The sequence below is a fragment of the Gambusia affinis genome, linkage group LG24 (genome assembly GCF_019740435.1).
Source record: "Gambusia affinis linkage group LG24, SWU_Gaff_1.0, whole genome shotgun sequence".
NCBI classification, from domain to species: Eukaryota; Metazoa; Chordata; class Actinopteri; order Cyprinodontiformes; family Poeciliidae; genus Gambusia; species Gambusia affinis.
The window spans coordinates 11,673,317-12,134,438 of NC_057891.1; the positions used below are offsets into that span (position 1 = coordinate 11,673,317).

Genomic DNA, 461,122 nt, shown 5'->3' on the forward strand with positions numbered 1-461,122 from the left:
TAAATTTGGAAACAGTTATTGTCAAGTTTCCAGGTTATTTTTTTTATACTCTGAAGGTAAAAGAACTGAATTATTAAATCTGAATAATTCAGTGTTTCTATTTTTTTAAGTCATGCTTTAAATTTAGTCAAAATATGAACAAATCTAAAAGCCACAAAGTGGAATGAATCAGGAATGAATTTTCCCAGTATATCAGGATTGCACATTTCAGCATCCTCTTGTTCTAAAGCGTATAACTGTTCAGTACATTCTATAAAATATTGTTGCTTCAGGCAGATTTATGAGTTGTGGCATCATTTTAAAAGTAAAACTCATGGTCAAAATAATAAAATAAAAATGTTTAGAAGCCAATAAATTTGAGACCTTTACGGTCTTATCATCTCAAGGGGAAAAACCGTCAGAAAAAGGCAACAACCTTTGGTTGCCTTTTTAGTGTCTATTTTTTTTATTTAGAGCCTCTCCTTTAAATAAAATATTTTACCAACAGATGTGAGAAATTAGTTGTACCTTGGATTGAATGAAATTAAATGCAAAGTAGGATTATAAGTTGTATTTGTCTGAAGTACATTGAATAGCATTTTTTGTTTGTCTCTATATTAGTGAAAAGCATCTCCTGTAAAACCCTGTTATTTGCAGGTAAAACCCCAAATTAAGCTGATAAATTAGAAGCATTTGGTGTTTTTCAGATGATTTTTTTTCTCTATCGTTTTTTACAGATTAAAACCCTCTGGCTCAGCCTCGCCAAGTAGACATTTTATTTTTGCATATTTCAGCTTTGACCGAGTTCTACCTGTGCAGCAGCTGGAGTCGGAGCTGAACTTTTCCGCCCTACATCAAGGCCTGTATCCAAAACAAGATGATTGACCTTTGCCACTGGCCCCCGCTGTTGTTTTTAATGGCGATGCATGGATTTTCTTTAACGTGCTGCCAAGCGGCTCGCATTAGCATGCCATTTAGGAACCCGTGATCTTGCCTGAAATAACACTCATTGCATAATATCCCCGACGAACAAGCTCCGGTAATACGCCACAATTAAGCCAGAAAGCGTTTTGCATCTGCCAAGCCTTCCACTAGCTGCCATTATTTGGCAGTAGGTACACAAAGGGGTTATGGGCAGCCGTTTGATGGACACACAGGGCTTTTGATTTTTAATTGTAATTGTAATCCTCTCCACTTGAGGACTTGGAAATCGTTTGAACCCCCCACCGCCGCCTCCTCCACCTCCTCCCTGCTCTTCTGGTGGGGATGGAGAGTGTTCACCGGCTGCCCACTTCTCCACTGCATGTTGCTTTTAAAGGTGTAATCCCAATGAAATGTAAATCACAGTTCTTGAAAACAAATTACGCACAAAGATAACAGGGCCAGCGCTCCATCAATAAAGCATCAGAAATAGCCAGAGAAGGTTTTTCTTTTTAATATATATTTTCTTTCAGGGGCCAAATTGCAGCAGACCTGTCATCAGGGGGTAATGGTGAGCTGTCAGGCAAGCCAGGTTGATTACAAGGTGATATAGTAAACAATCCTGTCTAGCTGTGGTTGGCACACATCACATTCATCAAGCAGATTTAAAGGAACCCCGGGTTCAACCGTTCACCCATCAATGGCTGATAATTGCCTCTATTTCTGCTGCTGCTCCTCTGCAAACCCTCTGTTTGCTAGCAAGCAGGACCATCAAGAAAAGCCTTCATCTGAACAAGCAAGAAGGTTACTGCACAGGTATCGGTGGACTCAGACTTCTGGTCCTAGTTAACGCCAAAGTTTGTTGATTAAAGAGCTGGCCGAACACATTTGCTACAAATGGAGTTGCTGATGTGTTAGGAAGCTGGGGAGGAGGTGATGATGGGGGGGGAGGTCCGCCCTGATAGAAAGGACACACAAGCAGCCGGGGCAAGAGGCCCGGTTCTCCTGGGCCCTGTCCATTAGACGGGCGGTTGGAACAATCGGCTCCGTTGTTCAGGCCGGGGAAAGTGATGAGGCTGCAAATGGATTCCTGCGCAGGGAAACAAAAGATGAGGAGATCGTTTAGTGCAACCGGACTCTCCGGTAGGTGCCCCTCTTGGACACGTTAATTGATCTCATTTGTTACCTATACCTGCCCGATCAAGCTGCTATCATTGGCGGGGTGCGGGGGGAACCGGGGGCAACGGAGTGTCAGCGTCCTGCGAAACAGAGAGAAACCGTAAGAATAAAACACTGAAGCAGGAGAAACAGAAGCAAAGAGGAATGAAGACCAGACGTTAAGTCCTTGCTGCTCTAGTCTTACAGGCTTCATTTCATCGCTGCTCAGATGGGCCCGAAACTAAACACTCGCAAATATCCCAATTACACCTGCACTTCTTGTCCTTTTGTAACAGGAATTCCTGCTTCTTTCCTCTCCGCTCCCTGAATCTCTGCAAACACAAAGCCAACGATTGTCCAACGGCAGGGCTGCAGCGACCTCGCTCAAACATCCGTGTCTGTTTTTACTCCAGGCGCTCGGATCGGATGTACCTTTAATGGGCCTAATTGCATGCTGTAATTGTCTGGCATTCTGAAAAATGGGTTCTTTTCAGCTGTAGTTTGGTTTGGTGAAATTTCTACACCTTCGGTGAGATTCCAAAGAGAGACAATGTGTTTTCAGTTGGCACTATGTGAATAAACTGGATTGAATGGATGGGAGGCTGTATGGATCAATGACTAGATTGGCCAATGGATGGAAAATGTCTGGACCCTCAAACATTTTGGACCGTATCAAGTACTAGAAACTACTTGTACCCTTCTCCAGACTTTGGCGGACCCTTGAGCGGTGAACCTTGGGCTCTGATAAACCAAAAATCAGCTGCGTGTTGTTTTCCCCTCCCACTGCTAACTGCTGATGTTTCCTATGAAGCTGACGCAGAGACATGCTTTCCTCTGGTCAAGACAACGCTGTGCTCGTCTTGCCCTCGGCGGCACAAAGTGCAACTTTGTCAGTTCAAGGTCCCTGGAAAGTGAGCGGTCGGTCTCTAGTTGTGCTCTTTTGTCTCAGCGTGTCTTTCGCAACTTTTGCCCCCCTCCTGCCGGCATGTCTTCTGATTCTGGCATGGCAGGGTGAGAGCTCTCCAAGCTGCCCGCAGCTTCTCATGCATCCTGCTTGGCTGTCACAAGACGACATGGGCGCCATTCAACCCAATTAGTGAGATCCACTCTGATGCTGGGAAGGGAGAAAAAAAAAAGAGGAAGAAATCACGTTTTTATTTTGCCCCTGTCTGTCATCTGCCAATTTCAGTGGAAGTAAGAGAGTGGCATCAATTAATGGCGGTGGGCCGGAGGCGGCGGTAGCCCTGGCCCAGGCGCAGGGTGGCATCATGTGAGTCCTGTGTCTTTGCCGAAGCTAAAGCAAATGAGATGAGACTAATAGGGAGCTGGTTTTCAGCCACTGATTAGAGGCTGAGAGACCCGAGGCATCGCCCAGGTCCAGGTCCCGGCCTGGTGTCACGTCTTTTTGGACGTCCTAACGTCTGTCTCCCTCAGGTCATCTTTCTTCAGACTCTCTCTCTCCATTTTGCTTGTTCTGCAGCAAAGCTGGGTTAGAAAACCTACGTTCTCCTTTGGGGGTGTTAATTAAGGGAAGCATCCGAAATTAATCAACAAATTCACTAGGGCGAAGGACGATGTGTCTGAAGGCCTGGAAGTGGAGTCTGTGGAGTGCCTGCGGAGAAAGAGGCCCTCGGCTACGGCCGGCCCGATAAACAGGCGCACAGACGGTAATCTGACACAAAAATTCATGTAAGTATAAAATTTTACACTCATTTTCCCTGTCAGCTTGTCACAATGAATTATAAAGGTTGAATCGATGTTGTGGCTAAGGGAGATCATCCACTCCGGTCGTCTGAACACCGTCATATGGTCAACGTCTGGTGGTGGAGACGTTGCGGTATGACCACAGTGCCGCTGTGCATCAGCAGGAAAACAGTAGGCCGCTGACCACCTAGCTTCCACTGCTGCCTAGCGAAGAGACAACCTGTTCAGGAAACTTGGACAACTATACTCCAAGCAACTCGCTTTCCACTGACTGGTTCCTTTCTCCTTTCATTCACCTCGGCTCCACCTTCATTAGGCTTGTGCTCTTAGATAACTCTCCAGTTTTGTCTTTCAATTTATCTTTGGAGTTTTTTTTTTACCACATTCTCTAATTAGCACAGTGCCTGCAGGCTATTTGTGACCTTTCCATATGTAAATAGACGGATGCTTCCCTCCCCTCTCCCTTCTTCCTCCTCTGTCTCTGGGTGGCTTGCAGTGACAGGACGAGCGCTCACGCGCTCCGCGCCGAGCCGAGCCGGATGGATGACACCACTCAAGGCGTGTTTTGGCGGGGGCCCCGGCGATATCAGGGAAGCGAGGTGTTTTCTTCTTTTCCTGCGTGGTGAGTGACAGCTGCCAGGTGTGACACCACCAGCTTGCCGCAGTGTGCAGCAACTGTCTGCTGTCACTTCCCCTCTCCTCATGGCCAGGCGCTGTGTCACTCATGCCGTCCTTTAAGTCCTCTCGCCTGTGGTGCTTCAGCAGCTGGAGAGCTCTAACTGCAGAGTGCACTTCGGAGGGTCTCGCTGCTCCACCGCTACGCTGACAGAGCTTGCTTTTATTCTGGAATCCAAACTAACTTTCATCTCTAATAGTTAATAATTAAACCAATTAAATTATATGGGAATGTCGCTGATTGTATCCAAACCATTAACTTAAAACTGTCCAGAGTAGAACCGATTCTCTTTGGATGACACACTACCACCACTGAGTCTCAGCTGGTCCAGTTCGATTGGTTGAATGGGACTGAATACACCCGAATAAACTACAAACACACAACATACAGCAGCAGTACTTTGCTTGGCCAATGGTTCATCTTCCAATGCAGCGCATCAGTAAAATATTTTTTTTAAGTTAAAGTCCCTAAAATTATACATCTTTATCTTAAACTGATCAGACTTTGGCTTGCTCTTTTAGGATAACACAAAAAAAGGAACTTTATCTTTCTGTAATCTGACAAACTTCCTGTTCACTTCAACTGGAAAACAAGAAAACCTGTTAGGAGAAACTGTAAAAAAATAATAAAGTTCAGCTCTCTTGACATTCACTGATTTCAAACCTAGAAGCCCCCAAAACCAGCTCTTTGTTTAGCTGATGAAAATAGCTAATGTTCCAGTCGTTTGTTGTTTCAACATCCTTAATATGTTGAGGCTGAGATATGATTCTTTTTCTATGGTTGATTTGTGGTGAGTCATAAAACAATGTCCACAATTTAAGTTAAACTTCTACAGCAGTAACTCGATCTCATACTGAAAAATTAAAACCATAAAGTGTATCATACTTACCTTATGATACACGGTAAGTAAGTTAGCTTAGTGATAACTGTTTAGTGTAATATCACCAGGCAGGAATCACTTTAAAAGAGAAGCAGGCCCACGTCATCACAGATCCTCCACTGTACCTGAAGTGTGCTTGAATAACCATTTAGAAAGTTTTAGTCCTTGGTGAACAATTTCAGCTTAGCGACGTGTTTCGAGTCATTAACCTGGAAAATGTCTGGATGGCTGTTTTTAGTGGCAGATGGGCTCAAGTTTTTATGGAAAGCGTTCAAGAACTGGGCCTGTCAGAATGAAGAACATTAAATATTCTCCATTCTGACCAGAGGGGTGGTCCTCCAGAAAAAAACTCATATTTGATCCATTCAAAGGTTACAATTCCTGTAGCTGACATTGATAATAGGACCAAGCTTTGTGAGGGGAAGCTTCCCTAACAACCTGTTGGCATGGATACACCTGCCCGATGGCAGCATCTTGTGGTGTCTTTTTTTATTTTGAAGAGTAGCTATGAGAACAAGCTTCTGTTTTGTGTTGAACCTAAATCAAAATAAAGTTCACACTTTTCATGAAGGAATAAAAGCTCCTAAACAAATGTAAATATGACGATAGAACACGGCATCATATTTAATCAGAAAGCATGAACAGAAAGTCCAAACTGTTTGATTCTGCTAAAGCTTCTTATCAAAACTTCACAAAGTTCAGAGAATTGCTCAGCTTACTTTATAAATGAAAATGTCAAGAAGTGCCAAAACTATTTGAGTGACTTCCAGCAGCCTCCTGGATAGTGAGCTGTTAGCATGTCATGTCATACAGCAACAGTCTTCAGTCAGAGATATGAGTAATTAGACATTTTTTTTGCACATCTTTTTTTCAAAATTCAGAGTTTTATCTTTAAACACACATTAACATGAGTCCAACATGTAACAAATTGATCAAATGAGACATTAAATAATATGTTTTAGACATAAATGAATGATTTCAGAAAATCTGTTTTTTTTTGCGCGCTAAAAGTTCTCCCTTTTATGCTAAGTAATGATTAGTTCACAGCACAACACTGCCACCACCGTGTTTCCCAGCAGGGATGGTGAATCCAGCATTTTCACAGCCGGTGGGCTGAACTGAAAGTTTTCTGGGTTTCAAATGAGGACGAGGCCGCCGGCTTCCTGCTCCTCTGAGACGATCTGCAGTGTTTCAACTTGCATTAGCATACATTAGAGGATCGCCAAGCCGTGGCGCTTTAAAACACAAAACGCACACAGAGCATCTGAAAGTGAACCCTGTGATTATGGCATGTTAATTGATGGTAATGTTGCGTGCCAGCTCACCACTTAGAACTGGGTAGAGTGCGACCTGCGCTAATTATAACTACAGGAACAGATAAACATGAATGGCCCACACACATATTTACTGCTAATAACTTTGAAGAGTTGTCAATGTCTCTACTCACCAAAATAAAGCTGAAATATTGGTGACATAACGCGGCGAGGACGCTGTCGGAGGGAGGAGTATTTACTGAGGCCGGGGTCCCTGGAGGCCCCCGTCGTCTCCGCTCAGCATTATTTAATATCGTTAAAGTGCATAATTGCTGATCAGAGAGTCTCTGTTTGGTGTGTAAAGGACTTCTTTGAACGTGGGGAGGAGAAGCAACGCTACACCTTTGGTATCATGTGCTGTGTTTGTTCACGGCGAGGCCAGGCGGGGCCAGGCCAAGCAGCATAGGAGCAGCAGGCTCAGTGGCCGCCTGGTGTCCCTTTACCGCCAGTAGAGCAGCTCCAGTTGACCACAGAGAGCCACTTAATAAGTAAAGGCCCCCAGTGATTCTGATCTGGCACTGTGACCTCCAGAAAGCCCCCCTCATCCCCCGGCTGCATCAGCACCTGCTCAACCCGCCCCCTCAAACCCCCCCCAGCCCTGAGTGGTGTCCCCGACCGGGCCGCGCCGCATTCCAGCCGAACACTGATGCGAGGTGACCGAAGCGGCCGGTTCACACGGCCCCTGCAGTGGCGCTGGGGCCGCAGCCAGGCCGTGATGCAGACAGCTGGGGGCCACAGCGCAGGAGGAGGAGGAGGATGAAGGAGGGCACCAGCAGCCACCAGAGGGAACAAGTGGAGCTAAAGTTGACGGGTTCAGCAGAGCAGCTGAATGTCAGCAACCGCAGCCAAGCCACCGCTCAACAAACAGACAAAACTGATTAAAAGGGCTCCTCCTTGATGCCTGCTCACTGTTTATCAGCACAAAATATGACTTTCAAGTTGGTGTGGTTCAGATGAAGCTGTTTCTAATATGGCTTATGAATTTCTGCACCTGTTAAACCCAGCTTCTTTCCCCTGACATTTGTAAAGTTGCTTTTACAAAGTAGCTAAAAAGTCAGTGTCATCATTTTTTTTTTTTTTGCAAAAAATCAATCATGATGTAAATAAACGGTATCTTCCAAGTACAGACCAGACTGCTGCTACGTCAGAAGGGAAGCTAATGCTAGCTACATATTGTAGAGGAAAAACCTAAAACAATCTTTTCCTTTTTTTTTAAGCTCAAATCCACAATTTATTTTTACTTGTATATTAATCTTTAAACGAATTCCTGGAAAATTATGGACAGTTAGCATGTGAGACAGCAAGACCGTTAGCCTAGTGCTTTTGAGGAAAAAATTGATAAACTAGCTTATTTTATATTTGCGTTGAGAGAAACCACTTCCAAAGGATTCATATCTTGCCTTTGGAAGTGGTTCCTAGGGTTTTTTGTTAAACCCCTAAGAGAAATTTCAAAAAGTTGTATTGTGAATATAACCCAGTCGGTTTAAAAATTAGTTTACAAGAAAACGCAAATGTGGTAATTTGCTTCAAACATTGACAAAACTGTCAAACAATAGAAAATAAATGAGAAATTATCAACTGCACATGTCCTGTGACCTATATAAACAATTTATACCAAAGAAGCTATTAAATTACTCAAAACCCAGTTTACTTTTGTTTGTTATTGCAGTCACTGTCAGTTTTTCTCTAAAAAAACTAAAAAAACAACAACAACAAAGAAACAAACGAACCATTAAGGAAGCTGCAGCTTTATTTCCACACCAACAACAAAAGGAGCAATTTACTGTAGTTTTTGCTAACTAAACTAATGAATAATAAAGCAGATATAACAGAAATCCAGAGCTGTGTCTTAATTAAATATATCTGCTTGAAGGCAAATTTTGTCGAGCCGACAAACATTTCGCTCCTCGCTGAATGCAGAGATCAGTCGCGTCGGGAAAGTGTTAATTAACGAGAGACGAACCTTCCCGTCTTTTGTGCCGTGCGCAGGCATAACTCCGGCCGCAGCCGCTCACACACCCACACACCGAGCCCCATTAGCCGCCGCCCTTATGTGGGGATCACTGTTTGTTGGTGAGCCGCTGCACCACTCCTGTTTTTTTTTTTTTTTTTGTTGAAGTAGAAATAGAATGAAAAGACGAGGGGGCACGAAACAATTTGTTTCATTTGGAGCAGCTCCAACTCAGCAGGTGAGATGGAAGCAGGGGGAGGAATTGTCTTTTCTGTTTTCATGTTCGCCTCGTTGTGTGTTTGAACAGCAGGTCGGGATCTTAATTCACTTGCCTCAGCTGCCTCCATTTGTTGGTTTGGGTTAGGAAGACATGAGGAAATCTGCCCTCCAACCTGCCCACCCCCTTCCTTTCCACCAGGACCCCGCCACCACAAACCAGCTCCTAATTATCTCTGAATAGCAATTTTATTGAAGCCTAATTTGTGGTAATGAACTGTGATAGGTGGCAAGGCAGAGTAAAGAAAAGGGAAAACTTGAATACGGTCTCACACTCGTGGTGATAATCACCGTTATTGTTCACGCTTGACCCTGGCTGACCAGATAAGACGTTCACGTGACATTCAGCTGGGGTTCGCTTACATAAGAACAAAAGGAAGTGGAGGCATCGGCTGTAGGACCCACAAACAGGAAAATGACATTTCCCCCCCCAACAGTAAACAATATGCCTTGTATCATTTTTGATATATTTGGGGGTATTTCAAAAACATCAGATACCTGTATCCAGTGGCAACAAATGTTTTACATATTCACTGTAAAACCAAACATAAAAAAAATACTAGGCTTTTTCATTATGCACATTTTGAATGATTGCATTAAAAAGGTTGATGGAAACGGTGACATTCTAAAAAATGACTTTCTCAATTTTGCCAAAAAGCTTTTGGCTTTTCTGAAAAATGGAGTTAATGCGCTAAAGTAGAGATGGAAACACTTTAGTAAAATAGGTTCTGATTTAGTGAATACTCCCATCCACTGGTGGATCTGCACCTTACCAGATCATCAAACTCTGGAAAATGTCCAAGTCTAAACCTCCAGCTCGAGAGGGAGGACAGTCTCCATTTTTCTGCGCTAGTTAGCAACATCTACTTCCTGCTTTCTACAGCCATACGTAGCATCCATATCTTATGAAATTACATACTGATTAGCCTGGTTGATTCACTCCAAACCAGTAGATAGAAACAAATAATTCCCTTTTTTGTTTTTGGTGACATTTTAAAAGTTCACTTAAAAGTCGCATGACGGTTGGAAAGAAACATAATTACTTCTTGGGCCATGCAATAGCTGGTACATAGCAACCACCGACCTTAATGATACAGTCTAAAGTTTGTCTAATTTCTAATAAAATAAATACATAAAGCTGAAGTTCACGTTGAGATGCTATGTTTTACACTCACCAGGTCACAGATTTCCAACACAAAGTTGATACTGTGTCTAAATGTCTCTCTTGGGAAGTCGCCATTAATTCTTAACTCCATGGCATTTTTATAGCGTTTTATTGAGTTGGACAATCGTTTCTGTTACACGGGTTCAGAAATAGAGATCGTTGACATTTTTTTAACCCAAAGATTTCAGCGCCACTTGGAAAAAGATTCTTAGCAACTTCTTTATCCTCATGAATAAAGCGGGAACTGTGTCTCTGGACTATTGATAAAAAAAAATTGCATCTCCCTCAGATATAATCAAGAGGTTATGATTATCTTAACTCAACCAAACAACAACTGAAAGCCATATTTACTAGCAATTGAACACAAAGCGTGTCTAAAATAGAATATCTAAGTGTGAAAAGCATGGAAAAAAAGAATTTGAAAATGATTTTCTTGGAATCAACTCAAAATATTTTGGGATCTTAAGGTGTGTAAAGAGAGAGGTGACTATATGTTGACTGAAATGACGGGGGAACCTTAACTTTGAAATTGGGAAAAGCGATTGCTCAAAGTGAACATTGAAATCAAAAGTTCACTTCATTTCAGCGAACTTGAAACAAGCTTGAAATGAAATGTAGGGGAAATATCCATCATCAAATCCGGAGTAGGACTTTTTATTCACGCTAAATCTGATCAAAATGTTCAGGTGGAAGTTGATCAAGAGTACATAATTCAGTAAAGTACATAAAACCAAGTAAAGTGGTGGATCCAACAGAATCCCTATCGACAAAATTTTTAAGCGAGAGAAGGTAACAGAAGTGCAGAAAGTACCGACTCCAACAGAAAAATACTTGATGCCCAGGAATAAAGTGGGATCACTTACCTGAAAAGTTTACATTGATGATTATTGGCACTAAATCTGAATCTGAATGCAGCTTTATAAACTAAGAACTGCTGAAAGTTCTGAATCGAATGGAAAAACACTTAAAATATTTATCTTAAATCATTTATCTTAAAAAGTGAGGAATTAATGCTGAATTAAATTAAATTATTGAAGTTTCTAAATGTATGTACAAGTCTCAACCAAATAAATTATTTCTAGAACTTTAAAATATTCAAAAAAACAATCAATATTTACTTCAAAGCCGTTCAATTTCGGTTTATAAACGTGCCTAGAAGAGAGCAAAATGCTAAATCCAACAGTTCTTTTATTGGACTTCACTCATTTATCTTAACGCTCGCAAAGATTTTTAGCAGGCCTACATTTTTCAGAAACCTTGAAAAACACGAGAATTGGCATTATGAATAAATCGTATTAGTTTAGTAAAGATTTTAAAATGACTCAGCAAAACTCTGGGGTATTTTCAGATGATTCATATGGCCCTGAATCAGATTTTGAGCAGGAATATAAATCAGGAGTTTGACTGCGGTCAGTTACATATGTCTAAAAAAAAAAAAAAACCTTGACCTTTTAACTGGCTCTTGATGGTAAGATCATAGCAAAAAAACAAAACAAAAGAGATATGTAACCAATCTCAAAGGACGTCGTCTTGGCTATGATTTCTGAAAGCAGAGCAGAACCTGAAATGCAATCGTGGCTTAACGAATGACGTATAAACGGTAAAAATAATTTCAAGTCCAGCTTTGTTTTCATTTTCCAGCCACTCAGAGTGGACAAAGCCCCACGCAGCTGAATGATTGGAAAGGATCTGCAGCCTATATGTGGTCCTACTGGCACTGTTTGCTCTGGGCTTCCTGTCTGTGGGCTTACATTACAATGTGTAGATTTAGAGATTGGGGAACTAAAGTCGCCAGGCTTTCAGCTGGATAAGGTTTTCCTCCCCTCCCTCCCTCTTCCTCCGGCTTCTCTGTCTGTCACACTGTCGTCCAATACCAGATGGTAGGCGTTCAACACGGAGACCTAAGCTAAAATACCTGATTACAATTCACCAATACAATTCAAATATCATGGGCAGGCTTAAGGGTAATTCCTCTGTAACAATATCATTTATTTCCCCCCCCTGTTTCCTTTATCCTTGTTTTACCAGGAGAGGAGGCAGCAAAGCCCTTCCTCAAACAGATAAAAGAAAGGATAACCTATTTTCTTCTGGACTCTTCCTCTGATCCTGGAAGTTAAAAAAAGCAACAAAAAAAAAACACCAAGAAAATTCTATAGCGCTCCTCTCTTCAACTCGATTTTAAAGTAATGAAAAGAATTAAGACGGAAAATATTTATAGGATGCAACCCTCGCCCTCGCTGACATTTTGGAGCCACGACAATAATGAATGAAAATTTTATTCCGACTTCATCTTTATGCGGTTTATTAATATTCGACGAATATATTCAACTCCAGAGGAGTCATACATATACATTGTATTCTTGTAAATTCATGAAGTACCATAATAATTAAGCCTCACATTAGTCATGACACACTGAAGGAAACCCCTGGGCATTTTGCCTTTTATTGAGATAATACATTTTATTATCATGTAATAATGTTATTGAATATTCTGATAAACCCCAAGATCAACACGCCAACTAGAGGAACATTTACATTTTAAGGATGTTTTATTCAATAGTAAAAGGTTTTGTTTGTCAGGCTAAAGATCACAAAATAAGTTGTCTTGAATATTTAAAAAATTAAGATTATATTTTTGTTTATGTGTTTTAATTGATGGGCTACTACATTATTCAAAATCAAGCACATTAGGATGTTTTTCTTCTTCTTACTTTACAGCTTTACAGACCCAAAATTCATTGCAATTGCTACGTTACCTTAGGAAAGAAGTGGGAAATTTGAAATGTATACAATTTCTGGATTTTTGTTTTGGTTTTGCAACTTATTTAAAACGAGTGTATCCTTGAATTTATTTTAGCCACAACATTATTTGTTGCATCTTCAGCAAGTACGAAACAACATTTTGTTTCTTCTTATTCGATAACAAGATGCAAAATGTATCTACTAGTTTTGAATATTTGAATTTAATACAAGCGCAATAAAGATGGATGTTACACAAACTACATCAAAGTTTAATGTAAATATTTAAATATGTTTTTTTTTATACCAGTTTTAAAATTAATTATGTTCTAATAATAATAAAAATAAAGAACTGTCACGTTTTACCAGTACGCTTTTTGTAAAACATAATGTAAATAAAACATTATTGTTTTAGTGTCTTCAGTGCTAAAACTCTGTCCGACAGTCAGAGCGTCGCTGTTTTCACTTCCCCTGACCCCAAAGTGACTGTTTTCAAGTTTGTTTTAAAAAACAAAAAAAATTTCCAGCTGGTTTTTGAAAAATGTTTTAAGGCTCGCAGAACTCTCCCAGAGGAACGTAAACGCCTTCAACCAAACACGAAGCCCGCCCCTCCGAAACGTGGAGCTTCGCTCTCTCTTTTCCCTCCACCGTGCGCTCCGGCTGTTTTCAGGCGAGTGTTATTCTTTCATGGCCAGAGTGTGTGTGTGTGTGTGTGTGTTTTATTATTATTTTTTTCTCTCTGAGTGTGATCTCTGGTGTGGGCAGAGGTGCGTCTTAGCCGCCCACACCGTTGGCACTCCTGCCCAAGTAGCACCCATAACACCGAACCATTAGTGGCGTGGCAGTCTACCCACATCTCAGCCACCTTCATTAGTCATTCAGCTCCTTATTTTTGTTTGGTTTCCCCTCTGGCTCCTAATTAATGCTTAATCGAAACTGCTGAACTGAGCTGGTAGAAAATTCATGAATATTAAAATCGACCCTGACGTTTTTTCTCACTTTCCTCGTTTATTTATTTTTTTTTCCTTTTTTTTTTTTCTTCTCCCTCTTTTCGTCTTTGGGTTGTCAACGTTGGTAGCCAGGCACCATTATTTTTCTGTTGCTGTCAGAGTTAAAGCATCACACTTATCACCACTGTAACAATGATGAAGGATATGAGGCGGCGCAGTTGTTTGGCTAATTTAGCACGAATGGAGTTTTTATTGTTTTGATTTATTTATTTATTTTTTCTCATTTGATTTTTCAGACCACTTGAGTCAGGTGAGGAGAAAAATCCAGGAAGTTCAATTCCTTAATGTAGTTTTGGATACATTTTAAGGCAATAGAAGATACTCATTAATATCCCCGGAAAAATCAATTCTTATTGATCCGCGCCAGTCGAAAGCAAACCCCAGATATGTTTTTCTATGTTTGGAAGTGCCGGCTCAGCTTTCTCTCCAATCCCATCAAATATTGTTTTCTGAACTGATCAAGTTTCAAAAAATTCTCCAAGGCCATTTTTGCCAGAAGATTAAACAATTTCTAAGAAGCAGATAAGTGATGCTATAATGGTGGAAAACAAGATGGGATTTTTTTATTGTTGTAGGTTTATATATATATATATATATATATATATATATACAAAAGTTGCAGTAGAGACATTGTTCTTTGGTAGCTTGAATGTCAAAAGTAGAGATTGGATTTTTCTTCAAAAACTTTAAGTCCAACATACAAATTAAAAACATATTTTTAAGCAATTCATGCGTCTTCTCTGAGATCACTTCTAAACGAGTTATCTCTTCACTCCTAATGGGATGTGATTATTAATATTTCCTCAGAGGATTCTCCGTCAACTCTCTTCAAAGTTTGTGCAGGAAACCGATTAAAAATATTCGCCAACCTCGCCTTCTTACCATATTTTAGTTACAAAATCTGCATCTGGAATTAATTTTTCTGACTTTTCTATGTTGTTGTTATTGTTTCCTTTCAAGACCTAGCACAAGCTGTACTTATAAAATAATGTGATTGTGGAGAAGGCTTCCCGCAACAGCACAATCATGTCGCTCTTTGTAAAGAAATAAACAGATGTCCGTGTTTATTCTGACTAAATTGATGGTGGCATCGCAGGCACACCAAATTGAAATCTTCGTGACAATTTCTCTGAAGTTGCTCAAATACAATTTGACTTCTGACAAGGGGGAATGCAATTTCTAAAAACAAGAACATGCCATCAGTGGAGGCCAGCATTTGCATAATGAGGATACTTCCATTTCTGCCGGCGACGTTTTTGACAGCCTCTAACCAAAAAAAACGTTGTTGGAGAGGAGTGAGAAACGTCGATACGAATAATCCAGAAGAGGCGGAAAGAGCGGGAGATCGGGGCGGCGGCCGGATCCATCAAACGAAACAAATGCAGTTTGGCAAATTTAAAGCAAAAACAAGTGATGCTAGGTGACCCTGGCAGGAGAGCAACTGAAGGGGGCTTGTGCCCTGAGCTACGGCCGTGACTTTGACTGCGCCGCGGTGTAGTTAGACCGCAGGAAAAACTCCGGCGCTTCTTCTGATTGGTTGACAAATATGACTGAGCTGACACTAATTCCATGTAGCTCTTTTGCTCTAATTGTTGATTCAATTTGCTAATGACTAATTTGATTTAAGTGGCAGGCACATCTCCATGTAAGCAGGACATGGAGAGAAGGAACAGAAAAAACGGACTGGAGGTGGCATGATGGCTTGTCACGGAAAGGCTGCTCGCCAATGAATATTCCATGAGAGTTCACACTTAATTGTTTCTGATTTGTTTATTTTTAAAAAAAATCTTTTTTTCAATACAGTGCTTTAGCGCGCACTCCATCAGTCCTGGTGTTGACACCCCGTGTATCACCCCACCCTTTCCCCCTCTGCACCATCCCCCCACGCTTTCACAAGTGGTGCTCAGATGTCCATCAAACGCAGCAATGAAGGATCACTATAAGTTGTTTGAGCCTGTCAACAAAAGCACTCCAACACTTTGGTTCCCCTTCATGTTTTCCCTTGTTGAGCCCGCTGGAGATCTCTGATGTGAAGGACTGGATGAATTTCTAAACAGACATCCGGGGGGCCCCCGTCGAGAGCCGCTACCTGTTGCCAATGCAAATCTGCTCCTAAGATCCCGAGGAAGCGCATTGTTCCGCCGCCGAGCGGTGGAGTCCACTTGCAAGTTGTTTGCCTGTGGGAGAGGACGTGTTTCTCGAGAAACAAACGAAAAAAAAAAAGCCAGAGCGTGACCTCTCAGTTGAGTTTGAGGGGCCGACCACGGCGGTTCAAAGTCGCTCCGGTTTTCCGACGCCGCAGAAGGAAATTAGAGAAAAAACAGTTCAAGCTGATCTAAATGTGCGGCAGTGGAGATTTCACCATGAGTAGAGCATGAAGGGTACTCACCCACATGAAAGCCACCAGAGACAACCTCAAACCGAGCTCTTGCTTACTGGAAGCATTTCGGCGTCCATCCGTTTGTCTTTTGTAGCGGCTTCAAGCCTGTCGAGAGTATGTTTCCTTTTTCTCTTAGCCCACTTTGCCTCTCCTGTTGTGTAGGGGAACATTTTGTTTTACCCTTGTACTGGACAGACTTGTAAAGACGCAAATCTCAATCCTTTTATGCCTTTTATCCTCTCCCTTGACGAGTCTTTCTCACTGCATGACTTGCAAATCATGCTGTGATACTGAATGGGATTGACATTCTCAGATGTAAATACATAGAATACTTCCCATTTTGTAATGGGCGATGGAAAGGAAGTCTAATTGTTGTATAATGATATTTTTCCCCCCCCTCTCATGACTGGGCCAAAAATGAGTTGCATTGGAAATTACGCATAAATACAACCATGTATTTATGTATTAATTCAACTGTGTGGATACTTGTTTAGCATTACTATGTAGACTAATTTATTCATTTATACATTTGGGTCATTGGGTCAGAGTGATATGGGGAGCTCAACCCAAATTTTGAACAGAAAAAAAAGGCAATTATTTTAGTTTGAACACCTAATGAAAATGTGTTGATTTATTTATAAAAACAGTCATTTTAGTGCGTTGAGCGACAGTTTTTAGTACCAATACATAAACATGAGTCCCGCATTTCCACTAATGTTGGTGGAAACAAGTCATAACCACATTTGAATTTTCTTCTTGCTTCTAATTCTACTTTTAGATTAGATTAAAACCAAAGCAGACTGCCAGTTTTAGATAATTTCCCTGGTTTTACAGGATAAACATGATTACCTCGTCTCTGCTTTTTCGGCAATGCTGCAGAAAACTGGTCAAAAGCGACTAATCAGTTTCAGGAAACACTTAAATTTGGTGAGTTTCTGTTTCCTACTGTAGCGTGAGAGAATCTCTAGTAAATGGGCATTTTTAATAGTTTAATATTTGTGCTGTACATTAAAATATTACACACGGACGTGCCGTGGTGGCGTTGGGGACGGTGCGACCCACGTTTGGAGGCCTTGAGTCCTCGACACGGCTATCGCAGGTTCGACTCCCGGACCCAGCGATATTTGCCGCATGTCTTTCCCCCTCTTTTTCCCCCTTTCTTGTCAGCCTACTCTCATATAAGGGACACTAGAGCCCACAAAAAGACCCCCTGCAGGGGTAAAATATATATATATATATATATTACACACACTTTTCTTGGAGTTTCCACAAACTGAGAAAAAACAACCAGTCAGTTTCCAGAAGCCGTCATGTCAACTTTGCGTATTGGTATTTGGTTAATCAATCAATTCCTAGAAACACAAATACAAACTTGAATTTGAGTGATTATTGTTCCTCCTTTATGTTGCTTTTATTTGTTTTGAGAGTAAACCCAAGGAGTGTTGGGAGTTAGGAAGGTCGTTGGAAGTCGTTGAGGTTTTCGTGGCCCACGCTGGCGTAGACTTTGTCGTTCAGGCTGTAACGTCACGCCTCTCATCTGAAAAGATTATCCAGTTTTTGGGGGTTAGACATTGTCTGTGGGGGAAATAATGCCTATCAATAAATTCCAAGTGGATCAATGCACACTTACTTTAGCTCATCCGATTTTACCTTATGCAGTGCCACTCGTACTGATTTTTACAAGAGCAGAAAACTGGCAAATAATGTCCAGAAGCACCTCTTTAAACTTTGAACAACTTCTAGTTTGTCTTGTTTTGTCTTTTAAGTAGAATGGATGAGAGTCCATTTTACTTCTGGATGAACCAATCACGGAAAAGGGACATTTCGCCCCCCCCCCCCGTCTGGATCGAAAGACACGACAAAAAGAGGTGACTAATTTTAACACAAAGACTCAAACATTTATTTTTAAGTTTCTTTTCCTGTTCTCTTTCTTTAAACTTTTAATATAGCATGGCTAAAGTTAAAGTCAACTTTATGTGTTGTTCATTAGGAACTAAGCAAAGTTTTATTTCTTCTTTTTATTACAAGTGTTATAAGTAACTTCAGGGAAAGAACATATGTGCCATTGGAAACCTCAACTTGCCTCAGCTTATTTAGTCTTTTTTTTTCCTTTTGCATCAAAATAACCAAAGAAAAGTGGTTGTTTTGAGGAGTTAACATTTCTACTGTAAGTCATGAGCTCATATCAGTTTTTAGTAGAGTCACAACAGACTGGACCAAAGCAGCCTTCCAGTTCAATAGTTTCCGTTTTGTTTTTGGATCAGAGTGAAACCAAATAGATTTTCCTGTTTGGCGCATTATGAGCTTCACAGCTGGCAGCAGGTGAATTCTTTTGGATTAGCATAAACCTAAAGCAGAGAGACAAGTAATCACTTTTCAAAGATCCAAAAACATTCCTGTTTTTACTCCTACTCATCTTTTTCCATCGAGTTAACAGGAAATGGTGTAACAGTTTATTTCGTAATAAAGTAGAAACATTAACAGCTCATCTCTACTTTTTAGGAGTTACTGGAAACTGCTTCCAGACATTTACTTCATTTGTGTCAGTTGTTGTTTTTTTACTTTTGCGAATGTGGATTTTTCAGTGTTTTTTTTTTTAAAGAAGTTTATACTGCTTGTATTTCTGCAGTTTCAAGGAGAAAGCTAACTTCTGCATCTTTCCATACGTTTTTCCTCTTTTCTCTTATTTTACTTGTAGCTTGGGCTAAAGCCAACACTGACGGTTTCAGGGATTATTTTCACCATCCAAGAAGACTGCGTGGTCACCAGAGCTTTGTCAAAAATGTCAAACTTTAACAAAAACATTGAAGGAAACGTACTGTTTTGTTTCCTTAACTGTTTTTACTAAGTTTGTGACTTTTTTCCTAACTTTTGGATGAGATTAAGTCAGAAGAGAAGCGACCAGATGTGGAAGTTTACTGGAGTTGCTGGAAACTGGGTAGAAAAAACAAAAGAACTTACTGAAGGAAACTTAACTTCAGCATAATCTGTGTAATTTTTTTTCTCCATCTTTTTAACTTCAGGAACTCCCAGAAGAGTGACGTTTTTTTTTTTTTTTTTTTTTGTGCCTGTTTTTATATTAGTATTGATAAATAAACATTATTTAAAACATCTGTCAGGCCTGGTTAAATATCTTCGGCGTGGTTCAGTGGCTTCACCGACCCACGGCATCGAATATTTAATTATCACACTAACTGCATAATGAAAAAGTCAATTTCCACACCGGCGCCCCCTGTGCGCAGAAGACAATTGCAATTCTAATATCTGCATCTGAAATCTTCCTGGTGCCCCCCCCCCCCCTCCCCTCCAGTCCCCCCTCCCCCCCTGCGTCCCGTCTCGATGCCTCGCAGGGCTGCGAAGTCTCCCGCATTACCATAGCCCTCTTCCTGACTTAAGTCTGCGGCTCGTACTTGCTTGTCGTGGCTAATTACGTGTTTAACCCTGTGCTGGGGAGCTTGTTTTACATTCAAATTTATGGGGACCTCGCTGATCTGTAGAATGAGCCGGGAACATGACGGCGTCGTCTTCTGGTAATTGATTATCCTCTTAGAAAAAAGCCGCGGCTACCAGAGGAGCGCCGTATTGAAGTTATTGACCTTTGATCTGTGGCGTGTTGAAATATTAATTCTTTTGGGGGCGGGGGGTCACAGGTGGATGGCGGCTCACCCTTTTAAAACAATATCAGATTACAGTATTGAGTTCTTCTTGTTGTTTTTATTTGTATCGTGTCCACAGCATTAGTGTTATTAGTTGTTTATTCTCCAAGTTATTTGCATTTTTATTACGGGAAAATGGAAGTTTTTTGTTGTTGTTTTTTTTCCTCCGCCCGTAACGTCCTGATGCCGCAGCAATAATTTCCCGATCTGGTTGCTTGTGCGGAATAAATAATTGCGCATATGTTGTCAATATTTACATTTCCACTGTTTAATTTAATTCTAATGGAAGTCCCTGGGCGATAGCAGCAGCAGCTAATAGAAGAGGAATGATTAAAGCCTTCTCAGTAATAAACCAACTTGCTCCACTGTAATCTAATGTAGCATATCAGTGTTTACAGACTACAGTGACTTTGATCGCTTTCATTGTCAAATTAATTTCTTAATGCACTTTTTCTGCTGCAGTTTTTGAAATGAAAGCGGAGTGTGTGTGCGTACGTGTGTGTGTGTGTGTTTTGTTCCACAGCCCTGTAGTCGCCATCACGCCCTCCTCGTAGGCACAGTGGCTCATTGTTGCTGTAAGCGGCGTGTGTTTGTGTGTGTTTGGCACGCAGTACCAGGCCGGGTCAAAGCAGCTTAGTTCCGATCTGCTGGGTGACCTGCCGCGCCACGCCGGCCCCACTGACCCGCATGATTTCATTAGAGCGAGGTGAGATGTCGGGTCTCTGTCACACACACAACGCAAGCAAGCAAGCGCTCTTCTACCTTTTAAGACAGAAACACACAAAAAAACTGTTCCTGTCCAAAGACGAGAATTAAATGTCATAATCTGACCGGGTTCCTTAGACTGGACACGTCTGGAGAGCAAAGGAAAGAAATGGAAAAACTATTGGACTTTTCCAAACTTTTTTCCCCTTCTTCTCTTCTACTAAAAGCAAATGCTTATTAACGCTTAACCCATATATTGATTTCTATTAATTGTACATGCTTTGTTTTGATTTACAAGGTCTTACAGTAATTTTAACATTTTCTCCAGCTGCGTTTTACTTTGTCACTTACAGCCTCAATTTTAGTCCATTTGTGATCTATAATCAACTTACAAATGTCAGACAAGAAATTTAACTCATGTTTTTACCCAACAATGCATTAAAATGGCCACTTTTAATAACTTACAAACAAAATCAAAGCTAAATATGCTTTAAAAATCCGCATACGAGTCCATTCCTTTATTGAATTTTAAAAATTAGCTGGTCTAAATTTCTTGCGAAGCTACAAAAGCAGCAACAGGCTGTATATGTAGTTATTTGTGGATACTTAAATTTACACACTGCTGTTGTTTTTTTTGTTTTTTTTTTATTGCAAAAGAAGAAATAGTAAGGAACTTCATTAGATTTAATCCTATGTGGGAAAACAAATATTTTCATTTAAAATGTAATTTGCCAACAAAGTTAAAAGAAAACCCTCAGAAAACAAAATTATTCATGTTGGAATTATTTTAATCTTAACGTGTTGGAATGAACTTCATGTTCATTCAAGTTTTAAATGGATAAGCTGGAAAAAAAATAATAAAATGTTGGTTGCATCTATGAAACACATGCAGTATTTCTGACCGCGGCTCCTCAAACATAAAAAAAAAAGCAGTCGAATGCAATCTGCTTAAAGATAAAACATAAAAAAAAAAAAAAATCATAATGATTTGATTCTCATTTAACAGAAGCAATGACAACATATTGATCCCAACAGCAAGTTAGCTCCTCATTACCATGCCGGAGCAGAAGCAGATTTCTTCTGCTGTGCTGAACGTGGGTGAGCGGCCCGCATGTGGAGGAATCTGTACGAAGAGCGACCACTAGATGGCGATCTAGGTTAAAGCAGAGGAAGTCTGCTGCTGGATGCCCAGGCTGCCTCCTCACTGCTGTCCGACCGCCGACAACACGGAAAGATGCACAACGTGAAGAGCTCCTTATTACGTCTGAGAGCTTCTTTAATGTATCACCACGAGAGAGGCCAAACCGCTGGGAATGGCTCGTTTTCTAATGTTAGCTTTTACGTCTGACATTCTCCGTACTTGTGAAATGTTTGGTTTTGATTCATATGAAAAGCTGCGCAGAATAAACCCAAACTACATGAAGGTTCATTATCAGAAATTATCTGGTGAATAGAGTTGTATGGTTTTGGTGTAGAGTATATTGAGGCTGGATACAGCTAAAACAATTCAAAATATCAAGTTAAAAAAAAAAAAGCAATGAAGGTTTTTAAAAGTTCTATTTTGAAAAATCGCTACGATTTTGTCAAGTTATAGCTTTAAAATCTTTTTAATGAGTCACCTAGTGGAACCTCTACCCAACCTTTTGCTGAGCACTGCTGGTCATCTGGCTGAACGGAGGCTGCTGCTCTCACAAGAGAAATTTGGTGATTTCTGGCCACAGAAATCACAATTATTGTTACAAAATGTTACATTAATAAATGAGATATTAAAAAGTTATGTGCTGATTAAAATGTATAAATAAATTTGTAGTTTAAAAAGGTGAAGTAACTTGAAGAATTAAGTAGTAAGTCTTAAATAAACTAATTTGGATTATAAAATCAAACCAGTGACGTGCGGTCAGGGGAGGCAGGTGAGGCAGTGCCTCACCAGCCATCATGGAAAGAAAGAAAATATATAATCATAAAGTAATTTAAATTGTTATATTCATCCGGTGGTTTGTACTAAAAAATATTTATTTTTCATGTAGCTTCACCAATTTCGATTTTTATTTGTTCAAAATCGCTGAATTTTCTTATTTTCCCATTCAAATGCTTGGAAGCGATGCCGGTGAGGCAGCAGCGAGCTCTGCCTCACCTTGGATTGCGCAACCCCTGGCTCTGCGCTGGCTGCTAAGCGGAGAGAGCATGTTGCTGCTGGCGGCGTCAATAAAATGGTTTAAACACATTTAATATGTGAACTTATTTCCAATAATTTAGCTTATCTATATAATGTACAGTGCTTTTGTCACCAACTGTGTTTGTGTAACGTGTTTCGTGTAATGAGCGATTATAAACGGCAGAGAACAGGTTCGAGGTGAGGCAGGCAGTTCTCTTGCCTCATGGCAGGGGGCGCTCAAGATCCCAGACGTTCGTCTTGTTCACTCCTCAACTGCCGAGTAAGTGACAGCGAGCTAGGCTAAACGATTCGGGAAGCAAGTCAAGTGCAGCGATAGATTATAATAGAGATAGTGATTTTTTCCTCTCGCTTATCCGATTTCGACATGGATGACTACATTACAACTGTTGTAATGTAGTCATCCATGTCGAAATGTGTGTTTTGTGAGCTACAGTTTGTATGTGTAAGGATGCAGAAGTGAAACATAACCTGTAAACTGCTGTCAATCTATGCATCTATTTGCAAATCTGATTCTGATGACGTCAGTGCCTCACCAGCTATGAACCTCACCGCACGTCACTGAATCAAACGTACGTGCTCAAAATTAAAAACATAAAAACAGACATTCACTTTTATAGCAGGATCATTTCTCTCCAACTTGTAAATATCACGTGTTTTGTCAGATTTTATTATATTTTTCATTCATTATTTCTGAACAAAAGCATTGAAATCGGACACCAGATACTAAATGTACTAAACCAAATCCGTGTCACCGCTTTATTAATCTTACATAAGAACCAAGAATGGATATTTCTATCATTTAGCACAGCTACTATTTTCCATTTTCCTTAAAGTTGCCTCATATAAGTAAAAATTCACAAAACTACTTTGGATGAATAAGTTGGACAAGTGGAAAACGTCAAAAGGAACGCCACAGCTGTTATGCTGCCACTGAAGAAGAATAGCTTATTTGGCCAAAGGAGAGATTTTCTTCTTTTGACATAGATTTTGTTGAGTGGCATCTGAGTGAAGATTTCTAGAACACACAGCAAGAAGATCTACAGCAGATAATCTGCTGAAGATACTCAATGTTCTAGTCTAGGTCCAGTTCTCAGTTTCTGTGAAAACTCTTGTCCTTACTGTTGATTTGATTGTTATGTTGTAATAGTGGGCTTTATGTTAATATGTCGACATTATCCCACTTGTTGACCAGTGGTTCCTGTTGTTTATCGCCTCTTGTGTTTCAGAGGTTTTAAAAACATTCCTGCTTTTTCTAGGGTTGAAAGTTTTGTAATAAGCAGAAAAAAAAATAATAATAATTTTTTTTTAAGTTAAGATTTTTAGCATTTGAACACAGGAGAATCTAAATGAAGAAGCATCCCCAGATTCAGAGCAAATATAAAGCATGCATGGTGACCTTAAAACAAATCTAATGGTTTGAAACACTTTAAAAAACACATTTTAAAGTGTTTTTTTTTTTTTGTTTTTTTTCCCCCTAGTCATGTAATGTAATTTGGCTTAAACCAAGCAGTTAATAAAGTGTCGTTGCAGAGTTTGGAATTGGTTCTTGCTCTAACGTTGTCCTGGTGAGATTCCAGAGCAAACGGGCTGAATCAGAGGCGAAAGGAAAATAATAGGAGGAAGACTATGTTTAAGGTCGCCCATCAAAGCGCTTTCATTTGCATAAACCTGCATGCAAGCTTCATTACAGTCCACACATGCATACATCCTGCCACCGGTGCCGCTCATCACTTTTGCCTCCGCCTCTTTCCAATCTCCCTCGCCTTCTTTACATCAAGTTTTTTTTCTTCTTCATCCTTTTTCTTGTATTTCGTCCTGCTCTCTGCCTATGCAAGTTGTCATTCTCTCACCATAATAGCGCTCGCGTGCCTTCATGTTGCCGGTTGTTTGCTTGAAACGTAATCTGCAGATGTAACAGAGGACGAAATTGAGTCTAACAAATGGCTTGAAAGGCTCACGCGGCATATCGAGCTCAGGCCCAACAAAGGCAGAACAAAACGCCCGTCTTTGCTTCCTCCCCTCTGCTTCTGAAGTTGATATTTTCAACAGAATGGCTCCGAGGCTGACGCTCTCCGAATAAAGGAGTCGTTGTGTTGTGGGCTGTCATTTTGACTTGAATGGAGGAAAGTTGAGGCCCGTTTGTTTGCCTTAGCTGCTGAGGAGAAATTGGTTTGTTTGATTAACATTTAGCTTCTGAATGTCAGCTGCAAGATGAAAAGTATCTATCTATCTCCCTATCTCTCTCTTCCTCTCTCTATCTATCTATATCTCAATCTTTCAATGTCAAATCAAGCCAAGTTTGTTCAGTCTTTGTCTAATTATGCCGTCACAGACTTGAACTTGTGACCCAACCAAGTTCCCCTGTTTTCCAATTTTCTGCTCCTTTACTGGACTGGTTCTGGTTCAACCTAGAGAACAGTGACTTCTTAGAGAGATGTCACATGTGGGGTACCCCAAGGTTCCATCCTGGGAACTCTGATGTTTAATCGACATACTCTCTAGCTCAGGTTCCAACAAGAGATAAGATTAGCTACCATATCTACGCAGATGATACACAGCTCTACGTTACAATCGCTATGTTGAGTGAACTTTTAAAACGTCCGGAAAAAGAAAATGTGAATTAGGAATGTTCCCATCTACTGTTTTGAAGTGAATTAACCAGACTGTGCAAAGCGTACTTTCATCAAACGTTGTCGCGCACAGCTGTAATTAACGGGATCACAGATCTAAAAAAAAAAAAAACGGAAAGAGGTTTTTGGGACCATTGTTATTGTTCTGTCATATCAACTATATATGCGATGTTGCATGCTATCCAGAGATGTAGAGAAAGAAACGCAATTCTAACAGCATAAACAGATGATCGCTTGTGATGATCTGTTATGTTGGAACCTGTTCAGCAAATTTTTTCCATCTGCCCTTTAGTGCATTAACTCTTAATCAGAAAAGCCAAAAACCACCTCAAGCGAACGTAAAATATTTCTCGAAACTTTATTTAATGAAATACTTCAAAATGTGCAAACAAAATGTCACTAAACAGTTATTTTCAACTGATAAATGTGTGGATGTGCCAAAGCTTTTTCTAATTTAACAGAAACAAAACGGAAGTATTTATCTTTGGACTCAAAGAGGAACAATCTAGAATCAGCACACCACTTCAGTTATTACAGCTGGAAACTAGAGCTCTGGCAGGAATCTGGGAGTAGAGATGGACTCTAACCTGAACCCTCAGAGTCACATAAAGACCGTTACAAAGTCAGGCTTCTATCACCTGAAGAACATTTCCAGGATTAGAGGACGAATGTCTCAGCAAGATCTAGAGAAACTCATCCATGTGTTTACCTTTAGTCGCATTGATTATTGCAACAGCATCTTCACAGGTGATGTAGTATTAAACCCCCAGGCCTCTGTGGTCTTCTGGTTCTGCTCTGCATCCAGAACCAGAACCAGACATGGACAAGCAGCATTCAGCTTCTATGCACCACAAATCTGGAACAAACATCCAGAAAACTGCAAAACATCCGAAATACTGAGTTCCTCACCTTTTACGTCATTAACCTTTGATTAATAACCGGAACATCACAACAGTGACATAAACTGTTGTCTGTTTTCTAACCTGTCATTGTTTCCTCTTATTTCGTCACTGTAATGTTTTGTCTTTTTGTTTTTTTTGCTGAAAATGTGTAATTCTAATAAAATCACGTTTCCAATGATGAGGTCCAAATTGCTGACAACGGCCAAGCAGCCTTCCTGAACTAATGAGCACAAAAGTTGCAGAAACGATCTAAAGTCATTGCTGATGTCTTCTTGTTTTTGGGATCATGCTGCAAAGCAGGAAATTGCCAGACGTCTATATAATGATAATTAATCGGTGTATTTGACCAGCAATTGGCTGCTGATTCTTATTAAATTGAGGCAGCATACTAGTTTTTTTTTTTTTTTTTCCACATCGGCTTTGTTTTGGTGCATATAATATTGACAGACCTCAGTATGTTGTTTGTTTGCTTAGGGAACAGTTCAAATAATGTTTGAGTCTAGTGAAAAAAGGAAATTGGTTACACTGTGATTTTTAAAAGCCTGGAGTTGAGAGAGGGTTCACTTTCTTTCTACAATGACTGAATGTGTCTGATGTGTCTGAAAGAAGCGCTGTGATTATAGTTAATAATCCATGACCCACACATTACTAGACAATGGCTGTGTGTGTGTGTGTCAGTGTTGGAGGAAGCAGCCCACCTATAGGCTCTGCTGCAGCAGGTGTGGCCTCTAATCTGCACTGGTATAATGTTGTGTTTGAAACCTCCAAATTGGCTCCCAGTTCACCAAAAATGCCATTACGTCTGCTTTAGAGAGGAGCCCCAGCAGGGCAGCAGCTAGCTTCAATCAGCTGGATGAAAAATCAATCACCTATAGACTGAAACAGATACATTTTTTCATCTATGATCTCATGAAAGTTTGACATTACATACATTTTCTGGGGTTTTGCCATCAGTATGGCTAACTATTGCAGAAACAATGAAAAAAATCATTTGAACAAAACCTACGAGGTGGAAGGAAAACAAAATGTGTTAGTATAATAACGTATTATACTAAAATAATACTTTAGTGTAGTATTAAATTCAGTGTCAGGAAAAGGACCGTATGAAATCAAGTTTTTTTTTTTTTAAATTTAATTTTTTATTTTTTATTTTTTTACCATCCCGGCTGTCGACACCAAACTGTAAATGTCAACCCAGGAGATACTCAGCAAGTCAATGTGGTAGAAACTCTCCCAAGCTGGAATAAAAAGCGGAGATAAAAATTATACTCTGTTATTGTGACACATTGATTACACTTTACAGCCCGTTGAATTTACAACAAAGAAACTTTGCGGGTAAAAAAAGCAAAAGCAAAATGCACACCTGATGTATAGTGCAGACAAATCCAGTCACATATTTCACTGACATGTAATCTGCTTTGATCCTATTTACAATACAATGCTAAGTGGTAAAATGTTTTCTAAGTCAGGAAATGCAGCTGATTGTATTGCATCAGTCCCTTTTGAGTTAGCATGTAGCACAGTATTGTTAACTATTTAACTGATAATGTAAATATAAATATTTTTCCTCCTTACTAAATATTTAATTAGCAAGCTAAATATTTTTGATAGATATTTAATAAGCAAGCCAAGTACCTAGCTGCAATTTAGCTCTAAGCTAGCTATGTTTTTACCTAGCCCAGAACTAAATATTAGCTAAATCTGAAAATTTACTTACCCATAAGTGGAAGTGAACTATCAAAATTAAAGCCGGATTTTCAGCTGGGAAGAGCGAATCCTTCAGTGCTTATGCATCAGTGATGGTGTAGATTAATTGGTGAACATCTGGATTACCTTTAAAACAGCTCATCCTTTGTTTTAAGATGAAATATTTATAAATGACAAGGACAAAAGTAATGTAATGTTGACATGAAGGCGGGAGAATATAAAAAGGATCCATTTCGATCATTAAGACCATCTCAAAGTCTCCCAAAAGCAAAAAAAGATTTTGTAGTGACAAATCTACAAACCTGAAATCATGTCTGGATTTGATTCCAATGTAGTGTGACCCCATTAATTTCACTAGGTCTAGGGGGCAATGACTTTACCTCAGGGTGGTGTTGATAGCCACCTTAATACAGAGAGTCATCATTTGAAAGCTGCTTTTTGTATTTATTCTACACAAAGCATTTAAAGCAACAACTTGATGGGTTTTCACTGGATATTTCAGCAGGCAATTGATCCAAAAATGATGTCACATTAATAACTGGTCCACCAAACACAAAACCAGTCTAAACCCAGTAGAAGGATGGTGCAGGATGGGGATATAGGAAAGATGGCATGCTATGGATAATCTAAGCAGACTGAATGGTTGATGATCCCATTCCAAGGTTGTGGGATGTGAAAGGTGGATAGAAAGCTTTGTTCGCCCTTCACAGTATAAGCAAAGCAAACATTGATGTGGATTATTTAGTATCTATTCCTTTGTGTGGACATGTTTCCCCATGGCGTAGAATAAAGTGTCCTTCTCTCCAGTAGAGAGGCATGTGTACAGCGGCCATGAAATGACTCTCCGTTGCCCCAAAGACCCGCTGACCGCCGCCTCTGCTTGTGCCACAGCTCTGTGGGGATCAGCGGCAGGCCTCCTCTACTCATTAACCCCGTCTAATTAGATGGCAGGGAAGTCCATTGTTTGGCCTAATGAAGCCTCAATGGAAAGACAGGGCCTCTGCTGGATCTTCTGACACCGCTGTGAAATTACAACCCCCTCTACCAACCCCCGCCCTGCCTGTCGGTCTCATCTTTCTGGGTTTGGGTTTCCTGGTGTCTGTCAGGAACGTGGCTAGATTGAGCGAGGCAGATAATCCGTGTGATAGCTTTACACATTCCCATACTGCTAATTTAGCTCCAGCAGCAGAGCCAAGGGTAGCATTAGCTCTGCTTAGCGCCCCCAGTATGGATCCCATCCACTAATTACTTGAGCTGCCGTGGTTCACTGAGATTTAAGTACCACCTCAATCCCATTATCTGCCGTCCCTCCAGCTAGGCCTGTCGCCGGGCCCTTTGTAGTGGAGGAGTGGAGGCTGCGGGGTTATTGATACAGGACTCCCTCACTAGATACTATCTGGGCTGGCTTGATAAAGGATAGCAGGGGAGGCGAAGGAGAACAGAGGAGGCAGAAGCATAGGTGGGAAACAGAGCACCAAGGTGGTGATTGGGGTTAAAATTGGATTGGAAATATTACTTGCCCTCCAGTGTTTCTTTTCCTCTTTTTTTTGGGGCAGGGGGGCTGTTGGAGAGAGGTTAAGTTGAAAATGCGGGTCTCTCTCTTTGCTCGCCCCCAGAGCGACTAATTACAATTCACATGTCACACTCTCCACACACAATAAGAGTTCGGAAACAGAATTAAAATATTCCAAGGGCCTGCAGGGGGTGTCATCTCGGGAGAACCAGGGGAAAGTGTGTCTCTTTCCTGTGCAGGGTGAGGAGGGGAGAGAACAGTGTGATGTGTTTATGTGCCAGTGCATGTGGCGTGGTGTTTGGAGGGAGAGGTGGGTGGCTCAGGGGCAGGCGGCGGAGGGAGTGCGAAAAATCGGCAGCAAACCCATGCTGTGCCTTCCTACCCTCCCTCCCTCTCTTCACACATCGGGTGTCGCCTGCTTGGCACGCCGACATGGCTGCCTGTTAGGGTGGCGGCGGGTAGGGGTGGCAGAGTTTTTAGGGGGAGGTGGAGGGCATTTGAGTGACATCTGCTCTGCTGAGACGAGGGGCAGGCGGGCTATTGGCACAGGCGGCCGCAGCGTCGAAAGCATTGGCACCAGGCTGGCGCCGGCAGCAGGAGGCGGATGGCCTTAACGGAGAACCGTTTGCTCAAGCAGCATGACATCTCCTGGAATGAAAGCCCCCACCCTCCAATCACACACACACTCCTGGCACTCGGCTTTCCCTCCACGCGCGCAGAACTGGCGCTGCGTCCCCCTCCTCGTGCTCTGTCACTTTCCTCCACTTGACAGTTTCTCACCTCGCACTTCAGGTTTTCCACAACTAACCCGTCCAACGTCCAAGAACAGACTTGCTGCTGATGGACGGTTTCTGCAAAATGGACACCAGGGTTCACTGGCATCGGCACTAGTGTTCCCCATCTCCCTTTCTTTCATTCGCTTTCTCAAACTCTGCTAATGAACCATGAAGCTAACCTCTCCAAAAAACAAGAACCACCTCGTCACCTGCCAGTTGGCACAGAGAAAAGGTTGCTACACAACTTCTACATAAAAACTACCAACTTTTAGTTTTTCATTTGTAAAAAAATCTGTTTCCTGAAGTATAATTAAAGAATATATATATTATAAGTCAATAGTGATTTTTTTTTTCTCTCACTGTGGTCAGGTTTCAGATGTGGAAAAAATAAATTAGTGAAAAACTAACAATGGATGGATGGGTGGATAGTTGTATAACAAGTAGATAAAAAAAAATTATAATGGATAGACAGTGTAGATGTATAAAGTTTGATAATGGGCAAATTAATTTTTAAAAAGCTCTTATTTTGACAATTTGTTGAATCTTAAATTACAAGTTTTAGTGATGAACAAAACAACATTTCCTAATACATCAAACAGAACAAAAGAAAAGTATAAAAAACAAGATGTCTGCTAAATTGACTGATAATGGTCGACTTGAAGCTGAACTGTTTTACTTATTTTGTAAAATAAGTATTAGCAACATTTAAGTAAAATGGACAAAACTAGAAGGAAAACTTTCAATAAATCTGAGGCTTGGTTATAAACAATGCTGACTCTGTCTGTGGTCGGTGGTGGACTTAAAGCCAAATTGAGTTTTACCCTTTTTCTTAAATTGTCTGTAAATGGGAATTTCCAATAGAAAACAAATAAATGGAGGCATAGAAAACATGTTAAAGCTTAGCTGTTTTATACAGTGATTTCCTTTACAGAATAAACATGTAGAGACAGAGAGAAGGTTTTAGTGAATGACATGAAAAACTTTGTAAATCTGAGGTTTAGAAATCAGGAATGCTAACCGTGGCAAACCGGACTTTAAACGCAGCCGTTTTGCACATTTTTAGTGATTTTATTTTTGAAGTACTGTAAATGAACATAGGTATTGAAAACATTGTAAGAAATTACACAACAGTATAGGAAACTTTAAATATGAGATTTAGAATTAAACAAAGCTAACTGTGGCTAAAGCTTTTCTTTTTTTTTGAATTATCAGTGAAAAGTAATTTCCTTTTGGAACAAAATCATTTTAGTGAATTAGACAACAAACATGGAAAACTGTAAATCAGCAATGCTAACAACAGCTAACGTGGCAAACGATGGACTTAAACCTTGGCTGTTTTACTTTTTCTCTCACCTTATCAGTGATTAGTGAGTTCATGTTGAGAACAAAACAATAAAGGCACAGAAAGCTTAAATAAATTTAAAAGATAAACAATGCTTTGATAATAACACTAACGGTGGACATAGAACTTAGCTAGTTTCACAGAATTTGTTGCATTTTCCTTTTTCCATAAACAGTAATTTTCGGTAGAGGACAGAAGAACGGAGGCAACCTTTGGGTGAAAAAAATAAGATGAGTGACGTTTATTAGATTCTATCTAAACGAATCTACCACTGTCCTCTGTCTTCCTCTCAGAACTTGTTTCCCTCCTCTTTCATATCGCCGCTGTTGTCGAGGCACTGTGACGCTGACGCGGTGTAAATTGATTTCCCCGCTAGATGCGATGGATGAATAGAGAATGAACATCTTCATCGCTGACCCTGGCGCCGATTGCTTCAGCCTCCCTCACCCTCGCCGCCTCCCCACCGCCCGCTCCGGTGATTGACAACGCTGCTAACGAGTGCCGTCGCCGGTCGTGTTATAATTTCGCTGTGCTGAAAAGCAGCCGAGGCTTCAGTCCCGGAGTAATGAGCTCCTGGAAGAGAGGGAGGAGGAAGACAGAGGGGAAGAGGGGTGGCACCCCCCCCCCGAAGGAGAGGTGAAATAAAAGAGCGAGAGTAAATAACAAAAAAAAAAAAAGGAGACAAAGCACATGAAAGTAGATTAGAAAGAAGTTGAGGTTATCATCCACTTGAGAGGCGCCGATTCATTGTTTATCTGCCGCCTTGATGGATGTCTTTCAAGCTGGGGGTTTCTTATATTTATTTCTTAGTCACTTAAAGCAAAGGCATTTCAAAAGACGCCTTAAAACGCTGCATTAGCATGAAAAGATTGCACATCTGCGCGTGCACACGTATGCGTGGGCATCCATGTTGGCAAATTGCAAATCCCCGACGTGGCGTGTGCGCACGTGTAATTTATTCCTCCACGTGGGGGCTGAGGGCAGGTCTCCCTCTCTGTTTATTTGGATGATTAGGAGGTGACAATATGTTGCTGATGATCAGGTTTATAATCAGCTAGCATTGCAGATTATTCTAACCTTGATTAAAGACCTGCGGTCTCCCTATCATCTCTCAGCTCAGCCTAACAAGATAGGACGAGGCGCTGATTAACGCCAGAGAGCAACTAGTCATGACACAAAGGACAGGCCTGCATCACCGCAGGAGGACTGGCATGCATCAGACTTTGTTGTCTCTTTGATTCGTCTCCTTGATGCAGGACCTTTGTCTTAATTATTTTTCCTTCACAAATGAATCCGTGTGAGACTGATTCAGTTTCATTACTGCAATAACAAGGCCGATGTTGTTGACGTCTGCCATGATTAGATGTTGGGAAGAGACGATGTGCTTCTGCGTTGCCGCTGTGCAGCCGCTGTTGCGAAGTTGCCGGCAGACCTTCTATTGTCTTGCTGACGGTGGCAGCGCGTGGGCTCGCGCTCGAGGCGCCGCCGAGGTTTGGAAGTGTAGGAGCGTTGCCGGGCGAAGTGAGTCGTTCTCACCGCTCGTCAGAGGATGACGGCTCAGGTCCAGCGCTGCCTGGTGGCGAGTCAGGCCGCTGATTGGGAGAGATGTGCCGCAGTTCGGTCCGGCGTTGGATCACTGCACCGTTCTGGCAAAAACAAGGCAGGCCGCCGTGTCATCACCTATCCACCAAAGCTCAGCAACAAACGCTGAAAACAGGAGGACCCAACAATTAAAGGAGCGTTATATAACTTTTCTAAATGTTTTTACATATTTGTTAAAACTGTCACCATGTTGACGATTTGAGACTAATAATCTGTGAAAAGATCCATCTTCTCCACCTTCTCCCTAGGGCGCTATTGGTGTCTGAAGAAATGCAGCCTGACCAAAAACGACCAGTCAGAGCCAGTGGGAGGGTCTTACTGATGTCAATCAATTTCATGTACTCGCTGCTAAATGTGCTAATGGCGGAGAAACAATTTGCCATTTCAGGAAAGCCAGGATGGAGGTTGAGGGAGAATGGATGTGCGATGCTACACAAGTTTATGACTTGACAGCCATAAGACCCGCCTCCTGGCTCTGATTGGTTGTTTCTAGTTACCACTAGAATGTAGAGAAACGTTTTGTTTTTTTTAAAGAGATTTTCTGTATCATACCATGCTGACATGACGGTGACAGTTTCTACAAATATGTAGAAAAAATATTACAAAAGTTACATATTGTAACAGTTATTGTAAAAATAATTGCAGTGATTTTCTGACTATTTTTTCCAGCTAAGAATTTCTCCAGTTGAACTACATGATGGATGTTTGGATGATGGTTGGGTTTGTAGTAGAACGCAAGTTCACACGGTCAAAGAAGATCACAGATATAATAAATATCTGCTTTATTTTTAATAATAAAACAGATCCATATTTCAAATTGAGAGCTTGTTTCTGTTCTGTGTTTGGATCAGATAATGACTTATTTATTGTATTGCTGGTGTGTGAAGCTGGTCTGTTGGGGAAACCTGCCATCCCAGCCTCCAACATGTTTATTTACAATCGGAGTCAATTTGTCCTGGTGTCCAGGTGTGCGGTGGCATCCTGCTGAGCGGGGGGACAGCCTAAATGGACGTCACATTGTCCTGTTCCTCTCTGGCAGGAAGGCATTCTAGTGAGAGTAATGTGTGTTTAGTGGCCTGCTGCGGTGAGCGCCGACCTGTTTGACCAGCCGAGCTGACCTAATTCCTGTGAATGCGCTGCGGCGTTTCTGTAGCGACTAGCCGGGCGCTCACCGCCTGCGTGTGTTTGAGGGCCACTGCCCACCTGACCTCTTCTGCAGCGTCTCCGCCGCCGCTCAGTGGGCAGGAACTCATGCGAAACCTTGCTAATCAGCTGGAGCGCCCCCCTATCCTCTGTCTCCATGGTGATGGGACGTCCCATCGCAGGGAGCACCTGGCAGGCGATTTCACCATGGCTGACTAAAACTTTGCATCTATCCGTTTTAGGCAATACTTTGCTGAAGTCTCACAATCCTTTATGGTAGTGGCACTGTCATTATGTGGAACTCATATATTCATGTTCTAGTCAAAGTCCACACCTAACTACATCTAAAATGACTGAGTTTAAGCCCATTTGCAGAGAGGGATGGGAGAATACTTAATTGCTGACAGACTCCAGAAGATTTGCAGCTGTAACTGTACTGTATGTAACAAACATCTGTACTTTCACTTTTTCTCTGCTCAGATATCACAGCCTCTGTGATTCCCCAGGCCCCAGAGTGCTATGAAATGGTGCATAATGCAATTACCTTCGTTAGGACATTTTAATAGTGTTGCCACAACAACGTGCCAGCCAGCCAATGACATTAAATCAATAATCAGCCTTTCAAGGCTGCCTGTTATTTCAACACTTTGAGTTTTATTACCAAGCATGCTAAGATCGATTACTGTGTAGCTGGGGATTTGAAGAGGGTCAGGAATTCTTAATAACTGTAGAAAGGAATAAAGCTTTATTTGCATGGCCCTTACTTAACACATTCTTAACTGAATATTTGTGCTGTTTGTTTCAAAGATTAGACACAAATTGAGTGAAAAATATATTCAGGCTGTTTTCTTCCTGATATTTCGGTAGACTGTTCTATTGGAACCAAAACTGTAAGATTTGTTCCTTTTCCAGCTGCTGTGGTTCTTCCTCACTGCAGTCAAACCAACCAAACCCTTTGAACAACCTGTTCCTCTCCTTGTTTGTGGGAGCGCTGCACCAAAAACCACTGAAGAAAATACGAAAATCTCTGAAGAAGACCACTGAGGGCGCCTTCCTGCCTCACCATATTGAAATAAAAATGGAGGAGTGTCAGATTTTAGTGGTTGGAGGATTTCTCTTTTGTCTTAGGCAAAAGACCACGAGCCATTTCTCCCACTACCGCAAGGCTAGTTTGGTTGTATTTACCCAAAATGCTGTGTGCTGTTGTCCACTTCCTGCTTTTGGAGTGGTCTCCAGTCTTCTTGGCATTCGCATGTGCATTCAAACCCAGGAGCTCATTTCAACCGAAGCCAGATTGAGGTTTGTAGGAGGACTCTAGTTTGATTGTGCAAATACCTTTGGATGCAACTTTTACTTTTCATTTGAGACAACAACTCTTTGATCACAAAATAAAGTTAGAAACAAATACCAATGGAAGACATCTGTATTTTTAAAGGCGAAGATTAAAATGTGTTAGATGCCCCCGGATGCTGAGACCACAAGCATTGTTCACTGGTCTGTAAAAGTTGGAGGAAAGACGAGTTTGACTTTTAACGTGCCAACAGCGAGGCCCTCAAAAATTTGGAGCAGTTTTTCTAACTTTGTGTAACATTTAGCTGGTGGTGAATAATGTGCTTCTTGTGAACATTTTAATTAAAACGAACATCGTAGTACGGTGATTCAAAGAAATATGGTTGGCGTTGTCTCATCCTCCCTGCCTTCCCCTGAAGCCGAGTAATTCCCCTGCAATGCCACACCGCCGCCGTTCCCTTCAAGGAGATCACTGAGAGCCGTATTAATCATTGTCTGCTGCCGTCCCACCCTTTCCCGGGATGTTTTGCATCCTGCGACATCACTTTCAAAGGCTACCTCCGAACTGGGGAGGGTGACAAAGTGGTTCTAAAAGACGAGTGGCGCCGAGCATATGGCGAGGTGGGGATGATGACAGGGCGGTGGAGGAGCGGTGGCGGGGGGTGCAGACACACCATCCTGGAGGGTAGATGAAGAGAAAGAGGACGAAAAGGATGCAGATTTCTCCTCAACAACTCTTCACTAACTTGTCTGACTTGGTGTATCCTTCATCTTAAAGCTGGCTCCGGCGAAGGAAACCAAAACAAACACCTGCTGAAGCTCTATTCACAGCGTTTCATGTGACGGGACATAATGCAGCTGACCCCCCGCACACAGTTTCCATGTAAAACAACTTCCCAGAGTTCCTTACGTTCAGCTTAAAACAAAACAAAGTTCATTGTGATTTCATGGCACGTGTGTGTACGTTGGGAAAGTTTTAAATGTGGGAACTTGGGAAAACAAAGGATAGACACAGAGAGAAAGAATTAAAGATACGAGGAAGAAAGGAAGGAAAAATAATGGACTGAAAATAAGGACCCAAGGATTGGAGAGGGAGCTGGTATGCAATGAGGGAAAGAAAGGAGGAAGTAAGGAATGAGACAAAGCAAAACCAACCAGGAAGAAAAGATGAAAGGAAGGATACAAGGTTACAAGAGAGACTCAAAGAACAAGAAAAGGGATGTAGAAGGGGACACGAGAGAGGGAGAGAGACACAAGGAATGAATGAAATGGACGAAATACATGGACAACAGAAGGTAGGGATGAAGAAAGGAAAGGCACAGGGAAGAAAAGAAACTAGGGAAGAAGGAACAACTCAAGGACAGGAATCACAGAAGGAGCAACAGGGCAATCAGAAGCAACCAAAGAAAAAAAGGTTTAACAGTCAGCAGGATGTGGACTAAAACCTGGAAAATGAAACAATGTTCCCGTCTTTTGTTTCCCTTTTTCATCCTTATCAAGACCTGGAAAGTCCTGAAGCCAGGTTCCTCCACAGCCTGCACAGGAACCCTGTAGACATTAATAAATGCAACACAGACGCCGTGATCGGAGTCCTCCGAGTCTTCGCCAAGCAAACAAGCGAACGGCTTGGCGTGCCGCTGCTCCTCCGCTGCCTCTGATTGGTTCTGACAGATATTCAGGGTTCTGGTGAGGTAATTAAAGAGCCTGGAGGTGTGGAGAGGCCTTCAGCGCTGGGGGGAACATCACAGCCTCGCCTCTCTCCCTCTCAGGTAATTGCTAGCAGCTGCATGGATTCCCCCTTCGCCCACCGCCTCAGATCCTGCAGGCCGCTCTGATGTAGCTGACGCTCCAACAAGCCAGAGCCACTGCTGGGGAGCACCCAGGTGGATGCAGCCAAGTAAACATCACAAATTGTGTTTGCTTACAGTGTCCTGAAGGGGGAAGGAGCTGCAGAGCAAAGCGGAAGGAATAAACAGGTTGATGTTGTTAAGGAAAGAGCCTCTCTGGAGGCGTTTAGACAGCATGTCCAGCCAAGTGCTCAGCACCCGCTGCAGGACCACTCAGCTTTTTCTGGACCCCCAGGCCAACCCTCATACCTTCCTCTGCATTCACCTCAGCGCACACACTCCACCTCACCTTACCAGCAGTGGACAGGCAAGCAGAGTAGCTGGAGTTTAAAAAAAAAAAAAAAAGTCAAAAGTAAAGTTTCAACTTGAAGTTGCTTTGGAAAGCTAGGCTGAATATTGAAAAGGAGCTGAAGCTTTCTTCATAGCTCGGAGTTCGCCCAAGGTTGGTGCATCAGTTGAAACAACCACCCTCTCCACCTTCACAGCCACGTCCATCCATTTGTTTCCTCCGATCTTCATTCCTTCCTGGTGGGTGTGCAACTGGTGAGTCACCTCAGATCAGCTCCGGAGTCCCTCGTGAACGCTTTGAATATGCAGATTTCAAAGTTGAGGCTTGGCATGGAGCTGAGAAACGGAGGGTTTATTTCTGTGGTGAAAACTAACGTAGTAATTAGAAAAACAGAAATATGAACTGTGATGCTCAGAATCCGGTTTTCAGTGATTACTGTCAACTTAGAAGTTGATGTCACTGTCAGTCATTTGATTGATGCCGTTTGAGCCTCACATTTGTTTCTGTCGTTTTAGTTTAGCTGTGAGATGAAATCTGGGTGAATGACTTGGAGGAAAATGCTTTTCTACATTAACATTATGAATAACTAAGATTCCACTGAAGATTTCTCCGTATAACTGACAGTAAAGGTGAAAATCTTCAGGCACTTCTGACTTGAACTCGCTGCTCATTTTCCTTGGTGCAGTTTGGCTGAACCACCAAGAGTGGAAATAAAAAAGATAGTACATGTTGAATTCTGCAATAGTGCTGAGACAGTATCCACTGTGTATATTAATGCATATTAAGATATATTTGGTGTTTGAACAATTAAGATAGGCAGTTCTAAGTGTTTTAAGAGGGATAGCCTCAAGTATTTATGGATTTTTTTCTATTTGCATATCCTCACAATTTCCAAGAAAACAAAAAGGCTGCCATCAAGGGTGGAGCTACCAGTTGTAGATTTAGAAGGCAATTAGTTTTTAATCATTGGCACTGTAAAATTGATTTTCTTATTCCATGAAAAAAATCTAAATACATAGAGATATGCAAGCAGAAGATGGTCTGAACTTTAAATATGCTGTTACAACCTTATTGGAGCAATTTTCGGTGTATGCAGCTAATTTGCATACACCGTTCACCCCAGCAGGAGAAATCAAGAACAGAAGGGAAAAAAAAGAAAAATGTATGCATTTGGAAACCTTTCCAAGCAATCGGCAAAAAAACGCATAACATTTAAGTTCTCGTAGAATCTACTAACATTTATAGGCTATTTGGCATCTCTAGAAGAGTAGCATGCCATTCTGATGAAATATATTACTCTGTTCTCGCTTTCATTCATCCTGACTGTGACAACGAGATGGAAAATGACAGACAACATGCCCGACATGAGCCGGCGTTGTTTACATTTGCTTATATTATTTACATACCTGGTGACAGAGCACATCAAACGGGAGTTTTCTTTCTGGTGACGTTGAAGAAAATAATCCCTAAGGGCCTTTAAAAAAAAAAAAAGTCTCGTCATATCTGTGAAGCAACGAAGACAAAAGCTGAAAGTTGAACATCAGAGACTTTAATGACAAGGAAACCTAAAGCGCTGTGATATACAGTAAAAATAACAAAACGTTTCAGTGATAAGGAAATAAACAGAACATTTCAGCTGCTGTAAAACCGAGAAATAATTGTTGCTATTTAAGAAAGAAGTATTTAAGGTAACTTATAAAACATACTGTCAGCATTGATTATTAGAGTTCATTCCTGAAGCAAAAAAGAGACTGTTTTGGAACTATTTTAGCTAGTGTTTGTGCCTATATGTACATATACAAACACATACACGTCATTTTATCCTTTCCTTAGGGATGACATCCTGGTTTCCCTTAATTAAAACGTACAAGATGAACATTTTCTAAACCCTGTACATCCATAAATGATTTATGTTACAGCAATGTCTTTTCTGTTTCAGGTTTAGTATAAGCGAGTCAAAAAGAAAAACATTTAATTTGTAATATTTTGGGTAACATTCATGAACAAATTATAATTGTATTCACTTTAGCCAGGTAGGGTGCGGCGACGAAGGAATCGTTGTCGTACTTGACTCGAAAGAACAACATGGCTAACGGAGCTACGCAGTAGTTTTACTGTTACTGTGTGAAGAAAGTTGTCACACATGTAAAACAGGCTCCATGTGGGTCATTGTAACGAAGAGATTTAATGGAGAACAAAGAGACGATGAACTAGGCATTAGCCTCTACGCTCCTCTTTGCATGTTCTTTTGTAAACAAAAATATGTTTTATGTACGAAGGCTCAGTGGAAGCCACAATTTTGTCTTTGCTTCTTTTGTAACTAAATGTGGAGGAATGTTGAAGTTTTTTTCCGTTTACAGTAACGTCTACGGCTTTCTTCCTGTAAATCAGTGCGGTCGTCAGTCGTAAACTCTTCCTCTGTAGAGAAATCATCTGGTTGTGCCGCAGAGCAGCCGATTCTATTCTGAGAACAAGTTTCTCTCTTTATCACAGATTTCTTGACAGACGGACGGTTTGATTGGCAGACAAAGAGGCAGGTTGGTAAACTATAAACTCCTCATTGCAACTTTCTTTATGTGTTTGAGTTGCTTATGCTGTCTGTAAATTGTTCCGGATGAATCCGTTGCTATTTTGGATAGGATATAGAGCCAAGAGGGACTTTATGCTAAATTTGAAAGCAGGTCTGATAAACGGAACAGGAATTTGAGACACCAACACCATGCCAGAACGTTTTTCATCGTTCTCCATTAATACTCAAACGAATTTGAGGACATGCTGTAATCACATTGTTCATTTTAACAACGTTTGTTGCTACCTATTGTTCATTGTGAAAAATCTATCTGAATTTAAGGCTTTTTAAAGATTAAACTTTATTAGATTAAATATCGCACAAAAGGCACCTCTTAAAAATCCCCTTAAATCAATCACATCCTATATCATACTAATTATTATTTGTCTACTTGCTAGTTAGTTTTCCATTGTTAGCTGCAATGAGCAAGTTAATAAACAAGAGAAATTTTGGGTTCTTGTTGAGTTCTTTATGAAGCGCCGAAAACGTCGTGGTCTTATTCCCTTTCACCTAGAATAGATGTTAATTATTTTCGAGTTTATTTGAGCATATTCCTCGTTGCGTGGGTGGACGATGAATCCAATCTTACCCGTGTCTTCCACATTAGGCAGGCGGAACGGACCACGAGGTCAACAGACAGACAGCCTTCTGTCTCTGTTTGCCCTGCTAAAGCAACGAGACAATTGCGAGGTCAGAGGTCAAACAGCTGTCTGGGGTCAGGCCCTGCGCCATTAATTTTAACACCAGGCGGTGGCTTAAGACCCGCTTAGGGGGAAAGTGATATCTGCCGAGCACGTTAAAGTGCCCCTGGGGCCTGGACGTTGAAGTGACAGGCAATTATTTTGAAGTAAACAGAAAATCTGTAGATGAATGGCTGGCTGTTGCTATTAACACATATTTAAAGAGCTTTGTAACACAATAAAGCACGTCTGGGAGGCTCTTCTGTCTGATATATACATGCTAATTAGCAGCAGGACCTTGTAAAACAGAATCCAAGAATTATATGTCCATTTCCCAACAATAGCCAAATGATTGCTACACATTTCTGACCAACCCTCATCTTCCAAAAACAAACCATGATGGTGTAAATAATCACTTCTTACAATCATGATTCTTTGCAGTAAAATGGCTCCTTTTAGGTGAAAATATTGGCTTTGATTAGCATCTAAATGGTGTGAACACTGATTTCTTCGAGCCAAGCAATCCTCCCATCAATCATTTGATTTTCAAGGTGTGTTTTTTTTTTCTTCTTCTTCTCTAGATTTTGCGTTAACAGCTTCAACACGTTTCAAAAGGTTCTTCCATCTAAAAATGGTGGTCAACAATGAGTGTACAGGCAGAGACCAGTTCTGATCGCAATCAAGAGGTCTTCTACCTCTCAGGTAAAGTCCATATTTATGAATAACGGAGAGAGTTCCCAGCTGTCATGGAAACCAGAGAGATCAGCGCTGTAGGAGGACTGTGGCAGCTCGATGGTTCAGATGAAGACAGCTGTGTGTCGACACAACGTTACCAGACAGACAACTATTACAACCCGTAAATCTGGGAAGGGCCAGTCCTCATTCATTGTACAGAGAGGAAGATTCTGTTTGGATAAATGCTGATGGAAAAAAAATTGGAGAAATCTGTCGGTGCTTTTCGTAAGCCGTAGAAGTTTTGGTCTGACAATCCGATTTGTTTAAACGGCTCTTCACCCCGAACGAGAGCCATTTGTTGTTTTGTTTCTTTTTATGCACGGTGGCGGCGGGATGATGATTTGGGACAGTTTTTCAGCGACATTGCTTGTTGAGAGTGAAGGCACAGAGTGCTCAGGTTTTTATGTAATTACTGATAAGTTAATTATCATATCTAAATAAGAAAGTCGGACATTAGGAGAGCTAATATGGACAAACAGCTGAAATATCTCCATGTTCCTGTTTTAAAGGCCTGTAAAGCCCAAGTATTTGCTTCTCAGGAAAGAAGCCAGTTGTGTGTGTGTGTGTGTGTGCTGGAAGGGAGCCAGTTCATGTTTTCTGTGTCCTCCCTGCAGCTCAGCATGACTGGAAAACACACTCCCTGTGACCCAGAATAAGCCTCGCTGACGTTATTTGCTCGCGCTCCTGATTCCCGCTGAACGTGGCGGCGGCAGTGCAAACAGCTCCGCTTGTTATCCAATTGTGCCTGTGCCAGGTATGGCAGGCGGAGCAGTGTTTGTGGAGTTGACTTGAAGTCCTGAAAGCTCTCTCTCTCTTCCTCTCTCTGTCGTTCTATTGGTGACAGCCTGTCAGTCATTACCTACATGGCGCCTCGCCTGGTGCAACTGTCTTGCGCAGTCTGCCAACAGCCGAACTGTTTTGTCCTTGCGGAGACGTCTGTCATTCTGCTTCCAGCCGGCTTTTATTTTCAGCTCGTCCTTCTGCTTTTTAAAGCCCCCGTTGTGCTGTAAATCTCTCTCTGGCTCTTCCCACCAGCGGCCGGCCGCTCCTATCAATTACTATCGATCTTTGTGGCTGTGACACCATTAAAGCTTCAAACCGGGATGAGAGAGGACGGGATGGAAATGGGGCTCTAATTAGTGGTCCTAACTGGGAGCAGGAACAGGGGGCCACATGGCTGGGGCATCTGTGGCCGCCCACCCACCTCCTCCCCCTCCTGGCATCTGGGGGGTCCGGCCGTGTCAGCCCCGCTCTGGGCCACCGGCCAGCGCCTCTGTCCCTGTCAATGTGGACCCGGTTAATGAGGAAGTCGCATATGGAGCGGGGATCCTTGTTAGAGGGAAACACACACACATGCACACACCCGCATAAACAGGTGCAGGTGAGGGCGGATTGATGGACACGAAGAAACGGCAGCAAGCTGGGGGCAGAGAGAGAACATCCTGTCAGGGACGACAGACGGGACACACACACACACACACACACACACACACACACACTGCACGGCTGCCTGTTGTTAATGAACTGAAGCAACTACTGTACTTCAGGGAGGTCAACGAGCCGAGGCTCCTCGTTCAAACAAGTTCACATTCATCTACTTTATTCATCTGGTTCTGCACTGTTCTGTGAAGTCCTACTAGAGAGCCCTTTTATCCATAATTCACTATTTATTTCAGAATTTCACTGTTTACATATCCACATAAATTAACCACATCTCTGGACGAACCAAATAAGAGCGTAAAGCTCATATCAGACACAAAACCATCAAACTTGTGCCGTCTTAACAAGTGAAAAGAAATGTTTGTGTGACCTCACTGGGTTTTTTTTCCCCAATTACTTTTTTATTATTGGTAACTATTTTCAGTAAAAAGGTATCCCAATGTGAATTTTACATCATGTCCCAAATAGAATATCTGACAGCTGCTGCAGATTTTGCGTTGCTTCATGAACACAATCATTCATCCACTGATAAACCTGATGGTCCAATCAGGGCGGTGGGGGCTGCTGCCTATATCCAATGAATGAATTTCATGTAGATCGCATGTCAAACTCAAGGCCGAGGGGCCAAATCTAGCCCTCCGCAGCTGTTGATGTGGACCCTCTAGATTCCAAATTACATCAATAAGTCTCTTTGGTTTTTCACAAATCTGCAAAATTCACACAAAATCACCAGATCCCGACTTTTGTTTTGAGATTTCTACTGCGAATTTTTCTCAAAATTGAACATAAATGTTTGGCTTCAAGTGACTGCTGCCTCACTTGATGTCAAGTTATATAGTCCATGATTGCTACCAAAATTAATAAAGAATTACATATTTCTAAATTAGCACCACAAAGTCTTTGATTGCAACAGAACCACAAAAAAGATCACAAAATCCTGGCTGGACTGATCAGACTGAAAAGATGTTAAGTATTATTTAATTTTATGAAAGACTTATTGAATGTTGAAACAAGCAGCCATTTATTGATATTTTAACAGTTTAATGGGTTTATCAATAAATTCTGGCAAAACCATCTCTTTAAGAACGTTCAGATTTTTGGCCCACAATGAAACCACAAAGATACTTCGGAGCTTACGACAATATGATTCTGCCTTATCCTGAACAGAATCTAATTTTTTCTGAACAGAATATTGCATTGTCTTCTATGTAAAATTTCCCACTTCCTGCCCACTCTGGAGAATTTTGCGCTGTGTACTAAAGAGATTCTTCGACTTATTTTGAATTACTTTCCGAAAATCTTGTGAGAATCTTGGCTAAAAAGTGAGTTTGTAACGGAAAACCAAGCAGTCTCATCAAGTGTTTTAGGATTGATCAACTGACCTTCGTAACTTCTTTCTCTTGGAAAACAGAAAGTGTGCAGCGTTAGCATTTACATTGCCTCAGGTAAGGAAATTTTGTTGTAAAATGTAAAATCACAAACACCTTTTACTGTGAGTTTGAGTTTCCTCTGCATCATTTTGCAGAGGAAAAGTTTTCCAAAAACCTGCAGACTTCTCTTAGAAGGATTTGTTTTTTCAAAAGTTCTGTCAGGCTGGTTGGAGAGTCTTAATATCTTTTAAAGACTGATTCTCTGCTGGACTTTGACTTGTCCATTCTAATGGCTGGATTTCAGGGCAAGCTTCTAAATTTGTTAGACGATTTTCAAAACGTGGGAAATGTTGCAAAACCTCTCAAGACCAAACATGAGTTCAGAGGAAACAAATATGGCCGACTGGGAAGAGGCAGTGGTTATAGTTTGAGGACTATATTTAACACCAGACGTTCTGATGCTCTATGGCCGTTGTTTTATCTTCTCCGTGTTTCCGTCATCTCGCTTTCTGATTCGACAAGCGTCATTCTGCTTTGGTCTTTGGGGAACGCCCCACATGCTGCCATCCATCATGTTTGGATATCCTGATTTTAGATGAATGCGGTCCCAGCGTCCCTCCCAGCACACTAGATCACTCAGAATTTAGGGCAGGAATACCGCTTCAGATTACGGTTGAAAATCTTCCTGACCATCAGGGTGTCTTTAAGACTGTCGGAAGGGGAAATTGGGACATAACTCGGCATAAAGATCTTGCCTTGTGAACCAGGTGTAACACACAAACATGCTCTGTCCTCTGGTCAGTATTTTAAAACTTTGAAACTGTTTTTTTTTTTCCCCCGGTGAACCATTGTCCGTAGCAAGCTACGAAAGAGCGACCATGTCTTGGTTGGAACTCAAAGCCTATTTGGACCAGCCGTCTCCTCCTGTCCAGGTGGAGAGCAGCGGTGCTTCAGGGCTAGCTCCAGCCCAAATCACCTCTCCTGCCCCAGCCATGTGCGCCGGTGCTACAGGGAGGGGTGACGGCGGCGCGGCGGGGGCAGCACTCTTTCACACGGGCCTCTCACCAGCTGTCAGCCCCAGCACACCGCTGAATGGAGCCTGTCACTGGGCCGGCCCGTCGGGATTTAAGCGCTCGGCCCAGAGAGCGGGTAGAGGAGGACGGAGGTAGCGGAGGAGAGAAAGGAGAAAGGAGGACGGAGGGTGGGGAGAGGAGAGGAGAGCAGCAGGGGAAAAATGAAATACAAAAGCAGCTCAGAAAAAGCTGAGAGTGGGGATTAGGACGCACATGTGTAGAAGACACTAATGCATCTTACACTAAGTTCAGCCTCAGCCCTTCCCCCACTCAAAGCTCAGGATTAGAGATGGAGAAACGTATAGGCCTGGTCTGCACATCTGCTCCGTTATTACCCATCAAACCCACTTTGACTTATTACACTCCTGATTCTGCTACTCAGGATCCTCTGTGTCGTTTCTCTATTGCTTTTAGAAAACATTCTGTAGGTTCAGGTCGCCACACCCAGGGAGACCTGAACCTCCACCCCCACCCGACACCCCCAACCCTCCATCTACCTCCCACCTGGCTGCGTCGTTTCTGTCCTGGACGGTAGAATCAGAGCGGCAGGTTTTGGGTATGAAGACCTGAAGGAGGAGGGCTGGTGATGCTGCTGCTATCACACTCCTCCCCCTCCTACACTCTCACATTAAAATTCACTTTCTTGGCATAAGTAAGCTGAATATTGCGAAGAGAAGGGAATTCAAGGGTTGTGAAGCAGCTTTAAACAAACTGAAATGGATATAATGAAGAATAACAAAGAATTCTTTGTCAACAAAAATCTTAAAGGATTTATTTCAGTGGATTCAGATTCAGGCACAATAATTCCAGAAAAAGATCAAATGAAATTACAAATATATATATACATACATATATAAAAAATCTGGTTTTTATTTGATTTTAAAAAATCAAATAAGAGACTTATGTAAAACATGCACATGTTTCTCCTACCAAATCGTCTCTGCTTCGAATCGTTTGGGTTTTGATTGGAGTGCTGCGTTCAGCTTTTAAAAACCAAAAAACATGAAGGCTTTCGTAGGGATCTAGTTCATGTTTCTCCGTTTTTTTAAAATCGTGTCGTTACTTAAGTGTGTTCTGTGTCGCCTCTAGTGATTGAGCTCTATCATAAGTTGGACTGGCGTTTGTGTAAAATAAATTTGAGGGTCAAAAAGTCTGTTTCACCCTTGGTTAACGTTGAAAGTCGCATGAGATTAGATAAAGTGGATATTTTACAAGACTTTTAAATAATAAAATATTTATTTTTTTTGCTGCTGTGACATATAAACTTACCTGATGTCCATTTACTGGACGAAACATTTTAAAGATTTTATTTACTTCAATGAACCAGTGTTCGTCTGTTTACGTTGTACCAGATGTATCTGAGTAAATTCGGGTTTTTATGAAATAAGAAAATCCATTTATTCTGTCTGTCAGGAACTGTACTAGTTCTCTTATACTTCACTCAGCCGTTTTAGGAATACGTGGCGTGTTTGAGGGAACATTGACGACCTTCTGATCACCGGTTCAATCTTCCTACTAAAGAAAAGCTGAAACAAAAGATCCTGAAGATCAGATTTATACAAGGAAGTGTTCAGATTATTGTGTGAATTGGTGAAAAGGAAGTCGAGTTGTAGCTCAGCCAGGAGTTTTTATCTCAGTCGGAAATCGGTAAATCTATTCTAAATTATTTGTGGATTCAAAAGCATAATTTAGTTTTTTTAAAATCCTATGAAGGTAGCGTGTTTTAAAGGATGTACCAGAGTTTTATTTATGAGATAATTAAATTTGTAGTCCACTCCTGGGCGGTTACACGACTGACTTTCTGGATAATTAGCGACATTTTAAAATCGTCTTGCTGCAACATTGTCAGGATTTTTGTCATTGTTTGTTCATGTTTGTATTTGGAAAAAGTTAGATGCTCGTTGGATCAGAGGGAAAACTGTTTGCGTGGCATTTCCTGGTTTCATTTGAAGACTTGAATGCTAAACTTTCACATTTGTTTTGAGGTCTGCTTCGATTCATACAGATAATTAGAAGTTGAATTCTGAGACGGGATTACTGATGGTTCTTTTTTCAGTATGATTCAGTTGTAAACTTTTCTAATTAGAATTGAGTTGAATGTTCAATGATTTGGTCTGGAAACTGTTCAACAGGGTAAAAAGTAATTTAAACTCCATAAAAGTTACCAGATGTTTGTAGTTCTCAGACTCTTGCAATCCAACTGAGAAAACAAAAAGAAAACGGAGATGTAACGTATTCCTAAAGTTTTACATACGATATTGTAATATGATTTCTTTTTTCGTGTGTGTGTGTGTGTGTGTGCGTGTGTGTGTGTGTGTTGTTTTTACAAATAGCTTCTGAATCCAGCTGGAAAACCGACTGGATTTGGCTTGAATGCAGCAGTTCTGAATTATGAATCGCAGATTGTAGAAAGTTTACATTTTGATGAAACTTTGAGATTTTTTTTTTGGGTTTCCACTTAGTGCAGACGTAAACAGTGAACAGTTGAATTGTGTATCAGTACAATACACAGTATTTAGTATCAGTCTGACTCTGGCTTAATGGTTCCAACAGTGAATCTTTTGCTACAGATAAAATCTTCTAATAAATATTGGTGTATTTTTTAAAATTATTATTACTATTGGATTTTACTTGAGGGGAAACTTGGTAAAACCAGAAGGTTGAGTCTTTTCTGAATGAGATTTACAATATATATGCATGTGCTTCTCCAGTCTTATTTTGTTTTTTTTTTTTGCTTTTTTGTTTTTTTCTGGGTTTTGGATAAAATTCAGCCATGCTCATCATGAATAGCCAAAAATCACAGCCTCTTGCCCATAGGGGTCAGTAGCACTTCACTAAATGATGGAGGATTTGCAATGGAAACGAGCTGCTGCTGGGGGATCGTCAGAGCCGAGCTTCAGCCTCTCTCTCTCACACACACACACACACACACACCCAGCGTACCTCCCCATATGCTGAACTCTGAGCACTCAGCAGCTCTCACCCTTACATGCATGCAGCATTTTCCCAGCATGCCTCCCTAGCATGCCATTATCGGTATTTCTTCACATGGCGCGGCCGGGAAGCGAGGCCTCGGCTAGCTGGCCGCAGCCGAAGCCAACCCTGATTAGCAGGGGCTGCGTGGATGTGACACGTCCTCCCTGCCAGCTTTACCCACACACCCACACCAATCTACTGCCTGGAAGAGTAGACAGGCCTGGAGCAAAATCCACACACACACACCAACTGATGCAAATGAGCTTTCTGGTCAGCCATGCTGAAAAGGCAGGAGAAGGCAGGAGCGTATGGCCAAACAGCGGGGCTACCACCCAAACCCTCCTCCTCCTCCTCCTCCTCCTCTTCCTCTCCATCACTCACCCCCGCCGTCTCCCCACTCACTCTCTCGGCCAGAAACGCACACTTCTCCTCCGTGCAGCCTCACACTTGCATATTTATCAGGCGTGTTGTTGCACTCTTCCAGGATCAAAATGCTCCTCAGCAGGACGGAGGCAGAGCGGCTCGGCTTCGCGCTCACCGCTGCAGAGAAACTGGGGAAGCGGCGGATTATCGGTGGCACTGAGATCATTTAGAACGTTACGTTTTACACTTTGGACCAGTAATAATTTGGGGAAACAGAAAGGGAGGTTATAACTAAAGTAGCTTTTGAAGTTTTGCCATTTATTTCCCCTAATGATCAAGAGAGATTGCATCTAAAGTCTTTTGTTAAAATAAATGTTAGATAATAAATAGAAAATGCCACTATACTTGTGTTATAAACCTTTCTGTGATCATATAGAAATACCTTTTTTGCTAAATTTAAATTTCAATTATCACTGGACATATTTTAAGGCCAGGAAGTTTTCTGATTGACCAAATATTAATTGAAACTTAAACATTTTAATGTATTTGTTTCAGTCCTTTTGTTTTATTACTGCATTGTGCCTTATTACAGTGTGTACAAATATTTGCCTGACAAAGTAAAAAAAAAGTATTTAGAAATAGTTTTTCTTTAGGGTATTGTAAGAAAATTTAGTTGGGGAAAAAACTGGATTTCTGTCAAATGTTTGAAAAATAGTTTTATTTTCCCCTCATGGTTCATGTGTGAAATAAACGCTTGTGTTTTATTTTCTAGGATAAATTAATTGAACCCTCCATCTTATAATAGCGATTAACCATCCAAATAAAACGTCTGTCACACAAGTTTATCTACAGTTTGTTCCTTTAAAACCCGACACAGAGGTCAGCATCGCTCGGCAACCAGGTTGTCATGGACTCCAAACCTCAACGTTTAATGCTTAGCCGGATCATTTCAGTCTTTGTGCCAGAATGAAAGTTGCAGTTTCCTCAGTTTCCTCCTGTATTTATGAATCCAAAGCTCAGCAGTTCCCGAGCTGTAAACTCCAGACTCTGTGGTCAGAACGGCCGTGGCAGAATGCTGGACTCATTCAAGTCCAATCTAGACATGAAAACCGAATAAATCTGCATTCCGAACATTCCCATGATCCTTTTCTCCTCCCGAATTTTGATCTGTAGAGTTGCGTCGTGTTTTACAGTTGCAGTAACGTGGCGATGTTTGTTGGGTTCAGCACAGAACCCAACAAACACACAAAACAAAGAAATAAATATTAAGGCGACAAGATTTTAGACAATGTAGTAAAAGTAAACACAAAATGTTCTAAAACTTAAAAAAAAAAAATACAAATTTAGGAAAATAACCTATTTGTTTATTATTTGGTCTGAATAGTTCTTTAGTGGAATTTTATTTTCGGTGGACTATGAAGCAATTGTCAACATAACCCTAGTTTTATTATTGCTGCTTGTGCTTTTAATCCAGTTTAAGCCACTTTCTGATTGCTGTTATGTTTTATAATCTTTTCGTAGAAGATGATTTTGTGTGGAATAAATTTTTGTAATAAAAACTTATTTTTATTACAAAAGATACATTTTTTTGTAATAAAAAATTACAAAATTTTCTTGTTGCTGCTGGTTAGTTAGTTAGTTGGTTAGTTAGTTAGTTAGTGGAGGTAAAGTCCTGATAAAATTGATCTCTGGAAGCAGAGATCAATTGATCCAGAGAAAAAAGCAAAACTTTAAAAAGTTTTGCTTTTTAAAGTTTTTTTGTTTTGTTTTTTTAAATTGGATCATTATGAAATTACAATAAATAAATATGTGTATATATTTCTACTAAAAGTGATTTTATTACATTTTAGTTATATGGATACATTTGATTCGCAACAAAAATCTCATCTTTTTTGTGATTGTTAGTTTAATCGTGAAAAAGCAACTTCAAAACTTAAGTTATTAGTTTGACTAAAAAAAAGGTACGACTCGGTTTTGACCCGAAACCCTGTGAGCAAAACGTAGGTTTTGTAAAACGAGGTGAAAGCGGAGAGCAGCAGATGACGGCAAACACCTACTGCACCTGCAGCTCACTTCTAGAACCAGAACTGGAAGTCGTGTTCGCCGCTGAGGCTCATCACCACCACAAGGAAAAAAAACAAACAAAAAAAAACAGCATAATTCCAGTCAGGTCGAGGTCAGCCATCCACATCTGAGTGAGGGTGTGAACGTGACCCCGGAGCGCTGACCCCCCGCGTCTCTGAGAAATACCTGGGAAGGTTGCTACGGCGATCAGCGGACTCTGCTGCGGTCCTGCTGGGCTGCCAGGTCTGACAGTGATAAAAACGTTACAGCAACATCAGGGCCTGTCAGGGGCGAGACGGGAGGGGGCCTGGGGGTCGCAAAGAGGCCGGGTAGAGCGGAGGGGGCGTTCATTCACTACAAGGAAAGAAAAGGGGCAAGTCGGGGTTGGGGGGGGGGGGTTAGTGGGCGAAGAAAATCACAATAACCGATGAAAAGATGAGATGTGAGGAGGGAAAAATGCGACTTCTGGAGGCATTTTTCTCCAACCAGTGAGAACACAGCTTTTCACCTTTGTGGTGCAAAGGTCAGGTTTCGCCGCAGGGCAAGTCAGTCCAGACGGAGAGAAGCAACTTTCCCTTTTTTCCCTCCTCTACACAGGGATTAAAGTAACTGTGTGTGTGTGTGTGTGTGTGTGTGTGTGCGCGCAGATGTGAGTATAAACGTCCAAACTTGGTGTTGGAAAGTGAACTATGTGTTTTATCAGGCTGCTAATGACGTCCAGCTCTTTGTGTGAAGGCTTTCATTTACTTTCTGCTTCCAGAGATCAGTTTAATCAGGATTTTACCTCCACTAACTAACTAAACAACTAACTAACTAACTAACTAACCAACCAGCAGCAACAAGAAAATTATCCGTAAAAAGAGTGCTAGTTAGCAGGAACAGCAATGATTGCAGCTGTTTTAAAAATGTATGAGTTGTAATTATTGAAAATTTGGCATACTACTAGGATTATATAAAATATCATAAAATTATATTTTTTAAAGAATGTTTAGGGTTTCTTTTTATTTTTCTTAATTCCCCAATTATTTCTGAAATATACCAAATCATTTTTTTTCAATGTTTTCTATTTTTAGCAGAAAAAAAACAACAGACTTTTTAGTGAGAAAGTCAAAAACTTTTTTCTAAAATATTAACTAGATATACTGATGTTTCATGTATTAGTTTTGTTCCGTCCCGCAGCAGCAAATGATCTGAAGAAGCTAGAAGCTAGAAGCTAACGCACTCCACACCAAAGCAATGCGATGGTTGTCTGTGTTTATGGCAGCAGCTAAGAGCATGTGGACGGACATACGGCAAGGCAAATGATCATAATGTTTTATGGAAGCTTCGCTACGTCTGGTGACTTCCACTAAATATTGTAGAATATGTCGTTTACTGAGCGCCATCTGGTGTTCGCCAGTGTCACACCAGGGAAGTGTTCACGTCGTCCGTTGTGTTGGTTTCATCAGAAGGTATTCTGCTCCAAATTCTATTTGACGTCATTTTGTATATTTTTATAAGAAAACGTTTTGAATTTGAGAAGTTTATTAAGTAGAGAAAATATACGAATTTAGAGCTTCCTTCACTAACATAGTGAGGGAGGGGGTGTTTTTACAACTCAGACTTTATAAAGACTAGCTTAAACATTCATAGTTAGCATTCAGTCTTTGTTGTCTAATTTTGTTTGACCAATTTTGCGACTATATATATATATATATATATGTATATTTTTTGTCATTTTTAAGTAACTTAGCTCCAGTTAATCATTTTGAGTTTGTTTTGTGTAAAAACCTCCATCAGCAGGTGAAAAACAAAAACAAGTGAGCTTCCAAATATATTAGCCGCAGAGACCGAATAAATGTAAGAACATTTTAAAAAAACACACATACAATGTCTAGTCAGGTGACAAACTTCTAAACCTTCCTATCATAACATTACTAATTTTTCTAATATTAACCTTATTAGCTCTTAAAGCACTTTAGTCATATTCTCACTGCTAAAAGCTATGTGTTAAGTACAACTTTAATTATTAGCTTGGGGTGTAACGTTGAAGAAAAATAAGTTTGTCGCAGAATTGGTCAAACAAAAATTAGACAACAAAGACTGAATGCTAACTTAGGCTGTTTCTTTATAAAGTCTTTTTTTTTTTTTTTTAAACCAACCAAACAATTTGTGTGGTTGCAAGCAAGGCAAACAAAAATCCAATGTTGTAAAACCCACTGAAGGTGTGTTTTTATGGATGTACGTGAATATAAGTCAGAATATTATGGTTCTGAATATTCTTGGTCGGTTTAACGGTGCGCTAGCAAAACATGGGAGTGTATAAACACCCGTGTGCATAAAGAGGAGCGAGCCGAGGGGAACGCTGGGCAGGACTGATGAATAGACGGAGTGAAAGGGGAGGAAGAAAGCGAGGGAAGTCTGATTAATAATTGCGAGGCTTCTAGGTGCCGATCTGCTGGCTTCTCACTTCAGTGGGCCGGTGCGGGATCTCGCCCTCGGCCGAGTCGGTGGGGCTCATTAGGGAACCTCTGGGGACCTGACAGAAATTGTTAGCAGGACGTGATGGCCGAATCAGACCAGGCCCCTTCCTTCCCCCCCTCATTTCCAGCCAACAAGCACCCTCAACCCCAAAAGGAGAGGAAAGCAGGGCACCTCCAGTCCTCTCCGTAACAAGGTGCTACACCTGTAATCAAACCGCTCCCCCAAAAAGAAGCAGGACCGGCTGCGGGCGCACTCTGATTGGAGCCGGCCGAGGCGCAGGGATCCATAATTGATGTGTGAGCACAATTACAGGCCTCCAGACATCAGCAAAGTGTTGCACAAGACCCCGCCTCAAGGATGGCTGAATTTTGAGCAGGGGTTGCATAAAAATCAAGGCTCTGGTCTCACTACGTCTCACTACGTCCTGCATGCTGATCCCGGCCAGTGCTCATGTGTCTTAAATGTGCCAAGTTAGTAAAACGGATGAGTGGACGCAGACTCACTTCACCGCTTTTTATTCCTCCGTCTGCTTCACACTCTCCCTTTCCCCCCCCCCCCTTTCTTTAGCTTGCGTTAAATTTGCTCTTTTATAAATGTTTGCTAAGGAATAGCTCAGTCAGAAATGTTGAAGTCTATGTGTCCAGATTAATCTTCCAGTTCACATTTGAGTGTGCAGTGATATGTGTCACTTTCCGTTATCCAAATAACTGAAAGTGACGTCAGCGGGCTTCTGTTTTTACTAGGATCTCGATGCAAATGTTAATCATGTTTCATTAATCTGGAAAACGGAGAGATGAAGTCTTGGAGTAGGCGGGAATCACAATATGTGTCAAGAAAAGTAGAAAAAAATGTGAACAACAAAACGAAAACAAAGAAAATAAGAGTTAACTGTGAATTCATACCAGATGTTTTAAGTTTAACTTACATCGTTAAACTGAATCTAGCCAAATATTAGGCTAAGTCAAGGCCTAAAGTTCAGAAAATTACAAGAGTTGAGAAAAATACTCCCAAAAGTGGTTTTGATCTTAGATTTTATGATATGAGAGTTTTACAAGACATATGACTCCCCATATGACACAGGACATAACCCTTAGTTTCAGACTGACATTAAGTCAGATTGTTCCTGTTTTTGGTTGGTTAGGATTATCAAAAAACACCAGAAAAATGAGTGAAAAATCATTTGTTCTTATTTTTTTATCTTTCAAATCCAGCAAATATTATCAGCATGTAATCCAGCCACTGCAATGGAGAAAACGGAGGGAGCTGGCAAGTCTGCCGAGCCTGTCGGAGCTGGGAAGCACAGGGGTGGCAGCATCATGCTATGGGGTTATGTGCTTCAGTTAATAAAATGAGGAGAAAAACATTTAGGAATGAAGCAAATTTGACATCTAAGCACAAATATGTCGTCTTGATGTCAGTCAGAGCTGAAATGGTTCGTGTGAGAAAGCTGGCCTGCAAACTTGGCCCAGGTCCACCGGGCCAGAACTCCAACAAACCACTGTGAGGAGGTTGAGGAAGGAAACCAAAAACGCTCGACTCAAAGCCAATGTCACAACATTCTCTGTTGATGTCATTTCTAACAAGAAATGATAAGATTGTCGACCCTAAAAGGACTAAACCTGCTAAAACACCAAAATGATGCTTCCTGTTCAGGACGAATCATCAGTTTGATATTTTATTAATGTGAGCAGTACTGCCCCCTACTGGCCCTGCACCGGTCCAATCATTTCTTTTCTTTATCACCTTGCTGAATCTGACCTTTTTTAAAAAGAAATAAATAAATAAAAATATTTTTTACTTTATGATTTATAGAGTCAACTTGAACAGTTTTTAAAAGTTGCTTTCTCATTTGTTTGTATTTAATAGCTTCATTTTGGGCTGAATTAGCATACTTGTTGTGAACTTCTCACCAGAAGACTGAACTCTCATTGACTGACAGCCTAAGATCTGGATGTTCAAAGTTCTTAATGAGGAAAACTGCAGGAACTCGGGGAATCAGCGATCAGTTGATGATCTCAGGAGATTCAGACCCTCGCTGAGTGCATCTCTGTGCCGGAACGTGCTTCTGTGTGGGAGGACTGCGGGATAAAACCATCCAGCGGTCCAAACGCTCACACACTCGCATCCGTCTGACCCAGCTGGCCCCCGTGTTCAGGTGGAAAAGAGGATCCATTTTGCGTCGGGATAGACCAAATAGGTTTAGATGTAGGCAGCGTGGAAACAAAACAAATCAGACCCAGTCTTTGAGATCAGTGTGGTGAACTGAATGGGGAAGGATGCGCAGATGAAGAGGAGGATGCGTTGCCTGGCAGCTTGCACGGTCTTCACCCTTGAGTGTCAACAGGTGAAAGTGGGCGATAACGCTGTTTGATGTTGCCAGACTGAATTTCTACCACCCAACTTCACTCCTTCTTCTTCTTCTTCTTCTTCTTCTTCTGCTAGACCTCTCAGCAGACTTCAAAGCCCCCCCCCAATCCTCCCTCGTCTACCTCTCTCTCTTCTCACTTTAATCCACTGCAGCAGAGCCCTCTAGTTCAAAGCGTTCGCAAAAAAACCTCTCCACACTACAAGAAGGAGAGAGAAAAAAATCTGCAATCCAAACTTTTTCCTCACTCTCATTGCCACTATCATCCTTTGCTTCTCTGCTGAGTAGCAATTACGCCGCTGACCAGCTCCTGCTATTAATTAATCCCACAAAGAGCGTTCATTTCCTGGCCTTCTCAGATTGACAAGAGATGAAGGGGAGAGAGGGTTGTGAGAGACGAGGGGAGGCAGAGGATGCCTGTTTCAAAGGCAATTCAGTCTGACCAAGCCAAAGGAAGGGAGTAAAAAAGGAAGACGAGAAGAAAGAGCTATGCTCCTAAAGTAGGTGGAGGTGGAAGGTGCATTTGATACAGGGTGCCTCTTGAATGTGATTGAATGCTTTGTTGCCAAGGGCCCTTTGCTAATCTGTACCTGCACAAATCCACAGCGTTAGCGAGAGACCAGTGAAGGGCTTGAGTTGAGAGGCTGTGGCCTGGGTGGGCGAGACGCTTGGGAAGAGGTTTCAGGCCTCGTTTGTGAGCTCTGGCTTCCTTCAGCCTGCAGTCGCCCTGATGAACAGGAACTGCGCCTTGTCGGTTTGTTTGGTGGCTGGATGGGAGCCCTTCAAGTGAGAATGGAGAGTCCAAGAAGAGAGAATGAAATGACGCCAAAGGGATTCAGATGTCTCATTCATGTCCTTTATGCTGCTGGACTGTTAATGAATGGAGTGAAGAGAGGTACAGGTGGTGTTGAAACCATTACCTCACCTGGATGAGCAAATACATGCCACAACCTCCCAGCTTTCCATGAAGCTGATTTATACCTGAAGCTTTGACAGTGAGAGAGAAAAACATCTATTGCTGGGGATTGTTTCACCCACATGGGAAAGAAATGTAGCCAAGCACAAAAGGTAAAATGCCTTTTGTAGCTTTTGTAGCTGACCTTTTTTTTAAAAATAAAAAATTAAAAAATTTTACTTTATGATTTATAGAGTCAACTCGAACAGTTTTTAAAAGTTGCTTTCTGATGGATTTCACAGTGATGTCTTTGAAGGCTGATTGAGGGGAATCAGCCGATGCATTTTCAAATATTCACCTCAGATTGTTTTTGTTTCCGTAGCGGCTGGATATGAAGCAGCTGTTTGTGTTGCCAGAACATCGTGCTTACAGATTCGCTCGGGTTTTTTTCACGTGTGACCCAGAGCGCTGCTGGCTTTGAGGCCGGCTCGACGAGCAAAGCATGCTAGCGGCGGATCATGTTTCCTCCACCCCGGCAGGTGTGAGGGGAGCAGAAATCTTCCAGGGAGGAAGTGAGGAATCAAAATATTCAACCAGAGCGCAGAAACGAGAGGTTAAAGGTTATTTCCAGCGACCCCGAGTGTCTGCAGGTCCAGGACTCGCCGCCTCTTCAGGCTACTCCAGATGTTCTCACGCTTTTGCCTCCATCGAGCTACAGCAAGCCGGGAAGGTTGAGAAAAACTGTGAGCTGCTTGTTTTCGCATCATTCATCACCCTGATGTCAGAAGTCATTCTGTCCGCTGGTTTCCACGAATGAGTGGCAGCCAGCGCCGGGGAAACGGCGACCACCACTGATTGGTTGTGATGCCGGGTTTCCTGCCGAATGTGTGGCCAGGCCCCGGAGTTTGTTTTCCTTTTATTAGGGATTAAAACGTTTTCTAATGAAGCTCCCAGAATTGGATCTGGGAGTCGGTTGGAGGATTTTTCACACGCGGCAGAGCTGTCAGTTCGCCAGCAGCCCGCCGCAACGTAAGACGTTGTTGCCCCTCGCTCAAACCCTCGCTGGCACTCTGCAAACAGAGAGCTACCTCCAGGATAATTTGCTCCTCAGGGACGGACTTACGAGCTATTAACAAACTCCCCTCTGCTGTTCCGTCGGGCCATGATTGGAAGAAAAACTAACACTTTAAAAACTTAATTTTCCCTCCTTGTTTGGTCGACCTGATTAGCAGGCTGCTAATTCTCCTCCCTGGTGCAATTAATCACGTTGACACCTGTACTCCAGGCTTCTTCGTTCTCACTCTTTGCCAAGCAGCTTGCAACTGGTGTGCTGTCGGCGCATCTCAATGTGTTGTTTTTGTCATCTCTTTGCAACGGTTGTGAAAATAAAGTCTAATGTAAATCAATGTGACAGCGACTTGCTAAACGCATTTAATTCTGCTGCAACCAAACGACAGATTTTCAGGACAAAAGAACCTGAAATAAGTAATTTATTTCCACATTTTGAAGAATTTCTGGAGCTGCTCCAGTCCAGTTAATGACAGATTATTGTGTATTTCAGCCTTGATACTCGATGAGCATCTTTTATTTAGATAGCACAACTGAAAAAAGTTCATTTCAGCAGAAAATATGATGAACACATTCATACATCGTTAGATAAAATCCTCAACTATGGTAATAAATAGTATTTATTAGCTAAACTATGCAGAAGAGACTGCTAGTATTAGCTTAAACATACTCTTTAAACTGTGTTATTAGCCTATTTAAGCTGCACAAATTTATTTAGATGGAATTTATACTTAAGCTCTGTATTAATAAACACCAACTACCACAAACTATCCCCACTTTTATGTACAAGGCAGCCATTTTCAATTTGGGATTAATAAGATGGTAGTGACTTTAAAATCTGAAAATTCAAGTTGAGTTTTTACAGCTTGAACCACAGAAAATCAGACTGAGTTGAGATTTACAGCATCAGAAAGCTTTACCACTGACATTTTTGTATAGTTGATCTTTCAATGGAGGAAATGAATACTACTTAAAAAAAGAAAAATGATAAATGCTAAATTTATCAACATTGAGAATCATGTTTAATAAATCATTTCTACTGTATTTGGTTCTAGTTTGGCATTTGCTAAACAAATTATTCCCACAGTTGGACCTTCTCTACTTGGAAATTTTCTAGAAACCAAAATCCTATTTAGTTAAGACGCTATCCTGCTGACTAAATAATTAGCTTACTAGCTAAATATTAAGTTCGAAAGCTAAATATTTATGTCCAAGCTAAATATAAATATTAAAAATAAATATTTTCTTTGGAACTAAATATTTAATCTTTAAGCTCAATATTTAGCTAACCTGCTATCTAAATATTGCTAGCATGCTTTTCTTGACAGCTCAATATTTCATTAGCAAGCTAAATATTTTGGTCCAAGCTAAATGTAAATATAAGAAATATTTATTTTGGAACTAAATAACTAGTTTTTATACTAAATATTTAGTTTCTGGTGAAAATATGACATTGAAACCCTCCCAGGTTTTTCTCTTATGGAAAATGGCTAAATTAACCAAAATATCTTTTGCCCGTAATTTTACAAACAGCTTCACCAACGTCAAATCAGAATATAATTTGCTAATCAAAAAAAAAAAATCTGAATTGACTGTTTTTCATTTTGAAACTCTTCAGAGGAGGAAACAAATAATAATTTCAGATTTTGTCTGGCTTATTTATTTCCTGACACAAAATCTCAGTAAAGAGCAGATCTATCAAGGATTTATTTTTTTTATTAATTATCTATATATTAGCTTATTTGTAGGACCAGCAAAAGCAAAAACAGAGTTTTTGAGCTTAGTGACAAGAATCTGTCATCGAAGTTTGCTGTGAACTGGAGAAAGAACATTAATGATTCAGAAAGTTTTCCTGTTACAAATGTCGCCTCTCCCATTCATGCCTTCACTCTTCCTGCTAGCAGCCATGCTAATCTAGTCACTGTGGGAACAGCTAGTTCAGACAGCAGAGTTGTTGATTTCTACAGAACCCCAGAAGTTGTTAAAGGAATATCTGGTCTTTCTCTGGTCCTGTCAGAGAGGTCAGAGGTCACCAGAACATCCCCAGACACCCGACGTGACGCTGCACCTGTCCCGACCTCGCCCAGCATCAAAAGAGCTCGTCCTGCACTGTCTCTCTCGTAGCAACAGCCAGGACATCTGTGGCGTGCTGGCAGTGCCCTGCGTGTCCATGCAGTGTGTGTGGGGGTGTTGGGGTGTGTGTGCATGTGTGTTGAGATGCAGCGTACCAGCCAGCAGCGACTCCTATTTGGCTGCGTTTGGCCGGAGAACCGCTGGGAGTGGCGCCACCGCTAGCAGCGGCGTTGTTTGCAGGGGTCCGCTGCTAGCTAGTTTTTGTTTTTTCTCCATCCGTGTCACGCCGAGCGAGGCACACACACACGCGCCCGCCCGCACACGTAAATGCTTAACACACAAGCACCCTGTGCTGCATGAATATTCATCTGCAACTGTGCTGAGCTGTGACTGTGCTTCCTGGCAGGGCCGCCGCCACATGGCCGGGGTGTTGGAGGAAGAGAGGCCGTGTCGGAGCGCGTTACCCTGGGCCGGATCATTTCTCAATCTCTGATGGATTCCAGATTTTCTGCTCCGAGCGGCTCCTCCTCTTCCTCCCCTCTTTGGTCCACCGGGTGGAGGGCAGGCGTCGGGGGCTGGGGGAGCTGGGCGTCCACATGTTGAGCAGAGGAGAGCAGAGACCAAAGCTGCACCTTGCTCTGCATCTCTTTAGCAAGGCGCGGGGAGCTGGCACGGCCACTGATGCAGGAACAATGCAGCCTCTCCATGGCGCCCATTGTGCTGGGATTGTTGCATTGTTTCCCCCCCCCTCCCCTCCGCTGCCTTCACACCCGGCCAGCTGGCACAGAGATGGCAGAGCGTTGACGAGGATCACAATGCCCCCTCCAGTTGACGGCACAATGGAGGGACATGGACACAGACCCCTCTGTGGCCCTGGAGGGGCCGCAGGCCCCTCAGGCTGCTGGCGCTGCCAACCTGCTGCTTGCTGCTAGCTGCTAGCGCTGAGTCGGAGCTGGCATAGAGCTGCCTCCCTTTAAACCCACATTGTTAGAAAAGCAGCTCCCTCTGCCTCGGCTTAGCGACTCGTGTCGAGGCTTATCACCAGCCAGAAGAGGCCAACAGCAGGAAGAGAGCGTCACTCTGCTGGGGAGGTTCCAGTCTGACTGACAGCATGGGCTCCTCCAGTCGTCACACACTGGCAGGTCTGGAGGTGAAGAGTGTGAGACGGCGTCATTCTGAACCAGAAAGGTCGCGTTTACAGCTGTTCCTTTAAAGGGGCAGTATTGTGTTCTCCTGGCATGTAGTGCCATTTTATAGCACAATCCAGGAAATTCAGTTATTATCAAAGTACTCTAAATATCAAATATGACTGAACTCATTTGACTTCATAATTTAACACCTTGAAATTGGGCCTCTGTCTCTTTAAAAACTCCTGCTCTTTCTGAAACTCTCCCTGAAGGAAGTCATCAGAACATGGCTCCTGTACTGATTTTCTTACCTCCATTGTTCTGAGAATTACCTCCTATAATGAGCTCAGTAGATGCTCCAGATGTTTGCTAATTTCTGATGACTAGTCTGAAGGGAGCAGGGGGAGATCTGCTCTGTGAGGACAAAGCTTGGAAGCTGCAGCTCTGAGGAGGAGCTGCACCTCGAAGGCGGGGCTAGGTCCATCCAGGCGTTTTGTTTAATCGCTAGAATCTGCTGATATACGAGACCTCCTTTTAAAAACACTTCTAACTGCCCATTTTAACAGTTAAAGCAACAAATATACCTCAGTATGCATTGATGCGTAGTGGAAACCATCGTAGTGCTGCAGTTAAAGCTAACAGATACAGGAAATGAATGGGGCGCCTGGACTAGCTGCTTTGCTAATGGTTGTAATGCTGCCACCACCGTGTTTCCCTGTAGGTTTGCTATTTCGATGATGCACAGTGCAGATCATTCAGGAAACTTCAAGGAAACAGAAAATGATAAAGAACAGAAAATGTTTAGAATATCTTCAATGAAATGTCGATTAAGACAGAACCAGTTCTGTGACACAGACGTCATTTTTTTTTCCTACGTAGTTGCAAGATGTAGCAGCGTCTGAAGCATAAAGCACAGTGCTAACATCATCATAACATCTGCCCTGAGCGGACGCCCCACGTCCAGTGACTATAGCTGACCTGGGTTCGACTCCTCACCCTTCCTTCTCGTGTCTCTGCTCATTTCCTGTCTGAATTCTGTCAATATGGTGCAACAATTATATTAGATCCCAGAGAATCCTCCTGTTGTGTCCAGATTTTACCTGGAACTACAAAATAGTAGTAGTGGTAGTAATAATAATAATAATAATAATAATAATAATAATACTGTGTTCAGCAGGAGAGAATGAGACAAAGCCGGCACAAAGATGAATTTTTAGCATCTCTACATGTGGTTGCTGATGTTCTCCAGCCCTCAGTCCGTCCTCTGAGTTTCTGTTTCAGCCGTTGGCAAACATCCTTCCGTGCCTCGCGGACGGCGAGAAAAACAGCTGTTTGATTGGTTGTTTTCTGTAGTTTCTTCTAACGGCACGCCGCAATTTAGGACCTTTTCACCCGTGAACAGCCCAATGTCAAATGTTAATGCCTGTGCTTGCATAAATTGGGAGGATTTCTGCTGTCAGGCGACGGCTGGGTGTGAATTTCATTACTGTCAGGGAGGGAAGCAGCAGGCGGCTCCAAGATGGCTGTCCTGGATGGGGAGGAAGAGGGAAAACTGTAAAACTCACTGCGGACTGCCATCCTGGGGTCACCAAGTCTCCGTGACAACCACTGGCCTTTTCTGCCCCACCATCACAAAGGTAAACCTGTGAAGTTTTTTTGGGGTTTCTAACTTAAACCATTTTGATTAGCATCAGGATCAATATATTATGTCAAATATATTGGAACAATGTGTTACAAGGACTGAAAGATGGTTCATTGTCACTTTAAACATCAGTTCATTATATTCTGATTTGTTTTGGTTTGGTGTTAGCTCCTGCTAATGGCAGTTAGCCAACTCCCCAACCTCTACATGGGAAAATATTTTCAAGTAATTATGAGTTTTTATGCATCACAAATGACTTTTAGTTTACTCTGAAGTGTACAACATACTTAGGCAAACGCGTTTAGCTAGCTGTGGATTCATTTAAAGCCGAAACCTGCAGTAAAGCCCAGAAAGATTTGTGTTTCTAGCAGCAAAGGCATGCCTAGCTTTAGTCATGTGTGAAACCCGAGCTAAACCAAGATGCTGACGATGTTCAATGAAATTTTGCTGCATCAATTTTAAGAAATCAGAACATTTAAGCTAAATAGAGGGCAAAGGGGTGGATGATTGAGTCCAAACAATACCAAACAAGAGCGGCTGCTTCACTTTCAGCTTCCAGCTCAAGATGAATTTATCATCCAATCAGTCCATCCCTGCAGACCTCCGCTTCTCTCCCCGTTCCCTCCCCCCAGCCTCCTCCAAGGATCTCCCCCTTTCTGCTGTCAGCTCAGCAGTTTTTGAGGGAGTTGGTTGCTCTTTGAAATGCATATTCTGGGATGCCCGACACCGACGTGTGTACACTGCGCAGTAATTGTGGAGGCCAAATGTTTAATTACACATGGCAGGCCGAGCAGCAGGAAGCCGCAACATGCAGAAACAAGCCACTAGCTTCTCTTCTTTTGGTCAGATGCGCCAACGACAACCAGTTCACCCCCCCCCCACACCAGCCCTCATCTTCATACTGGGAGTACAGACGGTAGGACGGAGGGAGGTGAAGGCAGGGAAGCTTGACTTGTTTGTGTATAAAAAGCAGATCAGACAACTGAAATCAAGCAAGTAATTGAATCTTTAGAGCAGTTTGAGTTGAGTTGGCCCCATGGTGGTCGTCAGGCTCCCTAGCAGTCCTGGGGTTTGTCCGGGTTCTGCTAATGGGTCCAGAATGGTCCCGGGGAGCCGACTGGAGGAGAACTGGCAGGATGGAGGTTCAGGGTCTGTGACCTGCGTGTTTGTCTGAAGGAAGCGGAGACCAGCAGGGGAAGTGGGAGCACCTGTGCCAGTTGGCAGCAACCCGTCAAGCCCAACTAATTTTGAAATTGACCTCCGACCTCTGTTCCCACGGAGCGGCGAGGCGCGCAAGCTGAGAAAGGTCTGATCCCTGCTCAGACTCCTGCTTCTAATTACCAACTAAAACAAAGTTGTTATCAGATTAGGGCTCCTTATAAAACCATATCATTGATTGTATCCTTTGCTCAGTGTCGCTACAAATTAGGCCATTAGCACACAACAGGGCTGTGCTGAGTCGTTTAATAAAATGAAGCTAAAGCCGATAATGGCTGCCGTTTCTGAGTGGTTAACCCACTGTGAAGAATTAACCCTTTACACGTCGGCCAGAGACACAGCAAGGCAGAATGTCCTGCCAGCTTTGCAATAAACACAGTCATTGGAAGTAAGTACTAATTTTATCATTATAATGTTTGTAAAGTTTTGCATAGTCCAAAAATAACATTGGTTGTTAGGTAATTAGAGCTATGTAGCCTGTTGGAGAAAGAAATGGGGGATTATTGTCCAAAGTCCTATTTTCACTGTTTGTTGTTCATTTAATGCTGGAACCTATTTAGATCTAACCTAAATATTTAGCTTAGGGCTAAATGTTTAGCTAATATGCAAATTCACTTGCCGATAGCAGAAAATGGACTATCAAAGTAAAAGCTCGGTCTTAGAACCTCTACATAAACTCCTGCTGATGAGCTGATGCATCACCGTTGCTGTAGATTCATTGGTAAATGTTTGTACTGCCATTAAAAGAGCTCATCCTACATTTTAGGCTAAAATGTTGAAGAAAGGTGGGAAACAAATCATGACAAAGAGGAACTGTGAGCAACAATTGAAGTGAATCGAATCAGCAGGAGATTTTATAGACGTGTGTTCATCAGCAACTGTGGTTAATGTTATTTGTGTTATAATTTAACCAGTCAATTTTTTCCATGTGAAACTAAATCACTTTTTTCATAATGTTCCCCAATATGGAGTGAGATATTTACCTGGTTTTCTATTATACTAATTTTGAAACAAATAAAAGGAGAATAATCTGGTGGGTTATGGACTTCTGGTGTGGTCCTTCTGGGTGTGTGTGTGAGAGAGAGTGTGTGTGTCTCGTTACAAGCTGTAACATGTTCAAACAATCACATAACCATTAAACTGCTGTGGCCCCTAATTTTCAGCCTCGCTCTGTTACGGGTAGAGGCGTCTGCCAAAGCAACGCTGCCAGATGTCTGGAAGCTACGCTCTGTGGATTGGACAGTGAGACAGTTATGTATGAGGACATAATAAGATGGCCGAGGTAGAGACATCAGCGACAATTGTTGAGAGGCAGTTTTTGTTTCCAGTCTGACTGGAAAGGGCAAGGCAATCGTTGTACACTGACGAAGAATACGTAAAAGTGGACAAAGTTAAAAACGATGGCCAATCATCTCTGGAAATTCACAACAATGCCTATGGTTCCAACTCAGACTCTACTGGCCTCTGTTAGTGTTGAAAGAGAGTCTCTACTCTCAGGTTAGGTCAGAATGACTGAAATGATAAAGTTGCATCTGAATGAACACAGAGACTTCCTTTGTGTTTGGTTATATAAATGCAGCACCTTGTACCAACTGTCATTCAGGGTGGTGGAAGTGTATCGTTGGAGACTACAGCAGAACCTGCAGACACACAGAAAAAGAGGTGAGCAACTCAGAGCGTTAAACGATGGAGCTTCCAGAGGAAGCCTGTTTTGGCTGTTTGGATCCAGAATCTTGTTTTTTCAGCCATGATACATTTCTCATGGTCACAAGTGAAAGATTAGATGTGTCAGTGTCTTTGCCTTGTCTACCAAGGACAGCACTCTGTGTCAACTCTAATCCTTAGAGGGAATGTGTTTCACTTAGAGTCTTCAGGATAGGCAAGTTAAGCGACATGATGACCTCTGGCCCCAAAACGTTGTAATAAAGCACACTAGAAATGTGACAAAAACAGACTTTCACGTCTACCTCATGTTTCCCACTGTTGGATCCCTTCCCTCTCCATCTTTGTTCTGCTGCTGCTCGTCATTACCATCATAAAGCCAGAGAGGATGTGCATGGTTTCATTCACAAAATCATCTCTCAGTGTAAAAGGCGATGAAATCTTTGGAGGAGCGAGTAGGAGGGGGGGGGGCTGGAAGGAGAAAACCTGCCCCCAGGAGCAACAACTAAATGAAAACAGCAGTCTCAATCCAAAGCGTGTTCAGTCAAGCAGCAGTGCCCAGAACAAAGGCGCTGTTGTGTGTTTTCAACAACCTCTGTGTTGTACGGGGGTCCTGACCTTAGTCAGGGTTGACCCCAACCTGTAAGAGAAGAGGCTGTTTGTTGGGAAATGACACATTACACCTCACGTGTTGGACCACAAAGCTGCTGTCAGTCTGGAAACCGACAATCCAAGACGAGATCGATTTTCCTTCGCCCAGAAACAGAAATCTTCTCTTTGTCAGACCGTTCCTGCGGTGGGTTCCGTCTGTAGACTGAGCAGAAGCTGAAAAGCCTTAGTTTTGATGTGATCTATAAATAATCAAATCAAACTCCTCAAGTTCTATAAATAGGATATGTCTGTATAATTTTATTCATTTATTGTGGACTCTTATACAATACAGATGTATTCTGGGGCGGTACTTTGGGAATATGGGGTTCAGACTTTATAGAAGGAAACCCTGAAAGGGGAACAGGAAAAAAAAAGAAACTTTGTTTGTTTTTGTAATACTTTTTTCCACCCCTTACATTCCATAATTATTTAATTTTTTGTTGTTGTTCAGCCTTGAAAAGCAAGAGAAAATTTTTTCTTGGTTGTCTTATTCTTCTGTTTGTTGTTGAAATACCACTTCTAGCCACCCAGTGTGGAGTTCTAGGTTTTATTGTTGTGAACGCAAATAGATAATGGGTAAAGGAAAAGGGCTCATTTTAATGAATTCACTGCATATGTGAAGTTTTAAAATGTCCACTACTTGTTTGTTGCATCAAAAGGATGCATTATGGGCCTCACCCGCTAGTGGCCAGAAGTGGTGCTGCAAAAATAGAAGCTCTGCTACTCCCAATCTATAAAGTTATTAATTCATCACAAGTATCTTAGGATAATACATATAATTAGTCAAAAGCTTGATATTTAGAAGTCTATTTTCACACATAACTCTCCAGACGATAGGTATGGAGTCAATCAGTCCAGATAACCTGATGACGGACAGTAACGTCTGGGTCCAGTCTGCTGTACAGCGCTGAGTTAAGCCCCCCCACTGTCCTGATCCAGTCAACATGAGGCACCACTCAGTGCACGCTGGGTCGTCGGGTCTGCCGGGAGCCGTGGTCTTCCTCAAGCTGCCTGAGGAGGCCAGCATGAGGAAGGTTCCATGCGACCTCCTCACCTTACAGGGGATTAAACGCTGCGGCAGGCGAGACAATAAAAACCTGCTGTTGAGGAAAATACACGAGACTATCTGGTTCAGGGTGAACTTGGACTGGAATTCACCTTTGTTTTTATGTTCTCTACCAACGTTTATGTGAAAACCTGAATTCTTTAAGGTCTGGGTTTTGACTAGGACCAAAATTTTTCATCTCTTGGAGGATCTCCTGGGATGTTTGGGTCATTGTGGCATTGCAGGATCCAGTTCTGCTTTAACTTTATTACAGATGGGCTCACATTACCCTCAAGTTCCTTCTGATAGTTAGTTTACTATGAGGTGGTCAAAAGCCCATGTGAGTTCGATGGCATGCTAAAATCACAGTGCCATCTGGTGATCTGTCATGATAATTACAGCTGACAAATGGTAACTTGGTGGCGCCGTCTAAACCTGGAACTTTTCCCCAATCAACATTTATAAATACCAGCAGTTTTTAGGCAGCGGTTTCGTGTAAACGTAGCTTTTGTGACTCAAACCTGGACATGTTAAGTCAGTCTCATAATTTGCGGAAATCTTGTTTCTGCAGACCACAGTTGGTTATTTTAAGCACACCAATTGATTACTTGTAATTGTGCAATTTTAGTCATTTTTGATTGGGAAGAAATTTGATAGTGTCCCAATTCAGTACTTATCAGAAACTATATTTATTTTATTACAAAACATTTTTTTTCTTTTTTAGTTTATTTCAGTAGACCTCTGGTGTTAGAGGACTGCACCCTAAACATCCTCTCCCTTTAGAGCCATCAATCTCCACCTCAATTTATCTGATGAATGTGGATGTTGGACACAATTCGGTGTCCCAACAGGACAATGAACCCAACTTACGAAGAAATGGACTTGAAACGGACGAAGGATCTTCTGAGAGTTGTTCCTCTTGAAGTACTCAGTCCAGTTTCTAGTCTTCAACTATTCTCTGAAACCTCAATAAAATATTCCCAGCAGAGTGAGATCTTTCATAATGTTTTCTGAACCTTTCTGTGCCTGATGGCAGACACCACTCTGTATTAAACCCTGTTGTCATATAACACTTCCCCCACCTCCTTACAGAGCATTAGTTGCCAGAGCGCCGATCCACTCAGGCTAAGGAGGTTCCTGGCAGCGCGGCCGTGTGTCTGATGACATCATTGACACCAGAGCTACATATCGGGTCGCGGGCCTCTGGCAGTCGCTCAGGGCGGACTCCGGCCCGGTTCTGGTTGGCAACCTGCTGGCTGCTCGGCTTGTCTCTGCTTCCCGTTTCCCTGGCGCTGATCCAGAGCGCCGCGCCCGGACCTCATCTGCATGGCTTTGTGATCGGTTCTGAGGGACAGGAAGGGCGCCATCTGGGCTCTGCTTCTCCGCAAATTAAAACCCAACCTGTACGCCAATGATGATGAAGATGAGGAGGAGAAGGGGGAGGGAGTAAAATAGTCAAAAGGCAACAATACTTCTAATCTCTTTCTCCCTGTGCGCGTCTTCAAACAGAGGAGAGAAGAAGAAAGCGGCTGTAATAATTAGAGGGACAGAGCGCTGCAGCGGATGAAACAATGTCCCGTCCTCTCTGTGTCTCTCTGTCTCTGCTATCGCCTGTAATGAGTGGCACTGATGAAGAGCATCTCTTTGAGGATGACATTCAATGCTGACATTTGAATTCTGTCTGTTTATCAGAGGCAGAGCGGCCCGCCTGCCTTTTGTTGTGCCTCCTTCCAGCGGCCGCAGGTACTCAAGCTGCCGGCTCGTTTTAATCACACGCCACGCGTAATGGCTCCCAGCCGGCCTGGAGGGCCATTTCACATGCAAAAGTACACTAAAAACTTTAATGGCTTTTATTCCAGCATTTCCAGCAGAAGAGCCATTAAACTGTAAACATAAAATCACTCATCGTCACTAATCCCAGCCGGTTCATCTGCATGGCCTCTCTGGATCTTCTCTGTTTCAGGGCTGAAAACTGAACTCCATCACGATCCGTGTTCACCTTCAGGAAGCAGCGCTTCCCATCTGCATGGGGAGATTTATCATCTACTGTTAAACGGTGCTGCAATGCAAAACAGAAAGGTGGCGTATCCGCCTGTCGGAGGCACCGTCGGAGGAGTCTGGTCGATCCATCACGATGGCACCTGGAGAAAACATGGAGGCACTCGTGAATCCTTGGGATGGTAACTTAGAAAAGTCAGAGGACAAACTGGAACCGCTAACGATGGATCTGCTCTGAGAGTTCATTGTGATTGGGACAGAGGAAATGTTTCAGTATCCTTCTGGAAGACCCAGTAATCATTTTCAGTTTGCTAATAGAGCACATGAAGGAGGAAATGGCCCACACCATCATAGAGTCTCCTCTGTACTTACCAGTAAGCAATCACCAAGCCCTCACTTGTGTGTCTCACTGGTCTTAGTCCATAAATGATCAAACTGCAACAACTTTCTGGAAAAGCAACTTCATAAAGGTGTTTCTGCAGGTAAGGAGGCAGAACCAACATGGCTGATCTCCTGATGGAAAGTAACAAGTGGAAGAGATGAACACAGAGAGGAGGAGTCAGCATGTTGTGTAAAGCGTTGCTTCATTAAGCTAGTTCTGTCCCATGTTCTCGTCTTTGCTTGAAGCTTCCCTCCATCCTCTGGCTGGGCCCTTAAGATCAGAGTCTGGAGCTTCCAGGGGCCAACTCTTTAAAGTCTTTAGGGATAACGCCAAGTCTCCCCAAAGGGCCATTGATCCCAAGGGTCCCCAGAGCGAGCCGCCGTCAGCCAGACTGACAGATACTAATGGCGCGAACGCCTCTCATCCCGCAGAGATGGGTTATTAGGATGGAGAGCCGAGGGGAGAGCAGGACACTAGCCAACCAGCGGCTTACTTATTAGCGAGATTGGCTTGTTCGTACACTGCTGAGGGGGGGCTTTGCTGATATGCAAATGTCACACTGTTCTTGTCTTCATTGCTTCCTCCCAGAGCTCTTCTTCTGCTCCTAAACTCCCTCTCTCCCTAATGATCGGCTCTCCATCCTAGAAAGATGAGAGGACGGAGATTATACATGGAAGAGGGGAGGAGACCAGGAAAGATGGATGGTCAGTCTTCAAGTCTCTGCTGATATGCTATATTATGTAAACACAGAGGGGGAAAAAAGGTATTTTATGAAACATCTGAGGTCATCTTCATCTCCGTGGATGAATCAGACTCTATGACAACACCAGCAGTCATTTTGAACAGTGAGGCGGTAATAATTCGAAAAGGACAGTGGTCAAGAAGAAATGAAAGACACAGAGGATGTCCCTGAATGGCTCTGGCTCCTGGCCCTTGTAGAGCCCAGTGAGGTGATAAGCGCCACCATTATCTAGACAATCGATGAGCGAAGGGGGTAACGGGGGGGAGAGGGCCGTGATTAATGTCACCCATGCTGGCATATCTTAGAGTTCAGCCACAGGGACGCTGCCGTCCGCCTCGGACACGGTTCAGACCGGAGCACTGATCCGTCCTGATGGACACCAACTTACCCCTCTGCGAGTCGTATCAGTTACAGCAGTCTTTCTACATGAATTAATATTAAAAAAATGCTGCTCTGTAAATCAGTTCATTATTAACTACAACAATCAAACACCAGGTTTACTAAATACAATGATGTAGAGCAGTTAAAACAGTCAGGCGTCTTGCATTTTGAACAGAACTTTTCTTGATAGCATTTCTGTACGATTAAAACATTTACTGTAGAGTCTGTAATTAATTAATCACATTTTAAAACTATATATTGACTAAATAAGCAACATTTTCTATTCCAAAATTGTTTTTGCTGATAGGCTAACTCCTTTTAGCACAACAATAGTGTTTTCCAGCGTCCAATCAGATCGGTTTAGAGCCAGAAATTAACTACCCGTGGGCCGAGAGAAGCAGCTTCATCATCCGTCGCTGCTGTAAAATAGCTGTGTCAGATTTAGAGTTGTACCAGAAACATGCAAAGGCAAAGGTTCTGGCTCGGGACTTTCTGTTGAGAAAAATAAAAAGCAATTTAATGCATTAAAATCTATGTAATTGATACGTTTGGAAAGAATTTTTTTTATCAACTTTTCTGTCCTATTAAAAGAATTTGGAACATTAAACATGTTTATCTGTCCGTCCATCTATCCATCCTCTCTCTCCTCCAGCCAGTCATTTACCGGATCAGAGGGGTCGGTGGAGACCTTAGTGGGGATGCTCCTTCACTGAGAGTGGTGGGGAAAAAAGAAGCAAATTACCAGCTAATGGACCACCGAGCACTAATATCTAAATCCCCAATCTGTCTGTAATTGCTGCAAAATGCTCCAGCTTGTGCTTTATGGGAGACTTCTAAGCGACTGCAGTTTTCTCCCTGTCTCTCTCATTTCTTTCCTGGCTTTATTAAAGCAACAAGGAGTGGAGAGGAGAAGAAGAAAAAAATGATTCCCTTTGAGTTCCTGTATTTTCCCGCTGGAATCCCCCAGACATCATTAAGGTCTGTCCTCCCTCTCATTCCTCCAGAGTGACCGTCCCTCTGCCGTCCCCGTCCCGCCGTCCCCCTTCCTCCCCGTCGGGGAAGGAATGATTAATTTCCTTGCGTGGAGAGACGCGGGGAGGGAGAGGCAGCGCTGTATTTGAAAGGTGCTTTATTTGCATTAGCATTCATAATTACTTAATGACGAATCAGATATGGTTCATTGCGGCTAAGTGCAGAAACAAGCTGTCGGAATCGTGTATTTCAATTAGAATACCACTAAAACACGGTCCTCCATGACCGTCCAATATGCAGAGGACTTTATTTAGCTGGGGAGTTATTACTGTGGGCTGGTTCCTCAGTTCAGATGACTCTGGAAGACAACGGTCCAATTAAAGGATGTCTGTGAAGCTCTGAAGGCCCATTAGGAAGGTTGGGATAATTAAAGATGAAGGAAGAGAGGGTTCTCTAGAAACTAATATGGAGTATTCTCACTGCAGCGGTTTAGCTTCATTTACTCAAAAGCTTTAACATCTTATATTAATACACTACAACAGAAAGAAAACAGTTTAATTATGAGCATGGGATCAGTTTGGTGCTTTGAAAAACGTGGTGGGTAAGAGTTACCCCTAAAATCAACAGTTGATGGCTCAAACCAAGACAGACAAAGGTGGACACCAGCACTAAGTCAGCAGAACGAGGCAGAATCTTTGTTGATGTCTCCATCCAGGAAAGTTGACCTGCTATGCACAGAGCCAGGTGTACCTTCTACTGAAAGGAGGAACAACGAGAGGATTTAAAGTTTACTCCATCGATTTCCTGCATAAATGGAGAATATTAAGAGAAAACAGCAGCGACCGTGGTCAGCTTGTCCTCCAGCTGCATAGCTAGCTGGAGTACAGCTGCAGCTAGCTATGCTGGTAAGGTAAGCTACACCACCAACTGCTAGCTTAAAATCTAAAGCAGCTTGAAGTAACAAACGCTTGAATTTATTTTAAGGTAACTTACTGTTTTTTACAAAAACACAAAGAATAATTTTTGTTTTAGTTATTTATTTGGAAAAACTAAAATGAACTATACAAATAATGCAATACTACAGTTAGCTTTCAAGGATAATCTGCACAAATTGTTGAAAACGCAAAAAAGATAGCCTTCTTTGCGTTTTCTTAATGAGAAAACGCAAAGAAGTTTGTCCAACTATCTACGCATGAATATTGACGTCTTTTTATCACCAGTAATTCAAAATGCAGTTTTCCTCAGATTTTAGTGCAAAATCAATTTCACACAGCATAAACTGCACTTCAGTATCTGTCGTAAGACAAAATGGAGGCTTTTGCATTTATCATACCAGGTGATACTCAATGTAACGTAAGTTCTAGAAAAGCTGAACCATGTTATGAGTCGGTTCAAATGGCAGCCCAAACCGGCTAGCATTAGCTGAAAAACTAGCATGCTAAAACAAACATTTTATTTTATTCACAACTCACCAATTCCACAGTTAAGAGCATAACAATGTTAGATGGGCTTACTCATGTTAGATGACTCGGAGTTAGCTGTCTTTCTAATTGCGTCTTAGGCAGAACCTGAGTGTGCAAAACTTCCAAAAGAACAATATAAAAGCTCTAACTGCTGCCGTGTGTAAAAAGTGCCTCCTTTGCAACATCTCTCCTTTAATCAAGCCAAGCCACAACAGAAGACAGCAGGAAGCGAGTGTAAATAATGCATTAATAACCAGCCCATCCTCACTCCCCGCGGCAGCGCCGGCACACGGGGAGTTTAAATATCTCTGAGGGATACCTTCATCTGAAAATGCTCCGCTCGCTGCTCTCAGCCTCAGCTGGAGACAAGAGGAGAAATATTCAAACTTAGTGAGGAGAGTTCAGTTCCAGTTCAACGTGGAGAGCTCTTCCCCAGGGCTCGTCGTCAACGCCGGCCTCCCTGACAGCTGCTGACGAAGATGATGAAGAGGAGCAGTTGAATGTGTTCTTTCTTGCTGCTGTTCCCACTGCGCATGCGACTTTATTAATCAACTAAATTTAAGTTTAATCTAAGATCAAACTACAAAAGCAATAAAATATTAGCTGTAGTTGATATAAGATCAGCTTCATAAAAAAAATTGTGAAGTAAAAATGAAAAACAGGAGGATTTGTATTCTGTTTATTTAACATTTTTAGATTTTCTGTAAAATATGGAATTCTGAAGGGACAACAAGAAAGTGGCTACAGAGAACTCAAACTTGCTAAAAGGAAATTTAGTTCAAAAGGCAAATGAAACACAGCGAATCTACACCCCAACATACCATGCTAATGTTCACATTAACAGAGAAATAAAATATAAAAGACTCAACAGAATGTCCATAGAACAGTAACAAAAGCTGTGTGTTGTCTGTTATGTCTTATGATGATCGTTACTGATCATACTGTGAATGGAAGAACTAGAGGGCCTGAAACTGAGTCTGGTGGAACTCCATCTATAGATTCTGAGGCCCCTCCCATTTTGAGGTGAAGTCAGGCGTATCTGCAAAGTGTTTTCTCGTATGGGCTGCCTCCATATGGACAAGGAATGGTCGTTTTGAAACCAGTTTCACGTGTCCGTGATCATGAAATCCTACTTAATCATTGAAAATAACTCATCATGTTGGTCTCCATCGTGATGGGGCCCCGAGTTTCCCAAGTTGAAGATGAGCATTCTCTCAGTTATGATTAAAACCCTTCAGAAGAACTCTGAACTAGACCATCGGTATGACTCGGCTGAACCAAGCTCGGGCCCCTGTACCTTTAAAGTGTGTGTCAGGTCCTGGCTTATTTACACCTTTAAAAGCAAGAACCATCAGGATTCCTGGGGTCAAGCTGGATTATTGATGGCGTTTGGTTTTAAACATGAATGCCCTCCGTCTCGGCCGTGCTCGTTAATATTCCAGCGTGTTTTGCGGTTAGTGGGAGCGTCTCAGAGCCGGCCTTGGTCTGGACTCCTCAAGCCTTGATGAAAACTCCAATCAATGAGTTGAAACTTCAGCAAGGGCTCTCTGCTGTTGATGCGTGCTGCAGTCGATAGCCTGTAGCCTTGGTCACTGTCATGGTGCAGAAAGCTCAGGCTGTTCTCACCTCACGCTTCCAGAAATGGTTCAGGTTTCTGAGAGGCGTTCAAAGCCAGTTGGAGAGCTCGGCATCTCACGTGCTGAAAGGTTGACGTGTTGGAAGGTGTGCAGCCTGGTGACATGATGGGGAGTGACTGGTTTCCTCCTGATGGCCAGTTTCCCCAGTAATGAGTGGCCGGACACCCAGTCCAAACTCCAGGGTCATGCCTTGTAGGAAGGACGAGATAAAGGAGAGATTGTTGGTGTTTGCTCAACCCAACATGTATTGTGTTCCCCCCAGGCCTCTTGCCGATGCTTTTAATCTGGAGCCTTTTATCTCTTCTGCTCTTGTTTCTGGAAATAGAAAATGCCGGTTAGCAGAATCCGGAGAGCCGGAGACAACGTTCAGGTCGGCAAAGCCACAGGTTCGGAACACGAAACTGAGAATTCCCAGTCTGTGGTTCCGGCTAGGTGTGAGGAGATGTATCAATCAATGAACAATTACCCCCACTGCTAATCAGCACTCCCCGGCCTGCGCTGCCTGGCCCTGTCTGATCCCATTGGCTACATCAATTAAATTCTTAAGGTTAGTCTATTGAATTTTCCAGATAGGGTAAAGTCAGGGGTAGAGAGGGTGTTTAAGTGGAAGGACACAAAACATACAGGAACATCTATGGAGTCACAATATCAGTGAAAAGTTAATTAATTAAAGTTAGTTAATTTAAATAAAAAAATAGAACTTGTATAGATTCATTACAGAATGCATAATACCCCAAGTTAGTCTGAAATATCCAGATGTGTCACTGGTTCATGAACCTTTATTTAACCAGGATACAAAACTCCTTGAGATTAAAAATATTTTTTGCAAGAGTGTACTGTAAAATTGAGTGGAAGGGAAAAGTGTGGTTCAAATAATTTGGTACATCCTGTAGTTAGTTTTCTACCTGATGTTTAGATGGTTTTCTGAATAAGAAGGCTTTATCCTCTGACTCCATGAGAGCAAGCCACTTGGACCTCGCAGTTAACCACTAGCTTCTCTTAGCTCTGCTAATGGATGTCTTCATTCACAGACATCCAGTTTTTACGATCTGTCCTGCTGTAGGGGAATTGGACCTTAAATATTTCTGTTCCTTTTTATACAGAAGTCAAATTGTTTAAATGGTTTTTTTTTGTGTCTTTTTTGCCAACTACTCTAGAAGTTGGCAAATGAGACAATCAAGATTTTCTGTAACAAACACTAGGAGTCATTTAATTTGAGCCCATTTATTTCCGCTATAAATAAATGGGCTCAAATTAACGTGGACCTCTATAAAAAAAAAAAAAATGAGAAAAGAAATATGTTCTAAAATTTACCAGGGGTGCCAATAATTGTGAATGGTGGGTGCATTTGAGTCAGTGTGGGTAAATGGAGCTAACTCTGACCTCTTCCGCAATAAACAAAGCACGAATATGTGGGAAAGTACATTAGCGGCTACAGTAAGGTACAGTTGAGCTTCATTGATGCTGTGTTTGGTGTTTTGGTTGCTAGTATGAAAGACAGAAGCAAACCAACCAACCACTGGCCCTTCAACAAATCAACTAACTACCAAACCAACCGAGGAAACCAATTCACCTGTATACTAACAAACAAACCAACTAAGCAACCCATGAAACAAATCAGCCAACAAACCAGCAAAATAACCAATGAAACAAGCTAACTAAACTTACTAAGCAATATATCAACACAACAAAATCAAGCAATTCAGTACTTTCTCACCGTATAATAAAATAAATCAAAGCTTTGGCTGCCAGCATGAAAGACAGAAGCAAACAAAGCCGGGGCTACCCAGTCCTCTGCCACTCAGCCTCCATTAGTGCGTCCGACTGCACTGCAGAGCGTGAATGGGCAGATTTTCCGGTAGTGCAGGCCTGAGATGCGGTGCTGCATCTCGGTGAGCTCGTTTGGTCGGGCCTCCTGTGGAGCAGGCGTGCCTCGGCAGCCCCAGGACACAGTCACCGGGGGGGGGGGACAGAGGGGAAACACGGGGAGGAGAGATGGATGAAAAGATGCGCAGAGGGGAGATAATAAGAGGTGGAGAAGATGAAGGGGCAGACGAGAGGTAAACAGAAAGCAGGGAGAAGTCGGGTAGGGGGCTGGGGGGGAGCATTGGGATAAGGGGGGTCTGGAGATGAGAATGATTGCTCGCGGCTCATTTCTCCACACATGAGCCCATCTGCACGGCGCCCAGGGTGGGACTGCACCGCTGCTCTGTCTGAAATGACTGAGCGAGCCAAAGACACCCTGGCACCGCAGGAATCCAAATGCAATCCTGTGAATCCAGAGCTCGCCTATTATGCTGCAAGAAGTGCCATTTTTTCCCCTGATTTACTTTTTTTTGACCTAACTTGATCCTAATGTGGCTGAAAGAGGCTTACAGTTGAATTTCATGTCTGCTTAGGCCTCTTCAGTCTGTATAGATGCTGTATGTTTGTGTGGATGCAGCACCACAGGGGAAGAAAAAGAAGAAATTGACTGGCAGAGAGCAAGAAATGGTGTTTGCAGTGAGCATCTTGTGGTATTGTAATATTTACTGTTAGCACCTCAGGCAACATGACACGCTCCACTGTCACCATCAAACAAGCAGCTTCTCTGAAGGAGGGAGCACATCTGTTGTCACCCCTTCCCCATCTCTGGAGCAGAAACTCAAAAGAAGCAAAAAGAAGAGTGAACCCTGGGGTTGGAAATACTCAACTTTATCCTTGCTCATGAACAAACACTCTGGACCTCAGTTCAGGATGCAGCCGCTTCCAATTGATCATCGCTCTGACCAATAATTCATTGTGATGGATCAGACGTGGTGTGTGCATGGTGAGTGCCGGCTGAGCAGTGGCACCTGCATACTAAACAGCGGCACCAACCAATCGTGTGGCGGCGATCTCAGTCAGGTGACCCTCTGTTTATCCTCTGATAAATGGCAGGTCAAGCCCGGTGGCGCTCACCGGCGCATCCCTCAGCGCCATGTCAGCCATACTCCCGGGCCGTCTCGTCAACTCTCCACGCTTCCTTTCTTCCTCAGAGCCCCCCTTTGTGCAATCACGATCCCCACCCCGGCATGCATCCATTATTCTCTGCGCTCGCTGCACCGTCAGCACAGCCATGATTGCTGACTTCTCCTTCCCGCCGCCTGCCTCCACTTTGAACACAATTAACTTAGTAATTGCATTTGTTTTAGGAGCATGGGAGTGATTATCAAAGCCACCTATGATCCTCCAAGCATGCAGGCTCTTGCCAGCTCGCCTGTCTGTTGGTGATGGCGGCTGAGCAGGCGAGACCACCGGGGGGTCCTCAGATAGGACTGGGAGCACTTCAAAGAGAGTCTCACTTCTTTGCTCAACCTTATTAGAATCCCCTGATTGGCAAAACCCCAGTGTTGCTTTTGTTTATCTGGGTGTTTTTTGGCCCTCGATTTTTCGGTACGTCTTAGTGTTTGGTGGGAGGGATTGCGTTACTCTCTGGTCGTAATCAAAGGACTGTGTTGCTGTAGATGTGAAGTAAGTGTATTTCTTGGGGTATTGATTTCGTTCAAGAGAAAAGAATTCTCTTCTCCATTGTCAAGTCTCCCACCGGCAGGTTAATGACTGGTTTGGTTCTAGCCAGGCTGTGAACGTCTCCATTGGCCATGAGAGAGCAGGAGCTGTGGTCATACTTTGATTACATGTACCCTTGTTTTTTTCAAAATCTCTTGGGATATTTGTTCTTGGCAAGTTTCCCCATCCAGTTGATGGTGGATGCAATTGCGCCCGTCCACCACAATTGATGAAAAGGTTTTGATTTGTATTTTGCCATCTGATTTGTATTAAACCACTCCCATGGAGGAGAGGTCTAACAGATTAACATGGATATTTTAAACAATCACAAAAGTAAAACTCACCAAATTAATATTTTTCAACTGCTTTAAAGAGTATGTTTCTCAATGACTGAACCATGACTTCAATCCAACCAACCAAAGAAACAAGCTAACAAAACTGACCATATCAAAAACAATGAAATTATTTATTTTCTCATCAAACAATAAAATAACTAAAAAATTACCCAAAGGAAAATGTGCCCACACTTGAACTGACCTCCCAGCTCTATAAATTACAGAAAGATTTATGATAAAATGTTTGTAGCATGTATAAAACTCAAGTGACTACATTAGATGTGCTGACCAGGCAAAGCAGTGAACTCTATAGTATTTGTCCCTGGGAGTAAGAACTGAATGGATTCTCCAGGAATCCCTGACTGTAGACTGAATGTTGGAATCACGGTCGCTGTGAGTCCTGGCAACAGCTTGTGGGATGTTCCTGCATTATTACGCTGATGCTCAAAAGCGCTCTCCTCTGGCTTCACTTTGTGGATCCCTCTCTCAACAATGACTTTGAATAAAGGACTAGGACCGCAGCCCTTTTTTAATTGAAATGCAAACTACATCAACGGCTGGGCCGCGGAATTGGCAATACTCTCCTGGCGGCATGATAAAGGCTTTTTTCTGCTGTTTCTGTGGCTATCGACTTGGTCATGTGTGTAATTGCCTAAAGCGTTCCTGAAGCCTCCGATGCACCAATGTAAATATTAAAAGAGAGTGCGAGGCTTAATAAAATGCTGTTCAAACAATATGTGGGGCCCTAGTTATCTCCTGTTTTGCTTTTCATGCCCGGTCCGCAGTAGTCGGAGGGATTCGGCTCGGCAGCGGAGGAGGACGGGTCAGTATCAAGATGAGGACCGCTCCGTCTTAAGTGACAGAAGGGAAACGAAAGGAAACGAGGCGACAGATGATTAAATGAATCCTCTGAAAAGCAAATAGGGGTGAGTAGAAGGGAAGTAGAGAGAGAGGGAGGCTGGAGGAGGAGGAAGCAGCAGGAGGGATGATGGATCAGACAGATTCTCTAATGGTATCGATCCGCTCCAAGGCCATGTTGGAGATGAAGGCCTCCCCGTGCACGCAGACACCTCACTGTCACCTTGACCTTGGGCCAATCCCTGACCTCTGATCCTTCGATCTGCTCCTGCTCCTCTGACCTACCCCCTTCCCACCTCCCCACCCCACATCTGCTGCGTCACCTCCCCAGAAACGAGCATTGACTTTCCTGCTCCGTGCAGGGTGGAAATGCAGGTTAAAGTGTGTCAATAATGTTTCAGAGGAACAATTTCTCTCGGCGCTCTGGAACATTTTGACATTTGCAAGTTGTGCCGGTACCGTAGCGCGTCCTGCGAGGCGAGCTGAAGTGAGTTGCAAGGCCGCTAACTGCCTTTGGCTATTGATCCGACTGTTAAATTGCATGTGCAGAGTTTGGGAGGGGGGAGGATGCACTCGGCTAACGATAGGCACCTTCTAATGGTAATTGCTTTCGATCTCCTCCCCACAGACGTGCGATTTAGACCGTCTCTCCTCCTGAAAGGTGATGCCAAATATCAGGATTGGAAAAGTTTGGAATAGCAAGGAATTTATTTCAGTATCATTCATCATCTATTTTTAGGATTCCAGATTTCAAAACCTAAACCAAAGTGAAGTTTTTTTGTAATTTAGAACTCAGACTTTGGAAAATTATGGAATGTATACATAGAAGAGAGAAAATTCTCGTGGAAACCTTTGAATACTTTGTTGAGATATTCCAGCTTGATGAGAGCAGACAGTAGAAAGTTAAGTGACATCTGAAGGAACAATGGTTGTGAAAACATGCTGATCCCTGAACGAGGCACTACTCCCTCCACACCCTGCTCTTCATCACCGTGTCGCCACTGAATGGCGTTTAGGGAGAGAAAAGCAGCAGCCTCTCCAGGTGATTACCCTGAATGGATTACAGCAGCAAACGGCTGTCCCTCTTTCAAACTGCCAGGTGGCGTTCATTTTTCTCCCAGCCTCATTGTTCGTCTCTGTGTACGGGACAGATTTAGTCTGCCCAATAAAAGCCTGTCTTTAATGTGGACAGCTTGATGCAGCACCCTCTGATCTTGATGGGGATACAGTGGATGGACTGCTGCTCCGTAAACCTAAGACAAAGCACAAAAAGGAGTGGTGCGCTACAGTCATGCACGCTGGAAATCCTCCATAAGCCATTAAAAACTGACCCGCTGGACTTCTTCCAGACTAATCAATCTCCTGCCCATTCAGTCGTCCCAGTGTTCATCTCCTTCCCTCGGTCCAAACAGCAGTCGAGTTCATTAGCCGCTATTTGCATCCTACTGTTCCCACCGGATGCTTTTGCTCCTGGCGTGATACCTGCCAATGCTAATCCTGTTTACAGTTGCACTAAAACCAAAACTAGCGGGCCATCTATCCTCAAACATTCCCCTCCACTTGTCAGTAGGCACCACACATCTTCCAAATGTATGTAAAAGTTGTTGCACGGGCTTATGGAAGCTGTTTGCCCCACTTATTTTATCCTTCATTGGTTCTTAGCACAGAGCTAATGCTAATGTGCTAATTAGCTTTAGGCTTTGGATGTCCAACAGATTACAGTAGAGACTTGACAGACTTGTGGAATTTTTTTACCCATCAACAAGATGATTAAGAGGAGCTTGTTATTCACAATCTTTTTCATTGTTGTGTGAGAATCCTGAATGTTTCCAGTTGTTGATTTGAGCAAAAGTGATCTTTGAACAGTTTATTTCTAGGAGAGCTTTGTTCTGGTTTTTGTGTGCGGTGGATTGTTTTGTCTCACAGCAGGACCACTGGGTTTGATCTTCTCATACTGTCTCTGTCATTTGATAAAAGCAACAATTTAAACCTCTAAACTTCTGGCAGTTGTGGTATTTTCCTCTCCAGTTGTATTTGCTTTGTTCCTCCACAGAAATATAGATACAAATAACAATAATTAATCATAAATAATGCTGAATTTAATATTAAGCAGGATAGGTTTGACTTATTCAAGTGGAAAGATTTCAAAGTGTTTCAGCATGTATGTAATTATTTGTTAAATAAAATTTGTACCAAATATTACCAAGGGGATCGAAGGGGGGTTTGGCACCACGGCCACCCATTGATAGCTAAAATTCATAAATACTTGAGATCTTATCTAGAAACACTCGTAACTGCTGAGTTTAATAGTTCAAACATCAAATATACCGAAGTATGCATTAATGCAAAAAGTAGAAACTAGTATTTTCTGTTTAGTTTGTCCAAACTGCCTGAATGTACACAGAGGTATTCTCTCTTTTTTCTGAAGTAACTAATGTCTTGAATGCAACTCTTAAGCTGCTAGCTGACCAAAATTCGTCTGAAAAAACACATAACAGTTTGAATCTATATATTCTTTGTCTGTTTCAAAATAAAATGGCCAAAAAAAAAAAGTTAGTATTTCTGTGGGGGTTTGTTTTACAACTAAACTAAAAATGCTTTAGATAAGATAAGCTTTAGATTTTGTTAGATCTCCATTTGGAAGCAAAAATCTGATGATTTTAACATGAACAAAGACTCCATTATTTCTGGTAATGGCACATACTAACAACCATGTCATTTCGGACGTACCTACTGAAGCGAAAATCAAACTGCATTTTTATTTAGTTTGATTTTACAGATTTTTTTAAATGTCATTTAGGTTACAAAAATTGGAAAAAACACAACACGGTTATTTTATTTTTCCGATTTTGTTTTGAAACAGAAAACCCAAATAATGAACCATGGAAATAAACTTTATTTGATTTTTCAGTTTAAAAGAAAACAAAGAATTTAAAAATTTGTTTGTTTTTTTATGTATTTTTTTGCTCCAAATAAATAAATGAACTGCCCAACGTGTTTTTGAAAATGTACGCATAATTTGCAGATGGCAAATTTACTAATCACAATATGCAGCGGAACAGGCTTAAAACAGCCTTCAACTTGCTCTTTGTTTCCTTCAGTACCTTAAAGACAAGTCGATGCAACCAGACCTGTTGCAGTCGCATTAAAAATGAAAGAGGGGATTTTTGTTGTCCATCATCGACAAAAGATCTCAAAATCGCCTCGGTAAATTGAGTTTGTTGTGCATCTAAATACCTGCCAGATTTAATATTGAATGGAAGGTCCAAAATGGATTTTTGATCCTTGGAAAATGAGAGGAGATGCCTGTAACAACAAAAACTGAGCGGTTGTAAAAGAAAAAAAAAAGGATAATAATAGTAAAAAAGAAATCTATACTCCTCTCAAAATCCTGCTTCTGGGTGCTGAATACATTATTGTCTCCCCTCGTCTGTCTCTTTGGCTTTTACGAGTTGTTTTCATGTAAAGAAAAACCTATAGGCTTGACCTCCACCGTCAGTTTGCCTTTGGCGATCCACAGATTGCAGGTTTTCGATGCTCAGTCCTCAGGGAGGGATCCAAGTCAAAATCCTATAAATATTTCAAGACTGTTTCTTGCTTGGTAAACCTCTTAGTAACACAGTTGCTTCTGTTGGCAAGCAGCTCTTGCCTCTTTACACTCGCCACCAAGTTGTCATCAGCTTAAATTCAGTGGCCTAATGAGGGAAGCAGGAATTGCATGTTTGAACTGTTTTGCCAACAAGCACAGCCCTGCGCTCAGCAAATAATATTTCCTCTCAGCCGAAGGAGGAAAATAGACATTAGATGGAGCTTAAGAGAGGATTTTATAAAACAGTTGAGTGTTGGGAGTCTTTACAGATACGTCTCGACATCTGGTCGCCATCTGAGAGAAGCTGGAGCGAGGCCAGAAATACTCTGAAAAATTGAAAAAAGCTTCATTAGGAGGAGATTCTCACTGCTGAGAAGTGAACTGGTGTCGCAACTGGAGACGCTACCAAACTAAGATAAGAGAAAAATATAGCTGAACTGCTCAGAGTCCTGGTTTAACAATAACGTCTTCTTTAATACTGATGAAAAACATTTTTAGAGTCATGCAAAGTTCTTTGAAATTTGCTTTTCTCAAGGAAACTTTGTCTATATTTATTCGAATAGCATATGTTTGTTGGCAAAAAAGTATTTGTGGGTGTTTTTAAATCTACAGATTGTAATAGTCTGTTCTTTTAATTCTGTGTTTCTTTTTCTGCATTAACAGGAGAGATTTGTTTAGTAGAATCCGTTAGCCTAAAAGTGCTTTTGTTGGAAAATCTGATGCAGTGAAGTCTTCGGATCAGGTCTTCCTTTGCATTTAAACTAAATGAAGAAGTTGGATTTGCTGACCTTCAGAATATAACAGTTTTATGAATATCCCTGTTAGTTTTTATCATCTAGTTATTCAAAGTGGGGATCGGAATCTTTTATTTGACCAAATAATAAACACACATTTGATAAAACATGTTGATTTAAAGTAATACAAAATGGTGTAGTTTCCTTTCTAGCTTTGTTTATTTGCTTTATTAATAATGTGTAAAGGAGCTGCGGCAGTGATAGCTGAGATTTCTGATCTCTAGCTGGGTACTTTAATGGTCAGAAGATGAAATGATGCTAAATTCCGTCTTTCTGCTTCTAACATTTAAATTGAAATTTTGCTGGTTTTGAGGCCTGAACACAAAAGTAATTAGAGGGAGAAATCACTAAGGCGAGGCCAGACATAATCGATAGGCCATCAGACAGACGGGTCACAGGCCAGATGTCAGGTGTCAAGGTTCAGCTTCTCCAGTGCGTGTATTGTTGGTCCTTTGGTCCTCTGGAGAGGCAGTATGCTGCTTTTCATCCAGCGAGAGGTCCAGCCACAGTCTGCTCTCCTCCAGGCCACAACTATCGATCCGGATGGCTGGAGCCCCAAGGAGAGGCAACCCAAACAGCTGGGACAACACTCCAGGTCCCTCTGCAACACACCTGGGGAGTGATACATGGAAAAAGGGGTTTTATCCAGCATGGGGAAATGGGCCGCTTTAATGGCTGCTCATCTTCTATCCTCCTCTGGCAAAGAAAAAGCAAGTCAGGGAAATTTTGAAATGGGCCAATTACTGACTTCAATTTTATTTTAAAATGATCAAATCGGCTTGTTTATTTCAGGTGTCGCATTAATGGATCATAAAGAAACGTGTAATTTTCAATACATTAGAGCAGGTTTTGGAGTGGTTCTGGTAATTTTAAGCTTTAGTTCTAGATTTCCATGAGCTGTGACCATTAATACCTGATTTCCAATTCTGATATTCCTTCATTCAAATGGCCATATCCTGGGTCTGTGACACCATTATCCTAATTGATGTTTCTGAGCAATCAGCTGCCCACCTGTGCGTATTTTCGCTGGTGCCTGAAGCGTGAACCTGGCATTGGCAGAAACTTTACTCTTCACTCTGGGTTTTCGCAAAAATCACTGGAAGAAATAGTATTCAGGTTTATATGTTTTACTTTCTAGTAAAGACCAGTTTATCTGTAGCACAGCATGGTAATTAGACAAATGTTTAGAACTTTATAGTGGAAGGGTCTAACAATGGGTACTAAAGCTTTAAAGTGCTCCAAATCATTTGTTGTGAAATGAGACATTTGAAGTCCACTTCTGTAGGCCTCAGATACATTTGTTTTATACTAGAAAAGCCATTCTAAAGACAAAGGAGTCAGTGCTGCATAAATATCTTCATATTCTGTTTGGTTTATATTTTTCAATCAGTTCATTTTTGTGCATATGAATGTTCTTAGCGCTAGCTCGCTAACTTCATTGAGTCTGTGTACAAAGATGTATTTATTCATGTTGCAGTATTTTCTGGCTCCAGCATGTTTAACTGGATCGGCAGGTTCTGAGTTGTTGACATTTTTTAAAATCAGATTGTGAATTAAAAGTCTCTGCGCCGCTAGATGATATCTGCTATACAAAAATGGCTTAACGGTGGATGCAACACTCTGTGACCTCATTTGAATTTAAAGAGACACCATCATAATCTAGTTGCTGTTCATTATTCAGACTAGGGCATGGCAGTTCACCTTTCTTTAGCACACATCTGAATGATTTAAATGTGAAAAGGAAGAATTTAAAAGCCTGTGTCCACTATTAAGCTAGTACTGACATCTTTAGGCTAAGTACAAGTGATGTGGACAAAATGTGTGTGCATTAAAGAAACAAACTGGATGTAAAAATTTCACAACTACAACACTCTGAAATGCTGGTTCATAAGATACTGGACCATGATCTGGGCAGACTTTTTGAAAGCACAAGAACATCTTTCCATGATAATACGTAGTAGTAGTAGTAAAAGTAGTTGTTTGACTCTAAATTGTAAAGTTTTCTTGGTTGTTGGTGGGGTGAGTCCACACAACAGGAACTAAACCTACAACTGTATGTTGTGAAGATGTACTCCATTGTTTTCAAGTTGTTTTAAACTGAGAAAGTTGTTGAAAATTAGCTTCCAGCTATACTTAGCATTTTCAGCTACCTCAGTGTGACGTGGCCTCCTCCTCTAATCAGAGGTGATGCTGTATGAAGACTTGGGGGAGGAGGGAGGGTCTACAGCCGGTCTTATCTGGGGTCACGTGAACCCCACATAGGTTTCCAACTTCGGCCCAATCAACCAGGCATTTGAAGGCAACCTGAAGCTACAGCAGCCTGTGGCTCAACTAAATCATTCAGAAAGCTTCTGTAGTAAAGTGGACTGCCTGCAATGCCTCAAAGGAAGAGAGGTACAGTCCATCATCAGCCCCCCCCTGAGCCGGACCAACCCCCAACTCTTACTCCTGCCTCCACCATCGTCCTCTTTCTGTGTCCATGAAATATGTGCAACTTTCCGCTGAAATTAGAGGGCCCTGAACCATGAAAGGCACCACAGGTATTGGGGTACAGGCAAGCGGCGGCAGTGGCAGGGGCTCCCCTACACACCTGGCCTCTGTGTTGCGACGCTCCGACTGCGGAATAACACACGGGCGCTCATCTGTAACATATTAAAACCTGGGGAAATAAATTACCTCACTGCTCTGAATTATGAGTTGTGTCTCAGGAGTTCAAAACATTTTAAAACTTGGAAATCTTCTTTGGAATATGGTGAACACCGTCACGTTGTTGTTGTTTTCCTCCTCTGGACTCTTCTTTCACATTATTAATTACCAGCCCTCTGTAAATTAGAGTGGGGCAATTATTTTCCCCAAAGGGCCACGAAAACAACTGGACTGTTTCCAACGGCCGGGCCATTAGTTGAACTCAATTTCTCCAAGAATACAGTTACTAAGCAGCTGTAAATATCTGTTTTATCTGCTAGTAGACATTGCAACTGAATATTAAAATGTCATCGCCTCTAAATCCTGGAACCAAAAACTACCAGAATTACCAAACCCAATCTGTGGTTTCTTAGAGAAAGGAAACATTTGTATCAACATATATTTTTTCTGATTTTTGTTTGTTAAAAAGCTGAAAAAATATATGAAAAAATCATCATCAATCTCAACAGTACTAAGAATTATTAACTTTTCATTCCTAAAATTCCCGGATATCCAAACAATTCCATATTTTTTGTCTACATTAAACCAGCTGGAACTACTGAAGAAGACCTGATTTGTTGATAATTAGTAGCCATGTTGATTCTGACTTGTTTATACTAGTCTTAAAAAGTAAAAATTCAACTGCAGGCCTTGAGGGCCGGTCTCCTGGAACTTTTAGATGTATCTCTACTTCAATACACCTGAGTCATATAATGAGGTCATTAGCAGGACTCTTCAGAACTTGACTGAACTTAGGAGGTGATTCAGCTGTTGGATTCAAGTGTGTTGGATTACAGAGACATTGAAGAGTTGCAGGACACCGGCCCTCTAGGTCTGGGAGTGCACGCCCCTGCTCTAGACTGTAATTTCTAAATGCTGCTTGAATGTTTCAGTGCAAACAGTCTGATTTCACATCTGAAATGTGACTCTGGCACTTTTATTTATGTAAATCGGATTTTTATTGACATTTTTGTGGGTAATTTGCTTGTAAAGTGCAAACATCTCTGGGCAGTAGCTTAGTCACACGTCTGTGTTTACATATGAGCATCCGCTCTTTATTTTCCTGCTCGTGAATCAATACATCTTGGGTTCCTTCCACAATATCTCTGTGTGACTTCCGCATCATTAAAAGGTCTTCCTTTGGTGTTGGGTTGCTTCTGGAAATAATTGTTAACAATGCAAAGCAGCCTTGTGAATAACTCACAGCAGTAAACGTGGAGGAGGAGGAAATCCATAAGAGAGTAATGAGTTTAGGCCACCGGCAGCAAAGTAAATATTTGCAGAGTTAATAAAGCCAATCCATTGTCCGATTCAATTAAGCAGGAGCTTTATTGCAATTCTATCCTGCACCTTGTTCATCGGCTGTTTATTGACCCAAAGAGCGCTGCGGCGGCTTGTAGCCGGACACCTTGAAACCGGGCAAAAAAAGAAAAAAAAAGAAAAAAGAAACTCCGACAACCGTCCAGCCTTCTGCGACAATTAATCTCCTTGACTGGTCGCCGCATCCATCTCCACAACATAACTTTATCTCCCCCACCTTAAGGTGCAATCTCATAAGAAGCGATGGCATCTGATGGTCGCATGAGTGATGGTCCGCTCGGAGGGAGAAAGTGCTGCTTGATGAGATATTAATCAGGCGACGTCGGCAGGAGGGTTGGATGCTGATGGAGATGTTGCAGATCTGAAGCGTCTCCTGCGAGGCGGAGCTTGTTGGAGGGAAGGGGATAATGAATGTCCCCCATTAGCATATTGTCACTGGTTGTCTTGTTTACTCCGAGGTGTTTGCCAAGCAGCTCTCTCCAAGGAGAGGACAGCCGCTTTGCCGCAACTTCTGGGGCAAACACTGATATGCTAATGCGCATGCAGACAAACACGCATTCAGTGGATGCTTGCGCACCAAACTTTGCTGTTTGAACAACCTACGATGACGGAGTTGATGCGTCCCAGAAGCAGGGCAGGGCTCAGTATAGCAAACCCTAAGTACACCCAAGATTTCAAATCAAGCATTGACAGAAGCGTCCCAGTGACCTGCGGTTCAGGACGGGTTTAGTCAGTCCTTCCTCCACTCAAAACTCACTGCTAGTCTGCTTTAGCAGCCACAATTACTTTACTGTAATCAAAGAACCGACAAAAGACCTCTTTCATTCCGCCGCCTGCGTCTGTGTACAGTATAATAAGCTTCCATCGTGCTCCCACGTGGAGGAGTGGATGACTGGCGCAGTAATTTAGCATTGAATGAGATGCAGGTGATCAAAGTCCATGTAGTCTTTTTGATTCTCCAGAATGGCCAACCACCCCACACCCCTCTGCTATGCCTTTTGAACATCTTAAGATTCCTCCAGGAAAAAAAAAATTGTTATTCCTGCGTTCTTCTTGTAGATATTCCCCACCTGGTTGGGAAGCTGGCTCCCTCACACTTTTACAGAGGAGATTTCATGGAAAGGAAAAGATGAGCACCTTTTGCTGAAACGCAGAATAGATTCAATGTTGTTCAACATCTTAGAAAAATCTTATCTGTTGTCAAATTATATCCAGATTCCCTTGGATTTTAAACGTAAAAGGTCCAAAACCTACAAATTCGCATCAGCATATACATCACAGTTTCACGTGTTCAGAATTTTCTGTGGGAGTCCAGATAATTTTTTCATAGATCATATAAAAAATATTCCAAAGAAATTGCTGTTTGCAGAACAGCCAATCCAGGAGCTCCATTTGTTTCCATTGGTGCTGAATCTCTAATAGCAGGTGGATGTTAGCTTATACGGCTTCTGGCATTACTGATACTGTTTTATAGCAATGTTAGGATCAAACTCCAACGCAGTTTTGCTTATTGATCTGCAGTATCTGTTGCATAGCGGACGTCATTCGTTGGGAAAACCTCCACTTCCAGTTCCCACATCTAATTAGAGGAATTCTAGGGATGAAATCTGGCAGTAGGGGGAAGAAATCCCAGGGATTCCTGCCGTCCTCGTCTCCTCCTGTCCCCTCAACTCATCTGGGGCTCCGAATCCATTTTTCTCCCCTTTTTTGGGGGAATTACGTTGAGCAGTTCAATAATTCAGATTAGAGCTCATGTTTATTAATGCCCTACATCTGTGCAAACAACGTGTCAAGCCGAGAGTTTATTGTAATTGCTTGAGCAAACAAAACCTGAAAGAAGCAATTTCCAGTTACAATGTGCAGAGACAAGTAATGAGGCCATTGGCATTCCGCTCCCATCGCCTTTTCATCGGCCCGGATTGGTGTGTGATGGATATTTTTATAAGGAATGAAGGTGGTGGGATAATGCAGCAGCGCCACTTGAGGCAGGTTAGTGATTAAAGATAATCATCATTTTGCCAACCTTCCTGCAGGATCTTATTAGGTTTTCCTTTAGCATTACTTACTCTGACTTCCAGGTGGGACTGAACGGCGACTCGGCCGTCCCCTCCGCTACTGATTCACATCCACTGATGGAGGAAAAAAATAATATTATTTCTTCACACAAAACAAATTCTGACTCGCTGTGTTTTCAAAATGGCCTTTAGGGACCAGAGGTGTTCCTTTATAGCCTGGAAAAGTCAGTAAAAGTTTGGAATTGAATGAATTTTCCAGGTTTGCATAAGAAAAGAAGATAATTTGTAATCCCAGAGATCCTTTCTAGTCTAGCTGAGACTGTTACGGTTTCATCCATCCTTCCAGTTTATTAAACTCGGCCATATTTGTAGATCCACATCGTGTCTCTGGCATTCACAGTGTTTGTTTCCAGATGGTTGACAGCAACCAGGGGCTTGTTCTGCAGCAGGCAGCCACTAACGCTGCAGCTCCACGAGGACTGAGGACAACCGCTGATGTCTTCACTTAGCGACGCTCAGACTCAGAAATATGTTCTGGTGGATTAATACAGTTTAACAAGCCCAAACAGTCAGCTGGGAATAACAGTGTTGTTTCAGTTTTTGTCTATTTGAAGCAGAATTGGTTTAATGTGACAAACCTAATTAAGGTCTTTATTACCTCATTTTGCTTATATAAGTCAAAGACAGAATTACTATAATCAAAAGTTACTTAAAATGACTTCAAAGCAGATTCTCACTAAAAAGCTACTTTAATAAGTTCTAATGGCTCTTGCTCTGCTTTTCCCACATTTATTACTTAATTTGCTATAATAGCTTCCAAAGTTAATGTCTGTTTTCGCAGTGGTTTTTTGACATTGGTGGGCAGTGATAGTTCAAAAGCGTGCTAACATTACTTCCACCACTAACGCTAAAGTGCTTCACCAACCTGATAGTTTGGATTATCATGTTAGAAGCTAATTTCAAACATGTTGATACTCAGCATATGTCAGGTGTTTCATACCTGTCAAGTCTCCCGTTTTGGCCGGTAAACTACAATTTCTAAACCCCATCCACCGGTTTCCCATTAGCTTTACCCTCGCTCTTACATTAGCTTTAATAGCTAAAGCTAATGTAAGAGCTTCAGCTGTTTAAGCTCTTACACACGGACGGTGACATTTCCCTTATTCTCAAATCCAAGACTTGACAGCTATGCTCAACAAGGCCAAATTATTCATTACACACTTTTCTGTATAGTGTGTTATTCAGAATGTGATTCTTTGGATCAGATTTTTCTCTCATTCAGTTTTATAGTGAAGTTTTGCTAACCTTGATTATTTAGCTAAATTAACCAAGGTAGCGCTTTGGTCAGATGACACGTAGGACATCTCAACTCAACTCAACTGAAATCTGGAGCTGCCAACAAGACAGACCAAATCTCTTCTGGCGAAAAGTTTTATATTGTGAGGTTATGTTGAGCAAGAGGGTCATTTGGAGGAGTCAAAATCAGACTAGGCCGACTGAATCAAGTATAAAGCATGGTGGTGGCAGCATTTCTTTAAAGGTCGTGATAGATGAGGAAATGATTCACCAGATATCATCCGGTTATTTTTAATGCTCCGCTGTTTTCCAGTTTGTGATGTCCAGATGAAGTAAAGGGCATAATCAGCAAAGCGAAGCATGCCGGTCCGACCGTAACTGAAAGTGCTGCGTTAACTGTACGTTAACTACGCATGTTTTGTTTACAGCAAAGTGTTTCGGCTTCGCCTCTGCCTGACGGCTCGCGCTCACCAAATCCCTCCCATGATTGATAGATTTATTTGTCACTGCTGTCTGGAGAGCGAGCGGCCCGCGGCCTGCCTGAAGCTGGGGACCATTAATCAGTGTAAATACCGCTCGTCTTACACACATCAGGAAGTCCCTACATGGGGACGTTTGACACCAGGGAACGGCGGCTAAGCATATTCGCAGGAAAATCGGTGCTGGACTGCGTGATCAGGGAAGCGGTGGCGAGCGTTGCTGCTGACGCAAACTGGGAGGAAATTGGTAATTTTTGCAGCTTGGCTCAGGTTGTGGAAGTTGAGACAGTAGAGTGTGTTTTGATTAATGACTCCTTCAGATGTCTTCACGTTGACTATTGATACATCTGATATCCGCAGCTGCTATTTACTCCGACACAATCCTCTGTCTGCATTTATTAGAGCCTGTTCCGATAATTAAATTCATTTAGGGTAAACACATATGATGATTATCACACGTAGTTAATGCGGAGCATAACAATGGTCAAACATATTCATTTCACTGTTGTCCAGAAATGATCCGATTGGGCGACTTCTCAGGGGTTTCCATTATCTGTGCATAAATGCGCACCTTGTCATTACTTATTGCTTAATTAGCACACTGCCTAATTAAATCGGCATTAATCAAGGAGACAGAGGTGGCGCTTGGGGAGCGCTTTATACATGTTGGTGATACTGTATTTTATTATCCAAGGAAGCATAAATCAAACACCCCCTCCTCTGTGGAATCCTCTGATAACACTTTGTGGAAATAATGGAAACGCTGCCCGGTGCTTCAGGTGCCTGGGTGTCTGCAGGGAAGCAGAGGTTCAAACGCCGCCGCAGGAGGGGGAAACAGGAGACCCGAGGAAAAATATACACCCCTGAGAAGGTTGTGTGATCTTTATTTACAGTGACGTAATCTAAAACAGAAGATTTGTAGAAAATCCCAAGCTTAAGTTTAAAATAAATATTTTTATTTGCAAGCTAAATATTTACGTATTAAGCTAAATGTGTAATTTATAAAGTAAATATTCAGATGCAAACAAATTATTAGCAAGCTAAGTGTTCAGTTTAGTTTGAAACTAAATATGTAGTTAATACGTTCAATATTTAATTAGCAAGCTAAATACTTAGCTGCCTGGACGAAGCGTGTGTTTGAAGCGAAATATTTACCTTTAAACTTTTAGTTAGTAGTTAGCAAGCTAAATATTTAGCTGGAAGCTTTAGTGTGTATCTAGCAAGAGTTTGCTTGAAGCTCAATGTAGTTTATACAGTAAATATTTAGGTCCAAGCTAAATAGTGAACAAACAAAATGTTTAACTTTAGTTTAAAGCTGAATATTGATCTGTGTAAACTAAACATTTGCTTTAAGCTGGTTGTTTAGCTTTAACAAAATATTTAGTTAGCAAGCTAAATGTGTGGTTAATAATGTAAATATTTACTTCTAAACTAAATAGTTTTCAAGTTAAATGTTTAGCTAACTAAATATTTAGCAAACTTTCTAGCTAAATATTGAGCTTGCCAACTAAATATTTACTTAGCAAGCTAAATGTGTAGTTTATAAAGTAAATATTTAAATTCAAACAAAATAGTTGGCAAGGTAAAAGTTTAGCTTAAGTTTAAAGCTAAGAATTTTCCTAGGATGCTAAATATTTAGGTGTCAAGCTAGTTATTTATTTAAACATCTTGCTAGCTAAATATCCAACTTATTATCTAAATATTGAACTTGCTAACTAAACATTTACTTTGAAGCTAAATATTTAGCTAGCAAGTTAAATATGTAGTTTTACATTTAGCTTGAAATTAAATATTTAGCAAACAAAAATCTTTAGCTTTACTTTACATCTAAATATTTAGCAAGCAAGCTGCATTGTAGCTAACTATTAAGCTTGCTAACTGAACATTTGTTGTAAGCGAGCTCCAAACTAATATATTTAAAGTATTTGTGGCATTTATAAATTAATAACATGGTGAAAATATATCTGCAATATTAACCTGGTTTTTTTCTCTTATAACAAGACAAATAGCCCAAATTATTGTTACATTTTGACTGTAGAACTTTACAAACAGCAGCCAATAGTCTTGTACCATGCTGTGTGAATAATGTGTTTTTTTTACTTCCATTCTCCTGACTTATACCTTTGCTTAAAGAGACATGGTTTCGATTAAAATATGCAAATAGCTGAACTATAACAGAAATTGTACTATAACCACAGAACATTCATCAAGGTTTTTCAGAGTCACTATGATGGATGTCAGGTGTGTGGACCCCAGCAGAGTAAATGTACCAAGAGTACTGAGGGTTCATGTGGTCCAGAGCGGACTGAGGACAGATGTAGTCAAGGGGACAAATGTGGATGGACTGATGCTGAACCACACAGTGGCTGAAAATGGTAGCGTGAGCTGGAACTGGAAGGGGGGCGGGGCCAATCATCTCTTGGTAATTATAGCTGTTTTAATCGTGAGGGTGTTAGGTGGTGGAAGGGAGGTCAGCCCCCCCATCCCATGAGGAATGGTGGGCGCGCTCAGGTCTTCCAGCCTAAGAGGATTTCAGCCTCGGTCCTCCTGGGGAAGGGTGCTGCGGTTAAACCCCCCACCCATCAGCACGGTGCACTGGAAAACCCCGATTAACTCCCCCCACCCCATCATGCAAATGAAGAAGCACTGTGCTTTCATAGTGTGGTGGGGTAGGCGGTCGAGGGGGGGCTTGTCAGTCAGGCTTGGCCGTCTCTTGATGTGCTCCATTGTAATTCTAGGTGTGCCGTTTAGATAGGAGCACAAGGTTGATTCATCCCCACAGGACTCTAAAGGTGGAGCCGCCAAGTTTTCAAAGTGACTCAAATCGAGGAGAGGGGGTGAGGGAGGGGTCTGCCTCTTGTCAGCTCTGTCTCAACCCATCACACACATTGGTTTTGAACATGCTGCTGCCTGACTTGGTGATAGTACATAATGGGGATTCTGACAGTTTAGGTGTTCCCTAAAGACAGCAGGACTCGTTCACATACACTTACAGGTATGGTCTGTGTCGTTCACACACACTGAAGTTTTCCACTCTAGTGTAGAGTTTCTTCTTCTGTTTCCAGACTAACTCTTCAGAGGTCATTTCATACCACGCTCCTCTCACTTTTAAGTTCAATCATAATAAAATTTATGGAGGTTTTAATAAACAGGCTCATGTAAGAGTTGCCAAAGGCGCCTTTAATCCACCATATGTTACTTATTTTCACAATGTTCTCTGATTTCCGTGCATTTATTAAGAGTTCATCTTAACCCTTAATGTGGCCTGAAAATCCAAACTGGATAAATTAGGACCTGGAGGCATGCTGCCGTTCTCCAGAACCTCCACAGCTTCTCCTCCTTGTCACTGACTGCTCCAAACGACCCGATTCAGAACCCTCAGTGACCCGGTTTTCCTCTTCAACTTTGACCATCCTCACCATCATTAGCGGGAATCCCAGAGCCAAACTCGTCTCCAACTGTAACGACTTCCTGACTTCAGGAAAAGCGTCTGCCAGAAGGAAAGTTGTTGATTTTATCTGAACTGGTTGGGGTTTGTTTTGTTTTTTTTTTAGCTTTTTTTCTGATTTAAATAATAGTTTTGGCGCATCAATTAATTGCTGTAATTGTAGAATGTTAGTGATGGTCTGTTGGTTATTCCAGAAGGTTTAGGATAATTTTCCTGCTGCTTCCATCATCAGTTCATCTTGAGGTGAAACACCTCAGCATGATACTGTCACTTGAGAATATTCAATTCAGTTATTGATTAGGCTCATCAGATTAAAAGCATCTTTTGGAAAAAAACAACAACTTTTAAGCAGGTTTTAAACATTAAGGCCACATTTCTGTATTCAAATTCTAGTCTTAAATCTCACATTGTCATTCACTGTAAGCAGATAGTCATCTTGATTAACAGTAAGTTAAATATGTAGTTTATAAAGTAAATATTTAGCACCAGACTAAATATTTAGCAAGCAAAATATTTAGTTTTAGTCTACATCTAAATATTTAGCTAGCAAACTGTTTTCTAGCTGGGTCCTGAGGCGGCTAAGAGACAAACCAAACCAATCTGGAACATCAAATAGAAAAATGAGTTTAGCACCAAAATTTAATTGAATGAATTTGATTGAATTGAAGCATTAATAAACTGAAATGTTTTGACTTTATATTTTAAGATTTGAAGGAACTGCTAAGTTGACTTAAAACCAACATACGAAGAATAATCTTCACTGTTTGATGGTCATGTGTTACCATAGTTACAATCTGAAGCTAGGAGATCAATCCTCTCTTTGCGTTTAAGTTTGGTTTGTTCACAAATAAATCTTAGTAAATAACAGCCAGGAGTTTAAACGGCGTATATCTGAGACAGTTGTTATGTTTCTGGTATTTAATGAGGTAAAGGGTTTCTCCTTCAGCGTTTAGTCCAGGATAGTTCAGAGGAACGTCCTGCCTCTTAACGCCTTGACCTCGTAATCAGACCGCCGGCGCAACAAGGCAGCAAACAACTGATGTCATGTTATCAATTTATCCGACATGACACAGTAATAACTGCAATAAATGAACATGTACTTGGGGAAACGGCGGCGTTGCAAATTGGAAAGCGGGGAGTGTGAGACGTGCGTCTCGCCGAAGGAAGGGAGCGATGAAGATGATGGAAAATCTAATATGAAGGAAGACAAGTGTTTACATTGCAGCGCTGTGCGTTTTCCATCCTAAGTGCTCTCTGTGTGGAAGTGAGCCTCGCGGGGCTTCTTGCTGCTCCAGACTGGAGCTGGTAAATAAAACCTTGGTGTCTGATCTGATGAAACACATTCAGAGCTTTATTCTCATTATTTTTGGCTGGATTTGTTCAGGGAGCGTCTGCAGGTGCTTTCGCCTCTCTCTCGGGTCACTTTCCACTTGGTTCCACTTTCAGAGTCCAGATCAATCCATCAATCACAGAGAAAAGCATTTCAAAGACATTTTGACTCAATCTTACATCACGATACATATTTTATCCACCTGGCCAAGCTCTCCAGTCACTCTGACATCAGCTCTGGGCGCCCGAAGGCCTTGGGCGACCGCCGGCTCCAGCTCTCTTTAGTCTCAAAGCCCCGGGCGCTTCGCACTTCAGCAGCTCTGCACACCAGACACATCAGCTCTAACAAACACACACTGATGATAAAACACAGCACTGCAGTCTGCCGCACCGCGCCAGAGAGCATCGGACCCACAGCATGGCAGAATCGCCTGGACGGACCAAAGCAGACCTTGTTGTTGTTGGTTTTTCTCTCTTCTCAGTTTAGCGGTTTGTGTTCAGTTCACCTCGTCTCTGTTTCTCTAACACTTTTGGTCTCCATTGTTCATCACTGGTTCTTGCTGTTGCTCTGTCTGAGCTCCATGTCTTGTTCTCCTTGTGGGGTTTTCTGTTTCTGATATTAACCCCTCGCCCCTGGTTCCTGTCCGCAGAATCCTCATCCGACCAAACTGACTGGCTTAGTTTTAAAACCAGATGCAGGATGAGCCAGACTTTTCCAGATGTTCCACTTTTTTCTCATCAGTCAGATTTTGGGGAGTCCTTAAACTTTGTTCGTTTTTTTTGCCGGAAATGGTCAGCAGTGATTTTACCATCATGGACATCACTGTTTCCCAGAATCTTGTTGTAGTTGTTGAATCGTTGACATTGACTCTAACTGAGGCCTTCAGATGATGTTGTTACTTCTGGACATCGAGGATGTCCAGAAGAGTGAGTCGTTGATTCACTCTTGGAGTAATTTTGGTCAGTTGGCCTCATCTCAGAAGGTATTCCACTCATCCACGGTTTCTGTGTTTGTGAACAGTGACTCTCCCTACTTTTCACTGGAAACAGCTTTGGAACCCTCTCTACAGACTGATAGATCCTACTTCATGTTGTTAGACAGGTTCTGTTAGATACTTTTGTAGCTCTACACACAGTAATTAGGCATCAGTGTGAAACCTAAAAAATAGGCTCATTCCAATTAATTAACTACTCAAAGTCAGATAGCTATATTTTCATAAATAATGTCCATCCTTTAATAGAAGAAATTAACACTTTAAAACTGCCAGTATAGTTTTGTTGATTGTCTAAATGTCATAACCTATAGATGGTGGAACTTTTGTTTGTTTTGATCATTTCTTTACTGTTCTTGTCCTTACTTCTGGGCGTCGTACTTCTCCCTTGTGTCAGTCCAGTTGGCCTTGTTGTTTCATAACAGCTTTATAACAGGGCTCATCCAGAGGTTTGCCTCCACCTGGGTCCCACTTTAACAAATATGAGCTTAAAGCTTTGGAATGTGAACAAAAAGCAAAAAGAGTTCCATAAAATGCTGTGACATCTCAGATGAAGCCCCCACTAAGCATGCTGTGGATTGTCATGGCCGGTCATGAAGGTTGATTCTTCCTCTACCCGAGTTTCAGGTAATGCTCATCTTGGACTTACAGCAAATCATTTATATGGTGAATATTTGGACAGGGTTGCCCTAGTCATTCATAGATCTTCATGGTTCTGTACCAATGATGACTTAATTTTCATGACTAGTCCCTTTTTACCTGTGTCCCTCATTTTGTGTCTGTATTACTTGGAATCTAGAGTGGCTTAGCTCCTGTAGGAACCAGGCTGTATGAACCAGCCTTGTTCATAGGAACCTACTAGGCTGGTTGCTACCAGCCTGACACTAGACTGCCGTGTAATATCTGTGGCAGTCTTCAGGGCCGTGGTGAGGGTAATGTTGGATTTTCTTGGGGAATGGCAGCTTGGAGAAGGAAGCAGAAGCCCTGTTGGAGCTAGCGGTGTTGTTCCGCTGATGTTCGGCACCAACAGCTGCCCCTGACATTAACACAATGGGAGAGAGAACGAGCACGCTCCTTGTTAGGGATCATTTATTAACTGAGATCATCTTTTCGTTAGCCTTGGGGTAATGACTAATGTCAATGGCAAATTTCACAGTTGTCTAGAGAAATGAATTAGATTTGCAGTAAAAGCCCCCTTGGCTTGTTGTACATGCTCATTTGCTGGAATTGGTGAACTTGGAGGAGTGTAAAGAAGCAGAGGATCCTCCCCCTCACCAGACTCTGACCTTTTTCTCTCATTATGAGAGAAAAAGACCAGAGAGGATCTATAAAAAGAAGCCTTACAGTATGCGCCACAGCCATACAGTCAGCCATGCAAATGAGACCTATAGACTATGGATGCCGATGTGAACGTTTAGCGGCGCACACTGGCACCCCAGCAGAGCCAGGTTGGCTGTTTGTGCGTCTGTGTCTGCTCAGTTCAAAGATTACGACTCTGCCGGTTTTTTCCTTAATCCACCCATTGAGCAGAAGCGGAGAGAGGAGACAGAAAAGAGTTGGGACAACGACCCCCCGCCGCTGGCGACTCATGCCATCCCAACGCTCACCTCCGCCTCCCATCTTCTCTCTCCTCCGACCCAAACCCGGATGCGTACAAAGGAACCTGTCAGGATGAACAGAGACAGAAACAACCCTCCACCTCGCCCTGAGGGGCTGCCAGCCATGACTATTGGTCTCCCTGAAAACAGCACTCTCCTTTCTCCCCGTTCCTTTATGTCCAGGACAGACGGCACAAAGCGCCGATTCACCCGGCCCAGCGCTCTCAGCCTGCAGGCGGCCACTATTGGCCCATGTGCTGTTGGCTCACAGCGAGGGGTTAATTACACACAAGGTTAACAAAATAGGAGACAAAAATCAGCTTGAGGAGAGGCCTGGGACCCGGGAGGGTGCAGTGGGATGAATTGGCTCCTGAAGCACATTGTGCTAACGGGTGTTGGTGGCCATAGACCTGGAGACCAGGACACCAAGAGACCTGGAGACTTAGTGATCAGAAGAAGACTGTACTATTGTATATATTGGCCCCTTGTCGTCCTTCATGTTTCACACAGTTTGAAGAAACAGAAGGGTTTCTCTACGGTTCTGGGGTAAAACCAGAGGTTAACTAGATTTAGGTCTATGTAGGGAGCAAGAGTTATCCTCGGAAATTTCCGTTTTCAAGTCAGACAAATCTTTATTAAAAAAGTGTCTCTAAGAGATAATAATATTTACTATACTGATGCACCCAGGGCTTCTGGAAGAGAAACAAGCCCTCAGCATCACTGGTCCTCTACCGTACTTCACACCAGGTGCTTTTCCAGATATCCATTTAGCCGTCAGCATTTATCAAGCTTCAGGTCCACATTTGAAATGGTAAGTGATTTAGGATGTAGCTAGTGTCTGCTGGTTGTCATGGTGACGCCCACTGTCAAGACTTTTCCCCTCCCTTACCATGATACTTACTCTGTGTTTATTAATTGCTCTCATTCTAAATGTGGCTGAGTCTACGGAGGTATTTCTGTTCCATTTCTTGAGAAGCATACTTTTTTCATCCTGAATGGCGTCTTGTGGAGTCTTTCTTGATAGATTACATCGGCCCGTACCACAATACCGCCGCGGCTCCGGCAGCAGTCAGCCTCTTACTGTACAGCTTCACTTTTCCCAAACTGGATGTAACATTTAGCCGTTAATACCAGCTGCCGGAGAGTTCGTCTTCAGATGATTTAATTGCCCAGCAATTTTCTCCTGTCAAAAAAGCAATGTGCACCTCGGATGAAAATGAGCCAGCCCAAGTGGGAGAGTTAATTAGCGACCTCGTTAGGGACCTGGAAGTGTCTGCTGGGGCCTCTCTCTCTATCTGTGTGTGTGTATGTGTGTGTGTGTGTGTGCCAGTTTCAATCTGGATGGATGCGTGTGTGTGTGTGTGTCTTCTTTGTCCCTTTGCCTATGCGTGTGTGTGTGTGTGAGGAAATCTAAGGCGGCTTGTAGTAACGACCTGATATCTCATTGAACAGCTCAACCCGCCGACTGCAGAATGTTCCCACTGTGAGCCAAGCAGTCGATGCGTCGTAGAGGAGGCTGTTCTGATACTCAGATTGGAAATCTCAATCTGATATGAAGAAAATGTACGCTTCATCTGTTTTTAATATGTTGACAGAAGTGCTCCCCCTAGGGGTGAGCCCTGAACTGTGTTTCTGAAACAGAAAGACATTTTACTCCCTTTGAAAACAACAGGAACATGTGTTCTCTGTCCCATTTGTGCCCAGAGTTTGTAAAGTCGGGCATGTTGCAGCGGTTCCACTCTCTGTATGGGAGTCCTGTAGCGCCCAAATAAATGTCAAAATGTAAAACAAAGAATTCCTGAAACGGAATACAACAAAATGCAAAATGCAGGATATGTTACAGTAAACTAATTATGGATCTCGTGTCGCTTCTACTGGTTTTCATTAATATTACAGAACTACTTCAGAGCAAAAATCAGTGATAAAATTCTACTTTATTAAATTTTAGAGTCACGTAAAGACTAAAGTTAAACATTTCAATCACAAATGAGTGCTCCTGGTTCCCTTGTATTTGTTTTCAGTAACTCTACGGAAACCAAATGCAAAGCAGATATTAATCCTGCATAGTAACCAAAATCATAACCAAAATCTAAATGGCAAAAGTGTAATATCTCAATGCAGGTCATATTACAAAGCATTTCCATTGATTTTTGTTTTAGCATACAGAGGTTCTATTGTGCAAAAAAAGAAATAAAAAAATTTGTCACATAATGTATGTTTATCATGCATAAAAAAATTCAAACCAAAAGCACATATTTCAACCTGGGAAGCCAGATTACACATTGAACAAATCAGCATTAATGGCTCTCTTTAGCTAAATTCAATTCATTCTCATCCCAGAAATCAATGGGGTTCTGTGCAAAATATCCACATTAAACAGACCGTGTAGAGATTCTAGCTGAGGGTGGTAAGAGATTGAGTCTAGTCCTGTCGCTCAGTGAGGAAGAAGCCATCACTCCACAGACAACAAAAATGAGATTTTCTCCTGTGATCTGATGAAACTTCAACTTTTAGGCTTTCACACCCAGGAACATCATCCCAGTTGTAAAGTATGATAGTGGCAGCATCATGCTGTCAGGATATTTTGCAACCATTCCTGAAATGGTTGTCAGCATGAGGGAAGAACCCTGATTGGGACACATCTAGTAAATCTGGTTGTGAACTAAGCATGGCCGCCTTTCATTCATTACTGCTGATCTGCACAGGGATGCGTTGAGGGTTTTGGGTGTTGGTTTGGAAAGGAGACCAGAGCAGTCATTTGTTAAGCTGCGTCCTGTGAATTATTGAAAGTATATGAGTGTAAGTAATCCTGTGATCAGCAGCAGCAGGACGGGCCATCCATCAGCCCTCGCCACGTGTTTCTGTTCACGGCACGGAGGGCTGGGGTGGGGCAGCAGGCGGTGGAAGGTTAATGCTGGGGGGGTTTGGGAGGTGTGTGTCCCTTTGCTTTGCTTTTAGAATCATTTTCTGCACCAGCGTACCTTAATTACTCCGAGCCGACAGCGGCAGCAGCAGAGGAAGGTCCCGCGTTCTCTGGGAGCGACCGGCGTGCTCCATCATAACTGCAGCAGATTCTCCTAACCTTGCTCTGCAGGAGACGGAGGAAAAAACCCGAAGGAACAGGGGGGAGGGGGGGAGAGCATGCAAATGCAGAGCGGAGACTGATGTCCAACCTTGTGTTTAGTCTGGAGCTAAGGTCGTCCTTCCTCGCATCTATCACTGCTCTAATCAGCTGCACACAGCCGCCACGCGGGGCCGATAACGCACGGAGGCTGATAAAAGATTCAACAGGTAAACATTCAGAAACAACTGCAGCAATATCCTCAGACTGGGAGTAATTAACTGGGAACGAGCGGCACAAACTGGTGAAATGGAAGTACAGTAAATGAAAATATGTGGTGGAGATTTCTGAGAACGTCCTGCAGCATCATGCTGTGGGGACTCTGGTCAGCCTGGCTTATTTGTGATAACAAAACTGACCAAAAAATATAGATATTATTGACCTTCACAGACAATGATGCTCCTGTTTCACCATGGGAAGGCTTTTCGGGATAAAGTTTCTGCCAACACCATGTCTTCTTCTCCCATCATTCCATCTTCACATTAATCGATACCCAAACTGCAGCCCCCGCCCCCGCCAGGCGATCCGGAGATGGTCAGATTTAGTTTGCCGCCCGCTGCAATTAAAATCGTATTATTGCTGGAGTGTGACCCGGCCTGATTTAATTGGTGCTGAAAATGGAAGTTTTTTTAAACCAGAGATGATGGAGCTCAGATCAGTTCAGTGAGTTGGTCCTCATTCTGCTCGACGCATTGATAAACGTAACAATCTGTTTCTCATGTTTGGCCACGTGGACGTTCATTACCGTATCACCTTGGTAAAGCTGCAGTATTTTACAAAACATGCTTCTTTTTTTTTTAGATGCTTTTACGTATTTGTTAAAACTGTCACATTTTAAGTTTTGGATCTCCGCTGATGAAAATGCAGAAAATGTACTTTTAATTCAGTGTAGATTTTTTTTTTACAAGACACGTATTAATTATACATTTTAACTCGTTCCATTTTTTTTTTATCGCATTTTCAATGTTTTTACATACAAAAATCCCAAGCTGGAACCTTTGTATTTGCATGTATCTGGTAGGCCTGCGAATCTGACGCACAGTGCCATCCGCTAGCAGCAGCGATGGACAATGAAGCTGCTTTAGCACACTAAGGGTTAATTTCTGCTTCTGAAGCGATCTGATTGGATGCTGGGAAAAGCCCATTGTCGTGTTCAAGCTGTGATAAAACGAGTTGGCCTATCAGTGAAGCTATGCTAAGCTAATATAGCTTCTCGATGCTAAACATCAGTATGTGGCATGGCTCATTGTTCAGGTTTTATTTGGGGGGGGGAGTGAAAACCTCCAGTTGAAAGCAACCCCACAAGCATGACACTGCCACCGCCATGATTTATGATGGCGATACAATATTTTCCTTCCACTCTACTTTCCTTTCCCAGAGGTGGATGTGCAGCTGGAAGTGAGGACACAGCATGCTTTAAACTTCCTGGAGCGTTCAGGTTCGGGGGATTCCTATCAGTCAGAGTGTGAGCAGAGTGTGTGTTGGGGGGCCATGGTAAGGGGTGTGTGAGCAGGATAAAGGAGGGGGGGTTCATGAGTGGGTGTGTGGGGGGGTTAATCCATCCATTGTGTTGAACTTCTTCATCTGTATCAATTCATTGAAAACACAGCGGCCCTGTGGAGTGAAACTGAGCCGGCTCGCTCCCTTTCTAGATAGGGTGGTGGTGGGGGTGTAGTGGACCATGGGAAAAACACAATCCCTACACCCCCATAACCCCCCTTCTGCTTGTTCCCCTCCCTCCCCAGCCCTGTGCCACTCGTCCCTGACCTGCAGGCCGAGGCTCTTTCTCTGCAGATGTGAGTCCGCTCCATTCAGGGCACCCTGCCATCCGCATAACACCGCCCCCCCATAGCCCTTCTCTACCCCCACCCCGTCACGGGGCACAGACTGCCTCCCCCCCTCCCCCCACATCCACCCCTGACTCAGCCCAGACTAAAACAAAGAATAACACCCAGGACCCCCGTCTTTGAGGTCGTGGGGGGTTGAGGTTACCGTACTGAGTGTAGGTCTGATCCGGTCTGGATGGGATGGTGGGAGAAGTGTTACCGTGGCGACACCCGGTGCAAAACTGGTGTGAGGAAGTGAACGTCCACTAAAACTCTTCTGGAATAAATAGTCTCCATGCTCCATTAGCCTTCATCTTTCCCAGTAACTGAGTTAGTCAGCAGGATCCTGTCGTCACGGTGACGAGGGCCGATCTGATCATCCCCGACAAATCCTCCCATCCAACCACCCTGTCAATCAGAGGTGATGAACCCGAGTGAGGCGATCATTACAGGACCGTGGTGTTTATCAATATGTGAGATTAATCCCTAACATGTTTCAGCCGGAGGGGGGTGAGAGGGGTCTGCGTCCTCTAAAGTCATGACACAGCACTCAGCAACATGCTAATGTGCATTAACAGGAGGCACTAAGACAGAGGGGGCGGTGGAGGGAGAGAGAGGGAGAGACCGCCAGCAGGGGGAGGTAGGATAACAGGAAACAAAGAGCAAGAGAGAGAGTTGGGACTCCCATCAGCCCTGGCGGTTGTCCTCTCAGGGGGTTGGAGGGTGTGTGTGCGTGTGTAGGTGTGCGTGCGTGTGCGTGTGTGTGTGTGTGTGTGTGTGGAGGGCAGCTGGACCATGTCCCTAAGCATGTCCAGCTGTCTTCGCTGCAGGGTGTGTCCTCAGAACTGGACAGGGAGTTTATCTCACTGACCTGTTCAGAGGACAAGCAGGGTTACAGTGACAGTGCATTGCCATGGAAACCATGTCCATGAAGCTGTCCCTGTCCTCAATTCACAGTGCATCTCCATGGAAACTCGGGGATTCCATGGAGGAGACATTATTTTGGCTATGTGATTTATCTGGTTTTCTAAACATTTTGCAAATAAACCAGTTCTGAATAGAGAAGCATGGTGGTGGCAGCATCATGCTGTTTGGAGGCTTCTGATTTATGCTTTCTTTAAACAGTTTATCAAATCGCAAAATTGAAATGTGTGGCATGCGTCAGGCATTTTATGAAACATCCTTTCCTCTTTTCCAAACTCAGCCAGGCGGCACAGAGATTTAGGTTTGAACTTTGACCTTCACCCCCAGTCTTTTGGAGTCTTCTACAATTTGAGCTCTATTCATTTCATCATCAACTCCAATAAACATCACCTCAGAATAATGCTACCACCACCAAGTTTCCCACAAAGTTGGGCTGGACTGTTTCTGTGTCTGCCAATCACCTGCTGCTTTAACAAACTGCTGTCACTTCCTGCTCCTCGACTCAGACAGGCTTGCATCTGATGGGTCGGCTGGCCTCGTTTCCATAGTTATGGCTGAGGCTGCTCATGTTTGAGGAGGACTGGGAGGTCTGTCGCCGCCGAGGGTCGTCCAGGTTCATCTGCGTCGGTCTTGGTCCCGGGGGGGGGTTAGGGGGGGTGCTTTGGCCCACACACACAAAGCCCTGAAAGGCACTCTTATCAGTGTCTCTTACCTGCTGGGCCGATTCATTCCTTCTGCTGGGCCAGGAAAGCAGACACCACGGATGGGCCGCCAGATACAGCCCAGTCCCGACTCAACGGGGAGATGGAGAGGGAGTGGTGGGGTGAGAGGTGGGATGGAGTGGGGGGGTCTGCTTTCAGCCGCCACTCTTAAAACCAGACAGAAACCCCTTTCATTTCCTCTGGACCGGCCCACTGTGGAAACACCACGACTTTCTCCAAGTTTTCCTGAACAAGCACTTCCTGGCTAAGCAGAGCAGGCGTTTCCATGGTTATCAGTTAGCCAATGGCGGCTTCTTGGGAATGGGGGGGCCCAAAGGGGTCTCTGGGGCAGGCTGTCTTTTTAAACAAGGCCAGACACTTCACAGACAGGGAGAGGGCCAATTAATTCTGCCGGGGGCAGCGCTCCCAGGTTAGCATTTGCTTATAGTGATAAATTGGTGCTTTGTACCCATGGTAAACTACCTGTGCCCCCTCCTCCCCTGTTTGGGCTGCTTGGCAGGTCCTGGAGTGATGTCATGGGGCTCAGACTGATTAGTCGGGTGTGCTTCGTCCTCTTTAACAGGGTCACAGCTCCACTGTCTGTGGAAAATTAATTAAAAGCTGACTGGGTTGGTGTCGGTCCGCACTAGTTCCAGATAGCCGCTAACATCTGCCGAGGAACTACACGGACTAATCCTGACCTTAGACTAGCTATGTGGTTAAAACCGACAAGAAAAAGGTCGGGATTTAACAGGAAGTGACAATTTATTTTTATTTATTTATTTTTTTTTATCTGAAGGGGTTTAGTGGTTTGGTTCCCAGGTTCATCACAACCCTAGAAATAAAATGAGGAGACGCATTTTATTTACTGCTACTCGTTTAATAACTGCTGAGTTAAAATTTTATGAACTTTTTTCATCAGTAGCTAATTTAATCTCTTTCCTGATTATATAAACAAAATAATTTTTCTGAGCTATTAAAATTAAAGGCATTTGTTTAAAATTCCAAGTGCATTTAAACGCTAGGTGGTCTTACTTGTGTTTGTGCAAACGCATCAATTGATGCATTTGCACAAACACAAGTAAGACATTAGCATTTTTGAGCTGAAAATGTTCAATGAATCTGCTTTTGCTTCTGCAGATATAACGTTAGCTGACAGACTTATGAAAACAGGAAGTTGATTTCTTTACTTACTACAGGTACTTGACTAAAATGCATTTTATTAATTAATATATTTCAAATGACAACATGCCTCTTGGTCAAAGACAATAGGTGATATTGGCAAGAGAAGAATCGACCATCAGGTGAATAATCTCCTTTCTCCGTTTCAATTGTGAGATTCATTCACAGGAAATGCACCGTTAAATCAACCCATTGCTTAACTGTCAGTTTTTGTGTCTGTCAGTCACAGACAAAGATCTGTGGAATCAATCAAAAAGTTCTTGAAAACAGTTTTCTTCTTGTTAGTGGACAGTCCTGAGCTGCAGCAGCCAAACTGTTAAGAACTAAAGAAAACGTTTCAGTTTCTCAATGAGTGTTCAGAGTAAATATGTCTGAATGGAGTCCATCTTCATCCCTGGGTTCTCTGCGTTACATAAAGCTGCCGTGACTAGAAATAGCCTGCAGTGGCTGCGTTTGCTGGAGCATGTGGTCTGAATTTAGCCGGTGCTTTATCTGCGTCTCCCATCCGGTTTCCTCTCCGTTCTCTGCGTTTGCTAAGTGGTTGCATACATTCATGTGTCTTCGGAGTCCGACAGGCATCAAAGCAGCCAAGCTGCGCGGCTCAGGGAGGGAAACGCAGAGTGCAGCTCGGATATTTTATTTACTCATCGTTTAAGTACTTCTTCCCGTTGCCTCATTATTTCTGCCGCATGTCAAACATCCTGCCGGCGTCACCGTGAGAACCTTCCCCAAGGTGAGGAAAGGTGGACCGGTTCTGTTTTATGTGAGTGGCGAGAATGAAAGTCACGGCCAATTTCCCTTTCAACATGGACACGGGGGAGGAAGAGAGAGACAACAAGGAGAGCAACAAAACAGCCTTGAGTTGGCAGAGCGAGATCTTTGATTTGGTATATCAAAGGGTAGCGATCTCCGGGTTCAGAGGCTCCCAAGGTCGGAACATGGAGACCTACTTTGTTTCAGTCTGGCTGAAAAAAAGACTCCTAGAAACTATAGAGTTATTACAAGAACATAGAATTAAAAGTGGCTCAAGTCCACAAGACTAGGAGTGGCTGAAACTATGAATTCCTCATCATTGGTCCTATCTGGAACAGGAACCATCTTGTTCTAAACAGCCGATCATCCAGCAGCCTCAGAAAGTTGATTTGACTCCCTCGGGAAATGAGGAGAGTCCACAATGTTTCAGAGCTCCAGAGAATGTCACTCACACTGGAAACGTCTACTGGTGTCATGTTCAGCTGCATTATCTTGAAATGTCACTGAGAGAGAAATGAAAAAGCACATTTTATCGAGGAGGGATTATTCCCGGTTGGGTTTATTGACGCATGTTCACTGAGATCAGAGCTTTTAACTCTGCATTTGAAAATTTCACCTAAAGATATGCATATAGCCTTAAAATACACTGGTTGTCCCCTTAGTCCCACATCAAGAAGGAACTTTAAGAATTCCTAATTATTGACAATCTGGCAGAGAAGTAAGTGGTGCTGGTTCTGTAGTGGTCTGAAGACTGGATGAGTTGCAGGTACCATTGTCATCCTCGTACATCAAACTTGATGGATCATGTTCTTTGAACAACTGGCTTAACCTTTACAAGATACAATCAGGCCTGAGAGAATTGACTGAATCAGGGTTTTCTTTTTCAATGACCTTTGACAGGAAATGGTTTCTGTTGGTTATTGGAGGAAACTAATTTAGGGTTTTGTCTGTCGCCGGCTTGTCACAAATCTGGTCAGTTGGGGTCATTGTCTCCCCCAGCATTGTTACCCTGAGTCAACAATAATTGTAATCTAAAGAAGTAGGTAATAAAAGGGTTCACTTCAATTTTGTATCTAAATTATTACATATTGCAATAATCTTATGTGTGATGGTCTGCAACCTGTCCAGGGTGTGTCCAGTAGAGATGGACACCAGCCCCCACTCCTCCACAGCCCTGCATAGGATACCTGGATGGACCTGCAGCAATCCTGGGCACAGAATAGCAACATGGTAGTACAAGAGAGAAATGAGTGAGAGTCCAGTTTATGGTCTACAGTAGGAGCGTTTTGTACAGTCAAAGGCTCCCTCCACCACCGTTTGGGTGGTTCATTATAGCTGCAGCCTTATAAAAAGTGACACTGAAAAGAGGGAGGCGGAAAACTTTTTTGCCTGAGCCGTGAGTTCAGTCGGAACAGTTGGATATGACAGATCTCTCCACAAAGGCTACAAACACCTGGTGGTTATGGGCTTAGACAGCGGAGATGTCATTCTGACGGCTCCCCCCTCCACCTCACTCCCCCGTCACCCCTCCAGCTCCGGCTTCTGTGGACTTTTTTTTCTTTTACACTCTGAAATTGTCAATCGAGTCAGTGGCCTGGACAAGCTCTTTCTTTTTTCTTTTTTCCTTTTTTTTTTTAAACAGCAGGGCTTTAAAACGGTGCCAACCGAGCAGCATGGACGAAGGGTTTGAAAAAGGCACAATGAACTGGAAAAAAAAAAAAAAACTCTCTACCTGGGAAACAAAAACCAGAGGCAGCCGAGAAAATGTGTCAGAAAGGAGGGGAGACAGAGTGACCCTCCTTCCTTTCTGTCCCGAGTGAGCGGCAGGTTTTCTGGTCCTGAGAGAAATGACAAAAAAAAGAGACAGAAAAGAAAGTGAGAGCCCCTTGGAAATGGAGAGAAGAGTGGCAAGGGGGAGGGCTGGAGGGAGAACAACTTGAATCGTTGTCATCAGCTCCGTCACGTTGAATAGGCCTAATGAATGCAAGTGAGTGTTGAGGAGTCACGACCAGCTCTATCAAGGCAGGTAATACCGCCCAGATTTAATTGGGAGCAGGTATTGGAAGGGCTGTATTACTTTAATTGGGTAGGGGTTCTCTAAATGGAAAAGACAAAGTATAATGGCCAAATTGTGGCGCACAATAGCACTTAGCCCAGGATTGTATGCATTCGCTAATCTGCCCTGGAATGAGGCAATTCTGAACAATTTTCTCAGTGAAACCAGCTGCAGAAAGCTAGTTCTCCCCCACCCCCTTTTTTTTTTTTTTTTTTTCTGTTCACCCTTGGGAAAATGTAAGATTGAAACAGAAAATACCTTCACCAGGGCAATCATTTGCCACGTGTGGAAAACGGATACAGCACTGAGTGGTGGAGTAGGTTGGGGAACGGGGGGGGGGGGGGATCTTTGTAAACGGGAAGAATGGACGGCAAAGGAGATAAAGTGGGGCTCAAAGTGGGGCCTGTCACAGTGGCCAACCAGAGAATAAAGTGATGACATTTACAGTGACAGATGAGACTGCGAGGAAGAACTGCCCACTATTTAGAGGAAGGAATCTGATATTTAACAGACATGGCCTCTGGTAATTAACAGTGGAGATGTATTTAGCAGTGAGCTGTGTCATTATTAATGACAAGCTGAGATGCTGATACCCTCCTGATTATAATAAACTCCAGCTATCTACGTTTTCCAGGATTCTGGGATGCTTCCTTTGAAACCTATCTTCCATTATCATTCCTTCCTTCTTTTACGTGTTGCTTCCAGGGAGCTCAACCTACTTGCAACCTTCAGAAAGCATTTCATTCAAAGATTTTCTTTGGACTCTGGATGCTTTTTTGCTGGCTTTCAGAACAATAGAGCATTCAGAGGAACTTCACTCTGACCTACATATCGAGAAGAAGATAGGTGTAGTAGATCTTTGGGTGCTATGTTATCAGTCGTCTGAAAATACACAACCTTTTTACCTACTTTTAGTTAAATCTACAACAAAAATCAAAGATAAACCATATTGACTTACAGAAAACAGTATTTTAATTCAAAGTGGTTCCATAACATAAAATGCATCATCTACCCACAGTGGGCAGTTTTAGCAAGTTTTGGAAGCAGGACTTTATTGTTTTTATTCGTGCCTAACTGTTAAACTAGCCTCCGGTCACTAGGTGGCAGCAGTGTTCAAACTAATCAACAGGCTGCCTGTTTAAGCCAGTAGATGAAGCCATGGCCTACATGGCACTGTTGTGAACGGTGCTTAAGATTCAAGCGCAGATATTTTGAAATATATCTACCGCCTTAGACTAGAGACGGAGAAGTTTGACAATGTAAAGAAAAACGGTTAATAAAGCAAGTGTGGCGGAGTTTTATGACCTGGCTAAGAGTTTTTTTGTTTCAAATACAAGAATAAAGTCACATTACGAGAACCAAGTCATATTAGTAGAATAGTTAGCAGAAAAACGACGCAATATTGCTGGAAGAAAGTTGTTATGAGTAAAAAGCTATTTTTATATAAATAAAAAAGCTTCGATGGAGAGGGATCTGTGACGTGACCAGCTCAACAAGTCTGGTTATTTCTTTGAAGTAAAATTAGCTTCAGCAGGAACAATGAGATTTTGCTTCAGCTCTTCTATTTTTTTTTTTTCTATAGCATTGCTACAGCTAAGAAAGTTAGAAAACAGCTAACATGTCAACACTACAACACATTTGAAGTGATTGCTTGTGGCAGTTTTAAGCTGCCTTTTTTCTGTTTTTCTGCAGCATTGCTAATGCTAATTAACCACAAACCGAGATTGACTTTCAGCATTTTTATTAATTATTCTGACGACAGTCTGGCAACTTTTTAATCCTAAACTTTTTCAGTCCTAAACTGCTATTTCCCTAACTTCTTGTAGCAACTACCTTTGCAGCAGTGCTTCTACATAAATATATTAACTTTATGTTATACTGTATTCACTTGCTTAGCCATGAAGTCATAGGCAATAAAAATATCCATAGCAGGTTCAACAGAAGTGCGTAGTTCACAGAGGCCAACAACTATCTGCAGAATCAATAGCCACAGATCACCAAACTTTGAGTGGCCTTCAGATGTGCTGAAGAACAGGACATAGAGGGCTTCATGGAATGGGCTTCCATTGCCAAGCACATTTCACAGATCTACAGCAGTAAGATGGGTGCAGGTCTTCTTTTCCAAACTACACAACCTCTAGATTATTGAGCAGTGGAGATGTTCTTAAGAGTGATAAGTTTTGCTGTTTCTGTCTGTGGATGACATTGGGCTTGGCTGTTTAGAGCTTAGGCTATGCGAGCCAGGTATTCTTTTCCAAAAGCAGAGGCTGACCACACATCTGTCTCTGGATGAGCGGTCAAGGATTCCCATAAATACACTTCTAAACATTGTGCTACGAATTCTCAGAAGAGATGAAGCTGTTATGTGGGCAAAGGTTGAGCTAGCATTAAATATAACCCCTACAGTCTACGAATGGGAAGACAAAGATAAGAATACGTAGATAGCATTGGGATTCTGTTTCTGGTTGGTGTATGCTGAGACTCAACATTCTGTCCACCATTTCCCTGAAAATGTTGTGTGTCATATTGATGGTTTTCTAATTTGATGATTGTGAGGTCAAAAGTGACCAAGCTTCACCAAAATCGAGTAATGTAAATATTTAATAAAATGCACTCAGAAATCCTAGAGAAGCTAGCATAGAGAGCTTTTTCTTGGAGGCAAGAAAGTCTTGGGTTAAAACTTTTGGCACTGCACCAGGAACAACAGCCTCCACTGTTGGGAAACTCTGCCAATCGTTGGCGCTTGCTGTGGACAGGAAGTGGTTTAGCAGCATGCTGCCACATCATCCCAGTGTGTTTCCACTCTTACTCTAGTGTGTCTTATCATCTGGAGGAAATGGAGGGAAGAAGACGCCATTGTCGCTATTAACAAAAAGAGTCAACTTTCTTCTCAGAGTACCTGGTGGAGCTCAGGGGAGGCGTCTTGTATGGTAATTGTCCCGGTGAGGTGGGGATGATTGCTTTTTATTGTCGGATGGCAGGTAATGTGCATCTGGGAAGCTTGCAGTGCTTCCGCTTGAATCCAGGTGTTTTCATCCTTAAATGTGTCCAAGATTAGGGAAATCTGCTGGACGTTGCGCTGACTTAAAGGAAACCACGAGCTGTCCATGCCTTTTAGAAATTCAAAGTATCCAGGGCTTGACGACTTTCCTTCCCTCCCTCTCTTTTCATTTTGCCGTCATCAAGCCGAAAGCGTAATGACTGCGTCCCGCATTCACTCCCAACAACACAACAGCCGTTTTGTCCTAAGAAGCCCAACCTTGGCATATTGTTTGAAGGCTAAATTGCTCCCTGCAAAATGCACCCTCCGCTTTATTGCCGGCATCTTTCCCATTAAATGTGCGGCTATTGTGTATGGATTACAATAGCTAAGAGGAACCCAGGGACAGCTTTAACCGTTAAGTGAGGAGTCTATAAAAAGCAGCAGTGAGGGTTTGTTTTTTTTTTGCCGGGAGACGCCTGCCTGGTCTCCCACCTGGTGGGGAGAGGAGAGGGAACAACTGACTGTCATGAATATTACATGCAGAGGAGAGCAGAGCAGTGGGAAGTAGCCAACTCCAGAACAGAACATTCCGGTATATTAGATTACAGCGTGATGATTCCTTAGTGGAAAACTCTTGATTAACTCATACTGAGGGTGTCTAGCAATTAGTTACACTCTACAGCGGCTAATCCATTGTTATCAGTATGACTCAGTAATGATATGTAATTAAAAGATGAATGAACGTGTTACTCACGTGTAATACAAATTGGATCAGGAGTCCACTTTGAAAATGCACCAGACTCAGATGTATTATTAAAATGTATTACATTAATGCCATAATCATTTTTGTCCTGTTAACCTGCAATGCCTTTTGTTGAGCAACTTTAAAGGGCTTTCCTGCCTGTTTTTTTTTTTTTTTTAGTAGTCTGCTGCCTTCAGGAAGATTTCAAGAGACATTAGAGCAAGTTTTCTTTGAGGGGAAAACTTTGAATTTGTTTTAAATCCAACTAGGGTCAAATTTCTACAAATAGACATCTTTCTAAATCCTGTAACACACTGCTGCTAGCAAATGTTTTGGCTCCTTTCCAGATTTCTTTTGTTTTCCCTTTTACTTTAAATCACACCTGAATATTTCAGACACACAACTATTCCGATTCTTAAAAGAACTTCAATAGTTTGACTTTTGTTGCTCACCACATCGCTCACAGACGATAACTTGAACACAAGTTAGGCTGAAGCAGCATTAGTACAAGTAAGAAATACTGCCACATGCTGGTGGGAGTTGGCATCACTTATTAAACTCAGTGTTTAGCCAGCATATTAACAACTTAATCCTCTTTATAATCCGTCATTAGGATTATAAATCATCATCAATCTGATATGTCCAAGTCTTCTCACTTGGACATATCAGGATGCAGAATAGTGAGATTTGTTGAGCATCAGTGACGTTAGGTCACATTTGAATCAAATACATACCTGTGTTGTTCAGAGTGTCATGAAAAGATCGGACACGGTTCGCATTACGTCAAAGAAATCAGAATCGGGTCTCTTCAGGCTGCAATGTGAACGCAGCCAAAGAGTCACCACGCATGGTGGTGAGAGTGTCATGCTATGGGGATGTTTTGCTGCTGGAAATGTGTGGCTTCTGCATTTTTTTCCTTCTCCAGATATTCCTAGCTCTCAAAATAAATAATTTGACACTAAAATCTTGTTTTAGTCGTCTTTTAATCAGATAAACTCAAAACGTTCAGAGGAAATCCTGATTTTTAAATACAAGCGCCTTGGCAAGACTTCAAAATAAAAGCTCTATTGCTTGCGTATCGCCGTGAACGTACAGATGTGGGGCAGAAACTGTGATTTCCTTCCTCTCGCTTCACTTCTTCGCTTACCAAACAAAGCTTTTGCATTTTTCACAAGTCTCTGTCTCGCCATCCCCATCCCACATGTCTTCCCAACACATGTTGCTCCCGTTGCCTTTAAAATCAGGTATTTGTCACTTTTAATGACTGTTACTTCGCACTTGGCACGAGGACAGTCTGCCGTGCAGATGTGCCTTGTTTCACCGTAGCAGCAGCAGCAGCAGCAGCTTCTGTTTGGACCAAATATTCCCAAAAAGGTGTTATTTTGTTCTTGGAGATGTATTTTTAACACCATCAAAAAGCCACACATGTAAAGAGGACTGAATGGAGGAAAACAGCTAGTGGGTGGAAATGTAATTAACTGCAAATGAACCAGTGTGGGATACTTCAAACTGCAACCAAAGGAGCACTTTGAAATTCAATCTGTTTATGATCTCTCTCTTTTTTTTTTTTTAAATAAATAGCATCCTTTTTTGTTGATTGTCCTTTTAAAACACTATTTATTCAATTCATCTTTAAAAAGACAAATCATTTGCCTTTCAATAAACATATTTTTAACAGATGAAAACGACGTATTGAAGCAGCAGAAAAACATGTCAACAACAATAAGGAGTGAAGCTGTCCTACTTTAGAGATGATAAAACTGGTTTTATATGAATTCTGGACGCGCCTCACACCCAAACATTTTAATTTAGCTGAGTTCAGTTAGCAACATTTCAGCAAGAGGAGGTTTGGCCTTTGTCTGGACCATAGCAAGAGTCTGATTCATTTATTTTTATTAATGTTTTTGGTCAAACCGCCAATTTTACTCTCCGGACTGTGGGTCGTGGATTCGTCAGGGTCAACATCTCTATACCAGAGGTTTCAATTTCTGCTATATCACTAGCTGTAAAAACCAAATGGATTGACTGTGTCTTGGTAAAATCAGTTCAGACCAGTAGAGCCAGCCAGGCACCGGTTTGGTAGAAAACCCCTAAGTTAAACAGCTGGTCTGAGCTGTTGAGTTTTCTTCAAACATTTGTACTTTCCAAAAGACATTGTTCAAGAACATCTCTGAATCGGGGTGAAACTTCGCAAACCTAAACAGAAGTTGTGCCAGGATCTTATGCTAACCGAGGCCGGCTACATGAGAACGGTCTTTCTTCTGTCTCATCAACACTTGCTCAAACGAGCAGCTCTGTGGATTCAAAGCGTTCTCTGTCTGTAGAGTTTTCTTTTCTCTGAACGCCCGCCGAGGCCATCCATCTATCGACCTAAAGCCGACGACTCGCTCTGATTCTCTGAAACGTCTCAGGCTGTAGGTGCCGGTCAGAGTCGAGGTGTCGATGATATGATAAAGCACGGGGCTCACAGGTGGAAATAAACACCACTGGGCGTGTAATCGGGCCCTGGCTTCCTCTGCAGAAGAGGCCGCGGTGTGGTTGGCCGTGGGGGGGTTCAGGAAGGGGTAGGTGGCGGTCCTGGCAGTGTAATTTGTTCTGTCTGCCGGATGCATGTTGTGTTGATGAGGACCTCTGTACACTTTCTCCCAGAACGGCCCCAGCCCCCATGAGGATGTAACGTACCCTCATCCCCTGCACCATGTGGGGGTCTGCAGCGGCAGTCCAGAGTGTCAGATGCATAGATAAGACACGCATAAACGTCTTGCATCAATGTTTCCTTCACTCCCACTTAAACATCTCTCCTGACACGACTGAAAGAGTTGGGTTTTTTTTATTTCCCAATCCCTGCTGCCTGGATTTTCTTCCTGGAGCGGCCTTGGTGCAGTGGGCCTGAGCAGCCAGGCGGTGTCAGTTATCTGCTGGTGACAGGCAGAGTTAGGCCGACACGCGTAGGAGCCCCCCTCTGCCTCCGTTAGACGGCCTGCCAGCGGTGCAGCTGATGAGAACAGACAGACAGGTAGATCCGCGGCCGTGATAAAAGTCTGCCGAGGATTTCTAGGCTCCATGACGGGGTTTCATCAGGAGGCGATTTCTGGGTCCCTCAAAGTGTTACATCACCCGACTGCAGCGCTACACACACTTACACATTGTGTCTGAAGGTATGGGCTTCAACATTTAAGCACCAACACTTGGATGCCAAAGTGAAGGTTAAGCTTTTCTAGCGTTAAGCTGTTATTGCATTTTCATAGCTCAAGTCATAAAACAAATACATTTATCCTGGTTTGTGTAGATTTTCCTTCTGAGATAGGATTGTGTTGAAATCTTGAAAGTAGTCGATCAATATAGATTTTTCAGAAGTTCTTTTAAACTTTGTCTCTTGACTTTTGCCTTTTTCCCTTCAAATCCCACCAGAGCACCTGATTGAACATTTGCCACCTTGTGCAGAGGATGAACACTGTATGAAAGTCATGTCTTAAGCAAACTAGAAAGAAAACCAGCAAGGCCAGTTTATCGTGAAAGCAGACTGCAAGAGCCTAGAAGAAGTTTCTGAATCATCATCACAGCACCTGCAGATGTTAGAAGTTTTTCCAACAGGAATATTGATAATATTTCAATGACTGGAGCAAAAAGGGTGACACCCAGAATGAGCGTTGGAGTCAATGTCCTCACATTAATGCTCGCGGTGAACGTTGTGGATGTAGATACATCCAATAGGATCACAAGAGCCGAGGGGAAAACACGGAGCTGGCCTTCACTTCCTGTTTCCGCCTGCTTCCTACCCACTGGAGAATGAAATCACTCAGTCCACAGAGAATAATCAAAGCCATGTTTGTATACGTCCCGCATGGCGTGTCGGGCCGAGCGCGTTTCATAGCTGGTTGGTTTTCTTTCCTCGTGTTATGAGTCAGGAACCGAAGTATGTGGCGCTCTCTGGAACCGTGGGGGGCGGGGGGGGTTTCAACACTGAAACACAGACCTGATCCACATTGACAGGTCATAAGCAGATTTTCAGTTGAAATTAATGCAAACCTCTCTGAAAGTTTCTGCTGTTGTCCATAAATTCAAACCTTAAAATGTATTCAAAGATGAATTTATAGACGTAGACCTCAGATTGTCTAAACCTGAACTATTTTGTTGCTTTTCATGTTTTGCATGTTGATTGCTTCATGAAATATGCTGTAACGTAACCTGTTGAGAATAACGGCTGCAGATCCTCGTTGTGTCCTTGGCCTTTGTGTGTCATGTTTAGACGATGCTTTTAAGATGATTTGTGTCCTTTTATTATGGATGTTCTTCTTAAGGAGATCAATCTTCCCACAAAAGACCATTATTATTAACCGTTCACTCACATTATATAAAAGGCAGCAATTAAAATAAGAGCCTCCTAGATGCCATCGCGGCATTAAAACAGAATATTTATTGGCTTTGCTCGAGCAAAATAGAGCTTTTTGCTGAAGATGAAGTTGATCTTTCATTGCCACAACTGGCACCAACAGCCCAGCAAACGGCTAAAAGTTTGTGAATTATGATTGTGTTTGTTCTATCAATCAAAAACCAGACAGCAGCTGAATTGATGGCCAATGACGAAGCCATTGATTGGACGAAGCATTCATTTTCAAGGAGGAACGTTAAACTTTTTGGGCATATTTTACAGAGCTTTTATGGGATTATTATTTCATTTATTTTTTTGCATACTTGGGTCAAAATTGCAAAGGATTCCCTGTTTTCTGAAAAATGTTGAAGGGAATTGCTTCAGTTCAAACTAAACATTTCCCCTTTGGGTTAAATGTTCAGGTTGTAAGATAGGAACTGGATTGAGGCTCCAGTCTCTTCGGGGGGCGTGGGTTCGAATCCCACCGCTGCCACCATTTGTAAGATAGTGTGGTCAAGGGTCCTCAAAGTGAGCGAAACAAACCACATAAATCACCAGGTCCAGCGTTTTCTGAGGAATTTTATTTAATTTTTAATCTCTGACATCCATCTGCCCTCCCTTGAGCTTCCACAAACACTGTTTTTTAAAGCCACTTGGCAACACAGCTGCACGTAAGTGGACCAAGCAACAATTAAACAGGTAAAAATTAAACAAAGACAAAGTCTAAACAGAAACAAGAATAATATTATTAATCTAATTTACAAACTCAACATAATGAAATGGTGTACAAAATAAACCCTGTAAAACAAGGTAATTCAAAAGTTACTTTAAAGAAAAACAAACAAAGCAATACTACTAGAAAACCCTCTAATTGGTAGATCCCAGCAAGGTAATCAGTGACATCATTCAGCCATTTAAGCAGGAAACACTGGGCCGGCCGCTCCCATACTCCTGACCTGCTGCAAATCTACAAGGGAGAATGGTAAGTAAAAAGAAACACAGATACCAAGAATATACTTTGAAACAAAATGAAAAAGTTCAACCAATAATCCAGAAGTGGTAGCTTTAAACTAAACATATAAATAGATGGAAACTGCAACACAATGCCAACACAAACAAACCCGGGATAGTAAATGAAGCAAGGTTGCAAACTAATGTTTAAATTTAAGCACTATAACCCATTACCAAAAAATAAATGTATCAAAAATAATAATAAGGGACAAGTGGTGAACATACACTGAACCACTTTGTCACACAGGTACTCGGTGTAGACACCATCATTTTAACATTCTGGTTTTGATCCGAAAACTTTGGCCTGCACTGTAAGAACATCCTTCAAAGGTTTGCTGTAAAAATTTAGACAAGTATTAGCAACTAGTGATAATGTAAGCCTAACGCCTTAGGTGGACCTTCATCTTAGGTCCACCAGACCTAAGATGGAGGGGATCTGATGGGACAGAAAGGCGAACATGACATTTATTCCCAGCTTTACTTGTTTTCTCCTAATCCAGGTGCTACAGTATCTTGTTAAGACGTTGCAGAGGCTACAGCTGCTTCAGTCTACAGCTTGTTTTTTTTTAATTATTTTGATTTTTATGAGGTCTGCCACACTTGGATGTTCCTCTCCTGCAGGCCGGACTTGACTTGCATTTGCTGTTCGTCTCCAGCTGAAAGGTAAAATGGCCTGTTGGACATGAATTAGATGCTTTAACAAGCAGAATTTGTCTGAATCTCATTTACAGAGATTATCAACAAACCTTTGCCTCATTCATTATGATTGATTATTACTACAATTAAAATTCCCAGCTGAGATGGTTTTGATTAATACTCTTTTTTTTCTTTCTCTCTTTTTTGCCTTTGGAGGTTCCAAACCACCGGTGATGTCATGAAAATTAATAGGCGCGTATGAAATTCTTGCGGAGACAAACAACATCTAGGCAGGCTCTTTGGTTGGAGAGAAGAAGGGGTGCTGGGTAGAAAGGGGGGGGCAGCATTTCCCATATTTCTGCTGCTGATTGACAAGGCTGACATATGGAATAGTTCACCTATTCCCCAGTGACAGGAAGATGGGGGAGAGCGCGGAAGAGGCGGGTAAACTTGCCTGTGAGGCTGAGTGCCGTTTTCTTTTTCCCTAAGATTTAGTGCTTCTGATCAAAAGGACTCGTATCTCTCTTACTAAATTTAGCACCAGTGGCAATTAGTGGCAGAGTCACACAGCCACTCCAGGAGCAGCTGACAAATAGTACCTTAACAAGTCTGAGATGTATGTCACAGCTTGATGGAGTTGTGTGTGCACAGCTTAGGGGAACTGTGTTTTCCCGTCTCTGTGGCTGGTGTGTGTGATTGTTGGCTGGCCGTTCTGGTTCTCCTCAGTTTGAGTTGCTTGACGGACGTCGGCGTTTTGATCCAGCTCGGATCAAAACGTCCTAATGATTTTCTATCAAACAGCCCACACCGGCTGCGTCCGGTCACCGGCCCAAGCACCGCTGCGCTGCGTCCATCCGTCCCTTTCGGACCATAAAACCATCTGCCAAACGCATCCAAGGCTGCAGTCCATGTCTCCACTCACTTTAGCGCCATGTGATGTGTCAAAAAGTACCAGTTGTCACTCAGTTGAGGAGACGCACAGTGGCAGCAATAAGACAGGGCGAAAGAATTCCTTAAAAAGCAACAAGCAGTTTTACATTTTTTTCTAGTTGTTTAATTTTTGTGTTGAAGGACCAACTCAAAACTAGAAATCACTCCTCAAGTGTTTTTTGTAGGATTGAGATCTGAAGTTTGGTTAGGTCAACTTACTGCTTCGCCTTCATTTTAGACCCATCCAGGACTCATTCGCAGTGGTAATAGAAGGTTCCTGTCCAAGATTTGATGGTACTTGACCCCAATCATCTTTATCTGCCCTTTGTTAACTTGATCTTGTTTTCATACTCCAGTCTCATGATCATAGCCTTTTCACTCAAACCATCTCTGAATCATTTGGCTGTTCTCTACCAAACCGATGCACCATCTAACTGCTATCAGTGGTCTTCCTAAATTCCTTCAAAACCCCAAGACGTTGTTCCACCGTGGTTATGAACTGAATCTTCACCTTTCTCATAATCATTTGATGAGGATCTTTCAACGAGTTTCAGTGAGCTCATTTTTATTTGAGCTCACTGAGCTTCTTGCTGATGATATCGCTGAACATTCCAGTCTTCTCTAGATTTATTACCTGCTCTTGAGGTCCCTTTATAGCTCTTTGGTCTTGCCCATGGTGGTAAAGAGTTTAAAGAAAAGTGATAGACTTGTTGATTTAGAAAACAGCTTAGAAATATAAGCTGTTTTCTCACCTGATAGTCTGGCAGACTCTGTTGGATTGGGGTCCAAAACAGCAACATTTATTCCATTTCCAGCTGCTGTGGTTCTCATTCTCACTGCCAACCAAACCCTTTGAGTAACTCATTCCCCTCCTGGCCTGTACCAAGAATAAATGAAGGAAATCTCCTTCAGAGATTGTCTTTTAGCGGTTGGAGGATTTCTCTTTTGTTTTTAGCTAAAGACCAGGGGTCATTTCTCCCACTAGCACTAGGCTAACACATTTTGGCTGTATTTATCCAGTATGCCCTGTGCCATAGTTCTCTTCCTGCTTTTGGAGCGGTCTCCACTCAGGTTTGCATTCACATATGCATTCGAACCGCACCAGAGTTCACCTCAACCCAACAAAGACTGAGGTTTGTAGACAGACCAGAGTTTATATTTTTTGTCCCCATCAGAGTTGGGTTATGCATTCACACCTCTCCAAATGAACCATACTATATAGGCAGACGAGTAGGATTGAAGTGGACTGAACAAGGGTGGTGTGAATGATGTACCTTTACAGATTGACCTGGTTAACTTTTAAGAAAATTTACCTGATGAGTAGTTGCTGGAGTTCTGTCTTGGTGATGGGGGTATGACACACATTTTAGTCTGATTCAATTTGTTCTTTCCGGTCTGGTGTATCTCTTTACAGTGGAAATGAAAATGAATCTATTTTTCTTTGAATCTTAAGTCTTTTATCCTCTTTATTAATTTGCGTTGTGACCCTCAAGCAAGGTTTCCACCAGAAAACTTGCAAAGCCCGGTGGTTGGAGCGCCCTGCGGTCATTCATCCAGCGGCCTGCCGTGTTTTTGAGTTAAAAAATGTTTAAAGATGACAGGAAATCTTAAAATATCACTTGTTAATTATGTGTTATTGGAAGATTAATATCTGAACAAAGCTAAGCCTGGTGGGGGCACAAACAAAGCCTGGTGGCCTGCCAGGCTTATGACACACTGGGAGAAACCCTTCTGAAGAATACATATAGCTGTGTATTTTCCGAGTGGTTTACTTTTGACCTCCTCTTTCCAGAGGCAGTTCTTCTAAACGCTTCTGAGATGAGAGATGGGAAAGTATCTGCCGACAGCCCATTTGAGTTCAAGGCTCTTTGTTTAGCCATTAATAATTGAGCGGATATGAAGACTCTACGAGGGAAAGTTGGTGAGGCCGAGGCCTGGTGGTTAGGAAGAGAAAAGTCCCAGAGAGTAGAGAATATTCATGCCAGGTTTTATGGTTTTGGCTCAAGTGTCGGTTCGCATTTTACTGCTGCTTGTTTAACACCAGGCCAAGGTAAATACACTGAAACATCCAACCTGGTATTACTACAATCTTTATAGAAATCCTTTACTTCCAAAATAAAAACTAGAGCAACAAACCGCTCTTTTTGTCATCTTGAACAAACCAATTAAAGTAGAGTAAATAGAAAATAAAGTAGTAGTCATACAAGAGAAGTGTCTTACACTGGACTCTGGGAAGAAAGGAGAGTTACCTGTTCAGGATGATCTGATTTCCTGTTGGGGGTGTCAGGTGGGTCAGTAGGATCTGGTAGCGAAGCTTCAAAAAGACAGAAACTTGTTCTTTTGAAACCCAGTTTCTCTAACCCACAGGAGCCTTTCACGTTTTTTTTACAAAATAAATTTGAGTTCTTGTGCAGCTGATTAGCAGCTGAAACCAGATTATAAGGTGGAAAATCTGATGTCGGAAACGCCGCGTGCTGCCATGAACGTGACTAAAAGCATGCAAGGCTGTAATAATAATTGCATTCTGGAATATACCCGAGCATTTGTTTCAGTCTGTCCTGCACGCCCGAGTTTATTAAAATGTGTTTATTTGTCGTTTGGTCAAGCTTTTGCTTTATTTATTCGGCTTGTTTGTCTTCCTCTGTGTTTCCGCCATCCAATTCCCTCTTTATCTCTCTTCCACTCCGGCAGCTCCTCTCTGCGTCCGTCACTCGTACGTCTTCAGGAGTCCACCCTCCCGCTCACCCATCAACATGCAAACAGACAGCCGCACAATCTGTGGATGCCTCTTCCTTTGATATGGTAAAGCAATATTCCACTTCATCTCTCTTTTCATTTGTCCATTTGCAGAGGAGATGCCATTAGCGGTGCATTATGCTCCTCTGGCGAGGAAGAAGTATCTCCAAAAGGAAAAGTCGGCGGCTTGCCGGCGTCCTGCAACGCCTCATTAGTGCACTGCCTTCCAACAAACGTATCAACAATGTTCTGAGCTAATAAGCTTTTATATTCCCTGGCTATGTGATGTAGAAAAAGGCAGAGCTGAAGGTCACGAGTGCATTTGAACGCAGCAAGTGGCTCAGAGAGGAAATGATTTATCTGGAGTTATTTCTGTGCTTTGCTCCAGAGGGCCGGCACATTGATGTGTGCGGTTCAAATGGCTTCTTTAAAAGCTCCAGTGGTGACACGCATATGTGAACTCTCATCAGCCTGATCGAGGCTCTTCACTTCACTCTGTCTCATGCGCATATGCAGGAAAGTGCCCCCTAACCAAGGCGTCCTGCTTGGTGATTTGCCCACCATAAAGCCTGAGCACTGCCTTGGTCCTCAGCCAAGAACGTTTCAGCCACGCTAAGTATTATGGACTCCTTGGGCGAGATGCTGAACCTTCAAATTTAACCCTCTAAGGTCAGCAGTGAGTTATTTTAGAGAAACGTACGTCTGAAAACTCATGTCAGCAGATTATGTGCTGGCAGTTTGTTCCCTGCCGAAGATTTCTGTTATTTTGGGGGGGGTTTCTTCGCTGTCCTACTGAAGTAATTTAAAAAGCAGCAGCTCTTCCACCAAAATGATTCCTAGAAATCCTACAAGTTTTAGAAAGAATTAAAATGGCATTATCTCCGGCATATTGAGACACTTCTTGGTGAAAACGGTCTTTTCAATATTTCTGCAATATATACTAGCTCCTACTTGGTGGAAAATGTGAAAAAAACTCCACAGATTAAAAACATACTAATTTTCAGTGCTCTCAAATAAACGAGACGAGTCAAGATTTTAACGTTTTGCAATTTTTATCAATATCTTTTTGCAGATTATATTCTTATGATGGGACCATCCAGGTTTTATTTCAGGAGGAAGATTCTCATCTCATCTGGTGACGGTATAAAGGTAAATAACAGGGATTCAACGTAAATTTCTAAAACTGATTACAATCAGTTGAAACAAATTAAGCTTTTACCTTCTAAATATGTTTTTGTTTTTTGTTTTTATTTCTAGATTGTAATCATGTAACTCAGCTTTGACTTACCTCAGAACGGTGGCAAATAGGACACTGATCCACGTGGTCTTTATTCCATAAATAATATTATGCTTTGTTTATGTTTTCACAAATGGAACAAAGTTTGACATTTTAATGTGCAAATTTGATCAGTTGAAGTATTTTAGATTTCAAACCAGGAATATAATTATAAGAAATGCCCAAAGAGATGCGACTCCAGGGTCATATATGCTTTATGGATTTGCAGCATTTTGGCAGGAAGTTAACTCACTTCATCCAACTTCACATACTCTGCAATGTTTGTAGCAAATAGAATCGTAAAATGACGACTATAATTCATCGGAATTAGCATTGATTATTAAGTTTGTGTACCCACAAGTTAGCTGGCTGCTGATGCACTTTTCACATGACTCTTGTGAACAAAAGGTTGTGTGTTTAGTTTTGTGAAGATTGACAAAGTTCTTGTCGTGTTAGCGAGAGCAAGTATTGTGGTTAAATTTGACAATCGAGAGATTTGACTTTTCAGCATCACAGTGAGTCCAAATACGGACAAATCAACACAGGGATGGTTTTAACAGAGAGTCCATAGTGTTGAACATTATACAGTGCAGTGTGAACAGCTGGGATGCTGATAGGCTGAACCAGAAGAGGGCGTGTCCAGGTACTCGTCATATTTTCCCCTTTAACAGACATGAGTTTGTTTCTTTTGAGATATTATTCAACTTGGAAAAGCATTTGGAAATTATTTTAAGCTGACACTGCAGAGAGAAATCTAACAAACGGATGAATCATGTTAATTTTTTTTTTTTTTTGCATTATGTTCTCACAAGCCCTAGAATAGGTTCTCCTAATGCTCAGAGTGCAAGATTTTGTGAATACAAGTGTGAGCCGATTACCTGAAATGTGAACGTCTGAACGAAACGGGTCCGGGGAGCGACGGCGTCTCGCTCCTCCCCTCTGGATCATTAGAATCCACATTAAAATGCAATAACTGCTGAGGTAACAAAGTAATTATCTCAATTAGCTTCCTGCTCATGCCAGCCTGCTCAGATGTATGTGTTCCCTCTTGGGATTGAAGCGAACGCCCCACATGCAGTCATGACCACTTTCTTGCAGAAGCATCTGGTCAGGCAGGATGACGGGACCAAGGCAGCTCTTCCTGCTGATTTTTTTTCTTTTTTCTTTTTGTTTCTTGATGCTGTGCCGGTTTTCAGGTATTCCTCCTCCTCCTTTCCCATTCTCATCCCCCCCTCCCACCCCACCTCTCTGTTAGTTTACTCGAGTGTTTGAACATCCAGTCCTGGTGGGGATTGTGGGAGTCGGAGTACTGTCAGGTCTAATTGCCACGGTGGAGTTTGGTGCGGAGACGGGGCCTGATTAGGGAGGAGGTGAGGGAAAACATCATGTCCCCGCTCTCTTCTCTGCCTGTCTCACCTGTTTTCTGTCTCTCTATGTGAGAGTTTTTCATCCTTCCTCTTTGACTCTCTACATGACTACACAGAATGATGGCAGCCTTGCACAGCTCATTAACCGAGAGAGAGAGAGAGGCGGAGAGAGAGACGGACACTGAGGGGTAGGTGGAGAGAGAAAGAGGGCAGCAAATACTTTTCTCACCTGATGCCTTGTTGACTAGATCAAAACGTTTGGATTCTAGCAGAGGGCCTCTGGTAGTTCTTTAACAATGAGTTTTATTGTTAAAGAACTACCATGAATACCCAATTTTAATACTTTTAACAAAACTGTTTGTCTCTTCTGCTATATTTTCCCACCACCGTTCACCGTTTGCCTTTAAATGCCTTCAAAAACCGTTCAAATTCACTGTCGGCCATTTATATGCTTTCTGATATTTTGACGTCTTCAGAGATGAGAAATTCTCCTCAATCCTTTTAAAGCGCCTTTGGCATTTTTTATTTTTTTTATCTGGAAAATCTTAATGAGTTTCCATCTACTTTGAACCATCCCGTGTCAAAGGAAGAGTTAAAAACTGAAAGCTGTCTTCTTGTTGAAATGAAACAAAATGTACAAAACGAATAAACCGAATAACTTTGCCCAAAGAGAAAATGTGAAACAGTTAGATGAAGAAGGTTGCTTGTGTGACACTCTTTGACAGCTAGGGGGCAGTTTTTAGGTCTCTGATGGTGATAATGTGAAGTATTCAATTGCAGTCCCCCCCATCCTTGCATTGCTTTGGTGTGGATATATTTAGATAGTAGCTTAATTCACAGATTTCATATTCTTTCCAATATGGCAGATCACTGTAAAAAATAAAAAATAAAAACGTAAAATCTGTCATAACTGAATAAACTTTAGTTTTGTCCAATTAAAGTAACTCTAGGTCAAATATTCTGGAGCTTTGACATGAAAAGCTGTCCGTCAGTTTGTGGTGCTGTGGATGCTGGGAGCTCTTCAGGCTGATTCTGGTTGTTATTCGGCTCGAGTTTTGGGTGAAAACACTTGAAACCCTATTAGTCCTGTAGTGGGTCCGGTGTGTGTGTGTGTGGGTGTGTGTGTGTGCGTGTGTGTGTGTGTGTGTGTGTGAGGCAGTTTGTGAGTCTCCTCTTGTCAATACAACTGTGGGATGAACATAAGTGCGTCTAAAGGCAGAGAGGGGAATGCGCTGCAAGAAATACCAGCCAGAACATCTCGGTTTTTACAGCACTTTGCTTTTTAAGAGTTCTTTTTTATATATATATATCTAACTTAGTTGTGTGCAAAGGTTTCAAACCATCCTGAAACCAATGAAGACGTTCGAAAGTCTCTAACCGTTGATCAAGACCTTCTGATAAGACAAATATAAAGATTAGTTTGGGCTTTTTCAAAGTGCTGAATGAAGCATCATTCCCGTGTCGGATCTCTTGTCTGGACGGCTACTTTCTTGCAGTGGTGTTGCTAAGAGAAGAGATTGCCTGTCAGGGCGCTGATTTCTCTCCGTTCTCAACTGATGACGATAATAATAACCATTTGCAGGAGTGGTGGCAAACTGGGGGGGGAGAATTAGGAGGGTGAGGTGGAGGGGAGGTCTAGAATGACGACTCCTTTAAAGAGCGGCAAGCGCGCAGTCAGTTCCGCAATCAAAACACAGATTTCTGGAAACGCACAAAGTGCAGATTGCGGCGCACACATCCTGTTGTTTGCCGTCGACAGAGGATATCAGGCCGGTATTTGTGTTCAGTAATCAGCAGGTCCTTCATCGGCGAGCTTCTAGAGAGACATCTGAGGGGAGATTGTCTGCTAATCAGGCTATGTGGTTTAAGGAGGAGGGGGGTTATGAGCGGGCGGGAGGGTATCTTATATCGCTGATTGTTGCTGTAATGGTTCTGTGGGGGTTAAGTGTTCTTTATACGAAAATGAGCAAAACATGTGTAACAGGATTTCAAAAATATTTTTTGTGTCCAATTCTTTAGGTATTAAAACGAAAATTTTCACAATGACAGGTTGCGATGGACCGTTGACCTGTCCCAGGGCGTACCCCACCAGTCCAGTGGTCAACTGCACCATTGGCAAGCACCCCTCATGACCTTATAGATCAATGGTCCCCAACCTTTTTAGTGCTGCGGACCGGTCAACCCTTCGCAAATTTCCTGCGGACAGGGGGGGTGCGCGCGTTATAAGGATCGGGACCAACGCCGTTGCTTCTTATGATGGGGGGGGCGATGCCTCTTTAGAAGGAGGATGCTGTTGTGTCTTGCTGCATGTTGGCGCGCAAGACGTAACTGAGAGCATCCAGTTTAGGATTTTCAAAATAAAAGTTCCACCAGACTCAATACATAGAATGGACATATTTAATTATTCTTGCGCGGCCCGGTACCAATTGGACCACGGACCCTAGAGATGGTTGTGCGTGAAAATCCCAGTAGATCAGGAGTTTCTGAAATACTCAGACCAGCCCATCTGGCACCAACAACCATGCCACGTTCAAAGTCACTTAAATCTCCTTTCTTCCTCCTTCTACACGTCTACATTCCTAAATGCATCGATTTGGTTCCATGCGATTTCCTGATGAGACATTTGTGTAAATGAGCAGTTGGACGGGCGTACCTAATAAAGTGGCCGGTGAGTGTATAACTGCATTCAGTTCCCCGTTCCATACTTCCAACAGGCAGGAGAAGATCCATCTCCGCAGACTCTCGGCCCATATGTCGCCAATCACGGTTGCGTCTGCCGATGGAAATAACATCCTATAATTACCCGTCAAGCAGGAAAGTGTTGGTTTATGTGCTCTGCTATGTATTTTCCCATCCAGCATCTTTACATCTGTACTCTACAAGCCACATTTCCCAGAGATCCCTCTCCTTCCTCTAGTCCTCTCTTGATCCCCCCCCCCTTCCTTCTACCATCCTGTCATATGCGTGATCACTCCCTCCTCCTCACTTTGCATCCCTCTCCTCCCACTATTCCCCCTCCATGCTTTTAATCTGGGGTTGATGATACTTGGTGGAAGCACTTAAGTTTCTGAGCCAGGTGTCTCCCCTCCCCCCCCCTCTGCACCCCCCATGCTTAACATCACAGGCTTAGCGCCTCATTCTGCAGCTCCTTGCCTCAGAGCATGAGCATGCATGCAAAGCTCTACAATCTAGTACTTATTGTGGACATTTGCATACTATGAGACAAAAACTATATGCTTTTTCCTTTTTCTTTAAAATGTATAAATGCTACTGCAAAGATAACACAGGTTATACTTTTTAATCCAAATAATGCTAAATATGTCAGAGGAATTGAGCATTGGAGTCTAAAAATGCATTTTCTTTGTCTTTCTGTTGAGAGAATGCTGCAGGTCAACGAGTTTCCTTAGAAACTTTTGAAAGCAATTTCAATAATAATCAATCAGTGTGTATTGCAACTGGGATCAATTAGAATGTATATGTGTTGAATTGAGATGACTTTCTGCACTTTGTTGGTGAATTGTTGCTGTAGAAATAAACCGGATTGGATTGAATTCCTGGCATTCCACTGTACAAACGGGAAATGGAAATTGGTGCAGTTTATTGATTGTTATCAAAAAGTGACAGATTGATCTGAAAATATTATTCCACATGATAACATGTGGTTTGGGCTTAAACTACATTTACATAACCACTTCAGTTTAAAGGATCAAATATGCTGTCTTAATTAACGATTTCTTGCCAAGGTTGACTTGAATAATTAATAGAGTATAAGAAGGTGTCTGAGTTGATTCCCATGTTTCTTGTTGAGTCATACATCTTGTTTGGCATTGAGTGTATAAGGTGTTGTTTACAGATTACATTATTAGTGGGATTTAGGCGATGTGTGACCAGTTAGAGCTCCGTTTGCTCCGTGTTGCTTCGCTCAGAAAGCTCAGGAGACGGGATGAAACCGAGACATAGCAAAGGCTGAAAAAGGAAAAACAGCAAGAGAGATAGAGAGAGACGGTTGTCGTGTTTGTTTGTCGTCCTTCCTTCGCTGCCTCCGTTCTGTCTCGGGAGTCTTCTGCTTCAGGAACCATCAGGACCTTTGGGTTTGTCCATCATGTGTCAGGAAGGTGAGTTCAGATACAGCTTCAGGGAGAACGATAGCGGCTAAATGCTAACCACTCTGTCCACTCTGCGGGTCGCTTCCTCCAGGCTGATTCCAGATCTTCTTGTTTCCTCGACCTTACAGCCAGGCTCACCGTGAGCCTCCTCAGAGCTGCCGTGTTTTTTTCCGTCCCTTTCCCCTCGCCTTGCCTCCCCGTCCTTGAGACATCTCGGTCTCCACGCTCGGCGGCGGCGCCCCTCGGCCTCCTGGTCGGGACAGAATGCTGGTGTCAGCACTCCACCTCTCCCTTCCCCGCCCTCCGCCACCTTTGCCTTTATCTGTCGCTTCTTCCAAAGATGCTCTTTCCGTCTCCTGTACCCCAGGGGTCAGGCTGGTGGAGGGGGAGGAGAGCGAGCGAGCAGGTACCTGACTCGGAGGCAGAAAGATAATTTCGGCCAGGCGGCTCTGTTTAAGGTTAAAGCCTTATTTGCATTTCAAAAGCGGCGGCCGGCCGTGTTGCCACCTCAGGGACGCCATCGACCAACCGGCGTGTCATTTAATGTCAGCAGACACCGGGGCCTTGATGAAATTAATAGAGCAGCCTATGATTGATAACTGCAGTGCTTGTCAGTGCCGCGTCTCTCCCTCCAGACCAGACGTCCACACAGTCTCAAGTTGAAGTCCCTCCACTCAAACGCCGACCTGCTCTCAGGATCCCTGCTGCTTGGAGTAAAGATTTTAGAAATAATCCAGGTGATTTTCAGCAGCTGCGGTTGATTAATCTCCGGGGATGAAGCATTAAGATGATAAACAACCTTTAATGTTCTTGTTTTGAGTGGAAAATATCACCACAGAAGAGTGTGGAAAAGTTACACCTCCACCTTAAACCACATCGGCAATGTAATTCATTACAGGTAAACAATAAAATCAGATGACATGGGTAGAAGGATGACATCCTTCTACCCATAACTGGAAGTAGAAATACATTTTTATTTAAGTTCCAGATTTGGGGATCCAAGGGTCTGTGCAGTTAAACTTTATGCAGACCATAAAAGAATGATCTACAAGTGAAAAAGAAGGATTTAAAAGCATTAAATCCTTCTTTTAATTTAGACAATTTCCAGCATTTTCATTGGTTGGGGTTCAGCAGAAATTTCAGAAAACTCATGAATATATTATTTCTTTTAAAATTAAGGCTCAAATACTCATGGTTGTGAAATGCCCATAGTATATTTTGACTAACATTTTCGACTGTAACTCATTTTAACCAGTTGGGAAAACAGACCAGAAATTTAACATTTTTAGCAGAAAACCAAATTTCCTCAGAGCTCTGTGACATTGTTGATATCTAGTAGTTTACAGTGGTGGACATGTAGGTGCTGTTTGTCCAGAATTGTTAAAGTTTGTTTGTCTGGCTGTCATTTCGCCGGGCCGTTAACACAATCAGACGTACTGGACAGAATCATGACAGGAAGGCCAGGAAAACAAAAGAGGACCTAATAGAGATCTTTGTGGAACACCAGTCGTATTCTTGGCATAACCAGCTGGTACGTCTTCTTTTATACACATTGCAGTCAATATCTGCACTTATAAGTAAGCCAAATAAAGAAAAAAACGCGCATTGCTGTGATTGTGGATGAAACAAGGATACCTTTAGATGCGGGAAAACCCACCAAAACCCTGAAGTTCAGGAGGAAAGCAGATTCCCCAGTGGGAGGTCTCAGTGCTGGGGAGGGATGAAGCCGTTAGCTCTGCTAATGGATGTCCCGCTCCTGCAGGTCGGTGGTCAGCGAGGTCAGCCTCTGCACACATCCAGCTTCAGGACAAGCCTCCAAGGCCTCTTTGAAGACAGACAAATCAAGAGGAGAACGGTGGGGGGGGGATCGGGGTTGGGGGGAAGGCTGTGGGAAGAGATGAGAGTGAGAGATGGGGCAATCCTGCAACGACTTGATGTGTTCTTGTCAGTCTTAATCTCTGGGTGCCGCGGAGAAGGGAGGGGATGAGGCGCGCCGTAATCTTCCCGAGCAGCGGACTCTTTCCCAGCCGGCATTCAATTCCAATCCACTTCATAGCAGCCCCGCTGCTTTGCACACATCTCGCCTTTAAATCAGCAGCGCAGAAAGACAAAACAAGAGGTGTAGACGGAAAGGTGATTCACATCCTCCTTCCTCCAGCTCGCTCATTTACATCTGCTATTATCTGCGTATATTGAAAGCTGGGAGATAAAAAGAAAAGGAGGAGAGAAAAAACAAGTGGCAGGCGGAAAAAAAAAAGAACAATAAGAGGAGGCAGAGGAGGCGCAGCCCTGTTTGAATCAATTACATCCTAAAGAATCTTCCATTTGCATCCGTATCTGTTCGGAACCTGAACAAATGCCAGATGCCTTTGTGCGTCCGGTTATTTATAGTGGGAGGCTTTCTTTTTCTTTTTTTCCCTTCCTTTTCGTAATTGTGCAGGAAATATCAAATTTGCATAGAGTGATTATTGTTGATTGTTTATCTAGCCGTCAGAACGTCTCAATATCTGAAGTCTGACAGGTTGTCAAGTACTTAAAACTCATTTATTTGGGGTGAAATTTGCATGTAATTTGGCGGTAATGAGGAGGATGGAGGTGGTCATGGATTAGATGCTGTGGGGGGGAAAACTGAGACAAAACAACTGGGAATGAACCTCAGCTTTATCTTTTGCTAATGCTACCTGCTGCTTCACGCTCAAAACAACAATGTCTGGACCGGACCTGGAAGACGTTCCAGAACCTCCAGATTCATAATGCCAGTTAGCTTTCACTAACTTTATGATCCAAAATGGCAAATTAGATGTCGCACATGTGGAATATTAACTGTTATGTCAATAGGATAGTTAATTTGTAAAATACAATCAATTTTTTATTTTTTTTTACCAATTGTTTCTCCAGATACAGATATCTGAAAGTTAAACAAATACTACATTTAATGTAATTCAATAAGTTGCATCCAAAACATATTAAATTGTGGAAGAAACACAATTTTAGGATTATAACATGAATTTTAAAGAAAGTTTTCAAAAATGTAACATTTAGAAAAAATTTTTATCCTTAAACAAAAAGAATGCTTTTTATATTCAACTCCAAGTATGAAACTAATCTTTATATTTTTGAGAGTTATTATTCCATCCATCCATCCATTTTCTTTACTCCCTCCTTCCCTAAATGGGGTCGGGAGGGTTGCTGGTGTCTATCTCCAGCTGCGTCCCGGGCGAGAGGCGGGGTACACCCTGGACAGGTCGCCAGTCTGTCGCAGAGAGTTATTATTATTATTATTATTATTATTATTATTATTATTATTATTATTATTATTATTATTATTATTATTATTATTATTATTATGTTCATGTTAGAGATCTTCAGATTCAGATTACTTTGGCTCCACTGTTTACAAAAATACTTTCACTTGGGAAGCCTAAAAACCTGTGTTTACTCCGCCAGACCTGTAGGGGGCACTGACCACTGACCATTGGTCAGGCCTACATTAAGCCTCCTCATGAGGTTAGTGGTAAGAAACAGCAAGAGCACACAAATGTTGACCAGCAGTTGACCTGCTGGCAAAAGCTGAGGAGGATCTGCCCTGGTGGTTTAACTGGTTCACCAGACCAGTCGGACCGTACATCGTTCTTTGTTGCACACTGCGTTGCCACCGGCGCAGAGCTTGCTCGGCTCTAGCAGGAGGTGGATTTGAGCTCATCTTGGGCATCATGAAACCTTCTGTACTGCAACTGGACCGCCTTGTGCTTGTTGATGGTCAGGATGGCCATCAACCATGGCTGAATATTCTCAGCCATGGATCCCATTCTGATGCAAAGCAAGATGGCCGAATGGTACTTAACTAAAGCAGTCATTCTCTGCTGCTTTCTTTTTTTTCCCTTTATCTACCACTAAATTCTCCACTTGGAGTGCAGTTTGGTGTCTCTGTCAGTCTAGACGGAGACACCAAACCACCAAGCTCCATTCGTCCATCTTATTAATGGCGTTTTTAATACCAATCAGAGAGACTCCGCCCATCGTCAGGACTGGGTGAGCGCTCCCAGCGGGGTTCGGCGCTGAGCCGTCCTGTCTTACATTATCGGTCCTCGGCTTCATCCTTCATCCTGGATGTAGCCAGCTAATGAGTAAACATGCTGGTGGCGGGTGAGTTGGGGTGGGCGGAGTATCAGGGGACATACACAAACAAACAAACAAACAAACAAACGAGCCGCTTGTTTGTTGCTCTTTGCGTGAACAAAGGATTTCAGCTGTTGTGGGTAAGTTTGGACCTGAGGAGAGCCGGGTCCAGTGCATGACGCGCCGCATGCTTCAGGGCATGAAACGTTTGAGCACCTGTTAAAACATCCAGCGCGTTTCACCTTGAGAGCAAGGTCATCTCCAAACAGACGAGCCCGCAAAGCAGAGCCTTGGTTCTCGGGCCCCAGCCTGACCGACAGCAGCCAGGAAGCGACGGAGCGCGCTCAGTGCAAGCGGCGCCTCGATGTCACCTCAGCCATGGGGTTAAACGCCGCTCCACTGCTTTCATAGCGGGGTCCGGGCGTCCGAGCCTGAACCGCTGTGAAAATGAGCCACTCGGCGAATGAAGCTACTATCCGTGTTTCTGCGCCACTCTCATCCCCTGAGAGCGTTTCTGACTCTTTCCACCAGGGTGAGTGTGGATAATCAGCCAGAGCACAGCAGACTAAAAGGGCGGGTCAGAGTTTTAAAAGAGATGCGATGCATTTCCCGACCCTGCATAACGACCATGAAGTGGCCCTCGTGGCTCAACCTGAGAGCATGAAAAAGGCCTCAGAGGGGACCAGCCATTGCCGGCCTCTCTTCATTGTCCCAACGGCTGCCTGCACTATGACAGAGTGAGGAGTGGAGAGCTGAAGAGCTCTCAGCCTTACCTACCCAGCTGCTGCTCTCCACCATGAAAGCCCAGGTAATGCCCCCTGATCAGCATGATAGCACGCTACCAACGCTCTACATTTATTAACCTTCATTTACCATCTAGTTGGTACCAGAAAGTCAATCTACCTCTCAGTAATAACATTTCCCTCACGGACAACGGGGATCTTGAAACTGGAATCTGAGTTCCTCCAACTGTAATGCAGCTGAACTTCGTATTGGTGTGTGGGTTTCTCACATTAGAGGAACAAACCTTTTAGTGAGGTATCCTCAAAACAAAAAAAACCCAAAAATACAGCCGTCTGGGCAAGTAAGCTCCGGTTAGAACGAGAAATGCTGATGTTCTTAGTAAAAGAACGACTCTACTCTTAAGAAAATGACTCAACTGTGAGGCTAATGAATCTTCTTGCAGTGGTATTATTTATTTAATCAAAATTTTATAACGTCTACTCAATGCAGTCATTTCAGAACTCACCTAAACTTAGCTTAGTTATCTTATGGTAGCTTAGCTAAGATTAGCATAGCTAATTTCAGAATGCCTTAAATAATTGAAGCTAAGTTTATCTTATCTTTGCTTGTTAACAAAGATTAACAAGCTACGTCACTAAGCCTACATTACATTACATTAACCTAGCTAGCCTTAGCTTAGCCAACCTTCAAGTACCACAGAGCTGTGTTTAATCCTGTTATTTTACACCTGCTACACAAACATCAGTTCATCAGCTAGCACAAACAGCACAGATTTTGTTGTTTGCCTGATTCAAACAACAAAAACTTTTTCAAAGCAAGACAAAAGAATCTCTCCTCAACCCCCCCAGCATACTGTCACCTTCAATGAGAGACGACATTTTTTATTTTACTCACATTATCTTTATCTGATGTTATCATTTGCTTGATATCAAACATTTTAACGCGTCAACAAAGCAAAAACAGAAGACATATGCAAAGGGGTTCCTCACTGAATATCCAGGTTGCTAGTTTTAAGCTACTTTTTGTCGTTTGGACCTGCACCTGTCATGCAGACGATGACAACATCGGCTAGGTGTAGGGACGCCTGATTGCTTAGCAACATCCATCAGTTCCTGCGTGTCGTCCCGGAAACCCGGCTCCCATCCTGCAGATCCCAGCCTGCAGACAGCACCTCCAGAGGAGGCTAACATCAGAGCCCGGCACGCTGCGACACCAACACTCAGCGCGCCGTCTATCAGAAGGAAAAGCTGCTAATGATGATGTTTTTCTTCAAATGCACAAACATCAGGTCCAGAGAGATTTACGAGCTTGACAGAAACGTCTTCTCGCATTACGCCAGAGCAGCGGCGAGATGTAATAATTTCCCTTGAAAAGTGGGGCTAGACGCCCGCTTCCTAATGATGGGATCTTTTGATGTTTAAATTAGGATATCACACGCGAGGAGCCGTCCTTCGAGGCTGCACCTTCTTATGACAAGATTAGCAGCAAAGCAGAGCCATTACTGAGGTTTATTTCACCCAGACAACTTCCCAACTCGGAGACAGGGACACGGAGACGAGAGGAGGAGGGGACAGGTCCCATTCAGCCTCTTATTGACAGATCAGTTCTGATGCCCAGATCCGTGTCAACTTTTCCATGTCCAGCTGTCTGCGCTGTCGCTGCGCCGCTCAGCCATAAAAATCAATAAAGCTGTTAATAATCCTGACAGGCTCTAAGACGGACTGGAGGCAACATTTACTGACTGTCCCGCTTGGACAGTGGAGACACTGGGGACATCCGGCGTCACCTAAAGATTCATCCGCTTTACACGAGCAGTGAAGATGTTTCAGACTCCGGGTTGTTACTGAAATTCTCAGAACCGTGCAAAAGTTTTAGGCATTCAGAATATCTGACCATTTTCTACCCAGCTGTTATATTTGGTCTAATAATTGTTTGTCTAACCAATCAGACTGTGCAACAGACAAAAACAAAAACCGGAGGGGACAAAAAGGTAAACTCAGAGAACACAGATGGATGAACGGTCCTGGTTCACTTCTGTTTCTTTCCATCTTCTCAAACCTCCAGTCAGTCATCGTAGGTTTGAGTTCTGCTGGAGATTTTCCTCTTTATTGTCGCCCCCTGCTGGTCAGGAGGAGTGAATTCCTCAAGTCAACGACTCCTGCTGGGCTTCCATAGAGAGAAAACTTTTAAACTAACTGGAATAATTAACTGAACTTGATTGATTGATAACCGCGATCGATTGGATGATTAAAATTCCGTTTTGTGTTGAATTACCTCCAGACGATGTGTAGAATTGGCACTATAGGAAGATCAGATCAGAAGATCAGTCCTGGGAAACGACCTTTGATCCCAGGATCCTCCAACACTCTGAGGTTTCCGCTGGGAACCCATCTGGAGTCTTGTCCACGCAAGACTCCAGATAGGAGATCAGAAATCGGCTGCTAATTCGAGACGTTCCAGGAGGAACCCCGGCGCTCCGAATCAACGTGTGAAGTTGGTTAATGGGCTCTTGGAGTGTTTGGCTCCTGTAATTCAAGTGCTCACTGGGGACATGTGATCTGCTGCTTCACAGCCTCAGATTATTAGCTCCACTGATGATGGATTTAAGAGCAAATCAAGAAATGGCGTGTTCCATGAGAGAGAAGACCAAAGAGGTGTTTGCTCTCTGTGTCTCCTTTTCAACTCCCCCCCAACCCCACCTCCCGTCTTTGTCTCCCTCCACGCCGAGGCGGAGAGGCTCCCTCTCTTCAGGAACGGTTCCAGGGAGCCGCCGGATGATTTATTCATTGTCGTGTTTTTCTCCTCTCCTTGAACGTACCGAGGACAGAAGAGGACGGGAAACTTTCAAGCAGAGTACAAAGCAATGTATATTTGGGTCGCACTTCTTCTGTAAAGGTGTGTGTTTGTGAGCGTGTGCAGTTCCTCCTCCTCCTCCTCCTCTTCTGGTGGCTGAGGTCGGCTCCTCTCTTTGCCGCCACGTTCGTCCTTGAAGCGGGAGCCAGCGGGGCGCCCCAGCCATCTGAGAGGGGGAGGCCGGGCGCAGAGGTTGGGAGCTAAATAATGGATGATTTCTTATTGGAATGAAAGAAGGAAGCGTGTCATTACCTGGAGCAGAATGCTTAATCCTGAACTCAGCGGGAGCAGAACGGCGACGTCAGCTTCATCACCTCTGAATCTTCTCAGTCATGCAGAATTCGTCTGGGATGCTTCTCTGTTCCTGGGCCATCAGCATACGGTGATCTACACCTAAAAGGTGCAAAATATTCTACTTTTATCCTTCAAAGATAAAAAAAAAACATCAAGATGGTAAAAAGCAACCAAAGAATACCTAAGAGGGCTAGAAATGTCTAACAGCGCTTCTTTCAAGGGTCTTCCAGGTACAGCAACTTAATTTAGTCATTTAACGATTTAGTCATGGAAAACTACCTATTGATGGATTTTTCTCCCTACTCAATGCTAGTTGACACACAATTGGCTGTAGTTTCCAAAGCATCCAATCCAGGACCTCCATTTAGTTCCTATGGCACTAATTGGCCGTACCCTGAAGAGTGGAGATAATGAACCAACAAAACACTAAATGATCCAACTGAAATAAGCTGAACACTTCGTCGAAAACCAAAGCAGAAAGGTCGCGAGGTCATGAAAGATGCAGTGTCCCCTTCTCTGAAGAATATTAATGACTTAGCAAGTTTGACTCTAAAAGTGGATGAGATTCAGCTTTAGTTCACACTGAATGACTAATCAGTCATTAGTTTCCCAGTTTGGTCGCCTCCTTTCAAACTGGTGAAGGATGAGCATGCAGCGACACACTTTCTCCCTACTTAACAAACTTTGAGAAATAGTAATAATAATAATAAAACATCAACATTTTCACACCTGAGGAGCTCATCTCTGCCGCGAGAGATGAGAGAACGAGATAGTTAGCTCTAAATTGGGACACAGTTGAGGAATCTGTGACTCCCCCCACATTCCGAGTCGTGGCTAAATAACAGAGCGGATCGTCACAAAAACCAAATCAGGCTAATGATGTTTGCTGTAATTACAGTAGGGAAAGTTTGCCTCAGTGTCGGGCTGCATTAGCCAGGCATATGGCTGTGATAATTAATCCCAGGACCAAACAAACAGGAGGGACCGGAGCAGCGCTGCGGGCTCGGATACGATTCTTATCACCGTCGCCTCAGAAAACACACACGGAAAAAAAAAAACAACCTCAAATGCAAATGACCAGAAGAAGTCTGCACAGAGAGGAAACTTTTGTTCTCTGCAGAGACGCCGCTCTACCGAGTCCCAAACGTCGAGCGCTCAGCGCTGACGTCTTTATCCCGGTTTTGTTTCCCACAATGCAACAAAAGAGCCTCATCTTCTTACAGGCCCTAAAATAAACAGCCGGCCGTCGGAAACAGGCTTAGAGGCGGCTGCGGATGATTCACAGAAAAGACTCTTCCACCGTGTATCATCATAGCGAGGGTGCACTGGATAATAACCCTCCTCCCCTCCGCCTGCTCCCCTATGGGACGGGGGGGTTGCTGGGAAAGCCCTCCCTCTTGCTGCTGGATCCTCCATGTTGTCTTTGGAAAACCAACAAAGGGAACATGCCAGGAGAGATTTGTGGAAAGCTTCCCAGTGCTGCTCTGGGCCAAGAGGACATTTTCTTTCTGCTCAGCCTCAAACTTCAATCTGCTTTACTGGAACGAAGAGAACTGGAGACGGCGTCCCAACTATCAAACACAGCTACCAGGTCTACAAGGAAAATCTACTCGGAGGTGTTAGAGCACGTTTTGATCCACCATCAAACCACGGACCGAAGCTCTTTTGGCTCTCGTCTGAAAACTGGAGGCAGTTTTTAATTGTTTTACTGCGACTGGTTGTCCAGTCCACTGTTGGTTCAATACGACCCAGTGAGGCTAAACTTTGCGATTTTTATTCTTACAAAGAGTCGGACAGTGGCAGAACAAAATTTCAAGACGTTTTGAGGATTCTGCTCCTCTGAAAACTGTTTGAAATGTTCCTCTCTGTTCCTCTCATCTAACGCCTCAAGTTGCACAAGGCAAAGTTTTGTTTGTGAAGCAGAAAGAACAGTTTGTTTTTCCTATGTAGAATTGACTCCTTTATGTAGAATTCAGCTAGAAATACGATTGGAGATGGACCTGAAAAACTGAGAAATGTGGACTCGTTTCAGCTTTATGCCAATAAAATGCCTCTAACAAGTCGCTTCATGGCGTTTCCTGGATGTGAATTTCAGGTGCCATATTCAACACCTGCTTTGTCACATTTACTGTTACCGGAGAAAAGCTGCAGTCAGTGTTAGGCTACAGAATCATTTCGTAGCAACATGATGTCAGAAGACCAAAGTATAATCATTCAAAGGAATAAATAGCCTCTTTGGGTTATTGTCCACGACTCTTAATCGGCTGATGAACTTTCTGTCGGATTCTGTCAGAGTCCAGAATAGTTAACGTGGATCTATGCTTAGTTTTTTGACGACGGAGACGAATAAAATCTCATCATCTTCATATCCATCTTGTTCAGTTTATTTACCAGTGAAGCTAAAGCAATCCCGCAGCATGATGCAGCCTGTCCAACTGCAGAGCACAGCCTACGTTTCCCAGAAATCCCGTCAGCTTCCTCATCTTGCAAAGTTTACGTCTCACAGTGACACATTATTGTTTACTGGAGTGAATGATTAAAGACTTATTCACATTTGAACATTTTTTTTTAATAACCAAATATTAAAAAATATTTGGTTATTAATACTTAATATTAACCAAGTAGTTGAGTTCTTCTAGTAGCAACTAGAAGAACTCAAGCATAACCTTTGACCTCCAGTTCATGCGGGTCACCAGCTTGGTCACACGTTCCAATCTTCGTCCAGGATCTGTCTTGAACCAGTCACTGTCGTTGAGTTAGTTGCACTGGGATGAGCAGAACAGCCAAACTGGTTCCACAAGTGTTTAATGGGACTGATTGAGTAAATTCTGTCATGTTTTTTAAAAATTCATATATTCATTCAATTCATATAGTTTCAGCTGGTTTGAACTTGGTTCTTTGCTAAGTTAGCAGCCTAGTGTAATATACTGTAAACCAGCTGCATTATTTCTGCCCTGTTGAATTATATATGACGACTGACAGGAAGTCATGTGACCTCACTTCCTCTGTCAGACTGAGAGAGATGTTTGAGAAGTTTTCTTTCTCCAGCTAATCTTCTTTTTGCTGCCAGTTGTGACGCTAAACCTGTTAGCTTAGCACTACCAACTACAACAGATGGCCATTATGAAACAAGCTTTGGACGCGTTTACATTCTGAAAACAAAGGTAGAGGCAGTTTTATGATTTTGTGTTTAAGATGGAAGATGTTGTGGGATTTCCTTTGAAGATATTGAAGCTTTAGCATTTGATTTGGAAATTTGAATTTTGAAACCTTGAACAACCAAATATATCCTTAATGTTGTGTTTGAGCTCTTTATGGATCAGATATCTTTTGATTTCATGTCTCTGTGAAATCTCTGATGAAGCGCTACCTTTGACCCTAGAAGCTTTCGTTGAAGAATTACCCAGGCAGTACCTGTAGACTCTGAACTATTATGGACTTTAACTGCTGAACTGTAACAGAAAGGCCTGATCACTAAAGCTGTTTGGTTAAAACGTCTGGCTGGTTTCTAGGAAGTGATCAAGATGTTTGAATCCATTCTGAATTAGGAACTGGTTAGTGGGGAATCACAGATCCAGAAGTGCAGCAGTTCAGCAGCAGCTCCAGGTGACCCCGTTAAACCAGCTTTAACCCCTAACTGTTGTTAACCAGCAGTAGCTATTCACACTGCTGCTCCTGCTAACCAGCTGGTAATGAACGCTCGGGGCCCGTGAGGTCAAGCCTGGCCGTCTGGGGAGCCATTAGCGCAGCCAGCTAGCGAAGGTCCAGCACCAGAGGCTCTGCCTGGGGACCCCACCTCACTGAACTGTCGTTTGTCTGGGCCGTCCTGGCAGCGCTTCTGGCTGTGCTGAGCCTTCATCTACAAGGAAGGCTGGGGCAGCTTCATGCAGCATCTGTTAGCAGGAAGCGTTTCATTAGCCGGAGCTGGATGGGAGATGTAACTCCGATAAGACTGTAAGGTTAGGATCCCCTACAGATTCTTTCTCCCTGTGTTTTATTGTTGTCACAAATGTTACATATCGTCAAACTAGCGTTAACAAGTAGCGGGACTAATTTCTGTCTAGAAAATAAGCAACAATTTCAATTCAAAAACCCTTTTTACTGCAAAATCATTGACTGAATATACATCTGATGTCAGCAACAAATATATTTATATTCTTTAATCCGTTCTTCAACAATCAGATTGGAGCAAAGTGTTTCAGGACGTCCTGATCATTCATGTGGGCCGTGGACATGAGCGTCAGCTGCTACATGTTTAGATTTGAGATGGTCTTTTAGGCCAGAAAAGCCTTGCTGTTGTGCTAACTCTTTTTTTTAGCACAACTTGAACACAACAATAGTGTTTTCCAGCATCCAATCAAACCGGTTAGAAGCAGAAATGAAACCCCATTGGGCCGAGAGAAGTGGCTCTGCGATTACAAAAGCACGCGAATATAAAGGTTCCACCCTGCAACTTTTGTTTGGTTAAAAAAAAAACAGCTAGTATATTTTAAATGTATGTAGCCAATTGAAATGATGCGTTTAAGTCCTGGCCCAAGTTTAAATTTCAGAGCTGATTTGACTAGACTTTCTTGGTAGACAGCAGAACTTCTGATCCTGTAGATTACTTTTCTAGGGACTTTTCTTCATGATGAATATTTCTAAATGTGTCCAGAAGAAAATCGGCCTCCTCTCATCTCTGGGTTGGTCTGGCCGTCCTGCAGTAGAACCTGATCACCTCGTCCTCTGACTTTCCCACCAGTTTCTGCTTCCTGTTTCTTCTCCCCTTGGCGGCATGCAGCTCTCTTCCTGTACAGCGTCCCCTGAGCCCGGCCAATCACAGGCCTCGACCGGAGCTGTCCAGCTCAATTCCTCCTTCTTCTGGGTGTTGAAAGCTGCCGTGGACGAGAGTGGAGGAATAAATACCGAGTTCAAAGGGAGCAGGGATCGCTGCAGACAGATCGCTCTGCAGGAAGAGGATAAAGCCACATTAAGGCGAGAGGCCAGATCTGGGTTAGCATGGCTTTCTACTCAGTGGATTAGTGTTGTGGTAACATAACAACTGGCCAGACTTAAATACAGAACGTCATAAATGATTATGTTTGCTTTAAGCTCATCGGCTTAGACTGGACGAGAAGGAGCAATTACATAGCTAACCAGGCCCAGAGTTAGCGGTTAGCAGGTCGGAGGTGGACATCTTCCCGTCTCTCTTTCTCTGCTGCGGCACTCCCATGAATCACTGCCTCTTATTCATGTTCTTGGTGCGTGGGGTGGTGATGGGGGGGAAATCACATTAAGTGGAGCGGCGTGTTTGGCTCGCTCCAGCCTCGTCTTAATAGCTGTAATTTGGAGAGGAGAGAAAGGAACGGGGGAGAATGGAGAAGAAAAGCTTGCTCACAAACGCTAATTCCAGTCAACAAAAACACCCTCCGCGATCCCACCACAGTCATTTGCATTCAAATATCCATCAGCTAAATATGTAAAGACAAAATAGCGCCGTAGCGTTTTCTAAGCGGAGGTGTGTGCTGCCGTGTGGCGGGTTCAGAGGAGGCGCCGTTCTCCAGACGAGTCACAGCGGCTATTAGCTTGAGTAACTTGTGACTACGCTGTACTTTTTGCTCTTTTTAAAATTTATGTTATTATGAAGTATCTGGGTTTTCTACTCATTGAATGATTATTTTACCCAAAACATCACCAGACAGAGACACGCCTGCAGTCCTTGTTTTTTTTTTTTGAAAGAAACTGATTTGGAAAAAAACATATTTTTTGCCTGATTTCAATATTTTTCTGTTGCTCATATGAATTATTGTCATTTTGCTCTTTAAGTTACAACAAAATTCCTCTAAACTTTATATTTTGGTCCATCTGATGATGTAAATTTTGAATATTAAATGATTGATAATTTGATCAGTTACTCAGTACTTGAGTAGACTTTTTACCAAATTCATTTTTACTCTGGTGGTTTCTTAGACCTTTCACTTGAGTAAAAATATGCTAAAGCAGTGCTACTCTTACTATTTGGCTTCTCTACTGGTACATAGGGTCTCTGGAGGAGCTGGAGATGGGAGCAGCTCAGGTGGAAGAACTAGTTGAGATTCCTTGAAGAGGAAGAAGAAAATGAGCAGTTTGGTTGCGAGTTCAGCTTTTTGACACCGAGTCAGACGTTTCGAATCGTTGCTCAGTTCCTCTTGTACGTCTCCCGTCTCCACTGGGTTCAGTTTTAAAACAGGAGGAGTGAAGAGTGTGGCGCCTGCGGTTAAACGGGGATCACTCTGTAAATCAGGTGTTTAGTGTTTCCGAGCTTCGTTGGCTGGCTGCGTAAAGCTTTTATTTTATTTATTTTTTTCCATCCTGCTTTGTTAAACACCTGTTTACTGCCGTGACTTGTAATTCAAAGATTTGCCGTCGACTTTAATGCCTCGCGCCTTTCTATCTGGATCTCATCTGTTTGGGGCGTAATGCTCTGATTTAATGGTGATTCTCTGCTGCTGGATACGTCGAATTATCCGTGCTAATGCTTCTCTTCTTCTGATGCTACCGTCATCCTGATAATAGCATTATCTAATCCGGCCGGTGAGCGTTTTCTAGCTGGTGCTGCCATGATTCGCATAATTCCACTAACTAATGCACCAGTCGGTCCTGGATCGTTCCCCAACTGTTCCCACTGACGAGCGCCTCTCCTGACCCGGAGAGACAGAATCGACGTTCCAAACCCGGGACCGTTCCGGACCCACTGAAAATAGGCCTGTCGCAATAAGCAGTAAATCAGTTGATCGCATGATTACTTTAAACCCCCTCAATAATTTCCATTTGTACTATTTATCTTGTTTTTTCTCTTTTTCTTTGCTCTCTTTTCACCAAAAACCAAATGACAGTAATCTTTGAACGACAGTTTTGTTTCTAGAGACTTTATTATTCATTTTATGTGTTGTTTCTGTTTTGTTTTTTTCGTTTATACTTATTTATTTTGGATATGTGAAAGATCTTCCAGTTCCAGTCTTAAATGTTCATGAGGATTTAAAGTTTATTGCTCATTTGAGAATGCGTTCTTGCATTGTTATCAACGGACTCAAACAGCGATATTATTGTTTATCGCGATAACTTCCGTGGACAATTTATCGTTCGGCAACATTTCTGGAAAGAACATAAAATGGACTTTTACCTTTAAACCCAGGGGTTCAATTCTGTAGAGTTTATAATTGCAGCCATGTTAAAGAAGTAGAACCCCGCCTTAATGAGGTTCATGAAGAATTATTCACATAATATCCACCGCTTCGTTGGAGTGATGTTCTTACATGTCAGTAGTGAAAATCTGAAGTGTCTAAGTGATTTGTATTTGTAATCCTGTTCTTGGTGGATTCAGTGGGAGGTGAAAAGGTGTCTGGACGCAGACGGACAGTTTTGTCTGGACGCAGACGGACAGTTTTGTCTGGACGCAGGCGGACAGTTTTGCCTGTTCAGGTGAGCCTCCGCTCCCACAGCGACAGCCGTGTTTTTAGTGTTGTCGGGAGTTTGGCGTTGCACCTCCCAGCATCTGCAGAGCCTGGTTTCTTCACGCTCCGTGGCCCCTGAGGAACCCAGAAGTCTCAGGTTTCCGTATTAATGAAACACGTTTTTTTTTTAAATGATTTCCAGCGCTATGTTTGGAGCAGAGCTCCGATTTTATGATTTTTTTTTTTCCTACAATGCAAGTGTAACACCTGCTGGGAGACATTTGCATTTTACAGGTTTTTTGTGTGTTTTTTTTTTTTTTTTTTTTTACACATGACATAAATTGCAAGGATGGCAATTTAGCAAATTTTTTTTTTTGTGAAAAGCACAATTTAATTTGTTTGCTTCTGAAACTTCAGCTGTATTTTTACCATCAAGTTCCGGGTTCTGTTCTGTTTTTGCTGAAAAAAAAAAATAATAATTCAAAATGATAAATTACTTTATTGTTTAATGAAATGTCAAAGCGCCCAACTTTTGAACAACTAAACACCAAATCATAAGCAGACAGTTTATTGGACTGCTTCTCCAACCTTAGCCACATTATCCTCCTTCTACTTGAGAAACTTCACTCATTTAGTCCTAGTCCAATCACAGTCAGAGAAACAGAAAAGGTTTCATTTGATAAAAAGCTTTTTTTATGCATACATTACTCATCAAACATCCAGTAAAACTGCAAAGCTGCAACAAATTGAGCAACTAATTGCCACTTCGTTGGCAGTAACTCCCCCAACATCCCTCATTGGTCCTACACAGGAAGTCCTTGTGGCCTAGTCCAACCTCGTCCCGATCCAGTGTGGATCAAACCCTTACTGGTCTCATGCACACATGCTGGGACCAGCCAGGGTGGATTTCAGGTCTCAGAAGTTCAGGAAATAAGCTGAAAACGACCTAGAGGGGATTTTCCACGTGTCATATAATAACTAACCAGCATCATGTGTTTGTCATATTTCTATATTTTTTGTCTCAGACCTGTGAGATAAAAGCTTCTTCCACCCTCAGAGGAAGGTCCAGTTCCAACCAGTGCTTCAACTGGTTGGACTGGCTGTAAATAAATGGGCGCTCAGTCGACACACATCCTTCCCGTAGACAACTGATGATGAGAGCGTAGCGGTAAAGAAATGATCCTACTGCTCCTGGTTGCTGCTCAGTCCATTTTGGGAGACAATCTTTTCATACAAAGGGACTTCTTCATAGCCGTGCACACGGAGAAGCCGTTTCCCTGCCAACCCTGGACTCGTAGCGAGACGTTTCCTGTTGCGGCAGCCGCTGTTTGATTTGGCCCGCTCCCTTCCCAGCACAGGGGGACAGTTGTCTCCCCGAGCTTCTCCTCGGCTCTGTCAGGGGGAGCGGAGGCGGCCTGGTCGGAGTTGGTGGGACGAGGCTGATCAAACTGCTTCCATCCAAACACAGGCTGCTGCCTGATGCCTCCACACAATGATTCCTCAGGTGGAGACACTCTGAGGGAGATAGCGGAGGAGGAAGAGGGTCTGTTTTCAGGCTGGGTGACAGGGTAGAAACCTGTTTTTAGCTCCCACATCTGAAATGTTCCCTCTGCGAGGACACGGCTCACCGATGGAGGGATGTGGCTCAGTTCCCTGCTGATGCGTCAAAAGCTGGAGGCTGGGTTCTTCTACGGTGGCCTGGAGGTCAGGCCTCACCAGAGTCTCGGTCCTGTGCTGCTCTCGCTCCTTTAAGCTTCTGCTTCAACTTCGACTTTAAAGAGGAACATTCAGCCAAAACAATTTAAAATGCACGCCATTTCAGATGGGATGCCTCAGGAACCATTAGAATCACCCTGAGGGTTTTACTGTAGAGAGGAAACCTGATCCTGGATCAGATCAGAGGGTCTCATGATGTAAATGTCCTGGATGGAGACACAAAGGTACATTTTTTTACTGCTGTCCCTGTCAAATCCATGAAAGTCTCCTATACTACAGGTGACCAAAACCAGCTGCAGCCCCAGAAGGTTTGCTGAGAGTTGGACGGAGCCTTAAAGGGAACCAAAGCCAATGTGGAGGACAGAATCAGTGGCATCATCAGTCATTAGATTGGAAATTTGAGTCTGTAATCACAATAAAGGGCACAAAATCTGAAGTCCAAATGACATATTCCCATTTTATTGCAGGTTCTGGTTTGCCAGTGGAAAAGCTCCAGTAAGTGATAAAGTATAAAGTAACATTTGAGGCAGAATCTGAGTATTTCTCTTTTGCTTCAATCGCTAGTCCTTTTTTCCAACAAATCTCCTCTTTCCCTAAGCAGCAGTGGATGGCGTAGCGTCGTCTTTACAACCTCTCCTCACCCTCATCCAGCTTACCCCCCTCCACCTCCCACCTCCCACCCATCACCCCCTCCAGGCTTTGTGAGGATGGGAGAGGTGAGGGGGATATGTGTCTTTAACTGAGCCGGCGCTCTGCTGCAGCTTACCGCTCGCTGTTCAGACAGGATATGTGCTCTGCTTTGTTCAAGCTAACCTGCTTGTTTGGAGTTGGATCTGTCTGTTTGCACGCGTGTGTCGGTCGGCGTGTGTGTGTGTGTGTGTGTATGTACGTGAGCGGAGGCAAAGGCAACTGAGAAAAATCCCATTACGGAGCCAAGTTGCCGCCACGCTCCCCCCTTCCCCGTACACACTGAGACCCGCTGTAATCCACTCACCCCCCCAACCCTCCACTCCCTTCGCGGTGCGCGCCCAGTGTACCCTCTAGACTCGCTGGTGAGCTGTTTATACCCGTGCACTGTTGTGTTACCCACCGTGAAACATGACAGCTAATGATATCGAAGGCTTTTTTTTTTTTTAAAGGTGTTTTGTCTGCAAGTGCGAGAGAAATGGAGAGCTGCTGGATTTCTTCCAGACATCGATTAGCAGGCAGAAAGGAAAAAAAAAAGAAAACAACCCTCCAACTTGAAAGCCCTGCTCTCGCCTCGTCCGTTCATTTCCTTCTATATGCTGTTTAATCTATACATGTGTTTACATTTCAAACCCTCAGACCACAGCTTTTTATTCTAAGGTTGATTAGCTGCTAGCATAGTAGAATATTGATATGCTGTTCCCTCTCCTCAGTCTAATCTAGAAATCTGCAGCTTCCTCAGGGAGTCAACCCCACAGCATGACGGCACCACTGTCATGCTCAACTTTACACTTGTGCTAAACCAATCACACTTAGATACGTTGAATCCAAGTGTTAATTTTGACGGGAAACAGGCCCACAGCCTCATGGATGCTCCACTATTCTTCACACTGGGTCAGAGGTGGTTTTCCTCTTGGTTTCAGACTCTCAGCGTTGTTCGAGTGTTGAAAGGGAAGATCAACTCTGAGGGTTCGGTTCTGTTCAGACCAAAACAAAGCAGCAAGTTGACGACGCTTGAATTCTCTTAAAGTGGCGAAACTGTAGAGGAAATGAACGACGTTTTGGAAACGGGGTTGGTTGACTTTAAGCTCGCTTTTTTTTTTCTTTTTTTTTGTTCTCCCTCCCCATGTTTGTGGATTTTTAACATAAATGCAACAAATCTGGGATTTGAGGAGCAGGATGTCTGGATGGCAGGTGCAAACGTTTTGAAAAATGTTTGTTTTGTAAAAAGAAACTGAAAGTAACAAATGGAACTTGATTATGATCGGGAGCCAGAAGGTGTTGAGGAAAAACGACTTGAACCTCCACCAGCTGTTTCCAGGTAGCAGTAGCATAGTTAGTATCCTGTAGGAGGTGCAGCTACTTCCACCAGGCTGAGTGTAGGGGGCGCTGCAGCCAGTATGGTGACTTCCTATTTTCACCAGTCTGTCTCTCTCTCTCTCTCTCTCTCTGTTGCCATTGAGCGCTCCATCCTGGTGTATGTTTGTGTGTTTGACAGGAGAATCTCTCTCTCTCACACACACACACATTTTTCCCATCCCCTCAACACCGTCCAGCTCCCCTGACCCCAGCGCCATCTTCTCTGTCTCATCCTTTATGCATCCTGACAGCGAGCCGCTCCGTTTATGGCCCTGCATAACGTTGCCTCATTACCGGCCGGACTCAGGAACCCAAACGCAGCGTCAGAGCAGGAGGAAGGTGTGGGTGTGTGTGTGTGCGTGTGTGTGTGTGTGTGTGTGTGTGTTAGGAGGAGTGATGCAGGCAGGATGAAGACAAAGTACAGATGATGACGTTGGTTTTGGCTAATATTAATCTGATTGCCAGAAAGCAGCACACGCTGTGAAACGGGTCAGTCACCAACCGAAGCGTCTTCACGACGACCGCACCGCCGCCGCAGAGCGCGCACAGGCTGGCAGCGGACGTGTTGGCTGCAAGCGGCAGCGCACGCGGGGGGAGCGGCGTGGACGGCTAAGCCAATCAACCCCTCCATCTCCTGTCCCTGCCCTTCCATTGATCCCCATTAAAATGCTTAGCAGATGCTTGGCTCCAGGAACGCCAGCGCCTCTCCTCCGCCGCTGCTATTTTCATTTGCATTCTCCTTGCCCGCGTTTTGCCAACTGGGATGCCGGCCCACTCCTCGGCTGTACAGTAGCATCTTTCGGCGGGCTAAAGCGCCGAGGAGTCCGTGTCGGCCAATCTGCCGGAAATCCCCGCGAGTTTGGTTGCCAGGAGGGCCATTTTTTACCATCTGTAGTCGTGGCAATAAATGCACACCTGTGTTGTTGTTGCTTTCTTAATTTTTTATTTTTTTTGTCTGTAGGAGATTTGAAATGTTCTTCTTTGATTATGATTGGGAGCCAGAATTCAAATTCAACAAAAAAGTGAATTGAGCAGTGATGCGGGAAACAGTGCCACAATGTTTTGTTTTCAAACAAGACATGAAATACCGAAATCTGACCGCTCTGATAGCAAATTAATCATCATCATAAGCTAGTGCTGCCTCTCCATTTCTTTGTTTGGCTTTGTTTCCACTTTAAAGTATGCAGCTTTGCATTGAAGGAAGACTGTTCTATCCGATCTTATCATTGGGAGTTATGTTGATGACATTTATTTCTGAATATGGGGAAATCATTTTGTCTTCTTGTCAGATAAAAACTTGACCCTGATTTCTTTTTACATCGTTGTGTACGTGAACACCTGCAGTCAGACTTGCAGGCTTACAGTTCCACAGGCTAGAGGCGCTAGCATCCTGCCGTACAGTAACTAATAATTCTTGGGCTTGAGACATTTGGGCCATTCGGTCACTCTGGAGAGTAAACATCTCCTTTGTGACATAATCCTTAAAGCAACGCGTGTCTGGAGCATGAGGGGCAAAGTTCACCAGCATCAGGAGCGGTTTGTGGTGTTTTGCCAGCCAGTCAAAGAAAGAAGCTATTGTATGTGTGTGTGTGTGTGTGCATTCGTGCATCTGTGTGTGTGTTCATTTTGTGTGTATGAACCCAAACTATCTACATGTACTGTTCGGTGTGTGTTGTGCATACGGGTGTTTGTGTAGGACGTTTTCATGCTGACATGCATGCGCCACATCTTTGTTTCTTCTCGTTTTGCTGGTCGGTAACCGAAGCCGCCGTCGTCCTGCTACTGTGTCTGTGTGTGGCGCTTGTCCTGGAGTACAGGAGGCATACACTAGCGGGCTTTGTTTGTCCAGGCGACTGACGTACGTCTGTGGAAGAAGGCCGTCCACTGCGGGTCGCAGCCATGAAAGAGCAGCTTTGTTCCTCCCGGTCTCCCCTCGTCTTGCTGGAGGGAAGGAGAAGATGTCCGGGGCTTCAGCTTCTTCAAGCATGAAGAAATGCAGATAGGCCTTTTCCTCTTCTGTCCTGGCCCGTCTTGTTGGATGTCAAGACACTGAGAGCGAAGGTGGAGAAACCTGACAAGTATTAACAGTGCAGGAAACGATGTGGTCGGAAATAATTTGTTTATAGAGTCAATTTGGTCTAAATTGGGTGCAAGTGTCCAAAAAGGTAAATAAAGCCTTAATATTAACCTTAACGAGTTTCTATTTAGGCACAAAAGTTTTGTTTTTCTTAAATATTTTATTACATTTTCAAACAAAGCTCAAAGCATAAACCACAATACATTTTAACCTTTCTATTTTGGAGTCACCCAACCCTAATCATGCACAAAGTAAAAGAAGCACATGATTATGATTGTGATGCTAGCTATTAACACTGAATGAAACTCCAACCCATACTACTTCCGGGGTAATGAAAACAAAACTCTTTCTTGCTAAAAATTGTACAAATGTGGTATTTCAGTTATTATCTCAATGCCAGTGAGGTTAAGTTTAACTGGAACTAAGCTGACATAAAGCTCTAAACGAGCTAAGTGTCTAAATCCATCGTTCAGTGGCAATGCTCTTATCTAGCTAAAGCTAGCTCAAAGTTAGCTAGCTTTATTTAGCTATTTGCCATTCTAAGCTACTGTTATTGTCCTGTAGTAATTCTGACTACATTTTAAAACCTTCTGTTCTCTTAAGTAAAATGTAAACTCTTACTGTCAACTTTAAGATAACACTGGAAGATTTATCAACTACTGTTGTTTAATGAGTACAAACATTGCTAATTAGCCGGATATTATAAACTTTAAACTCGAGATGCTGTTTATCCCTGTTTGTTGCTAAGCTGCTGCTTAAGTTTAGCTAAGTTAAGCTTAACTTAATAGTCGTCTGATATATCAATGCTACTAGAAAGACACGAAGTTAGAATAAAAACAAATCTTTGCTAAAAGACTCATAACAAGCTAAAACTACTGCTAGCCAGATCTAAGCTAGCAGTGCTTTTACTACTAAGAGAAGGCTAAAGAACTGGTTTTGTATTTTTGCTGTGGAGTTTAACTGCTTTCTGCCTTGTGATATCAGTGACAAGTTACTGTGTTGTGTAGAAATATTTCAAAATTAAGTTCAACACATTTAGTTTTCTCTGGTTGTTGTGTGAAATTGTTTGGAAGACACTTATTTAGACATAAAGCAAGCACCCTTTTCAAATGGCGAAATATTATATTTCAGTTACTTCTGACTAAATCTAAATGTGTGGATTTACACTTTTTTATCCAAAATTTTGCTTTGTTCCATGCTGTATTATACATAATTTTGTGCAACACCTCTCTCATATGGTTGCGTGTTATCCTTTTCTTGCTTTCCGTTTAATAAAAATGGATACGTTTTCAATTTTCAAAGTAAAAAAAACAATTTTCATAGTTTGCTTTTACTGCTTTTTATCCATGCTGCGACTGAGGCGGCGTGTCGAGATTCAAAGCCAAGTGTTATAGATGACATGCACACACTGTACAGTGTGTATCCAGAAGTAAAACTCCCACACAAATGCAAAACATTGAGGCTCTCCTCCTCTCCCAGCCGTCACAGCGGAGGGACACCCTGACAGCGATCCGTTTAGTCGACAGGAAAACTCTGACAACAGCTTGAAGAGCGCGCCGGGAGCTGCAGTGATGCACAGGAGATATGGAGTGAGGAATGCTTGAAGTGAGGAAGGGAGGTGTGAACAAGAGGGGGAATTTGCGATGTCATGCGGCCGATTAGGCAGCTAGTCTATCTCACCGACGTCTTGCAGAGGGATTGTAGGGGGGGTGGGGGGGGCTTTAACAGCAGCTTCCCTGTCCCACCAACACATCTTATCCATCACCCTCTCTTTTTGCACACACACACACACACACACACACACATGCAGTCACACTCTGTTTGCGTCTGGAAGCATCATCCTCTCCTAAGTCACCTGCTCGGACCGGGAGCATGAAAAATGGCTGTCAGCTGAAAATGATTGCTGGAAACGAGCAAGAGGAGGGAGAATAAAACGGGGAGAGGAGGAGGCAGGGAAGGTGAAATTGGAGGAAACTCTCGGCAGATTAGGTGCGGGTTAAGAGAATATTGATCTGTGTGCCGAGGACTGTTGATCTCTCTTAGCAGCACAAGACAAATGGCAGCAAACAGAAAATCGAGCGCTGGCCTTTTCCCCCGAGGATGGGATCAGCCTCTCTCTGCCTTTCCTTCACTTCTCCAGATTTTCCACCTCTCTTTGCATCAACATATACTTCCTGTAACGTAACAGAAAATGCTTCAACTGGAATCACCTTTCAGAGTCCTTCATCTATAAGAACAACACTGCTGGTGCTTATTTATTTCATGGTTATTGGGTTTTACTGCCTTCGTCCGTCACCAGCCCGCATTAATACTAATGGGAGTGAGTTTGTGAGTGTTAAGAGCTGCTGAGTGATTCCGAAGGTTTCCCAGATAATTAGTCTTTTTCTCCCATTTCGAGTGTACGCAGGGTCCGCAGAGGCCCCCTGTTTGATTAGGGCCACAGCCTTGGCCTGGCACCCAGCCGGGGTGTTTGATGATGAGGAGCGAACTCTGGGCGGGGGCTGAGGTTCATCCGCGCCGGCTCAACATCAAACAGCCTGGAGCAAAGGACCAGAGCCCCGGGGGGACCCCTCCAGCAGAACTGCCTGGATAGGTAGATGCATTCCCAGTCGGAGGAGTTGGGGTGGGGGGAGAGAGACAGACTGGAAAGTAAAGAGAAACTCCAAATGAGAACGCCTTAGAGGAAGCAGTATCGCTCAGGTAACCTCTACAAAGTTTGGCCTGACAGAAACAAAATATATTTTTAATTTTCTTGGTTTCTGTTGATGTAGACTAGTCTTTGACTCCGTTAGTGAATTATTGACTGAACATTCAGTTCTGGTTATGGTCTTTTGGTTTGCATGAATCATACCATACCACTCATACCATCCTGGGAATAGGCTTTTGGTCTTGGGGCACTGTGCTCTTCCTTCACAACATCTATAGTTTATGACTTGGAGGAAACTAGCCCTTTCTATCTGCACTCAGCACATAGAAAGACTCCAAAGGCGTTAGAAGATCTTCAACATATGAGGAGCAGCTTACCAGAACTTGACTCTACAGCAAGTGATCCAGATCCAGTAACTTTCTGGTGATTGGTTAGTTGTCTATTTAATCAGCAATTAGTGACCTTCAACAGTTTTAACAAGACACGACTATAACTCAACAGTTGTCCATGCAATTGTTAATAGTCTGTCTTATTTTGTTTTGGCATTTGAAGAAAGTAAGACAAACTTGTCATGTTCATCAGAGATCAGATCCTCAGGAAGATCCAACTGCTTATTTTACAAGCATTTCTAAAATTGTAAAAAATCAAGTATGTGTGAGAGCTCTACATAAGAATCAGAGATTACAAACTTCAGGACGATCACAGATGTTCGGTGGAATTCTGGCTACTGGCTTGGCATTGATTTTTATGACATTTGTGATTAAAGAACTGGTGGAAGAAATGTGAGTTCAAGGAATACATCAAGTAAAGTTTCCAATATTCCAATACTTTTCTCAAGAAATCCTTGAAATGATTAGCAGAAACATTACTTGGCAGCTACTTGGCAGTCATTGGGAACTCTAAGGTCTGGAGACAGTCTATGTAACATGACTCCACTGAGGTAAACCTTTACCTTAGCAAACCTGTCTCTCTTAAAGTACTGCTTCTAGAACTTGGTAAAGCATCATTAAGTAATCTGTTGGTTGCAATACCTACATAAAGCTATCCAGCTCTTAAGAACTAGCTAGTTCCTGGTGAAGGGATGGAACATGGGTGAGAATTGACCAATTATCAAGAATCTGCAAGATACTAACTCAAGAATCACTTATGTTGAGGGCAAGATTACTAACATTTGTTTCTGTCTTGTTAATATCTTAGTTGCTTTGTATTCTCCTCTCATATGAAGTCAAATTCCTTCTCATCGTCGAATCTCTGGACCTTCTGCCTTCCTCCATCCACCTCCCTTCAGGGTAGACTTTCCCTCCAGGATACAGTTACGGGTTTCCTTCATGTGTCTTTTTAGGTTTATCCACCATGAATTTTCTTGAGTCAACACCCTGAACAGAAAGCAGTTTCCTTCCAATCTCCAGGCTATCTGACTTGTCTCTGTCTCTCCTCTCTTTTATCTCCCTCTCTCTCCCAGGAGGAGTGGGGAGGCTTGATCTTGCACCTTCGCCTCGCTATTCACCCTTCAACAGTCATGTCTCATTACGGAGCGTCAGTCTGCCTGTCTGTCTGCCTGTGCAGCCCTGAGTGGCCATGTTTCACAAGGTTAACATGGACAGGGCCCATCAGGAAGGGTTAAACTCTGGATCCGTCTGAATAGTTTAGTGAGAAGGTTCATGTAAATCTAGGATGCGCGGCGTGTTTATTGTGCATACAGATGCACCTGTCTGCTTTTAATGTGTAAAAGTCCACGTTTGAAGCTACACCAGCGTCTAAGGACAGTGGAAGGTACAACGAGAACATCTACAGGGTTCCTTCATCTCAGAAGTCTTGGTATATGTTGGAAAAAGTTATATTTCTACACCTAATACCCTAATATCTAAATGTGATCCATCAATGCATTCTCCTGTTCGTTTGGGGAAACCTTTACTTTTATCCATGGATGCTGTTGCTGAGTAACGCTTCGTTACAAACCTACCAGGTTCCTGCTGTTTGTAGAGTCCAAATTAAAAGGATCCTACACTGAACTCACAAATGTTCATAACTTGAACTGCCTTGTATTATAATTCCATTACTGGAGATCTGAGCGTAGCACACTTCTCAACAACAAAAAAAGAAAGAGCAAATAAGAAAATCAATGCTGGCAGGGAAGCATTGCTGCTAATGCCCACGTAATAAGATGCGCCGGGCCGAATGCTCCTCAATTAGAGGAGCAAAACTCCAGAGAATATTTACAGTAATCAATGTACAATTCTCAAGTCAACAATTTTTTTTTTTTAATTAATTCTCTGCACCAATTAGCTCCTGAGTGGGGGCGGGGGGAACACCCACAAAATAGCCTCTGTTTGTGGCAGGAAACTTCTTGGTGAAGCGGACCGTCTCATTACTCGTCTTGGCTGGAACAAGAGTCTCTGGGTGGATATCTGAGATAAAATGGGTCAAGTTGGCTTTTTGTCTGAACTGCAGGGACTGGAAGCCTACTTTCCTCCCACCATCCATATGTGTTTGTGCATATTGATGTTCTCTGGACAGGTATGCCAAAAAATTTCAGAGTTTTTTCAAAACGGAGAGTAGGGGGGTGGGGGGGGAGGGTTGCTGTTTTTTTTCCATTTCTGCCGAGGACAGCCTATGTTTCAAGGCAGCGTGGACGGAGCAGGACGCACACGGCGCCTTGCCGACAGCCCCGACAAATGGAATAGTTCATATCTGTCGGAGGAAAACAATAATCCAGGGCTAGATTCGTCGTCGTCCATAAATGATCGTGGCAATTACGGCGGCGTTGCAAGGCAAGCAAACAGAATTACAGTGAGATTTTGCCGGTGATTGGGGTGTCACAGCCCCATTACCGCTGTGAGTCCTGATTGATCCTCTCTCTCTCCTCTCCGCTCCCTTTCAGCACCTGTCTTGTTTCATCTTCTCCATTGTCTCGTCTTGCTTTTCCCCTGGACTTGTTCTCCAGGCTAATGAATCTAAAGCTGATGGGAACAGCCTGGCCCAGTGAGACCTGCAGCCTGTTCTGGGGCTCTTATTTTCTACCCTGCAGTGTCTTCACAGCCAGGCCCAGCCAAGTCGGGGGAATTTATCTGTCCATCACTCTTATCCTGGTTCCCTGCTAAGACTTTTACAACCTTTAAATTAGCCGCCGTCACCACAAACCAGGCCTTGTGTTCGCGCATCTCCAGATGTTCCGGGCTGCTTTTTTTCCACCACCGCTGCTGTAAATCTTTGCTTTCTGGAGTGGGAAGGGGCGAGAATAGCCTGGAGGGCCACCACAACTCACCTCCTTCCATCTGTTGTCTCAGGCGGTGTTTGCAGGAAGCCTAATTCTTTCTACGGTGTGTTGATGCAGCTCAAGAGATACACAAGGCAGTAGTTGGGTTGGTGGGGTGGGGGAGCTATGAAAACAAGGCTTTTGTTCATGGAAAATTAAGCAGTGTACCCCCAGCCAAAAAAAACCAAAACAACAACAACAAAGAAAAGATTTTATATTTTCTACAAAATGCATTTTATTGGGAGGTCATGACAAGGATCGTCATAAAGTAGAGCATGATTGTGGGACGCAAAGTAAAGGATGCATGGTTTTTCATTTTTCAGTCAGTAAAAATCGGAAAAGTGTGGGATTCATTTGTGTTCTGCTCTATTTACCTTGATACCCTTAAATAAAATCAGTACAATAAGTTGCATTCAGAAGACACCCTGTTATATACAGTTCAACTGATTGGTGATTTTGTATTTTGTGTCTTCAGAAACTGCGTAACTTGTTGTACCCTGTGGGTAGTATCAGCAGAGCATGCTGTTCTCTCTGTCTGCTCATTGTCTGCTGGTCAGTGTGTTTTACTTGTCAATGTAATGACTAGTGTCATGACTTCTCACACTGAGTTAAACCACCCTGGTTCCACAATTTAGGAACCACACTAGTTCCTTCCAGGGGACGTTTGGACTGCCCTTTATTATTATTGTTATTAAAGCGTTTAAGAATCTTCTTTTTTTGGTCATATTTAGTTTTATGTCTTTTAGGAAGTCAAGTTTGGAAGTTGTTTCTCTCAGCGTTTGTTTGGTAATTCAGCGCTTCAACCTGAACTTCCACCTACTTGTTTTCTTAGTTTGAGGCCAGTTCAGAGGTTAGCAAACGCCTCGACGCTTTATTAGCAGTTTTTGGCAGCGTTAACTCGCTATTCCTCAAGTGTCGGGTTCAAAGTGGTACTTTAGAAAAAGATAAATATTAGATTGCCCACTTATTGCAAAATGACCATAAAATTTGGTCAGTTAGAGTTGAACCCATGCACCAAATGAAAATTTTTTTTGTTTGTTTGTTTTTTCCGTTTCTGACATTAAATGTCAAATATATGCAAATGTATTCCTGATTAGGTCAGCTAGGGCTACCAAATATGTTTCTAATAGCTAAATATCAGAAAAATGAGGAATGTAGTGGTCTGGAGAAGTATAATGTTACTTCTACAATATTGTTAATATTCAAATAATAAATCTTATTTGAAGCTTTATTTGCTGTTTTGAGGTAACACTTTATTTGAAAGGGTGTGCATTAGACTGACATAACAGCTGTCATGAACACGAAGGAGTCTTTATGAATGCAAATATGCCTTAAAACTTACACTAAATGTACCAACTTAGCATTATTTGGCCAATAATGACATTTTTATGCAAAGTTGCATTAAAACCTACATTAAAAGTCAATTAAAAGAGTCAACTTTGCATTAAAAGTGACATTATTTACCGAATGACACTTTATGACAAAGTCGTAAACATTCACGAAGACTCCTTAATGTTTATGACAGGTGTTATGTCAGTCTAATACACACCCTTTCAAATAAAGTGTTACTGAATTTGGGAATGGTCAGATAACAAAATAATAAAAGTCGATGTGCGGTCACACAACCACATTGCAATTCTCCATGCATGAGTTTGTAGGTATTTAACAGCTTTATGTAGTGAAGAATCGTACAATCGTACATAGTTACTGTGTTGGATAAACGCTCCTCAAAATGTTGCCTGCTGATATAAATGGAAGTGGACTTGTTGAAGCAAAATATCATTCTTTCCTCTCCGAGCGCATTTTGACCAACAACCTTCTGTTTGGTCATTCTACCAAACAGGAAACAATTCAGTCGCTGGAACTTGTACCAAGTGACGAGTACTGGTCCTAACACTAGACCCTGTGGATCTCCGTCTCTAATCTGCCAGGTCATTTAGAGTAGCTCTGTGCTGTTTTCATCCTGACTAGACTCTGTTGTTAGAACAGTCACCAAGCTGCCGACCCTGGAAGATGGAAGGCTTTGACTGGAAAATGTCTTCCATCTACTGAAGGAAACATTCAAACCTCAAATGTCTGTTGTAATGGCCTAGAAGAGGATTTAAATATCCTCAAGAGACAAATACATTGAGTCTTCTTGCCCCCTAAAAATCCTTTCTTCCTCCATCGATTCATCCAATTAACAATGCTCTTCAGTTGTGTTTAATCTGGAACAGAACCCAGCGCTTGTGGATGCCATTAAGGCCGATATCAATCAATCTGGGGCCAGTAAGGAGCCGTCCCTCACGCCCCATCTCCAGCCTCATATCCACAACCAGGGGCTTCTCTCTGCGTCACTCAGCCTCTCGAATAATAAAATAAATCAAAACATAAGAGTTTTGTCCATTTTGCAATTTCCTCTCAGGTCCTTGGAATATGAAACCAGATGTTTCCAACATCCTGAAGATGCTTTTCATCTGCTCCTCTTTCCTCCTCTTTTCTCCTTCTCTGCACCCCTCGGCCCCCCTTCCTCTCCTCTGCTTTTAAAATTAATGTAAGCCCTGCAAAAAAAAAAAAGAAAGAAAGAAAGAAATGAGGCTTATAAAAAGTGAAATGTCCTCTTTGCCTCAGGAAGTAGTCTGTTTTGCATTGATAGAGAGGCACAGGCCGCCTCTGGCCATCTACGGCTGAGCCTGTTTTTCCTCCGCCATATCCTGCCACCACATCTCTGCCTCTTGAGTGCGCCTCCAACTACAGCGGGCGGGTCAAAGCAATACCGCCCGACCCCTTCCTACACCCGCCCCCCCCTCAACTGCCCAACCTACCCCCATCCTTCCTCTTTTTTTCTCCAGTCCTCTAATTGGAGGTGCTCAGGTTAGAGAATGTCCCGGTTATCGCAAAGCCAGCAGAGAAACACCATTCAGCTCCGTAATTCCACTGATGAGTGACTTGCATTTTCAAATATTTAGCGTGGCTGTTTACACAAGCTGTGCGTCATTATCTCATTCATGCACATTCAAACGCCGACACGAGTTTATACAGGATAATTAATTCCAAGTCAGCCCCCCGAATGGGATTTTTAATAGATTCTGGGTATATGTATGGGAATTCATATCTGGCTCTAAAGCGCAGACATTGATACTGTGTTTGTGTAATTCTCTCGGCGCAGTAAGTGTGGTCCCAGTCGTCTCGGCGCATATGAAGAGCTTGTCTGTTTTATGCTTCATTTTGACAAACCGTGTGCGCTGCGTGCCAGTCACTTCCAGGCAGCCGCAGCTACAATAAACACCAGCCTTTTTTTTTTTTTTTTTTCTTTTCCCTTCATATTTTTTTCCTTCTCCCCGTTTTCTTTTCAAATCAAGGCCCCGGTTTGATCCCGAGCAGAAAGCCAGGGCCAGCTCACTTCCTTCTGAGCCGGGGCCCGAGCCCAAACAAACAAACAGGATCTCCGGCACATTGCGACGGCAACTCCCCGTGAGCCGCGCACCTGCATAGTGTTACGGCAGATTTAGCGGCTGTGTGGTAGAGCCACCAGGGCTTTATGTGTTTGTAAGGCTGAAATTTGCAAACAAGCAGCAAAAGCTCCACAAAATGACTTGCAGACCAGAAGTGCATTGGAACAATAAAGTCTAGTTTTTAGATTTTTTTTAAATTTGTGGCCTCACTCAGAAAAGATTCCTGAACATGCAACCACAGAGGGGGGCATCACACTTTTAATGTTTCAGATCCTTAATAAGCAGTTTTCTAATTGATTCACGTGTTAAAGAAAAAAAAAACGGTTTGTCTCCTTGAATTTCCCTTATTTAGTCCAGTTGGAGGGTTTGGACTTGCTGGTGTTCTGGTGGTGATCATTGTCCAGCTGTAGGACCCACCCATATGTCTTTGACTTTAGTCTCCAGAAATGAAGCTCTTTGTCCCTGTGGACGTTTGCACACATGTTCTGGAGTATTGGCTATCTCCACACCTTTCAGCCCATGTTGGTACAGAACAGTTTCCCTCTGGTTAATGATATCCAGTGTTTTCACAAGGTCTGTGGCTTTTGTTCTGGTGTCGGTCCAAACACTTTGGACCCTGAGCTGGTCGATGGCTGGACATTCCCATCATGGTCTAGACTTGACCGGATGAACGCGGCTCCTTCAAGCATCTGGAAATGAACCAGACTGAACTGGCTTCTGATTCTCTTCCTGATATCTGGAAATTTGACCTTAATCAAGAGACGTTTGGTTTGATTTAACGTCGCTGGACGTGTCTTTGTATCTTCTGGTTTCAGCTATATTTGGGGACAAGAGGCTTTGAAGAGTGTGACTACTCACACTTGACTCATGACAAAAACTTCCCTTTAATAAAGTAAATCATTTGAAAACCTCATGTTGTATTTCCTCAGGCTGTCTTTATTCGATGTTAGCTTGAAACAGGAAATACAGCAGAGTTCCCAGTTGTTTAGGTAGCTCTGAAAGGTGACAACTAGCAGCCTTTTATAGCTACCGTTAAATAGCCGAGTCCAATTATGGCTGTCCTCGTTAACATGACAGGATGTCAAACAAGCACTTCCTGTTAGCCGTCTCTTATCTTAATTGGCCAAGTCTCAGAGGGGGAGTCTGGCTCTGAGGCGACTACAGTCGCTAGCGTCTGCGTCTCATCCAGAAAAGCTCAATTTGGAGCCAGTTTTGGCGTTCCTTGAGAAGATGAAGCCAGTTTGAAGAGTTTGAGAAATGCTGAGCATCATCCAAAAGACCAATTGTACTTACCCAAGCAGATATTTTTGATTTTTAACAAACTGTCCCCTATTAGTGCCTTGCCGGCTGTCAGTCAGACACTGAAGCATTGCCTCTTCACTCACTCTTAATAAAGCCCAAACACAATCTCCCTGTAACCCCAGTGAGATGCCGGGCCTCCTCACCGCTTCCATAATGCACTATTCATGCTTTTTATTAATCTCTTTTCTCCTCCAGCCATTTTTCAAATCATTTCGTCTGTTTACTTATGAATATTTTTAAACCTTGTTGATGGAGGGGGAGGGCAGCGGAGGCACGAAGGCCATCAACGAGGCAGAGGAAGAGCGGCCTAGTGGCGACCAGTCCATGGCTGATTGGAAACAGGAATGCTGCTGGGTAATCCGACCTTACAGGGGTTTCATGAACTGCCTCCAAACCAGGATCAGGTCCACCAGCCCTTTTGGAGGCAATTGCTGTTGTGGGTCTGGGGTCTTTCAACCATTTAGTGATGGTACAGTAACAGTTGCATTAATCAACTCTTAATAGAAACTGAGAATTCATATTTCATTCCAATTTGAATCGTAACCCGTATGTACTGCACTTTTTCTTTAGTGCCTAAAGATATTTGTAAAACTCTTAATGGTTTTGTGCTCCTATGGTCATAAAACAAAATCATACAAAGATAATGCCAGACAAATCTGATGAGCAATTATCATAAATTAACTTTGGACACCCAAGAAATAGTGAATTGCTTGTTTATTAGCCAAGTTACTTATTTTGTAGTAAAACAACATATCTTTTGAAGCTTGCTGTTAATTGTATTATTCTAAATCAGTCTAATTAAAAAGAATAATAACCAGTCTTTCTCAGTTAATCAGCCCATAACTTTCTGTTTCTTGTTACCAACGTCAGATTAGCTGTATCAGTTGCTAGACTGTAAATAGATGCTTAACAAGTTACTAGTAGTTTTAAAAATATATATATTAAACAATGATGTTCCACAAACTTCAAGGGAAAAATATGTCTAAGGTGATGTCCTTGGAACAACCTGTATTGTTCCTGAAACCCCACCAAGCGTTGGAGCCCATGGCAACAAGGCTTTGAGGATCAGACCTAAACCCCAGCAGTTGTATTTCGTCCTTCTATGTAACCACCTTCACCTGTGGCCATGAGGTACTGATCACGTCCTGAAAAACTGAGATCCTGGTAACAGGATTCTGGAAATTAGCTTGACCATTTGTTGACAGACTCTCCCTTAAATAAGGTGAGGACCTCTGAACGATGTTCGAGCAGAACTGGAAGTAGTTCCGCTACTTCTTCACATTTAAAGGAGTCAGCAAAGGGTGATGGGTATCTGAACAGGGCACCTCTATCAGAGGCTTTCCAGGCTTACACCACCAGGAAGAGACCCAGGGCCACTGGAGGAACTGTACTCTAATTCCTTCAGGTCTTTTGATAGGAGCCAGTGTTGACGTGGAGACTGGAAGATAATTGGTGGGTGAAGAACACTGTTATGCTATTGAAAATCTGTAAGACGTTACACACCTTGATATCAGAAATGAGCTCATACCTAGCACCTCAGCAGGGTCGTCTCCTTCAAAAGAAAGGAACAAACCTTTCTTGTTGGCTTTATACAATCAGAAGACAGAGGAACTTTTGATCCCCATTTCCTAATTTTCTTTCTATAATGTGAAGGACAAAAGTTGAGGGAGATTCTACCACTTCATCCACCAAGTGCAGCTGACAAAAGAAGAACAAACATTCCTTCCAAATTCTGCAACAAGAACCGTCTGAAACAATGATGTATCCTGGACCTGGAAGCTAGAAAGTAGGTTTGGATCTCTGCTACGCCGTGGTAAGTTAGCATCACTAGACGTGTTGTATCGGATCAAACGAGGATGATGATCACACCAGACTGTCCATAAAAGTAAGCAGCATTAGGCTAATCTGTCACCCATTTCCATTTTTCTCATTTTCCTGGTTTAAGGGGGAAAGAGTGAGAACTGAGCAGAGGACATGGGAGAGAGTGTAATGAAAGGCTTCTAAATGACAGTGGGCTGACAGTGGGATTGGCTGGTAAGTGACTGGCGGAGTGGCTCGCCCGCGGAGGCTCCCAGTCGGCCTGATTAATTCAGCTCTCGGCGACTGCCGGGGTTAGCTGCCGCTCCGAGAGGAGCCCATTACTGGCACGCCGCTGAAACCGATATAATCAGCTACACGGCGACCCGGCCCTTCCCCGAGACAAACTTTTCCAGGACACGCTCCCCATTCATCCCACATGGGGCCTGGAACACTGGGGCCGGGAGGGAAGGTGACGGCGGCTGAGGTAGAGGTGGCGCCGGGTTTGGAAGAGGGGTACAAAGGATTTTCTTTTTTGAGACGTGGTTAGGGGAGCTTTTGTTAGAAATCCTCTCCACTGCTCTGCCCCCATCCCCTCATCCCCCACCCCCTCTCTAATGCTGCACCTCTGTATCTCTTTATCCCTATCTCTCCCTCCGCCTTTCCTCTCTGGCTGATTTCCTGCAGCTTTGATCGTGACAGACCCTCCCATGTGGCAGCAGCTTTAAGTCTGGTCAGATATGAATATGTCACAGCTCTTAATCCCGGACGCTCCACAAACCCGCTGCCGGTGTGGCTTGTTTTATCTGATTGGGGGGGGCTGCGTGATACGGCGCGGCCTCCTGAACTCTGCTTTGCCGGGTTTGTGGGACTGAGCCAGGATGGCGGTCGAGAGCGTGACGCGTTGCTTATTGCACCTGCAGCTGCATCTCTCCGAATTACATGCAGGAAGGATTACTGGATTACACTTTCAACACCGTGATATGTCTTGCTTATGGCATAGATTTTCATTTAAAACAGACGTTTATGGATCAGTTGCAAAAGTCGTGTTTTGTTTATGATTTGGTGTGAGGCGGCAGCCAATGGCGGGTCACAGTTTGGTGTTTAATTAGTGACTGATTTGCAAACAGACTCAAACTCAGTCGATTAGAACAAAAGTCATCTATGAAAATTTAGATGTTATTATAATTAAAGTATATAGCTCTATCCATATAACTGATCAAACTTAGTGAAGGAAGACCTAATTCTAAGTAGTTTAAATTTTTGCTTTGTAATAAATATAAAGTTAAGGCTATTGCTACATTTGTGGTTCATTTTGTCTAAATGTTTTCTATAGTTCCACTCAACTGTGTTAAGAGATCATTATTTTTGTGTCATGAACACAATACTTTAGCAATTACTATATGATTTCCTCCAGAGGAACGGATTGTCAAGTCACCCGTGTTGACACAATAATTGGTCCTAAAATGAAGAGATGAACCGGTTTAGGCAGATTCTCAAAAGGACACCCAACTGATTGCAGATTGTTTCATTGACAGAATAAGTCCTGATGTGGCGATCAGGCAGCAAACAGCTGTCTGATCGCCAAGGTGAGTCATTTAGTCAGGTCAAGCTCTGCACTGGTGGCAACACATCTCCTGACCAACACAGTCTGATATAAACCTGACAAATGCCGAGACTCATCCTCTGAACGTTTGGCCAAATCCTGCTCTTTTGTGTTACTAACGCAACACGTTTTGGAATCTCGGTTAAATCTGCGTCGAAGCCATTTGTAAACTGGACAGGCTGCATGTGTTGGCCTCTCCAGCAGACTTTGAAGGCCAAATATCTGCGAATCTTTCAACTTATCCTGAAACTCAAAACTCAATAATGTAGAAAAACACAGATAAGTACCATTTTCTGTGTTTTTATAAAGGCAAAGCCGCCTTCTTCCAGCTGTATTCATGTCCCAGACACTGATTCTGATAAAGGCCATGAATAATACATGCTAAGCGTTGTACTGAAGACCCCAACCCAAGTGTTAAAATATTGATCTTGGCCAATCATAATGAGGAGAAATTACTGAGAGCAATCCATCACAGTAAGCCGAGTGTCTGCTGTGTGCAGGCTTTCGCTGCACACACACACACACACACACTCACATTACAGCTCAATAATAATAAAGATGGTATCAGAGCTGCAGTTTGCACACCGTGAAAGGTGGGGTGTTGTCATGCAAATTAAGCGACAACAAATCCATAACGCCACTAAATATATTTGGAGGATTACGTCCCCGTTCGTGTGTGCAGAGGAAATAAATACTTTCGGTGTTTGCCAGCGCTGGCTGGCTCGTCATTTGAAGCTTTGGGTTGTGTGTGAGGAGGAGGAGGCATGAGTCGGTGTTTAATTCCCTCACTGCATGACGTTCCTTTTGCTTACACGACTCCAAACATCAGGTTTCTACAACCGAAAGCGATGCAGACGGGCAGGACTGGCAGCAACTCCCGAAAAAGACAAAAAAATTTCAGTTTTGGGTTTCGTCTAACCAGAACTTCTGTGTGTTTTCGTGTCCTCCATTATGTGTGACAAAAACATTATGCTCCATCGAATCAGAGTAAATTCAGACTCAAACCGACTTCATGCTTCCTAGCAAGGCAGTGGACCGGTTGCTATGGAGAAAAATCGGACCCAGAACTGAGACCGGTGGATAAATAAGTTTTATTTGCTATAACTAAAATGTTAAAGATAATCAACAAGTAGGGAGGACAAACAGGAAGTAATGTAGAAACAGGAAGTGATTTCTTCATCCTATTTGACCATGGCTAACTCTAATCCTCCGAGTTGTAACTATGTCCGTTAACTGGGGATTGTTTCTCCCGCAGGACCAGATAGAAGAGGACGCTCCACAAACAGGAAATGATGACGGCAGTGGGGTAAGTCGATGTAAACACACAGATCCTCTTCACAGAACAAATCATAGTTTTTACGGTGTCCAGACTCTGGACAGGGATTGGATTTCAATTAGAGTGAAGGGTGCTGAATACAGATGCTTTTCAGAATTGCATTTCTTTTAATGTCAGTAATCTTGAAAAAGAGGCCTAATTTTATTTACACTTGATAAATATGATCTAGTTTGTGTTCTATCAGACGAAATCCATCTAAAAGACACTGAAGTTGGTTATCTTAATGTAAAAAAATGGGAACATGTTCGAGGGGAAGACATTTCAATGCACTGCACATCGTATGAAAACAGTTTTTTTCCTCTTCATGTCCAGGCTGTGTTTGAATCTATTATTTCTCTTCTTTTCCAAACAATCTGACATCTACGGTGCTGCTGACAATGTCTTGAAGAACAGGATATTTGTGGGGCGTCCTAATTTTTCCCCTTGTCTGTGTCCTGCTCCGAATTTAGAGGGAGATTGCTTCAGCAGTCTCTGATCAGATCAGCTGCTCCACCTCCAACCTGGGAGCCCACACGGCCGTTAGCACCTAAAGGTTATTGCACAGCCCAACGGCAACACCTAATGAGTTTTTAAATATTAAAAAGCGGCACACATCGCCGCCACTATTGTGAGCTCTTAATTTACCAAGCAATTAGACGCGGGGGCCCTCATTCATCAACGTGCGTTGGTTTGCTGAAAACCTAGTCACTTTTTATTAATCGCCGGCGCGGGAAACAGCTAGGTGGAATTAATGCGCGCCCAGCGGAGGTCAGGGCGGCCACGCTGGCGTACCACAGCTCACTGCGGCGGGGGAGATAAATATGAAGAGCCGTTTGGTAATCACAGCGGAGATCCGATGAGTCGCTGGCACGGGGATTCGGCCTCGGCTGCTGGGATGGATGAGGGAGGCCTGGGAGACGGAGCCCGTGACCATCTGTTTTCATAGTTGTTTTCATGGGTTCTGGGAAATTAACCAAATCCCTATAAAAAAGGAGAAACAACACTTCTAACCTTGTTGCAACTGTTGCTTCTATGCCTCCCATTGAAGCAATCTACTTCCTCATTCAGAAAGGAAAGTGTGCTCTTTAAAGCTGAGCACCAGCAGACCGTGTCCAAGACTGTCTAAATACGACATATTCAATCAGAACAGTTCTGAGCCAAGTATGGCTTCATAAGACTTCTAATGAGATCTTGTTGAGTGGCACTAAGCAGAGCGGGTCTCTCTTTTACTTCATCTTATTGCAAGTTAAGACATTCCCAACCAATCGTCATTTAGCAATATGTAGCTGAAACAAGCTAAGTGAAGCTAAACAAAAATAAGGTAAGAGAAGTGTTCGCTTACCTACTAAGGCAAGCATTTTAAACCATACTAAGCTAGGTTTAGCCAACTTAGCTTAACCTAGCTTAGTTTGCTAAAACTAAGCTGGGTTAGTTTGAATAAAGACCAAACTAACCTAGTGTAGTTTGGTCTTTGCCTAAGATCAATTTAGCCAGCTTAAAGTAGATTATTAGTTTTACTTTAGCTTAGTTTATCTTTTCTGACTTTGCAAGAGCTTGATTGAGCTTAGTTAAATTTAATCAGGTTTTTTTTAGTGTACCATAGCATTAGTTAGTTGAGTTTTTTATTTTATAGTAATTTTGCTTATATTGGTGTATCCTCATTTAGTTTGACTTACTATTACTTGGTTTAGCCTACTTTAATTAACCTGAACTCAATATACCTTGGCTTAGTTTTGGTTGCTTTGTGCAAGATTTTTTTGATATCACCCTAAAGGAATGTCTTTTATTTTGTTTAATTTGGTCAAAATAGCAAAGGTAGAACAGTTTGACCAGAGGGTAAAGGACGGATTTTGGCTCCAAAAAGGTGATTACACAATAGCCTGGCATACACAAGACATCCAACAAAAAGATGATGCCTCTCTAGGTCTCTAGGTTACGTTACAGCTCCATTTTTCGACCAACTGTACATTGTTTACAGCCAGCAACAAAAACTTGAATACAAATGAGCAAACAATTCTAAAGTCTAACTCAAACAGCTTTCTGAGTAATTGGTAAATATGCTGCTAGATTACTAGATGTCCAGTCTGGCTTGAAGCCTTTAATAATCCTAAACACACATAACTACCCTTGTTTGGCACAGATGCCAACCTTTTGCAAGATTTTTTTTTTTCCCTCCTCCTCCTATTTTATCGCATGATTGATTGCAAACAAGCATATGGTCGTCCAGCCTCCCGAGAGAAAAAAACCATCCACTGGGGAGTTGTTTGCCAGTAAAAGAGTCCATCTGCTGGGATTTCTTCTGTTCCGTGAATGTTTCTTGCGCTGGTTGTGTTTTTCATCGTCTGTGTTTTTCTGAAAAATAGTCAGCAAGATGTGATGACTGGAAGGGTGACCCTCAGGTACTGACCGTTCACTTTGTGTTTAAACGCTGCAGCCAGGTAATCAATGCTGCTCCTCTGACCCGCCTGCTGTGCACAGTATTGCACAGTCATAACGCTTATCAATAGGTTAATGCGGGTCAGTGGAAGCCATTTGCCAAAGAAACATGGCTTCCCAACTCCCTCTGTCACATTTATGTGCGTGGCGATACATTATATATTGTCTCACTTAAATGCAATCAAAGCTCCGCCGCCCGCTAATGAACGATGAGACACCTGCTTGGCTTGTGTTTACAGCAGCATGCTAATGTTAGCTCCACCCTGGGACGGCTATCCGCTATGATGTGCACAGGTGTTGTTTGCAGCATCGCCCCCACTGTTTTGCTGTCTGTCAGACCAAGCATAGTGGGATTCAATAATAATCTCGCCGGGCGCCGGGGGAGTTGGTAAACACACTGCATCCCTGCGAGATAACTCCATCACGCAGTTTTCAGTTGAGCTTCTACATCAGGTGTCTCCGGCTCGAGTTGTAGGAGGGGGAATCAGGCAAACTGCTCTTCCACATTACGGAACAAAAGTAAATCCAAAAATGTCCATTTATGTCCAGAATGCAAACGATTCTGTCCTTTCTTCACATAAGTTAAGGTGGAAGACCTCGCCTTCGATTTTGATCATCGTCTTTCCTCAACAAGAGCCTGAACAAGAACTACGAGGCGCTTAAACTGACTCTGTTGTTGCTTTTAGATAAAAATACAGCCACTGACACTTCAACACCTGTACCCAAATTAAACCGAACAGAACTCTGGATGAGAAGATTCCCCTGGACATGCTCTAGCATACATCTGCTGTGTGAGAAATGGAGAGAGATAGTTGTTAAGAAGTGGGCATTAGAAAAACTTGCTCTACTGGAGGAGCCTGTGTTTAGCTTTAATTGAACATTTACAACTGGTTCGATGCATTTTAGTTACGTTCGGCATTGAAGGTGGAACCACAAAGGGTGACCTCACTGAAGCTGACCCATACCGTGTATCAGTTTGACTGCGATGCGAAGGAGATACATGTGCAGATGTGAATGTGAAATGCCAAATGATTTCAGACAGAAGTAATTTATTCCAGGTGTCGCCTGGTGTAGAGATGGAGCAGGTCTCTCATTTGGAGTTCCAACTCCAACCTGAAGATCTTTGTGACTCGCCTTCTTCTCTCTGACTTGAGATGCAAATATGCATTTCACTGTTTCTCTACAGCCCCACCCCCATACCCATCCTCCAGACCTTTGACCCTAAAGCGGGTCTTTCTGCAGGCGGTGCCTGCTTCCAGCTGCTTCTTCCAGACCCAGGACCCAGCGCAGTGCTAATACGCCCCCATTCCTCATCCAGACAGTCTGCAAAGCACTGGGGCAAAATATTCTGTCTCCCTGAGCAGCTCCTAATAAATTGTCCTTTCATTGACGCGCAAGACAAATCTTGCTTCCCTGCCTCTCCCTCCTTCCATCCCTCCCTCCCTCCTGCCTTGCTGTACTCTTTCTCACATGTTCACAGTTGCTCTGCTCCCTGTGGTTTAGTGAAACTGGCACACTTACCCCACCTCTCAATGAACTACAGGAGCGGTTCAGTCGGCCAGAGCGCTCTGCAGACAGGAACGGGGACGGAGGATGCAGCTGCAGAGGAGAGCAGCACAAAGGCTTTAAAGGAGATGAATATCGGGCCCAGTCCTCCTCTTTCCCCATCCCGTCTCCCTGCCTCTGCTCCCCGCGCTGGCACGACACCACGCCGCTTCCGCTTCGTAATTGCGCAATTAGTGCCAAGCGCCTGGTTTTCATATATCACAAATGGCTAGCCGCTGCTATTAAAGCGGCCCCAGCGCCGGGCTAGCGGGCACGGCTAGCTGAGGTGCATTAAGGGCAGCGTTTTGTAAAATGTGAGCCAATTTATCATGATCTGTTTTTCGCTCCCACCCACTGCTAAAACGCCCCTACTGCCTTGTCTTTGAGCCTGACCTTGTACCGTGCTTGTGTGTGTTTCTGTGTGTGGAGGTTCAATTTGCTCATTGTTACTTGCTTGCATAATTTCAGGCGGCTGGCTCACACACACACACACACACACACACACACACGCACACGCACTGATTGCTTGCACCACCACTTTGCCTTCCTCTGTCTCTCGTTCGACTGCGTTCCCTTTTCGTCTCCGAGCAAAAATCCACTCATTTATATGCCGAGGCTAAACGGTATTCATTTGTAAGATGGCAAGCGGTATAACACTGGTAATTCCTCCTCACCAATTTCCAGCGCACTTTCCCCTTTAGCTGTCATAAGCAGTGCATTAAGTGAGTGAGGAAAATCTGCTCCATCTCCGTCGTTTGGCTGCTCGCCTTATTTTACAGATTTAAACGCCTGCCCGCTCACTCACACGCCGCCTCTTGCTTTTATTCCCTTCATTATTTATTTATTTTTTTTAGTCAGGTGATTTGAGCTGAGGAGAACACCCCGAGCTCATCAGAACCCTGCTGGTTCCTCTGTCCCAGAAAGCCGCCCCAGCAGCGCCTGGCGCAGCAGAAAGCCGCCCGGCGCTGCGGCACCCTGCTGGGGCGCCTGCGGCCCGGAGGGAGCCTGAGGGCGGGGCTTGGGCTGCCATGGGATGGTATAAGAACATGGGGGTTGTTGAAGAGCAGCTTTGAAAATCAATTTAAAAAATCTCGGATTGAACTGGATTAACAGCAGGTTTTGACTAGGCCATTCTGCCATGTGAGTAAGTGTAAATCTTTCCACTCCACTCTGACTGAATGTTTAGGGAGGTTGTTCTGCAGGTGGGTGAACCTCCATCTATGCCTCTGAATTACCTCCAACTATCCAACAATCAGTTAAGGAGCCAAGACCAGACCAGTGAAATGTTGGCCTTTTTGGTCAGGAAACTTTTTTTTTTTTTAATTCAGAATGTCCAAAAACTAATAACCCAAAAGCCACAAAACCTTCAGTGAATTGGGCTGAACTAATTCACAGACCTAAAGTGATTACGGGAACAAAGCCAGTTTAGATGATAACCCTTTGTCTAGGCTTTCATCTGTGGACCGACTGTTCATTTGTTGGGTTTTTGAACACTCAAGTTCAACATCTGGCGATGACCGCTAACCAGTGACCCAGCTTGACCAGATAAACAACCAAACACAGTAACTCAATAATGTCAGACATCGGCTCCATTTTGTCCTTTAAACTCAAGCAAACCGTTTTATCGCTGTATTTTAGATTTTGTTACTGGGAGGTAACGGGTTATAAAGTTGTTAAATTCCTGGTTTTCGGTGCCTCTTTCTTTCCATTTCGATGTCAGATTGCAGCAAAAACAAGGCTCAAGCCTTGACCAACACTCAACCGCACAGCTACCATTTCTACCACCTTGTTGTTAATGTGTTTGCTGCCACTTGTCAAACACCCACTTGTTTTGTATTTTCCCTTAAGAGTTTGCCTCAGTAACACTGTCAGAGTGGAGAGCCATCGCTGATTTTCTGCTGTTAACTTTGTTGTGTTTTTTTTTCTTTTCACCCCAACCACCAGCACAGTACGAGGTCAATGCGGGCCAATAGACTGCTCTCACACCGGGGTGCAAATTGAGCAATTATACAGCATCCATTGCTCCGCTAAGAGATTTCAACTGGTGTTCAGTTTGCAGCCACGCAGAGGTTTACAAGTTGCGTTCCCACATCCTCCTACTCTCGCTACACCCAGTCATTCTCAGCAGCCTGCATGACTGGTGCAACTGGTAGAGATGTAGGAAATGTCTTCAGGTAAACCCTTTGCTTAGGTGTGAGTACTATTATCTAGTGGTGTATAGATTTCCATTAAGAAATTGCAATAAATGTTCACTGGAGCACTTTCTAGATTTGTTCTTAAGTCAGTCACAGTCACAACCCTTAAATTAATTTTACCTGAGGTGGAAAGACTTCACATAGAGGTCCCATTCTCTTAGCCACTCTTCAAAATAAGAAAAACATACCATTACAGTACGGCAGATGGGAGCACAATCTACAGTCAGGAGAACACTTTGACGTCTAAGCAGATTAAACAGGGAGAACTTTTCCATCCTACCGTCACAAACATAGACATGGGCCTTGAGAAATAGTTCTGGGACTTTCACAGGAAGCCAGTGCTTTTGTTCAATTAGGTTATGATGGAAAAACTAAAAGTATGTCTGATGTAAAGCAAAGTCTACATGTTTGAGGAACCTTGCTCAAGTGCGCAACATCATCAGCTCTTTAAGACAGGTTGAATCGTAGCCCATGCCCACTCTTAGGCACAGTGGTGGAACCATGATGGCGTGGACCTGTTTCTGTTTCATTCTGTGCTAGACTAAGGCTGAGCTTTTCCAGTCCAACACTCTTGAGATGAATATGAGCCCACGGCCAAGTACTGTGGAGGATCCATGATCCTGGCTTATCTTATGACCTTGGAGACCTTGTGGCATCATGAACTCTTTGAAATAGACTTGACTTCTAGCAGACAACACTCTTGGGTGTTTTCATGGAAGAAACTCTTGTGTCCACTGTCAAGTACGGTGGAGGATCCATGATACTGCGTGGATGGCTTCCCTTCCAACAGCCTTTCCCAGTCGAGTGGAAATGGGTCGTTGTTGGATCTTCCAGCAGGATACAGATCAAAACAACCCAGACGTGGATCGCTGGAGAGAAAATGAACCTCAGCGAAGATCACTGAATAATTGATCTTTATTCATCTTTATCACTAGTTCTAGTAATTGGGAAGGGACTTCCCCATAAAGCGTTAAAAAAAAAAAAAAAAGAACTCCAACACCTCAGCACGTGGTGAGGCTGCACATAATTGAAATGTATTCCCCAACATGAAGCTGAACAAGCTGCCAGCCGCCCTCTCCACGCTGGGTTTCTTCCTCCTCCAGTTGTTCCAGTCGGAGAGAAGCGATCTCGCCGTCGTTTCCTGTGGGAAGGATTTGGCAGAGCAGCCTAATAGAGGAGAGAGTTAATGTAGCTTAAACAGCCAAACTAATTGTCCCTGTCTCTGTCATATTTGTGTAGTTAAATACTCCTAAATACCACAGCCATTAATTACCTCCCAGTCAGGTACGTGGAGGGAAATGAAGCTTTTATGCACGACTAAAGGGAGACCTCTTGCCAGTGCCAATGCATCATGTGGGTTTTAATTTGGAATATTGTTCACTTCCCCGTTTTCCGAAGTTGGGCCCGAGCTCTGAAGGACAGACGGATTTGTGTGGAACATTTTCACAGAGGGAGGTCGATCTGCTTTCAGTTTGTTTGGCAGACATGAAAACACCAAAAACAAGGAGATGGTTAAGTGTTTTGCCAAGAGCAGAAGAACATGGTGGATCCAGGCCAGTTGCAAGACGCTCTACGTTTCTACAAGTCCCACAGGAAGCAGTATTTCTGCAGCGCCCACTTTGTTTCAAAACGATGAACTCTTATTCTGAGAGAGAGAGAGAGAGGACTCCGTCTTTGTATATCAGACATAGAAGACGAGAACCTGCATCATGAATTGACGCACCTTCTAGCTAGCTCTACTGCAAACTGCCAATGCATTCTGGGAAAAGGTTTTGCGGTTGGCAAGGGCAACGATTGAGATATTTGGTCACAGTGAAAGATAAGTTGACTCTGACAAGAACCAATGTTATGAATGGTGGTGGGAGCTTCAGGCTAATGACAGAATGATGATGGAACACTTAGAAATGAATATTCGCCTCAAATCATCAGCTAGCTAGAGGCTTCCTTTACTTTATTATTTTAAGATGACTGTTTCCAGACGTCTTCCTTAAAAGGAACTTTCTGAAGTTTAAATTAAATTGGAGATAAAGAACAAATGCAGGGAAGGTGTGATACACCAACAGGTCCTAAATGGAGGAATGGAAGGATTGCTGAATAATGAATGAATATCAGAGTGGAGTTGCGGATAACGACAGGATGGACGGACTAACTTATGGGTAGATTGTTGGACAAACCAACGAATCCACTCATAGATGAATGAACTAGTGGATGGACTGGGTGACAGACGGACAGATGGGAGAAATAATTCCCTGAAAAATTCTACAAAGCTTAAAATCTGGCAATTACATTTTTCCATTCTATTTTTCCTGTTCTAATCTTCTCCTGGACGAGAAAGTTTGCAAACGTTTCCAGGCCATGAAGGAACAAGGTAGAACAGGAGTGTACAAAGTGCAAACTAAAGACTGTTTTCAAGCCTCGGCATGGGCCGGCTGCATTGACTGCAGTTCCAGATAGAATAAACTTTAGTCAAAAACAAGCCATGGGATACTTTCAGTACAAATGAGGATATTGATCAGTTAAAATAACCCTAGAATTGGCAATGTTTATGGTTCTTTGTGAACAATCAAAATAAACATGTAATCCTAAGGAAAGACTTTACATAAGAGTTCGTGGACTTCATGCTTGAAGGGGGTCTCTCTCTTTCAAGTTCAGTGTAGAGGCAGAGGATTGAATACTTTTGGCATATAGAGTACATTTTCATATTTGTGTTTTCACTCACCACATGTTTGAGTTTAGACTGGATTGAGATCATTTCCTGTCTTCTCTCCTGTTTCCTGGCTTTGTGTCTGAATTAATGGAAGTAAATGGTGTCTCTTGTTCAGTGCTGAGCATCTCTTGCAGAAATCACTAGTTTGTTGGTGTTTCTCCATGTTGGGGCTCGTTTGCCAAGATCAGAGGCAGGCACCCCCTGGGGATGTGTGAAGTATATTCCCATCATGCATCTTTCCATGCCTGGGCAGCCCACGCCCACTCATCAGCCCCACATTAGCGCTCTCTCTCTCAGTCTCTCACTCTTTCTCTCTCTGCTCTTTTCTTCTCGCTGCGTCCGTGTCTGTGTGAGTTTTCCTCTGCCTCCCTGTAATCTCTCTGGTTATGTTTGACCTTTTTGCCGCTCTGCACCGGCTAATGACGGTACAGGGATAGCAGGTGTGCCGCATTAGCCGACCATCGCCGTGGCGGAACAAATTAGAGGTCCGCCGACACCGAGGGGCCGACCTTTCGCCGCCGATGCTCGCCGTTAGTGGCCGCTGAAAGAGGAAAAAACAAAAAAAAACAAACACACCCACAGATGCCCACACAGACTCTGTGAAAACACCGGCAGAGATGTGAAAAATGCTGGAAACACTCGGTCTCTCTGAGCTGTCAGGTGTGGGCAATTTGGGTAAAATAACACAGGCCTGCCACATAATCTTCTCACCTGGGAAAATGGGGAAAGGAGGGCAGAAGGGGATGTGGAGGCGAGATGGATAATCGTTCTTTGTTTGAACAGAAACTCCACTCTTGTGATTGCACTTTACTTTACCATGGCACTGGATCTGCAGAGTGAAGGAGATCAACAGCGAAGCGCCTTCCCCCTTTGACTTAGCAGAGCTGAATCCTCTCAGGCCTTCCTTCAGAAGAAAAAAAAAAAAAAAACAGAAATAAAAATCAAAGAGGGGGACGCAGACTTAGTTTGGACCCCTGCTGCTAGTGGAGGATGAGTGCGCATGTGAGCTGGATGGTTTGCATAAATGCAGATCTGGCGTTTGAAGTCTCAGCACCTGGAGACAAACTGAAAGTAAAAACGGTGTGTGATCTTAGCAGCTGAAAAACCCAGAGCCGCTTCAAACAACAACAGCTGAACAGAGATCGGAATCATACATCTGAATCGTGACGTTCATAATTGCAAGTCAGCAGCTCTTTCCTGCAAAATTTAAGCCCACGGTTTGGAAAACATAATAAAACATTAATCACAAGTTGGTTTACATCTTAATAGTACAAGATATTTTCTCGGATACCCTGTTTGGTCAGTTTGCTCTCAACAACATCATCATGCACTGCCCTGTCTATAGACATCAGGACATAATGAATAGTTTATTCTTCAGCACAGAGCGTCTCTAGAGACTCGACAGATTCAACACAATTATTGCATCACTGCATCTACCAGCTCTTTAAAGGAAAAGTCACTGCCAGATGAAGCCAATCAACTCCATTGATCACCCGGTCATCAATGGCGTGACTGGATCTGACAAGCAGGAGAAGTTTGCTGCAACATCTCCAGGATGGAAAGACTTGAACTATGACCTCTTGAACATCTAGTTTTCATGAAACAGTTGCCAAAGTTTCCAGGAGGGAACATCTGAGCACTCTCACCCCAACGTTCAGCGAAATGAAAACCCAAACAACCCTTTGGCGTGTTTGACAGGGTTGAATAGGAAACCATATATCAAGGTTTCTGGATCAATGTCCTTTGGATAGATAGCAACAAAGTAGAAATGTTCCAGTCTAATGCACAACGCCATGTTTGCTGGAAACCAATTGCAACGCTTTGGCAGAAACAGCTGGTACAGCTGCTGGACATAGCAGTTGAGGAGTGATGAGTTGGGCCGGTTCTGGACCTTGTCATCACTAAGTTGACAGTAAAGTAAGTATAATGATGTCTTCTTTTGGCCAACATGAGGTCATCTCTCTGAAGTTTGCACTAACCTGGATCATTAGCAAGGCAATAAGTCCAGACACAGCAGCAGAATAAACCAAAACTCAGAGATTCCCTCCTAACAATGTGAGCAATTTGAAGAGAAAATGAACAGTGAGAGTTCTGTTTGATGGGAATGGTTCTACAAGCTGTTTCCGTGTGTAAACCATGGAGGTGTGAGGCGGTTGTATGTGACGTGAAGCTGGCAGGAGATTCTGCAGCTCTAACGTCTGACAGTAGAAAGAGTAAACCCAGAGGACGGATGTGTGAGCATCACAACTGATGAGGGAAAGAAGCCATCCAGCGTAGAAAATGTACCATCTAGTGAGACGTTAAACATCAATTGTAGCCCTCAAGTGGCCCTGAGGGACGAGCTGAAATGGGACGGGGAAAATTAAACACACTCTTGATGGGAGGGAAATTGCCCCCTGCCTGCCAGCGTTGCAACCTTCGCAAATGAGCACCTTCAGCTGAGGGGACGAATGGGCCGACCTGGAAATCTGTTTCCAACCACTTCCCTCTTTGTCAGCCGGTGGCCAAAGTGCAGCTCTGTTGTCTGTCATCGGACCAGCTTCTATTACTGTCATTACGCCAATCGGGCCCCTGGTGCAAATGTGTTTGTCTGTGTACACAAGCCCCTGGGTGAATGGCATCCAATCTACATGGTAGTTTGGGTGGTTTGGAGGAAAATAGCAGCCTGCCTTGCTGCTGCTAATCAGAGATCTCTGATGGATCTCTGCTGACGGACACGCTGGGAAGCGCCTCTTGGACGTGAAGACATGTGTTAGACCCCTGTGTTAAACACTCCAATGTTCATCTCTGAATCCAAACTAGTTGGGAGTTTGAAGATGAAAGGCAAAAAGATAGACTTAAGTGGAGTCTTTTGCCTCTTTGTCTTCCTTATCTTCTCACAACTTCAGGTTCAAATGGGGACGCTCAGAGCAAAGGTTGTAGTGGTCCGCCCAAGGCTTCCTCCTCCTCTCCGTCTCTGAGATGCTAGCTTTTACTATTTTTCTAGATAAATCCCTCAGGACTGCAGGGTTTTCCAGGCAGGCAACTGCTCTTTTCCACACATTAAGTCTGTCTTGTGTGGAGCAGGGAGCGAGGTGGGGGCGTGGGGAGGAAAGGGAAATTTTTCATCCAAGCAGGCTTCAGGAAGCAGCGGTCTGGCCATGGATCAGATGAGACACCTCTATGTTTTGGCCTTTTATGCCCAGTTACAGGTTTACATGCAAATACAGTCCGATTTGTCCCGTTATTCCGCTGCAGCCCAACCACAAACCATATATCATCTTACTGCCCCTCACAGCTAGCTGGGGGAAGGAAAATATCAGATCTGCGCAAACGGTACCTCAAAACCTACCAGCCAGAAGAAGAGATTCCCCCTTATTACATGACTAAACAAACCTAATTGCTGCTAAAATAAACCCAAAATGATTTCATAGTTTCCTCCGACTCCTGCTCCCTCCCACCTTTTTTTTACCCATCTTTGACACCATCGCTTCAGCTTCTGTTCTAGAGTCTTGCTGATTTTTTATTTATTTATTTTTTCCAGCAAGCGCAGCTGCATTTCAGTCCAGCAGGGCCAACAGATGCTCCAAATAAATCAGCTCCACACTTACTCTGGCATGAATTATGAAGAGAGAAACGAATGCCAAGGAAAACACAAGGAGTCCAAGGAAATATCGGTGAATATAAATGTTGTGTGTACAGAACAAGCTTGACAGTCTCGTGGAACCTGGAAGTTCAGACATTCCAACTTTGTTGCCATTCAAGAACACGGAGTGGAAATAAAATAATCTGTTGTTGATTCTCCAAAACGTTTTCCACTCATCCAGAGCTGAGACAAGAGACGTAGATTGAAACAGATACTGATCAAATTTTTTATTTTTTTTAAATCCACGTAATAGACTCAGACTTTAGTTTCTGAAGCTGGAACCTTTTCAAGGGTCAACCTTTCCTGGGCGTCAAAGGAGACGATCAAGGCAGGAATGTGTATTGGGTTGTGATGAAAAGAAAATTCCATCCTTTCATACTAAATCAGTCCAGTGTTAAAACCTCAGTCTTCACTGCATCTGATCAAACCACGTGATACAGGTTAAAGTTCCAGTTTCAAAGTCCACTTGTTGATGTTTGAGATGGTAGGATGGAAGATCATTTTCCTTGTATCGTAGGAACCTAACTTGGTGAATCAAAACGGGCAGCTTTGACTGCAACGTCTGTGAACTTTGGAGGTTTTCTTGAACTTTTTTCCCACTCCTCTCGACAACAAATCTCTCATTTTATTTGTTGATCTAATTCAAGAAGGTCTACTGATGTATGTCATGATATACACTTAATGGATACTTTTGCTACAATTTGAGATATTTCATTCAAATGTTGTTAACTACATTGCCATGTAGTTAGACCCAACTAACCGTAGGTATAATAAGACGCAGTAGATGGCATCGCCTAAAAAAACTGCTGATTCATGTTCGGAGAAGATAAATTGGTCTCTTCTTCATGTTCTCCTCCACAGACAAACCTTGTTCCACACTGATTTTAATACTGATATCAAACCACAGAGAAGCTCCACATAAGCATTTGTTAATATTGTCCAAGGCATTCTCTGTGAAACGGAGCAGAGCTAGCAATTTGAAATGAAAAGCCATGATTTGTTTGCGCCACGCTGCATCACACCTGATTGTGTGTAGCAGACACGGCTAATGAGCCATTACAGATGAAGGGGAAACCCAATCGATTGCACGCCGTCGCCGGACAATGCTGATCAATTCTACTCTGACTGCATTTCCCCCTCATTAGCTCCTGAGGTGTGTGTGTGTGTGTGCGTGTGTGTGTGTGTGTGTGTGGCTGATGAGGTGGTGGCAGTGTGTGTTTTGGGTAAACACGCTCAGGTGGCTGCATGGGCCCACGCCATGTTTCTGCTGTGCGCTAGCAGGCATGGGGGCCCTGATTACTCTTATTAACACGGAGGGTGTCAGGCACCGGTCCAAATGGCACCGCGGTGACTGTGAGCTCACACACACACACCACTGCACAGGCTGTTTGAGTTGAGGGCCTGAGCCAACAGTCCCAGCTGAACCCTGCCATCAGGCCCAGGAGGAGATCTTTGTAGCGAACGGTTGGAGTTTTAACCATTAATATGTTGCCTCATTGCATTGCCTAAAGAAGCTGGGGAAGCACCTGCTCTTTGCCAAGCCTCACCCAGCAATATTTCAGTTGGAGGACCAAGAAAGACAACAGTTTTCACTTCTTTAGAGGGCCTGGGTCGCCTTTCATCCCTCACTCACCACCTGTGGCTCACTCCTCTGAAACAAGCCAGACAAAGGTTTCTGCTGCTAACTTTGGCGGCTCGCTTCTACCGGGTGGAAACCCAGGCATCCTTTCCATCCTCACTGGGAAGCTGCTATCCTCTATATATTTTCATCTGCCCTGATGTTGAATCTCATTCAGGTATACTAATTCAGTATAAATAATTTTCCCAAACTCTTAACCCAGACTGAACCAACGCAGTAGCAAGAGAAAAGAACTGGTCTCATGATCAACTGAGCAATACTGGAGTTTCCTCATTGAACATCCAAGATGTTGAAGTCTTAATTTTTGTTATGTACCTGGAGAACTGTACATTATCACCTAAGTGTTATTGGGCTGTTGGTAAAAGGTGAACGAGTCTCCTGCAACGTCTAATGGGTTCCAGGATTTCCTGAATGGTTAAAAACAATTGACCCTTCCTGTAGATAAATTTCGTATTGCGAAACATCTTTAGATTAGCGCCAAGATTTGTATTATTTAAGAACAGAGTTCCAGGAGAGACACTGGAACACTCCAGCAGTATGTTTATCTGGCAGATAGAAGAGGAAGAGCCCAGATGTTGCAGATGTTGGGCGGAGCTCGACGAAGTTGCCGTTCGCGGATGCACATGTGAGGAAGTGGATGCAAAGACGCTCCTCCATGTTGGTTCCACTGTGTCTGTATCAGAAGAGCCCAGCTCCCCTACTGCAACATGATTGGCTTCCACAGAACTTATTAAACATAATTGCAAACTAATTAGTACAGCGATGGCTTGGCACCTCCGTCTAGTGCCAGACACTTGATGTGGGTTTACAACATGCATTCAAATTTTACACTAATTACCAATCCCTGATTAATTCATGACCGGGGAGTGCTTTATAATAGTTATTAATAGGGCTGTATAGATTAGATTAGGAATTAATTTCAAAATAAAAATCCGGCATTACATGCATGGAGAAAGCCATGTGTTTGGGAGCAACCTGATGTATGCTTGGTGTCACAACGCATTGGCAAAGCACTTTGATTTAACAATCAGGTCTGCTTTTGTGTATGAAATCACTTGATCTAATGAGGTTCCCGCTTCAACCTGCTTGTCTAATGAGTGTTTGGATCTGGCTGCGCCCACGTAGCAATGGCTAATAACGCAATGAAAGATTTAAAACCCAATCTTCGCAGCTCAGTTTGCGCCGGACCTTGTAATTACGAAGGAGGGCGAGTTCAGTACAGGTTTTACCCAATCTGCGGCTTTGTCATCATCGTTCTCCCTCCGCCCTACTGGACGGTGACCTGCCAGGTCCTCACTGTCATTTCTGAGGGATTAATCTTGGCCCACGCTTCTCCTGCTACTAATGGTCACAGCATGGACCTCACAATGCCACCCTAATTTCCTCTAATTGAATGGTCGTTAGCATCCACGGGCCTTGGCACTAAAACACGCGTGGGTGTGCGGTGATATGTTTCCCACTACACGTTCGCCTCCACGTGCATTTGTTCCGCATCAAATGGCCTGGCACCGCTTGGGTGACGACGGCAGAGAGGGGAGGGGTGAAGGGCACCGGTGGCACAGGGAGATCATTAATTCGTCCTGCCTCTCTGCACGGCTTATTTTGATGTTTTTGTAATGAGCGCCTGCTAGGGAGGGTAAACAGCGAGACTTGTCGCGGCCCCTTTGATGTCAAATGATGTGAGAGGCGACGAGGGTAGGAAGAGACGCAGAAGGAGCGAGTCTGAGGGAAAAGGAGTGGATGCTGAGAGGCCCACGAGGAGCGGCAGAGATGAGGAGAAATGGCTCCCGGGTCGAGTGGCTGCTGGTGATATCCTGTCACACGTTCAGGAAGTTGCAAAGAGAGGAAGATTGTGCTTCACGGCGGTGTGCGCTTTGGCTTCCTGCCTGTTCAAACAAGAGGAAAATCAACATCGACGTCTCTCGGATTTTACATAAACAGGGATTTAGTCAAATTTGGCCACTGTCATAAGCTGAAGGTTCTGAGGGCACAGACACAACGTTGTTCAATAAAAATCCTACAAGTTTTAACCAACAACAAGAAAATGCAACATGTTTAGAAAGTAAGACATTCATTTGAGATACAAGAGGGCTTAGGCTTTGATATATTCCTATTTCCAGTGAGAAATCCTGAAAGTTTATCAAAAACTTTTCATTTGGGATCCACAGAGGCAACCAAGAGCAAGTGTATCCCCAAAGCAAAGTCCAGTTTTTCTCCTCAGTAGCTTGAAAAACAATCCTTGTTCTTTAGACTTTTGAATTTGGACAGTCTCCATTCATGACCATGGATTAGCAAAATGTTGCCTGGTTTGGTTGGTAGGTACACAGGTTGTTGGTTGGCTCGTTTGGTGGTTTGGATGGTTGGTTGTTGGGTGTTTTTAGATGATTTGTTTGGTTTGTTTGGTCAGTTGTATGGGTAAATATCTTAGCAGTTTGAATGGTTGGTTTATTGCTAGCTTTGTGGTTGAGATGATTGGTTGGGTGCAGGTTGGTTTAGATTTTGGCCGGGGTTGGAGTCTTCTACTGCATCATTGTAGATAGACCAAGTGAATTTTCTGAACAATATCATAAACAGGATTTAGTTTTCTAGCAGAAGTCTAGCTAGACAATCACGTTCTAGCTGTAGTTAGCTAAACCAAAATGTTGTCCTTCATCAGTATTCAAACGCCTTGTCGAAACCTTTTCAGCTTCCATACTTCAGCTCCTTTCTTTGTCCGGTCAGACCATTGCGTGACCATTTCCCTTCCGTCTCCGTCCTCGTTGTCCTCCCACCCGCCAGTTGGAGCCAGATCGTCCCCCAGCGTGGAGCCCAGGACCTCCTCTGTGTGACATCCTGACAGTTTCCTCTAATGCTGCAAATAAAAGGTCCTTTCTGAATGATGAGCTGTTATTATGTAAATAGCTTCTGACTACTGCTGCCTCAGACTTCTGCAGTCCGCTGGACGGAGGCTACTGTGGCGACTGGAATCATTTCCATGATTGCAGGCAGCTCTGGAAATGGGGGCTGGTGGGGAGGGGTAGTGACCAGAGGTTATGCTGCATGAGTAGATCTGTTTATTGCATGGCAAATGACCCCAATATGGAAAACATAGCTTGCTTCTCTTTTCTTGTCACGATGGAGTGACTTTGGTGAGTTTACTGGAGATGAAAAGCAGCTCAAGGTGAAGAAGTTGTTGATGTTTTAGAGATGACATGCAAACGTTGCTCTTTTACAGTCTGGATTTAGGAACAAACTATTATTTTTAATATGATTTTTTTAATTTTTTTTTTTTATTGTATAATCCATGTTAGCTTGGGTTCACATTTTCTGGACTTGTTACCACAATGGTTAAATTAGGGTTTAGTTTTAGCTCTGAAAATAACATTTAAGCTATGGCTGAACATAAATTTACTAGAGTAATAATTCATCTATCATCTGTCTGTCTGTGTATTTGCCTCCATACAGCTGATCTAGGTTAACTAGCACTTGATCCTTGATTCCTTCCCCTTCCAGTTGTTTTTTTTTCCTGATTGTTTCTCTTCCTTCGTTTTCTTTGACCTTTTATTTGAAATTGGAGGAAAACAATTTTAGCCGCAACACTTTTTTTCTCCTGCAAGCGCTCCAAGTTTGTTTCCTGAGACTCAAACGTAATGTGGGAGAATGTTTCTTTTTTTTTTTTTTTCCTCATTCCTGTGGGCTGAAAGCAGCTTTTAATTGATTTTCTGTAAATAAAATCTATTCTGCCCTTCAGCACCTTGTTTGTGAGCTTATTGGGAGCGAGTTATGTGTGTGTGTGTAGGCCTGTGTGGTTGCCATGACTCACTCTTGCTGCCACCCTGACCTCCACGCTGCCCACACACAGCCACACTGAGACGCGAGTCCGACACTGGCTTTGCATTTTCCCATCAGCCGACCTCTGACCCCTGCCGGCAGCCTCTCTCGCACGAAGCTGAGCCGCATTAACCTGGACCTCCTTTGTTTCCAAATCATCTGTCCAAATACAGTGGACGGCGAGTCGCCACAAACACAGAGGGTGGATGGGTAATAATACATGCAGGCTCACTTGCTGCTGCACTGCACACCTTCACAGGCAGATCAGAGGAGTGGGGGTTGAAGGGGTGGGGGGGTGATGAGCACAAGGAGGAGGAGGAGGAGGAGGAGTGGTTTGGGCTGAATAGAAGGAAGCAATGCAGCAAGAGGAAGAAATGTTGCCGTGCGCGCCTTGTGTTCATATTCCTCACTTCATTGGGTCTGGTTATTACCCAGAGCGTGCGGCCATGTTTGATTCATCCAGGTGCACCGCGGCAAATTACCCAGAGTGCTGCACACATCGACAGGGAACGAAATGTTAATGATGTTTGCTCCGGCTAAGAAATGCAGTGACCAGGTCAGTCCAGGTGGTGCTTTCATTTACCTCCCAATCTTCCTTCCATGAAGAGATGTATGTGTTCGTTGCCTTCATTAGAAAAATTCAGACCTATGGATTTTGCAAAATTTTGAGAAGCTAATGTTGCCATTTGTCAGTGGCCTGTACAGTAAGAATTTATAGGAATGTTTTAAAAGAATACAAGATAGTGACCAGCGGTGAGCTCTCTTTTGCTAATGGTGGAGCTAATTTTTAGCTAGGCAGTTTTGCTAACTTTAGAAAAAACATTTAGTGCTCTTTTCTTCCTCTAAATTACTACTTTATTCTATAAACTTTAAGTTAAACAAAGTTCCACATCTGTGTCAAAGCTTTGGTTCTTAACTTTTATATTAATGCTCTTATTTTGAAGGGGGTGAAGGCTGTTTACACAGCAGTTTTGTTTTCTCATGTTCTCTCTATTCTTCCACCAGTGACGTTTTTTAAAACTGGAACTAAATAAGACGCGGACAGTAGAGAACCAGACATAAACTTAAATATAATATCTAAGGGCATTATTGAACATATAAATTATGTTTGAGGGTTGAAATCTTCCAATGGCAGAAAGAATTTGATTTGACATTAGCAATCCGCTAAATAGCTTGTTGATGTAGTTGTTTAGTGTTAGCAGAACTAGCGTACGTCTTTATTTTTACTGTAAGTCTGCGTACATAGAAATAATACATTTTAACCAATGGGACAAAAACAAAACATCTCATAGGGCAAAACTTTTAGTTTTAAAAAAAAAATGTCACAAAAGGAGCAAATTAGCAAAACTGAGCTGCATAATTCACTAACATCTTGTTTATGTCTTCGCCAGGTTTCAGGACACAAAACACTGAGAGTTGCTCCAGATGATCTGTGTGCTACTGGTGGTGTTTTAAAAGTTCACACAATCAGGTCTGAATCCATGTGGAAGGGTTAGGTGGTGATTTGTGGTGCTGTGACTGTTGATTAATGCAATAACACTTTAGTCGGTGTGCTGTGCATCAATGGGGCCCTTGTGACAGATTACATTATGCAGCATATCCTGTTTTGTTTTTTTTTTCTTTCTTTTTTTTGTGCTGTGTTCAACTTCTGATTTTAAAACTAGAAAGAGAGGAAGAACCGCAGGATAACAACAAACAAGTCGGTGCGGTCACGCCTCCGTGTGCTCATCCTTCACACACTCGTCGCTCTGAATACCTGGGCAGCAACACACACACACACACACACACAATGTGACTCTCCAAGCCAGACTTGTATTTATGAAGCTGCCCGCCTGCCTATCTCCTCCCCAGCCTGGGCGAATGATTTTCTATGAGTGCTGTAACTATCATGTCACACCATGTTGTCATTATAGTGATTGCCGACGGCCCTGATAACCTCCCTGCGGTGATTTGTACCATTGAGGAGTAGTTTCTGGGTTTCTCCCCCCCCCCTCTCTCTCTCTCTCTATCTGTCTCTTTCCTCTCATCTTGATTGCAGCATCTCCCATCAGCAGCCTCGCCTTGTTTGTAGTCGCGCTGAAAGAGATCTCTCCTCCGCGTGCAACATTTCATCTCCCGTCTGACGGGGAGACGCGCCTCCATCGCACTCCTCCTATTTCTCCCCGCACTTTCCCTCGATCCCTCCTTCTCTGCCGCCCGTTTTTCACTCCTGAGAAAGCATCAGCCGTCTCCTGGCATGAGCGCTGTTTACCGCTCTCCTTTGATGGAGGGAATTATCTGTTCTCTCTCTCTCTCTGTCTATCCGTCGCTTTGTTTTCTCTCCCCTTCTCTTTCACATAACTTGTCATTTGTTGCCCATTGTCTCGGTGGTATTTAGTGGCTGGGAGATTAGGCAGCTGTGAATGGACTGCAGCTGTCTGCGCTGGATTAGGGGAGTTTAATCAAAGTATTTTCTAATGCTCCTCGTAATGATGATCCATAGGGACGAAGGCTCTTTAACAGATAATGATAGCTCGACTGGCTGCTGGAGATGACTCGCTTGGAAGAACCACAGTCACCGACTTATTGTTGCCTTATATAGGCCTCGGCTTTGCTCGAGCAACACCAGCCTCTCAGGAATAAACCACACAAGCTTTAGATTCTCCAAGCTCTAAACGCTTGGCATTTTGTGAATTTTATGGTAAAAATGTCACATTAGATGCTCTGACAGTTTTTTTTTTCCCCCCATGTGTGAGTGCGATAACAGTAAAAAACAGGTGTTGATTGGCTCCTTTCAGTTACATCTCTGGTGTTAATGATATGCCTCTTTCTCTTGACACAAGCTCTCTATTGTTTGTTTGCTTTGCTCGTGCCTGGACGCTGGTTTCCTCGTCGTCGTCTTTGTGTCGGTTACCAACGAGCACACAGGGCCGGAATCGGAGGAGCTGAGAGTAGCTTCACCCGAAAAAAAAGTTTCTTGGAAGGATTCGCCGTTGAACAATAGAGTTCAGAAGGCCGTCGACCTCGTTGTTCCACCAATGCCAAGATGGAACGACGACTGAAATACCGCATTAGTTCCTGTCCATCTATCTGGCGGTGAACAGAGTGATCAACCCTTGAAAAGCAGCATCTTCGCACAATTCAAAGGCATGAAGATGTTAACAATCACCTGAATATGTCAGGTAGATAAGTGCCATACATATTCAACGCATGATACACTGCCAAGATTAGAAGACGACAATGACTTTAAGAAAGCAATAAAGCACCTAACTGAGCCACAGGACAAGGTGTGACGCTACATAATGCATAGATGCAACTATGGAGAAAACCCATCAGCACAAACACCTTGTACCAAATATCCAGGAGTGGTGGATGTGTGATGACTACAGGTTGTTTTGCAGCCACAGAATCGATCTACATTGCAGTTATGGAGTTTGGCTTTCTTTCTGACAGCTGAAACTTGGTCCAACTGCCTCATCAACATGACAACTGAGTCCAAACACAAGAAATAAATCAGAGTCCCAAAGGTCTGGTCCAGTCCAGACCTCTTCATACCTCCAGGGAGGTGTGTAGACCACAGTAATGTTGCTTTTTGTTCCTTAATCTCCTTCTTTTGTTAGATCCTTCTTGGTGATTCTAGTTTATTTCTTGTCTCTAGGTATTCTTTGTTACTCTAGTGTAATTATGCTTCTTAGATCTAATTATTCTTCCATAATAGATATTGAGCCAATCAGCTCAGGTCCGTTGTTCCGCATCCTCTTTCCCAGTATTTAAGCACTTTTGCTGCTAGCCCTCTTTGCTGGTTCTTCCTGTTATACCCAGTTGTGTCCTTTATATAGCCTGTTGGCTTTTGGTCCTGGACTCCTGTTTTGGTTTGGCCCTGGCTCCCTGTGTTCCCTGTGGTTTCTTGGAAGTTTTCCATTATGTTTTTTTTTTTGTCATTGAAACGTTCCACATGATCCATGCTCCTGGCTCCTGTCTACGTTTTTGTCTATACACAAACTCACACATGTCATAACAGTATAAGGCTTCTCATATAGGGAACACTGAATGCAAAAGGATTTATCATAAAGTTCTGTCCATATGTGGGGCTGCAGATGACAATACCAAACCGAAGTCACGGAGGGGCGGGTTTTTCAGACCTGGAAAACCCAGAACGGATCAATATCCCTAGAGTTTTTTGGATCCGGATCTGGCCGACCTGCAGACAGCGAGTAGGTGGCCAGGAGACCAGAAACAGGTGGCTCTTGGGCTGGATGGGGCCGCCGTTTGAGGGCCACTGTTTTAGACCTTTATTATTAATCATAATGTCCAAAAATGGGATTTATTTCGTTTACATGTGCTTTGTCATTTTTTAGGTAAAGAAAGCATGTCTTGTTGCTGTGTGACCCAACACTGACTAACCATCCATTGTCCATACCGGCTTACGCTTGAAGGAGCCTAGCTCCTGTCCCCTGGGGTCATTGGGTGAGAGGTGGGGTCCAACCTAGGACAGGTCTGTCCCCTGCAAAGCAAACCAAGAAAATATTTTCTAAAAGCCTTCCTCTAAGACATGAGAGAGAGTAAAATAGAGATGTTCGTTCTCCGTAGCCAGAGGAAAGGAAGCGGAGATGAAGGAACGGTGTCTCTCGGTAACTGCCTCCTCCTTCACGCATGGAGGCCCCATGCTGGTTGAGACAGATGCTGGGGGAATCAGCAAAGCATGTTGCTACTGTGGCTTGTTTCTCAATCAGAGGCTTAACTCAGCACCTAACACACACGCACACACATGCCTACCCTCTTGGCACAAAGATGGAAGCGGCACACAGACGAGTGCGCGTCTTCCCCATAATATCCGTTGAGATGTGAGATCACAAACGCTGGAGCTCCACCTGTTTCTGTGCCATAACAGGTGCCTGTGATAATTATTGCACCTCTCTCTGATGAGCCAGGCTCACACTGCACCGTATGCAAGTTTAGTATCGAGAAAATGTCATTAAACTATTGCTTTGTGTAATTACTGTATTAGATTTCTGTCTGATACCATAGTTCCCCCCGTCTGCTGCCATTTTGCACTGGAGTCTACAGATTCCTGACGTTAATGGGTCAAACTGGCCTTGCTGGTCATTTCTACCAGTTACTGATGCTAACCACTAGCTACAGGACATCTCAGCTCAGTCATTAGTGGAGGTACTGCTGCAGTCTTCCACAGTGGAAACAGAACCTCAGCTGTCTGTTTGCTCTTGAGGTCAAGCTCTAGTAATCATAAGTTACATAAGTTTTTTTTTTTTTTTCTTTTTTCCAACAACATCCAAGGAAAGTTTTTTGTTCACTCCTACATATTTGTTTTTCTTTCCTTGTGTTAGTGTTGGATGGGCAGAGGGAAAAATAACACAGAAAAATCCCTTTTTTTCTCGCCCTCTGCGTCGGCTACGCTATACACAGACTCGTTGCCGTAACAACTGACAACAACGCCAGTGTATGTTTCAGGATTCAACGCCAGAAACTGCTCAAACATTTCCCACACAAATAACAGAACATTCAGTCCATAATAGTATTTTTTTAGGCTTACTTTGCGATTATTAACAAGTGGTCACTTTAGTAGATTAGCTGTTGTTGCTGCTGTGTAATCTAACACACCGGAGGCTGATTAGCTAATTTAACCACCTGCTCTACTGATGATCTGTCAGAGTTGGTGTGAGGGTCACTTTATTTTTATTTAACTGAACCGAAACACACTGAATTCCACATCACATCTACACGTTACGGCTGTCAAAATCAAGCTAGCATAACTGAACTACTTCCCTCTCCCTCGCTATTTTTTTCCTTTAAAAAAAAAACTTTTTCTTGACCTTGTCATCTAGTTGTGATAATGTTGACAATTAGTAGTAAAGCACTGCTTCCCTTTTCCTTTTATTTATCAGGCATACATTTAAGATTTAGTGTGTTATTTTGACAACTTGACAGCTAAAACCAGTGGTCGTCTTCGTCAGTCAGCAGCTTTTTGCTCTTCCACGCGTGATGTCACGCTGCCAGGTGTCCATAAATACTTGGTTTCGATAAGCCTTCACAGCTAGCTACATTTTATCAACGAATATTTAATGAATGCTAACATTTAAGCTAGCACTGTGTAGTTACACTGGCTACTAAGCGAAATATGTTTATTATTTGTCAATATTATGAAGTAACAAGAGAAAAAACACATGCAGATATGTTCCATGGATCAGTTGTGACTTTCACAACTTTGGTCAAAAATTTTAGATTTTGTATGCGAATGAGTTAGCCGAAGGTAGCTAGCTTTAGCTAAGTGTGTAGGTCAACTTGTTGGCACCTCAGACATCACCTAACAAATCCTAAGGAAATTTTCCATGCATATAAAAACTCTTCACCCCCTTCAATATTTCACTCCCCTATTCATTTTACAAAACAGTTATGATCAACAAAATTTCTTTTTATTTGTCAAAAAAAGAAGTATCTAAAGATTCACCCCTCTTCCAGTAACTGTTTAGTAGCTGCACCTTTGACTTCCAGGAAAGTCAAAAATCCAACTTAAACAAAGTGCTCGTATTTAAGACATGGAAGATGCTGAAGGATCTCCCTTCTGCAGTGACGGCGCATGTCCTGCTGCGTGGTTTCGATGCTCTATGAACAGAAATAACCGGGGCCACGGCCGTCCTCCCTCCGACCCGCGTTCCTCACCGCGAGTCAGAGCCAGACAAAGGAAGGCTCTGCGTTGGCGGACAGCCGCCCGCAGAAATACTCTCTCCCAGGGACTCGGCTCCACCTCGCTCTCTCTATTGGGGGGAGTGTTTTCTATACATTATCAGAGTGTGTGTGGAGTGTGACTCATTATTGGGCCTCCATCTCTCTCTCTCTCTCTCTCTGATGTCATCATCCCGGTTTTCCGGATCATTCTCCGTCTCAGGTACTTTGTGAGACACACAGATGCTTGTAAAGGAAGAGGCGAACAGGGAGCCGGGGGGGCAAGCCTTTGACATGATTCCCCCCCCCTCGTCGCCCTCACACCCCACTCACTGGGTGGTGAATGAGGGTCAGCTGCAGCCGGGCCCTCGGGGGCCTCCCTGCGGAGCCGTTTAATGAATGTCATTTTCCCGCATTAAGCGGGCCGATTGTGGGGGTAATGGCTCCCAACAATAACATTTAACCAAGTCGGCCGGGTTCTGCCGGGTTCTGGCGGCTCATTGATTGATTCCAATCAGAGGCGCGAAGCGCACCGCGACCCCACAGCTCCACACTGGAGACAACCTGAGGACAGCTCCATGGACACAAGCCCCCACGATGACCCCCGCCGCCCCGCAGGATGACCCCGGCTCTGCTGTGTGCTAACAAACACGCCCCACACCCCCTCTGTAACCCACAGTCAGCTAAAGAAGAGGTGAGCGGGTTAACGGTGCTCAGCTATTTAGATTTACTGTGAGATGAACAGTGGTGGAAGAAGAAGGGGGGGGGAGCGCATGGTGTCGCCATGGAGATGAGCAGTAATGGCAGCGGTGTGTGTTCAAGGAGAGAGTGGCTAATTGTCTCCAGAGATGAGTTCATTTTCTGACTGCAGGTTAATGTGCAACAGTGGGATGTCATCAGGAAGATGTAAAATATTTAGTTACATCAATATGATACATCGATATCACATGACGCGTTGAAGCGCCGACTCTGGCTGCAGATGAATCAGCCTACTTGATTCAGCTGCTGTTGGGTGTGACTTCTATCCCCGATGCTCTTTTCCACATTTATTTTTTTTTTCCTTCCACTAAACTTTCTGGAATGATGCCTGGATCCAGATTTGCTAGCAAGCGCCACGCTATAAGTACCATTTCCCAATGACGCCTTTTCCTTCCACCGAACTTTCCACTCATGTGCTCAGATGCAGCATTCTGATTACAAGGCAGTGGTTATCCCGGCTTCTCCTAACACATTTTTTTTTTCTTCCACTCAACTTTTAAACCTCGTTCTGCACTTTTCAGCAGAAGAATTTTAAAAAAATGTATAAAAATTTCAGGTTGTTTGAGATAAGTTTTATTCAAGCTTATCTATTCTCGTGACGCTGTATGTGTGAGTTATGAAATGCAGATGAGTTGAAAACTGCTGTTATAGTTTGAATATCAGGATTTGGAGAAACGGTTCTTTGCTTTTGCTACTTTACCTTCTATTGGTAAACTTGTGGAGGTTTATGACAAAATTGTGACTTTATTACTTAGTAAACAGATTTATTGTTGCTTTATTTTAGTGCATTTGTCGTTCTTGTTGCATTGTTTTCTATCTGTTATCATCGTGTTTTCCATCACAATATCTTTGTCACTTTTTGTTAATCAAGCTCTAGTTGTCACTCTATAAATACCAACTATTAGTTCTTTTTTTTATCATTTATTTCTACAAGTACAATCCGTGTGTATTCGATCATTTCGTTTGGTAATCCCCGGGCCTTATTGAAAACAAAAGCCTCGTCGCATCATCTCCCATCCATCAAATCTGATTCCTGACGGGGCTTTGAGTTCATTTTTTTCCTCTCGCTGCTTCGACGTCCGCAAACAGGAGAAGTTCTGAAATCAGCAGAAACAAAAGGGCCGCCCTCACCCCTTTGTTGCGTTCAGAGATGATTATATTATCTTATCACGCCTGGAAGACTTGATGTGAGCCTAACGATTTCTACCAGCGCCCAATCTGCCGACGCTTAGCGGGATCTGGCTCCATTTCTCCCCCCGCCGCATCTTTCTGCTGACTCGCCGCGCTCCGAGGACGGTAAGTAAATCTAATATAAAGCAGTTATTGATTTGCAGATCCTTAATCACTCTGATTCGGCCCAGTTTTCACTGACCCCCCACCGCAGCTATGAGTTCCCCAGGGGGCAGCGCTCAGCGTCGGGATGGGAAGATACTTGGAGGCGAATGCAATTTTTTATTTTTTTTTTTCTGCAACGCCAAAGAGATTTAAAAATCCCATCATCAATCATCTCATCACAAATATTTATACATGTGCAGATCAATAGTCTGCTGTTCTCCTCGCCTCATTGGCGCGCTGCTAGAGCTCCATGCGCCGGTGAGCTGAGGTCGGTACGTTCGCTCTGTGTCTGTGGAGTTTGACCGAAAGGGAGAGTTTTGTAGACACACTTCCTGCCTGCAAAGGTTTGTTTTTACAAATTTGCCGATTCAGCCTCGGGCTTTTGGAATGGGTGGCAGAAATGCTTAAATGCACATGTGCCTTGAGCTCCCGAGTTTTTTGTCAGGTGGGCTTAGTGGAAAACTTCTTGTAAACAGGACGTGGAAACGTGGGGCGCAGAAACAGAAAAGTTAGCTCCGCTTTTTTGCCAACTTCCAGGGGGGGGGGTGAGGTGGTGGTGGTGGGGGGGTTCTGTGATTCGCAAACTTTAAAAAAAAAAAAACCCTTCAGCAACTTTTCTTCACTTTAAAACTGGAATAAAATTTTTTTTTTTTTTTTAAATGCTTACCAAGAAATCTAGGATGGATAGTTTCCAGTACAGTCGGGTCACAGGAGATGTTTTTTTTGTTTGTTTTTTGTTTGTTTTTTATAAACCTGGATTCCAAATCTCTGCTGAATTTTGAAGTCTTTCAAAAATTTCATCAAATGGCTCCTGGAGTCAAAACATATCACAGCCTTTATGCCAAAGGTAAAAAAAAAAAAAGTGAGCCTTAAATAAAGATTTTCTAGACATTTCTAAGAGCATAGCCTGGAGGATAAAAGCAAACACATTCAATAAATTACAATAAAAAACAAGTCTACTATTATAAACATTTTAATAGTCACTTTCCTCTCACTTAGCTACATTTCTAAGCTAGCTTTAGCGGCTTTTAAGCTAAACCTATCCACCTTATAGGATTATAAGATGGTGGTATTTGTAATATTTTGTAATTTTTTTCAAGATGGTTTACATTTGTTTTGATATTAAGCTGCATTAAGCTAGCAGTTAGCTTAATACATTTAGCTATAAAGCTAGCTATATTTTAAATGTATTTGTCTAACATTTTACCTAAATTTTATTTTATTTATTTTTTTTTAATCCTTTGATAATGATTTACTTATGCACATGTGAAAATGTTCTCACGTGATTATTTGCTGCGATATTTGCAGCTATAATTAGACCAGGTTTGGGTGATTCTGTGAATTCGTTACATTTTGGGGTCTCGTGGTTACTAAAAATATACCACAAAGAAAATTGTGTTTTCGAACACTGCATCTGTTGAAGGACTCTTTGAACCTCCAAGAAAATATGTCTCCCCACCTTATGCATGAAATCCCAAACATTAATACAAATTTCTCAGGAAATTGGACTGAACCATTATTTACCAAAAGGGGGGATTGGCATGCTGTTATGGGGTTGGACAAAACTGGGGGGACATAATTAAAAAGTGCTATTTCATAAATAATTCATGCATTTTTTTTCATATTCCTTTTATACCTAAAAATGTTTATATTAGTAGAAATAACTTGCAGTTACTGGCTATTTTTAATTAATATTTAATATTCTGTGAAAACTTAACAATGCACCAGCAAGTGAAGCTCTGAAGGGTCAAAAATCCAAAACTGACAGTTTTCCACTTGCCTAGTCAAAGTATTGCCTCAGTATTCCTGACGGTTGAAAACTCCCCAGCGTGTTTGACTTCAAATAATCCTGTACAGAAGAGAGAGTCCAGGTTTTCCACAGTGATGTAGAAGAATTATCACCATTGCCTTCAACCAACCAGTTGATTAAGTGGGGTGATTATTTCCCTGATGGTTACAAAGAGATTATTTTTATCTTTTCTCATCATTTTTTTTGGACTTTTTCTCTATTCAGATTATGCTTGTCGGACGTTCAGATATTATTGTTGACGATCACCGGTGTTGCCATGTTTCCTGCATTCGTAAATAATCCATCTTTCATAAAAACCCGTCTTCTTTGAGTCTAATTGGAGATTGAGATCTGATTTCTCTGACCTCCACAGACCACAGCTTGGTGTCGGTGTGTGTTCTCCGTGATGTATTCGGTGTGGATGGAGTGACGCATGTACCCGACACGGAATCAGGAACCCAAACGTGTCGCTGAGTAAACAACGCTAATTAAGAGAGACAGACGGATTGCCTCTTTGACCCCCGTCCCCTATCCTTGTTTGTTTGTTTTTATTCTTCATGCTAATTATATTTAATCCCTTTTCTGTCGCCGTGGACTCTGACCAGCGCCGGGCGTCTGCCGCAGCCAATCAGATGCAGCCATGCTGCTTTCAGGAGGGAAGCAGGGCGATGGACTGGAGAGCCGGGCTCAGATTATGTGTGTGTGTGTGTGTATAAGGGAAGTGAAGCATCACGTTGGGTGGGGCCCCTGGCTGCCATTGTCTTGCAGCACAGAAGTTAGCAGCGGGGCCCCTCGGCTCCCCAATTGTTCTGCAGCCACTGAGGGAGAATGGAGCTGTCCACGTGCTAACACATCCACACGCTAAGGCTCCTTCCATACACACACACACACTTTTCATGTCCTATCTGTGACATGGGGAGTGGGTTCATTAATGGCTAATTAAAACAGGACTATTAATGAACGGCCAGCAGCAGACACCATACACCAACTTAGAGGGGATGAATTAACACATCCATAATGTGTCATCCAGCCAGCTGCAGACTCTTTGTGTGTGTGTGTGTGTGTGTGTGTGTGCAGCAGCTGCTTCCCATCCAGATTGAATATATTACGCCCACAACTACAAAACCGCAACGCAACATCTCAACACGTTTTACTGTGACAGGAAGTGATGCGTCACAATAAGAGGTTACCCCAAAGAACGGACACAATACTCCATCCCCATGGCGATGCACGGTGGTGGCAGCATCCTGCTGTGGGGGGGGATTGTCTTTAGCAGGTAGAAAGAAGATGTTGGGCAGATCGATCGAGCCAAAGGTCAAGGTCAAGTCAAAGCACAGAGTTAAAATATGGTTTATGATCACAGACACACTTATTAAAATTTTCTTCAGCAAATCCTGCAAAAACTGAAACATTCAGTGTGCGGTGGTGATGTCAAATCGGCACAAGAAATGTTAGATAATGGATGGATGGTGGACTTTTCTGTTGCAGCAATGGATTTTGGCAATAAGTGTTATAACGAGTGAAGATGGGAGGGTATGTGCAGATGATTTGTATAATGGATCAATCACAGAAATGACCTTCAGAGCTCCTGGGCAGGGAGGCGCGATACGGCGTAAAATTCATATCATGATATCTATTGGTAGCGATAAATATCACGATATGTTTTTGCGTAAAACTTAGAAAAGAAACAAAAGGAAATCATATCTTAACTGAGTTGAATGTATATATTTGTATTTGTTCAATCTTTTCTTACTTTGTTTTTGTGGCTGTTATTTGTATGTAATGTTTGCAAATTTAGTTTTACGGTGCAGTCCATCGTTGCCCAAACAATGAACACAAGTGATTAATTATTATGACCAAATACACCAAGACAAACGATAAAGAAATAATCAGAACAGAAACAACATAACACAAAATCCAAATGTGATCACAAACCATGAATGGACATCTGTATATAACATATTGAAATATGCTGCTTTTCTAATGATATATTTCTTGCCAATGAGCCTTTTTTACAACAGCAAGAACAAATTCAACCAAATACTTTGTTGTCCTCTCTCTTTGTGCTCAGAATATGATCTTTATGTCCAATATTTATGAATCCTGAGGATGTTTTACAACAATCCTTGATTCACTCAGAGTGCTGCATGGAGAGGTAGATGGTCACGACGGGTCACCGCCGGCAACCAGGGGTCACCAGAAGCCATTAAGCAGGAAAAGGAATTACACAAACCAACAGGTAGCTCTGTGGGTTTGTCCCCGTGGCTCGCAGGGGTCAGCTGGGGTCAACCACGCTGCCCACTGAGCCCCGTCACCAGAGCTGGACACCAACTAGTTACATTTACTCAATTACATTTACTTGTAACTTTTTTTGATTAAAAAAAACACTGTACTTTTTATTTTTCCTTGAGTAATTTCATTTAAATTAGTGTTACTCTTACTGGAGTCAAATGTTTGGCTACTGTACCCACCTCTGCCCGTCACCTGGTCGTAGTTCAGTTTGTTCTGGTTGTGTGTTTGCTGGTAATGAGAGAGAAGAGCGCCGGATTTCTGCCTGATTGTTTGTTAAGCAGAAATGCAAATGTGGGAGCTGGAAGTGGGAGAACTGGCTCCTTCCTCTGTGGTGGAAATGAGGTTTCCAGTTGAAAGAGTGAAGCTCCTGACTGCTGGCAGGAGGCGGCGCTTCCCGCGTGCGGAGCTGTCGTGTCGCGGCGTTCAAGAGCAACTCCTGCGCCCCTTTGTGAGTTTTCGACGGGAGAGAGAAAGAGTTTGGGGTTTTTTTCTCTTTCTTTTTTTTTTTGTCGGGGCTCAGCAGATTTAGAGGGCACGCGGGGCGGCTGAGAAACCCTGCCGCCGACTGGATCCAGCTCTCTGTTTGTGCTCTGACAGGGAGTTTCTCTGCTGGAAACGCAGGCTGCCACTTTTGCACAAAAACAGGAGAAGTGATGCACGGGGCGGGGGGAGGTGGCGCTCTGAGGTTAGGGATGGGAGACAAGGTGGAAAACAAGGGGAGGTGTAAAGAGTTGCTGGAAACATGAGGGGAAGCTGTATAACCATTAGCCAGCAAGGCGACCGGCATCAGGAGGTTTCGGAGGCGATTTGGCTGCCTTCACGGCCCATAAACCTCCATCCACTAAACCAAAGGAAGGGCATTTCCTGTCATGGGGGTCTAGAGAGGGAAAGACGTGGAAGACCTGGATAAATACCAAATTAAAACCTTCTTAAATCACAAGCAAATTAACCGGAATACATTAAGAGAGCAGCTATTTTCGATAACAGCGGTCTGGTTTGACCGATTAGTCAACCGGTTGATAATCTACCAAACATCCAACAAATCGACTAGAGGAACAATTAGTTCATTTTGTTGAACCAGATCAGATCAATAACCAACCTACACACTAACCAATGAGCCGATCAACCTGTAAGCCAACCAGCCACGCCTAAATCAACTCCATAACCAATCAACATGAAGCCCCATTAACCAAGTGACAACAAGGCAGACATAAACCAGCTAACCATTCGATTAATCAATAAACCAATCAAACAACCGATCAACCTCAACATTTATGGCCTCAGAGATATTGTCCAGTTATTCAGTCAAATTAATAATAGTTGCTAAATTGTTGGTTTTGTTGATTTCTTGACCAGTTAGATGATTTGATTGGCTGGTTGGTTAGTTAATTGAGAAGACTAGTTCATTGGTTAGATATTTATTTGTTAACTGACTAGTTTATTAGTTGGATGGTGGATTAGCTTTCTGATTGGTCAGTGCTCTGGTTGCTGGTCGTTATTTCTTTACTGATTGTTTAACTGTCATTAAATTGAAGAAAATCAATAGAAATATTTTCTACTGTCCAGTATTGGGGGACATTCAGGAGCCCCGTGTCGCCTAGGTTACATAAGTGGGAAAACGCAAAAGCATTTCAGTGTGGACTCTTCATGGCGATAAGCTGGATTCCTGCAGATGCTAACAGATTAATGTGGCTTCTTGTGGATCAGAGAGGAGGCTGACAGGTTGGTGAGGTTCTGTTGGTGAAGCTCCGCCCAGCTGTATTAGCTGACTGGCTGCTCTTCGGAGGTCAGAGGTCACGCTGTGCGCCGGTCCTCTCGTCAGTAATCTCCCCTCCCTCGCCATGCGGCCTGTCCTTCATTTTAAATCACACTTGACACACCTGCAGCACCGCGGCAACCTCATCCATATTTTATTACCGCGCCGCTTTTTTTTTTTTTTTTTTAATACTGCAGCAATTTATTTATTTATTTATTTTATTTATTTTTTTAGTTTTTTTAAAGGGACGGCAAACTGATATATTTATTAAGTGACCTGCGCCGTGGAAGTGTTGGGTGAGGGAGAGAAATAATCAGGTTAGTTCAGGAAATAAAATGGAAAGGAGATGTGACAAGTTTATGAAGTAAGCAGAACGGTCCTTCATTACTACCTTAAGACCCCTTGGGCGCTTTGGGTTGCGGAGCTCGGCGACTGCCGCCGCCGCCGCCGAGTGAGATGTCAGGGAGAATCTTTCCTCTGCTTTAACTCCAGCCCTTAAAGGCCTATTATTTTTGAAGAGGCCCGCCGCCGAACCTGGTTTACTGTCATAACTCAGGAAGAGGAGGCCCTTTCCTTCCCAGTGGCAGGAGGGAAATGTTTATGCAGGAGCTAAATAATTCAGTGGAGTGCTTTAGCAAGCAGGGGCCACGCTGTCACTCACCTGTTCTTGGGCTTTTTTATTTTATTTTTTTTATTTTTGGTTGCTTCTCTACTTAACCAGCAGCGAGGATGAGTGCAGTTTGCCCTTTTTTAAGCACAATTTAGCAGAATGAAGCCCTTTAAACATTTGTGGAGAGGCAGGGTTAAGTGGGGGAAAGACAGGGGGGAAAAAAAAAAAAAAAACCTACTCGTGTGGCGCGTATTTGGCGCAAAAGGTTGCTCAATTATCGCCTGCTCACTTCGTCTCACCTGGAGTACTTTCACCGTTTTTAGGCAATCAAATCTAGATATCTGGTCTCGGCGCTTTACATATTGCAGCCATGTCTGTTTACTGGTGAAATGTTCGACAACCTTAACACGCTAGAGATTTTCGCTCTCAAAAAGGTCATGCGGATACGTGAGTCCTCCACTTCGTCGGGGTTTTTACTCCAACATTCCTTCATCTATTGCTGGAGATTTTCTTTCCATTCTACCCACGACTGCCCTTTTCTGTCCCTTTCCTGAGTCCCCAATTAATTTCCTTCCGCTTCCTTGTGCATCTCTATGGGGGAATAGTATCAAGTCAAAAATGTCGAACCAGTGTCTCTTAACTTTTTTGGAAAGCCTTCTATGCTATTTAATGTTAGTTTCTGTTTGTTCTACAACTCAGTCACTCTTTACGAACGTGTAGAAAAACGTCTTATGGAGTAGATGAATCTTATAATATCAGCTGAGTTCAGATTTCACATCCTGAGGCCTCCAGCACCCTGACTCCTCTGTGCCATGGTGGCCCTCAGGGTTTTGTACTTGGTCTTTCCGTCTTTACTCTCCATATTCAGCTTTGTGGCCACGTCCTTCATCATCTACTCCACTCCTGCTGCTTTGTTCGGAGCATCTAATTTTACAGGGCCCTTTTTTGACTTTTTGTCACATTTAAGATTGTTTAAGACGGTTTCTAAACTGTAAGCCTGCAGAAAATTCTTGATTCGGCCACTGGACCTGCTGCTGGATGAATTTCCTGCTGCATTAACAGGGCAAGTTGTTTCTGTTCTCACTTTGTTAGTCGATTAGTTCGTTTGCTTCTTGCTTGATTTGCTATTTAACTAGTTGATTTGCTAGATGTTGTATTAGACGGATGAATGGTTGGTTGATTGATCAATGAATCAAGCAGGTTGGTTGGCCATTTGATAAAATGGTTTGGTTAATTAGTTGACTCCAGCGGTTAAATTGAAAGGTTTGTTGGTTGATTGGTTTTGTTCATTGCTAATCGATTGAACGTCTCAATAGTTGATAAATGTTGTTACATCGGGACGGATGATTAATTGGTTAATTAGTCTCAACGGTTGGTTGGTTGACTGGTTTATCAATTCTGTTGTCATGGAGTTCATCTTTCAGATATGAATGCGGCTGATAGAATGTGAACTCTTTGATACCACTGATACTTTTATCATGTTTACCTAATGGTTGCCCTGGTGACGATGTAGATTAGGTGGAATATAAATGTAAACAGGTATCGATGGCAATGAGAGAGTTAATCTTCTACTTCTATTTCTTTTGGTGATTTTTGGCGGTTAGCAAGAAAACTGAAGGTGTGCATTACTGCCACCTACTGGTATGGATGATAGATGAGAGATAGATGATCACCTGATTACTTTGAGACAATACAACTATCTTAAGTTGATGCAAACATCTCATGGGTTTTTGAGTGAGTAAAACATAATACAATGTCTCATAGCCAACACCAGTGACATTTTCTCTGTGAGAAAGATTCTGATGCAAATTATTACTTTTCTAAAAGTGGCATTGATAAGTATCTGAATGGACTGGACTGAACATGAACAAGGCAGGTTTCTGTGGCAGCTCTGTCTGTGTGTCGAACCAGAAACATACGTCTGCATTTGGTGGACGTGATGGGAAGGTCAACCTTTCCTTTCTTCATCATGCTGTGTTTAACATTTAACACCTCTAGCTGTGTTGTATCTCCAAGTGCAGACGACGGCGGTTGCATTAAACTATTGGAAGGTGATCTTCTCTGCCCTATAAACTCAACCTGCTCTAACTGGGCTCTGGACAACACTGTATTCACCGTCCATGGTGAATACATTTATATATTTTTGTTCTCTCACTCGTGCGGACTGTCGGAAACCAGCCACAGGCTACTGCTCCGCTGACCCGCAGCCTCTAGCTCCACCCTCTCACACCACAAGCCCTGACCCGAACTGAAGGGATCATTCAGCCAATCACCCAGTAGTGCTGCGGGCCGGCTCCCTGCTGCAGAGCAAAATATTTAACTTGATGGCTCCATCAGCGAATGTGGAGGAAAATCTGATCTTTTTTTTTTTCTATCCAAGAAGAAAATCAAAGTAGATTTTTGGAATGAAGACACGTGTACAAAATGAAATAATCCAAAGCTTTTATCCTCTAATATAAAATTATATACGTTAAATATGAAAGAGATTCTCGTTTTTATCTGCATTTTGTGCATTTTCTGCCTCGGTTTTTAGGAAATCTAATCTGCTCTACCTGCTAGATTCTGCATCTGTTCAAGAGGCAGGAGGTTCTGCCGATTGTTCCCACAACGTGTCATTTAAGGTTAACAAGTGAATACATGTGGAAATTAGATTAGAATTAGCATCCTGTTGAGAAGTTTGCTTTGGGATGAAGGTGAATCTGCTCTTGTTGTTTTTCATTTCCCATGCACACCTGGAGTTTGACACGCGTGTAAAAGAAACCCTCCATAACTGCAGCTGACGGCCGAGCTGTCAGTGACGGAGTGTCGGGACCAACCCGGAGCTGGGATGGATCTGCTCTGCCACCGTCCTCAATCAGCTGCCATTGATTAATTGGATTAACCCAAAATGATCCTAATGACTGATCAATTTCCATTAGACATCCTTAAACACATCTTAATGAGATTGGAGGAGAGTCAACAGTTGTGTGTTGAATCTCATTTGCAACCCTGCGACTTTCTCGCCTTTGCTCTGATTGAAGTCCTCATGCCTGTAGATGACATGTAGGGGCTGTGAGAGCAGAGATGAGCCGTCCCAACCAGCCTGGCTCTGACCTGAGGTTCTCTTCTGAACCTAAGGTCATGTGACCCAGGTGTGGTCCAAAGGTGACAGAACCCTCTCAGCAGTGGCCTCCAGACTCTGGATCTCTCTGCTCTTTATGTTTTTTGGTTAAAAGAACAACCACTCAGGATTCTTCACCCCTTAGGGTTGCTGCTATGACAAGCTAAATGTGGGAAAAGTGTAACAGGAAGTACTATTTTCCCTCTATGTGCTTCTTTAACATCATTTCTACTCGTCTTCCTTCTTTTCCACAAAGCAGAGATCCCAGGAAGTGCCCCCCCGTTTTGTCTGCTGCCGTCTCCTTGCCAGCTCCTCTGAGATCCCACTGTTGTTGTTCTAAACAAGCAGCAGGGGGTTGTGGGTAGAGGCCTGCACTCACGCTGGGGGTGTGAGTCACCGAAAGAAGGGAGGACGTGTCTCTCTTCCTTCCTTTCTTTTTCTCCCTGTGAACTCGGGGTCACCCCCTCAGCGGAGGAGACTCTGCAGGTCGGCTGACTCGCGCGCCGACGTAGGAAACATGCAAACGAGTTCTGCTAATGCGCATCGTTTCGTTTGCACATTGCACCGGCGCGTTAGAGCAGGAACACGGGAACGTGGCAGACCCATCCAGCGGAGAACCGTAAAGCACAATGAAAGCAAACCTGCACATAAATCTGAAACCCCTGGAAGCAGCGGAGCGTAGGAGACCCTTTGCTCTCCAGAGAACAAAATCATATGGCATAACCCATAAACATGTAAACAAACACCCACGCAGGCAGCATTATAAATAGCGACACACTGAATGCATATGTTCACATGTGCCGAAAGTGTGTTTTGAATACACTCTGGACGTCTGCCAGCGACTAGAAATCATAAGTTTTATTGGCGAGGAAAGACGTGTGGCGATGGAAGCAGCAGGCAGGTAGCATGAAGGAGGGGCTGGGGGGGCGGGGGAGGGAGGGTGACTGCTGTAGGTATTCACAACTCGTGGATTGAGATATATGGCTGTATCAAAGCTTTCTGTGTACAAGCCGAGAGGAAATGCACAGCGGATCCCCCGTTGTACGCAGCTGTACGGTCCACATCTCTGGCGGAATACTTAGCCCAGGGATTATGGGGCCTCCTGCATTTGCATAACTCCATTAAGACATCTTAGGCTCCTTTTCTGTCTCTATCTGGCGCGCTCACGCAGAGACACCTGTGTAGGGAGAAGCCATAAAGATGCTCCCTCCCCCGTGAAAAGGCGAATTACATTTTCCTTTTCACATTTGTGGAAGGCGTAATCCACGGTGGAGCGCCGAAAGCGTGGCGTCGAGGCGAAGTGGTGAAGAAATGAACATCCACTGCGGCGCTTCCAGGTTCGCGTCCGACTGAAGTTCGAGACGAACTGGAGAATGTCGGACTTTATTTTTATTTCAGGTCGTGGGTGTTTTAAACCTTGTTTGGTCGTCTTCATTTAGATCAGGGCTGTCCAAAGTCGGTCCTCTAGGACCAGCATCCTTCTTGTTGTAGTTCTCTCCCTGGTGGTAGTAACAACCTTCCCAGCATGTCAGTGTTCTTCTTAGGCCTCTAATGAGCCATCATTGGGTCCAGGTGCGTTAAACCAGGGAGAGAACTACAACATGCAGGATGGCGACCCTCCAGGACCGTCTTTGGACACCCCTGATTTAGATCAATCCGAGCGTTTGTGGTCCAGGAGAGATGTTTGCATCTTAAGCTGTGCAGAGTTAGCGATTTAACGGCGTATGATGGGAGAACAGTATTTCAGTGCAGCTGCCAGATGAACTCCCTGGTTCTAGAATGGATGAGCTATAATTAGCTTGACAGCATCAACGCCTCCCTGGGTCAGCCTCGTTTTCTTCCTCTAAGACAATAAGATCAGTCGTCCTGGGCTCTCCGGCTATAGATAGGCCGACTGTGTGTGGTGCTAAGGAGAGCGATGACCCAGAGGTCGCTTCCCTTTTCTAGTGTCTTTATACCACCGGCCCCCGCAGTGTCCCCCTCCTCCCTGCCACTCTCTCTTCCCCTTTCCCTCTTTCTCTTCTTCAGTGGCGTGAATCATGAAAGCGAACCCTGTGAAGTCGATGGGCCTTTTTCCTCTGTGGCGCCGTTTTCCTTTTTTTCTCTCTCGCTCGCAGAGAGAAACGGAGAGATGAGGTATTGATTTGAGAGCCTCTGGGAGGAGAACAATAGGTCCCTCACTGAAGCCACTCTGTAGCACAAACACCTTCCCTGAAGCCTCTCAGCGCCAGAGCAGGACCTGGGAGGAAGAGAAAACAGAGTTCTGCTCTCTGTTGCTCCGTCTTCCTCCACTTGCAGCTGCTTGTTGATAGCCTGCAGCGGTGGGATGAAGAGGAGGAGGCCAGACCTTAGCACTTCCCTGGTCCCTGCAGATCAGCTAGCTGGATAGGCCAGAACCCAAAACCCTGGGCCAATCGCACAGGAGAACCTCTGAGAACCAACACCCGGGAGGTCATGGGTTCAAATCCGCCTGAAGGTACTCTGAACTTTCTGGGCATGTAAAGCCAACCTGATCCACCCTGCCCTCTCCCCTCTCCGCCACCCACCCACCCACATGCAGCTTGAAGACGGTCCCGGGTCGATGGCTTGCCAGCGCGTTGGATAACAGCTTCCAGATTGGACTGATTGATGACCGCAGAAGGTCTACAGTGATGTCATTGCCAAAACTGCATGAGATCATTAACAGAAGACAGCAGAAAACGCCTCATCCATCTTGTTAGTTTATGAGCCTGTTGTCCGGGGAAGGCACCGGACATAAAGAGACAAAATAATTATGAGCTGTCACAGTCCAGAAGGGGAAACGACAATTCATTTTCTTCCTTTGGTGTTTGTAATCACTCTAAGCATAAAATTGTTCACAAACTAAACTAAACAAGGGCTATTATTCATCGGCATCATTAATTCTGAGAGAAAAAAAAATAATAGATTTTTCACGGTGGTGTACAATTCACGTGTTCTGCAGTAATCTTCATGATAAACAAACCGATGCTACCTCAAACGAACTCGACTCCTTTAATCCTCTCCGCTGGGCTGAGGTCGCGGCGGCCATCTTTACCATCTCTCCTACACTCGCCCGGGCCAGCCCAGACACGGAGCGGGGCCACCGGGCCCGGCCCCGACTCACGCTGATCATTTCATTATGCGGAGCGGCCGAAAGGTGCAAGAGGCCGCTGAGCCAGTTGCCCTCGAATATTTAAACATATCGATTTGCTTTTGAAGAGATCCTGACGAATCCAAAGATCAAGATTGAATTTTATGTTTTATTGACTGAATATTTATTTCCAGAAAAGTTTAGCTTCATCATAGCACTGATAAACAGCTAGGATACGAAACCTCCAGACTGTCTTCAGCAAAGTTCCTGGTGCTTACCTCTGGTTGTGTTGTTTGCTTGAAGGTGATGGATGACCTGCAGCAATTCATATCACAGTGGCTCCTTTGTATGTTGTCGACAACACGCTGGACAGGAAATGAGAAAGCTTCTTCACCGACGGCAAGCTGCAAACAAAAATATGACATCCAACTTTTCAGTCCTGTCTCTCGCTTTGACGTGTTGGTCATTTCTGTAGCAGAGATGATGGATGTTTCATAAGAAGACATGAAGCTGTGACCGCTGAGGCATTCAGCCATCGATGCTTCAATGAGTCTTAACACTTTGCCTTTGTCTGACTTTTTATATTTAATAATTTGGTAAAGCAGTTTGACTTTACTGCCATACGCCATCATTGGTAAGGTTGGTTAGGATTAGCTATCAAGCACCCCTTTGAACTTGACGGCAAAGGAAACGTGTAAGAAAATGGAAAAATGATACAAGTCGATGATGGAAGGAGAAGTTTCATCCCTGAAAAACAAAGTTCTCCATCTAGTCAAACTTTGCTTTGAGCTTTTTTCAAGATGGACGACAGAGGAATCAGATCCTGACTGTAAACCCCAACATGTCTGGAAACTGTACAGTTTTTAAGGATTTTGTTTCTGGACGGATGTTTGTGTGACTATAAATGAAGATGAATGCAAATCTTCTATTTTATTGATTGACTGCCTTTTGTTATTTTTAGTAAAGTGTGTCAGAATGAAATTTTAAGACAATGCTCCGTGCAAACTGACAATAAAGTAATTAATTGTTCCTGTTTCTCCCCAGAGACTCTCTCTCTCCCTCTGGGAGATTCCAAGGTGTTGAGAAGCCAGAAGGGACGGACCTTCTCCCAAAACCTCCAAAAGGATCCAGATCCGACCTTCATCTGCTTCTGCTGAGGTAGAGATGCAGTGACTCTACTCCAACCACCAGAAAGCATTGAAAACTACTGACCAAGATGACTTTGAGAGATTACAAGAAAGCCCAGGATGAAAATGCAAAGAAACGAAGGGATTACTCGAGGTTTTGGCATGACAAAATAACATTTGTTGGTTTAATTCTAATTCCTTTCCATGCTCTAACAGGGAACCTAGAGGCTATTGAAGGGACCCTGTGGGTGATTTTCCACTCTGTGAAGAATTAATATACCCACTAGAACCCAACCTCACTTTGCTTTCTCTCCTTCTCTGTCACCGGCCTTTCTTTCTCTTCATTGCCGCTCGCTTGAGGCTACATCCCAGCGCGAGGCACGAGGGGAATTCTAAACGTTCAGGATGAGTTGTTTGTCTTACTTTGGGGAGTCAGCGGCAGCTGGAGACGAGAAGAAAGGGCGTCTGGAAACGGAAAGCTTCTCTCCTGCCTCCCGTCATGCAAAGCCTAGAGTGGGTGGTAGAGTTGCGGGGTGGTGGGTTGGGGGGGGGAGGGTTTCGGAGGGGCATCGGTGAGGCAAATACAGGGCGGTTGGGTTATTAATTTCCACTATGCGGCATCATGCAGCTGGGGGCTCCAAAGCGTGGTTTGGCGGTAATGAAAATGGTCCAAGTGGAGGATTAATGGCTCGTAAAGACGGAGCGTTTAGACGAGACGACCGCCTCAGTCCGGACAGCGGTGACTAATCGCAACGGATGCACGCATTAGCACACGTGTAGCCACCGAGCTACACCTTCCCGTGTTATGTCACCCCTCGCTCTCTGCTTTCTGCGGCTCGCTGTCTCATCTTGTTGTGAATTGTGTCTAGGTCAGAGGTCAAGGCGTGCTGAGAATCATCTTGATTTATGCCCCCTGAGCTCAGCTACGGCCATGCAGCATATTGGGGCCAAATGGGGTGGGGTTCCCCCTAGCTTTGCCCCTCCCCACCTTTTTTTTGTTTTTTTATTTCTCTCCCACTAATGGCGGTGACAGGCCCACCGCATCATCAAGCCGGACAAATGGGCTTTCCGCCGGCCAGCCATTTTTCCTCCTCTGACGCTGAAGGTGCATCATATATCTCTAAAACCGTCCAATAAGGCGGTGGGGAGCAGGTTTTTAAAAGAAATCGATTCAGATGCTTTACAGCGGGCGCGTGTGTGTTTGGGGTTGACATCGTGGCAGACGTGGCTTCAGCTGTCATGGCTTCGGCGCCGGGGGGAGTAAATGGCATCACAGGCCATAAAACACACGATTTCCACCAAGACAAGCAGCCAGCCCTGTTTAAACCATTAGCCTGACATGTAGACACACACTATAAAGATCTGATGGGGGTCCAGAGCTGCAGTTTGACACACTGACGCTGAGATGGAGGTTTTTATCACATCAGCTGAGGTGTCAATTACTAACAGTTCTCCTCCTTTTGTGGCAACCGACATTAACACGAAACAGTAAGAAGAAGGTTTTGGTTATTCTGCCCATGAATGTGTAAAGAGAGGTGAATCTCTGACTACCTCTTTTAGGAGGTTTGTGTTTTTATTTAGAAATATGTGGAAATTGTGGGAATCGTGCACAAAAGCTATTTTGATCTTTAATTTTGAAGTAAAACGTCTGTCACTGGCTTTAGGAATGAAGCACAACATAAAACATGGACTTATACTCAAAAAACTCATAGGCAGGCATTACATTATGCACCATCTTGCCATTTCCCCTGTTGTTTCGAGTCTTTGCTTATGTTACTCCTTTATGTGGATTTGTTATGTTCATTATTTTCCTTTGTCCAAGTTTATTCCTTCTGTCTGACAGTGAAATTTGTTTGATCCGAGTCTGAAGAGTAGATTTGCACATCGTAGTTTAGCTTTCGGTAGTTCAAAGCGGCATGTCCTAACGCCAAAGTATCCAAAAGTTGAGAGGTGAACACTTTAAAAGTAGCGAGAGAGATCCAATAATGGGAAACACAATTCAGGAGCCCTTGTGGGTTTCGGTGACGTGTTGTTTGCATTCGGGGCAAGAAGCCACAGAGAAGCACATCAGATTGTGAGTCTTGGCCTGAGAATGGGCCGTGGTCTGTCGTCTGAAACCAGAGACCTTATTCAGTCCTCCAAGCTAAACATGGACTAACAGGACATTTTGTTGAAGAGACCAGTCCCAACAAAAAGCAAAGCCAAAAATGTTACCGCAGAGTAACTGGACAGGAAGGAAGGGAAGACATTTAAAATGACCAGGATTAGACCAGTAAGGTCACAAGCCCTTGTCCAGTTAAATCCAAATGTGAAAGGACTGACTGGCGCCTCAGTCTTTTTTGGATCACAGTGTGAGGCTGGGTCAGTGTGGACCTGAGAAAATCCTAATCCTTAAAAAAAGAACCAAAATGACAGGATGCACTCCTGATGTCTTGTGAATACTGTCAAACAGCTTAATAGCTGCTGGGCAAAGTAATATAGTAGTTCATGTGCAAGTGGAATATTTTAAATATAGAAGTGTAAAAAAAAAGAAAAAAAAAGTTCCCTTTGTATCGGTGAGCATGGGAGTTGGTGACTGGTGGAAAGCCTGTTAAGTTTCTTCTTCTGTTAATTGTTAATAATTATAAAACCTCGTTGCATGGCTGAGGTGTGTGTCTTAACTCACAAACACACAAAGTGCGAATTTTGGAGACGTAAAACGCAAATTGCAGGCGGTCCAACATTCAGTCAGATTTGCTCTTAAAACATAAATCATACTTTGGCTACAAAAACAAAGCCTGACTCGGACAATTCGCCAACCTCCCAATAGAACGAGTCCTGATCAAATGATTAGTCCAGTTCAAGCCGTCGTTGTGGGATCCAGTAACGGCGCGGAGATATAATCTCCAAACGATCCACACCTCCACCTCAGACTCTGAAAATACACCCGTCGCCTGCTTGCGTCGGCGCGGCCACTGCCTTCTCTTGCCCGCCCGTCCCATCAGGCGCACGCACAAGCGCCTGTGTGCCGTCGGCGTGGAGGATGAGAGCACGTGTGTCTGATTTATCATGCCTCCCATGAACCGGGCCGGCTGCCGGCGTGACCGCCCATGCACAGATGTGTCTGAGTTCTGGGCTGAGGTGTGAACGCTCCTGTCAGCTCCCTGACGGCGTGACATGAAAATCCATTTGTTGTCATGTTTTAAAGGAGACCGTTTGTGGTGGCGGTGGCGGGATCGTAAACCCCATCCAGAGCTCATCTTCTGCAGTAAATTGGAAGGCCCCTGACGGCTCCTGCAGCCGCTTCTTCTTGTTGCCGACTTGGCCTCGCACCCGGCCCATCTGCTGAAGCCTGTCATCCGTTTTCCCCATCTCTTCTTCAGAGGAGCCCACCCTGCAGGAGGGAGTGTGTGTGTGTGTGTGTTGGAGGGGGGGTGAGGGTCAAGGTGTTCAGGCTGCACTCTTAAACTCCTCGGCTTCATTTTGAGGCTCGTCCTGCTGGTTTAAAGGTGAAAACGAGCAGAAGCGGGTTTCGCCGGAGAGGCGGGGGTTTCTCTGAACTAATAGTGGGGGAGAACAAGGCGGTGGGTGTAAGGCTGAGTCAGCAACGCAGTATGGATTCCCATGCCTTCAAAGCTTTCCTTCACCTTCACCAGAGTCGGAGCCCGCCTTGGACAAATGAGCTTCCCGGTTCGCAAATCTAATTCCTCCTCTTTTCCAGGGGAAAACCCATCGAGGGGCATTAGATTTGTTTGGCTCTAAAGGAATCAACCCGTTTTAGAAATAAATGATAAAATTGTGTTGCGCTGCCGCGTCGCGGAAAGCAATCCTCCCTCGGCGTTTCCCGGGAAACCGCTGAAGTTCCCACGCACATTTTATCCGCGCAGAAGCAACATCCACAGGTGTGTGGGGAGCGGCTCGTCACCCCCCACCCCTTCCCCCCCGCCTCCCTGCAGCTTCTATAGCCTGAGATGGATAAGGCCTGGCTGGCTGATAACGCAGCCCGAGTGGAGCTGGCTAATTACTGCAGCAGTGTGTAGGGCTATTCATTTCCAGTGTAAAACAACCCAGATAACGCGGCTCTTTTTCCTTTTTTTTTTTTTTTCCGCCGTTGTACAGTATCACAGGGGCCAGTGATTGAATTACGCAGCGTTCCCCTGGTGACTGAGAGGCGGTAATTACTGCGTAATTTAAGATTACATTATTAACCGTCTGACTTTATTAGAATGTAACTTCACCTCCGCAGTTAGTTGCATCCTTATCGCTGAAAAAGAGAAAGATGATTAAGGGAGAAAGAGGAAATTGCCACAATTGTCCGTGTGTAACTGGGAGTGTGTCGGGCTTATTAGCGGCGGGACGGAGCCACAGGAGGATTTCACGCCTGTGTTTTGACAAGGAAACGCAGAGCTGTTTTCTCTGCCTGGGCTTATTTAATGTCAGGAAAGAGGAGAAATATCTCTGGGCCACTTACCTTAACTTGTGTTTTTATCCCGACGTGAAAAGGCCAGTGAGCTCACAGAGCACACCGTCTCCACTTGGAAAGTTTGAACCTCGAACCGCTAAAAACAATCTCATCTCCTCAGCTCTCTGATTTCAGTCAGCCTAGAGTCTGGACTTTGACTAGGCTGTTGCAAATCTCAGTCCTTCTCTTCTTCAGCCGTTGGGACAATGTCTACGGTCGTCGTCCTGGTAACGATCCGTTTTGGGTCAAACCTCAGATTCTAGGTAAAGTAAGGTCATTTTATTTATAGAGCACATCTGTAGCAACAAGTCAGTTCAAAGTGCCACTAGAAAGACAAAAAGGTAAAAGTCTAAAACTAAATCTTGGTTCCCCGTGTTTAATAAGAACAAGTAGACCAACATTTATTAAGATTTTCTGGATCTTAAGTTTGTTTGTTTCTATTAGTAAGTGTACAGTATAAAGCTAAATGTTTGATTCTTGTTCTGGATTGCTAAGTTTCTCCAGGTCTCGCTCCGACATTAAAAGCATAAAGCGAAATGTTGGCCTAAAGTCATGAGAACTCCACGTTCTGCTTCAGGGCTGCAATTAGTAAGTATAAAATTAAATGTCGGTTCCATTTGTTCTGGGTTGCTTTCTTAGTAGAATCATTTTACAAACCAGCTCCGGCAAACCATCCCACAGCATGATGTTGCCACCACCAGTTGGTCCGGTACCTCAATCCAAATTCCTGCAGTCGCCCTCCGTCTGCTCCCGTTAAGGTCCTGCCAGATTGGGAAGCATGGGGCAAATTCAACACGGCGACCAGAGTTTTTCCTTTGCGTCCGTTTATCCAACCAGGCAAACATCCAGCGGGACGGCGAAGAGATGCAGAATGTGAGGTGAGGATTCGATTTTAGCAGCTCATTCTCATTCTCCTGGTGTGGGCTGACCTCCGTGGTCCTGTCAAAAATAATAAACCACTCTAATTATCTCAGAAAGTCAGGCTTATTACAGGCGGCAGTGGAGATTTAGCCCTTCCTTCATGCTAACGGCTCGTCCCCCGGGAGCGACTGGTAGTTACTGGACTAAACTCTAATCCTGTCTTCATCTGCTCCAAGGTAAACAAGCTGCTGCTGATTCTGATATATCATCTAATTGGAGGCTGGTGTGAGGTGTATGTACGTTATGAAACGACGTAAACATGCTACTTTTGCCATTGGAACTCAAGGAATGTGTGTTTTTACATCCCATGTCTTTTAAAGGCAAAATTAATGCGGAAAAAGTCTGGGGAGGAGGGGAAAAGTATAAAATCGAATATTTCCCAGGTTTGGATGAGTGGGAAAATGAATCTTTATTTAACCCTTTGTTGAAGTTGTAGACGGCAAAGTAAAATTAGGATTAACTGTGTTAAAGAAACTCTTATAGCATAAAAACGTTTGACTGAGTTGAGCTGCTGAACCTCAGTAGTAGAAGTGTTTTAATGAAAAATCGAAACCAAGTATATAAAAACAGAGAACCAAGCAGATTTTAAACACATGCAAGAATTACGCCCTCATTGTTGTGTTCACCGGTCAAAGGACCAGAGAAGGTGCAGGAATCATACATTTAAACGAGAAATTTGCAACTGGCATGCATAAAAAACCCCGATTTTAAAGTTAAAAGAACAGAATGGAGAGCGATGCTTTGGCCTTGATCTTTAACATATACGCTCTGACTCACAGTTTCGCAAGAATTAGCCAGTTTCAAGGTAAAAGGTTAAGAATCAAAGGAAATTCGACGTCTTGACTCTCTGTCAGAGTTGTCAAACGGCTGCTGGTGAGAGCTGCGTTCCCACATTCGCCCATCAGCTTTTATTTGCAAATGTTGCCTTTGAGGGGAGGGAGAGAATCTCGAATTCTGACCTGGAAATACATTAAGCCGCTCCCAAACGTACGGAGAACGTCTCCGCTTGCCCTCGCACGCTACAGGAAAGGAGCTGCTCGGCGGCGCAGCCAGAGAGAAAACACAGCCTCGTGTAAAAGAACAAAAAACAAAAGTTGACCCTAAACCGAAGCAAGATTAACCCCCCGATCGCTGGATTCACACACAAATCCTCTCAGAGTGCAAAATCACAGGCCAGGCCGCGGATAATGATTACACATCCCTTCATTAGCATCATATCACTTCTATGGATTAGACTGAACAATAGCAGCCGTTGTTGGAGCGCCTAGCAAAGCATCTGGCACAAGAGGAGCTGAAGACGATCCTCGCTGGTGGGGCACAAGTCACCGAGGTTTCAGACGAAGGCAGGACGCAACCGCAGAGAGAGGCAGTCGGTCCAGTGACGAAAGGCACTTTGCTTCGACAGAAAATCGCAGATATGAGGCGCAACGTTTCAGACATCCGTTCTCCAGCCGCGGAGGAAGACGAGCTTCAGGACAGAAATGGAGGGCAGCAGCTGAAGAGGTCGAGCCGTGTCGATAAACTCCCATTGCCGTTCAGGCTTGTGTAAATCGATCTTTCAGCGTTTCACCTTTCGACAGCCAGAAGAAATCACTACAGAGGTGAAAGAGAGGCAGAGGAAACGCACCGTGTTCACTGGGGGAAGAGGGAAGGCAGTTCGGTAAAGATTGGGATGCTGATGAGGCAAAAAGAGGAAGAGAAGGGAGCACACCAACAACACACACCTGAGAACTTCAGTCCCCGGCCACTTCCAGGAGGAAAGAGTCTCTGTGGAAACTGAAACCTTCACTATGAAGCATATTAATCATGTTTCTGCCTCTAATCAGTTCAGAAATACTTTGTTCATCCAGGGAAATGAAGCAATACTCCACAACTTAGTTGTTAGTTTTTGAGCCATTACATCTTGGTGTTTAAATAATAGTTTGATGGATTTATTGACTAACCATCTCCTGATCCGAGGAAAGCGGCATATTTCCTACTGATTTCACCTCCGATTTTCCTCAGGATAGACCTGTGGTCTGTCACCATTGATGCTAGTACTCTCACATTTAAGATAAAAACACAGCAAAAGACCTTAAAGAAAGAACTAAACTATAATTGAGCGAACAAGTAAACGTGTCTTTGCAGTTATGAAAAGACCCTGGAAATAACTGTCGTCTGGCAGCGAGGGAAGGAAATGTACTTTGGTTCCAGTTTGCTCCGAAATTTTAGCAAAGCAGCAACGACATCGTGTAGAGAAAAAAAAAAAGTGAATTGTTAATTTAACGGCTGCTGGAAGAAGTCTCTGCACTATTAAGGTTAAACAGCAACAGGTCAGCATGACTGACTGACGAGGAAGAAAGGTTTCAAGAAATCTTAGAATCTGCTAATCAGCCGTTAGAAAACCAGAGCATGTGGCAAATCTCTCTGCACAACTTTAGGATAATTACGGCAGAATTAGCCGCTGCTGATTATCCGGGATGCTAAGCGGTGGTAGTGGAGTGTTGTTCGCAAAGCGTCCCGGTGTTGAGTCGTGTGATTTGTGACGTTCTCCTACATGTGGAGTGAGAAGCGAGATCAGAGTTAGTTTAGAGCCAGAATCGTCTTTTAACCTGGAGCTTTTTGTCCGCGTGAAGATGTCGGCCCTAAGCCAAGAAACGCCAACAGTGATTTGTAAACATTACCTCATCCCTGTCATGCAGCGGGGACCTCGGCCCCCTCCCGCTGGGCCCCATGTCTGTGGGAACTGAAGCCCACTCCGCTGGCAGGAACAAAGGGCAGCCCTCGGCCCCTGCCCCAGCCACTGCTGCCCCAGCCCACCTCACAACAAAAGGGGCCACGGGGCCTTCATTCCCAGGCAACGATATAAATGGTGGCCCCCCGACTCCAGAGGATGGAGCGGGGTCTGAAAACGAACAGGGTTTTGAAGGGGAGAAAAATGGCAAAGGAGTCATGAAAGAGCTTCCCTCCATCGCCCCCCCCCAACTCCAAGAGGTCCTTTTGTTGAACAGCGCTGAGGGGACATGGGGGTGTGGGGGCCGAGGGGACTGCAGCCAGAGGAGACAAAGGACAGGTCAGAGGGAGTCGCAGGGGTCAAAACTGCCACACACCCCTTTCACACATCCACTGAGTCCCTATCAAACCGATACCCCATCGTCGCCCCGCCGGGCCGACCAGGACGCCTTCCCACTCAGCCCCGCAACATCTGGTGCAAGAGTGAGTCCCAGAAATATTTCGTCTGACTGAGGAAAAAAAACTGCATGAAGGAATCCACATGTGGAAGGTGTTGCTAGAATGTGGTTCAGACAGAATGAAGCTGAAAGTCTCTTTAGCACCTAAACGTCTCTCAGTGACTCTACCTCAGTGTGGTAACTCATCTGGCATTAATACTACAAATCTACAGTTTGGGTTATTTGTGTCCTCAGCTGCTTGAAAGAACTTTTAATTTTGCATCGGATCAATTTTAAGCCAGTAGGCGTCGGTCAGAACTCGAGTGCAGCAACCAAGTAGGAAAATGCAAGGCGAGCTGCAACCTTCCTTGTTTTTGTTGTAGAAAACATTCCACTGAGTTTTTCACCAGATGAAGCATGACACTCACTTATAGTACAGACCTTCATCTCAGCAGAATGTTTCCTACAAGTCTTGGTGGGTTTTTTGAGACAAGATTCAGGCTTGTTTTTATTTTGTTCAGTTAGCTCCTTGGGGTAATCTTGGTAGGTTGGCCACTTCATGGGATGGTCCTCTACGGTTCCTTATTTTCTGGATTTGTGGGTAATGACTCTCAGACTGATAGACATCACTAGCTATGTTTACAACAAACTGTCATGCTTGTTTTGAGCAAACATTTAAGATATTGCCGAAATGAAAATAATAATTTTTTTTTAAAGCATATTATGCATGGTGTGGAGTGATGCAGGGCCCCGTCATGACTTTAATAAAAAGGAAGCAGAGGTTGCTAACTAGCATCTCAGAAGAATGGAGAGAGGTTTTCAGGAATGTGTTGCTGTCAGGCAAGTTGAAATAGTTGGTCACCTAGACTAGTATTACCAATGTCGCATGCTGTCTGCAGACATGGGGAGAGGAATGGATTCCTAAAAGCAGAGACAGCTGATCAGTCATGCAAGGCAAGTGTTTGCTGAAACTTTTGAATGTGCAAAAAAAAAGAAGGCATTGTCGATGACATTGTACCGGCAACTGATATATCAACAATTATCTCAGTAATGTCTTTGTTATCTTTGGCAGTGACAGTGAGTCAAACTTGCTTGATTTTCTCTATAGTCAAGAGGATTTGGTCAACTGGGCCACACAGGGACCAGAACTTAGTCTGTCTCTCAACATCCTCGCAGTTGTTTGAGGCAGTAGAGAGGTCAGGCAGACAACTGGGGTACGACTCAGTCCTGCGTAGATGGGGTCCTTCACCAGTCATTTCAGCCTCCTCGTTTCCGCGGCCGTCCGACGAGACTCCGATGCTTCGCCGTTCTCCTTCCGAAGCCCAACCAATTAGACTAAGATGGCTTCCAACTCTGCAGTCGGTGTATTTACACCACACAGATTTTGTCCTCAAATTAAAGACAACGCGTTCCTGAGGATTCCAGCAAAATTAAATTTAATGTTGTGCCTCGTGCTTAAACTACACATTCTATCAAGGCAAACGGCAATAAAGACAATTTCAAAGCCATTTGTGGCTTGTTTCAGCGCGCTCGCTCCCAGGCAGGGGCTTACCGAGGACCAGACCCCCCGCCAGCCAGCACCCCCAACCCGCATTAACTACTTCTTTTCCATCCTCTGTGCAACATTGTGGCCACAGATTGTGTGGAATGCAATTAGAGAGCCTAAATTAAGTAGTAATGGAGAACCTGCTCTCCCTACCAGTGTTGCCATCGCAACACCGCCTCTAGTAGTTTTGCTACTTTATCTGCAAAATGCACCATTGAGCCATAAACCGCCTCTGTCTGCGAGGTGGTGGGGGTGATGGAGGGAAGGGGGGTGGGGGGAGAATGCAAGGAGGTGGAGGATGGGGGGGTAACAGCTGCGTGCTCTGAGGTTTCCTTCTTGCATCTTGTGATTTTTGCCGGCCGTCAAATATTTACCACCTAATACAGCGTGATGCTCTCCTGCGAGAGGATGAGGGGCCAGATTTCAAAGACCCCCTCGAAGGGTGACGTGCGTTCGGCGAGCTTTGATGGCGCCGCTCCCCTCGGGTCGCCGCGGCGGCTCGGCTTTGTAAACAGCCTGTAGTCGCGGGGGCCTCGTTGACTAACGCGACAAGAGCTCTGAGGAGGATTTTCATCAGGATGTTGTTTTTTTGTTTTTTTTTTCCTCCCCCCCAAAGAAACAAAACAAACAAAAAAATAAACAGGATTAAAACTGTAATGAAGCAAAAGGTGCAATCACACCTGCAGACAAGAGAAAAAAAAAACAAGTTTCCTCTCCCGTATTCTGCTGGTTGAGTCTGGTTGGTTCACACGTCTTGATTTGCAAGTGAGCACAGACTTGTTAAAAATCACATCAAGTAGTTGACACCGAGTTAGAAAATTAGATCTCACAAGGTAAAAAAAAAAAAGTTTTGTTGCAAAAAAAAAAAAGTTACGTTAACAACTCAAATGTTTACTGAATTTATACCTGAAAGTACTAAAAAAAAAAAAAAAACTTCCAATGACAGTGATGTGACGACAAGAAGCCAACTTCTTTGATGTTTCTGAAGAAGTTCAAACTGGTTGGACTGTTTTGGTGAAAAGACATCAGCCAAGACCTGAGAGAGGCAATTACTACCATCCATCAATCTGAGAAGGGCAACTTCCAAACTACTTGAGGTTTATCGGTATGAGTCAAGCAGTTATGAGTTAACTCACAACTTTGAATTAATATGAGTTACAACAACCTTCAGTTTCCCTTTGGGTTGAATAAAGTATTTTTGAATTTGGCACTGAATTGAATCAACAACGACCTTCATGGACCCTTGATTCTGATGTAAAATGGGAGCATGAAGTCTAGTTGGAGGGAAAAATCCACATTTACCAAAAACTAGGGTCCATTCAGCTGCACCCACAGGGTTTCAAAGAGGAAGTAGAGGATGAACAACTGAATGACAGACAATGATTATGATATAAAATAACTGAGTATGGGTCAGAAGGTGAGGAATATATAAACACCCAACCTGCTTTAAAAGGATTTTAAAAGGGGGAATGCCAGGGTGGGAAGATGTGACCTCACTGATGTCAGATCCTGGGTTGTTTTGTTGCTTTGATTATTTGATTCTGTGTTCAAGGTCTTATTGCAAGTCTTTCTTAATACCAATTGAATCTTCAAATCAACTCATCACCTCAACACACACCATAACTATGTTATAAAATGTGAGTGAAAAGATGTAAAGATGAGGAAGACCCAGAAGACATTTGCTGTCTTCAAGTCCTAGAGCTAAATACGTTCCACCATAAAGCATGGTGGTGGAGGAGTGATGAGCTGGGTTTGTTTGGTAGCTCTAGGATGAGGTTCCTTGGCGGCCTGACAGAACCTAAGCAGAAGCCAATGAACTGTGACCTTCCAGAAGGCTCCATGACGACCAGAATCTGTTCCACTTTCTACTGACCGGAATCTGAACTCCAGGGACTCTTCTGAGGTCAGTTCAATGCAAATCTGCTCACTTGGTCCACGATGTGATTCCGGAAATGTATGAATGATGTCGTTCCTCTTTCAGTGCGTCTGAGAAAAGCCCTGCGGACATCGACTCTGGAAAGTCTGGAAGGTCTGGATCGGATCAGGATTTCATCCTGCAGGCTAACAGGTATGGATCGTTTCGCTTTAATCCAGCGGTTCCCAAAGTGTGGGGCGCGCCCCCTGGGGGTGTCGCATTGCCATTGCAGGGGGGGGCATGGGAAGCGGTACAGACGAATGGAAAAGATGGTTTGTAGTTTGTTTTGTTGGAATCTGAAGTGTGAAATAAACTTCAGTGGAGTTTGAAAACAAAATATGTGTATAGGTTTATGTCTGGTTGAACGATGTGTGTGACCAGTTGATTACAGAAAGCACAGAATGTGGAAAATTATCAGTACTTCCAGACTTCCATCCCCGTGTCCAAATACTTCATCAGCCGTTCTCTATAAAGTGCTCACTTGAAAGCCGATGCAGTTTTCCTGTTTTCCTGCATCTCGACATGATGCAGCCCGGTCCGTAGGAACCCATTTCTCTCCTCCGCCTCCTGACCCATCAGGCCCCGGGACGGCTTGCTGCTGCTTTGCGTCACGGACTCATCACACCTTCCGCCGGCGCCGCAGAGTGTGAAGGAACAGACTGCTGTCCACAGCGAGGAAGCATGGCGTCAAGGTGATATGTCTAACGCTTCATCACCGCTGTTGTGACATCTCTTTGATGTTTGAGGCGTATAAATATCCGCCGGCTCCGTTGCGAGGAGAAGCGGGAGGACGACGCAGAGGAGAAAGTGGGAGGAGCCGAGCCGGCGGGAAGCTCTGGACAGCGGCCAGGAATCCCGGCCAAGGAGTGTCGCTTGCTGTGGTCTACTGGAGAGAACATCACACCGTCTCCATGCCAACTGCCTGGACAGCAGTGACCAGAAGTGTTGCTTTCAGACTCACAGCTGTATTTGGTTCTACTAGTTCTGACTCTGGCGAGCTCCATACCAACCCACACCTTCCCTTTGTTTTTTTTGTTTTTTTCATTTTTTCTACTGTAATGAACATTAGCCACAAAAAAGTCAAAGGTTTAGCAGAAGAAGATAACTTCTAAAGCCAAAACATGCACCATTATACAGAAGGTAAAGCGTCTTACTTCCTCACCTTTTCCTCTCAGCAATAAAAAGTGAATAAAAATCAGTGGCGAGTTTTCATTTTTGTCAGATTTGGGCGGCGTTGAGAGTTTTTGACTCGCGCCTCGGTGGCAAACGGGCCTCGATCAAATTTAAAACGATCAAATGCGGGGAAACGGGCGCGATGGAGGAAGTGGAATGAGAACAGGAAGAGGAAAATAAAATAAAGTTTATGAAGTTGGGAAATGTAATTGGAGGCTGCTGTGGGAAGCAGCAGACTGCCGTACCTGCTGCACACACTCACACACACACACACACACACACTCTCTCTACCTGGGGAGTGTGAATATGGTGTTCTCTTTGGCCAGAGGCTGGTAAATAATGGATGTGTTGGTGGAAGAGCAGGTAGTTTGAAATGTAAATGTGACGGATGGAGGGCACGCGTTCGTACGTGCGTGGATGGATCATGGCTCTGGAAGTGGGTGTGTGCGTGTGCGTGCGTGTGTGTGTGTGTGTGTGTGCGTGTGGGCGTGTGTGTGTGTGTGCGTGCTGTCACTCCAGGCCGGGGCTGGCTATGTGTCTCGAATGGTGATGGCTCGTCCTCGCTGTGGAGAGGAAAACAGGAGGAAGCGGGCCAGAGGTGTGCCAGCACTACGGAGTGAAGAGGAGGGAAAACAGAGGAAGAGGCTAATTAGAGCAGCTTTGACCCAGAAACATCCGGATACACGCTGGAACCTTTCAGTCGGCCTGGAACAACGGAAGCTTAATTGTTCAAATAAACTTGGAAAATGCTCTAAAATGAATAAATAAAAGAGAAAATGCATGAATTGTATTTTTGCAGTAGTCTCATATTCATTTTGAGACTAATGAATATTTTCTGTGTAATTCCTTGGTTTTGTTCAGTTCTATTTTGTCTTTTATCAGAAATCAGGAATTTTATCGACACTTTGCTTAAGTTTACTTATGAGTCGATAAGTTCACCGCTCCCTAAGACTTTATCTTTTAATCAGGTTTGAACATTTTTAACTTATGAGTAGTCCAAACTGAGACGATATGTATTTTTTAGAGAAAATGTTGAAATATTCCTTATAAATGTAAACAGAGAAGAGAGGGATGGAACGCTCGGATGGAAAAAGCCTGAGGAAAAGATCCCACTACCCTCTTTATAGCTTTATGGGTCACACACTCATCTACCAAAACACCTTTAATGCTTTTTATCTCTCACACACACACACTTTACACTAACTCAATTGTCCTTGATTTGTGTGATCCTATGGTGATTTTTTTTTTTTTTCTTTTCTGTTTCTCCCAAGAAACGTTCATGTTCCTGCTTCCTGAAACGAGAGGAAATGAATACTGGGACTCTGGGCCTGGGGGTCACGACCCCCGCGGTCCCTCAGTAAGGTTCCCTGGGATTGATACTTGCCTCCGGACTCGAGGACATCGGGGGGTTTAGAGGGGGGGGGGTCTCCCTCATTGGGAGCGGGAGCATGTGATGTCTGCGAGAGAGAAAAGAAGAAGAAGGAAAAAAAGAGCAAAAAGCAGTAAAAGTGATGAGACGAAGCGAGTGTGAAGAGAGGCAGGGTGAGTCGAGACGGGGGAGCCAAAGAGTGTGCGACATCGACAGAAAGACGGAGTGAAAGGAACTGGTGGTGGGAGAAAAAAAAAAGAGCAACTGTGTGTGTGAGGGACAGCTCGTCCTTCAGGCTCACCTCACCCCCCCAACGCTCCCCCGGGGGTCTGTCTTCTTGGCGGCAGTTTTACTGACGGCCATGAAAAGGCGAGGATTTACAGTTGAAGGCTGCGACGACGACACCGTTTCCTCTTCCATCCGACTTCCTCCAGGAAGCAACCCTACACAAAGTAACAAAATGTCACTTTTGTTACATTGTAGCAAACAATAGCAGTGACATTAGAGAGGTAAATATTGCTGCCCCATCTTGCTTGTAATTAGTGGTGTAGAGATTTTGGTGGTCTGAAGGCAGACTGACATCAGCTACAACTTTCATGGACGTCTGATGAAGTGAAAAAGAAGAAAAAAAGTCAGGTTGTAGCTAGCCCATTTTGCAGATCTCTGCTAGCACAATCCTAGGATGAAACGGTTTGAATAGACGCAAGAAATCTACAACCAGAATTCATTTTCAAAGATTTACCATCAATTTAATGATCTATGTTTATTATGGGTTATTATTATTTATTTTATTTATTTATTTATTTTTCCCCTCCAGTGATCCTCTGTGGGCTCTAGTGTCCCCCACACAACAGCAGGCTGACAGGAAAGGGGGAAGACAGGCGGCAAATATCGTCGGGTCCGGGAATCGAACCCACGACGGCCGCGTCGAGGATCCAAGGCCTCCAAATGTGGGTCGCGCCATCCCCCACGCCACCGCAGCACGCCCATGGGTTATTATTGACTAGTGATGTGCGTTCAGGGAAATCAGGTGAGTAGCCGACAAAAGAAAATCAATTTTTCCACTTGAATTTTCTATTAATTGTTTTTCTCATTTCTTAATTTCAACGTGTTCATGGTCAAAAACGCTTAATTTACGCATTGCTGTTGAAATACATGATAGAAGATCCGTGGTGAGGCAGTGTAGTACCGTACCTCGCAGATAGGGGCAGTGCTGAGCCCCATAGACACAACGAGCAACAGGTGCTCTTCTTCTACTCAATGAAAAGACAGCAGCAGGATATAGACGCAGCAGAACTGCTACTGTTTTTGGCGTCCAGATTCTTGAAAATGAAAGAAAAATTAAAAACTGCACTTTTCTTTATTTCTCTTTTTCTCTCTCTCTCTCTCTCTCTTTTTTTTTTACAACAGAATAACCGCTATTTGTGGAGGATAGGTGCATCAACGTCATAAAATAAAGGTAAGATAAGACAGTTTTAATCAGAAAAGAGAAAAAAATGTATCTTGTTACATATTCTTTTATCTTCCTTGCTATTATATTGTTACTTATGGTCAAAATGAAATTATAGCTTCTACATTTGATTTTGAATTTGTACGTGACTCTAGTGACGTCTATCATGAGCCTCACCGTCACTGCGAGTCAATAAGAGTCTGAGAAAATAACTTTTTCTCATTTACGTGAGGGACTTTTGAGCAATATTGATGTTTGTGTCAAATTTCGGAGCTCTCATAGTCAAACATCAGTGTGAACGTAGCGCTTCCGCTATGGTGCAGCATGGTGCTGTTATTGTGAAAGTCCTTTATTCTACTTCCGGTGGGCAGTTAACGTTGGCTACATGATCGGATGTAAAATGCTTTTTGTCCATGAGTGATTTATCCAAAATCCAGCAATTCCTCAAAATTAACTAGTTTGTCCAAAAAATTATGCCAATATTTCCAAATGACCAAATTTATGCTGTATTTTCTTTCCATCATCCTGTTTCGTTGAAGTATAAATAAAAAAAAAACAACAAAAAAAAGCAAATCACCCAGTTTCAAAGTTTCATCCTGTGTAACAAAAGAGCAAAAAATTTTGACCAACTTAATTAGTAATCCTGATGTGTTTAACTGCCGTGACTGACTTACTTCAATCCTGTAAACTGAATGTATGTATGTATTTTTTGAAAAAGTAAAAAAAAAAATAGCGCCGCATATCGGGATCCCCGAAAACGTAGTGAATCAGTTGAGATAATTTGGATAAATTTTATTTTTTTAAATGTATTTATTATTTGTAAAATTTTTCTAAGATTTGGATGTCAGATGAAGCAATGTTCAGACTTTTATCAGTAAGCTCCATATTAATGGTAATGGTTGGGTGAACTACTACCCAACCATTGCCACTTTTTTTTTTGTGGCAAAAAATTAATTGTAAATGATAACTTTTTCATTTCTTTCTTAGCTTAGATGCTTGTTTTATCAAACCTTCTAGTGAAAACATATACAAGTACAAATTAAGTCTCGTCTCAATAATTATTACTCAGCTGTTCATGTAATGACTGTCAGTAATTTAAAAACACAGCTATTCTCAGTTCCTGTACGAGCTAGCTGTGTTGTAATGCCAGCCTGCTAGCTTTCGTGTGAACAGTGACAGGTTGACATGTTAAAGTTTAATTTGTTTATTTTCCTGTTGTTGTTGTTTTGGGTTTTTTTAAACCTACTGTTGACATATTTGTTCCCGCCTCCTCTTGCGAAAGTAAATGTCACATTGCTGTATCTCTCAATCACCACTAGGGGTGCTGTAGTGCAAAAAAATGTCAGAATTCAACTCAAAAGAGTTTCGTTTCTGATCCAACAAAAGGCAACCCTCAGTGATAATACACTTTTATTTTAAAAAAATATCCAATTTTATACTAGGTTCTGTTCTACGAAGGAGGAAATGTTATGTTTAAAATTAGTATTTATTAAGGATAAATTGTAGCAGAAAAGTGAAGCCTTGAAATCTGACATTTACCCTGATTAAGAAGCCATCCACCTCGAACCCAACAAAAATTTACAATCATTTCTTTACGTGTTGGTATGCAATCAAAATGACTAATTTGACACGAGACAAAATAGTTTAAAAAAGAAATAAAAATTCTCAAAGTACTTCCTGTTTTGACTGTAAGAGCACAACCTAGTGGTGATTTTACGCAGCCTAGTTGTAAACTGGAAAGATGGCGACAAGGTTTCATCCTCTAAAAGAGGTGGAAGGATGCGTCAGTAGACATTTCAAAATAAGAGCATATTTGCAAAGAAGAATACATACATATTTAATTAAATTATTTTTTTGGGATCCTGTTGTTTTTGTGGTCGTTCGGCCCCAAAATGAAAGCCGAATGATAAATCTGATCCGCTGCACATCTCCACTTCGGATGCGAAATGCTTTGATAATTTCTCAACGTTCCGCTGGTAATAAGTGAGAAACGCGTCTGCGGCGTCTCCAGCCGTGAAAGGTCCACTACACGCCACTCCAGCTCCTCCGACTGAGACGAGTGTGACAAACAGCTCAACAGGCTTTGGCACGCCAGCTGTCCAGAGGGGACACACACACACACACACACACACATGCACAGGGGCAGAAAATTCACACAGCGCTCCATTGACATGCACGTCTCGGCATACACACACACTCGCAACAAAACACACTTTGCTGCCAAGTGCAGCGTGGTAATCTTTACTAATGCCATGGGTCCTGAGGGCAGAGCATGTGAACGCTGCCAGGGGCCACACACAAACGAGATCAGACCCACCGGTCCGGCTGTCTGCTGGCCGGTCGGCCGCAGCCCAAACGTAACGTAGGTGACGGATCCCTGAACCGGGGATCCGTCTCCACGTCATCCAGATGTTGTCCAGATTTTTGAGAGGTCACCCAGTGACAGAGTTGGGCGAGTAGCGAGTTACATCTACTCAATTACGTTTACTTGAGTAACCTTTTGAGATTAAAAAGTAGTTTTAGACCCTTTACTGGAGTAATTTGTTACGACATGTTGCTAAACCTCTGGATTCTCTTGATTGAAGATCAAACATGTTTTAACCAAATATTCACCAAACACAGACACAAACATCGGCAGTTTTTGTTAAAATTTCACGTTTTTTTTATTTTTTTATTATTGATTTGGAAAAATTCTCTTTCGCCTCATTTTGTCATTTGTTTTCTGCTTATATGAATTATTTTCATTTTGCTCCTTAAAATGCCAGAAATGTCCTTTTAACTTTACATTGTGGTTCATCTGATGACGTAATTTTTAAACATGAAACGATCGATAGATTCATCAGGTGCTTCTTTTGTTATTGTTACTTCATTTCTCGGATGGCCACTTTTTACTTTTCGTTGAGTAAAAATGTGTCGAGCGGTCCCTCGCTCACGTTCGTGTAGTTCTTGGGTTCTCCGCTCAGTGACACCAGACCGGGTTTCAGCTGCTCCTGACCTTCCTGCTCCTCTTCCTCGTTTTGCTCTCCCTTCCTCTGGAGGAGGACGAGGCGGAGGAGGAAGAGGGGAGCTGTCAGGAAGGAGTAAACGTGTGCAGCTTAGGGAGGCGTGGATATGATGAGGCTTCAGTGTTGTCGAGATGGATTAGCTGAGTGACTTTGAGGGGTTTGTTCTCTTGTCTTTGAGCGCACAGCCAGACTCGCCCCTCCTCTCCCTCCCCTCCAGATCTTCACGTCTCCCTCTCACTTTCTGTCCCCATCTTTGTTTGTTTGGATAGATTTTTTTTATTATTATTATTATTCCCCCTCGGTTTCTGCCTCGAAGCGTCACGCAGGAACCTTAAAACGAACCAAATTGCTGCTGCGACAGAAGACACCCGATTCTGTTCTCATCTGCCAGATTGACGGTTTCATTGAAAGTCCAGTTATTGTTTGCATTTCTGAAAAGAAAAAAAAAATCAAATCAAATCTGTACTTGACATTTTCCTCCAAAGCAGCTAAATTTAATTGAAGCTGTTGGACATGGACAGAATTAATCCATTTTCAGGATTTTGAATGTTATTTTCCGTGGAATTTATCTCCTTCGTTCCATATTGAAATCTGTGTTGTAGAGTCTGGCCAATATTAATGGATATTAGGCGTAATAAAACGGATGAAGATGTTAAATGCATGTGGTATTGCATCAACAATAAACCATCGACGAATCTCCTAAAACCAAAAAACTATTTTTTAGATCCAGCATGTGGATTTGGGTCAATAAAATGAAATATAATATAAATATATATTGCCATTGGCAGGAATTTTGCTAAGGTCGTAAAAGTACGATATAATAAAAGTAAAACATAGGCAACGGTACTGTTGAAGCACATTTACAATAAGAAAAGAAACAAATACATGGTTATTAGAGATAACATCCCAGTTATTATTATTTATCATCATATTAGGACTTTAATGTATCAAATTAAGTTCTAAGCTAATTAAGATTTGCTGTAGTGTAAATTACAACCAGTTGGTCTGTGTTCACAAAACCTGTTGACAATGCAAAGCAGACATGAAGATGGAACCTGATTTCAATAAAGTAAACTTTCGTTACATCATTTCCTGAATTAAAGATCAATAAGCCTTTGAACAATAGATTTTTAATCAACCAATCAGCTCAGTGATGGATTTAGGTTAGCTTCTGACCACCAATGTGGTAACTTACCACGAGCTAACCTATATTAAAGGTAGCTAGAGTTGGACTAGCGTATTTGGGCTCCTTATGGGTTTTGCCCATGGATGGGTGGTGATCCGTACCAGGAGAGGCTAAGCTACCAAAATCGCCCCAACATAACATCGACTCATCCAGGAGATCCATAGGAACCCAAATCTAAAACTCTGGGGTGCTGGCGTGACGCTGGGGTTAAGAACAACCCACGTAAGGAGGCCTTACTCCTTGACACTGAAGACACAGGTTCGATTCCCGGCCTTATCTTACCTCATCTCTTATGACCTCCTTTCCTGTCTAACCACTCTCAAATACAAGCTGCTTGACCCAGTAAAAAAAAAAAAGAAATCTAAAACAGGTGGGGCCAAAGGTCATGGTCCAACAGAAGTTAAAGGAGGTCAGACAGAAAATGGGAGGAAACATCTTGATGATCATTAAGACTGTTGGGGAATAGTCAGAGGACTCAAAATGGAAGTATATATACATATACACACATGTATTTCTATATATGTGTGTGTTCCTGTTGGCCCTGGCTGTCTGACGGTGTGTGATTGATGTGTCGAGGCGGCGTTAACACTTCTCATGCTGCTCCTACATGGAAGGAGGAGGCGGAGGCGTAATGTACATGAACGATTGATCACCTTGCCTCCGCCGCCTGATGACTTCTCCAAAGACGCTTCCCTGGGAATCGATAACCACCGCTCTCCGTTTCCCCCACACCCCCTTCCCTCTCTCTTTGAACGTCACCAGGACAGACAGAGAGCTCATTTATGAAGGAAAGGCACATTTGCATATAGAAAAATAATTAAAACAAACAAAGTGAAGCCGGGCCCACCCCCCGGAGAGACGAGGAGAGGTGGGGGAGGAGGTGAGTAATGTGGGGATAGAAAGAGGTTTAATTGCTCCACACTGAGGTTGTGCCATTTATCTTCAGCTGCCGTTCCATTCGTCAGCGCGCCGCACATGAGTTTATGTAGGTGTTCTCAGGATATCTGTTTCAAGGTAAGCACAGCGTCAGACTTTTAGAGGGCAGTCGGCGGAGAGCGATGATTCAGAGTTAACCTCATCCTTCCCTTTGGCTCCCTCTGTGACTCCAGTTTAGCAGCCTATAAAGAGCTGCAGCATAAAAGGGTTTTCAGAGAGATGTTCTGCTCTGTAGCCGTCCGTCTCTTTCAACGCCAGTCATTATGCTAGGAGCTTCCGCTGCTTAGTTCCTCCCTTTATAATGCGTGCGTGTGAGAACAAAGTGTGTGATTTGTTCGTACTCGCGCTATATGGGCGCCCATCTTTGTCTCATTTGAGCGTGCGCGGCGGTTCTGAGCGGGCTCCCCCCGCCGGCTCGGCGGGGTGCGAGTCGTCCGTGCGCCGAGGCCTGTCCGCTACGTTAGCACCGCTGCAGCTAAAACTCCATTTTCAGCGCGGCGTTTGAAGCCAGAGGATGAAAGAGTTGCTCCCCTCGCTTTTCCTCTGCTCTGATGGGCAACTCCATGGCCAGCCACTTCTTAATTAAAAGAACAGTTCTTTGTTTCTTTCCAGATGAAAGGCTATTGACCTGATGGTGCTTCTTGTAGATAGGGACAATGAGGGTGTCACTGAAGTCAGTTGGAGTTTTTACAGGAGAGCGTCTGTGTCTCTCCTTCTGCGATACCTTCTTGGCTAAACAGATGTTTTAGCCAAGAAGGTATCGTAGACAGAGGATACATCTGCAGACACTGTTTAGCGCTTTAATAATTTGGTCAAAAACCTTTCATTAATGATTTCCTTTTATTCTAAGAGCTTCGGTAAAAGGCAGCTGGACTTCTTCACTTGAGAAGAGACCCCTAGAGTCTCTTTGTACCGATTCCACTGCCCCCAAATTTAGGTCCTCCACAGGTGAAGCGGTTAGATGGTTCCTGTGGTGGAAAATTACCTCACGTTAACATCTGCTGATCATGTTATATGAAATTCTTGTGAACTCTCACCAAAAGAACTATTTGGGTTGCATGTACTAGGCTGGGAGTTGTTTTCTACAGCTGCATCAGAAACAGACTGTCTCGCCCCTTGTTTTTGAATTCCTTATCCTTAGTATAAAACTTAAGTGTTGTTTCTGCCTGGCAGGGCTTTTCATCCAGATTGATTGTCCTACAAGCTCTCTGTATTGTGCACAATATATGATTAAACCTGATTGAGGGATTTCACCTGACAGTGCTTGGTAAAATAGTTTTTTTTCCACAACAGTTCCCATCTTTTGCCAAAGGCCTCTTCGGTTCTGATCAAGTGTTGGATGCGTGAGGTCTAAAGTTGGAGTCGGAACAATCACCAAACGGCCTTTTCCACCAGCATCTAATCGGCTTATCTCAACTCGGCTTTATTCGGTTACAGGGTTTGCCTTTAGTAATGGGTACATGGTCCCAGACCCTTTCTTAGAACCTACTTTGCTGATACTCCAAGCATGCAGAGTTGGGCTGAAAACAGCACAAGTCAGAAGACTGTTGGTCACTGATCGGCTAGGGCCAGAGTCACTGATTTCCTGACAGTAACCCCTCCATTTCCTAAACATTCAACAGCGATTGAGCACGTTTGGAGTTTTTAATGACATTGATATCCTCCAGGGCTGCATCATGTTTGTCAAAATCAAAGAGGTCTCACAATTTCTATAAATAATTGCTTCCATCTTAAGCATGAACCATGATCTTCATAGGATTTTACCATTACCTGTTATCTTGTGATTATCCTTTAAACCACAGAATAACAGTATGTAAATAATACATCAGCATTACAGGAGAGGGGAGAGCACTGCAGTAAGTCATAATAACACCGGACATTATAAACGGAGATGTTAGAAGTGCTCAATCGTTGCTAGCATAAGGATTGGCTCCTCTTGGTGGATGGCTAGCATTAGCATGCTGGTTCTGTAAACTCTACCCTCAGCAGAGATCCTAAACAGCACAAGATGTTTACTGAAAACATTTTGTCGCTGTTTTGCATCTGTAAAACTCCTTTAGCATTTAGATAAATGCATTTGCCCCAGAAATACCTCCACAGCCTTTCCGGAGCGCTACCTCTAATGTTGCTAGTGATGTTTCAGCGCTGCCTCTGCTGGCCTTTGCCAATAATATCAAACTCAAAGAGGCAAATTATTAGAGTTACTAAAGTATGACAGCTTGCCATGTTGCTCCGGGTAAGAAAGATCAGCTCTTAGGTTGCCTTTTATGCTAAAGAACGAGCATTTCTGAAGCGTTTTCAAAACCGTTTTTCGTGCTAATTGAGCGAGAGCAGCTGAAACTGGAGGGAGAAATATACAACAACAAAAACACGCCTCAGGTATCATCCTTTAAAACAGTCTGAGGAACAACAAAGGGGGTGGGGGGAAGCAAGGCATTTTGCTACGCATCAGGTATAAATATATGCCGTCAAATTAAGTGAAGCTGCTCTCCTGCATCTATGCTATAGATGCAGCCCTTAGTTTCTCAGCTCGACAACAAAATAGCTGATTTAACCGGTGCTGGCGTTAAAGCTGCTCACCCAGAGTGAGCTTGCATGTTTTGCTCCCCTCCTCTTTCCAGATATTTGTAGTCTGCATTAGCATTCAGCCAAAGCAGCCTGGTTCACCCTCTGTAAGGAGCTCAACATCATCCCAAGCTGGCTGTAGCTGCGGGCGAAAACAACAAGGCTTTAAAAACAGGCTGTCGAAGAAGAAACGCTCCCAGTCTACCAGAGCTCATTCTAATCGTGCGTTTCCTGGTTTTCTTTTTATTATTATTATTTTTTTTTTCTTGCTCAGTGCGAGTGTGTGCGTAGAAGTTCCCGACGAGCTCTGCTGGGTGATGCGAGTGTCTTCCCTTTTAAAGGATATCAGGCACCCGGGGATCCTCGGAAGCCGGCGTTGCCAGTTAATGCCCCTCTGACGAGAGCGGCCGCACTCAAGACAATCGTAGCGCGAGCGGGTGCGCAGGTTGGTGTGCAAAAGTCGAGGAAGAAAGAGCGAATGGAGAGGAGAGAGAGGCAGGGAGGGAGTTAGGACGTATAGGTAAAAGGAGCATTTTTAGTCTAAGCTTTATTCCCGTCTGAAGCCAAAGCCTTTTTCTGTAGCTCTTTTACAGATTGAAAAGCTCTTTTTTGGTCACAGTAGCATGATCTGAAACAGACATCCAAACTGGGTTTAGGATGGCTGAAGCAGATCAACGTTGGGTTTCTGGAAAGTCCTGACCTCAACCTTGTTGAACTTTTGTGTCCTTCCTCTTCAAAGGAAGGTCCACGCTAGCAACCCAAGCAAGTCCAACAAACTTTACCAACTCTAAAATGGGACGTTCAAAGACTCAAACAGAAATCGAACCAGACGCTTGTTGATGCGTTCAAGCCAGATGCAACTTACTGCGGTTTGAAGGCGTGGCCATCTTAACGTCTTATCAAAATCCTGTTTTTGTGTTTAGAACCACATTAGGTGATACACATTAGCTCTTCTAATACCCCCAAAGAGGCATTAATTAAAAATCTGAACAACAAATACGTCTGATTCGACTTTTGAAGCATCTGCTTTGAGATTTATTTATTGCATAGAAAACAATCAACATTTCAACATATTTCTACTTAACTAATAGTAAAAATGTGTTTTGGTTAAAAAGTACTGAGTAACTCATCAAATTATCAGTCGGTTAATATTTTAAAATTACATCATCGCACAGATCGAAGTATGAAATCAAGGAGAAATTTTGTTATTTTAAGGACCAAAATGACAATAATTGATATAAGTAACAACAGATAAAAAAAATCAAAACTTCTCACATTATAACAAAAACTGCAGGTGTGTTTTTTTTGTTTTTTTCTTTTTCAAAAAGTTACTCAAGTAAATGTAATCTAGTAAATGTAACTAGTTACTACCCTATTCTGCCCCGCTCCACAACAGTCCTTCCCACTGGTTTCAGGTTAAATCTCGGAACTATTTTTTTTGTCATTATTTGTTAAAAAAATAATACGTTCTAAAGTTCCAGCAGCTTTTAGAGGGAGTGGTAGCCAGGCGCGTCGCTGCGGTAAGCAAGCTGCAGGTTTTACTCTGACCTCTGCGTGCACTGAGCTAGCAGCCGACATGTGCTGCTGCCGCTGCCGCTGCTGCTGCTGCTGCTGCTGCTGGATGTGAGACTCAGCAGGGGAGGAAGAATTCCTCCTCCTCCCCTCCATCACCCCACCCCACCCCTCCGCTCCAGTCCTGCTCTCCGCTGGAGTCGGCGGTCCATCTCGTGCTGCAGATTGCCTGTGACAGCCGCACTATTTCAAGTCGGCGGGTTGAGCTAAATTGGAGTGAGCAATACCACCTGTGCCTGCTGGAGGGCCGCTCTGGTTGGAGTTGTTGCTCGGGCGAGAAGAACCTTGAAGAGGGAGTGAGTGAGGGGGGAGGCAGAAAGCTGCTACCTGCATCAAAGCCTTGGTTTCACATGCAATCTGGCCAGCTGGCTCCCCTATGAGGAGGGGGATCTCCCTCTCTCTCTCTCTGTTTCTGTTTCTGCAGGTGCACATCTTCTTCTCCTTATCCCTAGTTTTAACTTTTCTTCGTCCTCCTCCTCTCTCTTCGTTTGCTCCTCGTGGGTTTCCTGTCTTGAGTCAGATGGGAACTGACAGAACTGTGAGCGAAAACGTAGAATCAGATCTCTGAAGGCCGCCACACGCCCCACGTTGAGTCCTGGTCTGCTCAGTTTACACCTGAGCGGACTCGGACCCGACGAAAAAAAAATAAATAAAATACAGCCTTAAACTTTATCTGCTACAACACAGCTCAGGTTCTCACAGAAAAGTACGTTACTCCCTTACAGAAATCATCTGTTTTATCCATTGGCGATTGTTAGCTTCGGCTAATTAGCATCATCTCCTTGTTCACCAATGTGCCACAACAACCATTTGTAAAAAAGAATGTGGTAACACTTTATTTGAAGGCGTGTGCGCATAAGACTGACATGACACCGACATAAATATGACAAAAGAAGTCTATGAATGTTTATGACTATCATGAATTCAGTAAATGATGACACTTTAATGCAAAGTTGCTGTAAAAGTTGCATTAAAAGTCCATTAGAAGTGACATCATCCTATTTACCAAGTAATGCACAGTTCAAGTAAAATCCACGCCTCTGTTCACCTTGGTATAATCTGTGCTCCAATTCTGACCAGCATTTCAATGAGGTACCAACAGTGACTTAGGCGTTCTGGTGAGTGTAAATAAATCCCATTAGTACCTGGAGTTTCAACCTTGTTTTTTTTTTTATTTCCACCAAATGTTTCATGGCACCAACATTTATATACATGTTTGAAATTGGACGTTTAAACTCAGTGCTGAAGGGTCTGTGATTCATTGCAGTGAAAAGTTGACATGATGAGTAAAGTCGGAGATTAAATATCCTGAAAAAGTTATTTTCATAATGCTGGATGGTCATCTGATGTATTTGTTTTGCTGTATCTTTGTTGCGTGCTAAAATGGGGCAGATTAGGTGAATCAAACAGAAAATAAAAGCTATGCAAAGTTGACAGATGTTTTTATTAAAATAATATTAGGCAGTTTGTTGAACGCAAACTCTTCGAAATTAGCATTAGCATTAGCATCAGGTGTACAACTGCAGCTTCCACAGGGAAACTCAACTCTAATCTAAACCCCATGACTCAGGATGCGCTACCTGCGCTGACTTTAATCCAATCTGAGTCGCTTCATTTACTATTTTTAATATTTTTTTTATGTTTTTTAGAAGGAAAACTTGCAGTCAAACATGTTTTGGTCCTGATTTTCTAAAATCTAATGTTGAGCGTTCATCGTGACGCGTCAGAAGTGAACAGTCAAAATGTTTCCAACACATTTCTTTGCTCCTTTGAGTCGTCCAGACAGGCTGACGGGAGCAAACAGGGAGGAGGGGAGGGTTGCTGTCTCCTTCCTCCTCCTCTCTCCCCCTCCCCAGGCAGGATACAGTAGGCATCATTTAGTGGGGGGTGTGGGGAGTGAACAGTGCAGGGTTATCCACGAGGTCGCCACGCTCGCCGCACGGCCGAGCTCATTTCCACCGACAGAGAGAGAGGCAGCCGCTGAAACGGCTCATTCACTTTCTGATCACACACACACACACCCCTCTCTCTCTCTCTCTCTTTCCTTCACACACACATGCTGCAGCCTGGCTTCATTGTGCTGCTATTTTCCTCATCCTTCACTTTCCCCTCTGTGCTGAAATATTTCCTTCCCGGCCCTGACGGTTCATTTTGTGTCGTCGTCGCTCTCCACTCCTCCTCACACCTTTTGTTTTTCTAACTATCACTGCATGGGCACGCTGTGATTATATGCAGATTGACTTGCAGACAACACCCTCCCCACCCCGGCTCACTCTACTCTAATCCCAGTGTCTAAGTGTTACACAGTCTTGCTAATACCTCTCTCTAGCTAATCTGATAAGCACAGCTAATGATATTTCGCTGAATGCCTTCAGATGACAGCAGTCGTGAAGCAGCAGCAGCAGCTCGCTCTGCAAAGCTAGCAGCATTTCCCCGGCGTCCAACCAGTCCGCCTTTGTCGATTTGAGCCTCTGCCGAGTTTGGCTGTGAAGACGCCTCAGCGGGAAAAACAGTCAGACACCCAAGGAAGGCAGCGAGTCGCCATCGCCGCAGCTTCTGCTGCTGCTAGCTTACACGTTTAGCTTTGCTTTCAAGGAAACAAAGCGTCAACGTTAAAGTTGCTGCTTACAATGTTCACTATCCAAATGTTTTGGCTTTGTGGCATCATACCTCTTGAATCTGGTCATATTACATTCATGTTGGAGCTACTGGACCAGAGCAAAGTGCTGTGGAACATCAACAACCAACAACCGTCCAATGAAAACCAGAAACACAAACTGACGCTGTCTGTCTGATTGGATAAAAACAGCTGGATTCTCTGGATGTAAAAACTGATTCACTGATAATTTTATAATGAATCAAATCAAATTTATTTACATAGAACATTTAAGAACAGCTGCAGAACACAAAAACAACAGGAAGATCATTGCTGTTGGTTTCCCGTCCTGACATTGTACTGCCACTTCTGGATGAAAACTAATTCAACAGAAGCTCTTTCAAATTCCTGTATTTAATCTGTATTTGTTTGCTCGGTTGCTTCCAAGGCAACAAATTGCTGCCTGTGGATCGATAGCAACACACGGCGCGGCTCCCTTCTCGCCCCGGTCAGGCAGGAAGGGGCCGCAGCGGGCCGGCGGGGTCAATGACCGGGTCCCGCTCCGCTGACGGTGGTTCGTTAAAGAGCGTGGTGTTAACGGTGTCAGGACCGATCCTCCGGGCCGGCCTCGCTCTCCTAACGAGCAGCCCGATCGATGGCTGTCTGGCGGATCAGGCTGAAGCGTCTTAACTAGCGGTCACTTCCTGCTCTGCTCTGGGTTACATCTGCTTCCACACACATCACTGATCACTGACTAGCTTGGAAAAGAAAGTACAGCCTGCTGTAGTTTAACAGTTTGTCAAGAGGGGAAAGCAATCGCATTGAGTATACAAAAACTGGCAACACGCTACAGTTTATTGTTATTTACCAAATAATGATAAAAAAGGAGAAAGTTTGTGCATGGAAAAAGCAAGTACACCCCATGGATGCCCCACCCGTAGGTCATCACGGGGAGGGTTTTTGTTCACTCTTCTTCATCATGTTGCTTCGTTCGACGACTTTCCGCCTCTGCTGCTCTTGCTCTTCCTCTTTGTGTACACCCAGAGGTCATTGCCGATGTCTTTCCTACCTGGTGTTGTGCTAACAGGAACTTGTTTCAGCAGCAAACAACTATTTCCCTGTGACATCCAATGAAAGCAGAAAGTGTGTACCGAGTTGGGTTTATTTTTTCCGTCAATTTTTTTTACTTTTTGTTGATAGAATCTTGACTGTTCCACTGTGCTGCTATTTTTTAGTTTAGTTTTTTTTTTTTTTTTTTGCTGCTGTGACAAATTCACCCCAATCGGTGCCGTCGAACTGCTGCTTTTCTTCCCTCATTCCTCTTTCGGCGGTGGTGGGGTGCAGATATTTTTAAATCCGCGGCTCTGTGGGGTTTCTCTCTCTGTGTTCCTGCCGCCGCCGCGCTGCTCCTGTCAACTCGCTGGCATTCGTGTTTGCAAACACACCTAAAAACATATTTACAGGAAGTGCCTGACAGTAAGGGAGAAGCTGGAGAGCGGCTCTGCTGTCTTAAGCAGCCCGATGTTTGGCTGTTGGTGCACCGTCTGTCCATCTGTCCTCAAAGAGACGCTTGTCCCAGCCTCAAGGGTCATTGAGGAGGAGAAGAAGAGACCCAAGTGAGGCGCTCCAGGGTGCGCTCATTTTTAACACAAACAGACACAGAGCTCGGCTTCTGCTGACTTGTTTTTTTTATTGCACACTTGCGAAAAACACAATACAGATTTGTTTCAGGGCGAAGACGACATAAAGAGACGTCATGCTCACCGTCTTGAGAAAATCGACATTTCGCAGATGATCCGTGCTTTAAAGGAGCCGAATTTGCTCCAGATTTGGAGATTTGTGCTCGGCGCTGGAGTGTGACTGCAGCTAATGTGTCGAATTAAGCCCTGGAGTTCGCTTCCGAGGTCGTCCCTTTTGTTCGCGCCGCGCGCAGGCCCCTGTCAGATCTGCAGAGACAGAGCACAAAAAACCAAACAAACAAACAAAGAAAAAAAAATCAAAGAGACAATACTATTTATCAGTGCGACAGATTCCAAAAAGCCACTAAAACATGATTCCTATCTCGTCATTGTTGAGCGACGGAAACCTTGAACGCCGTTTTGTGTCGGATTAAGCGCGAGGAACGGCGTGCGCGATGAGTTTCCAGTTACGTAAAGCGATAAGACGAACCTCGGCTCTGCCGGAGCGAGATGCTTCCAGTGGAAGAGACGTGACAATGTGACATCACGCCGATGGGGGGGAAATAAGCGGGAGTAGAGATACGTTTAAGAAGAGCAAAAATCTACTGCTTCCATCCCTGAGCTCGGCTGACAAAACTGTCTTTAGGTGGCGCGGATTATGGATTAATCTATAATAACTGGGGAAGGAGCAGAGAAAAGGAAGAGAAGGAGCCCCTCCGAGTCCACCGCCTCATCAGCTAATGTTCCCGCTAATATTCCCAAATTATATCATTTAGACCTGTATCAGCGCTGCAGAATTAATCATCATTTCCCTGACACTACCAACCCCCTTCATTAGATCTCTACTGTTTCTGCCACTCTCATTTCTACAAAGTTGGAGTTCTCTTGGTCCAACCATTCTGCTTCTTCTAATAATCTGTTCATCCACCTTATTCTCATTCCTTTTCTTCATAACAGCTGCAGGAAGTCTTCCTGAAGCATCAGGGCTTTACAGACAGACATCCTCTTCCTCATTGTTATCAATTTACTCCCCACGTCATAATTCCACGCCGTTTCACGTCGCCTTATTGCCATCCAGTTTGTGTTTCTAACCTAAAGAAAAATGACGAACACGATGGAGTCAACCTGCTTAACATGGATGTGTCGATCTGAAAGGAAAACGAGAAAGCCAAAGTTTACGACCTGGTGATGGAATGTGCAATTTTGAGACGGCTGCGCCACCAAAAAAAGAAGGCAGGAAGCAGAGCTTAAGAATATCAAATTTTCTTTGGAAGAGACCAAACTCGATGGCTTGGTAAATATCAGAGTACAACTAGATATACAGACCAAAACTAACTCGATTCCCTAGATTGCCTAAATTCAACCGTTTTTCACTGCAACCCAAGTCAAGCATGTTGTAAAGTTAGCATGCTAACGCTAACATATCCAGAACGTCAGACATTTCTAAGTGGCTAACCAATGTTTTAACACTGGATTTGTTTAAAACACCAATATGCTTTTTGGGCATAATGAAGGTTATTCAAACATCTAGTATTTGGAGAAGTACCTTTTTTGAAATTGGTGCTATTATCACAGGAGTGATAAAACACGGCTTGTATTGCACATCAAAGAGCTCGAGTTGCTTGTTAGGAAATTAGCAATCTCATGCTAATGTTAACATATTCAAGCTAACGTCTAAAGAATCCATGAGTGATTGTGATTTTAAAATAAAAGTGAAAAGAAAAAAAAACCTCTGGCCGTACAGAACACAGCATGACGGTTCATTGTCGGCCTTGCCTGTTTGGGAAGTCATCATGCTAATGCTCGTATTGACATGCTAAAGCTAACATCTACTGTTGGTTACAGGAGGAAGTTGAATTATTGTGATCGCCGGTTTCTCAGATTGTCTCAGAGCATTAAAGAAAACTCAATCGGATTTATCTGACTCTAAAAACACTGAAATATTTCCTTTATTTATGGGTGATATGTCCCTTTTTTTTTTCTTTTAAATCTGAGCAGTATTCACTCCATGCTGGTATGAGTGAGTACAAAACAATGAACAAAGTTAATTAGATTTGATGGAGGTTACATGTTTTCCACCAAAAAAACCCAATCCAAATTGGAGATCTGATGTATTATAATCCATTTGGCTGCAGGCTGAACCGCCGTGTTCGTCACTCAGGTGATGTCATTTGCCTGGCAGTGCTGCCGTGAACTGATCAGCCTCCGCTGCGAGCAGCCGACCGGCCGCGGGGTGCACACAGGTGAGACCGGCCGAGGTGGCGACGCGGAACGTGACATGATGAAGCGCGGCTATGAAATTCCATCTGCGTGGTTTACAGCCTGCCCCTCGGGTCGCTACCTGCTCAGATTTACTGGCTGTTCCTGCCTCCTGGATCCAGCCTCGGTTTGTTTACGATGAAGGTTGGCAGTAAAGCTGGATCACTGGCCTGCGTGGGCCACTTTGTATCTTTGGAGCAGATCAAGAAAAGGGTTCAACTGGAATAGATGATGCCGGCCTCTTGGTGCGTTTTAATATCCTGCTCCTGACAGTGCCCCCCCGTGCCCCCCCAACCCCCTCCCAGGTCCTACCCTGTCTGTGAGCTCTGGATGGGTGGATGGATGGAGGTGGAGCTGTATCGGTGAGGAGGTGCACCCCTGCCCTCCACCCGTTCTCGCTCTGCCGCTTCAACAATAGCATTTGCATATTTTTATACTCCGTCTTTCCTCTTGCCTCTCTCTCAAAGAAAAACAGCCCGGAGCGTGAATACTCCAGCAGAAGCAGCAGGCGTGCGTAGGGAAAAACGGAAGCTGGGGAGACGGCGTGTCCGCTTTGCTTGGGGAAGGACACAAACGAACACACACTCAGGCTAATATACACACTGGGCCCTTACCCCCACAGGTTCTGCACCGGGGACGAGGAGGAACCAAAGTTTGGTGCTTGTGAGGGTCTCCTGAAAGAGGAACAGAGGGAAGGGTCCAAATTACAATCAGGCCATTTCCTGATATAGACCACATTGCTAATATTCACTACCATCGGCAATACATTTCATGCTTCATCCGAAAACAACCGAATTCACAGTAAAATGTAGCGCTGTATTAGCGGTAGTTCTTTTTGTGTCGATTTTTGTTACAGCTGGACCTAAAAAGTCTTGCCGCATAATTCACCAAAATAATTTTGCTGCTGAGTGTAATTAGTCCGTTTTTCCATTTGTGCAGATTGTTTTTGTTCTACATATGCTGCTACGAGGGAGAATTTAAAAGCAACCACTTGATATTCAATGACATCACCTTATAAAGCCCCAACAGCTAAACGTCCCAAACCAACTTACCGACAATGACAACTACTTTTTAGCTCCTAAGTGTCTCCAATTGAATCTCTCCTTTTAAGAAATACTGTTATGTTTCAATTTTTACCTACTGCAGGATTTTTATTTTAGCATTTTAATTTTATACACCACAGATGCTAATCTTAAAATCATATCATCAGCATACAAATTCTCTAACCATAGCGTTAACATGCTAATTTTACAACTATAAGATTTATTATGCTAACTTAGCCTGGTGTTAACATGCTAATTATCCAACCACAGTATTGGCTTGCTAATTGTTCAACCATTGGCTTAGCAAGCTAGTTTACCCAGATGTTGGCATGCTAATTATCTAAACAGTACTAGCATGGCAATTTTTCAACAATGCGACTAGCGTTCTAATCTCTCAACCGTAGCATTTTGTAAATAATATTTAGCATTTAGCCTTCATTTTGAGACATTTTTTTCTGAACATTTGTGGCTTAAAACATCTGCCGTCCTAATCGGAGACGCGACTGCTGATAAAGAAAGTGTCTGGAGATTTTCAAGAAAGATGCTGCGGTTTGAGTCGACCGTCACGTCAATCAACACATAGAATGTGTAACATCAAGCGTACTTAATTGTATTCAACTAGAAAACACACATTTAATCTCCAGTTTGTCTCAGGTGTGGCACGAGCTCCTGTTGCCGCATTTTCAACAAAAACCTCAGACGAGTGAGAACCAGCAAATGAAAGGAGCAGCATTACGTAACTGCATCATTCAGAGATGCTGACAATGCAACCAGACGTGTTAGTCATTGCTAGGAAGGGGTGGTGGGGTGGTGGTTGGTGTGGGGGATTTGTTTGTGGACTAATCCAGAAAGGCTTCAGACAAACAGCCGTGCAAAGTGTGGAGGAAGGCATTTCAAAGCAGCCATAACCGCAGAGAATGCTCCGCTAAGCTCACACCTCCGCCATGAAGGTTACACTCTGAGGATAACTAGATGCACAGCAGAGCTGCATGTAATTTCATTTTACATGACACCCCGCGTTATATAAAGTTCAGGCAGACAAAGGAGGCGTCCCTGCGGAGGACCTTGACTCGGCTCTGCAGTTTTTAGGCGTTGCGAAAGCAGCATGTGTCACCAGATGTAGTGATGAAGAGTTGCTTTTTAGTCCCAAACCGACGGCGCTGAACTTGTTACCGCCTTTCCACGCGGCACGAACGACGTGAGGAGGATCTATGTCGGGATGGAAAACCTGGGTCCGGAGGGATTCTCAGACATCTTCAGAGCACATGTTCGCCGAAAGTGCAGAGGGATATTTGACTTGACAGAGCATGCTGAGGCAATTCTCCAACAACAACGTTCTATTGTGCTCAACTCTGAGCTCCATTGTTTAATTCCCTCCTAACTGACGCTCGCCTTTAGAAACTAAAGATCCCTTTAGATAAAAAAACAGACTAAAAGATCTAGAAAAACTCTTGAATCGCCAACCAGCTCAGCACTGCAGGGCTGCAATTAGCGGTTCGAGCTAACAGCGGTTAGTGAGTGACCTCCCCTGGGTCCATGTTAGGCCCATCTGCTGTCCCTATTGCAGGATGATGCCAATTTTTGATTGATCAAATTCCTACATTTCAATCAAATGAAAGAGGAGATTCATTTCAGAGCCTTTCCGTGAAAGAAACTTTCAAACTTTGGGGAAATAATTTAGAAATTCAGGAAAACTTGAGTTGCCTCTCCTAACAAACCTTGAAGGTGAAAGATAAATATCCATGAGGCACCCTGAAAGAAGCCCGATTTATTAATTGCATGTTGAAAATGTGACTCCTTTCTACCAAGGAGAGTTATATCTGAAGATGTGTTTGATAAATTTAGTCAATAATTGATTTTGTTTTTTTTTTTTTGCCAGATTGATTTTGCGTTCAGAGGAGGCAGGTGAGTAATCCTGGTAAATAAAAATAAAGCCACGAGAAGTTAAACAGATGCTAACAACAATGAAAGAAAATCACTTTGTCTGCTTGGATTTTCTATAACTTGTTTTTCTTATTGGTAATGTCAACATTAAATGGTCAAAATCTCAGAATTTGCGCATTGCCTGTTGAAACACATGAAAGAAGACCCAGGGGTATCGGTGCAGTACCGTGCCTCAATGATAGGAGGCAGTGCTGATCCCCATAGAGTCAGTGTGCAACAGGTTATCTTCTACGCATTGAAAGCAGAACCGCTCAAATACCCGACAACAAATAGAAAACTTTTGTTTTTTATTAATTAAATGAAAAAAATTGTCAATTCTGTGCCTAAATGCAAAACGTTGCCGACGTTTATTGTCATGTTCATGTCAATACGAGATGAAATAATTATGTAACAATGTCATTAGTTTTTAAAAACTTACTTGTGACATTCATTTTCTAAATTGTTTCCGTAAATCAAGCAATAAGGTTATTTTGACCCGATCTAACCCTGTTTACCTGAAATGATCACTTATTTTAAGCAAAACTGCTAAATTAAAGGATTATCTTTTGTTAAATGTAAATATTTGTTCTTTTTATGAGCCCCAAGCAAATCGTACATGAATATAGACAATGTTATTTTTGGCCGAACTTAACCCTGTTTCAGTTTTTGCCACGTCAACATGATCACTCTTTTCCTAAACTTGGAGTTTTCCTTATGCTATTTATGATTTCCTCCATAAATTTTGATAAAATAAGTCGTCAATATCTGGCCGTGTCAACATTGTGATCATTTCTAGACGCCTTTGGGGAAGGAATCTGCAGATTTCTGTCCCAGTTGATGCTGATTTAGCCTGACCGTTTAAAGTGGAACAGAAGTCTGATGTTTTCCAGCCTGCAGACGTTTGCTAATTTTTACTCATCCTGGGTGACCTTAAAGCCAAACGGAGACATGTTGCATTGTGGGAAAGTGAAACATGCCGCCTGAACACGGCTCCAGCTCCACGTCTATCTGTGGAAACGAGAGAAGGAGGCTGCGCGTAATCAGCTGTTTACAGCCGCCGCCGCTAATAGCTCCAACATGGCCGACACGGGCTCAATTACATCACCTAAATGAATGCCCTCTGTTCCAGATCACCCAGCTGCATGTTTCCAGTTTACCCATTCTGGGTGTGAGAGGATGAAGAAGAGGAGGAGGAGGAGGAGGAGGAAGAGGAGGTGGAGGTGGCGGGGGCATCCAGAGGAAGACGCATGTAAACCCATTTCCAAACAAACGGGCCAGTGTTCACGGCGGCGCCCGGCATAATGAATCAACGCGAGCGACCGGCACAACAGGACATGGTGGCCATTTAACACCGGTGAGCCGACTGTGATTATACTGTACACACGCAGACAGAGTCAGAAATGAAACCAGTTAACCAGTTGATGTGGAGGCTCACACACGTTCACACTCCGGAAGGTTGTCCATTTTTATTTAACGGCCTTCATTCAGTCAGGTTCTTATTGAACTGACCTGCAGCCATATTGTGGGAGGAGATTCAATGACGTGAGGGGGAGGGTTAGCCAAAATTAGATGTAAAATCATACAAATGTGTAATAAATAATGATGAATTATGAATGTAAGAATGTGGATTTGATCTGTTGAGTAACTTATAAACAACAAATATGCCTGAATGTCCATTAAAACACAGTGGACATCATCTTAGTGCTGCCATAGAAGCTAACATCTACCATCATGCTTAGCTCCACTTTTTAGGTGTTCAGCCAATCTGCAAATAAACGGCACTCTGTGATTGGCGGATCTGAAAACCAGCCAATAGAAAGTCAGCTAGCATCGAGTTCTCGTATTTCAGCCCCCCAAGCCACATTTTCTTTGACCATATTTGATATGTTGTACAGAAAAAATGTATATGTTACAAATTCATGCTAACTTTCCACAAATAATGTGAAGTCAAGTTCCACGGAAAATCCACCAATAGCGTGCAGCCGTTTGACTCACGGCTACACGCAGCTTTAAACATTGTTGTTCATGTCATGTAGCTCTAGCTAAAGTTGCAGCGGCATTGAATTTTAATTTAAAAAAATGAGTGAGTATAAGACGGGAGCTGCAGCTGAAATTCACCTGCTCATCTGAAACGTTGCTTTTGCATCTTAGTTTTTTTTTTCCTCGCACTTAAATTCCAGCTTTTACTTTGAAAGGCCGCTGCTCAGATTACAGCAAACCATGCAGACATGAACCATAAAGACCCGCGGATGACATTTCCTCCCGTCTCCCTCATGAATATCAAAGCCAGGCCAGAAAAACAAGGCAGGGCATTACAGCCCTATTATTGTATTTGCATTCCCCATAACAGGCGGCGTATTGGTTGACGTATTTATTGCCTCATCAGCGCGGCGTGGCTGCTAGCAGCGGCTGATTTATTAGCCCAACGTCACATGGAGTGAGTTGGCGAACGGAGTGGAGGAAGGTCTTCCTGCTGGTGGACTTTCCTGACGATTGGCTTCTCTCCTGGCCTGGAGCCAGATCAGGACTTCTATCTGCACAGCTCTACGTCCGGCTTGAGGTTTCTGTTTTTGTTTTCGCAGAGTTTCTTGGAAGTGCAGCCGAGGCGCTCCGCTCGTCTCTTTTTCCAATCTTTCTGGGATTTGGAGTGATTTGCGCCGCGCTCCCCGAGGGAAATAAATACTTTGATTAATGTAATCCTGGGGAGGCTGATGTCCCTCCCCTCCCCCACCTGTTCCTTAGGGACTGCTCAGCAAAACAAAAACAAGAAGAAGAAGAAACGAGCAGAGAGCGACAACTGGACGAGTGCAGATTGGATTTGTTTTTTCTTAATGAGCGCGCCTTTAATGCGCAGCATCGGTCTTGATTAGCATGTAGCGCTGTCCAACAGGACACTGTAAAAATGCAAGAAAGACCAACTGTCAAACAAATTGGCAGCATCATGCTGTGGGACCGCTGCTTGTCAGACTGGCTCATCTGGAATATGAATGATCAGCTCCATCAGGAGGGAATGAACTTTCTTTCATTTCCCTCCTAACTAGTTTAGAACAAATCCAAACTTTATATTTGGGTATATCATTATATTTATGTCACTCACTTCTAATTATTAATTCACTTTTTTTAAAGTCATTTTTATATAATATTAAGTCATAACTAGTGTCATTTTAAGGCACATTTGTGTCTCTTTTTCTCTTTATTCAAAAATTTTTTCTATCATTTAAAAATCCTCAATGTTATGAGTGACAAATATTTTATAAAATTTCATGTTAAAAAAATATTGATTTTTAAATATTATTATTCACTAATATTATTTTTAGTGATTTTTGCTCAACCCTGTTCCTTTTTACCAAATATTGGGCCCCTGCCTCTTGAAAGTCTTCTGTACGGCCCTGCTGGTGCACAAAAGATTAGCGCTACCTCCGCGTGCTACAACGTCACGTTAAAGTCATAACTGATATCCACTTTGAATTACACCAGCGGCTTGCTAATGAGTGCAAACAGGGGCGCAAATATCGAAAATCTGCGCAATAATTCTGTTGAAAGAGAGTCCAGTTAAACTCCTAACATCGCTTCACCTGCACATCTCGAGCATCTCCGCGCTTCAGCGTCACAGAGCGGTTGGTGTGTGTGTGTGAGAGAGACTCCATGAAGCATATTAATAATAAAAAAGCCTGTCTGAATGAGGGGAAAATCCCCATTCATGTCTGACACTGAAGGCCTGCTTGAAGCCCATTTAATTAACGGTATATATTACCGTCTAAGTGCTGCGAAGTTCGGCTCTAAATCAGCGTTTGGGCCTGACACGCTCAACGTATGTCGGATTACAGCGAGCCGGACCGAGCGTGATGGGGGGTTTGGAGGGCCTGCAAATAAATTATGTAGCCCACAGGCAACTTTAAGTGTGCCATAATTAAAAAGCGGCGGGAATTGCATCAATTTAATGCGAATATGCGGCGGGCGAGCCACAGAAGTGTCTGAAATTTACGGCCGAAAATCAGCTTTTATGGAGAGGAGAGAGACAATAGATTAATGCGCGCTAATTGATTTCCCCCCCTTAATTCGCTGGAGCTGACGTGCAACAGGCCTACATTTAAAAAAAAAAATTTTTTTTTTTTTTTTAAAGAATCCTCATTTTATTAATTAGTGGCGCCTTGTAGGAGATGCGTCTCTCTCTCTCTCTCTCTCTCTCCGCTCCCGCAGGAGCAACCCGCAAACTCCCGCGATGCTTCTGGAATTCCTACCGCTATCGGTTGCGAGCTCCGCCATATGTTTGCGCCAAACAGCCATGATGCACATGAAGGCCGGACCTGAGGAGCCTGAGTGGCGGCTCTGGTGCGCAGGCGCACGGAGTGGGTGGGGGTTGACGGGGGGTCAAAGCCATCATATGACAAATTTTCTCCCTGTCTGAGGATAAAATGTAAAAAAAAAAATCTGATATCTGAATGAGAATTTGGCTCGTCATATTTATTAGCTCTGTTTTGCGTCATCAGCTGAAGTTTGCGCCACTCAGCAGTTTTAATGTTTAGCACAAAGAGGGTTTATTAAAACCATAGGTGCATTTAAATGGGATAGAAATTGACTCATTTGTGTTTCCATTTTATTATTTCAGTATCTAAAATGATAAATGATTTTTTTATTTATTATGTTTTTTTAAGCCAACCTGCAGGATAAACGGGTGACGTTCGCATCACGAGTGAGCGCGACACCTGGCGGATTTAATGACCAGATCATACACACACTCCTACAAAAAAAAAGTACAAATAAAATAAAATAAACAAAACGGTCAGGAAGTACATAATAGTAAAAAACAGACGGAACAGAAAGCGGTGGCAACAGGGGCGGGCACAGGAATAAACGGGGCTGCGCTTTCAGAAAGAAAACTACGAATAGTTATTTCACATGTTTGGGTCACTTTTAGACGAAAAGTGGGTTTCTTCCTTCAGTTTGTGCAAAAAGTTCTCCGAGATCCCCCCTCCATCTCTCCATATCTCTCTCTTCCTCTCTTTCTCTCTCTCTCTCTCTCATACACACAAACGCGGAGTCGTTTTTCATCTCGACTCCAGTGCACAAACATACAGCTTAATGCGGCCAGTGTTCCCGTCTTTTATTGGCCTCACCATGGCGACGGGGCGCGCGGCTCAGCAATGCGGCTCCCCGTCAGCCTCGGAGGCTTGGAAGAGGAGGAGGAGGAACTCCGGAGGGAGGGGGGGGGGGATCGGAACATTCAAAGTCCGGCAACTCTGACGGGAAACAGTTCTAGTTTTCATATATTTCGTAGCGGATAACTGCTTTGCTTTTTCTCTGCCCGCACGCATGTTGAAAATAAAAAAAAATAAAAAAACTTTAAGCAAACTTTAAGGTCTATTCGCCTTAACCGAAGATCCAGGGTTCTCCCCTCTCTGGTCCCTCGTTGTCGCTGCTTAAAATCTGATTGATTGCACTTTTCTCCGGCGGACGTTCGCTACAAAACCGGCGCAGCTTCTCCATCTGCTCCCCACTTCTATGATTTAGCGCTAAAAAGAAAGGCGGGGAGTGGGGGGCGCGCACTTACTTACTTGCCAGACTGTTATTATTATTATTATTAGTAGTAGTATTACTAATAATAATAATAAAATCGGCTTTTGAAAAACTACTAATTAGCAGAACTTCCTCCAGATTGGCGCAGAAGAACGGGTGAAACGTCGCGTATAAATAGGAGGACGCGCGGAAAGTGTGCTAAATCCGCCGAGGTGACGATGACGACGACGGCGGTGGTAGTGGCGGCTGTGGTTCTTACCTTCAGAGTGAAGGACGTGGCGTGGGTTTTGCTCCCACGGAGCGTGGAAGCGGTTATCTCCCTTCCCGGCGACTCGCTGCTCCCTCAGATTTTCTTCCCTCCGCCTCGACTGAGCAGGAGCGCCGCTCTGCTCCCGCTATTATTTTCACTAAAATATATGAAAATTTATGCAAATGAAAATCAGCACTAACTGTTCGTCTCTTGTTATACTTGGGGATGATTTTTTTTCCTCCCCCCCCCTCCCTATCCTTCTCTCCCCTCTCCCCTCTCTTTCCCCGCTTTGCATACAGAATAAATGAACTCCCCCAGCAGGAAACTTGGGGACCTTTATATATATATATATAAATATATATATGTAATAAGCAAATAAATAATAAATAAACACATGATATACCAGAGAGGAGTTTGCTGCTGGTTTCTGGGGGAATATTTCCTAGTATGGCTTTTGACTCGCCTTTTATGGATGTTGTACATCCATTTTTTTTCTTTTCTTTTTTTCTTTTTTTTTTTTTTTTTTTTGCAGGGATCTCTGGGAAATTTATCCAGGAATCCTCACTGTATATTAATGCATAGAGGAGGGGCCCCATGGCTCCACGGGCCCCAAACGTTCCTGGAGAGGAGGACATCGGCGTCTCCTGATGTAAGGAAAGCCCAGAGCTGCATTGTTTTTAATCTACTGGAGATTAATAATAATAATAATAATAATAATAATAGTAAAAATACTAATGTTCTGTGAATTAAAAAAATGTCACTTTTCGTCTTAAGTCCTGAAACTGTGGTTAGAATGAAATGAAAGAAAAAAAATCAATAAAAAAAAAGAGGGAAAGTTTAACTATAAAGTTAGAAATCAGGACTTGAGTGTGGTTGACTGTTTTTAAAGAGACGGAAAAAAAGTATTCTGTGTAAAAACAAAAGGGAAAAAGATTCAGAAATGATATTTATTGTTGTTTTTTTTTCATTTTAGACAGAATCTGTTGTTTAAATAGAGACTCAGACTGTCTTTTAAAAGACATGAGAATGTTTAGTTCCTTCTAAGGAACGTTAATTGTGAATATAAGCAGTCGAAAAGACGTGTAAGTGAGCTTTAATCTGCTGTAGTGGAGGTTATGGAGGGACCCATAAGGTCACCGTTTCAGGCCCAGACAGGAGAAGAGCTTCACTTCCAGCTGAACAGATGAAATTGTGGTTAAAAAGTAGAGACACTAAATAAAATAAAAAAACGTCTAAAAGTTACCAGAGTAAGGAATCCTCACTACTGTGTCAGTCTGAGGGGCCCCATGCGGTGCGTTTGGAGAGGCTTGAGCAGCGAATCATGAAGCTTCAGAACGAACCGAGCAGCAATGGGAGCAAAGTTGATTAGAAAGGACAGAGAAAAGTTGGCGACGAATCCATCTGATGGACCAGGACCTGCTGGATGACGTCTAAATCCGTAGATTTTCCCCATAAACTTCTAGTCTATGTATTAATATTAATAAGAAATGAAATCATTCACTGCTGAGGACAGATTCATGAAACAAATGTAGCAAAAACCACAATATATATATTTCAATTTAAGTAATGTGGTGGAAAAGTGAAGGGTGAGGAGATACTGGAAATAAATATATTTAAAAAAGGATGTGGTGGCACAAACACAGATAAGGGGTCGCAGGTTCGATTCCCGGTCCAGGTAAAGAGGGAAGATATTTACCGCATGTCTTCCCTCTTTACCTGCTATCCTGCCCACTTTCAAATAAAGGCCACTTGAACCCAAAAAAAAAAGAGACAACAAAAAAAGGGGGAATGTTGTCTTCCAACTAAATTGATGGAAAGTTGAAGAAAGATTTTAGGATGAATTCGGCTAAAAATGAAAAAGCGCCGTAAAACCCAACGACCGATCCCGCTGCGCTTGTTTACATTTAAAACACAGAAAAAGACGATGCTGTCTCAGTCAGAACGGCGTCAATAATAATAATAATAATAATAATAATACATTTTAATTGTAAAGGCCTTTTCGGACTATAATAAAGATTTTAAAAAACCAACAGAACAGAGTTCGTGTCAGCGTCCAGGTGAAAGCCGGTTAGCTCGACAGCTAAACTTTAACTCTGTTTTTAAGACTATAAAGCGGATGTCCACCATTTAAACAGGTAGGGGTTTTGTTCAGGGGTTTAAAGCTCATTTCCGGAGCCGAGAGAAAATTGCAAATGTGTTGTTGTTTTTTTTTAATGTTAAATAACCTTTTTTTTAAAACACACACACACACAATAACATTTTTCCTGCGTCCTCGTCCCTGTTTGTCTCTGCACTGTTTACTACCGAGTTGTACTCCCCGTTTTGTTTGGACCCGCAATTACACAGCAGCCAATCGGAACAGCCGGAAGGAGGTTCTCCGCGCGCCCCGGAGACCTGCCAATCACGCCCCGGGTAACCAATCAATGGGCACGCACGGGGTAAACACGGCGTCCTGAGGGCTGCGAGGGAAGAGAGCGGGGGGGACGCTGTGGAGTTGGGGGGGAGAGGGGAGGAGAACTGTCAGAAAGAGAGAGAGAGAGAAAGAGGAGGAGAGAGAGGCAGCGAATGAGAGGAGAGGCTCGCAGGCAGCGCCGCGCCACTGTTCCGACTGGATTGTACTTGAACGGGAGTTCGCGGTTTGGCAGGTTTATCCACATCAAAACAGAACAAAGAGACGGTGCTATAAAAGAAGAGAGGGAGAGAGCAGCGGAGAGAAGAAAAGCGACTTGAATTACAAAAGAAGTGAGGACGCTCTCCGCTTTTCCACATCCAAGGCTGGACGTAAAAACTGGAGAATTTCTGGAAGGAGGCTTTTTGTTTTTGTTTTGTTTGTTTGTGTTCTTTTTCTTTCTTTCTTTCTGAAAGTTTGTTTGGGACGCTTCCGATTTGAATTTTAATGTCCGCGATCTCGGTGCGAAACTTTCACCCACGGACTGCACATGGTTTCAAAGGGCTTTCGGAGGAGCTGGGGTGTCTTTCCACGTCGTCCACGCTGAACACTCTCAGCTAGAATGTTGTAAATACACGCGGATTTGTTCCAGCCGCTCCTCTGCGTCTTTCAGCGCATCCAAAGAAGAAGAAGAAGAAGAAACTGCACAGACTTTTAAAAAGACTGAATAATTCATGAGATACAATTTGCCTGCTGGAAAGAAGTGACTGTAAAAAAAAAAAAAAAAAAAAGGGAGGGGAGTTATCCACAAATATATTCATAAGGGTTGACGGGATGGCCACCGCGGCTTCCAATCCTTATCTGCCCAGCAATAGCATCTTATCGTCCGGCTCCATCGTGCACTCTGACTCCGGGGGCGGCGGCATGCAGCCCGGCAGCGCCGCGGTCACCTCCGGGTCCGGAGGTTACAGGGGAGACCCCACGGTCAAGATGGTGCAAAGTGACTTTATGCAAGGCGCCATGGCAGCGAGCAACGGGGGGCACATGCTGAGCCATGCCCACCAGTGGGTGACGTCTTTGCCGCACGCCGCGGCGGCCGCAGCCGCGGCCGCGGTAGCCGCGGCCGAGGCCGGCTCGCCCTGGTCGTCCAGCCCGGTCGGGATGACCGGCAGCCCGCAGCAGCAGGACGTCAAGAGCTCCGCCAGAGACGATCTGCACACGGGCACCGCGCTGCACCACAGGCCGCCTCACTTAGCCCCGCACCACACGCACGCCGGGGCGTGGGGGAGCACCACGGCGGCGCACATTAACTCCATCTCCGGCGGGCAGCAGCAGCAGCAACAGCAGTCGCTCATCTACTCGCAGCCGGGGGGCTTCACTGTGAACGGCATGCTGAGCCCCGGCAGCCAGAGCCTGGTGCACCCCGGCCTGGTGCGGGGGGACACCCCGGACCTGGAGCACGGCAACCACCACCACCACCACCACCACCAGCACCCGCACCACCAGCACCACGCCGCCGTCAACAGCCACGACCCGCACTCGGACGACGACACGCCGACGTCGGACGACCTGGAACAGTTCGCCAAGCAGTTCAAGCAGCGGCGGATCAAGCTGGGCTTCACGCAGGCGGACGTGGGCCTGGCGCTGGGCACGCTGTACGGAAACGTGTTCTCGCAGACCACCATCTGCAGGTTCGAGGCGCTGCAGCTCAGCTTCAAGAACATGTGCAAGCTGAAGCCGCTGCTGAACAAGTGGCTGGAGGAGGCCGACTCGTCCACAGGGAGCCCCACCAGCATCGACAAGATCGCGGCGCAGGGCCGCAAGCGCAAGAAGCGCACCTCCATCGAGGTGAGCGTCAAGGGGGCCCTGGAGAGCCACTTCCTCAAGTGCCCCAAGCCGTCGGCGCAGGAGATCAGCACGCTGGCGGACAACCTGCAACTGGAGAAGGAGGTGGTCAGAGTGTGGTTCTGCAATAGGAGGCAGAAGGAAAAGCGGATGACGCCGCCAGGAGTGGCGCAGACGCCGGAGGATGTGTACTCTCAGGTCGGCAATGTGAGTGCAGAAACACCGCCCCCCTCCATGGACTGCAAACGAATGTTCAGTGAAACGTAGAGAGTATTTTTTTTTTTTAGATGAAATTAAACTGCTTAAACAGACAGACTATCGCCATGATAGCACAAAACCTTTTTTTTTTTTTGATACTGTGATTGTGAGAATGAGACTGCAGAAAAATGTGTTTATCTATTTTTCACCAGAAAAAAAAAAAAAAACACACACAAAAAAAAAACGTTTTCCCCTCTTTTTCCTCCTTCCCAAACACACAAAAACAAACGCACCTTCTTCCAGGCCCTGAATGTCTTAACCTAAAAGGTTCCTTCTGCTTTTTTCTTTCAGGGGCATTTTTTAGTAGATTACTTAAAAGATGAAGCGAGCGACCAGAGGGTGACAACCACAAGTTCATTCCACCAGGTAATTTTGGCGCATTGAGAAGAGGAACTTCTCCTTAACAATTTTTCATAATTTTTTTTCTCTCTCCCTCCTGAAAAGTAAACACACCCCTCCCAACCTGCATTCCCCTTCTTCTTTATCATGTTTATTCCAAAACAAAACAAAACAAGAGAAAAAGAGAGGGAGAAACATTTTGTATATTTGAAAAGAAAATCGGGACTGAATCATTCTCCAGAGAGATCCATGACGCTTCCAGCTTCCTTTTTTTTTTTCTGGATTTTTTTTTTTCTGCAAATTTTTCTATCCTATATGCCCCCCCACACACACACTCACCCTCTCACTCATCACTTCTTCATCACCTTTTAAAGAGGAAAGCAAAAGCAGGAACTGTCTGTGATCTCAAAGATCACCTCCTTCCTTCCTATTGTCGTTATTTAACGGAGACACTGAGTGGATTTTTTTTTCTCTCTCTCCGGTTGAGGAGAAAACGGGACATTTGAGCTGCACTTAATTCAGATTTAACAACAAAAACAAAACAAAACGGGAAAAAAAATCTGTTGCCAAGTGTGACTGAGTGTGGATTATTGCTGCCCTTTGTAAGCAGGATTCTTTGGTAGGTTTTAATAAACGACAAAAAAGAAAAAAATATATTAAATAAAAAAAAAACAACACAATGTAAAGCTGGCAATATAGATCATCAGATCAGATTTTTTTTATTTTGTTTTAATATTTTATCCCAAACGGTAATTTATTCCTCTGTTTTTATGCTTTATTTGTGGATCATATTTTCCTCTAAAAGGAGCACAAATCACCACGAGCAGACCGTTTGTTCTATCTAGGTAATAAGGGTATATTTTGATGTGAATTTCTTCTTCTCCTTTTTTTTTTCTTTGCTCTTATTTTTATTTCGACTGTATATTTAATTTGCAGTAGTGGTTCCGTACGAGCTGACTGAGACAATAAATTTGTTAGAATGAAACGCAACAATCCTGTGCTGCTTTATTATTATTATTATTATTATTATTATTATTATTATTATTATTATTATTATTATTATTATTATTATTATTAATTGTGGTGGTGATGGTGAATCTGAGGTGATTCGGTTTGCTTTGGACAATATTTCAAAATGTGTTTAGAGCGCAAAAAATCCCGTTTGGCGCTACGAACGAGACAAATTAACGCGCGTGCTCGTGAGTGCCTCTCGCTATCTCTCTCTTTTTTTTTTTTTGGCTAGCTTTTGTTTTGTATTTTACGTAAACGTTGCGCGACTCTGTGCGTAAATGTTCTGTTTGGAGGCTGTGGCGTGTTGGGTCAGGATCAGAGGCCGCAGAGGTCAGAGCGCGTGCTGATTGGTTCTACGCTTCAGTTCCCAACTGGAACACACACACACACACCCCCCCCCCCCTCCATCCATCCACACACACACACACACACAAGATGAATGTCTTATCTCTTTTTGCATCTTGGGGTCGCCTATTCAGCGAAACTCCCCCAGACGTGTCCTCTCGCTGCAGGATTTGAATTTCGCGGATGCCCCCCTCCCTCACTGCCCCCCCTCTTCTCCTCGATAGTCGCTTAGCAACTGAATTCAATGCTAAAGAAGGAGCTAGCATCACTTTTTCTTTGTCTGTTTTGGAAAAAGTGGTGCTGGGGAAGTTTAGTTCGGTCATGTTCACTTCTAGTGTGTTTCGGTGCAAAAGAGGAGCAGCTAAGGAAGTCACTGTGTGTGTGTGTGTGTGTGTGTGTGTGTGTGTGTGTGTGTGTGTGTGTGTGTGCGTGTGTGGGTGTGTGTGTGTGTGTGTGTGAAGCGAGGGGGGCAATGAGTCTGGCTTCAGGTGTAAATATACGGCAGGTGCGCAGTGACCTATCCCGTCATTTACTGCCATGCTTCACTCTGATACCTGCTTTCCTGTATGCGGGGCAGCAAGCACGCATGTGCGGGAAGGTGCGCGAGGATGTTTCAGCAACGCTTCCAAACCTCCTGATGGGTTTTGATTTCATGCAGCTTTCAGCTCGTTTTCACGCATGAACCGAGTAGAACCAAGATGTTTGTTTACAAAAAGAAAATAATTCACCTATATAAAAATTCTCACACATACATACATAGAATGAGATTTGATTTAGAAAGAATTCAGATTTTGCTTTTACTCTCTTTTTGTTTGGAAAATGTCACAACTTTACAATCAGGCGCTGCTTTATTTCAAAAGTCTTCTTATTATCATTCTGTATTTTGTGTTTTCATAAAAGCAATTCGCATCGTTAGCATCATTAGGATTATTATTATTATTTTTATTTTACTGGCTCGTTAAAAACAAAAGATGTATTTTTATAAGGCCACTCACGCCTCAGCTCAGCGCTACATGTTTACACGCCTTTACTCACATTTATGTAGTTTGAATAAAAGTGGTTGTTTCAGTCTAGCTTTCAAAAGGTTAAAAAAAATTAATAAAATTAGAGAAGGAAAAAACAAAAACATGCGTCATGTTTGCTCCACGTGTCACGAGAGTTGAATATTTATCAGTCCGCAGGGAGCCGCTTCTGCCGCACGACCAGCCGGATTCAGGCTGGTGATGCTACAGCCACAAGAAGAAAAAAAAGAAAAAAGAAAGATACATTATAATGAAAAGTGAGGGGATTAATAGAAAGAAATCCGCAGCGTCGTCTTTTTCTATTCTTATTTATCTGTACAGCTTTATTTTTACTTACATTCCAAAAATGTGTACTAATATCCAGCTTTCACTGTGTACATTTAATTATTAGATTTAATATATTTAAATTATTTAATTTGACTAAATGTGTATTTTTTTAAATTAAATACATTTAAATGTTTATTTGCATTTTGCCCATTATTTGTGCAATGAAAGACTATTATTGTTGTTATTGATAACTTGATATTTTACGTCAGGCTAATTCTGGGTCAGCGCAAGAGCAGTAGATCTTATCAGGCCTCGCGCAGCTCGTCAACTCTCTTTTGTGACAGGAAGAGGAAGATGAAGGAGACAAAGGGAAGAAAAAGGGGAAAATATGACGCGACTCCGGGGGTTTCCTCCATAAATCGTGAAGGTCATGGTTTTGTGAGCAGCGCAGGTAAAAAAAAAAAAAAAAAAAAAAAAGGTGGAGGAGGGAGTGTGAATTGAGACAGACGCGTATTAGATGCGGTTTTATTTTATGAGTCGGAGGGAGTTTATTGGTTTTGATTAACAAGTCGAGATTATCTGTTGGGGGTGGAAAGTGGCGCTCCTTAACAAAAAGTGGGTAAAATTTGTTAGTGGCAAATTCGAATGTATATTCGAAGTGAAATACTTTAAAATTATCCCAGGAATGTCTTTAATGACTCTATTGTCTTTTTTTCTAGGTAATTATATATATTTCTTATCTTTTTTTTCTAGGTAATTTTATATACTACTGAAAATATTCCTCGAATGCGTACATTCGTCGTCCAAGTTTTCGCTCGGTGAGATTTGACGTTATTGTAAATTACAGAATTTAATTTCATGGGAAATTTTTTGCAATACAACTTCGAAAATAATAATTAAAAAAAGTTTCACAGCAACGCTTTTCGGCACAGTGTACTTTAAGAGAGGAAAAACCCGCCTTACGGTCATTTTGAATATGTATATAGTTTTTAAACACAGGCAAGATAAATTGTTAAATAATTTGAAGATTAATTTATGTGGGCAATCTACTCAAACCTTCCGGTTTAATTCCGTCCCTGATGAGATTCAGTCAAAACGTTTTCCAGAATTAAACTTTTTTTTTTATCTCATAAAATAAATTCACACAACCAGAATTTGTTGGTTAAATTTTAGTTCTTTAAGCTTACTTAAAGAACTAAATACATTTTTGGAGTTTTGTCTAAAACAATAAATCTACGCAAATATATATATATATATATATATGTATAGATACATAACAATTTATGGAAAGATAAATATTCCACTAAAAACCAATTCTTATAATACTAACAGTATCCTAAATAATAATAAGAAAAAAATCCTCTCTGCTTTGGGAAAATGCAGTTTATTCTTGCTGCTGCTTTCTTGGCCTTACAGCGCCACCCGGTGGACAGATGAAGTCACAATTCTTTCCGCTTCAGTCCTAAAAGCTGCCTGACAAAGCCAGAGGAGTTTGTGGAAGTTTTTATTTTTATTTTCATCACTTAAAGACAACACGGGTGAGTTAACACGTTTTATTTCTCCAGGTAATTCAAAATGATGGGGTTTAGATTGTTTAACAGAAACTTAAAAAAAATAAAACTGTAAAATGTAACTTTTTTTTCTGCTTTACCTAAACTGTAACTGTAAAATAATTGGTGCTTTTAATAGTAGAAACTCTTTATTTGTAACAGCTTTATTTTAGATTTATTATAATTCTTTGACTTGTTCAGGCGCTGAAACGCTGATTTATTTCTAACGTCTGCACCATCACATAATCACTTTTGACAGTATTTCTAGATTTTATTTAAATTGCTGCTTTTTTTAACAGTAAAACTATTTTACTCATTAACATTTATTTCACCATAAAATAGGAGCTTCTGGACTTTATCGCTTTTATAACAAAGACTTTATTTACAGTCTCCTAAACTCCTGACAGAAGATCTGACACTGAGTTTTTGCTGAATCAAAATAGCGTTCGTTTCATCGGCTTCTGGACACACAAAGGGGTTAATATTTGTGTCTCCCTAGATGTTGAATTTGGATTTCACGTGATGACGTGAAAGGGGGAACACAAAGATCCGAGTATGGTAAAGTGAAAAGCAGATGTTTGTAAAGCGGTGCAGGATTCCTTCGGCCCCGTCGCCACTTTCCACTTCGTTTCCGCGCCTAGAACCTAAGCGATATTCACATTTTCTGTCTGTCAAATGTCAGCGTTCAAGTCTCGCCACAGATTCTCATGTGGAAGTAGGTCTGGGCTTTGACTGGGCCATCCTGACACGGGATTCTATACCTGGAAACCCGTAACAGGTTTTCCTGTGATTGGCTCAATGCATCTTCCCAGGTTCCTCGTTCTTGATGGGGGGAGAAAAAAAAAAGACAATCTTCGCGTGATGCTGCCACCACTACGCTTACCTATAATGGTGTGAATTTTGGTTCACTTTCTTTCAACAGAAAGGACTAAGTGTTAGTGAGCAGAGAGTTGGGTGGACAAAACGTTTAGAAAACCAGGCTTCGGAAGTTGGTGCTGCTTCATGTCGATCGATCACATGATGTGACAAAAGAAACAACCGTTGAGGTTTCAGAGACAAAATTTCAAGTTCAAAGATACTTTATTGATCCTAAAGGGAAATGAAAAGTTGCAATTCAGATTCTTGATTTATTGAAGACGGCGATGGCTGTTGGCAGGAAAGGTCTCCTGTAGCGGTCTGTATTACTGCGAATCTGAATGAAGCCTCTGACTGAAGACGCTCTGTTCTCTCAAGACAGTCTCACAGCCAGGATGGTCAGGTTTTATATTACAAGTAAAAAAATGTTAAGACTGTGCGGTCATTTGGTTGACGTGCCCAAACTCGGAAGGATCTCTAGAACGGGGAAGTTGACCTTGGGGTAGGAGCCAACGGTCCCAAAGACCCAGAATGCTCCGGGGGATGAGTCACTGAGCCTGGAGAGGAGCAGAAAGTTCTGAGCAGAATATCTGATATGCTCTCCTCAGACGGATCGATGGGGACGGGTGGAGGGGGGCGCAGGATGGGGGTCCGACGGTGACATCTTCTCCTCGGCCGGACGCCAGCCGTCCCAGCAGGCTGCAGTTGCCAAGGTGACAGTATGTCAGCTGGGCCCGCAGCGCCAGCGGGGGTGGGGGGGAGGTTGCAATGCATCACCGGCTCTGATGGATTTGTCAATAGCGCTTAGATCCAAGGGGGCCGAGGCCCACCATGACACACACCGAGAAACACACACCCACTGCCGCAATCTGCATCTGATCCACTGTATTGACCTGCGTTCGCTTCCTGCAGCGCGGCGGCTACACGCTACAAGCTAACCCTCAACCTTACACACTGCATCACAACACACACACATTTACTCTTCATAACTGAAGCCCTTTCTATACGCAAATGTGAAACATTACAACTCCTGACAATAAAACACGGCACATTAAACCTCCCTTTAGTTTTCCATCTGTTTTTGGTTGAAGATTAAAAAATTGGTTTCTGCCAGAAAGAAGTGACGAAAACACTTGAGATAAAAAAACTAACAAACAAGAAAACAAACGAAAAGATGATATGTTGGCCCAGCTGCAGCTGCTCATGAAGATGATGGAAATATATAATACAAGTCTGAAGAAACTAAAGCAACTCTGAGATGAATCTGGTCTGTAGAGAATAATCTTCATATTCACAGGGCGCCACTTTCCTCTGAGACTGTTATTTTTTTATTAAAAAAAAAAAACAAAAAACGGTGACAGTCATTTCAGTTTTACGTTTTGCCGGCCCTCTGACGAGCTTCACTCTCTGGTTTCGTGGAAGACGTTTGTTTCGCTTTTTAACATCTGTAGATGTAGCCTCAGATTGTGTAGTTTTGGGTCCCATGTGACAGAATGGGATCCTTAATGGGATTCCAATAGGCTTTAGGTCTAAGTAACATTTAATCACTTTATAACCTCTGGATGATTCTATCTGGAACCATTTCCTGCTTGTTTGGCCCCACGCGCACACAATGGATGTAAATTGACGTAGATGTGGGCCCCATATACATTCTCCTAACTGGGCCAAGGCTCAGTTGAATTGATTGAGCCAATTCTAATCCAACTGGTTTCCCAAAGGTCTCAAACTGGATAAAAACGTAGAAATGAACGGACCGTAGTTTTGACTAGTCAGAAAACGAAGGGCGTTTGCAAATTGTTGTGACGTTAATTTCTGTTAGCGGCACAAGCTGATACTGCACACCTCTCAACATCAAGTGTGTTCACCACTTAATGGAACGCATACCACATAATAATAATAATTAATAGTTCATACTGGCATCATTCTTTACTGTTTGTAGATGTGACCTTCGTTTGGGGTAATTCCTGAGGCTGCTAGCCGACCTCTGACCTTCCCAGTCTGGATTCTGATTTAAGAAGAGTTGTGGTTTGTATTTATGACTGGAAACTTAGAAAAACCCAGGGCCTTTTAAGGGCCAAGATGTGAAATGTGTGGATAGGACCCTCCAAAATGACTCAAACGGTCCAGTGTTGGTCTCGGCCGGGTTTTAGTTAAACGGGTAAAATATTATCAAATATTATTATGACTGCTCTGTGAAAAATACAAAACAAAAAAAACAGCTAACGTGACTAGAAATCCACATTGATGTGTTCAAAGAGAAAAGCCTGGTTGTTTTTGTAGCTCTGAGCTGTTTGGGAGTTAAAAACAAGGATAGAAGACGGAGAAAGCACGGCCGGGCCATCTCACTCTGTGTCTGATTAACCCAGAAGCAGCGGCCCGGCGTGGGCCCAGTCGGGCTCACAGGAGCTGGCGGGGTAACCATTGCTAGGCTGCAGGTTTAATACGTGACTGATGAACGGCTGCAGGGCTGCTGGGTTACACATTGGTTGGAGGAAAGGTCCTGAGTTTGTTTTGGATCAGGTCGGCGGCTGATCTTATCGGGAGTTCTGGTGGGTCCGACCAGCACCGACGGGAGGGATTCACGGCTCTCCAGGCTAGTCTCAACCAGAGTCGGGAAGTACTTTTTACTTTTACTTGAGTAATTTTATGATGAAGTATTCAGTGTGTGGAGCCAGAAATGAGATGATTTTTAGCAAACAGAGACATTTGAACACCTCATATCAGACATGTAATTATTGTGTATTCCCTTATTGTGTTTTCTGCGCCGCATAGTCCCGCTGAACGACCTCTGACCTCCCCACAGCATGACATCGCCTTCCTCGGCATTTCGGGGGTCGTCACGGCGAACTTGGATGGGTCTTCCTGTTTTTGACGCTTGCAACCGGAGCGGGAAACGGCGTCATCAGCCGAACTCGGAGGCAGACTCTCTCACTCTCTGACACGGCTCCAGCCGCTTCCCACTTTAAGGGCTTTGCTTTGCGAAATAAAAGTAATTAATTGGTGTTATACACGAAGGACATAATTATCATTTCCAGCAACTGGCACATATTTAATTACCAGTAATTGTTCCCTGAGCTTTGCTGGGAGACAGTTCTGATATATTATCCCCTAATCCTGCACTTGATCCTCAGTCAGTTAGGGAGATATATGTGTGTGTGTATGTGTCAAAGAGCAGCCGTGTAAACAGCACACATCGCTCTGCTGGCCCTCCTCGTGGTGCAGAGCCCCCCCTCCCCCCTTCCTGAGGTGTTAATGCCTGCCAGATTTGGAGGAAAGTAATTTGAGATCATTTCGCAACAAAAAAAAGGGCCACAGATACTGATTAACGCGGCCGCTAGTCTCAGTCCCACTTAAAAAAAAAAAAAAAGGAGCTAAATTTACTCCCTAGTGCTTTAACAGAGGGTGGGGGGGTGGGGTGGGGGCTTGAACATGAGAACAGGGTTTAATAAGTAAACAGGAGAAGCAGAGAACAGTGCTTGTGATCAGGGCTTATTTGGCCAGCCTAACCCCGGTACGCGCTACTAGCTGATTAGCCCTGCCGATTGTAGCTTGTAATTGCAGTGGCCTGACCCCCTCTAGGCAAATATTAGATTTTAGTGGTTTAACCTTTCCAGTCGTCAGAGCAGACTAAATTGCCCGGCCAGATGTTAAAGAGCCCAGCGGTAGTCCCGCAGCCCTTCTTGATCAGCAGATTGGAGCTTTTTCTTTTTCTAATATTGTCTCCGTTTCCTCTGGCCTTTTTCAAGCTGATTTCGCGCAGCGGTTTCCCGTCCACCGATCCTTATCCCCTCCTTCTGATGATACGGCTTATTTCAGATCAGCCCAGTCACGCTCGTTATGAGGGGGAATGTGTGTGTGTGTGTGTGTGTGGGGGGGGGGACACATGATCAATGAGGAGATCAATGGCAGATATTAACATGGCAATCAGCCCTTCGCTTCAATCGCTCCAGCAATTTGTCAGCCGGTGAAGTGCCTCGCGTCCACTGGAGGAGACCCTTCAGCCTCGTCGTGTGCACAGTCAAGTAGTCGAGTAATCTAGGCATAAATAAGTCCTGTTGAAGTTTTTAGATGTTTTCTTTCTCTTCATAAACAACCGGATCAAAGTTAGAAACGGTCCACAACAGAAGCCCGGAGATTCGACGCTGGAGAAGTCCTGTTGCGCCAACTTTTATAGCCTATTGCCATAATCTTTTGTTTCCATCCGTAACCCGAAGGTGGCATTAGCTCACAGGAAGTGACATCATTCATGGAATAGGAAGGGGTTTACTATTCCATGTCACACTTCAGCTTCAGGCAAACAGTTCATCGAACAGATGTAGAAAAGACAAATGTCACCTTCCACCAGAAGCACCGGTGTGAGTTTCTAGGTAACTTTAGCTTCAGCGTCAGTGGAACCTTGAAGGTCTTTGTGGACATTTATGCCAACCCCTCCATGTGGACCAGTGAAGACACGGAGGATACCAGCCCAGGTACCTGAACTCAACACCACCAGACCAGGCACTGGGCTGAAAGCCTGACTTCAGCGTGTTCAATCTGCTGTTTCCCAGGAGGCTGATGGGGTTTTAGTGACCCGGTCCTAGGATCAGCGGTGAGGTATTCCCAGTGTTCTGCTGGGTCCGGATACTATCATCACTAACTCGTGTCACTATATTGTTTCTTTTTAAGAACCTCCTACTGTCTGCCAATACATTTTTAAGTGGTCAGCTAACAACTGGCCAGTTGAGTCAGGAAGTAGATTATGATGTTAATGTCTTCTTCTGGTTCCTGATGTCTTTGCACGGTGAAAACTTTACGATTGTTTTTAGCCTCCTTGCAATCTAAAATGAGGAAATGTCAAGAAATCCTACTGGTACAGTGGAACTGGTTATATTTAATTATATCCACCAGAAGTGATGTTTTGAGCTGAGGAATGCTGGATTGCGGTTTGAGTCTGTAGTCCAGGGTGTGAACACTGAAGCCACCATGTTCTCGCTGCTTTTTAAAGTTTTCCCTCTTTGCCACACCGGCATCCTTATGAAACTCTCTGTGACGGATTAAATTTCTCCCCAAAGGCTTCAGATCCAGCAGAGGAAAAAAATATATATATATATATATAAAAAATCCCTCCAGCGTGTAAATGTTCCTCCACCGCAGACAGCCACCCCACTGGGCCCTGTTCGGGTTCGGCCTCCTCAAACCAGTAGGTGTCCACGCCGTTATAATCCGAGACCGCCTAAGACACCGGCGGACGAGCGAGGAAAAACTACAAGCGAGCCGAATTCTGCGGCTTTCTGCGAAGCCCTTTAATTTACGATCTTATTTGTGTGGCCGACCTCAGGCCGTGATTACAGCAGTCTTCCAGCCCAGTTCCCATGGGTGCTTCGTGCTTCACACGTAGAGAGCTTTCTGGGAAACGCGCTGTGACAAAACAGGCCAAGGAGGTGAAGACTTTCGGAAGTTTGCGCGAGGTCATTTCCAGAGACCTGGCCTTCCTCCCCCCTCATGTAGTCTGGACTGTCTTCCTCCACGACGCGCCGGCAGCTGCGTCTCCAGGCTCACCCTCTAATAGTAATAGTTTCCTTCCTTTCAGCCTCTCACCTGGAAAAAAAAAAAAAAAAAAAAAGAGTCGCACGAAGTTAAAAAAAAGAGAATAGTCATCTTTTCATCCCAGAGGTGGACTGAAAAGCCTCCAGTCTGAGCAGAAACTCAATCCTGCCTCTGTCTGAGGGGACAGAAAGGAAGGCGGGAGGAGTGGGGGGTTGGGGGGGGCGGCCAAAGTGGTTCCATGTGAGACGTGTTGGGAGACGTCTGGGAAAGACAGGAATCAACACCAACATCTGACTTTCTTATGCCAGTCTCTACAGTTCAGCGCTTTGCTTTGGATGGCCACGAAAGTGGACAAAAAGGCCTTTTCCTGACCCGCTTTAGTGCTTTACGCTGTCTGACGAAGAGTCAAAAAGCAAGGAAACTACAGCAAATGTGGAGGTTTCAGTCATTCGTCAGATGAAAAACAATGATCTGAACTCGCCTATCCCAGCTTTTCTTCTTTGTCTTCATTCGTTTCGTTGCCACTGTAACAAGGCCTCTCAAATATTAGAGCTTCTCAATGAACTTTTGGAGCCTGTGGCGCCGCGAGAAGTCCTTAGAGGAGAAGGAAGCTAATACCTGCAGACATCTCTGGTCACCGCCCAATCTGTTGCACGCTCCGCTCATTTCACGCCATGCCAGGAGCGCTTTGTAATTATCCTGATATTGATGAAGGCTGATTCCAGCAGGTAATCGCTGGCAGCTCAGCTGTTTTTACGCTCCTCAGCAAAACGTCTCTATTCATTACCACTGGCAAATTAATTTCCACTCAATGGCCATACTTGTTGGTAATCAACGTGTGTGTGCGAGTGTGTGTGCGTGTGTGTGTGTGTGTGAATGAAAAGGGGATGAAGTTATTCTTGACAGAAAGTGAAGCGTGGCGTTTAAGTTGCTTTGCCTCACACTGAGCAGATGTTGATTTGAAACAACTGCTGCTGCAAGTCGGAGGATCGGAGAGGCCGCGGTGACCCCCGCCATTCACCGGGGTCAGAGGTCACAGCTAAACTCCGTGAGTATTCGAGACCCTCGTTAAAGAAGGACTTTGTTCGTTTCATCATCAAATTTATTAGTGCAGGGCAGTAGCAAGCCGGGTCAACGTGATTTCACACCATAAAACCACAAAGCAACAAATACTTGTCCGTGTTCAGGTTCTGGTTCTGGATGCAGAACCAGAAGGCCTGAGAGTTCTGGAAGGTTGACCAGCGAGGCAGTGGAAGGACTTTAGATTCAAATTCAAAAATACTTTATCGGCCCCAAAGGGAAATCAAATAGCGAGAAGGAATTGTTATCCAAACATTGTTGCGATGTGCTCCATCTTCCTGGTTTTAGTGAGAACAAAAGCGTTCTGGATCTAAATAGTTCAAACACCAAATACATCATAATAAGCTTTGAAGCTGCAGCATGTAACTTTTATTAAGAAATATATATATTTTGTACATATTTGAGGAAACTGCCACCATGTTGCCTCCCTCCTGGCTCTGATTGGGTGCTTTTGGTCAGAGTGGTGCTTTTCTTCAGATAGCAATAGTAGCTCAGGGAGGAGACATGCTGACAGCTTTAATAAATATGTAAAAATAAAATAATGGAAACCGGCTAGCCCTTTATTAAATATTAAATAGCGGTGGTGGCATCATGCTGTGGGGGTGATCTGCACACATGTTGAGGAGGGAGGAGGGGGGTCATTTATGGAAGAGATAAAAATGGATTTACAAAAAAAAAGGGAGGAAAATTGCTTAGAAAGCTAAAATCCTGTTTGTCGACAATGAGTTTTATTATTCTGGAAAATGAATCAAACCAGGGTGAAAAGCAGTGACTTTTGACTTCTACTTGTGTCTCTCTAGAAAACCTCTGAACTATCCTACACACCACGCACTGATCGGTGAGCACCAGAGGATCAACGCGTTTATCGTAGAAAGGATGAAGTTAAGCAGGTTAAATGTCTGATTTATGGTTCAAATGACCACTTTAAGTTAAACCCAGTTTTGTGGTGATGTAGGGTATTGTAGCTCTCCCCCAGCACGGCTCTGAGTGTAAATAAATATGTTTAAAAGACTAAATGAGCTTGAGGAAAGTGGCCCTTTGAGTCCCCATGTTTGTGGAGCAGCCATAATGGATTCTTTAGAGCCGTGAACGGTTTATAGGCATGACAGCCATGTTTCGGCACGATGGGCTTATCCCTACGCATAGCGCTAAGGATATTAGGGAATCAGCGTAAAGCAGCATGGAAATGATGACTGGAGCAAAGCCTCGACTCGCTGGTATTAGGAGCTTTCAATTCTCCAGCACTCGGGGAGGAGAGGCGGAGGGGAAGGGAGCAGACCTGGCAAAGCTCCACGCCGTGATATCCTCCATTATTTCTCGCTCCATCGCCGTTTCAGACGTACAAATAAGAGGATGCCTCTCAATCTGGGGATCAGGCATATTGAGGGGAGGTCAATGTCACCTATTGTTGTGCTTCTCTAGTCCTGGAATCTCTGCTGTCCATATGGAAATCTGCTGAGACGGCTGGACGGGAGCCATCGCCGTAACGCTTCAGTCACACGAGAATGAAAACATACACACACGGGGTTCATACCTGTTTCCCGCTTCCCGTTAACAGTGCGCTGTTGACATATTTACAAAGTCAAACAGATAAATGCTGCGGCTGCCGGGTTTACCTGTGTCCACAAAACATCTCCACCCAATTCACCCACAGAGCCTCTCCTGTCAGGGAAGGGCCACAACAGAAGAATGATTAATGTTCCACCTCTCACCCCCCACCGTGAATTAGAGACCACGGGTCGAAACTATTTTTCTTGGCGAGCAGGCTCGCGCTTGCGGCGAAAAAACGGGGCAAACACAGTTTATCATCGGCCCGACGACAGCCCTCCTCGGGGCAAATTAACCACGCGGCCGTATCGACTGGCACGGGCCGGGAGTCGGTGCCCCTTCACTTTGATTAATCTCCCTGTGATCCCGTTCCAACTCTATCAAAGTAATCTAAGCGAAGACACACAACACTGATCTGTAAACACAGCATACTACTGTACTCAAAACATACACACACACACACACACACAACATGGAAGAGGAACCATCCCCTAAAACAACTGCTGCTCCTTCTGCTGAGAAAAACCAGTGTCCAAATCTCAGGATCAAGACAGAGGCTCTGTCAAAACATTTTGGTTTTGTGGAATAAGTTTCTACTTGGATGTCTGGCCAGGCAGCAGTCAGACTGATCATAATTGACAGAGTTAGAGAAGAATTCTCAGGAGGTAGTCTATAACACTTTACATGCTAGTTATTCAACGTAGCAGCTTCCACGCCTAGCAGCTAATCAAGCTAACAACTGGTGAAGCTGGAACTGCCTAAGCTTAGTTTAGCTAATTGCCTATCAAGCTAACAATTTAAAGGTAAATGCCAGTCAAGACAATAGCTACTTAGACCAGCAGCATATAAAGTGAACAATCTGCTAAGCATCAACTTTTAAAAGTTAAAAGTCATTAGCTTTTATCCTAATAGGCATGACAGCCATGTTTCAGGATGATAGGCTTATCCCCACACATGGTGCTAGAGATAAGCATGTCGCACCAAAGATGGCGGCTTTTAGCTAATAGCTTTTATCTTAAAAGCTAATGGCATTAACAGTAGCCAGTAGCCTTTAGAACAGCTTAAGCTAACTGCTACCTAAATTAACTGTTATTTCCGACACATGTTAGCAACTACTTAAACTATTAGCTAGTTAGTCTTAACAGCTAATCAACTTATAAGCTGCATCCTAAGTGCATAACAAAGCGTTATTATTATTGTAGAATCTACATCCCTTCATTCACTTTCCTCCAGGAGGTGGATGTATGTAACGACAGTCGACGATTGATTTCTTGGCAATGTGCGGTCGTGTTCAGCTGAACTTTTTTATTGATAATGACACTTACTTGTAGTTAGACAAACTTTTGATGTGCTTTTCAGCAAAGCAAGGGAACAACAACATCTTGATAGACAAGTTTACACTAATTTCAGCCCGTAAAGTTCGGGTGATGTGGCAGTTTGTTTCCCTCTAAGGAATCTGCACAGAATGTGTTAATCCATCTCTTCGTGGATGGAACAAATTATTTTTAGCTGTGCCAATGTGTCGGGCAGACCCCGCCTGAGTCTTTTCTTTGTGTCATTTCTGAACAGTCATACTGATCACTTCCTTTTAAATCCTTTTGTGATGACACAATCCATTCCCTTTTGGGGGGTTTTTGAGTCCGTGGCTTTACTTTGAAGACAGATGGTGTTCGCCAGTGGACAGTATTGTTTTTGGCGTCCATATGCTCCAGTCACGGTTTTCTTTCCCTGCAACTTTCTCACACTAAAGTTGTATATTTAACAGGTGGTTGCAAACAAGGTTAGATTAATTTGACGGGGGATTTTTTTATTATTTACAGCCTTAATGAGGAACACAAAGAAGGCTGTTAGAGTTCTTTGTTTCTTACCATTCAGCTGAGCCATGTGGTCCGCATGTTTTTCATTCTGAGATGTGATGTGGAGTGTTGTCTTTCAGATTTAAGAAGTGGCAGCTGTCTTTGGGAACAACTGCACTCACTTTGACTCAACAAATCCCATTATTATTTGTCTTGTTTTGTCACTGCAGGCCCTGGCCCTCGGTCATGTGGTTTAGATTGTGAAGTTCATTTTTTTTCCATTACTGAACTGCGTGTGCATGACAGTCTTGTCATGATTCTCGTACTTTACTTTAAAGTTGCTGAAGCCATGAAAGTAGTTGCACGTGTTGGGCCGCTCGCATCAGAAACAGCTCAGACTTAAACAAATTGGCGTCCCTGTTTCGCAGATCCGAGCCACCTCGGCCAGATTTAGCTCTGGACTCAACCCAGAAACGAGCCCGTCGGAAAAGTTTTTCTGGTGAAGTCATTTTGTTGTAGAGTTGGAAGAATCTAAACTGACTGGTCTTCATTAAGAATTAGAATTAGCATTTGAACTATCTTGTTCCAATTAGGAGACTTGCAGGCATGATGCTGCCACCACTTGGTTCTGCTGTTCTTACTGTGTTCATCTGATAATATTGCGTGTTAATTTTCTGGTATTGTGGCCCAAGTGTTTGAATTTACGAAGACAGCTAAACTTGATTCCAGGTTCATAGGATTTTCTGATTATTGGCTGTTATAAATGAATACTGCAGTCAGAAGGTGCTTCACCCAAATATTAGCTTATGGTGTAGTTGATACATTCAACTAGGTTTTTATTAATTTAACATCCACTCTCCATATGTATTTGATTGCTCTCCAGTTATGTCACATCAAATGGCATATAGGTTTTGAAACAGTTGATCATGATTTAAAAATTTTTTGGTATCGAGATGTCCTGTCTGCCTAAGAAATGTTACTTTAAATAAGAAAACTCATCAGTGTCATAAATCCTCTTTTTTCTATGTAAAAAAAAAAAAGTGTAAATATTTAAAATATATTTGTATGTATGATTTTATTTGTGGACTATATTTATTAATTCACTTACTTGTCCTAGAATTTTGTGTTTTTAAATGTAATTTTATTATTAAGTTAATGCAACAATATTTAGTTGTATTTAAATTTGAAGAAAATCATATGCAGTGGTGACGTACACCAACTTCCGCCGTTGACGCGTTTGTCGTCACCGAAGATGGCGGCCAACAGCGCTCGTGTTGTCGGTTCGTTATTGAGGAAAAGTGTAAATTTCGTCTCGTCCACAAGGCCAGTGACGCTGCAGTTCTGCCGACGGGTAAACAAGCACTAACAGTCCGTTAATTTGTTCTCCTTGCATTAAAAGTCGTGTATTTAAATGATAAAAACACGGATGTCCTTGTGTTAGCATGCTGTTGTCATCCGAGACTAGCTTAACGAATCGTTGAAATTACAAACATGTTGACGTCACAGGTTATCCAAGCAAAGTGTGACGACGAGCTGAGGTTTGTTTGATTTCTGAACCTGTCGGGTCCAGTTCGGCTGCGGCAACAGATGTTTAGCCACGCGAGGCGAATGCTAATGAATGACAGTAGCGTTGCTGTTTCCCCGCAGATATGCGGGACTCCTGCCCTCCACAGGAAGAACCTGGGGGCCACAGGACCCGAGAAGTTCACCGCAGAGTTCATCCAGAAGCAGGTGGAGGAGTTTGAGATCGGGAAGCGGCACCTGGCCAACATGATGGGAGAGGATCCCGAGAACTTCACTCAGGAGGACATAGACGTGAGTTTGGTCTCTAGGGGAGTTAAGAAGCACAAGAACATCTGTATGGCTGTGTGAAGCAGGCCAATAGATGTCCCTGGAAATGAATGGGAGAAAGAATAGTTCAGACTGTTGTTTATAATAGTCTTCAAGGTCAGAGGTCTACATACCGAATGATTGGTGTGTTAGCCGATTAATTAGTGATCCTGCAGTTATCCTGCAGTTATCCCAGTTATCCACCGATTTATTGGCCATCCGATTTATCAACGCCGATTTCCAAATTTGGGAGATCGGTGATTGGTCGATAATTACATGCGAAGTCGATCTTACTCCCTTATCTTTTCTACCTCAGCAAAAGTCTAAAAATCAACCACCGTTTTGCCATGAGAGAGGTTTGACTGTTAGCCCCGCCCACCAGGTCATGTCTGCATGTTTGCAGTTAACAATAGTCACCCCACAGTTGCCAACTCAGCGACTTTCTTGCTATATTTAATGACATTTCAGGCAAAAGAAATAAATAAAAATTGGCATCTGCTAAAATCCGAATCGCCAGGTCAGGCTTTGTAGATTTCAGTAACCACCTGAAAACTGCATTTGGCGCAGCCCTAATTACAGTCTCTTTGAAGAACAAGCCCAGATGATGTCATGGGTTTGGAGACCTCTGATAGGATAACTGCAGGATCACTAATTCTTTATTTCTTATTTCATTACTTAGGCTTTTAGAAATAAGCCGGAAATAATTCCGGCGGTTCCGACTTCAAACAGAAGTTTGGTTCAGGCGGGGAGGAAAAGCCTGTATAGGTCTGTTTATTTGGTGTATGTAAACTTCTGGTTCCAACTTTTTATAATTAGAATTATACTATATATTTGTAAATGAACCCTGGCAACATTTCCTGCCAGGGTTCATTTTTGTTGCTCAACGCCGTGGGAGGTCAGAGGTCATGATGGGCCCTGGTTCCTTTAGAACCTGATCATCTGGATTTTATATGTTTATCATTTATAAATGAATCATTGACTTCCTGGTTCATGTCTAGTGTTTTTTTTTTTATTTTTTACTGAAAAGATGGATTTCTGATCTTAACAGATTAGAAATCTTTCAACAAGTTGATCCCAGACGAGCAGACGGTTGGACTTTGTGTTTCTCCTCTTCTTCGCAGCCGTGTTTCACGGCCCCCATCTGATGCCCGTACCCTGCTTCCCCATTCTCCCCCCCCATGTTTGTTTGGCTTAATTTCCACACATTTATCCCAATTTTCCGCGTGTCCGTGGCTCCGTCCCTCGCCAGTAACCGATAGAGTTGTCTGTGGAAGTGTGAAAAGCGAAGCGACAGCCGGCGCTCCGGACCCGGAGTCGGGACGGCTCTGGCGTGACGGAGAGGAAGAGCCGGGGAATTCATCGAGATGTTCCCAGACCGGAGGGACGGCTCCTCGGACCTCCGGTCAGGACGTCTGGTCCCTGAAGGCGTCATCATCACCTGGTGGATGTCTTTCTGAGAACCTGATGTTGATGTGAAGCTAATAAATGGAACCTCCTCATTGGTGGAGTTGTTTCATGTAAAGCTCTGTTGACAGAACAACGATTGGGGGAAACCAGCAGCTGAGACGTCACTCTCATATGCTCAGAATGCTCAACGTTTTTCAGTCAGTTTTTGGTTATGGATGGTGTTTGATCGGTAACGCTGAATTAAATTCATTTAAATGTGTTAATCGGGTGGAACTGGGAAGCTTGACGGGTTCTTCACAGCCTCTCTAGTTGTTTTTCTTGTCGTTTTCCACGCGAGGCAGCGAACGCCCCATAGTTTAGCGACAGTCATTCTAACTGCTCCTCTTCAGACTCGCATCACAATTAGTCTTCAGGAGAAATCAGAGTTTAGTGATTTTTTTTTTTAAATGTCTACATCATCAGAGCTGTGTGGTGCAGTTTAACGAACTTTTTGTTTTATTTCAAACTCCACCGAGACTTTATTTTTTCTTCCTTCATTTAAAATGCAGCATTTCTCCCTGGTCCCGCAGCTAGAAATGAATGTATCTCTGCTTTTAGTTTTGATGGTCTCCTGAGCCCCTTTTGTCCTTCTGGAGCTGTCTTTCTGTCATCCGTAACCTCCGTGTTCCCCACGCGGCTGAGTTTCGCTCCGTTCCGACAGCTTCCCCTCTGGCACTCCGTCGCCGCTCCTCCCGGATCTCTCTTGCATTTTGTCAGATCTCCAGGGAGGCGCAGGTGTGTCCTCATCTGTTCCCCGCCGTTTTTCACAGTTTCTCCCCATCCCCTTCTAGCTGCTCTCCGTCGTCGTGACAACCTTAAAGGACCTGCTGCTTCACTAATCGAGCTGACAGGACCGGGGCCGTGGCTCTGGCTAACAGCAGGCGTGCGGTGAACTCACGGTGAACCCGTCGGACGTTCGCCCTGTCCGCCGAGAGCCTTTTCTCCTTCGGCTTCACGCTAACGGATCCGCCTCGCCTCTCCGTGAACCCGCCAGCAGCTCGCGCCTCTTCTTCTGTCACGCTCGGCGACCCGTGTTCTCTGGACGTGCTGGCCGTCAGCGCCCTCACCGTTTATTTATTCATCTTTGTTCTTTCCTCCCCCGCAGAGGAGCATCGCCTACCTCTTCCCCTCTGGCCTGTTTGAGAAGAGCGCTCGGCCCCTCATGAAGGTTAGTAGTGTCTCTAATCCCCTTCCTGGAACATACTCAGCTTTTTGTCATTTAACCACAAAACCATCTTGTTGAGGTGGAACAAATTTATTGAGTTTTGTTCCACCTCATGATATTTATGTTTATTTTATTCAGATTGAATAATAAGTAGCAAGAAAAAACATGAAATCAAAACAGCATTAAAAGAAATCCTGTTCAGATGAATCAAAAGACAAGAACAAACTACACGGTCTTAACAAGGACCGCCTCTATTTGGGGGCGGAGCTTGTGCTGTTGAGCACGAAAAGGACGGCGAGCGTGTTCTCTGTTCTAAGTGAAATCTATGAAAGAATTGGATCTAGATCTAGAAATATTAAAAATTGCAACAAGGATATTGAAGGTGATAAACCCATTTTATCGTCACTACTCTGTTTTTTTATCATCACAATTTATCCAATAAGCTTTCATATGTGAGTAGTAACTTCGTACATTTACTTTAACAACATTTTGGGGAAAAATACTTTCAAGTAGTAGCTCTATTACTTTTAACTTCACTGGATGAAGAACGAACATATTTTCAGACGGCTGTAAAAATCATAACGCGGTCAAAAGAAATGTGTCTTCTGGATGAGGGCAGACTGCTTCATGTTTTGCTGGGCTTTTTTCCATCTGCAGCATCCCGTCGAGATCTTTCCGAAGCAGAGAGGTTGGTGACGCCTCCACACACAGATCTGTTAGTATCTTGACATCGTCAAACTGTCAGCTGATCTTTGTTTCCTTCCCTTGCGAAGCGGTGCAGTGGGGACCAGATGGACGGCCTTTCCACTTCCTGTTCTACACCGGCAAACAGTCCTACTATTCCCTCATGCATGTAAGTGCAGCGTGTGATTCAGGCTCTGTCCCATCATGTGTCCATTTTTATTTCACGTGAAAGCCACCCAAAAAAAGACAGACAAAAAATGTCAACTAAGCTTTTCAAAGTCTTAAGAACCGTTGATGTAGAGACTAGTTTAAAAAACTGTGAAGAAATCTGAGCAAGGTTGCTAGCATGAGTATTTTGGATGGCCTAGATTCTAGGCCATCATAGAAACGGCTAATGTTAGCATCTGTTAGCTAACAGTTTAGCAGCTGCTTTTATAACATGATACACTAAATATTATTGAAGTGACTCATTTGAAGGTAACGTGGTATTCCTAGTGCAACGAAAACAAGTATTTTTCATATTTTTACCGTCTAAATCTCATTGAGAATCACTCTGTCTGATATTAAAAAGAAATCTGTCTTAGCCAAACACAGGAAGTCACATAACAGGTTTATTTTGCTTTTGCTAGGATATAACATAATGTTCCCTTATTAGCGAAGGCTCACCTGCAAGCTAATTTTAGCTAACCTGCTAATTTTAGCAAATATTAGCTTTAATTAGTGTTTTGTTAGCTAATCTCACCCTGTTAGATGACACACAGGGTGCCAATGCCTTTCTTAGAATACTATGTATTTGTAAATTAGTAAATGCTAGCGTATTAGTTAAACTTATTTAAAATAAACATTACTGCAGTGGCTGTTGGCTGATTTTTGCTAAGTTGCTATTTCTAGTATTTTAGATAACTAATGCTAGGCTGTGTTACTAATATGCTAATGTTCTGTTGGTATAAATTACTTTTTAATATCATTGTAGAAAGCATAAATGTGTGCTAGAATGGTTAAATAAACAGAAATTAATGGACGTTCAATTCAAAAATATTTGATTAATCCTAAAGGGAAATAAAAAAATTTTTTAGAGGCGACGTCCGGTAAATTGAGTCAACCCGGGTCGGGTCGTGTTCAGGTCCAGCACAACGTGTGAGTTAATCGTTGCTGTGGTTGCTCTGCCTTCCAGGATCTGTACGGCAGAGTTCTGAAGGTGGAGAAGCACCAGGACCAGCTGAGAGCCAAAGGACTGTTCCCGACTGAGCCCAAGCAGATGTTGGTTTTGAAACCTGTCCTCTCTTAGATTAGAGCCGTCTCTGTCGAAAACCAACCCACTTCCTGTCTCCTGCAGCGCTCTGGGAACCAGCAGGTGGCTGACCAAGGAAGAGCTGGAGGCGCTGCTGGTGGAGCCCATCTCCAGTCAGGACGTAAGACCAGCCAGAGCGATGTGACCTCAGCCTGACCTCAGCCTGACCCAACCGATCCGCTGTTTGTCCTCCTCAGTACGAGTGCTTCATCCAGCTGATGGAGCGCCTGCTGACCATGCCCTGCTGCAGCCTGGAGCAGCAGTTCGTCATGAACCACCGCCGGCAGCTGGAGGCCCAGTCCATGCATCAGGTGGTGCCGCCGCTGCAGAAGGACGATGCCGGGGTGGATTTCAGCACCGCAGAGGGTAGGAAGACTTTAGACCAGCAACAGTGGAAAAATACTAACACCAACATTTTACTCGTTACCTTCATTTTTATCATTTTTTACTGTAGAATGTGGTGGCAGCATGTTCAGCAGCTCAGCTGGTCCTTATTGGTCCCTTTCTACACGTCATCAGTTCCTGGTTGAATTCTTGCTGTTTTTAGACACTAGACAGTTCGGGATGCTGAGCATCTGGAAGGGTTTACTGGTTTTTTGTTATTTATTGTAGGACACTTATGATTCATAACCATGGCAACATGCCTCAACTGGGAACAGCTGATTAGCATCTCAGAAGCTCATTTAATACCTGAACTTTGACCCCAAAATCCCAGGAATTGAAAATAGGGTTTCATGGATACAACGGTAGAAAGAAAGAGTTCAGACCACCTCTTCCATCCTTCACGATGGAGATCACACCCCAACGTCTCTCTGCTCGGCTTTCGTCAGAGACAGAGGGCTAAAAAGGAGCAAAGGAGGTTGATCGGCAGAGCTTCTGATGTCATCAGAACATATGTTACTGTAGAATATCATCTTTGTTGCCTGGACCCTGAGCTGTTGGCAGGTCGGGATGTTCCCAGTGCTCGCGGAGATCCTTCCTGTCCGCAGCATCGCCTTCATCGATGACTCTCGTGATAAGTGGACGATCTGAGTCACGACATTTAATTTCCCTCTCGGGTGAATCTAGTATTAATGAATCAAACTGCGAGGAGCCGCAACCGTCTAGAGGAGGAGAGTTAAACCGACCCGTGTTTCCTTCCAGGCAGGAGGAAGACGTCCAAAGGATCTGTGGTGGTTCGTGACTGCGGCGCAGGACGCCTCACTGTCAATGGCCAAGACTACCTGCACTATTTCCCTGTGCTGCAGGACAGGTGGGCCTCCTCTCACTGTGTTTCCCTATAAATGGAGAGCGGGACGTTTTTTTTTGTTTTTTGTCCTCCACAGCCTGAAGGAATGGAAGGCAGCCTTCCTTTATCTGCTGCTAGTCACTTAATTACACAGCTGACTGAGTGTGTGAGTGTGAGCGTGTGTGTGCGCTGCTAGCCGTCGTCACGCTGGCCGTAATTGGAGCAGGGGGGTGACAACCGACTCTGTCAGCATCTGGGTCCATTCAGGCTGAGACGCCACCCAGAACCGGGTCGTGCTGAGTCAGAACCCGCTCTGATCGGAGCGGGACCAGGCAGTAAATGAGCTCAGCTAACTGTCCCTCCCGTTACTCCCACCCCCGTCTCTCCTATCTGCCCCGGCTCAGGGAGCAGCTGATGTTCCCGCTGCAGTTCTGTGGCCTGCTGGGCCGTTTCGACCTGGACTGCTCCGTGAGCGGCGGCGGCAGATCCAGCCAGGCGGGGGCGCTGCGGCTCGCCATCTCCCGGGCGCTGCTCAGCTTTCTGTCGCAAAGCGAAGGAGAGGCCATGAGGCAAGGTGAGCGCCGCCCGCAGCATCGGCTGCCGAGGAACAAATTCTCTCGCTTCAGCTTGTCGTTGTCTCCCTGCAGCCGGTCTGCTGACCCCTGACCCCCGGGTTAGAGAGAGGAAGAAGCCCGGACAGGAGGGAGCGCGCCGCAAGTTCACCTGGAAGAAACGCTGAGGATCCTCCGTCCCAGCTGCTGCAGTGACATTATCTGTCCACTAGATGGAGACAGGCTGTAAAATATGAAAATTTTTCCTGTTGTGATTAAATAAATTAAAGATTTTCTTATAAAAACAAAGCGTGTATGTCATCTAATGTTGCTTTCATAAATGTATCTTTTTTTCTTCTGACTTATTTAACTTTAAGCTTGTTACATGGCAAACAGAATAATGTTTGCTATGTAACAATTAAATCTATTTAAATAATTGGAAGATTTTCTCAAAAGCTCTCTTCAGCCATTTGTAGAACTTGATAAGCCTACATTACCCATAGTGCAACACTCACTGGGAATTAGTTTTTCCAGAGAAAAAAAAGGTTGTTTCATTGATTTATAAACGGCCACCAGGTGATTTTGAAAACGTGTTCTTTAAGTAATTCATCATTTATATTGATGTAAATGATCGTTACTGACGAGTCAAAGTGTTTTCGTTTCAGAGGGACGTGAGCTCTGCTGGGAGGACGGGACAACTGGTGTCCTCCACTGGTCTGGACAAGGGAAACCAGAATGGAACCGCACAGTGGTGGCGGCGGCATCGTTCTGCACTATGGAGGAGGACGTACATCCAGGAAGAAAACACCTGAGACTGGAGTGGAGGTTTCCCCCTTCCAGCAGGACAAGTACCCCAGAACATCCAACCAGAGATCTGAAGGAGTGGGATTTGTCACCTACATGGCCTAGTCAAAGTTCAGACTTAAATCCAATTGAGAATCTATCCTGAAACCTGAAAACTAGACTTCACAGGAGCAAAGATCTTGTTAAAAAAAAACCCAATCAACTAGTGTCTCACCAGATGTGGAACACTGCTGGAGACGTAAAAGGCGTTTCTACGAAACCTTGACTCAATGCATACCGCATTTTTCAGGTTTTCATTTGAAATTAAAACTCAAGCCGGGTGTAATTTTAAGTTGTGTTCTCAATAAACCCGATGGATATTTGGTGTTGGCCTGAGTGAGGCGCGGTATCACCACATCGACACTAGATGGCGCTGGATATCCATAAATGCCGCAGCGGGGCACCGGATAATTATAGCACACTATCCCGATTTAACAATTAGGTCATCAATTAAATAAGTTATTTACTAGTAAATCCGTTAAGCAGCAGATTATCTGACGGTGATGAAGTTACATGAGATAGTTTAGTACAAGTTTGGTACAACTAGTTTGTTTTAAGTTCTTGGAAGCGTTTCTAAACGAATAAATCTGGTTTTAGCCCTGAGTTCGGACTGTCAGGTGCAACATCCACCTGTAATCCGCTTCTTTGTTCAGGGAGGTGGAGGCTGGGGTGTGTGGGTGTGTTGGCTGGAGAGGTGGAGTCTCTTAAGTCTCCAGACAGGCGCACTAGACAGATTAGTCTCCTCCAGCCGCTAACGAGGACTCGAATTTGCTGCGGAGCACAGACGGAGCGCCACGCCGGTTCCTGAGCGGGTCTGCCGGGGTCGGGGGGGTCTGGAAGGCGGCGCAGGCAGCACCTGGATTCGGGTCCGATGGAGGCAGCCGTGCTGGGCCCCGCCGTCATGACGGACGTGGATTGCGGCAGCCTGAACGCCGAGCTGGAGGTGAAGAAGCTGCAGCAGCTGGTGCGGAAGCTGGAGCGGCAGAACAAGCAGCTGCGGAGCCGGGCCGGAGGCTGCTTGTCCGGGGGCTTCCAGCACCTCCCAGGCCCGCTGCTCCAGCCGTCCCTAAGCTCGCTTTCTCCTCCGGAAGAACCGCTAGATCATTTCCACCCGTACGCAGGGGAGGAGGACGAAGACGAGAAGGAGGAGGAGGAGGATGCGTCGGAACCGTCGGTTCTGGATGAGTTGGAGCTTCTGGACCTGGAGTCTCTGAGCTGCTCAGAGGAGTCGGATGAAACCTGGTCAGTGTCGGCTCTTTGTTCACTAATATGACCATTTGTTGCTCCTTAGCCCTTCAGCAGAAGAGGCTGCTCCTCTTCCTCCTCGCTGCTCTACAGCTTTGAGGCATTTTCCCATATTCACATCCTGGAAGTTGAGTTCTAACAGACCAGCAGGCTGTATCAGTGTCTCACTAGGCCCATTCAGGCTCCATGATCTTTACCTGCTGGCTCCACGGTTCATTTTAGCTCCATTAAAGGCTTTCCGGGCATAAATGATTTGTCTAAGGTGACCCACAAGTAAGGACTTTGAGTAGGCCACCCCACAGCCACCTTGTTTTCAGCTTTCACAGTTAAACTTTGTATCATGCTTTGGTTCTGTTATTTAGGTCCGACAGCGATCACGCCGGGTTCAGCTGCTAACATTGAACTAAAACTGATTATTAATATTTGTTGCTGTTTAAGAACTTGTTGCCTACTTCATGTTAGACACAATATGATTGATGATTACTGTTTGTTGCTAATGAAACCTGAAATTCTCAAAATTTATGATGGGACCAACATGCACACAGAGCTGTCTGCAGGGTAAGCCAAATCATGAATGGAAAATTTAGTAGAAGGAAAAACTGTGACGGGGATCAACCAGTAGTCTTGTCCATGAGTAGGAATGTAACGACATGGAAAATTTGCATCACGCTTATTGTGTTTGCAGCCAAAGTATAAATATAAAAATGCCTGCCTCATATTCACAGTCATATATTTTAGTTCATGACGGAACATTACCAAGAACTTTGGGGAGTTTAGTCTGGAAAACTGTGGCCATTTCTAATAAATTCTGTTTCGGGATCCTGAGACGATCCAAGCCGTGTACTGAACTCTGCGTTATGATTTCCAAGTTTCAGTTTAAACAGCAGTTCCTCTCTGAAGTTGTGACAAAGTCGGGTTGATTTGGGGCTCAAGAAATACTCAAAATTTAGAAGTTAGAGCAGCAGCTTCTTTATTTATTTTTAAACTCTGGTTTAAAGACCTGGAGGAAACGATCAGTGAAAGTTAGTTTCCTACAATTGTGGACTTTCTTGTGCTCTTGAACTCCTTTAGGATGTTTCCAAGTAAACAGGAAGTCCATTCCCGATGCTTCTCCTGCATGGATGTTTTTCTAGTCTTTGATTGAAATGAAACCAAACGGTTGTTTTCATTAGAATTACACCAATGCCTGGAGCCCACAGGAACAAAAACCAAGCTCCGTAACATGGGCGGATCCATCAGAGAACGTGTCCCCGATCTTCAGCAGACCAACTCGAAACGTAGTCCAAGAAAGAACTTACCGATTGGTCAAGTTCTAGTTTTATCCATGCGACGGACAAAACAAGTTGTAATTTATGAGTCTTTGACCCGACAGTCACCGGACAGAGCCAGTCGAGGGAAAACCTTCAACTGTTCCCAGTGAAGGTTGGACTCTAGCGATCGATTCGATTTATTTAGATGCGATCTTAAGGTGTAGTTGCGGAGAGGAGGTCGGTTGGTCGGACCGTCTCATCTTGGCTTTTTCTATTGGAGTCGGATCGTTGGCGTCGGACCGTTTGGAGACGGATTGAGTTCCGGGTAGAAACGATGCTGCGCCGGACGTCTGATCACAATGCATTTGGTGAAACGAGATTCTGGACGGTAGCGACTGTTGCTAAACCGTTGGACTAGATCTGCTACTGAAGACTTCGTTGATCAGTGACAAACGTTGGCCAACATGAATCAACATTTAGTGATCATGAAAACTTCTCCATAAAATCTTTTTTAGACTGAGGTGCTACAGTCAGCTCTGCAGTGTTCCACTTCTTCTCTAGCCAAGCAGATGTTGGTTCTTCATGTTGCACTTAAAGCCTCTGTGGACAACGTTTGTGATCCCAGGTCAAAAACACGTACAAAGACTCACTGTACTTTTTCTTCTTCTCCGTTTCCAGGTTGTACGTAGCATCGAAAGCAGGAGAGAGTTCAGCCGAGTCTCTCAGTCCGCTGCAGTGGTGCCGGCAGAACCTGGACAGCCCCAAGTCGGACGTGGAGGTCGCCAGAAGGTCGTTGTCTCTGCGACTGGAACAAGGTACAAACTGAAGATTTATCCTTAAACCTCTAGGTTCACGCGAAGAGGTCAAACTTAGCGATAGACGCGACTCTTCTGTGTTGGCCAAGTTTCCCGGTTCGCTAAGACACCAGCAAAGACTCAAAACTTTTGGTTCTCTCTGGTTTTTCTTTCTTCACGTCACGTCCAGGAGAACCAGGGACATTTAGAAGCCTTTAACTAGAGATGCAGATGTGTTGAAAGTTCTAATCTGCATCCAACAGCCCATAGATGGTTGTAGGGTCTGTCTGTTTCAGAGCTGTTTGAATTTATGCCACCAACGCCGTGGCTGCCCTCTTTGAAGAAAATCAGTTTACTGTTGGCAAATAAGTTACAAACTCAACCCATTGAGTTTGTAACTTGCATCAATATGGTTCAATCCTGGCATCTCTGCTATTTGTATCCTCCGCTCCAAGGCAACGTCGATGGAAACCGCAAAAGGTTTTCCATTTCAAACAGAGAAAGCTCCGTTTTCCGAAAACAAATCTAAGGCGTTAACTTTGATTTAAAAAGAAGCAGGCATTTTCCTCCGTGCAACTATTCTTGCACTGCCTTGTTATGGAGAGCTTTATGTTCTGTTTCTGTTGTTGAAGTGAAACACAGTAACGGGAGTTGCTCTCTAACAAAGAGTGAAGTCTGTAAACTTATCTGATTTATCAAAACACCCCTTTGCAACAAACAACAATGGAATTATCATAGTGCATATTTCTAATCAATGGGAAGCAGGTTTGCTTTTCTGTGAGGACTTTAAGCTCCAGCTTCCATATGACAAGCCGGAGGTCCGATCACCGCAGAGAGCCGTTAATCTGTCCACGCGCTGAACGGATCAGACCTCGGTCACCTGACGCTGCGTCTGCTTACGTAACCCTCCACCGACAGTCGGAGAAGGAAACGGGTCGGAGGAAGTCAAACGGGAACCTGTCGATCTGAAAATAGTACAAGCGTCTCTGGTTTCTGTCGGTTTGATTTGTAAACGGGCTGAAGAGACTCGGCGACGACACGTTTTTCAATAGCAAAGAGTTCCCTAATGACAGATTCCTGGGAAATATGGACAAACCAGCACACACTATCAGTGATCCTCCACCATACAGTATCTGTCCTGACTAATTAGTTTGACCAAAAAAAGCCCAGTGTCAGTCTCCTCTGACCAAAGCTGTGTTGTTTAGAAGGAACGCCCTTGCTCTTTCCATTGTAGTGATGTTTTTCTTTATGAATGTTTGCATGCTGGTTCTGAGCAGCGCCTGGTGGTGGACGTGGTCAACTGTCGGTCAGATCGGCGCGCGCTCCGCCTGGGTCTGTGAAGTTGCAGCAGCTGCACGCTTCGTTGCATCAGAAACCCTCCCGCTAGCTCTGCCTCTAATCTCTCTCCCCCGTCCCCCGCTCGCCTGTTTCTACGGAAACGGTTGACAGGAGAGGAGTCTCTCTTTGCGGCCGAGTCGAGGCTTTGCGTTCACGTATAGACGTCGTCCCTGCGCCAGTGCGGGTTTCTCCAGAGGCAGCCGGCTCCGCTGAAAGCGGCTTTGTCCGACCTCTGACGGGCGCCGAGCTGCTCAATAGAGCCGAGGGTGACAGACGCCGGTGGTGAGGTAACGGCAGCATGGCAGGAGGGTGGGGGGTGCACACACAATAAGAGCCTGTTTTACTCTGTTGTTGAACAATGAAATCCACATCTTGATGTTTGTTTACCTTCCTCCCTCAGTCTCCAGGTGGCGTAGCTCCCTGTCGTCCCCTGGAACCCCACCGACCCGAGCCGCAGCGGCGTGTTCCCCCCCGGCCAAACCCTGCTCCACCCCACCGCCGACTGAAAGACACGGTAGCCAAACTGCTAGCGTCTACACAGCTGTACCTCCACTAAATGAGCACTTGTTATGTGATAGAACAGTCTGACTTGTAGAACTTAGAAATTATTTTAATAGAACCTGGCTGACGATAGGAAGTTGGCCATTAGATGCCAACCAGGTCTGAAGAGTGTGACATCCATGGGAAAGGCTTCCAGAAGCTTCTAGAACGAGCGTCGAACTTTTAGTGTGGCTCTCAAGAATCCAGACGCTAAATTAAATCAGTCGGTCTCCCCAGTTTTTGAAATCAATCAGCCGATTCCCACGTTTTGTCAAAAATGGCCGACAACATTGGGTTCACCAACCCAACGTTGGCAAAATACAGGTGGTGACATAGTGCTTGTTCCACCAAAATACTTTGGTTCGTCAAACAGAATTAATGTCAGTTACAGTCATGAGGTTGTCATCCTTTGCAGTATGTCACATCTAGACTCTGTAACATCAGAACAGTTAAAGACAGACTTACAGTAAACCAGCACCCACCAGTTTTACCACCTCTTCAACAAATCTCTTCTGTCATGTTTTTTCCCGTCCCTGCAGCCTCTCCTCTCCTCTCCTCCCCGCTGCACCCCGTCCTCCATCGCTCCCTGAGCCCCATGGGGAAGGATCTGTCCCCTGTAGCTGAAAGGACGCCCACCTTCCTCCCTCACCCTCCCAACCGAAGTAAGACTCCCCCCCCGGCGGAACCGAAACGTGCAGGAAACCGGATCACACTCGGCTTTTTGCACCTCGTCAGGCATCAAAGTGTTTTTATGTTTTTTTTATCGACACTGTGATTCAGCTTTATATTCTGCTGGAGAGGAAGGAGAGGCGGAAAAAGCCGGTGCTGGTGTCAGCAGAGTGAGCCCCACAGGGGGGGTCAGGAACCGGCAGCTGCCGGCAGTTTTCCATGACCGCAACCAGCCGACCTGCTCTCTCTCACTCTGTTGGTTGTGGAGTTGAACACAGTTAGGTTTAGTCTAACTGCGGCTCCCTGGTCTAATGAAGGCTCATTAGAAGGCCTACGAAGAGCATTGACATGGTGAAAAGGTTGTTATTACCACCAGGGAGAGAACTAAAACAGGCAGGATCCCAGCTCTTGAGGACCGACCCCTGCATTAGAGGTTGACCTGTTGTCTTTGTGTGAAGGCCGCAGCCTCCGGCGCTCCACCCTGAGCCCCGAGTCGTCGGTGGACAGCGACCTGGGGACGTCGGAGGACGACTCCATCAGCCTCGGATACAAACTGCAAGATCTCACGGACGTCCAGGTCATGGCCCGGCTGCAAGAGGAAAGTAAGTACACCGACGGTCAGGTGTCGGGTCGATCCAACAAGCGTAGATCCGTGACCCCATCAGATGATGGGTCAGGCTTGTTTTTTTTTCATATATTTTTTTTTTAACTGAAGCTATAGTGTACGGAGCACATATAACTTTTAATGTATGCCTTTAATAATGGATTGTCATATTTGCACATTTTGAATTGTCGACAGTGAATATCAATGTTTATTTCTGGTAAACAAATACATTTAGAAATAAATGTCAGTTTTCTGGAAGAAATGTAATTCCTTCATGTAAACATGAAGAAATGTGTCTACAACTTGATAGACACCTATAGGATGTAAGTGAGCTCTGACGTCCTGTCCAACATCAGTGTCTGACCTCAGAAATGAACTCTGGAAGGAAACGTTCTGATATGAAGACTTCTGAACCCAGAATGCCAAGTGACCCAAATCTTTCCCTAAACGTCAACAGTGTTTCTATTTATTTTTCATTTTTTGGAGCCTGAGCTGTTTAAGGAGAACCTTTAGTTTCACTTTTAACAGAAAGTAGAAATGAGTTAAATGTTTGCTCATTTTTCCTGGTTTCTCCTCCCCTCTTCTCCCGATCTAATCACATAACATCCAGATCTCAGAGCCCATCGCTACTTCAGCTTTATTAACCCCAGGAGGTGATAACTTTGTGTTTTACGGTTCCTTTGTAGTTTTTTTTCCGAGCCGTTTTCTTTGCACGCTGCCCCTCATGTCGCCCCCTGCAGGTCTACGGCAGGACTACGCCAGCACGTCGGCGTCCGCCCTGGCCGGCCGCCGCAGCCAGAGCTACTCCTTCCAGCTCAGCCGGCTCAGCGCCGGCCCCGGCCTGGAGGAGGAAGACGAGGAGGACGACGAAGACTACGCCCTCCTGCCGCCGCCGCAGCCGCGCCTCACCCGCCTCTCGCACTCCCACACCTTCTGCAGCGTCCGCGACTGGCGAAAAAGCACCAGCTCCCTGTTCACGCCTCCTTCCACCCCCTCCACGCCGCCACACCCTTCCGTTGGCTCCGCCTACCCGGCGTCACCGCCGCCGCTGGAGCCGGGCGACCCGTATGGCATCGAGGCGCCGGGCTTCAACCCAGGATCAGGTGAGCTCACTGCTCCGGTTCATTCCTACCCATCATCCTTCAGTCTTTTGTTTTTGTTTTCTTCTTTTGTTTCTGTCTTCCAGCCTCTTCCTTTATTCAGTCAGTCTTTTCTTCCTCCTCTCTTTAACCCAGAATCAGTAAATTCATCCAGAACTTCAGTTTTCTCCCTCATCTGTGGTAAAAACAGTCCCTCTGTTTGTTGTCTGATCTGTTTCCTGTTCCGTTCTGCCTCCTCAACGTCGGGTTCAGTAAAACTCGTCTAAGCCTCTTGCGCGGCGGCCCTCTAAGCTCTCGGCGCCGTGCGTCTCTGTGGGGTGGGTGGGATTAGCGCGGGTCTTTATGTCCAGCGAGCGGGAAGGACGTCTGGTCTCCGCCTGCTTCAGATACAGACGATCAACAGATTCGTGTTTCCTGAACCGTTTTGTGCTTCAGGCCACTTGGTGGTTTATTTCTAGATGAAATCTGCTGCAGGTCAGCTTCTAAAGGTTATTTCTGTGTCTTTACCAGATAAGCTGCGGAGGAGCATGCCTAACCTGGTCAGAGCTCCCAGCATGCCCAGTGTGTCCATTCCCACCTCTTCCAGTGCTGCTGCTGCTTCTTCTTTTTCTTCTTTGCTACGTAACAGCCAGAGTTTTGATTCGTCCAGCGGCTTCGCTCGCCTCCAGTCCTCCAGTAAGACTCCGGCGCCGCCGATTCTCTGTCGTTCTGTGACAAACGGGTCATTGTTCCGTTTCCTCCTCCGCCTCAGTCCCCTCTCCAGGGCAGCTTCAGAACCGGGTTCAGAGCCTCGGGAGCTTCTCCTCGCTGTCACGGCAACCACCGAAAGCCACCGCCTACGTCAGCCCGACGGTCAAAGGCCCGACATCCGTCAGCCTCGCGTCTCTGAACGGCAGCGGCATCCCTCTGCTCAGCAAACCTGCAGGCGGAGGCTCCGCCCCCACGGCGCCCCGCAGCGCTCTGCCACGCCCCGCCTCCATCCTGGGCCCCACAAGCTCCAGCCCCCGCGGCAAGGCGGCTTTATCATCACGAAGGTAACGCTTGAAACAAAACGCACAGATCCGACGGGCGATTTGAGCACACAACGATAGAAAGCGAATATCATCACTCCGTCGGCTAATAACAATCAATTAGATGAATTAGGTAATTAGATGTTAAGGTTGTCGACGTCCAGCTGGCATAACTGACCTACTTCCCAGTTTTTCAATATTTGTTTTAAAATTAAAACTTTTTCATGACCGGTAAAATGGGAATCCCTTGGACTTTATGTAGCTGTTATAGAGTTGACAATCCCTTTTTCAGACTCTTTGCGGTATTTTAATTTTGTCGACCAGCGATTCTCCGGACCCGGTGCTTAGCAACGCTCCAGTGTGGCGTCCAATCCAGTAACGTATATCAATAGAAGCAACAGCTCACTGCTGTTTTTAAAATCCTGCTTTTTTCCCCCCACATTTTGTTAGCAGCTAGTCGTGCTATCATGTTAGCTCGTATAAACACAGGGACAGCAGAAGATTCAGTTTTAGTCTCCAAGCTTGTAGTTATTTTTTGTTTTCTTTAAAGTAGCTAAAACGTATTATTTTTAAGCTTTTGAAGTGATGCATCTGTCATGCTTCTTTATAACTTCCTTTTTCTGTTAGCTTTGCTGTTTAAGTAGCTACTGTTCTAACTCTTGGAAACGGCTAACTATGCTAGTCTAGTTATGACATATTTTATTTATCTTTTAAAATGACTGTCCTCTACTACAGTGCAGATTATTTTTATTATTTAGAGTTTACAGGAATAAGTTTCCCTGCTTGTCAAGAATGTTCACGCCCAGCTGCTTTAATAAAATAATCGATATTTTCCCTCTGCAGTTTACTGACGCCTCCAAAGAGCTTGTCCACCTTCAGTGCCCTTCGCGACAGCGCCTGGAGAGACGGCTGCTACTGACGGCTGACCGCCCCGCAGGCCGGGGCCCGCGACGTGGGCGGCGAGGCTTGGGATCCGAGGTTCTGCGTCGAACAGTCGGAGTCTCTCTCCACGCGAACGATCTCCTAGATTCTATGCAGGATTTCTTCGGAGAACTCGGGTAATCTTTCTGGATCTGCGTGCGACGTACGCCGGTGAGTTTGGTGGTTCGGTGCCAAAAGCGAGCCGTTCTCGTTTGTGCAATAAGCCGCCGGGTGACACCGACGCTAACCGGCAAAGAGGGCTGCCAGTTTTTACTATATGAACCTCTGACATTGTTTTTATTAATATATTTATTTTAAATAAAACTGATTTGAACTCATCTGGTGCAGTTGCCAGTAATGCTGCTAAAGTGTAATAAATCCCAGTTGGTTTGGGCACATTTGGTCTAATTTTTAGAGTATTATGTATTTGTGTACACACCTAACTAACTGCATATACCTGTTTATTTATTGATTGCAATATTTAAAGTGTAAATCTTCCAAAATGAAAATATGTTTGGGGAATGTCTCACTGTGGTGTCACCAGACGTTGTGCATATTACCACTGATGATGTTGCACTTTGCCAGAAATCTCACAAATGTTTGTTTACTAATGTTTTCGCTCTGCGACTCAACCTGGTGTATTAAGTTAAAAAAAACAAAACAAAAAAAAAACACACACTGATCAAGATGGGTTTTTTTCAATATTTAACAGTTGTACACTTATGTTTTGGTCTTTTTGGGGGATTTTTCTATGTAGCACTTCTAGTATGTTTAACTTGGTCCTTCATCAACATTTAAAGGGCACATATTTCACAATTTACACTGTTGTTTGTTACTGTGAACCTCAAGCATTTTCCTAAAACTTAATAAACTTATTATATTTGGCAACAGTTCTGAATGTCTTTTTTGTTTTACATGGCAAAATATGAAATTGCCAGTGGATTTTAAAAAATGAGAACTGGTGATCAGGGTGTTGAAATGGTATCAGATGCCACCTAGCGGTGGCTTTCTTATGTCACTTCCATCCTGATCAGTTTTATGATGGAAAAATCGGACAGGTTTTTGTTCCACCATTTTGAAATATTCAGTAAATATAATGTATACTGTTTCCCTTTAATAATCTAAAGATGCTTTAAAAGAGAATAAATTCATGTTGCTGATTTGGACATTGAAGGATTTCCTAACTCCCCCAGTAGAAGCACTTATTAGGACTTATGCAAATAAGTTTTACTTGTTGTTTTTTTATTATTAATAATACTGTGTGTTGTATTTATATGACCGGGTCCAGATCGCAGGGATCTCGTGGGCTGAACACTGCCCCCATGCGGACAGGAAGTCAAAAATGCTCCTCATAAAGCTGTTGCAGTACGTTTATGAGAGATGAAAACTTGTAATATTGTGTTGTATTGGTGACTTTTATATGAGTTTAGAATTACAACTACTAAGTTCAAACTGGATTTTGTTTTAGTATTTTTGTTTGTTTTTTTTCTTCAGCTGTATTTGGTAAAACCACGTGAAGAATCTGGTTCTATTCTGTTGCATAAAACCCTTCAGAATAAGAGTCAGAGATTCATTGCTTGTTAGCATTTCTAAATCATACCAAAGCCAATAATGAATCAGTTTACAGAATAATTATCAGCCATTTAAATTATTGCAGTAATTAATTTTAAAGAGGAAGCTTAACGTGAACCTGAAAACGCATCAATGATGACGTAAGAGCTTCTATCATATCAAAGATCTTGTTTAGTCAAAGACACCTCACTATAAATGTTTGGGGGGTACAGTATTTTATGTTAATTGATATAAATTGAAATCTATCAGCCTTATAAAAAAAAACATAAGTCTGGTATGTTTTTTTTATATCAGCCTTATGATATAAAAGGCTGATATAAACGTAAGTAGTAAAGCAGGATACTTCTGTGGCGCACTTTAGTCCTACCTGATTAAATCCAATTAATGATGGTTTGAAACATATACAGTCAAATACAAAACTGAACAAAAGAACAAATCAGAAAGAAAACCCGGAAAAACAAAATAAAAGGAGATCACAATAATGATCAAATCAACTGTGGAGAAAAAGAAAAACGGAAAAAGAATGAGGAGGGAAGGCAGAAAAATGTGATACAGTTTCGGAAAATAAAATGTAATGTCATTGTTGCAGGTCGATGCAGGTGTCCAAGTTCCACAACAATTACATATCGTATATATCTATGAAATATATATTGTATACGAAACATTTTGTACATTTAGGTTAGCTTTATTTCAGTTAGTGAGGCATCTGTTAATGTCAGACGATCTTCGAACACACGCCCAGCCTCAGCATCAGCGCATCTTTTTTTTTTTGTTTTCTCTCCCCACGCGCCTCTCCCCTCCGCCCTCGGCCCCGCGTGACGCGCACAAACACAGCCGGACCTCCCGATCCTCGCGCTCTCCCCTTCGCTCGCGCCTGCCTCGTTATGCCTTTGATCCCCGCCGGCCTGCCGCCATGTCCGCTGCCGGTCGCTCCCTGCCGCCGCTGTTGATCTTCTTTCTGCCGTCTTCGCTGCTCTTCTGCCTGGATGGAGCGCTGAGAGCGGCGGCGGAGGGCGGAGGCCTCTCCTCACCCCCATCCCCGCTCGGTGACAATGGCGTCCCAGCCGCCGTGGGAGACACCTCGGCTCTGGCTAGAGGTAAACACGACGATGCAGATGATGCCAGGGCAAAACCCAGAGAAGCCGTGTTTTTTGTTGGGAGAATAACGCTTCATTATGAAGCCAGAGCTGCTGACTCGAATGTTGTGTCGGTGTAATTTTCTATGGTCCCAGCTGCGCTCACCTTTTTCACGGACCTCGCAGCTCTGATCTCCTCCTCCTTGTTTTCTCCGCAGAAGGCCAGTTTTCCCTGAAGGTTCTGGTGAGAGACCTGGTCACCCGCCGGCCTCTGGCCGGGGCCTCCGTGGACGTCTACCTGAATCACACCTCGAAGAGTTCAGTCCAGACGGGGCAGGACGGGGTGGTCCTGCTCCGGGTGCCCTACAATCCGGGTGTTGGTTTGACTCTGCTGGGCAGTAAGGAGGGGTACGTACCCACCCCCCTGCCTTGGAGCACCACCAAGAGACCGCGTGAGTTTCTCGCAGAGACGGTACTTTTAGGAGCATCTTCCATGTTATTTACTGTAAAGTCAGCAGAACCCTCGGCCGCCCTCACATCTGTTTTATTCACGAGCATTACCGAGGCGCCTGCGACAACACACAAGATGCGCTCCGCTTATTTTATTGACTCCAGGAGGCCGGGGGGCCCTCTCTATTGTCCTGTGTCCCCCAGCGGGTATAGGTTTGGCAACGACGCAGCAGGGAGGTGGCGGTCTAGACGGAGGACGGAGCAGGTGTTTTACGGCTCTTGTTTTTCAGAGACACCTCCCCTTTGTGCTTGCGATCCAGACTGGGGAGTCCTAGGAAGACGAGAATGAGGACTCCATCTAGTGGTTAACGTACACAATTACATTTTTGTTTCTCTCTTTTATTTCCCCTCCACTCTTATGCAGCGCCCTGCAAATGTAATGTTTTTATTCCTATCACACCAGATGCAACCGGAGGAGCATACGCCTTAAAGTTAAGTTTTTTCCATCAAACGTGTCGTCGATCATAAGCGTTTTTGGTCTCATCACAGTTTTCTCCGCCGTGACGTTGCCGCTGCTCCCTCACAGTCAGGGAAACATCTGGCTGTTTGAAGAGTCGGTACTCATCACCAGGAACTTACCCGGTAGGTTCACCTTCACCTCGGCGAGCAAATTTACATAAAAACAGGCATTCAAAAATATGTATCGCTCGTCACCTTTTCACAGACAGCTCATTCCAACCTAAGGCCAAGTTCCCCAAGAACCTCCTCACCGTCTCTGATAAAAGCAACATCTCTTCACTGACGGCATACCTGACCGTGCCACAGCACCACCCGGCAAAAGACTGCACCCACCGCACCCCAGGGATCATCGGCAGTAAATCCGGTCGGTATTTAATCACGCTCACCGAGGCTCGTCCGAACCTACAGATTTGAAATTCTCACAAAATCTTTCCAGCGCTCAGATGCATCGAGCTGAAGGCGGTAGCGGGCGTCAGCATTCAATTGTACTCTGGCGGCGAGGAGCTTCAGGTCCGAGGACCCATCCAAATCAGCCTGCCGCTGGAACGCGACACTCACCGGAGGTCCTCGAACACAGTTCCCGCCTGGGCCTTCAACGTGAGAACAGGTAGGAGCAAAACTCTTTGAGAACACGAGCACGCACGAGCGACATGAAATTGACCGCACGAACCGACCCTCCGCAAAGGTGCCTGGGAGAATCACGGTCTGGGAACAGTGAAAGGAGTCGGCGACGAACTGGTTTGGACGTACACCGCATCCCACCTGGGCTACTGGATCGCGGCCCCCCACCCTTCGGGAAAAGGTACCTCGGCCGCGTTTTCCACGTCACGTAACGGTAACGCAAAAACAGGTTTTACGCCAGGGGTGCCCGAAGTCGGTCCTCCAGGGGCGGCGTCCCGCACGTTTCAGAGAACCCCCGTATTACACCTCAGGGATTCGATTTTTGGCCTTAACAATCACATCGATAGCCGATCTCTTTTGTCGTTACCTTAAGCAAGGCAAGTTAGACGCGTAGAACTTTAGATGTTTTTCTGAATTCCGCGACCTCCCGGACGAGTTAGGGATGCAAATTTATGTTTTAATATATTTATTGTTTTGGACAAATTAACAAAAATGCAGGACAGTTATCAAAATACAATGATATCTGGAACATCAATCAGAGCGCGATGACCAATTGGCGTGGGTTGACGCTGGCATTGGAATCTTCTACGTTGTCATCATCAGTGAATGAATCCAAACAAGATTGCAGTTACAGATAAATTCCAGAATACAACTGTCCAACTATCATTTATGTAATCAGAAAATAAACAACAAGAACAGTGATACCCCGACCCAACACGCCCCAAGTTATTAAGGATAGAAGATAGAACAGCAAATGTAGATAGGGAAAACAGAAAGAAAGAAAAGAAAATAGAAAAAAAAGGGAAGGTTAATATGTACAACTAAAATAAGTACGATAACTAAATAAAATATTCAGCTCCTCCGCATACTGCTGGAAATGAGTGCATCGGGGTGTCTTAAGTCACTTGTGTACCAACTGAGAGGCCAACCTACAGCCTTTCTGACAGGCAGAGAGGCAGCAGGGCCACAGAGCAGACACTAGTCAGACACCACCCGTTTCCAGTGGTATTACTCAAAAGTTCAAGGAACGGCCCCCACGTCCCAACATATCTGGGTACATTATTATTGAGAGTGTAGCGTATTTTTTCAAGATGTAAACAAGAAGCCATGTTATTCAGCCAGCATTTAAAGGAGGGAGGCGAGGCAGACTTCCACTCTGTAAGAATGACGCGTTTAGCCACCACCATCCCAAAGGCCAGAGCCTCTCGAACAGGCAAGGGCAGAACAGCGCAGGAGTCAGATACACCAAACAGAGCAACAAGACAGTCCGAAGGTATCTGACGTTTGGTAAAGACTATATATGTCAGACCAAAAGGTTGTTAAATAATGGCAGTGCCAGAATAGATGTCCAGGGATGCGAATTTAGATGAATTTTTATAGCTTGGACATTTTATCCATTTTCTAGAAAACGTCGCTATCTCTGGTTTCTTTTCTCTTTAGACGGGGACAGGTGGCGTACCCTTCTTTGAATTTTAGCTAATTTCCATTGACGGCTTTATAGGTCGCTCACAAATCTGAATTTAACAACTGTGATTAAATAAGGCGGTAAACACCTTTTCACACCACCTTAAACACAATATCTGATACCAGGACAAACCTGTCATTTTACTTTGTAGATTATTTCGGACAAGTAAGTTCTATGGATTTCATCTCTTACCACACCTATCTTTTGGCGGGAATACTGGGAGGAACTCTGGCCACAGTCATCGGATTCCTGTCCTTGCTTCTCCGTCACTGCGGGTACGTAAGAAAAACACTCAAATACGTCAGATACGAACAACGGTCGGCGAGGGTCCAGATAACCGACCCGATTAAATTTTACCATTTCCAGATCCAGCAGTTCCCGTCGAGAAGCCACGAGGAGGAGAAGGGCCCGCTTTTCCAAGCTCGCCGTAGTAAAAAAAGACCAGACGACCTCCACCCACACCGAGGAGGGTTCGCTTCTCCGATCCGGCGACAACGTCCTCACCTCGCGCGGCGTCGAGCGCGAACCTTCGTCCGCACCCAGACACAAAGCCGACTACAACATCTACGCGGAGGATCCGGGGAATCCGAGCGCGGCTCCGAGGGGCGCTCGGCCTCCGCCGCACTACATCGATGACACGAACGTCGCTCGGACACGCGAGAAATCTGAGCCGCACGCGACCGACGTGAACTTCGATGACTTCTTTCGAGACAAACCGGTTCACGTCTACGACCGGCCGGCGGCGATCGTCCGAGCTCCGGAGCCGTCGGGCGCTCGGGAGCAGCAGCCACCGGGCCGCAAAGCCGCCACTTTCCCCAGGAACGGAGCCGAGCATGACGCTCATTCCGACCCCGCGAGCAAAGACGACTACACCCAGACGCGACCCAAAGTCCAGTCTCAAGGCGGGAGCGAGTCGCACCGGGGCGATCCGGACGAGCCTCGGCCTCCGGAGACACCCCCGCCGGCACAAGGTCCTCCCGCCGGCGTCTGGGGGCGCTACAGCAACCTCCTGGAGTCCTCCGTATCCGTGCCGGGGACTCTCAACGAAGCGGCCCGCACGGAATCGTTCGGCGGCGGCCGCGGCGGCGAGCTCCAGGGGATATCCGAGCGCACCTTACTGGAACTGACTCGCGGCAAGTCGTCGTCGGCTCACCCCAGGGCTTGGTTCGTGTCTCTGGACGGAAAACCGGCCGCCCAGGTTCGCCATTCCATCATCGAGCTCCAGAGTCGCCACCGGCCACCGAGCAGCAACGACACCAGCCTGGACTCCGGCGTGGACATGAACGAGCCCCAGCAGAGCCTCCGCGACGCGGAGCGCGACAGGCGGTCAACGAGGGGCGGCAGAGGCGGCCGTCACGGCGAGGAGCAAGACCAGAGCAGCAGCGAGAGCGGCACCACCGCCACCTGTACGCCGGAGGACCCTTCCCTGAGGAACATTCTAGACGGTAGCAGCGGAGCTATTCCGAACATTCCCGAAGAGCGGGACGGGACGGACACGTCCGACACCCGAGAGGACGGCGAGTCGAAAGGCACGCCGCCACCTCGGCGACTTCGGAAGGCGAGAGAAAGAGGGAAGGCGGAGAAGAGAACCGCCGAGCCCGTCCGGGAGGGAAGATCTGTGACCGAGAGAAGTTAGAGCCGGCTTTAAACCGACCCGAATCAGCGTTCACTCGGGCATCGTCGTCGCGGAGTCACGCGATCGCACAACCTCACCGAAGAAAGCGTAAGCCGACCGAAGACGACGCGGGTGCCGTTTAACCCTCTCGTTACGTCGCGGGTCCATTCGAGGCGTTTTTAAAGTTTAAAAATCTAAAGTAAACCGTTAAAAGTATTTAATTTTTTGTTTTAAGTCTGTTTGGAACTTCTTTGGCTTGACTTAATAAGCATAAAGAGCATACCAAATTAACTTTATTTTACGAGAAGTCAAAGGCAGGTGTACAAAAGGTCCAAAGCGATACTATTTGTTTGTAAGCTACCGCGAGACCTCAAACATTGCCCAACGTAGCGGTTTTCACATTTTCAGAATCCTTAAAAAGGGGGCGAGGGGTTAACATACCCCCCCTTTCAACCCCCTACCTCACTTACTGCGACTGGCCTAAAAAGTAAGAACAGGTCGGGCTCATGAACAATTTGCACAAAAGTGTCGAAAGGACCAGAAAAAAAGAACCAGCCTTTACTATTATGCTACCAAAGGAGGAGTAGACAACTTGGACAAGATGACTAGTTCATACTTACACACAGGCAGCAAAAGAGAAAAACATCTATTTAATTGTCCTGTATTACCATAGGTTTTATTTTTGTAGGTCTTCCTAGCGGATATTAGGAAAACGACGACGTAAATGTCACGTCTCATCAAATATCGATTGAAATCTTTAGCAATCTTTAGAAATCTTTCTCGTTTCGGAGTAAACGTTCGAACATAACGGGAGGGTTAAAAGGTTTCCGCACCTCATTCCGTCATTTCTCGAAATCTGAAGATCACCAGCGAGATTCTCCAAAGCTAATACCATTCCCAGCGTTTGCGTCACAGAGGGTGCCTTTCTTACCGCCCGTAGTCACAAAACGTAAAGCGTTTCCTCGTATTTATAGAAAACGCGAATCCGCGGGACGGACAGACGCACCTGTCCTCACCACAAACGACCGCTTTAAATTCGACAAGCATTCCTATTTCTCTGTACTCTCACTTTGTTTTTGAACACACCGCCTCGAGAGGACCGCAACTCCGAACCGGGGAAAGACCAACACACACAAGTACAGAGCCGCCACATTACGTTGACACGCGATAGCCGATACTTCAGGTCTACGGTCGCTTTTATTTGGACAAAAACGAGCGTTTCCTTTAGCGAGCGAGCACACCGAGCCGAAGAGCTCGTAGTCAACTGGGCGACGGAACGTTTTTACCGTCGGACGTCGCCACGGCCGATCGTAACTACTCCTACTCTGGGATTTTCACATATTTGTTTATTTCCAAGTTGAGAAACGTAGTCGAAACCTGTTTTACTTTCATTATCCGTCGATCCAGGCGGGATACTCTTAGGACAGGATCTCGATCCCTTTTCCGACGATCGAACGGAGGGCGGAAGCGGACTAAAAGTTTCGACGCTTTCGAACCGCCGAGGGAGTCGATCACGCACCTCGGTTTGCGAGCGGCGGAAAGCGAAAGCTCACATTGTCGTTTTCACTTAAGATTGTAGGGCGGGCCAGAAGTTTGGAATGACAAAACAACATGTCGGTATACTTTGCGACAACAGAAAGACACTTTTATTAGAATGTATTTTGCTATATTTATCAGGTCTTTGGACGGAGCTGCCGTTTTCTGGGAAATAATTATCGAAGGAAAGCGTTAAACGGAGCCGTTTTCAAACTTTAGGCGCATTTGTATATTGTGAAAAATACAGAGGACCAATAGCATCAATTTAAGCGCGAATCCTTAAAAGGATCAAGATTACAAACATGTAGCTACCATAACACCGCCACGGTCCCGGGAACATCTGGCGTCGGTACGTAAAGTTTCGAAGCCTTCAGAGACATTAGAAACGTAGCCGAATAATTCTCACCCCAAAGGAATAATTTTTGCAATTAAACTTTACAGTCTTCCATTTAATCACAACGAACGCTCGATTCCGTACACGGAAGCCTTCGCGTTTACTTTTATACGTAAATACCTTTTTCCGTGAGCAGTAGCGATCTCGGTTGTTTATTTGTTCGGTTTCCATTTGAAAGAAGGCGGAACGATCCACTCGGGTTGCGGCGGACGGAGCCTTCCGAGACACGTAGCTATATCGCGAACGTCATCAGCCAGAAAGCGCAACGTCTCCCCACTTCTTCGGTGCGACGAGCAGTAGTAGTTTTCAACACCGGTTCTCGTCCAGCACAATAAACCCGTCATAGATCGTTTGTTTCGTAGCGATCCACACGAAAGTAACCGATACTAAATTACGGATCCATCCACCGTCACGCCCTTCGGTTTCTTCCGTACGGGCCGCCGCTTGTGTTTTTACCTTTGTATCACTGTTAATGTTGTTGTAGTTATTGCATCTTTTGAGAACTTGTTTAATAAAGGTACTTTATACCAAAAGATGATAAAGGATTTGTATCAATGTCACAAGGAGATCAGAAGGCACAGAGCGAAACGCGCGGACATCCCAGTCCGCTTTTATTCTTTGGTTATAGAAAATCCGGTCATTCTCAGCTCCAAGCCGTCTCCCGCAGAGTCTCCGAACGCGTCCTCGCCCGCGTCTTTCAGACGCAGTTTGGCTTTCCCGGCGGCCACGTTGCCTTTGCTCTTTTTGCGGGGACCACCAAAAGGGGAGGCATCTATCGATGTATCCGAGTCGGTAGCTCCACAAGCGGGAGAGGGTCGGGCACTTTGAGCGAGCAGCGCTATTCCAGGGACAAACAGGTCTTTCAGGCGGTCCTCCCTCCGCCGGACGGAGGCGTCCTCGGAAGAGCCGTTCCCGTCCGTCGGTCTCCGACAGCAGACGACGTATCCGTCCAGGGGACAGGAGCGGGACCTCAGGAGGATCCGGTCCACGCAGCGCACGTGAAACTGAGGGAACAGACGAACAAAGGAGCAATTAAACTTCTTCACCTTTTGACAAATCACGACCCAAAAGTAGCTCCACAAAGATCCTTCTTACAACGACGAGAAATATATATATATATATTATATATATATATATATACATACATATATATATATAAATATTAATTTTTTTATTAGGCCGAGAGGAAGGGGACCGGAAATCGAACCCATGACCGCCACGTCGAGGACCGAAGGCCTACCCCTATGCACGAGAAATATTTCTGATAAGGATAAGTCGTTTTAAAACATTACACCTAGACTGTTGTTTTTCTCTCATCTGAAGTCACTAGAAGTCATTAGAAATTCTAATTTAAAATAAATTTGAAAACGCCGGCAGGGCGAGCAGGCAGAGCACGCGTACCTGGTGTCGACAGGGCAGCGTCCGGAGCCGCTGACCCTCACGGAATTCCAGCAGGCAGATCCGACACTGCATCCCCTCGTCCAGCAGCCGAGAGCCGCGCCTCACCTCGGCCACGGGGACACGCCGGAACACGACGTCGGCGGGAGGCTCCGCCGGAGCGCCGAGGAGAAGACGGCGACATTCGCCGGCCACGTCACCACCACGGGACGCAAATCCTGGCCGAACGCACCTTCCGTCCCCCGGCTCCGGATCCGGGGGGGAGCCCGCGGGCGCCGGAGTCCACTCTTCTTTTCTCGTCTGAATCGAGAGGTAAAGGCGGTTTTGTCGAGAAGCCATTTAGGCGCGAGCGGCGGAGATCAAATCCCAGAGGCTTACCGTTCTCGAAGCGAGAGGATGCCGCGAGTGGTTTCCTTTCTTTACGCAGGTCTCACAGAGATACAGAGAGCCGCAGAGGTCGCATCTGCAAAAGACACAAAGAAGTCGTTCGGTCGTTGTCGTATTTTGTTTCAGAGCACCAAAGCGAGAAAACCGGTCCGCTTTCCTTTTACTTTCAATTCACTCCGTGTAATCGGAATCAACGTTTAGGACGGAGAATTTGAGAAGAACCAACCGGGACTCCGAACTCTAAAGGAGGCACAGCAGAAGAGTCCGGCCTCATCTCGTCCCGCTCCGGGGGTCGTTTAGGCGAGTAAAAGTTTGCGGTGGGAAGACCAGGTACGTTTGGGTTTCCCTCTACATATTTCCACCTTAGCGTTTTGGTAGGTCGGCGAGCATTTTCGTTAACTAAGGACAGCAGAGTTTTTATTTGTATTTTTTGGGCTTTGAAACGGTCAGGTCCCTTTGAGTTTCTCCGATTTAACTCTCCCTTTCTGTCCGACAGTCGGACTTTATCCGCAAAGCGACGTCCTTTCCCTTTCCCGTCGCTTTATGGCGGTTTTTGTGTTTCAGAAGCACGAACCCGAGTACATTTCCTGACGTCGGCTAGCTCGGTTAACACGCTTTCAGGGCACGACCAGATTTCACAGCAGGTCACAAGGACGACGGCTCCACATCGTAACCCGATGTTCGTAACCCGACGTCGTCTCTGAGCGCGTCTCCTGAGACTCCATCCTCAGGTTCCCTTTTGCTGTCGAACCGTGTTAAGAAACCACAGTACGGCAGGGCAGGGATCTCAAACTCCAGGCCTCGAGGGCTCCACTCCTACAGTTTTTAGATGTGCCACAGGTACAAAACACTGGAATGAAATTGCTTAATGACCTCCACCTTGTGTAGATCAGTTCTCCAGAGCCTTAATTATTCTATTCAGGTGTGGTACAGCAGAGGCACATCTAAAAGTTGCAGGACCGCGGCCCTCGAGGACTGGAGTTTGAGACCCCTGATCTAGGCGGTCTTTGTTTCCCGATGCTTTGCCGAGTTAAATTATCCTCTTCGCGCTTCGCTCCAGTCCAACCTACCTGTAGCAGGTCCCGGCGATCGGTTCCACTCCACAGCCGCAGCAGACCACTCCCAGGTGTCGGTCCGCTCTCTCCTTCTCGGCGGCCACGAAGAGCCGTGCCGCGTTCTTCGCCTGCTCCCGGAGCAGCTGCAGGGAGCCAAAGCTCTCCCTGCACAGGGGGCACCGCAGCATCTCCCGGCCGTCCGACAGGCCCTGGCTGTCGGCCCACACCTTCATGCAGGAGATGTGGACGCTGTTACCGCAGCCGTACCTTACGCGGACAGAGGGAGAGCGTCAGGACGTCGTATCCCAGAAACCGAGGTAACCGTAGGGGTCGGCAGAAACCCACCTGCAGTAACACACGGGCAGTTTTTTCCGCAGCAGCCCCTCCAGACAGATGGGACACACGTCCAGGTTCCGAACGTCTTTCCGACAGACGGCTCCGGTCTCACGTTCCAGAAGAGTCCGGCGGGGGCTCCCGACAGCAGAGGCTTTGGGCAGGTGCGAACCTTGGAGAACCTCAAGCAGCTGGCGGTCCGACAGCCCCGACTGAAACGCATCTGAAGCGGAAAAACACGTCAACGGCGCCGGACGTCGACCTCTCATCCGCACCGGCAAAGGTATCGAAAGCAGCGAGGCTTACACTGGTGCTCTCTGGGTAGTTGGAATTTCCTCAGTAAAAGCCTGGAATCACACACATCTTTAAATCAATGGAAAGTTGAAAATATATATATGTGTGTGTGTGTGTGTGTGTGTGTGTGTAAGCAATATACTTTAACGTTTAAGTAATAGTAAATAACCTGGTGTGAAACAAGAGAATATGAATCATGTGAGAGATTTTACAACGGGAAAAGAAGATAAATAGAAATATTGGTAGGACTTTATTTTGAAGTTCCATCAAAATAAAGTGCACGTTTAACGACACCGATGTTAAGTAAAAATGACACATCCATCGGGAACAGGAAGGGAGTCTTTATGAACGCTTAAGATTGTTTTCATGAAGTTTAGTTTGGTAAATAATCACACTTGAACGCAAAGGTGCATTATTTACAAAGAGTCCTTATTTACCAAGTTGCACTTCATCGTGACAACAGTCATAAACGTTTCCGAAGACGTTTATGACTTTTTTTGTCATGTTAACGAGGAAAGTAAAGCGTTTCCGAAATACGAAACGCTCGTTAGAAAGTCGCTCGCTGAATATAAGGAACACGGACAACATTTGACCGAAAGCGAGAAGCAAACCGTGCGTCGGCGATACCAGCAGATGTGTTTGCACGGTTCCCGCTCCCTGGCGAACGTCGGACAGGTGCACGTATGGCGCTCACCCAAGCACACCTGGAGAACAAGAGGAGAAGATGGATCCTTTGCATCCGTTGAGAGAACCGCGACTTTCCCAAGGCGACCCACCTTCAAGTCGGCCGTCTCTCCGTCCTCCCTGAGCAAGAAGGCAGTCGGGCCGAAGGAGCGCAGCAGGAAGACGGTGGAGTCGAGGGCTCGGTCCTGATGGGAGCTCACCGTTTCGCTGGGAACGTTCCTCCAAGCGGCTCGCTTGGCCATCCTGACGCAGGAGGGGACGTAGGTACACCAGAACATTACGGGGAACGATTATATACATAAAGTCTTTACAAGGAGCGGTTTGTTTATTTTGCAACAACAAAGGGGCCACCTATGAAACATTAGGGTCTGAAACGTTACTATCTGTCGTTGGCAACAGGTCAGCTTTTACCACAGACGGACCACAGAACCTATCAATCAGTCGGCTTATGAAGTTCAGATGTTTCCGATCTTTACAAAAGGCAAGAACGACAAAGAGACGTATATATGTCAATCTGTAAATACTTTAAAGTTACAGTAGTATTTTAGGGACGCATGTCATTCACTTCACTTTAAGAAATAAGAATTTCAGTTAATAAGAATAAGAAATAAGAATTATCGAGAAGCGGGACAAAAAGAGTAGAACTTTTCCCCCCTAAATTAGTAATTATCCCTCTAGATTACGTATGCAAATATGACAAATAGCGTTTTGGAAACGTGAAGACAGTAAGGCGAAGGTTCCCAGTTGCAAGTTATTTGGTGAAAATCCAAGTTTTAACGGACCTCACCCAGAACTTTATCACCGTAAGAAAAATATTTAAAGATTGATTGTTGGTAATTACCCTATAAGTGATATTTAGAGTCAGTTTTACAGAAAGGGTTTTTTATTGTGTTTCCAGAAACAAAAGAAATGTTATTTTAAACAAAAAATAACATAAAGTCCATCTGATAAAAAGGTAGGATAAATTTCAATAGTTTGGGAAAATATGTAAAAATAATTTGCAATTCCATTTATTGATAATTTAATAATTATTTCTAGTAATAATTTGACTTAATTTATGTAATTTATTATCCTAGTATTCTTTTAACAGTTGTAAAGCATTGTAACGCTCCAGGAGAAGGGATCGTAAAGACGTCATCCACCTACACTGTAAAAAATGAATTTAGGGGGTTATCAGATTAACAAAAGAATATCATGTAATTTGAACTAAATAATTTTATGTTTCAAACAAAAACATGATACAATCACGTCACATAAACAAAAAAGTCAACAACTTTACGTTTAAGAAAGTTAATCACGTGGAGATAACACGATTCATTAAAGTCAGACCGACATAGCGCCGAAGCCGAGAGACTTCACGGGACATAATCGTTTTAGTCTCAACTGGAATAACGTGATTCAACCGAGTCAGATTCATTTCCCTCCGAAGAGGGTCCAGCGAGATCAGGGGATCACGAGAGATTACGAGACATCACTGTTTTGCGCCTGGGAAAACTTCAGAGTGGTTTTAGTTACACATCTTTGTTTTTCTCTGCAGGGCACTATTGTCATTGAAGAATTGCACTGTAACAGTTTTTAAATTTCATTCAGCATTTAAGAACTGCACTGCGACAGTGCAGTTTTTTCTTTCAGCATTTACGAACCGTAAAAAAGAGTTTTTAAAAAAACAACAAAAAAAAACAACACTTTTGAGTCTTTGAATGTTAAGTCTTTGAATTAACATAATTAAATCACGGAAAGGATTTCCACACGATTAAATAGCTTTTCTTCAGCATGAAGCATGTTATTTTAGCCAACTTAATTGTCACGAGTACGTAATAAGTAGTGCGAAGGTATCACAAGGTATAAGTCGGTTTCTCCAGCGTGCTGTGGCGGAGCAGGGGTTTAGCACATTCGGAGGCCTTAGCGTTTGACGCAGACGTCGCCGGTTCAACTCCCGGTCCCGGTCCTCACCGGTCCTCTGCCTACCGTCTCAAAGAAATTACTAGCCACTAGCGCAGCAAAAACTCTTTGGATAAAAAAAAAAAAAAAGTTGGTTTGAACTAAATTCTCTATAAGTAAGTCTATAATTATTATAATTTATTATTATATTATTGTAATTGTCTATAATCTCTGTCAAGTAAATTATTTGGTCCAAAGCATTGCAAATTAGTTTGGCTGCCTGTTTTAAATGACATGGGGTCCAACTATAGTAAATGAGTTGAACCAACCTTAAGAAATTATATTGAGCCAACACATTTGCTTTAAATATATATACGCAGGCCCTTTTAGAGTTTCTTTAAATGAATTCTCTGAATATATGAAGTTCAGCCAAAAGTTAAAAGAATAACCGTAATAAAATAAGCGGAGGCAACTCATTTTATTTAAATTAGAATAACCATAAATATATTGAGTTGAGGAAACACGTTTTATTTAGATTCAACCATAGAATAACTATAATAACATAAGTTGAGCCAACACAACCGCTTGACATTGGAACAACCTTAATAAATGAAGTTGACCCAACACATTTGCTTTAAATAGGAGTAACAGAATGGTGGTGAAATACAGCAAAGTAATCAGGTGGAAAATCTGTCCATGATTTTTAATGGTATTGAACATACATTGTGGAGTTAGTCAGATATAGGAGAATTGGTGATTTAACGTATATAGAATAGAAATGTTTTCACCGCTTACCTGTTTGTCCTCGAGTATGTGGTAGAATTCACCGTTCCTGCAGCTGACTGATGTATTTCTGGGAGCTCTCTATCTCTTTTATATTGCGGTTATGAAAACTGTAAAACAGCGCCCCTCACGGTGACAGCGCTTTACAGCAGCTCTGCAGGTTCTCACAAGTTTTTGTTTCTATACCGTATGCGAGTCGTTTTGGATGCCGACCAGCAGCAATCGGTCAGGTTCTTAGTTTGTAACTTTTACACACTGTCGAGGCTATCCACACGTCGAAACGGCCGAAGCAACATCGTCAATTTCCAAACATCTCGGAGTTCAAGGCAACAGACTAAGCGAATAGTTTGGATACGAACCGGTGAAAGGAATACATAAATAAAGCACTCGAGCGCCAAAAGGATTACCTAATTCGTTTCGGCACGAACGTCTTTGAAAGAAACCTGAAATGTCCCGTTTTGCTTCACGACGACGAGACGACAGAAGTTTGCAGTCGAATCGATTCGGTGATCCCGTAGGCATGGTAACGGTACAGTTTAGCGTTTCACCGGCAGAGGACGACGTCGTCCCGAAACGGAAGACGTCTTTCCGTTCCGATCCACGTTACGCTCCTCGTAAGAAATAACACCTTGTCGTCAAGGGCGTAGGTTTGGTTTAAGTTGTGTATTCTCACTAGCTTACCTTAATTTAAGACTAACACTTGAAACCCCACATTTACTGAGATAATTTGACAGTATATTACATATCTGAGAACTAACACCTCTCCGTCGTTTTTACTCTGCCCCTCGCTCTGCCGTCTGAGCATCCTATGTGAAAAAGTATTACATAATAAACAGACCTATTCTACGTCACATTCAGCGCTGACCTTACTAAACACCGGACTTTACAACAAACGCCTCGCGCGATAGATATCTAACTTATGGTTCCACTCACTGTACTGACAGTGAGTGGAACCATAAGTTGGATAAAAGTTGGAGGTCTTTGAGCCAATAGCGGGATGGGCCGTCATAGTTCATAACAGCGAATTTAAAAACGAATGCTACCACTGCGTAGTATATTGAAATATTAAAGTAATCAATGTAGATTTTTTTTTCTTTATTTAGTTTTTGTTAAAAAATATGTTGTTTTGTTGTTTTTTTTATTAATATGGCAAAACTTGGTCGGGACTATTTTATATCCCTTGAATACCTACGCACACGGTTGTTGTTATAGTAATCTTTGAAAGACGATCGAAAATGAGAAAAGCGTTGAAATGAGAATCAAAATGTCTTGATGTTATCCCAACAGATGAAACGATCACTAGGTTGTTTTCTCTGTCCTTGTTGTTGTGGCAGGTTTGTGGCTCGGGGTTCTCGGAGAAGCCGTTTTTCGCATCAGCGGACAGGACGGTGGAGACGACGCAGGCCCTTTTAGAGTTTCTTTAAATGAATTCTCTGAAAAGAAGTTGCAACGTATCAATGAGTGGTTCAGTTACAGGTGAAAATGAAGTACCGTTTCTGCCCTCAGTCTAAGAAGGACTGTCAGTTTTTTTCAGGCACGTGCAGGGGGGGTGCGAAGGGGGCTTGAGCTCCTGTCCTTTTTATCCTTGATGCCCTAATGCCCTTTTAGAGTTTGTTTGGGTTTTTTCAAAAAATAAATAAAAATAATTTTTTATTTGTAATCTGTATGTCAGAAGGCCTTTTAGTGCCCCTCAGCAGTAATATTTAGGTAAATAAAATAATGTGGTAAAAAAAAAAAAGAAAAAACAAACTAGTCTGACTGCCCTCAATCTAATAATGAGTCTCAGAGCCAGGCACGCGCAGAGGTGGGGGCAAAGGGGGCTTGAGCCCCTGCCCTTTTTATCCTTGATGCCCCTAGTGCCCTTTTTGAGTTTTTTGGGGGGGGTTTTCCCAAAAAATGTTTTTTATTATTTGTTATTTTTAATCTCTATGCCAGAAGGCCTGTTTGTGCCTCTCAGCAATAATATTTAGGTAAATATAATAATGTAGAAAAAATAAACTCGTCTGGCTGCCCTCAGAGCCTCCATGTTGTTCAGACTTTGGGTCCATGGTGAGGAGGAGCGGCCGGATCTGTGCCCTCTAACTATCAAATTATAGGAAAGAAAAACAACATTTATATTTATTTTAATATTTTTATTTATTTATTTATTTATTTATGTATTTATATATTTTACCTTGTTTTGTGAATGAAAATGTACGTCTGATGTTGACGTTAGAAAAACTGTTTCTATTTCTATTTTTATAATCTTCTTTGCAATAGCGGGACAAAACCCGCCTCACCCCTAAACACAGAAATGCTTCAGCTGCAGAGAAAACTTCTGACTTTAACTTAATCATTCTGCTAAAAGCCCGGTTCAGTTCACTACAGATAGTCTGGGTCGGTACCACCTACAGATATAAAGAATACCTCTCTTTATATCAGACATCCTGATATAAGACACGGTACCAACTGACACCGCGAGTCGAAACTCGGGTCAAAGCCCCGGTACCACCACCCGGTACCACCACCCGGTCTCTGTTCGATCTGCTTCTCCTTAAGGTTTCTAGCAGGCGGGTCAAAGCCGCTGCTGACGGGATCTGGGCTGGAGGTTCGCGGCTGTAAATAGAAGTAATAGCGGAACCTCAAGTGTTAAAGGAAGAATCGGCTCAGAGCATTTAGAGTTCATCAAATAAACATCAGAGAAAATATTGTAGAACCGCTGCAGAAAGCCAAACACGCCACAATGAAATGAATCAAAATGTCTCCAAAGCATCGGCGGACTGTCAGGGGCCACCGGGTCGATTCTGGAGATGTGGATGCAGCAGTTGCTCACGCGGGGCCGGCCCAAGGTAATAGGGGGCCTTAGACAGAACAGTCCTCCCCCCAGAACCCGTCCTATTAAGAACCTCAGCATCACTAACATGTTTAAATATCAATAAGGTGAATCTGTGAGAGGGAGACCAGGTTTATTGGCAGAGTTTAAAATCAATCACCGATTATTGGTTATTTGCCGTGACGTATTTGTGAACAAACCTAATTCAAAGATCAAAGAATTGGACAGATGGAAAAGTACAATTTTGTTAAAAATTAATGTCATAGAAAAATGGAAAAAAAATAAAATAAAAATAATCAAGGGAAGTTGATCACAAAACAGCCGGCAAAGATAACCTACAAATCCATATCAAATTTTCCCAAGAGTTCACGATAAGCCGAGCGGCAACAGAGATCACTTACGGTTAGGTCAATATCAACTTTGCCTGTAGAAACTTATTTATTTTCTAAGATTTAGCTCATCTGTTCTTTGGTCGTCTGTAGAAATCTTAAGAAAGAAGACCTAGCCGGAGAACGAATAAAGACGACCATAACTTTGCAAAGAAAAACAAAACTCATCGCGGCTTAAGATTTTCACGACAATACGATACAATAACACGGAGACGAGACGAGGTTTAGATTTATTTGTGAAACACAATATCTTTAAATGAATGTTGTTTTAGAAATAACGGTAAAGGTAATTTGTAGAAGTCACAATAATTGTTATAATTTTCTTCATTTTATTTTTCAGGTTGAACAGACCACGTGACCGACGGGCACCGGACGATCGGTCCGGCCAGCCATATTGTACGTGAGGGCATTCAACCAACCTTTGCGACAGGGCTCGCCGCACCGTTTTCAACGTACCACATCTTTAATGTACAATACGAAGAAGAGGCTGCAGGTACACTCGAATTCATCCGGAGGTGAGGTTTGTGTCCCGTCCCCACCTAGCACACCTTAAACCCTGACTCCTTAAGCATCATGCGCTAATCTGAAATTACTGCATTTTCAGGCGCTTTCTTGAGATCAACCCCGAAAGAGGGACCAAGGCCAGCCGCGGCGAGACCGTCTCCAAGAGGACAGGAAAAACCGTTCGAAGGAAGTCGGTCACCGTCAACCCCCGTGTTTCAACTCTGCTAAAAAACCTCACAGACTTTGAGTGGAATGTCACATCGTTCAGTGAGAACTTTTTAACCAGGTTATAGATGTTGTTGCCCCTCAGAGCAAAAACAAACAAACAAATAAACAAAAAAACTATACAGGCACGAAGGAAACTTATCCCTGAACAGGAGTGTTCTTTAGAGATTTTGTTTGGTTTAAAGGTCAGCATAATTTTAGACATCTCTTTCAATGCATAGCATAAATTTAGTCAAGGCTTCCACTTTATGTTCTTCAGATATAATTTGTAATTTTCACCATACAGGCACCACGTTTAACTTATCTTGGCAGCGCGTTGTTAAATATCGTTTCATTGTTTTATCATTTGAAGTTGGGGCTTTGATTTTGCCCAAAAGGAAATTCTAGTTTAAATGTTTCATTGAAATATTTATCAAAGTAAAAATTGCAAATTATTTCTACGCTTTAGATGGAAAGTTAAAAGCGTCATTTGTTTTACGTGGCATCATATCGTTCCTCACTTCCACTAAAATAATTATTTTATATAGAAAAAGTAGCGTGCACAATGCATTATTTCAGACTAATCAAAAGTCCACAATTTATGCCTTAGTCAAAAACTCTTTAAAGCAGTTATTGGGGCCTGCCAAGCAAAGGCAGGAACCGATTACTCTACACCCAATAAGGTCTCTCTTTATATTATAGAGTTCTTCTTCCGTCACCCGGAACGCGGCTCATACCGCTCATGGCACCCCTACAAAAGCGGTATTAAAACGCGCAGCTAGATCCCGGGAGGGGCGCTAGTATTTTTAGTGGGATTCCGAGTTAACGCGGCGACCAAAAAAGTAAAAAACGAGCTCCAGAGCACTAAGGAGCTCACCAGCTGCTCCATTGTGGCCAATGGATGTGGCCAGGAAGTCACTAAATCCTAAAAATACACTTTTTTTGAGGTCTTTCTGTGTCGTCATACATTCACTTTGAAACGTCATTTTAAACCGAACTAATGCTTCACAAGGATTAGCGAAGATGCTTGTGACTTTCCACACACTATCGACTACTATTTAGCAAAGTTTAGGCAGTTTGATAGCATTAGTCTGAAATAAGCTATTACCTATTTTCTTATTTATTAGCCGCGTTAACTGAATGGAGTAAGTTAATCATGGACAACATTGTAGGGATGGCCTTCAAGCTACTGACAGCATGTAGGCTTATGTTAGCATTTTGGCTAACGTAAGCCAAAATGCTCATGTAAATTTTAGCTGACGTTAGCATTTAGCTAAAATGTTAAAAGCAATTTAGGTAAATGTTAAAATGAGCATTTAGGTGAAATTATTGTTAGCTAATGCTAAATTTAGCTAATCTTAGCCTTAATGAAAATTAGCTAAATGCTAAATGATCTAATTAGCATTTTGACTAATATTAGCCAAAATGCAAAATGTCTTTGCTAATGCTAACGTTTAGCCAAAACGTTAGAATGTTGGCTAAGTTTAGCTCAGACGTTCATTTTAACAAGCCGAATCGCGCAAGTCCGTGTCAGTCCACGTTCTCACGATTCTCCTCGCGCCGTCGATTGCGCCGCAGCTTTCTACGGCGTCGACGCTAACTTTCAGCGTCAGAACGCCGGGTCCAGACCCACGGGCGCACTTTGGCAGGCCCCATTTAAATTTCTTCCCAAATTTTCTAGCATTACTTGTTATTAACTCGGTGTTGGAGATGAGCATTTTTGTCAGGGAACGAACTGCCACGAAGTATAAATCAGATTTTTACTTTTGTGTTTAATGTCTGTTCTATTTCTTACCACCTTTTTTTTTTTTTTTTTTACCATTAAGGGCAAAAAAAAGAGAGAAAAAAAGATCACTTTTCTGCAAAATACACCAACTGCAGAATTCTTAGACAGTGTAAGATTAGTATTATTTCAAAAGAGCAAAGGAAATGTTATGTTTTTTGAACAATAACAAGATTTGTTGTTAATCCGTCGCTAAGAGACGAGCATGTTTTCCGGTAACCAAGAGTCACGAAGTAAACGTCTCATTTTTACTTGTTCAAAATTGACCAACTGTAAATTTGTTGTTAATCTAAGCAGATAAACAGTATTTCAAAAGAGCATATGTTTTATAAACAATAATATCGTTATTAATTTGGTGATGAGAGATTAGCTTTTTTTCTGTTAACGAACTGCCACAGAATATAAATCAGATTTATACTTTTGTGTTCAATGTCTGTTTTATGATACATTTACCAACAAAGGCAAAAACCGCCCAAAAAAACTTTCACTTTTCTGGAAAATTCATTTCTTTCTGCACGGAGTTTGCACGTTCTCCCTGTTCACGGTGGGTTCTCTCTGGGTTCTCCCCGGGTTCTCCGGCTTCCTCCCGCAGTCCAAAAACACGACCGTCAGGTTAATCGGTCTCTCTAAATTCTCCCTAGGTGCGAACGGTCGCGTGTCCCTTACGTCTCCGCGTAGCCCCGCGACAGACCGGCGACCCGTCCAGGGTGACCCCGCCTCTCGCCCGGAACGTTAGCCGGAGAGGAACCGGCAACCCTCCTGACCCCATTAGGGACAAAGGGCGAACAGTGGTGGTGGGTCGCCGACATATAATAGCATCTATTCAGTTTAACACATCGGTTCATACAATGTACCCCTTCCTGTAGTGATCCTACCTCGGGTTTTGAGTGTTCCATTTGTTATCCCTTTTTTTTGTTTTTTCCTTTGTCCGCCCCAGACCCTCTTAGAGGAACGGGGAGAAAAAAGAACGAACAAACCGGCATTACCGCCAGCATTATATCGAACACGTACGTTTTATAGAATCCCTTTACACAGTTTGGTCGTCCGATCGAGAAAAACCTCTCAAAGTTCAGAACAAGATTATCCCCAATAACGATTTCTACACTTTGTTTTGATTAGGTTTTCTTCTGGGTTTTGAACGGAACAGCTGAAGATTTTTCTGTCCGACTCCCAGAAATTAAAAGATTCAGGACAGCACCCAGCACCGCAGCGTTCCCGACCGGTACACGTCGAAAAAAGTTCTCCCAAGTCTTTTTAATACGCTCGTCGATCGCGACTCTCCTGCGGTTTCCGTTTTGTTTTCCTCCTCAGGGTTTTGTGCCACCCTGGATCTTAATCTGTCATTTTTCAATTTCAGACTTTCAATTTCTTTGTTCAATTCATCATTCTCATCTTGAAGCCAGGCAACGTGTTTTGTTTTCTCTTTTAATCTATTTTCACAATCCTTTCGCGTCGCCCGCTCCGTTTCCTCTAGTTCCACATTTTTTCTCGATATGACATAAAAGTCTCGTTCCAGATCAAAAACGGTCTGTTTTGCTTCATCCAGCTCCTTAATTAAAGTTCCAACCTGACTTTTGCTAAATTTCTTTGCGTCGTCGAGCATTTCGTTTTCAACCTGAAATCTTCTGGCGTTTTTATCGGCGCAGCTGTTCAGTCTTTCAATTTTCCTCCTCAATTTTTCAACTGTCTTTTGAAGCTCCTCCTTCTCCTGCTCCAGTTTCCCACACCCGTTTTCCAAAACGCTTAGTCTTACTAACAAATCCTGTCTTTCCACGTTCTTTATCTTAGTGTAGTGTACATTCGCTACTCGAAACTGCAAATGAATTTCTCTGTGGAATCTGAGAATACAAACCCAGAAGAAGTGTGTTGGGTGTGGAGGGAACAGGGGGGGGGATATGTTGGTTTTATTGAAACTTTATTCTGTATAACAACAGAGTTACGCCTCATTTGTTGCGCCTCAAGTAAAAACAAATACAGATAAATTTATTCAAGATCAAGAAAAAGCTCAGGCTCTTTGGTTGTAACTGTACATTCAAACAACACCGATTAGAATAGTTTTAATAGCTTTTTTTTGTTCTTGATAGTGGGGATATAAAACGCAGCAAGGCTTTGTCAGGAATAATTTGAATGAATTGTAAGTTAAAGATCACATTAATGTTACAGATCAAAGTAAAGTGCACTTTGACGGAGGTTTACGAGCTATTGACTTTGAGCGTTTAAACGCGGTTTTAAAGGTAAACCGGTTGAAATCTTTTCTTACGAACGGAAACAGTATCTGGTATCGTCTCCCCAAAGTTTTGTTTAAAAAGATCGGTAGCATAGATTTGGTTCTTAGATGTGACTTTGATGTCAACAGACTTTCCGTTAAGTTATCTGCCTTTCACAAGCAGGTTTTGCTGCGTAGTAAACTAATGTACACACACAACTTTACTCCTCACCAAACTCCCATCTGGAACAACAGATATGCGTTACACAGGAATAAGTCTCTGTATTTGGTCCACAAGACATTTACTCAACAACAGCGGAGATCGGTCGTCTTACGACGAATTTTGCTCGTCGTACAATCCGAACCGCTTACGTACTCAATGTAACACAGCGAAGAACTCTATCGCCACCGCAGTCAAATATCTGGTTTAAAATATAAATATTCAATCCGCTAACCTTCAGTTACCATCTCTTCAACCGTTTGGAGTTAACCTTTTGGACAAAAGTAATTCTAACAAGCGGATGCGTCAGCATCTAACTAATGTTATATTTCCTGTCAGACCAAATAAAAACTCCATTTTAAATCTGTTTTCTTACTCAGAGGTTAATAAGCGGAGAACTGTTTACCTTAAATACAAAGACAACTTTCTCACAAAATTCTAAAGGCATTATCGTTTGGTCAGTAACAATAACATAAAATGTTATAACGTCGTCATTCTTTGCAGGTTTAGACGCGAGTTACGACGAAGTCATTTCTAGGGGCCTCCCGAACGTCCCCAACAGAACCCGAAGAGGTTTGTTTCCTTTGATATTCCGTTCTTATAATCTTAGGCGTTAATGTAACAGAGAGAGAAAAGTGTGTATGTGAATGTTGCTCAAAAGAATAATAATAATAATTGTAATAATTGTAATAGTTTGTATGTGTTTGGAATGGGATTTTCGATTTATGTGTTTGGAGGCACCTAGTGGTGTGACGAGTGACTGCAAGCAACGGGTCCTTCAGGCGCTCTTTCGGCTTCCCCCACCAGGGTTCTGAGGAGCGCCGGTAGGTTGGAGAGAAGCAGGTCTTTGGGAATTGTTTTACTTTGGGTGATATTGTTCTAGTTCAACAATTAACAAAATACCGAGAGATGATTTAATCCTATGATTGAGAGCAGCGCCAGTCGGTGTTTGTGGCTGACAACGTCTTTTGTTTTTTTCAGCTGCGGACCAGTTGTGTGGAGTCACATGGTATCTTTTTGTAACACATTAGGTGATTACAATGTGTTAATATTTGGGAAAATAAATAAATAAACGAAAGAATAAATAAGTGGATCGTTTTGTGAGAATGGCTGACGACTGTGTATTTGGTTATTGTCAGTTGTTTGGAACGTATACGATAACACCTAAAAAAAATACAAATAAAAATCAGAGTTTTGAGGAGCGCCGGTGGAGCCGTGGACCAGTTGCGTGGATTCACATTGTATCTTTTCGTAACACATTAGGTGACAACCAACAGAAGGGTTACAACAACATGACACCGTGCACATATGGGGATCTGTAAATCAGTCTGTAGCCACAGAAGTTAAACGGGTATTATTAGGAGGGTATCATGTCAGTTTTTAAGCACCGACTTTGTTTCATGTTCTCTTTTGAACAGGTCCAGTCTCAGATCAATTCAGCCGTCCAGCATCGTCAGCAGCAGAAACAGTAACCGTACACTCCCTCCAAAGGCGCCGTCGCCGACCAGAGTCCGCCACGCGAGGAAGAGCTCAGCAAAGTGTCGTCCGCCATTCATTTCAAAGCAGACCAAATTGTTTTGTAGTGTGTCATTAGAAAGATGTGAAATGACATTAAAAAGAAATTTATTTGAACATGATACAAATATAAAAATAAAATAGTGCACAGTAACAAGAAGTGCATAAGAAGAGAAAAAACAGATGTTTTGTTTCAGTTAACAGATCATGCTCAAAATGTTCCTAGAAGTGAGAACTTGTAAACTCCTACCCCTAAACACTAGAGACTTTAGAGTCCTACTGTCATTAAAAAAAATCAAAATCAAAGTGGCAGTCAGAAGTAACAGTTACTAATATTTACCTATACATTATCCCATTTTATGCTGGTTTATCTTTCTAAACCGTGACACCAAGTTGTTATCTTCAATACACACCTTATTGCTTTCCGTCCCCATGTGTGTATCTATTGAAAATTACCTCTTTGTACTTTCTTTTGAATCGAGTTAAACTATTGCTTTGTTTTAAATCTTCATGTAACTTATTCCATAACTTTACACCTTTAATTGAAATACAGAAGCTTTTTCTTGTTGTTCTAAAGTTGCGGATCTTGAAGTTTGAGTGACCCCTTAAGTTACACCCCCCTTCTCTTTCAGAAAACGCGCTCTGTATGTGCTCAGGTAACAACTTTTTAGATACCTTGAACATAAATTGAGCCATTTTAAATTCTACAAGCTCGTCAAATTTGAGAATTCTGGATATAATATCCAGAAGAGCGGGTTTGTACGCTCATAATAACCGACATTACGGACGATTCTAATGGCTCGTTTCCGTAGGACGGTTACCGGATGTAAAGAGCTCTTGTAATTAACTCCCCACACTTCACAGCAATATGATAGAGATGGTAAAATCAGAGAGTTATATAGAATATGAAGTGATTTAGCATTCAATACATGTCTAGCTCTGGCCAATATGGATATACTTCTACTGAGTTTACTCTGTAAATGTTGAATATGAGGTTTCCAACTGATTTTGTCATCTATTATTAAACCGAGGAACTAATTAGCAAAAACCCTTTTTAGAGTTACGTCCTCTATTTGAACTCGGATTTCAGTATTTTTATAACAGTTCCCAAAGACCATGAATTTCGTCTTGTCCAAATTTAGGGATAATTTGTTACGGTCAAACCATATCTTTAACTTACTAATCTCTGAAGTGCTCTAAATTGTCTCCTGAGGCTAGAATATTTGTGTCATCAGCGAAGAAGATAAATTTTAATACATTGGACACTTTACTGATATCATTTATATAAAGATTAAATAAAACTGGTCCCAATACTGATCCTTGTGGTACTCCACAGACAGTCACAGACAGACAATCAGATTCCACATCTCCCAATTTCACAAATTGTTTCCGGCTCTTTAAATAACTCCTCATCCAGTCAGAAACTACTCCCCTAATTCCGTAGCGTTCTAATTTTTTAAGTAGGATTTCATGATTTATTGTCTCAAAAGCTTTCTTTAAATCTATAAATATCCCTACTGCCAGTTTCTTACCATCTGTTGCGTTGGTTATTTCTTCTATTAAGTCAGTTACGGCCAGCGACGTTGACCGGTTTGCTCTGAATCCATATTGACTGCTGATAAGTAGCGAATGTTTTTCTATGAATTGTTCCAGTCTTTTCTTAAAGAGTTTTTCCAGGATTTTAGAAAATTGCGGGAGAAGAGAAACAGGCCTGTAGTTAGCGAAGAGGTGTTTGTTGCCAGTTTTATACATTGGTTTGACCTTCGCTATTTCATTTTGTTGGGAAACGATCCTGTTTGAAATGATAAAATGCAAATATAAGTTAGTGGTTTAGAGATTCCTTTAATTACTATTTTAATAGTTTTCATGTCCAGATCATCACAGTCAGTGGAAGTCTTATTTTTACAGTTATTCACAATGTTTATGATTTCTTCTTCTAGTACAGGGTTGAGATATAAGGAGCTGGGATTATTCTCAATTAGATATTGCTGAGTTGCAGTTTTTGTAGTCGGTATTTTTTCTGCTAATCGAGGTCCTATATTAACAAAAAATCTATTGAATTTATTGACGACGCTTTTCAAATCAGTAATATTCTGTTCATTATCTATAAAATAGTCTGGATATTTGTTATTGTTAGCATTTCTAATAACTCTATTTAAAATATTCCATGTTTCCTTAATCTTGTTTTTATTCCTATCCAGTAATTTATGATAATAGTCCTTCTACATGTTTTTATAATATTAGTTAACTTTTTTTAATATTTCTTATATTTGTTTTCTGATTCAGACGTTCTATGTTTTAGAAATTCTCTGTAAAGTTTGTTTTTCTTTTTACATGCCTTTTGTATTCCTTTTGTGATCCACTGTTCATTTTTTTGATTGCTTTTCCTGTTATATTGTTTGATTGGACAGTGCTTGTTATATAATATTTTAAATATTTTTAGAAATTCTTCATATGCTGAATTCACATCATTCATTTTATATATTAATGTCCAATCACAGGCCAACAACTCAGCTTCTAGAGCTTTTAGTGCGTCTTCAGACGTAACCCGTCTGTAACGCGTCTCTATTTTTTGATCGTCTGTTTTGCACTTACAGTCGTAGACTATGAACACTGGTAAGTGATCGGTTATGTCATTCATTAATATTCCACTAGTTAAATTATTTTCCAGCACATTTGTAAAAATATTATCAATTAAGGTAGCGCAGTGCGATGTAATGCGACTGGGCCTGGTGATTTTAGGGTACAGGCTTAAACTGAACACGGTGTCAATAAATTCTTCACTCATTCTATGTTTATTTGGATTGAGAAGGTCAATATTGAAATCCCCACAGAAAAATAATATTTTTTGATTAATTGTTATACATTTTTCTTTTATCCAGTTGTTGAATACTTCAATGTTTGATCCAGGGGCTCTATAAATGCAACTCACTAAGACATTTTTCCTTTTTCCCACGAGTATTTCTATAGTCACACATTCAAACACGTTGTCCATCACAGTTGACATTGTTTCGATCAACTTATAATTAATCTTCTCGTCAACATATAAAGCTACTCCCCCTCCATTTTTGTTTTCTCTGTTCTTACAAACCGTTTCATAACCATTGATTTCAAAGTCTATGCCCTTATCACTATTGAGCCAAGTTTTTGATAAGGCAATAACATTGAATGTCTGTGAAAGTTGTTGGAGGTATTGTTTGATGCTGTCAAAATTTGCATAAAGGCTTGTCAAGAAAAGGTGTGTAAAATGTAACCGTGCTGTATTGTATTGTAAAGAAGAGGCAAAGGAAGGTTCAGGAAGATCATTTCTGGCAGGATCTGTGAATAGAAACTGAGAAGTTGGTTTCAAGTGTTCTAGAGCAGTGGTCCCCAACCACCGGGCCGCGCAAGAAATAATTAAATATGTCCGCTCCATGTACTGAGTATGGAGGAGCTTTTATTTTGAAAATCGTACACCGGATGCCGAGGTTTGAGTCATGCGCCAGCTCACAACGCGCGCACCCAACAACCCCCCCCCACCCCCGTTCGATCTTCACAACGCACGCACGAACACTCCCCCCACCCCCCAGGTCCGCTGTAATAAAAAGGTTGGAGACCACTGTTCTAGAGGACGAACCGGTACAAGAGTTCTCAAAGTGCAGTGTTTGCTTCTCATCACCAGAGGGCGCTATGGGACAAACTGCAGTCGAAATCCAAGAAGGTACGAGTAGAGGCAAAACATTTGATAACTCTATAGCGTACGGTTTTCATTGGAAGGTTCAGCCGAACCTATTATTAGGACTTGAAGTTGGTGCGCGCGCACATACACAGTTGTTAATACTGCTAATAGCAGATGTAAGGAAATTGTTTGTTGCATAAAACTGTTTGTGTGTATGTTTATGTATGGGGAGTCTTTCAGCTATAACGCGTGATTAATGTCTCCAAAGGCGGGTTGACGTAAGGCCATTTATTTTCATTTGAAGAAGGGTCGATCAAAGTTTGTGCAGTTACCATAGCAAAAGACAGACGTCGTGAAATGTAGTCAAAGTGCAGCAGCTGTCGCTCCAGTCGTCATAAAAGCTGTAACGTCATTGTTGTAAGGTGTTAATAAAGTGGGCAATTAGAAAAACACACGGTTTCATGGTTTGTCGGAACGAAATGACGAAGTCGGCAGTCGGAGACGGTGACAAGCTAACTAACGCAGGACAGGTGTGGCGATGAAATAAAGGGGGCGTGTCGGTGATCGAGACTAATCGAAGTCAGCTGTGTGGCAGGGGTTAAAGGCAGCAGGAGGCCGAGGAAGCCGATTCAGTCGGGGCGGCGCGTTGCCGTCGGGAGCACCGTGCAGAGACGGGGTGAGTCTGAGAAGGTTTTTTGCATTGTCTCTTTGTAAATCATTGATTTTTCACTCTTGTTGTTAATTGTCTTGCAGGACGGACGAGCCTAGCGTGCAGTGGGACTTTTGAGAGGAGCAGTCGTGCAAGCTTGTCAGGTAAAAGCATTTGTTTGTTTTGTTTCATTTCAGGCGTCGGTTTTGACGTGTAGCAGGCGAAGCAGCACGCAGCGTGGCCCAGGACGGAGGACACCTGGCCTCTAATGAAATTGGCGGACGTGAGCATAACGGCAGACCGTGTCACATGCTCTATTCACGCCTGTATTCGGCCACACTCGAGGGTGAAGGTGCAGCGGTAAGTGACGCTTGTTGTTTTGTACAAGAAGGCAACAGGACTTGGTCAATAGAAGCAATTTAAATGTAGATGTTTAGTCAAGTTTACATTTGACGCCGGGATGTGGTTGTAATAAGTTTTCCACAGTTTCTATATGCGTGTCTCCTGCACCGGATCCGTCAGTTTTTTTTAAGGTAAGTGTATATATTAGAAGTAATTTATTAATGTGTTGAATTCTACCATTTTGGGTGTTGTCTTGATGAGACACCTGGATAGAATCTGTGGCTGATTAACAAGCTTGTGTAGTATGTGATAATTTCCAAGGTGGTGTTGTGGACAGCTGCCAGTGATCCTGATTGGAAGGGCTTCATCCACAGAAGGTATGTTGTATGTGTTGATTAGTTTGGCCATTAAGAAGCTTTTGCAGGTAACTTTGACGGAGAGAAGAGCGAAGGAGGTTGAGTGTATTTGTGAAGGCTAGTAGTACATAGCATTATTTTGTCTTGTCCAAATATCTGCAGAAGGCTTGAATAGGACATGGCTTTCTATGTGATGTGAGTATGTTCTTTGAAAGTAAAAAAAAAAAAGCATTTGCACATGTATTGGTGCAAATAGAAGGTTATAATGTTTTCTATCTTTTCTTTTGACTAGAGTGGTGATTGCTGAACCTGGTTTTGAAGGCATGCTGTCCAAACGATTCCACGAAAAGAAGTGTCACCAGCTCAAGAAGGCATTTGTAGTAAGTGACTTTATTTTGTGCAAAAGGAACAATAAAAGAATTGAAACCTTGTTGTGGTGTCATTTATTGAAGGCTTTGTATTTTTGGTTATGTCAAGGTTTTTAAGATTTGAAAACAAACTTAAGTTTGAATCAAAGTGCTTTGAAAAAATCTAATTTTTTTATTTAAGTTAAAGATTTTTTTCAAAGCACTTTCAACCTTAAGTTTTGTTTATTTTTTTTTCCGTCTTACTCTTTACAAGGCTTAAACTTTCCCTCAAACACTGCGAGATTTCTCGCTTCTTCCAAAAACAACCTTCAACTGTTAGTATATTACTAATTCCCTCTCTCCTCCTCCTCTCAAAAACCGGTAGACATAAGACATAAGACATAAGACATAAGACATAAGACATAAGACATAAGACATAAGACATAAGACATAAGACATAAGACATAAGACATAAGACATAAGACATAAGACATAAGACATAAGACATAAGACATAAGACATAAGACATAAGACATAAGACATAAGACATAAGACATAAGACATAAGACATAAGACATAAGACATAAGACATAAGACATAAGACATAAGACATAAGACATAAGACATAAGACATAAGACATAAGACATAAGACATAAGACATAAGACATAAGACATAAGACATAAGACATAAGACATAAGACATAAGACATAAGACATAAGACATAAGACATAAGACATAAGACATAAGACATAAGACATAAGACATAAGACATAAGACATAAGACATAAGACATAAGACATAAGACATAAGACATAAGACATAAGACATAAGACATAAGACATAAGACATAAGACATAAGACATAAGACATAAGACATAAGACATAAGACATAAGACATAAGACATAAGACATAAGACATAAGACATAAGACATAAGACATAAGACATAAGACATAAGACATAAGACATAAGACATAAGACATAAGACATAAGACATAAGACATAAGACATAAGACATAAGACATAAGACATAAGACATAAGACATAAGACATAAGACATAAGACATAAGACATAAGACATAAGACATAAGACATAAGACATAAGACATAAGACATAAGACATAAGACATAAGACATAAGACATAAGACATAAGACATAAGACATAAGACATAAGACATAAGACATAAGACATAAGACATAAGACATAAGACATAAGACATAAGACATAAGACATAAGACATAAGACATAAGACATAAGACATAAGACATAAGACATAAGACATAAGACATAAGACATAAGACATAAGACATAAGACATAAGACATAAGACATAAGACATAAGACATAAGACATAAGACATAAGACATAAGACATAAGACATAAGACATAAGACATAAGACATAAGACATAAGACATAAGACATGACATAAGACATACATGACATAAGACATAAGACATAAGACATAAGACATAAGACATAAGACATAAGACATAAGACATAAGACATAAGACATAAGACATAAGACATAAGACATAAGACATAAGACATAAGACATAAGACATAAGACATAAGACATAAGACATAAGACATAAGACATAAGACATAAGACATAAGACATAAGACATAAGACATAAGACATAAGACATAAGACATAAGACATAAGACATAAGACATAAGACATAAGACATAAGACATAAGACATGACATAAGACATAAGACATGACATAAGACATGACATAAGACATAAGACATAAGACATAAGACATAAGACATAAGACATAAGACATAAGACTTAAGACATAAGAAATAAGACATAAGACATAAGACATAAGACATAAGACATAAGACATAAGACATAAGACATAAGACATAAGACATAAGACATAAGACATAAGACATAAGACATAAGACATAAGACATAAGACATAAGACATAAGACATAAGACATAAGACATAAGACATAAGACATAAGACATAAGACATAAGACATAAGACATAAGACATAAGACATAAGACATAAGACATAAGACATAAGACATGACATAAGACATAAGACATAAGACATAAGACATAAGACATAAGACATAAGACATAAGACATAAGACATAAGACATAAGACATAAGACATAAGACATAAGACATAAGACATAAGACATAAGACATAAGACATAAGACATAAGACATAAGACATAAGACATAAGACATAAGACATAAGACATAAGACATAAGACATAAGACATAAGACATAAGACATAAGACATAAGACATAAGACATAAGACATAAGACATAAGACATAAGACATAAGACATAAGACATAAGACATAAGACATAAGACATAAGACATAAGACATAAGACATAAGACATAAGACATAAGACATAAGACATAAGACATAAGACATAAGACATAAGACATAAGACATAAGACATAAGACATAAGACATAAGACATAAGACATAAGACATAAGACATAAGACATAAGACATAAGACATAAGACATAAGACATAAGACATAAGACATAAGACATAAGACATAAGACATAAGACATAAGACATAAGACATAAGACATAAGACATAAGACATAAGACATAAGACATAAGACATAAGACATAAGAATATTACATTAAACAATTTTATATGTTCTGATACTTTTCTCTCTGCATACATCTACTCGTACCTTCTCTTTGATTGCTATAAATGCTTTCTATACCTCCAAACCTTTGGAAAATAAGACAAAGGAACATCAGTGCTGCTCCACCTCACCCACAATCATGCTAAAATAACATGAAGATACTTCTATCGCATGACTTTTCACTGACGGAGAGAGAAATCTTCTGTGAAATTTGTCTACAAACACTCCGCCCCTTTGGACTGCAGGGATCAAATGTGTACAAAGCAGGTTGCTTAGAAAAGCTAACCGCTATTCTACCGTTCTTCTCTAGACTTCTGGAAACCTCTTACTCCTCTATACAACATTTTCCTTGTTTCTTTTTTGGAGTAAAGGTATGCCTGAAATACTTTGATCTTCTCCAGGTCATATGAAAACCATGACATATAAAAGACACGGCACTCACAGAAGACATATAAACTATACCTACCTACAATGGATGGCTTTAATCGAGAACATCTTTTAAAGCACTGATCTAATATTACACTAGCAGTTTGCTTGTGGCAGCTGAAGGAGGAACAACTTATCCTGCTCTCTCTTGTCCTTACTGATAACTTTGCCTGAGTTATTTTTAAAGTGACAGTTTCTATAGTTATATGTTACTTTTTTGACATCATAACTGGATTACTTCTAACCTAAAGGACCGAGGGATTTTCTTACTTTTATTTTTTACCTTACTTTTCTTCATCTCCAAGTTGAACCAGGACTAAATGCCTCTGGCCGACCCCAGAGACCTCAGCAGTATTATACAACGACTTCAGTCTATAGAAATGAAGATCAAACTGCTGGAGGTGAACTTTGAAATCAACGCTAACTGTGGAAACAAGAAAACTCTTCCTCAAAACGACGGAGAGGTCGTACGCCTCGCATCAAGCAGCACACCCTGGAATGCTCTGGGTGCCAAGCAAAAGTCTCACACTGCGGATCCGATGAGACGACTGTCAGGGAGAACCCCTCATCTGGATAAATCGGCGTGGCCGGCTCTGAGCCGAAACCCACCCTCTACTTCAACACCTGCTCCACCGAAGAAAAAAACACAAGCAGCTGCAACCAAAACAGCTCCACCGACTGCACTCCCAAGGACAGAGCGACCAGCCCAAACCTCTAAACATTCTGACCCTGTGGGAATCCCACTGAAAAACAGATTTTCTGCCCTCCAGCCTGAGCCTCTGAGTGAAACCTCACCATCAAACATCAACACTGAGGCAAGACCAACACATCCAGCCCCCAAGACCCTAAAGGACAAAGCAACTACCAGGAAAACAAAAGGTACGCCAAAAGTTCTTATTGTTGGAGATGAAGCAATAAATGGAATCAGTCACGTCTGCAATCCCAAAAAAACCAGAGTGATTTCTTTTCCTGGTGACACTGTGTCTGATTTAACTCGCAAAGTTCTCTCTCTAACCGCTGATCAGCCAGATATTGACTGTTTAGTTGTGCATGTTGGAGCCAATGACCTGGCAAAGCAGAAATCTGAGATTCTGAAAAAGGACTTTAATATTCTTTTGAACACTATGGGAAAATTACAAATGAAGTTATTTCTCAGTGGTCCAATTCCATCACCTCAATGGGGAGACGAAAAACACTCCAGGCTGGGCATGATAAACAAATGGCTGATTAAAACCTGCTCTACCAGCTCAGTGACCTTCATCGATAACCTCTGGATCTATTGGCAGCGCTTTCACCTTTTTGGAAGAGGCGGACGCAATCTTAATAAACATGGGATAAAGCTACTCACTGCAAACCTTTTTTATTTTATCAACAAGGACAGCAATGTCATCATCGCTTCAGAAGAACAGGCTCGAGGACGTCTGATTAGGATGGAACCCTCTGCGTATCAGGAACCAAAACAAGCTGATACAACATCCACTGGAGACGGAGCGACTGGTTCCCTGCTCGTTCACAGGATTCACAAGACACCTTTGGAGAAATGTCTTCTGGACCAGAGTTTCTCAATTTTACAGACGGAATGAATCAACAGGTTCTACTTGGGACGTCTCTCCTTAGCATTCATGCTACAGACCTAACCACATTTAAGCCACCTGCCTCTGATTTCCCAGAGGATCCATCACTCTGCGTTTCTGAGGTCTGAGGCCGGGGTCCAGATATTATTTTTACACCCGTCTTCCCCCAGAATGTGTCTGGCCCCCCGGCACTGCAAAATAGGACGTTACCTGTCCGGATCACTACGAGAAAAGCTACAAAAAACAGAAACGTAAAATACTCAAACCTCAGACGGTTCCCCTGCCTAAAGGAACCTCAGACTCAAGAACGTCTGGCCTCCAAGTCACTAAAATTAGCTCTTTTAAATACCAGATCTCTCTGTGCTAAAGCTCTATTAATCAATGATTTCATCACTGAACATAATATCAATGTTATGTTCCTGACAGAAACATGGTTTAATGACAATAATGAACCGATCGTACTAATTGAATCTGCGCCTCCCAACTACAATTTCTTAAGTGACAATAGAAAACATAAAAAAGGAGGAGGCGTGGCTTCAATATTTAAGAATACAGTAAATAGTAGTAAAATTTCTTTGGGTCACTTTACCTCTTTTGAGTATCTTGGAATTGAGATTAAAGGCCTCAAACAGACTTTAACACTAACTTTATACAAAACTCCAACATATGTGGAAAATTTCTTTACTGAGTTGAATGAACTTCTATCTCTCGTATGTATTAATTATGAATGCTTAATAGTTGTTGGTGATTTTAACGTTCATGTTGACAAACCCCAAGACAGAGGGGCTAAAAAGCTCTCTAATATCTTAGAGACTTTTGGTCTAACACAGCATGTGAAACAAGCAACACACGCTCAAGGACACACACTGGACCTGGTTATCAGTAAGGGTGTGAATATTTCCAATGTCTCTGTAACTGATGGCGCCCTGTCGCATCACTTCGCTGTTATCTTTGAAAGTTCTTTATCCTTTAATCCACTTGGACAAACAGCAACCATCACAAAACGTTCTCTCACTGAAAACACAGCAGAATCATTTAATCAAATCTACTCTTCTTCCTCACCCTTTAGCTGTAATGACATAGATAATTTGGTAAATGATTTTCTGTCTAAAGTTTCACATATCATTGATTCCATTGCCCCAATTAAAATGAAGGTTGTGTCTGGTAAGAAGACATCTCCATGGAGAAATGCACAAATAGTTAGATCTGCAAGAGACCTCTGCCGTAGGGCAGAACGAAAATGGCATAAAACTCAACTTCACGTTCATTATGACATCAATAAAGAAAAACTACGTTACTATCATTTAACACTCAAACATGCAAGACAGGCCTTCTTTGCAGATGTCATAAACAAAAACATTAACAATGCTCGAGCTTTATTTGCAACAGTTGACAGGCTCACAAATCCTCCTATCACGTTACCACCTGAATTTCAGTCTATTGCTGCCTGCAACCAGTTTTCCAGTTTCTTTTCAGAGAAAATTCAAAAAATCAGAGGATTAATCTGCACATCCACTATAAAGTCAGTACCAACACTGAACCCAAACAAAACAAATACAGGAAAAATGACCCAATTTCAACTACTTAATTATAAAACCCTAGAGGAAATTATAAGTCAACTAAGCTCCAGTTCCTGCTGTCTGGATGTTCTACCCACACATTTCTTTAAGAAAGTTCTGCCTGTTGTTGCTACTGATCTGTTCCAAATAGTAAACACATCGCTCTCATCAGGCGTTTTCCCCCAGGCTTTGAAAACGGCAGTAATCAAACCACTGATAAAAAAGAACAATCTAGACAAATCACTACTGCAGAATTACAGGCCGATCTCCAACCTCCCATTCATCAGCAAAGTTATTGAAAAAGTTGTGTGTAAACAGTTAAATAGCTTCCTAACGATAACCAACCGCTTTGACTCCTTCCAATCTGGTTTCCGGTCTCACCACAGCACAGAAACTGCCCTCGTAAAAGTGTTCAATGACATCCATATAAATACGGACTGTGGGAGAACCACAGTGCTGGTTCTGTTGGACCTCAGTGCAGCTTTTGACACTGTTGACCATGAAATATTACTGAATCGACTGGAGAGTTGGGTCGGACTCTCCGGTCCAGTGCTTAACTGGTTTGAATCTTACATAAAGAACAGGGATTTCTTTGTTTCAATTGGAAACTTCTCATCAAAGAGGTCAAAGGTCACATGTGGGGTACCCCAAGGTTCAATCCTAGGACCCCTCTTATTCAATATCTATATGCTCCCACTAGCTCAGGTTATAACAGGAAATAATATTAGCTACCATAACTATGCAGATGACACACAGCTCTACATTACGATGTCACCAGGAGACTCAGAACCCATCCAATCACTGAACAGATGCTTAGAACAGATAAATGTGTGGATGTGCCAAAACTTCCTCCAGCTGAACAAAAACAAAACTGAAGTAATTTTTTTTGGACCTAAAGAGGAACGATCTAGAGTCAGTGCACAGCTTCAGTTATTACAACTAAAAACCAGCGATCAGGCCAAGAACCTGGGAGTAGTGATGGACTCTGACCTGAACATTCAGAGCCACGTAAAGTCAGTCACAAAGACGGCCTTTTATCACCTGAAAAACATTTCCAGGATTAAAGGACTAATGTCTCAGCCAGATCTAGAGAAACTCGTCCATGCGTTTATCTTCAGTCGTATTGATTATTGTAACGGCGTCTTCACAGGTCTGTCCAACAAATCAATCAAACAGCTGCAGCTGATCCAGAATGCTGCTGCTCGTGTTCTAACTAAAACCAGGAAGATAGAGCACATAACACCAGTTTTAAAGTCTCTCCACTGGCTCCCTGTAGCTCAAAGAATAGACTTTAAAATACTGTTGTTGGTTTATAAATCACTGAATGGTTTAGCACCACAATACATTAAAGATCTGCTACTGTTGTATCAGCCTTCCAGACCTCTGAGGTCTTCTGGTTCTGGTCTGCTCTGCATCCCCAGAACCAGAACCGAACGAGGAGAAGCGGCATTTAGCATCTATGCACCAAAAATCTGGAACAAACTTCCAGAAAACTGTAAAACAGCTGAAACACTGACTTCCTTTAAATCTCAACTAAAAACCAACTTGTTTAGAGTTGTATTCAAAACATAATCAATTGCAAATTTATTGACGGAATCTGACAATGTTGTGTTTTTACTGTTGATTCTATGTTGCATTGTATTTTTGTGTTTGATTTGATGTAAAGCACTTTGAAATGCCTTGCTGCTGAAATGTGCTATACAAATAAAGTTTGATTGATTGATTGATTGATAGCGAGACAACATGAACATACTGACGCTTACAAACAGCCCCATTGAGAAGCAGAGGGAATATTGATATGTATCGGGGACTTTAATGTGGTGTTAAATTATAGGATGGATACTGCAAGAAAAATAGTACAACACAAATTAGTAGGTACATGAAGACCATGATGTCAGAAATGGCAATTGCACATGTGTGGAGAGAATTTCACCCCTTAGATCAAGATTATACTCATTACTCAATACCACACGCTATTTATTCCAGAATTGATTATATACTAATGAACAAGACAGAACTACACAGAGTGAAGGATTGGAGTTTCCAATCATAACGCAATCTATCTTAAGATCCATTTGGAAAGCAAAAACAACAATACTCTGTGGAGACTAAATTAAGGCATATTACATAACAAGGGTAAGGGTAAAGTAAGAGAGGAGATAATCTGTTACAAACAGGAAAATGACAATGGTGACGTAGACGCAGTAATACGGGGGAAAATGATTTCTTACACAGCATTTATGAAAAAAGCAAGATTAGAAACATACAATAAACAAATAAGAAAGCTCAGAGATTTAGAACGACAACATAAACAAACGACCCAGACGTATTTAATCTGATTAAAGAAACCAGCATGAGGATGAGATGGATGAGAGTTTATGGGAGGAGGTAGAAAAGAAGGCTAGATTTACTAAACATATGTACTATAAGGGGGGGGGGGGGGGGATAAAAGCTACAAATAATTTGGCTAGGCACGTTAAAAAACAACAAACATTAAGTAGCGTACATAAAATAAGAGATCCGCTATCCAATACAATCTTATATCAACAAGAAGAAATACAAACAACATTTGAGCTATATTACAAAACTTTATATGCACAGCCATAGAGGAGGTGAGTACTTTTCTGGAAAAATTGGATTTACCAGCAATAGGCACAAAACAAAATGCGACATTGACTTCTCAAATTACAGAGGAACAGATTACAAAGCCAATTGGCAGGACCAAAACAGGAAAGTCACCAGGGTCGGATGGTTTACGGGCTTCCTTTTATAAAACCTTCAAAGAACAATTAACGCCACTGTTATATGACTCATTTAATTATAGTCTCAGGACTGGCGAGATGCCTCCTTCTTGGAAAGAAGCCGTTATTTCCGTAATCCCAAAGGAAGGTAAAGATCAAGAATACTGCCACAACTACAGACCGATATCGGTACTAAATGTAGACTATAAACTGTTTTCCTCTATCGTACCTAAAAGAATGGAAAATTTAATGCGGGATTTAATTGATGAGGATTAAACTGGTTTTATAAAGGACAGACAAACACAAGACAATATAAGGAGAACTCTTCATATCATAGACCATCTGCAAAGAAGAGGGGAACGGGCAGTTCTGATAAGTATAGATGCGGAAAAAGCCTTTGACGGTGTTATTTGGAACTTTTTCTATAAGGTCTTAGAAAAATTTGGATTTAATGAAACATTTGTAAATTGTATTAAATCATTTTATCAAGACCCAACTGCAAATAAATGGAAATAAATAAATGAAAATAAAATAAATGGCAACCTGTCAGGAAGTTTTACTCTGGAGAGAGGAACAAGGCAGGGATGCTGCCTCTCGCCGAGTCTTTTTGCTCTGTTTATAGAGTCGCTAGCTCAGATGATTAGGCAGGAAGACTAAATGAAAGGAGTGGAAATAGGAGGGGAAGAACATAAAATTGGGCTGTTTGCAGATGACATTTTGATTTATCTAAAAAACCCCAATCAAATGTTTTTAGATACAGTACGTTTGCTTGAGGAGTATGGGAAATTCTCTGGATACAAACTTATCGTGTAAAAACCAATAAATTACTCCCCACAGCAGAACATAAGGGATACTTATAAACTTAAGTAGAATGAAAAATCTATAAAATATTTGGGGGTGAACATAACCAAAACAATTGACAAAACTCCATGATGCAAATTATTTAGAAATAAACCACAATATTAAGAAAGACCTGGGGCGATGGATGGACATCGGCTTGGATCTTAGCTCTAGAGTGGAGATAATTACAATAAATATTTTACCACGACTGTTATACCTGTTTCCGTCCCTGCCGCTGATTGTCCCGCAAAAACAATTTGTAGAATGGGACAGATGGATTTCAAGGTTTATATGGAACGGCAAGAAACCCGGGGTCAGATATAAAACACTTCAGCTCCTAAAAGATAAAGGAGGCCTGGGTTTACCAGCCCTGAAAGAATATTTCTGGGCCGCACAAATTAGACCCCTGGTATGTTGGTGCAATGATGACTGTGTTTCAAAATGGAAAAATATGGAAATAAGTAGAAAAGACATAAAAGTTAAAAATTTAATAGCATATAAAACACTCTTAGGGAAACAAAGAGTTTGAGCTGGTTTGCTTGGGACCCGAGCTTTAAACCAGGTATTTATGATACGGGTTTCAAACAATGGGCAGATAAAGGTGCCACAGCAATGTGTAAATTGACTGAAAAGGGAAAATATGGACTGGAGGATCAAGACCAGTATAGATACCTGCAAATAAAAGATTATTATGAGAAAGAGATAAAAACCAATGTAAGTGAAATAATAGAGATATTTCATAAGGCCTATAAGGGGAATAAATTGCGGGTTATTTCAGCACTATACCAGGGACTGATGGCAGGCAGGAAGACTTCTACTGTGTACATCAAAGAAAAATGGGAGGACGAATTGAAGGAGCACATAAGCGAGGAGGAATGGTTTAAAATTTGTAAAATGCAGTGTACGGCCACCTGCTCCCGTGTGTGGAGGGAATTTAATTGGAAAAACATGATTAGATTTTTTATAACACCAAAGATCAGGGATGGTATCCGGTTCACGGCCGTGCTGGAGACTCTGTGGCCAGACTGATGTAGGCCACACACACATATTCTGGTCTTGTCCAAAGCTAACCACATACTGGCATAATGTTAGCCTTATCTTGAAAAACATACTGGGATACGGAATACCCGGATCATGTAAAACACTCTACCTGGGATGCCTCGCACACCATGTAATTCAAAAGGACGATGAATATCTGTTGAAAATTTTACTTTCTGCATCGAGGAAAACCATCACAAAACTATGGTATAGAGAAGACCCTCCTGCAGTGGAGCGGTGGCTGAGCATTGTGGAAGAGATTTTCGTAATGGAGAAAATCACACATAGACTGAGACTGCAGGAGGACAAGTTTGATGTTAAATGGGAAAAATGGAGCGACTACAGACGCAGGCCGAATGCCGCTCTTGTATCCAGCTGGACACGGTTATCCAGCATTGTGTATGAAGTTTAATGTATTGATGCCTCTCCGCTGTATGTGTTCACAAATGTTCAATAAAAAATAAGTATATACAAATTAAAAAAAACACCAGGAAGATAGAGCGCATGAGGCCGGTTTTGATTTTAAAGTCCCTCCGCTGGCTACCGGTAGCTCAAAAGATTAGACTTTATTGTGCTGTTGTTGGCAATACATTACAGATCTGCTGTTGTGGTATCGACCTTCCGGACCTCTCTGATCTTCTGGTTCTGGTCTGCGTCCCAGAACCGAATGAGGAGAAGCGGCTTTCGGCATCTGTGCGCCGCGTAGAAAACTGCGTAGAAAACTGCGTAGAACTCTTCCGGATAACTTTGAAACGGCAGAAACGCCTACTTCCTTTCTATCTCACCTAAAAACCCTCTTGTTTAGCCTTGTATTTGACACGTGACCGATTGCCCGTTTATTGACGGGATCTGACTTGCTGTTGCGTTTTGATTATTAGGCCCGAGCAGCAAAGCGCTGCAAAGGCCTATTGTTTTCATACCGTTTCTTATTATTTAAATTTTTCTTCCACCCACATGAATTGCCCTTTTGGAGGCTTTATCATACTCAAACACTCACAAAACTTGGCGGACGCGTAGAGACTGTTTAAAATGTACGTATTTTAAGGTCGTCGCAAAAATCTCAAAAACATAAACGCTCAACGGCGCCGCCTACGCATTTTCAAACAACCCTTTGGTCGTAGAGCTCCGCAAGACGCTCATATTTTACAATTTATGTCGCAAGAAGTCGGCCGTTTTGCATTAAAGGTCCCGTTTTTGCCGTTTACGGCCTTCGTATTTGAGTTTCGCACGCCAAAGCTTACGTCTTATTCCTCGCTTCGCTTTTGTTTATTTGGTGCTTTTTCTGTCAGCTAAAAATTACTTAGCAGAGTTTGAACCTCCGGTACTTCTAAGAGCGGTTTGGATCCCTTACTGTGTGCGGTTCTGTGTGCTGCTCCAGACTCTAAAATTGAGTCTGGAGGAGCTTTCGTTTTGAAAATACTAAACCGGATGCTCTCGCTTACGTCTTGCGCACCAACGTGCGGCAGAATGAGTGAGAAACAACGGTCTCGATCTTTAACGCTCCCCCTCCGCTAAACTCTATCGGTGACGCTTTAAATCACGTTAAAAAAAATCCAATTTTATTTGTATAGCGCATTTCAGCAGCGAGCCATTTCTAAGGGCTTTACACCTAATCAAACACTAAAACACAAAGCGACATACAATCCACAATCAAAACACAACACCGAGTAAGATTCCGTCAATAAATTAGCTATTTCTTACGTTTCAAATACAACTCTAAACAAGTGGGTTTTTAGTTGCGATTTAAAGGAAGTCAGTGTTTCAGCTCTTTTGCAATTTCCTGGAAGTTTGTTCCAGATTTGTGGTGCGTAGATGCAAATGCCGCTTCTCCTCGTTCGGTTCTGGTTCTGGGGATGCGGAGCAGACCGGAACCAGAACTGATACAACAGCAGCAGATCTTTAATGTATTGTGGTGCTAAACCATTCTGTGATTTATAAACCAACAACGGTATTTTAACGTCTATTCTTTGAGCTGCAGGGAGCCGGTGGAGAGACTTTAAAACTGGTGTTATGTGCTCTATCTTCCTGGTTTCGCTTAGAACGCGAGCAGCGGCGTTCTGGATCGGCTGTAGCTGTTTGTTGGACAGACCTGTGAAGACGCTGTCGCAATAATCACTTTGTCCACAAGGGGGCTGTGTTAGAAGCGGTATTTCTTTCTGCAGGTTATCCAGTTTCAGGCTTTGTTTTGTTTTTTTGGACGGGGAAACGAGGCTGTGTCAGCAGCTGAACTGCTGAGTTGTTGCTCCGCATTCAGTGACTCGGCATGAACAAAATTAACTTTCTCAAGAAACAGATATTGAAAAAAGTTCACATGACTTTATCGTATGTGAAACATGTGCCAAACTCAATGCCCAAGAGTCAAATCTGGCCTGCCGCAGCTCTTTACGTGAGCCTATAGGCTCCTCCTGTTTTTCCACTAATAACTGCCTAATTCACACAAAAATTAACAAATCCCCACATTTTTTCCTGATTTTAGCAACATTTCTTTCTCTAAATTGGCCAAAACCATTTGGGTGACTGCTGTTTCAGCCTGACTTGATGTCGAGTTATAGTCCGTGACTGATAGAGCAATTAATAAAAGGTCACATTTAACATCATATATTAGCTGAAATATCTTAAACATTCCAAACAATTTACTCATATTTCTTAATTTGCACCATAAAATCTGTGACGTCGATTGCAGAGAACCACAAAAACAATCCTGCACGGACCTATTAGTGTGCTGTGATGTCATCGACTGCAGAACTGTATGCGACACGATTCTGCGTATTTCTCATTGCTCGCAATATCACTGACCGCTTCGGACGTGCGCAAAGCTCTTTCAAGAAGTTTACCGATCAACGATATTAGTTATTGTGTTTACGAGAAAATGTCTCGTCGTACGCCAAGATACCAGAGTGAGACGATGGGATCCCACGGGAGAAAGGAAGTTCGGGACAACCACGAAGGCAGACGCCCCAGTAACTTACACAAGGAAATCCTACGACTGAGCCGTCTTCTGGAGATGGAGAGAGCCAGAAGGTTTGAAGAAAACCAAAGACTGGCCCGCCTGGAGGAGGAGTTGGAAGCAATGAAAGTCCATTTAAACGGACAGACGGACGTTAAAGAAATGCTTATCGGCCAGGCGGAAAACGCAAGGAGCGAACTTGAAAGATTAGAAAGATACGGCGATCCAGAAGTGATTAAAGCCGTTATCGTTGCTTCCCAGGCATACGAGGCATACAACAAGAATATGTGGACTTAAAGGTGGGCCACCTCCTCGGCCAGGAAGCATTTATATCTGAAATTCAAGACGAGAAAGCTAAAAGTAAGACCCTCCGAGAAGAACTGGATGAACTGGAGACTTACTATGAGGAGCTGAGCTCCGAGTATGAAGCAGACGATGCTCTGGTGAGGCGGGAGGGCGGGACCCAAACGTTTAACGAAGAGCGGCCGAATGAGGAACGACGGCTCCTGGAGACCCCGACGGCTGAGAAGGGGCTCCAGGAAATGTCACAAAAGATCCCATACGTGCAAGAGACCGAGAAACTATTGCGGGACGAATTGACTCGGCTCCAAATTTCATATGATGAAATTTGGACAAAAATGTCACTTCCATACTTTTATAGGAATAAAAATATGGAAGTGACATTTTTGAACTGAACGAAGACGTGGAAAGATATCTGGAGGAGATAGAGCGGGTGGAAAACGCTCTTTCAAAAGAAAAGAAAGAAAATCTGATCCACTAAATAAATTATTCTGCGCTGGAAGATCGAGTTGACAAACTTCTTTTTCTAATTAGTCAGGAGAGAAAAATGCATGTGAAGAAATCAGAGGAGGAGGAGGCAGAATTTATTGAAAACTTCAGAGCCGAGAACGCCGTCTTCCAGGAAAAATCGAGAAAAGAGACACTCTTCCTGCAAGACGGCAAGATACTTTTGGAGGAACAATTATTTCGTGTTAAACGTTCGTACGATGAGTTTAAATGCGAATACGACAGCGATGTTTCTCGATTGAAACGAGAGAGGGAACGATACCGACAGAAGATGGAGCAGGAGGAAGCTGCTCTTTCAAAAGAATAGCAAGAAAAGATTATCCTTGAAAGACAACATTTAGAGCTGCAACACCAAGTCCAAAAACTTCTTTTACAAATAATCCAGGAGACAAAAAGAGATATGGGAAAATCAGAGGACAAATTGCTTCTTGAAAATACAAGAGCTGAGAACGCCGTCCTCCTAGGCAAAACAACTAAAGAGGTTCGATTGCTGCTAGACAAGGAAAGAAGATCAACGGTTTGTACGTGGAGCTACAATCTCGCTATGAAACAGAAGTCACTGCATTGAAACGTCAGGCGGACAAATTTGTCCGCCTCACAGATCATCACTGTGAAAAAAAATCTAGAAAGAGCAAGAGAGGATTTTGTGCTGGCCGACACTCTGACAGATGAGGAAGAAGATTTCCAACAAAAACATGTCCAAGTTTTCAAAGAGAAGGAGGAAGACTTACAACACCAAGTTGACCTGATTAAAGTGTCGAGTCCACAGGTTTCTTCCGAGGAGGAAATCCCTGGTGAAACCTTTCCGGAACAGCCTGGTAAGGTTTCTCCAGGGACCTCAAAAGAGACCGAGATCGCTGAAGAAACCGTCCTGGAGGATTTGGAGCATCCAGAGACTAAACCGACAAAGGACGGTAAAAAAGGAAAATCTAAAACTTCATTTTGGCAAAATCTACGGAACAAGCTGCGATTGAAGAAGCCAAAAACGATACAGAAGAGTGAAGACGATATTGACAATTTAGAGAGGAACCGAGGAATCGAAGTGGAGGTCGTAGCCTCTGTGAACGAGGCGCCGTGCCACGCTCCGTCAAGACCAAATTTAAAAAGTTTTTCCCCATTGACAAACTATACAATAGATCCCTTCCCAACCCAATTGGAAAAAAGGTGGGCAGCACGGTGGACTTTGCGTGTTCTCCCCGTGGGTTTTCCCCAGGTGCTCCGGTTTCCCCCACACATCTCCTAAAACATGTCGGTCGGGTCAGTTGGTCGCTGCAAATTGCCCCCAAAAGATTTTAAGAAACTCCAAACAATAATGTTCCGTTTTATTGTTAAACTTGTAAAATTTAGTGGCAGACAGCTCAGATACATATCTCTATCTAGATATATAAATATATCTATATATAGATATATCTAGATATCTGAGGCATATCTAGATATATCTATACATCATATCTAGATATACCTATACATATATATCTAGATATATCTATATATCTGAGACATATATAGATAGATATATCTAGATATATCAATATATAGGGGTACAACTACATTGGAACTTGATTAAGCAAACTTAATAAATGTACCTGCTGAGGCCAACATGTGTGTTTTGGATATTTATCCAGATAACTGTGTTTTTAATCCCAGACGGTTAACATTGATTGACTCTGGACTCCTGCGGGCCAGGAGATTAATATCTCCATACTGGAAAAAAATGGATATACCATCAAATCACATATTGATATATATATATATATCATATATATTGTCAGAGGAAAAGTTGACAGAGTTTCTGAAACGTTACAGATATTGCTAGGTTTTTTTGTTGTTTTTTTTGTTTGCTTTGGGGACCAAGTTATTTCATGAGAATCTGTGTTAAGTGTATCACTGTCATTTGCTCTTTCTTTTATGTTATAAAATTCAATCAAAAATATTTCTTCAACACAAATATAAATTAAAAAAACAAATACAATCATTTTACACTTCTATTCAATGAATCAAACAGTATCGTTAACTAAAGACTTTTTACAACTACGTGACTAGGATAACAGAGGAGTGAAATCTGCACCAGAGTCATTCTATTTCCTTCAATCTTAAACACATCAACATTTGAAGAAGACAGTTTGATTTCCAAACTGCTGTCTGTATTTACTGGGCTGTCTGACATTCAAACCTGTCTAGTTGGAACATACACACGCTGCCCGCTACAACTACACCGGAGAAGGAGGCCTCCGTAAACGTCCCTCCTCCCAGGACGGCCCCTCTGATGTCACTCTGTGAGCGGCTGGCCGGGCGAGGCTCCGTTCTGTTCAGTGAAGCTCCATGCGCCTCTGCGGCTTACTGACATCGATCCCTTTTATAAAGGATTACTCTCATTTCTCTTCTGCAAAGGTAAGAAGATCCTTTAAACAAACAGCCTTTTCGCTCTGCGTTCTAGGTTCAACTTAACCATCTGGTACTTGTTACAAAGAGGGACATGACAGTTTTATTGGTCCAGCTGTTTTCTAATAATCCATGCATTTTTGTGACACTTCACAACTAACACATGTGTTACTGTTGAAGGGACAATAACTGATGGTCTTTTCACAGCACATAGAGTACAGTAGGCAACAAGCACAGTGGATTTGGAGGATGACTGATGGAGTTTCATGGACTTCAATCCTCATATTCCTTCTGTGTCTCACATTGTTTTCCAGTTAAACATCTTGCAAACGTTCCGCTTCGGTTACGGTTCATCCGTAACGACGTCGTTGTAATGTGACTAGACGCATTTTGAGGCTATACTTCTAAAATATTATGAAAAATAGTCCTTTATGTTATGGAAACAAGGTTGACGGTCTAGTAACAAAAATGGAACGCTTAAGTACTGATCTTTAGTGAGAGCGTTAAATTAATCGCACGACCTTCGATCTCTAAGGTCTCGAGCCGCGTACAGATTTCTTCCACCTGCGTGGAGAGACCTGCGGCCTATTTCACCCTTCCTCAGGTGGATATAAATTCAGACAAAAACTAAAAAATGCAAATAACTTCTCCTTGCTCTGTTACGCTTTTTGCTCCTCGTACCGTTATGCCTCCTTTAACGACACATAACATTGAACCTTTCTCTGACCTCAAGTCGCTGTTATGCTAATTAGCTGCTACTGGCTGACTCCGTGTTTACGTCGACTCCTCTCTAATCTCTGTGTCTGCAGATTTGGAAACGACTGTAATTCCGTTAATGCTTCGTCGGTCGTGGTCGGAGAAAAACGTCTTCAATTGAAATCGTTCTTTCTTCATATGTAAAAACGTTACTTCACGTTTTGTTAATGAAGCGATCAGAGCTCCGCTTGGGTTGCCAGGTTTTGGGGCTTGCTTTTTTAGAGTCGCTAGGTCAAATAAATTGCAAAGACTCTTTACTTTACTTTTTGAAGCGGCCAGTTTTAACATTGCCTGGCTGTTTACAATGATTTCTAAAGATTCTTCTACAAAAACATGAAAATTATTAATTTTACCAAAGAGTGGACCTCAAAATAACTAGCTCTGCTAAGAGAAGTCAAACTGCATCAAACTAAATAATCTTTGGAAACATTATGTATTCCTCAATAGGAACATTATTTCACCTTACATTTTACAGGCTCCCTGTTTTCACTAAACCTCCAGTTTAACTCGCTCGCCGGGCATAAGGCTCCTCGCGGGAAGGAAGTCGAGGGGAACGGAGGAAGCGCGGGTTCAATCCGTGACCCTGACGACCGGCGCTGAAACTAAAACACAAATAAAGTCCACGGCTCCGCGTGCTATGTTTACGGGATTCCTCAAAAACATGCATTTCTTCTACAGTGATTTCAGCAGCTGGAAAATAAACACAGAGAACATATCTGACCTCCTTGTCCGCGTTGACGCAGACGGAGCTCGTGCCGACGGGCCGGACAAACTGTTTGCTAAACTGTGGACGTTTTTATCGGTTCCTCTAGATCCACTGCAAATAAACACAAAACCGGTGGAAGGGGGGAGAAACTAATTTCATGATTGCTGCAATGTTTCTTTTTCTCTTTCCTCAGAGGACCGGACTGCAGATGGACCGGAGCCACGTCCTGTTGCTGCTGGCGCTCCTCTCCTTCAAAGAGGTAGTCGCGCTGTATCGTTTCCATAGAAACGACAAAAAGTCACCTGGTTCTGAATCTAGCGAAGACAATTCTACTACTAGAATAGAGGAATTCATCTATTTTTTTTCCCTTTTTCACAATAATATGCCTTGTTTATAGAAAATCTTCTCCTCTATAGATAGAAAACCTCAGTCGGATCTTGCAGGAACGCTTCATTTGAAACATCTCTCCTTTCTGCAAACGCAACTGTTCCACGTTTTGTCAGACCGTCGTACTAAACCCGTGTCTGTAGTCAGAGCCTTATGCTAACTGGCTGGAATACAGACTGCTACGGGAAACCTTTCCCGCCTGCGGCCCTCGGCGTTTAAATATTAGTTTGTGCAAGTTCGGAGGACAAACGCTGCGATGACGCGTCTAAATGTTGCAACTTTTTACAAAGATAACAGTGATTAACGTGTGTGGCCGCTTTGCGTCTCTGCCTCCTGTTGCTTCTAATCTCTACTCTAATTTGCTTGCCGTTTGACTAACGGAAAATGCTAGACCGGAGTTCACCGACCTTTTACAGACTGGGACCTACCTAAACGTACATAAATATTCTTTGCTCAGCCTTTAATACAATAATACATATATGTATATATGATTACATGCTGATATTGCTGCAGTAGTTATCGGTTATGATTTACCGTGGCACATATGGTTAATAGTTCTTATGTGATCGACAGTTCTTAGTTCAGAGTCTTAACTTTGATTCCCTTTTGGAGCTTCTCTGTGTGATTCTAAAATGACCACAAGTGACTGACAGTCTGGATTGTTGCAGCTGGACGCACTGTGACATTTTCCTTTATGCGACAAAAAATACATCAAAGATACTGTATTTTTTTTTTTGATGCAACCCTCTTTACTATTAACTAAATTGTGGAGAGTTATAAAGTTGTCTTGTGCCAAAACATCTGGCATGTAGTGCACATCGTTGTGAGTCTGCGGGGGTCACAGGGTACGCCGAAGCCTAAATCTCATTGGTCGGTTTGCTTTTTCTGCCAGCTTTACGGTCGGCACGGTTCTGGCGGTTCGCTGCTTTTTTTGTGCTTTCAGAAACTTAAAAGCTAAACAAGCCGCACGTCAAATTAGTGCGATAAAGAACGGGGCTGGGAACACTTAATACTTAAGACAGTATTAAGAGGAAAATTGACATCCAAAAACTGCAGCTTTTAAAACATCCAGAATAGAAGCCTGTGAAAAAGAAAGAGCTAAATTAATAGAACTAGAAAAACAACATTAATCAACCCACAATTCTAACCTGCTTTATTAATTATTAAGAATTAAGAAACACCATTGATAAAATGTTGTTTCAATATGACATTGAAAAGATATCAAATTTTATTAGACAATCATACCGTGAAGTTGAACCTAAAGGAAAAAAACTGCTGAAACTTTTATATCTATAAATTAAAAGATGGTGAAACAAGTCAAATGATACACGACCCTGTAATTATTGATGACGTGTTTAAGACGTACTATCACAGATAGATAGAGGTTGACTGACGACAGACAGATAGAAACCTTCTTGGATTTACTGGACTTGCCCTCAATTGGAGAAACACAAAACACACTTCTCACTTCTCACATAACAAGAATAGAAATACAAAAACAATTAATGGGTTAAAAAAACGGTAAAACACCAGGTAGTGATGGATTATCATCTGAGCGGTACAAATCCTTTTGTGAACATCTCCGACCGTTACTACAACAACCGTTTCATTAGACTTTGGAACATGCGGCGCTTCCTCCGTCTTGGAGAGAAGCCATTACAACAGTTTTCTCAAAACGCGACATAATATCAGGAGGGCGCTTCACATTATAGATCACAATCAAAACCTAAAAATAACAGCTACAATATTCGGTCTCGATGCAGAGAAAGCTTTCGACGGCGTAAGCTGGAACTTCTTATATAAAGCGCTTGGACAATTTGTTTTTTATGAAAAGACCTTACAGTGGCCAGAATCTAACTGACGACATAAAACTGGAACGTTCCACACGTTTATCAACGACGCTATTTGCAATTTATATTGAACCGCTGGCACGACACCTAAGACAACATGATTATCTCAAGGGTGTTGATAATCAGATTTGTTCACAGATGATGTCATCTGTTATCTATCAAACCCGGAAAATTCCCTGCCTTGTTGGAGATATTTGGCTTTTATTCAGGATATAAATTAAATTTGAAAGAGACGCAGGTTTTACCATTCCGTTATTCGCCGTCGGAAACGATTCGTAGAAATATCAATTAAATTGGAATGCTACTGTGAATACAATTAACAAAAAACGTAGATGACCTATATAAAGCAAATTTTATGAAATTTATTTATTTTATTTTATTACATTAAGAGGGACGTTAGAAGGTGGGACGACCCAACGCTAGATTTCAGCTCTAGAATTGAAACCGTAAAAACAAACGTGTTATCGAGGTTATTAGATCTTTTCCTGGCGCTACCTATAGAAATCCCCGACAGAAAAACATGGAACCGGATTATATCTGGATTCGTACGGAACGCCAAACAACCCAGAATAATAATCGATACTTTACAATTATCAAGAGAGAAGGGAGGTATGGCATTACCAGACTTTAGAGAATATTACCGTGCTGCTGAAAAAACTCCCATAATAAATAAAAGTGACACAAATTCTGAAGCAAAATGGAAAAATATTGAACAAAACATCCATGGAAGAGAATCGCAGAGTATCGTTGGAGATATAGAGACCACCGACAATACGCTTGAGAAAGTTGATGCGGTTACTAGTTTCTCACTGGGTAAATGGTGATTTATAATTTGGAAACTAGAGGAACAATTATGTTTGATCCAATGGCCAGCCTATAACAAATATTTTACTCAAGACCAAAGATTTAAACAATGGCTTAATAGAATTTAATAATGCTCATATTTTTTGACTTTGTCCTAGAATTACACAGTCCTGGAACTAAATATACAAACAGACTGAAATAACATTAGGCTACACCATACCCAAGACTGGTCTGGTTTTATATCTTGGCCTTTTGGAGAATATTGTTCTTAATAATGACTGTTATTTGTTTTGGCTGCCAAAAAGGTCATAACTAAGAAGTGGTGCCAATCTGACCCTCCCACCAGAAAGGAATGGATACAGACTGTGAACTCATTATATGAGATGGAGATTCTAACACATAGACTGAGATAGACTGAGGACACAAGAAGAGGACAAATGGGAAAAATGCAAAAACATCACATCGACGTTACAGGACTAAATTTGGATATGAATCTTGTGATACTGGAATAACAGTTTGTTTGTTCTGTTTTATTTTTGATTGTTCTTTTTTGCAGTGTTTGATTTTTATTTTTCAAACCATTCAAAAAATTTCTATACAAATACAGTTATAAAAACAAACACAATAAGAATCTCACCCAATGGTAAAACGACTTTTATAAAACATTTTAATCTGAACTGGGCGCAGAAATATTAAAAACCTTTAATTCAGCCATCCATTCGCGTCGGCTCCCTGCGTCGTAGACAACTAAATGATGATCTTTGCAGATGATGTACTGCTTCTACTGTCGAATCCTGAGGAATCGTTACCTCCTCTACTGGATTTGATCAACAATTTTTCGGATTTGTCTGGATACAAGATCAACTGGTCTAAATGCAAAAATATCTAAATTTTCTTACAAAAGCCATATACAAAAAAGTGGAACTTTCAGTGGGTACCAAAAAACCTTCAATACTTGGGCAATACTGCTGAAACCCGGGCCTGGAAGACATTATTTTGGACAACTTTGAACCTGTGATAAATAATATAAGTTTACTTTTAAAGGACAAGCTACAAATATCGCTACAAATATACCCTAACCCAGGCCATTAAAATGATTATTACACCAAAATTAAATTACCTATTACATTTATTACCTCTCAAAATTCCACACCCTACATTTAAGACCCTGGACTAAATGATAAACAACTTTATTTGGGAGGGGAAAAGCCTAAAACGTCTGTCCTAAAGCTCCAAACTAAAGTAGAAAACGGAGGATTACGACTTCCCGATATGCAACTTTATCAGGAAGCTTTTACAAGCGCACAAATAACATCAATTATGTTAAACGACCACAATAGTCCGATCTGGGTGAACTTGGAAGGTGAAGTAAATGCTCCATTTAAAGCTTTCGATTATCTATCCCGACATTCAAATGATGGAGTGAAATCCAATCCAATTATCACTAAAACACTAAAAATGTTTGGCCGCAGTTACATTAAAAAGCAAACAGCTGTCCTTTCGCTCAGGGAACAGCCTCAGTGTGGAATAACCCACAAATACAAATAGATCAAATAAATGATCTTTTGGAGGAGCTGGCATACAAAAGGGATTGACAGTATAAAGTGCTTCTTCAAAAATGGTACCTTACTGTCATTTCAACAATTTCAAGAATTATACAATCTAAACCACAAACATTTCTGGAAGTTTCTACAAATTAGATACTGCCTCACAAAACTAGAGAATCTTGTGGTGACCGTACCCACGGAATCACCGATATACACCATGTTTTATCAAGTAAAAGAGTCTCCAAGACGAGTAAGTCGTATTTATAACTATCTGATTGAGAACACCTCCAATATATTAATATTCGTACGAGAATCAGAATTAAACAAAAAGTTCTCAGAGGAACAGTGGGGTGCACTAGTCAAACAAATGTTAAAGCCCATGAGAGATGCACGCTCCAAATTGATACAGTTCAAAATTCTGAATCGATTATATTGGACACCAGTTCAATTATTCAGAGCTAAAATAAGTCACTCTGATACTTGCTGGCGATGCAAACGAATCTCAGGAGACACGCTTCATACGTTCCTCATGTGTCTGAACCTAATTTCCTATTGGCAGCACCCTTAACTCCAACTTATTCTTGACACTTTTTAGATTGTAAAGTCAAAAAAGGAACAAAAAAAGCACAATGATTAAAAATAGCCCTCACCACGGCTAAACGAGTTACAGTAAGACACTGTATAAGTATTCCAGAATGGCACGCGGCACTTTTAGAAAAAGTCTGATACGGTCAGATTGAGGCGTATCAGAGTACGTGGGAACCGTTCTTAAAACCATAGAATAAAAGATACAGTGTGTTTGTGCTTGTTCTTTACATTATTTTATTTACATTTTGTTTATTTTATTTTTATTCCATTTTTTTCTTTTCCTTTATCTCCTTCTGCTGGGTGGGGGGAGTACGGGAGGACTGGGAGGGGTTCAGGGGGGGGAAATGTTAAAAACTCTAATAACTACTTAATGTTGGATGCGTCACAATAGTGATATTGTCAACATTGGTCTCAACTGAAAATTGAAAAACAAAAATCTACACAAAACTTAACAGCTGACGGGTCCACCTGTTGGCTGACATGCAGCAGATGTCGAAATCAAAAAGTCCCACAGATCAAAAGGTACTAAACTGTCACTGCACCCGACCTGCCAGAGCAGAACCGCCTCTCCGACATGCAGCATGTGCTTGTCGCACAAAAGCTGCACAAACTTAAACCTCTAAAGCAGCACGTCTTTTTAAAAAAAAAAATTTTTTTATCTATCAATCATTCACATTTTATTTGTATAGCACATTTCAGCAGCAAGGTGTTTCAAAGTGCTTTTTATCAAATCTAACACAAAAACACAATGCAAAAAAACCCACAATCGAGAATCAAAACAGAACATCGAGTCAGATTCCGTCAATCGATCTGCAACACAAACACAAACGATGCAAAATAATAAAGACGTGGAACGGAAATAGGAGGACGTAGATTTCCAGGTTCAGGTGGTGTCAGACATCCTAAGGAGAAGATGGCAAAGCAACGATGTTTGCTTAATTGGGGCACGTTTCGACTAGATTCAATTGTTCTTAGCGTCTATCATCATCATCTATCAGCTCTCCTGTTCAGGAAACATCAAAAAAAGCTCATAACCCTGTAACCTGCCAGCTCCGCCGGGGTCCAAACCGCTCTTAGAACTACCGAAGGTTCAAACTCTGCTCATTCGTTTTTACCTTACTGAAATAGCGCCGAGCCGCCAAATAAACAAAAGCAAACTGGACTATAAGACTTAAGCTTTGGCGTGCCCTTTGACCCCCACAGACTCAGACGTGCGCTACGTACAAGATGTCTTGACACATAAGATCTTTTTTCTCTCCACTATTTCTTTCATTGTACAGACGGTTCGATAGTAAAAACTTCTGAAATTATTCTTTTCTTGTTTTACTTCAAGGGAAATCTTAAGGTAGTGGGAGCAGCCGTACAGCTGCAGGCGCTGCTGCCCTCCGATAAAATCCTGCAGGTCCTGAACTTTAACTACAGAAAAGCAATTTCATTAAAAACTGTTTATACTTTAATTTTGAAAATAATCAAAGTATAAACAAATGTAATTAATTCAATGTAAAAACATTAAATTAAATAATTTCGTTGGCAGTGCTCCCTGATGACAATGGCTATTTTTAGAACTTGCTCTACAGGCAACTGACAAGTGTTGGTGACCCCTGTGCTACATTCTTCATTTTATATTTCAACATATTTTGTTTAGCGTAATAGATCCAGATCTGCGTCGTTTACGTAAACTTTGCTTGTTTGCCGACTACGTTTTTCAAACTACAATTAGGTAAACGACACGAGTAACATCGAGTTAGACACTGAGAAGTTCAACATCTTCTCTGAATGCTAAAACATCACTTTTTTAGGAGTCTCAGAACTGCCTAGATCTAAATTTAATTATTAGGTTGTGTGCCGTTATCCGTTTTCTTTTAACGTATCCCTTTCCTCGTTCGCAGCCGTCGGTCGTGGCCGCCGCCGCCGACGAAGAAGACGACAACGGGACTCGCGTCAGACTCCGGATCGCCAGGTCCCAGTTCTTGTGCTTCCAAAGGATTACCGGAGGATCCGATCGCAAAATTCACAGTAACGGTGAGCCGTGGAAACGCTGCGCTTGGGAAGGGGTCGTGTTTAAAAAGCCTCTTCGATAAGGGACCGCTTTCTAAAGCAGGTCAAAAACAAAATCAGCAAATCAGGAGAAATTACAGCAACAAGTTCCTTAGTTTTAAATAAATCATACAAAAATAGTCCTGTACAGTGTGCAATCTTTTACTGTCCCTTTGATTCTCCTTACTGTGAAAAATGGAATTCTTTAAATTTTTCTCCCCTTCTTTTTATTTTATCAGGGACTGCCATAAATCACTGCAACGCTACGTGGGATGGATGGCTGTGCTGGGAAGACACCGAACCTGGAGCGACAGAGCAAAACTGTCCAGACTACTATCACGATTTTGACACACGAGGTGAATCACTCTGGTCGTGACAGAAAGTTACAAACGACTGAGACCGACGCCAGACTAAGCGATCGGTCAATGGCTTCGATTGACCGATTGGACCGATTGGTCCAGTCGCTGGCATGCGGCCCACCTCGTTTTTGTGGTGCGAGATGTCAAAAATTGCCAGGAAATTAAACCGTACCTAATCTAGTAGTATGAAGTGGACTTGACAATAACTACAAACACAAACACGGTGTGTTTGTGTTGCCTGGCGGCCCACCGGGCTTTACTCGTGCTCCCACCTGGCTGAGCGTCGCTTATTTATTCCAGTCTTGTTAAAATATTTGCCTTGTCCAAGCCTTTATACTTGGTTTCATATCTCATATTTCATGTCTAAACAATCTTTAAGTTACGCTTCATTGTCGAGAAGTATTTCACATTTTCCTGCTAACTTTACACATTTTCTTTGCTACTAAACTTGGGTGTGATTTTTTTATTTTTTTTCAGCGAGAGCGATCAAAGTCTGCACGGTGACCGGCGAGTGGGCGCGACACCCGGACAGCAACAGGACGTGGACGGACTACACCGCCTGCAAACCCGACGAAGATAACTGGACGGTGAGAGACGCGCTGGCGCTCGCCGAGCATCACCCAAGTGCGGCTACGTTAATGTGATCCCGCCTTCTTTCAGCCTACGGCGATGACCCACTTCTACTTGATCGTCATTGGTCAGGGGCTGTCCCTCGTGTCGCTCCTCGTTTCCTTAGGAATCTTCTTCTATTTCAAGTAAGTCGCCTTCGGTCGGGAGCCGCCCGGAGCCGTGGGCTCGTGACGACGTGTGCCTAAACTCTCCTTTCTTCTTTCCTCAGAACTTTGAGCTGCGAGAGGATAACTCTTCACAAAAATCTTTTCCTTTCATTTGTCTTAAACTCCGTCGTCACCGTGACCTTGTTCTGCGTGACGCATGGGGATTCGCCGAGCGACCAGGTCGGACGGATTTCCCGAACGTGCGTTCTGTTTGTCGAGCGCGCCACGCTGATCCGCTTTCTGCTTCTCTTTCTGAAAAGGGCAGCTGCAAGATTCTCGCCTTCGTTCACATGTACATCATGAGCTGCAACTACTTCTGGATGCTGTGCGAGGGCATTTATCTGCACACGCTGATCGTCGTGGCCGTCTTCGCCGAGAAGCAACATCTGGTGTGGTACTATCTTCTCGGATGGGGTTAGTAAGGAAAACCTTGGCTTCACAATGGCGCAAAACTGTCCGTCTGAGTTACTCCGGTTCAAACGTTCCGCAGGTTTCCCCCTGGTGCCGGCCGTCATATATTCCGTGGCGCGCGCCTGCTACTACGACGACAAGTGAGTTTTTAAGATTCGCCGCAAACCGTTCTGCGCCGAGTGTTTTGTTGACGTCTGTTCCGTGCGTTTGCAGGTGCTGGGTCGGTTCGTCCACGTCCCTGCTGTACGTCATCCACGCTCCCATCTGCGCCGCTTTAGTGGTGAGAACTTTGATTGGATAAGCCGAGTGTTGTTTCCGTAAAACGAGAGGTTTTGCTTAAGCCTGATTTTTTTTTTTACATTTTCTTTCCAGTGTGTAAATAGATGCCATATGTGACCTTTGTGTTTTCATTTGAAATATTTCTTAAAAGTTTCGTGACACAAAGAGCTGCAGGAACTTATTTCGACAATTTTCTGTACAAACACCTCGACTGCTTGCATTATTATGCCTTCTTTTTCTAAATAAATCCCTCTAAACAATCACCCTTGTAAATTCAGATTTTGGTTTTACTGTTTACACATTTAAACAAATAAAGGTACTTTGATCTTCTCAAAAGCTTATGTGTAACATACTGACAAAGCAGATACGCATCACTCTACTGTTGCGATAGTCTAGCATTGTGGGTGTTCGAAGCTGAAAGGTGACGCTCTCTTTCTCTGTTTCTAATGAATTTCCTTATCCGCAGGTGAATTTGTTCTTCCTTCTCAACATCGTTCGGGTCATCGTCACCAAACTCCGCGTCACGCATCAGGCTGAATCCAGCCTGTACATGAGGGCGGTGAGGGCCACCCTCATCCTCATCCCCCTGCTGGGCATCCAACACGTCCTGCTGGTGTACAAACCCCACGACCACTGGCTCTATGAGATTTACCTGTGCGTCGAAGACGTCCTAATTCATTACCAGGTCGGCGCCGACGCAACGCGCGACGTCGTTTGACGTCTTGCTTCTTAAAGTACGACTTGATGTCATCTTGTCTTATTTTTATCTCATTTTTCCGTTCACATTTAGGGTCTCTTGGTTTCTACCATATTCTGCTTCTTCAACGGGGAGGTGAGTAGCAACCTTCGGTCCAAAACATACTCTATATTGCATTGTTTTTGTTTTTTTCTGTTTATTTGAGTTCTTATTCAACCTAACCAAATCCACTCTGCAAAACTTTCTTTATCCTTCGCTTTAAGTCGCAGAACGTTTTGGCTGCTTCTCACCTTCTGCCTCGGTGATCTGGCCTCGCGTCTCTTTCCTTCGTCCTTCTGCCGCCGTGCACCTGCCGCCGATTAGAAACGCGTCGGTAAACGTGGCGCATTCTTTGGTGGTTTCTCCCTTTCCGCTCTGGTCGACTGGCAAAAATTCTATAACGGGAAGAGACGGGCCGTGAGATCTCGGTGGATTAGCACCGTGTTATAACCAAACGATGGACGGTCCGGGACAATTGTTAATGACGTGCTTATTTTGGTTCAAATGTCCCGGGCCGGACGTCGATCGGCGGTGAATCGGGTTGTTCCTGGAAATGGTAAGGGGCTTCCTTGGATCGTTTGCCGATGTGAAAATCGTGGCGCCGTGTGAAGGTTCTCGTCGCTTTGGTTGGTTGAGACGAGTTCAGACTTCTGGATCGCATGCTCATCCGTGACGCTGACTAAAAGTTGGACGAGACTGAAAAACAATATTACAATTACATTACAAAACACAAACATACATATTTACTCATATCTATTTATAAATAAATCCCTAGAGGGTTCTAGACCGTGATGGAAAAACACACATTTGCCATACTGTTGCTCGATTGACATATATATATATATCTCAGACATCTCAGTCCAGAAATGTGCAGTCCTAGGCACAGCCAAGATACTGTGCAGAACCCTCAAGCTCCCAGGCCTCTGGTAGAGGACCCGAGCTAAGAGGAAGAAGAATCACCACCCGCGGTGGGTGAGAAGGGAATTTTTTATTTTGTTTTTATATAAAATTGCTAAATTATTTTAACAATAAATATACTGTATGAGAAACATAAAATTTCACCCAAAACTCTAGAAAAGCTTGCAATCGCATATAATTATATAATTCAGATAAATAAAATAAATAAATAAATAAAAATTAAACAACAATGTTCTAAACTCAATTACAAACTAAGCTAAAGACGTACAATATACTCACCGACCTCAATGCGACACGATGGGGACAACCATATGGTGGCTCTCGGTCAAAACCTGTGGGGCTATACATAACATAACATAACAAGTCGTAAGATAAATGGATAAAGTAAACATATACTATATCTTAGACATTACTTTCGTCTGAAAGCAGAACGACATGAACTTTCAGGGAACCGATAGTAAACAAGAGCTAGCGAGGCTTGCTAGCGAGGTAGCTCCAACTGTCATCTTTAAAGTCGGCATAAAACTCAAACTCCGGTGTGTTTACTCGCTTGAACTAGTCGTAGCTCAGGCGTCGGCTGATACAGCTAAACTATTGACACGACGATTTGTTACAGGTTTATATGCGGTACTTTTTACTTCTTAAACTGCAAAACTTCTCACGCTAAACAGTTTAGCAGCAGCTTCTTCTTCTTCTTCTTCTTGAGTTTCATTGGTGATTGGAATAAAACGGTGGGTTTGCGCTACCGCCACCAAGCGGTAAGAGTGTAGATAGCGTGATAAAAAAATTATAAAACAAAGAAAAAAATATATATATCAACTTGGACTGTTTTACAAAAAGAAAAAATTTAGCCAGATGTCATCTGCTCTCTGAACATTTCTGCTATTAAGCAACCATTTCATTTCCATATAACTAATATTCATACCTAATTTTTTTTTCTGATTCTGGTTATTCCTGTAATGTTCTTGTCTCCTCTTCCACACAATAACAATTCCCTGTCTGATGTTTCCCTATGAAAAATAATGTGTTAGTCGGTACGGTGTGTTCAATTCAGAGGAGTGAAATAACGATCTCTTCTCTCCTGTTCATTTCTGTTCCTCTCTTTTCTCTCCAGTTTTATACCTTTTATAAAACCACAGTCCTTTCCTTTCTTCTACCCATTATGTTTTGCCAAATCATTTTCTTTTTCTGTCGTTTAATTCTGTTATACTGAACCAAACGGTAGCATTACCCACAATCGCTCATTCCAAATTCTAAATCGTTTCTCATTTGTTTAGTTTACTGGTTATACAAATAAATATAGGCTGACAGTAAATTATAAAAACTTATAATTCGGCAGATAAAAGCAGAAATGAGGATGTGATGGATATGTTTGAAATAGAAAACATATTTTAACTGGTCAGAAACGTGAACATTATGTGCCGCACAGAGAAAACTTGCTTTGCCGTCTTTTCCGCGTGTGTTAATTCGAGTCGAACGACAGAAACTGTAAACGGCGTGCGCTCTTTTCCTCTTTCCAGGTCCAGACTGTTCTCAGGAGACAGTGGAACCTTCTGCGGATGCAGTCCGCCGGCACGTTTGCCAACCCCGAGTTCTTCCGTTCGACGTACTACGCGACGTCGTCGCTCACCGAAGTGCATCGGTGCTACAGCATCGAGAGCCACGCCGAGCACGCGAATGGAAAGAGCTGCTCTGACATTTTCAGATCGGAAAGCCCTTACGTGTAATAAACAAGATTCCACTGACTAAACGGACGTGCAAAACAACAACAACAACAAGTTCAGAGAGCGGTTTGGATTGTCATCTTTACATTTTTCACCAGCCTAGACTTGACGATGGCAACCGAGTGGATTTTCTCATGTCAATCTATGTGGCCTTTCTATATGAATAATTGTACAAAGCTAAAATGAGGACGTTGATTAATCTTTTGGATTCTACTCGCTGTTTGCATTTTGTTTCACTGGTTTCATTGTATTTTCATTTATGTACAAGATTCTAAATGCTGGAGAAAGGAGAGGAGTGTGTTTCACCGGTGTGTGTTTCACACCGCGTGTTGACATTTGCACCGTTTATTGACAGGAAGCTACCGACACACTGTATTGCAGTGAGACCTATAATGTCTAATTTAAACTGCTCAAAGACACTCTCTGAGACACAATCTGTCACATGAACTGTTTTTCCGCATTTGACCCGAGATGCTCGTATTGGTTTGGGTTTCCGCTCCAATTCTCTTGAGTGTTTGCAGATTGTTCTACTGTGACACTGTGACAACACAGTGGATTTCTCTTCATATATTAGAAGACGGTTTTGTTGCCGATGGTTTCCTGATTTTCGTATGTGCGGTGATGAATTTGAAGTCGTCCTAGTTTTCTATTCCGATATTCGAGATTCTATTCTGTGACTTCAACTCCGGTCGCACGTTAATGGCCCTGGTCGAAGCTTCGCGGTTCGGATAATCTGGCTGGTTTGGTTGTTCCGCTTTCTTGTGAAGCCGCATTAAATAAGGTCGATTTTCTAGTGTGCGAGACATGTACAAAGACATCTTTTGTGACTTTTGGCGCCCACGACGCCGACTTTTTGTCTGGACCGCTTTTAAGATTCTCCAATGAAGCTTAGACCCTAAAACAGCGATAAGTGATCGCTCACCCAATGTGTGGATAGTCCAAAATAAACCCAGGTAAAACAGGTGAATGTCCCTTATTCACGTTTTGACCCTTTTCTCAATGTCTTCCTGTGAACAAAATAATTCTTTGTTTTTGTCACAAAACACTAAAATTGTTATTTTTCCGTATTTAATCTAGCTCACCTTCATGTTCTTAAAGCAACCGTTTTTACATAATAGTATTTAAACTATTTTGTTCTTACTGAAGTAATAATACTGTAAATAAAGACTTGTTGATTTCAAAACATGTTGACTTTTCTTTTACCCCCATTTTCTTTCCTAAACAACAAATCGCTTTGTTGCCTTTCCCACATGTCTAATTGAGGGAGGAATTTCCTCGTCTGACCTCAGAACATATTTCTCGCTCTAATGAATATTGTTTCCAGACAAAGCGGGGCGGGTCGCCGTCTGCTCCGTGTCCAGAAGGCATGCGAGTGCAAACGGGTACAATTGGGGAGTCCCGTATCTATACTTTCGTGCCATCGTCTGTCGAGTTCGATCCGAGACATCCTGGACATGCTCAGGATCCTCTTCCGAGACACGACCTGATCGAAAACACTGTGCAGCTGTAAGGCTTTCCTTAGATTCCAATTCCAGATAGGACTCTGGTTTCTGTCATTCTTGGAAACAACAACTATGAAGCGGTCGTGCTCCTTTTTTTTTTTTTTTTTTTTGATGCAGAATAGTTATATGTTTTATACCTCTATGCTTTTTTTATTGCTTTTTTTTCTTTCCCCTTGCAGCTGCACAACAGATGGTTGGGAATCCCGTAAACTTTGACGGCGCATCTTTCCTGTTTTATTGGGGGAGGAAGCAGAAAAGTGCCGATTTAACAGTTTGAAGGATCCGGCCTGTGCTTTGCATTTTGTTGTTTATCGATCGCAACACCGTCTGATGATGGAAATCGGAGCTGTGGATACGCTGCAGGTTTCCTGTTTCTAAGAATAACACCGCCATTGAACTCTTGATCCATCCGTTCTTGTGTGCTGGTAGCAAACACTTCCTCAGCTCCGTGACTAAAGCTTGTTTACTGCCTTTGCTTCCCTCGTTTCCGCCCAGACCCGAATCGTTTCGTCCGAGTTCTCGTTCCCCCGGGGGCTTCCCGGAAGCCCGGTCGGTAGAAATTCGGCGAATTTGTCAAGGACGTTTCCACGGGACGCGAGAGAATAGAGCCGGACAAGAGAATTGTCGCGTGACGATTCTGCAGACGGCGCAAAAAAATAAAATTAAATTAAAAAAAAAGATGCCGAAATAAGCTCCATTTGGAGCATCTCAAACAAATGAGTTAGACTTAAACGAAATTGGACTTTGTCATTTCACAATTTCACTCTGTGTCTTTAAAAACTCCTGTTCTTCCTCACGGCTCCTCTATTAACCGTTTCAGACCGTTTCTACCGGCGTCACACACAGAGAAGTAGCTCCCATACTGAGATCAGCATGTGTTTGCTAATTGATCCTGGCTAGTCTGAAGGAGCTAGGTGTAGTGTTCAAATGCAGCTCGAAGGCGGCATTGCGTCGTGCAAATCCCCACACTGCAGGAACGAAACGACAATCTTACATTTTTCAGCCACTGCAACTCAGTGCTTAACATAAACACTCGAGGAAACACTCCTGGTTTCTTGTGATGAGGGGAGAACGTGAAAACGATGACATAAAAACAGGATGTGTAGCTCGAAAAGGTCGATTTGAAACATTTGGTGCGTGACTGTTTCGGCGCGGAACGTCTTGACTTGGCGAAATCTGTCCGCTCTTGTCTTTCAATCTGTCCAAAATCTGTCAACTTGGCTCAAACTGAAGCCAAATTCGTCTGGTGAAGATCTTCTTTTACCGACTTACTCTAAAGCTTCAGCTTTGTTCATAAAGACAGAAAGCAAACCAAAAAATCCCCAAATCTGTCTTCAGTTACATTTGCCAGTTGATTTCAGTTTATTATGAAATATCCTCCTGCCTCTAATTTGCCCCACAGAAGACTTTTTTATAATACACTCAAAACTCTTTAAATTGAATATTAAACAAATGCCAAAAAACATTATTTTTTTTGCTGTTTTCTGCTGATGTCCATTTCATTTCTCAGACTAAAAGTCATCCCCATCTGTAAAGCTGGACTTTTCCATTCTAAAGAAGGAAACTCCCACTTTCCGATCGGGCGTCGTTGGAAAAACGAACGTCGGGTACTTGAGATGCGATGGACCTTATCTTCCTTTGGTGGCTGAGACGGTATGCTTTGAAGGAAGCTATGTAATCTAACTTTTATATTGCAAATGTCAGACTTTTGAAAAAAAAAATAACCCTGACAATTAAAGGATTTTCATTTTCAGGGAAGATGTGACTCAAGTCGGAGACAATTGTTTCCAGTAAGTCCAGTTGATTAGAACCTTTCTGGTAAAAACAATGGCAACTCACATTTGAGCCACACATCTGGCTCGCAGCACACTCGAGGCTTCTTGAGTACGAGGATCTCTCGCTCTTGAGAACAATGAAATGAGCTGGAGGGTGTGGAGGAGGGAACGACGGTTCGGGCTTAGCCCTGTGGCCTGGCCGCGCGGATCATGTGACCCTGCCAGGGTGGGTCTGAGGGAAGTCTGCTGCTCGCCATGCGGCCCCTTTCGGACCGCTAAAAGCCATAATTTATGTGAGCAGCTGGTGATGTCGACACTTGGTTGTCAACTGTGGCGGTTTACAAAAGAGCGCTGTGATCCAATATGTCCCACGGAGGGGCAGAAGGAAGGACATGTTAAAAATGTTTACAGGAATCATGCAGACTTTCTAAGGCATTTGAACATTTTCCTATTGCGTTTTCACTCAGTTTTGGTCCAGTCTCTTAGCATTTTCAGAGGAGCCATGCAAAAAACTACCGACTTGGATTTTTCACACTTCCCAATTGTCTTTGGGAAGACAATTTGTTAACATTTCTGTGGCAAAGTACAAAAGTTCCATCCATCCATCCATCCATCCATCCATCCATCCATCCATCCATCCATCCATCCATCCATCCATCCATCCATCCATCCATCCATCCATCCATCCATCCATCCATCCATCCATCCATCCATCCATCCATCCATCCATCCATCCATCCATCCATCCATCCATCCATCCATCCATCCATCCATCCATCCATCCATCTTTCTTAAGCTTATTCGGGGACAGGTGGCAGGGTGGCAGCAAAACGCAAACTCAGCTGACTGGAGAGTCGAGAGTCATCTGGGTCCCATTCGGATGAACAAAAGTACTGGGGGAAAGTCCAGCCGTTGGAGAGTGTCTGGACTCTCTCTAAGGTAGAGTCCAGAAACTAGCTGGAGAAATGAGCTTTTCTCCGTAGACTCTATGGAGAAAGCTCATTTCAGTCGGTTTGACTATCCGTTGGGCTTTCAAACCCCTGGATTGACCTTATCGAGGGCGCTTAAAAATGTCCCGCTCCCGTCTGCCAGTCAAGGGAAACTGCCCCCGATGCCCACGACATTGCAGAGTCGTGTCGGCCGTCGCTATCCGGAGCTGTGACGAACTCCGGGCAAAACGCAAATGAGAAAGAGAAAGAGTTACTAAAGAAAGAATGAGGTTTAACCTCCAGAAATTGTAATTTTAATTCTCAAAGATTAACTCATCAATTTCATCAAACAGATATTTTCTGTTTTTACTTTGTAGACATATTGAAAAATCACTACTGTTTAATGCTTCACAATTATCTGACGTTTATAAAGAGGACATTTATCTGAACTGACGACAGAACGCTTCTTATCGGAGTGTTATTTCAACCTTTTCACCCTCATCTCAACCTGTACTTTAAGGTACGACAAAACTGGTATATGCCGCTCATGAAAACCGTTACGTGTTTTGTGCAGACTGTTCGCTTTGCCAGCTGTTTTATTAAGGCTTATTTCTTTCTAAAAGCAGAGGGCTGTCCACCTCGCCCCTCTCTTGTTTGACATGTTTTCAGGAGGATTATTCCAAGAGTGTGACGTCTGAGAGACTCTTGGAACAATCCTCCTAAAACATCTTAAACAATGAGCTCTCGTTCCAATCTTAAAGAGCCCGGTTCCTTCTGAAAAGGGTGGTGGGCCCCGGTCCGCTTGTACCAAGCTTGTCGTTGCTCTCGTCTTCTGCTCGGTCCTGCCGACAGGAACTCCCTCGCTCCTCTCCGAGTTTCCTGCTATTGTTCTCCCCGCTGCCACCCGGCTCGGACTCCTCCCAGGATCTGGGATGTTGAGTGGCCCGTTTCCCCTTTGATCGGCTTCTGCTTTAGCCGACGCAGGAGGAGTATGTGTGAAAGGGAGAGGGGTAAAAATGGTGTACGTGTGTTGAAAGGACGGGAAATTGTTGTTCTTAAATCATCTCGATCGACCAAAAAAAATAAAGGAGCACACCCTCTACTGACCTTTCTTGCCTTTGCCTCGTACGAGAAAATCGTTCCCATGAACTGAGCAGAAAGAATACACCCTTACCTTTAGCTTGGTTGTTTTTATGTAGCTGCCAGAGTTCAGTTCTAGTTTGCCGGTAGCAAAAAAACGCAATGTAACAAGGTCTGGTGCTACAGAGGTTTGTTCATCCCCTAAGATCAACATGGGATTCACGTTAAAGCTTTTTAGCTTCTTTTAGTACAAAAAAGACCGTCCGGTTGCATAAGCGCTCCCTCCCCTCTCTTCTCTTCCTCACAGTGCGTCCCCACCAACCTGCGACACCAAACTTACACCCTTGCATTTAATTGAACAAGAATTAGGCCTATAATGTAGGTTGTGTTCAAGCTTGCAGAGAAGCCCTTGCGGGCCGTGACGGTCCACCGTCGGTGTAGAGAGTAATTTAATACAATTTGGTAAATGGCTGCAATTCAAGTAAATGTGGGAAAAGTGAAAGACCGAATAAATTCCTAGAAGCACCATCTTTTTAAGGCTGCAGCGATTCTCCTTTTTAAGAGAATCTAGAGGATTTTTCTAGAGGTAGAAACACCTCAAAATATCTTAGTGAGGGGACACCTCAATGACCTTTGAGGAGGAGAAGAAGAAGAAAAAGAAGGCGATCGAGACAAGCTGTTGCGCTGTCCGATCAGACCGTCTGGGCAAGCTCAAGGCAGGAGTCAAACACAAACAGGAAATCTTGCGAGAATGAGTTGGGATATGATTAAGAAATCTAACACGCCTTATCCCATTATTGGAAAAGGAAACAATTTCTGATCACCGAGTTCTCGTTGTCAGCGAGAGTAGCGCAGAGTTTGATGTTTTCTCATGGTGGCTCTTTGTGTTCTTTAAGTGTTTTCAGAGGGGCGGCTGTGAGGCGGAGGTTGCCTGGGGCAGAGGAAGGAAAGGGTGTAGCTGGGAAATCTCATCGAGGCTCCTCGGGGAACGAGAGACACCCTGGTCAGGATCTGGGCGTTGCTGCTAAATTGTATCGCCGTCTCCTGGATAAAACACACAGAGTTCTCTCGGGGTTCTCTCTCAGAAACCCGCGCTTTTAAATAAACGCGTCCGAGACGCGGGCCTCCAATGTAACGCTCGTTGCTTTTGGCCGTGTCGAGCTGCGAGTTAACGCCGCTTCTTCCTTCCCAGGAGTTCCACGAGCAAGTTAAAGAGCAGCACCCCCACCTGTCCGTTTCTGGTGATAACTATAACAACATGCGTTAGCTTAATTTGGCTAAAATCTGCATGGAGTTCAGAGATGCACCTGGATGACATCTGATGTGCATCTGAATTTGCTAATAGGAACGATCCCTTGTTTTTCTTTGTTTTGTTTTTTTCCTACAAAACCATCAGTGTTTAATTTCAGTGCATTTTCCAGCTTGTCAGCATGTCAACCGCTTTAAAAGGCTGACAGGAAGCAGGTTGCAGAAAACAAGACATTTTCTGGATAAAATAATCATATTTACTTTCAGCAAGTTTTTATTTAAGATGTGTGCATTTCATTCTGAAAAACTGTGCTCCCTGAAACGCAAGTTAGCTTGGGTAAAGTAGCATACAACAGAAAAGCAACATTCCTCTGAAGATACGGCAAACCAGTTGGCTAAGTTGATTTTTGCTATAAAAAATTTACTTCATTTTTGTCCCTTCTCAACAACGGTCATTTTGGGGATTTATATCATTTTTTCTGATGTTATTAATAATTCATCCAGTTATTAGATTAAAATTAGAGGGTGACTGAGGAACATTTGAGAGCATGTGCAAAATAAAGCAGAAGTGGATACAAAATTCACCAATAAGTGTCTGTGGGTTCACCATTGAAAGTCCTAGGCCTAGTCAAAGCCCAGATTTTGATCTCATTGTGTGATGATTCAAGCGTCTCAAAGTTCAAAGTGTGAAGTGCATCAAACCACTTAGTCCAAAAGGTGCACCGCTATCAAGCATTAGGGTTGTTTCTCAGGTTTCCCATTCTATCTGGAAGCAGGAAACAGACCCACAGAATAACAGAACAATGCGTGTTTCCCCGACACGAGTGTGTCCTTCACACCGCAGATGCAAAACTCTCAAAAGCAGCTGCATCCAGCTTGACGTTTTTACCTGCTTAATGTTCCACGAATGAAAATAGAAACGACAGCTATAAATGGCCGCCTCCACAGATGTGGGCCGAGCCGCGGCGCGAGTGGGGCGGCGAGGTTGTCGCATTTCTCGGCGCGCGAGGTGAGTTGAGGGTTGACCCAGAAACATGTGCGGCCTGAACTTTGACTCTTTTTCTTCCTGGAAGAACGCCTCTTTTCTGATTTCTTGTTTTTTTTTTTTTTTCTTTTTGGTTTTCTCACACGCCCAGCTGACACAGGGCAAGATGACAGTGACCCATACCACCAGATTAGATGTTTATTTGTCATTTATTTGTTGCAGTTCAATAAAGTCATCACTGTCTTCAGATAATTTACTGCGTTCAACTGAGCTAATCGCCTTTTTCACCTTGAATATCAAGTGAAATCACTGACTGATAAAAAAGAAAAAAAATACTTTGGCTCCCTCTAGTGTTGAAAGAGTTGCATTTTGTTCACAGAAAAGTAATACTATTTTTTTGCCGTTTACAATCATGTGTTGCATTTACAGCTTTTTCAAATGACTGTTTTGCACAAATATTAATAATTTAATTATTTATTCATTGAAAATTAAGAGCTACGGCTATCCTACGTCGACTCTTCCTTTATCCGAGCGTCTACAAAAACTGTGGGCGTCGCTTTCTAAAGCCCCCTCCGCTAGTTTACAATCCATCTATGCGTCTTTGTGGTACGGGTTCCTTCCCGCATACTGAAAACTGGAATAAATAGCACGAGTGTCCTTCCGTCACCGATAAGGAAAGGCGGCGATGAAACGGGTAGCTTCTATACCCTCTTTCCAAAAGAAACCGACGACGTCCGTCTTTGTGATTTTACGAGAAGCACACCGGCCCGATGTCCAGACCGAACTCCTGATCGGCCTTTCCGACATCCATTGGGGCCAAGTCCACGACGGGCAGCCTGGTGGTTGTCTGAGTTCTGTACTCAATCACCGTCTTGCCCCACTCTCCGTTCGGTTTCTGAGGAAGAAGCGGGAAAGTGAGTGGACGCGTCTCTCTCTTTCTCTCTTTCTATATGGTTTTATTCACGTCTTACCGAGCAGCCGTCCTCGACGACGGCGTATCTGAGCCGGCTGTTGCCCTGCGCCCTCATTTCTTGTCCGTTGGCGCCTCTGAGGACGAGAGCTTTCTTAAAGTTGCCGGCCTGCTCGTCCTTAACGGCCACGCTGTTCCTGCAGTGATACGTGACGTTCTGGTGCGACTCCTTTGACAGAAGCTGCAGCAGCTTCATCTGGACTGCCACGGCGTTGGGCTGCTCCTCCTCGCTGCCGTAGAAGAACTGAAACGAGAAGACGAATGTCACGGGTTTCGAAGAGTTGGCAGATTTCCTCCGCAAAGCCTTTCTTGGGTTCTTACTTTGGCTCCACCGTTCATATCGGCTCCAAACCAGGTGGGTTTGTTGGGGCTGGGGGTGGATTTTGTCCACCAGGCTTTGCGGGGAACGCTGGCCGGATTGGCGGGAATGCAGGTTTCACCGGTTTCCATGTTGCACAAGACTCTGATGGCGTCTTTTGTGCTTCCTTGATTCGGATCCAACCAGTATTCACCTAAAACCGATAAAATGAGACGGATCGGGACACGTGATGTGGTTTAAGAATGAGTTTATGACTTAAGAAAAACAACTATAAAAAGAAACCAAGCAGCGTGACGCTCACCGCTCCTTTTCTGAGGATAGCACTGCCTGATGTCCTGGCAGGTCTTGGCGGGGTTCGTCTTGCTGCCGTCCGGACTGCGCAGGTTCTGCAAGTGTCCGTTGAGGGTCTTCAGCGTGGCTCGGACGCCCGTTTCGGCACCCAAGATGTTATTGTTGGGCTTGGCTTCGTCCTTGTTGAACTCTGGCGGAGGTGGAGGGTCGGCGGCGGCGTCGTACTCGCCGAGCTCTACCGCTTCCCCGACTTCGCCGTGAGCGTCGTAATCGACGGCGTAGAGCTCCTCTGCGGCTGCCGTGGGAGGACCCGGGGGCCCCGGAGGACCGGCTGGCCCGGGTTCTCCAGGCGGACCCTGAAGAAGAATGAGATGGGTGTTTTCATGAGGCCGAGCTTCAAGAAAACAAGTCGGATCCAGATGAAGTAACGGTCTGAAGTTGTACTCTAGATGAAACGCATTGGGTCACCTGAGCTCCGAGGTCTCCTTCGGTTCCTCTGCTCCCTGGAGCCCCCATTGGTCCCGGCTGGCCAGCGTTTCCTTCCTTTCCTGGAGGACCCACCACTCCAGGAGGCCCCTATATGGTTTCAAGACAGGCTGAGGTGTGATGCTAAGTTGTCCCTGTAACATGGTCGTGTTTTAGTCTCGTTCTGTTTACCCTTTGTCCGGCTGGTCCGATAATTCCTCGAGCTCCTGCATCTCCTGTGGCTCCCTGAGTTAGAGAAGATCCCGTTTGGATTACCCTCACTGTTTAGTAAAGTTATATTCTCTTCACAAATCGCCTACAGAGAAATTGGAAACCTGTTTGATATTAGGGTGTTTTGTGAGTTTTGGGAGTATGTTTTTGGTGGACGTTATTTTCCCCTTCGTTTTCAAGGAATTTCAATGACCGTTGTGTTTCGTTTTGTTTTGTCTGTCGTTAAGAAAAGCGTACCAACAATTCTGTCCGTGTGCATCATCTTTTGACTTCCTGTCCACCTTTGGACCAGAAAGTAACGAGTCCTGATTCCGCGTGCAAAAGTTTGACCTCTTCCAAGTAAGGATTTTCTGTGTTTAAGCATTAAGCTGACTGGATTTCCCACCTGAACACTAAATTCATAATCCTCAAATGGTTTCATAGTCAGTGCTTTAGGTGCTGCCTCCAGCTCTTTCTTAGCTTTATTTTTCATACCTCCTGAACTCTGATTCAACGAAATTTTACCTCCTCGTATATTTTTAAACTTATCAAAGACGATTTCATTCCGTATTGAAAACTGTTCTCACAGTTATTCCAGGGAGGCCCTGGAGTCCGGTAAAGCCTCTGTGACCCTTTTGACCCCTCTCGCCAGGTTCTCCGGTTCCTCCTTTCTCCCCCTGTGGTCCTTGAGGGCCCTTTGAGCCAACACACAGCAACATTTCATCACGTCAGTAAAAAAAGAGACACAGGAGTTTTAAACAGCTGAAGTTTTTTGAAGCATTTAATGTGAAAAAACTTGTCTTACCACTTTTCCCCGTACACCAGGCTGTCCCTGTGGTCCCGGGGGCCCTCTGGCACCCTAAACTCGCCAAGAGGCAATGAAAGGCAGCGGATCAGTAATTTTTAACACACGACACTGGATCTAAGCTAGTTGTAGAGCTCACAGTTTCTCCTCTTTGTCCAGGACCGCCGATGGTTCCCACCGGTCCCTCGTTTCCTGGAGACCCCAGCACGCCAGGCAGTCCTTCTGGACCCGGGTTCCCCCTATCGCCCTAAAGACACACAAACAAAACACGACTTTATACTTATGTTCGTATAACCCGAGAAGACAGGCGGGCGGAAATAATGTCTTTATTCTCACCCTTTCTCCTACTAGGCCGTCTTTACCGGGAGCCCCCTCGGCTCCGGCGATGCCCTGAATAACGAAACGAAGAGAGAAATAAAAATAAAGCATGTCAGCAGAAAACGGGAGAAACGTAGCTTTTCTTGTAGCTTTTCTTTAAAATAAAGAAAAGCTACAAGAAAAAATGTTTTAACATTTATCGTGTCTGAAGTTTTAATGTTTCTACTAATAAAAGTTTCTGCACTCTGAGGACGAAAACCCCCCCACAAAAGCATTGGTTCAAATTAATGCAACGTTTCTGTGAAACAAAATTCAAGATATGTGAAAAAGGCAATAAATGCAACGTAATCAAAATAATTATTTCTAAGTGTCATGTTAAATGATTAATTTAGCTGGAAGCCACAGATATGAAAGTAAGATACAAAAATAGCCAAAAGTGTGATCTCTGTTTATTTTACATCATATTCTCACTGTACCACATTTGACTTATTGAGAGGAACGTTTTGGGGCCAATGCATACGAAACAAAGTTAGAGCCACTGTACGCAAAAATCAATCAGAACGCTACTTTACTTACTTTTTAAATCAGTTTGCGTAAAATTATTATTTATATTTTCATCTGCTCGAAATAAATAAATAACTTTACCAAAAAAAAACACTAGAAAAAAAGAAAGACTGGACAAACCTCAGGACCGGGATCACCTCTTGGCCCCGTGGCTCCGGGCAAACCGACCCCGCCTGGAGGACCGTTGGTCCCCTGAGCACCGGGAGCTCCTGGTTTTCCAGGTGGACCCTGACAGACGAGTTACTCCAGTTTACAGTCAGAATCACAGAAACAACCACCTTGTTGTGGTGGACGCTGGAGAAGGACGGACGTGAAGAAAAGATCGGCAGGAGTCCATACCGCGGGACCGGGCAGTCCGTCCGAACCTCTCTCCCCTCGGACTCCGGGCAGACCCACCCCTCCTCTCTGTCCTGTCGTTCCAGCCGGTCCAGGAGGTCCGTCGGGGCCCTGAAGGAGAGGTGTGACGGGATCCGATTGTCAGAAATGTGACTGAGAAGAAAGTGCTTCATTTCATCTTACCGGAGGACCGTCCTCTCCTGGTCCTCCCTTCTCTCCGGGGCTTCCTGCCGGTCCCGCCGGTCCGTTCTCTCCCTGACGTCCAGGAGCGCCGTTTTCTCCTCCGACCCCAGGAGGGCCCTTCTTTCCAGGAGCGCCTATGGGGCCGTCGGCTCCAGTCGCACCCTGAAAGGCAAATTAGTTTTGGTCTCTGCAGTGATTATTGTAGAGTAAAAACCCCAATATCAGGGTATCTAACTCACAAGTGAACCTGGAGGTCCAACTTTCCCAGGCAGTCCAGGAAAACCGGGAGACCCCTGTGTGAAAAAGTCGGTCCGATTACGATGTGCTTTTAGCATCTTAGCTGCAGAGTTAGACGAGCTAAAAGTTCTCAATAACTGGATCGTTGGGTGAAAAACTCACAGCTGGACCTTGTGTTCCCCGGCCTCCTTTCAGCCCCGCGACACCAACAGGCCCCTTAATAGTCAAAGAGGATGTTTATCAAATTACTTACGACAACTTCAGACATTAAAAATTTAAATTGGGAATTTTGTACCTGTTCACCCGGTTTCCCGGCCATGCCTTGAGGTCCGGAAGCTCCTGCTTCTCCTTTAGGTCCTGGTTCTCCTGTTTCACCTTTGACTCCTGGCTGGCCATCTTGACCCTAAAAAAAAGAAGCAAACCACAAAATCTTAAGATTCTATCCTTTTAAAAAAAAAAAAAAAACCCACCATTTTCTTTTTTTATTTTATTCTAGCATTTAACGGGATTCTTACAGACGGTCCAGGAAAACCCACTGCCCCAGTTGGACCGGGCTCTCCGCTGGAACCCTGTTATTCAGTGAAACAAATATTAAATCGCAACCTGATCTGAACTGAAAACTAATGACTACGGTGTTGAAGACTTTCTACTGACGGGGATTCCTCTGGTGCCACGGCGTCCCGTTGGTCCCGGTGGGCCGGTTTCACCCTGAAGAAACAAAATGCAGCTTCTTAGATTGTATCGTTAGACCGGGTCATCTTGCACCACAGGAGAGAAAAACTGTTGTTTTGGCCTATTTAAAAAGTTAAATTACATCTTTTTTAACTTCAGTAGTTGTTTCTTTTTTTTCTTTTTTTTTTTTTTTGCAGTTGCACCTAAATAATTTAATGTAAAAGTAAAATAAAAAAAATAGCGTTGTCAGCTTACCTTTTCTCCATTTGGCCCACCTGAACCAACAACTCCAACTGGACCAGCAAGCCCCTTTAAAAAATTTGGATACAATTAAAGACACATCAAATATTTCTTATTGGATACCATTTAGCCACAGACTTTGGACCTACCCTTGCACCATCAGCTCCTGCCTTTCCTTCAGGTCCCTTCTCGCCAACAGAGCCCTGTCGGTGCAAATCGACGTAAAAGTCGTTTGTCATTTCCACATTTTCATTTGCTTCTTCGCAGACGATACAGTCTTATTCTTTAACTTACCGGATCGCCTTTTGGTCCGGATGGTCCTGAAATACCTCTCTCCCCTGGCATCCCTTGAAGTCCTGGACCACCCGGCTCTCCAGCAGCCCCCTTTGGGCCTGAGTTACCCTGAAGTGTATAACGCTCCAATCAGGCAGAACATTGCACAATATACCACGTACAATATCGAGATGGTACAGGTCTACTTGAAGCAGCTTGATATCAGGCACTGGTCTCTGTCTCTTTAAGAAGTCCTATTGGACTCCACCTTTAGCACATCATTACAACACTGACGCTTTCTTGCCACAAACCAAACTTACGGTACCGTTTGCTGCAAGACGTTCGACCAGGCAAGTCAGTCATTGTGCTTTGATTGATCAGTGTATGTCTGGGATTTAAACTGAAAGCAAAGACGAATGTTTTGGGGTTCAGTCAAAGTTTGAATCGCAACAATACCTTGGGACCGTCTGATCCCGGTGCTCCCGGACCGCCTTTTGGTCCCTGAAGCCCGTTGGGACCGGTTTCTCCTCTTTCTCCCGGCGCTCCTCTTTCACCCTACGTGGACGTGCAACAGGTCGGATAACAAAATATTCATGGATGCAACAGAATAACCGATTGAAACAATCGGTAGAATCGATGAACTCACTCTTGGACCCGTCTCTCCAACTGAGCCGGCTTCACCTGCGAGACCCTGTAGAAGAAAAAAATACAAGAGTAAACGCAACGGTTTGGGTCTTAGTTTATATTAGTGTTAATGCTAATTTAGTGGTAGTTCCTCTTACCTCATCACCTGGCTTTCCTGCCTCTCCAGGTGGACCTGAGGGTCCAGGCAAACCCTAGGAAACATCAATCCCACTTTTATTTATCATTAAAAACAAATTGCGGGAAAATTGCAAAAGTAAGTAGACCAAAAGATGTGGATGCAACACACTTTTGATAAAAATGCTAATGCCTGCAATTAAACTACTAGCATAAGAAATTGACTTTGGATCATCAGGGAGTATTAAAGTTAAACATCACAATACAAAGGACTAAGGACTAAGTTCTGTTTTTGCACTAAAAACAATGGTTTTATGTCATTTACCTGACATAATATCATTTACCTGGAAACCGGTCTGTCCTTGAGGTCCTTGCTCTCCTCTCGTTCCCGCAGGGCCCTAAAGAATAAAAATCGGTTGGCTAAATCACGAGAATCCTTAGTTTCAATCTAGAAAAAGGAGATTGAGGCTTACAGCTGGACCAGGTGGACCAGCAGCGCCGGTCTCTCCGTCTTTTCCATTTGCTCCCTGGAACGCAAAAGAGCACACTCTTCATTGAAGGATCCTTACATCTGTGAAGATTGTATGAAGTATGAATTTTTTGCTACTTCAGTGCTAACTACATACCCTTTGACCCGGAGTGCCAGGACTTCCAGCTTCTCCAGCTTTTCCAGCATCGCCCTACAAACAAGTCAAATGTTTATCGGCAGCTTTATGTGACGCCAAATTCCAGAGGCCGTCTCACTTACTGCGAAGCCCTTTGGTCCTGGCAGACCCATGGTTCCGGCACCGCCTCGGGTTCCGACGGAACCGGCCGGGCCAGGTTTGCCGTCCTCTCCGGCCGAGCCCTAAAAACGCCAGGGCAAACGTAAAAACCTCGCATTGGGAAATCAATAAAGGCACAGTGGCATCGCAACACTGAGACGTAGAGAGATCTTGAGGAGAGCTGGGAAACCGTGCTTACCATTGGGCCCTGCCTTCCCTCTGCTCCTTGAGCACCGATTGGCCCCGAGAGACCCTGGGAAAACAAGGCGAATAAAATGTTCAAAAACACAAACTAAAATTTTTATATGACAAAGCAACACAAACTGATGCAAAATTGGAAAAAATGCGTCATTTATTCTTATGCATCTAAATAAATTCCAATTCTGCCTACTGCAACTGTTCCACAGCAAACATGAAAAAGAGGGGATGTAATGTAATCAAATTTGGCTTTAAAATGCACAAAAACCATATTATGTAGTAATCGGCGCAAAATATCATAAAATCCTCTAATGCAGTGTGAGGACGTTTGTAGAAGGAAACCCAAAGGTTTTGACCCAAGTCATACCGGTAAAATGACAATAATTAATAATTTTCTGGCATTTAACTTCGTATCTTGACACTATGTAAACTTCTGGTTTCACCTACAGACGGTTCGATTAGCATTCACTTTTTGGCGTTTACATATTTTCAACATTTATCTCTGATAAATGTTGGACAGTTTATCAGAGATGTATGGAGCTGCCTTACCCGTGCTCCCGTTAATCCTGGCTCTCCGTTGCGTCCCGGGTCTCCCAGAGAACCTTTGATGCCGGCCGATCCTGGCAGTCCTCTCTCACCCTGGGCTCCCTGTTTGAGCGAGAATCGCATTTTTAAAAGCCGAGCCATCCGCTATGATAAATGCAACTATCGACAAACGTATTTTATACCTTTTGTCCTGGTAAACCATCTGCACCGGGAAAACCTCGGTTTCCTGGTGGCCCCTAAAACAGAAAGTGCCGAGAGTTGCGCTGTACGTCCCGTAATGTTTTCGTGGCTGATATCGTTAGCTCACTCACCATCTCCCCTTGTGGTCCTGGAGACCCGATGGTTCCCGCATCCCCTCGGGGGCCACGCTTTCCATCTTCACCCAATGGACCAATTGGCCCTGGAACACCGTGGTCACCCTGCCACCGACGGGTTAGTTAATACATCAGTAAGAACAGAACTTTTTTGGACGAAAAGTTGCCGTCATTTTATGATGCAGACAGCTGTTACATTGCGCCAGTTCTAAATTGATCAGACCTTTGAGAAAATTGACATTTTCGCCAACATTTGCTAATAGAGTTGTGCTGAAAGAACAGCAAAGATACTACATTCAACAGATTTTTCATCTAACCACTTAAGATTTTTAGGCACAACATTAGAAATGCATTAAAAAATGCAAATAAACAAAGAAATCAATTCATTTCTTTGTAAGAAATTCAACATTTTATTGCCAAGGAACACATTACTTTCGTGAATGAGGAGTTTTGGCTTCAACACATTTGCAGACGACAGTGTTTCTTTTAATCTTAAACGCAAAATATATAGCAGTTATTTGCTAAATTAGTTGACGATTATTTGAATAATCCTGATTAATCGTAGGGTCCGGTCATAGGGTAGGTAAGGTGTTTTCATTTCTTACTTACTCTTTCTCCTTTATGCCCAGCTTCTCCTTTATGTCCTGGTAGTCCAGCATCACCCTGTTAAAGCAAAGACCAAAACATCTGAATGTTCAGGATCTGGCCTAAGTTATACATTCCATAAAGATCGTACCAGTTGGCCTTTTGGTCCTGGTGCTCCTGTGGTGCCCTGGGGGCCAGGAGGACCGGCGGGGCCAATCAAACCAGGCGGCCCCTGTAAACCTGATATACCCTGTAGAGAAGAAAGCAAAACATGCTCAATAAAAAAGGCCTCACAGGTTTGCTAAAAAGGTGGAACATCTGCTTTGCGTCGTTTCAAAGACTCACGGAGGAACCGCGGGCACCTGGGGCCCCATCAGGTCCTGCAGCGCCCTGTTTTAAACACCAAAATGAGTCTTTCAAAAGTAAAAAAAAAAAACGGCACTCAATCTTACTAATCGGTATCAGATTTGGACTCGCCTGCTGTCCAGTTGGTCCAGGTGGTCCAACACGTCCGCCGTCCCCCCTGGGTCCCTGCTGCCCTCGACTCCCTCTGACTCCTGTGGGTCCCGCTTCACCCTAACGCCCAGAGAACAATCGGGTCATGAGCATTTCAGGAAATTGTAAAGGATTTCTTCCTGATTTGCTGCCATACCTGGTCTCGAAAAATGATTCGAGTCTCACCTTCATTCCTGGACTTCCTGGGAATCCCGGCACCCCGGGAATTCCAATCGGACCCTGTAGTTGGATTAGATTATTTTAACTTCGCAGTTTGTGCCCTGGCCTGGCAAATTGATGCTTATCAGACAACAAATTCAATGAGAATAAGCACACAGATTGTAAATAATCGATCTCGTTCTTACCAAAGGACCGGGTTTGCCAGGATGGCCATTCGAACCACGTTTACCCTGACAGAAAAAAATAGGCCGTTAGCTTTCGCTCTTTGACATTTCGATACTTTTACGTCAAGTGATTGGTTTGCTTCATACCAAAGGACCGGTGGGTCCAATTCTGCCTCTTTCTCCTTGCAAACCAGGAGGACCCTGAAACAAAAGACGGATTTACTGGGACACTACTTTACACCCTCTGTTTCTTCTCTCCATCTTAATGAAAGTAAGACACAGGAACGCTGGCGTTATTGGTACGGATTGAATTTGAACGCATTCATTCCTTACCGCAGGTCCTGGAGGGCCCATTTGACCAGCAGCACCAGATCCACCCTACGGTGAACAAAGATACAAGTGAAAAATGTCTAGATTGTAGAAATGATTATAAAATTTGTCCATAACTTTTTTTTTTCTGGTTAATTTATGAAGCATTGCAGGTGAACAATCAGTGGACAGAGAAACCTAAATAAACCTTAGGCACTAACCCAACCCTTTTCCAACCCCAGCTTGGTGGTCTTTTGCCTTTATTGTCTAAGGAATACCTGAGAATTCCCTCAGGTGAGATGCAGTTGTTGACTTGTGGTCTTAAATAAACAATAGTTGATGTATGGACGGACTAATCTGTAGTTCTTTTAGGACAGTTCTGGATCAGGATAGTGTCATACCTTGGCTCCGACTGCCCCAGACTCGCCTTTTGGTCCTGCGAGACCAGCGTGTCCCTGTTGGGATTAAAGTTCTGCTTAGTTTTGTACCCGTTTCAAGTGGAAGTCAACTGCAAACAAAAGGGAGAATTTTCTTTACTTTGGGGCCTTTTCGTCCTGGAAGACCTGGAAGTCCTGGGAATCCTCTTGCACCCTGAATTCAAAACAAACCAAAACTCGTCAGAATCCTCCGTAAACTGTAAAATGCCACTTATGCCATTATAGTTTAATTCTGTTACCGGTGATCCTGGAAATCCTGGTTCTCCGGTTGCACCGGCAGGCCCAGCCTCTCCCTGCCCATAAAAAAAAAAAAAAAAAAAAAGTGAAGCTCGAATGTTTTCAATCACGTGACCAAAAACGAGGATCTATATATTTCTGACTCACGTCAGGTCCTGGTTTCCCTGGAGGTCCATCGGGTCCTCGATGACCTGGCTCACCCTGTGGAATATTCACATTCAACATGCTGCTACATCCTACCGCCACTACGTTTTATACGATAAAGAAGTCGTCCCACCATTGGTCCCGTGTCTCCGTGTTCTCCGGGAATTCCCTGACCGCCGGTTGCGCCCTGACGTAAGACGTCAAAAGTTAAAAACATCTTAAATTTGCAGAAGTTTGCTACAACTAAATTCATTCTCATGATTTTGGGTAAGAGCATAAAACCTACTGGAGGCCCAGTTGGTCCAGGAAGTCCTCGGGGTCCTGCTTCACCCTGCAATGGGATAATTTTATTCTCAGGTAATTAATTCACACATCTGACTTTATAGTTTGTTTGCAGACCTGAAACACTCACCCTCGTTGCAGACACCATTGGAGCAAAACCTGACTTCTCACTAAAACCAGCCATCTGTGACACCAAGTTTCCCTTGAAGGAGAAACGAGTCCATGATTACCTCTAGAAACAGATTTTTTTTTTCTTTCTTTTTTAAGCATTTTGAGGAAGAATCTAAGGAGATATGAGCGTTCTCACCCCGGGAGGAGAGGGATCCCCGGGGGGTCCAGGTTCTCCTGGATTTCCAGGGACACCAGGCTCACCGTCAAATCCCGGGGGTCCAGTGAATCCCTACAAGTTTTGTTATTACATACAGAGTAAATGTCATACTTCGGGTTTAAATTGCACATGGCGTCTCAAAAGAAAAACGTTTTTCAACACTCACCCGTCTGCCTTTGAATCCTCTTGGTCCTGTTCTTCCCTGAGGTCCTGGGGGGCCCTAAACAATGAGATTAGTTTAACTTACACTTTTTTTCCCCTCCACTTTATGGAGAAAAAAAACACAATATAAGGATATGAGAGACAAGTCATCTATCCCAAATTAGTGGAGCAATATTTTGTCTGGCTATTGCAATAGAAAAATCACATTTCCTTTCCAGAAAGATTTCATCTTATATCACTTCTAACTTTGTTTCCTTTTGTCCACCCACTGTTTTTGGGTTCAAGAGTCTGAACTCCAAGCAGAAAACACCCAGGCAAGGATCTGAATGCAGGATCTTCCGCAAGAAGGCGCAATAAATCTACATCATATGAGAGTTTCGGGTTATCATTTTAATTACAGCGATAAAAACTTGAATGGTATTCTGCTTTATTGAGATGCACATGTTTGTCGGTTTACGTTCATTTTATTGGCTTGAGTGCTTATGAAAAGGTCACATATAATCACCTTAGCGTCTGCTTCTGTTATGTTCATTAGAGTAGCCCCGTAATTCATCTTAACATTAGAAGGCGCCAAAGCTGCCACGGCAACCGATACAAGCACTTGGAAGGTTAACTATATCAAAAATTAACTTTTTATTTATTTTTTCTTAGATTCTGTGTTAATTTTTATTAAAAAATGAAATATTGCCGAGTACTGGAGGGGGAAAAAACTAGTATGAACTTTACTGAAGATCTTTTTCTGAATTGGGAAGCCTTTGGCAAAAGCAAGTTACCCACCATTGGTCCCTGGTGTCCCGGATTTCCCACAACCTGAAGAACAGGCAGATAATTATCTCTTGATGGGAAGCTTCAAAAATGATGCGCAACATTTGTTTAGAAAATTTTACACTTACATATGGTATGTCACCTGGTTCCCCTTTCTGTCCCTGCGAAGGATGCAAAAGAGCTTGTTAGGTGTGCTGTGACTATTTTTTCCCTCTCATAAATAAAAGTGTGTGATTAAAGCAGCAATTTACCTTGAAGCCCATAATTTCTTGAATAAAAAAAAAAAAGAATAAACAAAAAATAATTATCACACATATGATTACTACTGTGGCAATTTAATTGGCTGTCAGGAAAAGTGACCTCACCGATCCGCCTGCCGGCGCTGGCGAAGTTGTCGCACACGGGGCAACATTCCCCCTCGGGCGTGGTGACCTTCTCGCAGTTCGTCAGCGGCTCACACTGAATCTCGTCGCAGATGGAAACGCCGTTGTCGCAGACGCAGACGCGACAGGGCGCGGGTTTCCAGATGTCGTTGTGATGGTAGACCTCCCCGTCGACTTTGCAGCTTTCTGATTTCTTCTCATCAGCGGCTGCAGCACAGGGAAGACAAGAAAAGGGAAATGGGTTAAATGGGTTAAATTGTTAAATTGAACAACATCAACAAAGTACATAGCAGTTTGAGAATGAGGGAATTCTTTTCCTGAACTTACAAGTTCTTTTACAGAGACAAAGTTGTACTTTCTGAGATTGACCGCACATTTGATGTTTCATCAGTCAACCAAAGTCAAATTCAGCACCGTGCCATGGATCAAAGCAGCAATTTTAAGAAAATCGCAGCTATTATCTATTATCTGGAGCGTCATCAATCACAACTGATCACCATCCTCTTCGCAAGCCACCGTCTACTTGGTACAATCACTTTTGTGTTTGGTCAAATTCTGTCAAATTACCTGTCGTTGGGTCGGTGTTGGGTGAAAACGTTGAAGCTGCACTTAGGCACACAGGACAGCATTCACCGCTGGGGATCACTGTGTTCTGGCAATTGCCGAGGTTCTCACACACCACATCTTCACACACGACGGTTCCCATATCGCACACGCACAGGCGACATGGCTCTGGGTTCCACATGTCTGTGTTGGCGTAGACCTTCCCATTTTCTGTGCAGGTGTCTTAATTAAAACACATTTAAAAAATCGTTATTGATCCAGTTGTTTGAGCTACACTTGGTACCACCTACTTGAAAACGCAATTTAAACTAACACAAACAGATTTTTTTTTTCTCTGATGTTTTGGCAGCTAATGAGTTGCACTGGTTTTCCAATTTAAATGTCGCTTGCGTCAAATACATGGTCGGCAAAAAATGCAAGAGTACAGTGAGTTTGAATTTCAAATTCAGATTGCTTGCTGCCAAAAAACCCGCAAATAAACACAGAAAAACCATGCGTATTTTCCTGCTTTATTCAAAATCTATTTGTGTTAAAGGCTCGCAAATGCTAAAAAAAAAAAATAATAAATAAAAAAATTATTAAATCATGAGTTGTTCAGAACGACATTATAACATAGAGGCAAAAATTTCCCTGAGGAATACACCTTATTCGGTAAGTAAGTTACTTGCTCAACCTGATGTGTGGACGTTGTTACAACACACACATGTTGAGAAGTGAGCTTATCTCGTTGAAAGTTTATGTATTCCATCTGCAACCTGAAAAGAAACACCGTCGGAGGGAAATTCAGACCGCAGGGCAAAGATTCGGAAAACAACAGTCCACAGTGGTGTGCACAAGGTGACGCCTGAAGAGTTGACCTTCAGACCACGACGGAGACCAAAAAGCACCACCAGCTGCGAAGTACACAAACACTGCATCGCAGAAGTCGACGTCAACAACCCAGAAGCAAATCTGCGGGTCACGCTTGCCGTTTACCAGTTTCTGCGTGGGGCTGCTGCTGTTTCGCAGCCGAGCACACAGGGCAGCACTCGCCCTCTGGGGTTTCTGTGGTCTGGCAATCCCCTACATCCTCGCAAACCACGTCCTCACACAACACCGTCCCTTTATCACATAAACACACCCGACAGGGTTCTGGGCTCCATATCTGATCGTTGGGGTAGGTTTTGCCGTCCACCGAGCAGGAATCTTTGTGAGGAAGAACACCAACGGGCATCAGTATGGAAAGCTGTTCTCAGATGATAAAGACATAGCTTCATGTATTGCAGATTCAAGAGAAGCCCAGTTTCTTGGTTAGGTTTTGAAAGCTATACAGTTTGGGCAGGTCACATTGCCTGGAAAACAAATGTTGGGTTAGCTAGTTCAGAAAATGTATGATTTGGAAAGTTCACGATATATGGAAAACAATAAGTGGGCAAAATGGAAAGCATAAAAATTCTTCATGTTTAGGCAAATGTTGCTTAGATTAATTGAAAAAACGATTTGTAGGTTCAAGGGAACAGCTTACTTTACGCAGACAACATAAAGGTTAGCAAAACAACAAAAAATAAAGTAAAAACAGAGTTTATGCATCTTTATCATCTTTGATCAGGTTTATGAAAAATACCGGCTGAAGCAATTCACATTAACTGAAAAACAATAGCCCTACTTAGAAAAAGTGCTAGGTTAGGTCTAGCTGATACTATTTGGAAAACAAAACTCAAGTTAGCACAAAAAATTTGCTAAATTTGGGTAAATAACTTAGCCACCCTCATGCTAGCTAAAAAAAGAAAATGTTGGATTTGGGTCACTACCAACAATTTTATGCTAGCTTAAAAAAAAGAGAGACAAATTTGGGTGACTACCATAAAACTCAAACTTCTGTGGAAGCAAAAGTCAAGTTAGCAAGAAACATTGGAGAGATTTGGGGTAAATGTATAACTTAGCCATGTCATGCTAGCTAAAAGAAATGTTGGATTTGGGTGACTACCAAAAATCTCACGCTATCTTAAAAAAAAAAAAAATACAAACCCAAAAATTATGTTGGATTTGGGTGACTACTAAAAACTCAACACTGTGAAAGCTTAGGTATGTTAACCAAACCAAATGTTCAATCCTGAGTAAAAACTTGGTTTGTTAACCCTATCAGCAAGGATTTTATAGGACAATGTTGAAATGAGTGATACAATTTTCTGGGCGGTTTCCAGGAAATAAATATGAAAGATAACACTCCTATTTCGGCTTTTGGTCACACACACACACACACACAACAAAAGCCATTTTGACACATTTTTTATTTACGTAGATAGAATTATTCATCTTTAAATCGGATCACCAAAACATCAGCTCATAATATTTATTACCAGTTTTATCGTCCAAGAAAGGAGCGTTTGGTTTGTTGGCCGAGCACACGGGGCAACACTCGCCCTCGGGGACCTCGGTGGTCTCGCAGTCCCTTAGCTCTTCACACACCAGTTCCTCACACACCACTACTCCCGAGTCGCACACACAGACTCGACACGGCTCTGGGGCCCACATTTGATTGTGGTAGTAGGTGGTGCCATTTTCTGTGCAGGTCTCTTCATGGGAGAAAACACCAATCGGATGAGTACTGCAGACGATGCCCTTTCGGCGCGCACAATGCATCATTGAAGGGATCTTTGGGAACGCCTTGAGAATATTCAGTTTTAACATTCCATACTTTTGTCTAGGACTTCCTCAACTTTGGTAACAATAAAGACATTTGATTCCTAATCGTTTGCCATGAAGCTAATAATTCAACAGTTGGATCTTTTTATGTGTATGCTTAAAAAAATCCTGAAACAACATGAAGCTAAATTCTGCTTGTAGGGAAATTCATTCTCCCTTTTGGCACTTGACCTAATTGAACGTGTCAGATGGAGTTATTTGGAAACTTCTCAAGCCATAATAACAATCATTCAAAGTCATCAGCACTTTTTCAACTGAGAAAGAAGATTTGAAGCCACTCTGGTAACAAATTTTAGAAATGCATATGGAGTATTTATCTGAATCAGTCAGCTTAGATGACACCCATAACTCAACAAACCCCACTGGTATTAATCATTAGATCAGTCATAGCTTATTAATGACATATTCAATCTGCAGATTCATTTTAAAACACTTTCAGAACAATTACACCTAAAAGAAAATTGTCATTTTTTAAAACTTTTATATTATGAATTAGAATGTCAAACATGAGATGTTGTAAATAAAGGCTAAAGCCACTACTGATCACCCCAAAAACAACAAGTTATATTAGACTTAATTTGCTTTTTAATAATATGATTGTCTCAAGTAGTGACATAATTATTAAAACGCAATGCTTTATGAATGACAATCTATCTAATGTAACTTTTAGTTACTTTCAGCAGCTACTAACAACAACGCTCTGCCTCCTGTGAAAATCACATTGAGCTTTGCCAATATGTAATTGTAAGTTATTTTATAATGGTAACATCAACAATGTGTCTCCACTGATAAGGTTGAACTGAAGAGGAGATTGTACAAAAAATAAAAAACATGAGTAGTTTGTGTGGTCCACTGTTGTCTGGAAAACTCTTAAGAAGGATTTTAAAGCCCCCTCCCCAGCCTCCAGATTCTGCGCTGAGTTTGATGTCGCAGCGCACAGAGCTCCTCCTGCAGCTCCACAGCTCCGATGGCTGTCGACACTTACCGCCATTATAACTATTGCCAACTACGGACACGTTTATTCGTGGCTGTTTTCACGCTTATTGCGCTGTTCATATTGGTCTCGATGTTTGCAGTTTTCGAGCGCAACGCAGCTCGATGTCATTGAGAGGTAATAAATTAAGTTGACATTAACAAAGACACAGCGGACGGATCATCCGGGAAATGATGAACAGGGAGACGGAGTAAAACTACCTTCTGGGATTTATTATGAGTCTCTGCTTATTTCCAAACCCAAATGAGCAACTTCACGCTCAAAAACGAGCCCAAAAAGGCGCAACCCGCCGCTCATTAAATCTGCGACTTTAAAAAATGAAGCCCAAAGCCGCTTATAATAATCGGACTTGTCGACAGAAACTCAAAATAGTTCCAGTTTTTCCACCAACAAAACGCGCATCTCCCTCCATTGTTTACATTTCTGTCGCATAGAGACGTCGGTCACTCGACAAGACGAGTAGAGGAAATACGATTAAATTACAAAAGAAGATAGTAACGCAAAAATGATTTTGATAAGTAACTGTAGTCTGACTACTGGATTTGAAATAGCAACGCGTTAGATTACTCGTTACTGAAAAAGTGGTCCATCATTGGCCAAAACATCCTCTAAGGGGGAAACATTTCCACTGATCCCGCTCCACACGCCGCACCCACAGTACCAACTTTTTCCTAAATCCACAGAGTTGATCGTGGCGTAAAGACGCGTTTCTCTCACATCAGTAGACAGCAAGCAGATAGCTTTTCCGGTTTACTTTTTCCCTCGCACCGCGCCTCCCCTAAAGTGCTCTGGCGCCCCCCCGGGGAGGCGCGCCTCACACTTTGAAAACCGCCGACATATTGAATCTGCAGATTCATTTTAAAACACTTTCAGAACAATTACACCTAAAAGAAAATTGTCATTTTTTAAAACTTTTATATTATGAATTAGAATGTCAAACATGAGATGTTGTAAATAAAGGCTAAAGCCACACGCTAACCCCAAAAACAACAAGCAAGACTTAATTTGCTTTTTTAACTATATGATTGCTTCGCGGTGACATAATTATTAAAACGCAATGCTTTCTGAATGACAATCTAGCTAATGTATTTTTTATTTCATTTACAATGACTTTTTTTTTTTTTTTTTACCGTATTCATACCCCCAAACTGGACAGGAAGACCTCGTAATGATGCATGGCGGTAACTGAAAGGGTCGTGAATGTGCCTGATGAAACCCATCAGTAGTGAAGGGTCAGAGTCGGTTCAGTTTACCTGCTTCAGAGTTTGCCGTGTGGGTCAGTGGCGCGGTGGAGCACGTGGGGCAACACTCGCCTTTCAGAAACACCACCGACCGGCAGTCTCTGAGCTCCTCACACACCTCGTCCTCACACACTACAAGGCCGCTGTCGCACACACAGGTTCGGCACAGCGCGGGCCTCCATATCTCATTGTCGGAGTAGACTGTTCCGTTTTCCTTACAGCCGTCTGAGTCAAGCACAGCAGCAGCCGACATGTTAACATGTTCCTCTGCGGAGGTCTGATCCAGTGATGATGATGAGGACGACACGTTGGATATTATAAACGTTACAGTACAACCAGCCGCTTGTTCAATTTAATGAATTCAAGCAAACAATTGCATGTATGAAGTTTAGGTAACAGCTTTTTTTTTTTTTGCTTTGGGTTGATATTTTGAGACAATCTGGAAATGAAAGAAGAAAAGGGGCTGCAGTTTTTCCGTTTGCCCACTAGGTTGCATCAACCGTCTTTTAGGAACAACTGCAGGACTCAGCTGTATATGAAAGTATAACTGGAAATCTCATTCATGTTGCGTGCTTAAAATAATGGGGGAAATAGAAAAACGTGACATAGTTGAAATATTTGGCAGTTTGTCACATTACAACTACAAACTTCAATGTTTTTATTTTATGTGATAAACTAAAACAAACTAATGCATTATTGTGAAATGGAGGGAAAAACAATGCACGGTTTTCAGAAGTTTCACCAAATTAAATTTTAAAAGCAAGATGAGCAATTGTAGAAGATTTTCTCCCACTATTGGCTCATTTCGCCACGTTTTCTCCACCCTTTGTTTTAAAGTAGCTGATGGTGAAGAAGAGAAGCATGATCCTGCCACTAGTCTTCGAATTGATATCTTCAAATCATTTTCTGATTAGATTAGGGCATGGTACCCCAAAATATATATGCATACAGTAAGCATTTAGAAACAACTTGCTTACTAGAATTTTAAAGAAGACGTGAGCAGAACACAAATTAAAATGTCTTAATTTCGACATATTTGAGGCAAGTCGCTGCTCACCTGCCTTTAATCTAACCTGACTAGACTGTGGTTCAGCCAACAGCTTTTGGCTGTAAAGTCGTCTATAAATCTGTCTGTAGGCTACTGTGCAATCATCCCTTCAAAAGCATTTTGAACATTTAACATGAAACATATATGCTTAGTAATTAGCATGGATCTCACCGTTAGAGTCCTCACTTTCAGCCAGTCACAACAGGAACACAGTGTTTCTTAGCTTTTGGTTTATCTCTACATTTACAACAAAACAGATGCCAACACCTAGCATAGTTATGAATTACATTTCTATTATTAAGCCAAATGTGTCTTAATATCTTTATTCTAACACTACTTACACATGCTGAGTGATTTCTAATCGTCTCACATGTCAAAAATGCTGTTTAATTATGTTTTGCTACCATGGTATGCTAACGGTTAACCCAGGGACCAGACAACCTAAAAACAGCAGGATCAAAAAAATAAATTACAATAAAAGCATTCCACATTAACTTAGGTTAGATGTGGAAAACTTTAAGACTCTTGGTATTTTTTTTTTGTATCTTTCTCAAACACCTGGCTGGTGTAGCGAGGGGAGAAAAAAGGAGGAAAAAAAACTACACATAGGAATGTTGCACATAAAAAAACAAAAACAATAAAAAAAACAAACAAACAAAAAAAACCCCACCAAGGGTTAAATCTCGCCACCTGCTGATGCTGTGGGCTTTATGAGTGCATAAATCCATTCATTTTTGTGACGTCGCTAAGCACTAATTATGTGGTGAGGCCTCTCCCCGAGAAAGACGACGGTTTTCAGCAGCTGTAGTTATTTCAGGGGAAACCACTGAGCCTGTATTATATGTTGGGTTTGGGTTAAAACTTGTGGTTTGACTTAATTTGGGACAGCAATGAGATACCACACCCGAAGGAAACTCCTGCTTTGAAACCTCCTTAAGACCAAAGGAAAGAGTCACAGGTCAATGTGGAGTGTATTTTTGCAGGAGAGATTATATTTATAACAGTTCTGCAGCCTTTTAGGGTTTTAACCTTTGTATTTCGAAAACTGTCCAAGTTTTTGAAATACAAGTAAGCAAGTAAGTAAGGAAGCCGTTTTTCATTTCCACATAATTGTAGCTTCAGCTACAGCATAAGTTTGTACTATGTCCATAGTTTATATGTCTTTTCACACATCAGTACAACTGTCCGCCCCTTATGCTCAAACTTAGGTTACAAACATCAAACCAACATGCAAAGGACTTAAAGAGGTACTTTGATGTTTACAGATCAGATCAAGTCAAGTGCAACCTAGTGGGCAAAGATAGTCCCTTTTTTTTTTTTGCCATAATGGAGTAAACATTTATGGGGAAAAATATATATATTGTTGACATTTTCTTCTGAAAGCTACAAAATAAAGCCGTATGTAAACACACCGCTGTAGGTAACACTGTACTGATACTTATTTTCCCAGAAGTAATCGCCGCTTTATATTCATTTAATGAATTCAAAGATCATCCTCTCATACTGTCCAAACTATCCCCGCCAACCTCCCACCAAAGATTTCTTTCATCTTTTTTCTGTTCCCCGATGTTTAAATCCCTTCAAAACTTTTTTTAATTTCTAACATATTTTACTGTAAATTTACCAATTTTGGGACACTACATGTTGACAGGGTTTTTGTTTTGTTTTTTTCTTTTTTTGTTGATGTTTTTATTGAATGTTACTAACTATGTTCTTCAGAGTTCCTGACAGAGGAACCTGTAACCCTTTCTATAACTAGCTTGGCCTCGAACCTAAACTCAAAGCACTAAAGCGGAGAAAGCACTGTTAGCTTCCTCTGCTAATTCCAAAACGTTAGCAGAGGAATTAGCACACCCACTTTATGCAACTGCTTCTGATTTAATGTCAGGTTATAGGTGTTATGTATAGTTGTAACGTGGACATCAAAAAGTTAACGCTAATGTTAGCTAAATACCATTTCTAAACATTCTGCTCTCTGTTTGGCTAAAGATTAAGATACGTAACTTTATCTTTTTTTTTATACAGGATGTTATAATGTTATTCCTTCAACAACAAAAAAAACATACCTGGCGTATTGCTTGATTATTTCATTCTTGTTTGAGAAATTCTTTAATTTCTTGGGTGGAGCCAGCGGTGCCTTTGAGACGCAGTGCCTCCTGGGAGTTGCAGTTCTTAACCTTCGCCTCACAGAGCAGCTCTCCACCCACCATACGCCCTATCTGCTCCTTCAGACTTCCCAGTAGCAATTAGCAAGCATCTGGTGAAACGGCTGAGCTCACTGTAAAAGCCACTTCTCTGTGCACCGCTGGTAAAAATGTTTTTAAAGGGTTAATAGAGGAACCGCGTTGTGATGACTTCCTGGAGGCGGAGTTTCACAAAGAGCAGGAGTTTTTATGGAAACAGAGGACCAATTTCAAGGTATTAGATCATCGAGTCAAATTTCTATTGCCTATATATATAGTTCTTTCAACAAATAAAGTTGACATGGTTGATTGTGTTATAAAATGGCACTATGTGACTGGAAAATATACTATTGCCCCTTGAAATGAATTAATTTGACGAATGAGACACGTTAATATAAATTAATCAGTGAAATTTAAATGTGTTTTTTATGTGGCGATTCTTCTATGCTGAGCAAAGTTAAGAATGTGGTGAGTCAATAAAACCAACATGAATAATTGACCTATTTTATCAACTGAATAATTACTAAACCTATATTTGTTCGGAAGTAGGAAACATTTCTCTAAAAAACCTGGAGAGAAAGTGTTCAAAGTATAAAACCAAGTCAGTTTGCATTTTTATATCAGAGCAGTAAATGGCTACAAAACTGTCATTATGTATGTATGTATATATATATATATATATATATATATATATATATATGTATATATATATATATATATGTTTGCAGTATTCGTCCAGTGAAATTAAATGCTACTAAAAGCTAAAGCAGTACCACACAAGATTCTAACCTACAAAACATCTGGTGCACATGGTCAGAAATGTTTTGTTATTTTTTGTCTTTTTTACTTTTCCCCCGCAGCATGAACGCTTCACTGGAGGTGAAGCCGAATGGAAGCGGGAGAAGCATATTTTATATCTAGCATCTTCTCACGTTGGGTGTGTCCTCGTCTGCCTCTGGCCAAGAGTCTGACCAAAATTAGTGGCCTGCATTTGTCCATCCCATCCTGGGAGCCACATCATTATAACTGTGGCCTCTCCAACCCTGTCATTCAGCCTCGGCTCTGCACTGAAATAGACTGTCCAGCCCCGCTCCACTCTTTAGAGTTAGCTGGAGCATTAAGAGGGAAATTGCTGCTTTTTAAAATATATATATATATATTTGGGGTGAAGTTTGTTAAATATAAAGTTATCTGAAGTTTGAAGAATTGTGTCATTTTTAAATAAAAAAAAATAAAAAATTTTATCGCTTCAGCGTCAAATCAAAAGAAAACATAACTTTCTTCTTTGAACAGGTGTTCTTCCACGATACAACAAATATCATTAATTGGCTTTTAAAAGTGCCACAAAGTCAAAAAAATAAAAATAAAAAAAATCCCCCTTTTTAATTAAAAATAAGCCAGTTTGTTGGCAACTTATCTGGAGGAATAAATCCTTTTCAGACTAAACTGCATTGTGTAAGAAAAAGTGTAAATCAAACATTTTCAGCAACGAAAAAGCTCGTTGTTGGAAAGAAATGACACAAAATATCCACAAAGTAATCACGGGTAGAAAAAACCCCAACAGCATCCGAGTGAACATAAACATGACATTTTTCCATATACATATCCAGAACACAACAAAAGTCCAACAAAACAAGTTACATTTTCCATTCCTGGAGTATTTGCGGTTTAGGCGGCCGTCACTCACCAGTCTTTGTTTCTTCTTGGCAGGCCACAGCAATCACCTGAGCTAAGGTGAGGGCCAAGCATATGGTAATCCTGGAGCAAACTGAGGTGCCCATGTCTGCACATCAGACATGCAGCGTCCTCAAAAACAGTTGCTGCAAAGCAGATCAGAGAGTCCAGGGAAGCCCAGCCCCGAGCTACGACATCCAGGCTGGAAAGAAAGGAAGAAAGAAAAAAGCAAACAAAAAAAAAAAAATTCAAATGTTCCCCAGCGCAACTGGCTCCTGGATGAGCGATTACAGCTCACTGCAACAAGCTCCTGCTTCAGTAACCCCCCACCCTTCTCACCCAGACCTCCTCGCCACTTTCTCTCAATCTTCGACCCTCCCTCTCGTCTGCTTTCTCATCATTTCTACTTTTAGTCGAAGGCCACCCTCCTCTTCAGGCACCGGCGAATGGCTTGAAAGGTGGCACTGATTAAAGGCTGCATGAAATCGGCTCTAATTGAGAGGAGGAGGGGCGACGGGTGCCTCTGGAAAAGAAAATACCTCTAATCTGCAGTCAAGGACCTTTAAAGGATATTGCTGCTTTTATGTGCAGAAGCCACCTTGAGATGTGGCAATAGATCATTCTAATAGAAATGTCCAAAACGGACCCGAATGCTCGCAGGTGTTGGACTTTGTGCTTGTTTCAGCTATTTTGGCTTCACTGCTTGACTGTAGGTTTTAGTTGCTCGCAGTGTCACTGGTTCAAATGGAAGCAAACATTTAAAGGACATTGCCAGATAACTGGGCTCATTAATATGTCAGTACTGTTCAATCACATCAGGTAGGTCTGTGATTAAAGTCTATATGTGCCATTTTCTGCAAGTTTGGAGCTAGTTTATATCTTTTATAGGAGTTATAAACTCATTTTCTGTGCGAACTCTAGTTTCTGCTTTGGGAAGTACCTTGGGAAAAAACAGATTTTCGGGATATTCTGTTTGACCCTTATCGTTCAGATTGAGTACATGAGACAGTCCACGGTATTTCTGATTACTCTGCTCTGCTTTCCCTCTTTCGATTGTCATGACAAACGTAGACTGGACCTTAAATACTGTGGGAACACCTTCCTGGATTCCTATGGTTTTCTTTCCTATTCAAGGACCCACAATAAGGCCTCCTGTTATTACTTTCTGTTTTCCTTCTGGTCTTTCTCCTTCTCTGGAGTAATTTTTGACTTCTCTATCAACTTCGTTCCACCCGACGCCACGTTCCTTGCTTCCAGTTTCACTTTTTGTTTTAAAGTACCAAGGGAAAGCCAATAAGTTTCTTTTTTTCCAGTATCAAAACATGTCAAGAATACCTGAGTAATGCCCACAATCTTTCTAGGTTCTCCAGTTTCATTGCCTTTCTCCCCGCTCTACGTTTCTGTGTGGCATAATCTGACATCTTCCCTATTTCTTCCCTGCGTTCTGACAAGTTTCACAATTCCTCTGGATACTTTGGTTTCTGCCTTCGTTCCGGTTTCCACTCATATCTGCAGTACCTGGAGAAACCAGGTACTCTGATTTATCCTCCATCTTCCTACTAAATACTGGTCTTGCCTAAGAAACCCTACAAGAGTACTGGGAGAAAGTCCAGAATTTATCCAGACTCTACAGTTTCCTCCCCACCTACCAACCCCTTTCCTGTCTAGAACACCTGCAGAAGCCCAATACTTACACCGAGTACTCTGGTTTCTCGACATATTTCTCAAACACAAGGAACGGTTTTCCATTACCATGGAAACTCCTAATAAAATCCATAAAACATAAGGCATCCTGTTCCTTTTTTTGATCCCGTACAAAAGTTGTCGATTGGTGTTTGACACTGCTCTTGTGACATGCTTATGAACTTGTAGGGATTCATCTTACTGACCTACATCTGTACACTCCATCTTGAGTGGTTTACAGTGTGTTTGTAGCATCCATCTGATGTGTTTTCCAGGTCAAGGCTCTGCCAAGTCTGTACATCAACCAGGCTGTCAGTGATGTTCCAGAGAAACGAAGCAAACCCGGGAGACTTAAATATCACGATTCCTTTGACTAACAATATTGTACTCTTTCTGGGGTCTTGGGGGATTTTGAGCTTCAAAAGAGTGGGGAAACTGCTTCAAGTGTACCATTTGTCTTAATAGTGGAGGTAAAAGTAGCTTGTTTCCTCTACAGAACAAGACAGGAAGTCTTGCAAGTGCTCCAAAGACAGGCTGATTTCTCATTACTGAAACTGGGGAGCCACCGCGGGACCAGAAAACAACATCAGACAAAAGCTCAACCTTTTGCACATCTGTGACGTTTAGATTTGCACTAAATGCAGCACAGAAACGTTCAAATCTGAGGTCATGAGGACAAACCTCGATACCAGCCGTCTCTCTGATATCCCAGCTATTTCACAGCTTCATCCCATAACTGTACAAGCATCTTCGATGTACGGTAGGTCATTTCCCACTTGCCGAGGTCAAAATTTGTCAAATTCTTCAAGCTTCTTCAAGCGCAACAAAGCAATAGATAGTGATGGTTCAAATTGTCAGATGTTTTTATTTCTTAAAATATACTTTTTAACGACTTGCAAGATGTATTTTAACCAAAAGGAGAACATTTTGTGCACATGGAAACCTAATTCTGGCCTCAGTTCCTGCGGTAGGACAACGTGAAGAATTTAAACATACAGGAGGTTATTTCTGGACATGAGACTACATGGCAGCGTAACCTCAAAAGCAAAGACTGGCCACTAACTGAGAGTTTCAAACGGTGTACTTCAGCTAAGCAACGGTGCCAACTACCCAGAACAAACGCCCCCCCAGGATTTTAAGGAATCTTAAGAAAAGTTTGCATGGAGGAAAAGCGTGACGTTTGATGTAAGCGTGGTTCTAGTCTGGATAAGAGTGGAAAAAGAAAGTAAAGTATGGAAATATAATTGTGTCCCTTCATTCTCTTACATTCCTTTCTTCCAAATATCCTGTTATTTACCCTCTTATTTATTTTCGTCACATTATGTTTATTAATAATTCCTTCTGCTTATTCCTTCACTGGAATATTTCCAACACTCAAGTTGTGTTTGTGTCAAAGTCTATAGTTTGTGTTGCATTTGCTGCTGTATTAAGTTAAACCCTTACAAGAGAAATATGGTGCCTAATGTCAGCCTGTCTTAAAAAAATGTAAAATAAATCAAGTAAAACTAATCTGTTTTCCGTAGCTGCAGAGCAAAAGGGATCCACCAGGGTAATACGTACCTTCTCCCATATTATCTTACACATCACATGCATTAATTATAATTTCACGAGTCTGAAAGAACACACCCGGATTAACCACCGTAGTCAGAGTGTTGTGGACACAGCTGATAGGACGTAGCAGTGCCATCGTTTTTGTTTGCGTCCGACTGCTTTTGGGCTATTTAAAATGTTTGCCGCGGCCACTAAGAACTTTGTGAAGCAGGTCGGGGACACGGGGAGACTGATCCCCGTTCCGAGCCTAAGCGAGGCCGACCGCTACCAGCCCCTCAGCCTGGTCACCAGGAAGAGGAAGAGGTATTTCTGGAAGAAGAACAAGTACGCCTCGACGCCTTTCTCGCTGAAAGACATCCTTGTTGGGGAGAAAGAGATCACAGCAGGTGAATTGCACCGTTTGGTCCAAATTTCTGTTTTGAAGTTCCTTTAAGATTGAAAAAAAATAAATAAATCTAATCTCAATCAACCGTGAAACTATTTAACTAACTAAGTTAAATATTTTCCAAATGTACATTAGTTTGTGCCTTTTCTTTATGGGGACTTTCAATCTGTTAACTTATATATTGTGTTTTCTAAAACATATGGACACATATTTTACCTTTATTTACAATAAAGGCATGTTTTAATAAAAATCGAAGAAAAAAAACTTTCCTGCAAAGGGCCACCTAAAAGCCAATTTAAGAGTCATTAGAGTGCATTTAACAAAGAGGCCTCAAAGGGGCATTATTGTGTAAAATTGAATATTTTGAACTTTACATCATGTTATAATATTATTCCCTCATCAAAAACATGCTTGGAGTGCTGCCTTGAATATTTCATGCTGAGAAATCCTTTCATTTTCCATGGCTACCGTTCAAGCTGTGCAAAATGCCTGATTAGCTCCTTCAAACTAGCCGGCAACAATTAGCAACTGCAGTGGAACTGCGCATCTGTTGAGCTCATTACATGAGTTCAAAAACATTATTAAAGGCTTAATAGGGCCTGAAGGCAAAGTTTCAGAAAGAGCTGGAGTTTTTAAAGAGACAGAGGCCCAATTTCATGGAGTTAAATATGAAAGTGAAATTTCTTTTAAGTGATATTTTATATGCACAGCATTTTTATTACAACTGAAGGCAACTTAGTTACTTGATTGTGCTGTAAAATGGCACCATGTGGATGGAGAGAAAGCCTATAATCACGTTCGTCAAATATGGTTTATAAGTTGGAATTGTTCTTACAGTACGCACTAATACACAAGATCGTTTAGAGATAACTCTGTAGCTATAAATGTGCAATTTCATGTAATCCCAGTGTGTTGTTTTGTTTTTGTTTTTTTCAGGAGTATCGTCTTATCAACTCTTAAACTACGAGGACAAATCTGACGTAGCTCTCGGCGGTCGCCTAGGTAACCACTTAATTAACGACGTGGGGTTCAACGTCAGCGGGTCAGACTCTGTGGCCGTCAAAGCCTCTTTCGGCATCGTGACCAAACACGAACTGGAGGTCCCCACTTTACTCCGTGAACTCAACTCTAGGTACCTTCAAAAAAGAAAAAACTGTGTGGAAATATATTTCAAAGCCTCTTTTCTCTTTATAGTTACTTCCTTATCTGTTTAAAGGAGATTTTATGAAATTTTCCCTGATATTCATAGAAACTTTATGTCTGACCTTGTACCTCCTGTTGGTGACTGGAATTTGAGAAGAGGGATTCCCTGTAAACATGAATTAATTATGCTATTTTACACTGGCCCTCACTAAGGGGGTTACATTTAGGAGTAGAACGCTTGAGAGATAAATAGGTCTCACGTGTTCCTTTCTTTCCAGGAAGGTTGACCTGGATCATTGCCTGGTTCGTCAGTCGAGGGAGAGTGGACGGACTGTTCTATGTGTGGTTGTAGAGAGCATCCGGACAACACGTCAGTGCTCTCTAACCGTCCACGCTGGCATGAGAGGGACTACCATGAGGGTAATCGTTTTTAAGATATGAAATTTCATTGAAACACGATATTTCAATATGTTTTTTTAAAGCAGAGACAACTCGGTGCTCTGTTCTTCTGCAGTTTCAGATTGACGACGGCAGAAACCCCAAAGGTCGAGATAAAGCCATCGTCATTCCGGCTCACACCACCATCGCCTTCAGCATCTGTGAGCTGTTCGTCCGTCTGGACGGTCGGCTTGGTAGGAGTACACCTTGTGTCATGTCTCCTCTCGAAAAAAAAAAAAGTGCACCACATTAACTTGACTTGTGAAATTTACCATTCATTTGAATTCTACTTTCAACATAAAATGTAAACTGTAAAATCACATGTAAAATCTGCTTGAATAAGAATTTTGTAAATTCTTTTGACGGACATTAAGTGGCACAACACATATAAAATCCACTTATTTTACCAAATCCGCAGCATCAAACATCTGTTGGTGTTTGATGAGGCAACACCTTATTGGATAATTTCATTTTTATTAAATATTCTACCCTTACAGGGCGCTTGAGCAAGCTTGAATATTGTGTAATATCCATCAGAAACAGTATGTATATGTACTAAATTATCTCCAAACTGGAAGTGAGAGTTTGCTCTGGAATTGCAAATTAGTGCAAGTCTTGAAAACCGTAGTGACAGTTAAATGAAAAAGCTAATTATTCTCGCCTTCCTTTCCAGATATTTGTGTTGCTCCAGAGTCTCATGGGGGCTTTGAGAAGGAACAAATCAGGGAGCAATTGGGCGGCTTCATTGGGCATTTCTCAATGGGACGCCTACGCCGCTTCCTGTCTGGGATTATCTATGGGAACCCCTTCCGAGCAGGTACGATTACATGCTTTATCCACATGAATTTTTGCAACGCTTTCAATTTTTTTTCTCCCCACAACCAACTCCTGTTCAGACGACAGGATGTTCGAAGAGCTCACCCAGTCCGACACCTACGTGGATGACATGGTGACTGACTACTACGAGAAAGCTGCCAGCATGACGGATGTGTCTACGGCCTACCTGAGGGAAAGCACTCACACACGGGTCAATCTTTTGAAACACAACATCCCAAAGGGACCCTGCGCACTGTGCGGTATGGGAAGTCAACGGCGGGAAACAGTCTACGGGTGTCTGGAATGCTCCCCTGGGGGCCAGAAGTATGTCCGACTGCATGTGGTGCCCTGTTTTGATCTTTGGCACAAAACCCTCAGGTGAAAAGGGAAAACTGTTGAACTGTGACCAACATCTTTGACACATCTCGCCATTGCCTCAGAAGAAACCAAATATCCCCTTGTGACGTGGCTGATGTATCATTTTCAGTTTATCTTTGGCAATATCCCATTTCCACACGTGTGGCGCCCGTGTATTGTGGCTGCCATCGGATTAAATATTCAGCAAGTGGTGGTGTAAAGGCCAGCAAGGAAACAATGAGAGACCGGTTGGGTTCAGTTCCAACTGTGTCGTTGGTTTTAAGTTTTTGTTCTCTGTCTCACCAAGCTTTAACTTTATTTCCATAAGCATATTCTTTTGAAATAATTGCAATGAATCTCTGATATGCTCAAGTATACTTTAAACTTAAGGTTTGGATGTTAATTCTGATAGAACACACATCAAACTTTAAATCTGTTTTATCTCCAAAAACATTGTTTAGCTGCTTTAAATTTTATGAATGTGAACTTGTGAAATTTACGCACTAACCTCTTGTGACGCTATAAGAGAACATGGTGGCGCTTGTTGCAGCCTTGTGATTTTTGTTGCTTTATGTAATGGTGTTTGGTTTTTGTCCTGTTGGAAGGTAAAGGTTTGCCTTGGTTTCAAGTCTTTGCAGCTTCTAAAATCTTCCCATCTACTCTGACCAGCTTTACCGTCCCAGCTGAAGAAGAGCATCCCGATGCAGCCGCCGTTGTATTTCTAACGGCTCTCTTTCATTAAATATTTGTTTTTGTATTGAGATGAAATTAAACTCTGGTTGACTGTTTTGATAATTTATCAGACTTCTGAAGGGGGTTACTCTTATTTATTCTGTATCACAGCAAATGGTTTGAAAATACAAAAACCTGCCACCCTTTTTACATTTTTTTTTTAATATAAAAATACTTTAAAAACCATGTGTAGTTTTCTGTCTGGTGTATTTTTCGTCGTGGCTCTCTGTCGACAGTGGAGGGCGCTGTTGGATTTTAACTCCGTTCAAACCGGATGTGTCGTGTGTCAACAAAGAGGACCCACGTGTAGAGGAAGGAGAAGCATGTGTCGTGATATTTTAATAATAAAATTTAAGGGGTTGAATAATACATTTAAGTGAAGATAAATGCATGAGACTTGAGGATTATTCATTAAGATGAAGTTCGCTTACAGGGTAAGTACCTCGCGCTGGTCTGTGACGTAGTTTGAGATGTTTTCGGAACGTGGCAACAAAACCGCATTAAAAAAGTCACATTTAAGACAATTTGTTCAAAATTTGTGCGTATAATGAATGTTGGGTAGACAATATTATTATTATCTTTTACATTGTTTGGTCGATTTTATAAATAAAAAATCTTGTTTTGAGAAAAAAAACTATATGTACATACGTTGACAGGGTACGTTTTTCTACTGAAGTTGTACTGAACTGCTCGTCTCTGCACACTCTCACGTCTCCTCTCTGTAGTTTTCCAACTTGCTCGGAGCAGTCTATCGTCAGGGGAATTTAAGTTTCTCCAAAGACGGAAACGCCGTGATCAGTCCAGTTGGAAACAGAGTCTCAGTCTTCGACCTGAAAAAGTAAGTCTTGGAGGAATACTCAAACAGGGATGGGCGCAACAATTCACATTTCATACAATATGTATACATATTTTGTAGTCTCCATATTTACCATTTGACGTCTGCGTGTTTTAAAAATCCTTTGTGAACGTTCATATTTATACTGGGTTAAAAAATTGGAAAGCTACGATGTGAAAACACACCAATGTTAATGCCGATACATTGTGTATTCCTTGACTGAAAATTTGACATTTGAATTGGGAAATCTGGAACTTTGGCTTTAAAAGAATTAAGGAAGCTGCTATTATTATTATTAGCTCACAATTTTGACAATATATGTTATTCATTTGGAACCAAAAAACCTGATGTATTTTCTTTAATATTTCTGTAAGATATTAATATGTATATGTGTTTCTAAAAACTTTTGTTTTTCAGTAATACATCTGAGACATTACCGATTTCAACAACCAAAAATATAACATGTGTGGGTGTGTCTCCTGATGGCAGTTTGGCCATTGTGGTCGATGAAGGTAAACGCTTTTGTTCGTCTCGATATGTGTGATTGTTTTAGTAGCAAAGGTACTTTTAACAAACAGATGTAACCAGTGGAAACATTCCTGGTCTTTGGAATTGATGGAAAGTAATTTTTCACTTTGTGATATGCATCCAGTTGCAATTGGGGGGAAAAAAAGAAGAAAACAAAAAACAATCAAAAAGTAGCGGTGTAAGAAAGTGTGGTCAGAATGTACTCCAGCTACAAAGGTAGCTCTGCAGAACCTGAGCCTGTTTATTTATTGTGGGATTACCAATTGAAGTCACGCTGCATCAACACCTTCAGAGAAATTATACTAGCTAAAACATGCTAGCTAATGTTAAAAGAGAAGATTGTCCCATTCTACTTTTATAGCCTTCAGGAACCAGCAGCTCCTTTGCATCTTTTTAGCTAAATGTTGAAAGAGTTGGGGGAAAGAAGATGGGCCGTGCACCTTGCATTTTAACAACAGAGGGTTTGCTTTCTAGATCTGCTGTAAGTTTTTGTTTGACGTCAAACAGATGGTGCTGCGCTGCTGGTCAGTCTCATCACACGAGCTGTCCTTCATCACTTCCACTTCCACAAGCCTGTCAGCAGCATCCGCTTCTCACCTGACGGCAGGTTAGGATCTTTTCACATCTGATCAGACGATTCTTTCCTAATCTTCACGGTATTTTAGAAGTTAATCTGCTCTGGTTTCTCAGAAAGTTTGTCGTGACAAAGGAGAACGTGGCGCTGCTCTACCACGCCCCTGGGAAGCAGCGAGAGTTTAACGCCTTTGTTTTAGACAAGAGCTACTACGGCCCGTATGACGAAACCACGTGCATCGACTGGACCGACGACTCCAAGTGAGTGTGAGAATGTGGGAGAGAGAGAAAGATGTGCATAACTTTGCGAACAGAAGTGATGGTTGGGATGTTTTCCTTCAGGTGCTTCGTGGTGGGGAGCAAAGACATGTCCACGTGGGTGTTTGGAGCCGAGCGCTGGGCTAACCTCATCTACTACTCCCTGGGTGGACACAAGGACATCATCCTGGGCTGTTTCTTCGAGAAGGACAGCTTGGATGTACGTTTCCTTCCTTTTTTTTTTTTTCTTGTAAGTTTGCCAACCCAGATAACACGTCTGCGATTTGTGTTTTGCTCAGCTTTACACGGTGAGCCAGGACGGGGCGCTGTGCGTCTGGGAGAGCGACACCGAGCTGGACGGCCTCGTTCTGAAAAAGAACTGCGACAAACCCGGGCCCCGGAGACAAGAGGGGGACGACGAGGAGGAGGAAGAGGACGAGGACAGGGTGGAGGGAGAGGAATCGGAAGTGATTCGGGGGAAAACTGAAACCCCGAAAGACAAGAAGGAGGTCAAAAACGTTCGATACAAACACAGGAGCAAGTAAGTCCTCTTTTTTGTCAAATAGATATTTGGTTTCTGTTGTTAAAGACAGACCATGTTACACAATTACAATGTAGAGATGCACCAATCCGATATTAATATCTGTATCGATACCAATACTAAAAAATAAATTGTGATTTTATTATTTATGTTACATTATATTTAGAATTCCTAATTACACTTTCAGAACTATTTGAAAGAGTCTTTGTTGCTGTTAAATTGTATGTTTGACCAAGGTAGACAAACTGTTGTTTTGTCAGCTTCTGTTGCTTTATTATTTATTTTACATTGGTTGTTATGCTCCTCATTGCGCTGACTGAACAAGTTAAAGTTGTTTTCACATGTTTGTAGCATTTTATCCCATTAAAATGTGTGAACCGTGCACACTAAAACAGGAGGTATATCTAAATAGATCTGACGTTACAACTCCTTCCTTTTTTTCTTCAAAAACTGGAAACTTTTCCTTTTGCATTTTCAGACACTTCTTCAACAAGGAGGGAGACTTCAACAACCTGACCGCCGCTGCCTACCATAAACCCACCCACATCCTGGTGACGGGGTTTGCATCTGGGATATTTCACCTGCACGAACTCCCGGAGTTTAACCTGATTCACTCGCTAAGGTGGTTGCTATGATTATATGGTGCCTTACTAGGAAACACTTTGGGACTTTCTTGCTGATTTCTGTCCCTCTTGCAGCATTTCAGACCAAAGAATCGCCTCGGTGGCTGTAAACAGCTCCGGAGACTGGATTGCTTTCGGATGTTCTCGTCAGTTAAACTTCCTGTCTCTAAGTAAGTAGTTTTTACGGCTGCGAACGTGTTAAACGTAACCATGGTTTCAGGGATGGGTCAGCTGCTGGTGTGGGAGTGGCAGAGCGAATCCTACGTCTTCAAGCAGCAGGGTCACTTCAACAACATGGCCTCGCTGGCTTACTCTCCAGACGGGCAGTACATCGTGACAGGAGGGGATGATGGGAAAGTGAGTCCAGAGGAAGTCTAGAGTTCTAATTTGTGCGCTAAACATCTCAGTCAAACTTGCTAATTGGACGTTCATGGGTTACTTCTTCAGGTTAAAGTGTGGAACACCAACAGTGGGCTCTGCTTCGTCACCTTCACCGAGCACACCAGCAGCGTCACCAACGTCGCCTTCACCTCCAGCGGCTTCGTCATCGTCAGCGCTTCTCTGGACGGCACCGTCCGGGCGTACGACCTGCACAGGTGGGCTCCTCGCTCCGGGGTATCGCTTGGGGGACGCAAACGAGAAAAAGGATTCGAGTACGGCGGGCTTTGGGTTTTGCAGGTACCGAAACTTCAGGACGTTCACGTCTCCTCGGCCCGCGCAGTTCTCCTCGTTGGCCGTAGATGTCAGCGGAGAGCTGGTGAGCGCAGGAGCTCAGGATTCCTTCGAGATCTTCCTCTGGTCCATGCAGACGGGCAGACTGCTGGAGGTAGGGAAAAGTCTGTGCAGCTTCTCTTGTAGTGTTTTCAGACTGGTTGAAGGTGAGATTCCCTGTCTTTGGATGACCAGGTCCTCGGAGGACACGAGGGTCCGGTTAGCTCCCTGTGTTTTAGTCCTGTTCAGTCCATCCTGGCCAGCGCTTCCTGGGACCGAACCGTCCGCCTGTGGGACATGTTGGACAGCTGGCAGGTCAAAGAAACACTCCCCCTCACATCAGACGGTACGTTCACGGAAAATGGAGAAACCTTGGTGTCCTGGTGTCCCGTATGTTTTCCAAAAATGGAAAACATACTGGAATTACTCCCAACAGATTTAAGGAGTTTATTTTATAATTCATCAAATTTCTATAAGTTCTGGAATAGCCAAACATCGAGGAAAAATTAGGAAATCACGCAATGTCAAGAAATTTGTGGAATAAGTCTGTGTTTAATTAAAAAATATAATATCCTGTTTGTAAACGAAAGTGATGTAATCGACCCTTGTTTTTAGGAGAAATTGTAAAATTATGTAGCAATAAGGACACCAAAGGACCCATTTTATTTGGTCAAATTACATGCAGAAATTATGTTTGTGTAGAAGAAAATCTTGAGGGAAGGATGTTTGAATATGTTTTAGATGGAATCTTCAGCTATACAAAAACTGCTTTGAGAGAAAAAAAGACGCAACTTTCAAGTTAAATAATTCTGTGATCACCCAAAGTTGAGGGGAAAAAATGATGGAATCAGAGTGGAAAATAGCATCAGGCGATTCTAAAACAGATTGTAACCACATAGATGGGGTAAAAATGATGTAGTCAGTAGTTGTCTTTTTTTCTCTAAATTGTTTTTACTTTTCTGTCTTAAACCACATCCTGATGTGAATTGTTGATTTTCCTTAGGTGATGTGACCTCGCTGTGTTTTTGTGGCCTTTTCTCGTCAGGTCTGTGTGTGACGTATCGCCCTGACGGTCAGGAATTGGCTGTGGCCACTCTGAATGGAGAAATCTCTTTCTGGAACCCCCAAACCGCCGCGCAGACCGGATCCGTAACCGGGCGCCACGATCTGGAGACGGGCCGCAAGGAGACGGATAAAATCACAGCCAAGCAGTCTGCCAAAGGAAAGTGAGTTAAAATGTAAAATAGAACTGGTTGCATGTCTGTTTATGTTGCGTTTGTTTGAGGGTTTTGTTGTTTTTTTTAAACTCTGGTTGTTTGTGGTTCAGGTCTTTCACGGCGCTGTGTTACTCTGCCGACGGGGAATCTATTCTGGCAGGAGGCCACTCAAAGTTTGTCTGCATCTACAATGTCAAGGAGCAGATGCTCTTGAAGAAGTTTGAGATCTCCTGCAACCTGTCCTTTGATGCCATGGAGGTAAAACGAATAATTAATTCACTGCTGCACAAAGCGGAGGCCTTATGCATGATTGTGACTGTTCACTTCACCTCCAGGAGTTCCTGGACAGACGGAAGATGACGGAGTTCGGCAGCCTGGCTCTGGTGGACGAAGGTGCCGGAGATGGAGACGGGGTCGACCTTAGCCTGCCTGGAGTGCGGAGAGGTACTGGTCCAGTCCAAACATTCAAGATGTTTGTATTTGTACACCCAGATGTTGCCTAGACTGCCTACTGAAAATGAATCTTTTTCAACTAGTATGCATTTCCTCCCTCCTCCCTCCCTGAAAACACGAACCCTGTAACAAACTGTCTGCTCCCATAAGTCAGGACTGAAAACATTTCTGCGGCTGCAACATAAAGGTGTATCGGGTCATTTTGTCACACCTGTGTGTTTTTAAATGTCCCATTTTGATATCTTTCTGTTTCTGTTTACCCCGATTTTAACGTTTGAGTGAGTGCGTGAATTTTGTGTGCTCTGAAAGGCGACATGAGTTCCCGTCACTTCAAGCCAGAGATTCGGGTCAGCTCTCTGCGGTTTTCTCCAACCGGGCGCAGCTGGGCAGCCACCACCACCGAGGGCCTCCTGGTCTACTCCCTGGACGGATCCCTGGTCTTCGACCCGTACGACCTCGACCTGGACGTGACCCCGGCCAGCATTCGCAAGCAGCTCCGACTCCAGGAATGGGCATCGGCCATCGTCCTGGCGTTCAGGCTCAACGAAAACGCGCTCAAGCAGGAAGTGCTGGAAGCGGTGCCACACGAGCAGAGTAGGTGTGAAGCTGCCGTTTGTCGGGTTCGCAACTTGAGATGTTTTCCAACCGGATTGTGCGTTTGTGTTCCAGTCCCGGTGGTTTGTGGATCTCTACCCGACGTTTACGTGGAGAAGCTGCTGGGCTTTGTGGCTACCTGCTTGGAGAAGTCGAGCCACCTGCAGTTCTACATGACCTGGGCCCAGAACCTGCTCATGCTGCACGGCCAGAAACTTAAGAACAGGTAACGGCAGATTCCCCGACTCATTCCGCTCATTTTCACACTTTCCACCGGTGACAATCCTGGGATTTCGACGGTTTTCAGGTCTGCATCCATCCTCCCAACACTGCAGTCGCTGCAGAAGAGCATCCAGAGACACTCTGACAGTCTGTCCAAGCTGTAAGTCTCCGGATTTTTCTCGTATTTCCGTTCCTACTGAAATCAAATCGAATTGTTCAATGTATTTTCTCCTCACAGTTGTGACTTCAACATGTACAACATCCGCTACGCTGCAGCGCTCTCAAAGCAGAAGGGCATAAAGAGGCCTATAAAGGAAGAAGAGGACCCTGATGAAATGATGTCTGAGGAGATGAGCGAGGCTTCTTTAGAGGAGTCAGACATGATGCTGTAGTAATATTGACATTTCATGGTAAAAGATGATTTTTTTCTAACAAATAAATAAAATAAAATAAAAGAAGTTGTGTGATTTTCTCTGTGGCTTTTGATCTTCTTTTATCCAATTGGATTTTTGTTTTTTACCCAGGTTCTGATATTATTTATTCACAAAACGTATTTGCTACTATGAAAGAGAATTATTGCCAAGCTAAGAAAATAAAAATGATAAAATTACGAGAATAAAGTAGCAAAATTATGAAAATGAAATAGAAATTATACAAGAATAAAACCGTAGTATTAAGAAACTATCCATTTATTCTCGCAATATGACTTTGTTCTCATAACTGTTCTCGAATTATTATGACTATTCTCGTAATATTACAACTTTATTTTTGTAATAGACTTTATTCTCCTAATGTGTTTTTATTCTCATATTATTACAACCTTATTCTCTTAATGTGACTTTACTCTTATTGTATTTTGTTTTCTTATTGTGGCCTTCGAGTTGACTGTTTTTCAATTTCTTTAAAAAAATGTACGAGTCGTGTGACAAATTAAGCAAACCACGGAACAGCGTTTCACACTCCTTGCCGGCTGGTGGCTCCGCCGCCACCGACACTAAAACGGTAAGTAACGAAGAAGAACAAGCGTGAAGCTGTAATGGGAGAAAACAAGAGCATGACTGAGTCCCCATCTCAAGCGGGAAAAGAAATGCCGGCGAAAAAACAGAAACTGAGCAGTGATGAGAACAGTAACCCTGACATGTCAGGAGACGAGAACGTAAGCGCTCAACCCGTATATGTTAGTGTGTGTGTATGTACTCGGTTGTAAAGGTTGGTTTTGGCGGGTTAGCTCCGTACCAACAGGCGACCGGAAAGCTAAAGATGTTAGCTTGGAGCATCTTTGTCCACTTGCAGCTGAACTGGTCATGTTTTCCACAACACAGGCAGCTGAGCGTGCAGAGTTAGCTTTGCTAGAACATTAATAGGCTTCCCACACAGTCGGTAACAGTATGGGGTTTGATTTGAGTGTTTACAAGGACTGGATGGGTAGGGAAAAAACATAAATTTCCAGAATGCAGTAGTTCTTTTCTGCATGCTGTCAGACTCAGTCATGATGGAGCAATTTGCTCTTCAAGTTGGTGCATTTGCAAAGTCTGCTTGGTGATGCTTTGGTGTGTTTTTCTTCTTTTGTGTGGTATTTTTTCCTTTTTTCTTTTTTCTGTTTGCTCCCTTTTATCCTTCCTTAATGACTTCCATCCTTTGATTTATTTTCCTCCCCTCTGTTTCATCCCTTACAGCTGCCCTCTCCATCTCTTTAATTTTATTTTTCCAATCTTTTCCATCTGATCCTCCTCCTGTTTTTTTCAGATTTTATGTACAAATTTATGACTTCAATAGACGTATCTGGCACACATTCATGGTAAACTTGTGTATTTCATGGTGTAAGAAAGAAAACAACAAAGAAATTTGATAACACGGTTCTGGACAAGCATACAAATTGAACAGATATTGTCTTTTTTTTTTTTTTCTTTTTCCCTCCCCAGGACGACGCAGCCAGCGTTGAAAGCGGGACCAACGCGGAGCGTCCAGACACTCCCACTAACACAGCCAACGCTCCGGGCAGAAAGAGCTGGGGGAAGGGCAAGTGGAAGTCCAAGAAATGTAGATATTCTTTCAAATGCGTCAACAGTCTGCGGGTGAGAAACTCCACCGCATCTTAAGCTTGTTTCGTAGTTTGTGTTGAACAGCGGAGGGGTCACGTTGGTCTGTTTTGCTTTTTCCCTCAGGAGGACCACGGCCAGCCGCTGTTTGGAGTCCAGTTTAACTGGCACAGTAAGGAGGGAGACCCTCTGGTGTTTGCCACAGTCGGCAGTAACAGGGTACGTCTTCACTTGGCAAGGAAAACAAAACACTTTTCTCTGTTTTGTTGTGGGAATGTTACGTCATCATCCATCCTCTCCTCATGTGTCCATCATCCAGTTGCGCTTCCATCCATCATTCCGTCGTCATTAATTCGGCCGTTCGTCCTAGTGACGGTGACATGAAGCTTCGTGACGCACTGAAGCTTTAAATCCTGTTGCTCTACTGCGACAGGCAGAAGTGATTAGGATGTGATGTGTGAAGCATTAAATTGAATACAAGAATGATGTTTGGGATAAATGACAAACATACAGTCATAATGTTGCCTTAATCTGTCTTTGTGGATCAAGAGGAAAAGCGGGAACTCATGGGACAGATGGCTGTAATGTGAATGGTGTCGCTTTGTAACCGTGATTGTTACAAAGTAACCACAGCATGTGTTCCACTATATGTAAACATCTGTTTTCAACACATTCTTTCATGACAAAACCCTAAAGCTCCTCTGTGAGTTTATTTGCTCCTACTTGAACTATTTCTATCATTTCCTCCACCAGGTCACTCTGTATGAATGTCACTCTCAGGGAGAGATCAGACTCCTGCAGTCCTATGTTGATGCGGACGTATCCTTTGGACCAATGAATACTGACTTCAACATTTGTTCGCTGTGGTCAGAACTTTGTTGCTGTGGCGACCTCAGTGCCTCTTCTGCTTATCGGTGCCCCCAAAAAACAGTCTAATCAGCCCTGATCACATGCTGGAGAGTTGAAGAGAGCAGGTAGAAATGTCTTTGCTTTTCTTTGACGAAAAAAAAAAAAAAGGCAGACGAGAACTTCTACACGTGCGCCTGGACCTACGACACAAACACGAGTCACCCCCTGCTGGCCGTGGCTGGGTCTCGCGGCATCATCCGGGTAATCAACCACATAACGATGCAGTGTATCAAGGTACGGCCTTTTCCTACGTTCTGTAATCCTGCTGAAATTGATGAAGGATGAAGCGTTATCACGCTGAGGTGAACTTTGTCACGTGTCCAGCATTATGTAGGTCATGGGAACGCCATCAATGAGCTCAAGTTTCATCCAAGAGACCCAAATCTCCTCCTGTCTGTCAGTAAAGGTAAGCTAAACCGTTTGAGCTCTGGCTTGCTTCCAGAAAACTTTAAAACGACCCAGATGAGTCAAAAACATTCATATGTTCTTTGATGGCTTTTAATAAATGACATTTGCAGGTTAACGCCGAGGGACAGGTGAGTTTTTATAAGCATGTGACTGTCAGGCGCTTCTGTAAATCTCATAAAGCGGCTGAGCTGACAGCAATTCATACAAACAGCAGTAAAGTTTAATTTTTAATCATCGTTGTAGTTTAGTTTTAAGGAAGAAAATGGAGGCAGTATGCTCCTACACGACGCCTCTTCATTAACCATGTTAGTGTTTTGGAGCATTTTGTGGTTATGAAGTGAAGCTTTGTGTTTTGCAAATCATGACTATTGCTCTGGTCTATGTAGAAATGGGAAAAAATAGCAAAAAGTACCTTTTTAAGTAGATGGATAATGTTGTCGTCTTGTTCTGTAGATCACGCCCTCCGTCTGTGGAACATACAGACGGACACGTTAGTCGCCATATTTGGAGGCGTGGAGGGCCACCGAGACGAAGTCCTGAGTGCTGTAAGTAAAGCTGCAATCATTATTAGAAGGTTATTGTTGCATCTAAAAAAAATAAATATGTTGTTTGAAGAAAACCTAAAATTATTATTACCATAAAGTTCTAATATTGTAGAAGATGTTAATATTGAAAACTCATAATGTTGCAACATATGAGCTGATTGACTCAAACGCATGTTCAGGTTAAGGCCCCAACCAGCTGTGCAGTCCGGGCTCAACACTTTAAAGCAACGTGCATTAGCATAAGTGCTAATATTAGCTAACACCGACATGATTTCCATAAATACCAAACCTCTACTTTGCTACACATCGGATTCTAGTCAACAGTAGCTAAAATTGTTGTTGCAAGCATTATCTTTTGAGCTGTAATTAGCTTATATACCAACATTAGCTTGTTGGCTATGTTTATCTACCATGCTAAAACTAGCATGGTAGATAAATATGCAAATTTTAGCTAACATAAAATTAGCATATTTTATGTAAGCTCGCTCACAAATGAATGAGGGCATATCTTACAAATGTCAGCTTAGCATTTATAAGCTAGCATTACAAATGCCATCATTCACACAATAATTCTAATACATCTGCATCCTCTGGCAGGATTTTGACCTGCTGGGTGAAAAGATTATGTCATGTGGGATGGATCACTCACTGAAACTCTGGAGAATCAACTCGGAGAGAATGCAAAAAGCCATCCGTGGCTCGTACGAGTACAACCCCACAAAGACGAACCGGTAAAGCGTCGGCTTGATCAATTGTCGTTTCGAAATGTTGACATGTGAGATTTGTTAACGCAGATCTTCTCTTCAGCCCTTTTGTGTCACAGAAAATTCACTTTCCAGACTTTTCAACACGAGACATCCACAGAAACTACGTGGACTGTGTGAGGTGGCTTGGAGATTTGATTCTCTCTAAGGCAGGAGAGGTTTTATACAGAAGATCACGGTTCTGGTTTTTATTAAAGGCCATAGATGGTTGAGAATATTTTCCTCTCTACAGTCTTGTGAAAACGCCATTGTGTGTTGGAAGCCGGGAAAGATGGAGGACGACATCGACCATATTAAGCCAAACGAATCCAACGTCACAATTCTGGGACGTTTCGATTACAGCCAGTGTGACATTTGGTACATGCGCTTCTCTATGGACTTTTGGCAGAAGGTCTCAACCCTTTATTCTTAAGTTACCTTGTCATGTTTAGCAGAGTTTGAGGGTGATGGTGGAGAAAAGTAACGATGGCTGTTGTGACTGTGATCTCCAGATGCTTGCTTTGGGAAACCAGGTGGGAAAACTTTACGTTTGGGACCTGGAAGTGGAAGATCCACACAAAGCAAAGTAAGTGAGAGAGAATTTGAATTCTGATTGAAACTCTGTTACATACTAAACTTTAGTAATTGGTATAAATCAGAGGATTTTTATGGCGTTTTAAGAAGAAGTTGATTGGTCTCGTTTCCACTTCAGGTGCACTACACTGACGCTTCCCAAATGCACCTCGGCTATCCGGCAAACCAGCTTCAGCCGCGACAGCAGCATCCTGATCGCCGTGTGCGACGACGCCTCAATCTGGCGCTGGGACCGTCAGCGCTGAGCCGACATGGCAACACGCAAAAAACCATCTGATGTTTCACAGAAACACTGCACAAAAAACTTAACAAAATACGTTCATTCCCAACAGGACGTTTTATTTTAATCAGTCAAGATTTGGGCTTATACGGTTAAAAGAAGTTAATTTAATTTCCTTAGTGTGCCTTTATGTCATTGTTTGCGTCCTCTTTTAATGAAATAAAAACACCAGCGTTTCAGGAGGATCTGCACCGACTATTCCACATAAACTCACTAAAGCAGTGTCTCTGTGCTGTCCTGTATCTATTTTAATGTGATTTAAAGCTGGGCCTCTTCACACAAAGTTTTTATTTTATTTTTTTTGTTTTTAAATGTTTTGTCTTTGAAATCTCACTTGATTTCAGTCAGTAAAATGTTTTTAAATATCTGACGTGTCAGTCTTTTGTTTTTTTGGGGGGAGGAGGGGTGATTTGCTATTAAGTTTAGAATATTAAAAGAACTAACAACACAAAAGTTCCCAAAATGTTCAAATGGTTTACTTTTTAATAATAATTAGAATTTGTTTTTTCATGAATATATCGAGTAAGGTAAAATTGGATAATAGATGTAATTTACTTTGTTTTTTCTTTTTTGCATAACCATAACACAGTTTTCATAAAGTTTAATTTATATTTTTCTGCAGTCATCCTCTGTAGTCGAGTTTGTGTTGTTTGTTTTGCTAACGAGTATCCGGTTGAACACACTCAACCAACTTTTATTTTTTCCTTTATTATTTGGAACAGAACATATTTTGTAAAACATGTCGCCTTCTAATCTATGGAAACGCACACTGACGTACAGAAATGACGCTTTATTTGAGTCTATTTGGATGCTTCTAGTTTCTACGTTAATAAATAACTCCGCAAAATATTACGAGAAAAATGACGTACAAAAAGCGCGTGCTCCTCACCTCGTACCTCCGTAAAATTCTCGCTCCCTCTCTCTCCCTGTGGACTTTTGCCCTCTTTACTTTCTCTGGAGAAGACTAGCCGAACACCAGCTCAGCTCAGCTCAGCTCCGACATGTTTTCGCCGAAAGGGTCGAAAAAGCAGTCCGGGTTCGAGTCCGGGGAGCAGATTGGTATGGTTGAATGTGGCTGTAAGCCGGTGTGCACCTGTGGCTCTACCTGCGACCCGACACTGTGTGCGACGGAACTGAAGGTAGGCCTGAGGAACATTTGCACTAATCGGAGAACTATTGGAGCGGCTCAGGACTTTAGATATAAAGTTTTCTTCGGGAGTTTTAACTCGTGAAAGTCTAACACAACTACTGTTAGTTTGTTTTATTTCTAAACAGACAGAAGTTGGTGTATTTATCTCTGGAAAAGTGATTTAATTATAAACACCAAAATGTACCTCATATTACGCAATACATAATGGATTTCATGTCACCCTATATAACATCTTAGTAAGTCTTTGACTAAGCCCAGGACTTTCTATTTGTTTATTCTCAGTGAATCCTTGGTCGATCCACTGGTATGTTTCGGTGACCCGGAGAGGTCCTGCTCCAGCAAACCATGACACTTCTACCTCTGGCATGAGGCTCTTTCTTTTTCTAAAAATGCTGGATTCGGTTTGTGCCACACGTTTTTTCTGTTCTGGTGTTCAAATTGTTCCCCTTATCTGGCCAAAGGACATGATCTTCGGACAGTTACCTGTCAAACGTTTGGATGCAATTTCCTATCGAATCGGATGAGAACGTTTGTCCAAACTTTTGACTGCTAGTGTACATGATGATAAATAACTGTTTGGAAATTCTGTCGCATGCAACGCTTTGATTTCCGTCCACAGTAAAATCCCATATGTGACAACGGAGAAAGATTTCAGTTCAACAGCCTCTAGGTTACAGATCCGGCACACTTTCTCTGCTGGAATACACTCAAACATTCAACCACTGGCTAGCAGACCTTATCTGTTGGGTCCAATGGGTCACTAAGACATCACACGACGTAACATAAATCCTCAAACGTTCACTAGTTCTAGTCAGAGAGTAAAACGCAGTCAAACAAAATAAGGTCATCCCTTTTCCCGTACAGTTTCTTTCTGGAACCTGACCTGGTCACTTCTAGGAAAACATAAAGGTGAAAGGTGCAAACTTAAATACATGAAGCAAAAATCATTAAGTTCTTAAGTTGTTATTCATGAAAAATATTATTTGTCTAAATAAGACTTCCTCATCTGGGGTTGTGAAATATCACATTGTTCAGATTAGCAATACTTGCCACCAAATATTTCTGTTCCCTTCAGAAGCTGTACCATAATAGTAGCAGCTCTAATTTACTGTATGCAATGCATTCCTATCTACCATGTTTAAATTACAATACAATACAATACAATTTGCAAATGTTAGGCCACATGTTTTAAAAAATATCCTGCGTGACACTTTAACGTCTGGCAGATGTAGCTCAAACTTTTTCATGGTGCTTAAATTACAATTTCAATGCTGTTGTCCCAACAGAAACTTTATGGAATTTGGTAAAACTGCGACGGAAACACTTTACTACTGGCGCGGCGAATGTTTTTTGACATTCGCGGAATATCGGCAAAATTTTACAGACATTTCTTTCCTCTTTTTATTTTCCTTTGTGTACTTATGATTGTTTTCTATTGGACGACTGTTCCCTTCTTTCAGTTTTATCTCTTTATCTTCCCTCCACTAGTCTTCTTCCACACGTTCACACCTGCCAACCTGCTTGTCAGCTGTTTTCATCCTTTGATTCCCTTCTGTCTGCTCTCTCTTCCAGCTGTCTCTAGTTTCCTCTGATTTGTTCTTCTGGTTCTCAGATCATCCTCAGTACATACGCTTGCCTCCCCGCGTTAATCTTCACTGGTTTCTCCTGTCGCTTTGGTTTTCTCCCCAGTCTTTGCTCTGGGTCCCGCGTCGTCATCTTTGCTAATCTTTTCATTAAACGCCCTACTCTGCAAATCAGCTCTGCATTAGAGTCATCATTAAGCCACTAGTAGTGACAAATCTTGTTCGATGCCGCTCTTTTTCTTTATTTTTGCTCTGATGAGCTCAATTACTTCAAAAACAAACATAAAGCTACCGTTAAGTTTGTCGTGCGTTGCAGATGTTTACACTGACTTCTGCAGAGCCTTTAGAAATATAAAAGGTTCTCAGGTCATTTGTCTCTGTTGTAATTTATTGTTTGAACAGCAAACACGGCATTGTTTGCTTTATTTCACCTTTACTGAATCACATAATTGGTTCCCATCCATGTGGTATTTCTCCTTTTTTTTCTTTTTTACAGAGCATAATAAATTTAAAGGCAAAGTTTTGTATCAGATTTGCATAACTTATGTACAACATGATTGATATTATGTTTGTGCAGCCATGCCATAAGCCATCGGTGGTGAAGGCTACAAATTCATTTATCTGCCTCTATGTCCAAAAAGGGAATTTGCTGTCGCTTAGGATAACTGCTTCGGCTAAAAGGCAGTTCATGCTGAGTTTTTATTTATTGAACTGTAGTTGTCGGTAAATTGGTGTTGACTGGACTGCATCATTGTTTTATCCATATTCCACAATGAGGATATATCTGAGTTATAATCAGCGTGGACTCTATACTTTAAACTATTGCTGTGAAAATCTTGTTCAGATTTTCCATTGTGCTTAATAAAATGGTGTGGTATACGCTAAAAACTTCTGACCAGTGGTGATCCAGGAGCTTTTAATAAGGGTTGACTTTTCCCTTCGCAGTAATAAGGTGCCTTTAAGCGGAGTCACGCCATCAGGCTTATGAATCGTGCCACTCACGAGGTTATTATCCACCCCCAAACTGGCTCTGCTGGGCTGGAGATGACGACCTCCAATTGTGCTGTATAATAAAGAAATGTTCTGGACCTGATTTGATTTTTACATTTCAGGCCCAGATTGTACTTCAAAGTAGAAATATAAAATGTTCTGTGGAAACAGAGAAACCATCGGGTAACAGCATAAAGATCTCTAAAATCAAGTGCAAGCCAAAATTTTCAAAATTTTATTTTGAAAGAAATTAGTAATGCCGTTCTTTCCAATTCCATATTGTGCAGTTCTTTGTATTGGTCCTCCATATAATATCTTAGCACAATATATTGAAGTTCATAAAATAAAGACCTCTGAGCAGGGTACCTATCTCTGCATTTTGTCGCTAATTTAGATGCAAACCAACATGGATCCTGTTGAGAAGAGGTTGGCGTGAGCAAGGTTGTAGTCAAGACCACCTAACGCGAGACCAAGACAAGACCGAGTCAAGACCAAGACCAGCGCCTCGCGTTACAATAAAATGTGATCTGAAAGATTCACATTCCCATAAAAATGCCTAGATATTAAATACTTAGAGCTGTAATAAATTTAACCAATATTAAACCAACTTATCTACAAAGTTAACGCCCTGGCCATTTGCCCATATAATTCATGTCAGAAATCACCACTGTTTACACCATTAAACATAGCAACTGAGGCAACTATGAACACTGACCAAAGAGCAACAAGCAAGAAGTAACCAAGCACAAAGCGCTCAGCATGACTGTTCTCACCCTCTCCCACTGCATGAAGCCAGGTAGCACAATACTGTAATGAACGAAAGCAATCAAAGAGCAATGCGCATGCTCTGCGTGCTCTTTTGTTCTTGTGCTTTATTTATTTGCTAGTTAAATACATATCAATGTATATAATTAAATAAAATAATGATAGCTACCGCTGCAGAGCATTACAAGAACAAAGAACGGCTCTCAGTGAGGCTCCAGTTTTCTTCTTAGTAAAGAAGAAAGAACTTGGACATAGTGTTGTCCCATATAAGCGACAAGTTAGTCAACATCTCCGCACAATAATTGAGCGCAGTGAGTGACTTGTTTTTTGTTTGTTTGTTTTTTCATCACAAATGCTTATGTGTCTCTGTACGGCTAGCTTTGCTAACATCGCCTCAACGTAGCTTACCTTTCTTTGAGCTTCTTTTCTAAGTGACTAAAAAAGTTAGACGTAGTCCCAACCGTCTCTGAAAGCGAAGCGCTGCTGAATTAGCCGTCGCCATCTGATTTTTTCAATAATTTTTTATGATTTATACTGACGATTAGACAGACATCTTCTGCTACTCAAAGAAAACCAAAGAAAACGCCGCGCGCGAGTGAAAGGTGGGGGGAGTAACAGAAACACTTAATTGGTAAGTCACTTTAACAAATCCAAGCAATAACGTGACTTACCATGTTAACATGTTAACAAATAAACTGGACAGTGTGCTGTACGTTTAGTGATATTTCCACAGTTGCGGACTTGACTGGTCTTGAAATAAAATCCCGAGTCCTCAGCGCCCGAGACCGAGACCATCAAAACAATTGTACTACAACACTGGGTTTGAGAGCCTGGGAAGCAGACATTTAAATGACTGCCCCAGTTGCAACGTGATATAGTTGAAGGATTCAGGAAACATTCTGGAGATGGACCAGAAATAAATAAATAAATAAATAAACATTATGTCTAGTGTCTTGCCTTTTTGTTCTTAATTGTTCCCATAGAGCTGTGAAATCTCAGAAACACTGGAAGCTTAAAACAGCAACTAGAAAATTCCTGAAGAAATTTAACTGGGGCCTGCCAAAGTGTGCCCGTCGGTTTGGACCCAGCGTTCTGATGCTAACAATTTGCATCAATGCTAAAGAAAGCTGCAATGTAATCAATAGCATGTGGAGAATCACAAGAATGTTAAGTAAGCTGGACATGCAACATTCAGTATGATAAAGCAAGTGCATTAGCTAAAATGAGCAAATATGCTAATATAAGCATAAATACTTTCAGTAGCATGTGGGGTATCATTAGAATGTTTACTGTCATTTACTTACTCCATTAAGTATACTAAACATGGCTAATAAGTCTGAAAAATAGAAAATAGCTTATTTAAGCTAAAAGGCTAATGCTAATGAACTGCCTTGCTGCGCAAGGCAGTTCCCTAACCTCGGATAAACAGATAATGCAGAATGATATCACTGCACCGCCTCCGGTGATGCACTATCAGAAGGGGCATTTTGAGGCTTTTATTTTGAAATTTGCAGTAAGCTTCATATTAAATGCCCACACTAATCCAATGTGTAAGAGTGCTTTGGATAAACCAGTCACATAAAGCCAAAAGAGCAATTACATGATGTAAAAATTCCCAAGGCTTTTATTTTGAAATTTTTGTTAAGCTTCATTTGAAAGGGTCAAAGTCATCCCATGTGTAACAGTCATTGGATTAAATCAGTCATATAACGCTCAAAAAAGCAATGACCTGATGTAAAAATTTTCAAGGGCTTTTATTTTGAAATTTTCAGTAAGCTTCATTTCAAAGGGCTAGACTCATCCCATGTGTAACAGTGACAGGGTTAAATTAGTTATATACAGCCCATAGCAGCAAGTTTTTCTAAAGGCCATCTCAGTCCTCCTCTGTTTTAACTGAACTAGTAGTTCGAACTACAGTGATGCGTATTTGTAGTCCTCAGCAGCTCTCCCTGCTCTGGGTTCCGTTGCCATGGTAAATAATCCTCTCTGCCAGCTGTGAGTGAGACATCCAGGGGGAGACAATTCTCTGTTTGAGCCAGCCAGTTTGACTAAAAAAGCATGGCAAAAACTGTTCCCGTTCGGGAACCGTAATACATATTAGAAAACCGTTTGAAGCATATGAGAGGGCTATTTGTCGTCTCACATAGTCCCGCCATTCATATCTCTACCTCACTCACAGTATTAACAGCGATGAGATAAAAAAAGTGTGTGCCAAGGTCTGAAATTTATCAGAAATACATGGAAGTGAATCAGTGAGATCTGTCTGCTACCCTGGCGCATGACTTTGCTCTGAAGCACCTGGAGAGAAAACTGTAAGCGCTAGATAATTTTTGAAAACATTTGACCGGAGCAGGCACGCGTATCAATGTCATGACCAAGTTTGATACCAATCATGCAATATTTGTGAGCGTGAGGGCGAGTTAAAAAATGATTTGGGGTCGAAATTTCACTCTGACTCTCACTCTAGCGGAGACCTTCACACTCTGATTTTTCCAAAAATCAAAAACTTTGGGTCGCTTAGAAAGAAGTTGTGGACAAACCATAATACATATTGACGTGCTGTCTTCACTTTAAAAGAGATCACGGACGTATCTACAAAATGAAGTTTGAATGGCGTCTCTACATAAGGTTATGACGACACAGAAAATCCTCAAAAATAGGGTATTTTCAGGATTTACTGGTTGCCTCGTCCCCTTGACGACGAGACTTGCACCTGGTGAGCTCGTTAGTGATTTTGGGGTCGTTTTTTGCTTTTTACGTCGCCATGGTAACTCCAAATCCCACCAAAAGTAATAGCTCCCTTCCCGGGAACGAGCATGCGTTTGATACCACTTTTGTGGGTGGGCTCATAGCGGCGAGCCGCATTAACGGTAACGGAAGAATAATAAATAATACGTATTAAAGAAACATTCTATTGGGTGTAGAACAATAGGTGCCTGCCATGCAATGCATGGAGGCAGTGACTGACTTGCTTCGCAAGTCAGTCACTGCTCTCCTTATGCATTGCTATGGGCAGGCCCCAATGAACATGTGTCTGTATTTTACACGTTTGACTCAAAGATTATCTTGAGTTTCCTTTCTTTTTCTTGCTTCTACTTGTGTCAAATGTTTAGTGATAAATAAGTGAGGATTAATGCATTTGCTTTCACCCTTTCAGAGGAATGGCCCTGACGTCAACCCAACCGCCTTTGACAACTTGGCTTACGAGTATGGAAGCCAGAGTGAACTCGACCTGTTGGCCAAACCTATCTCAAGAATCAGTTTCAAACTTCTGGGACTCGCCTCTGAACAGCAAGCTGTGGAAACCACTCTCGGACATCTTAACGGAGTCTTTGCCATCATCTGGTCTGTATCAGATAGCTTACTCCAGGTGGACTACAATACCTCCATCACCACAACCAAAGAGATCGCATGGCAACTGCAGACCTTGGGATGTAGAGTTGAAGCGGCCATACGGATTAAAGTGGACGGGATGCGATGCCAGTCCTGCGTCCAGGCCATCGAGGGACAGTTTGTAGGGCTACCAGGGGTCTCACACATCCAGGTGTCTCTGCAGGATAGAACAGCTCTAATCGTATATCAGCCTGTCCTTGTTACACAGCAGGAAATAAGAGATAAAATCGAAGATATGGGATTTGATGCCGCTTTGTTACCTGAGGATTCATCCGACGGAGATCTAAGCTACTGGCAGAGTGACTTAATCGATGCACCCATTCAGACTGTAACTGTCTGGATTGGTGGGATGACGTGCAGATCATGTGTGCAGTCCATAGAGGGCAGGATCTGTCAGATGATCGGAGTGAAGTCCATAATGGTGTCGTTAAAGGAAGGGAAGGCAACAATACGCTTGGACCCCAGTCTGACTGATCCAGAGCATGTTAGGGCAGCTGTAGAGGAAATGGGCTTTGACGCTTCACTTGAAGGTAAGACGTTTTATCTTTCATTAACAGAATTTCACCACCACAATATAAGTTCGTAGGTCTTAGTCAAAGTCACAAAGCGGAATCTGATGGTTGAGCTCTGGAGGGATGTTGTGTTGATTCTGTTTCAGTAGAAATGCCTTTCCGGTCAATTATCAGTTGTCCTCACAGAATTAATTGTCCAGTTCAGCATTTTGCCAGGCCTGAATACTTGCAGATTTACTATGAAAAGCTTACATTTCTTTAGGCTTGACAACACTTTCTTTGATAGTTCAATCCCTACTATTCAATTAGGAAGTCTCATAATTTGCTTATGTTGTGCTGCTCAGATTCTTGGATGTTTTTTTTTTTTACTACTTTGTGCTGTCAGGGTTGAGTTTTCCAGTTCCAATTTTCAGGTATTACTGGTTTGAACTTTTTTTGTGTAGACTTCACACTTCCTGAGATTGCTTCATTTTTCCTTCAGAGCCTCTTCAGAATCAGGAAAAACAAGACCTTGCAAACCTGCGCTCAATCAGCAGGTTGGGACTGAGCAATGGTGCTGAATCTCAGGCGACCCCTTCGACATGCCGCATCAGCTCCCCTGAAATGAAAGCAGAGAAATGCTTCATTCGTGTGACGGGAATGACCTGTGCCTCCTGCGTGGCTAACATTGAGAAACACACCCTCAAACACAAGGGTGAGATGGAGCAATCCTGCTTCTGAGACGGTGTTTCCGTCATTAGTGATAGACTCCGCTTTATGTTGCAGGAATCATTGCAATCCTGGTGTCTCTGATGGCCGGAAAGGCGGAAGTGAAGTATGATCCAAATCTCATTGATCCATCCGGAGTGACTCAGCTCATAGAAGATTTAGGCTTTGGCGCTAAGCTATCAGAAGACAATGCAGCGGCACACGGGAAGCTGGATCTGCAGATAACGGGAATGACGTGCGCGTCATGCGTGCACAAAATCGAATCCAAACTCATCACGACCAAAGGCATCCACTCAGCCTCTGTGGCTCTGGCCACCCAAAGAGCTCACGTCAAGTTTGACCCAGAAATCCTCGGAGCTCGTGATATTGTCAGGATAATTCAGGTATTCGTAATCTTAAGGTCTTGTTTTGTGTTTTTGATTGGTTTCAAATGTAACTTTTTGACTGGAACTTCTTGTTTGTAATCACAGAGCCTTGGATTTGAGGCCAGTCTGGAGAAAGCTGGGTTCAAAAACAACCTCGACCACTCAGAGGAAATCCGACAGTGAGTATTCTGACTAAAACATGTTGGGAAAAAAAAAATTGTTAGTTCAAATGGGTGATTATTTTGAAAATCATCTTGAGATTTCTCGAATCTCAAGATAGTTTATTCAGAACCAGAATTTATGATAAAATGTCATATTAAAAATTTATTAAATTCAATTTAATAAATATGTTATTCATCCCGGAGGGATATTAAATGTCGTAACTGACAAGATTCTTTTTTTTTTTTTAAAGCACCTGTGAGTTTTGTGTTGAAAGCTCGGCCATTCATCAACAAGACCTGGTTTAGGCCTTGTAGGAATTTTTTAATCCAATTCTCTAACACCCTTCATTCACTGAAAATGTACACTTTTACATCAAAAAACTGAAATACGCATTATAAAGTAGTTTTATATTTTTCTGCTGTTTTCCCCGTAGATGGAAGAACTCCTTCCTGCTCAGCCTGGTCTTTGGCCTGCCAGTCATGGGCCTCATGATCTACATGATGATAATGGACATCCAACACAAACAGCACGGAGGCTCCATGCCTGAGGAACAGAATGTGCTGCCGGGTCTTTCCCTCCTCAACCTGGCCTTTTTCCTGCTCTGCACACCCGTGCAGGTACAAGGAACACGACAGATCTGGATAGAAAGTTTCTCTTTACGTATTCGCCAGCCGATTGTTCCTGTTTAAATCTGCTACGAGGCTCTGGGGTTTCTTTGCTCAGATTTTCGGAGGACGATACTTCTACGTCCAGGCATATCGCTCACTGAAACACCGCGCGGCCAACATGGACGTGCTGATCGTGTTGGCCACCTCCATCGCCTACATCTACTCCTGTGTGGTCCTCGTTGTGGCCATAGCAGAGCAAGCCGCCCAGAGTCCCGCCACCTTTTTCGACACTCCGCCCATGCTCTTTGTGTTTATTGCTCTCGGACGATGGCTGGAGCACATTGCAAAGGTGAGAGAGAAAAATATATTTGGGTTTTTGCAGTCGCTGTTGTGTTATGAGCCCAAGATGCTAAAAAAAAAATACATTCTGAACATTTTCTCTGCTGTTTTTGTTTTTTTTCGCAAATGACTTCAAATTTAACTCATTGGCTAAGGACGCCCATCCCTCCTCTATTTATAGACTGTTAATGTTAATCTGTGGCATTAGAGTGAAGCTATCAAAAATGTTTCTAATACACATACAGAATAGACGACGTTTGGCAAAAATCACGAATCTGAAATTGAGGAACGCAGACTTTGGTCTGGTGCCCCAACGGGTCAAATCCATTTATATCCCTTAATTTAGTTTAACAATGAAGTCAAATGCCTTCCTCATTGAGCGGATGTTCATTCTACGTTTTCAGAGCAAAACCTCAGAAGCCTTGGCCAAATTAATGTCACTCCAGGCCACCGACGCCACAGTGGTCACGTTAGGACCCGATCGCCGTGTTGTCAGGTAAAGCCCTCGATGTGAAACTCTACGCAGCAATAATCCAGCTGGATAAATTGCAATGATGCATTTGTACTTTGCAGCGAGGAGCAGATAGAGGTGGAGCTGGTCCAGCGGGGCGACATCGTCAAAGTCGTCCCTGGAGGAAAGTTCCCCATTGATGGAAAAGTGATTGAGGGAAGTTCTATGGCGGACGAGTCCTTAATTACAGGTACACGGAGAACAGTTGTGTGTGCAGGTGTTGTTGCTTCGTTAACACCTCATCACTTCCTCTTTGCCAGGTGAGCCGATGCCTGTCGGTAAGAAAGTGGGCAGCTTGGTGATTGCGGGCTCCATTAACGCTCACGGTGCTCTGCTGGTGGAAGCCACTCACGTCGGCGCTGAAACCACTCTGTCTCAGATAGTTAAACTCGTCGAAGAGGCACAAACATCAAAGGTTGAGTTTACCATTCGACAAAAGCTTTTTATATACTTGCTGCTTTTTGTGGGTGTTGTCAATTGTTTAGTTTTTTTTTTTTTTGCTCAGGCACCGATTCAACAGTTTGCAGACAAAATCAGCGGCTACTTTGTGCCCTTCATTATTTTCGCGTCCCTGCTGACGCTGGTGGCTTGGATTTCTGTCGGGTTTGTCAACTTTGACTTAGTGAAGCAACACTTTCCGGTATGTGGGATTTTGGATAGTTTCACTTGCCAATACACAAGCAGATTCCACAAATCTCTAACTTTCGACCTCTGCGCAGGGCTACAACCAGAACATCTCCAAAGCGGAAGTTATCGTCCGCTTCGCCTTCCAGGCGTCCATCACGGTTTTGTCCATCGCCTGCCCCTGCTCTCTGGGGCTGGCAACCCCGACAGCTGTAATGGTGGGAACAGGAGTCGGGGCTCAAAACGGGATCCTCATCAAAGGAGGGGAGCCACTGGAGATGGCGCACAAGGTAATGAACTAACACACGGAAATCTGTGGCGCCAGGATTTGAAGGAAAACAAAAAGTTTGAAAAATCTGTAGCAGCTGGCCATGGTTTATGCATGGGGTTACAGTGATTTTGTCAGGATCTGGATTGTTTTGAGTTGTCAGGGGTTTTGATTGACTGATTCTGGTTCTTGTTATTATTCTGTGTTCCTTAGTCTCACAATTACATTAGTTAACTTCTTTATCACTATATAATTTCTCACATAGATCTTTACAAATAAAACTACTGTTTCTCCCCCCATCTCATTGTCACTGCTTCATTTATCTTTCATTTCAGGAACAAATGTTTTGTCTACATTTTAAATACTTTTCCTGCTTAAAAAGTACAGTGTCCTTGAGTTTTCTCCTCCCTGACTGACTACAGATCGATGTGGTGATGTTCGATAAGACTGGCACGATAACAAATGGCGTACCAAAGGTGACTCGCGTGCTGGTGTTATGGGAAATTGCCCGCATGCCCCTGAGAAAGATCCTGGCCCTGGTCGGCACAGCAGAGGTCTGCAGCGAGCATCCGCTGGGCACGGCAGTTGCGAAATACTGCAAAGATGTAAGAGGTTTGGCACGCGCGCGCCGCCCGGCAGCCTGCGTTGCTTCGCGTCCCGAGTAAAACGTGCGTGCGCTCAACAGGAGCTGGGCTCGGACGCTCTGGGATACTGCCAGGACTTCCAGGCGGTTCCCGGCTGCGGGATCAGCTGCCGAGTGTCCAGCGTGGAACATCTGCTGCAGCGGAGCGACGAGGTCTTTTTCCTGCCGGGAGTAACCACAGAAGAAAGCAGGCTTTTGTCTGCCGACGAGCCCACCCACACAGGTTAATCCACCCCGTTCTGAGGCACAAATTAACTTCAGTTCCACCTCATTTTTGCACCATATTTGCACTTATCCTTCATTAAATCACAGAATCAAACTAAAACATTTTAGTTAGTTCCATACCGGCCACTTTTTGAAACATAAACAGAGATCGAATCAATTATTGTCAGAAAATTTGACTTAAGATTTGAACAGATTTTTCTCTTCCCCTTCATTCAAAGGTTTAGTAGATGCACCAAACCGTGCGTTTCCTGTGCGTTTTTTTATTTATTTTTTTATCTCTTGTGGATAATCCTTCTGTGTGTAGAAAGACAAACTTCAAATTTGCCTCATATTTGCCTCCCATATTCATAAGCAGCGAAAAACTGCTTCTCAGAGATCACTGCTGTTGCCTTTCCACCTTGGTGTTTCATTAGCACACATCTGAATATCTTCATATTATCTTAATTTTGTTTTTAAAGTGTGCAAATACATTTCTTTCCGTGTGCTTCCAGCTGAGGGGGCATCGTACTCTGTCCTGATCGGGAACAGAGAATGGATGAGGAGAAATGGCCACCACATCAAAGCGGATGTTGACGCCGCCATGTCGAGCCACGAAACCAAAGGACAGACCGCCATATTGGTGGCTATAGATGGTGAGGGACGGACTAAGGGGCTTCGTCACGTCTTTTTCACCACACTGACTTTGCCTGTGCTTTCCGCAGGCGTTCTGTGCGCCATGTTGGCCATCGCAGACACCGTGAAAGCGGAGTCAGCATTAGCGGTGCACACCCTGAGCAGCATTGGCATCGAGGTGGCCATGATAACCGGAGATAACAGGCGAACGGCCAAAGCCATAGCAGCACAGGTGAAACTCTCATACAGACACCAGCGGACAACTAAACTGTGTACCAGGGTTGTAATAGATTTGGGTTTTTGATTACAGTTTATTTTATTTTATTTACACGCGACTGCAGGTGGGGATCAGGAAAGTGTTTGCAGAGGTGCTGCCGTCGCATAAGGTGGCCAAAGTTCAGGAGCTGCAGGGCCGAGGGCATCGAGTGGCCATGGTGGGGGACGGCGTCAACGACTCGCCAGCCTTGGCCTGCGCTGACGTCGGCATCGCCATCGGCACCGGCACAGACGTAGCCATCGAAGCGGCCGACATCGTCCTGATCAGGGTGGGTGGCCGGCGGTGTGGATTCGCATTGGTGGATTGGAGGGGTCTCAACCTGAGGGTTTGTCCACCCTGCAGGACGACCTGCTGGACGTGGTGGCCAGCATCGAGCTCTCCAAGAAGACGGTGCGCAGGATCAGGATAAACTTTGTTTTCGCTCTGATCTACAACCTGCTCGGGATTCCAGTGGCCGCAGGTGGGAGCTGAAACTGTCAGTCAGAGTTCGTGTTCTGGATTAAGTAGAAGGGCAGCGTGTTTATCCGACGGTGTGTGTTTAGGTGTGTTTATGCCCGCTGGCCTGGTCCTGCAGCCCTGGATGGGATCGGCTGCCATGGCTGCCTCTTCTCTGTCAGTGGTTCTGTCCTCTCTGCTCTTGAGGATGTGAGTCACAACTACTTGGTTTTATAGTTTTTGTCCTAGCAAAATTATAATCGAGGTAATTTAGCGGTATGGGAGAAAAGAGGGCCGAAGTGCCAGATTCGCAAAGCATTTTGAAATCTACGACATTTTCCTTCAAATCAAAAATGATGCGCTGCTTTGTGCATCATTTGGTTTATTGTGCAATAACAGCCAGTGTTTTTGCAGGTATAGAAAGACGTCGTTTGAGCTGTACGAGTCTCGTGCCAGAGGCCGTATGGGCAGCCTTCGATCATCTCAGATTGTCACACATCTGGGGCTGGACGGGCAGCGCCGCAGCCCGGCGCTCTCCAACACTTTTTGAGCTCAGACGGGCCAGTAACGCTGCCCAGGAGTGTCGGAGCTACCCTCTACTGGATCACCGGACGGCAGATAATTCTAACTTTCAAAAAAATAATAATTAAATAAGGGAAATAAGTTCTTAGTTCTTATGTTTACAAGTTTACCAATGTACTTCGTTTTGATATTTGACTGTATTTATGTATGTACTTTTTTCCTGCTCGTAAAATCAAAATTAAATATTATTCCAAGTGCTTTTTATTGTATTTTTTTTTTTTTTTTTAGCAGATAGCAGCCGTGTGATTGAACACATAAATAACACAAAATCTTTGAAAACCACAACTTAACAAGGGACAAAAAGGAGAAAAACTTAATTTCTTTATCTGATTTTGTACAGACAAAGCAAGATGGGTTAGCCTTTACAGAAACGTCCTTTTAATGTTTGTTTTGGCCTTTTAGACAAGTGAAAAAGAAGAACAGTGGCGAATAGCAAGGATTTTTTCCCCCCCTTCCACTTTTATTTAAAGACCTACCAGGAATAATTAAAGGAGCGCATTAATCAAAATGTCTGGCTCGTGGATTCTATAGTTATCCTAGAAGGATGAGCTTATTCACTGTGAGTGGACTGCAGGCTAATTAATATGACTCTTGTCTTGTACTCGGACCTCATAATGGGCTTCTTTTTTTCACAGCAGCATGACATGTGTTAGCAGGAAGAGCAGAGGAATTCTTCAAGCACAGTCATTAATAACGTTCCTGATTACACACCGTATGGCAAGCCCAAGGAGCAATAATTAGCTCAGCAGAAGTTTGAAGTCTAGAAAAATGCTTCATGTTAATCCGATTAGATCTTCTCTTTCACACCTTTCATTGGGTAATAAACAATTGCGTTAACATAGTACCTGAAAGTTGCTACATAAAAAAAAATTAAGTCATTTTTTGTAATATTTGATGTCCTTAAGAGACATATTTGTTACTAGTCAGATTCTAGTTTTATCCAGTAGATGGCGCTGAACTATGGAGAAATCTGTCTTCAAAAATGTATTAAAGAATTATATTGTAAACATTTACTGAATGAAAGCAGCTGTAATTCTCACGTTTTTTTTTTTGTTTGTTTTTTTATGTGAAAGATGTGAAAACATGCGAGCTGGAATACAACACGGTGGCAAAAGCCTTTTTAATAGTTTTATTTGGATTGTATGATTATCCACAGGATGAAAAACAAAAATCGCATTTTTATTTACAGAGGCTCAAAAAGAACAGGTAAGGACCAAACATATGGCCCTGGGGTGCTCCAAGTTGGTAAAATGATCTCTACACAATTTCATGTTTGTCTGCAACGAAGGCCAAATCCCCAAAAATTTGCTATACAAAAAATAAAAAATCTCTACAGATATACACAATTCAAACATGTCCAATTGAATCTGATTAATTTTAGAATTAAAAAATTTAAAGAGAAAATTGACATTATTGTGACTATATACAAAATAGACCAGCAAATATTGCAGAAAGCATATTGCGAGGGGACGCAAAAGTTAACATGACCCCTACAGGGCTCCGTAGGCGAGAACCCAGACTGTTTTCGAACAGCAATAAACCCGAGTCCTATCAGTCTCCTCTCATTAGGGGCATAAACATGAATTCTATGCCCACACCAGAGCAAAATAGAGCTGGCAACGTCTTCATAAAAATAAGATTGTGACGACGTTACTAATAACTCGCCATTAGTAACGTCGAATGAGGACGACGAAACGGGTAAGTCAAACGTTCACTTGACTTGACTTCAATGAATTGTGTGGTGTTGTGGCATATTACATAATGTTGCATAATTTAAATAGTTATGACGCGACGCCCCGTAACTGTCTACCAGTCGGAAGAAAGCTACGTCACCAAGCAGCCACGAGCTCGCGACTCCACAGTGGACAGGTAAGATTAGTAATTTAGTTTATATTATTAGGATTCATATAATGGAGCTCATGGTATAGAACTGCTTTTTATGACAAGTGACCTGATTCAGCTCATTGCAAATGACCTGTGTCAAATTCAAGGCCCCGCGGGCCACGTCTGGCCCGCCATAGCACTCAAGTGGGCCTCATAAACGGAACCCTAAAGTGACTGTTTCCCTGCAGAGGAAACAGATGATAGTGTTGTAAGAAAATTCAACACTTTTTATTTCATTTTTTAAAATTTGATATTTAATATTTCAATATTTACTCTTATTTCATTTTCATATCTGAAATATCATTTAGAAAAAAATATACCTTCTGATATTGTTGAAAAGGATGTGTTGTGAAGGATATTGTTCATGTGGAAATATCTACATTGTGAAGCAACTCTTGCCTTAACTGAATCGGAAATATTTTAGAAAAAATACACAAAATTTCAACACTTGGCAGAACAGTGAGCGCATCATTGTAGACCAGGGGTCTCAGACTCGCGGCCCGCGGGCCAACTGCGGCCCTCGGGACGATAGTTTGTGGCCCCCACCTTAATATGAAAGTTTAATGTTAGTGTGGCCCGCGAGCAGTGATGTCAGTAACGCGTTAATTTGTAATGCGTTACTGACGTCGGACCACTTTTTTCAGTAACGAGTAATATAACGCGTTGCTATTTCAAATCCAGTAGTCAGACTACAGTTACTTATCAAAATCACTTTGCGTTACTATCTTCTTTTGTTATTTAATCGTATTTCCTCCACTCGTCTTGTCGAGTGACCGACGTCTCTATGCGACAGAAATGTAAACAATGGAGGGAGATGCGCATTTTGTTGGTGGAAAAACTGGAACTATTTTGAGATTCTGCCGCCAAGTCCGATTATTATAAACGGCTTTGGGCTTCATTTTTTAAAGTCGCTTGCCGATTTAATGAGTGGCGGGTTGCGCTTTTTGGGCTCGTTTTTGAACGTGAAGTTGCTCATTTGGGCTTGGAAATAAGCAGAGACTCATAATAAATCCCAGAATTTGTCCGTCATTAAGGTAGTTTTAGTCAGTCTCTCCTGTTCATCATTTCTCAGATGATCCGTCCCGCTGTGTCTTTGTTAATGTCAAGTTAATGTATTACCTCTGAATGACGTCGAGCTTCGCGTTGCGCTCCAGAAAACTACAAATATCGAGACTAATTTAAACAGCGCAATAAACGTGAAAACAGCCACGAATGAACGTGTCCGTAGTTTCCAATAATTATAATGGCAACTTAATTCTAATTATTAATACTAAGATAAGTGTCGCAAATCTGTGCAGCCATCTGAGCTGTGAGCTGCAGGAGGAGATCTGTGCGCAGTGACACCAAATGCAGGGCCGTAACGCAGAACCTGGAGGCTGGGGGGGAGGGGGGGGGCTTTAAAATCCTTCTTAGAGTTTTCCAGACAACAGTGGACCACACAAACTACTCACGTTTTTATTTTCTACAATCTCCTCTTCAGTTCAACCTTATCAGTGGAGACACATTGTTGATGTTACCATTATAAAATAGCTTACAAAAAGTATTGGCAAAGCTCAATGTGATTTTCACAGGAGGCGTTGTTGTTAGCACCTGCTGAAAGTAACTAAAAAGTTACTTTTAGTGTAACAGTTACTTTCCAAATCAAGTAGTCAGTAATCTAACTAAGTTACTTTTCAAGGAGTAATCAGTAGTCGATTAAAGTTACTTTTCAAAGTAACTATACCAACACTGCCTTGAGTTTGATATGATTGGCACTTTTCAGTGTTGTGTGCGGAGCTGAACTAACTTACCAATCACAGTGCTTCAAATGGAGCTCATTGACCCAGTGCCACTCTGAACTCAAAGCCAAGTTCAGGAGGTGAGTGGAAAAAGCAGACAAGCTTGGGCAATTTTGAGAGAATTGCCACCCAGCTTCCCTGAGCTTTCCCAAATGTTCAAGCGGACCATGTGTCTTTTTGGGAGCACATACTTGTGCAGCTCTTCTCTACCTTGAACTTCAATAAGTCCAAGTACAGGTCCAGACTTACTGAGCATCTTCAAGCTCTACTTAGGGTCTCAACTGCGTCCTCCCTTAAGCCAAATGTGGCTCGGCTATGCGAGAGGAAGCGCTGCCAGACCTCTCGATGTATGAAGTAGGCAGAAGAAACAGTTTATAAACTGTTATATTCATAACAGTTTATGTTCAATGTTCCATTCATGTTCAGAAAGTTAAAGGTTAAAGAACTGTTAATACAGCCATTTGAATCTGAATTATAATAATTACATTTATCTAGTCTTCTATAGCTGCTGTGTTATTATTATATTTTATTTATTTATTACTGATTAATTTTTTTCTTATGAATTGTTAATTTATTTATTTTTTCATCTTATTTTGTGTTTAAAAAATAAAAATAAAGACATTTGATAACATTGGAATGTTTTTGTAAGAGCTTTTCTTGTGGAAAACCCGATGCGGCCCAGCCTCACCCAGACTCTACCTCCATCGGCCCCCAGGGAAATTGAGTTTGAGACCCCTGTTGTAGACTTAACATGTATGATCAGAATTGTTACGTAATGGAACTATTTTATGCGTAAGGTTACGTTGGAGTAGAACGGGAAGTGACGCATACACTTGAGAGATGTTGGAGCCGACAACACGCTGCCCTGCACCCTGTATGTGTTGGTGTTATGCTCAACATTAAAGACGTTTAAACGCAATACCGGTGACTCCGGTAACGTTACAATAATCATGTGATTTTAATAACAATGGGTTGCTATCCAAGGTGGGCTAGCACGTTGCAAAAATAGAGGTTGGAGTTGAAGGAAATCTCTGTATAAACATTTTGCTGCACATGTCTCATTCTGGAAACAGTGATCCATAAAAAGACAGCTCCGTGCCTCAGATGTGACCTCCTAAGGTGAAACGTCACTCTGACTGTGTGTGAATTGCAAAAGCGAGATGATTTAAAATAAACTCGGGCTTCTTCTCTGGTGACCTTGGTATGTGCTCTGTCGTGTCAGAGCAGCAATTTGTGTCAGGCATTTGAAAGATGACATTGCTTCATAATAAATAAATTAAAGACAATCTTAAGAGACGTGTGGTAGGTGCTTACGATCATGCATGTATCGCGACAGAGTTCTCATTGTACCTTCACTCTGAAGAGGGGTTCATTGACTGCATGTGTTGCAATGTAGTTATGTTTTATTTTTTTATGTTACTACAACGTAGTCAGATACAACTACAGTGCTTGATTCCACTCTGGTCTCAGTGAAGAGTTCTGCTATGAGCTATTCCTAGATAGATTCACCTTGAAGATGATGACGAGAGAAACTGAAACTACAAAGCATAAACCTCCATCACCTGGCATTTCCTATTTAGCCGAAGGTCACTGTACACTCTTGGAGATAAAGGGCGACTGGAGGAGCTTTAGGTATTCTACAAATATTCTCAAACGGCCGAGAGAGTAAAGGAATTCTGCTCTTGCTTGGCTGAACGTGGCGAAGTGTACGTAAAGCAAACTGGCTAAATAGAAAAATTTTGTGGTTCACATTATTACACCAGACAAAGCAGCTTTTCTTGGCATCTGGATATAGTTAAACTCTTCCTTTACATTAGTAAGTATAGTTAGTAAAACTACAATTGTGGTCGTCAGAGTATTGTGAACTGGAGATGCACCAATCTGATATCGACGTCTGCGTCGGAACTACTACGGAATAAAATTCTAGGTCGAGTATCAGTGACAGGGCAGCCGATCCATAGAGATGTGGTTCTAGGAGTAAAAAAGAATGACTGTAATTATGTTAGCAGCTTCCAACATTTAGTTTCAATTACAAGTCGACCATTTTAACATCGCGAAGCGCGTTGTTGTGAAAACTGATGACGAGCAGCTCCGCTGTCCCGGCCAGTTATTCACTTGATTATGACGTTCACTGCAGTCTTCGGGGCTTTTAAGTAATGCAGGCTTTAATTATTTTTATCGTGGGACACCTCAAAGGTTTACTCTAGAAACCACCAGGTCAGAAATGTATTGATATTATACAACATGTGAGCCTCTGGGAGGCATATATGACATTCAGGCGACCAGGGAGACGGGCTAAAATGGATAAATCATGTAATTAAAGAATTGTATAAATGGGATACTAATGGCCTTCTCAATGGCTCATTAGATTTATGGACTAACACTGTTGGTGGAAGAGAGCTATTTTAAGACTGTGGGACAGATACTAATATTCATCCATATCTGTACTACTGAAGACGTATGGCTTCCATATTTGGAAATCTCCAGTGAAATATGGAGGAATAAATATCTGGAAGAATCTGTTGTGGCTGCAGATAAGGATCAAGACAGAAGGTAGAAATGTACAGCTATGACGCTTTCCTCGAAGAAAAATTGAGAATATTTGTGCCTTGAAAAGAATGCATAGGAATGCTCTTTTCTGATTTCATAATTGCGTCATCTGGAGGCAACAAGCTGTTTTGAGTTTGATGAGTTTCGTTAAGTTACTATATCAAGATAATATCTCATTCTGAATTAGTTCTTGTAACAATTTCCTGATCTCATTACATGGAAATAAAAAGATCTTTGAGTGTTTTGTTAGAATATTTTACTATCTTGAGGTAAGAAAACCCCTGAGTGTGATTTATTTTGAAAACGGCTCAATTATCCTAAAATAACATGATCGCAAGCTCACGTCCTGGTGAGCTGCAGTGCCCTTGTCCATGTAATTGCGCAATTGGACATTTCGAAAATCAATTTGCGTAACGGAGCTCTTGTATGCGGCAAAAAGTTTTGCCGCTTAGATGAGGTACTTTTTCGTTCGTATTGAAATTGGTTTATTTCGCAAAGTTGCAATGGAAACATTTTTTCCCGCGTCATACAAGTCATGTGATCAACAACCGCATGTTGCCACTGATGCAAACCAAGTTGAAGACAACACAAAGTGGTTAGTGGATGTTTTTTAATGACTTAGCGTGTGAACAAACTCATTTTTTTACTGGAACTGCCACAACTGCGAAATTGTGTTCTTCAGACAGTAGCGGAACATTAGACAAAGTTTTGCAAACATTTGCCCAAACCATCATTTCAAACTCGCATGATTATTATTATTACATTCGATTCCAGTTTCCTTTTCTAAACTCAATAAGCAACAGAAACCATTAGACACTTGAACAGAATGGTTCACATATAGCCTAGCAAGAGATGGACTGTACATAGTTGGTCTCCGTGACAACTGTCTGGTAACTTTACCACTACATTTTTGGTACAAACACCTCCTGGCCTGTTCAACTGGTGCCAACTCGTTGAAGTATTTATACACCCACAACTGGTTTGCCTCGTCAGAGCATTCCTTCTGAGCACTATCGCTCTTTTTATTAACGAGGAAACGTGAGCATTTTTCTTGACTTGTAAGTAAAGGAATTAAAGTCCATTGTTAGAACTAATGCCACCTTTGAAAGCACTTGGAGAAATGTATTCCTTGAGATATGCAACACGCTCATTTGCTGTCCCTTGCTAATTAGAGTGGAACACACACTCCTGTGCTGACCCGTTCAGGGGTTTTGTTGCTGCCCCTGAAACAGACGAGCCTTCGTCCATCCAGATCTCACCTGACGTTGACACAAAGTCTCAAACTCCTACATTTGCGACTTTACAGTCGGCTTTGTGGGGAATAAGGTCTCGCCCTACATTCTTCAACAAATGCAGCTGAATATATTACTGTGGTAGGTTTGACACGCTTCTGACCTGTTACTCACTTTGCCACCTATTAGAAGGGAAGTCACAAAAATGCTGCTTTAATTGGATTGTAGAAGACCCTTTTTAATGCACATTTTTGATAACACACTTAGCACTGTCAGTCAACCTTGTGTATGTGCTGCTCAATGTGCTAATAAGAAACAACTTATTGTCAAGCCAAGTCTTTGCATGGAACCCAACTATTATATCAACTCTACAGAGAAGAGTGAGTAAATATTCTTTCTGAATTATTTGTAAAGTTTGTTGATGGGCTCAAAAGGCATAAGCTTATGGTGCCACTTGGTAACAGATATTAACGGGAGGTACATGGACATATTTGTACAATTATATTCATCATTTTGACCCTGTGTGAATTAGCAAAAGACCACAAATTTAAACTTGTGAACCAGATTATTATCTCCAATCAAATACCTGTTTTTGTTACCTTTTGTTGGCAACTATTTTGACCCATTTGTCTTTTAATTTAGCCACTTTGGAGATCTTATGGATGATAATTTTCACTACAGCTCACTGGACACTCAGAAATGGCTTACTGACCCTTTCCAGGCTGATAGATGTGAATGACTTTGTTTCTAATTTGTTCTCATATTTCTCTGTCTTGGGGTAATTTGTTGCTTTATGTGGACTTTTAGCCTACTTCAAGAACACCACTTTTTGTTTTTATTCATATGGTCTCTTTCTAATATTCAAACTTGAAATGCGGAACAAATAAGCAAGAAAGCTAAAAATCTGCTTTTTTCACAGCCCTGTACATAATAGAGATGCACCAATCCCAAATTAATATTTTCATTGGTTCTGATATTAAAAGAAATTCTAGATTGGGTATCAGTGACAATGTACCTGATCAATAAAGGAAGATCTGTTCAGTCTAATTCTTGTCTTTGTGCAACTTCAGGCTTTATTATTTATTTTATATTATAGTTAGAATTCCTAATTGCACTTTCTGAACCATTTGAAAGACGGTTCGTTCCAACCTTTTTGTCAGTTTCCGTTTCTTTATTCATCGGCTGTTTACTGCTAATTGCACTCACAGGACAAATTAAAGTTTTTTGTTTTTACATGTTTGACCAACCTTGTGAAGTTATTAGTATAATGGATTGGTGCATCCCAAGTACATAATTCTACAGAAATGCATTTTTATGTGCGCTCCCTATGATTTACTCCATCTCTCCAACTCTAAAACACACTGCTGGCCGTGTCGTAGTCCTTGCTGATATGGGACGTACTGGGCAAGGACTTTAGGTACTCCATGTGCCTCCTGGCATCGTCCTGGTTGTGTTTTATATAATAGACAATGTAAGCCGTTACCATGAAGAACCAGCAGAACATTGCTACGAACATGGCCACATCCGTTGTTTTGTGGTGGAAATTGCAAAAGTTGATGCCTGAGTCCAAGACCTGGATCACCGGCTGTCCCACGTACTCCTCCTGCACGGATGTGTGGCAGCTGACGTCGTTGACCGTCTCCGGATCCAGCCTCAGTTCCCTTAAAACCTCCTGGAGGGAGCACTCACAGTGCCAGGGGTTGTTGGAGAGGCGGATCCGGGCGTGCAGCTTGACAAAGGTTCCCCTTGGGAGACCGCTGAGCTGGTTGTTCGAAAGATCCAAGGTCCGCAGGCTGTCCAAAACTCCCAGGAAGGAATCGCCGTCCATGCTTTCGAGCAAATTATGCGATAAATCCAGCTCCCTGAGGCGCTGCAGGTCTGCGAAGGCCTCCTTTGGGATGTGCCTGATCCGGTTTGACGACAGCAAGAGAACAACAGTGTCCCTCGGCAGGTTGGCCGGAACGTTCTCCAGATTGCGCGAGGTGCATTGTACCACCATGCCGCTCCTGTCTGAGCAGTGGCAGATCTTCGGGCAACCTTTCGCTGCAACAAAAGAAAGCAGCAGCAAAGTTCCTGCAAAGAAATAAGAACTTCGGCTAGGATGTTGTATGGATCTTCTGCGCCTTTGAGAAACCCCCATTAGCTGTAGAGTCGAAGATCCAAAAAGTCCTTTCAAGATTCACCTGGACATTCCTTCTTTGCATACTCTTTAAATGAGAAGTACAGGAGCAACAATTGCCCCTGGGAAGACAGAGGGAATCGTTTTGACAGGTTGATCCATGGTTGTGACTTCAGGGTTGGTCTCCACCAACCGGAACAAACCTGAAAATGGAAGAGACACAAAGGGTGACAATGAATCTGTAATTCATTGTGCATGTCGAGCAAAAAAAACTCTGACCATATTGTCTTTCTCCAATGGGTGGGAGAGGCCAGTAAAGTTCAGCATTATCATAATAATACCATGCTCTTTGGAAATACATCCCATTAAATAAGGCGTGGGCTCATCAATATGCAGCTGATGAACTTTGAAAACAGTGATTTGTGTTGGAGTACAAAGCTGTGGGTAATCTGTGAGATTAACCGGAACGTTTGTGGCCAACGAAGGTCAGGGAGCGAATAAAATCACTACAAGACACACGCCTTGTTTGCGTGTGTGGAGAACGGATCCGACGGAGATGATGGATGTCAAACGGAATGATTTCACGGCAGGAATGACAAGAATATAAATGAGGTAAATGTCCGGTAACCAAACAAAACATCCAGGGCTTCACAAAAGTATTCACATCCCTTCAGTCAGTTGCTGTTTGCGGAATGGTTTATATGGGCAATTGCCCAGGGCAGCAATAGAAAGGGAGGAGCGTGAAAATATCTCTGTGTTGCTCCTTGAACAGATTTTCTGTAGCTTTTACGTGCGTGTAGACAAATGGAATGTTGTTCCCCTTGCTGGCCACTGAGAATATGGAGACATTTTAAAGATTGTTGCCCTGATTCTCCCATGCATGTTTGAGAAATCCTTTAATCTCCCTTGGCAACCGTTCAGCTGCACAAAACACTTATTTGGACCTAGCTCCGGCTTCAAGGACGACGTTTCCATGCTACAGAGCACCTTGCCCTCGCAACTCAGCTACTCAGCTCCTTCAGACTAGCCAGCAACAATTAGCAAATACCTGGTGGAGCCGCACATCTGTTGAGTTTATTTTCTGAGCTACACCTCAGTGAAATGCTGGTAAAACGCTAAACGGTTTGTAAAGGAGCCATGTTGTGATGACTTCCAGAAGGTGGAGTTTCAGAAAAAGCAGGAGTTTCTTAAAGAGACAGAGTCCCATTTTCAAGATGTTAAATTACAAAGTCAAATTTATTTTAAGTTATATTTGATATATATGCAGCACCATGTGGCTGGAAAATGCATACTTTCCTCTTAATACTCAAGCAGAAAGAAAATTTTACACATTTTAACTTTTTTTCCACAAATAAAACTTTTAAACCTGGAATGCTTTTTTTTTTTATTCGGCACATTTACTCTGATACCCATGAATAAAATCAAGTGCAACTAACTGTTACCAAAGTCCATCGTCATCACAGCGAAACATGCTTGTGGCAGCGTCATAACCTAAGATGCTTCTCTTCAGCAGAGGCAAGTAAGCTGGGAAGAGTTGATAGAATAAACACTGTAAAATAAAATAGAATAAAATAACACAAATGAAGGCTGCAAATATCAAGAGGAGCCAGCAGGACGACAACCATAAACATTCATGGAGAGTTGAATAAGAGAAAAATACTTGAAAGGATGTGAGTACTTTTGCAAACATCTTCTAAATGCGTCAGAGAGAATTTAGTAAAATGTGTTTTTGTGTGTAAAAGTTGAAAAATGAAGCGACACAAAAAGGCTTCTTATGAAATTTTACCTTTTCAAAATAAAAGAAGGCTTGGTCTTTACTTTTGTAGTAAAAATAGAAACATGATTATTTGTTTCAGAGTAAAATTAGTTTTTAAACATAACAAGAATGCTGCTAAAGTAGATTAAAAAGACTAATATAAATGAGGCTGGTTGGGTTAAATCCAGAATATAAATGGGCTTAAAATGTAGCAGCTGTAAAGTGATCAGGATCCTACCTGGCAGCTCCGGATCGGCGTGCGTTCCCCAGGCGACGGGCAGCCTCCTCTCTGAGCTCGGCGCCGGTCGCTGTCCTCCGCAGGAGCTGCAGCCTCTCCGGGAGGCAGCATCCAGCTGTTTGACCTCCTGTCGGGCGGCAGCTTTGCGGCAGCGGTGCGTCTCTGGGTGGCTGCTTAATAGAAGCGCGTGTGTGTAGGTGTGCGGGAGGCGGGTGGGCATGTGTGTTTGGGTGTGTACGTGTGTGTGTGTGTGTGTGTGTGTGTCGGCGCGCAGACGGGTCTCCACTCTGCCTTCCTGCAGGTTGAAACCCCGCAACTCTGAGTCTTTTGACTTTGACAACAACCTCATGTCAGGATGAACATTTAAGCTGCGGTATCAAACTTTTATAATAAATCTTTTTATACATATTTATTTAAACTATTACCATGTCTTGACAGTATAATATGAGACAGATATTCTGTGAAAAGATCGATCTCCACCTCCCAGAGCTGCTATTGCTGTCAGAAGAAAAGCACCGCTCCTGACCCAAAACAAAAAAAGTCAGAGCCAGGGGGTGGGGCTTAGCGCTGTCAATCACGCTTGACTCGACTATAAAAATCTCAGACAGATTCAGATTATCTTTATTGTCATTTAACTTTGCATCAGAGATGCGCTGAAGAAGAAAATACCTATGCGTAATGGCGCACAAACAGTACATGTGATCTATTACGTGCGTGCGAAACAATCAAAAACAGTTTGACGCTTCAAACTCTGAAAATATGTGTAGGATGGATTTTAAAGTGTTTGTGAAGATGCACAGATCGTTCAAGAAACTATGTCACCTTTATTATTTTTGATAGTATCGCTCATGAAAGTGAAAAGTTTGCATCAGAAGAGGGAAAACGATTATTCGATGGCGGCATTATCTCATCTTAAATCCCACGACCAAACAGAATGCTAGACCAGGTGTCGCTTCTTTGGAGAGAAAAATGACAGAGAAAGCAAAAAGTTAACAGTTGATATAACAACAAGTTATGCAAATTGGAGAGTAGAAGAAGAAAGTCAGGAAAAGTGTTCAGTTTTTCCTCAGGTAGCGTAACTACAGCGATAACTAAGCTAGTCTATCAGCCACTACCGCTATGTAAAAGTCTTGTAATATCCTCAATAAATTTGCCTGTTAGTTTATCTAAATTACAACTTAAGAATTTATAAAGAAAGAAGGGATCGACAGACTTGAAAATATGTCATGTCTTTTCAGCTACGCTATTGGACTCAAAGTCAGCGCCTGCTTGATCTGCTGAAAGACACATAAACCCTTCTCTGCCTCTTTTGCTGCGCTTGCACTTTTGATTCAATGCGACCTTTCCTCTCCGTTTGTAGGTTTATCTCATGCACGCTGACGGATTATGTAGTGCAAAACCGACAGAACAATAAGCCCTTTGCGAGATTGGATGGCAGAACGCGTCTCGGAGCGCAGCGGCTTTCCGTACGCAGCCTGTTAGAGTAAATCTATAGTTGACCTGTTCTCCTCATGCTTCTGTCTTCAACTGATTGTTCTTCCTCTGTCACTCTTCACGAACTTTGACTACAGCCGTTGCTGTTTAGGAATACTGCGCTACCTTAGAAGGTATTCCTGCATATTGAAAGCAGCCAGCGCTTCTCGAAAGACATTGCTTGTGTTGAGGAATGAGACTGGAACTTGTTGGCGTTCCAGTGGCAGGAAACCGGCTGTTTCTTTTTGCCACTGGTTGCCCTGGTTTGATCATGGATCACTTTAACTCCTCCTGTCAGACTCCTGGCGTATGACAAGCATCTCATCTCAAATAAATTCATACACCACCACCCTGCCAGACCACAAAAATATGGAGCTGAGCCAGTCCAGTCCAGTGTTTTTCAGCAGGGTAATCTCTGTAATACTTGGTAGTGTATGAGATGTGTTTGCGGAATGAGCAATGAATCATGGTAGATCGCATTATTTCCCCTGGACAAAGAGGCTGTCTTCGTTCTATCCTCTCTATTGACTTTCTGCAGTCACTTTGTGAAAGCAGCTCCCCTCCAATGAATGTTGACCTCTTTAGGGGTCTATTAAAGCACGGCCGCTGCAGAGCTCGACTGACATTGGGTTTTTGCTCACTCTGCTTTGGCCCGAGAGGGAGGACACCAAACGTTTCATCGCTGTGACCCCCCCCCACACACACACACACACTCTCCCCTTGTTTGGAGAGAATGGAAACGTAGTGGATGTTGCTCTCTACAGAAGGGTGAGACATGAGGCTTTTTGTCCGACATAAAAACAACTCTTATTTGGGATTTTAAGAAAAGATAACATCCGTGTGGTTAAAAAATGGTACTGGTAAACACGGAGGAGCGTGTGTTGTGGACCGATGCTGTATAAGCAAATTGAACTGAATAGATCTAAAGGGTGGGCATGTATTGTACTGTTTATCATTTATCGTAATAAGTTTCTTAAGACGTTGATTTGCTGTTGATTGGGTAAATACCAATTAATGATGTTTAAAACCCCTAAAACTCTCCATATTATTTTAGGCCCTTTTTTTTTTTGCTAATTTTTCTCAACCATTTGCTCAATAAAGGTCATCAATTAATTTAAAAATATTAAATGCAGTTAGTGTGAGCACTTCCCCCCCCCCCACACTGTTTCCACTGTGGGGTTTATTGCATATTAATGTACAGTGTTTCAGCTATTTGCGAGTTTCAGCTATTCATGAGCTGTTGTGGTCCCTAATTGCGTGATTGCTGGGAGTCCTCTGCGTAATAAATAATACATTAATACTAAATGTTAATTTAGTATCAAATTAACATTTAAGTTCAAGGACTGCCGATACTTTTATAAAAGAGCAACTCTGTTTGCGTTAAAACCTCCAAAACAACTTTTAGATCGTTGCTTTCTTTATTGCTTTGACGTCATCCGCCTGACGAAGAAGGTTGTCGGTAAGTAGCTTCTGGCGCTGATGAGTGGAAGCGTGGAGCCGCTCCAACTCCCACTCAGAGCCAACGCCAGGCCAACTTTCAAGGCGGACGTAGCAAAGCGTTTGCCTTTGGATGGCTGGAAGAAACACAGGTGATTCCTGCTAGTGTTGTTGAGAATCGGTCAGTAAGGACACACCATAGAGTCTGAGCGGAGTTAAAAATAATGAATAGTTACTTTGTGAATTGAGGTTCTTGACATTTCTGCCAAGAGGAGAGAATACAAACTCCACCGTGATCTCCTGCATTTACCAATCAATCCTGCATTGATTTTCACTTAAATGTGCTTTATATCTGTGGTTTGATGTCGGTTTAAGATTCAAAAAAAGACAAAGAGACAGTAAAAAGCAACGTACTTCAACGTACATGTGCGTCATCATTTATGACTTTGTTTTCTGCTAAGCAGCCCTCACCACTTGTCGTTCTGATTAAACCGTCGTTTTGTTTAATCGTGGAACAACAACACCAAAAAAAAAAAACACTTTCTGTGTCTTGATGAGAAAAATGTACTTTCTGTTCATTTGGAAAGGGTTTTATTTCCTTATGCGTTTAAAAAAAAAATATATCTTTTTTTCCTAAATGTCGGTCTTGTTTGTGCTAGTTCATAACAACGTAAAAGAGTATTTTTGTGTTTTTCCGTAAAAGTGTTCTGTCTTCTTCAGTTGCTGGGTTAGCACAATAAACCTCAGCTACAACTCATTTATTTGTATGAGATGAATGTAGTTTTTTTCATTATTTTACTCTAGCTTTTGTTGACGCTCCTTCTCCTCAACAAAGGCTTTCTGTTTTCTCAGTGTGAGCCATTTTGAAGAACATTTTCTTCTCTCCGAAATCATTTCCTGGGCGCGACAGCTTCTTTTCCCCTCTCCTCTCCCCGCAGCGTTTTCAGTCTCCTTCACACCATCGGCTCCCCTCTTGACATCAGTTTGCAGGGAAAATGAGAAACATTGGCCTCAATTTGCGACACATCACTACCTGTGCACCGGCAGGTTAAATTCCCAAACCTTTCACCCGAATGTTTAATAAAGAAAAAGTTGGTTTTGTCTTTTCTCCGAGGAGAATGTGTGGGCAAAATCATTAAGGGACCAAACGGCAGAAAGGACTTTCTGCAACTCATTTAAATAAAATGAAATTTAATAAAAATTCAACTGGATTATTCTGTACAGGGTAAGGTCGGTATTCAAAGATTTCAGGATAATAATAATAATCCGACTACAGGTGAGATTTTTCTCCCTTGAGGCCAAATTATGTTTATGTGATTTAAGTTGAAGTTGATTCAAATAAGCAATAACAACTCCGTTGTTGTTGTATGTGCCATTAGCATAAATATTCTTGTGATGATTTTTTTACTTGTCGAGTAACATTTTAGCTCATTAGCTTGCTGTTAGCTTGATTAGCATTTACAGCGAATTCCCTTTGCCCCTCCCCCCCAGAGAAAATCCAGTCTCAGAAGGAAAAAATTGAAACTTTATTTGATTTTTAGTCTTACCATCACTGTTAAATTAAAACCTATGTAATTACTCACAACTAATATAGATCTGCACATAGCAAATAAATCAATTGAAAATAGTTACAAAGCTCCATCACCACCCCGCCCCTCCAGCTCCAAACTGCAATACACATGAACAAAACTAACAAAAAGAATCGGATGAATCTTTTTTTTTTTTTTTTTTTCCAGCCATTACTGCCACTCTAAAAGTTGATCAAATAAAAGCATTTTCAACAGGCTACACAGCTCTTCTGTATCTACCAAGCAAATAAAGAAATAACCGATTAAATAATTGCACATTGCACCCTATTATTGCATTAGTTGCAGTTTGTTTCAAAGTTGTGGCATACTCAGGCATATACACAAATGTAAATACAATTTTCAAACACCGAGTCACACATGAATACTGATGTTATTGAACTCGCACTGCCATTACTTAGCCTTACAACTTAATAGCTATGCTTTGCAATCAGTTTCAAAATATACAACAAAACCATTTGTTTAATGCACAGTCAGCTGTGATAGAGACAGCTAATCAGTACTGATTGTTAAAGCGAACATTTCGATCGTACGCATGCACTGAAAACCGTTGTAAAAAAAAAAGCCACGTCAACCTCCAGGGTATTCTCTGTTTACGCTGTAACGCAGAAAGAATTCCCTGTCTGGTATTAGCAAACTGTCCTAAAAACATAATTTATTTTTTCTTTTTCTTTTTCTTTTGATTAGACAAATATTCCCACTTAAATACAAGAAGTTACGAGAAAAATGAAAAGAAACACAAATCCATTAAAGGCTACCACGACTACTTGATTATACATTAAAAAATAAAGAGTTATTGCAGAATAATCATTGACTGTGTATCTTTTAGTAGATTTAAACAGCATTTGGTCCATGTACGTAGTCTCAATTTGTTATCAAAACACTGAAGATCGAGAAGAAAAGTGATTTTGGAAAATAATGTTTCGAGCTGGACAGTACTTTTAGCTGTCTGGCAACGTAGCATAACTACTGCCAATGATGACAAGTAAGCCAGCTAACCAAGAGTGGCATATTGCTGTCAAGCATTTATGTTACTTTCAAAATGTATCAGTATTCACTAGAATATTAAACTTGCAAAACACAAAAGCTACACTTGGGTTTAAATGTAGACCTTTCTGGGTTTTAATCAAGCTAACATAGCTTAGCCAAAGCCAGTGCTAACTATTATGCTAGCTGGCCATTAGAGGAAAATTTTTCAAGGAGTGAAATTACTTTAGAAACATTAATGCTTAATATGATGGTAAAAGAAAACCTTTAAAACATACATTTTACAAGTTACAAGTTTTATAATTAGACTTTCCTGGCTTTAGCTCAGTCACAGCCAGAGCTAACTATTAAGCTAGCCAGCCAACAGAGACATTTTTCTGCCAAATGTTGATGTTATTTTGGAAAGTTATTAATATTAATTTTGTACATAAAATTCATAAAATGTAACAATCAGAACTTTTAATGAATTTTAATTTAGAATTTGTATAAATAAAAGTGCAACAAACTTGGAGCTCACTGCTAATTTTAACTTCTATGGTAGCCAATAAGCACTAATATTGTTTAAGAATGTTGATGACTTTTAATATGTTGTTTAATTAGTTAAAAATATTCACAAAAATCCACTACCCCTAGCAACCATTCACATTACTAAAGGAAAGTATTCATATTCAGTGTGATGCTTGATTAGTTTAAAATAAAAAGTCTTCACATAAATTCAATAGCTTATAAAACATTGAATTACAGTTTCTTGCTTTCAGACTTTATGTTGGGTAGCCTAGCATTAGTTATCCTAAAAAAAATTAGATGTAGATTAATAAATTTCAGGTCATTTAGATTCTATTTCCAGTGTAATACTAATTTAGCTGAGAGCTAACAATAGTTGATGTAGCAGGAACGGTGTCCCCAAAAAGTCGGATTTTTCCTTTTGTAGTAAATTTATGACTAGAAATAAAAGAATATTGGCGTCTGTAGGACTAAATCTACTGCAAATGCAAAGCGTTTGTGTAAGATTAGAGTTAATGTGCTTCAACAACAACATTCAAGAAGTGTTCAATGCTGAACCGAACTTAGCAGGAGCTCTAAAAGGTCACCCAAGTTGTTTAGCATCCTTAACAAGTAGCATATTCAATGGATAGTTGAATTACTTAAGTTGACCAAATATCACCTACGCCTCCTTCTCATATTAGGTACAATACAGCAAAAACAAACTTAGCTTAGCGAACAAAAAAATATGTGCATCACAACACTATAGATAAATACATGCTGGCTCAATGAAAGACCAGCAAAGCAGAAATTGTCATCCAACTTGTCCTTTACAAAAACAATTGAGTTGCGGACGTGGTTGTGACAATGAAAAGACATTCAAAACTAAAGCGTCAAATCAACTGCGTGACGATAACAAAACATGACAAGATGAACAATCATGAAAAAGAGACTGAGTGGTCACGTCCGCCCAGGCCCTGCGGGTTCCCCCCAATGAACCCCTGAACATTCCTTGGCCTCAAAAGTACCATGTGTCCAAACGTTTAAGCCTCTTCGAAGTTCGCCGAAAACCCCTAAACGTTTGGACAGCACCTGACTTTGTAGTCCAACTAATCCTCTCACACCAGAGGCAGTCCAGAGTAAAGTGTTGAGTAGTCTATTGCATGAGCGCCGCGTAGTCGACTAATGTGACAAGTCACAATAGTCCTTGTACAAAAGAAAATACATAATAAGTTAGTAAACAATCATTAAGATTTTTCGTCAGTGTTTTAAGTCACTGATTTTCACTAATTCTCATCCATGCATCTACAGTATATAGCTACGATTAATCGGAGGCGATGTCGGAAAGTCTTTCTGTCTGGGGGGGGGAGTAGGACTGGACGTGAACGGTCGAAAATGTCGCAAAAGTTTATGGAAAAGAAACAGGGTCCCAAAGATATGACAGCAACATCTCATGAAGCACAAGCACGGAGCAGGTTGGGGTTTTTTTTTCTACTCAAATACGCAACGACACAACACTGAACACATGCAGTATAATTAATATTGTAAATAGAGGAAATTAACATGAGAAGGGAGGCTGGAGGAGTGATACCATTGGCTTCAAAGGGTCATGTGATGCAGCAAAGAGTCTTGGGCAGAGATTCGACAAGAAACAGTCCAATCTTTTTTACTTTTTTTTTTTTACTTTTACTTTTGAAACTATGTAATTAAACTTGAGTCATTTAGCTACATCCCACCACACACTCTGCCGATAGCATCACTGAGCAGCTGTTTAATATACAGATTCCTACGTTCTACAAAAATCTTCAGTCGTTTGCTAATACTTTTTAAATGTTGTTCTATGACGCAGCGATGAAAGATATTTAGAAAAGCAACAGACGAAGAGAAAACCGAGAAAAATGAACACAGATTGTTCTAATAAACATTCAACATGCTTTAACAGTTCTCTAAAAAAAAACCTAATCAACAGTTTTTTGTATGTCTTTTTTTTTTTTTTTAAATCTTCGATTTAACTTGGCTTTCTGAAATATAAGCGGCCACAAAAACCTCTCTGATCTAGGGTAAACCAGAGCAGTGAGGCGGTCAGGGATTTCGGAGAGCCAGAGCCAGAGTCCGAGGGGCTTCATCAGGGTTGTCTGCGGTAGTCGGTCATTGGAAAGGGCCAAACGGAGGAGCCAGTCAGGGATCTCAGGATGTGGTCATGGATGATGGGTCATTCCACATGGCAGCCACGTCTCTGAACCTACAAGTTGGTACATGTTAGATTTTTTGTTGTTTTTATTTCCCCTTCAAAAATAAAACAATAAAGTAGAATCTTCTAACACCGAGCTCTCCGACCTTGCATTAATGAGATACTGAGCCAGGCTGATGTTGGCGGGGGTCCCTGTGATGGTGATCTGGCGCTCCGATGACCCTTCCATAGCATTAGCAATTTTGATCTGCGCCCCAGACATCTGACGGATCTCGTTGATTTTGGTTCCCTGGCGTCCGATTATGCAGCCTATTAGCTGGGAAGAAAATGGGTCAGGAATTAGGATGGCTAGAGCTTTGTAAGCCCTAACAACTTCCACATGAATACAACAATTGGCTTCTGTGACAATACTATCTTTTAAAATAAGAGTGTCCAAACATTTTGTCATTGGGACAGAATTTCCTGTATGAAAGTGCTCAAGGAACAAAGAAATAGTATAAATTTTTTGACAAAAATTACTTTTTCAATCACCTAATATCTTAAAGTAGTCAGATTTGTTTTCTCTAAAATGAGTAATATTAAAATATTTAATATTATATTTAATATTTTTTTGCATGTTTGCCTTACAAAAAAGGCTTCAAATGTTCACACTTTGGATACCTGTATTTTTAAAAACCCAATTGACGAAACAATGAGAAACCCTAATTTTCCCCCTGTTATTGTCTCTTATAATAGGGGGGAAAAATTATCCTAGAAGCGTTTCCATTATAAATGTTTATGCAATGTGTGTGATATTCTGCTAGTGTTGGTAAAAAAATTATCACAATTTTGCAATGGCAGTGTTTCCATTACATAAGAAAAATCACATGAGACTAAGGTTGTTCATGTGATAAGTCATGAAAACTTATGATGGCGGTGAATGAAAACATGAGATATATTTATGTTTCAGCCATGGCACTACCGCTCATCCTTAGCCATCAGAAGAGGCGTCGGTGTGTTAATCAGGTGTTGGAGTGACAACTTTCTTACTATTGGGAGCGGCTACGTGTCTTCTGGGTGTTTTGGGGAAATTGTGTCCGATTTTACAGAACAGCTATGAATTCACTGGTTTTGAATGACAAACTCAACATTTAATGAAGCGTGCGATGCTAGCTGTGCATTGATCAAGGAGACCAGTGTCTACAATTAAGGGCATTGCTGCTGTATGCAAACCGGTTATGATGTGACAAATTCGTCTCTATTGCAGTTTTGCAAAATACACCAATTTTGATATGAATGGAAAACCACTTCATGCTATCGCGAAAAGGATTTATCGGAAAACGAGTCTTCCTCTAAGTGAATTTATTTTCATAACTCCAATTTTATGGTCAAAGGAAACCCAGCTATTGAAATGGACTGATGCGAATTTGCACACTATACTCACATCATTGGGAATGGTGAGTTCATGAGTACTGGCCTGGTTACTGGCATCCAGACCTGCTGCTGAACACAGGAAGCAGACAAAGAAAAGGAGGAAAGCAAAAGGACAGAAAACAGTTTGGCATGTTGAGGGAACAAGTCGTGAACTCTCTTTACAGACTACTAGCAGTAACTGAAGCAGAGAAGCGTGGCTCAGGCCTAAGCAAAGCCCACATACGTCATTGCCTGAGGACCTTGAGAACAGTTATCTCAAAACAAGAATCTATTTTAGTTTGTATTATTCCACAATAATTACTAAGGGAAAACCAGACATCGAAAGAAACCTCAACATCAACAAGAGCAGACCACCAGCAGGCCATGTCAATTGCAGTGCACCACAAAGACCAATAGGAAAAAAACGACAAGAAGAACAAGAATGAAGAATATAGAGATAGGACAGATCCAGCCAAAGAAGAGAGAGAGAGTGAAAGAGAGAGAAAAAAAGGAGGAAGAGAAAGTGTTTTTCTCTACAGGTAAAAACGAGAGAAGGATTTTCGGTAAAGAGGGTCATTGTGTAGGTGGGTACGTACCGGGGAAGGCAGGGGTGGTCTGTCCGAGGGGGGTAAAGGGGGTTTGCTGCATAGCCAACTGGTGGAGCTTGCTCAACTGCTGAGGGGGGGAGGAGGAGGACAGCAGAGCTATGAGGTCATCATTAAAAACCCACTCCGGCTCGCACACAAATACACACACACAGACAGACACAGAGAGTTATATAGAGGTCTGCTGGAAATGGCACAAAAGTAAAGAAAGGAGCTGAGGAGAAGTAGAGAGGCAAAGAACAAAACTCAAAAGAGACGGAGAGCAAAGAAAATTGGAGAGAAGGAGCATTGGACTTGGCCTGATTGATTGGAGTATCCTTGGTTGTGTGAGTTGGTAGGACATTTAGTTGTTTTCTCCAGAATAGTACCCCACAAGTTACCAACCTGTTGCGGGAGCTCTCTTGTATTTCTAGCAATGTATTCTTTTTAAAGCTTTTCTACTTTGTTTTCAATTTGGAAACATTTTCCATCCTGTATTTGAGTGCTGTGCAGCGTTAAAAATACGTTTCCTTTTAGCCGCTGGCGTGATACATAGCATCCAAAACAAAGCGGTAGGATCAGGTTCTCAGTAACTCACGCAAAGGGAGATAAAATCATAAATATGTGTCAAGGGTGCATACACATCCTGTGCACGACCTGCTTTAGGCAAAGCACAGTGTTTCTCTGCTATTTGTGTAAGCCCATTGTTGAAGGAGACGGTTACAGCAGTGTTTCTCACTTCCGACGTGTTCAAAACAGCAAAATACAGATTTTATGGAAAATTAGGTTAATGGAAGTGTGGATAAAACAACGTTAGAGCCATTGTAGACAGATGTAGAAAGGAGTACATGTCTACCCAAAAAATCAGACATTTTTAGACGAATCTTAGAAACGTTTTATTTGAAAAGAAATGTTGAATTTTTTTGAGTTCGAAAAGTCCAAACTTTATTGATAAAACAAGCAACAATATAATAGCTCTGAACAGATTTATATGGGGAAAGTTGTCACTAGATTTAGTTTCACTTTGGAATATTTATAATATTATAGGTGGCATGTATGTAGTTATTATTGTTTAGTTCCAGATAGTTTTTTTTTTTTTCGTATAATCCTTGATAGAAGTGTCTTAATTTTAGTTCTAAATAAACAGAAATAGATGTATATACACATAATCAGGACTACTTTTGATTTTGATGCTGATTACTTAACATTCTCATAACCACGGGTAAATTATCAAAGTTTCCCTTCAGGCCAAGCCTCCTGAGATTTGAAGCAAAAGAGAAGGCAGGTAGCTAAGGAGCTATAGAGTCAGAAGAGAGGAAATGCACATCCATATGAAAAGTATTAATATTATTAGTTAATATTAATAGGGTGGATAGAAAAATTGACGGAGAGTGCAGTGTTGGCTGCCTCGTAGGGTTAGCACTCACGTCTGGATGAGGGATGGCGTACTGTCCTTGAATGGTGTAAGCCTGTGAACACGAAGAAAAGAACCGGTCGTTATCACGTTACTTTGACTGACCAGACACAAAAACACACTGAATTGCAAGGAGTACAAACGAACCGAAAAGCTGAAACCGATTTATATTCGTAGCCGAATGACGCAAAGTCATGCACTCTTGACTCAAATCAGTCCTGCTTCTATTCATCAGTCAGATCCAGTTGAACTCAAATCAATAAGGAACAACTCAGACAGCAGGGTGGTGACTGGGAGAGTGTGGAGAAAACCAGAGAAGGAACCCTGACAGGAGCGGGGTGATTGGTCCTGCTGGTTGTGTTGCGCTTTTAATGCCGCCGAGGTCAGAAGTGAGCTAAATTAGATTTTAAAATGTAAAGGACGCAACCGCACATACGGAAAAACTGATTTTAGAGAACAAAAGGTTCAATCTTGACCTAAAAAATGATGATTTATGTCATCAATAAATCATCAGTTATTGATGATTTATCAATAGGATTATTTACGTGATTTCTTGACTGAGATCTGACAGTTACTTAGCCAGAATGTGGCTTGCGAAAGTAAACTTATCTCTCCATGAAGTGATTTATTTTTTAGGGAATCAAATCAGAGTGGAGAAAATGAAAGTTACAAACTTTGAAGGTGTAAAAACTGCTTGGCTTTTCTTTTACTGGCTATTTACATGAGGCACATTGGAAATCGTAAGTCAGGGTTACTGAAAGTCGGGTAATAAATTGAATACAGTTTTGAGTCAAACTGTCCAGTTTGCCTCGTCTTTATTGTTCCTCATCAGATTCAAAGATCATTTTTATTTAACTTTTTTGGATGCATTTAGTGCTATTTGCTTTGTGAATCTAGCGCAGAAATAAATCATATGAAAAATGCAGTTTATTATAAGCCTGGTTGGCTTCCAGGCTCTACTTGCCCCCACACAAGGCTAAGTATTATTTATTTACATACAGCAATAACTGATATCACAGATTGGTTAAGCTAGGACTACAGGTTGGCACACTGTACTCAGTACTAATTGCAGAGTACAGAGCGGAGTTCCCACAGAGGAGGCTTGATTTGGAAAATACTGCACCAACATACAAGTCAAATATCAAAACCTTTTGGCAAGCTGCTAATACCAATAATAAGCTGTATATTAATGCCTGATTCTAAACCTTAAATAGTAGGATTCACCGTTTTTTCGGTTCTAATGCGTTGAGAATTTGTACGCCCATTGACATATATCGTACGATTGCGTAAACAAACATGGTGGTACAAATAACTTACAAATATATATTTTATCATCATCTTATTAGTGATTGGCCACTAGATTTTAGGGTGTTTTGCCCTATCTGTACACTGCAAGGGCAGACACAACCCAGAAATACCTGATCTCTTGAAAATCATTGAAGATCCTGTCCTGATCACACCCTGTTTATCAGAAAAGGTTTGTGTGACATGCAACTCATTCTACTAGCCCAATGTCATGTTTTCTTTTCTGTTGATGCTTTATTTTCAAAATTTCTTGTCAAATCTTAACATTTATTAGTATAAAAGCACAGTGGGGCAACTGGTAGCATCTCTACCATCAGGTTTGGTTCTCTGAGGGAAATCCTGAAAACGGTTGCAAAATATTTGTTTCATAAATCCAATAATCATCCCCACTAACCAAACCCAATCCGAACCCAGTGGTTTGCTGTCATCTTTTTAATCTGAAGGAAATAAGACATTTGCTGGCCATATTTATCTCAGTTTTGATTCAAGCGGCTCAGGCTGGTGGGGGACAGTAAACAGCGGTGGTGGTTTCATGCTAGTCGGGGGTGTGGGGGGAGGTGGTCAGGGAAACGGGGTAGTGAGGGTCTGGAGGAAGAGTGAGTAAAACCTGGTGCGACACTAACAGGCAGTGGCTGGTGCTGCAGTAAGAGGCTGAGGTTGGCTGTGGACGCCCCCAGTGGGTCTGCTCTTACCTGGCCACCTGAAAAAATGACAGGGGTGGAGGCAGGCTTTGGGCGGTAGGGGATGGTGGCACCTTTCGGTGGGGACTGAGGAGAGCAAAGGAGGAGAGAGTGGGGGAACGAGAGGTAGGAAGGGAGGAGATGTGGAGAAAGTGTTAGAGCAGAAGAGAAGAGAGACAGAAGTTGCATAAAGTGAGACCAGAAGGGGACGGTGCCATTGGGGGAAGACAACCTGTGACACACGAAAGTGCTCTTCACTGTGTGTTCATGCCGACATAAAATGTCTAAACTGTGGTTCAGTGCACAACTAGACCTGGATTTACCTGGAAAAACCACTTTCAACTGGATAATGACGACTCAACATACTTGCACTTTAAATATATTTCTCGGTCCGTATTCTGGAGACTTACAGTCATGTCACAAAAGTCCTAGCATCCATGGCTGGTGCCATCATGAAGGCCCAATGGAGAACTGGCTGTGCAGATAGTTAAAATTAATGGTGCAAGAAGAAGACGCAGAACTCTGACATGTGAGAACAGTGATGAAGAATAAATAGGACTGGGTAGAATGTTCTGTTTTGGTTCAGAGTGCCTAGATGCAGACTGAGGAGGAGGCAAAATACAATGGTGCTCTCTTGTCAAATCCATCGCCTGAGAAAGTTGCTATGACTGTCCTGAAAGGTGTTGAATGCAGTCTACATCAGTAATCTAAGCTGACCAAAAAGGAACATTAGAGATGCATTAATCCGATATCAATATCTGTATCGGTTGTGATTTTGAAAAAAATTCTAGACCAGTGACAACTTGCTCGATCCGTAAGGGCAGATCTGTTCAGTCTGATTCTATGCTTTGTGCTCTGAGAGATGTCATGCTTTATTACTGATTTTAAGTTGACTTTAGAAGTCCTAATTACACTTTATTAACCATTTGGAAGAAGGTTTGTTGCTCTTTACATGTTGGACAAGGTAGTCAAATTATTGTTATTGTCAGTTTCTTTGTTATTTATTTGACATCGGTTGTTGTGACTGAACAACAGTCACAAAGTTGTTTCTACATATTTTACCAAGCCTGTGGCAATATTGGTGTATTTAAGTGTGTTGTACTGGTGCACAATTGTCAAATGAATTTGTAATTCTGTACATTTATGTCTGTGTTTTAAAAAAAGAAACATTTCAAGTCAGCACTGTTTGTCTGTATCTGGTCGGTAGAGGCCGATACCAAACCTCAGATATCGACATCAGTATCGAAAGTGAAAAACGTTGAATCGGTGCAACTCTTTTAGAAATACAGAGATTTATTTTAATGCACTAATTTAGTTTAGATATAGAAGCTAATTTATTTTACACATAGAAATGTTACAGTAACATTTCATTAGTGGTCTGGAGGAGAACAGCCTTCATCCCTAGTTGCTCTGGTTACTCTCATTGGTCAGTAGGGAGTTCTACAGACGTTGAACTTTTTGATGCTACAGATTTCGTGCTTTCCTCCATGTTGGGTTTTGTGAGTGAAGACTTTAAGTGTGTGTGTCCCTCCCTTTCCCTTCCCCACTGTACCTCCAGCATCACCACACATATCTGTTTGACACACTGGATGATGGCTTCCGGCGCCCCGGAGATGGTCACCGCTCTCTCTGTGGAGTTGGGCAGCATGTCGCCTGCCACCTGGACCTGAGCTCCCGTCGACTAGTGCAAACATAAAACCACAACGTGACCTTTTAGTCGTCTTCAAATATATTCACAGGGAGAGCGTTATGGCAGAAGAGGTTTCACAATCACGCTTTTGGGATTATGCAGAGGAAAGAGGTTAAAAGGGAATTATTTGATTTCCATTAATCCTGGATTTGGAGAACATATATGGAAATCTTTTCATTATTGCATATGGATATGATGTAGGTAACAAAAGTTCTGCTTGCCTCTCTCATTTCTTTGATTTTGGAGCCGCCTTTGCCGATCAGGGAGCCGCACTGGCTGGCAGGAACGACGAGCCTCAGGGTTACTGGAGGCTTACTGGTGGCCGGACTGTTACTCATGGAGTTGATTATGTCCTGAACGGGAAGCGAGGACACGCCATGTTTTACTAAGAAGTTCTTCTCTTTTTCACATATAAAGCATATTTGGCAATATAAGACATAACCTTTAAACTTTTTAAACTTTTACAAATTTAAATCAAAGGTGGTTTTGATTCATGTTGTTAATGGAAACACAGTTGGTGCCCATTTGGAAGGCCAACATATGCCGAAGTTTTAACTTCCTGGCTTGAATATTCCCGAATGATGTAATTCGGCAGTAGATGTAATCCATCTACTGCCGCCCAAATCTGACTAATTAACTGGTTCAAAGCAACGGTTCAGTTCAGAAATCTCCTCTTGTTTGTCTTTGTCTGCAGGAACTATTTCCTGCAAAGATTAAGCGATCTGTTGGCAGGTCGGTCCATCTGCAGCGTAAACAGTCTTGGACGGCGATTGAACAGCCAAATGAAAACACGGTACTGGCCCACTTTCAGAGGGTGCTGCAAGGTGAGATCAGCACATTTCTGTCCTACATAAGACAACCGAGCCTGCTTTGCATTCAGGGTGGCAATGAGCCAGCAGAGGCGCTCAGAAAAAGATCTAGCTTTTTTTTTTTTTTTTTTTTTTTGATAGGTTTGCATACATATTTACAGTAACATAAAGCATAATCAGTGCATCCTATTGCAAATCAGACTTTGTATATACTGATCGCTGGTCAATAATTATGTGCATAACGGATCTAATTGCGAATCCAACTGAAAGCTTTACCTCCTCAAACTTGTAGGCAATCATGGCGAATGCCTTAAAAATGGCGTCTGTCGGCCCGGTGATGGTCACTATCCGCTCTGGACAGTTCCCTTCTGAGATGTTGATGCGGGCGCCACTCTGTACGAAAAAGGAAAGTTGAAAATGTGCAGTGCCATCCTAATAATATACCAATAGACTGATGGACGCTCTGAGAAAAGGTCTTACGTCTTCGCGCATTTTCTTCACAGTCTCTCCTTTCTGAGAAGCAGATTAAACAGCAGTTAGATGTTTGCAGTGAGACAACATCCCATTTGGAAAGCTCTAGTTGTTGTGCTTGTGATAAATACCTTTCCTATGATGCTTCCCACCTCCTGCAGGAGAAGAAGGACAAACAGGTTTAATCTCAACTTGCTGCTAAAGATCAACCTTGAAGACAGAGGATTTGCAGGAATGGCCGTTCGTACCTTTCCGTGCATCAGCAGCCTGATGGTGAGGGTCACGTTTAGGCCACCTTCTGACTGAACTTTGATGGGCTCCATGTCGGGGTTGGAAGTGAAAGGAAGGGGTGTGGTCTCGTGAGAGAGGAGGTAGTGGAGTCGGCTGACCGGTCAGCTGCTGGGCGAGAAAAAAGAAAACAGAGATCTAAGGTGGTTGAAGACGTGTTTGCGTATTTGGCAATAAATCTTTTACGTCACTGTGGACCTAAAATATCCAACACGACCTGAGCCCATTGACATTGTGTTTGAGCCCAATCCAAACCCGAATGATTAACTCTAACTAGGGGTCCGAGCCCATCATTTTAAACTGTTACCAATTTAACCATGCCACAGTTCTAAGAGGGGATCCAGTTGCTTCAGGAACTGCTGGTCTAACGGCACTCCCCCATCAATTTATCCGTTGTCTGACTGTGACATCTGCCGCGCTCTTACTGAACGTCATGCTAAGATTGCGAGAAGTCCAGACCTCCGACTGCTCACTCCTCTGGGTTAGTAGTGTCGCCCAAGGCTATAATTTTGATCTGACCTGGTCCGAATTTCAGGTCGGGCTTCGACTATAGATCTAAACATCACTGTGGAGGGATCTTGGGCCACTCTTCTTTGGAATGTTGTTTTGATCCAGCATCCTGAAATGGATTTAAATCAATCGGATTTTAATCCAGAATTTGACTGGGCCACTCCAAAACTTGTATTTAGTTTTTAGAGCCATTCGGAGGTGGACTGGCCAGTGTGCTTTTGGCTCCCAGTCCCGACTCTAGAACTGATGATCAGACATTCTTCTCTGGACAGTAGATGTGGTGGCATTAATTAAGTCAACACCAATCTTAGCTAAGGCAGTGAGGCCTGCATGGCTATGGATATCGTTATGAGTTCTTTTGTGATCTCCTGGATGTGTTGTCAATGTGCGATTGGAGTTATTTTGGTTGAACGCATTCCTATGTTTTCTATGTTTGTGGATAATGGATTTCTAAAGCTTTACAAATGGCTTCGTGATCCTTCCCCGACCGATGTAAATGACTTTGCTTCCTCATCCGTTGTTTAATTTCTTTACATCAGGGCATGATGTAAAGAAATCAATCCTTACATGTCCTCAGGTTTTTTTTGGTTATTAGGTGGGTGTGGCTCGTGTCGCTGAAACAAGAAAAAAAGATTCAAGAATGGGGGCTACCCCTTTTCCAGCTTAGCTTTGCTTTTGCTCAAATCATCTTTTGCTGATATTGAAATTTGATTCATGACCAAAATGCAAAACCCTTTATTTTTATTTTTTATTTTTTTTTACTGCACTGGTTTAATTTGCCTTTTGGCACAATCAAACGTAAGACAACATCATCAGCTCAAGGTGGGAGGCTTGAATTTTACACTTTCTACTGTTATATTACTTTCCCCCCCCCTTGCCTAGGAATGTGTGCTGCTGTTTGTTATGAGACTTATTCAAGATGATTATGAACTACTGTGTAACAATGAAAATCATATTTTTTATCAAATCTGGATTATCTCTAATTCTGCCTGACAGCTGATGTCATGACTCAGACTTTAGGATTCACAATTATCAGAGCAAACACTAGAGGGCGCCTCAGCCCGCAACCTGACTCGAAAAAGAATGGACGTGAATGTTCACATGAGGTCTTCTGCGGGGTTTTTAATCTGCAGCCGGATTCTCTGACAGAATTCCCAAACACCGCAGCGCGGATTGAAAGCACGGCTCGGCTTTTGTTTAATCAGGATGACGTTCCTCCAAACATTAGGAGAGAGAGTCATTGGTAAGCCGAAAGCTTCGAATCCAGAAGTTTTTTTTTCTGTTTTGTTTTTTAAAAAAAAAAATTTTTTTTCACTAAACAATCAAAGAATAAAATGATGATTTGTGGGATGATTCGTGTTAAAACACAAATTTGCCATCTGCTGCTTTATTAGGTCCTTAGTTTCAGCGCGAGCGGAAAAGCTCCTGCATCGGCTGACCTTGACCGAACAGACAAAGTCGCTGTCAATCCCAGGCTCTGTTGCCATGTGGAAACTGAAATAAGTCCATTTCTCTCCTATGTGTGTCTGAGAACTCTTACATGACGACGTGAAGCTGAGAGCTGATAAAAACACACGCGTGTCATAAAAAGTATTTCCGTTTTTATCATTCAGACACAGGATCACCACTTAATTTCAGTGTCGTCCAGAAGAAACGGAGTGAAAAGCGTGAGCCTCTTTATGCCTTTATATTTTTATATATTTTTGAATAATGACAAAAGTTTATTACTTCTATGTTTTTTTCCTGTCTTTGACAATTCTGCACTTTCTATGGAGAGCGAAGAGTGCCAAAGTCCAATAAATAAATAACTTGAGAAATAGTTATGTAAATCTGTAATTAATTGTTTTACATGTCATAAATTACATAAATCATGTATTAAATATGGAATTATATGTATGTGCCGCAATAAAACATATTGATTTCATTTTAAAAACTAGATATAATCATTTCATGATTTGAATAAATGATTGTATGTTCCTGGGCTGAGGCATGTCATGAATTAATTTAAACTGTCAACTTCATTCTTGGGGTGGGCGGGATTAGGGCAGCTAGTTTAGAGATCTTGACGCCTGATTGGCTGCTTCAAACAGGAAGTCTTCCACGTTTCCTATCAATATCTTCCCTGGAAAGCGCAGGAATAGCTTTGATAACATAATTAAATTGTTGTGTTTTATTTACCACAAAATCTGGGTGAGCAACTCCAGCCTCCAGATCTCTAGATTGGTGTAAAATATCTCTAACAAGTTCCAGAGAGAGCGCTAGCTGTGTTAGCTAGCGGGCGGGGCTAATGTTGACGCTGTCTGAAGTCTAGGACAGCTTCCTCCAGGCTAAACGACACCAATTATGGGACAAACTCCTGTCATCATCACCCTCAAACTTAATAAAAAAAAAAAAATTCTTATTTAAATCATTATTTTATAGGTTGTTTATTTTAATTTGGCATTCATTGCTCTCTGTACTTTTTGACCATTATTACAAATCATATAATATTAATATCGTTTTCCTTTTGAAATTCTCACTGCAGACATACAAGTAGACACCTTTTCTCCATTGGTTTTTATGTCTCGGCTAAATTAAGACTTCACTTGTTTTTATAAAGATGTTTGGACATCTTTATGTGAATTTATTGACGACATTCGGATGTCACTGGAGGTCATCGCGTAGATTTTTTTCTATCACTGTTCACGTCGATACACACCTACAGATGAACTTATTGCCCATCTGTCTAATACATATTTTCACTTTTTATTTATCATTCCCTTTATGCCGTCAGCGGCACTTTTTCCTGTAGATTTTCCACAACGGAGAAATACAGTTTCACCCTTTACTTTTCGGGCCTCTATCACAAGATTTCTTCATCCGGTCGTCTTTCTAACCACATTTAGGGATTGTTTAAAAAAAAAAAAAAAATAAAAAACAACGAAAAAAACCCCATATTTATTTTAATTCTAAAGAAAATGACTATTTACACATCACCAGATGTCTTTTGAGTATAAATAAATGTCTTCATCTTTTATTTTTCATCCACTTTACACACAAATAGAAAATGTTTGAAAAACTAAAACAAAAAGATGCGACTGAAATTCATAAATGAACTGGCTAACTTCAAATAATATTCAAACATATATTACGAAAAGGAAAAGAAAGATCTCTTGTCTGAAATTTGTTTCAGATTCAGTGCAGAGAACGTTTAACGCATATAATACGGTAAAATTTGTTTTTCATACGGGCTTGAATCTTATTAGCATCAACAACATGAAAAGTGTGAAAACATTTCCGATGTTAAACATCGACAGATCCAAACAAGCCTCTTGATTTTGGTTTTTATATTAGCCTATCTCACCACCATCAGTTCAGATTCCTCTACAACACACAGTGCTTATACATTCCCTGTAATCCCTGACATGTATCAAAATGAAAATATATATATATATTTTGTTTGCAGCGCTCTTCTGACTGTAAATGTATCCCAATCTGCGCCGGATGCCGGTTTTAGAGGTTCGGGAGATGAGCGGCAGGGATTCGGCCGCCAGCTGTCCCCTCCCAATCTCCCAGAAGAGACCAGATTACATAAAAAGCCTTAATCCGGGTTTAAGACCCGAGCCAGCGGTGCAGGTCCTCTCCAGGGGCAGGAGGGAGGGATGGACGGAGGAATAAAAAAAAAAGAAAAACACAGATTTATGCTGGGATTAAATCAATGGTTTCATCTTGGAGACAAGATGGTGCCTAAAGGTTGAAATGTATTTCTAAAACCCTGACGGAGGAAAATGAACAAAAAAAATATAAATAAATCTCCAATTAAGACTCAAACTCAGCAGTTAATCTAAGTCAGCTAAAAAAAAAAAAAAAAGTCTGTCGGGTCCCAAAGATGGCAGGAGCTGCATTTCAATAGTTTCATTCTGCGCATGCATCCTAAAAGAATGAGGTCAAGGGCCTGTGAATCACCGACGCCAAAAAGCTTGCAGCATTTTACCTCTTTTTTTTTTTTTGTCTTTTTTTTTTTTATACTGCGTGGAAAAAAACCCAAAAAATCATGAAACTGGATTTGACCGGGCTTCTCTGGGAAGTCGTTAAAAGCGAAAACGCAGACAGGGCCGTGGCGGGGAATTTTTCCTGACATCTGACAGGGAAAGTGGGTCATGCTCAGCGCTGCTAGCCTCCTCCTCCTCCTCTTCGATGGCGGCTATTGAATTAATCACGCTTTACGCTTGGCTGGGCAACGCCGCGCACAAAATGGCTCCCTCCTCCTCCTCCGCCTCTGCCGCTGAAAAGGCTCGAGCGTCGCTCTTGAAGAGCCCGAATCACTAAACTCCGCCATCCCTTGACCTCTTTCCTCTTTAGTTTCTGCCAACAGAGTGGAGTTGCTCAATCTATACAGAACCGTCAGAGTGTGAATGATGGAAAGTTGCTGCAAACGGTGGCGAGAACAAGGAAGGAGGATGTTTGTTCCTCCTTCCTTGTCCAATAGATGGACAAGGAACTTTACTTTGAACTTCTAAAGAAGAGTCTAAAGTGTATGAATAGCGAAAGTGGCTCATGTTTTTCAAGTCGTTCTTTCATTCAAATGCAGTCACAACATCTTATTATTTAAGATCCTGATTTCATACAGAACTCAGATTCTCGGTCCTTTTTGCAGTTTCTGCATGCAAATCAAAGATATTATCACTAAAGCGATACCTGTTATTAGGCCTGTAACAATAAATCGTCCCAGAACCTATTGCGATAAACGATAATATTGTTGTTTTGAGACCATTTTCAAGTAACACAATAGTGATAATTCAAGAACACATTCTCAAGGATCCATAATCTTTAAATTGTAATGAACATTTAAACACTGGATCTGGAAGACATTTGAAATATCCAAAATAAAGAAAGAAAACAACAGAAACAACAAATGACAGGAATTGTGAAATCTCTGTCAACAAAATTATCTTTTAAGAAAAAAGGGATAGTTGAGACCAAAAACTGACTTTTATTAATCAGTTTTTCGAAAAAGAAACAAAAATGAGAAAAAGCAATAAATCAAGCCAATGAAAATTATTGACTTTCTTTTAGTTTATCATGCGATTAACTAATTTATTATTTAACGTGACAGGAATTCCTCTTACTGTTTATAACGTAGATTAGTGCATTCAGGAGATGCTGTTTTTACACATAAAGTCAGTCTCGGTGTTCTGTTTGTACATGTACAACAAAATCAAAGCAAATTCAAAATTTTGTTGGTTACTGCACATCTTTTCACTCGATTTGAAGGAAATATCAAACTATTGTTCAGTAAATGGAGATACTGAGGCCAGTTAATAAGGATCCAGACTGGGAGAGAAACAGATGTAAAATCTAGTGAGGAACATCGATAAAATTCTTCAACCCAGATAAAAGCATCTATCATATGGTTAGTCTTGAGTAATATAATGCAAGTTTTGTCAATCCGAAACAACAGCCTTAAAGCATTTTCATAATTAAGGCAAGTTAAATCTTGAAATCTCGAGATTTCAGGCTTTCATACCTTAAAAATTTGCGTATTGGAGGTGTACGGCATCATTTTTGTTGGTTTTTGCCTTTCAATTAAATGTGAGCCACAAGGTTGCATCGTTTTTCTAGAGACGCACCGATCTGTTACTAATATGGGTATCGCCCCGATATTCTCGAAATTCTAGACTGGGTATCGGTGACAATATGTCCAATCCATAAGGATAGATCTATTCAGTCTAATTGTATGATTTGTGCTCTGAACGAAGTCGTGCCTTATTATTGGTTTTACATTATATTCAGAATTGCTAGTTTCACCTTCTGGACCATTTGAAAGATTTGTTTCAGTTTTGACCAAGATAGTCAACCTATTGATTTTGTCAATTTTCAGATTCTTTATCAATTATTTTACATTATACGTTATACTGCTAATCGCACTGACAACAAATTAAAATTGTCTTTACTTGTTCGTAGCTTGTTAAGCTATTGGTGTATTAAGGTGTACCTGATAACTCCTTACCAGTGTAAGGAGTTATCAGGTACTTTTCTTCAACCTCAGACATCTGGATGGGTATTGGAAGTGAGAAAAAGTGGATAGGTGCATCCCTACTTTAGTTCTCCGAAAGAAATGCTTGGAACGGTAGCAGATTTACATCCGCCGAATTAACACAAGCAAAGTTAGACGTCTGTGTCCATCATCATTTAACCGATTCTGGGACTTATTTGTGCTCCAATTAGAGGTGAACAAAAGGGAAATTAGCAAGAATGTAGGGCAATAGAGGGGGACCGCAGAGGGTGACCTCTTTGAGCCATATGCTCTGTATCACAGGAGATTCTCACTTTGGGGTGTGTGTGGGGGGGGAGGGGGGGGGGATGTGAGAAAAACCTCTCAGAGTTCAAAGTTTGGAGCAGGAGGGGATGAATAATTACTCTACTGTCAGAGAAGGGAACTGATCAAGTAGATATGAGGAGTTGAGTTCGTCTTCGCTTTCCTGGTATATGAGCAGCTCTCGTCTCGTCTGGCTTTTGTTTTATGCGGCGCGGGGGAGGGTCGAAGGCAGGGGGGCGTCCGCCCAGTCGGCCTTCCTATGCGCCGCTATGACAGTCTTCTCAAGAGCTGTCAGTCCGCATCAGCAGACCAGCATCCTGACATCTCAATCTAAATCACAATCAAGCAGCAACAACCAACATGTCCGCCGACCACAGAGAGGCTCCAGCTCTAGCTCACGCGCTTCTAGCATGCAGAGGAAAAGCCATCGGAACAGCGGCACACCATGTTGCGCCCCGAAGAGCAGCACCAAGTCGGCCATTTTAGATTTGCCACAGTGTGTAATGTGAGATCACTGGTTGTCACAAAGTCATGGCTTCTATACACCAAGCTTCCCCCGAGCGTTGATCCGGAACGAGGCAAGAATGTCCCCATTTCCTTTTCCTGCTGCCCTTTCTTTTTCACATTTTAGCTTTGTCGCCTTGCAGACGTTATATTTGATTTCAACAAAATGACACATGACATTTATCTTTTTGGATGACTACCCTACAATAAGACGAGCCGTGACGCTAGCGTCCACATGGAGGTAATCAGAATAACAACCTCATCCATTGTGTGTCAGCAAATCCTTTCTATATCTAATGCAGCTAATTGCCAAACAATGAAATCGCTCGTGCTTGAAGCAGTTAAACGATGTCGGCCGCCAGATGTCTGAAGCAAAAATTGATTGACTGCAAACCACAGTGTTCTTTAGGGAAAACCAGAAAGATTCCCACCCAGCATGAATTCATGATGTTGGAGTTTGCCAATGAAAGCATTTAAAATGAATGGGTTTGAAAAAGAAGTCAGTGGGTAAGTTAGTAAGTCAATTAATCATTGATGGCTTCCCCACATCCTCACCAAGAATCTAGAAATTCAAGTTTTCCAGAATTCAAAGCCTCTGCAACTCCGACAACCAAAGCAAGAACTTCAAACATTTCTCTCTGAAAACTTTTAACAAGTCTTACATTTAAATGTTGGCTTTCCAACTAAAACATTGTTCTAAAACAACTACAAAATAGAGGCCGTATCAGGAGTAGAAAAAGAGAGTTTACCTTTTCGCGGTGCAGGATACAGTAGCTGACGACCACTATCGCCGTTGAAGGATTAAAAATCGCAAAGGGAAGATGATTTCTCCACCCCCACCACCCCACGCACCTCTCTCTTCCTTTGATCGGAAAAAACACTGCCACCCTATTGGCCAGTCAAGCCGGGGGGTGGGGGGTCACGTGAGCGACCCAATCGACACGTGACGCTTCTCGAATTTATATGACGAAACCGACTTGCATACTCGTTGAGCGAGGTTCGTGTTGCGACCGTTTCCAGAGACTGTTTTGCAAACAGGCTGCATGTTGAGAGAAGGGTAGCTTGGGTGACCATCACCCACCGCCCTCTATACCCACTGACCCTCACCCTTTAATTTTCCCTCAGATGCATCAAAAAAAAGAAAGGGGGGTGGAGGGTGACATGCCCAATGAGGCACATGGGCATTGCAGGGGCACGTCTGGGGACGATGGGGCAGTCTGAATCAGAACTTTAGCCTCCAGGGGCATTTGGAATCCAGAAAGTCATCGTCCTTGTTATTGGTAATGACAAGCGACACACACACACACAAAAATGAAAACCAGCTCAGAGAAGCCCCGGCGACAACTTTCTGGTGCAAACGAGCTCCTTAAAACCTGCGCTCTCACTCCCATCTCCTGCTTTTTAATCTGCTTCCCTCTGAGAGCGTGTATGTTCAGAATTACAGAGCTTTGGAGGCCACCCGTCCAGATTTTTTTTTTTTCCAATCCAACACAAATCCAGCCCTCATGTCAGATGGACAGTTGTACGGAGCTTAATCTGTCATCATTAGGGTTGGACGGAAACAACAGAAAAGCGCTAGGAAGGGTTAGGATGTCTGGATTAGGGACAGTGCAGACAATAGAGAACAACCTCGCTGTTGATTGTTTGCAGTCAGCGCAGATGCTCAGGACTGTATCTGCTTTTAATTGGCTCACCTATATAACACTGAATGGTAATCATGTCTGTACCTAACTACCCAACTGTAAAATGGCCCATGGGAGAGAATACAAATAGAGCATTAAATGTGTTCCACATTGAGTCAAAAGAGGCAAAGAAAGAGCGAGTGAGTGGCTCGCCACACCAGACAAAAGCTGCTACATTAAAACTTCTGGAAAACTGGTCCGAGTGGAAACAAGAAATGCTTCTAATAACTTCCTTTAATCTTTGTGCTCGCTCTCCACAGTTTTTGACATACAATATGCAGTTGTTTGATTCAGAAGACCCCTGGATCACCTGACAAGGCCACTGCAAAGTCTTTATTCTGTTTTCCCTCAGCCATTCGGAGGTGGATTTGCTGGCGCGTTTTGGATCATTGTAGGTCTTAGATTTTTGCATGCCTTACTCGAAAACGTAAACAATTTTCAAGACATTTCATTGGCTCTTACAGCTATTCCATGACAACCAACAAAACTAAAAGTTGAGATTTTGAAGCTCCAGATTTACAGGACTTGGACTAAAAATAAATCTTAAGTTTTGTTATAGTGTTTTTCTCATGTCAGTAGGCTAGCTCAAGACTAAAATGAGACTAGACTTTTTTCTAATTAGCGAGAGGCAAGCTAATAATTTGGCTAGTAGTTGATAGTTAACCAAACTAAATGTTTTTGCTTGACTGAAAGTGTGTTTTGTTTTCTATGTTCCTAATGCCAGCAGTTTTGGAATTTCAAATTTGCAGTATCAGGGCTAGCTGCATGACACTAGGTTTGACGAGTTGTCCTTAATGATCTCTGTAAGCGTTTTTTGGTCCAATTAATCAACTGTAGCCCCGGTTCAATGCTCAAAGTGTTCACAAGTTAATACGAACAGGAAATCCTGATCAGGACACTCAGGGACTCTAGGAGAAAGGTGACAGCTAATGAGTCCACAGGGAGTCTCTGTAGTTCCTGTCACTCTAAGTAAGTAGACTTACTTCCTCCACCCAGATCCATGTGTGGCCTCCAGCAAGGTGATGAACCCAGGCTGGTCCCGGACAAGCCCCCACCCCTTCTGTGTTGCTACCTCCTGACATTTTACACACAATTCCTGTCAGGGTACCACACTCCTAATGAAAGCAGAAGGGCATGAAGGAGAGATGGTCAATTCCTGATTGTTGAGTTAGCTTAAAAAAGGAAGAGTTTAATTAAGGTAGTCCCCTTACAGGGCGGTTTTGGCAGTGGTTTGCACTCATTTGAGTCTAAAAGGGTAGAAAATATGTACAACCTTACTCTTTAGTAAAATCTAAAATAGGAAGAACACACCAAAAAAGAAATCTAAATACTTTTTCAGATTTAACTCACTCCTGCCTTTAAATCTCAAAACTGGTTAGTAGAAAACAAGCGAGACGAATGGAAAGTAAATAAAATGTAGCAACGGGCATTTGTGCGAAAGAGTGTGATGTAAGATGGGGGACTAACAGGTCATATTGGATTTACGCTAATACTACCACCGCCTGTAATCAATGTTAGATTTCCATCAGTGAAAAACCACATGTGGTCATTGACTCTTAGAGGGCAGTGAAAACAGTCTGTCAAAAAATAAAACCTAATGTAGCTCTGTTGAGCTGGGTTTTTCCAGCTATTTTTTCTGTATATCTTACAAAAAAATATTCACAAATTCAGAAAGGCAAACGCAGATTTCCATCCTTCTTTCTCCTTTCTTTATTGCTGCTTTTTCAGTTTTCTTTGCTTCACTGAACTGTTTAGCATGTTAAACTTCCCCTTGCTGGTGTTGCCTGCCATTACGTTCAGCAGATAGAGAAAATGTCAGAGATTAAACATTTATCTTCAACATGTTGCCTTTCCATCAGTTTTGCAGCTAAAATTGCGTAGTGATTATGCGCATTTCTTTTGCCCGCAGTTCTCTTTTACTAATTTTACTTCACATCAAAGAACATTAAAGACAGAGTGACAACATTATGGAGAAGAGACTGGAAAGAAAACGTGCTTTCATTATTAAAATCTAATATCTAATTTGAAAAAAAAAAGAACATGAAACACTTTTTTAGTTGTAAATTAATATATAAAGAGTCTTCAAATATTAGCTGATCAAAGGCATCACATTTAAATGCTGTAGCAAGTTCTGATGGTTATGAGAGATTAATTACTTCATATAATAATTATTTGCAAGAAATCCAACAAGGGCTCCTTGTTTCGTTTTCCTGTATAGCGAAACAGAATATTCATAGGGGGGAAAAATATGACGTTACAATAGCAAGCAAGGTACAAATTGTGATTTTAAAAGTATCATGGTAAATCAGTTAAACAGAATGAAATTTAAAAGGATCTGAGAATAGCTCCCTGAGGTGTACCACAACATAATTTTACTCTTTTTGTCAACAGCAGCCACTCACTCCAGAGTAGAACATTATTTATTATCACGTAATTAATTTCAAATTCTAAAACACCAACAGTGATCTAATAATTGGATGGAAATAATATATTTAATTTTGGATGAAAGTGTTGGACCGGCTCTTTCCAAATTTTCAGGCCCAATTTAATAAGAGAACAACAGGACAGAGTTTAAATTATCTGGTGAAAATAGAAGCAAATAAAATTATAATAAAACGTGGAGTTGCATTTTTCCAGACCATGTAAAATCTCAAGTTTCCTCATAAAACTACCCTTTTCTTTCCTCCAATATCAAACCAGCTGCACTTAATGTTAGGAGTTTATTGCTTGAAGCTCGAACCAGGGCACTTTTGTGTTTTGGGAACAATAAAGCCTCTGATAAGTGTGCTTGTTGCATGCACTAAAAGCCTTTGCCTATAACTCTTAAAAACTGCTCTATACAAAACAACTCCATATCCCTAATGGAAAATATCGCCTCAGTCACGCTGCTCATGTGATCAATGCAGCCAGTAATGGGAACATGGTGCCTCCTGGCAAAAACCGATGATGAATAGGCTTTGAGTGGGCGAGGAGCTAAAAAACCATGGCTGGCTCCTCTGGATTCAAACTCTGTCCTTTGTTTGGATGCAAAAGCAAAACATGCAATAAAGAACAAGGTTTATCTATTAAAAGTTTTGCTACTTGTATTTCAAGGAGAACTTATTAGATAGTGATCAGAGAAGAAATTGTAATTGTAGCAAACACTTGAAATAAGCCAGTTTGAGTTGACAGTAGACCCCCACCAGATCCACACTCCAGTCCAGTAGATGGCAGCAACACATATCAAAACGTTGCTTGCCAACCGCCACAAAAGAGAAGAGCAACAGCAAGAGAATAGATCCTTCAGTTGTGCCCTCTGTCTGGTGCTCAAACAACCTACAGCAGCAAATACACCAACATCAACTTCTGGTTGTTGATCAAGTGACTCGTATGATGCGAAAAGAGTGTTTCTATTGCAGTTTTATGAAATAAACCAGTTACGCCCCCTAAAAAACCACCACATCCTTGTGCCGAGCTAGTGAAAGTAAGTGGTGAGAACACAGTCCCCTGCGGTGCTCCGAAGCCACTTGCCACCTTGTCTGACACACAACCCTCGACTCTCTCACACTGTCTTGTGTATGACAGGGAATCGTTTTGAAAATAGTCCCGATCCAACACAGTATGAAGAAGTTCTTCACCCTTTGAGAAACTTTAAATTTGACAGCAGCGTGATAAGAATTGAATGAAAGTCTTCAGAGAGTAGAAGCTAAATCTGGATGAGTTAACGCGACACAGTCGGCCTGCTGTTTCGTACTGCTATCACTGTTTGTTACGAATCGTTTCCTGAGGGCTGATTGAAAAGAATCTTCTCTTGAACTGATCAGTCTGACCTACATTCCCTTGTCTCATCTTGTTCTGCTTTAATAAGATCATATTTATTTATTATACAGTGTAGCGTCCCCTAAAAAGACATCAGCAATGGCCGTGACTTTCTGAGTTCCTCTAACCAAGGATTAGCTCCTGGTGATGCAGGCGAAATCACTCGTATTGAGTCCCAACAAATATCGTGTGACAGGAATCTATTTTAATCACCGCGTCTCATCACCACAATCGCACAAAAAGATTTAGAAGTCCGATGAAACGTGACGTGTTAAGATGTGGGGCACATACAGCTGTGAAATCAGATGAAGATGATGAACTGTCGGCTGAACAACAATGGGCATGGTAACTGCAGGAAAGACTGTCTGAGAACACACATCTGGATTGTTTATTTACATTGCAGGACAATGACAGTGGCTATTAATTGATTGATGAATTTATGAGAGAATGAGGGTTATGGATGAGTGGTTTAATGGTTAAAAGAGGATTTCAGAGGAGGAACGAACCATTTTCTTAGCTTGTTCAACGACAGCCGTGATAAGAATTGGACCTGACCATCCCAGAGGCTTTGAGATGAGAGACACACACACACACACACACACATGCCCACGCATGCACGCACACACAAATACATGCAGATTTGGAGGAACAACACTGATCCTCGGGACATTTTTTGATGCCAGCAAAGTTAGAGGGCCCCAAACACACAAGACGACGCTTGGGGGGCTTTAGTCGACTGAGACAAAGTGAATTTATGAAATGTCAGAAGGCTGTAATTTCATCTTGTAGACATTAAATCCATTAATTAATAAATCCACAGAGTGGTTTATGAGTCTTAAATATTAATATTAGGTTCCATTTTGAATGACAACTACAAACAACAGTATTCCAAATAGTCCGTCCAATCATAATGGGCATGCAGATTCTTTTAATTTTGTACTTTTGAGAATTGAGTGGCAACTCCCAACACTGTGTTCAAAAGTTTGAATTTATCATGATGTTCTTTAATATATTCTAACAAGTTTTTCAAGAATTGGTAGAATTAGTACCTTTTAATTTGCTGGGTTTTCTGGCGCAGACTGAACATTTTAATAGGGCCGAGATTACTTGGGTTGTTTCAAAACCAGGTTCCCTTGTAAAGATTTAATTGAAAATAGATAGATGGTGTTACCTATAGTCCTACTGCTTCTTCCTATATAGACGTGTTGCAGCATTTGATCATGTGCGCAAGATTCCTGGTAGCCAACGATGACTACCATTGGTTGTAGCTGCCACGTTGTTATTTAAAGGATAAAACTTCAATGTTTTCTTCATATTTAAAAGAGATAGGGACACGGTGCTTTTGCTACTAAATGTCAATACCATAACAACTAGATAACAAGGTCAGAAAAAAGTTAGCTTAAGAAAATAGCAAGGGAGAGAGAAGTGTGCCAGTTATGCTAGCTTGACTGTAGAAATCTAAACCTGTAAATGTGCTGCAGAATTCGTGTGTGTTTCGGTTCAGATAAAAAGAAAAAGAGGCAACCCACACACCAACAAAATAAACATCAAAATTACACAAAACTGTAATTGGATGTTTTTGTGTTTCGAGCCGTTCTTTGTTTTTTCTACATTATTTTCCTTTACTGTGGGTCACTACAGTGAATTAATGACGCCTACATCTCCAGGTTTCATTTTAACTGAATTGTTCTACTGCAGCACCGCACTAAAAGAACCCTCTCTTTGCCTTCCAGCGTTGTAGGAGTACGCAAAATTTCCGTACGTAAACTGTAACGAGCAACATGTCTACACGTCTGTTTGCCCTTCAAAGAGATCCATCCCAACGTGATGGCTGATTCCTGTCCTCATCCAAACCGAAGGTTCAGTCTGCTGAGAAACATTACGGGGCTAAATGTTCACATCCACGTCGAGTTCTTTTGTATTTTCCTCTATCTAAACGCCTCCACTGATCCACTGAAACTGCTCTGGCTGCCTCCTAGCTGAAGCTGCCAGTACGACAAAACCAGTTGCTTTGACAAAGGACACAAGTTCCCCTGGGTGTTGGTGAAAACGAAGCCTTGATGCCCTCAATATACTCTGAGTGTCAGTGTTTGCATGTGTGCGAGTGTCTGCATGCTTGTTTTATGTTCATGCCAAAGGAAGGTGAAAGGGAATACCCCCCATGTGGGCCATATATAGAACCTGATGATGCTCACAAGTACAAAGCATGATTTGAGGATTTCAGTCAAATTGGGTAGAACCTCTTCATAAAGGAAAATCCGTGATTTAACTGTTAAACTCGGCTTAAAACTGAAATGTGGGTTCAGAGAGATCCCAAAAGACATTGTTTACTGGTTTTTTTCTAACAACTGGATGTTATTTACTTCAAGTTGTTTGGGAGGCATGCCAGAAATCTTTTTATATTTTTTGTAAGACCATCACAAAGTAAGCATACATATATTACTAAACTCTACTGGATTATGTGCTTTGGTCAGATGGGAACTTTTGACAAACACTTCAGGTGTGTTTGGAGTGGATCTGCCGCACCAGAACCAGAACTTACTTTTTTTTATTTTTTTTTTTATCTTTCCTATTATTACAGTTTCAGAGGTTCTGACAGAAAGCGTTCAAATATTTCAACTTCTTTTATGTTTCATAGAAGAGACTTTAAAGATAAATAATCTATTTATTTTAGAGTAATTCAATCCAGATTTCACACATAGGATTTTGAAAATGCATAAAAAGCATTTAAATTAATTTTCCATCAAACTGATGTGTTTGAATCATAAGCTCTATTTTCATTGACCATATAATTGTGCAATTTAACATTTTGAAAATTAATTTGCTTAATGAAAACACGCCGGTTGACAGGAAGTGGTCGGAGGATTGTGACATGAACAAACGTTCTCCAAAATGATATTGTGTTTCCTGCATTGCGCTTGTGTTGTTTTTTTTTCTACATCAGCAGAATATTGACAAAGCTTTGCGCACATCTATAATAGAAATGCAGGTATATTTGAATTTTTTTTTTCTGAACTATGCGGTACAGTCAGTAGAGAAAAGAGAAATATAGAGAAAAGGTATTTTAGAAAAATTTGGAAGTGGAAATATTTTTAAAATTCTTGATGTTAGAGGAGGATTAAAGCAGGAAGTGAGCAGAAAACAAGCTCACTTCCTGGAGGAAACATGAAGAGGTACTGTGTGTTAGTAAATTCAGTTAAAAAAAAATTAATGAGACACTTTAAAGCTTGTAGTTGTAATGCGGATCAATTTGACAACAATAAAGGAACAAAAATATTTACTGCACCTAATGTTGGACAATCTGGTTTAGAGTGAAACTACAACTCGTCATCTTACACTTAGATCATTGATGAGTAGCTAAGAAACATTTTTAGAGTGACATCAGCATCAAAACAAGAAAATGGGTATTGAGGCAAATCACAAAACAAAATCCTCTACAAGCGCGGCACGAGTCTCTGATTATAACGAGAAATAAAAAGTAATAATAATAAGACGCCATCTGTTGTTTTTCCACCTAGCAGAGTCTGACTCCGGCAGTATTTTTAGAGATTTTTGCATCTGCCGCCGCTTCTTGGGACGGGTGAGTCCTGCAGGATGGACGTGGGGCGCGTCACTCAGAATGACTTTCCTCATGGCTGCGGCGCCATATGCGGAGCTTCCCACTTTACTCCACGCATGGCTGGCTCCCATCATTAGCAGAGAGTTAAATAAAAGCAAATTAGGATAATTTAAAAAAGAAACAACGATTTTGCCCTTAAGTGGAGATCCACGTGGTCCATCGTGAATTTGCAGTAGGGTTGATTTTTTTTTTTGTATTAAAACATGTAAAATAAATTGTCAACCCCCAACAGGGGAGTGTTTTTTATATTTATGTTTTTAAGCTTTTATGAGCAAAAATTTGCATACGCGTCTCATTGAAGGGAACTACAAAGACTCCGAACCCTGCAGCTTGTATTTGTGCTTAATTTCCATGACTCAACGCTACAGGGAAGATGAATTTTGTTGAGCAATCATAGTTTTGGGGGCGTATTTAAGACACTATGATAATAGCACACTGTTTGTGTCTGACATCTTTGAAATAAATGAACTACATTTGAGTTTTAGACAAAAAATAAATAATAATCATGTTTCTTAGAGACTACTTCAGTTGTTCTCTGTGGGTTACAATGGGATTTAGTGAGAACTAAACACGGCCGGGTTCTGTTCCGGTTTCAGCTTCACTTTTCCGGGCCTTCTCTGGTAGAAATGCCTGGTTGACTCATCTTCTTCTCTGATCTGCTGGCTCCACCTGCTGGGCAAAACACGGCAAGAAAAATCCAAGCGATTCAACCCGGAAAACCTGTTAGAAAATACCAACCAGTTACATAAAGCAGCATAAAGTGTTTAATTAAACATCTTAGAATTTCATTTTGGGCTCAACTGGAAAGCAGCAGTGGCTCAGTTGGATATGATAAGAACAAGAATCTGTTTTAAATAAATATTGCATGTACCTGAAGGCAATCCCTGTACTCAGCCTGAAGCAGACAATGAGATAAAAGTTTTTATTTGCCAGAGCATCTGGAGATCTGGAGAACATTTCTAAGTTTATCTGCATAGCACATTTCAGCGACCAGGGCAGTTCAAAGTGCTTTACATCATAATATTATATAGTTGTCAGTTATGAAACGGCAATAAACATTACATTACATTTTGTCAGACGTCATTATGAAAATTACCAAGCAAATACACATCAATGTGTTTCCATAAAAAATGTGTGCAAAACTTTGATATTCTGCTAATGACAAAAATAAAAAAAACAACACAGTTTCGCAATTTCAGCGTTTCTGCTAAATAAGAAGCGCAATTAAAATCACACGTGGGTACGTTTGTTCACGCGATACGTCGTTAGTAAACATGCCACGCCGCTATCCTCCTACTACTTCCTGTCGTCCTCTTCGTCGTTCCGCCAGTAGTAAAATCCGGTTGTCGATCACGTGACTCGTGTGATGTGAAATGTGTTTTTATTGCAGCTTTACAAAATGCACAAATTTTGATACGGCCAAAAAAAAAACAACCTCATCACACCTCATCCTAGAGCAAAACTTTTTACAAAAAGCTGAAGTTTTTTCAGGATTGGTACGTTTCCATTAAGCAAATTTATTTTTGGAATTCCAATTTGGGCAATTACATGGTCGATGGAAACATTGCTATAGTTTCATTTCTTTTAATAAAAGGAAACTCTAAGCAGGTGTGTTTTAGGTCTTGATTTAGAGGAGCTCAGTGTTTCAGCTGTTTTGCAGATTTCTGGTTGCAGATTGGTGGTGCATAGAACGTCTTCTTTTTGCGTGGCGTATAATCATTCAGCTCCTTCAGACTAGCCAGCAGCGTTTAGTAAACACATGATCGTACCGCTAATCTCATATGAGTTGCGTCTCAGTGAAATGCTGGTAAAAGCTTTGCTAAAGTGTAAGTAGAGGAATGATGTGGTGACTTCCTGAAGGCGGAGTTTCAGAAAGCGGGAGCGTCTTAAAGAGACAGAAGCCCAATTTTAAGATGGTAAATTACAATGTCAAGCTTCTTTTTAAGTCATGTTTGATGTGCAGCATTTTTGTAACAATTGCAGGTAACATAATTACTTGATTGTGCTGCATAATGACACTATGTGGCTGGAATACACAATACTTCCCTTTTAAGGTTTAGCTTTGGAAATAAATGTAATAAGGCAGTTTTTGCTGTATTTGTTTTTTTATAAATTAAGGTAACATCCATTCATGTATCTAGTCATTCGCCTTTGTCCATCCATCGTCCCTTTCCGATTTTTCACACTTATAACACTTGGCATTAGGAAGCGTCTGGAAAACTTCCAGAGTTGAAGGGTTTTCCGACTTTCTGTAGATCAGAAAAGTCCATCTCTCCAGCAGAAACAGTCGGCTTTTTCAAGACGACGACGGGGCGGTGAGGCTCTCACGGCGCACCCGGAGCAGATGGGCCGTTTTAAACCCTCCAGCATGACGTTCTTCATCCGCTCTGCTTTCACCTTCCCTGAGAGGAGCCGCCACAGGGAGGCGCCGCCAGCAGATGTCTGAGCACATCCCAGCCAGCGTCTGTTTAACAAAAATAAAACATTACCTCTGGTAGCAATGCAAAGCCCCAGATTCAACTATTTGAATTAATCAACTTTGCTTAGAAACAGGAGGCAGCCTATGTTTCAGGTAGATTAAGACGTTCTTGTCTTGAAATGAACAAGCCCTTTTTCTAATGCTTACTTTATTATCTCTGCGTAATTAACTCTTGCAATAATCTTAACAAACCTCATCTTACTTTAGATGTTTTTGTTCTCTGACTTTATCGTGTTGACATTGAGGCGCTTCTTGCTTCTTGCATCGCGAGAGATGAGGCGCGTGTTGCCAAGGTTATGGTTTCACTGCTAAAAGCCTCCTCATACAGATGTAATGGTTTAGTTCCCAATATCTCGACAAGGAGGCACTTTTTTTTTTGTTGATGTAACATTTAGTTGCTGGGGGTTGTAGCGGGAAAACAAAGGCTTCTTGTTTATGACAGTTTAATTCTGTCATGAGGTTTTAATCATTTTTACCATTTAGAAACAAATGAAATTTAAACTAATAGTTTTTCTCACTCTACACCTGGCATTATAGATCTTAATTCTTACCAATCTTGCGGTATCTTTCACATCTTTCCCTTCCGAAGGATCTACTGTACTCCGTTTCAGTTCCGCGCTCTCCTTCTATCTCGATTCAAGGTGTCATGTTAAAGTCTCCCATGTCTGCGGCCTTAGATCAGATTTAGAGGAGCCACAGATTTGTGCCAAAGATCAGAAGACATCAAACGCCTCAACCAGAGACGGAGGCATGCGGGGAGAGGAGCTTATGAAACGTGTGTTCTACTTGAAGCCAAACAAAAATGTTGGACAAATGCCATGTAATACAGTGTTAAGGGCTTCGCGGGAGGAAGCAGAGGGATGTCTTTCTTTTCAAAGTAGATTATAAAAGTCAAGGTCAAGATGATCGCTTTTTCACAGCTACGCGGCTGCCAGATCAGATTGTAACTTAATAACAATAACATTGTCTAGAATTGCGCCGCTCATGGAGGGAGGTAGATTCCATACAGCTTTTTTTTTCTTTATTGAAACTTTCATTCCTTGGTTTTTGGCACACACACAAAAAAAAACACAAAAGGAAATACAAACCTTTTTGTTGCTGTTTTGGGCAAACGCTCCTTCTAGTTTTGGATGCTGTGCAGTTGATTAGATTTTTTTCTCTCTCTCTTTTTTTTTTTTTCAATACTTTCGCATCAAAATTTATTATGCGTAACCACAGCAACAAGACGGTTCACAACAGGTGATTGACACCTGCAAAAGCTGAAACAATACCGCTACTGAAGCCCCAAATGCCAGAGGGGTTGTAAAGGCGACGTGAGGGATACAGGGCAGGAGAAAAGGAGGGACTTCAAACCATCTCTCCCATCAATCATAACACACAACGTGAGGTCATTAGCTAACAAGCTGGACGAACTTCAAGCCTCGACAAAGACTCAGAAAGACCGTAGGGAATGCAGTAAACTCTCAGCAGTAAGTTTCTGCCCACAGGTCGGCTGTGTTCTGCTTACGTTCCACTCTCAGCTGTTGCTAAGCTACA

General features: G+C 42.8%; 12 protein-coding genes and 4 long non-coding RNA genes across 24 annotated transcripts; 11 read left to right on the forward strand and 5 right to left on the reverse strand.

The window, feature by feature from the left end:
- The first annotated feature begins 122,978 nt into the window (after positions 1-122,978).
- Positions 122,979-222,233, forward strand: LOC122827228. Of its 4 annotated transcripts, XR_006369999.1 has the most exons (11): positions 122,979-123,089; positions 124,096-124,172; positions 166,331-166,381; positions 206,784-207,020; positions 211,803-211,895; positions 211,968-212,185; positions 212,282-212,404; positions 218,687-218,826; positions 218,905-218,991; positions 221,283-221,889; positions 222,198-222,233. It is a non-coding gene; the product is annotated as an uncharacterized LOC122827228 (long non-coding RNA). The 4 variants fall into 4 exon arrangements; XR_006370000.1 differs by lacking the exon at positions 222,198-222,233 and having other exon boundaries at positions 206,784-206,897; positions 221,283-221,988; XR_006370001.1 differs by lacking the exons at positions 221,283-221,889; positions 222,198-222,233 and adding an exon at positions 219,418-220,062.
- A 422-nt stretch (positions 222,234-222,655) lies between these two features.
- Positions 222,656-248,282, forward strand: LOC122827232. The gene is made up of 3 exons (XR_006370004.1): positions 222,656-222,839; positions 242,724-242,948; positions 247,894-248,282. It is a non-coding gene; the product is annotated as an uncharacterized LOC122827232 (long non-coding RNA).
- Positions 234,699-249,253, reverse strand: LOC122827231. The gene is made up of 4 exons (XR_006370003.1): positions 248,605-249,253; positions 247,371-247,518; positions 239,243-239,302; positions 234,699-236,636 (listed from the first exon to the last, which is right to left on the reverse strand). It is a non-coding gene; the product is annotated as an uncharacterized LOC122827231 (long non-coding RNA).
- Positions 249,254-249,924: 671 nt separating this feature from the next.
- LOC122827229 (POU domain, class 3, transcription factor 3-B-like) lies at positions 249,925-275,691 on the forward strand. Of its 2 annotated transcripts, XM_044109940.1 has the most exons (12): positions 249,925-251,802; positions 252,145-252,219; positions 268,840-269,007; positions 271,574-271,636; positions 272,291-272,321; positions 272,407-272,486; positions 273,492-273,577; positions 273,654-273,729; positions 273,806-273,974; positions 274,752-274,860; positions 275,241-275,410; positions 275,484-275,691. In XM_044109940.1, the coding sequence occupies exons 1-12, from the start codon at positions 250,585-250,587 to the stop codon at positions 275,573-275,575; spliced, it is 2,337 nt and encodes a 778-aa protein (XP_043965875.1). In that variant the 5' UTR covers positions 249,925-250,584; the 3' UTR covers positions 275,576-275,691. The 2 variants fall into 2 exon arrangements, with proteins under 2 accessions (XP_043965875.1, XP_043965876.1); XM_044109941.1 differs by lacking the exons at positions 249,925-251,802; positions 252,145-252,219 and adding an exon at positions 268,414-268,543.
- A 737-nt stretch (positions 275,692-276,428) lies between these two features.
- On the forward strand, positions 276,429-286,361 carry LOC122827230 (SLAIN motif-containing protein 1-like). The gene is made up of 9 exons (XM_044109942.1): positions 276,429-277,472; positions 279,404-279,540; positions 281,258-281,371; positions 281,937-282,059; positions 282,525-282,668; positions 283,411-283,773; positions 284,281-284,445; positions 284,522-284,804; positions 285,624-286,361. Exons 1-9 carry the CDS (start codon positions 277,102-277,104, stop codon positions 285,697-285,699), a joined length of 1,776 nt encoding a protein of 591 aa, XP_043965877.1. The 5' UTR covers positions 276,429-277,101; the 3' UTR covers positions 285,700-286,361.
- Positions 286,362-288,065: 1,704 nt separating this feature from the next.
- Positions 288,066-295,517, forward strand: LOC122827471 (protein FAM171B). The gene is made up of 8 exons (XM_044110474.1): positions 288,066-288,370; positions 288,568-288,801; positions 289,349-289,441; positions 289,524-289,682; positions 289,755-289,925; positions 290,004-290,120; positions 291,556-291,679; positions 291,771-295,517. Exons 1-8 carry the CDS (start codon positions 288,187-288,189, stop codon positions 293,038-293,040), a joined length of 2,352 nt encoding a protein of 783 aa, XP_043966409.1. The 5' UTR covers positions 288,066-288,186; the 3' UTR covers positions 293,041-295,517.
- A 10-nt stretch (positions 295,518-295,527) lies between these two features.
- zswim2 (zinc finger, SWIM-type containing 2) lies at positions 295,528-347,210 on the reverse strand. Of its 5 annotated transcripts, none has more exons than XM_044110477.1 (12): positions 346,515-347,210; positions 346,132-346,192; positions 345,425-345,630; positions 345,186-345,329; positions 299,193-299,343; positions 299,044-299,120; positions 298,429-298,469; positions 298,135-298,345; positions 297,805-298,056; positions 296,726-296,810; positions 296,351-296,647; positions 295,528-295,953 (listed from the first exon to the last, which is right to left on the reverse strand). In XM_044110477.1, the coding sequence occupies exons 4-12, from the start codon at positions 345,281-345,283 to the stop codon at positions 295,561-295,563; spliced, it is 1,605 nt and encodes a 534-aa protein (XP_043966412.1). In that variant the 5' UTR covers positions 345,284-345,329; positions 345,425-345,630; positions 346,132-346,192; positions 346,515-347,210; the 3' UTR covers positions 295,528-295,560. The 5 variants fall into 5 exon arrangements, with proteins under 5 accessions (XP_043966412.1, XP_043966410.1, XP_043966413.1 ...); XM_044110475.1 differs by having other exon boundaries at positions 346,491-347,210; XM_044110478.1 differs by having other exon boundaries at positions 346,136-347,210.
- Positions 298,351-305,756, forward strand: LOC122827474. The gene is made up of 3 exons (XR_006370085.1): positions 298,351-298,405; positions 305,306-305,480; positions 305,570-305,756. It is a non-coding gene; the product is annotated as an uncharacterized LOC122827474 (long non-coding RNA).
- calcrlb (calcitonin receptor-like b) lies at positions 333,593-348,759 on the forward strand. The gene is made up of 13 exons (XM_044110481.1): positions 333,593-333,707; positions 335,354-335,419; positions 342,226-342,358; positions 342,613-342,729; positions 343,210-343,319; positions 343,393-343,487; positions 343,571-343,688; positions 343,769-343,922; positions 343,999-344,059; positions 344,133-344,199; positions 344,665-344,883; positions 344,989-345,030; positions 347,373-348,759. The coding sequence occupies exons 1-13, from the start codon at positions 333,639-333,641 to the stop codon at positions 347,577-347,579; spliced, it is 1,458 nt and encodes a 485-aa protein (XP_043966416.1). The 5' UTR covers positions 333,593-333,638; the 3' UTR covers positions 347,580-348,759.
- A 6,520-nt stretch (positions 348,760-355,279) lies between these two features.
- Positions 355,280-374,256, reverse strand: LOC122827475 (collagen alpha-2(V) chain-like). The gene is made up of 57 exons (XM_044110482.1): positions 373,527-374,256; positions 370,934-371,149; positions 369,570-369,779; positions 368,598-368,816; positions 368,013-368,237; positions 367,899-367,915; positions 367,776-367,808; positions 367,660-367,692; positions 366,887-366,940; positions 366,700-366,792; positions 366,523-366,594; positions 366,397-366,441; positions 366,244-366,297; positions 366,114-366,167; positions 365,969-366,022; positions 365,830-365,883; positions 365,694-365,747; positions 365,317-365,361; positions 365,131-365,184; positions 365,005-365,049; positions 364,826-364,879; positions 364,622-364,720; positions 364,490-364,534; positions 364,296-364,394; positions 364,169-364,222; positions 363,557-363,664; positions 363,428-363,481; positions 363,249-363,347; positions 362,701-362,754; positions 362,486-362,584; positions 362,364-362,417; positions 362,211-362,264; positions 362,082-362,135; positions 361,761-361,814; positions 361,625-361,669; positions 361,435-361,533; positions 361,000-361,107; positions 360,855-360,908; positions 360,721-360,774; positions 360,448-360,501; positions 360,309-360,362; positions 360,089-360,196; positions 359,956-360,009; positions 359,796-359,849; positions 359,557-359,718; positions 359,377-359,484; positions 359,158-359,265; positions 358,492-358,545; positions 358,295-358,402; positions 358,156-358,209; positions 357,938-358,045; positions 357,333-357,386; positions 357,144-357,251; positions 356,686-357,031; positions 356,387-356,577; positions 356,067-356,309; positions 355,280-355,990 (listed from the first exon to the last, which is right to left on the reverse strand). Exons 1-57 carry the CDS (start codon positions 373,765-373,767, stop codon positions 355,844-355,846), a joined length of 5,328 nt encoding a protein of 1,775 aa, XP_043966417.1. The 5' UTR covers positions 373,768-374,256; the 3' UTR covers positions 355,280-355,843.
- A 4,269-nt stretch (positions 374,257-378,525) lies between these two features.
- Positions 378,526-385,653, forward strand: pjvk (pejvakin). Its single transcript, XM_044110485.1, has 6 exons — positions 378,526-382,039; positions 382,975-383,170; positions 383,460-383,601; positions 383,696-383,813; positions 384,293-384,436; positions 384,516-385,653. The coding sequence occupies exons 1-6, from the start codon at positions 381,829-381,831 to the stop codon at positions 384,815-384,817; spliced, it is 1,113 nt and encodes a 370-aa protein (XP_043966420.1). The 5' UTR covers positions 378,526-381,828; the 3' UTR covers positions 384,818-385,653.
- A 146-nt stretch (positions 385,654-385,799) lies between these two features.
- pwp2h (PWP2 small subunit processome component) lies at positions 385,800-392,551 on the forward strand. Its single transcript, XM_044110483.1, has 20 exons — positions 385,800-385,958; positions 386,250-386,362; positions 386,777-386,871; positions 387,395-387,494; positions 387,578-387,721; positions 387,803-387,938; positions 388,018-388,259; positions 388,738-388,881; positions 388,958-389,028; positions 389,103-389,239; positions 389,330-389,478; positions 389,561-389,708; positions 389,789-389,939; positions 390,639-390,819; positions 390,921-391,068; positions 391,146-391,254; positions 391,573-391,857; positions 391,933-392,083; positions 392,165-392,239; positions 392,318-392,551. The coding sequence occupies exons 1-20, from the start codon at positions 385,941-385,943 to the stop codon at positions 392,469-392,471; spliced, it is 2,751 nt and encodes a 916-aa protein (XP_043966418.1). The 5' UTR covers positions 385,800-385,940; the 3' UTR covers positions 392,472-392,551.
- Positions 392,552-393,011: 460 nt separating this feature from the next.
- On the forward strand, positions 393,012-397,964 carry eed (embryonic ectoderm development). Its single transcript, XM_044110484.1, has 12 exons — positions 393,012-393,235; positions 394,002-394,154; positions 394,245-394,337; positions 394,872-394,937; positions 395,136-395,261; positions 395,352-395,433; positions 395,889-395,980; positions 396,578-396,711; positions 396,788-396,893; positions 396,977-397,135; positions 397,236-397,309; positions 397,436-397,964. Exons 1-12 carry the CDS (start codon positions 393,116-393,118, stop codon positions 397,560-397,562), a joined length of 1,332 nt encoding a protein of 443 aa, XP_043966419.1. The 5' UTR covers positions 393,012-393,115; the 3' UTR covers positions 397,563-397,964.
- A 539-nt stretch (positions 397,965-398,503) lies between these two features.
- On the forward strand, positions 398,504-412,531 carry atp7b (ATPase copper transporting beta). The gene is made up of 20 exons (XM_044110486.1): positions 398,504-398,736; positions 405,243-406,008; positions 406,472-406,684; positions 406,756-407,081; positions 407,169-407,242; positions 407,659-407,842; positions 407,949-408,182; positions 408,577-408,668; positions 408,746-408,873; positions 408,944-409,098; positions 409,189-409,323; positions 409,403-409,597; positions 409,998-410,180; positions 410,261-410,441; positions 410,935-411,075; positions 411,145-411,287; positions 411,397-411,600; positions 411,675-411,792; positions 411,875-411,977; positions 412,182-412,531. Exons 1-20 carry the CDS (start codon positions 398,599-398,601, stop codon positions 412,315-412,317), a joined length of 3,849 nt encoding a protein of 1,282 aa, XP_043966421.1. The 5' UTR covers positions 398,504-398,598; the 3' UTR covers positions 412,318-412,531.
- An 8,613-nt stretch (positions 412,532-421,144) lies between these two features.
- On the reverse strand, positions 421,145-421,933 carry LOC122827377 (leucine-rich repeat-containing protein 3-like). Its single transcript, XM_044110214.1, has one exon. The coding sequence runs from the start codon at positions 421,931-421,933 to the stop codon at positions 421,145-421,147; it is 789 nt and encodes a 262-aa protein (XP_043966149.1).
- Positions 421,934-428,370: 6,437 nt separating this feature from the next.
- On the reverse strand, positions 428,371-448,790 carry LOC122827379 (poly(rC)-binding protein 3-like). The gene is made up of 13 exons (XM_044110217.1): positions 448,758-448,790; positions 440,657-440,804; positions 440,540-440,563; positions 440,418-440,450; positions 440,214-440,330; positions 439,350-439,481; positions 438,991-439,119; positions 437,382-437,525; positions 435,467-435,508; positions 434,052-434,130; positions 433,487-433,545; positions 432,210-432,379; positions 428,371-432,114 (listed from the first exon to the last, which is right to left on the reverse strand). Exons 2-13 carry the CDS (start codon positions 440,729-440,731, stop codon positions 432,060-432,062), a joined length of 1,059 nt encoding a protein of 352 aa, XP_043966152.1. The 5' UTR covers positions 440,732-440,804; positions 448,758-448,790; the 3' UTR covers positions 428,371-432,059.
- Positions 448,791-461,122: the final 12,332 nt, after the last annotated feature.

What these genes read in the sequence shown, in the direction of transcription:
- calcrlb (XM_044110481.1), top strand. Translation starts at nt 333,639, where the DNA reads ATGCGCCTCTGCGGCTTACTGACATCGATCCCTTTTATAAAGGATTAC. An exon ending in GCCTGCTACTACGACGACAA is followed by an intron (nt 344,060 to 344,132) that starts GTGAGTTTTTAA and finishes GTGCGTTTGCAG; the next exon opens with GTGCTGGGTCGGTTCGTCCA. An exon ending in TCTGCTTCTTCAACGGGGAG is followed by an intron (nt 345,031 to 347,372) that starts GTGAGTAGCAAC and finishes TCCTCTTTCCAG; the next exon opens with GTCCAGACTGTTCTCAGGAG.
- pwp2h (XM_044110483.1), top strand. An exon ending in CGCTTCTCACCTGACGGCAG is followed by an intron (nt 387,495 to 387,577) that starts GTTAGGATCTTT and finishes CTGGTTTCTCAG; the next exon opens with AAAGTTTGTCGTGACAAAGG. An exon ending in TCGAGAAGGACAGCTTGGAT is followed by an intron (nt 387,939 to 388,017) that starts GTACGTTTCCTT and finishes TGTTTTGCTCAG; the next exon opens with CTTTACACGGTGAGCCAGGA.
- LOC122827229 (XM_044109940.1), top strand. Translation starts at nt 250,585, where the DNA reads ATGGCCACCGCGGCTTCCAATCCTTATCTGCCCAGCAATAGCATCTTA. An exon ending in CCGACTGAGCCCAAGCAGAT is followed by an intron (nt 273,578 to 273,653) that starts GTTGGTTTTGAA and finishes TGTCTCCTGCAG; the next exon opens with CGCTCTGGGAACCAGCAGGT. An exon ending in AGCCCATCTCCAGTCAGGAC is followed by an intron (nt 273,730 to 273,805) that starts GTAAGACCAGCC and finishes TGTCCTCCTCAG; the next exon opens with TACGAGTGCTTCATCCAGCT.
- zswim2 (XM_044110477.1), bottom strand. Translation starts at nt 345,283, where the DNA reads ATGCGCCACGTTTACCGACGCGTTTCTAATCGGCGGCAGGTGCACGGC. An exon ending in ATCCTCTCGCTTCGAGAACG is followed by an intron (nt 296,648 to 296,725) that starts GTAAGCCTCTGG and finishes CTCTCGATTCAG; the next exon opens with ACGAGAAAAGAAGAGTGGAC. An exon ending in CGCTGCCCTGTCGACACCAG is followed by an intron (nt 295,954 to 296,350) that starts GTACGCGTGCTC and finishes CTGTTCCCTCAG; the next exon opens with TTTCACGTGCGCTGCGTGGA.
- LOC122827475 (XM_044110482.1), bottom strand. Translation starts at nt 373,767, where the DNA reads ATGTCGGCTGCTGCTGTGCTTGACTCAGACGGCTGTAAGGAAAACGGA. An exon ending in CTGGGGCAGTCGGAGCCAAG is followed by an intron (nt 365,362 to 365,693) that starts GTATGACACTAT and finishes TGTTCACCGTAG; the next exon opens with GGTGGATCTGGTGCTGCTGG. An exon ending in CAGGACCAAAGGGCTTCGCA is followed by an intron (nt 362,418 to 362,485) that starts GTAAGTGAGACG and finishes ACTTGTTTGTAG; the next exon opens with GGCGATGCTGGAAAAGCTGG.
- LOC122827379 (XM_044110217.1), bottom strand. Translation starts at nt 440,731, where the DNA reads ATGGAGCCCATCAAAGTTCAGTCAGAAGGTGGCCTAAACGTGACCCTC. An exon ending in TGAAGAAAATGCGCGAAGAC is followed by an intron (nt 440,331 to 440,417) that starts GTAAGACCTTTT and finishes TTTTTCGTACAG; the next exon opens with AGTGGCGCCCGCATCAACAT. An exon ending in GACCACCCCTGCCTTCCCCG is followed by an intron (nt 433,546 to 434,051) that starts GTACGTACCCAC and finishes TCCTGTGTTCAG; the next exon opens with CAGCAGGTCTGGATGCCAGT.
- atp7b (XM_044110486.1), top strand. Translation starts at nt 398,599, where the DNA reads ATGTTTTCGCCGAAAGGGTCGAAAAAGCAGTCCGGGTTCGAGTCCGGG. An exon ending in CACTGGAGATGGCGCACAAG is followed by an intron (nt 409,598 to 409,997) that starts GTAATGAACTAA and finishes GACTGACTACAG; the next exon opens with ATCGATGTGGTGATGTTCGA. An exon ending in CGACGAGCCCACCCACACAG is followed by an intron (nt 410,442 to 410,934) that starts GTTAATCCACCC and finishes GTGTGCTTCCAG; the next exon opens with CTGAGGGGGCATCGTACTCT.
- LOC122827230 (XM_044109942.1), top strand. Translation starts at nt 277,102, where the DNA reads ATGGAGGCAGCCGTGCTGGGCCCCGCCGTCATGACGGACGTGGATTGC. An exon ending in GGGCTTCAACCCAGGATCAG is followed by an intron (nt 283,774 to 284,280) that starts GTGAGCTCACTG and finishes TGTCTTTACCAG; the next exon opens with ATAAGCTGCGGAGGAGCATG. An exon ending in CGCTCGCCTCCAGTCCTCCA is followed by an intron (nt 284,446 to 284,521) that starts GTAAGACTCCGG and finishes CCTCCGCCTCAG; the next exon opens with TCCCCTCTCCAGGGCAGCTT.
- LOC122827471 (XM_044110474.1), top strand. Translation starts at nt 288,187, where the DNA reads ATGTCCGCTGCCGGTCGCTCCCTGCCGCCGCTGTTGATCTTCTTTCTG. An exon ending in CATCACCAGGAACTTACCCG is followed by an intron (nt 289,442 to 289,523) that starts GTAGGTTCACCT and finishes ACCTTTTCACAG; the next exon opens with ACAGCTCATTCCAACCTAAG. An exon ending in GATCATCGGCAGTAAATCCG is followed by an intron (nt 289,683 to 289,754) that starts GTCGGTATTTAA and finishes AAATCTTTCCAG; the next exon opens with CGCTCAGATGCATCGAGCTG.
- pjvk (XM_044110485.1), top strand. Translation starts at nt 381,829, where the DNA reads ATGTTTGCCGCGGCCACTAAGAACTTTGTGAAGCAGGTCGGGGACACG. An exon ending in GGAGAAAGAGATCACAGCAG is followed by an intron (nt 382,040 to 382,974) that starts GTGAATTGCACC and finishes TGTTTTTTTCAG; the next exon opens with GAGTATCGTCTTATCAACTC. An exon ending in CTCCGTGAACTCAACTCTAG is followed by an intron (nt 383,171 to 383,459) that starts GTACCTTCAAAA and finishes CTTTCTTTCCAG; the next exon opens with GAAGGTTGACCTGGATCATT.
- LOC122827377 (XM_044110214.1), bottom strand. Translation starts at nt 421,933, where the DNA reads ATGGGGGTTTCTCAAAGGCGCAGAAGATCCATACAACATCCTAGCCGA.
- eed (XM_044110484.1), top strand. Translation starts at nt 393,116, where the DNA reads ATGGGAGAAAACAAGAGCATGACTGAGTCCCCATCTCAAGCGGGAAAA. An exon ending in AGTCCTATGTTGATGCGGAC is followed by an intron (nt 394,938 to 395,135) that starts GTATCCTTTGGA and finishes AAAAAAAAAAAG; the next exon opens with GCAGACGAGAACTTCTACAC. An exon ending in CCTCCTGTCTGTCAGTAAAG is followed by an intron (nt 395,434 to 395,888) that starts GTAAGCTAAACC and finishes CTTGTTCTGTAG; the next exon opens with ATCACGCCCTCCGTCTGTGG.